This window comes from Schistocerca nitens, chromosome 6, assembly GCF_023898315.1.
Source record: "Schistocerca nitens isolate TAMUIC-IGC-003100 chromosome 6, iqSchNite1.1, whole genome shotgun sequence".
Classification (NCBI taxonomy): domain Eukaryota; kingdom Metazoa; phylum Arthropoda; class Insecta; order Orthoptera; family Acrididae; genus Schistocerca; species Schistocerca nitens.
Window position 1 is genome coordinate 199,655,241 of NC_064619.1, and position 551,207 is coordinate 200,206,447.

At 41.0% G+C, this 551,207-nt stretch overlaps 2 protein-coding genes and 1 non-coding gene across 3 annotated transcripts; all 3 read right to left on the bottom strand.

Annotated features, from left to right (window-relative positions):
• Positions 1 to 7,187: 7,187 nt before the first annotated feature.
• LOC126263131 (guanine nucleotide exchange factor subunit Rich) lies at positions 7,188 to 328,894 on the bottom strand. Its single transcript, XM_049960154.1, has 23 exons — positions 328,664 to 328,894; positions 288,576 to 288,683; positions 276,728 to 276,880; positions 269,601 to 269,778; positions 269,393 to 269,526; positions 254,687 to 254,778; positions 253,814 to 254,087; positions 229,021 to 229,158; positions 205,123 to 205,359; positions 204,676 to 205,042; positions 204,314 to 204,525; positions 173,048 to 173,267; positions 149,746 to 149,855; positions 147,728 to 147,859; positions 116,977 to 117,216; positions 116,778 to 116,892; positions 97,473 to 97,597; positions 80,735 to 80,919; positions 80,388 to 80,665; positions 65,375 to 65,632; positions 35,303 to 35,474; positions 18,644 to 18,832; positions 7,188 to 7,755 (listed from the first exon to the last, which is right to left on the bottom strand). Exons 1-23 carry the CDS (start codon positions 328,802 to 328,804, stop codon positions 7,299 to 7,301), a joined length of 4,515 nt encoding a protein of 1,504 aa, XP_049816111.1. The 5' UTR covers positions 328,805 to 328,894; the 3' UTR covers positions 7,188 to 7,298.
• Positions 22,468 to 22,572, bottom strand: LOC126191758 (U6 spliceosomal RNA). Its single transcript, XR_007538470.1, has one exon. It is a non-coding gene; the product is annotated as a U6 spliceosomal RNA (small nuclear RNA).
• An 83,940-nt stretch (positions 328,895 to 412,834) lies between the features above and the next one.
• LOC126262836 (la protein homolog) lies at positions 412,835 to 487,343 on the bottom strand. The gene is made up of 9 exons (XM_049959693.1): positions 487,189 to 487,343; positions 486,164 to 486,360; positions 485,867 to 486,037; positions 467,001 to 467,183; positions 431,488 to 431,630; positions 426,870 to 426,945; positions 425,956 to 426,138; positions 413,196 to 413,355; positions 412,835 to 413,119 (listed from the first exon to the last, which is right to left on the bottom strand). Exons 2-9 carry the CDS (start codon positions 486,353 to 486,355, stop codon positions 413,019 to 413,021), a joined length of 1,209 nt encoding a protein of 402 aa, XP_049815650.1. The 5' UTR covers positions 486,356 to 486,360; positions 487,189 to 487,343; the 3' UTR covers positions 412,835 to 413,018.
• Positions 487,344 to 551,207: the final 63,864 nt, after the last annotated feature.

Below are 551,207 nucleotides of genomic sequence, written 5' to 3' on the forward strand. Positions count from 1 at the left end.
GAAGTGGTAAGTACAAGTCCAAAGAAGTTTGACAAATTAATACTGAGGAATGTTGATGAAATGATAAATGAAATATTTTTTACAAAAATTATTACTTTTCTTTATTCTGCAACAACTGTATATATACAATATAAAAAGTATACAACATGAGTAAAACTCTATAAAAATTAGTACTTGGTTCCAACAATTTAAGATATGTACTTAAAAACAGCAAGTTACTGATAAGAGCTGAATCCACTACACTGAGTTTGTTAGACAGTCTTACAGGGAAGACTGAAATTTTTGTTCTTCAGAACATAAAATTACCACCAAATAAGAAACCATTTTAGCGGGATAAAATATGTTCCTCATGCATACTAACAAATGACTCTTTGAAGTCAATGTTTGAGGTACAATACCAAGTATATATTAAAATGGATGTAAGTCTCAGACAATGGTCTCTTGACATAAAAAAGTAAATTATTTTGTCAACTGGTGACTCCTCTTAAATATGTACCTCACAATTTTGAAGCAAAACTTTTTGACACTACTGAACAGTTAACTTTATGAAATAACATTTTAACCTCTTTTTAATGCTTACTGTTTTATTTTCATTAGGTAGAGGATAAAATAATTAGATTTATGGCAACAGATTGGAGAGTAACTCTTCATGTGTCCACTAAAATTTTTCTCTCTTTTCCTTCAATACATATATACTCTTCTTGAACTGTGAACTTAAGTCTAATGACTGACTACTCCATAAACAAAGTAAGTGTTATGTTGTCAATAAAACTCTATTTCACTACAAAAGTAAAATGCTATTTAAATATCTTCATAAGTAATTAACAAGTTAAATTGCTTAAATGTAATTAAAACAACAGTTTTCCAACTCTAAGTAGTATCTATAGAAAACTGTTGTACTAAATCTTGCAATCATTAATTAATTAACTGAAACAGTGAGGTGGATGGGGGGGGGGGGGGGGAAGACGATGACTGAACAAATAACAAATGTATGTCACAACACAAAATTTCACATGAGCAATTACATTATTTTGATTAAAACTCCTGAGTAGATAATGCCATATGTATGTAAAACATCTGTTTGCGGTTATTATAACATCTTAAATTATGTAGCTGAGTATGAATCTTTTCATTAAATACATAAATTACTTTAAAATATCTGTCTTCATAATTTCATTGGTTACTGCCCAATGTATTAAATCTGTTGAAGGCGTATTTCATTCTCTCTCTAGTTTTACAATCAGGATGAAAACTTGAAACCTCCTAACACAACACAAATACTGTTCATCCAGATTATTAGATTTTCAGATAAATATGCAAAAGTGTGTGTAGAAGATTAATCCAATGGAAACTTTATAATCTCAAGCCCTACATACATCAAATAATGTAACTAATTATGAGCAAGTAATTCATATCATTAGATTTCTTCACTTGGTAATGAGAATTCACAACCGTTCATAGAACATATAAGCAGGAAATCAGTCATCAAGTTTATATCACATTTTGATTCAGGTATATAGTTATAACTTTAGCCCATCATAATTGTCTTTCCTGATATGCATAATGTATGGAGTTCATGAAATACATTTCTTGTCTTTATTGGCCATATTATCAATAATGCAGCATGTGTTACAGCCATACCTCTGGTTTCTTGTATCTAAAGTTGAAATTTTACTTATGTATAAAACCTCTTTCATTTTACAAAGAAAATGGAAATCACTACCTGGTACTGCATAACACCAAATGCTGACATTTTGTCCACATTTATTATAAATTAAATTATCACCACAACTTACTGACGAGTTTCAACAGAAGGGTGGACCAGTCTTACAACATTTTGTAAGGCAGGGTATGGCAAGGTAGTGTGGGGTGGGGACAAACTGCATAAATAATGTTTTAACTACATGCAAATAATCTTAATAAAGCAATTTTAAACCAAGGTGCACCTTTATCTGTGTAGCAAACTGTGATTGATAAAATATTAAATAATTAAAATATATGCAAGACAAAAAGCTGTTTTCATCATGACTGTCAGAAACCACTGACAACAAGATCAGGAATTTTTCTTCAGTTTTAGATAAGATATGAAAGAAACTCAAATGCTAGAGGACCAACTGGCATATATACATTTTCATGAATGGAAATGAGAAACCTCACATGGTGCAAGAACTTTTTTGTGTCACCTATTATTTCTTTCATCTTTGGCAATAGTTTGCGCATGTGGAAAAACCAAATTTCACCATGGTTTGGGGTTCATGTATGTCCCTAACAATTGGCTAAGTAAGTCATTTCCAAGGTGGCACAAAGGTTTGAACATACTGCCTCTAATAGGATCATGACTAAGAAAGAACTGCAGTATTCATACTGACATTTGGTTTTATAAAAACTTAAATTACAAACAAAAGCCTAAGTGACCAAAAATCTTCACAATTAACCCCCACAGTATCAATGAAAAATCATGATTCACGTAAGTATGATGACTAAAATAAATGGAAGGGCAGCAATATGCTAATTGTACATCACTCCAATAAATAATCATTATTTCTAACATGTCTATTGGAAGTATGGAGACTAAATCGACAAATGGAACAAATCTGGTGGGAGCTGTCACGTACAAAGTCTGACTCATATTTTTCAGAGTAATTTTAGAGGTTTCAGTTATAAGCAAGGAGGCATGTTATATTATGGTCTGTCTCACACACACACACACACACACACACACACACACACACACAGTGCAGTCTGGAGTAGTGAACTACAGCAGAAGTCTGGATTGGAATTGAAACATCTACTATTAAACTTTGACTTAGAGGAGAAAAGATGGTAAACATAAGACATTTCTTAGAATGCACTGGAACATTCAGAACTACTATCCATTAGAGATGAATAATGAGTACTATTAGATGAAGGTTCTTGATTGCACACAAACAACACACTTTGGGACCAATTTGACTTTTTAATGCACTAAGTTTATGTTCATGCACAGTGAGTATGATTTAAATAAAAAGATAGCATACCAAAAGGAAGTAGTCTGTCTAAAAGAAGAGATTTGGGTGCAGCAACAAATAAGGAACAACTAGGGTATTAAAAAACCTTTGAAAGCAAGTAATTTATCAATCATGAAAACAAAGAAGGAGGGGAAACAAAATGTTATAGTCAGGTTATTACAAAATATGCCAGCCATTACAACTAATTATGGAATTCAAGAAAGCAATATTTTAGTGTAACAATACTCCAGTTTTGTACAGACAATCTACTTTGTAAAAATGAAAATGCCATTTTTAGGAAACAGCTTAGGAAGTCTCTGACACAAAATGCAATGTTGATTATAAGTTTCCCATACTCTGAAACATTTATGAAGCATGACTATATTAAAAAGTAGTTCGCAGATGCCACAAGTTCAGGTGATTCTAGAGAAGAGAAGAAAATTGTTAGTGGACTACCTCTACATCTACATCATTGTCACTAGAAACTTTTAGTGGGGCAATTCATTAATATTTTAGTTACATAAGTGGCTTAATTGATATCATCTAAGGAACACTGTAAAGATAATTATGCTACCCCTAACAAAGAGTTATGATACAACTTTACTAAAGAAGAACAGGGAGGCAGATAAATGCTGAACACAGCAGTATGAGGATTATTAGGAAAATTTTAATTCTGGCATATGCAATACGTTAAGGAACTGTGATGTAAGTTGAAACCACACCCAAAGTGAGGAGAAATATATACTTCTCAAAATACTCAAAGTGCTACAAGCTTCTTTAACGTGTGAGATACTGTTATGGAATCAGATACAACATACTGGTTTGCTAGTGTTATATTTCACCTCACTCAGACATGATAGATTGGTCATTTACTAAAATTAAAAAACATTCCAATTATAAGTAGAGTGTACCCTGGAGTAGCAGTTGACAGCTGGTACAATGTTTGCAAGAAGTCTGGTACAGATCTGGTAAAATACTTTATAATTATGTGATACTATTTTTGATATGAAATTAATTTGCTGTTAAACTGTAACAAAGGGATAAGACAATTAGTGAATGAAAGCTGTCATATTTCCAGATGAGCAACAGTAATTTTTACAAGTTATATCAAAATGCCAGAAAACTATCATTGAAATGTTAACCAAATTCCAACATCTGTCACCTCTTTAAAACACAACTTGCACCACATTTAACATAGATATTTTTTACAGTTATATTTATACCACATACATTCAAAATTGTCAGGCAGGGAATACACTATTGCTGTAACTAAAGTTAATGCTTTTTATATTGTCAAAAGGGCAATAGCATATTTATCCCATATGAAATTAACAGCAATGTGAGAATTTGCGCAATTCCATGGAGATGAGTTATGACTACCTTTCTTTGTCAGAATTCTTGCCTGACCTGTCAGCAAATACAAAGACCTGGTGCTACACATGAATGGAGCAGAGCAAGATGAATATAATATTTTCATTTCGAAAATGCTATGAAGATTTTAACGGCTCAACAAAATGAGATCATTTACTTTCAAGCAGAACATATTCTGTACTTCTTGAAATCATAAGGTTCTATGTTAAACAAAACAAATTAAAGTAACAAAATTCATATTTACAGCATAGACAATTAAATGTTTTTATACCATACTTCATTGACATTGTGAAACAAGTTGTGTGTTTTAGTGCTCATTAAAATTATGGTTTGCTCAGTATTCCCTTGATGGAGAGCTTTCTTAAATGTTCATGGCTAACAATATTTGGTAACTGCCAGATGCTACAACACAGGTACTTCGAATTAAGACTGTTGAAAGTAATGCCATCACAGATTGAGAAATAGCGAAGTCAAGTACAGTTTTGTTTTAAAAAATTCCATTCAGCATCATGTAATATGCTGAAGCCAGTCTTCAATGAGAAATTAACATCACATGTAAAAGTGGAAATAAAACACAGTTCAATAAATTACAGTGACAGCAATGAAAACACTAACATATATTCAGTGAACAGCTTCAGATACATTAGTCAATCACTTATTCCCTACAGAAATTACAGCTACTGGTGACTACATATGTATATGTAGCAATAGCAAAGGATACCACTAGATTGAAAACAAGGGCCATGAATATTCTATATACACTGCTCAACAGAATTAGGGGAACACATGTATCAATGTCCAGTTTTTGCTGCAAAGGGTACCTGTGGTCTCATTGCACGGTTTAAAATCTTCGCTTTCAATGTACGCAACAATTAAAATCATTGCCATCTATTGGTTGTGTTATGCATTACACTGCCAGGTGACCCCTCAGAATGAAGCGAGTACTGGCGTCCCAGTGTTTTCTAGTGAGGTACACAGACGGCAGATCTCATTTGTGGACATTTTATTCAACCAAGCATATGCAATGCGACATCTTAATGCAGTGCAAGTTGGAAGGGCGGTCTGTTTGACGCAAAAAGGATAGACTTTTGGTCATGTCGCTGCAAATGCCAATACCTTTCCATGTGTCATCCATTGATTATGGACATGCTACAGGGAGACAGGTCAGTACCCAAGGCAAGTTCCACAAGGTTGCAAAACACCACGTGAAGACAGATATCTGGCCATCTCTGAGTCATGGCGCTGTACGGATACCATCAAAGCATTGCAAGATGATCTCAGAAGAGCCACTATGTCCGATCAGGCTATTAACTAACATGTTAAGAGAAAGGACCTTATGGCATAGACATTCTGTTTGAGTACCCCACTTTACATAACTGCAGCTTGCCTTCATTTCTGTCTTTCCCATGTTAAGTGGCAACACCATTACTGGTGAAACGTGTCAGTCACAGATGAGTCCAGATATCCTATGACACAAGGTGATGGCTGTGTTCATGTTCACAGACAAGACGAGCAGTGTGTGCCAGATGTTATGCTCTGTTATATTGTGGGGAGGCTTTAGTGTAATCAGCCATACGGATCATATGAATCTCGTCATCGTCCGTAGTCACCTTACTGCCATGGAGTACACTGAACAGATCCTTTTCGAGCAAGTGGTGGGCACGGCATATGTGTTAACCCTGAAATCCTACTAATGCCAAAGCCTATGTGGTGGACGTCAGCAGGGATGTCTTTGCGAAGCCTGGACAATGAAGTAATGGAATGGCCCGCAGTGAGTCCCAACCTAAGCTGCATTGTGCTTATGTGGAACATGCTTGACAGAAGTGTTAATGGTTGTCCTGTTCCACAACAGACTCTCGAAAAACTCTCATGTGCTGTCATTGAAGAATGTGATAGGATACTACAGTGTGACCTCCACAGACATATATGAAGCATGCCACGTGTCAGGCAGTGATAAATGCTCACAAATACTTGTTATCGAAGCACTAAGTCCAATGAAAAACCCCCAGAACAATGAGATGAAGGACTGTTTTCACTTTGTTTTTGACACGAGTCAGACTTTTCAGTTCTCTTTATGTAAATGATCGAGGATGTAATGATGTTTTGTTGTGTAGTTCCTTTATGAAAGATAATAGAATTTGGTAACATATCCAAATGCCCAAAGTCATGCCCCCTAATTCTTCTGAGCAGTGTATACATCCCACTGATTTCTGTAGTGAATAATCTGAGAACTTATTGATGAATCACATCCTGCAGAAAAAATTCAAATATTAAGAAAATGTTGAAGTATGCCATGCTCTTCAAGATAAAAAAGTAGCTGAGAATATACAGTCTTTACTCCATTTCCACAAATTGTGTGACTGTATTTACACTCAAACCTCTGGATGATTAGGAACAAAATGCAGAAGCCTCATTATAATCAGTATGCACTGAAATATACTGTTATAATTCCTGGAGAGTAATCACATTGAAACCAATGTAGATAAGGCACAGAGTCACTGAGCAAGATGGTAAGTTACCAAATACATATTCAGTGTTTATATTATAACTGGCAAAGTGAAACTGTAAAACTGATACCTGCTAATCTCAAAGAATATGTGCAACACCATCAGGAAAAAAAGAAAATAAGTATTTATAGTTTTACATTTGACTACTATGGTGTTTTACATGTTATAGCTACCTGTTAAGGAATCAGTTATGGTAATTCAATAAGTATTATTGCTTAAAAACAGCAGTAAAAGAGATGCTGTTAATCATTTAAAGTTTTCATTTTCTTAAAAAAATAACTTCTTGTATACAATTTTTAAGTCCATACACCAACTCGTCACATGATAATTTCACTGCACATTGTACAAAAAACAACATGCCAGCACTCAAACAAATATAACACACATTCTTTTACTAACTGTGTTTTGTTTTACAATGTTAATACAACCAGGACTATGACACAGTGCAGACAGATCGCTCAGATTCTTCTTTCCCATCTTCTATGGAATCAGTTTCTTGTATTTCATTTTCTGCATCAGTAGCTCCTCTTGCATCAAAGACGGAATGTAAATTTCTTTCACGAGTCCTCTCTGAACGGTGAAATTCATTTCTTAACGTATCATGGAATCCCCCTGAACTGCTTGAATGGGAGGTTCTTGCTTGTTGACCACTACTGTGATGGCTGCTGACATCTACGTTAGAACTTGCCCTTCTAGAATGAGGTGCAACAGCTGGCAGTAATTGGGGTGAACTTGGATTCTGCTGAAGTTGCTGCTGAAGATGCTGCTGCTGTTGTTGCTGTTGCTGTAATATTTTCTGTTGTTGCAGATACTGTTGTTTGCTGCTCAAGATTTTACTTAATACTGGAACTTGGTTCTGCACAGCTAACAGGAAAGGCCTATAACCAAGGCTGTCAGGAAAAAAGTATTTCATTAAACAAATAGAGAGAATAGCAACTGTTTAAAAATACTAGTCATCAAGAGCAACATTATATGCACGGTAACATACACAATAAACCATTATAAAAGGAATACATTTATGATATTAACTTTGCATGTTATACTATCCAACAACAACACTGTTTTCATGATACAAAATTCATTACTCCAATACATAATGTATTTGCTATAAATCAAAATTTTAAAAAACTAATGAGTTATTCAATTTTAAATTATTAAATACATTCAAAGTTATGTAATATGTTGTTGTTGCAAGCTTAATGGAGAAAAAAATCCAATAAATATAGAATAGTTAGGAAGTACGACAGAAACGGCATTAGAAAAAACTCATTTCAATACTGTGCCACTTGTCTGTGTGTGTGTGTGTGTGTGTGTGTGTGTGTGTGTGTGTGTGTATAGCAGGACGGAATGATAGCAGCAAGGTAATTTAATCATCAACAGAACAATTTTTCATCTTTGCTGGTTTTCTGTTTATGCAGAGAATCCTTCATGGAGGCTCTTAAGGTGGATGATATTAGTGTCAAAACAGTTGGAATCATTAAAACTGAACAAGGCCTTATTACCTGAAGGAACCCATGTGAGATTCTATAATGAAGAAAATGGAAAGTGTTACATCATCAGGAAAACCTTGACTAAATGCTACCAACACAATACTCCATGCCCGTGAGAGATGTTTAAAATTTTATCCTTATGCAGGCTTATTTTCAGTACAGAAAATGGCCATTCCTACAGATGAAGAATGTGTGAGTACAAGATGGCTATCGGACGTGTGTAATGTTACTGGAATTATTCAGGTGAGAGATTGAAATACAGCATGCCCAGAGGACACACATGTGCAGCTTACTGGCATCATCTGGACTTAAGAGGAAGGTCGAATCGTTTGAATGAGAGAGGTGCGAGCATCACCCCAACAGACTGCACTGATAGCTGGCTGTAGATTAGTGACTGCAAAACTAGTTGTGATGAGTTGTTTTAGATTAACAATATGGCAAGAAGCATAGACTTGGGTCCTTCCAGTAGGATTCCACCACAAGAAGAGCAGAACAGCACAGGATTGTCTGACAGGCTGTGAGAGAGATGGAAACCGGCTGAAACTGAGGCAGACACGTTCAGAGTACCAGGTAGAAGGACTGGTGGTGCATGTAAACACGTTCAGAGCACAAAGGGACAGCTACAAATGTGCGCGTGTTAACACGTCCAGAGCAGTTGAAGGGTTAAGGCTAAAAAGGGCTAAGGGAAACAGTAGAAACCTCTAGGATTGGAAAGATACTCCAATGGTCAAACTTAATGCCTCCAGTAATAGGGCTTGCAAGTAACCGCTTCCTAGAAGTGTGCAGATGCAGTCCACACTACATGTAACACAAACAACTGAGTGCTGATAAATCAGTCACATCAATGTGGAAATATATGACTCAGGTGAGTGATTTCACAAGCCTTGCATTAAAATGTTCCAAGGAATGATTCATCCCGATCTTGTCATACCACTCAAACGCTGCCACGATTTTATTTTAATATGAAGAGCATTCTCAGCAATGTATCCAATATCATTCTTAATTACATACATCTACTCTAGATCTACATCTATACTCTGTAAACCACCATGAGCTGTGTGGCAGAGAGTACATCCCATTGTACCAGTTATTAGGGTCTCCCCCTGCTCTGTTCATGTATGGAGTGCAGGAAGAATGAGTGTTTGAATGCCTCTGTGTGTGCAGTAATTATTCTAATCTTGTCTCACAATCCCTCTGTGAATGATACATAGGAAGTTGTAGTATATTCCTAGGGTAATCATTTAAAGCTGGTCCCTGAAACTTTTAACAGATTTTTTTGGGATAGTTTATGTTTAACTTCAAGAGTCATCCGGTTCATTACCTTCTGTATCTCTGTGACACTCTGGCATGGATTAAACAACCTGTGACTATTCGTGCTGCCCTTCTATGTATATGTTCAATATCCCCCGTTAGATCTACCTGCTACGGGTCTCACACATTTGTACAATATTCTAGAATTGGTTGCATAAATGATTTGTAAGCAATCTCCTTTGTGGACTGATTGCACTTCCCCAGTATTCTACCAATAAACTGAAGTCTACCACAACTGAACCTATGTGATCATTCCATTTCATATCCCTATAAAGTGTTACACCTAGGTATTTGTAGAGTTGGCTGATTCTAACAGTGACTCATTGATATTACTGTCATTTATGTGAGATCATAGTCCAAACTGTCACTTGGATGCCAGTTTTCTTTGGCAGAAATTCTTTTCCCGGTGAATCTAAATCAAAGGAGACATCACTGATAACAAATTTTGTAGGACTTACTCAATTAAACAAACTTGTTTGGTGGAAGAGTTTTTAAAATTCCAAATTATGCTTTCTATGTCTAAATACTTTCATAATTTAACATGTTTTGTGAAAGTCAATCTTGAGATGAGTTGACATGATTGAGAATGCCTTGTATTTGGCCTGAACAATTTAATTAATGAAAATTATTCAACAGGAAATGACATTTTTGAGACTTTTTTACTGTTCCAGAAACTGACCTCCAATAGCTCATGATCACCACACAAACAGAACTGCACTAAATGTACCACATCCAGTAGATTGTTCCCTCATAATTAACTAATGAAAAATAGGACCATCAACGTTTTAAAAGAATGTGAGAATGTATACAACAGTCGGCTAGATATAACATTAAAGGACACACATTGAAAGTAGGCATCACATTATTTGAATTAATCTTAACTATGAAAATTATGATCATGATTGATGCCACTAAATTTTCTGAACTATCTTCCTCTAGTCCTAATTTGTTCCCACATAGCACATGTCAAATTTTTCACATTTCATTGCAATCATACCTCTTCCTTTAGGAATAAATAACATCATTATTCACAACCAGTGGTTTTTATTTATTTTTCCATTGGTGATTTAGTTTGCTAGTGTAATGCTTTCCGAAAAAGAATGACCTGATTAAACTATTTATGCATACTGGTGGAAAAATTCTAGAAAAAAGAGCTAAACATCAAACTACTTATAAAGCTTTAAAGTTGTATGCTGTGTTATCACAATTGCTCTGGTTGTCGCCCACCAGCAGAATGGACGACATTTAGACGACTACTAAATTTACCATACACTTCAAGAAAGATTTCTTCATCTATACAAGTCATTGCTGCTATAATTCTGCTTGAGCTCATTTATGGTCATGAACTAAAAGATGAATATCCTATTCCTTCATGTATTCCCACACATTACGGCTGAAAATCTTTGAGGACAAGAATGTAGGGAAATATCTTGTTGTCCTGTGACCCCTGTCCAGTGTTGAGACAGTGTGTCATTGGGAAATTGTCGTACACTTTTATGTCAGTCTGTTATAACCCCACACAGTGATCAGGTATAATTTAACATCATGGGCCTTCAAGTATAGGCACAGATTGCGCAAAAAGTGCTGTGCCATGCGCAAATATGGCCTCATATCATCCGGCGCACCGGGCCCTCAGCTGCTCTAATTTTCATGAGACAAACATATATTTCACTGTTAGACTGTGCCTTAACATACACCTTGGTTACGTGTCTCTATACTGATCACTATGTCATTTGGTCTCTTATTATATACCATCAGGTGGAAGCGGGATAAAAGTTGGTCGGTGGGAATTTTGATGTTGTGTTTGTGCAAAGTTACAATATTTTTGGTGACAATGTGTGTTCATTTTGCAGTTCACTATGGCCAATATGTCAGCGGAAGAAATTCTCGAATATCTTGTTGAGCAGCAGTGCACTCTCACCAATCACCAGCAAGCTCTCTCCATGGCACTAATCACTTTGGCAGCGTCACTGATGCACCAGGGTTCACTGCTGTTGACACAACCCCCACAATTTCCTCCATATGATGATTCTGTGGAAGATTGGGGTGCATACAAAAAATGCCTTTGGCAACATCTCTAAGCTTTTGGTGTCACTGATCCTAATGTGCGTAAGGCTTTCTTTCTATCATGAATATATCCTCATGTTTAGCATCTTTTTGTGTCAGCCAGCACATCTTCAGGTACCTGCCAGTCTCTCATCTGATGAAAGGCGTCAGTTGCTCTCTACTTATCACTGCAAACATACTCATGTTACTGCTGCTCGCATTTTCTACCATTGTCAAAAGTGGCTGCAACAGTCGTACAGAGCTTGTGCAGGGAACGTCATGGCCTTATGCTTGGTCCCTGATAGAGAAGTTTGTGAAAGTGCTTTACAATGTGAAAATCCCTCTCTCACAGTTTTGAACACTTCCCAGTTTTTTGAAATAAAATAGAAGCTTGGAGTGAAGTAGCTGCCACTGGTTCTCTTTATCAGCTGCCTTCAGTTAGCTCACGTGGGAAGATGATGCTGTAGCCATGCAATCATGGTTTCCACGACACATGGGGCAGCACCATGCTACACAGCAACACCAGTCAGTGCCACAACAGCAGCCACATGCTCCTCTCCTATAATGTCCTTATTGTTTCATGCAACTCTCAATCTCCTTCATCACACACGACCGTGGATATGAACAATGTTCCCAAGTGCTGGCAGCCCCAAACAAACCTTATACTGTAGAACATATTATGGACAAGATGTTAAGAATGCAAACAGACATGAGTGCAGAAGTGACTTTGTTACATTCTCAAATCTATGTGGATCTTGGATCATCAGCATTGTCCCATCCCTCTTTGGTTACAACAAACAACAAATACTCATATTGGGACCATTTTCTACTCCCTTAGCATATAAAGCATTTGCCTGGCCTTTGACCTTTCTAGCAGTGAAAAACCTATTTAGGTTAAACACCTTCAAAAATTTTGGTTTCTCTATTTCTGACCAAGTGCAACTGGTATACAGATGTGCTCTGCTCAGAATTTTCCTCATTGTTTTAGGAAGGTTTAGGGTGTGCTACCAATTTCAAGAATAACATCACAATGAAACCGAAGGCACACCCCCATTTTTTCTTTTTGTACCTATCCAGTCCCATGACTTGTCTAGTGAATAGTCTACCCTGTTGGTAATTCCCAAAAAACCTAATGGCAACCTTCAGCCCTGTGACGATTTTAAAATGTGTATAAATTCACAGTCTCTTATTGATACATACTCCTTATCCCATCAGGATGAAGTCTTAGCACAGCTTTCTCGGGAACAATATTTTTCCAAAATAAACTTGAGAGAAGCCTACTTGCAACTACCTTGGATTATGATTCCAAACGCTTCACCATAGTGAATACCACCTTTGGGTTACACCAACACCAGCGCCTGGCATTTGGTGTAGCTAACGCCTCTGCTATTTTCTAATGATTTTTGGAACAATTCATGGGGCCTTTGAGCTAGAGTGCATTAACTACCTGGATGACTATGGTCTCCAGTTCCTCAACAGACAAACACTTGTGGAACCTCTGTGCCTTATTCACAGTACTGGATGCCGCTGGTTTGAAATGTAACTTGGACAAAGAGCAATTTTTTCAGCTATCTGTCATCTATCTTGGTTTTGAAATCTTGTGTACTGGGGTCAAACCTTAACACCAGCATGTTGATGCCATCGTAGCTTTGCTGCATCCTACCAGTGTCAAAGAATGGCAGGCCTCTCTCAGAAAGATTGCGTACTAACAAATTTCTTCCTTATGGGGCCACAGTGGTCCAGCCTCTTAGTGCTCTCTCACATAAAGGTATTCCTTTTCAACAGTACCCTGCCTGTGAGCATGCTTTTATCCTATTGAAGTCAAAGTTACACTCGGTACTTTGCTTGTTACCTTTCAACCATGCCAACATCTTGGTTTGGCCACAGACGTCTCCCAGTATGGCCTTGGGACCGTTCTTATTCACAAATACAGGGAGTGTTGTGAACATGCTATTGCATATGCTTCCCAAACCCTGAACCAGGCACAACAGCACTAACCACACATAAAAAAGCAGCCCTTGCTATGGTGTACGCATTCAAAATTTTCATCTTTTCCTATAGATTTGATTACTGATCGTGAATCTCTGGTTTCTCTTTTTCATCCTTCAGCTGCTATTCCAGACAAAGCAGCCCATTTCCTGCAATACTGGGCTCAGTTTTTGTCATGCTACAACTACGAGATTCACTTCTGCCTCACAGCACAAAATGCTAATTTGGATCCCCTTTCTCTGTAGCTGGTTTGCCCCAATCCAGCATTTGATCAGGATGAATTATTATCACTTTCTTCCACTGCCTCTCTGTTCTTGATCATGTGTTATTGTTGGCTGCTGAAGAGGTAATGCCCTGGGTTATGTTCCTGTTCACATTGTGGTGGGACATCATGTGTCTTCTCCACCAGGACCATTGGGGTTTCTCTCACACAAAATTGCTGGCCCCCTGCCACATCTTTTAGCCAGGTATTGACAATGACATACTAGAGTTGTGTCAGCCTGCCCACAGTGCAACAACCATTGAGAGGCACCATGCCGCCCCCCCCCCCCCCCCTTCCCCCATGGTCCCATTCAGTTTCACAGATGTGATGTATGGAGTAGGGATTACAATGTAATAGTGTCTTGCAGAGGGAGAAGACATGGTTCTTGGATGCCTGTGCCATGGAGATGAGTTTTTGTGGTATCAGGTTTGTGAGGGCCAGGGATTCACAGAATCTGAAAAGGTGTAGGTCATTGTGAAAGGAGGGATGGGATTCAGAGCAAGGAATCTTTACAGTTACGCTGTTTGGTGGGATTTCTAGGCAGCATTTGAGAAACAGGATGTGGGACTGGGTTTTAGCCAGGAAACTGGATACTTTTCTGAACTGGTGCAGAAAGAAGGAGCAAGGGTCCATTGTGGCAGGAATGGTGTCCAGGCAATAGGAATAATATATAAATGGACAAAATAGGTGTTGATGGTTGAGAGAAAAACTGGATAAGGGAAAAGATGCGTAAAGATGCATAAAAATATGTAGAGACACACAGACACATGCACAGATATGCAAAAATATGCAGACACACGTAAAAATATGCAAAGATACATGAAACCATGTAAAAATACACACAAATGCATTAAAAAGCTTACAGAAACATGGGTGAAAAGGAACACTGAGGTATGGGAATTTCAGCCCTCATTGACCAACGCCTCCAACCAACTGCCTGTAACCTGGCCTCCCACATCAAAGACACCAACCACTTCCTTCACTGACTCACCACAATTCCCACCTCTTTACCTACTGGATCCCTACTCATCACTGTTGATCTCACCTCCCTATACGCCAACATCTTTCATGCCCATGGTCTTACCACTATTGGACACTACCTTTCCCAATATCCTTCAGACTCCAAACCTACTACGTCATTCCTCATACATCTTCCTAACATTATCCTAACCCACAACTACTTCTCATTTGAAGAAAATGCACCTGCATGGCATCATCCTATGCCAACCTTTTTTGGGCCATCTAGAGAAGACCTTCCTAGCCTCCTAAAACACCAAATCTCTAGTCTGGTTCAGGTTCATTGATGATATCTTCATGATCTGGACTCAGGGCCAAGACACCCTATCTTCGTTCATTCACAACCTCAACGCCTCTCTCTCCCACCTGCTTCACATGGTCCTTCTCAACCCACCTTCCTAGATGTTGACCTCCAACTCTCTGATGGCTCCATCCACAGTTATGCCCACATTAAATCCATCAACCACCTACAGTACCTGCATTTTGACAGCTGTCATCCCTTTCACACCAAAAAATCCCTCCCATACAGACTGGCCACCCAGAGACAGCACATCTGCAGTGACAAAAACTCCCTTGCTCTGTATGCTGAGGATCTCACCAAGGCATTATCCCAGAGACCAAGTCCGCAAACAGATCTCCCGTACCATTTGCCCTCACACCACCAATCCTCCCACCATCCCCAAGAATTGGCCACAAAGGAGTGTCCCCTTCATCACCTAGTATCACGCTGGACTGGAACAACCGAACCACATCCTTCACCAGGGCTTTGATTGCCTATCATCATGCCCTGAAATAAGGGACATCTCACACGAGATATTTCCCACCCTGTCTAAAGTGGTGTTTTGTCCCCCACACAACCTCTACAACATCCTAGTCCATCCCTGTGGAAGACCCAGGTGCAAAACCTGCCCAATCCACCCATCCAGCACATTCTATTCCAGTCCTATTACATGTTTATCCTATCCCATCAGGGGCCGGGACACCTGTGAAAGCAGTCACATCATTTACCAGCTCTGCTGCAATCATTGCAATGCTTTTTATATTGGTGTGACTACCAACCAGCTATCCACCAGGATGAATGACTACTGCCAAACTGTGGCCAAGAGCAAAGTAGACCACCTGTGTCAAATATGCAGCTGAACATAACACACTTGATTTCAGTGGCTGCTTTGTTACCTGAGCCATCTGAATCCTTCCTTACACCACCAGCTTTTATGAACTGTGTAAATGGGAACTACCCTTACACCACATTCTTCATTTCCATAACTATCCCAGCCTCAGCCTACAATAACATACTGTCCCCACACCCCCAACCCAATAGTTTCCATTCCCTCTGTCCTATCATTTCCTCCCCCTTCCCATCTCCCACCCTCTGCCAACATATCCACCATCCTTCCCCACTACTCTCCTTTTTTCCCCCACCTGCCTTCTCCACAACCTCCTGACACTGTACCCGCTGGCAATCTAATCCCTGCACACTCCACGACAGTGTGTCTCTCTCCTCATCCATACACTACTATCCCTTCCCCTTCCGCACCCCTGCAGACTGCTGCTTACATTCCTCATGATAGCTGCATTCCGGCCTGAGATGCTGGAGTTGGCAGTCTTGTGTGCATGATGTGTCCTTGCTTATGCGTGTGAATGGTGTTTGTCTTTCTTTTACTGATGAAGGCTGTGGCTGAAAGCTTTATGTAACTGTTTTTAATTGAGCCTGTCTGCAACTTAACATGTTTTCTTTATGGTAAGTAGCAATCTGTCTTTACCTAAATTGTTGATATTTGTACAATAAGTGGCACCCAGCATGTTACAGACCCTCCATTTCACACTCACTCCAATGGAGATGCAGAGCAGTTGGTCCATACTTTCAAAACTCACATAAAAAATATATATCACATAATCTTCTCCTGAAGAAGCTGTCGACAGATCCTTCAGCTCATAAAGGTTCACTTCAGTCGACGATCGAAGCCCAGTGGAGATGCATGCTTCACAGCTGCCAGCCCCATACACAGCTTCATAGCTAATACTCGTCCACCCGGTGGCACCCGCCTCGCAGCAGTTCCATCTGGGCTCTTCCATTTGGGCCCATGGGTTTGGCCAGTGCCCTTAAGTAAACACCAGTTGTCATCGATCACTACCAAGACTGCCACCTCTACGTTTTGCACACCTCCGATGGCTTGGTATCATGACACTATGACCAGCTCTGCTTATGCGAGACCAACCATGTGGTGGAGACTACGCTGGCCCCATGGTTGCCTCCACAGTGTGCTCCACACCCCCTCCAGCTCCTGCACCACCTTCATTCTGAGTGCTGCCACCACCGGCAAGAATAGTTAGCGTATCCATCTCCACAGCCTGTCGCCTTTGCTGCCTTTGTCTTCTCTGCAGCCTTGATCACAAGAGTGCCTGCCCTGGTGTGGACATGGATATGGCACCTCCATCACCTCTCCTGTGAAGGCATGACACTTGTTCCAGCAGTCATCCTGTTCTGATGAATACATTGACATCTCCACAGTGAACACTTTTCACCAAGGGGGAAGGAGTGTTGTAACCCATTTTCAGTGAGTGTGCATAATTAAACAGTGCATGCGTCAATGGCGTACCCCAAAGAGGCTGCCTCACACTGGCACAGATGGTGCAACAAGTGCTGCGTTATGTTAAAACAGCCTTACATAATCCGAGGCACTGGGCTCTAGACCACTCTAATGTTTATGTGACAAATATATACTTCACTTTTGGACTACATCTTAATGTACACCTTGTTTACGAGTGTTTATACTGATTACTACGTTATTCAGTGTCTTAGTATATTCCTTCAAGTGGAAGTGTGATAAAAGTTGATTGATGGGAAACCTGACACTGTGTTTGTGCAATGTTACAATATATTTTGATGGGGTCTAAGCTGTTGGAATATGAAGTCACTGAATCCTTCTCAAATTGTGGAGAAAGGCAATCACCTCATTTCAAGATAGTTCATTCTGGACACTTTGTTATCATCATTTTAAATAAATCTATTTCATGGTCAATGTTTTCCTTTGTGTTCTGGAGTCCTCCTGTTAACATGTTATGCAGGTAACCTTTATTGATAACACAAAATGTCACTTCATCACTAGAAGTTAACTGGTAACAGGCATAACAAATGTTTTTCACTAAATGTGGAACAGTCCCAAAACAATGACAAAAAGTATGCGGAATGCAATTACTTAGGCAAACTTGTTCCACTGCAACATACAAAAAGGCTTGTGTTGACTGGACACCATTTTAATTTAGAATGAGGCTATAAATATTACCAAAGCACTTCCTGGCAGATTAAAAATGTGTGCCTGACTGAGACTCGAACTCAGGACCTCTGCCTTTTGTGGGCAAGTACTCAATCAATACATTTCTCCACAATTCTAGGCCATGCCCATCTTTCTACACATTTGCTTCCCAGAATATCCACAGTGGGCCACAGTGCAACTAAACAAGAAAAATATAGCAAAATAACCTAAGAAAAGTACTCAAGGTTTCACGAACATTTTTATAATCTGTCCTTATTTTTGTAGCATTTGTCCATCAGCAAATATATATGGTTAAAATCAGGTCATTCTTTTTCAAACAAGCTGTATTCTAACTTCTGTTTATAACACCATTCTATACAGAAGTAATAAACATGAAACTCCATACCATTCACTGCTGCTCCACTGACACAGACTAACAAGACCATTCTTTACCCTCAGGACAGCTTCATAGGAATGTTCTGTAGAGCGAGTGCTGTTAGTGATACGTACAACAGCCAGAGCATCTCGCAGCAAGACAGATATTACCAATGCCCACTCAATGCAGCCGGCTTCTGTAAATAATTGTAACAGGTACCTGGAACAGAAATGTACATATAAACAGATCAAGAGCAACATTTAGTCACTGAACATATAAACAGATCAAGAGCAACATTTAGTCACTGATAACACTTAAGTGTACAGATCCTGAAATTTCACCATCAGCATCAACTATCTGACTGTGTTGTTCTATCTTCCAGAACGTTCAGACTGTTTTGACACAACTCGGCATCATGTGAATCTGTGATTATCTCAAGCTCACTGGACAAAAAATTAGTCACCCCTAAAGAAATGAATACAAGCATCATTTAATACCCTGTACTCTGCCCCTTGATTTGAAAACTGCCTAGATTCAGTTAGTATGTGAGTCCACAAGGTTGTGCAGGTTTGTTTCCACTGACCGAGGATTTAATCACACAACAGAGGGGATGCTGATGTTGTATCACCTGCTGTTCTACCCTGTCCCACAGACTTTCTATGGGGGTTCACAATCTGATGATTTTGCAGGCCTATCAAGAAGTAACGTGCTGGAAGTGTGTTCACAAAACCAGTCACATATTCTTCCAGCCTGATGAACTTTGCTGTTGCCATCTTCATGCATGCAGTTCCTGTTACAACGTTCTCTCACTAACAGGTCAGAATGGACCTTCACTCATGTTGTTGTGGTCTTCAATCCTGAGACTGGTTTGATGCAGCTCTCCATGCTACTCTATCCTGTGCAAGCCTCTTCATCTCCCAGTACCTACTCCGGCCTACATCCTTCTGAATCTGCTTAGTGTATTCATCACTTGGTCTCCCTCTGCGATTTTTACCCTCCACGCTGCCCTCCAGTACTAAATTGGTGATCCCTTGATGCCTCAGAACATGTCCTACCAATCGATCCCTTCTTCTAGTCAAGTTGTGCCACAAACTCCTCTTCTACCCAATTCTATTCAATGCCTCCTCAATAGTTATGTGATCTACCCATCTAATCTTCAGCATTCTTCTGTAACACCACATTTTGAAAGCTTCTATTATCTTCTTGTCTAAACTATTTATCGTCCATGTTTCACTTCCATACATGGCTACACTCCATACAAATATTTTCAGAAACGAGTTCCTGACACTTAAATCTATACTCGATGTTAACAAATTTCTCTTCTTCAGAAACGCTTTCCTTGCCATTGCCAGTCTACATTTTATATTCTCTCTACTTCAACCATCATCAGTTATTTTGCTCCCCAAATAGCAAAACTCCTTTACAACTTTAAGTGTCACATGTCCTAATGTAATTCTTGCAGATCACCTGACTTAATTCGACTACATTCCATTATCCTCGCTTTCCTTTTGTTGATGTTCAACCTATATCCTCCTTTCAAGATACTGTCCATTCCATTCAAATGCTCTTCCAAGTCCTTTGCTGTCTCTGACAGAATTACAATGTCATCGGTGAACCTCAAAGCTTTTATTTCTTCTCCATGGATTTTAATACCTACTCCGAACTTTTCTTTCATTTCCTTTACTGCTTGCTCAAGATACAGATTGAATAGCATCATTGCCTGCAGAAATCTCTGTTGGGTGTGAAAGCGATTTTGATTCACGAGATGTGAAATGCATCTCTGGTACCTCTCAGTCAGAACCTTTTCCTGACAACAATTCTCACATTGCCTTTCGTGGCCATGTGTGTTACACCACTAATTATAGACATGTTGAACAGTTCATTGCAAAACACTAACAAATTCAGCAACTTCAGACATTGTATGATCATCTGCATGGTCAAACATGAATGTCCGTTTTTGCCATTCTCTCATGTCCTTATATTTACCCAAGTTTATGTACAGTGTTGCAGCAATCAATTATGCTCACAGAGGCAGCATGTGTGCAGTGGGGCACATGACTCGATCTCTGCATAATACATAAGGTGTAACAATTCATCTGTGCATGTATTGAGGTGACTAACTTTTTGCCTGGTGAGTTTATATACAGTCCTAGAAAATGAGACATATGGAAATGACAATTCCACAGAGCTCAGCCTTGAACTGGAAAGCAATTTTCTAACCTAAGTGATGGTGGTGGTGGTGATTAGTAGGATGAGGATATTAGTTTTAGGGCCCTCAATGGAATGGTTATCATTGTCCTTGCAGAATACAAACTAAAGTGAGCTTAGTTAGAACAAAGTCTTTCTCATAAGCATTCGTCTTTGGCAACAGTGCATGGACACACACATATTAGACATTTTAAATGTGTCTGGCAATGACAACACAGGGGTGGTTGCTCATCAATATATTAAAATTGATAGCAAAAATAATGCATGGGAGCAAGCACACCTACATTTACTTGCACACTCTTTCCTCAAGCTTAAATAAAAAATAAATGCCATGTGACTAGGGCCTCCCATCGGAGTAGACCGTTTGCCAGATGCAAGTCTGTCGATTTGATGCCACTTTGGCGACTTGTTTAAATAAAGCTATAAGATAGTCATGACAAAATACTAAATAAAACAAGGATTAGTTAAAAAAATTGCTGTAAGTTATTCTCCAGTACGTGTGTCCAGCTGACCACCAATGAAAATATGGAAAGAGCTGTGAGAATGGGAACAAGTAAATACTGATTAACAGTTCTATACACGAATGTTAAAAGTGCTTAAACAAAACCTGGAGTGTCTGTTTAAAAATTTATATTAAAAAAAGAAATGGACATACAATCAAATATGTAAAACTATTATTCTGATAACTGTGGCTGGCTTGATAACTGACTAAGAAGGGATGAAACAGTTAATCTGAGATCCACTAAAATAACCAACCCAACAACATGACGAAAAGTGCACACAACATACAAAATCTTAAAACCTAACTGAAACTCATCTCATTGATATTTAGAACAGTGGATGAATTGTTATAAAAAAAATTGCTGGCCTCTTGTCAAAATATGAAACACAATCATGTAAAATACGATGCTATGACAATGGTTCATCACAACACTGCACATTGGTGGATCCTCCTGCCAAAGGAGGTGTGCCTGTGTCAGAGGATGGTGCATTTTTCTCAGTCATATTACAGGTATTTCTCTCCATCTGTCATATTCACCATTACAGAACTGAAGGCATAACCACCCTTCATTTATTACTTTGTACCTCCAGCCACACAGTCTCTCATAGATACATAATTCTCTTTCTCAACAATAAGGCAACAGCACATAAGAAGAGACCACAGAGCAGTACATTATTTTCATTGTACACATCTCTTGCTAACATGTCAGCTTGCTCATTGTCTGGATTGCCACATGGTCTGGTACCCAGCACAAAATAATTGCTTCACTTGATGTTTTAGTATGTGATGAACTATTATGTTTTGATTGAGGAAGATTAAAGGCTGTAGACTGTGGGACTGACAGTATCTTATATGTGAGTCGCACCAGGAGGTACTTTTGACGGATGGCTAGGGACAGTTCCCCTGCCTCAGAAAAGAAACTTGGTAAAGGGCTTTCCCTGAGGACCCCTGTAACCAATCTAATGCCCTCATGAAAAATGGAGTCGAAGTCCTATAAACAGAATTGTTGTACAGAGCCATATGCAATATGGACATGGTCCAGCTGCAAGCTGTAAAATAGCAACAGGGAGGGGATGTATGTGTCTGCAACTAGGACACTTTATGATGTTTAGAGCCTTTAGAGCTGAGGTGCTTCAGGTGCGGCAAAAATGGGGAACACTTCATAATTTTGCTGGTTATCCTTGTGTAAAGCCATGTTAATGATCTCTGTACCATTCCAATCAAGTATATGTAGTTCCAAAGCAAATACTTGACTTATGCATATCAAGATAATCTGTCACCTGGTTAAAAATACAGGCCCTTTTTTAGTTTGAAAATGGTTCAAGTGCCCTTCTGAAAAAACAGTACATGAACAGAGTTCCCACAGATTGTATTGGCTTTTTCATATATGTTAATATAAAATTCTGACCATTACTTAATGAGGTACTAAATTCAAATGAGGATGAATATGAAACAAAATCATTGATACAATTTGCTACAAATTCTATGCTCTGGATGTTGATAAAACTAAGCTTCAGACTACTACATCACTGAACACCTTGGAACAGACTTATAAAAATATTTGGAACAACATCCTACTCAAAATTCCTTAGTAAGCTGAAAGAAATTTTTTACAGTGAAGAGAAAATGTTTTATTGGTACTCAGGCTGACAACTTACTGTTTATTAAAACTAATAAATATGTTCCTCAGGAACCACTACAATGGCTTTCCCTGGATGTTATTGTTTTGAAGTGTGTGTGTTATTCAGTCACTGGTCTGCTAGTGTGTGTGTGTGTGTGTGTGTGTGTGTGTGTGTGTGTGTGTGTGTTCTGGGCACTCAAATTAATGGTGATGTTACAAATGCCCTTACAAATACTATGAGGAATAAATGTGGTTAAAATCATCACAAAACAAGGAAGATTAAGTCTTACACAAATAAATGTTTTAAACACGGTAATGAAAACACAAGTAATATAAGAGGAAACCTAAAAGAACTACACAAGGAAATGCGGCTGGCTGATCACTAACATGAATGTGCCAATCACTCTGACAACACGTTAAAACTTCCTTCCTAAAATTTTTGGGAACAAATCGGAAATTTCATGAAACCTGGAAAGTGATACCACATTCATTTGAGTGTTAGTTAAAAGAGAGGGCACATCTTTTGAGAAATATGCTCCCACCCTCTTCTCTGAATATAAAACACTGTATACTAAAGCATAGGGCACTGTGATATGTATGTCACAAGCATTACACATTCAAGTTTCCTTTTGCTGGAGCAAGAAGCCCTGTGTCAAAGGGCTGTGTCCTATGTGAAGATGAGACGACTGAGAAGGACATCAACCCATCGGCATGGCTGGAATAAGGTACACCATAGCTGAGTTGTTGACTTTAGCAGACACAGCTTACTATCTGCTGCTTATAGCCACTCTTCTTATCATCAACACATGACACTGCACCACAACAATGAGGTGATAGCATGTATAGGGATGACTCACTGAACTATCGGAGTATCATGACTTGAGTCCTTGGCTGCGTCAGCCACCATTTTGATCCCTTAATACCTATGAAATGCTTAACTCCATTTTCAATATTCCTTTACCAAGGAAAACCCAGGACAATTGCCCCAATTTAATCATTGTACCACTGAAATGATGAATGAAATAAGTATTAGTGTCAGTGGTGTTGAGAAACAACAGCAATGGTTAAAACTGAAAAGGACTCCAGGGCCTGTTGGATCCCTGTCAGATTCTATACTAAAATCTATTGTAGATCTCTTTCACAAAAAACTGTGCCCAGTTCTTGAAAAAAGGCACAGGTCACACTACACGAAGGGTAGTAGAAGTGAGCCACAAAACTTCCATCCAACATCCTTGACACTGATTTGTTGTAGAATCTTATATCATATTCTGATCTCAGGCATAATGAGGTAACTTGAACAGAATGACTTTCTCAATGCCAACCAGCTTGGATTCTGAAAACATCAATCATGTGAAACCCAACTGGCTCTTTTCTCACATGACATACTGAAAGCTTTTGATCAAGGCAACCAAGCAGATGCAGTATTTCTTGATTTCCAAAAAGCATTTGACTCATCATCACACCTAGGCTAATTGCCGAAAGTATGATCATATGGGGTATAAAGTGAAATTTGTGACAGGACTGCAGATTTTTTGGTAGGAAGGACACAGCATGTTATCTTGGATGGAGAGTCATCATCAGATGTAGAAGTAACTTGGGTGTGCCCCAGGTAAATGTGTTGCGACCTTTGCTGTTAATGTCGTATATTAATGACATTGCGGACAATATTAATAGTAAAATCAGGCATTTTTTACCTCATTATAGATAACTGTGGCATCTATAATGAAGTACTACCTGTAAAAAGCTGCATAAATGTTGTCAGATCTTGATGAGACTTCAATGTGCTGCAGAGATTGGCAAGTTGCTCTAAATGTTCAGAAATGTAAAATTGTTCACTTCACAAAATGATAAAATGTAGTATCCTATGACTATAATATCAACAAGTCACTGCTGGAATCAGCCTACTCATACAAATACCTGGGTATAACAATTTGTAGGGATCTGAAATGGAATGATCACATAGGTTCAGTCATGGGTAAAGCAGGTGGTAGACTTCGGTTTATTGGTAGAATACTGGGGAAGTACAGTCAATCGTGTGACAGTTCTAGAATATTGCTGAAGTGTGTGGGACCAGAACCACATAGGACTAACAGGAGATATTAAACGTATACAGAGAAGGGCAGCATAAATGGTAACAGGTTTGTTTAATCTGTGGGAGAGTGTCACAGAGGTACTGAAAGAGCTGAACTGGAAGATTCTTGAAGATAGATATGAACTATCACAAGAAAGTCCATTAACAAAGTTTCAAGATCCAGTTTTAAATGATTACTTCAGGAATTTATTACAGCTCCCTACGTATCACTCACATAGGGACCATGAGGACGAGATTAGAACAATTACTGCATGCACAGAGGCATTCAAACAATCATTCTTTCCACACTCGATACATGAATGGAATAGGAAGAAATCCTAATAACTGGTACAATGGGATGTACCCTCTGCCATGCCCCTCACAGTGGTTTGCACAGAGTAGATGTAGATATGCCCTGGCACTCACCATGAAGACATCACTTTCCCCAGCCTTTGCAAATGGAGAATGTCACTCTGGATATCCTGGACTACTTTACCTGCTGAGTACAAATGCTGTAGAGAGTGAAGTGCACTCAGGGAGTTGGAACAGCTGAGGAATTTAGCAGTCACACACAACTTGTTTCATCTGTTCCAGTTTCTGCAAGAACACAATAATTCTGCATCCAAGATAGTGAAGTCTTGAAGCAATCATATCTCAAGGAAACAATCAGAGAAAACAACAGAGCAATAAATGGAGTCCCCCTTTTAGATCCATCCTTGATTGCAGCATCAAAATCACCTCCCTCCATGAATTGGGCAATTGTCCTGTTAATACTCGTAGCCAGCCTGATCTCCTTTTGGTGTGTTATGTCAATGTTCTTCAGGTAAGAAGATCTTGAAGATCCATACTGCACACCCATAGTCTAGCCACAAGCCTAAAAAAGCCCCTGAACACTGGCGCAGTTGTGCCCTGTCCATTTTCGTAGATCTGTGACAGAGGCACTTCAAGATATTTAGCGACTTCTGGGTCCTTGGCTTTGTGTCCTTTAGCACTAGAAGGACCGAGGGGCCAGGAGTCCCCCTTTTAGATCCATCCTTGATTGCAGCATCAAAATCACCTCCCTCCATGAATTGGGCAATTGTCCTGTTAATACTCGTGGCCAGCCTGATCTCCTTTTGGTGTGTAATGTCAATGTTCTTCAGGTAAGAAGATCTTGAAGATCCATACTGCACACCCACAAGCCTAAAAAAGCCCCTGAACACTGGCGCAGTTGTGCCCTGTCCATTTTTGTAGATCTGTGACAGAGGCACTTCAAGATATTTAGCGACTTCTGGGTCCTTGGCTTTGTGTCTTTTAGCACTAGAAGGACCGAGGGGCCAAACTGGCCCCTTTTCGATCTTTTCACTTGTTTTCTGAGCCAATCGTAAGTTCGACTGACTTGATATTTTGTGACTTTTCATCAGTCATATGAAATATTAACCACCGCATTTTGGAGTGTCCTATTTTTATTAGGTTGTGAAATATGAAGCTTACCACCGAGAAGGACGGCGGGGCCAATTTGGCCCTCTTAACATTTATTTGTATTTAGAGGCTACCTCTTTGCAATACTACATATGAAATCACATGAACTGTTGCCCCTTTGTTGTTCAAATGTGCGACAACAATGTCATTCAATCCAGCGCTGATTGTTGGTTAGCTGACGCAAGGATTTCAGTTATTGTTTGTTGTGACGGTATCTGAGAGTCGTCCCAGCAGTCATGACCTACGAATACAAGAAGTGGCTAACAGACGCTGAAATACTAGTAGAACTGAGAAAAATAGAAGATAAAAGTTCAGGTGAAGAATTTGAGTTTTCTGACAGCGATCAGGACAATGAAGAAAGTCTAGTAGTTCCAGTGTGTGCAGATGAAGAATGTGATTCGTGCAACGAATGTGATGATGTAAACACAGCCAAGGACAGTTTTCTGCTAAATTTAGGGGAAAATGAAGCTTCTACATCCAGCATGCCTTCTGATGTTCCAAATTCTAGCTCTATAAGATCAACAACCCGGACAACGTTTGCTTCCCCCGGAAGTCAGTCAAAAACTGATACTGGGCAACCTACTAAACAAAAAGAAACAGCAAAAGATGGGACTGTGTGGAAAATTGTACCAGTGAGTTCTAATGCAGGTCAGTAATATTTCTGTTCTTTGTATAGAGTACTAGTTTTTAAAATTACAAGAACAGATATACTCATATAATATCAGTACATTACATGTTCTAAAAGTACTGTTCTTTTTTCATATGTTTTCAGGTCGTCTACAAAAGTCATAACATTTTGCGGGAGTGCTCAGGACCAACATCATATGCTAAAAGGAAAATTCAAAGTGGGAAACTTCTTAGTGCTTGGCGGTTAATTTTCAGTGCTTCCATGATGCGCCACATCAAGCACTGTACTGAAGCTGAGGCTTGTCGTCGAACACAAGACGATTCCTGGACAGTAGACACTGAAGAACTGGATGCTTTTGTCACCATAATGTATGCAAGAGGAGTGTATGGGGCAAAGAATTTTCCTCTCAAAAGCCTATGGTCAACAGTATGGGGTCCTCCGTTTTTCAGACAAACTATGGGACGAAACAGAATTATCGAAATAATGAAGTATATGAGGTTTGACACCAAGTCCACTAGATCTGAATGCCTCAAGGCGGAAAACTTTGCTCTTGTCTCAGATACTTGGAATGCTTTCATAGAAAACAGTGTGTCGTGTTATAAACCAGAACCTTATCTTACAGTTGATGAACAACTTTTGCCATCTAAAACAAGATGCCCATTCACACAATATATTGCAAGCAAGCCAGATAAGTTTGGCATAAAATTTTGGTTACTTATAGGTGTTTCTAGTAAATACATAGTGAATGGATTCCCATACACTGGTGCTGATCCCCTTCAACCAGCTGACCAAGGCATAAGTGAAAATGTTGTTCTTAGGCTTATGGGATCATACTTAGGCAAAAGTTTTAATGTCACTACTTGACAGTTACTTTACTTCGCTAAGCCTTGCGAACCATCTGAGGGCAGCATCCACAACTTTAGTAGGTACTTTGAACCATAATCGAAGGGAGGTGCCTCCTGCTGCAAAGACCAGAAAACAACCACTCCACTCGACTACTGTGTATAAAATGATGATGGAACAACACTAACAGTTTATCAAGGAAAAACAAATAAGAATGTTTTGTTACTAAGTTCACTTCACTCTCATGTATCCCTGTCCGATAGTCAGAAGAAGACTCCTGAAACAGTGCAATTCTACAATGAAACAAAATTTGGGGTCAACGTTGGTCAATGCACGTATTTTACAACATTCTTGATTTGGCTGCCATAAATTCCTGGGTGTTGTATAAGGACGTATATTTTTGATTTGTGTGAAGAGCTTCGAGAGTGGTATGTATCATCAAGAAATAAGGAGCCAGACCAGAATCATGCAGACACTAAAGGCGGACCACAGAGGGCAACTAAGAGAGAGAAGTGTAAAATTCGTACCTCATGTAAAGGAAACCACACTGCTACTGTTTGTTCGTGTTGTGAGAAAGCAGTATGTGGCAAATGTGAGAAGAGAAGACGAGTGTGGTGCAACAAGTGCAGCAGTAAACAGCAGTGAACTATGGTGGAGAGATGGAGAGAGAGAGAGAGAGAGAGAGAGAGAGAGAGAGAGAGAGAGAGTGTGTCTAATGTATTTATTTTATTAATAAAAATCAACAAAAGCTATATATGAGTGTTAAATTCCATTGCCTATCACAATCTGATCAAATAAACAAAAATAAACATGTGGCCAATTTGGCCCTGTCGGTCCTTGTAGGTAGTAGCCTGCTTGCGGTCCTCCTAATGTTATGTGTGGTAACCACAACAATTTCAAATAAAAAATGAGGCCGAGAACCCTCGCTGAGTCTTTTAAATGTGGAATGGTGTCCTTCATATGCAAGCTGGATAAAAATGAAAACCTGTCTTTGCAGTCTACTCTTCCAACCTCTTGACAGTAAATAGTAAACGACAAGAAGTGCAAAATCATCCACAAAAAGGAGCATTGCACAGTTACACTGTTAATAGCTACAGAAAAGAGGATAAGACTTAAAACACTTCCCTGGGAAACACTATTCTCCTGCTTGAACCTATTTCATATTGTGCCATTAATTCAGCACCGAAAGAAAGCATTCTGATAAGAAGGACTGAATGAATATGGGGAGATGGCCACAAAAGCCCCATTGGCAGAGCTGTCCAAGAATATTGTGCCTCCAAGTAATGTCTAACACCTTACTGGTGTTGAAAAACATCCCTGTACAATACTGTTTACATAGAGAAGCTCGTTTCTAGCGTGGTCAGGTTATCGACAGTGGACTGATACTTCCTGAATCCACTATGTAAGCAGCTGAGAAGCTGCCTGGTCTCTAAGATTCATGCCAGATGACTGTCGACCATTCACTCCAAGGTATTTTCTACACAGTTCCTTAAGATGACACTCTGGTAACTACTGGGACAGATTTAGTCCGTTGCTGCTTTGAGGAGAAGCATCAAAATTATCTCCCTCCATGAATTGGGAAATTGTCCTGCCTTCCAGGTGAAATTGGAACATTTTAAAAGCATTTCCTTTGATGCTGCTTACAAGTTTCGCAGCATATTGGTATCAGATTTCGTCATGACCGGGTGCTGCACCAAGAGCTTCAGACAGCAGCAAATCCAGCTCCCACAAGGAGAAAGGGTAGTTATATGACTCAGGATTGTTGGATCTGAAGCTTATTTCATCCCTCTCTGTAATGGCAGTACGCTGGGTCCTGTTTGGCCATAGGAGGAATCATCACAAAATGCACTGCCATCATCTGAGCGATGTCTCCGTTGATTGGAGACATCCCTGCTTCAGCACCACTGCTCTATGTCAATGACTCCATTTACCAGAAATTCTCCTGATGGTCCATAATTTTGTAAAACTAGTGGAATGATTGATAGAGGCCTGGAATGTGTGCCATGATCTCTTCTTGCTCTCTTTGATTATGAGTCAAATGTTGGCTCTCACTATTTGAAAGGCTGTGAAGTTTTCTGATGTCGGGCAGCATTTAAACCACCACAGAGTAAATGTCTGGCATTTGCTCAGTGGCAACCATAATTCCCCCCAGGAACAGGCTGCCTTCTAAGATGATCTGAGGTCTCATGGACAGATGAGTCATACACATGGCAGACCACACTTGTGATGTAGTCCACCCATGATAAGATGCTACAAGGGTGTTTGAACACAGCCAGCTATTGGAACAATGTCCAGTTAAGCTTTGCTGATCATCCATCTTGGCAGTCAGTGGAGTGCAGTGCAGTGCAGTCAATAGTGAGTGTGCACAACAAGCAGTTAATTTTTGTGCAGTGAAGTATTGCACAATGTTGAATAGAAGTGTCAACTCAGTGCATTTATAGTAGAAACTGATATCAATCATGTAATGGCTCCGATGCAAGATTTTTCGAGGCAAAGTAATGTTGAAATTGCTTTGACTACAACTCTAGACAGATTTCGATTCAACAAATACAATATGGCTAACAGTGATAACATATTTAAATATGAGATGTGTAGCTACTGTAAAATATTAACTGCTAACTGCCTACATATCTGTGCTTTAGTGAAAAGGCAAGAACATTTTTACGCTACTATTAGAGCTGTAGGAGGATGGTCAGTTATGTTAGGGAAAGTTTTTATTATTTAGTTTTGGACAATACAAGTGTGTGATATATAATAACAGGTAGTAGTATTACTTGAAAGTTTATTATTTCCTTTCTCCCATGTTATCTTCCAAAGTAATTTTGTTAATTGAAAAATATTATTTGGAGTAAAAATGTTCATGAGATAATGCTAATGTTTTTTAGTAGTGGTATAAATGAAATGCTTTCAGCAGAAAGAAAAAGTGATTAATTTCTAAACACAAATTGCTATTATTTGGATTCCGAGCAGTAACTGCTGCAGTTGATTGTTAATTTGAGAAGTAAGATCTTACAAGATTAATGTAAAATAACACAAGGTTAATGGGTGACACCATTTCTCTTTGAAAAAGTTCAGTGATGTCAGGGCAAACATAGAGAAACGAATTTGTGTGTGTGTGCTTCATTTTTTCACTAAATTCAAGGCAAATTCTGTTGTTGATTTTGAGAGCAAATACAAAAACGATTTTCAGTTTTGTCCATTTAGAACTGGTGAACATTTTCTTTAGCTTATAATCCTTTTTCTCAGATGGAAAAGGCACAAGGTAATGTTGCATTGATTTTTGGCCTAGAATTGAATACGAGCACTGAAGTTTAGTGGATATTTCAAGGTCATCTGATTAATAGCTAAGATAAGGAGTGCAGGATGACCCAACTGAACATTTGTTAAACACTTTGGAATGACATGACTGCCTTAACAACAACAATAATAATAATAATGTGCAATCAGAAGAAGAAGAAAATACAGTAATGGACTCAAACATCCCAGAGCAAACAAACAAAGAACAACATGCATCAATTAAACAATCAGAGGAAAACGAAATCTTAAGACAGCCACCAGAACAAGCATAAATAGAACATGAAGTGACACACATGTTAGATATAGAAGAAAAATTTCAGCTGACATATATAGAATACAAAGACACAAATACAGACATTAGACCATTCTTGCATAGACCGGCAAATAACCCACAAGTCGAAACAACAATAAAAACTATCAACACAATCATACACAACAAAATAAATGAAAACACAACTATGGAAGAGTTACAACTACTGGTTTATATAGGAGCACTCACTACACTAAATATACACACTAGGCACAGATCAGAACCAACCAACACACAGAAGAAACCCACAAAACCAGCATGGCAACACAGGCTACATATCAGAATAGAAAAACTGAGAAAAGACATCGAACAGCTAACACAATTTATAAGAAATGAAATTTCAGAAAAAAAACGAAAAAGGTTAGGTAAAATCTCACAACAAGAAGCGATAGAGCAATTAGATGAAAAGAAGCAGAAATTACAAGCATTGGCCAAACGACTTAGAAGATACAAAAATAAGTGAAAATAGAAGGAAACAAAACCAAACATTCAGCACAAACCAAAAGAAATTTAACCAGACAATAGATAACACACACATTAAAATAGACAATCCACCAAACATAACAGACATGGAACACTTCTGGAGCAACATATGGTCAAACCCGGTACAACATAACAGGCATGCACGGTGGATACAAGCAGAAACAGACACATACAAGATGATACCACAAATGCCTGAAGTGATAATTTTGCAACATGAAGTCACCAAAGCAATTAATTCTACGCACAACTTGAAAGCCCCTGGAAAAGATAAAATAGCAAATTTCTGGCTAAAGAAGTTCACCTCAACACATTCACATCTAACTAAATTATTTAACAGTTACATTGCAGACCCATACACATTCCCTGATACCCTTACACATGGAATAACTTATCTGAAACCTAAAGATCAAGCAGACACAGCAAACCCAGCTAAATATCGCCCCATAACATGCCTACCAACAATATACAAAATATTAACTTCAGTCATTACACAGAAATTAATGACACATACAACACAGAACAAAATTATAAATGAAGAACAAAAAGGCTGTAGCAAAGGAGCACGAGGATGTAAAGAGCAACTGATAATAGATGCAGAGGTGAATATCAAGCTAAAACTAAACAAAGGTCGCTACACTACGCATACATTGATTACCAAAAAGCTTTTGATAGTGTACCCCACTCATGGTTACTACAAATATTGGAAATATACAAAGTAGATCCTAAATTGATACAGTTCCTAAACATAGTAATGAAAAATTGGAAAACCACACTTAATATCCAAACAAATTCAAATAATATCACATCACAGCCAATACAGATTAAGCATGCAATGTACCAAGGAGACTCATTAAGTCCTTTCTGGTTCTGCCTTGCTCTGAACCCACTATCCAACATGCTAAATAATACAAATTATGGATACAATATTACTGGAACATACCCACACAAGATCACACATTTGCTATACACGGATGATCTAAAACTACTGGCAGCAACAAATCAACAACTCAACCAATTAATAAAGATAACAGAAGTATTCAGCAATGATATAAATATGGCTTTTGGAACAGACAAATGTAAGAAAAATAGCATTATCAAGGGAAAACACACTAAACAAGAAGATTACATATTGGATAACCACAGCGACTGCATAGAAGCGATGGAAAAAACAGATGCCTATAAATATCTAGGATACAGACAAAAAATAGGAATAGATAATACAAATATTAAAGAAGAACTAAAAGAAAAATATAGACAAAGACTAACAAAAATACTGAAAACAGAATTGACAGCAAGAAACAAGACAAAAGCTATAAATACTTATGCTATACCAATATTGACCTACTCATTTGGAGTAGTGAAATGGAGTAACACAGACCTAGAAGCACTCAATACACTTACACGATCACAATGCCACAAATATAGAATACATCACATACATTCAGCAACAGAAAGATTCACATTAAGCAGAAAGGAAGGAGGAAGGGGATTTATTGATATAAAAAACCTACATTATGGACAGGTAGACAATTTAAGAAAATTCTTTCTAGAACGAGCAGAAACTAGCAAAATACACAAAGTAATCACTCATATAAATACATCGGCAACACCACTGCAATTTCATAACCACTTCTACAACCCTCTAGATCACATAACATCAACAGATACGAAGAAAGTAAATTGGAAAAATAAAACACTACATGGCAAGCACCCGTATCATCTAACACAGCCACACATCGATCAAGACGCATCCAACACATGGCTAAGAAAAGACAATATATACAGTGAGATGGAAGGATTCATGATTGCAATACAGGATCAAACAATAAACAACAGATATTACAGCAAGCATATTATTAAAGATCCCAATACCACAACAGATAAATGCAGACTTTGCAAACAACAAATAGAAACAGTAGATCACATCACAAGCGGATGTACAATACTAGCAAATACAGAATACCCCAGAAGACATGACAATGTAGCCAAAATAATACATCAACAGCTTGCCTTACAACATAAACTTATAAAACAACATGTTCCCACATACAAGTATGCACCACAAAATGTACTGGAGAATGCTGAATACAAATTATACTGGAACAGAACCATTATAACAGATAAAACAACACCACATAACAAACCTGACATCATACTCACCAATAAAAAGAAGAAATTAACACAACTAATCGAAATATCCATTCCCAATACAACAAATATACAAAAGAAAACAGGAGAAAAAATTGAAAAATACATCCAACTGGCTGAGGAAGTCAAGGACATGTGGCATCAGGATAAAGTTGACATTATACCAATTATACTATCAACTACAGGAGTCATACCACACAATATCCAACAGTACATCAATGTAATACAGTTACATCCAAACTTATATATACAACTACAGAAATCCGTAATTATTGATACATGTTCAATTAACCGAAAGTTCCTAAATGCAATATAACACATATCGTACAGTTAAAAGGAAGTGACACTTGATCAAGGTCCGCGTCACTTTCCATTTTTAACCAGACTTAACATCTGAGAAAGTAAAGAGGAAATAATAATAATAATATCCATACAATTTTTAGACCACAGTTAAACATTTTTTAAATCCAAAGTCCTTAAAAATTTGAATATATAAAACAATCGCTTCAAAGTCTAGCTGTTACAATGCTAAACTGCTCATATGCAGAGCTACTCCACATGTAGTATTACATTAAGTATACTTAAATGACAAGTGTAAAGGTGTGGCATGACACATGGAAATTAAAGCCTTGTTCACAGAAATTACAAAATCATCCATGTTAGAAGCTGACAATGAACAATCACTTTTCACGGTTAAAGACGACACAGGAGCCAGTTGTATTGGCCTAGTTGTGATTTACTTACACTGCAGTACACACATTTGTGGACATGCCTGCAAAGCCTAATTTTATATGTAAGAAGCTGTAATACCTCAATACTACAACAGTTCACAATAAGATTTGGGTCATTCCATGAAAAGTTTGTTTAGTAGCAAATCAACACAGCTCACACCATCAAACCTTTGCTGTATACAGTGTCATATTCAGGTCTATCAGTTTTTTATTTTCACATTAATACTTAAATATCAAATGTATAAATTATATGTCTGAAACCATGGAATGACCCATTTATAATGTCTTACACTCGGAACATAGTTTTAATTAGCATATTTTACTATCTACCCTACATCTAATTGCCTGCCAGGTACCTGATAAAAGTACCTGTAATGAAAGCTTACCTAAGCTGGACTTCTGATTTTGCTGAGCCTTTATTAGTTAGCTCCTGCGATAGTTGCTCCAGTAGATTTGCACTTGGAACATCAGGCCATGTTGTGTTAGAAACATCTTGAACTGAGCTCTCTCTGTCATCACCCCAATAGGAACCTTCTTCGCTCCGTATGCTTGCCTCTTCTACAACAATGGAACACCAAATTAACAGGTTTCTCTATGTACCACACAGTGAAGCTATTTTTCTCACAAGAAACATCTTTATCCAGTGGTCTTGGTAATCCTTGAGCGGACACTTTTTTTTTTTTTTTTTAAACATGAACGGGTGCTTGACGTACTTTATACACATGTGATGAATACCTGTCTTTACCTAAGGAATACTTGTCTTTATGTTACCAAGGTAAACATATTTGAGCAAAATCACAGTTTAATTAAAGAGTGATAACATAAACTGAAATTATATGAGCTAAAAACTAAACTCCGTCTGAACAGGCCACTAAGACCCAATAGTGCTGACTGGCCGCCGTGTCATCCTCAGCCCACAGGCATCACTGGATGCGGATATGGAGGGGCATGTGGTCAGCACACCACTCTCCCAGCGTATGTCAGTTTATGAGACTGATTATATGAGTTATATCACTGTTTGGTTAAACAATAATAAAGTAAATGTTCATTATCTCACTCTGATGCTGAGTGCAGTTGCATCAGAGCACAGCTGACCACTTATTCAACTGCTAATTATCTCTCACATAATTACTTCATAGTGGGATTGTGCTCCTATCTTGGAATCTGAGTCATTTTGTTGCACAATTCACAAATTCTTTCTCACCTAGCTTGTCATTTGTTTTATATTGCTGTAGCACACTTGGATGTATGACAGCACAGTTTATCACCGAGTTAACTGAAGCAATAATCAAGGAACAGGTACGGGTTGCAATTGCAAAGTAACAATGGAACTGTACGATTTTGCGTTTGGCACACTTTATACATAGGCATGCCGGCTCGAGTGCAAACAGAAAACTGACATGCTAAAAATAACACATGATAACATTAAGAAAGCACAAGTTACTTTTTCAAATACATACAAATGAAGCTAGACGTATTTGGAAAAATAGAAGTAAATTAATGTTTAATTATAGTAAGGAAGGGCAAATAACAATTCATGGGGCTGGTACAAATACAATACTAACAAGACGTTCATCCCAGTATTATCTGAGATTGGCATCTGGCCCTAACTATATTTATCTGCTTAAATAATCTACAAATCCTACGGTTTACTACAACACTTTCCATTTGAATTCATTCACAAGGAAAATCATTTCACCATTGTGTCACTTGTAGGCACATCCCTGTGGTTGTTAGAGTGAGACATATGTTTTAGGTTAAATCTAAAATTCAGACAGAGCATTAAAGGAAATTAAATTGACAGAGACTCCCACTTCATCATGCAAGAGCAGAGGGAAATGGGAAATTAACTTCTTTCATTAGAATAATAGGAGAGGAAGGAAAAAGTAAATGAGTTATTAGTTAGTTTGAAATCTCTGTGGTTGGAAAGAGATTGCGTCATCTGTCTGTCTGAAAACCATATAACCAATGGGACAGAAAATATTACAGAACATACATACAAAATCCATATCAGCTGCAAAATCATGTAGATAGAATATGAATAAAGAAGGAGTTACCATTCCATAAAAAATGACCATAAATTCAAATACAGAAATAAGTAAATTTTGTACACACTGAGATAAAGAAGTCTGTGCTTGTAAGTTAGTATTGGACAGTATAACATTTACAATGCACGAAAAGACAGATTGCTACTTACCGTAAAGAAGACACATCAAAATGCAGACAGATTGCTACTTACCGTAAAGAAGACACGTCAAGTTGCAGACCGGCTGTCAGCCACAGCCTTTGTCAGTACACACACACACACACACACACACACACACACACACACACACACACACACACACGACCGCCAGCTCCAGCATCTCGGGCCGGAATGCAACATCACATGGGATGAAAGCAAAGATCTCGAGGGAGAGGGGAAGGGGAAGGGATAGTAGTATATGTGTGGGAAAAGAGAAGAACGCTGCCTGGTGGAGTGTGCAGGGTCTAGATTGCCAACAGGTACAGTGTCAGGAGATTGTGGGGCAAGGAGGTGCGGCAAAAAGGAACAAAAAAGGAGAGGAGCAGGGAAAGACAGGTGGATGCAGTGGCAGAAGGCTGCAAATAAACAGATTGGGAGACAAGAATGGGGAGGAGTGACAGCACAGAGGAAGTGGAAACTGTTGGGCGGAGGACGCAGGGACAATATGTTACCATAGGTTGAGGCTGGGACAATTACGGCAGCAGCAGAGAAGGTGTTGTAAGGATAATTCCTATCTGCACAGTTCAGAAAAGCTGGTGATGGAGGGAAGCATCCAGATGGCTTGAGTAGTGAAACAACCACTGAAATCAAGTGTGTTTTGTTGTGGCACAGGGTGATCTACTTTGCTCTTGGCCACAGTTTGGCAGTGGCCATTCATCCTGGTGGACAGTTGGTTGGTAATCATACCAATGTAAAAAGCTTTGCAATGATTCCAGCAGAGCTGGTAAATGACATGGCTGCCACCACAGGTGGCCTGGTCTCTGATGAGGCAGAATAAATCTGTGACAGGACTGGAATAGAAAGTTCTGGGTGGGTGAAATGGGCAGGTTTTAAGCCTGTGCCTTCCACAGGGATATGATACTTGTGCAAGGGGTTGAGACTGGGAGTGGCATAGGGATGGACTAAGACGATGTGGAGGTTGGGGGGGGGGGGGGGGGGGGGGTGATGGAACATCACTTTAGGACGGGTGGGAAGTATCTCGTGAAGGATATCCCTCATTTCAGGGCATAATGATAGGTAATCAAAGCCCTGGCGAAGAATGTGATTCAGTTGTTCCAGTCCAGGGTGGTACTGGGTGATGAAGGGGACTCTCCTTTGCGGTTGGATTTTGGGGTTTCCATTGTTTGACAGTATAATATTTGTTGTTTTTACAATGTACAGGTTCCCAGAGATTAACTGATAAATTTTCATGAAAAGTTTTGATAACTTATTGTGCCTCCTGTCAGAAGGAAAGAAGGGATTTACCATTTGTGGTGGTTTTAAAGTAAATTTCTTAAAGAATATAATAGGAAAAGTGATCTACAGATATTATTAGCCACATCTGATTTACTGTCAGTTATACATTTCCTTACTCGAGTAGCTCACTGTAGTAGTACAATCTATTCAAACAACAAACAAAAGTTAAGCAAACACATGTCTACCAGTCACATTGTAAAACTTTGCTATTTTCACAGTCCAGAAACACTCAATGAAAATGGGATGGGAGACAAGAATGCAGAGGAGATGATAGGACAGAAGGGGTGGAAACTGCTGGAAGGAGGATGTGGGGACAGTATGTTACCTTTGGTTGCAGCCCTCTGCCAATGCATCCGCCCATCTTTCCCTGCTCCTTTCCTTTTTTTGTTCCTTCTCCCCCCCCCCCCCCCCACCTCCCTGCCCCACAATGAGGTTGAGCAATGATGAAACCATGGAAGGTTTTAAGAAAAGCTGTAAAATAATGACTGGGATGAAGTTTAGAATGAGTCTAATGCCAGCTTTAAATTCGACATATTTCTTAATACATTTGTAACCAAATTTTCCAAGTACATAATTAAATTCAGTACTATAAATTCTTCACATACATCTTGGATCACTGCATATGTTAAAGTATCTTCAGAACACAATACAAAATAGAACAAGTAAGGATCCTGAAGCATTTTCTTAATATACATAATACTGTAACATTCTAGGAAAAATTGTAAAAATAAATAAAAATAAAATAAATAAATAAATAAATAAAAAAATCCAGTAATTAGTGGATCAGAGAAATCAAATCACAGTACTACGGAATCTTGTTAAAAGACAGACTGAAAAAGAAGCCTCAGAAGATTAAGTTATTTTTGTAAAGAGAACAGGAACATTATAGAAGACCGTCTGGGTAGCAGATATTTTTAATAATTTATTTTTAAAAGCAGGTAAGAAAATTGGTCAAGAATTTCAGAAGTGAAAGGGAAACAACACACAAAAGAAGCAATACAGAGGAGATTTTATGAAATGAAAATTTGTCACACATCACCATCTGAAAGAAGGAAGATGATTATGATCCTCAATAGGGAAACAGCAAATGGAGTTGATGAAATCTCCAATAAGACACTAAATTTTCCAACAGGAGTTATTGCTGAAATGAGTAGTAATGAAATCCTTACCCACAGATTGGCTTTCAAAAGGGCTGCTCTAGTGAGAAGACTGGTCATACATTCCCCGAGTACATAACATTTTTTAATGATAAATTATCACCAGCTGGGATCTTCTGTGCTTTACTGAAGGCATTTTACTGTTTATCATGATATTCTATTTTAGAAATCAAGTTTTTATGAAATATATTATTCAGTGTCTGCCTGATTTAGTTTCTATTTAAGAAACAAAATGCAGAACGTTACCTTAGGCTGTTTGAACAATGCAAACAAGGTTGCCATATCACTGTCATGAGGGCACATCGCAATGGGCATGCCACCATTTTCAATAATGGCCCCTTTACTCTTCTTGCTCTATCTCAGGGATGGTCAAGAACTCAGTTCGTGTGCAGTGCTCATGCATGCGTGCCAGCCTTTCTCACATGGCTGTGGACTTCTCCCTGTGTCACGCCATGTTGTCAGAGGGAGAAGGTGGGGAAGCTGCAAAAATGTTGCATGCAGCTGTGTTTCCTATTTTTTAACAACTCAGCAGACAAACAAAAACTTTTAGTATTATTTAATTATTTTTGGCATGCTGAAGACAAAATACATTTTATATCTGGCACATACTGTTGACATACGGGCAGAGACAGACAGTTTTGCAGATTTTTGTCACTCAGGTTGCCAGGTAATCACAGCCTATTTAGTATCACAACTGAAAAAAGCTTACGCTGATGAAATATTGATACCAGTATTAGGTTTGCAACATCATCACACAGGTGTGGAAACACTTCCTGAGAGAAACAACATAGAACTTCTGGGCAGTTTCAAAATAAAAGTGTTTGTCTTTTAAATGGGAATTACACTGCTGACTGACCAGTTACATCTGCAAATCCACAGGTATCCTCTAAAATTGAAATGGTAAATGATCTTGAAACAGGTCAAAAACAGATGTAAGATTGCCAGTGTCCTCAAATGTTATGAAAGCTATTACTGTAATTCTGTCAACACACAATGGAGTGCTCAAAATTTGCATTTTCTTTAACACCAGAGAGCTTAGGGAAATGGATGTGTTCCTTGTCAGAAGTTCTCCCTCCCACAATATGATTTTCTTTTTAAATGCATCCACTTTAACGATCCAGTCATAAATGAGTCGCTTCTCACCATGCAAAGTCTTACTGAGGGCAATCTGCAGTCAACTCTGTTTCGAATGTAAGGGCTGTAACCCATTCCAAATGTACCAATTTTAATTGTTGCTTTCCTTTTTCCTTCAGAAATTCAACAATAATGGGGCTTAAATTGAAAACTTTTTTCTGGCACATCCTTGTATTTTGCAGTAATATATAACACCTCCTTGCTCTCCGTTCATTTTTTATAAGAAACTGCTGCAAGTGATGATGTAATAATTCTGGCAATTTCAGAAAATTTACTATTCACACATGTTCCATGCCTGCACATTTAAAACAAAGGGTTTCTTGATGTACTGAACAATGAATCCTTGCTGACTGATGGTTGGTAATTACATTTTTTAACCGCTTCATCATCAACTATATTTTTAAATTCTTTCCATATGGCACTGCAAAGCTGTTTCATAGCAAATTTGTGGTACCCATCAATCAAGCATCCATAGTCAGTCTGCAAACTCATGAGCGAGCAAGACCCCACTGGGTCCACCTAGCTACTTCCCAAGGTACTTCTACAGTCTAAAGTTGTACCATCCCTGCTGCACAGCACAATTTAAATCCATGGTGACGAAGTCTACAGATACACCTGGGCAACATTTATTTTTGGATAAATGCATTAATACCATACAGAATATAGAAGACAATTGCCTTTTTCAAAACAGAACATTATATAGTAAATTATACTAACATAGGAATGGAAGTCAGGATGCACATATATATACTACAAATATAGAACCGAATGCCTGTTCATCTACTACCTCTTCCTGAAACTGTTTTGGACCTACGAACAATATATTTCGTATTTGAATGTGTGTTCAGCAAAATATGCTGTATGGAAGGTAATAGACCTCTACGACTGTGCTCGTATACTCTGTGGCGTTACTCTAACTACGCACTGTAAATGCTTTGTTCTATGTAATGGATGTTAAAATATAGCTTGCCTTATTCCTGAATTTTTCATATTCAGAATTATATATTTTGCTGCGCTAGTTTCAACAAGTTATGAGTCCAGCCACCAGCAAATGTGTTCACAACAAGTATTTTGTTTTCAAAGTGCATAGTGAAAGCTATCAGGATGAGCCAATTGCAACATAGTTTAAATACTGTCTTTGCTAGCAGTAAAAGTATTCGTGAAAATGAGTGCAGCACAAATACCACAAACAGAGACACCTGTAGGTTGCGATAACTATGCTACAAGGAAATTTGCTATGGAAGCTTGCTTACACTTACACGATTTATGGGACATGGTGAATGGTATGCTGAAGCCCACTGATCAAAACTACACACATAAAGACAGTAAGGCAAGATCAAAGCTGATATTATTGTTTGCTCCAGTGAACCATGCACACAGAGAAAGCTGTGATGGAGAAAGAAGTTTGAGACAAGTTATGGAGCATGTTTGAAGATGGTGGCGTTATAAGAAAAGTCAAATTATTCCAAGAACTTACGACGACTTGATTCGATAACTGCAAGAACAAGGACAAGTATGTCAACAAGATAATATCCATATCAAATTGACTGAGGAACATCAGGTTTAAGATTGCTGATGAATGGGTAGAGATGTTATTGCTAATAGGACTGCCCAAAAAACATACACCCATGATTATGGGGTTAGAAAGCTCAGGCATACGATTGCAGGAGACAGCATAAAAGTGAAGATACTGTAGAACGTGAAAAGTACGTCAGCATGCCTTACTTTGTTGAAGGAAAAAGCTACAGCACATTATGCTAATAAGCAAATGAAGAAACCAGTCAAGTGCTACAACTGCCAGAAGATGGGTCACATTGCATCCCAATACCGCCAAAGGTTAAGTACAAAGAATAAAAAGATATGACGCAAATAGTCCAGAGAGGAGAACTGCTGATGAAGGTAAAGCACTTTCCATTTATTACTCTTTTAGCGTAACAAGTAATAGAGAACCAGAATGGATACTGGATTCAGGAGTATCAGTGCATATTATTAGAGACAAAACAGCTCTTTATGATGATAATAATAAAAAGCACAGGGGCACATCCTCAGTGTGAGCTTGCTGGGGACTTCATGTTAAGATAACCAAAAATGGAGCAGAAGAAGATATTATGGCACATGATGTTTGCTATGTAAAAAATGTTACAACTAACTTTTTATCTGAAAGTGAAATAATCAAGAAGGAGCAAAAATAGTTAACCTGTATGGGGAAGTAATAGCTATGGCAGCAAATGTAATGGAACTTTTAAAGTTAGATATTGCTAACAACGTAGGTGGAACTGTAAACAATTCAGTGTACTCTGCAAAAGGTTTCTTATGACACAGATGTGGACACCTAAACAGAAAGGCATGCCATTGTTAAAGGATATAGTGACAGGACTGGAAGATTGTGGTAAATGTAAAGAAATCTTTGAAATATGTACAGAAGGGACACAGACTAGATGACTCTTCCAGCCTAGCAAAAGCAGAAGCACAGACGTCTTGCAAATTAATACATACGAATGTTTGTGGGCCAATGGAGTGTTAATCTACAGGAGGAAGTCAGTATTTTGTTACTTTTATGGGCGACTATTCAAGGTATAAGCATATTTATTTGTTAAGTTCTAAAGATCAAGTAAGTGATACTTTTGAGAACTTTCATAGTATGGTAGAATGAGAAATGGGAAAGAAGATTAAAATTGTCAGATCTGATAACGGGACAGACTATATTAATCAAAAGTTCAAGACATGCTTGAAGGAAGTAGGAATTGGACACCAAACCACCATCAGATACAGTCCAGCCCCGAATGGAGATGCAGAGAGGTAAAACAATACTTGGGTATTAAGACTTTTCAAAATAAGGAGACAGAAGAACCATTATCATCATCATCATCAGTTATCTGCTATATTAGCAGGTCCTTTGCCTCTCCATTTTCTGCGATCCATTGCTTCCTTCTTAAGGCTGCTGTATGTTGTACTGTCCATCATGTCACCCAGTATCTGGAATCTCTTCCTTCCTCGCTTCCTTTTCCCTTCTACATAACCTTCTAAAACTGTTTTTATCAGCCCGTCATTCTTTCTTAATAAATGCCCAATCCAATTTCTTTTTCTTCTCTTTATTACATCTAGTAACTGTCTTTTCTCTCCCACTCTTCTCAGTACCTCTTCATTTTTTTACTCTGTCCATCCAACTTATTCTTTCCATCCTCCGCCATGTCCAGATATAAAAAGCATCCAGCCTCTCTCTGTTTGTTTTCCTCATAGTCCAAGTTTCAGCGCCATATAGAAGAACACTCCATACAAGACATTTTATGCAGAAGAACCACTGACACGAAAAACAGCAAATGGACTAGCTTTCAACGTGGAAAAACACAGCTCATTCAGTTTTGTACTTTCAAAAATACCCTATCTACTATAAATGTAGTTGACCAACAATAAGAAATGACAATCAGGTTAGAAAATTCTAAGTTCATCATCAGTGTGCACATTGATGAAAACTTGAGTTGGAAAAACTATACACTGCAGAAGAACTGCTAAAACATTTAGTTTTGGCCTGTTTTCCAATAAGGATAACTGCTAACTTTAGGGACATATAAATCACTATATGTTCGTAGTCTGGTGTCCTACAGGATACTATTACAGGGGAACTCCTCACTTTATAGGGGAACTCCTCACTTGGGAAAAAAAGTACTCATTGCACAAAACAGTAACTAGAATTATATGTGGAGTTCATACTGTGACGAAGCAAGTTGGGATATTTTTACTTCCCCTCTTGTTTTGCCCTCTGCCTCCTTAAATTAATTTTTTCACTTTTAACTAATTACCATTAACATACATGAAGATAATCTGCATTTTCATAAAAGAGAAAGGTTGACCCTCAGTTTTAAAGAATATAACACTAGATCTAATTTTGCGATTAGTTTTATGTATGTAATTGATTTTCTAATTTATTTCAACTATTCCTAGTTAGTATCTTTTGTTATAGGGTGACATCAGTAATTGTTTTGTAACTTAAGAATTTATTGTTGATGTATAAACAAATATAAAGTTTGTACTAATTATAACATTTGGACGAACAATTAATAATATTCTTAAAGGATCTATTTGGCTCTAATTTGAAAACATGTTAGAAAAGCCAGCCCTTAGTTAATTCCAAAGTAATTAACAGATTTGTTCGAAGTATTGTTTGTGTAATGATGTCTGTTAATTTCATCATTTAAACAAAGAAGAAACGGTTAAAAAAGAACAAATTTTTTGGTGTATACAGTTAATTGAATGAAGTAAGTTTTAATAGTAATTTCTGTAAATTAAACATGGAACAACGTGTAGTTTCAGAACCTATTATTGTGAAGATATATAAGGTCCCAATTTTTGGTCCCGAGACAGTCAGTCCATTGCCAAATTTCAGATGAGGAACCTGTATAGGATAGATCAACAACAATGCATCCATGAAATAAATGTAACACAATTAGGCCGTGTGTTAAAACAATGACAGTGTCTGCTCCATACATACCTTTCTATTCTTCAAGAACTGTGAACTTTGTTGTTAGGTTTATACTGCTTGTAGATGTAGCAGTATGTGAAGGTTTGCCTGCAACCTATTAATAAGGCTTATCGAAAGTTAAACAATAGTGCACTGGCCATATAACTGTGTATTATTGGGAAGTTGTGAACAGTGAAAGTAAAGTACTGTGAAATGCAAATGTGCACCTGTCAGCTACATCATTTAAAATAGTTAGTGTTTTGCTTCCAATCCCCATTTTCCAGCCAGTGTAGCAAGAATGTTAATCACAGTTTGCAGTACATTTATTCAATCATGACATTTGCTGTCAACAATCAATTGCAGTTTGAGAGTAATAGAGATACAAGACATGATTAAGAAGTAGTGGGAATTTAACTTCACAGGTTTTATACCTCCAATTTTCAATTTTTTTCCTTGTTGGTACAGATGTTCCTGATGTATGTTTGCACTTTCAGCTATTTCGAATATTTAGTTTACTTTTAACAGTTGGAAAGGTAATGTATGTTTTAGAATGCTTGGCAAATTTTTACTTTCCAAAAGGATGGATCAAAGAATTTATCTTAAATTTTGCTTGAAGAATGGAATAAAGTGTAGCAATGCTTTTGAAATGTTGATTGTCGCTTTTGGTGAATCTCCTATGAGTAAGGCAAGAGTTTACAAGTGGCATAAACATTTCAAAGAGGATCGAGAAGACATTGATGACCAGCCTGGACACCCTAGCATGTCGATTACTGATGACAACATGGAAACAGAAAACAAAATTGTTCTGGAAAATCACTGAATCACCATTAGAGTGGCTTCTGATGATGTTGGCGTATCCTTTGACTCATGCCAAGCAATTTTTTTTTAATGTTTCGGTGTGAAACTTGTAGCAGCAAAAATTGTTGTGAAACTAATGAATTTTGACCAAAAATGACATCACACAGACATCACTCAGGAATTTCTGAAAGAAGATCAAAATGATCCAGAACTTCCAAACAAAATACGGGTACGTGGGTATGACATCAAAACTGAGGCCCAATCATCCCAATGGAAAGTACCTGAGGGGAAAAAAGAAAAAATTTGACAAGTTCGACAACATTTGAAGGTTCTTCTCACTATTTTCTTCACTTACAGTGGGACAATGAATCACGAGTTCCCGCCTTTTGGTCGTACTGTCAAATAAGGATTACCTTCTGGAAGTTATGCACTTTTTGCACGAAGCAAAGAAAACAACTAGAATTGTGGCAAAACCAGTCATTGTAATTGCATCACGATAATGTTCCTGCTCACACTTCACTGGTTGTTTGCGATTTTTTTGGCAAAAAAGACAGCCATTGTGTTGTCTCAGCCACCGTATTTGCCAGACACAGTCCCCTGTAACTTTATTCCTGAGGCTGAAGAGAACCGTGAAATAATGATGTTTTGTAACCACTGATGAGATAAAAACAGAATCGCTCAAGGACCTGAACACCATAACAAGAAGCGAGTTCCAGAAGTGCTTCCAAGATTGGAAGAAGTGCTGGCACAAATATTTTATATCTGAGAGGGATTACTTTGAAGGGGAAAAAGTTGACGAATAAATAAAGATTCTTTACGAAAAACAAAAATTTACATTACTTTTTGATCACACCTTGTATTCACTCATAGAATACTAGCGACCTGGCTTGACTTTGGGTGGGTAGCATTAAGTATCTACTGCCAGACAAATTGACTGGCATAGCATATTTTGTTTCAGGGCCATGAATAGAGTTCAGAAAGCATCACACATCGGGAACGTTGTCTGGAGGCATTAATGTCATGTGTTCCATGCTGAACTGGCATTTGGAGTGACACCTCATGGCAATGATGGGAGCTAATAGCTTACAACCAATGTAAATATTATATGAGAGTTGCACATGCATGTGCATGTGTGTGGTCATATATTGCAGGCTGACTGTGGTGGCACAAATAAAAGAAAAAAATAAGAAAAACATGCACGATCTACATGTGTAGCTCATGTTACAGTATTCATCTTTTGGAGCTTAGTACGCACTGTGATGCACTGTTGAGACTAGACTCCTTGTCATAATTGATTCTTGTGCACTGCCCATGACAGACTTCTTCGCCGTGCCATGCAAAGAATTGTGTCCACATCTAGGTTTGATTCAAGGAAGGTGGAAAGCTGACTCATCTGCTGCACAGCTACAAAACCTTCTCTATTATAAATAAAGTAAGCTGTCCCCTATAATGCATTTTACTCTATGCATAAACAATCAGAAACCAAAAGTTTTAGACTGGCATGATTTCTCGCTATGCAGTTTTCTGAAATGACTGAAATCAACTTGGTGTAACTTAATCAAACTGCATGTCCCTAACCATTTATCCAACAGGAGAAAGGGAAGCTACAGTGTAATGTGGAATCCGAACCATATTTCTTTTCTGGCTAATCTTCACATCACTGAGAGAGGAATGCTAGGTTAAAGGCGCAGAGAAAAAAATGCTAACCTTTTGGATTCAAGCCACACACTCTACCACTAGCCCATCAAACCAGATATGAATTTATAGCTCAAGTAATGTTGGAAGGCAGCCCTATTTTCAGCTGTTTGGTGCATCCCCCACCATTAGCTGCTAGCATCCAATAAGATTCACTCTTTTCCTGAGTGGCTAGCCGCAAGTTACAAAATAGACTGCGAGAATATCTCTCCCACCTGCTGCGCTGTTGCTGTATTTTGACACAATGCAGTTTCATTCACAGAGTGACCACATTATTTATTCAGATGTCGATGCTACTTTCTTGTTGCAGTATAGCTGTGAATGCATATTGTAAATGTTTTAGCATTATTTCCAAATGAAAGTGTCATGTGACGGCAATAAACACGAATTTCCTCACAACCAACTTTAATTAAATTGCATGGCTGTGGAGTATCATCTTAGTTGTGGGACTGGATTCGTGATTTCCTGTCAGAAAGATCACTGTATGTAGTAATTGATAGAAAATCATCTAGTAAAACAGAAGTGTTATATGGGCTCCTCTGTTCTTACCTAATAAAAGATTTAGGAGACAATCTGAGCAGCCATTAGACTGTTCGCAGATGATGCTGTGATTTACCATCTTATAAATTCATCAGAGATTAAAATAAATTAGAAAACGATTTAGACAAGATATCTGTATGGTGAGAAAAGTGGCAATTGACTCTAAATAATGAAAAGTCCTAAGTCATCCAAATGAGTACTAAAAGGAATTTGCTAAATTTGGTTTACAGGATAAAACACATGATTCTAAAGGCTGTAAATTCAACTAAATGTTTAGGGATTACAATTACGAATAATTTAAAATGCAACTACCACATGGATAACGTTGTGTGTATAACAAACCAAAGACTGTGAATTATTGGTAGAACACCTAGAAAATGTCACAGGTTCACTAAAGAGACAACTTACACTATGCTTCTCCGCCCTCTTCTGAAGTATTGCAGTCAGGTGTGGGATCCATGGCAGATAGGATTGGTTGAAAATGTTTTTTTTAAAAAAAAAGGCAGCTCATTTTGTATTTTTGCGAAATAGTCGAGAGACTGCCACGGATATGATACGTGAATTGGGGTGGCAATTGTCAAAACAAAGGTGTTTTTTGTTGTGGCAGGATTTTCTCATGGAATTTCAGTCACCAAAATTCTCCTCAGAGTGTGAAAATACTTTTTTGGTGCCCATCTACAAAGGAACGAACCATCATGATAATGAAATAAGAGAAATTAGAGCTCACATGGAAAGATTAAAGCATTTGTGATTCCTGCGCACTGTTCGCGAGTTGAATAGTAGAGAAATAGCTTGACAGTGGTTCTATGAAAGCTATGCCAGGCACTTAATTGTGAATTGCAGAGTAATCATGTAGATGTAGATGTACCTGCTTCACAAGCAGTCGAGGAGGTTTCTGTTCCGCATTTATAACTTCTTCAAATGTGAATCTGAAAGCAATACTTCTATTTTTGATATTTTGAAGACTCAAGAACAAACTGCAGAATGTCAGCAAGAGAACTTTATAGAGAATAGTAAACAAAAGTGTCAGAGCTGTAAAAACCTCAGGAAAATTTATTTTCATATCGCTTGAAAATCAAAGAAATCACAGGAAACCTGTAACGCCAATAGATGGTTGTGACAACAATGTTTAAAAGCACTCCATGTTTGAAATGTATGTAAGAAGGGAATACCCAACATCACAAAAACTTGTTACAATTATGCCTGACCAAATTGGCTTCAAAGGTAGGGCTTCGTCAGTGCAAAGCATTTTAAATATATTTGTTCCAAATATGTTAAGAAGAGTGTTTTTAATTGAAAGAAGTGACATACAAGCAGCACAAACCATGTCCATTATAAAGATGCATGATACAAGAAGAGGAGGGATTTCCACAGTGTAGTACCTTGATGAAACATGGGTGAATTAGAATCACTCCTTGAATAACTGCTGGAAAATGAGTGATGGTACTGGCGGTTTTTAAGTTCCTTTGGCAAAAGGTTCTCGGATACTTATTCTGCATGCTGTCTATTCTTCTGGTTTGGTTCCTGAGAGTAAACTAGATTTTAGGTGTAAGAAAACAGAAGTGACTGCCATTCGGAAAAGAACGCATTGTCACTTTCAAGAAGTGATTCACTGAACAATTCTTCCCATACTTAGCTTCGAAATTGGTCACTGTAACTACCATGCCAGTTATCATTCAGCTTTTACAAAGAAATGACCAAGTGTGAGCGCCAGGAAAGGGAATATTGTGCTCTGGCTGACAAATAAAAGTATTCCGGACAATGTAAGCCGGATTCGTGCTGAACTCCTGCGGCTCATAATTTATAAAAGTTACATAACAGAACGTACAAATTTTACTTCCTTGCATGTGAATATGGTTACACAGTTTGGTTTTTACCCACATATTACTGCCAGTATGATCCAACAGAATTAATTTGCACACAGATTACAAGCTATGTGGGGGAAAAAACAAAACACTCAAGAAAAGACACTGAGAGGTTTGCGTATGAAGCAATAGACAGCATCCAGCATCCCCCTTCAGCATGGGTACACTGCGCGTGTGTGTGTGTGTGTGTGTGTGTGTGTGTGTGTGTGTGTGTGTGTGTGTCACGCTGAAAAGTTTCAGAAATAACACTTTTAGAGGGAGGTGAAGATGGATAAAAGCTTTGAATGTATCATCCTGTGTGTGTGCGAGTGTATACCTGTCCTTTTTTCCCCCTAAGGTAAGTCTTTCCGCTCCCGGGATTGGAATGACTCCTTACCCTCTCCCTTAAAACCCACATCCTTTCGTCTTTCCCTCTCCTTCCCTCTTTCCTGATGAGGCAACAGTTTGTTGCGAAAGCTTGAATTTCGTGTGTATGTTTGTGTTTGTTTGTGTGTCTATCGACCTGCCAGCACTTTCGTTCAGTAAGTCACATCATCTGTGTTTTTAGATATATTCATCCTAAATTTACAATCAGAAGTTTCGGACATGGACTCAGACAGCAGATGGTATTATGATGTAGACTTTGAAACAAAATAAAGTAATGATCTTTCTTGGTTTTAAAGACTCATGGTTTAAAAACATTTTTGTCAACATATAAATTGCATACACTGTACATGAGAACTTCCTAGCTTTTACTGACTAGGAATATGTAGCCTGTGAAGTATTCAGACTACTATATTGCCCAAGGAGAAGTTAACCTTTTCCCAACCCTTTTTTATTACTCACAAGAATGCGGCTGGATAAATTTGTCAAAAACTCCAGTATTTCGATATGTAAACCCCTGTCATTTTCATGGGACGAATTGGAAAATACTCTAAAATGAAAGGGAGGGTTAAATGGTTTTTGACATTATCGGTCAGCATTCTGTCCAGTTATTCACAGAATATGGTTAATTGTTAGCTCGTTCTCCCACTGTAATGTCGAACGAGTTAGTTTAAACTCACAATGCCTGTTGACACCAAAAAATATGATACCATACTGTCAATTTTTATGACAGTCTTTTGCACTAATGTTTGCTACCAGTAATTCTTTTCTTACACATAGTGATTTACATTGAACTGCAGTAAAACACACACAAATACATGTATTAGACACATGCAAAAACTTATATGGACTAGAAGCAGTTGTCAAACAAAAATAATGATCTTGGCTTGAGTTTGAAGCTTGTTTTGTTACATATTACATTTTTACTTATAATATAGGTCAAATTGCAATAAATGGCAATTATTGCAACTATTTTTGATGATCTTGTCATTAGAAAATCATCATTTTGAGAAAAATTGTACTTGACATTCTCACAAAGCTGTATCAACTGTTCTGGCCTTCTGACCTCACACAGACAACTGCTGTAGAGCAGTGGACACAACCTTATGACCCACAAGACAAATTCCTCTCATGTAGATGAATGATAGAAATCTGTTTTAAAATGTATTATTCCCTCATAGTTTTGAACGTATAATACTATGTACCGAAGGCAAATGAACCTGATTGTTGTCCGCAGCAACACAGTTCAGCAACAAGCACTTCTGTTTGCCTGCCCTCTGCCGCCATGCATGCACAAACCTCATCCCCTACATACTTTCCTATAGCTGTGCCTCTATGTGCAGAAGTGCTGTCCTACGTGAAGTGGGCTATAGCCATGCATTCTCCTGCCTCAGGTCACGGCTGCTGAGTTATGGCAGCTGCTTGTTAGGTGGCACTTGCTTTGTTTTCATAACTTAACTTCAATTCATCATAATTCAGATAATTTGTTTATCTATTAGTGAAAACAGGATCAAAGTCCCTACATCAGTTCCCAAGATTAGCCTGCATGTACAGATGGATGAGAAGTGACGACTTGGATTTATACATATATATAAACTAGAAGGGAAAATGGTTTGCACTTCCCTCTGATGCATCTACCTTTGGCACATAAATGAGTGCACTACTCAGTTACAAAACTCCTTCACATTCTCATAAATGAAATCAAATATCTCACAGACAGCAGAAGCATTAACAAATGTAGATTAAAGTTGTTTCTCCTTATCAGCTTCCTCAGTATCATAAATAAATTCTCAAACAGAAATAATTAGTCAATTACAGATCCATAAATTGATTAAAAAAGCCTGTGATGGCTTGGAGTAGGATTGCTGGGTGAGAGAATCGGACAGGTCTTGAATCTGAGGCTTCCTAAAGGATATAATGCATGTGACAAACAGTTGGGTATGGTTATGGTAGAGGTATGGACCTGGATGTTGTATAGATTGGATGGGTAACAGAACACCACTTTAGAAGGGTTGGGAAGATTTGTGACTCTGATGTTCCTCATGTCCAGGCGTGATGATAGGTAGTCAACATCCTGGTAAACGATATGGTTCAGATTTTTCAGTCTGGGATGATACTGGGTAATGAGGGTGTTGCTCCTTTGCAGCAAGTTCTTGCAGGTGGTGGGATGATTACGGGTGTATGAGTATATGGCGTGAGAAATCTGTCTGTGGACTAGGTTTACACGATGGTACCTGCTCTCTCTCTCTCTGTGTGTGTTTGTGTGTGTGTGTGTGTGTGTGTGTGTGTATAAAGGCAGAATCTTTTGATGGTTAGTGGGCCTGATATGGACAGCGACATGGATGGTGTCTTCGGTGAGGTCTAAATCAATGTCCAGGAATGTGGCATGTTGGGCTAAGTAGGACCAAATGAAGTGAAGGTGCTGAGGTTGGGCAAGAACGAGGATAGTGTGCTTTGACCCTGGGTCCATACCATAAATGTGTCTTCAATGAGCCTGAACCAGACAAAGGTTTTTGGGTTTTGGGAGGCTGGAAGATTTCCTCTAGATGGCCCATAAACAAACTGGTATGTGATGGTGCACACCCTGTGGGGTAGAACTGCTTGTAGAGCTTCCTTCAAAAATTGTTTGTGATGATGTCAATTGTGGGCCTGGAGCAGGAAGGACATTGGGAGAGGTAGAGTTTAACAGCAGCATAGAGGATGTTGATGTACAAAGAGGTGGCATTAACACAGATTACTAGGATCCCACACCATTACCACCCGGATAACTTTTGCCACTGCCCTATATCCTAACACTGACCATGCCTAGTCTTAATGCTACTGATAAATAATTATTTCAACACTGTTCTACTTCCAAATCCACCATCTCACTCCTTACACATCTAACTAATTACATCTTCACATGTAACAACTTCTCCTTTCAGGGGAAATCAGAGGCACGACCATGCGTACCTACATGGCACCCTCCTAAGCCAATCTATTCACTGACAACTTACAGGAAATCTTCCAAGTATCTCACAACTCCAAACACTTTACCTGGTTCAGAATCACAGATAACACCATTATCTGTACACAAGCCCAAGACACCCTATCCTCACTCTTTACAGCTTTAATGACTTCTCCACCATTTGTTTCACCTGGTTCACCTCAGCCAAATGAACCATCTTCCTGGACATAATACCTCCACTTATTTGATGGCTCTATCCTTACTTCTATTCATATCAATGCCGCTAACCATGAAACATACTTTTGTTTTTACAGCTGTCATTCTTAACACACCAAAAAACCACTCCCATGTAGTCTGACCAACCATGGATGATGTATGTATAGTGATGAGAATTCTCTTGTGTATTATGCTGCAAGTCTCACCAAGGCCATTACAGACAGGCACTACCCCCAAACCAACTCTGCAGACACAATTCCCACACCATATCCCTCATACATACTTTAACGATTTGACGACAAAGTGTGTGAAGTATATATGCTAACTTCCCACTTCTCTTATACGAGTCGACTTACTTCGGTGTACACAGCCGATCTTCTTCACTGGATAGCTGGCTTCTGGAATCTCTACAAACTACTTCTCTGAAGAATGATGCTAGTTACAGGAACCTTAAAGACTCTCCTTCTAGTTGCAAAATAATTAGATACTCGAAGAATAATTTTCAGCAACAATTGGTATATTTGAGCTTCATAAAGAACAAAATTCACACTTCGCACATAAACATTACACTTCTTGTAAGTCACTCGTATCATCTCACATTAGAAACAGATTTAAGTATATTTAGCAAAGAGTTGGCTTAACAACCATAACTTTATTACACACAAATATTGAAATATGTCTTGCCTCCAGCAAGCCCAAGATGAGAGGTTTTTTTGACTTCAGAATCTCAATTGTTTTTCTTATTTATAGCAATGGTCACTGATACGATTAGCACAGAATAACCTAGAAGTTCCATGGTTCTTCTATATACTCTCACTAGAATTTTTGTTTCGCCCGACAAGTACTTGGCGGTGCCGTTTGTCCGCCACATCTACCTTCAGCTCATGACTGATTTCACACCTGCACATATAGAAATATGTGACGCGCAGTAGGTAGGATTCTAGCATTCCACTCTCACATCTAAAATATCGTGTGTTCGAGATGGTAGAAGACTGAGTGGTTCTAGAATTTACGCATAAATTCTCGAAACACTACAACACCCCATCTTCCCACTAACCTTAATAATCTGCTGCAAAGGAACAACCCTTCCATCATCTAGCATCGTCCCAGAATGGAACAACTGAACCATATCCTACCCCAGGATTTCGACTGTCAATCATCGTGCCTGGAAATGAGGAACAAAAATTCTCAAACCTCCTAAAGTGGAATCCAGTGTTCACCCGATGAACGCAATAATCCTGTCCATTCCTATGCCACACCCATTCCCAACCCCTTGCCACATGGGTTATATCCCTGTGGAAGACCCAAGTGCAATATCTGCCCAATTCACCCACCCTGCACATCCTACTCCAGTCCCAAGCTTATCCTATCTGATTAAATGTGGGGGCCACCTGTGAAAGCAGCTATGTTAAAACCAGCTCTGGTGCTATTTCTGCATTACATTTTATGTGTGCATTACCATCAATCAAGTATCCACCCAAATGAGTGGCCAACATGAAATTGAGGCCAAGAGCAGGTTTGACCACCCAGAGGCAGAACATGTTGCTGAGCACAGCATGCTTGTTTTCAACGGCTGCTTCACAATCCATGTCATCTGAATCATCTCTCCATCCACCCCCAACACCATCTTTTCTAAACTACACAAATGGCAATTATCCTTGCAAGATATGCTTCATTCCCATAATCCAAATGGCCTCAATCTTTGCCAGTCCCCTGTCCCATATACAGAGTGTTTCAAAAAGAATATACATATTTCGAATGCATATATTTATTAAACTTTAACACATATGAATATGAAACTTTATACACATATTTATGAACCTCTCAAGTTCAGATTACAGATGTTCAATATGTCCTCCATCAGCACACGTCGATACTCAAATTCCTCCCATAGTTGGGCAAGCATGTCCTTCGTCACTGATGTTACAGCAGTACAGATTCGGTTCTCCAACTCTTCCAGGTTCTGTGGGATTGGTGGTATTTCTACATGAATGTTGTCTTTAACTAAACCCCATAGATAGAAGTCAGAGGGTGTCAAATCCAGCGACCGTGGAGCCCAAATGAGACATGGTAAATTGCCAGCTCCTTGAAGACCAATCTGTCGGTTCAGTAGAGTTTCATTCAGACATTCATGCACTTGGCGACTCCAATGAGGGATTGCCCCGTCTTGTAGAAAAATGATGCTGTCTTCAAGCAGCCTCGGAAACAACCAGTTTTGTAACATAGCATGATACTGCCGACCATTAACCGTGTTTCCATCAAAGAAGAATGGGCCATAAACAGATGATTGGAATATCACACAAAACACATTGACTTTGGGCGAATCTTGTACATGTTCAATGGCTGCATGTGGGTCCTGTAGGCCCCAAATTGGAACATTGTGTTTCTTTACCTGACCACTAACATGGAAAGTCACTTCATAACTGAACAAGATGCGCTGTGCGAAAGTGTTATCACTGTAAATAGCATCAAGAATCTTGTTACAAAATGCCACATGTTTGCGTTTGTCATCAGTACACAGAGCTCGTAACAGCTGTAACTTGTACGGCTTCATAAACAACCAATGTCTCAAAACATGCCAAATTATTGTTGTAGGCAGTTTTAACTCCTGACTGGCATGTCAAGTTGAGTTTTAAGAACATCATTGGAAAGCAGTTTGAATTCGTGCAACATTTTCTTCAGGAACACGAGGGTGGCCAGGACTTCTTCCTTTACACACACATCCTGTATCTAGAAACTGTCGATACCATCTGTGAATATTCCACTCATTCAGAGGATCAATTTGGTACCTCAACCTGAAATGTCTTTGCAATGCCATCAAGGAATTGTACTTTGCAAACTCGAGAACACAAAATGATTTCTGCTGCGGAGTAGCCATTTTAAACATAAGATGGTTACTAAGCAAAACAGAAGACAACTGACACCTTGTAGTGGTTATTAATATAAACTAGACTATGTATTCGTTTCTCCAATAGTGTGTGTGTGTGTGTGTTCGTCTAATTCCGACGAAGGCCTATAGCAACTCAGCACCTCCACTACATGATGAGTAGTAATCTACCATTTTCATAATACTGAAATAAGATATGAGATGAATTAGAAGACTATGAAGCTCCCATTCAATAAGACAGAGCACAACAATTGCAGGAGTCCCAAAGAAATATTTCTGACTGAGTAAATGACTCTATTTGATCCCAGTTACCTGTCTTTGAAGATGTAAGTAATGTTTTGGCACCTTTGGATGCTGCAAGCAGCAAATTTTACTGCTGGAGCCTGTTTATTGATGAGAATGTGATAAAAACACAAAAACTGAAACAGACCACTATGCAGCATCGTCTGTTTCTAAATTGAGGAGGCAAAATAAAATAACCCCCAGACTGCTTTGGGCCAATTGGTCTGCTGTGAAGAAGCATTTTTTTTTTTGCTCTAATTATTCACATGTACCTAGTGCACAAACCAAACATCACAGACTATTGAAGCAGTGTGCAAATCTTAGCTTCATCTTTACCTGCAAAACTCATGAAGAGAGATTTAGATTAATTTTCTTTAGGCTTCATATGAATCGCAATAACAATTACATTTGCAGGGAGCAACCAAACCATGATCTTTTGCACAAAATCCAATCTTTTCATGATAACTACATACCGAAAAGCAAGAGCTGTTATTATCCTGATGAGAATTTAACAGTTGATGAAATCTTCTTATGTTATTGGCTGAGGTTATGCTGGTTATGGTTATGTCAATATATTGGCATATATTGGCTGAGGTAGGCTTGCAAAGCTGCACTGCCCAGCTCGATGCAACTGTCATGGGTCAACTTATCCTAACTCAACTATGGTCCTGCACACTCCACCAGGCAGTGTGTGCTGTTCTCTCCCCACAACCTGCCCCCTCCAGATTGCTGCCCATGCAAAGCAATAGGTGCATTCTGGTCCAAGCTGTCACAGATGTGTGCATGTTACTTGCTCTGAAGAAGGTTGTGACAAAGTTAATGTGTAAGTGTCTTTTAGTTGTGCCTATCTGCAACTTAATGTGTCCTTAATGGCACGGGATTCAGCTGGGGTGATGTTGGGGGTTGTCGGGATGTTCTTCAAGAAGGACTGGGAGGCAACACTAGATGTAAGGAATTCCTGAAATGTCTGCAAGGGATGGTTTTGGGGGAGGGGAGGAGGACCCCAAGCAAGGGTTTGAGAGGTGGAGAACTTTGAAAGAGAGATAGGAGCTGTTGGGAGTGGTGGTTACATGAAGTAGTGTAGAGATTCAGGAGCTGAAAACAGACCGCTTTATTGTCATCCTCCCGGCGGATAAAGGCTCCACAACTGCGGTACTTGACCGTGTGGAGTAGAGTCCTGCATGACCGAGTAAGCGAGCACCAAATACGAGATGGGGCGAGCACACCCTAACTGGATAGGCTGTCCGCACTAGTTCTAGTGACCGAGCATAGAAGCCGTGACTGAATACGTAGCACGTAACTTCAAACACATTACACATGTCATTATCCGTGTGAGACTGCAGCCAGTAAGGGCTTCTCATTTGTGGTGTGTCTCTCTGTAATCATGCAACGCAGGGAAGCCAGTGCAGTAAGACGTAAGATTGAAACCAACGTTTACACATTGAAGGAGGTCTAAAAAGCCAAGTATGGAGTACATTTCTGTTGGTTGTAGACGAAAACAGTGCGTCTACTGGGTAACGTATCATGCATAAACTGCTCCACATTATTTTGTTTCTAGTCGGGAACCACTCATTTAAAGAAATACACTGCAAGAAACCTCACAAAGATACAGCACTTTCAGGGATACCGTCAGTAATAAAAAATAGTATTACAGCAAAGTGTGTTGCAATGTGTGCGAAATATATGAGACCTTTTAATGCTGTTTCCGGTGAAGGTTTCAGAGAACTAGGCCAAGAATTAATACATCTAGGTGCGCATTATGGAGAAGTTAACGTGGCAGATGTCATCTCACATCCCTCTACTATAAGCAGACGTGTCAAAGAACAAGCAGATGCAATGCGAAACAGCATAATGCCTTCTGCTATTGCGGAAGTTATTAATAAAACATGTGCTGCGACAGTTGATATGTGGACTGATTTGCATTATCAGGTGCTCTATTTGACGCTTACAACACATTATATTAACACAGATTGGTCTCTTGTGAACAACGTTTTATTTACAACAAAATTCCCGGACTTTAAGAAGACGGGAGTAAATATTATGAAAGAAATTGAAGAGAGGATGGGTGATTGGGACATTTTGCCAGACATGTTGCAAAGCTTTGTTTTGTCACCGACCAGGGTGCCAATGTAATAAAGGCTTTGGAAAATCACGAAAGGATTCCTTGTGCTGCTCATTGTATAAACACAGCACTTAGCCATACTTTCAATGAAGACAACTTCTTGTTAAATCATGCCCCGAACACCTCATCAACAATAAATACTGCAAAATGCATTGTAAGGTACATTACGAAAAGTGGCCTCTGCTCGCCTTTGAAATCATCATTGAAACAAGAGGTCTGCACACGCTGGAACAGCTTGTACACTATGCTGGAATACTTACATGCTCAGTATAACGAAGCTGCTGCTTTGCTGACGGAAAAGGACTCCGCTTACAGATTGCAAGGATATGATAATGAGTTTGCAGGAAAAACTGCGCATTTTCTGAGGCCATTTAAAGAGGCCACAGATGAATTAGAAGGGGAAAAAGAACCAACAATCCAGTTAGTTCTTCTTTGGTTTCACAAACTGCAACAAATTCGCAGTGACAGTGACACTGTCTGTCAGGTGCGTAATTACTGCAGTTAAAAGCACTGTTTCATTATTATACGCGATATATTTATAATTAACTAGTGTAACTGATGTGTACTAACAGATGTGTATTTTTAACAGGAGGTACAAAGGATTAAAAATCGAGCCTTGACATTCGTTTGTGAGAAAATTGTGATCACTTCCGGACATAAAATTGCTACACGTTTCTTTGGCCGTCTTTCCATGATCTTAATATGCTTGAAATAAATGAAAAGCAGGAAATTCTTAGCAATGTACGACAAATGTGTGCTACTTATGCAGGTACAACATAAATCATTAACATAAATGTTTTTGCATTGTTAGTGGATAGTGTATTACAGAGAAACGGGAATGTTATAATTCGTATAATATTTCATTAACGTAAAACACCTCTTTTTTACGGGAATGCTTCGATGATTACCATATCAGCTCTGTATTACTTGTCTCTTTTGTTTATTATCATAGATCCTTCAAGTACTGTGTCATCACCAACCAGAAAGAGAGATCGTTTCAAGGAATGCAGGAGCAACAGATCATCCACAGCAAATGAAGTAGATCTCTACATTTTAATGCACCCCGGAGATGATGACATCTTAAAGTGGTGGAGCAGACATGAAACAGATCTGCCAGGCCCGGCTGCAGTTGCAATACGTATTTTATGTATGCCAGCAATAAGCACAGCTAGTGAAAGACGCTTTAGTAAAGTCGGCATGTTACTAACAAATTGCCACAGCCCATTAAATCCGGAATGCGTTAGTGATTTACTGCTGATCAACAATAACTATAATTTTGTTTCTGTTGCAGACAAGTGAAAAGTATGGCAAGTTTCGTCCGTAAATGTTAAATGTTCTTTGTATGCTTTCTTTATGAAGATGGTTGTCTTCTAGATTACAGGGACAGCAATTATTTAATGTTTCCTATTAATGAAAGGAAAATATATATCTTCTGTTTGGAAAAGAGACTCGTCTTCTATACGCGATTATACTGAAATATAATTTTACTTTCCAATTGCTTTATGAATTTAGTTGTGTCACGTACCCGTTCTTGGAAACGTTAATTTTGTATTAAAAGAGAGAGAGACAGAGATAAATACATTGTGTGTGTGTGTGTGTGTGTGTGTGTGTGTGTGTGTGTGTGTGAGAGAGAGAGAGAGAGAGAGAGAGAGAGAGAGAGAGAGAGAGGCGTTGGATTTGTACAGTACAGTGCAGCGAGCCGGGGTGAGGTGAGGCGAGGCGAGGTGAGACGTCAGCGGTGACCGGTCATGCTCGGTTATCCGCGTGTCCGGAATTCGGACAACAGACATGGGACGAGTACGTGACCGAGCAGAGTTGTGTGGGGCCGGACGCGAGCGGTTCGGTCCCCCCGTCAACAGGCAAGCCATGACCAGTCAAACATTGAGTGTTGCAGCACTCTAGTGTGGAGTATGTGGCAGAATGACTGCGTCAACTCTCCGACACCTCAACCTACAAAGCTGTTACCCAGGATCCCATTCCCTCCATCCACATTGAGCTGCAGAAAATCCTAAAAATCCAAGGTCCTTCACAAGGCCTCACAACGGCTTCCATAGACCTACTGACTCCACCTGAGCCACGTACCCCTACCTTCTACCTATTACCCAAAATCCACAAAGAGAACCATCCTGGCTGTCCCATTGTACCAGGCTTCAAAGCCCCAACAGAACGTATCTCAGCTCTGGTAGACCAACATCTCCAACCTATCACCCGCAGACTCCCATCCTACATCAAAGACACAAACCACTTCCTAGAACGCCTCAAATCCATTCCCACTCCTCTCCCACCTGAAACCTTTCTTGTCACCATAGATGCTACATCCCTTTACACAAACATCCCACATACTCATGGTCTCTCTGCCCTTGAGCACTACCTCTCCCTACACCCACCCGAAGATCTTCCAAAAACCTCGTTCCTTATCACACTTACCAACTTCATCCTCAACCATAATTACTTCACTTTTGAAGGCCAGACCTACAAACAAATCAGGGGAACGGCCATGGGAACCAGGATGGCTTCGTTCTATGCAAACCTCTTCATGGACCGCATGGAGGAGGCTTTCGTGAAGACCCAACAGCTGCTTCCCTGGCCTGGTATAAGTTTATAGATGACATCTTTGTGGTCTGGACTCATGGTGAAGAAACACTCCTTAATTTCCTCCAGAACCTCAACTCCTTTTCGAATCTGAATTTCACCTGGTCCTTCTCCAAAACCCAAGCCACCTTCCTGGATGTTGACCTTCATCTTGTTGAAGCTCACATCCACACCTCTGTCCATATCAAACCCACAAACAAACAACAGTACCTTCACTTTGATAGCTGCCATCCATTCCACATCAAACGCTCCCTTCCCTACAGCCTAGGTATTCGTGGCAAACGTATCTGTTCCAGTGACGAATCCCTCAACAATTACACCAATAACCTGACCAGTGCTTTCCTCTCCCGCAACTATCCTGCAGACCTTGTCCACAAACAGATATCCCGAGCAATACATTCCCCCCCCTTCCAACAACAATGTTCCTATCCCCAGACCACACAGAAGCATCCCCCTTGTCACCCAATATTATCCTGGCCTCGAAACATCAACAAATTACTCCGCCAGGGATATGACTTTCTCTAGTCAACCCCTGAAATGAGATCATCCCTTAACAAAATTCTCCCCACACCACCCAGAGTTGCCTTTCGTCGCCCCCCTAACCTCCGTAACATCCTTGTCAAACCCTACAATATTCCCAGACTACCTTCTCTACCCAGCGGTTCCTACACTTGTAACCGACCCCGCTGCAAAACCTGCCCCATGCATCCCCCCACAACCACCTACTCTAGCCCTGCTACTGGTAAAACATACACAATTCAAGGCAGGGCCACATGTGAAACTACACGTCATTTATCAGCTGACATGCCTGGACTGCACAGCCTTTTACATCGGTATGACAACAACTAAACTGGCTGAGTGCATGAACGGACACAGACGAACTGTCCACCTATGAGATGTCCAATACCCAGTAGCAGAGCATGCCCTCCAGCATAATTCTAGGGACCTAGGAACCTGCTACACCGTACGTGCCATTTGGCTTCTCCCACCCAACACCAGTCCCTCTGAACTGCGGAGATGGGAACTTGCACTCCAACACATCCTTTCATCCCGCCATCCCCCTGGACTGAACCTACGTTAAACAACCTCACTCCCATTTACTGTTCAGTCTTCTCCTCTTTCCCTTTCCTCTTTAGCCATTCACGCATCTTTTCATCCTACATAGTTGTGTTTATCTTTATACTATATACCTCTTTACTTCTGTATGCATCCTCTTTGGTTTGAAGCTGGCACAGTACTTACAGTAGAATATCTTTGGCTTCCCTCTGACAACCATGCCTCCATCCTTGCTACCCTCCCTGTTTTCCTTTCCCTGTTGCTTCATAACCTGGGTTGTGAGTAACTGAATCCACTTTCCCTTCTTCCCTTTCTTTCCCCTCCCTGATGAAGGAACAAAGTTCCGAAAGCGAGGAACGTAAATTTTCAGTTCTGTTTTTTGTGTATCTCTCGGCTGTACTGAGCTGAGGTAAGTACTGGCCAGCCCCTGTATCTCTTTGTTAGTATTTGTTTCACATCTTTATATGAGATTTTCCATTAATCATTAAAATCACTTCTGTATGAATATGAGGCCTCCCGTGAACCATGGACCTTGCCACTGATTGGGTGACTTGCATGCCTCAGCAATAAAGACAGATGTACTGTAGGTTCAACCGCAACACAGGAGTATCTGTTGAGAGGGGTGAAGGGAAATCTGAAAGTTGGAAGAGTATATAGAGGCTCTCTACAAGGGCGATGAACTTTAAGACAATATTATAGAATGGGAAGACTAGGTAGATGAAGATGAGATTAGAGTTAAGGTACTGTGACAAGAATTTGATATAACACTGACAGAATTAAGTCAAAAGAAAGCCCCCTGGAGTAGACAACATTCCATTAGAACCACTGATAGTCTTGGGAGAGCCAGCCAAGACAAACCTATTCCATTTGGTGTGCAAGATGTATGAGGCATACAAAACACCCACAGACATCAAGAAGAATTTAATAATTGCAATTCCAAAGAGCTACGTGTTTAATAAGTCATGGTCACGAACAACATGAATTCTTCACAGAAGAAGGAAAAACCTGGTAGAAGCTGACCTCAGAGATCAGTTAGAATTCTAGAGAAACGTAGGAACACATGAAGTGACACTTAGCCTATGACTTACTATAAGTTAAGTAAGTAAGTTACTATAAGTTAAGGCAAAAGAAACTTATGACCATGGTATTTGTAGACGTAGCGACAGCTTTTGACAGTGTTGACTAGAACACTCTCTTTAAAATTCTACAGGTGGCAGGGGAAAATATAGGGAGCAAAAGGCTATTTACAATTTGTACAGAAACCAGACACCAGGTACAAGAGTCAAGAGACATGAAAGGGAAGTATTGACCGAGAAGGTAGTGATACAGGGTTTTAGCCTATCCCTGATGTTATTCAATCTGTACACTGGGCAAGCAGTGAAGGAAACCAAAAACAAATTTGGAGGAAGGAATGAAAGTTTTGGGAGAAGAAAAAAAAAACTCTGAGGTTTGCCAATGACATTGTAATACTGTCATAGACAGCAATGGACTTGGAAGAACAGTTAAATGGAATGGACATTTCCTTGAAAGGATGATATAAGATGAACACCAACAAAAGAAAAACAAAGTTAATGGAATGGAAGATTTGAAACACAATCTTCCCAAATCGCTATATAATGAGTGACAACTTTCCTTTTCATAATATTGTTACAGTCCAAAAGAAAAGTGATTTCAGAAAGGATGCAGGGGGGAAAAGGGGCAGGGTGGGGAATTTCCTTTCACATTTTTATTTGATTTTTCTTCCTTTCTTTTATAGCTTTCATTTCTTTCCTGTTTGTCACATATTTATTTCTTAACAATTTACAATTAAACTCACATCTTTCAAGCTCTTTTCCTTCAAGCTTAGCTTATACTTTTGTCTAACAAACAACTTCCAGCACATTATCAGGAATGTGTAGCAGTTTGAATCTAGGTGGTAAAATCAATATTACTATTTCCTATTCATTCACTGTACACTATATTTCTTCTTGAGTGACATTGTCTTCCTTTAGCATAAAACATATAACCTACATCTACAGCTACATCTACACTCTACAAACTCCTGTGAAGGTGCACATCATCAGAGGCATTTCCCATTGCACCAGTTATTAGAATTTTTTCCCGCTCCATTCACGCATGCAGTATGGAAAGAGCAACTGTCTGAATGACTCTGTGTGTGTGTGTGTGTGTGTGTGTGTGTGTGTGTGCAGTAATTAATCTAATCTTATCCTCATGGTCCCTATGTGAGTGATATGTACATTTTAGTATATTAATAGAGTCATCATTTAAAGCCGGTGCTTGAAACTTTGTTAGTAGGCTTGCTCACGATGGTTTACATCCATCTTCAAGAATCTGCCAGTTCAGTTTCTCCAGTATGTTTGTGACACTCTCCCATGGAACAAACATACATGTGACCATTCATACTACCCTTCTCCGTATACATTCAATATCCCCCGTTAGTTCTATTTGGTATGGGTCCCACAAACTTCAGCAATATTTCAGAATTGGTCACAAGAGTCATTTGTAAGCAATCACCTTTCCCAGCATTTCGCCAATAAACCAAAGTCTACCACCTGCCTTTACCCATGTTTGAGCCTGTGTGACCATTCCATTTCATATCCTTACAAAGCATTACACCCTGGTATTTGTACGAGGTAGCCAATTCCAATATTTACTCACTGTCTATGATTTACTGTGATGAAAGACTTTCAGAAAATTAAGAAGTTCAGGATTCAAATGTATTCTTAAATTTATCTATTAGTCCAGGACCATTTGGAACTTCTTTGGGTCATCGGTAAACAATCTTCTTCAGATACAAATATTATTAGTATTCATATCTGTCTCCCTCCTTGAGTATGCCATTGCATTATTAATAAGTAACATACCTTGTAACAGATGAGGAAGCAGCTGGGCTTCGACAACAGCACTACTGGGATAATCATTGCTTGCTGACACACTTGGAATGTAACAATGTGCTGCTTTAGTTGGTATAACTGCACCTAATGCACAAAGTGCCTCATTTTGAGCTCCTGTGTAACTCATATACCCACTGTCACCAACTCCACTTCCAGACTGTGATGTGACTGGGTCAATGGAGAAACTTTTCCGGCTGTTGTCAACAGCAGGCGAAGCTGGCGTTGAGCCTGAATCCAAACAAGAAAGAAATTGTTTTAGGATTCATTACAGATTACTACAGCAGATCTGTTACTTAAAGCTATCAAATTCCTTAAAAACACATCTGTTGTTAGTTTTACATGTTCTTATGAAATATCCATCAAGTTTTTCTTGAGATTAAGTGTTTAGAATTTAGGTTTGTATATAAACTTGCTATAGGAGTTTACATTAGGATACTATTATTTCAGAACTAGTGATGTACTTTTGTCAACTTTAACATAAAATTAAGGTTACACTGTAAAAAATACAAGTTCTAAAACAGTAAAGATTACTCCCACTATGCTCAGCAATTGTTCCTTTGCTTAAGTGGTGTTCCAAAGGGACTTCAATTCTTAAATAGTAATATTTACTTAACATCAGACAAACATACAAGAGAGAGATTATGGCATATGTAGAATTAGTAGTAGTTGCCGTAGTCTCAGTCATTGTCGTCATCATCATATTACTGAAACATGAAACTAGCTACCTGTTACTAACACCCAAAGGAGGAACAGATAGTGCTTAAAGGCATATGAACAGAAAAAAATAGTTATCAAATCTGTAGATGTCAGAATTTTGTACATCGATCCACTGCTGGGAGAAACAGTTACAAGAAAGAAGAACATACACATAGTTCAACTGAATGAAAGTGGCTAAGAACTCTGGACGAGAGCAGATGCAACATATCTGTACTTTTGATTTCTGTGTTTTTACACATGTAACATAAGTAGCTTGTTTTGTAAATGATATGGTTAACTGATTAGTGGAAGGGTGTTCAGTATGTTGCACAACTGCAACTAATTCCTTTGATATGGCTTCTTAGCTTAGTCAATAAAGGCCAAAAAAAGGGGCAAATAGGGGAAAAAATCCTGTAGTCACAAATTTTTTTGCAGGAGTGCAGGGGAGTGTCATGAACAACCTACTAAAAATCCCCACAAGTGACTTGTAGCATTGGGGGCACTTAAAGATCACTTTTTAGCTTTGTCTTGAATAACTCGAAAACCACAGCTTGTAGCGAAAATGTTTCCCAGCTCAAAATTAAACTACTTCAAATATCCTACAAAAAAGGTCCTAATCATTTTTTCTTTGGAACTAATAGTTTCTGTGTTGCAGGGGATGGAAGAAACACAACTTATTAAAAATAGTTTTTCAATGGTATAAAATTAATGTTTAATGTTAAATTAAGTTGTTTAAGACCAAATATTTAATGACTAATACCATATCTAAGTACAGTAGAGCCTATTGAGAGAGATTTTGTGACTGCTGCCAGTGGGAGGCAGTGGGGCTGGAGGGTAGAAGTGTGAGGCACAGTAAGTTGTTAGAAGGAGGGCACTTACTTCCCACATTTGTGAGTTTGAAAAATGAAGAAAATGGAAGTGAGTCCCCACTCTCTCTACATCACAAGAAACAACTGCACACTGTTTCACAATCATACTGATCCCTCTGAAGCATGCCTTATAAATCACTGGTGACGCAGTGCGCAGACACACCTGGAGAGTGTTTATTTTCCACAAAATGTGTTAACACTAAATGGAATACAGATATTAGTTACTAATAAAACTACACATTCAGACAGAATCTACTTCAATCTCCGCATACTGCCACGCACTGCTAGTAGGGAAATTAATTGTTAGTCATCCTGTATATCTGTTGGGGCTTTCTTCTGGGAGAGGTCAGTTCCCCCACCAGGAGAATTGCTTATCTCTTGAGTTTACACACAGAACAACTGACTATATACTCCCCTGGATTTCCTATCCAGTTCTATTATGTGAGCAAAGTAAGTTCACTGTGCTTATGTTTAAATAGTAGAGTGACTTTCAGTTTATTAAGTGAGCATTTATTTGTCATAATTAACCCTTGAGGGAGTATGAAGATTTTCATAACATGAGTGGGCGTATGGTGTACTTTATACACATGGAAAGAATAGCTGTCTTTATATTACTAAGGTAAACATGTATGAGCAAAATCACAGTTTAATCTTAGTTAAATTAAACAACAATAATCAGATCCTGCCAAACACTTATTCGATTATTAATTATCTTTTAGGCAACTGCCTCAGTAGGTGATGTGCTGCAAGCTAGGAATCTGGACCATTTTCTTGCATGGTTTGTAAATTTCTCACTCGGTTTGTTTATTTTATATTCTTCCTGCCCACTTGCATACATAACAACACAGCTCATCGCTATGTTAGCTGAAACAATACTGAAAGAATAAAAGTGGGATAATGAAGGAATAAAAGTGGGATAATGAAGGAATACAATGGTAGAGTAACAATGGAATGGTGCAAAATAATGTTATTTGTAGTTGGCACACTTTATAACTAGGTACGCCTGCTCAAGGATTAAGAGAGCTTTTATATAAAATATGTTCCTACAAACAAAGGCTGAGAAGTGTTTAATCTGTGTTAATTATGTTGTCAGTGACCTCTGCAATATTAATGAGGAATGAATAGGTGGACTGGTAAATGCCAGTTATTTGAGAAAAGATGGAAAAGCTAACAGTTCTAGGAACAAGAAACATGGTGGGCATCGTGTATCTTACAGAAAATAGTACAATAGAGTTAAGTCAATTAAAAAGTTTCTACGAGAGGTTGTTTCAGAGCAAAAGCTGACTGTCAAACGTTTGCCTTCAGTTGGAGTGGAATCTGATTTTAAAACTAGCTGTCTGTTTTGTGTGGAAGCTACTGCAGATGAAGATTTTGATAAAAATAAAAAAAAGACAGCAAAAAATTCACAGAGTCTGATCCTTCAGTTATGATCAGACAACTACAGTTTGTGTAGAGGAGAGAATAGATGAATGGGAGACACCATCCAAAGATGTATCTGCTCTGTTGGGGATCTACACGCTGTAGATGCAAGATAACATAAGAACTGCTATAAAAAGTTCTTTATAGGCTCCGCACCTAAATGTAGAAAAAGTGGTCACCCTGAAGATGAAGGAATTAATGCGTCAATGGATGAACCATTCAGTTACATTGAGGGGAATGATGACTGCCAGTTCACCTCAGACGAGTTGCTGAAGCAAGTTTCGAGAACATTACGTCATATAAAGACAGTCACGGACAGATTGAGAGAATAAGTGTGGGGACTACATTGTTTTCAGCACAGTCTGCAACAGAAAAACCATTGTGTGCTTTCATAGTTCAAGTGAATAAAATTTCAAATGATGCATGGTATTCTACGAAGTGCAAAGATGAACAAGCAGAAAGGGAAAGAACTGTAAAACCAGCTGCCACTGTAACTTTAGAAGATATGATAGTTATGTTTTTCCACCTTGTTCTGTAGTGGGGCTGAGGGAATGGTACCTCATACACACTGTGTCATCATGGACTGCATTTCAGTGAAGAAAAGGGCAAAACAGAAATTTGCAAGGAAGCTGACATCTGTATCACACACCCTCATTGATGCCACTCTCCCTCGGTTACTCATTACATGCTGTCGCTATGTTCATTGACAGGAAGGATGGACTGCTCTACCCAGGCATACTGAACATCTGTTTCCAATGTGTTCTGCTGGGGGGGGGGCAATGTGGATGCCGAAAAGTTGGCATTACACGTTCTATGGCTTGCGGCGTGTGGCATGGTATGTGTATGAGTGGGGCACCATTACTCAATCTGATCTGCAATATGACAATAGACAATTGTTTATTTCTTCCAGAGGAAAAATGAACAGGAAATTTTTTGTAGTAAGTTTCATGTAGTTTAATTTTGTACTGGACACATTTTCGACAGAAGCTATAGTTTTCGAGATATTCAAGAAAAACTTTAAAAAAAGACCTTTAAATGTCCTCCACTTCAACATGTAACACCCCACAGGTGGGGATTTTTAGTGTTGATGACACTCTCCCCTACCACTGTAAAAATTTTGTGACTAAATGAATTTTTTCCTCTGATTATCCTTTGCTGACTGAACTATCGTGTTCCTTATTGTATAAATTCAGTGTGTGTGTGTGTGGGGGGGGGGGGGGGGGTGCAACACTGCTCCAAGCAGTATTTGGGCCAATATCAATTTGAGTTTTTTGTAAGATGAACTATTATAGGTTTGATAGGGCATAAAGTGCTAGACCACAGATTATGTCCTATGATAAAGGAAATACATATCATAAAGCGAGTGGTGTTTTTTTGTATGCTATACATTACTAAGTTCTTACAGAATTGATAATTTAATATTTTCAATATTATTCTTAATGAGTACGTCCCTATGAAGTTCTGACTGCCACATAACTTTTGTTGTTTGTATTGACTTAAACAGCCAGTGTAAACTGTAATCCACAAATGCCAATGCCAGTATTCCAAGAAAGGAAATTTGACTAGTGGCTAGCAATATGATATTCATGTTGCTGTTGACAAATGGCCTCCATTTTAGAGACCTCTCAGCAGTGTATCATGTAATTTAAATATCCCTGAATAATTAGGACAGTTAAAATTTATAATGGATTATGCTGAAGGGCTTCAGTGCCTCTGAGGAATCAACTATGGCTGTCTATTTGATTAATAGTAGAGTTTCTGTAAACAAGCATTTAATGCCCTTGTTAAACTGTAAAAGATCTTTGTGGAAGACTTTGTTTAAAGACATTGTTTAGAATCTTTGACAATGCATTAGGATAATTTTATCAGCTTACTCAAAAGACAATACAGACTGGCTCATATATTACAGTATTGTAATTCTTGAGATGATGTAGTGTGTTCAACTTGCAAGTCAACAGAAAGTGACCTTTAGTCCAGTCAACAAAAGGAGTTCATGATGAACTGTGGTGTCAATAAATGTAACTTCAGAAAGATAAAGACAGTGTTTGTCAACACTGCAAATGTAGACTAGCCATTCTCTACTGTAGAATACTCTCTTCCTGCTTTAATGGAAAATATGAAAGTAAATGATGATGTTTTCTCTGATCGTCCAGAGAGCAAAGCAACACAGTTTGTAGCGGATGCACAAAAAGGTGGGGATTTTTCCTTCTTGCACTCTGATTACAGAATCACAAGTGAGAGCTCACATAAATTGTCCTCTCTTTGCACTGAAACAGCTAAATTTAGTATTCTTATAATGACCTCACGTGGCAAGGTGTTGATACAAAAGCTTTTATTATATCATTGCTGGTGTTAACATCCAACACCATCTAAGATTTCTCTTAGCAGGAAAATATTTTACAGTTTTTTTAAAGCGGAGGGGGAGGGGGGTGATTTGCATAGAAAGTAATTTGACCTACTTAGTACAAAAGATAATTTTATGGATTAAAAAGTAGGACACAATTCCTCTAAGTTATGAAAAGTGATTTCAAGCATCATACCTGTTTCAGCAAAAAATCAAAATATCACAGACACACCCCACCCACCCACAATGGTGACTGTCCTTTCTTAGGAGTCTGGTGCATTTAACTTCAATGAAACCACTATAAATGCATGTGCTTCCTCTGAATTACAAATTTAGTTTTCCCTGGGCAGGGCTGCTTATTAAATTTGCCTGAAGCTGTAAGACGACATTCATACACGACAGAATCAAGTCATATTTTTAATCAACTGACTCATTAATTTGCTTAACATTGCTTGGAATCATCATACCAGCTCTCATACTTTCTCAGGAGGTCTACGTGTGATGGTTTAGGTTAGCAAGGTTGAATAATATCTGGATCAGGCAATTTCATCAAAACGTTTTTAATTATTCATAACATCCTTATCAATTCTCTGTTAATAGGTCCATGGCCAATTATTGTGATGACTGATGTTTTCCAAGGTAATGCTTAAATATATTTGTTTTCTGCATTGTAGTATTCTTAGAACACCAATAAAATAATGAGCTATCTCTCTTAGTTTTGATTTGAGTGTTCAGTCATTGAATGACGAACTTAACAAGTGGTGGTAATGTAAAAAGTTTCTAATGGTGTTGAGCCACATGCAATACCTTTTAAAAGAGTAAACTGCCTTTTGACTGACAATTACAATATTTATCTTCTGAACTATCTAGATTTCAGCTTTTATGCCATTATAAAGTGCAGCAAATGGGTGAGCTATCTACACCTTCAGCTAGATATATACCTAACACTTGTAAAGTAAATCATCAAGACAAGAAGTAAAGGTTGCATTGCTTTCTATCAGACATACCCATTCCTAAAGCATGAGGTTAGGGGTTTTCAGAAGAGATTAAGCCACAGATCAACAGGAGTATGATCCTTCCTACAATGCTGTACAAATCAGATGTTTGATCAGTGTCACGAGATACACATGTAGGCAAACAGCAATCACAGCAGAGCATAATTCTCTCAACCATAGTTGATGCTGATCGGTATGCATTTTAGAGACCTCCTAGGAGAACTATCTATATATACCTACACTAAAAAGGAGTCAGAAAAATCTCTATGAGAAGCCTTCTACTTAGACTCACCAACTCATTCATCAGGTACACAACACCTGTACACTACAGGTAAGAGATCCAACTCGACACTCACCAGCCAATTTAGATTATAATAGTTTACAGATGATAGTTATACATACACACAAACATTTAGATCTGTAAAAAAACACAATTTTCATTATCATCAAAATCAAGCTAGAACTCTGACAGGCGAAGCCCTGTGGTGCTTGTATGGAATAATGTAAGACATTCAGATGCTTCTCCAACAGAATAGTCAGCATCTGCTGTAGGGTTCTGCAATGTGTACAGATTACTGATGTGGTTCATACTATATCACCACAAACAGCTGTTGGTTAAAATTTTCAGTAATCAGCAGAAATTTTATTTCCACCCAGTTTTATCTGGGCCATGCAAAATGCTTGCTATCTTTATTGCATCAAAATTTTCAAAGGCTACAGATATAAAATTAATGAACTACTTATCTGCATTGATGAATTAGAGTCATCAAACCCATTTGACAATCTGCCACTCTGAACACCATGTGACCACTGATACAGATCTGTTAAGTGTCACAGGATTTCGAGTAGCATCTCACTTTTATACAGCAGGAATAGAGAAAGAAGGATTCGCCACATTAATCAGGGACTGTCAAAAATTCAAAAGCATAAACATTCATAAATGTCACCTACAGCAAGTAAGAAACCATGTACGACAGAAATAGAATTTCGTAATAAATGCTTCATAACAATAAGTGTATCACTGCACCTGCAGGTATTTTTAATCTGTTCATAAATCACCTCCAAGCTCTATTGTCCTATTTAACAGCAAAAAAGTAACGGAATAATAGCTGGAGTTTTCATGTAGATTTCCTAAAAAAACTCTTCCAGTAAGAATTGACTATAGTCAATAACACTACAATTCAACTTCATTCCCAGTAATTTCTTTCCTTCTCATCCTGTCCAGGAAGCCTCCCCTGACATAGGATTCTGGACAACTTTTCCATAACTTTCCATTTAAGGGACCTGTGGACAATGCAGTGGCTCTTTAACAAAAAGTTATCAGCAATAGAACCCCACAGTTATCCTTACCTTCTACTACATTAAATGAGATTGAAAGAATAACCGAATCATTAAAGAAATCCATTATTGGGGGCAATGTTTCTAGTAAAATATTGAAATATTGTTGTATACTTAGAAGTCCAGTCTTATGCAAGATATTCAATACGCCTCTCCAAGAAGGAACTGTCACTGATAAAAACTGGCTGCAGCTCTCTTTAAGAAAGGTGATACAAATAGTCACAAACTAGCACCCAATCTCCTTTTTAACTATCTTTTCAAAAATTCTTGAAAAACTCATGCACAGACTGATTGTAGATCATCTCAACTGCAGCAATATCCTCAACAATAGTCAATTTGGGTTTTGTGCTGGTTTTTTATACTGAAGAAGCAATACTCTCTTTTAACAATCAAGGTTTGAAAGCCATTAGCAAAACATGTCTCCAGTAGGTATTTTTTGTGATATCTTGAAAGATTTTGATTGCGTAAACCATCAAGTTCTTTTGAAAATGGCAGAATATTATGGACTAGGTTGTACTGTTGGTTCATGGCTTCAGTCATACCTAGAGGATTGAAAGCAGACCATAATGCTGAATAGCTTATCCGGAGAACCTGCCTCATCTTATTGGGGGACCTTAAGTTGCAGTGTGCCACAAACCTCTGCTTTAAATCCACTGTTACTTCCTATTTTAATTAACAACCTGAGTCTTTCTTCCCATACAAAGTGTAAATTTACCCTTTTTGCAGATGATAATACGTTTCTCACTGATCAGTTGTCAGGCAACAATCTTGAAAACAAAGTTTTCCCTCAAATTTGAAATTGATTTTCTTCAAATGGTTACTCACTCAATTCACATGGTGTTCAAACCTACCGGTAACAAATCTAACAGCCCACCTCTGAATTGCTTTGATGTCTTCCTACAATCTGACCAGGTATGAATCCCAAACACTCAAGCAGTACTCAAGAAGAGGTTGCACCAGTGTCCTATATGTGGTCTCCTTTACAGGTAAACCACTCTTTCCTAAAATTCTCCCAATAAACCAAAGTCGACCATTCACCTTCCCTACCACAGTTCTCACATGCTTCTTCCATCTCATACTGGTTTGCAATGTTATGCCCAGATATTTAAAGACTTGACTATGTCAAGCAGGACACTATTAATGCTGTACCTGAACATTACGGGTTTGCTTTTGCTAAGCATCTGCATTAACTTACATTTTTCTACATTCAGGACTAGCTGCCATTCATCACACCAACTGGAAATTTTTTTCTACGTCATCTTGTATCTTCCTACTGTCACTCAACTTTGACACCTTAACGCCTTACTGTACACCACAGCATCATTAGCAAACAACCGCAGATTGCTGTCCACCTCATCTGCCAAATCATTTATGTACATAGAGACTAACAGTGGTCCTATCACGCTTCCCTGGGGCACTCCTTACTATTCCCTTGTCTCCAGTTAGCACTCAGAGTTGAGAACAACATACTGGATTCTATTACGTAAGAAGTCTTCGAGCCACTCACATATCTGTGGACTTATTCTATATGCTCATACCTTCATTAACAGTTTGCAATGGGGCACCACATCTTTCCAGAAATCTAGAAATATGGAATCTGTCTCTTGCTCTTCATCCATAGTTCACAGTATATCACGTGAGAAAAGGGCAACTGAATTTCACATGAGTAACGCCTTCTAAAGCTATGCTGATTCATGGACAAAGGCTTCTCAGTCTGAAAAAAGTCTATTAAGTTTGAACTGAGTACACATTCAAGGATTCTGCAACAAACAGAAGTTATGGGTATTGATCAGTAATTTTGCTTGTCTATTCTTTTCACCAGACTGTTCAACAAGGGAGTGAATGGAAACCTTAGACCCACTTAGCTATTTTACATAACATAAGAATATCCTCCAGTTCTCTGCCAGATCTTTTGCTAAGGTGTGACGGTGGTCGGCATTGCATGCTTCGTGCTTGCATCTTTTCACAGACGCAGTAATCTCTACTAACCTTCACTTGTTGTCATTTGTGCATTCCCTTGTGAACTGAGAGTGCAATAGCCTCTGCTTCCTCGGCATCTTCCGAATTTCATTATTAAACCAGGGTGGGTCCTTTTGATACTTTATCCACTTACTAGGCACATAACTCTCCAGACCACGATTTACAATCTGCTTAAACTTTGCCCATAATTCCTCTATTGTCTAAGTGAGACGCTGCTAACTGCTTATCTGCTCTATCTTGTAGAAAAATTTTCCTAGCCTTCTTGACTGATTTATTAACTTTTGTAGTCATAGTTGCTATAAAGACATTATGACTGCTAATCCCCATTTCTATACTGACATTATCGATAAGGTTCAACCTATTTGTAGCTACAAGGTCAAAGATATTTCCAATGCTCGTGGGCTGTCGAGCTAGCTGCACAAGACAGTTTTCAGAAAACATATTCAAAGGTATTTCGCATGACTATCTGTCTGTATCCCCTGCAATGAATCCATAGACAGCCCAGTCTATACTCGGTAGGCTGAAGTCACCTCCAATTAGCATAGCATTATCTGTGTATTTACGCACTATTGGGCATAGACTTTCTTTTAATGACTCTAGAACTGTCAGAGCATTATTGGGTGGCCGGTAAAAACACAATTAACTTGGTTTCACCTACACCTATTATATGTGACCAGATAACTTCACTGGCACATTCAACTTCGACATCACTAGAGACAATATTCCTGTCAACTGCAATGAGCACTCCCCCTCCTATGGCCTCCAATCCGTCTTTCCGATATACGTTCCACAACTTGCAAAATATCTCGGAGGTTTCCACTTTGTGTTTCAGCCAGCTCTCACCCCCAAGAATAATTTGGGTGTGAGAACTTTCAGTAAATCCAGGGACTTTATTACAAATACTTTGACAGTTTACTGATAAAATTACGTCAGTCAAGGAGTCTTTATTCAGAATGTCATTTGATTTCCCTTCCTACATATTGACTGGTGAGTGTTCATCAGAGCACCTCAAGCTACTGCCTAACCTATAAAACCCTCATGTGCACTCCATAAGTACTCTGCTACTCGAGTAGCTGTTTCCTTTGTGTAGTGCACCCCTGACCTATCAAGGGGAGTCCTATAAATCCCCACACAATAACGCAGGTCTAGAAATCTCCAGCCAAGACCACCACAGTGTTGAGAAAACCTTCGCTTGAGACCTTGCACTAGACTCCAAACCAAAGGACCCCTATCAACTCTGGGAACAATGCTTCAAATTGTGAGCTGCACTTGCACCCATGCGAGGCTAGCAGTCTTCGCCACCTCTGCCAGCTGCCTGTACAAACTCAGGATTGCCTCAAAATCCATATAACAGATGTCGACATAAGCCACAACTTGCAGATAATTGCACCCTGCACACTTGATAACTGCAGGCATGGCTGCCTCCACATCTTGTCTCGGATGAGCCCTCTGAGCAGACATACCGAGTGCACATTGGCTTTCTTTGCAGTCCTGAATGCAATCTGCCTAACACAACTAACTTTGGAGCTTCCTATAACTAGTGAATCCCTCCCCCCCATGTGTCTACTCAGACCCTGTTGAAGGAGCAGCCACCTGCCCACCCACAGGATGAATGGGCAAGGCCAGGCAGCCAGTCTCCACATTGGCCCTCTGTCTCTAGCGACGCAAATGCAATACCAGCAGCCACTCATCCTGATGTGAGGGCAGACCACCACTCGGGTGCACTAGTAGTTGCCTTCGAAGCAGAGGCCGTGGGTAAAAAATCGACACCTAAGGTGTACCACGTGACACACCAGATTCTCCACCACTGCTACACCCCAAGGCAGTGGCCTGAAGGTGATTGACCACAGCCAAAAGGGCATTCAGCTGTTGGTGGACTGTGGCCAGCCTTTCCTGCATTGGCACACATAATAGCAAGACTAACTGAAGAAGTAAACTATAAAAGCAGACAGACAGTAAATAAATATGGTTTCCCAGGAGGTTCTATCTTTGGGCTCATCCTTTTTCTTGTGTATATAAATGAACTTTCACCTGTAACATTACCGGATGCCAAGTTTGTTTTATTTGCAGAGGACACATATATATACATACATACATAAATCATTGTTCCATACATCGTGAATATGACATTTCGTAATGATGTGGACAGTATCACTTTAACAGAAGTTTTCTTTATATGAAATAATTAATTAATTAACTTTTTACAGTTATTACTTTATATCTAAAAATTCATCTATTTAGTAGGAGTTGTCATTCAGAAATTCTTTTAATTTGCTTTCAAATGTTGGTTGCCTATCTGTCAAGACACTTAATGTTATTGGGCAAATGACCATAGATTGTTGTGGCAACATAATTCACTTCTTTATGTGCCAAAGTGAGATTTAATCCAGAATAGCGAAGATCATCCTTTCTTCTAGTGTTGTAGATATGCACTTTGCTGTTATTTTTGAATTGGGATGGGTTATTGATGGCAAATTTCATAAGTGAATATATGTATTGCGAAGCTACTGTGAATATCCTGAGTTCCTTAAATAAATGTCTGCAAAGTGATATTGGGTGGGCTCCAGCTACTATTCTGATTACACGCTTTTGTGCAATGAATACATTGCCCCAAAATAGGATACCATATGAAAGCAATAAATGAAAATAGGCTTCGTAGGCTAATTTATTGATATGTTCATCAATAACCCTAATATCATAAGTAGCTGAACCTAACCATTTCAGCAGATCATTGTGTTTCTTAAAGTTAAATTTCTCATCAATGCACACACCCAAAAATTTTGAATATTCTGCCTTAGCAACAGACTTCAGTTCATAGTCTATATTTATCAATGGTGTTATGCCATTTATTGTACAGAATTGTATAAACTGTGTTTTCTCAAAATTTAGTGAGAGTCCATTTGCAGAGAACCACTTAAAATTTTTTTGAAAGACATTATTTACAATTTTGTCAGATGATTCTCCCTTGTTGTGTGTGATTACTACACTTTTATCGTCAACAAAAAGAACTAGCTTTGTATCTTCATGAATACAGAGTGGCAAGTCATTAACATATATTAAGAACAATACGGGACCCAAGACTGAACCCTGTGGAACACAATTCTTGATACCTTCCCATTTAGAGGACTCTGCTGATTTTTACAGACTATCTGTACTGTTGATTTCAACCTTCTGAATACTTCAACTTAAATATGAATTTAACCATTTGTGCACTTTCCCACTCATACCACAATACTTAAGCTTATTTACAAGAATTTCATGGTTCACACAATCAAAAGCCTTTGAGGGATCACAAAATATCCCAATGGGTTATGTTTGGTTAGTAAATGCATTTAATATTTGATCAGTGAAAGCAAATAGGCTTTTCAACAGAAAATGCTATTTCTGAAAACTGAACTGACATTTTAATAAATAACAAATCGAGTACAGTCTCACAACGATTGGTTAATGAAATTTTAATCGACTATTGTAAATGGTTCACAACCAATTCTTTGTCACTTAACTTTGAAAAAAGACACTCTATGCAGTTTAGAACTTGTAAGTAGTTTCTTGCCAAAACATGCCTAAAATATGGGGACAAATAGAAGTAAATTACGAGTGTTAAATTCTTGTGGTTATAGCTTGATTTCAAATTCAATTGGGAGGAGCATAACACAGAACTGCTGAAATGTCTACCAAATTTCTATTAGTAATCCAAATGTTGTCACACATAATTGACGTCAAAGTGAAAAAAAATAGCACACTATGCTTATTTTAATTCTGTAATGTCCAAAAATGTTTAATAAGAATTATTTGTGGTGTGAACTCAAGGATGTCCAGTGGAGGCCTGTTCAGGAAACTAGGGATGCTAACTAATGCTTCCCAATACAATTACAAAGGAGTAGTACATCAGTATTTAAACGTAGCTTGAAAAATTATTTACTTGAGACCTCACTTTATTCACTAGAGGAATTCTTTCAGAGAAATAAGTAAAACCCAGATAGGAAAGATGTTTTTAAATTTTTTGACACTGTTTACTGTTAAACTAATGTAATAATGCCCTAATGTAAAAATTCCTGTTTTTCTCATTTCCATTTTTGGGTCACTTTTAAACCCAAAGTGGGAAGTTTTGATTACTGTTCAAGGTTAAAATAGATGCAATAATGCCCTAAATATTAAACTGCTATCTTCACATTTATGTTGACTAGTTTTTAAGCTAATAAGTATGACTTTTGTGCACTGTTATTAATACTATAACAATGTCTTTATTTTATGTATTTTATTATGTACATTGACACGTTCCACATCTGAGTGACTTGCTCACATGTACAGATCTATGGAACAAGTATATAAATAAATAAATAAATAAAATATTCATTAATGAAATTTGTCTTTAAAAACATATATCTTTTTCAAATCGTTAGCTCAGTTCATGGTATCAGTACTAGAAACAAGAATAATCTTCACAAAGATTTACAGTCACTTACTTCTGTCAAGAGATGTGTGTATTATTCAGGAACACACACTTTCAACAACTTGCCAGCAGCCATAAAAAGTTTAATTATAAGTTCAGTTAGGTAGAGCCTAAAAGATTTATTAGAGGCCGACTCCTTCAATTCCATTGACGAACTGCTTAGTAAAACTTTCTGATGTATATATGTTACTAACAATATCAAATAATCCAAGTATTACATGAAATCTAACTTCTGTACAAATTCATTGCAGTAGTGTGATCATTGTAAATGTGATGATGCATGGGTCAAACAGCCTAAGAATTATCATATTCACTTAAGTGTATTGAACATTTACCTGTTATGTGAAAAGTTTGTTGTTATCTTGTAAATGAAAATATATTTAATATTTTGTACTCATTCCACAGCCATGAGGACCATTTCACTTGGTATCTGCGGAAGGTACATTAGCATATTTATTTTTCTTTGGTAATTATAGTCTGTTCCTGTTTTTGACATGTTCTACATCCTGGAAGATATCCTCACTCAGAATCTTTAGGAATGAAAAGTACATCTAACCTAATTTAACTAGTGCAGTTTCATCAATTACTGCCTGTCACACAGTCATGTCTGGAAGTCTGGATGAATCTACAAAAATACATTTTATTTCTTAAGTAATATTTCTAGTAAATGTTTTTGGTGTTGCCTGTCTTTCTGATTAGCTTGTTTTAAAGGGAAAAACAGTTTAAGTTTGTTACTGTAACACAATAATTTTTATGGAACAAACTATGCACAAAATAATGACCATATTATACACAATTAATTAAATACCGAGTTGTGGAAAACATACAGTCTAACAGAACTTGGACATTATTTGCACTAATTATGGCATACTTGTGCATACAGTCATACCTGAATTTGACATACTTCGTTGCAAATAGTAAGACACAGGTTGAGTGAGAGCTGGGTATGGCCATGAGAAATCATTATGCAATTGTTTTAAAGCAGCAACAAAATCTTCAACTCTGGCAACTCTATCCCTTTCTTTTGCCAGCCATGTGACTAAATGAAAATCCAAATGAGCCGCGAAGTGTCCTAAATCTGCCAACTGTCGTGCAGAAAGTAAACGTCGAGCGTGGCGCTGTAGTATCACATCAATAAAGAAGTCTTCAGCGGACTCGGAAGACTCTCTGAAAACACAATATCTTTCAGAACATGGAATTTATTAGAATTGACAAATGTAATGGAATAATCATTACCTATCATCTCCACGCCCAGTAGGAACAGACTTTTTTCGCCTTGTTGGGGCTGATTTGCTGCTTTCTGTTCCACTACTATTCGACCTCAGGAGTTCGTGATGAAGCCCGCCAACACTGGGTGTTCCACTTTCCACTTGCTTAATCTTAGGTGTACTAGTTGTACTGAAGCTACGGCCTCGAGAAACCTATTGACAGAGTAAAGAAAGCTATGAAATTTTACAAAAAAGTGAGAGCTTCAGTTATGACACAATTACATGGAAAATTTCTACATTCTGACATAATTGTCATAAAGAAGTGTGACTATAATATAAGATGAAAGTTTATTTGACACTACAATAGTGAATCCATAGTCACAGTCATAAATGTTTCTTTAAAAAGAAGTGGTTACATTACCAGTTTCAACAAACTACGTCGTCATTTTCAAATTTAAATTTACATTTGAAAATGATGACATAGTTTGCTGAAACCAGTAATGTAACCACTTCTTTGTAATGAAAAATACACGGATAATAACTGCAACCTTACTTGGCAAAATCTGATTTATCTAGTCAAACATTTCTATTGAACTTAAAGTGAAAGTTGCTTTCATCAAGCTGGAGTGAGAAGCAGAAGTTCAGGATGATTCTAACTACAGAGAAAGACCATAGGCAATGAACTGCTTAATTCCTATATATTGTTACTTGTCTATTTGTTACTGAATTCCGAGGAAAAAAATTGTTTTTCAAATTTTGGTACACTAAAATATTACATACTTGGATGCTTCTTTCACATACTGAGAAAGTAATATGTCACAAAGAAGTATCCTGCCTGAAGACTTTTCGGCTTCAGTCCAGCTCAGCTGCCACCACTTTTCATCCTTTAGTGTCATTCCATAATGCACAATTTTTAATATAAAAACCATAATAAATGTAAGCTATACCCAGTTTTGCTTGAATCATGCTTTCATCTTTACCTATCATGTGATATATCACACAATTAGATTCCCTGGTCATTATTTATTCCACCTCAATATCAGCTTGAACCTTGTGTGTCTGTGCATTTCAATCTGCCTTGTGTACAATGCGAGCATACATTCTACAATTTAACAGAACATGACTTCAAACAGCATATCGAAGAAGTAGATCACTCTCTGGCATCAGCAACAATACATCTCATCTGAAGGACATTCAGAAGGTGTATGGAGTAGTTTTTCCAGGAAAACAGGCACTTGTTTGAACACCCAACTTGAACAAACATTCTCCTACCATAACATCTGCCTGAACACAGCCAAGTACATGAAGCATGTTGCATTCACCTCAAAAACTTTGAAAGTTTCGGAGTCCCTAATTAAAATTGATAAAAATTTGATTTAAACTTATTTGTACACAGTTGGTTTAAGTACATCAGCTACATGATAGGAAAAAACGTTCTAATTAATAAAATATAGCTTACTGCTACAACTCATAGGAAAAGACCTAAATAAACTACATTCATAACTCTGCAGAAACAGTAATAGTTTGTAAGTTTACTTATTTAAATAAACATTCTTTTCACTTATAACTTTGTAAGTTACAGATAAATCACCTTGTTTGAAAGATACTGTATATTAATAGTCTTGTACACTTGAAAATGGCAACATAGTTACAACTGGCCACTAATTGTTTAAATACATACTTATCTATGCAGATAACAACAATATTAGGATAAGAATATATTGCTAGTAACTGTAAAGATGACTCGTTGAGTTGCAGACAACTCAATGGGTCATCTTTATGGTGAGTAGCAATAATCTGTTTCCTAATATTGTTAATATTCTAAACTGGAATTTTGATTGTTTTATCTATACAAATGTACAGTCTCAACAGAAATAATATTGCCTTTCAAGAAATTTTCCCATGAGCATACACAATGATAAGCCAAATCATCATTACTGTTGCCCACCATGAGATCGAATACCACCCAGTGGCATTGTGGGCATGCGACTTTGAAAGGGAAGTGTATATGTAAAATAGAGATGAATGGTGAATCTCACTAACAGCGATACACACTGCAAACAGAGAAATCCACTAACATAAGCAACTTTCACAAAGGGTAGATTGTGAAGTCCGGCTCAATGTGAGACAGGTTGGCTGGTCAACAGTCTGTTGCGACCATCTATGGAAAATATTCGACAGACAGTGAAGCAACGAGTAGGTAACAAGGTGTTGGATGTTCAGCCTTAATCACAGTACATGAAAGTTGACTCATTCTATAAAACAGGATAGACAGCAATCTGCGGTAGATCTGATGACACAATACAATGCTGGTGCAGGAACAGTATTAAACATGGGGCTTTGTAGAAGATGGCCACTACATATTTCCATGTTGATATGATGTCATCATCAGTTACAATTGCTCTGGACATGGATAATTGAGACTGGACAGTGGATCAATGTAAACATGCTATCTGATCAGATCAATGATGTTTCATTTTACACCAGGCCAATGGTAATGTCCAGGTATGCAACCATCCAAGCAAATGGCTGCTTGAAACATGATCCGCACCACAGATGCAGACTGGTGCTATATGGTACGTTCATCTGGCCTTCCCTGGGACCTACCATAAGTTCTGTGGCAAGCTAGGCTAAGCCTTCCTGAACTTGTGCCTTAGGGTTGAGAACTGTTGCGTCCTCCTTAATGGGTCAGATGTGCACTACACATCAGAGGCGGCTACCAAGGTAGCTCACTGTGTATGGGATACTCACACAAGTCCTTTAAATTAGATGGTTCTCCATCCAAGCTAGATAACAACAGTTGTAGGAAACCCAGAAGTATTAGTGCAAGATCAAAAAGAAATGTCTTCCACAGATGAGAGTATTAAAATCCTAGTGGTTAACTGCCAGAGTTTGAAGTGCTTCTGAAAACCAGTAAAGCTCACATATACTACGTAAAGTAAGCTGGTTGAAGCCTGCAATTGACAGCAGTGAGATTTTTGGGGAAAATTTAAGTGTTTACTGAAAGAATACATGAATAGGAAATAGAGGGGGTGTATTCGTTGGAGTAGACAAGAAACTCAAAATCCTCTCTAACAAGGGAACCTCCCCCATCGCACCCCCCTCAGATTTAGTTATAAGTTGGCACAGTGGATAGGCCTTGAAAAACTGAACACAGATCAATAGAGAAAACAGGAAGAAGTTGTGTGGAACTACGAAAAAATAAGCAAAATATACAAACTGAGTAGTCCATGTGCAAGATAGGAAACATCAAGGATGATATGAGGTTAGGAACGCCGTGGTCCCGTGGTTAGCGTGAGCAGCTACGAAAGGAGAGGTCCTTAGTTCAGGTCTTCCCTCGAGTGAAAATTTTACTTTATTTATTTTCGCAAAGTTGTGATCTGTCCGTTCGTTCATTGACGTCTCTGTTCACTGTAATAAGTTTAGTGTCTGTGCTTTGCGACCGCACCACAAAAGCGTGCGACCGTGCAATTAGTAGAGGAAAGAACGTGCCTCTCCAATGGGAATCGAAAAAATTTGATTGCAAGGTCATAGGTCAACCGATTCCTCCACAGGAAAACACGTCTGATATATTCTATACGACACTGGTGACGTCATGTGCATCACATGACAGGAATATGTTGTCGTCCCACCTAACTTGTACACTTGGCGAATGGGTAAAAATATTCTTCTAACTTGCCCGATTTAGGTTTTCTTGTGGATGTGATAATCACTCCCCAAAAATGATGAAATCATAAGAGTTTGTCACATAAACTGGAAGTGAAGAATTAAACTTTTCACTCGAGGGAAGACTTGAACCAAGGACCTCTTGTTCTGCAGCTACTCACGCTAACCACGGGACCACGGCGCTCCTTGGCTCACATTCCCCTTGATGTTGCCTGTCTTTCACATGGACTACTCAGTTTGTATGTTTTGCTTATTTTTTCATAGTTCCATACAAATTCTTCCTGTTTTCTCGATTGATCTGTGTTCAGTTTTTCAAGGCCTATCCACTGTGCCAACTTATAACTAAATCTGAGAGGGGTGTGATGGGAAGGTTCCCTTGTAAGATGGAAATTGAAGCTTCATGTGAGATTGTTAGGGGAACACTCAGTATCACTGTTGGGCATAAAATGATAATAGGGTCCTTCTGTCACCCACCAAACTCATCTCGTGATGTAATCAAAAACTTTAGAAAAAAACCTCAGGTCACTTGTATGTAAGTTCCCCAACCATACTGTAATCATGAGTAGAGATTTGAACCTTCCAACAATCAATCAGGAAAATTACGGTTTTGTCAGTGATGGGCATGATAAGACATCTGTGAAAGATTACTAAGCACCTTCTCTGAAAAGTACCTAGAACACACAGATCAAAATCTCACTCATGATGTGAATATATCAGATCTACTAGCAACAAATAGACCTGACCACATTGAAACAGGTATCAATGACCAGGATGCGGTTGTGACAACAATGATTACCAACGTAAAAAGACAACTAAAACAAGCAGAAAGATATATATGTTCAGTAAACTAGATAAAAAAGTCAGTAGTGTCATATCTCAAAGAGGAAGCTGAAACTTTCGGCACACAGCAGGGTCATGTAGAGGAATTATAGCTCAGGCACTGGCTGGATACGTACCTAGTAAATAGTTCATAATGGGAGAAACACTCCGCGGTATACAGTTACTGTAAAGAAACTTCTAAAAAAAACAGAGACTACTGAATAATAGGTGTAAACAAAGCATAGAATTATACATAAGGAGGTACTAAATGAAACATGTACGGCTGTCAAGAGAGCAATGCGTGAAGCCTTCAATGACTTAACATAGCAGAATACCGTCAAATGATCTTTCACAGAAACCAAAGAAATCCTAGTCATACATAAAGACTGTTAGTGGCAACAAAGTTAGTGTACAGTCCCTAGTGAATGAGACAGGAACTGAAATTAAGAAGAGCATGCAAAAGTTGAAATACTTAACTCTTTTTTTACAATATGAGAGAAGGAAAGCTGCTACTCACCATATAGCGGATATGCTGAGTCGTGGAGGCACAGTAAAAAGATTCACACAATCATAGCTTTCAGCCATTGTCAGCAGTAGACACACACACACACACACACACACACACACACACACATTCATGCAAGCGCAACTTGCACACACGTCTGCAGTCTCAGAGAACTGAAACTGTAGTTTCATTTACTGATATGAAAAAAGAGCACTGCTGCTATATTGTCTTCCCAGCTGACTTCTCTTGCTGTATTGACTGGAACTACATGGTGAGTTTGTGTGTTAACTGGTTATCATTAAAAAATCTCAAATGTTTTCTTGAATATAGACAACATCATTTTGCAATCTGTTTCATTGAAAGTAATACTGAAAGTGTTCATTTTTGGTCAAGGTGAATTATTTAAGTACAGAGTTTTTGTTGGGTTTGCAAACTTTTTAAGCACAATTTTGTGTGGGATTTCAATTCAGTGATCATATCTGATAGAAGCTGCAATCATTTTAATTTAAAAAGTCTGATATTATTCCTAAATAATGTTTCCTGAAGGGAAAACATTATTTCTTTCCATAACTCATTAAAAATTAACAAAATAATTTTATGGTAAGCTAACCGTGGGCTGTAGCTACTTTAGAAAGTACTATAATAAATGAAAATCATAGCATTATTATCTTTTTCATACACTCATTTACAAAAATGAAATATTTTCACTTTCTGGCCCCAGTTTCTCATATTACATTGCTACCAAAGACAAAATTCTCTGTGTTTGATTTATGTAACTTACAGCTTGACGATTACAAGATTCAGAAACTAAGTTCAACATTCCAATTTACACAGACGGTAATGTTATAAGAGAACAGACAGTGCACTACTGAGTACCTCATTTTATCTGTACCCTTTATTAAAGAATATCAACAATGTAGGAAAAGACAGATTGCTATTTACTGCAAAAAAGCCACGTTGTGAGGACACAAGCTCTATGGATTTCCATCCCCAAGAAGATCACTGCAAGAACAGTATCTCTGGACCTTGGGCAGTGTGAGCTGAAGCACCAAGTGTTTAAGTTGTATCTGTCCATATAATGTGTATAAATAAATAGTGTGCATGTGAATCGGTAACACTGACAGAAATTAAACATCATGAAGATCGTGTCAGTTACCCAAATCTTACATCATCAATTTGCAGACAGGCACAATTATAAGACACTCACACATAGCACGCGTGCGCACACACACACACACACACACACACACACACACACACACACACACACACACACACACATTCTGGCCCGAGATGCTGGAGTTGGTGGTCATGCATGAGGTGTGCTTGCTTTTTGTGTGTGTGTGTGTGTGTGTGTGTGTGTGTGTGTGTGTGTGTGTGTGTGTGTGTTTTACTGATAAAGCCTCTGGCCAAAAGCTATATGTGTGTATTTGTTAATTGTGCCTGTCTGAAACTTGACGTGTCTTTTTTTATGGTAAGGAGCAATCTGTCTTTTGCCCCATTGTTGATGTTCCTATCAGGAGTTTCCATTGTTTGGCTTTATTAAAGAAGAAATGATACTGGCAAAAAACTCATTGCAAATGAGGAAGGAAGCATGAGTGGATTGGATCATGAATTCCCTAAGATTATAAAACATCTGAGAAACTCGGCTGCAGGCTGGCTTAAACATTTGCACATCAGTATTCTAAAATCGGGACAGATGCTGTGCCAATTCGAAATATCTAAAACTAATGCCAAGGAATCAAGTGAAGACCCAGCAAGTTACTACCTAACAGCACCCTCTTACCTTACGAACTGCTTGAGACTATTATTTATAGCAGAATGCACAGTCAGCATTCTTCTTCCAGAACAATATGGCTTTATAACTAGCTACAGTTGCTGTAATCAAATTAACTTAGCTTTGACAATACACACTAAATCAGGGTTCCATATAGGACTAAAACAGGAGTTGCATTCATGGGCTAGACTGCTGCATACGTCACAGTGGGAGATATTGTCTCATGAAGAAGCTACACTAAACATTTCCCTTTGAAAGGTTAACAGGTTCATGCAGATCATAAAGAAATCTATGCTTCAATAAAACTAGTCAGCCATCAAGTATTAAGAAAAACGTGCTACCACAACATTCCAATTTAGCATGTCTTCTATTTAATCCTTATACTTCTGACATGCCTGTAAAGCCTCACAGAAATTATACTATGCTGATGATGCGAAGGAGAACCTGACTGAAAAGACAGAGACAGAGGGTGTACACTGGCAACACACGATATGCTGTTGCAGAACATGCTCTACAACACAACACGTGCGACCTCAGTGCCTGTTTCGAACATGTCACATTTGGATTCTTCCTCCCCCAACACAGTTTCTCAGAGTTCCGCAGTGAGAACTGGCATTACAAAATGTTCTTGGTTCTTAATTTACGTTAATTTTTTCAGACCCAGCATTTCTTCTCAGTAACTGTTCCTTCCTTCACTCTCTTTTAGCTTTTTATATCTTTTATTTTTCCCCACCCCTATATCTACCTTGTATAACGTACTTAGCTTTAAGGCTGTAACTCTTGCAAGATGTTTGGTCAGTAATCTCAGTCTTGCTTAATACACTATCTTCCACTTTTAAGCTCTCTGGGTTTCAAATTCGATACAGTGCAGTCTTCCCTTCTCATCCTGCCTAGTAAGTCTCCCCTGACTGAGGTTCTGGCCGCCTTTTCTGTAGTTCTCCCCATTTCGTAAACCTCATCTGTCATTTTCCTTCAACCCTTCTGCCAAAGAAGGAGCCACTGGCTCCAAAAGCTTCCACATTTCCTTAAGTTTTGTATCTGTTTGCTTCTGCCACTGCTTGGTGAGCAAATTTTTTACCTATCCAGTTATACACTGACAAGCCAAAGAAATTGGTACATCTGCCTAATATTGTGTACGGCCCCCACAAGCATGCAGAAGTGCCTCAACACAATGTGGCATGGACTTGACTAATGTCTGAAGTAGTGCTGGAGGGAACTGACACCATGAATCTTACAGGGCTGTCCATAAATCTGTAAGAATACGAGGGGGTGGAGATTTCTTCTGAACAGCATGTTGCAAGGCATCCCAGATTGCTCAATAATGTTCATGTCTGGGGAGTTTGGTGGCCAGCAGAAGTGTTTAAACTCAGAAGAGTGTTCCTGGAGCCACTCAGTAGCAATTCTGGATGTGTGGGGTGTCTCATTGTCCTGGTGCAATTGCCCAAGCCAGTCGGAATGCACAATGGACATGAGTGGATGCAGGTGATCAGACAGGATGCTTATGTATGTGTCACCGGTCAGAGGCATATCTAAACGTATCAGGGGTTCCATATCACTCCAACTGCACACACCCCAAACCATTACAGATACTCCACCAGCTTGAACAGTCCCCTGAAGACATGCAGGGTCCACGGATTCATGAGGTTGTCTCCATACCCGTACATATCCATCCGGTCGATACAATGAAATGAGACAAGTCCAACCAGGCAACATGTTTCCCATCATCAACAGACCAATGTTGGTGTTGACAGGCCCAGACGAGGCATAAAGCTCTGTGTTGTACAGTCATCAAGGGTACACAAGTGGGCCTTCGACTCCAAAAGCCCATATAGATTACTTTTGTTGAATGGTTCGCACACTGACACTTGTTAATGGTCTAGCATCCAACTCTGCAGCAATTTGTAAAATGGTTGCACTTCTGTCACGCTGAACGATTCTCTTCAGTTGTCGTTGGTCCCATTCTTGCAGGATCTTTTTCCAGCCACAGCAATGTTGCAGATTTGATGTTTTACCGCATTCCTGATACTCACGGTACACCTGTGAAATGTTCGTATGGAAAAATCCCCACTTCATCGCTATCATGGAGATGCTGCGTCCTTTCGCTCATACATTTAAAGTCTGTGCTTTATCATGAGAGTCCTGGTGAAGCAAATAGACAAGCATACCTATGTTGAAAGGGTCTGAAAACTGCTAGTATTCGCCCAACACCTATGTGCAATTTTGAGAAATCACAACCAGCCTGAATAGCATTTAAAGTTGATTTACCATTTGTGTTCTATCTCTCCTGTGTTGCTGATTTACCATGTTGACATTCACACAACTATTCAGTATTTGCTAAATTTGCATTTAACATTTCTATGAACAACATCAGACTATATACATATGATTAACAGTGTGTGTGGATTTTATGATGCCTTTTATCAAGCAGTGGTTGTGCTAAGTCTTTTAAACTGACAAATGCCTGGTATTGGGCTATGTACTTTGTGTTCAGTCAACTCTGTGACACTAAAAACTCGAGTGTGTGCACTGTTTAAACAATTCACGACCACTGTGTTCTGCAAATACTGGGTCTAAAAAGGATTGTAATTTCTGACATTAATGGTATTTGCCACTGTGGTACTGTGTCGTAATAGTGCAGATGTCTCCTTGCACAGAAACATTTGATACACACCCAGATCTGATCATCACAGTGTTTTTGGTGGTAATGAATGTGAAAAAAGCCATGGTACCTGGAAATCTATATAGTATACTTCATTTGCACAATTTCAAGAAATCAATTTACAGCTGTTCGACAAGACTTTGATTGCTGAGACTCCGAGGGTTTAAGAGGCAATGCAGGCAGTGTCATGACTGTAACATACCACTCTGCATTTGAGGCAGTTACCTGTGAAATTAAGCATCAACTGAAAAAAATATGTGTTTTGTAACAAACATTTTACTTTATTATGAAAAGGAAAGTTGCAATTCACCATATAGCAGAGATCGTGAATCACAGATAGGCACAACAAAGAGACTGTCGCAATGTAAGCCTTTGGCTATCAAGGCCTTTGTGAAAAACAGACAGACAGACACAAACACACACACGCGCACACACACGCATGCAAACGAAACTCAGTCACACATGACTATAGTCTCTGGCAGCTGAAGCCACACTGTGAGCAACAGCAGCAGTGCATGATAGGAGTGGCAACTGGGTGGAGGTAAGGAGGAAGCTGGGATGGGGAGGGATAGCAGGGTAGGGTTTGGGGACAGTGAAGTGCTTCTGTGAAGCACACAAGGATGAGTTTGAGAGAGGCTAGGGCAGCTAAATGCAGTTGGGAGAGTAGACGGAGGGCAGGGGAGAGGTATAGGAGGGGGGAGGGAGGGGGGTTTTGCAGAAAAGGAAAGCAGTAAAGAGATTGGGTGCATTGGTGGAATGATGACTGTGTAGTGCTGGAATGGGAACAGGGAAAGGACTGGATGGTTGAAAAAATGACTAATGAAGGTTTAGGCCAGGATAGTTGTTACAGGAACACAGGCTATATTGGAAAGAGAGTGTTCCCACCTGCGCAATTAAGAAAAGCTGGTATTGGTGGGAAGGATCCATACGGGACAGGCTGTGAAGTATTCATTGAAATGAAGGACGTCATGCTGGGCAGTGTGCTCATCAACAGGGTGGTCCACTTGTTTCTTGGCTACAGTTTGTCGGTGGCCACTTATGCACACAGACGGCTTGTTGGTTGTCATGCCCACATAGAATGCAGCACAGTGGTTGCAGCTTAGCTTGTAGATCACATGACTGATTTCACAGGTAGCCCTGCCTTTGATGGGATAGTTTATGTTTGTGACTGGACTGGAGTAGGTGGTAGTGAGAGTATGTATGGGACAGGTCTTGCATCTAGGACTATTACAGGGATATGAGTCACAAGGTAAGTGGTTGGGAGCAGGGGTTGTGTAGGGATGAACGAGTATATTGTATAGGTTCGGTGGATGGCAGAATGGCCTTCAAGACTGCAAAAAAGATGGCAAAAAGAGCAATGGCAAAAGAAATGGCTAAGGCAATGGAAGAGGTGTATGAAGAGCTAGAAAGAAGACAGGATGACAGGCAACTCCTACGGACTGCTAAAGCAAGAGGTAAGGTGACTAAGGACATAACATCAATGAGGCAGATAAAGGATGAATCAGGTGTAGTATTACACAATCTTGTGAAAATCCTGAATAGGTTGTGGGAGTACTTTGAAAGGCTATTGAAAGAGGAAAATGTACGAGAGAAGTATGAGGATGGAGATATAAATGAAGGAATGACCCAAAGTATAAGTAGGGAAAAAGTCGAACACACAATGAAGAAAATTAAAAATGGGAAGGCCCTAGGGGAAGATCAAATCCCAATATAAGCATGGAAAATTCTGGGAGAACAGGGAACTGATATTACCTGGGGTCTAATGCAGAAGATCTGGAAAGGAGAAATAATGCTGCATGCGTGGAGAAGCAGTACTTGTTCCGATACATAAGGGGAAAAGGGATCTCCAAAACTGTAACAATTATAGAGGGATAAAACTGATGTCTCACACACTGAAGATCTGGGAAAGGATAATTAAGAAGAGGTTGCGTCTAGAAACTAAAGTATGTGAAGAACAGCTTCGATTTATTCCAGGAAGAGGAACAACCGATGCAATATTTGCACTAAGGCAACTGATGGAGAGGCACAGAGAAGCACAAGCTGAACTGCATATGATCTTGAGAAGGCATATGACAGAGTGCTGAGGCAAGACGTTTGGAGATGTCTGAGAAGTAAATGCCTGCCAGAAAAATATATCAGGGTGGTGGAAGACATGTACGAAGGCGCAATGACATAAGTCAGGAGCAGTGCAGGTGCAACAAAGGCATTTCTAGTGTGAGTAGGACTGAATCAGGGACCTGCTCTCAGCCCATACCTCTTTGACCTTGTCATGGGTGTACTAGTCAAAGATGTGAGAAAAGAGGCACCTTGGAGCATGATGTTTGTCGAAGATGATGTAATCTGTAAACTCACCCAGGAGGCACTTTAAGACAAGCTTGAACAGTGGAGAAAAGCTCTAGAGGAAAGGGGAATGAGAATTAGCAGGGTGAAAACAGTGTGTATGTGTACCAAGAATGCCAAAGATCTATATAATTAACCTGCAAGGAGAACAACTGTCGCTGGTCAAGAAATTTAAGTACCTAGGCTCTTAAATGCAAAGTAATGGAGGACTGGAGGCCGACATACAGCACAGGATAAATAGTGAATGAATGAACTGGAGGAAACTGAACGGAGTACTGTGTGATAAGAAGGTTAGCTGCAGAATGAAAGGAAAGCTTTACAAGTCTGTGGTGAGGCCTGCAATGCTGTATAGTGCAGAAACTTGGCCAATTACAAAATCCCAAGAGAAAAAGATGGAAGTGGCAGAAATGAGAATGTTAAAGTGGATGAGTTGGATGACACGAAAGGATAGACTAAGGAATGAGTATGTCAGGGGAACAGTAAAAGCGGGGCCCAGAGTGAAGAAGATCCAAGAAAGTAGGCTAAGATGGTATGGACATGCCCAGGAAGAGAGGAGTAATACGTGGGGAGAAGAATTGAAGACCTAGAAATCGAAGGATCAAGGAGAAGAGAAAGACCGAAGCTGAGATGGAAAGACAAGTTAGCAAGGGACCTACGGGAGAAAGGGTGGCTCAGAGAAGAAGCACTGGATAGGCATTTATGGAAGAGAAGGATCCAGCAGAGCAATGCCGACCCCACACAATGTGGGAAAAGGCTGAGATGGTGATGGTGGTGGTGGTGGCGGTGGTGGTGTTGGTGTTGGTGGTGGAGGATGGCAGAATACCACTGTGGGAGGGTTGGGAAGGATAGTGGACAGGACATTTCTCATTTCAGGGCACGAGAGGTAATCATAAACCTGGCGGAGAATGGAATTCAGTTGCTCCAGTTGTGGGTGTAACTGAATTATGAGGAGAATGCTCCTCAGTGGCCAGATGCTGAGACTTCGTGAGGTTGTGGGAGACTGGAAAGATAAGACCCAGGAGATGTGTTTTTGTACATGACTGGGAGGATAATTACGGTCTGTGAAGGCCACAGTGAGACCCCTGGTATATTTCAAGAGGGACTGCTTGTCACTGCAGATGTGCGACCAGGGGTGGCTAGGTTGTGTGGAAGGGACTTCTTGGTATGGAATGATTGGCAGCTGTCAAAGTGGATGTATTGCATGTGGTTAGTATGTTTGATATGGACAGATGTGCTGATTTAGTGGTCTTTGAGGTGAAGGTCAACATCTAAGAAGGTGGTTTATTGGGTTGAGTAGGACCAGGTGAAGCAAATGGGGGTGAAGCTGTTGAGGTTCTAGAAGAATGTGGATAGGGTGTTCTCACCCTCGACCCAGATCACAAAGACGTCATCAATGAATCTGAACCAGGTGAGGGGTTTGTGATTCTGGGTGTTTAGGAAGGATTCCTCCAGATGGACCATGAATACGTTGTCATGTGATGTTGCCATGCTGTTTCCCAAAGCCGTACCTCATATTTGTTTGTAGGTAATGTCTTCAAAGAAGAAGTAATTGTGGGTCAGGATATAGTTGCTCATGGCGACGAGGAAGCAGGTTGTTGGTTTGAACACTACCTCTCCCAATACCCGATGGATTGCAAACCAACAACCTCTTTCCTAGTCGCCGTGACCGACTATATCCTCACCCACAATTACTTCTCCTCTGAAGGCATTACCTACAAGCAAATATGGGGTACGGCTATGGGCTTCCACATGGCACCATCCTATGCCAATCTATTCATGGGCCACCTAGAGGAATCCTACCTAAACACCCAAAAACCTAAACCCTTCAACTGGTTCAGATTCATCGATGACATGTTTGCAGTCTGGAAAGAAGGTGAGGACACCGTATCCACATTCTTCCAGAACCTCAACAGCTTCACCCCCATTGGCTTCATATGGTCCTACTCAACCCAACAAACCACCTTCCTAGATGTTGACTTCCACCTCAAAGATGGCTACATCAGTATCTCTGTCCATATCAATCCTACTTACCACAGGCAATACCTCTACTTCAACAGCTGCTGCCCGTTCCATACCAAGAAGTCCCTTCCATACAGATTAGCCATCCGTGGTCATCAGATCCGCAGTGACAAGCAGTCATTCCCAATCTTGTACAAAAACAATCTCCAGTGTCTTACCTTTCCAGTCTCCCTCTGGCCACAGAGGAGCATTCCCCTCGTAAGTCAGTACCACCAAGGAATGGAGCAACTGAATTACATTCTCTGCCAGGGTTTCCTGAAATGAGACATGTCCTGCCTACTATCCTTCCCACCCCTCCCACAGTGGTATTCCACCATCCACTGAGCCTATCCCATGTACTAGTCCATCCCTACACAACCCCTGCTCCCAACCTCTCACCTTGTGACTCATATCCCTGTACTAGACCTAGATGCAAGGCCTGTCCCATACATACTCCCACCACCACCTACTCCTACACGGTCACAAACATCACCTATACCATCAAAGGCAGGGCTACCTGTGAAACCAAACATGTGATCTACAAGCTAAGCTGCAACCACTGTGCTGCATACTATGTGAGCATGACAACCAACAAGCTGTCTGTGCGCATGAGTGGCCACTGACAAACTGTAGCCAAGAAACAGGTGGACCACCCTGTTGCCGAGCACACTGCCCAACATGACGTCCTTCATTTCAATGACTGCTTCACAGCCTGTCTCGTATGGATCCTTCCCACCAACACCAGCTTTTCTTAATTGCTCTCTCTCCAATATAGCCTGTGTTCCTGTAACCATCCTGGCCTAAACCTTCATTAGTCATTTTTTTTCACCCATCCAGTCTCTTCCCTGTTCCCATTCCAGCACTACACAGCCATCATTCCACCAACACATCCAGTCTTCTTTACTTCTTTCCTTTTAGCAAGCCCTCCCCCCCCCCCCCCCCCCGCCTCTTCCCTGCTCTCTGTCTAATCTCCCAACTGCACCTAGCTGCCCTAGCCTCTCTCCAACTCATCCTTGCATGCTTTCCAGCAGCACTTCACTGTCCCCAAACCCTACCCTGCTATCCCTCCCCCTCCCCACCTCAGCCTCCTCCTTACTCCCACCCAGTTGCCACTTGCCACTCCCATCATGCACTGTTGCTGTTGCTCGCAGTGGCACTTCAGCTGCCAGGTGCTGCTGTTTTGTGTGTGTGTGTGTGTGTGTGACAAAGGCCTTCAGGGTTGAAAGCTTATGTTGTGACAGTCTTTTTGTTGTGCCTTCCTGCGACTCAGCATTTCTGCTCTATGGTGAATAATCACATTCCTTTTAATAATGTTGTTACATTCCATCATTGTTTGAAAAATTTTACTTTCTGTTTTTGTTATTATTAAGGTTGTCAACAGCCATAGAATTAAAATAAATATGTAACACAAACCTTGATGATGGCTCTTTTACAGCATGTATAATTCTTCTTCTTACTGGCCTTATCCCGAGTCTTCAGGGGATTAGCTTGTTTATCTGGATTTGGCAATGTTAATGGCAGCGGATGGCCAGATGCTCTTCTGACCCCCCCACCCCCCAAACTGAAATTGTGTACCCCATCTGTTTCCATTTAGCATTAGGCGTTAGTCATAGGAAAGTGTAAGGCTGTTTTTGAAATGTTTGCAAATTGTGTGACGCAGTCAGGATGTGGATACCAGCCCCTTATTCACCCAGTCGGATGTGGGAAACCGTCTAAAAACCACATCCAAGATGGCCGGCACACCAGCTCTTGTCATCACCTTCTGGCTGGATTCAATCTGTGGCCAGTGCAACTCCCTAAATTCTGGAATTGACATGCTAAAATGCATGGCTATCTGGGCTGATCATTATAACATGTATTTTCCTTTGTGATAAAACATACACACACTAGCTACCCACCTTTTTAAAAATGCCATAAATGGCCAGTTGTTCAGTCGCATAATTGATACAGGTGGCTGGTCTTCAAAGTGTTATATATTAGGCCACACTTTGGGGAAACACTTAACCAGTTATCAGCATATTCACATCACAAAAAAGGGCCTTCAGAGTTATGTTTGAATGTAAATATAGAAAGTTATTTAAATCACTGTTTCATATCTCTTGTATTCCATCTTTACCGGGTATTTACATCACAGAAACTCTTATGTTCTTCAAAATAAATGTAATATGTGAGAACAGTAGACAGAAAAAAAAAGAAAAAAATGATATTCATGATCGCTACAGCACACAAAATGTGAATTTACATTTGGCTCAGATCGACATTTCTCTATACTAGAATCGTATTTTCCACATGGGAGTCACACTTTATCACTAACTTCCCGAAAACACAGAAGTAAATACTGAAGTCAAATCGTTTAGAAAATTTTTAAAGTCATATTTATGGCAGTTATTCTCTGTTATTATCTTTAAAAGCCTTGCCTACTTCAGTTTCATATTTTACGAGTAGAAGATGCAGTCATTGTTGTGCAAGCTAAACATCTGCATGGATTTTCCATATCTATGACTATACCACTAACAGTCATCAGTGTGATAACTAAATTACATCACATTTCATAACTAATTTTGAGTTGAAATCCTACTGTTAACATAAGAAAACCAAGTATTTGCCAACACAGTTGGAGAAAATGATCCAACAGTGGCAGTCGAGATGGCTGGCATCTCAGTTTTTGCAAACACCCAAATTATGCAGTTTTTAAAATTGGAAATTACACTCAATAGTTCTTCAGAGAGCTCAAACTCTCATGCTGAAGTATGTGATCTATGGACATAATACTCACATAGATTTTTAATTTAAATGTTAAAGCCATTCTAGTATACAGCTATAAACAGTAAAAGGACTGAATTTACAAGATAAGTAATAAATCAACATATGCTCAGTGGATGCTCTAGCTATCATAGTGAAAGTTAATTTCATTTCCATACATAACATTAACTAGGCACCAAAACACTGAAGTATAAACCAATATTTCTAGAAAACCTCCAACCGTGAAAACAGACAGATACCTGCATAGTGCCCAAAACAAGAGATAAATCTTCCTCATTTGGACTGATTGGTGGTGTCTGAGTATTAACTCCATACTTGGCCGGCAAAATAAAAGAGGCACGTGGTGATTCAACATCATTGGGATCTGTAAATACAAACCATATATTAAAGAAAAAGACTTAGCCCTCAGTGCCAAGAGAAAGGGTGGGGTTTCTTAGTGACCACCCTTTGACAATGTCATAATCTAGTCTGGAACTTTATATTTTAAAATTTTGAAAAAAATATTTGTTGTTTTCAATGATTTCTTCTCTTAAATTCCACAGCTGCTTTAAAGTTTTCAGTAAAAGTTACCCCAAAAATGGAAGTCTTAGCAGTGAATGTTAAGTGCTGTCAGGCTTGGATAGCACTTGGATGGGCCACCATACAGGTCTGCCAAGTGCTGTTGGTAGGCGAGGTGCACTCAGCCCTTGTGAAGCCACTTGAGGGGTTACTTTATTGAGAAGTAGCAGTACCGGCCATTAAAACTGACAATGGCCTGGAGAGCAGTGTGCTGACCACATGTACTTCCATATCCACATCAGGTGATGCCTAAGGGCTGAGGATGACACAGCGACCGTAGGTACCATTGGGCCTTCAAGGCCTATTTGGCCGGAGTTACATAACAATTATCATATTCATATTTTCAGGTTCAGGATGCTTCTTACACATCTATATAACTTTCAAAGGTTTGTTGTGAATGAAAATTAATGAAGCTTTTACTTTTTGTGGTGGTCATGAAGAACCCCCCACTCAGTGAAAACATTACGGAAAATGTGTCAGCACTGCAAAGATTGTGGTAAAAAGATATTTTCAGTCTATTAAATTTAGGGCACACAGCCGCGCAAATGTAATTTCCTCCGCTGATATTTTGGCCGTGTATTGTCCGGCCGTCCTCAGAGTGAGTCACAAGATTAACAACAAAACGCCAAGCACGGCCTTATATGCTCCACCGCGGTGGTACTGCGCATGTGGGTCACAGATGCTGGTCGTCGGTAAAGAAATATGCTTGTACATGCACCACCTGTGGCAAAGGTTTACAGACATTTGATTCACTTATCAATGTATGTTCGACGGTGGTGATATGACGACAACTTCTCTGCAGTTTCATTACACCAAGAGCTGGATTCCATGAACTGTCCAAATTAAAACCATTACCTCTTTTTATTAAATGTCATAAATTTGACGGGTAAGGATCTGGATGAAGCTACATTTATGTTATCTGTCTTAAGTACAGGGCTAAATTTTGCCCCTACTCCAAAGACTTTGCCGATATCATCTTTCATCAGCGGCATGGAAGATGATGTCCAACCACTATTAGAGGAGTCTGCTGAAGAAATCAGATGTGAAACCTGCCGAGCAATTACAAAACATTGTCCACAAAGAAGTAATGTCTCCAAGGAAGAAAGATGTGCGATACAAAAGCTGCTTGAGGATACTGACACAGTCATCCCAAGGGCTGATAAAGGTAGTGCTACCGTCCTTTCGCCTCAGTAAGTCTCCAAGGAAAAGATATGTGGTCTACTTAGTTCTGGTGCATACCGGAAGATCAACAAAGATCCTACCAACAAATGACAATAAGGACTGCTGCCTTGCTGAACGCTTCATCACTACCGAAGGAAGTCATAAGAAGTTCAAAAGTGCGAGGTGCAGTAGCACCGAGATTTTATGGGCTTCATAAAGTTCACAAGATGGATAAGGATGAGAAACTAGAGGACTTGTCTATGAGGCCTGTAATGAGCACTGTTAGTTCAACAACATATTTTTCTGCCAAATATTTAGTTTCCTTATTAAAACCATGGGTAGGAAAATGTAGTCACCACATTCGTAATTCTATGGATTTTATTCAGGGACTTACCAATGTCAGGCTAAATAGTATGTATGTGCTTATTAATTTTGACATGGTATCAGTATATACCAAGGTATCTTCAAAGGACTATTTATCTCTAATTGGTCAACATTTTGAGTAGACCATTACGGCCTTATTTGAACATGTGCTGTTATCATCTTATTTTCAGTTTAATGGTGAATTTTATGAGCAGATTGATGGTTTTGTTATGGGAAGTCCCCTCTCCCCTCTGCTAGCTATATTATTTATGAAAGACTTCAAGGACAAGGCACTGGACTCAGCAAGTATTAAACCAACGGCCTTCTGGAGGTACGTAGATGACACATTTGTGGTATGGCTGCATGGGGTGGATGAATTATTTCAATTTCTTGAGCATTTGAATTCTATCCATGCTAGTATCGATTTACTATGGAAATAGAAAAAGACGGCTGCCTCCCCTTTTTGGATGTTGCTGTTTTCTGTAAAGTTGATGGCACATTAGAACATGCCGTATATCGGAAACCAACATACACAGATCTATATCTATGTGCCAGCAGCTGCCATCACCCTTCACAGACCATAGGTGTCCTTAATACCTTAGGGCATAGGGCACACTGTATACCCGATAAAGATAATTTGCAAGAAGAGCTCACATACTTCAAAAGCATTTTAAAAGTGAATGGATTTTCTCCGCAACAAATTCATAGAGGATTCAATGCAAAACCTAGAATGCAGGTATGTGATGGGGAAGATCAAGTGTGTTTTGAACCAACGTGGGTGCTCTTGCATCTAAGATAGGTCGTATTCTTGAGAAACACTGTGTTAAGGTGATCTTCTGGCCCCCCACAAAGATTGCAGCTTTATTCGGCTCTGTAAAGGACAATTTACTGCTTCGTAAAGCGGGTGTGTATCAGATTCCTTGCAAAAATTGTGAAAAGTCAAACATAGGTCAAACACCGTTCATGAGAGATGTGTGGAGCATTGAAGATACACATGCTTATCACAGCCAGACAAAACAGCTGTGGCTGTACATTGTATTAATACATTGCATTTCATGAATTACAGTGATGTGAAGATTTTAACATCTGCCTCTTCCTTTTGGGAATCGGTCTTCAAGGAAGCTATAGAGATTAGATTAGCTAATAAATTAATAAGTAGAGATAATGGTTTTAATTTCAACAAAGCATGGAATCCAGCTATTGGTGTAATTAAACTGCAGAGAAGTCATTGTGGTATCACTGCCGCCGAACATACATTGATACGCGAATCTAATGTCTGTATGCCTTCGCCACACAGGCAGCGCATGTGTAAACATATTTCTTTACCAATGACCAGCATCTGTGACCCACATATAAGACCATGTTTGGCACCTGAGGATGGCCGGACGATACGCGCCCAAAATATCAGTGGAGGAAATTCTGTTTGCGCGGCTGCATGCTCGAAATTTAATAGACTATTCATTATGCCACGAGAAGTTGAAAATGCAGATATTTTCAGGTTCTGTACCCCACTTTTACATCAGTACCTATTTGAAAGGATGTTGGTAATAAAAGTTAAGCACATTTAGCAAAATATGATTTTTTTAAAGTTTTTTTGTGGGTAGGCACAAAGTACTTCTTCGTCTCCCCTAATACAATTTATGGAAAAAACGTGTCGGTATTGCTACTGTTAATAATGAGACTACAATAAAATAAAGCTACAAAAAATCACACTTACAAACCATGCAAAAGCTGACAATTTTGCAAACCACTTATTTCTTTATGTTATGCAGCAAAAAGAAAGTAATTGGTTGGAGAGAAAGGAATTGCACACGGAGTGTGCAAGAAAATCACCCTGCATCCCTCATCAGGTGAGAACGGCAGGATACAATGAAAGGGAATTCAGCTGTGTGTAACTAACTTTTAAAGGATTGCAAGCCTAGTATGTTGCCTTACCCTGATCAGCCTTAGCATTTTTTGGGATGGTCCCTCTAATGCTGGATTCATACTTTACAATTTACAACCAGTTGTTTCTGGCCACTACTCTACATTATTAAATGTTAGTTGCAACTGATGTGTGAGATCTGGAAGGCTAGACGAAGTACAAAAATTGAAAAATAATCCAAAAGGAGCACTGTACAAAGTTCCATAGACTATTTACGGCTTCAATATTTAAAAAAATGATCAAAAAATGGAAAGTCCAGGTTGCAATATCAACAATATTATGAGGAGGAAAGATTGCTCTCTCTCTCTCTCTCTCTCTCTCTCTCTCTCTCACTCACACACACACACACACACACACACACACACACACTTATGCACACGCGTGTGCTTGAGCGAGCGACTGCTAACTCTGGCCATTTCAGCCAGACTGCAACAGAAATGTGTTTAACAGGAGCAACAACCTGAAACAGCTGGGAAGGGTGAGGGATAGCAGGATACAGATGTGAGGAGAGGAATAAGCAATGCCTGGTGGACAATGCAGGGACTAGACGTGGCAGGACAGGGCTCAAAGGTGCAGTGTCGGGACGCTGTGTGGCAGAGAGAGGATGAGGGAAAATGGGGAATGGAAAGGAGAGGAGCAGAGAAGGGGAAAATACTGGAGAATCCACCAGCAGAGAGCAGCACACAATGAGGGTTAGGGGAGGCAAATCATGAGGAGGTGACAGGATAGAAGGAGCGGAAACAGTTTTGTGCAGAGTGCAGGGACAGTAAGTTACCAGAAGTTGAGGCTGAGAATGTTTCAGAAGCAAAGAATGTGTTGTAAGGATAATTCCCATCAGCACAGTTCAGAAAACCTGGTGGTGGAGGGGAGGATCCTGATAGCCTGGGTTGTGAAGCAGTCATTGAAATCAAGTATGTTATGTACAGCTGCATGTTGTGCCACAGTATAGTCCACTTTGCTCTTGGCCACAGTTTGGCGGTGACCATTCATTCTCGTGATACCTAATTTGTAGTCATACCAAAATAAAAGGCTGAACAATGTTTGCGGCAGAGCTGGTGTAAAAAAGGCTGCTTTCACACTTGGACGCGCCTCTGATGAGGTAAAATAAGCCAGTGACAGGAATGGAATAGGAAGTGCTGGATGGCTGGATTTGGTACGTCTTGCATCTCGGTCTTCCACAGGGATATGATCCGTTTGGTAAGTGGTTGGGGTTGGGAGTTGCCATACAGATGGACTAGGATGTTATGGAGGTTAGGTGGGCAGCACACCTATTTATGGGCCGTCTAAAAGAAACTTTCTTGGCCCCAAAAAACCCAAACCCCTGGTCTGGTTCATGTCCATTGATGGTATGTTCATGATGTGGCCACAGGGCCAGGATATCCTGTCCTCATTCCTTCACAATCTCAACACATTCACTTCATTGGGTCTTCCTCAATCCAGCATGCCACTTCATTGGGTCTTCCTCAATCCAGCACGCTACTTCATGGATGTTGCCTCATCCTCTTTGATGGCTCTATCCATATCTTTGTTCACATTAAATCCACCAACCACCAACAGCACCTGCACTTCGGCAGCTGTCAACACTTACACACCAAAAAATCCCTCCCATATAGCATGACAAAAGGGGACAGTGTACCTGTAGTGACAAGAACTCCCTTTCCCAGTATGCTGAAGGTCTCACAAAGGCCTTTACAAAGAGAGAGAATCCCCAGACCTAGTCCGCAGGCAGATTTCCTTTGCCATATCCCCATACACCTCTACTCTTCCCACCACCCTCAAGAGGCAGCTGCAGACAAGCGCCCCCTTTGTCACCCAATACCATTCCAGGTTGCACCAACTGACCACATCCTTCATTAGGGTTTTGATTATCTATCCTCATACCCTGAAATTAAGGACATACTATGAAAGATCCTTTACAATCCTCCTAAAGTGATGTTCCATTGCCCACCCAACCACAACATTCTAGCCCATCCCTATGCCACTCCCAACCACAGCCCCTTGCCACAGGGTTTATACCCAGGTGAAACATTAAGGTGCAATAAGTCTCCAATCCACCCACCCAGCACTTCTTATTCCATCAGAGGACGAGCCGCCTGTGATAGCAGTCATGTCATATACCAGCTCTGCTGCAATCATTGTTCAGCTGGTATAACTATCAACCAGCTGCTCACGAGGACAAATGGCCATCAGCAAACTGTGGCCACAAGCAAAATGGACTACATTGTGACATAACATGCAACCTGTCCTCCCTCAAAATAGAATAGTGTTAAAAACATGGATACACTCAAAACCGTATGTTGGGGGAAGCTGCTCTCTTATACTAAATAATTTAATTAGATATTATCAAACTGATATTCAAAATAATGCAGGGAGAACAATACCATAAACAGGGAGTAATCACTGTGAGTAAACAGATATTATGCCTCCCAGTACTATCAAAAAACTTGTCGAAGAAAATACGTATTGGATGATTTCGGCACAGGAAAGCTAGTCATATTGCCACTTAGAGCAAGATCAGGTTACCAACAGTGGAATGATATCTACTGAACCTACATTAGAGGGGTACCAGGATGCCATAATCCACAAAAAACAGCAGGAGAATATATGTTCCCAGGACTTCCCCACATAATGAGGGCAACACTGTAATAAGTACCAAGGCAAATTCGATGTTTCTGCATGAGGAAAAGTGTGTGACATGCCACAGATAATGCCAAATCCATCTCCCAGATTTAAAAAAGGGTAATTTTGACTTCAGCTTTGCTAAAACTGAAGTCCCAGACACTCCTCTCAGTTTTAGTTCAATGACGCCAGAAAGCTGGTTCACGGCTGGCAGTGGCAATAATTCGAGCAAACTACTCTGCCTTGTCTCCTTTGATGGTCTGGCTATGGAACCCATTCCTCATTACAGCATTAAGGGAACACCTAATACACTTTTCTAAAATTCTCCTGATGGGCTGGTGGAATGATTTATTGAGAACAGGCATTCTTGTCACAATCACTTCTTGCTTTACTTAATTATTCAGTGGCATTTGGTTTCCACTACCTAGAAGGAAACGAAATTTGCAGCAGTTGGTCTCTACTGAAATTTCTAGAGAACCATCACCTGTCCCCAATTTCAGGGTGGCAATCCCCATCCCAAGTGTACAGGCAGTCACTGTAGTTCTGAATACTTAAGAATAAATGCACCAGTGGCTTGGTGGAGAACATTCATGATGTGATCCACCTTCCTGGACACAATGTAATAAAATGGAACACATACAGCCATCCTTACGATGTTATTTATTATATGGCTACCAGTTTCAGTGCTTCAGTAGACCATCTGCAGGCCTTGACTGACACTGAGGGAGTTAAGTCCAGTCATATACACGATTCATCAGTGGTCAACGTCTATGAACCCTTTTTCACAAGCTACCTGTAACAGTGATTTTGGGTGTGGTTTGAGAGACAAAATCGTTGTTACAGGTACTCTATGAAACCCAGTTCACAGGTGTTAGCCACTGATGAATCATGCATACGATTGGAGTTAGTCACCTCTAGCTTCCACACAACTGACGTCGTCTGTTCTACTGAGGCTGTTGTAACCCCACAGTACAGGGGCATTAGACTCAAAAAAGTGTTTTTGTAAGCAGAAACAATCAGCTGAAAGTTTATCTCACAGAATACAATCAAAGCACAGATCCACAAACAAACTGGCAACTATTTAAGAATACTAATGTAAAACAGTAAAACAGTCCTTTACTGACAAACAAAAACTTGGTGATGACTAACCTTACCTAGCCCCCCCCTCCCCAGAAAAAGACAAACATAAAAGAAGTAGTTTCCAAATACATTACAAAGAGCATGCTGGCGTTTTCAGTCTCAATCACTACATAAAACCCACAGAATTAACAAACTACACCAGAACAGACACAAACTAAATGCCACACTCAACAGCCTCACAGTACCTCAGTCAAAAACTTAAGGAAAGAAACTAGATCAATAAAAAAAACTTCCCATAACTTTTAAAAAATAAAATTTTCTGGGTACATTTTGTATGAGTAAATTAAACTCAACAACAACTTTTCCCAGTAATTTTACTAAATTTTTTCCCTAAAAAGACCAAAATCTAACTGTATACAGCACACAGGTCATTTCTCAACTCAAAACAATGAAACAGGAGGCTTTAACCTTCCTTACCTATAGCCACATCCTGAGGGACAGGGAGAGGTATGTAGCTAACACTTGACACGTTTACATTTTTGTAGCATACCCAAGACTTGAAAATGTTGATGTATGTATGAAAACTAGAGTAACTTCCTAATAATGTGTTTTACAACCCTATTTATCTTTGTTTGTAAAACAGATACTACAACTTATAAGCAATTTTCTAACTAGTTTTAACTCCTAATTCTATTAGCAAATTAAGATGAATGTGTGTAATAGGACTAAAAAGAACTGCTATGCACAAAGAATGACAAAATAATTACACTAAGAACCTAATGATGAGCCTTCAGGACTCAAAATGCTATGTGCATTTAATAAAAACCACCATTTGAGACTGAATGTGGATACTTTGCCTTCTGTGTGTTCTGAATGTTAACTATCCTGTAAGTAACGTGTTGTGCCCATGCTGATGTTAGGTGCAGTGACCTGGGTCCCACATTCTCCACACTGATATAATAAAGCTTCAATCTTGATATAACAACACTTGGACCTTAAAATGATCCCATCATCTTCCTTCACTCACATGTATTTTTGTATGTTGTCCTGGTCCTACCTAGGCCCCATGTATATTTTCACACCTTGTACCTTAACAGCACCTCCCCATTCCCATAATCAAGCGTGCACCTTCTGCCATATCTCCACTCCTATCCAGCCACTCCTCCCCTCCTCCCTCTCCCCCTTACTATAGTGCATTTGCTTTTGTCTTTTATGAGTTTGTAAGATATTTTACCTGTTCTTTATAATCCACTATGGGTCCGTGCTTCTTCCATTTGTTTGTGCCAATACAGAAATGTCTCCCTATTTCTAAATCAGTACTCAGTCCCACATACTCTTGGCCTCCTCCCCCCACCCCCCTCCCCACAGAAAGAAAATAAAATAAAAATCTGGTGATCAAATTACCCATCTCCAGTTGCAGCCTATCCTGCAATGACCTCGACCTGTTCAATTTACATCAGTCTGTAGTCCTCACTGACATAGTGCTCTAAAGCCATATAAGTAAGGGCCCAAGCCTGCTTGCACTACCCCTGCTGCACCCTTAAAATCCTCTTGCTCTGCAATCCCAAATTTCTACATCCCATCTCCCAAGATTTAAACTCATGCTCTCCTGGAACTGGAGTAGGACAATGCCACCTAAAAAAGCTCTCCATTCTATTCACTTCATAATTGTATTTTGATAATTGTATCTGTGCTTGCTAAGAAAAATTAGAGAGGAATTCCAACTTATGCAAGACATGACATTTTGCATAAGGCGGAATTTCTTTACTACTATTCATACTCCACCTTTTACTATCAGTATCCACCACCACCAATGACAATGCTGTGACTGATAATTTACAAGGCACAAGTATTTTTAACAATAACTTTCTACAAGCAAGAGTGAAAAAATGATTAAATGGTTCAGTTGAAGAAACAATAGAATTTATGAAAAATGTGATTCCATAAAAATGTAAGTAACTAGAAGTAGCACCAATATGACACACTGAAATGAATGAAATTACCGTATAAATGTCCTAAAAAATGGGAGCTCATATGGTACCGTTGGAATCTCAAAATTTTGAAGAGTTGTTCTAACTTAATAAGTAATTTCCTTATTGATATACATAACACATCACTGGTTCAGAGAATTTCTCCAGATTGACCTCTTTACAAAAAAAACCTAACATTCAAGAAGGAACATTCGCTAAGCATGTAACAGTTTGGGTTCCAGATGGGTTGTCAAACTTAAAATGCTTTTTATATATTCTCTTATCAAATATAAGGGGCAATCAAAATGCTTTTTATATATTCACTTACCAAATATAAGGGGCAGTCTTGTTTGTCTGAAACCGACATCCACACATCTTTCTTTCTTCAGGTCACAAACGATATGAAAATCACACGATGAATGATCCAGGCTGTACAGAAGATGCTGCATTGTTTCCCAACCAAACTGCTGGAGTGTAGCCTTTGTCTAATTGGTGGTGTGGGGGCAGGAGTTATTGGCCGACTGGATGATTCTATCTGACAGCATTTCTACGCTTTTTGACTTTAGGTTCATTGCAGTTTCGGGAAAGTGTCTTCATAGCACTGTACATTGATTGTGGTTCCGCACTCAAGGAACTCGGCAATCAGAGGGCCCCTGCAGACAAAGCTGCACTGTAACACCTGTCCCCACACTGCCAATCAGACAAAGGCTACGCTTCAGCGATTTGGTTGGGAAACACTGCAGCCACGTTTGTACAACCCAGAAGGTTTGCACTGTATGGTTTTCACATTGTTGACAACCTGAAGAAAGACATGCATAGACGTCGGTTTCTGTCAGACGAAGTGCAAGAGTGGGCATGGTTGTGAATCCATCACCAACCAACTGTTTTCTATGAAACAGAAATCTATTGTCTTGCCTCCAACGGGGATAAATGTCGTAAGGTGTATGGTGATTACTTTTGAATGTAATGGCATCAAAAATAAATCAGTAGTGTTACTTCCAGCAAGCATTAAATGTGCCAGTTCTCCTGTGCACCCAGTATGAAGGCTAAACAAATAGTAACCAATGATTCATGACAGCCCAATGAAAACTTAGTTTTAATTCCATCCATGTGGATGAATCACGCCAAAATAAGTTGTGCAAGTTGAACTTGGAGTTTTCAGATATCATTAACATGAGAGAAAAAACCTTTGATGACAAGCTAAGGACAGAAAATTTTAGTACACCATATCGACATCTGTGGGAGGAAGGAAGAAAGTAAAAGAACAGAAACCACTAACAGTAGAAATAAAAAGGAAGCTAAAACAGTCTGCTAAAATATAAGGAAGACCTTCCAAAAAGTCAGAAAGCTGTTATAATGCAACATTACGAGTGATTACTAGAAAAATTAACATGAAGTCATCAGGAAGAGATAGAAAGAAAGCGAAGTTAAAGAAAGAAGTGAATCACAGATATATTAACTGAAAATAAAAGAGTAGTGAAAGAACTCTGACATGGTCAGGACTAACGGGATGCTACAATAAAGAATCAGGAGGATCATAAGAAGAAGGTTAAAGATACAGCCCATGAACAAGATAAAGAGATTTTAAAGCTACAGCTTGTCCACAGCAAGTTGCAGATCTGTGCAGCAGCTTTCGGGAATGACAGGAGGCATGCCTTGCCATTGCATTAGGTCATGGGGAAAGCGGGGAGGGGGGGTGCTAGAGTGGTGCACCATTACCCACATTTTGTGCTTACACGAAAACAGAGGCAACATTAGCAGAAGGACTGCCTGCTTGAGTGATATGTGAATCGGATTGTAAATCACTTAATACGTTGTGATATACTGAAGCACAAGAGCTTTTACAACAACTTAGTTATTAGCTCAGATGGTAGAGCACTTGCCCGCGAAAGGCAAAGGTCCCGAGTTCGAGTCTCGGTCGGGCACACAGTTTTAATCTGCCAGGAAGTTTCAACTTAGTTATTATTTATTTATCAAAAATAATGAAAAATGAAAGTAGAGGAACATAAAACTTGTGACACTAAGAATCAAATACCAAAACCCAATTTTCAGAATCTGAAGAAACATCAAATTTATACAGCACAGCACAGCAGTAATGACTGGAATGAATAATTAACCATGCCTGAAATAACTGTCACAATGGTGTTTGCTCAAGATCACTGTTATCGTCTGTGTTTGATTCGAGATCATCATCATGACCATCACCACATGAGGGCATGGCATTGATGACAACTTCAGCGACAGCCACTTCCCATTAATCCATCTCGTGTCCAATACTCCTGTTCCAGCTGCTTCACTTTCCTTCAGTAATCTTCTCAGTCCTGTGCAGTAATTGATAGGAAAGCAGCATTAGCAAGACTCTGAACTCTTTCCTTTCACATTTCACCATGGCATTGTGCTCTCTGAAATTGGTTTTATTTCAGCCCATGCCAATTCTATTGGATTTAGATCGCAGTCGCACAGCAGGAAACGGACTATTTGTGTAGTAATCACTGTGAGTAAACAGATATTATGCCTCCCAGTACTATCAAAAAACTTGTCGAAGAAAATACGTATTGGATGATTTCGGCACAGGAAAGCTAGTCATATTGCCACTTAGAGCAAGATCAGGTTACCAACAGTGGAATGATATCTACTGAACCTACATTAGAGGGGTACCAGGATGCCATAATCCACAAAAAACAGCAGGAGAATATATGTTCCCAGGACTTCCCCACATAATGAGGGCAACACTGTAATAAGTACCAAGGCAAATTCGATGTTTCTGCATGAGGAAAAGTGTGTGACATGCCACAGATAATGCCAAATCCATCTCCCAGATTTAAAAAAGGGTAATTTTGACTTCAGCTTTGCTAAAACTGAAGTCCCAGACACTCCTCTCAGTTTTAGTTCAATGACGCCAGAAAGCTGGTTCACGGCTGGCAGTGGCAATAATTCGAGCAAACTACTCTGCCTTGTCTCCTTTGATGGTCTGGCTATGGAACCCATTCCTCATTACAGCATTAAGGGAACACCTAATACACTTTTCTAAAATTCTCCTGATGGGCTGGTGGAATGATTTATTGAGAACAGGCATTCTTGTCACAATCACTTCTTGCTTTACTTAATTATTCAGTGGCATTTGGTTTCCACTACCTAGAAGGAAACGAAATTTGCAGCAGTTGGTCTCTACTGAAATTTCTAGAGAACCATCACCTGTCCCCAATTTCAGGGTGGCAATCCCCATCCCAAGTGTACAGGCAGTCACTGTAGTTCTGAATACTTAAGAATAAATGCACCAGTGGCTTGGTGGAGAACATTCATGATGTGATCCACCTTCCTGGACACAATGTAATAAAATGGAACACATACAGCCATCCTTACGATGTTATTTATTATATGGCTACCAGTTTCAGTGCTTCAGTAGACCATCTGCAGGCCTTGACTGACACTGAGGGAGTTAAGTCCAGTCATATACACGATTCATCAGTGGTCAACGTCTATGAACCCTTTTTCACAAGCTACCTGTAACAGTGATTTTGGGTGTGGTTTGAGAGACAAAATCGTTGTTACAGGTACTCTATGAAACCCAGTTCACAGGTGTTAGCCACTGATGAATCATGCATACGATTGGAGTTAGTCACCTCTAGCTTCCACACAACTGACGTCGTCTGTTCTACTGAGGCTGTTGTAACCCCACAGTACAGGGGCATTAGACTCAAAAAAGTGTTTTTGTAAGCAGAAACAATCAGCTGAAAGTTTATCTCACAGAATACAATCAAAGCACAGATCCACAAACAAACTGGCAACTATTTAAGAATACTAATGTAAAACAGTCCTTTACTGACAAACAAAAACTTGGTGATGACTAACCTTACCTAGCCCCCCCCCCTCCCCAGAAAAAGACAAACATAAAAGAAGTAGTTTCCAAATACATTACAAAGAGCATGCTGGCGTTTTCAGTCTCAATCACTACATAAAACCCACAGAATTAACAAACTACACCAGAACAGACACAAACTAAATGCCACACTCAACAGCCTCACAGTACCTCAGTCAAAAACTTAAGGAAAGAAACTAGATCAATAAAAAAAAACTTCCCATAACTTTTAAAAAATAAAATTTTCTGGGTACATTTTGTATGAGTAAATTAAACTCAACAACAACTTTTCCCAGTAATTTTACTAAATTTTTTCCCTAAAAAGACCAAAATCTAACTGTATACAGCACACAGGTCATTTCTCAACTCAAAACAATGAAACAGGAGGCTTTAACCTTCCTTACCTATAGCCACATCCTGAGGGACAGGGAGAGGTATGTAGCTAACACTTGACACGTTTACATTTTTGTAGCATACCCAAGACTTGAAAATGTTGATGTATGTATGAAAACTAGAGTAACTTCCTAATAATGTGTTTTACAACCCTATTTATCTTTGTTTGTAAAACAGATACTACAACTTATAAGCAATTTTCTAACTAGTTTTAACTCCTAATTCTATTAGCAAATTAAGATGAATGTGTGTAATAGGACTAAAAAGAACTGCTATGCACAAAGAATGACAAAATAATTACACTAAGAACCTAATGATGAGCCTTCAGGACTCAAAATGCTATGTGCATTTAATAAAAACCACCATTTGAGACTGAATGTAGATACTTTGCCTTCTGTGTGTTCTGAATGTTAACTATCCTGTAAGTAACGTGTTGTGCCCATGCTGATGTTAGGTGCAGTGACCTGGGTCCCACATTCTCCACACTGATATAATAAAGCTTCAATCTTGATATAACAACACTTGGACCTTAAAATGATCCCATCATCTTCCTTCACTCACATGTATTTTTGTATGTTGTCCTGGTCCTACCTAGGCCCCATGTATATTTTCACACCTTGTACCTTAACAGCACCTCCCCATTCCCATAATCAAGCGTGCACCTTCTGCCATATCTCCACTCCTATCCAGCCACTCCTCCCCTCCTCCCTCTCCCCCTTACTATAGTGCATTTGCTTTTGTCTTTTATGAGTTTGTAAGATATTTTACCTGTTCTTTATAATCCACTATGGGTCCGTGCTTCTTCCATTTGTTTGTGCCAATACAGAAATGTCTCCCTATTTCTAAATCAGTACTCAGTCCCACATACTCTTGGCCTCCTCCCCCCACCCCCCTCCCCACAGAAAGAAAATAAAATAAAAATCTGGTGATCAAATTACCCATCTCCAGTTGCAGCCTATCCTGCAATGACCTCGACCTGTTCAATTTACATCAGTCTGTAGTCCTCACTGACATAGTGCTCTAAAGCCATATAAGTAAGGGCCCAAGCCTGCTTGCACTACCCCTGCTGCACCCTTAAAATCCTCTTGCTCTGCAATCCCAAATTTCTACATCCCATCTCCCAAGATTTAAACTCATGCTCTCCTGGAACTGGAGTAGGACAATGCCACCTAAAAAAGCTCTCCATTCTATTCACTTCATAATTGTATTTTGATAATTGTATCTGTGCTTGCTAAGAAAAATTAGAGAGGAATTCCAACTTATGCAAGACATGACATTTTGCATAAGGCGGAATTTCTTTACTACTATTCATACTCCACCTTTTACTATCAGTATCCACCACCACCAATGACAATGCTGTGACTGATAATTTACAAGGCACAAGTATTTTTAACAATAACTTTCTACAAGCAAGAGTGAAAAAATGATTAAATGGTTCAGTTGAAGAAACAATAGAATTTATGAAAAATGTGATTCCATAAAAATGTAAGTAACTAGAAGTAGCACCAATATCCCACACTGAAATGAATGAAATTACCGTATAAATGTCCTAAAAAATGGGAGCTCATATGGTACCGTTGGAATCTCAAAATTTTGAAGAGTTGTTCTAACTTAATAAGTAATTTCCTTATTGATATACATAACACATCACTGGTTCAGAGAATTTCTCCAGATTGACCTCTTTACAAAAAAAACCTAACATTCAAGAAGGAACATTCGCTAAGCATGTAACAGTTTGGGTTCCAGATGGGTTGTCAAACTTAAAATGCTTTTTATATATTCTCTTATCAAATATAAGGGGCAATCAAAATGCTTTTTATATATTCACTTACCAAATATAAGGGGCAGTCTTGTTTGTCTGAAACCGACATCCACACATCTTTCTTTCTTCAGGTCACAAACGATATGAAAATCACACGATGAATGATCCAGGCTGTACAGAAGATGCTGCATTGTTTCCCAACCAAACTGCTGGAGTGTAGCCTTTGTCTAATTGGTGGTGTGGGGGCAGGAGTTATTGGCCGACTGGATGATTCTATCTGACAGCATTTCTACGCTTTTTGACTTTAGGTTCATTGCAGTTTCGGGAAAGTGTCTTCATAGCACTGTACATTGATTGTGGTTCCGCACTCAAGGAACTCGGCAATCAGAGGGCCCCTGCAGACAAAGCTGCACTGTAACACCTGTCCCCACACTGCCAATCAGACAAAGGCTACGCTTCAGCGATTTGGTTGGGAAACACTGCAGCCACGTTTGTACAACCCAGAAGGTTTGCACTGTATGGTTTTCACATTGTTGACAACCTGAAGAAAGACATGCATAGACGTCGGTTTCTGTCAGACGAAGTGCAAGAGTGGGCATGGTTGTGAATCCATCACCAACCAACTGTTTTCTATGAAACAGAAATCTATTGTCTTGCCTCCAACGGGGATAAATGTCGTAAGGCGTATGGTGATTACTTTTGAATGTAATGGCATCAAAAATAAATCAGTAGTGTTACTTCCAGCAAGCATTAAATGTGCCAGTTCTCCTGTGCACCCAGTATGAAGGCTAAACAAATAGTAACCAATGATTCATGACAGCCCAATGAAAACTTAGTTTTAATTCCATCCATGTGGATGAATCACGCCAAAATAAGTTGTGCAAGTTGAACTTGGAGTTTTCAGATATCATTAACATGAGAGAAAAAACCTTTGATGACAAGCTAAGGACAGAAAATTTTAGTACACCATATCGACATCTGTGGGAGGAAGGAAGAAAGTAAAAGAACAGAAACCACTAACAGTAGAAATAAAAAGGAAGCTAAAACAGTCTGCTAAAATATAAGGAAGACCTTCCAAAAAGTCAGAAAGCTGTTATAATGCAACATTACGAGTGATTACTAGAAAAATTAACATGAAGTCATCAGGAAGAGATAGAAAGAAAGCGAAGTTAAAGAAAGAAGTGAATCACAGATATATTAACTGAAAATAAAAGAGTAGTGAAAGAACTCTGACATGGTCAGGACTAACGGGATGCTACAATAAAGAATCAGGAGGATCATAAGAAGAAGGTTAAAGATACAGCCCATGAACAAGATAAAGAGATTTTAAAGCTACAGCTTGTCCACAGCAAGTTGCAGATCTGTGCAGCAGCTTTCGGGAATGACAGGAGGCATGCCTTGCCATTGCATTAGGTCATGGGGAAAGCGGGGAGGGGGGGTGCTAGAGTGGTGCACCATTACCCACATTTTGTGCTTACACGAAAACAGAGGCAACATTAGCAGAAGGACTGCCTGCTTGAGTGATATGTGAATCGGATTGTAAATCACTTAATACGTTGTGATATACTGAAGCACAAGAGCTTTTACAACAACTTAGTTATTAGCTCAGATGGTAGAGCACTTGCCCGCGAAAGGCAAAGGTCCCGAGTTCGAGTCTCGGTCGGGCACACAGTTTTAATCTGCCAGGAAGTTTCAACTTAGTTATTATTTATTTATCAAAAATAATGAAAAATGAAAGTAGAGGAACATAAAACTTGTGACACTAAGAATCAAATACCAAAACCCAATTTTCAGAATCTGAAGAAACATCAAATTTATACAGCACAGCACAGCAGTAATGACTGGAATGAATAATTAACCATGCCTGAAATAACTGTCACAATGGTGTTTGCTCAAGATCACTGTTATCGTCTGTGTTTGATTCGAGATCATCATCATGACCATCACCACATGAGGGCATGGCATTGATGACAACTTCAGCGACAGCCACTTCCCATTAATCCATCTCGTGTCCAATACTCCTGTTCCAGCTGCTTCACTTTCCTTCAGTAATCTTCTCAGTCCTGTGCAGTAATTGATAGGAAAGCAGCATTAGCAAGACCCTGAACTCTTTCCTTTCACATTTCACCATGGCATTGTGCTCTCTGAAATTGGTTTTATTTCAGCCCATGCCAATTCTATTGGATTTAGATCGCAGTCGCACAGCAGGAAACGGACTATTTGTGGCCTCCGCTTTCAGTGATTTTATCCGTGACGTATACCTTCTCGGCCAGTTTGTTAGCCTTTATTTTAGCTAACAGTTTGGCCTTCCTCACTGAGTTGTCACAGTCTATTTTATTGTCTCACAACCACTCTAACATCGTAATCCTCAGATCATATTTGGTAGGCATACTGTTGACCTGCCTGCTATGGTTTGATGCATTACACATCAGAATTACAGAGCTGGGATGAGTATTTGGAAAAACTATACCCACAAACCACTTTTCAAAATCAGCAAAGTTCTTTTGGCTGTGGTAACCACCCACAATTGACTTTACCCAGAACTGGAGGTGTACTTTCATGACAAATCTGTTCTTGGATCCTATGCTAGCAGCTACCACAATCAATTTCTTTAAGGTGCTACCTCACACAGTAACACCTGCTACACTTTCTGCTTGCAAGCATTTGCCAAATGACATGTAGTTATCTATCCACAACTCGTCCAAGTAGAACAACTCTCTGGCACCTTGCCCCACATTTTTCATCTACGTCACAATCCCAAGATGCTTCACCGATTCAGTTCATTTCTGTAGTCAATGCCAAATGAAACTCAGTGATTTCAATACTTTTGCCAGGGAAGTCCATCCCCATCTCCATCCAATCATTTCTTGTAAAATTGGCAAATGCTTTCACAAGCTGGATACAGTATGTTTGATATTATACAATACCTCCAGAGTGGTACGAATGATTTGTCTATTGAAATAATCTGTTTCATGCATAACGTCACCATATTTTGTCTTAAGTGAAAGAGAATGTATTTATCAGATAGTTGGACTACACTGAAAGCATTTCAATAGCAGCAATTTAATGAATCTGTATGTGCACTGCAATTTGGCACTTTGGGTGAGGAATGCTAGTAGCAGAGGAATAAGGGAAACTCCTGTACATTAACTTTCATCCTTCATCTGATGCACCAAGATCATGATGCGCTTTCCGTAATTCTCTGCTAGGGCGTATATACATAAAAAAAAGTTCTTCTCAAGTGAAAATACACTACACACCTGATGAAAGTACTTTTTTCCAAGTTATGTGGCAATATACTTTCCCTACGAGATGTAAAACTTACCAATCCTTTGAAGGTTTTATACACTGATATAGAACTTCCAGCACTTTAGGAAATGAAACCCAGCAAAAAACAACACATTTTGGATAGATTTTTGATGCCCAGCTACACTTACACTGTATATGTGCATATTGCAAAAGTATAAACAAATTGCACCAAACACACAAAATTGCTTCCCAAGCACTGAAATCAAGACTGCAATGTGTGATGCACTTCCATAGCCAATGAAAAATCATGTCACATTATCTCACCAGTCAAAAATGAGGAGGAGGAGATTAGTGTTTAACATCCCGTCGACAACAAGATGAGTTTTGCAACACTTCCAGAGGAACACTACAGAAATGGATTAATGTCACTGGAACTTCAATGATGTGGTGTGTTGTATAAAAAGGAGATTGCATTTCAAAATAAAAGGGTTTCAAAACATAAATTCTTATTTTCGCTATCAGGAAAAAAACTTTTTGCATCACACTTTCACAACAAACCCATATGATTGATATCTAGTACTGTTTCTGAACTCAGAAATATCTTACCAATTGCTCTCAGGAAGCGAACCAGATCTTTGGAGAGTTCCCATCTGCAACTGTCTAGTGCAGAATTCAGCAGAAGAGTGGCATATTGTCTGCTAACGGATGAATGCTCTAGGTTCTAAAAGAGATCATTAACAAATATTAATGCCAGAAATGTATAATAACTATGCTATCATAAACAAGACTCTGAAGTAAAACTTACTTGCAAAATAATTAAATATGAAGCAGCTGTGTCCAAATGTTTCTTCATGAGACAGTCTTGAAATAAATCTTTAGGTTTACCAGCTGCTGAGAATAGATATGGCCACAGAGCGATTTCTGTTTTACGTGCACACTGAACAACAGTTTGCAAATAAATAGGAAATTCCTGTATGAATTCAATCACACTTGGAAGCAATGCATCAGGGATAGGTTCTTTACTTGTCGCTTCTTCTTCCAAAACCTGAAAAGGGAAATACTCAACCATTAAACAGAAAATTTTCCTTACTGGGCTTGCTTACAACATATTACAGTAGTTTTTTTTTTTTTAAATTTATTTGCACAGTTGTTTGGTTCTTGACATTAGGAGTGGCTCAAAATTGACTTAATTTAAATTGTTCTCTGTTATGTATTTGATTACATATTAGTAAAAGTTACTCGCAGTTCAGATAAAATCCTTACTTATTCATACACTGGTTGAATGAACAAAAAGGCTAGTGACACTGAGCAAGTGCATCTTATTTTCTTGTAGGACACCATACTTATTTATTGTCACTAATAAGTTTTGTTTATACGTGTTTAACAAAGATGGGTACGTTGCATGTAATTTGATAGCGTTAAATGAGAAGATGCCATTAAGATGACCCAAAACAGGAAAAAAAATTTGAGAGAGAAGAAAAGTAATGTTGAACAGCACTAGTCTGTTGATTATAAGTACTACAGAGTCCAGTCAAATTAATGAGACCACCGCCTATATTCGATGACAATGTGCAATAGCAATTCACAGACTGCAGGTGGTAGCACTACCAGTGGAAGGTATATACGAGGGGCATTTGAAAAGTCCATGCAAAGTTCAAGAGATGGCACCATCGGCGCATATCAAGGTCATGTTTAGTTAGTAGCATCTTTGGAAAGAATGCTCACCAAGTTTAAGCCATATTGGTCTATTTCTTTGTGTTTGGCATTCATGTGAATCCGAAGTCAAGTGATTGTCAAAAAATGGGCGAAAATGAATTTCATGTGGTGATTAAACATTACTTTATGAAAGGCGAAACACCTCAGGAGACTAAAGAGAAGCTTGATAACCATTATGGTGACTCTGCTCCCTCGATTAGAACAGTTTATAAGTGGTTTCAAAATTTTTGGAGTGGCCATATGGGCACAAGTGATGCTGAATGTTCTGGACGCCCTGTGGAGGTTACGACTCCAGAAATCATTGATAAAATCCATGATATGGTGATGGATGACAGAGGAGGTAAGGTGTGTGAGATTACTAGTGCTGTGGGCATCTAGAATGAATGGGTACATAATATTTTGCATGAACATTTGGACATGAGAAAGCTATCTGCAAGATGGGTTCCACGATTGCTCAGACTCAACCAAAAACTGAATCATGTGAAGGATGGTTTGCAGCTGTTCAGGAAGAATTCACAGGACTTTAAGCATTGTATCATCACTATGGATGAAACATGATACATTACTATATTCCTGAGACCAAACAATAATCTAAACAATGGGTTACCATTGAAGAATCTGCACACAAAAAAAAAAAAAGGCAAAGACCATTCCTTTGGCCGGAAAGGTTATGGCGACTGTCTTTTGGGATTTGCAAGGGATAATCCCCATCTGGAAAAGGATAAAACTATTACAGGTGAATATTATTCATTGTTATTGGACCGTTTGAAAACCGAGTTGCAAGAAAAACGCTGGCAACTGGACCGCAAAAGAGTCCTTTTCCATCACGACAATGCACCAGAACACACCTCAGCAGTTGTGGTTGCAAAATTCACATCCCCCCCCCCCCCCCCCCATGCTCCAGATTTGGCTCCCTCGGACTACTATTTGTTCCCCAATTTGAAGAAATGGCTGGCGGGGCAAAGATTTTATTCAAACAAGGAGGTGATTGCAGCAACTAATACCTATTTTGCAGACTTGGACAATTCCCATTATTTGGAAGGGATCACTAAATTAGAACAGTGTTGGACGAAGTGTATAAGTACAAAAGGAGACTTTGTCGAAAAATAAAAAAGGTTTACCCCAAACACGTAAGTAGTTTTTATTTATGCACGGACTTTTCAAACGCTCCTCGTAAAGCACGTCTGGGGGATGCGAAAAACAGTGCAGTAGTTACTGTAATTCAGAAATGGAGCAATTTATCTGATATTCAAAAGGGCATGATTGTTAGCTTCTGGGCCAAGGGTGGAAGGAATTCCAAAACAGCTTAGTTTTAAACTGTTCGCATGCCACCATAGTTAAAGTATATCATGCATGGCAAAATGGCGGTATTCAAAACCTGCACTGTGGCAACTGTGGTGGAGCATGGGCCAGGGATGACAGAGGTGAACGACGGCTGCTGAGATGCAACTGAACACCCAGATGAACCAAGCGGCTATATTATTGCATATGTGCCTCCACAGCAGGTGCTGGTGCATGCACTCATGTTGACTTCTGTTCATTAGCAATGAAGGCTGGACATCCACTGAGTAGTGGCAGGTGACACTCTCAGACGAATCACATTTATGTTACATTGGGAGTGAAATGTCTGAAAGCAGGCACCCTGCAACAATTGTTGGAAGGGTCCATGCTGAAACAGGGAGCATTATGGCCTGAGGAATGTTTTTGTGGCATTCTCTTGGTAATCTCATCATCCTGGAAGGCACGATGGATCAACACGTAGTTTCTACTGACAAGGCTGCAATAACATACAGCGACAGGATGTATGCGACACAACTCTGTTGCACCTCTTCCTTCAGTGGGGATATTAATGGTGGGGTATAAAGTTGGTAGCAGGAGTGTCATTTGGACAGATTGAGACATCCCACAAATTTGAATGGGTGGCGGACACCACTTTGTGAGGAGTGAGGACTGCAGTGGAGAAAGTATTTAACCTTTCAAAAAATAATGAGAGGTAACTGAATCTCTGATGGCAAATGCAGTTCAGTTGTCTGAGTTGTAAACAGATGAGGGAAGTGCTCTTTTGTGGTTGGACAGTTGGTGTGCAGCCAGTGTTGGGTGTACAAACAGGTACCACACAAGGAATCAATTTCTAAAGAAATAAGGGAGTGTTCGTAAGCTATAACGTAAGTTTAAAGCTGAAGAATGAAAAGTGAAACTCAGCCAGTTACAAATATGACCCAGAAAGATTATTTATCTAAGTTTGTCCGTGCAGTGTTTATGTACTTTCTCATTATTTCTTTCTCTTGATACACTTTCTTTACGCTCTACATTTCCAAGTTTATTCCCATTCTTCAAATCCATCTTAATCTCCTTTTGTTAACAAATTAATATCTTCCCGCATTAACAATTGATTTCATACACTTATACCTACTTATTTTCCAATAATCATCTCAACCAAACCATTCTAAATACCAGGTGGCTATCAGATCCACGACTACAAATAATGCTTCCCCCCCCCCCCCCCACCACCACCACCACCACCACCACCACCCCCACCTCCCAACCTCCACCTCACCCCATTGTCCCTTCTGCAGACTGCATGACGATTTCATCAAACAGTTTGAAAGTATAAGGACATCAGTTAATTACCTCAAGAGTTATATTTATACTTGTATTCACTGCTTTGATTACGAAGAACAATCATTAAAACTATTACCTAGGTCTTGTAGCTGTAGATGTAGGGAACATGCAGCAGTCCTCAGCAATTAGGAGGCCTAGGTTAGTTGCAAGTCAAACACAAAGAAGAAGGTTCTGCTGCTAGGTAGTTCGCATGGTACAGATGTGGGCCAGCAGTTGCAATAAGCGCTGGGGAGTGAGTACCTGGTCACCAGCATTGTGAAGCTTAGTGCAGGGTTGGCTCAGGTGACTGACAGCATAGGGGAGTTAGGTATGAATTTTACAAAAGGAGGATCAGGTAGTGATAGTGATGGTGGAGCAGGGAACAGTCTTGATAGGGACAGGGAGTATGATGTAGGTGGTGACCTGGTAAAGTTAGCTACTCAAGCTGGTGGCACTAATGCGCATTTTGTGCAACTGTTTTAGCGTAATGATCGGCCTCATCTTGATGCGGCTGTTAGGCGCATTAACATGGGACTGGAGAGGGCACTGAAGGCAGAGGGCATGGATCACATTTAAGTGGTGCCTGTTGGTTCTATCAGTAGACCAGGTTTCACTAGGCATGGCCTGCACCTCAATAGGTATGGGAAGAGGAGGCTGGCAAGGCTTATAGGTGACAGTGTAGTGGGTGGTGGTGGGATCATTCGTGGAAAAATTCCTGTAGTAGTTGGTGTTAGAGGTGCACCTTTTTTAGACCGAAGTCAGCTGATAGGTATACCTGCTTAAAGGAAGCCCCTCTAATTAAGGGCTCACCTTCAGAGGATGTCATGTTTCCAAGTAGAGAAGGAATTAGCATATTTCATCAAAATATAAGAGGTATGAAGTTAGTGAACTTGAAACGTAACAGTCTAATAGAAACTTATTAAATACGTAAACTTTAACCATAAACAGTAATTTCTGACATGCAGGTGTATGAAGAAAATAATTACAGAATCTTAATTACACTAATGTGTAGAAGTCCGTTAATTGGTAGAAACATTTTATATGATACGAATCTTCTGTAATTAGTAAATATAACAAGTGTATTGTTAACATTTGACACCTAACCTGTTTATACATGATACAATTAGTATATAGACTAGAATTCACTCATGTGTTTTATATATAAGAATCTAGGTAATAATTGAAATGTGTCATTTGTTTTAGGATGAGAGTTTTAATTGTTAATTAATGAAATAATAATTTTAAACAATGCTGAGGATTGTTCGGGATTGTTAAGAAAGTATAAATAGTTACAGCCATGTTGGCAAAGGAGGTCAGTCTGGTTTTGGTTTTTGAGCAGGGAGCATGTGGCTGCTCCTTTGGTATTTTAAGTATAGTTTGCCTTTGTAATAGTACTTTAATTCTGTTTTGAAAGTATAATAAAAATTATGAAACTTAGCACAAGATTAAACTAAATTAACTCTACAGTAGTTAAGTTACAGTGACTGACAATGTAAGGACGACAGCTGCGGCAGATCATGAGTAACTACGAACAACCTAATTATTACGAGTAGTCAAGACATGTTATTATTGGTGTATGGAGCTGGGATGCAGTGTAATTCTGTAAACTAATCTTTTATTTTATTTCGGAGTTAACCCGCTTGTTGAAATAATATTCCATTTTTTCAAGAGCAGGACAAAGAAGAAAGTGAGTAACACTACAAAGGACGTTATGATGCTTATTTGATAATGCAACTTTGAGAACCAATTGTAAGTATAAAATCTATTTGAACTTTTACTTTCGGAAATTGTTTTTCGTCTGCATTGTCATTATGGATAATGGGGAGGTTAACAACAACAGGGAAGTTAGCGATAATGGGAAAGATAATAGAAACTTGCAAAACAGCGTAGATATTACTGATAATAGTGTAGTTAATCAAGATAATGAAATCAGAGAGGATAGTGATCACAGTAGGGTATGTTCACCCTTTCGTGGATTTGAACCTAATGTATCAGCCCAGGATAGGTTAGTTCAACTTATGAAAGAACAAAAAACGATTGATGGAAGAACAGAAAAAGACAACTGAAAAATCATTTCATGAACATAAAAGCTTTTTTGATCAGAAGCTTGATTCTATCAGTAAAAAGTTAAGACAACCATGGAACCCAAATTCGTGAGACAAAGGAGAGTTTAGATAAATGTTGGGAGAAAGTAGACGAGAATACCAAAAATGTGTCGACTATAGAAGGGGAAATTGTTACCTTAAAATAAGATTACCAAAAATTCGAAGAGAGGCTAGATTCCGTGGAAAATTTAAAATAAAGTTGCTACTTTTGAAGTATTACAATTAAAAAAGCTCAACAAAGATTTCGTAAAGAAATTCACAGAAACAGACCAAAATATACAAAATTTCACTAAAATTGCAAATTAGAATTTCGCAGAATTAAAAGAAGATGTAGGCACTTGTTTAGGCGAAATTTCAAACTTTAAATCTAAATTTCAAGAAATTGAAGATTCCGTTGCTGTGAAATCTTTCTGTAGTTACAGTTCATTGTGGAATAATGTTAACATAAAAACATTTTCTGGGGAGGGCAATATACATCCAATTGATTTCATGTACAAGATAAAAGATCACTTGACTGATAAAATGAGCGATAGTTTGAAAATTAATTTTTTTTTAAAGTTTTTAGATGGGGAGGCTTTGTCATGGGTGAACCAATCAATCAAACCCAAAATGTCATTTAATGAGGTAGAACGAGCTTTCATGAACAAATTCTGGTCAGAAACTAAGCAAGCCAGAATTAAGTCAGAATTTCTGAATGGGCCAAATTTCAAACCGGGTAGTGGACACATGAAAACCTTTTGTGAACAACAGTTAAGAACTTTAGTATATCTTGATAAACCACTTGATGAAATGATCCAAATAGATGCATTAAAACGTAGATTGCCGCACAGGTACAGTGGAGTCTTGTCTATGGACCTGATGATACAACTGAACAATTTGTTAGATATATAGATAAAATGGATTTAGCATGGGAGAGAAATGACAGATGTAATGACAGACCTGATGATAACAGGAATAACAACAACAGAGCCTGCAATGATCATTTTAATAGTAGATTCATAAATTATGACAGAAGAAATGGGGAGAAGAATGATAGGCAAGGACCTGAGAACAGGAATTTCAAACCAAGAAATAGGCAGTGGGGGTAAAATTAGGAAAACAATAGTAACAATTTTGAAAACAGAAGAAGTGGTCCGGTAAACCAAGACCTGCCTCTTTCAGAGCCTGGCGAAATGGGGCAAATAGACATGGGAATTACAATCAGACACTGTAGTAATTTCAGAAGGGGAAGGGGGAGAACAAATAGACTGTACCAAAATTTTGTATCCAGAATACAACCTGAAGTGAGTAGAATGAAGTTTGATAGGGAATTTTGGGAAATTTTTTTATCTCAAAACAAAGATGAGCAAAAAAGTAAAAAATCTGAATTTGAATTAGAAGAAAACACTTTTACAAATTTCTTTAACTGTAGTAATGCAGTAATAGTTGTTGATAGTGATGAGAACAGATCTGATGAGTATGGTTTAGTGAGAATGTTGAGTGACTGTGAAATGAGTGAAAATGCTGATACTGGTGCTGTATGTGTGGAAGCTGATGTTCATGTGCTAGGCAATGGAAGCGAGAATGACAGACTAATTCCAGATGAAATTGCAGTAGATAATAGACATGAAAAAGGAGGATGTGATAGAACAGAGTAGTCACAGTGTTGAGGTTGTTGAAGAAGTGTGTGAAGAGAGAGATGAGTTTGGTGTTGAAAATAATATTAAGTGTGATGATAATGTTTCTGATGAGTGTTTCAGATGATGATGATAATGATGTTGTTGATGATATGTTACTTACAGAACTAGATGTGATGATATATGTAGGAGTTAAAGTTGATGATTTGATGCTGAATGATTTTGGAATTTCTAGTGTGTGTTTGATTAATGAGTTATAAACCAGTAGACCAGTGCCTGATAGATTAATGTTACCAGTTGATGTTATGTTGTGTCTGGATGTGTTTGTGGAAATGGAAAAGAAGATCTAATTAGTGATAGAGTACTAAGTGCAGTCAGTAACTATAGTAGCAAATATCAGTATGGTGATCAAAAGTGTAAGGTCTTAAGTGAAATTTGTCAAAGTGTGTACTCAGATGATAAAATAGCCATGAAAAATTTGGAACAGTCTCCTGGTGATAATATAATTATTAAATGTGTAGAATCTGTAGTAAAAGGTAGTGATTGTGATAAAGTGGTGAAAATAAATAGTGACTATGGTGACAGATGTAACCATAGTGGCCAAAAGTTTGAAACCATAAACGAAATTTGTCAAAATGTGCATTTAGGAAAGGAAAGTTGTTTTAGAAATTTTGAACAGACATCTAATTATAACTCAATTAGTGGATGTGTACAAGTAGTGGAGGAAGGTAATGTGTGTGTTGAAATCAGTAGTTTGCAGACAGATTTGAAGGAGCTTCGCAAAAAAAATTACCTAGTTAATGAAAGTACCACAAAACTGAATGAACAACCAGCAAATAGTAAACTTGTGTTGAAGACTGTCTACTTTATGCCACACAGACAAATCCATGTTGTACACCTAGTCATGCCACACTATGAATACTTTGATCCAGTTGTCAAGTAAATACTAATTGAACGAAAATAACAACTCATAAGAGGTACAATTAATGTTCACTGCTTTTTGCAAATGCAAACACTGACGAGTGAGAAATCGGATAACTTAACACATTTGAAGCTAATACTGTAAAATATTTTTGTAGTTTATATTCATATTTCTTTTATGTGTGGATATTTGCATATTTTACCTATATTTTGTTTATTCATAGAGTCAGGGTTGAAAAGGGTATATTTGAACACTAGTTTATGCTTTTACCTGGCATAGATTGGGGGTTATTTGATATTTATGTAGGACCATTTGAATTTGTTGTTATTTGGAGGAATGTGACACAGCTGATATTGTGCAGACAACCTTAATCACCCGTTTACCATCATGATATTTGTTCTTTGATATTTGACACACCATTGGAAATTTATTTGTTATGCATCTTCCTTTTACACAGTGAAGGTTTTACTGTATACTTTGGCAAACTCCACGGTGAGTAACCCAGTGAAAGTGAAATAACCAATAAGAGGAAATTTATTTTCATTTTTGTAATCACTGAATATTTGAACACTTGTTTTGAATTCTTATGTCCATCATAAATTATGAATTAAATAGTGATTTAAGGAGTTGAAATAGTTGAGAATATATTCTGTGCACTGTATCGTCAAGGCAAAATCTGGGGCTGAACATCCTTTCAGAAACGTTTTTCAGTAATTTTGTGGTGAAATTTAACAGGCAGGGGATCGGTGGTACTTTCATAGATACACAATGTGGCATATGGTGCCTTGCCCCAGCCTGTGACTCCATATGTATTTTCTGGAATCACTCCCCTTTTACTATCCTTTCTTATTAGTAAGAGCAGTTAGGATTCTTCTGCTATCCCAGAGTATACAGTGCGCAATTTGTAAGACACAAATCTATATCTTGACCAGGCACTTAACTTAGAGTGTGGAAGAACAAAACAACACTAATTTCAATTTTTTTTGGCAACCTGTATTTTCAAAATGATATCCATTTTTCTTCTTAAGATTCATCATATAGTGATTTGCTACTGTGTACCAGTAAAATGTGAACTTAGTAATTTAGTATACGGTCCTTTAATGTGAAGGAACAGGATTTATTACAGATGATGTGACTGACTGTGGGATACGGATATTAAATATCTGACAGATGATGTTCAAAAATATTGTGTGATTCTATCAAAGCTATGAATTCTGATGAAACATGTAGTGACAAGCATAACAATTGTGTGAAGACAGTAAGAACAAATGCCATTACAAATGATGACAACCTCAAATCATTCAAATGAAATTTTCCTCAGGAGGTTGCAAGCTCTTTTTGCAATTTGGGGGTGGCGAACCCAAGGCTCTGAGCTGGTGTGACTCTTTCCTTTTCAAGTCACATACTCTCTTACTTTTCTGTACAAGCTCACCTTCTTCCACTTTCTGATTCAGACAAATAGTTAAGAGACTGGATGCCAAAAGGAACTGGTGCACGCATTTTATACTAAGCATGCTCCCTTTTTTTTGTGGTTATTTGGATACGAGTACAAACTTTGGGCAGGTTTAGTAATGTGTGGTTTAATAATGCAATATATGTATGAATTTTGAGGAGAATTGGTGTAATATTTACTTATGTCTGTACAGTTATTCTCACTATGCTGATAAACTTTTAATCTTATTGTGCTGATGACTTTGTGAAAAGTTGAGAAAATGTTTAGAGTTGGTGTGAAGTTTACTAAAGATATATGTGCTGTTATAGAGACAATTTATTACTTTACAACTGAGATGTGATTACAATTAGGTTAGACCGTTTGTAGCCTTATACATCTGTTCCCATTTGGTTTGACCTGTTACTGTACCTACTATGTGAAAATCACTGGATAGACGTTTATTTACTATCAAGTATGAAAATACTTTAAGTCATGATCTTGTCCTTAACTTGTATTGGATCTAATATGTAATTGTAAAAAGAACATTTATCAGAAAGAAATTTATCATGTTTGTATACTTCTGTAATCAGTCTGTGGATAGTTATTGGGACAGAAGTGTTCCGATTCCCAGGATTTAAGAGTCACACAGTTTTATTTTCAAGTGATTTTCTACCGCTTCAATGTCCAAACCATTGGTAGTCTTATTTAATTATGTCTGGTATCTGTACATGTCATGCTTTCTCCTTAATATAGATACGAGGTGTTCTTGGTCAAAATGTCTACACAAATCTGAACTGTTCAATACTGCTGTATGTTACATCAAGTCAATGCTTTTCAATATATACAAATGTTAGCTTACTGGTTAAATTTCTCCAATATCTTATTGACAATACTCTGATGAGCACTAACGATTCATATGTAATGTGTAGCAAAGGAAAAACAAAAGACTGAGGATTCGAATTTATGATATAGCTACAGTATTTGAAGACATCTACCTTCAAATGAAGACTAGTTGATTCATTAATATGTAACCGATGAGGGAATACATATTTATCATACCTTTAGAGTGGCTGAAATAACCATTTTACTCCTAATATTAACCCATTCATATTTAACTACTATCACCCTTTGCGTTAACCTATGTAGTAATTTACCTTATCTGTGCCCAATTTTAATTACTGTTTGATCTGATGTTGCTACATCATATCTAATGTGGTGATGACCAATGAGACATCTGTCAACTAGTTGTTGAGCAGTATGTATTCTGGAAGTAACCTGCTGGTACTTAATTTGCCGATGTAAATCTGCTTCTATAGTGGCATGTGGCCATGGTGGCTCTCAGTCTCTACAAGAAGATGCTGAAAAATTTGAGAAGACGACTTTCAAGCTACGAGAACAAGGTGCCTTTGACAGTAATTGTGGGCAAATCCCTTTATCTGTCCTGGTGGTTTCCTGACTTGAAATGTTCATATCGGTTCAGTTGCTCTAAACTCTGAGTTTGACTTGTAAAGAAATGAGGACATTTGGTCCTACAAGTGGTACAGTTATCACAATGAAAAGACAACCCTTAGCTGCTTTCAGGGATTGACATACGTCAACTGGGACAGATAAAATGTGTGCCCCGATCGGGACTCAAACGCGGGATCTCCTGCTTACATCACAGACACTATCCATCTGAGCCTCCGAGGACACAGAGGATAGTGCAACTGCAGGGACTTATCTCTGGCATGCCTCCTGCAACACCCACATTCTCAACGTATTGTCCCGCACTACATTCGTAGTGCCCCCGCCCATTGTACTCATTAGTCGCGGCGCATTGCCGATTCCCATAAGAGTTCGGACAGTTTCTGTGCATCGGCACAGAAGAAGAAGATAATCAAGTGGCCGGTGAGACATATATATATCTAAAAACACAGATGATGTGACTTACCGAACGAAAGTGCTGGCAGATCGATAGACACACAAACATACACACAAAATTCAAGCTTTCGCAACCAACGGTTGCTTCATCAGGAAAGAGGGAAGGAGAGGGAAAGACGAAAGCATGTGGGTTTTAAGGGAGAGGGTAAGGAGTCATTCCAATCCCGGGAGCGGAAAGACTTACCTTAGGGGGAAAAAAGGACAGGTATACACTCGCACAGACACACATATCCACCCGCACATACACAGACACAAGCAGGCATTTGTAAAGGCAAAGAGTTTGGGCAGAGATGCCAGTCGAGGCGGAAGTACAGAGGCAAAGATGTTGTTGAAAGATAGGTGAGGTATGAGCGGCGGCAACTTGAAATTAGCTGAGGTTGAGGCCTGGCAGATAATGAGAGGAGAGGATATACTGAAGGGCAAGTTCCCATCTCCGGAGTTCTGACCCTCCCACCACCACCTACTCCAGTCCTGTAACCCGGAAGGTGTACACGATCAAAGGCAGAGCCACGTGTGAAAGCACCCACATGATTTACCAATTCACCTGCCTACACTGTGAAGCTTTCTATGTGGGAATGACCGGCAACAAACTGTCCATTCGCATGAATGGACACAGGCAGACAGTGTTTGTTGGTAATGAGGCTCACCCTGTGGCTAAACATGCCTTGGTGCATGGCCAGCACGTCTTGGCACAGTGTTACACCGACCAGGTTATCTGGATACTTCCCACTAACACCAACCTGTCAGAACTCCGGAGATGGGAACTTGCCCTTCAGTATATCCTCTCCCTTAAAACCCACATCCTTTCGTCTTTCCCTCTCCTTCCCTCTTTCCTGATGAAGCAACTGTTGGTTGCGAAAGCTTGAATTTTGTGTGTATGTTTGTGTGTCTATCGACCTGCCAGCACTTCAGTTTGGTAAGTCACATCATCTTTGTTTTTAGATATATTTTTCCCACGTGGAATGTTTCCCTCTATTATATTCATATCATTAATTTGAACCCAACAATTACATTTGTTATTGTCACTGTTGCATTTCGAAATCTTTTCATTCGTCTTATTTTCTCTTTCTGTTTTCGCCAGTAGTTTCACTTTGTATTCACCTTCTCCTTATTACTGTAATCTACTATACAATTTTATCCCGCCTATATATACTCAATAATATGTAACACACTTCCAAACTATAACAAAAAAAAAATTTTTTTTTTCCACTTTCAACGCTACCGCTGCTATAAAATCCACCGTTTCTAGTTCACAAACAGTTGCTTTCACCTATTAAACAACCATTTTGGCTAGTTCTAATAACTTTTGCTTTATTTCCATATCCGTTTTTCCCACATCACTGATCATTTTTAGCCGTTCCCCACAGGTTTTAACGTCATTGTTTCTTCGTCAGACAATAGTTAGCCCCTTTTTCATAATCTGCCACCACAACACCACTCCTTTTAATACATTTATACGTAGTTTTTTCGAAATTTTCCCGAATTTCCCCACCCTTTAACGTGTTTTGGCGGCTACACAGCCACCTAACCTTTATGCACATTGTTGTCTACCAACCCAAGTTCACCACAGGATCAGCATAGCCCAGCTTTAACCAACACTTTTTCGCCTTTTTTCACACCAGATCTCCAGTTGCTTTCTAGTTCAGATTTATCTCTCCCCATATATTTTATTTTTATTTTCATTTCAGCCTCATGTTACACTTTCCACCTTCTAATACCATGTCACCCTCACAACACCCCCACAATGACACCATTAAGTTTTATTTACATTCCCTCCGCAAACATGCCCTCGCCCTAGCCAGATTACGCTCCCATATTTTATTTTCTCAGGATTGTCTGACATTTGGCATTACCCCCAAAGGCCTCACATTAAAAGTTCCCATCTCTGGCTGCAACCCTTCTTTCCATCAGTCCCTATACCAGTTCCAAACTGAACAATCCATTGCCCTCACCCACCTAATCCTTCACCTACACATCAACTCAGCCAACGAACACACCCGTCAACTCCTATCCTTACTAAAAGTCCTCAATCTTTCCTCTCCCACATCCACACCGGCTCTTCAGAGCATCCTCCTACAGGCCAACCGCAAATTAGAACAGCATGCCACCCTCCACCTCAAAAAACTATCCAATCTCCTGGTTTCCCATCTCCGGAAAGGCAACTCGCTCACCCTTCACAACCTTCCCAGCAAACCTCAACCTCCTCTCATTGCACACAAACCCAGTCTCTCCCATCTACTCAATCTCCCACTTCCAGCTCCACTCCCTCCAAAACCTCAAAATTCCAATCAACACAATCTGGAACCACAACACCCTAATTCAGTAGTTAACCTTTCCTCCAAACCTCTCTCCCAATCTGAAACCTTGTCCTATCCAAAGGCCTCACCTTCAGCCCCACTCCCAGATTCAACCAAACAGCCCTTGTCAAAGATTTACTGTCCTACACTCGTACTCTCTGCTGGAAGTATCACTTTGCCACGAACAAAAATGATCCTAATCCTACTCCTAATGATCCAACTCCCCGAGACACTATCCAAATTGAACCCAGCCTGGAACAGTTCCGTCCTCCGTCACAGAGGGACCCACCTCCTCTTCCTCAAAATCACCCTCTCCAAACCTTCCAGGAATTTCTGACTTCCAGCCTTGCATCTCAATCCTTCTTAAAAAAACCTTGATCCTACTCCCAACATCACCACTGCTGAAGCCCAGGTTATCCGTGATCTGAAGGCTGACCGATCCATCGTCATTCTTCCGGCAGACAGGGGTTCCACGACCGTGGTACTTGATCGTCGGGAGTATGTGGCTGAGGGACTGCGTCAGCTTTCAGACAACACCACATACAAAGTTTGCCAACGTAACCCCATTCCCGATGTCCAGGCAGAGCTTCAAGGAATCCTCAGAACCTTAGGCCCCCTGCAAAACCTTTCACCTGACTCCATCAACCTCCTGACCCCACTGACACCCCGCACCCCTACCTTCTACCTTCTTCCTAAAATCCACAAACCCAATCATCCCGGCCGCCCCATTGTAGCTGGTTACCAAGCCCCCACAGAACGGATCTCTGCCTACGTAGATCAACGCCTTCAACCCATTACATGCAGTCTCCCATCCTTCATCAAAGACACCAACCACTTTCTCGAACGCCTGGAATCCTTACCCAATCTGTTACCCCCGGAAACCATCCTTGTAACCATTGATGCCACTTCCTTATACACAAATATTCCGCACGTCCAGGGCCTCGCTGCGATGGAGCACTTCCTTTCACGCAGATCACCTGCCACCCTACCTAAAACCTCTTTCCTCATCACCTTAGCCAGCTTCATCCTGACCCACAAGTTCTTCACTTTCGAAGGCCAGACATACCAACAATTAAAGGGAACAGCCATGGGTACCAGGATGGCCCCCTCGTACGCCAACCTATTCATGGGTCGCTTAGAGGAAGCCTTCTTGGTTACCCAGGCCTGCCAACCCAAAGTTTGGTACAGATTTATTGATGACATCTTCATGATCTGGACTCACAGTGAAGAAGAACTTCAGAATTTCCTCTCCAACCTCAACTCCTTTGGTTCCTTTTCAGTAGTTGCAGGGGGCAACAGTCTGGATGATTGACTGATCTGGCCCTGCAACACTAACCAAAACGGCCTTGCTGTGCTGGTACTGCGAACGGCTGAAAGCAAGGGGAAACTACAGCCAAAATTTTTACCGAGGCATGCAGTTTTACTGTATGCTTAAATGATGATGGCGTCCTCTTGGGTAAAATATTCCGGAGGTAAAATAGTCCCCCATTCGGATCTCCGGGCGGGGACTACTCAGGAGGACGTCGTTATCAGAAGAAAGAAAACTGGCATTCTACGGATCGGAGCATGGAATGTCAGATCCCTTAATCGGGCAGGTAGGTTAGAAAATTTAAAAGGGGGAAATGGATAGGTTAAAGTTAGATATAGTGGGAATTAGTGAAGTTCGGTGGCAGGAGGAACAAGACTTTTGGTCAGGTGAATACAGGGTTATAAATACAGAAACAAATAGGGGTAATCCAGTAGTAGGTTTAATAATGAATAAAAAAAATAGGAATGCTTGTAAGCTACTACCAACAGCATAGTGAACGCATTATTGTGGCCAAGATAGACACAAAGCCCATGCCTACTACAGTAGTACAAGTTTATATGGCAACTAGCTCTGCAGATGACGAAGAAATTGATGAAATGTATGATGAGATAAAAGAAATTATTCAGGTAGTGAAGGGAGATGAAAATTTAATAGTCATGGGCGACTGGAATTCGAGAGTAGGAAAAGGGAGAGAAGGAAACATAGTGGGTGAATATGGATTATGGGAGAGAAATGAAAGAGGAAGCCGTCTGGTAGAATTTTGCACAGAGCATAACTTAATCATAGATAACACTTGGTTCAAGAATCATAAAAGAAGGTTGTATACATGGAAGAATCCTGGAGAACTAGAACGTATCAGAGATTATATAATGGTAAGACAGAGATTTAGGAACCAGGTTTTAAATTGTAAGACATTTCCAGGGCCAGATGTGGACTCTGACCAAAATCTATTGGTTATGAACTGTAGATTAAAACTGAAGAAACTGCAAAAAGGTGGGAATTTAATGAGATGGGACCTGGATTAACTGAAAGAACCAGAGGTTGTACAGAGTTTCAGGGAGAGCATAAGGGAACAATTGACATGAATGGGGGAAAGAAATACAGTAGATGAAGAATGGGTAGCTCTGAGGGATGAAATAGTGAAGGCAGCAGAGGATCAAGTGGGTAAAAAGACGAGGGCTAGTAGAAATCCTTGGGTAACAGAAGACATATTGAATTTAATTGATGAAAGGAGAAAATATAAAAATGCAGTAAATGAAGCAGGCAAAAGGGAATACAAACGTCTCAAAAATGATATCGACACAAAGTGCAAAATGGCTAAGCAGGAATGGCTAGAGGACAAATGTAAGGATGTAGAGGCTTGTGTCACTAGGGGTAAGATAGATACTGCCTACAGGAAAATTAAAGAGACCTTTGGAGAGAAGAGAACCACTTGTATGAATATCAAGATGGCAACCCAGTTCTAAGCAAAGAAGGGAAGGCAGAAAGGTGGAAGGAGTATATAGAGGGTTTATACAAGGGCAATGTACTTGAGGACAATATTATGGAAATGGAAGAGGATGTAGATGAAGATGAAATGGGAGATAAGATACTGCGTGAAGAGTTTGACAGAGCACTGAAAGACCTGAGTCGAAACAAGGCCCCGGGAGTAGACAACATTCCATTAGAACTACTGATGGCCTTGGGAGAGCCAGTCCTGACAAAACTCTACCATCTGGTGAGCAAGATGTATGAGACAGGCGAAATACCCACAGACTTCAAGAAGAATATAATAATTCCAATACCAAAGAAAGCAGGTGTTGACAGATGTGAAAATTACCGAACTATCAGTTTAATAAGTCACAGCTGCAAAATACTAACGCGAATTCTTTACAGACGAATGGAAAAACTGGTAGAAGCGGACCTCGGGGAAGATCAGTTTGGATTCCGTAGAAATACTGGAACACGTGAGGCAATACTAACCTTACGACTTATCTTAGAAGAAAGATTAAGAAAAGGCAAACCTACGTTTCTAGCATTTGTAGACTTAGAGAAAGCTTTTGACAACGTTAACTGGAATTCTCTCTTTCAAATTCTGAAGGTGGCAGGGGTAAAATACAGGGAGCCAAAGGCTATTTACAATTTGTACAGAAACCAGATGGCAGTTATAAGAGTCGAGGGGCATGAAAGGGAAGCAGTGGTTGGGAAAGAGTGAGACAGGGTTGTAGCCTCTCCCCGATGTTATTCAATCTGTATATTGAGCAAGCAGTAAAGGAAACAAAAGAAAAATTCGGAGTAGGTATTAAAATTCATGGAGAAGAAGTAAAAACTTTGAGGTTCGCCGGTGACATTGTAATTCTGTCAGAGACAGCAAGGGGCTTGGAAGAGCAGTTGAACGGAATGGACAGTGTCTTGAAAGGAGGATATAAGATGAACATCAACAAAAGCAAAACGAGAATAATGGAATGTAGTCTAATTAAATCAGGTGATGCTACGGGAATTAGATTAGGAAATGAGACACTTAAAGTAGTAAAGGAGTTTTGGTATTTGGGGAGCAAAATAAATGATGATGGTCGAAGTAGAGAGGATATAAAAGGTAGAATGGCAATGGCAAGGAAAGCGTTTCTGAAGAAGAGAAATTTGTTAACATCGAGTATAGATTTAAGTGTCAGGAAGTCGTTTCTGAAAGTATTTGTATGGAGTGTAGCCATGTATGGAAGTGAAACATGGACGATGAATAGTTTGGACAAGAAGAGAATAGAAGCTTTCGAAATGTTGTGCTACAGAAGAATGCTGAAGATTAGGTGGTAGATCACATAACTAATGAGGAGATATTGAATAGAATTGGGGAGAAGAGGAGTTTGTGGCACAACTTGACAAGAAGAAGGGATCGGTTGGTAGGACATGTTTTGAGGCATCAAGGGATCACCAATTTAGTATTGGAGGGCAGCGTGGAGGGTAAAAATCATAGAGGGAGACCAAGAGATGAATACACTAAGCAGATTCAGAGGGACGTAGGTTGCAGCAGGTACTGGGAGATGAAGAAGCTTGCACAGGATAGAGTAGCATGGAGAGCTGCATCAAACCAGTCTCAGGACTGAAGACAACAACAATATATACTCCTTTGGTTCCATCAGATTCACCTGGTCCTACTCCAAATCCTATGCCACTTTCCTTGACGTTGACCTCCATCTGTCCAATGGCCAGCTTCACACATCCATCCACATCAAACCCACCAACAATCAACAGTACCTCCATTATGACAGCTGCCACTTATTCAATATCAAACGGTCCCTCCCCTACAGCCTAGGTCTTCATGACAAACGAATCTGCTCCAGTCCTGAATCCGTGAACCATTACACCAACAACCTGAAAACAGCTTTCGCATCCCGCAACTACCCTCCCGACCTGGTACAGAAGCAAATATCCAGAGCCACTTCCTCATCCCCTCAAACCCAGAACCTCCCACAGAAGAACCACAAAAGTGCCCCACTTGTGACAGGATACTTTTTGGGACTGGATCAGACTCTGAATGTGGCTCTTCAGCCGGGATACGACTTCCTCAAATCCTGCCCTGAAATGAGATCCATCCTTCATGAAATCCTCCCCACCCCACCAAGAGTGTCGTTCTGCCGTCCACCTAACGTTCGTAACCTCTTGGTTCATCCCTAAGAAATCCCTAAACCACCTTCCCTACCCTCTGGCTCCTACCCTTGCAACCGCCCCCGGTGTAAAACCTGTCCCCACGCACCCTCCCACCACCATCTACTCCAGTCCTGTAACCCGGAAGGTGTACACGATCAAAGGCAGAGCCACGTGTGATAGCACCCATGTGATTTACCAACTGACTTGCCTACACTGTGAAGCTTTCTATGTGGGAATGACCAGCAACAAACTATCCATTCGCATGAATGGACACAGGCAGACAGTGTTTGTTGGTAATGAGGATCACCCTGTGGCTAAACATGCCTTGGTGCACGGCCAGCACATCTTGGCACAGTGTTACACCGTCCAGGTTATCTGGATACTTCCCACGAACACCAACCTGTCAGAACTCCGGAGATGGGAACTTTCCCTTCAATATATCCTCTCTTCTCGTTACCCGCCAGGCCTCAACCTCCGCTAATTTCAAGTTGCTGCCGCTCATACCTCACCTGTCATTCAACAACATCTTTCCCTCTGTACTTCCGCCTCGACTTACATCTCTGCCCAAACTCTTTGCCTTTACATGTGTCTGCTTGTGTCTGTATATGTGTGGATGGATGTGTGTGTGTGTGCGTGTGTGTGCGCGCGTGAGAGAGAGTGTATACCTGTCCCTTTTTCCCCCTAAGGTAAGTCTTTCCGCTCTCAGGATTGGAATGACTCCTTACCCTCTCCCTTAAAACCCACATCCTTTCGTCTTTCCCTCTCCTTCCCTCTTTCCTGATGAAGCTTGAATTTTGTGTGTGTGTTTGCGTTTGTTAGTATCTCTATCAACATACCAATGCTTTCGTTTGGTAAGTTACACAATCTTTGTGTTTAGATATATTTTTCCCACGTGGAATGTTTCCCCCTGCCTTATATAAAATTTTGTAACATTATAAACACATGAACTATGTCCTTGAGCTTAATGTAAGACTTATATATGCCAGGAGATTTATAAAGGCAACATCTATATCACTTGGCTGAGATTCCAGTAACTTTAATTTAATATCTCAGACCTGCCTCTTGTTTAATTTTCAAAATGTAACAAAAATTTCTTTTGTCATTATTACACTTGACTCTTTGATGTTTAGAAAATATATTGATGAATATGAAAGTACTTCACATAATGTGAACATTGTAACATTTGTTTATTTTTTTTATATGAGATAAGCTGTAATTCGATGCATTTGACTACCTTATTTCTATTTTTTCATATTTATATAATAATTTATGTTTGAGCAGAAACAGATATCAGAGGAACACAGTAATTCTGTACCTCGCTCTAGTAATTTTCATGACTGTGTCTCAGATATGTCAGAGATTTCAATTTTGTATGTAATTGATTATGTTTGATCAAACCGAGATACTAGAGGGACTGCTTATTAAGTCAGCTCGTAGGATCTAGCATTTGTTACATGGTTAAACAATACAGCATTGTATTTGTCATTTACTCTGTCCAGCAGAACGCTATTTGTTCACCCTTCATTAATCACTTAATAGGGAGTGTTGGGGTTAATTTTCGGGGACTGGGATGGTAAAGCAGTGGCAAGTCTGTTCTGCAGGGAATGTCAAACACTCTTCTCCGTCCGGTGCCACAGTGAAGTACTGGAACAGTGGGGGTCCTGGGTAGGAGGGTATCCTGTCTTTGGGGTCTGTCGTCTTTTCTTCTTCAACTCCAACACTCCAAACCTTCTATTTCATTTCTTACTTGTCATTAGAGTACCAACCTATCCTTCCCTCTGTCCACATGCATATGTCTCTATTGCTGAGACCCTTCTCATTTACCGTGTCAGCTTTATTAAGCGACTAAAACCTATTCTATAGGAGGCAGCAGCCTTTTCAGTAGTTGCAAGGGCAACAGTCTGGATGATTGACTGATCTGGCCTTCTAACATTAACCAAAACGGCTTTGCTGTGCTGGTACTGCGAACGGCTGAAAGCAAGGGGAAACTACAACCGTAATTTTTCCCGAGGACATGCAGCTTTACTGTATGATTAAATGATGATGGCGTCCTCTTGGGTAAAATATTCCGGAGGTAAAATAGTCCCCCATTCAGATCTCCGGCCGGGGACTACTCAAGAGGACGTCGTTATCAGGAGAAAGAAAACTGGCATTCTACGGATCGGAGCATGGAATGTCAGATCCCTTAATCGGGCAGGTAGGTTAGAAAATTTAAAAGGGGAAATGGATAGGTTAAAGTTAGATATAGTGGGAATTAGTGAAGTTCGGTGGCAGGAGGAACAAGACTTTTGGTCAGGTGATTACAGGGTTATAAATACAAAATCAAATAGGGGTAATGCAGGAGTAGGTTTAATAATGAATAAAAAAATAGGAGTGCGGGTTAGCTACTACAAACAGCATAGTGAACGCATTATTGTGGCCAAGATAGATACGAAGCCCACACCTACTACAGTAGTACAAGTTTATATGCCAACTAGCTCTGCAGATGACGAAGAAATTGATGAAATGTATGATGAGATAAAAGAAATTATTCAAGTAGTGAAGGGAGACGAAAATTTAATAGTCATGGGTGACTGTAATCCGTCAGTAGGAAAAGGGAGAGAAGGAAACATAGTAGGTGAATATGGATTGGGGGGAAGAAATGAAAGAGGAAGCCGCCTTGTAGAATTTTGCACAGAGCATGACTTTATCATAGCTAACACTTGGTTCAAGAATCATAAAAGAAGATTGTATACCTGGAAGAATCCTGAGATACTAAAAGGTACCAAATAGATTATATAATGGTAAGACAGAGATTTAGGAACCAGGTTTTAAATTGTAAGACATTTCCAGGGGCAGATGTGGATTCTGACCACAATCTATTGGTTATGAACTGCAGAAACTGCAAAAAGGTGGGAATTTAAGGAGATGGGACCTGGATAAACTGACTAAACCAGAGGTTGTACAGAGTTTCAGGGAGAGCATAAGGGAACAATTGACAGGAATGGGGGAAAGAAATACAGTAGAAGAAGAATGGGTAGCTCTGAGGGACGAAGTAGTGAAGGCAGCAGAGGATCAAGTAGGTAAAAAGACGAGGGCTAATAGAAATCCTTGGGTAACAGAAGAAATATTGAATTTAATTGATGAAAGGAGAAAATATAAAAATGCAGTAAATGAAGCAGGCAAAAGGGAATACAAACGTCTCAAAAATGAGATCGACAGAAAGTGCAAAATGGCTAAGCAGGGATGGCTAGAGGACAAATGTAAGGATGTAGAGGCTTGTCTCACTAGGGGTAAGATAGATACTGCCTACAGGAAAATTAAAGAGACCTTTGGAGAGAAGAGAACCACTTGTATAAATATCAAGAGCTCAGATGGCAACCCAGTTCTAAGCAAAGAAGGGAAGGCAGAAAGGTGGAAGGAGTATATAGAGGGTTTATACAAGGGTGATGTACTTGAGGACAATATTATGGAAATGGAAGAGGATGTAGATGAAGATGAAATGGGAGATAAGATACTGCGTGAAGAGTTTGACAGAGCACTGAAAGACCTGAGTTGAAACAAGGCCCCGGGAGTAGACAACATTCCATTAGAACTACTGATGGCCTTGGGAGAGCCAGTCCTGACAAAACTCTACCATCTGGTGAGCAAGATGTATGAGACAGGCGAAATACCCACAGACTTCAAGAAGAATATAATAATTCCAATACCAAAGAAAGCAGGTGTTGACAGATGTGAAAATTACCGAACTATCAGTTTAATAAGTCACAGCTGCAAAATACTAACGCGAATTCTTTACAGACGAATGGAAAAACTGGTAGAAGCGGACCTCGGGGAAGATCAGTTTGGATTCCGTAGAAATACTGGAACACGTGAGGCAATACTAACCTTACGACTTATCTTAGAAGAAAGATTAAGAAAAGGCAAACCTACGTTTCTAGCATTTGTAGACTTAGAGAAAGCTTTTGACAACGTTAACTGGAATTCTCTCTTTCAAATTCTGAAGGTGGCAGGGGTAAAATACAGGGAGCCAAAGGCTATTTACAATTTGTACAGAAACCAGATGGCAGTTATAAGAGTCGAGGGGCATGAAAGGGAAGCAGTGGTTGGGAAAGGAGTGAGACAGGGTTGTAGCCTCTCCCCGATGTTATTCAATCTGTATATTGAGCAAGCAGTAAAGGAAACAAAAGAAAAATTCGGAGTAGGTATTAAAATTCATGGAGAAGAAGTAAAAACTTTGAGGTTCGCCGGTGACATTGTAATTCTGTCAGAGACAGCAAAGGACTTGGAAGAGCAGTTGAACGGAATGGACAGTGTCTTGAAAGGAGGATATAAGATAAACATCAACAAAAGCAAAACGAGGATAATGGAATGTAGTCGAATTAAGTCGGGTGATGCTGAGGGAATTAGATTAGGAAATGAGACACTTAAAGTAGTAAAAGAGTTTTGCTATTTAGGGAGTAAAATAACTGATGATGGTTGAAGTAGAGAGGATATAAAATGTAGACTGGCAATGGCAAGGAAATCGTCTCTGAAGAAGAGAAATTTGTTAACATCGAGTATAGATTTAAGTGTCAGGAAGTCGTTTCTGAAAGTATTTGTATGGAGTGTAGCCACGTATGGAAGTGAAACATGGACGATAACCAGTTTGGACAAGAAGAGAATAGAAGCTTTCGAAATGTGGTGCTACAGAAGAATGCTGAAGATAAGGTGGGTAGATCACGTAACTAATGAGGAGGTATTGAATAGGATTGGGGAGAAGAGAAGTTTGTGGCACAACTTGACCAGAAGAAGGGATCGGTTGGTAGGACATGTTTTGAGGCATCAAGGGATCACAAATTTAGCATTGGAGGGCAGCGTGGAGGGTAAAAATCGTAGAGGGAGACCAAGAGATCAATACACTAAGCAGATTCAGAAGGATGTATGTTGCAGTAGGTACTGGGAGATGAAGAAGCTTGCACAGGATAGAGTAGCATGGAGAGCTGCATCAAACCAGTCTCAGGACTGAAGACCACAACAACAACAACATGGGAGGATCTGGGGAACAAGCTAGCATTTCTGCATTATTAGATGTAACTATTCTCAGTCATACTATATTATTTATTTATGTCTAATTTTGTTGAATGTTGTCACCCAAGTGGTAAACATTTACTTCATATTTTGTCTGATTGTGTCTGTGTATGTGCGGATGGATATGTGTGTGTGTGTGTGTGTGCGCGAGTGTATACCTGTCCTTTTTTCCCCCTAAGGTAAGTCTTTCCGCTCCTGGGGTTGGAATGACTCCTTACCCTCTCCCTTAAAACCCACATCCTTTCGTCTTTCCCTCTTTCCTGATGAGGCAACATTTTGTTGCGAAAGCTTGAATTTTGTGTGTATGTTTGTGTTTGTTTGTGTGTCTATCGACCTGCCAGCACTTTCGTTCGGTAAGTCACATCATCTGTGTTTTTAGATATATGTATTTACTTTGCTATATACTAGCATCTGAATCTTCTATTTCATTTACTACTTCTCATTTGAGTACCAAGTTATCCTTGTCTCTGTCCACATGCATATGTCCTTATTGCTGAGACCCATCTTATTTACCTTGTCAGCCTATTAAATGACTAAAGCCTATTTTATAGGAGAATCTGGGAAATGAGCTAGTATTTCTGCAGTATTGAAGATACTGAATTCACTTAAATATGTTATAATATATAATGCTCAAACCAACTTACCAATGTATAAAACCTATTCATATTTTGTCGTGATGTACCAATCATTTATAATTCATTTATTGTGTATTTTCACCAAAAGTGGTGAACACGTACCTGTATATAAGGCCCAACCACATAGTTGTTGGTGCTGTTTCAATTATTTATAAAACAACTGACATGATGTATTAGTCACTTATTCAAGTTATTGTATATTGTTACTCAAAGTAATACATAACCACACTCTTATGTTTCATTCCGTTATTGTCCAGCACTTACTGTAAAGGGAAAAGCAACAACTGTGTTGCGCAAATATTCCTGAAAAAATACATTAATTAATGTTTGGATGATTGTAAAGGACAGGAGTGAAGCATCGGAAGTGTCTTGACAAAAGAAAAATGGAAAGATTGGACATTGTTCAGATATTTCATTCTATATATATATGTAGCGTGAATTATGTTAACTGCTGAGGAACTATACGAGGTGCATTCAAGTTCTAAGACCTCCGATTTTTTTTCTAATTAACTACTCACCCGAAATCGATGAAACTGGCGTTACTTCTCGACGTAATCGCCCTGCAGACGTACATATTTCTCACAACGCTGACGCCATGATTCCATGGCAGCGGCGAAGGCTTCTTTAGGAGTCTGTTTTGACCACTGGAAAATCGCTGAGGCAATAGCAGCACGGCTGGTGAATGTGCGGCCACGGAAAGTGTCTTTCATTGTTGGAAAAAGCCAAAAGTCACTAGGAGCCAGGTCAGGTGAGTAGGGAGCATGAGGAATCACTTCAAAGTTGTTATCATGAAGAAACTGTTGCGTAACGTTAGCTCGATGTGCGTGTGCATTGTCTTGGTGAAACAGCACACGTGCAGCCCTTCCTGGACGTTTTTGTTGCAGTGCAGGAAGGAATTTGTTCTTCAAAACATTTTCGTAGGATGCACCTGTTACCGTAGTGCCCTTTGGAACGCAGTGGGTAAGGATTACGCCCTCGCTGTCCCAGAACATGGACACCATCATTTTTTCAGCACTGGCAGTTACCCGAAATTTTTTTTTGTGGCGGTGAATCTGTGTGCTTCCATTGAGCTGACTGCCGCTTTGTTTCTGGATTGAAAAATGGCATCCACGTCTCATCCATTGTCACAACCGACAAAAAGAAAGTCCCATTCATGCTGTTGTTGTGCGTCAACATTGCTTGGCAACATGCCACACGGGCAGCCATGTGGTCATCCGTCAGCATTCGTGGCACCCACCTGGATAACACTTTTCGCATTTTCAGGTCGTCATGCAGGACTGTGTACACAGAACCCACAGAAATGCCAACTCTGGAGGCGATCTGTTCAACAGTCATTCAGCGATCCCCCAAAACAATTCTCTCCACTTTCTCGATCATGTCGTCAGACCGGCTTGTGCGAGCCCAAGGTTGTTTCGGTTTGTTGTCACACGATGTTCTGCCTTCATTAAACTGTCGCACCCACGAACGCACTTTCGACACATCCATAACTCCATCACCACGTCTCCTTTAACTGTCGATGAATTTCAATTGGTTTCACACCACGCAAATTCAGAAAACGAGTGATTGCACACTGTTCAAGTAAGGAAAACGTCGCCATTTTAAGTATTTAAAACAGTTCTCATTCTCGCCGCTGGTGGTAAAATTCCATCTGTCGTACAGTGCTGCCATCTCTGGGACGTATTGACAATGAATGCGGCCTCATTTTAAAACAATGCACATGTTTCTATCTCTTTCCAGTCCGGAGAAAAAAACTCGGAGGCCTTAGAACTTGAATGCACCTCGTACTCCAAGAATTTACTTTTACTACATTATAATAATATATTTGTTATTCAATACTATATGTAAATGTCAATATAAACTGCAGAAATATGGCTGTAGCACTTTAAAAAAATTGTACTAGTATCATTTTAGTGATATGTTATCAAAGAACAAGTTAAAATTACAATATGAGATTTAAGACGGGAAATGTTTAAAAACGAACAGTTGGAATTTTTCTGAATTGAACTATCCTATTCAAAACAATCAATTATGCAATATATATGATGGTCATAAGTAGTGGAGTATGAGCCACATTTCAGGTTTTGCAACGAAGAACTTCCGAAGAGCTGAGATCTACAGTGTACTTCATTTCAGTGTTCTTCATTGCGCATAGAGGAGACTGAACACTTTGTTATATTATGGTCTAATACTTGGTGTACTTGCCAAAGATAGGAGATGGATAAATACAAACTGATATGGATTTTAAGTACTGTAACATCTGATAGTAACATTTGTTCCACAATGCATCACCAATATTGAGAAAGGGTTATACACACCAGTGTCTCCATTGCACTCAGGAGAACCTGGAGGATCTAATAACAGACATAAATATACAGAAACAAGACCAATTCAGCTAACTTCCAATGGATAATTTTCTGATTGAAATAGCTCATCATATTCATGTTGTAATACAAGCTGCAGACAAATTCTGCAAATTAACTTGTTCTTTCTTTGTGCTATTAATTAATATTTTGTTTAATCTAGTTGAATCTTATACAAAATAATTTATGATAATTTTATATATTTGGTTGCACATATCTTCCGTGAATTGTTTGTTAATCCAATTGATTGTAAAATGAAGACTGTTATGAAGATCTGTAAGAAAAGGTTTTGTTTAACTTTCAGTTGCACAAATCCTTTTGGGGGTTGTTGAAACATAACAGTCTAATAGAAACTTATTAAACACGTAAATTTTAACCATAAACAGTAATTTCTGACATAGAGGTGTATGGAAATATGTACTTGTGAAAAAGTTACGAAGAAAACAATTACAGAATCTTAATTACACTAATGCGTAGAAGTCAGTTAACTGGTAAGAAACATTTTATATGATATCAATCTTCTGCAATTAGTAAATATAACAAGTGTATTGTTAACATTTGACACCTAACCATTTATACACAATATAATTAGTATATAGAATAGAATTCACTTGTGTTTAATATATTAGAATCTAGATAATCATTGAAATGTGTCATTTGTTTTAGGATGAGAATTTTAATTGTTAATTATTGAAATAATAATTTTAAACAATGACGACGATTGTTCGGGATTGTTAAGAAAGTATAAATAGTTACAGCCATGTTGGCAAAGGAGGTCATTCTGGTTTTGGTTTCTGAGCAGTGACCATGTAACTGCTCCTTTTGTATTTTAAGTATAGTTTGCCTTTGTAATAATACTTTAATTTTGTTTTGAAAGTATAATAAAAATTATGAAACTTGACACAAGATTAAACTAAATTAACTCTCCAGTAGTTAAGTTACAGTGACTGACAATATACTCAGGACGACGGCTGTGGTAGATCATGAGTAACTATGAACAACTCAATTATTACGAGTAGTTAAGACGTGTTATAAACTGATTACAGATGTTGACTCTGAAATTATTGGTATGTTGGAGCACCCTTAAATAATTTGACAGTTCAGGGGCTTCCTTTACCAGGATACAGATTAGCTGTCTGTTTTTCAAGGAGTTCCTTGTGGGGTGGGGGAGTGGCTATGTATGTAAAAAACAGTATTCCATTTGAGTCTATAGACTTATCATGACACTGCAATGAACAGGTATTTGAATGTTGTGAGGGGCAGTTGAATTTAGTGAAACTAAACTTTTAATTATTGTTGTTTTCTGCTCACGCTAGAGAGGGCTCTTGATTCACTTTGTAGGAAGTACCAGAAATTAGTTATATGTGGTGACTTCAGTATAAATTTTGTGTATGTTGGTAAATTCATATGATCTGATGCAGACTGTGTTTTTTCCAACTAGTGTGGAAGGGAACAGTAGCTCAGTCATAGACAATATTTTTATTCATTCTTCATTACTAGATGGGCATTTTGTTAGTAAAAGTGTGAATGGCCTTTCAGACCATGATGCACAAATTTTAACACTAAAAGGCTTTTGTACTCAAACAAATGTCACATGTAATTACAAACTATGTAGGAAAGTTAATCCAACAGCAATAGAGTGTTTTTTAAACCTTGTCAAGAAACAAGAGTGGCAGGATTTTTATAGTGCTGATAACACGGACGATAAACATAATGCTTTCTTTAACAAATTTCTCATGCTCTTTGAGAGTTGCTTTCCAGTAGAACATTCTAAACGGGGTACTAGCAGTAACAGGCAGCTCGGGTGGCTGACTAGTAGGATAAGGATATCATGTAGAACAAAGCGAGAAGTACATCAAAATGTTAGAAGTAGTCACAATCAAGCTGTAGTACCCCATTACAAACAATATTGTAAAGTGCTTACAAATGTTATTAGGAAGGCAAAGAATATGTGATATGCAAGAAGAACAGCTAATTCACAGGATAAAATTAAAACCATATGGTCAGTTGTGAAGGCAGTGTCTGGTCAACAGCACAAAGTCGACGATATGAAGTCAGTTCGCAGTAAGAATATTTCTGTTACTGATAAATCAGATATGTGTACAGTATTTGACAATCATTTTCTGAGAATTGCTGGTGAATTAAATAAAAATTTAGCTTCTAGAGAGAATCATATAAACTCTCTTGGCAAATGCCTTTCAAAGATTGATGTCTGAAATACTCCTCTGTGATACAGACAAGGGGGAGACTGAGTCAATAAATAAATCACTGAAGACTAAGGACTCTCATGGTTATGATGGGAGTGCCTAGCAGAATATTAAAGTACTGTGCTGCACATGTTAGCCCTGTATTTTGCCATATTTGTAATTTTTCCTTTACAAATGGTCAGTTTCCTGAGCGATTAAAGTACTCAGTAGTAAAGCCGCTTTATATAAAGGAAGAAAGGGATAATGTAGACAATTTTAGACTTATTTCTATGCCACCAGTGTTTGCTAAAGTTATTGAAAAGGCTGTGTATGTAAGGATAATTGACCATTTTGTATCACACGATTTGCTATAAACTGTACAGTTCGGGTTTAGAAGCCGCTTAACAACTGAAAATGCTATATTCTCTTTTCTGTGTGAGGTACTGGACGGGTCAAACAAAAGATTTTGAATGCTAGACATATTTTTTGATTTAAGTAAGGTGTTTGATTGTGTTGGTCGCAAAATATTGCTCCCGAAGTTGGACCATTATGGAATATGGGGAGTAGCTCACACTTGGTTCACCTCTTACTTTAGCAACAGACAGCAAAAGGTCATTATTCACAGTGTTGAGAATGGCTGTGATGTGGGGTCTGAATGGGGTACGGTCAAGTGGGGGGTGCCCCAGGGATCAGTGTTGGGGCCACTCCTGTTCCTTATTTATACAAATGATATGCCATGTAGTATTACAGGTAATTCTAAAATATTTCTGTTTGCTGATGACACTAGCTTGGTAGTAAAGTATGTTGCGTGCAACATTGGCTCAGTTACAAATAGTGCAGTTCATGACCTAAGTTCATGACTTGTAGAAAATAAAGCTAAATCACAGTAAGACTCAGTTTTTACAGTTTCTGAGACACAATTCAACAAAATCTAATGTTTTAATTTCATAAAATGGGCATATGATTAGTGAAACTGCACAGTTTCAGATTTCTAGGTGTTCAGATAGATAGTAAGCTGTCATGGAACACCCACATTCAGCATCTTGTTCAAAGACTTAATGCTGCCATTTCTACTATTCGAATGGTATCTGAAGTGAGTGATGATTTGATACGAAAATTAGTCTACTTTGCTCATTTTCATTTGCTTATGTCATATGGTATTATATTCTAGGGTAACTCTTCCCATCCTAAAAGGATATTTTTGGCTCAAACAGGCAGTTCGGGCAAAAAGTGGTGTAAGTTCAAGAACCTCTTGCCAACCCCTGTTCAAGAGTCTGGGCATTTTGACTTTGGCCTCTCAATATATATATATTCCTTACTGTCATTTCTTGTCAACAATATTAGCTTATTCCAAAGAAAATCAGCTTTCACTCAGTTAATACTTGGCAGAAATCAAACCTGCATTTGGATTGGACTTCCTTAACTGTTGTGCAAAAAGGTGTGCAGTATACTGCTGCTTCCATTTTCAATAAGCTGCCACTCAAATTCAAAAATCTTAGCAGTAGTAAGCAAATTGAAGAGTTTCCTAATGGTCACTCCTTCTATTCTGTCAAGGAGTTCCTTCAAAAAGTAAGCTGATTCTTGTTGTATTGTTGATTGTGTTTGCTTGAACTTATGGATTGACTTTTTTCAGGTTCATAAACTTTTTTTTTTTTTGTCTGTCATTACTTTTATGTTTTTTAATTTCATGTACAGACACATTCCATGGCCTTGGAGATTTGCTCCTCAATTTGGTCCTACAGAATTTTACATGTAAATAAATAAAATAAATAAATGTCAGTTACCTCATGTAGTAGAAGTTCAAGAGAATGGGAGAAGTAGGGAAGATTAGTGCAACTTCGGGCTATTTCCCAAGCATGAAAGCCTAAATTTCGACGAATTAGTTGTCTGAGGATTTGATGTAGATACACCTGGCTCTGAAACACACAGTAATGTACACACAAGATATTTAAGGACATTTACATTTCTTTTGAAGTACAGTATGAAAATTAAGGCAAATCACACTTTCCTCAATTAACTGACAATTTATAAGAACAACACAATAAAGTGGGGTATTTAAGACAAAGTCAGTTTCAGCAATCTCCTAATCTATTTATCAGACTAAATATTGCACTGTTATTGCTTGCCTTGGCAGATGCTTGTCTTGCACATGATGTACTGTTCCCTGTATAACATATTATAAAATAATCTAAACGATGAAACCCAATTCACACTTTTCTCACATGGCATCCTGAAAGCTTTGGAACAAGGTAGTCAGGTAGATGCTGTATTTCTTGATTTCTAAAAAGCATCTGACTCAGTGCCACACCTGTGTTCATTGTTAAAAGTACAATCCTATGGAGTATCAAGTGCAATTTGTGACTGGACTGAGGACTTTTTGGTAGGGAGGACACAGCATATTATCTTGCATGGAGAGTTTATTATCAGATGTAGAAGTAACTTCAGGTGTGTCCCAGGGAAGTGTGTTGGAACCCTTGCTGTTCATGTTGCATATAAATGACCTTGCAGACAATATTAATAGTAACATGAGACTTTTTGCAGATGATGCAGTTATCTATAATGAAGTACTATCTGAAAGAAGCTGCATAAATATACAGTCAGATACTACTAAGATTTCAAAACGGTGCAAAAGTTGGCAATTGCTTTAAATATTCAGAAATGTAAAATTGTGCACTCCACAACAAAACGAAAAAAAGTACTATCCTATGATTATAATATCAATGAGTCACTTTGGAATTGGCCAACTCATACAAATACCCAAGTGTAACACTTTTCTAGGGATATGTAATGGAATGATCACAAAGACACAGTTGTAGGTAAAGCACGCAGATGACTTTGATTTATTGGTAGAATCCTGGGAACTGCAATCAGTCTACAAAGGAGATTGCTTACTAATCACCTGTGCAACCAGTTCTAAAATACTACTCAAATGTGTGGGACACATACCAAGTAGGACTAACAGGAGATATTGTAAATACACAGAGAAAGGCAGCTTGAATGATCACATGTTTGTCTGATCCACAGGAAAGTGTCACAGAGGTACTGAAGGAATTGAGCTGGCATGCTCTTGAAGACAGACACAAACTATCCTGAGAAAGTCTATTAACAAGGTTGCAAGAAATATAAATTAAATAATGACTCTGGAAATATACTACAACCCCCTACATATCACTCACGTAGGGGTCATGAGGGTAAATTTAGGACAATTACTGCACACATAGAGGATTTCAAATTATCATTCTTCCATGCTCTATAGGTGAATGGAAACAGGAAGAAATCCTAATAATTGGTGCAATGGGAAGTACTCTCTGCCATGCAGAGAATAGATGAAGATGTAGATAAAGATGTATATGGACAATAAACTTTTCTTGAAAAAAATTTATGACTATCCACTGATTGTTTTAGAATTACCCTCATATTCTAATATTCAGCATGCAATCTTGCTGTGCCAGAGGATGGAACAAAATCATTATTTATAGCATTCTGTTCTAACTTATCAGTGGTTGAATAGTTTGGATTATAACACATATCCTTTAACAGTAGTACAAGTTAATAATGTACTACAATAAATATTCACCTGAAAAAAATAAGAATATTCAATGCTACAAGACTCTGCAGTGATAGCTGCTATTTGTTGAGTGCTAATTTGCAGCAACTGATAAAATATAATATTTTTGTAATTATCTTTGTATTTTAGTTATTTACTTCTTTATAATGTTTTACAATACAATTGCTTGTTTAAAGATACATAGATATAAGACAGTAATAAACAAAAGTAACTGAAAGCTGTTAAAATCCATACCGTTTTCTCCAGAAGGCAAAATGGTAAAGAAAACGGTGAGTTGCTATCAGATGTAAACAGCATTGTATCATTTTCAACTCCCAAAAGAATTGCATCTTCAAACAGTATAGCTGCAAGGAAAAAGAAAAAGACTTCTGTTGAAAGTTGTATGATAGTATAAGCAACATTTTATATACAACATGCAATCAATTCCAAGAAATCTGAGCGAAAGCTCAATCTATGAAGAACTTCGGTAGTGTAATGATTTTACAAGGTAGACCACATACACAACTCTCTTGTCTGGTATTCTGATAAGTATCTGAGACCATGAAGTCAAACTGCAGATAAGCGGCAAGAAAACTATTGAGGCACATAAGTGTGTAAAGCTGTTCTCAACCCAAAGACTGATTTAAACATTTCAATTCTTTCCTAAGCACTATTCTATTGGACGTAATAATATCCTTGCTTTCCTTCAACTGATGTACTAATTTATCCAGCCAGTCATGGACCTACAATTTAATGTGGTAACTAACAAATCATTGTCAGAAGTGAAATAAGCAATAAATAACACAAACAAATCCAAGGACCAACTGTTGGTATAATTGTGCACCTTTGGATTTGTCGTCGGGCACTTACCAACTGAACCATGAAGCCACTTTCAAGATGTTTCAATGATAAAAGATTCCCTGATGAGTTATAAGAGAACCAATATTTGAAACAGATAAAAAAACGAGACTGCTACATTCATTGTGAATATTGTGTAAAGACAATAACAAAAGAGTAATAAAGAAAACAGTATATATAGCCATAAAGCTAGTCATTCCCTTTTTACTCTATTTATGAGTGAAACTAATTCTTCATTAATGCCTAGAAGAGTACAGCAACCTGTTCAATTCTGTAACAAAGTGCACACTAGTATAACAGATGAAAACAATCAGGCCTTGATAGAGCACTAATTAAGAACACTGCTTGTAAAGGACACGGTCTTGGTTCAAGTCCTGGTTAAGCATACAATTTTAATCTCTCCAGAAATTCTGTAACAGTGCTCACTTAGCTGCAGTGTGAAAGATTCATTCTGGAAACAACTCCCAAGACTGCAACCAATATCTTTCCATGATGTACACTCTCCTGATAGTGTTACTGCAGTAAAATATGTCAGCAACTTTGTAAAATAAGAGAGACAATGAGAGAATTGAACCTGTGGAGCCCATTCATGTCTTGAGTCTGCACAGTTCTGTCGGTAATGGTAAGAAAACCACACTTGGAAAGCAAGGAAGCATGGTTTCAATTCTAGCTTGTTTGTTTCTTTATTCTGTTTCTGGATCACAATTATGGTAATCTTTATGATGAAAAGACTGTCACAATTGAACTAACTGAATACTTATTTGCATTCAATAAATCCTTTATGGTATGGAATAAGCTGTAAAGGAGAAACAAATTGAAGCTGCATTTAAAAATATTTCTGCTGTCTGTTACACATTTTTCTCAATTTGCAGACTGTAAAGACTTTTATAGCTATGTATTTCATTGCCTTCTGTGGCAAAGCAAGATCCACTAGAGGGATATGCAAATACTTTACCCTTCCAATACTGTTTTCTCTTACTACTTATATTATTTTTGAACTGCAATGAACTTTGGCCACTGGATAAATGCAGTATGATGCTGTTTTTTGTACTTCCAATGACTTAACCAGATACCTGCAAGATGTATGTGTGTGAACCTCACAAACAATTCTAATTAGTTTCTTTTGCACAGTCAATAGTTTTTGTCTAATTGAGAAGTTAAACAGGAATATTATTCCCCAGAATAAAGGTCTGCCAGCCTGATATTTTGTAAGTGGTAAAAACTAAGAGGATGTGTCTACAATTGAGCAATGAAACTAAATTATTTTTTAAATAATCATTATACAGTGTTGTTGTTACTATTATTTCTTTACTTTCTCAGACGTTAAGTCTGGTTAAGAATGGAAAGTGACGCGGACCTTGATCAAGCGTCACTTCCTATTAACTGTACGGTATGTGTTATATTGCATTTAGGAACTTTTGGGTAATTGAACATGTATCAATAATTACGGATTTCTGTAGTTGTATATATATGTTTGGATGTAGCTGGATTGCATTGATGTACTGGTGGATATTGTGTGATATGACTCCTGTAGTTGATAGTATAATTGGTATGATGTCAACTTTATCCTGATGCCACATGTCTTTGACTTCCTCAGCCAGTTGGATGTATTTTTCAATTTTTTCTCCTGTTTTCTTTTGTATATTTGTTGTATTGGGTATGGATATTTCAATTAGTTGTGTTAATTTCTTCTTTTTATTGGTGAGTATGATGTCAGGTTTGTTATGTGGCGTTGTTTTATCTGTTATAATGGTTCTGTTCCAGTATAATTTGTATTCATCATTCTCCAGTACATTTTGTGGTGCATACTTGTATGTAGGAACTTGTTGTTTTAAAAGTTTATGTTGTAAGGCAAGCTGTTGATGTATTATTTTTGCGACATTGTCATGTCTTCTGGGGTATTCTGTATTTGCTAGTATTGTACATCCGCTTGTGATGTGATCTACTGTTTCTATTTGTTGTTTACAAAGTCTGCATTTATCTGTTGTGGTATTGGGATCTTTAATAATACGCTTGCTGTAATATCTGGTGTTTATTGTTTGATCCTGTATTGCAATCATGAATCCTTCTGTCTCACTGTATATATTGCCTTTTCTTAGCCATGTGTTGGATGCGTCTTGATCGATGTGTGGCTGTGTTAGATGATACGGGTGCTTGCCATGAAGTGTTTTCTTTTTCCAATTTACTTTCTTCGTATCTGTTGATGTTATGTGATCTAAAGGGTTGTAGAAGTGGTTATGAAATTGCAGTGGTGTAGCCGATGTATTTATATGAGTGATTACCTTGTGTATTTTGCTAGTTTCTGCTCGTTCTAGAAAGAATTTTCTTAAATTGTCTACCTGTCCGTAATGTAGGTTTTTTATGTCGATAAATCCCCTTCCTCCTTCCTTTCTGCTTAATGTGAATCTTTCTGTTGCTGAATGTATGTGATGTATTCTATATTTGTGGCATTGTGATCGTTTAAGTGTATTGAGTGCTTCTAGGTCTGTGTTACTCCATTTCACTACTCCAAATGAGTAGGTCAATATTGGTATGGCATAAGTATTTATAGCTTTTGTCTTGTTTCTTGCTGTCAATTCTGTTTTCAGTATTTTTGTTAGTCTTTGTCTATATTTTTCTTTTAGTTCTTCTTTAATATTTGTATTATCTATTCCTATTTTTTGTCTGTATCCTAGATATTTATAGGCATCCGTTTTTTCCATCGCTTCTATGCAGTCGCTGTGGTTATCCAATATGTAATCTTCTTGTTTAGTGTGTTTTCCCTTGACTATGCTATTTTTCTTACATTTGTCTGTTCCAAAAGCCATACTTATATCATTGCTGAATACTTCTGTTATCTTTAGTAATTGGTTGAGTTGTTGATTTGTTGCTGCCAGTAGTTTTAGATCATCCATGTATAGCAAATGTGTGACTTTGTGTGGGTATGTTCCAGTAATATTGTATCCATAATTTGTATTATTTAGCATGTTGGATAGTGGGTTCAGAGCAAGGCAGAACCAGAAAGGACTTAATGAGTCTCCTTGGTATATTCCACGCTTAATCTGTATTGGCTGTGATGTGATATTATTTGAATTTGTTTGGATATTAAGTGTGGTTTTCCAATTTTTCATTACTACGTTTAGGAACTGTATCAATTTAGGATCTACTTTGTATATTTCCAATATTTGTAGTAATTATTATTATTATTATTATTATTATTATTTAAGTGTCCAATAATGATCTAAAATTTTCACCTGTGAGTGTTAATGTGTGATACAATTCACTGCAAGTGAAAGTTTGTGAAACAAGTGTACAAACACCATTATTTTAAATTCCCAAGCAGTCAGTGATGAACTCTCATAACTGCAACCAGTTACTAATTTGATAGGGAGCACCCAGAAGTCAGTCCAAGCTGTCGTCTCACTTGTCACTCTTTGCTTCATAATTCAGTTGCTGGTTTGTGAGCAAGTCAGAATAACAGATAATGTGTTTATTTCCAAACTGACATTCCTTTTGGTGTTCGTTGCTTAGGAGTATGGTGAATATTTGAATAGCATAAGGTTGCTGAACCATGGAACTTGCTGTTGGCGGGGAGGCTTGCGTGCCACAGCGATACAGATGGCCGTACCGTAGGTGCAACCACAACGGAGGGGTATCTGTTGAGAGGCCAGACAAACATGTGGTTCCTGATGAGGGGCAGCAGCCTTTTCAGTAGTTGCAGGGGCAACAGTCTGGATGATTGACTGATCTGGCCTTCTAACATTAACCAAAACGGCCTTGCTGTGCTGGTACTGCGAACGGCTGAAAGCAAGGGGAAACTACAGCCGTAATTTTTCCTGAGGACATGCAGCTTTATTGTACGATTAAATGATGATGGCGTCCTCTTGGGTAAAATATTCCGGAGGTAAAATAGTCCCCCATTCGGATCTCCGGCCGGGGACTACTCAAGAGGACGTAGTTATCAGGAGAAAGAAAACTGGCGTTCTACGGATCGGAGCGTGGAATGTCAGATCCATTAATCGGGCAGGTAGGTTAGAAAATTTAAAAGGGGAAATGGATAGGTTAAAGTTAGATATAGTGGGGATTAGTGAAGTTCGGTGGCAGGAGGAACAAGACTTTTGGTCAGGTGAATACAGGGTTATAAATACAAAATCAAATAGAGGTAATGCAGGAGTAGGTTTAATAATGAATAAAAAAAAAAGGAGTGCGGGTTAGCTACTACAAACAGCATAGTGAACGCATTATTGTGGCCAAGATAGACACAAAGCCCATGCCTACTAAAGTAGTACAAGTTTATATGCCAACTAGCTCTGCAGATGATGAAGAAATTGATGAAATGTATGATGAGATAAAAGAAATTATTCAGATAGTGAAGGGAGACGAAAATTTAATAGTCATGGGTGACTGGAATTCGTCAGTAGGAAAAGGGAGAGAAGGAAACATAGTAGGTGATTATGGATTGGGGGGAAGAAATGAAAGAGGAAGCCGCCTTGTAGAATTTTGCACAGAGCATAACTTAATCATAGCTAACACTTGGGTCAAGAATCATAAAAGAAGGTTGTATACCTGGAAGAATCCTGGAGATACTAAAAGGTATCAGATAGATTATATAATGGTAAGACAGAGATTTAGGAACCAGGTTTTAAATTGTAAGACATTTCCAGGGGCAGATATGGATTCTGACCACAATCTCTTGGTTATGAACTGCAGATTGAAACTGAAGAAACTGCAAAAAGGTGGGAATTTAAGGAGATGGGACCTGGATAAACTGAAAGAACCAGAGGTTGTACAGAGTTTCAGGGAGAGCATAAGGGAACAATTGACAGCAATGGGGGAAAGAAATACAGTAGAAGAAGAATGGGTAGCTCTGAGGGATGAAGTAGTGAAAGCAGCATACGATCAAGTAGGTAAAAAGACGAGGGATAATAGAAATCCTTGGGTAACAGAAGAAATATTGAATTTAATTGATGAAAGGAGAAAATATAAAAATGCAGTAAATGAAGCAGGCAAAAAGGAATACAAACGTCTCAAAAATGAGATCGACAGGAAGTGCAAAATGGCTAAGCAGGGATGGCTAGAGGACAAATGTAAGGATGTAGAGGCTTGTCTTACTAGGGGTAAGATAGGTACTGCCTACAGGAAAATTAAAGACACCTTTGGAGAAAAGAGAACCACTTGTATGAATATCAGGAGCTCAGATGGCAACCCAGTTCTAAGCAAAGAAGGGAAGGCAGAAAGGTGGAAGGAGTATATAGAGGGTTTATACAAGGGCGATGTACTTGAGGACAATATTATGGAAATGGAAGAGGACGTAGATGAAGATGAAATGGGAGATACGATACTGCGGGAAGAGTTTGACAGAGCACTGAAAGACCTGAGTCGAAACAAGGCCCCGGGAGTAGACAACATTCCATTAGAACTACTGACGGCCAGTCATGACAAAACTCTACCATCTGGTGAGCAAGATGTATGAGACAGGTGAAATACCCACAGACTTCAAGAAGAATATAATAATTCCAATCCCAAAGAAAGCAGGTGTTGACAGATGTGAAAATTACCGAACTATCAGTTTAATAAGTCACAGATGCAAAATACTAACGTGAATTCTTTACAGACGAATGGAAAAACTGGTAGAAGCGGACCTCGGGGAAGATCAGTTTGGATTCCGTAGAAATGTTGGAACACGTGAGGCAATACTAACCTTACGACTTATCTTAGAAGAAAGATTAAGAAAAGGCAAACCTACGTTTCTAGCATTTGTAGACTTAGAGAAAGCTTTTGACAATGTTGACTGGAATACTCTCTTTCACATTCTAAAGGCGGCAGGGGTAAAATACAGGGAACGAAAGGCTATTTACAATTTGTACAGAAACCAGATGGCAGTTATAAGAGTCGAGGGGCATGAAAGGGAAGCACTGGTTGGGAAAGGAGTGAGACAGGGCTGTAGCCTCTCCCCGATGTTATTCAATCTGTATATTGAGCAAGCAGTAAAGGAAACAAAAGAAAAATTCGGAGTAGGTATTAAAATTCATGGAGAAGAAGTAAAAACTTTGAGGTTCGCCGATGACATTGTAATTCTGCCGGAGACAGCAAAGGACTTGGAAGAGCAGTTGAACGGAATGGACAGTGTCTTGAAAGGAGGATATAAGATGAACATCAACAAAAGGAAAACGAGGATAGTGGAATGTAGTCATATTAAATCGGGTGATGCTGAGGGAATTAGATTAGGAAATGAGACACTTAAAGTAGTAAAGGAGTTTTGCTATTTAGGGAGTAAAATAACTGATGATGGTCGAAGTAGAGAGGATATAAAATGTAGACTGGCAATGGCAAGGAAATCGTTTCTGAAGAAGAGAAATTTGTTAACGTGGAGTATAGATTTAAGTGTCAGGAAGTCGTTTCTGAAAGTATTTGTATGGAGTGTAGCCATGTATAGAAGTGAAACATGGACGATAACTAGTTTGGACAAGAAGAGAATAGAAGCTTTCGAAATGTGGTGCTACAGAAGAATGCTGAAGATAAGGTGGGTAGATCACGTAACTAATGAGGAGGTATTGAATAGGATTGGGGAGAAGAGAAGTTTGTGGCACAACTTGACTAGAAGAAGGGATCAGTTGGTAGGACATGTTTTGAGGCCTCAAGGGATCACAAATTTAGCATTGGAGGGCAGCGTGGAGGGTAAAAATCGTAGAGGGAGACCAAGAGATCAATACACTAAGCAGATTCAGAAGGATGTAGGTTGCAGTAGGTACTGGGAGATGAAGAAGCTTGCACAGGATAGAGTAGCATGGAGAGCTGCATCAATCCAGTCTCAGGACTGAAGACCACAGCAGCAGCAAGGTTGCTATTGTTTTTCACAAACTGGAGCTTCACCAACACAGGGCTGAAGCATTGTACTACCATTAAATAGAGGGTAGAGCACCATGGATAGGATTTGTGAACTGGAGTGGCAATCATCAAAACTAAGGTGTTTTTCGTTGTTACAGGATCTTCTCATGAAATTTCACTCAACTTTCCACTAAGAATGTGAAAATATTTTATTATATTAAATAGGGAGTAACAACCATCATAATAAAATAAATCAAAACTTGCACAGAAAGATTTAAGTTTTCTGTGCAAGAGTGGAGCAGTAGAGAAATAGCTTTGTCAGGTAGTTAATTGTGAAGTGTAGAATAATAATGCAGATGAAGATGTAGAAGTTGTATTTTAGTCCTTTAGGTGCCAGCCTTTGGAACATGATTTCAAGGTGGTGGAAGTGGTCCTCTTGAGATGTGACACAGTTGGAGCACCTTGTAATAATTTATCCATAAAACACAGGAATATGGCAGGTGCTAAAGAGTTTTTGAACGGTGACCAATTATAATGGTAGAGGCCATATGGCACACTGATCACTAGGTAACCTTGTGACACTGTGTCCAAAAAAATTTGAAATTGAACCTCTATGAGGACAATATTATTGAATAAGGTGCCCTGGCTTAATTTTGCAAAGGGTTCATCCAGGGTCAATAAAGAATAATATTCCACTTCAGCTTTTACATTAATCATACTTTAAAATTCCCAGTCTTTAGGTGCTGTTGAGTTTGTGTGCTGTTACCAACGGAGAGGTGATTTGGATTGTATGGCATGTACAGTTTCATGAACAGTGCATCTCTAAGTGTGGAAAAAGTCTATCCCAAAAACATTACCCACTTTGGGAGCAGCTACCACAACAAAATTTACTGGACAAGTGACTTGGTTGTGAGTAAAACTGAAAACTTTCGTAGCAAAGGCACATGATGATGTCCACATACTCATAGATGTCTTGATTGTCTGCACGGGGGTGACATTAAACTCAAGTATGTGGACTTGTTTAGCAAAGGCACAGAAGCACTAGTTTCAAGGTGCAACTTCACATAGTGTTTGCTTAAGAATGCAACTAAGTACATTTGCTAGATTTCATTCTGAGACGTCTGCACTTCTAAAAGTGTCCTCTGGAAATGGCATGTTGTCCCTCACAGCTTGTGCTGGAGAACTGACTGCCAAGTCTTCTTTCATCATAAACAACTCTATGCAACACATGCCATTTCATAAGCATGAGCTATTTGCATTACTCAAAAAAGGATCCGATACCAGCAATAAGTGGTTTCTCACTTCTGAGTGGGGATAAGATGCACTATAACAACCCCAATTAGAGAATCAATTTTAGCCTGGTGCTGTCTTGTCAGAGGGCACACCAGCTGACATGTGCCATCTGGGTATTGAAACCACGGAGGATGACATGATTGTTCTGCCAGCTACTAGGTCTCCTTAATGATGTCAAGTGGCACTACAAGCTTGCTCCCCTTATTTTCCATAGAAACTGTGTGTCTTCCATTCCCACAAAATGGGTCACATATTTTGCAAAAGAAAACACACACAATACTCAAAAATACCAACAGCCTATCCATAGGAACACATACGTATTGTCCAATTTCACAGGCACGCATGGTGATTATTTTTCCCTTGTTCACATCAGTTACTTCATTTAAAATAAAATAATATACAAATTTTGTGGTGGCTGCCATTCTCTCATGAAAGAGTAAAACACTGAAAAGAGCATGATTCAAAGCAATGTGTGATCTGTGAACTGAATGCACAAATTACACAACTTAGGCAATGTGTTTGTTTAGCTTCTGTTTGTTGTGTGGGTACTTTATGCATCAGGATAATAGCACCTGTCACAACTCAAGTAGGAAAATTTATGGCTAATATTAAATGCAAATGGCTAATGGCTTATCTAATGCACTCTTTCTGTCAGATTCCTTTACAAAATATAGGTAGAAAGATTACGAGTACTAATCAATACACCCCTTTGTTGCTTTGACAGGCAAAAATTTCTGAATTATATATTAACTCGCAATCAAGTGCTTTTCACTTCTACAACCTGATTAATACTGAATTTAGTTATTTACATTTTTTAAATTTACACTCATGTATTTGAGAAATCCTCTTTATCCATGTTTGATCTGCAAGAATTTCAGATTTTCTATGCTTGTGGTTATGTGATGCTCAAATAGAAATATGAATTTGTTTCGAACTACTGAGGTCCTTCAAGAAAAATAACTCATATACTTCACTTAAGTCCTTCCTTCCTCACTCCATAATATTCTGAGGAAGCAAGTTCATTTTCCCTATCCCTCTACTCTTATGTGGTGAAATTGGAGTCTTTGTCAGTTTAATTCCCTTTAATTCTGACTGTCTGAATTCTGAATTTTTTGCAAATTTCTTAGTAGAAGACATCATTTTGAAGCAGGAACACAGAGAGATTACGATACAATACTGCCTGTGATGACATTTGCATACATTCACAAGACACTATAGGCTTCAATCTATTCTTTCTGCTCTGTGCTTGCAAGGCCGAAATGACAGTGGATGCATTTGGTTCCGGCTTCAACTGGATGATTCTCAGGATGACTATGTGAAACATCCCATCAACAGGACCAAAGAAGCAAGACATTGGCTTGCATACAGGTCCTGAACACCCAGGAGAAAGATCAAGAGTGCTGTAACATCAAGGAAAGGCCAGTGAGATACAGACCAGAATACTCGAAATGGATTTTTATGCTTGTGTAGAAAGTGCAACTATCAGATAAACTACTAAAATGCTAGAATGAGATTTTCACTCTGCAGCGGAGTATGCGCTGATATGAAACTTCCTGGCAGATTAAAACTGTGTGCCCGACCGAGACTCGAACTCGGGACCTTTGCCTTTCGCGGGCAAGTGCTCTACCATCTGAGCTACCAAAGCACGACTCACGCCCGGTCCTCACAGCTTTACTTCTGCCAGTATCTCGTCTCCTACCTTCCAAACTTTACAGAAGCTCTCCTGCGAACCTTGCAGAACTAGCACTCCTGAAAGAAAGGATACTGCGGAGACATGGCTTAGCCACAGCCTGGGGGATGTTTCCAGAATGAGATTTTCACTCTGCAGCGGAGTGTGCGCTGATATGAAACTTCCTGGCAGATTAAAACTGTGTGCCCGACCGAGACTCGAACTCGTGACCTTTGCCTTTCGCGGGCAAGTGCTCTACCATCTGAGCTACCGAAGCACGACTCACGCCCGGTCCTCACAGCTTTACTTCTGCTAGTATCTCGTCTCCTACCTTCCAAACTTTACAGAAGCTCTCCTGCGAACCTTGCAGAACTAGCACTCCTGAAAGAAAGGATACTGCGGAGACATGGCTTAGCCACAGCCTGGGGGATGTTTCCAGAATGAGATTTTCACTCTGCAGCAGAGTGTGCGCTGATATGAAACTTCCTGGCAGATTAAAACTGTGTGCCCGACCGAGACTCGAACTCGGGACCTTTGCCTTTCGCGGGCAAGTGCTCTACCATCTGAGCTACCGAAGCACGACTCACGCCCGGTCCTCACAGCTTTACTTCTGCCAGTATCTCGTCTCCTACCTTCCAAACTTTAGAGAAGCTCTCCTGCGAACCTTGCAGAACTAGCACTCCTGAAAGAAAGGATACTGCGGAGACATGGCTTAGCCACAGCCTGGGGGATGTTTCCAGAATGAGATTTTCACTCTGCAGCGGAGTGTGCGCTGATATGAAACTTCCTGGCAGATTAAAACTGTGTGCCCGACCGAGACTCGAACTCGGGACCTTTGCCTTTCGCGGGCAAGTGCTCTACCATCTGAGCTACCGAAGCACGACTCACGCCCGGTCCTCACAGCTTTACTTCTGCCAGTATCTCGTCTCCTACCTTCCAAACTTTACAGAAGCTCTCCGGCGAACCTTGCAGAAGTAGCACTCCTGAAAGAAAGGATACTGCGGAGACATGGCTTAGCCACAGCCTGGGGGATGTTTCCAGAATGAGATTTTCACTCTGCAGCGGAGTGTGCGCTGGTTGGCATCCTGTAAAAGGCATGGCATTCAGCAAGCATACTTTTTGCCATCTTCAAGTGTTCCTTTGATGGGGTGAAATCTCATGGCTGCCACCTTTATATTCTCCTTCCTGCCCCTCCTGCTGGTGCCTGCAGGCATGGACCTAGTGTGGTAGTGGGAGAAGTGTAGTGTCAGGCATTGAGGGTTCGGTTGGGTTGTTTGGGGGGAGGAGACCAGACAGCGAGGTCATCGGTCTCATCAGATTAGGGAAGGATGGGTAAGGATATAAGCTGAGCCCTTTCAGAGGAACCATCCCGGCATTTGCCGGGAGTGATTTAAGGAAATAACGGAAAACCTAAATCAGGATGGCCGGATGCAGGATTGAAACGTCTTCCTCCCGAATGAGAGTCCAGAGTGCTAGCCACTGTGCCACCTCACTCAGTCGGGCATTGATACAGGGCCTTCAGTAGTGCTAGATGGGGATCCCTCCTTGTGTAGTGACAGTTGTTCATCATCCTCTTCAGCTGTCATCATGGAAGGAGACCTCCATGTAGAATGCTCCTGTGCTTTGATCACACCCAAAGCTTTGTCCCGGGTCTTTTTTAACTGAAAACAGCTGTCCTTTCTTATTAGTCCATGAGCCAGTCAGATCTCTACAGCTTCTTTGATAATACAATCCCAGAAGGTGTTGGCTTGGTACAACAACTTCTTGTTATCATAATTTGTGGTATGTTCATGGGAGATGCAGTGCTCTGCAACAGTGGATTTTTGTTGGCTGAATGTTGCCTGCATGGTATTTATGTTCAGTGTATCTTTCCTGAACTGTCCAGAGAGTCTGGCCTACATGATTTTTTCCATACTGACAAAGGATGTGACAGAGTCTTCGAAGTGTTAGGTCACCCTTGACTGATCCTAATAAGGTTTTCCTGTTGGCTGGTGGGTAGAAATGCACTTGATGTTGTGTTTCCAGAGTATTCTTCTAGTTTTTGCTGAATGTTCCCAATCTATGGAATTATCTCCATCACAATCACTTTGTCCACACCTTCAGCAGGCTGTGGCCTTGATTTCTTAGATTTTAAGACACATTGCGGTTGCTGTAACCATTTGTACGAAACATGGCTTGTAAGAACTGCAATTTGTCTCCTGTCATGATCTGAGATTTTGTGTCCTCTGTGCACTAGTATGCTTAGCACACCTTCTTGTTGTCAAGGGGCTTGCAAGTACAGATTGTATGTATTTGTTTATGGTAGACACTTTGCCAAGCATGTCATTTGGTCTTTGGTTGATGAGCACATCCAGAAATGGAAATTCATGCTTTTTCTCTATCTCCATCATGAAATTCATGTTCTCGTGCAGAGAATTCAGGTGTTGCAGATAGTCTTGTAGGTGACATTATCCACGTGGTCAGATTATAAATGTTTTGTATACCTATTGCAAGAAGCACAAAGGCTTGTAGCCTGTCAAGTCCAGGGCTTGCTCTTCTAATGCCTCCATAAACATACCGGCCGCCACTGGTGATAGTAGGCAGCCCATTGTTACTTTGTTTGTTCATAACAATTTCTGTGGAACAGAAAGTAGGTAGACGTAAGCACAAATTCAAATACCTTGGTTAATGCTTGCCCAAAGTGTTCTACTATTAGGCTTAGAAAGTCTCTTACACATTGAGATACAATGTCAAAGCTCACCATGAGGTCTTCTAGGCACCAGTTGAAAGTTCTGGAGTGGCAGAATGAAATGTGCTGAATTTTGTATGTGGTGCTGGCATTTGCTCACTAAGGGATGAGCATCACTGTCAGGCATTTCACTAATTCACATGTCGGTGTGACAATGTTGCTAACACTGGACAAAGAGGCATGTCTTGCGTGTGGACTTTAGATAGTCCTTAAAGGCAGTGCTCGTGGATGAAGTTTCTTCACTGTCTTCTTGTCTGGAAATGCAGTTTGGAGAAGCTTGATGGTCTTCCTCTTCACACCCTAGTAGGTAGGATTTTCTTCAATTCTCCTGTATGTGTCATCCTCTAATACGTCGTATAACTTTTGTTTGTAAACGTGACATGGTAGCAACGCCATACAATTTCCTTTGTCTACTTGGAGGAAAACTGTCTTAGAATCTTCTTGTAGCCGCTAACTGCTTTTCTCTCTTCTTTGCAGATGTTTGGCTTTGGTAGACCTGCCCTGGTAAGTGTACGGCATTTTTCACCTTTTATCTCCTCTGTAGCATCCCATGAAAATGAAAGCGAAACCTGTTCCACAGCGCTGATAAATTCAGCTGTTGGTATACACATTGCTGCCGGTGTGAAATTTAGTCTCTTTCTTTGTACATTGTTAATTACTTTCTCTGTACTCTTAATGACAGATTTCCAGTTTTTCTTGAGATAGTTTAGCTGCAAGGCTTTCAGATTTAGCAGTTTGTCTGCAGGTGGCTGATTGCTATCCCTTGTTGACTTCAGACCAGCTAACTGCATTTATCTATCACCCCAAGTCAGGGGAGGGGAGAACATTGACACCAACTGCAGGTGGAGAGAGGAGAGTTCTCTTGAGGTCTCATTGAATCTGCATCGATGTACTAGATCCACTCCCTGACCAATACCAGGAGGGCTCTTCTGGTGATCTGGTTGATGGCTGGAGTTCTGACTTGATAAATGACTTTTGCAAAGGATGGTATGATTCGGTGCTCTCGGTATCTCAGCAGAAACAAAAGGGAGGCCAAAACACTCCACCCTATTCCAATACTTATCAAGCTTCTTAATTATGCTGCACATCTTCTCCCCATAAAGGTACTTGATGTCCGATTTTGAACAGTTCTCGCGTATTCAGGCAGGTGGCATTGTTTATAAGGTCAGATATTTTGGCAAATAGGCTTCTTACCATCTTCAAGTGTTCCTGATGACTGGGTGATAACTGCTGCATGCCATCTTCATATCCTTTCTCCCCCCCCCCCCCCTCCACCCTCCCACCCATCCTCCTAAAACTTCCAGCCAGTGCCTTTGGGCGTGGGCATAGTGTGGTGTTTTAATTTTAACTGGCAACTGGTACTATTTTTCCTTGTGGATACTCAGTCATCACTATATTAAGTTTACCTGTATCCACCTTGCCACTACTGTCCCATTTGTGGCAGTTTTAAATTTAAATTTTACCTTTAAATCATCTTAACAGATGGTTGGGCACTCTCACTATTTATATCCAAGTATATAATTTTTACATTTTTAATTTATTTTGACGATTCATATCTAACCATGTTTTAATCAGTTATATATTTGTATCCAACTATGTTAATAATTGGGCTAGTCGGCTCTGATGCTACTTGCCACTAGATTGCTTTACTTTCCCCTGCAATACAATGGTCACTACTTTTTGTGCACGGTTGTCTTCTACCGCCGCATAAAACCATATCTCGCCTTATGTGCAGCCGTCACTACCCTGCAGCCCAGTGTTTCGTGTGTAGCAGCCACGCATTTCATCGTGCAAATTATTTTGCATTGTTCATTGATATTCTCTAAGTTTTTCTCTTTTTCTCCTCTGACTGCCCATTTCTTTAGGTAATTTTGTTGATTATAAGATGCATAACACTTTTCCATCGTAACTAAGCCAACCACATTAGCTTCATATTTACAGATGGGCAGTGAATTCCCATTATTATAACCAAACAAGTGTTAAGTGGTTTATAATCTTTTATTACAGCTTCTCCATGTTCCCACTGCAGTCGTGTTTCATCTGAATATGTGCTTATAATCGCCCAAAACCAGTCATGACTGAAAAAATAAATCTTTTACAACTGAAATGGTTTATTAACTGATTCCAAGTTCTTTGAATTTGTGCTTGCATTAACCTCCTTTCAAAATGATCTTCACCTCCTTAAATTCCACCAGTACTCTTCCCTCATAACCCTTTTACTACAAAAACATATCTCCATGGCGCAAGCATCCCAAAACCATCTCTGTTCCCCCCACAAGATACTGCTACTGCACAATCCCTATTACATATACTGCATCTCTAAAACGGAATTCCTTGCTCTTGTCTACCTGGAAGAGCATTCAAGACACTGTCTCTATAATTTATCCAACCTGCTGACATCCTACTGCCACTTTGGGACACCACTACCCAATCATTATCCTACCCACAGTCTTCCTCCTCATCGAGCCCTCGTAGTACACTGCCAAGTTGACCTTTTCAAGCTGCCACATCACCAAAACTCCTTACCAACACTAAACTAATCAACAATCTTGGATCAACTAATCAACAATCTTCAGCCTCACAGAAGTTTCAGTCCTATCCAGCAGCCTCACCTTTAGCCCCACACTCAAATTTTACCATGTTGGACTTGTCAAAGGCCTACTCTCCTCCTCCCAATCCCTGCAATGGAAACATTTCTTCGCCACCAATCCTTGAACCAAAGTCAACCTTATTCCAACAGTGAACTCTGTGTCTTCCATTTTACACTACCATCCAACCAAGATCATCGCCCCCTCATACATAACCAACCCGTGGTCACCTTCTAGGAATATCTAGCTTCCATCTTGGCCTCACCATCCTTCCCCAGGTCCAGTCCTAAGGACACCGAACTTTCAGCAGAAGAAAGGATAGCCATATACAGCCTCAAAACAATTCCTGACCTAATCATCCAGCCTATCTACAGACAAAGCTTCAAGCACTGTCATTATGAATCACAGTGACTACCTGGCAGAAGGCGCTACCAATTATCTGACTACTCCACCTATAAACTGCCATCCCATGAGTCCAACATAACCTCCAATCCCTTCTTAAGGCCTTAGGTCCTTCCCAGAATATCACCCATGAATCCATTTTCATCATCAGCACTGTGACACCATGTACAGCCACCTTCCATATAGTCACCAAAACCCACAAGCTCAATAATACCCCAGTCTAGCTGGTTACAGATCAAAGACACCAACCACTTCCTTCAGAGACATCCTAAAAAATAATCCCTAGTCTCATTCCTTCACAACCTCCTCCTCTCCAATCCACTTTACCTGCTACTCCCCAGCTCAGTGTACCACATTCCTGGATGTTTACCACCTCCTCTTTGATGGCTCCATCCACACCTCTGTTCACATTAAATCCACCAATCCACAATTCCTGCATTTCAGCATTTTCATCCCTCTCACACCAAAAAGCCCCTGCCTTACAATCTGGTCATGAGAGGATGACATATCTGCAGTGACAAAAACTCCATTGACCAGTACACTGAAGGTCTCATCAAGGCCTTGACCAACAGACACTATTCCGCCATACCTAATCTACAAACAGATTCCCCATGCCATTTCCCCACATGCCCCCAATCCTCCTATCAGCCCCAAGAACCAGCTATGAAGCAGTGCCTCCACCATCACCCAATATCATGCCAGAATGGAAAAGCTGAACCCCATCCTTCATCAGTGCCTTGATTATCTATCATTATGCCCTGAAATGAGGAAATTCCTACCTAAGATCTTTCCCACCACTCCTAAAGAGGTGTTCCATCCCTCACCCACTCTCCACAACATCCTAGTTCTTCCCCACGCCACTCCCAAGCCTAACCTCTTACCAAAGGGATCATATCCCCATGGAAGACTAAGGTACAAGAGCTGCCCAATACACCCACCCAGCACTTCCTATTCCAGTCCTGTCACAGGCATCTCCTATCCCATTAGAGGCCGGACCATCTGTGAAAGCTGCCATGTTATGTACCAACTCTGCTGCAATCATTGCACGCCTTTTATACTGGTATGGCTACCAACCAGTGACCACCAAGATGAACAGCTGTCCTGTTGCTGTCTAGTGCCTGCACACTTCGTCAGGTAGTGCTCCTCTCCTCCAAGCTTTATCCCGATAAGTCCCCCTTCTCCGCCCTACTCGAGAGTGTGGCTTTCATTCAACATTACAGTTGCATTCCAGTCCGAATTGCTGGTAAGAGTGGTCATGCACACGTGTGTGTGTGTGTGTGTGTGTGTGTGTGTGTGTGTGTGTGTGTGTGTGTGAGAGAGAGAGAGAGAGAGAGAGAGAGAGAGAGAGAGGTGTGTGCGTGTGTGTGTGTACTGAGAGAGAGAGAGAGAGAGAGAGGTGTGTGTGTGTGTGTGTACTGGCTTGTACGAATGTGTGTGTGTGTGTGTGTGTGTGTGTGTGTGTGTTTTCTTTTCTGAAGAAGGCTTTGGCAAAAAGTTAAGACATGTAACAGTCTCGTCACTTCATTGTGCCTGTCTGCAGCTCAAACTTTCATCTTTACAGTGAGTAGCAATCTACCATTTTTTTAATTAAAATCTCAGGTGCAGAATGGATGAAGTTGCCCACCAATTAAACATGAATTAATTTTGTGAGCCCAAAACTCACTGTTTTCTGTGCTACAGTCATGTTCCATAAATATTATTGGCCGTTCATTTTTCTACTGCTCTATGAACACAACCACATCTTCAAATTATTAGGATAATTTCTGACAAATAATATTATGATCATAAGACATTACTGAACGCAACTGCGCTAGATATGTTAAAATACTGATTTATTTATTTTAAGAGCAGCAAACATTAAGGGGTACAAAAGATGTTGAATTTAATTTTTTAGACAATCGGCAATATGTATTGTACAAGGTGGCAGCGAGTCAAGGAATGTTTTAGGCAAGTGATTAAAAAAAATTTGAAGGTCCCAGTAAAATCTTCACAAGTTTTCTCCCTACGTGACAAGTTGCCTGCCTTCCAGAACACAGGCAGTTCTGTCCAGTTAAAGCTGCTGACAAGAGGCGCCCTCAACCCTCTGATGAAGTCTGCTAGCAAATTCACACCATCAGCTAGCAGAGCAGAATACAGTTGCTTCTCTCTCTTGTGATTGAGACCTGAGTAGAACAGACCTTTTACTTCAGAGGCAAAGCATCTGACTCTGCATCCCATGACCAGCCACCAACAGAACTTAACATAAAATACCTCCCTCCCAGTGCAGACTTGATTTAGTTTGTTTTCTTGGACTGGCCTACACCCAGTAACTTCATACCCTGTGCCCACCCCATGTATCATGTACCCTGCAATATATTCTGTTTAACTGACTTAATTTTTTCTGTTGTTTAACGTCAGCCCAGGACACCACCTTGACGAGCCCTGATCACTTCACTTCCTGTACAATGCCGTCCCTCTAACCGCAATTTTACATTGGTGTCAGGAGTGGGATGGGTCCCCATCGTTCACTCCATAGGGCAGCAGTTTACTTTTGGTTCATGTTCGATGTTGTGTGGCCAGTCAGTAATCGCCATTGTTATTCTGTTGTGAGACAAGCCTAGATACTGCAGTGCATCAGCCAGATGCTGTCTTCACACATTCCAGTGCCAGGGGCAAAGTCTATTGCACTATTTGTCAGAAACTGTTTTGATTTCAAGAATAATGATATTAATAAATTTTGCTCAGAGCAACACTTAGAAGCTTATGCAACAGAAGCAGTATTTCATGATAAGTCCTTTATAATAATAGGTACACACAGATAAACTTCAGGGAATTTCAACCTCTTCATAAAAAATCTGGAAGCTCTGCTGTCCCATCTCTTAGTGAAAAACAAGGAAATAGTGGTTGCTGGTGATGTTAATGTGGATTTATTGAAAAGCTCTGTCAGTAAACAATTATTGCAATCAGTAACACTATCATTCAATTTAGCTCCTACTGTGAACTTTGCAACTAGGATACCTAAATGCACTGAGACTGCTACTGATAATATCTCTGTAAACAAATCTACGGAAAAAAGTCATATTATACAAAACCAATAGTAAGTGGGCTATCTGATGCAGCATCTTGTGATAAATGTTGAAACTTGTCAGGATAAAAAATCTATTAAATCTGAATACAGGAGGGTAATGAATAAGCCAAAAATTGAGATATTCAGAAAATTACTCAAAGACATGAACTGGATAGATGTTTACAGCATTTCTGACTCAAATGGTAAATACAAAGCATTCATTAATAAAGTTACCTCTATTTTTGAAAACTGTTTTCCCCTCAAGGTAAATCAAATCACATGGAAGTCAAAAAATGAACTGTGTGTTACACAAGGTATAAAGATATCATGTGGAACAAAAAGGAGACTGTATCTCCTATCTAGGAACAGCTCTGATGTTAGAATTGTATTGTATTACAAAAAATACAGCAAAGTATTGAAGCAAGTAATCCACAAATTGAAGCAGCTTTATTACGAGTAAAAGAAAATTACATCAGGCAACAAAATAAAAACTGTATAGGATATCTTGAAGACAGAAGACAGGTGGGGCCAAAAGCGAAGGGGAACAGATAACTATAAAAATAAATGAGACTTTGGTAACAAATGCATGTAGTGTTGCAAACCTCTTAAACAAGTACTTCATTTCTGCTACTGACAGCTTGGGGTTATCAGGTTCAGTGAACAGTGCAATGGAGTATCCAAGACCAGTCTTTAAAAATAACTCATGTCTCCCAAATAAGTATCATCCATCATACAAAATCCTTAAAATCTAAGTATTATAGTTGGTATGATAACGTATCAATGAAGTTAATCAAAAAGTGCTCATGCGAGTTCAGTTCTATCTTAAGTTATTTGTGTAATCAATCTCTTATCAGTGGAACATTTCCAGACTGGCTAAAATATGCTTCAGTTAAGCCTCTTTACAAGAAGGTGGTTAAAGAGATACAATCGAACTATCGACCAATATCACTTTTGTCAGCTTTCTCAAAAATATTTGAAAAGGTTGTGTTCCAGCATCTCCTTAAGCATCTGACTGCAAATATATATTGTCCAAGTTACAGTTTGGATTTCTTACGGATTCTCGTATAGAGAAAGCTATTTACACTTACAGTGTGAATGTACTTAATTCATTAGATAATAAATTACAGGCTACTGGCATTTTCTGTGACCTGTCTAAAGCCTTTGACTGTATGAATCACAGCATTCTTTTAAGTAAATTAGAATATTACAATGTCACTGGCAATGCTGCAAAATGGTTCGAGTCTTCTCCATCTAACAGGAAACAAAGGGTGTCGTTGCGAAATACCTATGCAGTAAGCAGTCAGTCTTCATCTGACTGGGAATTAATTACGTGTGGTGTTCCTCAAGGTTCCCTCTTGGGTTCTAACGTTCTGATGACTTAAAGTGTGAGTGTGGATCTGGGTCATATCGTCTTATTCCCCCAAACCAACTCCCACTTCTTTACGAGGTGACTTACTCGGAATTTGCAACCACTCTTCTTTACTGAACAGCCAGCTACTGGAAACCCTCTTGACTTATTCTCCATCTCATAACGCTAGGTACAGGAATTTTTAGATTCTTTCTACTTACGTAACAAGTAGACGAACAAACTTTACTTTTCGTCAACTAACAATGTATTTGACCACCAAACACAATGAAAATTTCACTTTCCACATGAATATGTAACTTTCTGCACGTCTCTCATACAGTCGTATGTTAGAAACATATTGAGTTACAGTTAAAAGAAAGTTGGCTTGGATACCATGATCTTTCTTAACGTGAATCAGAAAATGAGCCTTGCCTCTAACAAGGTTGCATCAAGAGTCTACAAGAGTATTTTTTCAACCGTTCTTGTTTTAATAACAATAGTCAATGACACAATAAGCACAGAGTTGCATATAAATTCCATAGTTTCTCCTTACACACTCACTAAAACATCTATGTATTGCCCAACAGGTACTTGTCGGTGCCGTCCAACCGCCGCGTGTACTTTCTTCCCGCGACTGATTTGAAAACCTGCACACACAAACATGTGACGTGAAGTAGGTAGGATTCTACCATCCCACACTCATACCCAGAATATCATGTGTTCGAGACGGTAACAGGCTGAGCGGTTCTAGAATTTACAAAGAAATTTTCGAATCACTACAGGGTCCATTGCTTTTTCTTGTGTACATTAATGAGCTCTCATCTGTTACATTGCCAGATGCTAAGTTTGGTTTGTTTGCAGATGATACAAACATTTCAATAAGTAGCAAGTCAAGTACAGAAATATATCTAAAAACAAAGATGATGTGACTTACCAAACAAAAGCGCTGGCATGTTGATAAACACACAAACAAACACAAACATACACACAAAATTCAAACTTTCGCAACCAACGGTTGCTTCATCAGGAAAGAGGGAAGGAGAGGGAAAGACAAAAGGGTGTGGGTTTTAAGGGAGAGGGTAAGGAGTCATTCCAATCCCGGGAGCGGAAAGACTTACCTTAGGGAGAAAAAAGGACAGGTATACACTCGTGCGCACACACACACACACACACACACACACACACACACACACACACACACACACACACATATCCATCCGCACATACACAGACACAAGCAGACATTTGTAAAGGCAAAGAGTTTGGGCAGAGATGTCAGTCGAGGCGGAAGTACAGAGGCAAAGATGTGGACACAGGCAGACAGTGTTTGTTGGTAATGAATATCACCCTGTGGCTAAACATGCCTTGGTGCACGGTCAGCACATCTTGGCACAGTGTTACACCGTCCGGGTTATCTAGATACTTCCCACTAACACCAACCTGTCAGAACTCCGGAGATGGGAAGTTGCCCTTCAGTATATCCTCTCTTCTCGTTACCCACCAGGCCTCAACCTCCGCTAATTTCAAGTTGCCGCCGCTCATACCTCACCTGTCATTCAACAACATCTTTGCCTCTGTACTTCTGCCTCGACTGACATCTCTGCCCAATTTCTTTGCCTTTACAAATGTCTGCTTGTGTCTGTGTATGTGCGGATGGATATGTGTGTGTGTGTGCACGAGTGTATAACTGTCCTTTTTTTCCCCCCTAAGGTAAGTCTTTCCGCTCCCGGGATTGGAATGACTCCTTACCCTCCCCCTTAAAACCCACACCCTTTTGTCTTTCCCTCTCCTTCCCTCTTTCCTGATAAAGCAACCGTTGGTTGCGAAAGCTTGAATTTTGTGTGTATGTTTGTGTTTGTTTGTGTGTCTATCAACCTGCCAGCGCTTTCGTTTGGTAAGTCACATCATCTTTGCTTTTAGATATATTTTTCCCACGTGGAATGTTTCCCTCTATTATATTCAAGTCAAGTACAGATTTAGAAATAGCTGCTACTCAAATTTTCACTGACATTAATAAGTGGTTTAAAGCTCATTCACTGTCATTAAACTTTGAGAATACCCATTATATGTAGTTCAGAACCTGTGAGAGAATTCTTCCGGCATGTGTACAAAATATGAAGACGTGCAGATCGAAGAGGTTGACAGTGTTAAATTTCTGGGATTACTACTCGATAATAAATTCAGTTGGGAAGGGCATACCACAGAATTGCTTAAGCGCCTAAACAAGTCTGTATTTGCCGTGAGAATGATGTCAGATGTTGGAGATATAAATGTAAAAAAAACTTGCATACTTTGCTTATTTTCATTCTATTATGTCATATGGGATCATATCCTGGGGCAATCATCAAACCGAACGAAAGTTTTTAGGGTGCAAAAGCATGTGCTAAGAATCATTTGTGATGTAAATTGAAGATCATCATGTAGAAACCTGTTCAAGGAACTTAGTAATCTAACCACTGCTTCTTAGTATATTTATTCGTTAATGAAATTTGTTGCAAGTAATAGATCTCTACTTCCAACCAATAGCTCAATACATAATATTAATACTAATTACATAACTACTAGCACCACAAAAATGTTAGATAAATACCTTAATATAATTAATTCTGGAAGAGGAAATTAACACTTACTTCAGCATAAATGATATAAATTGCTTCTACAAATGAAACAAGAAGCAGTGATGATATAAATTATGATACTGGGGATCAATACAACTTCCTTAACGTAACTGATGTAAAATAAATTAACTCATGTGAATTAGAGGAGACTTTATGCTCTTATGATTAATATATGGTGTAGTTTCCACATGAATTCTTACCTAGAGGATAAATTCGAAGCTGAAATGGTAACATAATTCTTTTTGACATGAACGTATGAGATTTGTCACCATCTTTTGGGAACAATGGTAACCAAACTCTCATGCCATGTGAACCACAGAACAACCACAGAGCTTCTGTTAGGTGAGGTTTTTCTCTTCGAGATTTCCTAGGTACCCAGACATTTTCAACACAGGATGCCAAAACTGTTGGAGGCTGAAACTAGGGAAAAAAATGAAATCTTAATAATATCATTAACTCTTAACATTAAGCAAAAAACTGACTAGGTCTAATATAAATTAGTATGTTCCATCCACAAACTGGCATTCTTCATGAATAAATCCTAAGAATATTTTGTTAAATAACTGTTCATCACAAGACAACAATTAACACTACTACTTGGAAAAAGGGTCAGAGCACAAAAATTAAGTGAATAACTAGTTACACTGTGTTCACAAATGTGATAATTATGGCAGTAATAAATTTGAAAAATCCATTCATTTGCTCAAGTTTCAATGTTAGTAATAAATTAACAATTGCACAAAGTTAAAATTTTTTATTAATTAATGGTATCTTACCTAACATTCTAACTGCCCAAAGATTTATACCTGGATATCTGGATCAAATTAACAAACTGACTGATATTCGGACACAGAATAATGTGGAGTACTGAGTTCACCTTATGGGATCATAACGACTATCACTTTGCTGCTCACTTTCCACTACTTGGTGCAGATATCATTTTATGTATTATAAAAAAGTTTGGCACTGAGAAACAAATTACAATACAACAACAAACCCCAATAGTTACATTAGTGACAGTAATTGTCGTCTGCAAAGTGATATGGAAAAGGTAAAGAAAACAAAAGACACATTAGTGCTTGTTACCTAGTTGGTTTTGTTATTGTAGCTCATTTGTAAACAACTGTCAATCACTGTGTTACTCTGACCTGAATATAAAATAATATATATTACAGTAGTGCAATGTATTTGTACAAGGACATCATGAGAGTGAATCCTTGGACACAATTCTATAATGAAGCAAGGAAAAAGGAGTAAGCACTTTTGCTATGTAAAAGGCAAGAGAGGGTGGAGGGAAGGAAAGGCAAGAGAGGGTGGAGGGAAGGAATGGCAAGAGAGGGTGGAGGGAAGGAAAGGCAAGAGAGGGCGAAGGGAGGTAGTAAGGGCAAGAGAGGGCGCAGGGAGGTAGTAAGGGCAAGAGAGGGCGCAGGGAGGTAGTAAGGGCAAGAGAGGGTGCAGGGAGGTAGTAAGGGCAAGAGAGGGTGCAGGGAGGTAGTAAGGGCAAGAGAGGGTGCAGGGAGGTAGTAAGGGCAAGAGAGGGTGAAGGAGGGATAGACAAAAGAGTGAAGGGAGGGAAAGGCAAGAGAGTCAAGGGAGCGAAGAGCAGTAAGCATTCAGGAGGGGAATGTGAGAAGTACTGAAGGGGAGAGGCAAAATATGGCCAAGGAGTGAGAGAGGGGAGGGGTGGCAAAATTCATCAGAGCGTAGATGAAAAATGGTGAAGGAGGAAGGCATTAGACAGGGAAGGAGGAAAGGCAGACAATGGGGGAAAGGGAAGTGGGCATGAGAGGGGGAGAGGGAAAAGGCATGAGAGAGGTAAAGCTGAAAGACTTGAGGGGAGCAAAAGGGAAAAGAACGAGAAGGGCAAAAAGGGGGAAAAAAAGCATGAGAGGGGGAAAGGGGGAAGGTGAGAGAGGGGGGATGGAGGGCAGAGAGAAGAGGGGGATGGAGGGCAGAGAGAAGAGGGGGATGAGGCAAGGTATAAAACAGGGAAGGCACAAAAGGGAATGGGGAAGGCCAGGCCCAGAGACCACCTCCATTCTTTCCATACTTAATACGTAGAAGTCAACTAAATGTGTCTTACGAGGGCAGTTCAATAAGTAATGCAACACATTTTTTTTTCTGAAACAGGGGTTGTTTTATTCAGCATTTAAATACACCAGGTTATTCCCCAATCTTTTAGCTACACAACACTATTTTTCAACGTAATCTCCATTCAATGCTATGGCCTTACGCCACCTTGAAATGAGGGCCTGTATGCCTGCACGGTATCATTCCACTGGTCGATGTCGGAGCCAACGTCGTACTGCATCAATAACTTCTTCATCATCCGCGTAGTGCCTCCCACGGATTGCGTCCTTCATTGGGCCAAACATATGGAAATCCGACGGTGCGAGATCGGGGCTGTAGGGTGCATGAGGAAGAACAGTCCACTGAAGTTTTGTGAGCTCCTCTCGGGTGCGAAGACTTGTGTGAGGTCTTGCGCTGTCATGAAGAAGGAGAAGTTCGTTCAGATTTTTGTACCTACGAACACACTGAAGTCGTTTCTTCAATTTCTGAAGAGTAGCACAATACACTTCAGAGTTGATCGTTTGACCATGGGGAAGAACATCGAACAGAATAACCCCTTCAGCGTCCCAGAAGACTGTAACCATGACTTTACCGGCTGAGGGTATGGCTTTAAACTTTTTCTTGGTAGGGGAGTGGGTGTGGCGCCACTCCATTGATTGCCGTTTTGTTTCAGGTTCGAAGTGATGAACCCATGTTTCATCGCCTGTAACAATCTTTGACAAGAAATTGTCACCCTCAGCCACATGACGAGCAAGCAATTCCGCACAGATGGTTCTCCTTTGCTCTTTATCGTGTTCAGTTAGACAACGAGGGACCCAGCGGGAACAAATCTTTGAATATCCCAACTGGTGAACAATTGTGACAGCACTACCAACAGAGATGTCAAGTTGAGCACTGAGTTGTTTGATGGTGATCCGTCAATCATCTTGAACGAGTGTGTTCGCACGCTCCGCTATTGCAGGAGTCACAGCTGTGCACGGCCGGCCCGCACGCGGGAGATCAGACAGTCTTGCTTCACCTTGCGGCGATGATGACACACGCTTTGCCCAACGACTCACCGTGCTTTTGTCCACTGCCAGATCACCGTAGACATTCTGCAAGCGCCTATGAATATCTGAGATGCCCTGGTTTTCCGCCAAAAGAAACTCGATCACTGCCCGTTGTTTGCAACGCACATCCGTTACAGACGCCATTTTAACAGCTCCGTACAGCGCTGCCACCTGTCGGATGTCAATGAAACTACACGAGACGAAGCGGGAATGTTTGAAAATATTCCACAAGAAATTTCCGGTTTTTTCAACCAAAATTGGCCGAGAAAAAGAATGTGTTGCATTACTTATTGAACTGCCCTCGTAAATTTAGAGAAATAGTGTTCATGGATATCAACAGCTTTACACAAAGTAAGTTAATAAGAGATGTAATAGATCCCTTGTGGTACACTAAACAGGTCACAGAATACTGTTGCAAAGCCTATGAGAAACGCATGCTACATTTGGGAATGCAAAATCTCCAAGATTGGCAATGGTATTCAGATACCTGAAACATAGTGTGGGCTTTGATGAAGGGTGCGTTTTAATTTTCCACAACAAAAGCCAATTAAAATGAGGTTGTCTTGCACTTCCTTACTTAAAAAAAAAAACATTACATTTCCCTTTGAATCTTCAGACTACATCTGTCAGGATTTCTCTTAATTTGCAAAAGAACATGAAACTGGCATATACAATCACACTTTCAGCATTTGCAATGAGTCATTGCTTGCACAGGATAGTGCATCAATCCCACTCTGTATTGATAAACTTATGGATAAAGATTAATCTATGAATGAGCCTATGAGTGGGCTGCAATTCATTGTCCGATAGTGGTCATGTTGCACCTGGTGCAAGTATCTGCTGTGATGAAAGGTGTACACCTTCACACTACTCCTATAAATAATCTGATTATCTAGACACAAGAATTGAAAATTTTTCTTAATCTACATGGCAAGTAGAAATGTTCTTACTAGAACTTGACAATAAATAGAAGTGTAGCAAGCTCCTGCTGCTGTTAACATGATTATTGCATATGTCTTGAGCAGCAAACATGATGGAAAAAGAGGTCAAGCGCAGTGCTGCATCAGTCTCAGTTGAAAAGCAATTTTATAATAACTCGATGTGTCAAAATGTAAAAAATGTGTGATTAAGGGCATCCTGTGTGTGAAGTGCAACTTGTGGTTACATGACAGGTGTGCGAACATAAACCCGACGTTCGTAAATGACTATATTTGTTGGACCTGTGGTGATCATGTATGTGACGAATGTGAAGATCTTCTCAATGTGGCACACACATAAAACAAAATTATCAAGTCATTAAATTGAGATATTGAAACCCTCAAAAAAAAAACAGCATTCCTGAAACAAGAAAACAAAAATATCTTAAGTGAAAAAAGTTTGTGCTCCAGTGAAAACAGTGAAACAGAGGCAGTAAATAGACACAAAAACATTCCTATTGATATTGTTAAATGTGATCTGAAAAAACATGTTATTTATGATGAAACAAACATAATATTGAATTCGGAATATGTTGAAACTACAAATAAATTTATGTGGACTGCAGTTAAGTCCAAAAACAGAACACGAAACCATCAAGAAAGTGAAAAACAGAAACAACGCACTAGATACAGTGTGCCAGTTACATCGAATTAGTTTTCAGCACTAGACTCAGCAAGCGAAACAACAAATAGTATAAGCGAAAGTAAATATAACGAATCGTCTGATAAAGGCCGAAACAGAAAAATTCTAACGCCTGGAAGTTACAGTTATTACTGTATGCAGACAGCCACGGAAAAAGCCTTTCAGCTCCCCTTCATGAAGCTTTACACAATGAATATTCTGTATTCACAGAAGTTAAACCCAGAGCGACATTAATTGCTGTAGTCGAGAATTTATCAGAAACAAATCTGAAAAGAGACAACCACCTTGTAATCATTGGTGGTGCCAACAATGTTTATGAAAACGAGAGCAAGTCAACACTCACAGTTTACAGGAAGTTATTGCCAAAACTATATAACATAAATGTTACCATAATAAACCTACCAGTGCAACATGATCTCCCGCAGTAGTTGTATGTTAATACAGAAATTGAGTGCTATATTTTAGAACTGCAGAAACTACGTAATAAACTAAATCATGTGTACTTGCTAGACATAAGCAAACTGAAACGTGAGGAACATACCAGACACAGACTTCTCTTAAACAGAAACGGAAAGCTCAAGTTAGTGAACCAGATAACGGAACTTTGTAAGGAGCTGCATAAAGCAACGGACCCCATCATCTTAGATTACAATCAACAAGTTTTTTTAGGCTCGTTTTCAAGCAACATGATTTTACTGAACTAAATCCCTTAGATTGGAAAGAACCCTGTTCACATGCAAAAGAAACTGACTTGAAAGTGAGTAAATTGTTATTACAGTGCAATGTTACAGGCTTGTGAAATAATTTGGCTGATTTAGAATACCATGTCACGAAGTGCTGTAAAATATCAGTGCCCTTTAGGATAACGCATCTAAACAAGCAGTATCTTAGGAATAAACTCAATTTGCTGCAAGTATTTGTGGATGAGAATTCACCTCACTTCTTAGTAAATTACAGAACATGGACTAAAAGACAATGAAATGGAGTATTACAAATTATATGGTTGTGTGTTAGCAGATAGTTACTGCAGCCAACAACAAAAGGGAGTGGGGTGGCAATATTTGTAAATGAACATCTTTCATTTAAGAAAATCTCATTTGTTGAACAATACTGCAAAGAAGGAACAATTGAAAAGGCTGGTGTTGTGGTCCACGTAAATACTCATTCAAGCAGGTCAGCTAAACATAAAGTTATTGGTATGTACCACCCACCAAATTCAGATGTGTTGTACTATGTTGATAGACGTAACAAGGCAATTAGACAAACTGGCCCCACTGACCTTAGCATTGTATTGTATGTTAACCGGGGATCTAGAAACGACAGAGAGGCTCCGTCCCCTCCGCCACCGCAGTGGTCCACAACCCCACGTCGACTACCGCAGTCCACTACACCGCTCCGCCGCCCCACACCAAACCCAGGGTTATTGTGCGGTTCGGCCCCCTATGGAACACACACACACACAACCTCCCCCCCCCCCCCCCCCACACACACACACCCAGGGAACGTCTCACACCAGACGAGTGTAACCCCTATGTTTGCGTCGTAGAGTAATGGTGGTGTGCGCGTACATGAAGAACTTGTTTGCACAGCAATCACTGACGTAGTGTAACTGAGGCGGAATAAGGGAAACCAGCCTGCATTCGCTGAGGCAGTTGGAAAACCGCTTAAAAACCATCCACAGACTGGCCGGTTTACCGGACCTCGACACAGATCTTCCGGGTGGATTCGTGCCGGGGACCAGGCGCTCTTTCGCACTCAGAAAGCCATGCGTTAGACCACACGGCCAACCGGGCGAGTGCCCTTAGCATAGCTGGAGACTTAAATGTTAATGCAAACTCCTGTAGTACAACATATTTGAAAGTAACAGATTTATTATACTTATATAATCTCACAAATACAGTGAACTCTGACACTAGAGTAACAGAGTCAAGCTCCAGTAAGATGTATTATGTAATAGTCAACAAAAATGTAAAAGACAGTGTTAACTTTCAAAGGGTTGATTTTCCTTTACTCAGATCACTATTGTCAGATGTTAGAATATTTAAGGTTTGCTGTCCCAACAGCAACTAAGATAATTGAGAAGCAGCAGATCCTGAATAGCACCAACATCAAAACTAAGTTAGCAGAGGAGAAATGGGACACTATTTACCAAACTAAAGGGTCAGAAGGCAAATGGGAAAAATTTTATAAGACAGGGCTGAAGCATTTCAACTGCTGCTGCCCTCTCAAAAAATAACCAGGGTATGAACCAACTCTCATCTTGAAAGTAATATTAAGCTGAAACTTACATCTAGGCTTGTGGGGCGGCGGGTGGAATAATTTTGTTATATAAAATGTTTTGTAATGTAGATGCATTTCCCGGCCGATTAACCATATGTGGGGCGGCAGGTGGAATAATTGTTTATAAAATGGTTCCTATTATTTATTTAATGCTGTTTGTTGTGACAGTGCCACGACATTTACAGTGCCGCCACGACAGTACACGCAAACGGCGATAGAGGTGCTCCGCAACTTGGCTGAGCGCCGGAGCGCCACCTAGCTACAAACGGCGGCGGCCGCACGTCACGGCACGGCAGTCGCACAAGAGATACTGAGTTGTTAACATATTTTCACTGCGTTGTGGATTTGTGTGTTCATGACGGGGCAGACATGGAACAGCTTATGCAAGCGCTCACTGAACAACAAACACAGCTGACGGCTGCTATTCAGGCACAACAAACACAGCTGACGGCTGCTATTCAGGCGTTGTCGACGTCGCTTACTCATCGTCTGTCTTCCTCTTCTCCGCCTCCATTCCCTCCTTACGACGAGGCCGCTGAAGACTGGGAGGATTATGAGGAGCGTTTGCGGCAACACTTCTTGGCTTTCGGCGTTGTCAACGCTCCTATGTGTAAGTCGTTATTTCTATCTTGGATTTCCCCACGGATCTATCAGCTGCTATCTCAGTTAGCCCCTCTGCGGGAACCTGCCTCTCTGTCCTTCCAAGAAATGTGTGACTTATTGTCAAACTATTACCGTAAAAACATCCACGTCGTTGCCGCCCGTGTGGCGTTCTACCAGTGTCGTAAACAGCTCCATCAATCTTACCGGGCTTGGGCGGCGGAACTACACGGTCTGAGTAGGAAATGTCAGTTTGTCACGGACACTCATCATGAGTCTTATGCTGATTCAATGGTTAGGGATGCTATTCTACGGCTTGTTCATGATAAAGTAGTTCGGCAACGTGCCCTACAACTGCCAAACCCGTCGTTGTCGGAAGTTCTAAGCATCGCTCAATCCTTTGAAGTGTCTCACACTGCTGGCGCGCAAATAGATGCGTGATGTGATGTAGGCGCTGTACAGTCAACTTTCGACACGGACAATTTGCCTGTTTCACAGGAGAACGAAGATGTGGCGGCGGTTCACTCGCGTAAACAACGTCGCGTTTTTGCCGCAACGCTCGCAGCGAAAACAGCAACCACAGAAGCAGGTTCGTTCCGCACTTCCTTCATGTCCACATTGTTTCGTACAGCATGACAGGGCCGCGTGTCCAAAATGTTGGGCCACGTGTAATTCCTGTAGGAAAAAAGGCCACATTGCTTCTGTGTGTCAGTCCCCTAAAGTTCCTGTCGACGAGGACGAGGCATCGGACATGGATGTTAACTGTGTGCTTTCTCAAACAAATAAGTTGTTTGTTACTGTTCGTGTTCTGGATAAAGACATTCGCATGCAAGTGGACACTGGCTCTGCAGTAACTCTCATTAATTCTCACACGTATTTGGAGTTGGGCTCCCCTCCCTTGTCTCCAGTTACGCGAAATCTGAGAACTTATAATAAACAGAAAATTCCTATCATTAGCCAGTTTCATGCTTCCACTGCCTACAAGTCTGTTGTTAAGCCCCTCATGTTTTATGTGGTGGATCATGCGGGCACTGAAAACCTGTTCGGTTATGATGCTTTCCAGTTGTTCGGGTCCTCCATTGATGATGATGTGCACCTCATATCTGAGGATATTCCGTATCAACAGCTGGATGGATTGTGTTCTGAATTTTCGTCCATGTTCTCTGCCGGTCTGGGTCGTGCCAAGGATTTTGAAGCCAACATTACTCTTAAACCTACAGCTCACCCTAAGTTTTTCCGGGCACACCCTATTCCGGTGGCGTTGCGTGCACCTGTCAAGGCTGAGGTAGACAGGTTAACAGCTTCAGGGATTCTCCTTCCTGTTACCTCCAGCGAATTGTGGTGGTTTCTAAACCAAACAGGAGTCTGCGATTGTGTGGTGATTTTAAAGCCACTGTCAATGCTCAGAGCTTCATTGACACTTATCCTCTTCCCCGTCCTGAGGAGTTATTTACCAAGCTCTCTGGGGGCCGTTCTTTTCCAAACTTGACTTATCAGAGGCGTACCATCAGTTGCTGTTGGATGCTTCTTCCAAGGAATTTCTCGTCATCAACACTCCTTGTGGGTTGTATCAGTACCAGCGGTTACCATTTGGCGTCACTAGCACGCCGGCCATTTTTCAGCGGTTTTTGGAACAGCTCACGGCTTCCGTTCCCGGCTGCATAAACTATCTGGATGACATTGTTCTCACGGGGGCCTCCACTGAGGAGCACCTTCGCAATTTGCATTCCCTGTTTCGGGTTTTGCATTCGGCTGGGTTGAAGTGCAATCTGGACAAGTCACAGTTCTTCCAACCTTCCATTGTGTATGGTTTTCACTTGTCCCGTGAGGGTATACGTCCTTTACGTCAGCACGTTGCGGCCATTAACGCTCTACCCCGGCCATCTACGGTCAAAGAACTTCAGGCGTTTCTGGGCAAGATTGCTTATTATCACAAATTCATTCCATCCGCGGCGGTGGTAGCTCATCCTCTGCATCAGCTGTTACGCAAAAATGTCCCTTTCTGTTGGTCCAACGAGTGTGAGCAGGCTTTTGTCCGCCTGAAGGCTCATTTGCAGTCGGCGCCTTGTCTTGCCACATTCCGTCCAGGTCAGCACTTGGTTCTGGCGACTGACACGTCACAGTATGGCCTAGGGGCTGTTCTTGCCCATCGGTATGAGGATGGGTCAGAACGACCTATCGCCTATGCTTCCAAGACCCTCAACGATGCGCAACGGCGTTACTCTCAAATCGAAAATGAAGCGCTCGCTATCATTTATGCTCTAAAAACGTTCAGTGTTTTTTTGTATGGTTCTAAGTTTCACCTCATCACCGACCACAAGTCGCTGGTCTCTCTGTTCAGCCCATCGGCGTCGCTTCCGGATAAGGCAGCTCACCGCCTGCAACATTGGGCCTTATACTTGTCTCGTTTTCACTATGAGATTCACTATCACCCCACTGCCCAGCATGCCAATGCTGACGCATTGTCGCGATTGCCGATGGGCCCCGACCCGGTTTTCAATCGTGATGAACTACTCTGTTTCCACATTGATGAGGAAGAACATCGTGCGGTCGAGGGTTTTCCACTTACAGGTTCGCAGGTCGCGTCGGCTACTGCGCGGGACCCGGTCCTGCGTCAGGTGATCGGTTTTGTTCAACGGGGCTGGCCGGACAGGACCAAGGGCCAGGCATCGGATCCCCTTCACAACTACCATGCCTTGCGCCTTCGTCTGTCTGTTCGTGATGGTGTTGTTCTTCTGGCCACGGATGGCGCATCTCCACAGGTCGTGGTGCCAGCCTCTCTTCGCAAAGATGTTCTCATACTGTTGCATGAAGGCCATTGGGGTATTTCTCGGAATAAGTCCCTGGCCCGCAGGCTCGTTTATTGGCCCGGTATTGATTCGGACATCGCCCACATGGTTGCTGCGTGTGGTCAGTGTGCTTCACAACTGACTGCACCTTGTACAATGCCCCCTCCGTGGCCTGATCCGGCGCAGCCATGGGAACAGGTGCACGCTGACTTTGCCGGCCCCTTCCTCGGTACTTATTGGCTACTGTTGATTGACGCCTTCTCGAAGTTTCCGTTTGTTGTTCGAAGTTCGTCGCCCACCACTGTGACGACGACGCTGGCTTTGTCCAAAATCATTACGCTAGAAGGTCTTCCATCCACGATCGTCACGAACAATGGCCCTCAGTTCTCTTCGCAGGCCTTCCGTGATTTTTGTACTGGACAAGGGATTCATCATGTTACAGCACCGCCCTTCCATCCGCAATCGAATGGGGAGGTCGAGCGCCTTGTCCGCACTTTCAAAAGCCAGATGAAAAAATTCCTTAGTGATTTTTCCACAGATGACGCTCTGCTGCAATTTCTGAGTTCTCATCGCTTCACGCCTCTGGGTGATCGCAGCCCTGCTGAACTCTTGCATGGCCGCCAACCGCGCACTCTACTGCACCTGCTTCACCCTGTCAGACCTTGTGCTGTGTCCCCTAGTGCGGGAAAATACTCGGTGGGCGCCGACGTGTGGGCACGAGGGTATGGAACTCGTCCTAAATGGATTCCAGGGGTGGTCAAGGCTCTTCGCGGCCGCCAGCTTTATGAAATACGTATGGACGACGGCATGGTTGTTCGCCATTACGACCAGATGCGCCCACGAGTGGTGACCACGCCAGTGCCACCGCCCCTTCCTTCGCCTCCACCAGCCCGAGACGCCAGTCCTGTCGCTGCTGCCGATCTACCGTACGTGTTGCTGCAGCCGACGTCACTACCGCTTCCGAGTACGCCGGAACCGGCCCCAGTCGCGACGCCGCCTTCTCCGGGACCCATCTCACTGGAGCACACCCCCAGGTCCACGACACTTATGGATGCTGCTCCGGAGTTTTCACCCATCATCTCGTCCAGGAGGCACGTTCCACGCACGAGCTTCCGTCCTGGACATTTTTGACCATACTCTCGTGTCTCTCCGCGGGATCTTCTCGGGGCCTCACAAGAGGCCATGGATGTCTCCGCACTGTCCATGTCTCCAAGGAAGTGAGTGTTTTTTTTCAAGGGGGCAAAAGTGTTGTGACAGTGCCACGACATTTTCAGTGCCGCCATGACAGTACGGCGATAGAGGCGTTCCGCAACTCGGCTGAGCGCGGGAGCGCCACCTAGCTACGAACGGCGCCGGCCGCACGTCACGTCACGGCAGTCGAATAAGAGATACTGAGTTGTTATCATGTAACCAGCTATTGTTTCTAAGTGAGTGTGTTTGAATATCCACGCAATTATTGGTGATTAAAGGTTATAACACTGTTGTTTGCCATTCTCAACACTGGCTCTCTAACTACAATATTGGCAACCAGAAAGTGATTAGCAAAGCGTGAAGCCTGTAATTAGAATTCCTAGTGCCCACTTCATCTGAGAAATACACTTATAGCTACAGCTTATAGCTCTGAGGAATTAGGAGATTGTCTAGGATTCATAATCAAAAACAATTCTGTCTAAAATGTTCACTATATTCTGAAAGTCACAGACCAAAAAAAAGGATCCACACAATCCAACTACCAGAGCAGTTCAGAGTCTAATGCGCTGATGCAACTATAACTGTTCAAATTAACTGTTTAAGTGAATGCTCGCCATAATTTGATGATAATGTTCATCAAACACCACGCTAAATAATGGTAGAATGTTTGTCCCGCGGCGGCACTTGAAAATACGACATACACAAACTGAAGATAGATCATTAAAGTCATCCAAGAATTAACACTTCACTCAAAAACGATTTCATGGTTACGCGTATCCCGAGTAACTTATTACGGCATCCGAGGCTGTTTATAGCAATGATACCGGCGCGACGCGTCTCCCGACACAGGTGGTGCACTAATCAGCATCTGGAGAGAACTAGGGCCTTCTCTTGCACAGCGTTCTTATATATAAAGTTGCGGTGTGGAAGGCTAAGGGAACGCCTGATCAAAATTGCTCTCCCGACTAGCCGCTGGGCTAGTAATGCACCACTTTAAGTTATCGAATAAATCATTGCTTCCTTTGCTGATGGCCGATGAAGCTCTCAATTTAAATGTGCAATCAGCACACAGGTAAGTAATCATAATAAAAGTCTGACGTGGCTAAGTCAATTATTTTGGGCGAGAGAGTTAATTTAATTACACTGCACGCAGTAGACGAGCTCTGAACTTGCCCTTTGGAGATACGCTATCACTATAGTTTTTTAGTTATTCAATTGAAACTTCTCACATCTTTATGATTATTGTGGATCTCCCTTCTACTTAAATTTAAACATCCTAGCCTTATTTATTCGCCTACTTAATCTATCTTGCTTCCTTAATTTCTGAGACAAAAACCAGAAAATCATGAATTTCAACAAAAATTTTAATTTGTGAGATCCAGAATACTGTCTCTACTAAATTATTATGAAAAAGGAATCTAAATATAAATTTTTATGTTTCTAGCTCTTTTCTGTTGCGCCAATGATTTTTACAGAAAAACGTCCAAATTTCGAAAATGGTTAGTTATTGAACTGACATTCAACACATATTGATTTAGTATTACTCCTGACATGCTAGAAACGTTTCAGGTTATTTACTTGATTTTTAAAGTATTGCGCAACATTTATGATGTCAGAGCTAGTTACAGCGGACTAGGCTGGCACACAATGGAAAGACTGATGAGAATTTTATAAGGCGTGAGTAGGCTGCTTCCCTACAGGCTGATTAAGTTAAGGCAGAATATATATGACGTTGACTGTTTGTATAAGGAAACAAAGCTACATATATTTACGGAAAAGTACAATCAAGCCAAAAAAACTTTTCAGACAGATCTTTTACACTTGAGGAAACTGCTAAACAATGATGCAATACAGCATTCAGCCAACATAGGTAAGGCATACTGGAGACTAATCAATAAACATCGTAAAGCCACCAGCAAGGGACAGAGTGAACCAGTTAGCATTAGACATGAGGGCCATCTAGTGACAGATCCAAATGAAGTATATAATTTATCAACATTTTATCTCTCCTTTTGACCAACCAGCCACTATTGCAGATCTACAGGCTGGCACACCAAATGATATCACGAGTGGTATAGAGTTCGAATTTATGGAGGTGAATCAACATAAAATATTTAACACAATACAACAGCTAAAGAACAAGCATTCATTTGGATGGGATGGTATCTCAGGTATGGTGTTAAAGAAATGTGCCAATGAAAAAACTAAACCCCTTACCTATCTTATCAACTGTAGTATTAATGAAAACATATACCCAAATGCCTTAAAAATAAGTGTAATACAGCCAATCCATAAGAAGGGAAGTAAATAAGAAGTTTCAAATTATAGACCGATATCACTAATACCTACCTTTAGTAAAATATTGAAAACAGTTATCCTATCACAACTCTCAACATTTTTCTCAAGACACAAAATGCTTATCGAATCGCAGCATGGGTTTAGGAAAGACCTAAGTGTGGCCACTGCTGTTACCAGTTTCTTCCATGAAGTATATAGCAATATAGTATGGGGTGTACATACAGCAGGAATATTCCTTGACCTGAGCAAAGTTTTTTACTCAGTAAACCATGAGTTTCTCTTTTTTAAAAAAACTGTGGGCCTGCAAAATCAGTAATGCATCAATGAAACTTCTATCCACCTATCTGGTCATTCGGAAACAGTGTACCAAACTTGCACATCAAATTGAAAATAAGATCTTAACTTTTAAATCCACAAATGAAACTGTGACACAGAGAGTTCCCTCAAGGCTCAATTCTTGGACCTTTCCTCTTGTTAGCATACATTAATGACATTGTCCACCCCATTGCCTCACACACTGTAAACTATGCTGATGACACCTCAGTTATATTTCATGGTAAAGATTGTGAGAATCTGAAATTTTCAGAAAGTAATGGGATATAGAATTAAGATCATATTTTCATGCACAAGGATTAAAGGTCAATGTAAATAAATCCCAGATGCTAATATTTACAACTGGCAGCGTAAATGAGGTATGTGGCACAGTGGCAGAGGAAGCAAACAAGTGTAAATTTCTAGAGGTCCATCTGGACTTAAACCTCCGGTGGATTAGCCAAATTAATGCTGTAAGCAAAAAAGTCAGTAAAGGTCTCTATTTTCTTAGCCAACTATCCAAAATAGTGGCCACTCACATGCTTAAAACTGTGTATTATGGGACAACATATCCCCATCTTAGCTACTATATAAACCATGGGGTTGTGCTGCAGGCAGTACATTAACAGGGTACTGTTGCTACAAAAAAGAGGGTTAAGGATTATACATGGACTAGGCTACAAAGACTCCTGCCGTGATGTTTTCAGACAACACAACTACTTCAGCATATACTATTTGTATCTTTATAAATTAATTACTTTTTTTTGTCTCACAGAAAACTGAAGCAACTAAATGTAGTGATATATATGACCACAACACCAGGTCCAAACAGAATTACTACCAACAAAGAACAAGATTAAAAATGATGGACCAGAGCCGATACACTAATGGACTGTATAGTATCATAAACTGCCAGAGTACATGAAAAACAGTAATAAAAAGCAATTCAAATCCAAACTAAAAGAATTCGTTATTGAAAAGTGTCTCTATTCACTCAAAGAATTTTAAATGGTTAAATTTAAGAGCTGTAAAATAATGTATAAAAAAATTGGCTTGTTAATATGTGTAGGTTGTTGTTGTTGTTGTTGTCTTCAGTCCTGAGACTGGTTTGATGCAGCTCTCCATGCTACTCTATCCCGTGCAAGCTTCTTCATCTCCCAGTACCTACTGCAACCTACATCCTTCTGAATCTGATTAGTGTATTCATCTCTTGGTCTCCCCCTACGATTTTTACCCTCCACGCTGCCCTCCAATGCTAAATTTGTGATCCCTTGAGACCTCAAAACATGTCCTACCAACCGATCCCTTCTTCTTGTCAAGTTGTGCCACAAACTCCTCTTCTCCCCTATCCTATTCAGTACCTCCTCATTAGTTATGTGATCTACCCATCTAATCTTCAGCATTCTTCTGTAGCACCACATTTCGAAAGCTTCTATTCCCTTCTTGTCCAAACTATTTATCGTCCATGTTTCACTTCCATACATGGCTACACTCCATACAAATACTTTCAGAAAAGACTTCCTGACAGTTAAATGTATACTCGATGTTAACAAATTTCTCTTCTTCAGAAACGCTTTCCTTGCCATTGCCAGTCTACATTTTATATCCTCTCTACTTCGACCATCATCAGTTATTTTGCTCCACAAATAGCAAAACTCCTTTACTACTTTAAGTGTCTCATTTCCTAATGTAATACCCTCAACATCACCCGACTTAATTCGACTACATTCCATTATCCTCGTTTTGCTTTTGTTGATGTTCATCTTATATCCTCCCTTCAAGACACCATCCATTCCGTTCAACTGCTCTTCCAAGTCCTTTGCTGTCTCTGACAGAATTACAATGTCATCGGCGAACCTCAAAGTTATTATTTTTTCTCCATGGATTTTAATACCTACTCCGAATTTTTCTTTTGTTTCCTTTACTGCTTGCTCAATATACAGATTGAATAACATCGGGGAGAGGCTACAACCCTGTCTTACTCCTTTCCCAACCACTGCTTCCCATTCATGTCCCTCGACTCTTATAACTGCCATCTGGTTTCTGTACAAATTGTAAATAGCCTTTCGCTCCCTGTATTTTACCCCTGCCACCTTTAGAATTTGAAAGAGAGTAAGGTCAGTATTGCCTCACGTGTTCCAGTATTTCTACGGAATCCAAACTGATCTTCCCCGAGGTCGTCTTCTACAAGTCTTTCCACTCGTCTGTAAAGAATTCGCGTTAGTATTTTGCAGCCGTGGCTTATTAAACTGATAGTTCGGTAATTTTCACATCTGTCAGCATCTGCTTTCTTTGGGATTGGAATTATTATATTCTTCTTGAAGTCTGAGGGTATTTCGCCTGTTTCATACATCTTGCTCACCAGATGGTAGAGTTTTGTCAGGACTGGCTCTCCCAAGGCCGCCAGTAGTTCCAATGGAATGTTGTCTACTCCAGGGGCCTTGTTTCGATTCAGGTCTTTCAGTGCTCTGTCAAACTCTTCACGCAGTATCATATCTCCCATTTCATCTTCATCTACATCCTCTTCCATTTCCATAATATTGTCCTCAAGTACATCGCCCTTGTTTAGACCCTCTATATACTCCTTCCACCTTTCTGCTTTCCCTTCTTTGCTTAGAACTGGGTTTCCATCTGAGCTCTTGATGCTCATACAAGTGGTTCTCTTATCTCCAAAGGTCTCTTTAATTTTCCTGTAGGCAGTATCTATCTTACTCCTAGTAAGATAAGCCTCTACATCCTTACATTTGTCCTCTAGCCATCCCTGCTTAGCCATTTTGCACTTCCTGTCGATCTCATTTTTGAGACGTTTGTATTCCTTTTTGCCTGCTTCATTTACTGCATTTTTATATTTTTTCCTTTCATCAACTAAATTCAATATTTCTTCTGTTACCCAAGGATTTCTACTAGCCCTCGTCTTTTTACCTATTTGATCCTCTGCTGCCTTCACTACTTCATCCCTCAAAGCTACCCATTCTTCTTCTACTGTATTTCTTTCCCCCATTCCTGTAAATTGTTCCCTTATGCTCACCCTGAAACTCTGTACAACCTCTGGTTCTTTCAGTTTATCCAGGTCCCATCTCCTTAAATTCCCACCTTTTTGCAGTTTCTTCAGTTTTAAGCTACAGGTCATAACCAATAGATTGTGGTCAGAGTCCACATCTGCCCCTGGAAATGTCTTACAATTTAAAACCTGGTTCCTAAATCTCTGTCTTACCATTATATAATCTATCTGATACCTTTTAGTATCTCCAGGGTTCTTCCATGTATACAACCTTCTTTCATGATTCTTAAACCAAGTGTTAGCTATGATTAAGTTATGCTCTGTGCAAAAGTCTACCAGGTGGCTTCCTCTTTCATTTCTTAGCCCCAATCCATATTCACCTACTATGTTTCCTTCTCTCCCTTTTCCTACACTCGAATTCCAGTCACCCATGACTATTAAATTTTCGTCTCCCTTCACTATCTGAATAATTTCTTTTATTTCATCATACATTTCTTCAATTTCTTCGTCATCTGCAGAGCTAGTTGGCATATAAACTTGTACTACTGTAGTAGGTGTGGGCTTCGTATCTATCTTGGCCACAATAATGCGTTAACTAAGCTGTTTGTACTAGCTAACCCGCGTTCCTGTTTTCCTATTCATTATTAAACCTACTCCTGCATTACCCCTATTTGACTTTGTGTTTATAACCCTGTAGTCAGCTGACCAGAAGTCTTGTTCCTCCTGCCACCGAACTTCACTAATTCCCACTATATCTAACTTTAACCTATCCATTTCCCTTTTCAAATTTTCTAACCTACCTGCCTGATTAAGGGACCTGACATTCCACGCTCCGATCCGTAGAACGCCAGTTTTCTTTCTCCTGATAATGACATCCTCTTGAGTAGTCCCCGCTCGGAGATCCGAATGGTGGACTATTTTACCTCCGGAATATTTTACCCAAGAGGACGCCATCATCATTTAATCATACAGTAAAGCTGCATGCCCTTGGGAAAAATTACGGCTGTAGTTTCCCCTTGCTTTCAGCCGTTCGCAGTACCAGCACAGCAAGGCCGTTTTGGTTATTGTTACAAGGCCAGATCAGTCAATCATCCAGACTGTTGCCCTTGCAACTACTGAAAAGGCTGCTGCCCCTCTTCAGGAACCACACATTTGTCTGGCCTCTCAACAGATACCCCTCCGTTGTGGTTGTACCTACGGTACGGCTATCTGTATCGCTGAGGCATGCAAGCCTCCCCACCAACAGCAAGGTCCATGGTTCATGGGGGGGATTAATATGTGTAGGATGTAATGTATTTTGACAAGCATCAATTTACCGTTTAATTACTACTTGTAAGGCTAAGATCTAGATGTATTTTATGTTTGTAACTATACTTCCATCCATGAACCATGGACCTTGCCGTTGGTGGGGAGGCTTGCGTGCCTCAGCGATACAGATGGCCGTACCGTAGGTGCAACCACAACGGAGGGGTATCTGTTAAGAGGCCAGACAAACATGTGGTTCCTGAAGAGGGGCAGCAGCCTTTTCAGTAGCTGCAGGGGCAACAGTCTGGATGATTGACTGATCTGGCCTTGTAACATTAACCAAAACGGCCTTGTTGTGCTGGTACTGCGAACGGCTGAAAGCAAGGGGAAACTACAGCCGTAATTTTTTCCGAGGACATGCAGCTTTACTGTATGATTAAATGATGATGGCGTCCTCTTGGGTAAAATATTCCGGAGGTAAAATAGTCCCCCATTCGGATCTCTGGGCGGGGACTACTCAAGAGGACGTCGTTATCAGGAGAAAGAAAACCAGCGTTCTACGGATCGGAGCGTGGAATGTCAGATCCCTTAATCGGGCAGGTAGGTTAGAAAATTTAAAAAGGGAAACGGATAGGTTAAAATTAGATATAGTGGGAATTAGTGAAGTTCGGTGGCAGGAGGAACAAGACTTTTGGTCAGGTGAATACAGGATTATAAATACAAAATCAAATAGGGGTAATGCAGGAGTAGGTTTAATAATGAATAAAAAAATAGGAGTGCGGGTTAGCTACTACAAACAGCATAATGAACGCATTATTGTGGCCATGATAGACACAAAGCCCATGCCTATTACAGTAGTACAAGTTTATATGCCAACTAGCTCTGCAGATGATGAAGAAATAGGTGAAATGCATGACGAGATAAAAGAAATTATTCAGGTAGTGAAGGGAGACGAAAATTTAATAGTCATGGGTGACTGGAATTCGTCAGTAGGAAAAGGGAGAGAAGGAAACATAGTAGGTGAATATGGATTGGGGGGAAGAAATGAAAGAGGAAGCCGCCTTGTAGAATTTTGCACAGAGCGTGACTTAATCATAGATAACACTTGGTTCAAGAATCATAAAAGAAGATTGTATATCTGGAAGAATCCTGAGATACTAAAAGGTACCAGATAGATTATATAATGGTAAGACAGAGATTTAGGAACCAGGTTTTAAACTGTAAGACATTTCCAGGGGCAGATGTGGACTCTGACCACAATCTATTGGTTATGAACTGCAGATTGAAACTGAAGAAACTGCAAAAAGGTGGGAATTTAAGGAGATGGGATCTGGATAAACTGAATGAACCAGAGGTTGTAGAGAGTTTCAGGGAGAGCATAAGGGAAGAATTGACAGGAATGGGAGAAAGAAATACAGTAGAAGAAGAATGGGTAGCTCTGAGGGATGAAGTAGTGAAGGCAGCAGAGGGTCAAGTAGGTAAAAAGACGAGGGCTAATAGAAATCCTTGAGTAACAGAAGAAATATTGAATTTAATTGATGAAAGGAGAAAATATAAAAATGCAGTAAATGAAGCAGGCAAAAAGGAATACAAACGTCTCAAAAATGAGATTGACAGGAAGTGCAAAATGGCTAAGCAGGGATGGCTAGAGGACAAATGTAAGGATGTAGAGGCTTGTCTCACTAGGGGTAAGATAGATACTGCCTATAGGAAAATTAGAGAGACCTTTGGAGAAAAGAGAACCACTTGTATGAATATCAAGAGCTCAGATGGCAACCCAGTTCTAAGCAAAGAAGGGAAGAAGGGAAGGCAGAAAGGTGGAAGGAGTATATAGAGGGTTTATACAAGGGCGATGTACTTGAGGACAATATTATGGAAATGGAAGAGGATGTAGATGAAGATGAAATGGGAGATAAGATACTGCGTGAAGAGTTTGACAGAGCACTGAAAGAACCAAGCGTTTAGCAAACAGAACACAGCATGTTGTTATCAATGGAGAGACGTCTACAGACGTTAAGGTAACCTCTGGCGTGCCACAGGGAAGTGTTATGGGACCATTGCTTTTCACAATATATATAAATGACCTAGTAGATAGTGTCGGAAGTTCCATGCGGCTTTTCGCGGATGATGCTGTAGTATACAGAGAAGTTGCAGCATTAGAAAATTGTAGCGAAATGCAGGAGGATCTGCAGCGGATAGGCACTTGGTGCAGGGAGTGGCAACTGTCCCTTAACATAGACAAATGTAATGTATTGTGAATACATAGAAAGAAGGATCCTTTATTGTATGATTATATGATAGCCGAACAAACACTGGTAGCAGTTACTTCTGTAAAATATTTGGGAGTATGCGTGCGGAACGATTTGAAGTGGAATGATCATATAAAATTAATTGTTGGTAAGGCGGGTACCAGGTTGAGATTCATTGGGAGAGTGCTTAGAAAATGTAGTCCAGCAACAAAGGAGGTGGCTTACAAAACACTCGTTCGACCTATACTTGAGTATTGCTCATCAGTGTGGGATCCGTACCAGATCGGGTTGACGGAGGAGATAGAGAAGATCCAAAGAAGAGCGGCGCGTTTCGTCACAGGGTTATTTGGTAACCGTGATAGCGTTACGGAGATGTTTAATAAACTCAAGTGGCAGACTCTGCAAGAGAGGCGCTCTGCATTGCAGTGTAGCTTGCTCGCCAGGTTTCGAGAGGGTGCGTTTCTGGATGAGGTATCGAGTATATTGCTTCCCCCTATTTATACCTCCCGAGGAGATCACGAATGTAAAATTAGAGAGATTAGAGCGCGCACGGAGGCTTTCAGACAGTCGTTCTTCCCGCGAACCATACGCGACTGGAACAGGAAAGGGAGGTAATGACAGTGGCACGTAAAGTGCCCTCCGCCACACACCGTTGGGTGGCTTGCGGAGTATGAATGTAGATGTAGACGTAGATGTAGAAAAAAGGCCCCGGGAGTAGACAACATTCCATTAGAACTACTGATGGCCTTGGGAGAGCCAGTCATGACAAAACTCTACCATCTGGTGAGCAAGATGTATGAGACAGGTGAAATACCCTCAGACTTCAAGAAGAATATAATAATTCCAATCCCAAAGAAAGCAGGTGTTGACAGATGTGAAAATTACCGAACTATCAGTTTAATAAGTCACAGCTGCAAAATACTAATGCGAATTCTTTACAGACGAATGGAAAAACTGGTAGAAGCGGACCTCGGGGAAGATCAGTTTGGATTCCGTAGAAATGTTGGAACACGTGAGGCAATACTAACCTTACGACTTATCTTAGAAGAAAGATTAAGAAAAGGCAAACCTACGTTTCTAGCATTTGTAGACTTAAAGAAAGCTTTTGACAATGTTAACTGGAATACTCTCTCTCAAATTCTGAAGGTGGCAGGGGTAAAATACAGGGAGCCAAAGGCTATTTACAATTTGTACAGAAACCAGATGGCAGTTATAAGAGTCGAGGGGCATGAAAGGGAAGCAGTGGTTGGGAAAGGAGTAAGACAGGGTTGTAGCCTCTCCCCAATGTTATTCAATCTGTATATTGAGCAAGCAGTAAAGGAAACAAAAGAAAAATTCGGAGTAGGTATTAAAATTCATGGAGAAGAAGTAAAAACTTTGAGGTTCGCCGATGACATTGTAATTCTGTCAGAGACAGCAAAGGACTTGGACGAGCAGTTGAACGGAATGGACAGTGTCTTGAAAGGAGGATATAAGATGAACATCAACAAAAGCAAAACAAGGATAATGGAATGTAATCAAATTAAATCGGGTGATGCTGAGGGAATTAAATTAGGAAATGAGACACTTAAAGTAGTAAAGGAGTTTTGCTATTTAGGGAGTAAAATAACTGATGATGGTCGAAGTAGAGAGGATATAAAATGTAGACTGGCAATGGCAAGGGAATCGTTTCTGAAGAAGAGAAATTTGTTAACGTGGAGTATAGATTTAAGTGTCAGGAAGTCGTTTCTGAAAGTATTTGTATGGAGTGTAGCCATGTATAGAAGTGAAACATGGACGATAACTAGTTTGGACAAGAAGAGAATAGAAGCTTTCGAAATTTGGTGCTACAGAAGAATGCTGAAGATAAGGTCGGTAGATCAAGTAACTAATGAGGAGGTATTGAATAGGATTGGGGAGAAGTGAAGTTTGTGGCACAACTTGACTAGAAGAAGGGATCGGTTGGTAGGACATGTTTTGAGGTCTCAAGGGATCACAAATTTAGCATTGGAGGGCAGCGTGCAGGGTAAAAATCGTAGAGGGAGACCAAGAGATGAATACACTAAGCAGATTCAGAAGGATGTAGGTTGCAGTAGGTACTGGGAGATGAAGAAGCTTGCACAGGATAGAGTAGCATGGAGAGCTGCATCAAACCAGTCTCAGGACTGAAGACCACAACAACAACAACAGCATCTATACTTGGCATTTGCAAAAGCTATCATATTGATGACTCCGCACAAAAAAATCTAAATAAATAAATAAATAAAATAAAATAAACCTAATTGGTACAAAATTCCAAAAAGAAATGTTCATGTGAAAGTGAAATACAACCTACACCTTTCACAAATGGCATGAAGACAACCACAATAGAGGTAATGAAGTTAGTCTGATGGTACTAGACTTACAAAAAACTTGTTATACTTATGCCTACTAAAGAAACTTTGCAGTGATATCTGAGAGATTTGGTACATGACCTGAAAACTTCATGATTGTCATAATGCTGAATTTTGCCTCAGGCATTAATTAACAAAAATATTAGAATATTCTGGTCTTGGAAACTGACATACGGCCGGGAGAGCAGTGTGCTGACCACATGCCCTTCCACTTCTGCATCCAGTGATGCCTATGGGCTGAGGATGACACGGTGGCCAGTCGGTACCATTTGGCCTGTTCGGGAGGAGTTGAGCGTTTTTTTTTTTTTTTTTTTTTTTTTTTTTTTTGTAAGAACATCAGGACAAACTGATCGATGTTTCAGGTAAGAGGTGTAGTGTAACATAAGATTTCCTGGAATAACATGTACCATTATTCTCCTCTTAGGCCAACGAAAGATGATCGTGTGAGTTGAAAATGTTCTTGCTAGCTATTAGTAGCAGATGCATACTGTGTTCACACTTTTTGGGTTGATGTGCAGATAGTAAGGAAGAAAGCTACATAAGAAGTTACATACTAAGCTACTGAAATCTTCAACTCATAGTTTCGAAAGTACAAATATCCAAGTTTCTAATACACGGGATGATGTCAAGGCTTCAGATCATTGTAAAGAATTTACTGAAGTAAATACTATGTATTGATAGCAACAATACCACGGCGTAGGTGCAAGTTCATAAGTTGGCACTACGAGACACCGACGACAGTCCCCTCTAGCCAGCGCTGTGGAGGTCTACGAGTGTCGCTCCAGATTCAGCCCATTTGATTCCGAGGAGACGACCTAGCAACACTGTTTCTACTTCATAGGGGTTCATTACTGACTTTGCTACTTCAATGATAGTTTGTCGTACTACTAGTGGCTATTAACGTTGATGCCTATCCAGTCGCACCTACGGGCTCTTCAGTGTAAAGTTACGTATGTAATTGACTAATAATTAAATGTACTTTCACATAAAAAGCTGTACTGAGAATCTTACCTCACCTGCTCCTGCTCACTTCCTACATTCAGCATCCCCATTTAGTTTACAGGAGCAGACGCACGTGCCACCTTCCAGGCGGGATACAAAAGCTGGCAACGAGGTTTCCCCTTACCTCTCCTATCACTGAATTTTTGCTCGGTACTGCTTCAGCTTTTTTGTGATATCCCCGTGTGACCGTGTGAGTGTATGGCTGCTTCCCCCAGTCCACAGGAACAGGCTTTGCTGTCCGATCTCGTACATTTTCAGGCTCAGCAAATGACGCAGCTGCTTGCTGCCATAAATGGACTGGTCATACTACAAACTGCAGCTCCTACGGTGCCTCCGATGCCACCGCCTGTACCGACGCTGTACCAATGCCGTCGCCGACGGCGCCGCCATTTCGTGCCTTCAATCCTGACGCTGAACACTGGCCAGAAAACATCGCCCAGCTCAAGGCACACTCTGCAGCATACAAGATACCAGGTACAGAGCGGCTTGCCTTTTTCATTGCCAACGTGGGTGTTGCGTTATACCGTGTGCTCGTCAAGTTGTTTCCCACCACCCGCTCAGAAACTAAAATGTATGATGAAGTGATTGATTCTTTGAACTCCCTCTTACGCGATAGTGTAAATGTTGTAGCTGCACGCTACAAATTCTTTCGCCTCCAGCGTGGCCCTGCTCAGTCGAATAAATCTTGGTTAGCGGACCTTCAGGGACTAACTTCTGATTGTAACTTTAATTTCTCGTGTGGATGATTATATGTGGATATAATGATTAGACACGCTATTGCGCAGAATGTGGCAGATCACAGCATCTGAGAGGAAATCCTCGAATTTAAAAACCCGTCTTTGCAGGAAGTAGTGGACATGCTAGACAGACAAGATACATTAGACATGGCTACTTCCACATTCAACTGTTATCGCGGCACAACACGTGCCCTTCTGCCTGGCTCCAGCACGGCCAGCCATGCCGCACCGCTCGTGCACACAAACAAATTTCACTCCTGGCACCTACTCAGAAACTGAAATCATGTCCGAACTGCTTTTATACCCACCCACGGGACAATTGCCCATCCTGTCAAGCACAGTGTTATTTTAGTAATAAGAAAGGACACATGCAAGCTGTGTATAGTAAGGGTACCTCTAATTCACAACTTGTCTCTCGTTCATGTGGCTCGCATGGGTGTCACTGCAACGGCAACCGCCATGGTCATGATTCACATCAGCCTATCGACGTTTATGCCATTTATTCAAAGCCTTCTGCTTCACATGCGTCAACAGCTCATCATGTGGATCAAGTTTTGCCAGACACTTCCTTTCGCATTGAGCACAATGCGAGGAAACTTTTTGTCACTTTGTACATTAGTGGACGTTCTGTTCGCATGCAGCTGGACACTGGTGCGTCGGTTTCTTTACTGAACAAATCAACATATGACTTGCTGGTTCGTCCTCGCTTCGTCGTTCACATTCCACACTGACTGCATCTACTGGACAGGAAATTTCAGTGCTCGGCTTGTGTAGTTTGCAAGCCACGTATGGTACAATGACCCATACAGTGTTTTTCCATGTGCTCCACTCTAGTGATGCTACGAACATTTTTGGCATGGGCGCATTTGAACTTTTTGGCCTCGCAATTCAGGACAATGTACCTTGCATCAACGCTAGTGACCATGCAGACAGTGTTGCCGCACTGTGCGATGATTTTGCTGAACTCTTTTCTGATGGCCTTGGTTGTGCCACAGACTTTGCAGCGCATGTTGTACTTAAAGACAATGCCATGCCTGTTTTCCGGTGCGCACGCCTGGTACCGCAGGCACTGCGCGACACCGTAGCTGCTGAACTTACGCATTTGCAAGAAGTGGTGTCATTGCACCTGTTTCTACCTCGTCATAGGCTTCACCTATAGTTTGTGTGAAGAAACCAAACGGTCGTCTCCGTATTTGTGCTGACTTTAAGTCTACAGTATATCCCCACAGACAGTGGTAGCTACACTTCCCTTACCAGGTCCTGAAGACATTTTTGATAAGCTGGGTGAGGGAAATTTCTTTTCCACGATTGACTTGCGGGACGCATACTTTCAGATTCCACTCGATGAACAGTCGTAGCACTATTTTGTGATCAACACCCACATTGGATTGTTCAAGTTTCGCCACCTTCTGTTCAGTTGTGCTTTGGCTCCTGCTATTTTTCAGTCTTACTTGCAGCAGTTGTGTGCCACTGTCCCTGGCTGCTCTAATTATCTGGATGATATAGTTGTATCAGGTCGCATCCCTGACGAACATTTGCAGAATTTGCATGCCTTATTTACTGTACTTTAGCAGGCAAGACTAAAGTGTAACAGAGACCAGTTGAAAATTTTTCACTATTTAGGACATACGATTAACGGACAGGGTGTCCACCCTCGTCATCACATCTCAGTGCGATTACAGACTTGCCAGCACCCAGGAATTTGTAAGAACTTCAGTCTGTGTTGGCAAAATCACTTATTATATTCAGTTTATACCAAATACGGCACAGATTGCAGCGCCATTGCATCGCCTTCGGCATAAGAACGTTCATTTTGTTTGGTCTTCAGAATGTGTCACTGCTTTCCACAAGCTCAAATCTGCTTTATTGAGTGATCGCTGTTTGATTCCTTTTGATCACACCAAACCGGTTGTTTTGGCTGTAGATGCATCTTCTCACGACATTGGAGAGGTTCTCTCGCACCTCATTAATTCTGTCGATCGCCTGATCGCTTTTGCGTCTAAGTTGCTCAATTCTGCCCAGCAAAACTATTCTCAAATCAAGAAAGATGCTATAGCTATTGTATATGGCGTAACTAACTTTCATGATTTTTTGTATGGTGAGAGTTCTATTTGGTCATCAAGCATAAGCCTTTCATGTCGTCGTCCCACCGGTCAAAGCCAATTACGGCCCGCACTGCACAAAAGTTGGACCGTTGGTCCTTGTTTTCGTCTAACTACAATTGCGAAATTTTGTTTCGGCCTACGGCCCAGCATGGCAATGCTGATGCTTTGTCTCGTCTACCTATCGGTCGTGACGAAGTGTTTGATTCTTCCGAATTGTCCTGCATGTTTATTGATTCACAAGATAAGGACTTAGCTGATCGTTTTCCAGTGGATTTTCGTCGCATTTCTTCAGCGACAGCCGCCGATGCTTCTTTGCAGATTCTTTTGCAGTATATTCATAGTCAATGGCCTCCATCTGCTACACAGATTCGAGATCCCCTTGTACGGCATTACTCCGTGCAACATCACAACTTGTCTGTACACCATGGTGTTATCTTGTTACGAACTGACAATGATCAGTCTCATGTGGTTGTACCTCATTCGTTGCAGTCAGAAATCCTCATATTGCTGCACGCTGGTCATTGTGGTATAGTGCGGACGAAGCAATTAGTGCGTCATCATTGCACTTGGGTCAGCATTGATAAACGAATTGAGAACTTGCTTGCTAATTGTCACTCTTGCGCGGAGCATCAATCTGCTCCCCGCAAGCGCTTCTTTGCGTGACCGACTCCTACTGCGCCCTGGCTGCACGTTCATATTCATTTTGCGGGTCCTTTCTGGGACACCCGCTGGTTGTTGTACCTACGTCTTCTACTACTTCTGCCAGTAGTATTCCAGCTTTGACATCTAGTTTTTGCATTGAGGGCCTTCCTGAAGTTATTGTATCAGAAAATAGCCCCAATTTGTGTCCTCAAAGTTTGAAGCGTTCTGTGTTGCTAATGGCATTCGCCATCTGACCTCGGCCCCGTTCCACCCCCAGTCGAACGGTGTGGCTGAACGCTTTGTGCATACGTTTAAGTCGCAGATGAGCAAATTGCGCTCCATGCACTCTCGCGAACATGCTTTTCCCAGCGGAATTGCTACATGGCCGCGCCCATCGGTCGCTCCTGTAGCTACAGCACCCGCCACCGCGCGCTCCCACTCCTTCGCCTCGTTCTGGCTTGGCGCCGCATGATTTGGTGTTCTATAGCATTTTCTCTGGCAGGCAGTGCTGGTAGCAGGAGCGCATTCTTTGCCAACTTAGCCGCACCTAATTTGTCATTTCTGGTCCTTCTGGCACTGTCAAGCGACAACAGAACCAGATCCATTTGTGCTGTCCTCTGTTTTCTGCTGCTGGTTGTTTTCCGGAAGAATTGGAGGCTTCGCAGCTTCTGCTGCCACAGCCCATGACTCCACCAATGGCACCTCCACCGCTCGTGCGTCTGCCGCAGGCGCGCCTGCCATTGTCACCCCAGCCAGGCCAGTCACCTGCACTGAACGGGCGCCTTTCGCCGCCACCACGGCCCTACCTCCGGCTGTTGTCGCCACCACCTCCGTGTTCACCCGCTGTGCCAGAACCGATGGACACTGAGGCTGCCATCACATTGGCGCCGCCGTTGCCCATGGAGGTCGTTGCTCCGCCTCCTCATCCAAGCATACCCAGTGGAGGTGCGCAGCCCGGGCAGGTTTTCCACAGGGCGTTTTCCTCGCCTCCTCGCAAGCAATTCAGGCTTGTGGGTGGACAGTACCCCAGCAGTTCTGCTGTCCACCCCTCAGCTCCGCCAACCGTGGGTCCCTCCACCCGCCGTCGGAAGCCATACTCAACGACGGTGCATCATTTCAGAGAGGAGGGATGTGGTTTCGATAACAATGATACCACGGCATATGTGCAAATGCATAAGTTGGCACTACGAGACACCGACGACAGTGCCCTCTAGCTGGTGCTGTGGAGCTCTACGAGCGTCGCTCCAGATTCAGCCCATTTGATTCCGAGGAGGCCATTACTGACTTTGTTACTTCAATGATAGTTTGTCCTCCTACTAGTGGCTATTAACGTTTATGCCTATCCAGTCGCATCTACAGACTCTTCAGTGTAAAGTTACATATGTAGGTAGGCATTCTACAGCCCCATATTTACTAGACATTTATTTCTTGTTTTGGACCATACTACCACTTCAGAAAGTTCATAGGAAGAGTTCTGCTTCATCCTGTATAAAATTCTACATTTCATGAAACTTGAAAATCTTGTAGCCTTTAATTATGGAACTAATAAAATGTAACTTGAACCGGTCGTATCATACATATATACCAGGGAATAACAATGTGTCTGGGAATATGAAGCGGAAATAAGTCACAGGCTCAGTTGTAAGTGAAACAAATCACAGGCTTCATTTTAAAGGGAAAATTCTGATATAGCGATACACTGTTCAAATTTGTGGAATCAATATTAGATGAAATTTAGAAAACTGCAGCTTGAATGGTCAAATGTCTGTTTATGTCATGAGGGAGAATAGAGGAAATACTGAAAGTTTTCAAATGGCTGACACTTGAAAAGAGATACTGAGTATCTTGTGAAAATATTCTTAATGTTATAGAAAAAAAATCAGATTGAATTCTTAAGGTAGCAAGAATTCCCCCCCCCCCCCCCCCCCCCCCAGTGATATGTTGTAGGCTGCTGTGCACAGCTCCCGTAGACACTTTAAAGACAAAAAAAGACTGCACACAGAGAGAAATAGAAGCAATCATTCTTCACATGGTGCACAGATTAATGGAACTGTAGGAATCCTAATACGTACAGTGAAACCCCTATTTTATCTTTTTGTACAGTCCAGACAACAAACACAAAACTGAGGAAAATGTAGAATTGAGGGGAATGTTAAAAGCTCCCAAAATATGGGCAAAAACACATGTAATTCGCATATATGATTAAAAATCGCAATCCTTTCCAATACTTTGTATAAATTCTGGCTAAATGAAGAAAATTAAATGTACAATACAATGTTTGTACAATAATTTGTGGTAATGAATTTCATCAGTTCTTAAATAATCACAGGTGTGTAACAGCAAGTAAAAACTCTTCAAAAATTGAAATTGGTATCTGGGCACAAGGTAATCAAGCTGTTTTCCGACATGCCACAAACACAAATTATACAATCAATACACATGTTTTTGAGAGAGAATCCTTTATGCCCACCCAGAAAAAAAAAAAAAACAAGAATTGATTAACATGTTGAATTAAACCAAAAACATCACAGCAGCTAAGTGGTTAAACCATAAGCATAAATGCCGACATCATCCTAATGACATACTTTGTCACCATTGCTGCTATTGTTTAAAGCTTTCCTTATGAGCCACACTTCATATGCTCACCACCGTTAAAGTGTCATTTTAAGCTCGATGAGAGAAACAGAGATGTGAAAAAATGTGATTACTTCCCCAATTGAGGTTACAAGCTTATTAGAAGTCAGCTAAGTGATTTTCTGTACACTGTGTAAAATGTAAATTTGGAAGAAAGCTCAGGTGATAACAGTTTCACTTCATGCCCTTTATCACTGCTGCCTCTCCACACATCCAGTAGGCGAGCTCATTTTCCGTGTGTTGGTGTGGTGTGGTGGCTGCACTGGCTATTGGGTAGTAACTTAACAAGCTGCCAGCCCATAAGAGTTCACTAGCCACAAATGGGCAACATTTCCTCGGCTATGACCAAGAGTATTCTTGAACACTCAGTGTTTGAATTTAAAAGGTTGATGACTGATATTGTTACTAAATACAGTACATCGGAAATACATGCAAAAAAGATGAGACTGAGTTATAAGTGGCACAAGAAAAGGTGGTGGCTGGGCCCCTTCATCAGATATCGACTCAGTCTGGAATATCTTGCATCAACTGTCTTGTTTTTCCATGACAGTGCCTAGCAGTAGCTGTATCATAACTGCACGGTGAAGCTAAATGTTGAAAGCTGTGTTGACAACAACAATTGTGGATTATGTCAGCATTTCCTCTGCCATGTCTCCCCTCTCCACAACGGCCTACAATATTCCCGTAACTCTGCCACCACTCGCGGTGCGAACCATCTATTTTCTGTGCCACTTATAACTCGTTCAGTCACATCACATGTCAATAGGAAGAAAACGGGATCAAGTCAAGTGAGATGTCCAGTAAGAACTTAGAATCAAGGTAAACCATATTAGGAAGAAATGTAAAATCAGGGAATTTTTAGCATTGATGTTATGGGTTTTTAACAGAGGCTACAAATTTATGGTTTAAAACACAAAAAAAGTAAAATCAGACAATGTAAAATTGAAGTTCCACTGCTGTACAATAAATGTGCTTTACAATGATGTATGGAGTATAAACATAGTTGCAAATAATAGATCTGCAAATAATTCTCTCACATCCTTTTAGCAAGAAAATGGATTGTACACCATCATTTAATGAAACTGTTTCCCTACTGTGATCTTTCGGCCTTAAACGTGCCTGAAACTCACAACAGTAATTATCACTGCAGCTACACCAATGAAAGAAAGACCCTCACTAAATAAATAATTCCACGAAATGTGTTACTTGATGTAATAGAATATAAATCAGAAACAGGAAGACGGAAGCTGAGAGACAAATACAAACTTACGACATCATTAATTTCATTCACGTTCTTCATTTCTCGCTGAACCATAAGAAGTCTTCCACTTATGTTCAGCATAATACTTTCAAACTCTTTCGAGGCATGACGACCTATTTCTGTACGTAGCGCAGTTAATGTAACAGACACAACACAAGCAGGATGCACACACAATGCACTGATATCCAAGGCCTGTAGTCTTGTTACTTCCACAGCTCCCACTAAGTGCATGAAAGAGAGGAAAACGATGCATTAAAATAAAATCACACTTTCTATTGGTAATCTCTATTCATGATAAGCATTAAAATCAAAATCTCTAAACAATGATAACAATTTATATCATCTACTAGATGTACTAAAACCATACTTACAAGGTTGGTTATCTCGTGCCAGAAGTGAATAAATAGTAAGCTGTCCATTTGCACAGAATATTATAAGCTTATCCCTGAACATATTCAAAAGTAGTACCTGTGCTGATACTTTAGTGATTTTTGCAAAAGCATTGTCTAGCCTCGCTTCTCGAGGGTATATGCGAATTTCATCTCTATTTTCTATTATGCTGTAACACCCCATCACCAAATGCTCTCGCCACCACATCAGTCCACCAGTCACCACAAAGTCTTTCTCCTGAGTTTCATTTCCAAATAATTTCCATTTGCGGCTGATTAAGGAATAATGTGCTAAACCAGTACGGCCTGCAACAGCTAAATTTTGGCCTTCTGAATCTAGAGCTGTGTACTGCAATAAATGAATTGATTAATAAACAATATTTTAAGATTTTTTACTGTAAAAGTAGCTGAAAAGGACACTAGACTTACTCTTATTGGCCAATTTGTGCTAGAGTATGCAGAAGGAATAGGAACAACAATCCACTGTTTACTGCCCATCAATGTGCTTGTAACAGTAACATTTTCTGTATCTAAAAAGACTTCTCCTGAGCTGTAAAGAGGTGAACGTTGGTCCTTAGGATGCTGATGATAAACTTTCATTAAATTTTCTCCAAGATTGATGTATGTCCGATCTCCACCTTGAAGATACAGGTGCCCCTGATGACTCTGTGCACAGAAATTTATGTACGAATATTTTACTATCAAAGGATTTTTGAGCTTAAGAGTAATATGGAAAATAACATCCAGGAATAAGTAAATCTCGGGGAAATAGTGTTTCCACAATACATAAATCATAAGTGTTGAGGATGGGAACAATGAGGGGGTGTGGAGGTGGAGGGGAGGGGGTGTGGAGGTGGAGGGAGGGGTGTGGAGGTGGTGGGGAGGGGGTGTGGAGAGGGAGGGGAGGGGGTGTGGAGAGGGAGGGGAGGAGGTCTGGAGAGGGAGGGGAAGAGGGTGTGGAGAGGGAGGGGAAGGGGGTGGGGAGGGGGAGGGGATGGGGTGGGGAGGAGGAGGGGAGGGGAAGGGCATGGGGAGGGGGAGTGGAGGGGAGAGGAGAGGGAGGGGGGACTGGGGAAGGGGAGGGAAGGGGTGACTAGGGGAAGGGGAAGGGGAGGGGGAGGGGGAGGAGAAGGGGAGGGGGATGGGGAGGAGAAGGGGATGGGGAGGGGAATGGGGATGGGGGAGGGGAAGGGGAATGTGGGAGGGCGAGGGGAAGAGGAATGGGGGAGGGGAAGAGGAATGGGGGAGGGGAAGAGGAATGGGGGGGGAAAGGGTTGGGGGAGGGGAAGAGGATTGGGGGAGGGGAAGAGGATTGGGGGAGGGGAAGAGGATTGGGGAGGGGAAGGGAATGGGGGAGGTGGAGGGAAAGGGGGATGGGGGAATGGGAGGGGAAGGGGGATGGGGGAAGGGGAGGGGAAGGGGGAGGGGAGGATGGATGGGGAAGGGGGAGGGGAGGATGGATGGTGAAGGGGGAGGGGTGGGGGAAAGGGAGGGGAGGTGGATGGTGAAGGGGGAGGGGAGGTGGATGGTGAAGGGGGAGGGGTGGGGGAGGGGGGAGGAGAGAGGTATCAAAATGTGAACAGTGAAATTCTGTATTTTTGGAATTAAAGTGAAACAATCAGGATCGACTAGTACTATGTACCAAATAATTGTACCAGCAGCAAGTAAATTAATGCCTTATTAACAAGGGGATGTCCTAAGGAGAGGGATTGACTTTTTTAAACCATTTATTTGGTGGTGTACTTGAGGGTGCTAAGTATCACAGTGTGCAGCCGTTCATCAAAGCCGACCCACATTTGTGATTAATGAATGAAACTGAATTTTGCATGATAGCCTAGAGAAGGGGTTGTCACCTTTTTTTCCTTACTGTCCACTTTTATATTTCTGTTAGTACTAAAATTTTCTAATCGCCCACCAGTTCCTCAGTAATGTTGATTTACAAAGTAGCAAAGCAATTTTACAAAATTTACTAAGCGGTGTTAAAGCCAGATAAAGTGTACAATAGTAGTTATATACCAAGTACCCCACATCAAAATGTTATGAAAAGGCAATGAAAATGTTTTTAAAATCCCTTGCCACCTACTGACCACTATGAAAGCTGGAACATCCACTAGTGGGCATTAGTGCCCGGGTTGACAACCACTGCTCTAGAGCCTTAATAATAGCAGCGTTATCACAGCAGCGATTTAGTGTAGCAGTTAAGATCCTTTCCTGATGTGAAGGTTGGGGGTTTCAATCCTGTAACGTGCTTTTAAACTTTTATTTTTAAATCTTTATCGAAATTACTTTGATCATTGTTTTTATTCAGTTAATTTGTTTAAATTAATGTTTTTATTTCTAATATTTAACACATCATTTTATTCATAACTTTAACTTTATTATCTGCTCTCATTTTTTATTATGATAATTCTTTTTTAATTTGGAATCTTCGCCTATGTAATTTTAATTATATTTATTTATCAAACATAATATTTGAAGATTTTAAAATGCTGATTTACTCGTTCAAAAATAAAAGACTAAATAATCAATTTGCACTGGTTGTGCAGCGACATCAAAAATGTATTTTTCATTACAAGATGTATTTTTTTATAGCAACTATCATACATACATTTAAAATATAAATATTTGTGTACTATGGCAAAAAAATAAAATGAAGATTTAAATGAAAGAAGGTATTATAAAGAAATAGAAGTTAAAATAAAATGAGCAACAGCAGTAATGAATACAGCAATATTGACGAAAATGTAAAATGATAAAATGGAAGAAATTCAATCAAATTTAATACACAAAAATAATAAAAAAACACATACACAAATGCTCCAAATAAAAAAATTATCTAGTAAGAAAAAATGAGAAAAAATAAAAAGTTAATATGATAATTAAAATGATGTGGCAAAGAATGAAGGAACTGAATAAAAACAACAATCAAAGTCATTTTGATAGACTTAAAAATGAAAATTATAAGATAGTATTCGAGCCCACAACTTTCAGCACATCAAGAATTGATCTTAACCAGTGCACTAAGCCACCACCACAATAACACCATTATTAATAAGGCTCAAGAGCATCATGTAAAACTCTTTTTCATTGATTACTCAACAATGAGAGTCCTCTTTGGTGAATGGCTGCTGCGTGTGATACTTGGGATCCTAACCTGCCCCACTGTATAGAGGGTAGAAAGGTAGGTAGGTAGGTGGGTAGGTAGGTAGGTAGGTAGGTAGGGAGGGAGGGAGAGAGAGAGAGAGAGAGAGAGAATGGCTACATATGAGGTGGAGGGGGAGGGGGGGAGAGAGGGGGGGAAGAGGGAAACAGTACAGCGAGGAAGTGGGAAACAGGTTAGTGGAAGTTAAAGTCAGGGGGTTCGCAAGTGAACAGTATGTGCTGAAGAGAGAATTCCCATCTGCATAGGTCAGAGAATCTAGTGCTGGAAGAGAAATCCAAACGGCTCAAGTAGCGAAGCAGCTGTTGAAACCTTTAACGCTGTTGTGCACAGCATGTTTGGCAACTAGATGGTCAACTTCACATTTTGCCATATCTGTCAGTAGCCATTCATGCCAGTAGACAGATTGTTACTTGTCCTGCCCACACAGAATTGAAGCTTAATTAATACATAACATGGCTGCTTTTACACATGGCCCTGCCTTTTATTGGGTAGGAAATGCCGGTGACTGGACTGCAGTAGGAGGCAGTGGGAGACAGTGGGTGAATTTTAAGGACAGGTCTTGCACTTGAGCTGACTACAGAGGAATGACCCATGGGCTGTTGCATTGGCAGCAGTATTGGAATAGGAACGAACAAGGACAGTCCGTATGTCGAATGGACAGTGAAATACAACTTTGAGTGATGTGGATAGGATTTCGGGTAGGACATCCCTAATCTCATGGCACGACGACAGGTAGATGAACCTACTGTGAAAAATATGGGTGAGCTGTTCAAAGCTTTGGTGATACTAGGTGAGAAGGGTGCTGATAGGTGGCTGGCTACCATGGTAACTGTTGTCAGAGGATGAAGTGTGTTGAAGATCTGTTCATGGCTGGAATAGATAGGATTTAGTGCTCTGGTAAGGATTTTGGTATATTTCAACAACTCCTGCTTTCCAATGCATATTTGGTGTTCACAAGTGACAAGGCTGTATGGAAGAAACTTTTTGACGCGAAACAGGAGACAGTTATCAAAGTGGAGTTAATATCAGTGGTTAGTGAGGTCCATATGAACAGACATATTTATGGAGCCATTTGAAAGATAGACATCCCCACCTAGGAAGAAAACTCATTAAGTTGAGAAAGACCAGGACCTCCACCTCCCCAAAATCCTACCCACGTCACCCCAGTTGTGCTCTGCTGCCCATCCATCCTAAGAATATCTTTGTCCATCCCTATTCCAAGTCCAATTCTTCATCTCATGGTTCATTCCCATGTGGTCGACACAGGTGCAAGATCTGTCCCATGCATCTCACCCACTACCACCTACCACAGTGCAGTAAATGTCATTTCCTACCCTATAAAAGGCAGAGCCTTGTTTGAAAGCAGCGATGTTACATATCAGCTAAGCTGAAATTACTGTACTTGACAAGTATCCAACTGCCTACTCACAGGAATGGCCGCCAACAAATTATGGCAAACTGCAAACCATCCAGATGCTTCGCACTACAACACAAATGACTTCAACAGCTGCTCCACTGTGCGAACCATTTGGATACTCCCTTTCAGCACTAGTTTCTCTGAACTATGCAGGTGGGAATTCTACCTCCAGTGTATGCTGCACTCTTGTGATCCCCTTGTCTAAACCTCCACTCACCTGTTTTCTGTTGTCTCATCTAAACTTTTTTCTTCTCTCTTCTGTCCACAACATTCCTTCCCCGTCTAAATCATATACTGCATTCTCCCACCACTTTCCCCCCAACTCCATGTTGGCATTCCTCCCCCACCACTGCCCCACCCCTTTTTTCCAACCCTCCCTCTTTTTCCGTCTCCCTTCTCATTTTCACCTTTGTCTCCTTTCCTTCTCTCCCTTCCCTTCCTCTACCTTTTATAGGCTCTACTCTCTGAATTTCTTTCACCTTGTTGTGCAACCCCTGAGTCATCTTTCGAGAGACCTGCCTCACACTTTCCTCACCTCGTGTTTCCCTGCCTACCCTCTATCCACATGCATATGCCCAGGCAACTGATGTCAATAATCAACAGCCAGTCTCGTTGTGGCCACAGGTGCGTGCGTTTGTGTGTTGGTGTGAGTGGATGTGTGTACTTCTACTACAGAAAGAGTAAAGGTCTAAACGTTTTCTGTTGCACGTTTGTATGCACCACATGGGAATTTACACATTGTAATACACATACAAATTCAGTATGCACACAGTAGATTCATTAAGTAGCAGCATTACCTCAAAACAAAATTTCTTAAAAAATGTATTATCATGCTAGTTTTCATCACACATCCCTTCCCTTGTAACACACATCTACATCTACGTGATTACTCTGCTATTCGCAATAAATTGCATGGCAGAGGTTTAATGAACCAACTTCAAGCTGTCTTTCTACCATTCCATTCTTGAATGGCGAGCGGGAAAAAACGAGCACTTAAATTTTTCTGTGCAAGCCCTGATTTCTCTTATTTTATCATGATGATCACTACTCCCTATGTAGGTGGTTGCCAACAGAATGTTTTCGCAATCGAAGGAGAAAACTGATGATTGAAATTTCATGAGAAGATCCCTTCGCAACGAAAAACACCTTTGTTTTAATGATTGCCATTCCAATTCACATATCATGTCTGTGTCACTATCTCCCCTATTCTGCGATAATACAAAACGAGCCGTCCTTCTTTGTACTTTTTCAATGTCATCTGTCAGTCCTACCTGATGCACACCCCACACTGCACAGCAATACTCCAGAATAGGGCGGACAAGTGTGGTGTAAACAGTCTCTTGCCTGTTGCACCTTCTAAGTGTTCTGCCAATGAATCACAGCCTTTGGTCTGCTCTGCCACAACATTATCTATGAGATTGTTCCAATTTAGGTTATTTGTAATTGTAATCCCTAAGTATTTAGTCAAATTTACAGCCTTCAGATTTGTGTGACTTATCGCATAATCGAAAATTAGTGGATTTCTTTTAGGACTCATGTGAATAATTTCACACTTTTCTTTGTTCAGGGTCAACTGTCACTTTTCGTACCATACAGATATCTTACCTAAATTATTTTGCAATTCGGTTTGGTCATCTGATAACTTTACAAGATGGTAAATGACAGCATCATCTGCAAACAATCTAAGATGGCTACTAAGATTGTCTCCTATATTGTTAATATAGATCAGGAACAATAGAGGGCCTGTAACACTTCCTTGGAAAATGCCGGATATTACTTCTGTTTTACTTGACAACTTTCCATCTATTACTATGAACTGTTACCTTTCTGACAGGAAATCATGAATCCAGTCGCAGAACTGAGGTGATATTCCATAGGCATGCTGTTTGGTTAGAAGATGCTTGTGAGGAACGGAATCAATTTGTCATCCCCTGACGATAGCACTCATTACTTCATGAGTATAATGAGCTATTTGTGTTTCAAAAGAACTATATTTTATGAATCCGTGCTGACCACGTGTCAATAAATTGTTTTCTTCGAGGTACTTCATAATGTTCAAATACAGTATATGTTCCAAAACCCTACTGCAAAATGACATTAATGATATGGGCCTGTAATTCAACGGATTACTCCTACTTCCCTTTTTGGGTATTAGTGTGGATTGAGCAATTTTCAGTCTTTAGGTACAGATCTTTCAGTGAGCGAGCGGTTGTATATAATTACTAAGAATGGAGCTATTTTATCAGCATACTCTGAGAGGAACCTGACTGGTATACAATCTGGACTAGACGCCTTGCCTTTATTATGTGATTTAAGCTGCTTTGCAACACCGAGTATATCTACTATGTTTCTCATCTTGGCAGTTGTTCTTGATAGGAATTCAGGAATATTTACTTCGTCTTCTTTGGTGAAGGAGTTTCGGAAAACCATGTTTAATAACTCTGCTTTAGTGACACTGTCATCAGTGACTTCACCATTGTTATTGCACAGTGAAGGTATTGATTTCGTCTTGCAACTAGTGTGCTTTATGTATGACCAGAATCTTTTTGGGTTTTCTGCCAGATTTCAAGACAGAGTTTCCTTATGGAAATTATTAAAAGCATTTCGCATTGAAGTATGTGCTATATATCGAACTTCTGTAAAACTTCGGCAGTCTTGGGAATTTTGCGTTCTTTTAAATTTGGCATGCTTTTTTTGCTGCTTCTGCAACAGCCATCTGACCCATTTTGTGTACCATAGGGGATCAGTACCATCACATATTAATTTAATGTGGTATATATATCTCTCAATTGCTGTTGATACTATCTCTCTGAAATCATTCCATAACTTTTCTACACTTTCATGATCAGATTGGAAGGAGTGAAAACTGTCTGTTAAAACAGCATTTTTATCAGCTTTTTTAAATAGATATACTTTGTGTCTCTTTTTGGCAGTTGTAGGTTTTATGGCATTCAGCCTATTAGCAACTGCCTGGTGGTTGCTAATCCCCGTATTCGTCACGATTTGTCCAGGATTATTTATTGCTAAGAGGTCAAGTATGCTTTCACAACCATTTATGCTTCGAGTGGCCTCATGAACTAAATGTTCAAAATAATTTTCTGAGAAAGCATTCAGTACAATTTTGGATGATGTTTTATGCCTGCTGCCAGCTTTAAGCACATAATTTTTCAAGCATATCGAGAGTAGATTGAAGTCATCACCGACTATAACTGTATGAGTGGGGTACCTATTTGAAATGAGACTCAAGGTTTCTTTGAACTGTTCAGCAACTATATCTTCTGAGTTGGGGGAGTCAATAAAGCGATCCAATTAATAGTTCAGTCCGATTGTCAAGTATAACCTCTACCCATGCTATTTCGCAGGAAATATCTACTTCAATTTCACTACATGGCAAACTACTACTGACAGCAATAAATACTCCACCACCAACTGTATTTAATCTATGCTTTCTGAAGACTGGTAGATCATTTGAAAAAATTTCATCTGAACTTATTTCCGGCTTTAGCCAGCTCTCTGTACCTATAACTATTTGAGCTTTAGTGCTTTCTATTAGGGCTTGGAGCTCTGGTTCTTTCCCAACACAGCTACGACAATTTACAACTACAGTACCAATCGTAACTTACAGTACCGATAGTAACTTACTGTGTTTTACCTGTCCCTTTTAGACGGACGCCATTACTGTGGTTCCCTGGGACCCTCTAACCTAAAAAACTGCCCAGTCCCTTCCACACAGTCCCCACTACCTGTGTAGCCGCTTCCTGTGTGCAGTGGACTCTTGACCTATTAAGCGGAACCCGGAAACCTGCCACCCAATGATGAAAGTGAAGGAATCTGCAGCCTATGTGTACACAGAACTGCCTGAGCCTCTGATTCAGATCCTCCACTCAGCTCTGCACAAATGGACCACAGTCAGTTCTAATGATGATGCTGCAGATGGTGAGCTCTGCCTTAATCTCACAAGCAAGACTGGCAGTCTTTACCATTGCTGCTAGCCGCCCAAAACCAGAGAGAATCTCCTCTGATCCAAAGCGACACACGTCATTGGTACTGACATGAGGTACCACCTGCAGTTGGCTGCACCCTGTACTCTTCATGGCATCCAGAAGCACCCTTTCCACATCCGGAATGACTGCCCCCAGTATGCACATGGAGTGCACACTGGTTTCCTTCCCCTCCTTGGCAGCCATGTTCCTAAGGGGCCCCATTACGCACCTAAAGTTGGAGTTGTCAATTCCCAGCAAACCCACCCTTTGTGAGTGCCCAAACCTTGCGAGCTGAGAAGCTTCCTCTGGAACAGGGTGGACAACTGCATCCAGCTCAGAAACATCCTGAGCCACAGATAACAACTGAAACTTGTTCGTCAAACGAACTAGGGAGGCCCTACAATTGGCCCTTCGGAAAGTTTTTTGCTGCCTGCCAGACTTTGGAATGATCTCCCACTCAACCAATTGGTGAGGGGCCAACCTCAGTGCAGTCAGGCTCCAGGGCAGCCACAGCAGTGGACCGATTGGGGGACACATGGGACATGCTCGATGTCCCTTGCACCCCTGCGTCCAACTCCCCACAGTGATGCCCCTTGGCAGCAGCCTCAAGCTGTGTGATGGAAGCCAATGCAGCCTGGAGCTGTGAGTGAAGGGTCACCAACTAAGCTCACATCTGTACACAGCAGTCACAGTTCCTATCCATTACTGCAGTCGCTCCTGTTTGAAGCTCATAAAAATATCTAACAAACTAATGGCATACTCAGCTTATTAGCAGCAGGAATACGAAGTGCTCTCTCACTAACAGTCTAAATGACACTGAGCTATATAAACTAAAACACACAAAAGCCTATACGATACGATGGTTGATAACAGTACCGAACGCTACGCTGTTGTTAAAATAAAAGCTTGTGCCTAGTAAGCACTTGAACATGCAAGAAATTACAAAAATAATCTAGTAACTGCATAGGTATCTGTAAATAAGTCGTTCCTGTTGGAAGCTCGTAAAAATATATAACAAATGAACATTGTACTCGCCTGCATCAATTGAAACGATCTACGCTTATCACTTAAATGAGCTTTCTTTTTTTGGAGGGGGGAGGGCAGGGGTTCATCAGTCTTTTGACTGGTTTGATGCAGCCTGCCACAAATTCCTCTCCTGTGCTAACCTCTTCATCTCAGAGTAGCACTTGCAACCTACTCCTCAATTATTTGCTAGATTTATTCCAGTCTCTGTCTTCCTCTACAGTTTTTGCCCTCTACAGATCCCTCCAGTACTGTGGATTTAACCTGATGTCTTAATAGATGTCGTATCATCCTGTCTCTTCTCCTTGTGTGTTTTCCACATATTCCTTTCCTCTCCAATTCTGCACAGAACCTCCTCATTCCTTACATTATCAGGCCACCTAATTTTCAACATTCATCTGTAGCAACACATCTCAAATGCTTCAATTCTCTCCTGTTCCAGTTTTCCCACAGTCCATGTTTTACTAACATACAATGCTGTGCTCCAAACGTACATACCCAGAAATTTCTTCCTCGAATTAAGGCCCATGTTTGATACTAGTAGACTTCTCTAGGCCAGGAATGCCCTTTATGCTCGTGGTAAGTCTGGTTTTGCTGTCCTCCTTGCTCCATCTGTTACTGGTTATTTTGCTGCCTAGATGGTAGAATTCCTTAGCTTCCTTTACTTTGTGACTATCAATCCTGATGTTAAGTTTCTTGCTGTTCTCATTTCTGCTACTTCTCATTACTTTCACCTTTCTTTGATTTACTCTCAATTCGTATTCTGTACTCATTACAGTGTTCATTCCATTCAGCATATTATGTAATTCTTCTTCACTTTCACACAAAATAGCAATGTCACCAGTGAATCGTATCTTAGATGTCCTTTCACCTTGAATTTTAATTCCACTCCTGAACCTTTCTTTTTATTTCCATCATTGCTTCTTCCATATACAGATTAAATAGTAAGAGCAAAAGACTACATCCCTGTCTTAGACAATTTTTAATCCACGCGCTTTGTTCTTGGTCATCCACTCTTATTATTACCTCTTTGTTTTTGCACATATTGTATATTACCTGTCTCTCCCTATAGCGTACCTATATTTTTCTCAGAATTTCGAAAATCTTGCACCATTTTATATTTTCAAACGCTTTTTCTGGGTCGACAAATCCTATGAACCTGTCCTGATTTTTCTTTAATCTTGCTTCCATTATCAAGCGCAATGTCAAAATTGTCTCTCTGGCGCTTTACCTTTTCTAAAGCCAAACTGATCGTCATCTAGCACATCCTCGATTTTCTTTTCCATTCTTCTGTATATTATCCTTGTCAGCAACTTGTATGCATGAGCTGTTAAGCTGATTGTGCGATAATTCTCGAACTTGTTAGCTCTTGCAGTCTTCGGAATTGTGTGTATGTTATTTTTCCAAAAGTTAGATGGTATGTCGCCAGACTCATACATTTTACACACCAATATGAAGAGTTGTTTTGTTGCCATTTCCCCCATTGATTTTAGAATTTCTGATGGAATGTTATCCATCCCTGACAGCTTATTTGATTCTAAGTCCTCCGAAGTTCTCTTAAATTCTGATTCTAATACTGGATCCTCTACCTCTTCTAAATCAACTCCTGTTTCTTCTTCTATCACTTCAGACAAATCTTGTCCCTCATAGAGGCCTTCAATATACTCTTTCCACCTATCCGCTCTCTCCTCTGCATTTAACAGTGGAATTCCTATTGCACTCGTTATGTTACCTCCCTTGCTTTTGATTTCACTGGATGTTGTTTTGACTTTCCTATATATTGAGTCAGCTCTTCTGACAATCATTTCTTTTACAATTTCTTCACATTTTTCATGCAACCATTTCGTGTTAGCTTCCCTGCACTTCCTATTTACTTCATTTCTCAGCAACTTTTATTTCTGTATTCCCAAATTTCCCTAAACTTTTTTGTACTTCCTTCTTTCACAGATCAACTAAAGTATTTCTTCTGTTACCCAGGGTTTATTCACAGTTACCTTCTTTGTACCTATGTTTTTCTTTCCAACTTCTGTGATTGTCCTTTTTATCCTTTTTAGACATGTACATTCTTCTTCAACTGTACTGTCTACTGAGCTATTCCTTATTGCTGTATCTTTAGTCTTAGAGAACTTCAACCGCATCTCGCCATTCCTTAGTACTTCCGTATCCCATTTCTTTGCGTATTGATTCTTCCTAACCCATATCTTTAAAGTTCAGCCTACTCTTAACCACTACTACATTGTGATCTGAGTTTGCACCTGCTCCTGGGTATGCCTTACAATCCAGTATCTAATTCCTAAATCTCTGTCTGACCATGATGTAATCTAACTAAAATCTTCCCGTTTCATCTGGCGTTTTCCAAATATACCTCCTCCTCGTGTGATTCCTGAACAAAGTATTCACTGTTACTAGCTGAAATTTATTACAGAACTCAATTAGTCTTTCTCCTCTTTCACTCCTTGTCCTAAGCCCATATTGTTCTGTAACCTTTTCTTTTACTCCTTCCCCTACAGCTGCATTCCAATCCACCATGAATATTAAGTTTTCATCTCCCTTTCTGCACTATAATACCCTTTCAATACCCTTATATACTTTCTCTGTATCTTCATCTTCAGCTTGCGACACTGGCATGTATGCCTGAACTATCTTTGTCGGTATTGGTTTTCTGTCAGTTCTGATAAGAACAACCCTATCACTGAACTGTTTACAGTAACACCCTCTTTGAGCTACCTTTCTATTCACAACAAATTCTACTCCTGTTACATAATTTTCTGCTGCTGTTGATATTACCCTACACTCATCTGACCAGGAATCCTTGTCTTCTTTCTATTTCACTTCACTGACCCCTACTATATCTAGAGTGAGCTTTTGCATTTCCGTTTTCAGATTTTCCAGCTTCCCTGCCACATTCAAGCTTCTGACATTCCACACCGCAACTCATAGCCGAATGGGGGACTATTCTGGAATCTTTTGCCAATGGAAAGGTCATCATGACACTTTTTCAATTACAAACCACATGTCCTGTGGATACACGTTGTGTGTCTTTAATGCAGTTGTTTCCATTGTCTTCTGGATAATAGTGTTGAAATGGATGGGCAAGAAACAGGAGGCCTTTATGTCAACATTTTGTAATAATGCAGTTGCTACCGAAGTCAAAAGGGGCAGTGAGTTACGGAAAGCCTCAGTACATTAAGGGACATAATTTTTTTTATGGGCAGTGTAGATATAAAAAAATCAGGAACTACAACTTTTTCTTCACATGGAAAGAAAATAATTTGCAAAGTGTACGTAAAAATCTGTAAGAGGATGTTATGTCTTGACTTGAATAGGGTGCCAAAATGTTACGCCTGATCCTATGCTGAGTGTTAAAATGTTATATCTCCTCCACACTGGGTGCCAAAATGTGACATCAGTAATTTGGATACTCGGATCGTATGGCCCTGAGATGTCTTCCAAACAAACAAACCTAATCTGAATTGTTCAATAAAATTTAAGGCGAACTGCTAGATCTCAGTAACATGCTGCCACAATATTTCAGCACAGTCTTCTGATCATCTTTAGGTGTATACTGGTGACAGTACAGTGATCACACTCTATTTAAAACCCCTCTGATGTATGCATGATATACCGTATTTACTCGAATCTAAGCCGCACTTTTTTTCCGGTTTTTGTAATCCAAAAAACCGCCTGCGGCTTAGAATCGAGTGCAAAGCAAGCGGAAGTTCTGAAAAATGTTGGTAGGTGCCGCCACAACTAACTTCTGCCATCGAATATATGTAGCGCTACACAGGTATGCTTTGTAGGCACAGAGATAAATACTGGCGCCAAAACCTCTGCGTCAGTAAATAATTTTTTTTTTTTAAAAAAAAAGGTGGAAGACGAGCTTTTTTTTCTCCGCCCCCAGTTTCGACCACTGCATTTTCATACATTATCCAACGAAGTAAATACAAATTCCTTATTGTTCATCTTCGAAAGTAGCAGAATTTCAATGTACTACGAAAACCGACTGGCAAGACTGTTGCTAATAGGAACCTGATGAAATGTGAATCACATGCAGTATTCTCTTCACCATAAGAATAATACGAATATAAACATTTTGCCATGTATTCTTTCGTGTTTGCTGCTATCTCATTTAAATCCTGTCTGCCTAATAAACTACGAAACTAGAGTGAGACAGCAGCAAACGCGGAAGAATATATGTATCGTGTCATGTTTATATTCGTATTATTCTTATGCCTAATAGTGATACAGTCAGAAATTAAGCACGGCAACTGACTAGATTTTTAAATCTAAAATGACTAATTTCTGTGCAGAATTTGATGTACTAAAGAAGCGGCCGCAAAGATTTTCAAACTGAGAAAAATTTTCGCCTAACTCTTGTTCAGAACATGTTCTATCATACGCAGTCTATTATTTGGTTCTTGTTGATCATTATCAAAGAAAGCAGCAGTGTAAGTAACAACAAGTAGCAGTCACTTGCCATTGTTTCGCTAATGAGACAATTCCTCTCTTTTTTTTAATTGTAAGCGGCGGTAGCGTGCACAAAAGCAAGCCATGCCGCGGGCGGTGACAGGCCGTAAACACGCACTATCAGAATGCGACAAACAATGCATGACGCAGACAGTAATGCATTTTCAGCTTAGAGTGACGTAAACACCTATAACAAAGAAAACAGCACTAATCAGATCCAAGCAAAATAAGCAAATGACTCAAACCAGACGAAGCACGTGAAAAAGGAAGGGTACCCGTATAAATACGGACGGAGCGCCTGACGCATAGCAATGGCTACCTGGTAAAGCTTAACTGCTAAGCTTACGACTCGAACCAAACTATTGTAGCTGTATCGTCTTTCATTCGACCTAAATTGTGTCTCATATTACAATGGACCAACTTTGTTTCGATTTGAAGGTACGGCCTAAAACTTTTCTCTCCCCTTGAATTTCGAGTCTCAAATTTCAGGTGCGGCTTAGATTCGGGAATTTTTTTTTCCTTGATTTCGAGTCTCATTTTTCAGGTGCGGCTTAGATTCGAGTGCGGCTTAGATTCGAGTAAATACGGTACCCAGATGTCACTGTGCATGGATTGCTTGAGCATATGCCTTTCTGCTGCAAGTCTGTGAGCTGCTGAGGGCGTAGACACTGTGATTTTAATTTCTAGTAGAACTAATTTGAATGAGGTTAGTTTATACTAGGAAACACCCAGTTTGATAACTACATGTGGTGTCACTGCCAGACACCACACTTGCTAGGTGGTAGCTTAAATCGGCCGCGGTCCATTAGTACATGTCGGACCCGCGTGTCGCCACTGTCAGGATCGCAGACCGAGCGCCACCACACGGCAGGTCTCGAGAGACGTACGAGAACTCGCCCCAGTTGTATGACGACGTTGCTAGCGACTATACGGACGAAGCCTTTGCTCTCATTTGCCGAGAGACAGTATAGCCTTCAGCTAAGTTCATGTCTACGACCTAGCAAGGCGCCATTAGCCTTAGATAGCTTGTATCTAAAGAGTCGCACTTGTATCGCCACAATCTCCAGATGTCTCATCAAGAACGATGTATACAAAGGAAGGATTAAAAGTTAAGTAGTCCAGAAGATATGTACTTTTCTTTATAGCATTCATTAAGTCTCCTGTTTCAGACCTCACTCCATCCTTCGTGAGTTAGCGCGTGCATCTTGGCCGCCTGTTTCAATTAGTGTACGTAGTGTTGGCAAGTCTGCCGACACAACACTACAAGCCAATTAAAACATTTTGCAGTATGCACAGAATCCTGAAATAGATATTAGGAATGTTACACCACTCAATGATACTGTATGTGATTCATATCGGCTTTTGCCTCACACAGGTTTAAATGCACATAAGAACAATCCACCATTTTTGAAATGTTGTGTACAAGGTTTGGGAAACAAAACAGTCAATTTTGAATTATCATCCTCCTCAACCACAGGCAATTAAATAAAACAGAATTACAATTATATTCTAAAATTAGCTCATCACTGTGTCCAATTGCTGCCAAACAAACTTGATGATCTCAGCATCCTCCTTACTGATGACTGGAGAGATGTTTCAGTTTTATGTATGTGTGAATACTGGGTGTGCAATGGCTATTTACAAAACTTCAAAATTGAGAACTTTAAACTTACAAACTCCTTCTGCACAACTACATCAAAACATGCAGGAAGTTGTATGTATGTCAAACAAAACATACTAGACTCTGTTTGTAAAATTTCAAAAGAGAAAGTGTTTTGAGGTTACAGCCAAAGAATTAACCACAGCGAAAGTAATAATTTATTGATCACCAGACAACAATATATATGAGTTTTTAAATACCTTGAGCTTGCTGTACATAAACTCAAAAGTTATGAATGAACTATAGTATAATGTGGTGATTTAATATCTATTTTGTAAGTAGTAGTAGTAGTAGTAGTAGTAGTAGTAGTAGTACAGAAAGAGAGAACTTGCTTAATGTTATCGAAAGTCACAACCTCTGTGTAACAATCCACTCCCCAATCTGTATTACAAAAACTAGTGACAGTCTGTCTGACCAAGCAGGGGTAAATGCAGATAGGTACTCAGATCAGACATTCAGCAAGGGATATAGTGATGATCAGGCACAGTTACTTACTGTGCCCCACAGCTGCCCTCCATCTGTGTAGGAATCTCTTGAATATAAGAGAATCTCCAGCAAGCAAAATATAGAATATTTTCTGCAGTTGCAACATAACTAATCATGGAATAATGCTCTTAATACATCTAATACAAATTACAAGTTCTACGATAGCATACTAAAATTCAGTGAATATTTTCAAAAAGCCTTCCCTAAAAATAAAGTCCAAAAACATAAACAAACCAAAAAAAACTGAGTTACTGTAGAAATTAGCGTCTTCTGTAACAGGAAGAATGCTTTATTTAAACTTTCAAAAACGAGCAATAGCAGTGTTCAAAAAAGAACAGTCACCAGAATTTCTAGGCTATTCCAAAATATATAAATTAGTTCTGAAGCAGGTCATAACAGAAGCTAAATTAAGAGAAAATGACTGATATATCAGAGAATCATCAAACAGGACTAAGTCATTATGGAAAGCTGTGCAGAAACTTACTGGGAAGAAGGAAACTCATAAGAATATTGCTCTATCCCATAATGACCTTCTTATTACTGATCCAAAGTTAATTGCATATCCGTTCAATTTGTAACTTGCAACAACTGCGAGTGATTTGGTGGCCAGAAAATTTGGTAAATTAATTATGAAGGACACCCACACATTTGCAAATCTCAATATACAAAAAGATAAAAAAATAAAAAAAGCTTGTTCCTCAGTCCTGGTAGTCAAGATAAGCTATGAAAAATCATAAGCTCATTAAAAAAAATTCAGCAGATGTTGATGAGATCCCTGATCATATAATAAAATTGTCAACAAGCTTTTTCTCACACCATTAGACATTTGCAATTGTTCATTATTGCAGGGCATTTTCCCAGATCTGCCACAAACTGCTGAAGTCATACCTCTTTATAAGAAAGGTGACCCCCCAGAAAATGTCAAATTATAGACCTGTAGTGTTGCTACTATCTGGATTTTCAAATATTACAGAACAGCTCTGCTTAGCTCGGCTAACAAATTATTTTCAGTCAGAATAATGTACTATTGGTATGCCGGCACGGTTCCAGAGCATAACATTCCACTGAGACTGCTACCTTTCATCTTATCAACTGTATCTTAAGTGCAACAATCACTCCAAAATTTCAGGTATTTTCTTAATTTTAACCAAGTCTTTTCATGTTATAGATCATTCAATTCTCTTAAAAAACTTGATTGTTACGGTGTGCGACGGGTGCCAAATGAGTGGCTAAAATCCTACTTAAGCAATCGATTTCAGGTTACAGAAGTGAAATACAGACACGCTTACACTACAAAGAACTACCTTTCACTTCTATCCTCACTGACTCACGGTGTCCCACAGGGCTCTTTCTTAGGACCATTTCTTTTTGCAGTATACATTAATGATTTGCCTTCATGTACTAACGATATCCCCTCATGTGTAAAGAAAACACAATCAGTACTATTTGCAGATGCCATCACAAATGAAGTTTCACAATAGCTCTATAGGTAAAGGCATGTCTTAAACCCACGAAAAACAATTATTCTTCACTTTCAGCCTCAGCAACATAAATATACTGAGAAGCCAACAATTCAAATGAACAACCACGAAATTCAGGATGTCACAGTGATCAAGTTTCTAGGTCTTTGCCTGCAAGACAATCTGAAATGGAACTACACACGACAGCCTTAAGCTTGCAGCTCTCTACACTAACATATTTAGTCCGGGTTGAAACTGTAAAAACTGTGTATTTTTCTCAGTTACGCTTGCTATTAAAATATGACATTATCTTTTGCAGAAATTTTCCTCCTGCCATAACATCATTCACGAAGCAAAAGACAACAATATGAATAATAAAAAAAGCAAACAGTAGAAGTTCATGTGAGCCTTTTTTAAAAATATTTAAATATTCTCCCTCTTCCCTGCATTTATATGCCAGAAATTGTGCTCTTTGTAAAAAGAAGTACGGTCAAGAAGGAGAATCAGTTTATCCAAACCACTGCTGTGTATGAGCACCATACTAGGTTAAGGGGAAATATCCATGTAAATTACTCCAGCACACATCTCCCTCGAAAGGGTGCTTATCACTCTGGTGCAAAAATCTACAATAAGCTGCCAGAAATTATTAAGACAACCAAACATATAAATGCATTTAAAAAAAAGCTGCCAAAATATTTTTATTAAATGACTGTTTTTACAGTTTGTCAGATTATAGGAGTAACAAAGTAGAATAGTTGCCTAATACTATTCCATTGTAAAATATGTCCAACATCAGTAATACAATGTATGTATATAAGATTTACTGTACCAATAAATAAATAAAGATACAGAAATTTGGGTTACCAGGCAAAGAAATATTAACACTGGTAAGGATATGTATTCAACCACTGCAAATAACATGAAAAAAAAGTCTGTACAGTCAAGTAACTGACTGGGAAAAACAAATATTTACCTACTTTCAAAGAGCAACAGTCTTCCAGGATTATTTGCCTCAGCAAAACACTAGAGATACATGTTATACAAGGTGTCTCAAACCTTTTGGGTCGAATAGAAACAAGTGATAGTGAATCCACAACCGAGAAGGGAACCAAGGGTCAGAAATGCATATTTAATGTGTTATGGACATATACAGCATACATTGCATAACAACAATGTAGTTCATAGTAATTGTTCAAAGCTATGACCGCCAGGCTCAATGCGTGCAATGCAAGGATGTATGCAGTTCTGCCACACTCTCTCTAAGATTCTAGGTGTCTGTTGTATACTGTAGCAAGCAGTGGGTGATAAACAGTGTACACCCTTGCTTGTTTTAAATTTTGAGAAAAGCAGAAATATGCACTTAACAAAACAAAATGAAATATCCTATGACTAAAATATCAACGATTCAGAGATGGAATCTAACATCTCACACAAATACCTGAGTGTAACACTTTGTATGACTATGAAATGGAATGATCACATGGGCTTAGTTGTGGGTAAAGCAGGTGGTAGACTTCAGTTTACTGAGGAAGTGCAATCAGTCTACAAAGGGTATTGCTTACAAATCACTTGTGCGACCCATTCTAGAATATTGGTATGTGGGACCCGTAAAAAATAGGACTAAGGGGGAAAAATTATTCCGTTCCATTCTGTCAGAGTGCTACAGCACCCAGTTGCGATTTATTTCAGAATAAAAACAGTCATGGCTGCAAAGTTATTTAACATCAATTATGCATTTCATCCTTTTGGGGCATCATCAGATTCTATAAAAGTAGCTGGATATGCAACCTATCCATCGTAAAGCCATATAAAATGGAAGATGGTTGCAACAGTAACTGAATATGTATGATGGATGGATTATGTATTCAGTTACTGTTGGGTCCACTTCCCATTTATATGGCTTTATGATGGATGGGTTACATTTCCAGATACTGTTACACAATTTGATGATGCATCAAAACGGTGAAATGCATCGGTGATATTAAATAATTTTGGAACCAACACTGTTTTATTCTGAACTAATATTGAATGTATACAGAGAAGGGCAGAATGAATGATCACACATTTGTTTGACCCATGGGGAAGTCTAACAGAGATGCTAAAGAAAGTGAACTGGCAGACTCTTGAAGATAGATATAAACTATCCTGAGAAAGTGTACCAACAAAGTTTTAGAAACTAGATTTAAATGATGAATCTAGGTATGTACTACAATTACCTACATATCGCTTACATAGGGACTGTGAGGACAAGATTAGATTAATTACAGTACTCTCCCTGCACTCCATAAGTGAATGGAATGGGAAGAAACCCTAATAACTGGTACAACGGGATACCCTCTGCCTCTTCATGGTGGTTTGCAGAGTATGGATGTGGATGTAGTTGTAGATGTACATCCTTCACCACCAGACAGACATCCTGTACACAAATTAACTCACAGCATGTGTGTTATATGACAACCACACATACTGCGCTGACACATTAGCCTGTGCTGCATGCACGAATGTACAGAGGATGCTTTCCCAACAGGTGACATCCTAACTGGAAGAAGTTTATCTCCATGGATAGCAACTTATGTGAGGCAGGGTCATTCACACCACAGAGATTCGGCCAAGGTTCCCGCCAAACAGATGCCCAAACACCAGTTTCTGGGGAGATACGCACCCGTCAACACTTCGAGGGATACCGTGTGGACGACACTGGTGGAACAGGTATTACACGCCTATCATAAAGGTGCAAGCACTGGGACCAATTGACTTTGAGCGGTGCAGTCACTTATGATGATGATGATGATGGTTATGATGATGATGATGATGATGGTTTGTGTGGCACTCCGCATCGTGGTTATCAGTGCCTGTACAAGATCCAAATCTTCCCATTTCCAGTCTCGGAACTTCCCAAATGATGATGATACGATGAGGACAGCACAAACACCCAGTCCCCGGACAGAGAAAAATCTCTGACCCAGCTGGGAATTGAACCCAGGACCCCAAGATCCAGAGGCAGCAATGCTAGGCACTAGACCATCTGGAAGCTATGTTGTCCCATCTCACAGCAAAAACAAGGAAATAGTTGTTGCTGCTGATTTTAATGTGGACTTATTGAAAAGCTCTGTCAGTGAGCAATTATTGCAGTCAGTAACACTATCATTCAATTTAGCTCCTACTGTGAACTTTGCAACTAGGATACCTAAATGCACTGAAACTGCTACTGATAATATCTTTGTAAGCAAATCTAGGGAAAAAACGTCATATTACAAAACCAATAGTAAATGGGCTGTCTGATGCAGCATCTTGTGATAAACGTTGAAACTTGTCAGGATAAAAAATCTATTAAATCTGAGTACAGGAGGGTAATGAATAAGTCAAAAATTGAGATATTCAGGAAATTACTCAAAGACATGAACTGGATACATGTTTACAGTATTTCTGACTCAAATGGAAAATACAAAGCAGTCATTAATAAAGTTACCTCCACTTTTGAAAAGTGTTTTCTCCTAAAGGTAACTCAAACCACACACAAGTCAAAAAATGAACCATGGATTACACGAGGAATAAAAATATAATGTGGGACAAAAAGGAGACTGTATCTACTATCTAGAAACAGCTCTGATGTTAGCACTGTAATGCATTACATATTGAAGCAAGTAATCCAGAAATCGAAGCAGGTTTGTTATGACAAAAAGATAATTACATCGTGCAACAAAATAAAAACAGTATGGGATATTGTGAAGCGAGAGACAGGTGGGGCTGAAAAGGAAGAGGACAGATAGCCCTAAAAATAAATGAGATTTTGGTAACAAGTGCATGTAGTGTTACAAACCTCTTAAACAAGTACTTCATTTCTGCTACTGACAGCTTGGGGTCATCAGGTTCAGTGAACAGTGCAATGGAGTATCCAAGACCAGTCTTTAAAAATAACTCATGTCTCCCAAATAAGTAGCATCCATCATACAAAATCGTTAAAATCTAAGTATTTAGTGGGTATGATAACGTATCAATGAAGTTAATCAAAAAGTGCTCATGCAAGTTCAGTTCTATCTTAAGTTATTTGTGTAATCAACCTCTTATCAGTGGAAGATTTCCAGACCGGCTAAAACAGGTTTCAGTTAAGCCTCTTTACAAGAAGAGGGTTAAAGAAATACCATCAAACTATCTACCAATTTCACTTTTGCAGGTTTCTCAAAAATATTTGGAAAGGTTGTGTTCAAGCGTCTCCTTAAGCATCTGACTGCAAATATATATTTTCCAAGTCACAGTTTGGATTTCTTAAGGGTTCTGGTATACTTACAGCGTGAACGTACTTAATTCATTAGACAATATATTTGAGACTACTGGCATTTTCTGTGACCTGTCAAAAGCCTTTGACATGAACCACACCATCCTCTTAATAAATTAGAACAGTACAGTGTCAGTGGCAGTGCTGTGAAATGGTTTGAGGCTTATTTAACTAACAGGAAAGAAAGGGTGTCATTGTGAAATACCTGTGCAGTAAGCAGAGTCTTCATCTGATTAGGAATTAATAACATGTGGTGTTCCTCTAGGTTCCATCTTGGGTCCATTGCTTTTTCTTGTGTACATTAATCACCTCTCATCTGTTACATTCCCAGATGCTAAGTTTGTTTTGTTTGCAGATGATACAAACATCACAATAAGCAGCAAGCCAAGTACAGATTTAGAAATAACTGCTACTCAAATTTTCATTGAAATTAATAAATGATTTAAAGCTAATTCACTGTCATCAAACTTTGAAAAGACCCACTACATGCAGTTCAGAACCTGTAAGAGATTTCCTTCAAGCATGAGTATAACGTATGAAGACATACAGATCGAAGAGGCTGACATTGTTAAATTTCCGGGCCTACAACTCGATAATAAATTTAGTTGGTAAGCGCATCCACAAAACTGCTTTAGCACCTAAACAAGTCTGTATTTGCAGTGGTGAGAATGATGTCAGATGTAGGAGGCATAAATATAAAAAAAATCTTGCATACTTTGCTTACTTTCGTCTGTTATGTCATACAGGATCTTATTCTGGGGTAACTCATCAAACCGAGCAAAGATTTTTAGTATGTAAAAGCATTTATGGTGTAAATTCAAGATCACCATGTGGAAACGTGTTCAAGAAACTTTGTATTCTGACCACTGCTTCTCAGTATATTTATTCCTTAACGAAATTTGTTGCAAGTAATATATCTCTATTTCCAACCAATAGCTCAATAAATAGTAACAAATACTAGGAATAAGAACAATCTACATAAAGATCTAAAATCACCTACCTTGGTCCAAAACAGGGTCCAATATTCAGGAACACACATTTTTAATAAATTGCCAGAAACCATAAAAAGCATGCTTTAAACAGAGTTTGAAAGACTTTTTGATAGGAAACTCCTTCTACTCTATAGATGAATATCTTAACAGAGACCGTTAGGCCAGCTTAAGTCTATTAGATTTCAGTTTTGACAGAACTTTGTCACAGCAGTCAAGATTAGGTATTTTGTGTATGATAAATTTATTAATAGTGCATAACAATGTTTCATTCTGACACATTTTGATTCTGTAAATATTAGCTGTTCCAGTTTACTGTATTGTATTCACCTATTTTGACACTCTCCTGACAAATGATCAGGGTAGTAAGTATTATATTCAAATGTTTTATGTTTTTTATGTTATACTTTCTGGCATGTTCCATACCCATGAGAATTCTCATTTTTTGGGTCTAAGGAACGAAAACTGAATCTAATCTAATCTAATCTAACAGAACAGCTGGAAACTCTTGGGTAGACTGCAGCCTCATCTTGATGTGGACAGCTTTCCAAAATGGCTACACTTGAACAGCTCACAGCACGGTACTTCATGAGAATATCCCACCCACAGAGAAGAAAAGTAAGCCTATAAAGAAATGGTCAGTGTGAAACTTCCTGTGTGCTGGACCAAGACTCTAACTTGGGCCTTTGCCTTTCACAGGCAAGTGCTTTACCAACTGAGCTACCCTCCTCACAGCTCTATGCCAGTACCTCATCTCCTACCTTCTGAATGTCATAGGAGTTCTCCTGTGAAACTTGCAGGACTAGCACTCCTGGAAGAAATGACATTAAAGAGACATGGCTTAGCAACAGTTTTAATCCATCAGGAAGTTTCATATCAGCACACACTTCGCGACAGAGTGAAAATCTCACTCTGGATGGGCAGTATGATGCAAGAAGGCAGGGAATAAAAGGAGGTTTCATTCTGCTGCCAAGACTATGGGTCATGACTCTGTTTCAAAAATTGCTTCAAAGGTTGCCACATCAAAAGTTTATTTTAAATGGTCATGTCTGTTTTTAAATATAATTAAGGCTGTTGTTAAAAATTCTTGAAAATTTCATTAATTTTGGACAGATGATGTGTGTGTTTAAACATTTCAAGAGAAAAGTTCTGTATTCCTTTACCAGCATGTTGGATAAACTTCTGCCAGTAGTCAATGTGCCTGCATGGAAATCATCAATTTTAAAAATTAAGAAAGCTTTCACTATTTCAATTTTTAACTTTAGGTATATAATATTTCATTTCAAACACATGCATAGGACTGGACTGTCCTACAACATAAGTATGGGTCTAGTTTTAAATTAATTTAATGCAGCTCCATAATGTATGTGAATAACAAAATTTTTTCCATTCAGAGGTATTACCATACATGGGTTGACAGTAAGAGCACTTTTCACAAAATCCAACTGGATGACACTGTCTGTTTCAGCATCCTGCCCTCCAGGATCATGATTCAGTTGCTGTTTCACTAACCACAACTGATAACCCTCAGCTGACCATTCCTAGAAAAGAAAACCAGCCTTAGAGAAGTAAATTAATTTAAAGTATCCTATGTTTAGTACATGAAAAACTTGAAATGCAAAGTATGTGTGGAGATGTTAAAAACGATGAAATGATAAATCTAGCTTGAAAAGGAGAAAAGCACAGTATTATGAGACACACATCTTTAACGGAGACAAATTAAGATACTCTAAATTCTGCTACACACACACACACACACGGAGTTGTTAAAAATGATAAATCTAACTTGAGAAGGGAAAAAGCACAGTATTACAAGACACATGTCTTTAACTGAAACAAATTATGATATCTAAATTCAGAGAAAGAGAGAGAGAGAGAGAGAGAGAGAGAGAGAGAGAGAGAGAGAGAGAGAGAGAGAGAGAACACCTTGCTGAAGATGCTTGTAGCTGGGACTACTTTCTCAAATTGTGCAGACTAGAATTATCACCCCTATGATACAGATAAGTAAATCTATGACTACCAGTAATTGGAACATCACTACAGCAGTTTCCACTTTATAATTTTTGTCTGTTTTCACTCTGGATATCACTTCCACTGTTTTATTTTGCATTATCATTTGTGTAAGGCTTGTATTTACAGAAACTTAACAGTTGCCAAAGGAACAAGGAAAAGTTGAATTCCTTGAATTTTTGACAAAACAACGGAAAAATCATTAACTGCTAACATTATATATGTAGTGTAGTGTATCAGGATGTTTTATCAAGTTTACTAGTCCACTATCAAGAATTTCCCAGCAAACGATGACTGTAATAGAGGAAATAGGTATACATAATAAGCAAGATGCAATTAGAGACTGTCAGCACCACTTTATTTTGGCACAGATGCTACAGGGGGGCAGAGGTACATTGGCAATGAACACACACCAGCTACCAGCTGGGCGCACATGTTTACACTGTGATGGCTCCAGTTGAAGGTGCCATGAGCTGCCCAGAATAAGCAGCCTACCAACCATGCCACTGTCATCAATACAAATGAATTAACTTTTAATGAACCATTGATTGTCAGTATGACCTTCAAGTCAGATGTATTAGATTGATGTTGGTTACCACTGATCTAGCCTATTTGAGCTACTGAAATATATGTTAATGAGAAGTAATGAACTTTAAAATATTGAAGAGTTGAAACAAGAGTTCATTTGAAGCCATTTTGTAGCTCAGAATAGAAGCTGCGATTTTTCATTTAGGATTCCCTGCAAGACGGAATGACATCCAGAAAAGTTGGATGTTCAAGCACAGCAGTGGCATAGAGGATCTGAACCACAAGAATGAAGTAGCAAGACAAAAATTCATCAAGAAGAGATATCTGAGGCAACAGATGGCAATCTAAAATAGTTGTCATGGTGTACTTAAGCTATGTAAAACATACCCACAGCTTTTACCATAGACATTCACAAATCTTACGCTGGAACAGTGGTTTTGAATCATGAAAAGACTAATAAAACCACTGAACACAGAACATCACAAAACCACTGAAAATTTCTATAATACTTTACTATCAGCACAATTTTAAAAAATTAAAGGAGACAGCCATTAACATAATAACGTCAGCACGGTGCGTATGTATTAAGTATGGATAAATACGTGAACTGCACATCTTGTGAATCCTCTGGTCAGAAAAATTCCAACAGATTACAGACGAACACCTTGAATTTTGTGATGGCACTTGGTTTGAAAGTTTTTTATTTCTATCCTTTAAGCTGACACATGTAGAAGAAAACAATTTCCCTAATCATTCTGTATAGCCTATCTTAGTAAGCTGTGATGAAATCATTCATAGACAGGTTTACTACGTACTTAGAAAAGGAATCATTGCAATCTATACAACATTTTAGTAGCATAAGATTAGTACAATGTAAACAGTACCTTTTTTAAAACATCAAATTGTAAAATGTCTGTTTTCATAACTTTTAGTAACTCTCCATAACTGTGCAATTAAGGTGATAAATCAATAACAATCATGGACAATCTGTAATAGTTGATAGCCATGGGGATGTATTGTTACCTATAGCTTCTGCAAACATCATGCTTATAAAAACATGCTATCTTGAGGGACATGGCTTTCCTTGTTTAGTGTTTGGGCACGATTGGTTTCACATTCAAAATAATAGAGAGAGAGAGAGAGAGAGAGAGAATCATTTTAAAAAATATGAAAATATCCAGAAACTCCAGCACAGACCCAGTTTTTCCCCTCAGAACACTTACCTGTGCAGCTATCTTTTAAAAATTGCTCTGTCTGTCAGAAAAATTCAAATCAGCAGAACAGGAAGTGGTCATTGGAATGCAGATCACCGACATCTTCCCAATGAACAGATGCTCCGCTGACTTCAGGGTGCCTACTATGTGCTGGAGACTTTTTTAAATATATGAAAAGTTAGGTACATTTTCAAAGGACTCCTATATTCTTTCAATAATTGAGAAAAATTGTGGGAAACACTAGGTGTTACAGTTAACTACATGTTTCTGAGCTAATGTTCTCACTGAGTTATCTTTGCTCCGTTTCTTGAGTATGTGATATCGCACCCAGGTTATATATTCAGAGAGCTGAATGTGTTTTACTTGATAAACTGGAAGCTACTGCATTTGCATGAGCAGCTAGGTAAATAAAAATTGTGTTAGGCAAAGTCTGTTTACTTGAGCAAGCATAAAATATTGGGATGTGATATGTGTCCATAGTATTGCCTACTAATGAATGTTTTGTCTCAAAAGCCATGCACTGCATTAGTTCGAAGCTGACATTAATGTTCAGAGATTTCAATGAAGGTCTACAGCATCTCACTAGCTAAGAGAGTTAAGCTAAGATTTTCCCTCCCTCCAACACACAACATTCCATCATCATCCAAATGGTAATCGCTGGAACAAACTCAAAGTTCACAATAATAAGAGTACTGACAATGTCACAGAGCAATTGAGAAGGAAATCCAGAGTTCACTGAGAAACTCCCTCAGATGTTCACCAGTGGCTATGTCTCAGGAGATCATGCAGTTTACTGAAACATTATGGGCATTACTCCCCCTTCTATGTGTAAATGTATGCATGATGATACATACAATGTGGGCACACATGCATCTGGTTCTTCCCCCCCTCCCCCCCCCCCCCCCACACACACACACACACACACACACACATTTTAACAGCAACTATTTGCAATTAAGTAGTGAGTTGTAATGGTGGGGAGTTATACATGTCATTATCATAATCAATTTCATCCCATAAATGCAAACTGTTGTGCTTTAACACAGTTGTTTCACTATCTCAGAAACTTGTGTTTCAGCATGTGTCTCTTCACTGGCCAAGAAACACCAATTCTTTCATATGAGACCTAATCTCATATTACCTGGTTCACATGTACATTTATTTATTCAACTAGTAAAGTAATATAACACTCTTTGGTGTGACGTCATAAGCGAGTGACTGCGTGTGAGATCGCTCTCTAAGTTTTCATATATTTTTAGGTTCCAGATACATATTTTAACGGTTTTTGTGATAATATTTACTATATAAGTGACATATTAGTGGTTTCTTCATTCAGCTCTGCCTTTCTTCTGTTGTGACGTGATATTTGTGAGTGTTTCGTATCGAGCAACTTAACCTCTTGCCTGTGTTTACATTCCGCGCTGACCAGTTGCAGCTGTAGCGGCGCATCGAAAGCTAAGTACTAATTAATTGTTTGTGCATAGTGATTTATTTAGGAACTTTAGTAGTCTTCAACCGGTGTTCGTGGTGTTTTCTGGTGAAATAATTTCAGAAGAACCTTTTGGGAACTGTTTACAGCTCGTTACTGTGTGATTATACGTTTGATTCTCTTTCTGTATTAGTCTTTTGTTATATTCACATTTGTTGTTTATTAATACTGTTAATAATAGTAGTTACTTCCCTTGTAGAGTAAGTTTGTGATTATTGTAGTCAGGTTTTTAGCATCTTCTTATTGTAGTAGCGGAACTTAGAAAACGTAAAATTTTACCATGAGTGAGAAGTGTGGGCTTTGCCGTAGGTTCGTGAGTAGTGGATTGCGGTGTGACACTTGTTCGAAGTATTTTCACTGGGGGGAATGCAGTGGGGAAGCCAGTGGGCATTCTGGTGAGATCCTCTCCTGGAACTGCAGGTTATGTAGCAAGAGTAAACTGATAGAGGAGCAGGAGCGTAAGATCTGTGCCCTTCAGGTGCAGTTGAAAAACGCACAGGAGGAGCTAGATAGGATGAGGAGGGAGAAGGGGGTTGGGGAATGGGAGCTGGCTGTTGGCAAGAGATCTGCTAGGAGGAGAAGATTTTCAGATAGTTTTACTATTGGTGTTTACAATAGATATGACCAACTGTCAGAGTCTAGTGGAGAGGAATCTCTAGTAGCTGTAGATGTAGGAAGTATGCAGCAGACCTCAGTAGTTACTGTGCCTAGAACAGTTGCAAAGTCGAAGAGGAAGAAGAAGGTTCTGCTGTTAGGTAGTTCACATGGCAGAGGTGTAGGCCAGCAGTTGCAGGAAGTGCTGGGAAGTGAGTACCAGGTCACCAGCATTGTGAAGCCTAATGCAGGGTTGGCTCAGGTGACTGTTAACATAGGGGGGTTATGTAGGGATTTTACTAAAGAGGATCAGGTAGTGATTGTGGGTGGGGCTGGTAATAGTATTGGTAGGGATGGGGAGTATAACATAGATGGTGACCTGGAAAAGATAGCCACTCAGACTGGCAACACGAATGTGCATTTCGTGGAACTGTTTCAGCGTCACGATCGGCCTCATCTTAATACAGCCGTAAGGCGTAATAACATGAGACTTGGGGGTGCGCTGATGACAGAAAGCATGGGTCACATTTCAGTGGTGTCGGCGGAGTCTATCAGCAGGACGGGTTTCACTAGACACGGCCTGCACCTCAACAGGTATGGGAAGGGGAGGTTGGCAAAGCTTATAGGTGACAGCATAGGTGGGGTTGGTGGGATCACTCATGGGAAAATTCCTGCAGTAGTGTGTGTTAGAGCTGCACCTTTTTTAGATTGAAGTCAGCTGATAGGTATTCCTGCTTAAGGGAAGTCTCTCTAACAAGGGAATCACTTTTGACAAAGCTTAGGTATCCGAGTAATGAGGGAATTAGTATATTTCATCAAAATATACAAGGTATTAGGGATAAAGTTAGTGAACTGCTTATAGATGTTGACTCTGAAATTATTGGTATATCTGAACACTTCTTAAATAAGGAGATAATTCAGAGGCTTCCTTTACCAGGATACAGGTTGGCTGGCTGCTTTTCGAGGAGCTCTTTGCGGTGTGGGGGAGTAGCCATGTATGTGAAAAACGGCATCGCATTTGAGTCAATTGATGTTTCAAAGTACTGCACTGAAAAGGTGTTTGAATGTTGTGCAGGTGTGGTTAAATTTAACGGAGTTAAACTTGTAACTGTTGTTATTTATAGATCCCCAGACTCCGATTTCACAGCATTTTTGCTAAAGCTAGAGGAGGTTCTTGGTTCACTTTATAGGAAATACAAAAAGTTAGTTATATGTGGTGACTTCAATATTAATTGTATAAGTGATTGTGCAAGGAAGAGGATGCTGGTAGACCTCTTTAATTCATATAATCTTATGCAAACCGTATTCTTTCCAACGAGAGTGCAAGGGAACAGTAGAACAACCATAGACAACATTTTTGTTCATTCCTCATTACTAGAAGGGCATTCTGTTAGAAAAAAGGTGAATGGCCTTTCAGATCATGATGCGCAAATTTTAACTTTAAAAGATTTTTATGCTGCAACTCGTGTTAAATATAGTCATCAGCTGTTCAGGAAAGCTGATCCGGTTGCTGTAGAGACCTTTGTAAACCTTATAAAGGAACAAGAGTGGCAAGATGTTTATAGCGCTGAGACAGTAAACGATAAATATAATGCTTTTCTAAAGACCTTTCTCATGCTCTTTGAAAGTTGCTTTCCGTTACAACGTTTAAAACAGGGTACTAGCACAAACAGGCAGCCTGGGTGGCTGATTAGAGGGATAAGAATATCTTGTAGAACAAAGTGGCAATTATATCAAAACGTTAGAAACAGTCAAAATCTAAATGCAGCAGCCCATTACAAACAGTATTGTAAGGTGCTTAAAAATGTTATTAGGAAGGCAAAAAGTATGTGGTATGCAGATAGAATAGCTAAGTCTCAGGATAAAATTAAAACCATATGGTCAGTCGTAAAGGAAGTTGCTGGTCTGCAGAGACAGGTCGAGGATATAGAATCAGTGCGTAGTGGGAATGTCCGTGTTACTGATAAGTCGCATATATGTACAGTATTTAATAATCACTTTCTGAATATAGCAGGTGAACTAAATAGAAACCTAATTCCAACAGGGAATCATATAGCGCTCTTAGAAAAAAGTGTTCCGAGACTGTTACCTGAAATGCTCCTCCATGATACTGACAAGAGGGAGATTGAGTTAATAATTAAATCACTAAAGACCAAGAACTCTCATGGATATGACGGGGTATCTAGCAGAATACTGAAGTATTGTTCTATGTATGTTAGCCCAGTACTTAGCCATATCTGTAACTTTTCCTTTAGGAGTGGTCGGTTTCCTGATCGATTAAAATACTCGGTAGTGAAGCCACTTTATAAAAAGGGAGACATTGATAATGTTGACAATTTTAGACCTATTTCTATGCCATCGGTGTTTGCTAAAGTTATCGAGAAGGTTGTATATACAAGGTTACTGGAGCATTTAAATTCACATAATTTGCTGTCAAATGTTCAGTTTGGTTTTACAAATGGTTTAACAACTGAAAATGCTATATTCTCTTTTCTCTGTGAGGTTTTCGACGGATTAAATAAAAGGTTGCGAACGCTAGGTGTTTTCTTTGATTTAACGAAGGCTTTTGACTGTGTTGACCACAAAATATTACTGCAGAAGTTGGACCATTATGGAGTAAGGGGAGTAGCTTACAATTGGTTCGCCTCTTACTTTAAGAACAGAAAGCAGAGGGTAATTCTCCGCAATATTGAGAGTGGTAGTGATGTTCAGTCCCAATGGGGCACTGTTAAGTGGGGCGTTCCCCAAGGGTCGGTGCTGGGGCCACTGCTGTTTCTTATTTATATAAATGATATGCCTTCTAGTATTACAGGTGATTCAAAAGTATTTCTGTTTGCTGATGACACCAGCTTGATAGTGAAGGATCTTGTGTATAATATTGAAACAGTAACAAATAATTTAGTTCATGAAATAAGTTCGTGGCTTGTGGAAAATAATTTGATGCTAAATCACAGTAAGACTCAGTTTTTACAGTTTCTAACTCACAATTCAACAAGAACTGACATTTTAATCAGACAGAATGGGCATGTTATAAGCGAGACGGAACAGTTCAAGTTCCTAGGCATACGGATAGATAGTAAGCTGTTGTGGAAAGCCCATGTTCAGGATCTTGTTCAGAAACTAAATGCTGCTTTATTTACCATTAGAACAGTATCTGAAATAAGTGACACTTCAACACGAAAAGTAGTCTACTTCGCATATTTTCATACGCTTATGTCGTATGGTATTATTTTTTGGGGTAATTCTTCTGATTCAAAAAGGGTATTTTTGGCTCAAAAACGGGCTGTTCGAGCTATATGTGGTGTAAGTTCGAGAACCTCTTGTCGACCCCTATTCAAAAATCTGGGAATTCTGACATTGCCCTCACAGTATATATTTTCTTTAATGTCGTTTGTTGTTAGCAATATTAGCCTATTCCCAAGAGTTAGCAGCTTTCACTCAGTTAATACTAGGCAGAAATCAAATCTGCATGTAGAATGCAGTTCCTTGACTCTTGTGCAGAAAGGAGTGCAGTATTCTGCTGCATCCATTTTCAATAAGCTACCACAAGAACTCAAAAATCTTAGCAGTAGCCCAAACTCTTTTAAGTCTAAACTGAAGAGTTTCCTCATGGCTCACTCCTTCTATTCTGTCGAGGAGCTCCTGGGAGAGCTAAAAAATTAAGCAAATTCCAGTGTTACATTGTTGATTGTCTTCATTTAAACTTATGACTTGTCACCTGAATATGTTTTTTTTCTATATTTCATTTTATCTGTTTCTAATATCGTGTTATAATTTCATGTATTGACTCGTTCCATGACCATGGAGATTTCTCCTTAATTTGGTCCCACGGAACAATAAATAAATAAATAAATAAATAAAAACCCAGGCACTTTTTTTTTGGCTGACAGTGAAGCTGCAAGGACAAGAATATCCTTAACATCGGTTTGTTGCAGGATTCTCGAACATATTCTCAGTTCAAATATAGTGAATTTCCTTGAGACAGATAAGTTGCTGTCCATGCATAAGCACGGCTCTAGAAAGCGTCGCTCCTGCAAAACGCAACTCGCCCTTTTTTCACATGATATCTTGCGAACCATGGATGAAGGGTATCAGACGGATGCCATATTCCTTGACTTCCAGAAAGCGTTTGACTCCTGCAGACTCCTAAGGTACGAGCATATGGGATTGGTTCCCAAATATGTGAGTGGCTCGAAGGTTCTTAAGTAATAGAACCCAGTACGTTGTCCTCGATGGTGAGTGTTCATCAGAGCTGAGGGTATCATCTTGAGCGCCCCAGGGAAGTGTGGTAGGTCCGCTGTTGTTTTCTATCTACATAAATGAACGTTTGGATAGGGTGGATAGTAATATGCGGCTGTTTGCTGATGATGCTGTGGTGTACGGGAAGGTGTCATCCTTGAGTGACTTAGGAGGATACAAGATGACTTGGACAGGATTTGTGATTGGTGTAAAGAATGGCAGCTAACTCTAAATATAGATAAATGTAAATTAATGCAGATGAATAGGAAAAAGAATCCCGTAATGTTTGAATACTCCATTAGTAGTGTAGCGCTTGACACAGTCACGTCGATTAAATATTTGGGTGTAACATTGCAGAGCGACGTGAAGTGGGACAAGCATGTAATGGCAGTTGTGGGGAAGGCGGATAGTCGTCTTCGGTTCATTGGTAGAATTTTGGAAAGATGTGGTTCATCTGTAAAGGAGACCGCTTATAAAACACTAATATGACCTATTCTTGAGTACTGTTCGAGCGTTTGGGATCCCTATCAGGTCGGATCGAGGGAGGACATAGAAGCAATTCAGAGGCGGGCTGCTAGATTTGTTACTGGTAGGTTTGATCATCACGCAAGTGTTATGGAAATGCTTCAGGAACTCGGGTGGGAGTCTCTGGAGGAGAATCGCTACTGAGGAAATTTAGAGAACCAGCATTTGAGGCTGACTGCAGTACAATTTTACTGCCGCCAACTTATATTTCGCGGAAAGACCACAAAGATAAGAGAGATTAAGGCTCGTACAGAGGCATATAGGCAGTCATTGTTCCCTCGTTCTGTTTGGGAGTGGAACAGGGAGAGAAGATGCTAGTTGTGGTATGAGGTACCCACCGCCACGCACTGTATGGTGGATTGCGCAGTATGTATGTAGATGTAGATGTAGAATGTATCTGTGTGTCCCTCTGCACTGACCAATGCTTCCTCTTCAAAGTGAGTGGTTATCTCTACTTACTCCAGTGCGTGGCTTTCTCTCAGGATTTCCAAGTACAGTGCTGTATTATTCTAGATTACTGACATGTACAAGCAACTAGTGAGAAATACTTTTTGTTTCACTCCAAATTTTTTAAAGAGTATAAGAAAAGTTATGTAAAATTAACTGTAGTATTGTCATTTATGGAGGCTTCAATGTTAGTTTTGCACGAGGGATTATTTATGACAATAAAGTTCACAAAAAGGGTTAAAAGGAATTTTGAAACAGCTGCTGACAACTTGTTTTTACGTCTAATCGTAGTCCAAATGACAAAAGAAGAGTCCAAACAGTTAGAATGAGTTTGGTCAGGTTTCTTTGCACATCTATCATAACCGATCAGGTCACAAAATTCTGTGTACCATATTTTAATGACTATAGGCGCTATGAGAATATAGGCCATACCTAAACTTTTGACACAAGATTATAGTAAAAAGTAGATATCTGATAAAGCAACACTAATAAATTTATGAGAAAGTTCAATACTTTCACGTTCCCCTTTTTCTGCATTTGTGTAACTAAAGTATACCTGTTAAGTTGGCAGAATAGAATGGTCTGCTAAAATTTTAGCCTCACCAGCTATGTTGCCAGGTGGCAGGCTATATACACATGAGATGTGTCATCCAAATACATTGGAAGGTCTGGTGACGTGATTAATTCAGGGGACAGTGTAAGAAAGTTGTGGACATTTGAAAGGTTGAGCTTTTGGATTATGATCGACGATGGTGTAATGGATCTGGGAGATGTGTTATTTTCTACTGGATTTGACGATACCAAATTTAATGAGGGAAGTTGTAAATGTTTTCTTATATTTTTGTCAGAATTTTTTTTTAATTGTAATTTGCCTTATTTTATGCTAATTTACTTATATTTTTGAGAGTGACAGCATATTGATTACTATTAGTAGATGTGATGAAGAATATCAAAGAGACTGATTACAAGTGGAAGCTTGTGTGCTGTGTCAAATGTCTTTGATGCTGGAGTCGTCTTTGACTGTAGTCAGTCGGCAGTGAACTCTTGATGTGTGTTGACGGTAGAACAATGTGCAGGTCGCCGTTATAAATATTTGCTAGTGAACAGGAAAAAATTAATTATGTTACTACTTTTTTTTATATAAACTTTAAGAAGAAACCACATTCGAAGAAATGGTATTTGAAGCACCAAAAATGAGGGAAACGCACTGAACCAGGTCATTTCTGCAGCCGACGAAACTGCATTGTGGAATCATACTACCACTAGACGACTGAAGCCAAGACAAATATCGTCTTGTAAACATTTCACGGAAAAGGTACTGTACAAAATATGCTAAATACAGTATATAAAAATAGTGAGCATATTTCAACTAGGGGCTGAGCCAGGATATTGTGTTCACACGATCTTCAACAGTGCTACGAAGAAGAAAATTTTTGTGTGTTCATACCAATTTTTCAGAATGTGTGTTACAGTATTTGTGTTCATCGGGAAGTAAAAGTTTTGGAGAAGAAACGTTTCGGCAAAAAATATAATTTTTGACAGAAGAAGTAATTTCAAGAATTTTGGTCGACAATCACATGGATGGAAAACGTGGATTTGCAACAGTAGAAGAGTGTTCCAAATAAGTCACAAAACCCTTGTATTTTGTTAAAACAATATTTTTATCTTGTTTTGCATTGTTGTGTATAATTTTTTTTTTCACAATGACTTATGAGATTTTCGAGAGTATTGTGCCTAAAGTAGGAAATAGTAATTTAATAGACTTCGAAAATCAGGACAGGCCAAATGAAACAGAAAGAACCGATCAACTTGATTTAAAAAGTTTTCTTGTAAATTTCACGAAACAAATTAAACAATCAGTTGACGACAATAAGACTTACTGGGATGAAAAAATTGATAACATTGTGTTGCAAGTCCAAGCAGCCAATACCCAAGTGGGTGATCTTTCGAACAGAGTTGGCAGTGTTGAGGAAAAAATTGAATCTGTGGAAGCAAAAGTAAATGAAATTGATGCTAAATTGAGCGATGAAATTAATACTGTAAAAAATGAGTTACTGGCAGATAGGGAAAGAAATTTAATTGATTTTAATGAAATAAAAGGGGAAATTAAAAATTTGGATGCGAAAACAAAAGTTTTAGTAAAAAATGTAGAACAAAAAACTGACAATCGTTTGGTTACTCTAGGAAAAAAAGTAGAATGCAATCATTTAGAAAACAAAAATTGAAAGTTTTAACATTGAATTTCAAAGCAAAAATCACAATGTCAACACATGCAATCTTGTATCTAATATTCCAGTGAAGCACTTTTCAGTAGATGGACCCTTACACCCCGTTGATTTTATACAGTATTGTAAGGATTGTTTTTTTACCTCACTCACCAGATGATATGAAAATTAAATTTGTGAAAAAAATCTTGGAAGGGGAAGCTTTGACTTGGGCAAACCAGATTGTAACTGTGGGGATGACCTTTTCAGAATTTGAATCAAAATTTCTGGAAAATTTTTGGGATGATCTTAAACAAACTAGAATCAAAAGTGAATTTTGAATGGGAGAAACTATAGAGCATCAGATGGGAGCATGAAACAATTTTGCAAAAGTGAACTTCAAAAACTTATTCATTTAACAAAACCTTTGGATGACTTGATCAAAATTGAAACCTTAAAGAGAAGAGTGCAATCAGCAATGCAGTTGAGTTTAGTTCATTGTCCTAATAGTAATGTTGAAATAAATACTAACAAAGAGATAGAGGGGCTGGCCAGTACTTACCTCAGCTCAGTACAGCCAATAAATACACAAAAAATAGAACCAAAAATTTTACGTTCCTAGCTTTCGGAACAAATGTTCCATCATCGGGGAGGAGAGAGGGGAAAGAAAGGGAAGAAGGGAAAGTAGATTCAGTTACTCACACTACAAACAAATCAGGGGAACGGCCATGGGAACCAGGATGGCTCCGTCCTATGCCAACCTCTTCATGGGCCGCATGGAGGAGGCTTTCCTGAAAACCCAACAGCTGCTTCCCCTGGCCTGGTATAGGTTTATAGATGACATCTTTGTGGTCTGGACTCATGGTGAAGAAACACTCCTTAATTTCCTCCGTAACCTCAACTCCTTTTCGAATCTGAATTTCACCTGGTCCTTCTCCAAAACCCAAGCCACCTTCCTGGATGTTGACCTTCATCTTGTTGAAGCTCACATCCACACCTCTGTCCATATCAAACCCACAAACAAACAACAGTACCTTCACTTTGATAGCTGCCATCCATTCCACATCAAACGCTCCCTTCCCTACAGCCTAGGTATTCGTGGCAAACGTATCTGCTCCAGTGGCGAATCCCTGAACAATTACACCAATAACCTAACCAGTGCTTTCCTCTCCTGCAACTATCCTGCAGACCTTGTCCACAAACAGATCTCCCGAGCAAAACATCCCCCCCCCCCCCCCCCCCCCGCCCTACAACAATGTTCCTATCCCCAGACCACACAGAAGTATCCCCTTTGTCACCCAATATTATCCTGGCCTCGAAAACATCAACAAATTACTCCACCAGGGATATGACTTTCTCAAGTCAACCCCTGAAATGAGATCATCCCTTGACAAAATTCTCCCCACACCACCCAGAGTTGCCTTTCGTCGCCCCCCTAACCTCCGTAACATCCTTGTTAAACCCTACAATATTCCCAGACTACCTTCTCTACCCAGCGGTTCCTACCCCTGTAACCGACCCCGCTGCAAAACCTGCCCCATGCATCCCCCCACAACCACCTACTCGAGCCCCGCTACTGGTAAAACATACACAATTCAAGGCAGGGCCACGTGTGAAACTACACATGTCATTTATCAACTGACATGTCTGCACTGCACAGCCTTTTACATCGGTATGACAACAACTAAACTGGCTGAGCGCATGAACTGACACAGATGAACTGTCCGCCTAGGAGATGTCCAATACCAAGTAGCAGAGCATGCCCTCCAGCATAATTCTAGGGCTAGGAACCTGCTACACCGTATGTGCTATTTGGCTTCTCCCACCAAACACCAGTCCCTCTGAACTGCGGAGATGGGAACTTGCACTCCAACACATCCTTTCATCCCGCCATCCCCCTGGACTGAACCTACGTTAAACAACCTCACTCCCATTTACTCTTCAATCTTCTCCTCTTTCCCTTTCCTCTTTAGCCATTCACGCATCTTTTCATCCTACATAGTTGTGTTTATCTTTATACTATATACCTCTTTACTTCTGTATGCATCCTCTTTGGTTTGAAGCTGGCATAGTACTTACAGTAGAATATCTTTGGCTTCCCTCTGACAACCATGCCTCCATCCTTGCTACCCTCCCTGTTTTCCTTTCCCTGTTGCTTCATAACCTGGGTTGTGAGTAACTGAATCTACTTTCCCTTCTTCCCTTTCTTTCCCCTCTCTCCTCCCTGATGAAGGAACATTTGTTCAGAAAGCTAGGAACGTAAAATTTTCAGTTCTGTTTTTTGTGTATTTATCGGCTGTACTGAGCTGAGGTAAGTACTGGCCAGCCCCTGTATCTCTTTGTTAGTATTTGTTTCGCATCTTTATATGAGATTTTCCATTAATCATTTTGATAGTAATGTTGAGCAGTTTCTCCATTATATTGAAAAGTTGGATAGGGTAACAACAAGAACACACAGTGGGTTTACTCAGAAAGGTAGTGGGGAAATGATAACTTTCAAAAAAGGGAACAAAACAATTATCATGCTGTCAGTCAAAATTCATGGGGATATAACAATTTACAAAAGAAGGACTATAATTTTCATCCAAAACAAGAACAACATTTTCGCGGAAATAATCAACAAAATAGAGAACACTTTAGGGATCAAAATCACAGAAATTTTGCTAGAAATCAGGACAACAGAAACTACCAACAACCAGGTAATATTTGGCATAGGAATGGGAACAGAAATGTTGATCAGAGGCATTGGCAGAACCACAATCAGCAGTTCAGACAGGAATCAGTTGTAATTCAGGAAATAAAAAACAAGTAGACGCCCCCTTGAAGGTCCACAAGGTTGAGGCAGAAGGTGAGCTTGATGAAAGGACCAATGGATGTGATAATCATAAACCCAAACATGACAGTTCCAAACCTAAGCTATCACATGAGAATATTAGTTGTTACTTATTGAAGAAATTTCAAGAGGAAAATAATGATGATATTGATAAAGATAAAATTTTCAGTACACAAGAACATACAGTAGATAAAAGTAATTGTGATTCATTTAATTTGACAGAGTTTTACACTTGGGCAGAAAAGAACAACACTTTGTCAGATGATGTAATCTGTAGTAGTTCAGAGACGTGTGTGAATGAAAGAGAGAATGCATGCTGTGAGAAAGAAAATATTGGTGAAAGGGATCTGGTAACTTTAGAAAGGGGAAATAATATTTTGGGGGATAATTTGAATTTGTATGACCTGAATATGTATAATGATAATTATGTTGATGATAAAGTTGATAATGATGGTAATGGTATTGATGATGATGTTGAGGAAAGGTGTTTCATTAGTTTAAATAGGGAATTGAGTATACACATGGTTGAAAATGGATTAAATAGTGAGAATATTATAGAAATTCCCAGGGATGTTACCAGGATGAATAAGGCTCGCAAGCAGGGTGTATGTGAAAGTGTGAATTTTGATGTTGTTGCTAAAGAATCTGACTACACAAATAATGATGACACATGTATAACTTCTAGCCTAAGTGAAACATTTACAGATACTAATGACATGCACACATTTCTTATGAATCTATGGCTGAACAGTGAAACTATTTCTTTTGACAAGAACTTTAGAAAGATGCTTATTAATGTATGTGAAACTATATGTCCCTAGTGGTGGAAAAAGATGAGATATTTTATTTTTGAAAAGCTGAAGGATAAGTACTTCAATAGTATACAATGTGATTTGGATGAAAATTCTTGGCTATTTGAGATAACAGAGTGTACTAATGACAATTTTGTATCTTGTGCAAATTTTATAACTGTGACAAATAATACATATAATGGTATACCATATGATTCTGATAAGTATAGGCTTGGGGAAATTGAAAGTGATTTATTACATGAGGATACAGGTTCTGAGAAAAGCGATCAATTTTGCAGTACTTATATAAAACTTCAAATTGGGTCATGGATTGGTAAATGTTTAATTGATACAGGAAGTGCGATCTCGGGAATATCTGAAAGGTTAAGCAAGAAATTGGAAGTGGGGAAAGATTATGTTGAAATGCCAGTTGTTGGGGTAAAGATAAAAGGTGCTACTGGGAAGAGCAGTGACATTTTTAATTGAAGGCAAGTTGTTCACACATGGATGTTTTGTAATTCAGGAATTTAATTAGGATTTTCTTTTGGGTATGAATTGGATAGTAAAAGTAAATACAGCATTTGCTTGGGTTGGAAGAAAGCTTTTGATAGAAACTAGTGAAAGGGAATACATTCAGACAAATTTTGTGAACACACTTGGTGATCAGAGTAATGGAAATTCTGACAGTATAAATTTACTAAAAGAAAATAGATTGGAGAATATTAAAATTCATAGATTTGATACTGATGAAGTTGAATTTGGGAATTTAGTAAATTTGAAAATTTCAGAAACACAAAATTTATCTGGGGAACAAAAACAACAGTTAGAAAATCTGCTGTGGGAATACAGTGATGTTTTCAGTGACATACCTGGTAGGGTAGAGGGTTATCAGTGTGAGCTTCAGGTAAAACCTCATGAACCATTTTTCATAAAACCATACAGTATTGCAATATCAAAAAGACCTGCTGTTGAGAAAGAGCTGAAAAAGATGGAAGGATGTAATATAATAGAAAGGAGTATCAGTGCATATAATAATCCTCTAGTAGTTGTTTCAAAAGAAGATGGTGGAGTAAGATTGGTTTTGGACTCTAGACACTTAAACAAAATTTTGTTCATACAGGCAGACCATCCCGAAAATATTGATGAGTTATTCTATAAATTTACAGATATAAAATATATGTCAAGTTTGGATCTAACTTCGGGATTTCATCAGGTACCACTTTTGGTTAATTCTAGAAAATATACTGCTTTCTTGTACAATGGTAAGAGTTACCAATATTGTGTTGTGCCATTTGGGTTAAATTCTTCTGTTTCCGAATTTATAAGAGCTTTGGATCATGTACTGGGGCAAGAACTTGCATCTAAACTGATAATTTATGTAGATGACATTTTGGTTACAGGGCAAAATTGGGAGGGACATTTTTCGATTTTGAAGTCAGTTTGTGAAAAACTTAGAAAAGGGGGGGGGGGGGGGGGGATGACATTCAAATTAGAGAAATGTAAGTTTGCAGTTTCTGAATTAAAATTTTTGGGTCATGTTGCCACAGACAAGGGAATTTTGGCAGATCCAGAAAAAATTAAAGCAATTTCAGAAATTCCTATTCCTAAGACTAAAAAACAATTAAAGTCGTTCTTTGGGTTATGCGGTTTTTACTGAAAACATATAAGTGATCATAGTCTGAATGCACCATGTTTGAGTCAGTTACTTAAAAAAAACACTGTTTGGGTTTGGGATAAAAGTTGTCAGGAAGAGTTTGATAAAATTAAGCAAGAGTTGAGGAAGCAACACTTATTACACAGACCTGATTTTAATTTACCATTTTGTTTGAACACTGATAGCAGTAATTATGAGCTTGGAGCAGAGTTGCTTCAAGAAAGAGTAGAGAATGGAGTTAAGATACATTGTACCATAGCATTTGCAAGCAGAATGTTGCTCAAGCATGAAAAAATTATACAGTCACAGAGAAGGAAATTTTGGCAATTCATTGGGCTTTTACAAAATTTAGAATTTACCTTATTGGACATAAAACCATAGTATTTTCGGATCACAAAGCTTTGAGTTACTTACAAGAGTGCAAATTATACCACAGTAGATTGACCAGATGGGCAATATTTCTGCAACAGATTGATTTTGAAATCAAGCACATAAAAGGTTCTGAGAATGTAGTAGCTGATTCACTTTCAAGGTTACCAATTGCAGGAGAAAAGGAGGTTTTTGAAAAAGAGGAGGAAAAGCAATTTAAAATTAGATACTTGAAAGGGGTGGAAAATGAGAAAACAATTAGAACTATGTGTAACAAAATTAGGAAAAATCAAAATTTAGATCAAAATTGGAAATTACTCAAAGAATGTTTAGGCAAGAATGGGTATGAGAAACTTGATAAATTTTACAAATAACATAAGGGGATTTTATTTCGGAGAACAGATGTAGGTTCTGATAGTTGGAAACTGTGTTGGCCAGAGGCAGATGCTGAAAAGCTGATTATTTACATACATGAAAGTTTTGGTCATTGTGGGATACAGAAGTGCATTCAAAAGATACAAGGAAACGTTTATTTTTACAATATTGGAAAGAAGGTAAAAAAAAGAATTGGCAACCTGTGACAAATGTCAGAGAGTTAAAGTGAGCAATCAAAGACGTGGTGGAGAGATGCAAAACATTATTCCGGAAAAACCTTTAGATCTTATCACTCTGGACTTATATGGAATGTTACCAAATACCAAAGAGTAAAGGTGGTCACTGTTACATATTTGTTATGGTAGATGTATTTTCAAAATTAATTAAACTATATCCAGTGAAAAAAGCTACTAGCCATGAAATTATAATAAAAATTGAAAGAGATTATTTCGCACAGGTGGGTAAACCAAGAGCTATATTATCAGATAATGGTTCACAGTTCACCTCTAAAATTTGGAAAAAGTTTATTGAAAGATCAAAATTGAAAAATATACTTATATCTGTTTATTCTCCATCCACCAATCCTGCAGAAAGATATATGAGGGAAATTGGGAGACTTTGCAGAACCTATTGTAGCCATAAACATCCAACCTGGTTTGACCACAATCGAAATTTTGAAGATCTTATGAATAGCCTACAACATAGTTGCACAGGATTTTCACCGTATGAGATAATGTTTAATATCAGACCTCCAAATCTTGTATCAAAACTTATTGAATTTCCTAAATGTACATCTTTAACCATGCAAGAGAGACAGAATATTGTCAGGGAAACTATGAGGAAACAAGGGGAAAAAAGGAATAAAAGACATAACAATAGGGTAAAATTAACCACTTTCAAAATTGGGGATCTTGTTCTGGTCAAATCTCATGAAAAATCAAAAATGTTAACTTCAGAAATTAAAAAATTCTTTGATATCTGTATTGGGCCTTTTGAAGTCGTAGAAAATCCACATCCTAATGCTTATCGTTTGGTATACCCTAAGTCAAAGAAATTATTTGGTCTCAGGAATGTTGTCTCTTTGAAACTATATAAACAGAAATCATAATTTCAAAATTTAAATAACCTATTATCATCTAAAACAAAAGTACTCCACTGGAATGTGCTTGCTGGAACAAAATACCTGTACAACCAAGTATGTATATTTGCATGTATAAATTAATAATTTGAAGTCACATGTTAATTGAAACTGATGAAAAAACACTGTTGTAACAAAGAATGAGAGAAAGATTTATTTTTACTTTTTTTACAAAAAAAAGTCTCCATAGTGATCATTTCTGAATTTTTCTAATTTTTGGAAGCTAAGTCTTCCCTGTGGGTGACGGCATGCATGTGAGGACATGCATGCAAAGGTATAAGTTTCAAAACCAATTTTAGATAAAGCCTCATGATATATGAGCAATTTATTGTTCTTTATACTGATGTTGTGGGGAGCGAAAGTACTCTTCACAAGAATGTGACTTGTAGTAATACCGTAGTAGAGGCGCAAGTGTACATAAATAATTGTAAAAAAAAAAATTAGATAATACTGACGTATCTTTAGCTGTACTAAAAGAAAGAAAAGCATAAGAAAAAATATATATATATAAAATTCAAAAAGAAAATCATGAGCAAATATATATACAGGGTGAGTCACCTAACGTTACCGCTGGATATATTTCGTAAACCACATCAAATACTGACGAATCGATTCCACAGACCGAACGTGAGGAGAGGGGCTAGTGTAATTGGTTAATACAAACCATAAAAAAATGCACGGAAGTATGTTTTTTAACACAAACCTATGTTTTTTTAAATGGAACCCCATTAGTTTTGTTAGCACATCTGAACATATAAACAAATACATAATCAGTGCAGTTTGTTGCATTGTAAAATGTTAATTACATCCGGAGATATTGTAACCTAAAGTTGACGCTTGAGTACCACTCCTCCGCTGTTCGATCGTGCGTATCGGAGAGCACCGAATTACGTAGGGATCCAAAGGGAACGGTGATGGACCTTAGGTACAGAAGAGACTGGAACAGCACATTACGTCCACATGCTAACACCTTTTTGTTGGTCTTTTTCACTGACGCACATGTACATTACCATGAGGGGTGAGGTACACGTACACACGTGGTTTCCGTTTTCAATTACGTAGTGGAATAGTGTGTGTCCCGACATGTCAGGCCTATAGATGTTCAATGTGGTGGCCATCATTTGCTGCACACAATTGCAATCTCTGGCGTAATGAATGTCGTACACGCCGCAGTACATCTGGTGTAATGTCGTCGCAGGCTGTCACAATACGTTGTTTCATATCCTCTGGGGTTGTAGGCACATCACGGTACACATTCTCCTTTAATGTACCCCACAAAAAGAAGTCCAGAGGTGTAAGATCAGGAGAACGAGCTGGCCAATTTATGCGTCCTCCACGTCCTATGAAACGCCCGTCGAACGTGTACCTCACCTCATGGTAATGTACAAGTGCGTCAGTGAAAAAGACCAATAAAAAGGTGTTAGCATGTGGACGTCATGTGCTGTTCCAGTCTCTTCTGTACCTAAGGTCCATCACTGTTCCCTTTGCATCCCTACGTAATTCGGTGCTCTCCGATACACACGATCGAACAGCGGATGAGTGGTACTCAAGTGTCAACTTTAGGTTACAATATCTCCGGATGTAATTGACATTTTACAATGCAACAAACGGCACTGGTTACGTATTTGTTTATATGTTCAGATGTGCTAACAAAACTAATGGGGTTCCATTTTAAAAAATGTAGGTTTGTGTTAAAAAACATACTTCCGTGCAATTTTTTATGGTTTGTATTAACCAATTACACTAGCCCCTCTCCTCACGTTCGGTCTGTGGAATCGATTCGTCAGTATTTGATGTGGTTTACGAAATATATCCAGCGGTAATGTTAGGTGACTCACCCTGTGCTTGTGTCTGTATATGTGTGGATGGATATGTGTGTGTGTGCGAGTGTATACCCGTCCTTTTTTCCCCCTAAGGTAAGTCTTTCCGCTCCCGGGATTGGAATGACTCCTTACCTTCTCCCTTAAAACCCATATCCTTTCATCTTTCCCTCTCCTTCCCTCTTTCCTGATGAGGCAACAGTTTGTTGCGAAAGTTTGAATTTTGTGTGTATGTTTGTGTTCGTTTGTGTGTCTGTCGACCTGCCAGCACTTTCATTTGGTAAGTCACATCATCTTTGTTTTTAGATATATTTTTCCTACGTGGAATGTTTCCCTCTATTATAACCATATATATATATATATATATATATATATATATATATATATATATATATATATATATATATGACACACACAAAATAAAAAAACATGAGTAAAAAAATACATTAAAAAAATTCAAAAAGAAAATCAGAAGTAAAAATATATAAAAGGCAAATATATAGAAAAAAACACTACAGTATATATGTCCAGTATCATTTTTATTGTACAATATGTAAGCAAAATGAAATTAACATTAATATGGGGAACAAAAAATTTAATTATGAGAACCAGTTGGCACAGTGTGACCAAAGAAGTGGTTGTAGATATCTTATTCTAGCAAATGAGTTTTATCTTACTATTATTTTCAATCTGTATGCTGTATTTTAGAATATTTCTCATGTATGTTTTATGCCATGTATATTTCTCATGTTAAATAATTTCTTTACTTGAATTTTTTTGTGTATGAGATTGATGGGGAAGGATCATTGCAACAACAGCCAGTAACAAGTCCACAGATTCAAAGAGACCAAATTTGGAAGAGGTTATCAGACTGCATCATTAATGTACTAATTGTGTAATACAGATCCATTACTGAGTGTGGTCGGGATTTTGTTGTATATGTTCATAACAACAAAAGCCCTGGGGAGCAGTTGTAATGGATCTGGGAGATGTGTTATTTTCTACTGGATTTGTCGATACCAAATTTAATGAGGGAAGTTGTAAATGTTTTCTTATATTTTTGTCAGAATTTTTTTTTAATTGTAATTTGCCTTATTTTATGCTAATTTACTTATATTTTTGAGAGTGACAGCATATTGATTACTATTAGTAGATGTGATGAAGAATATCAAAGAGACTGATTACAAGTGGAAGCTTGTGTGTTGTGTAAAATGTCTTTGACGCAGGAGTCGTCTTTGACTGTAGTCAGTCGGCAGTGAACTCTTGGTGCGTGTTGATGGTAGAACAATGTGCAGGTCGGCGTTAAAAATATTTGCTAGTGAACAGGAAAAAATGAATTATGTTACTACTTTTTTTATATAAACTTTAAGAAGAAACCACATTCGAAGAAATGGTATTTGAAGCACCAAAAATGAGGGAAACGCATTGAACCAGGTCATTTCTGCAGCCGACGAAACTGCATTGTGGAATCATACCACCACTAGACGACTGAAGCCAAGACAAATATCGTCTTGTAAACATTTCACGGAAAAGGTACTGTCACGAAATATGCTAAATACAGTATATAAAAATAGTGAGCATATTTCAATGGGAAAGAAGCATACTAGGTACAAGTTGAAATTTTAACTTCAAGTTACCAGCTATGCAAAGGAACATAGGAAACTGGAAGCTGAAGGCACATTTGATGTTGACGAAAAAAAACGTTCATTGGTGGTGCACAACAGAACAGAAACTCGTAAATCCTTCAAAAAGTGAGTATGCATTTTAAGCATAAAAGTATGAATGTCCAGATGTTGAAAACTTGCTCAATTTTGCAATCCAAAATAGGAAATGTGGATATGCTGTACAACAGAAATGATTCTAATTGCAGGTTGCAAAATAGCACACAGAAGAAATAGTTTTCCAGTAGGATTTGAAGTTTTGCATGGGTAGGTTTGGCAATTTATGCAGCAAAATAATTTGTTTGTTGTAGAACTACAATTGCGCAAAAACTGCCTCAAACTCGTGAAGACAGTTTATTATCTTTCCAGCATTACGTAATCTGACTCTGACATGAAAATTGTTGTTTACCTTCCCAAGTAGTGAATGTAGAGCAATCACCGGTATACCTTGATATTCCAAGCAGCACTACAGTAAATAACTTAAGTGAACATAGTGTACAAATACGAACATTTGGTGCTGAAAAGCAGCGGTGCAGAGTGATGTTAAGCATTATAGCTGATGGAAGAAAATTGCTACCATATGTGGTTTTTTAATCACAAAACCCTCCCCAAGGGAGAAAGCTTCCCACCTGGTATCATTCTAAGAGCTTGCGACGGTGAGTGGATGACAAGAGGAAATGGTCCTAGATTGGATTTCAGTAGTTTGGAATAAGTGGCCAGGAGCTCTTCTTCGTTCAAAATCATTGCTGGTGTTGGACAGTTTTCATGGGCACACTGGTGACTGAGTGAAACGGAATCTGAAAGAAGGAAACTGTGACTTAGTTACTATTCCCAGCAGCATGAGAGGTGTGTTGCAGCCTTTGGCTGTATGTATAAATTATCCAACTTTGGTGCCAGGTGACCATTTGCAATGTTCTTCGGAGTCGATAGAGTGCCATTGGATTTTGACCGCTGGACGAACTATATGGGAAGAACTTATAATTAGAAGTTTTAAAAAAACCAGAACTTCCAATCATCTAGATGTGACTGAAGATGACCTTTATGGCAGTAGATCTGAGCAACATTCTGGCTCATCTAACAAGGATGAAGATTCATATGCTGGTGATGCTGAGAAGTGATTGTGCTTAATTTGGGTTAAATAGTATGGAGTAAATCGGACCAACTGTGTAAAGTTTTTATGTGTTCAGATTTATGTACTTTTAGTTATATATTTTCAGCAAAAGCCATAAAAAATTATCGTTACTGGTAATTGTTCAATTTTGGGTGAATTTTGCCTCCATCTGTCTAAACTAGATTGAGTACAATTCTTCATTTAAGTTGCCATGGAGTTGGCAAATGCTATACACCTGTTAAAGGTATTTGAACTCCATATTTGCAATTACTAAAAATGTGGAAGCAGATAACATATCCAGATGTAAGCAGAAATCAGACAAAAATGCCTCACTGACAATGTTTTCAATAAATAAAATGAAACATGTGAAGTAAAATATATGTATCTCTAGAAGCAGGAAAATGGCTTTCTAATACATTTAATAATAAATATGATGTATGCAGTCACTGCTACATATTTTATAACAAACCGTAGCTCCATCGAACACATCATAAAATTTAACCCCATAAAATTCAAATACATATAACATTTCTGTGGTTTGGGATTCTTATGTTAAGTACATCTGCTTCTGTTTACAAGCATGTGTTGAACTCTATGTTGGCTGCACTGTAACAGTTGTTGGTGCCAACTGACGCCATTTGATTTATACAGAAACATCTACTCTCATCAGTCGGTGTGCATTTCAAGGGCAAAATTGCAAATATCCAGACGTGGAAACGAAGTTCCTTGTCTTTTTTGAGAGCAGCTATTGTATCAAGTTTTTCTACACACACGATACATGCACTTGTCATTTTGAAATTGATGAGTTATGATTTGAGGGCAGGAATTCCAAATTATAGCATGCGCCATGATTTTTCAAGCCAAAGTTTAGGGAAGAAAAGTGTGACCTATATTCATGCAAATATGGTACATCTATTACAATGTCTCAGTGATGTTGCAGCTGTATAAATAACTAATGTTTAACGTCAGATAGCTTAATTATCACCAGCAGTCTTTTGTACATCGTGGTTGAAAAATACCAACAGCCCTGCCAGCTTCTTTCACCATCCAAAGTAGTACAGCTTCCATGATTTGAATGAAAAGTGATAACAAATGGTTTACTTGAGCATCAGAATTATCTGGTAATAATTAAGTGTACTAATCAATAAAGGTTAAATAAAAAAAAGAGTAATTCAGTATATTAGCAAGACTCACCATACTTGTTACAAGTAGAGGGTTACTGCAAGAAATATCTACATTAAGGCCATAATCCCAACCAAGAGTGCACATCAGCAGAGCACCAAATGTGCTCCATAAGGAGATTCCACCCTGTTCCCAAGCTACAGCCATAGCACAGCCATCTGGTGTCCAACGAATACATTTCACAGGTCCAGGCAAACCTGGATAATCTTTATTTGACAACATAATATGATGTGACACTTCCAAACCACCAGTGCTTTCATCAATACAATATACAACAGCCTGGGAACTGAAACAACAGAATACATGCAAATTTAATGTCAATGCCATTTTTAATATACAAAGGATGGGATATCATTCAAAGTATTTAATACATCTAAAAACAAAGATGATGTGACTTACCGAACGAAAGCGCTGGCAGGTCGATAGACACACAAACAAACACAAACACACACACAAAATTCAAGCTTTCGCAACAAACTGTTGCCTCATCAGGAAAGAGGGAAGGAGAGGGAAAGACGAGAGGATGTGGGTTTTAAGGGAGAGGGTAAGGAGTCATTCCAATCCCGGGAGCGGAAAGACTTACCTTAGGGGGAAAAAAGGACGGGTACACACTCGCACACACACACATATCCATCCACACATATACAGACACAAGCAGACATATTTAAAGACCAAATTATTTATTAAGACCAAAGTATTTAATACATTATGTTAGGTTCTGTAGTAATAGCATGACAATTTATATCAAAATTATTAAGATAGTCCAGGATTTGACTTCTCTGTCGGCCACAAAGTAGGAACTCCTGGTGTATATTAATGCCAAGTTGGTAACCACAACTAATTAAGGAAAAGAGCAGAAAAGTAAGACAGTATGAAAAATCTTACTTTCTCCTTCCAAACACAATGAGTCGGTACTTGTGATTAACACTAGCACACGTGGCATCTTCTAAGCTTTGGGCCCAAATACCTTGCACCTGCTGTAAGGACAAAGAAGCATCCAATTATGTCTTGCATATCAGTTTTACTTTTTTTATGATAATACAAACTAAAACAAAATTCTAATGTAATGTCTCAAAATAATATTAACTTAAATGCTGAACAACATAGAAATAGTACTCATTAAAAGCAACAAACATCTTTCAAGAGAAAACATACAGGAATGTATCAAACTGCCCACACTAAATCTCAAGCTTTCAAGACTCTTTCTTCAGAAACTATAGAGCATAAAATGGAAAACCAAATATTTAGAAGATTAGTGTGTTCACTTAGAAATATCGGTCAAATGAGGATCTGAGGTAGCATACAGAAGAAGCAGAACAATAAAATGTAATTGATACGATTCTGATTCCCCATCTTCAATCAAAGAATTAATTCTCTGACTGGTGCAGACAAGTTAGCATGTGGAGAGTGGTGGAGTTTGAAAAGTTGAGGACATTTTTAAACATGGCCTCTGGCTTTTTTTCTTAACTGCTGTGTTTACACATCCTATTCTGCAAATCCTCTCACTGCTGTGGACAACTTACTTATATATCTAGCTTATTACTGACACAGAGAGAAACATCATGGAATAAAAATTAATTTCAACGAAAATTTTCCAATATATGTAAGCATCTTAACATAAATGAGGTCAGCTACAAATGACAAATGAATCGCAATACGACGGCTAGAGTTTGAAATGCACATTATGCCATCCGTAACGTTCACTATGCATGGCTGCATAAGTTTGGCAGTCAACAATTGTGGCACTATTAATCAGGTAATGCCATCCACCACAGCAATGTTGTACCACAGTGGATGGGAAAAATCAGTTTTTAATTGTCTTGAGGCCAACAATGGTTTCTAACTGTTGAGGGTCTGTCGCAAGGTGTGTTCAGTATGCCGTCCACCATTTTCTGCCTCAAGTTGAAATCAAGAAACAGTATGTTCTAAAAGAGATCAAAGTGTCTTTGGGGTCATGTCCAGAATGTTGCACAATGCATGTTTTCAATTCAGCTACATATGTAACTGGCCGGTGTGGAGTTGCTAGTCTCCCATCGGGCACCTTCCCAGGTGCTGGATTAGGGAACGTTCACCAGATATGGTGGAAACCGGGAAAATAAAATACCCGGGGTGGACCAAAAATTGCAAAACAACAACTGCTGCCTTGCAGTTGGGAGTTGTGTCTCCAAAGGTTAAGGGAAGAAAACCCTGATTAGAAATCACCCGTCCCCCGGTAGGGGTTAGACGCAGGGTTGACAGCCTGCTCTGTAAATAACAATTGTTGCGAAACTTCTACAAAGTGAAGTCGGACGGATGAAGGAAGACAGACCTGGCATGGAAAACGACGAAGAGGATGGAATACAGGTAAATGACAGAGGGAAAATAAGGGAGAAGAGAAATATAAGGCGTAGATCAGATCTATGTATTGGTACTTGGAATGTGTGATTCCTATATCTACCAGTAGCTCTGAAAGTAATGCTGGATCAAATAATGAATCTGAAGCAAAGTATAATAGCACTACAAGAAATTAGATGGACAGGGAGTGGAGTTTTACAAAAGAAAGAGGCGAATATATTCTATAGCTGCAGCGAAAGAAATCATGAGCTGGGGACAGGATTTGTTGTACACCATCAATTAAAGCATTTGGTAATAGGGTTTACTTCCATTAGTCCAAGATTATCAACACTCAGGATAAAGGGGAAATTCTTTAACTATTCCATAATTAATGCCCATGCACCAACAGAAGAGTCCGAAGAAGAAGAGAACGAAGTATTCTATGAATCTTTGGAAAGAGTATATGATGAGTGCCCAGGCCATGATATTAAAATAATAGCCAGAGACCTAAACGCTCAGGTGGGAAAAGAACAGATTTATAGACCGATAATTGGCCCCCACTGCAAACATGCAACAAGTAATGAGAAGGGAACAAGGCTTATACTGTTCGCAGCATCTGGAAACATGGTAATAGGATCAACATTGTTCCCACATAAAGAAATACATCAGAGAACATGGAACTCACCGGACGGAAACACAGTAAACAGATCGACCATGTGATGACAGATTTGAGACACAAATCGGACCTATTGGACGTGAGGAGCCTCAGAGACCCAAACATAGATACAGATCATTTTCTGGTATGGGCACGGGTGAGGGCAAGGATATCTAACGCAGCGAAAGGAGTCTGACCCAGGGCACAGAAATATAATATAACAACCTTAGAATCAGTGGAAGTTAGAGAACAGCAGGAGAAGATAACTCGGATTCTGGAAAATGGAGAATATAAAAATATCGAAGATAAGTGGGAAGCGATAAAAAAGAGAACATCGGCAAGAGAGATACTTGGAGTTGGGACAAGACAAGTAAGACCATCATGGTTTGATAATGAATGCGAAATGGTAACTGAAGAAAAGAACAAAACATATAGGACATTGTGATCACATTGTACGAGGAGGATATAAGAAGAATACAAAGAAAAATGGAGGATTGAAAAGAGGACTCACCAAAGAAAAAAGAGAGAATGGATGAAAGAAAGTGTCAAATGAATGGAGCTCATGAGAAGCAAAAATTAAATAAGAAAATTCTATAGAGAGGTGAATGCCGCACGGAAGCCTTTTGATAGTGAAACAAGCTTATTAAAAGATGAGACAGGGAATATAATAAGTGAAGAGAAGGGAATATGCGAAAGATGGTGCAGGTATTTTGATAGTGTGCTAGACCCTAGAATAACTATACCAGGTAATCCAGCAGAAACGAATGGGGAAGAGGACCCAGACAACAACACTACCCCACCAAGTATAGAAGTGAAAACTGTCATGAAGAAATTGAAAAACAACAAGGTGGTAGGGACAGATGGTATTCCAGCAGAACTGTTTAAGCGAGGAGGCAAAGAGCTGAAACGAAGCCTTCTGAAAATGGTCACCAGAGTATGGGAAGGGGAGAAAATGCCCTAAAGATGGAAAGAGGGTATCATATGTCCCATATATAAGAAAGGAGATAAGATGGAGTGTGGCAATTACAGAGGGATCACACTACTTAATTTGGGATATAAAATATTCTCTAATATACTATTCGACAGAATACTCTGAATCATACAGAGGGAGACGGGGCCATACCAATGCGGATTCCTTCCCGGGAAGTCAACTATAGATCAAATATTAACCTTAAGACAAATCCTGGAAAAAAACAAACGAATAGGGGGTTGGCACGCATCACCTCTTTATAGATTTCAAAGCAGCTTATGATAGCATAAATAGAGAGCAGTTATATCAAGCTCTAGATGAACTGGGAATCTCAAGAAAGTTGGTAAGGCTGGTGAGAATGACAATGAGCGAAACACAAGGTAGTATAAGAATAGGAGGAATGATGTCCACTACACTGAGTATTAAAAACGGAGTGCGAAAAGGGGATGCATTGGCATGTCTTCCCTTTAATGCTGCCCTGGAGAAGGTGATGAGAAACTCAGACCTTCTGAACGGGGGAACAATCTTCTATAAATCAGTGCAGATACCAGCCTACGCAGATGACATAGATATAATAGAAAGACCCCAAAAAGCAATGGAAGAGACATTTACAGCTCTCGAACAGGCTAGTAGGAACATGGGGTTAATTATTAATGAACGAAAAACAAAATATATGGTAGCTGGAAAAGCACATAGAGAAAATATGCCAAATACAACAACAATGGGCAATTGTATGTTCGAGAGAGTTGAACATTTCAAGTAACTGGGCTCGACAGTTACGCATCTAAATGATACCTCCTAAGACATTAAGCAGAGATTAATACTAGCCAATAGAGCCTATTTTGCCCTAACAAGACTTCTATCCTCAAGGCTCCTGGCTCGTACCACTAAATTAACTATCTACAAATCACTTACATGACCAGTGCTTACATATGCCTCTGAAGCCTGGACATTAACAACTAAAGATATTGAAACACTGGATGCATTTGAAAGAAAGGTACTCAGACGAATTATCAGCCCAATCTGTGAAAGAGGAAGACGGAGGAGGAGATACAACCATGAGTTGTATATCATATACAAAGACCACTCCATCAGAAGGATAGTGAAATCATACAGACTGAGGTGGGCAGGGCATGTGGCTCGCATGAATGATACAGAAGTACCAAAAAGAATATTACAAGGAAAGCCAGGAAGGCAGAGAGGATGTGGTCGACCAAGAGCCAGGTAGGAAGATGGCGTAATCGAAGATCTTAGGAAGCTGGGCTATAGAAACTGGAGATTACTGGCAAAGGACTGAGAGAAATGGAAGGAAAGTGTAGAAAAGGCCAAGGCTCATCACGAGCCGTAGAGCCAATAAACAAGAAGAAGAAGAAGAAGAAGAAGAAGAAGAAGAAGAAGACATTCGTAACTGGAGCACTGAACACAAGATCTTTCAGATAACCCCATAGCCAGAAGTCACACCGATTAAGATCAGGTGATCTGGCCAGCTAAGCTGAAGGGAAATTACAGCTGATAATTCTAGCATTACTGAAATGCCTCACCAGAAGCCACATCACTGCATGTGCACAATGTGCAGAGGACAGTCATCTTGCATAAATATCATCATACCCATATCCTCATGGTGTTGAAGGACTGGAATGACATTGGTGTGCAAAAGGCTCTTATAGCATTTACCAGTGAGTGTACACACCTTTGCAGAGTGAAGTGGTACCATTTGATATGCATGCGGTTTTGCTGTTACCCATATTCTGCAGTTCTGAGTATTGACATGTCCTTGAGGATCGAAAAGGGCTTCGTCTACCCACAGAATGTTCCATGGTCATCACTGTCTACTGACGTGCAAGCAAGAAATTTCAGAACGAATGTTTGTCTTGCTGGCAGGTCAGCAGGAAGCAACTCCTGAACATGGGTGACTTTTAATGCATAGCAATGCAGGACATTTCATAGGATTTTACACACCGTGCTAACAGGTATGTCCAGTGTTCAGGCAATTCCCCATGCACTGCATGTTTGCACACCACTGCTTGACCCCTCTTGCAACACTGTGGCCCCATCTTCAACAAACATCAAATCAACTACTTTCCTCCCTCTGATTCATTGGGCTTCTAAAGAACCTGTCCTTTCAAATCAAATTTTGTAATTATTTTCTCCAGACCCTTAGCAGACATTGAACAAATGCCTTTTTTCATACTCTTGAGTGTCTGGTACTTTTGCAGGGCTATTTGTGCATAGTCATGGTTCTTGTAAAAGAGCTTTACCATCAGCGCACAATCCTTCGTAGAGACAGTCATTCTGGGCATCTCATGCGTAAACTGAGGAATAGTCGAGTGTCGTGTGTCTGTTGGTGTACATGTTGTGACGCTTACAGTACCATCTATTGGTCAAATTTTCATTAATTTTTTTTATCCATGATGCTTCCCATTGCATCAATAATATGCTGTTCAAATCTGACATCATTCTCAGCAGTGGTTCTCTTTCTACTGGATTTTGAAGCTGAAACTTTAATTATGGACATCCTGTATTTACCATACAATATACATACCACTTTGCATGCTATCATTTGCAGAAAAACCTTGTTCCACTATTTTGAACTTTTTATGAAATATGACAATTGTTATGACCACATGATTCTTAGTGCACAGGGACAGAATTGGGTACACCGTGTACGTCAGTTGGATGAGTATAAAAACCAATAACTCAAGAACAAAACTAATGTTCTCAATTTTCAATAAAATTTTGATATCTTACCTACATTTCATACACTTCAATGTATGAGCTACAATCAACCATGCGCAAAATCCACTCAATGCGTTTTACCTCTGCAAACACTTTAAAATTTCATATAATGCTTTTCTCAATTTGATGCAACACAGAAACCATGACAAATAATGAAAAGAAATTCAGTAGTCTGTCAAGAAAATATATCAGACTCAATGTGCTAAAACCAATTTTTTTCATTGAACAGTTTTCTTAAAATCAGGTAAGTATTTCACATCAGCTGGCAAATCCAAAGGGGCAGCGGCACACTCCACATGACCATCCACAAGATATGAAAACAACTAACTCTAAAACAAAATGTGATACTGTCCTGTTCTCAGTTGTATCTTTTCTACATTTTGTACACAACAATGTACGAGTTAAAATCAACCCTACACAAAGTTTATGCAATGCGTTTTTACCTCTGCAAACTCTCTAAAATTTCGTGCGATGCTTCACTTAATTTGGTGCAGTACAGTCACTATGACGAAAAACGAAAAGAAATTCAGTCCTTTATGAAGTAAAGATATCAGACTGTAAGATGTGCGAACACCAATTTTTTTTTATTGCAAATTTTTCTTAAACTTACATGATAAGTATTTCATAAAGGCCAGAATGCTGTCTCTCAGTACAGGTAGCAACACTAGGTAAGCCATACAACAGTGACAAAGACGTACTCAGCATGGAATTCAGAGAGCATGTCTGTGGCAATCAAAGGGTTAGGGAACATATTAGATGACTTGTTATGATGTAACTACTATAAGGCATGGTGAAAGCAAGGAAAATCTATAAAACAACGTAAAAGAAAAGGGGGATGGCAGTACCAAAATGTGTGGTAGGGCAATGATATTTAATAATGAGGTGGTCACAGTGGATGAAAAGGAGTGTTGAGAAGATGGATAAGGGCAGCACTGATACACACCTTATCAAGTGAGGTCCAGATAGCACAAGTATCCAGTGCTTTTTGTGGTTAAACAAAGGCTTTATGAAGATAGCAGTCAATAAATGATGACACATTGTATTCGTACAAGCACTAAGATGCAAAGAGATAACAGGTGAGTTAGTTACAAAATATCATAAATTACATGAATTTCCGATATGAACTTTTAGTCACTGATGCACAAATGGGTGCTTCATTGTTGAAAAGCTCCGAAAATCAACTATAGTGGTTGTTCACACAATGTTATTCGCAAATTTAGAGATACAAGAGTTTAATTTTATTGCTTTTGCAACAAGTTAACTAGTGAAAAATTACAATAGTCCAGTTAACTTAGCCTATTTTTTAGTTTCAATAACTGTAACTATTAATTTTGTTGTCACTTCAAGATGAGTTGCCAAAATGTTACTGGTTGTGTACAAGTATAAGGGTAAGATTCATGTTTTAAATAAATGAGCAATCTTGCTCATTGACATGTAGGATTCATTACATACAATTAGTTAGGCATTTACAACTATTCCGCATTCTGTTATGTTCGAGGTGCTCTAGGTATGTTGTGTGGCAACGAGACTGCCACCCGGCACGCTTGTATCATCTGAAGTATATGTCTCTGATACGTTTGTTTGTGTGGCCATCTTCTGCAACAGCTGGTAACATCTGTTATTATAGGTTATCTGTCTTGAGCTGACTGCACTGTAATTAAGAAGAATTACACCAGATGCATTTCGCTTTTATTTACAAACCATCTTCTGTGGTATTCTGTAAATTGGATACACATTTTTGTACATTTATTTTTTGAGTCTTTTACGTTAAAAACACCATTTTCTTTATGAAGTTGGTCTGCAAGCTACTTATGGTGTTTCTTTACTTAGTCTGTACCTTCCCCTCTTGCTAGTAGTGGTTGGTGTCGACAGGCTTCATTTCACATCTGCAGTTTCTGGCATTTTGTATTGTTTTCTGCACTGCACTATTTATAATTGACTTTCTTAACTGTTTTTCACTCATTACTGCCACAGTGTTTATGCCTATCTGTTTGTTTTCATTCACATAGTGAGTGTTATGAAACGATTTTGTGTGTGTGTGTGTGTGTGTGAGTGAGAGAGAGAGAGAGAGAGAGAGAGAGAGAGAGAGAGAGAGTTAGTGAAATTGTCTTGTATGTAGGTACAGACGTGAGGGGGTGTTTTTTTCACGTTCTCTCTCTCTCTCTCTCTCTCTCACACACACACACACACACAGTCCCCATTTGTGAGGGTTCCAGTTGACTTTCTTGATTGTGGGTTTGAAATCCGTCAGTTGGACTCTTACTCTGAACTCCATCTACCCTGGTATTAATCAATCACTCTTGGAATAAGCATGAAAGAATATATTTCTCATAAGCAATGTATTTATTAATCATCTAGAAAGATTTAACATAGCCTTCTGAGGCACTTCTTGCCAGGGAAGCTCTTCATTCTTGGGAAGCCCAACACCATGGATCTTCCCACAGGAGGACCCCCATGGCACATCATACATTGCAAGGTGCAGTACACTCTGAGAGAGTTATGTCTGATGACGTAAGCATGTCAGGTGGCAGCCCTGAAGTTGTGAACTAATCTAACCTCCATATCTGCAGAAGTAAGCATTATGACTGCTGGATACCTGTCATCAATTAAATTGTTTAGTTCAAACCAATTGCTATTAAGCACAATTTTAACATTATCTTTTGTAAATAGGTTTTGTTATCTGTTATAAATTTCATTAGTCTAAATATTCACTTGCATGTGTGAATGGACAGACATTGTTGACAAAAGATAGACAACCAAAATGACTTCAAAATAAATTCACTAAATGTGAATAACTTGGCTTCAGCTGTGTTAGGTATCAATGAACTACCAATTGATGAAATATGAAAATTTGTGCAAGGCTGATACCCAAATGCAGATTTGCCACTTATCACAAGCAATCGCCTTCATCATTAGGCTATCCGTGTGCGCCTCCCAGACCAACCCAAAATTCCACGTGTTACACTATCTACATCCCTATACCACAATATCTTACATTCATAACTAAATGCTTGCAGCTATACCCTGTATTTTCACACCAGTAGGAAGAGACTATGAGGAATCGAGACCTATGATACCCACACCTTGGCATGTAATATTTATTTGCATATGTCACCAATAGGTAGTATGACAACACGTAACACAGCTGATGCCAATTTATTCACATTTAGTGAATTTATTCCGAATTAGTCCGCAGCCCGTGGTAGCATTCTCACTTCCCAAGCACGGGGTTCCGGGTTCGATTCCCAGCAGGGTCAGGGATTTTCACCTGCCCCGAGATGACTGGGTGTTGTTGTGTCATCGTCTTCATCATCCATCCATCCATCCATCCATCCATCCCAATTATGGTCGGTGGAAGGCAACGGAAAACCACCTCCATTAGGATCTTGCCTAGTATGGCGGTGCGGGTCTCCTGCATCGTTCCCCTACGCTCTGTCAAGAAGCATAGGACTTCATTTCTATTTTCCATTTGGAATTAATTTTGGTCAGCTGTCTCATCTACAACGTCTGTTTATCCAGCAAATATCACATGTTGAGGCAGACAAAAGACGATAACATCATAGGTCTCCGTTCTCATTCTCTCAATTTTACTGGTATGGTAATATAAAATATAACTATGAGCATTTAGTGATTAATATAGGAGACTGTGGTACAGGGATGTACACAGTGTGACTTACGGTAGTTTAGGTCAGTCTGGCAGCCAAGTACAGATAGCCTCATGGTTCAGAGGACCATTCGCAAGAAGCAGGAATTTGGGTCTGAGTCCCATTCTGGTACAAATTTTCACACGTCACCAATAGGTAATACGTTGATACTCACATCTAAATATTCACATTGTCAGAGTAAAAATTTCTCAAATTAACTGTAGGATGATTTTATGTTACAACAGCTACAGTTGGTATCTAGTTTGAATGATGTTTCAGAGGCCCCTGGGTGTCGGAGAAGTGTCGGTGCACAGGCAAGGTAGCAGAAACAGGCAAGCATATGCACCTCGTGGTTCACTGGTTTTGAGCCACCATGGAACCATGGATTTTTAGATAGATCTCTACATGATTAATTTTAACATGAGTGCCTGGCTAAGGACAGTGGACTATTCATTTATTTTTATTTTATCATATGACGAAAATATATACAAGCAATACGATCTTAAATCTCCAGATCTAGTTCCTGGTCCATCCGATGTCCCATTGTATGCTCGACGGGGACAGTCAGTAATGACATAGTGGACTGACAGTAAGGAGGCACCACTGTCAGTACCTGCATTTCCACTGTAAGTGTTGACACTGGAAAGGGACGCAACAGGGTTGTTTGCCGAGTGCCACAATGGTTTCATGGATTTCAAGCATTGGTGTTCTGCTTGTGCAATATCCAGTGAATGGGAAGCTGAGTTCTTTTGCATAGTCAATGTAAAATCATACAGGTAGCTCATTAGGTCCAGTAACCCTTCTTCTGTCAAGAAATTTTTAGTTAATTTTGTGTTCCACAATCCGTTATCTCAATAACTTTCACTTTGTCAATTTTGTGATGATTAAAGGAAGAATGATAGTACCGTACTATCCTTAACTATCAAACAATTCTGGAAGACTGAGTTCAGTATTCTGGTCTTCTCTGAATTATACTCCAGTTCAATGCCAATACGATCACTGAAATCTGCACATACAGCTTTTATCTGCTTATCAAAATAACATTAACATCAAAACTGTAGCAAAAATGTTACTTCATGTTCGTTGAAGACTTCTTACACTGCTTTCCCTATATTCATTTGATTTAATTTGGTTTAAATCTAACAAAAAAACTATTTTTGATTATGTAACAACTTCGTAACACAGTCATTGAACAGGGACAGGTCTTTCCTATATCACATGAGAGTGCTTGGCACACACATCTAAGACAAATTGCAAAATACTCTTGAATTTTATACATTGATACTCCACATTTTTATCCCCAGAAATGAACAGTTGAGACTGGTTGCACTATTCTGTAATTTGTTTCTTGTTGCACTTGCTAAGAAGAAATATTTCACTACCTTCCTAATGCTGCTTACAGGCATCAGTTCCCTCCTTATAAGTTCAGGTCTGTTTATCATGAGTTAACTGGACTGGTTAAGAGGAAACTTTAGAATATCATGTTGTTATTTGCCAGAAATTGTGTAGGCAATTGTTATAGCAAGAGCAAACACAATATACGGAATATAGTACTAATATAGTACTCTATAGCACACCACATAAGATACAGGTTGGGCATATCGCTGTACACATTAATTGCACGAAGGGAATTTTTAGACATTGAACAAAGAACTGTAGTTGGAATTAGGCACATTGGACATTCCATTTTTGAAATCATTAAAGAATTCAATATTCTGAGAGCCATAATGACAAAAATGTGCCTATAATATAAAATGTCAGACATTACATCTCACCATGGACAACACAGTGGAAAACTGCTTCACTTAACAACAAAGAGCAGCAGTGTTTGTGTAGACAATATTCACCATACAGAGGAGATGCTGAGTCGCAGATAAGCTCAACAAAAAGACTGTCACAAATCCTTCCTGGACTTTCCAGAATTTGTGTAGAGTTGTGAATGCATACAGATAACCAAAACTGTGAAAAACCACAGAAATCACAGTGGGACAAGTGACAAACATACCTGTTAGGGCAGTGCGGCGAAATTTAGTGTTAATGGACTATGGCAGCAGACAACTGACGCGAGTGCCTTTTCTAACAGCATGACATCGCCTGCAATGCCTCTCCTGGCCTTGTGACAATATTGGTTGGATCTTAGACGACTGAAAACTGTGGCCTGATCAGATGAGTCCTGATTTCAACTGTTAGGAGCTGCTAGTAGGGTTCATGTGTGGTGAAGACCCCTTGAAGCCATGAACCCAAGTTTTCAACAAGGCATTGTGCGAGCTGGTGGTAGATCTGTTATGGTGAGGGCCATGTTTACATGGAGTGGACTGGGCCCTCCGATCCAACAAAACTAATCACTGACTGAAACGGTTATGTTCAGCTACTTGGATACCATATGCAGCCAGCCATTCTTAGACTTCATGTTCCCAAACAACGATGGACTTCTTATGAACGAGAATGCACCATGTAACCGGGACACAACTGTCCAAGATGTGTTTGAAGAACATTCTGGACAATTTGAGTGATTGATTTAGCCACCCACTAAACATTTATAACCGAAACGTCAGTTAAATCCTGCAACGCCAACATGTTCACAATTATGGACACCTACAAAGGCAGTGTGGCTCAATATTTCTGCAGAGCACTTCCAACGACTTGTCGTGTCCATGCCACATCGAGCTGCTGCACTACCCCGGGCAAAAAGAGGTCACCTCAACATATCTCTCAGTGGTGGCTGCAACTCAAAGCAAACATTTTGAAAGGGCATTTATGCTCTACAAAAGTGAATACCATATTTACTCGAATCTAAGCCGCACGTTTTTTCCTGTTTTTGTAATCCAAAAAACCGCCTGCGGCTTATAGACTCGAGTGCAAAGTAAGCAGAAGTTCTGAAAAATGCTGGTAGGTGCCGCCACAACTAACTTCTGCCGTATAAATGTCTAATATATTCAGCGCTACACAGGCATGCTTTGCAGGCACAAAGATAAATACTGGCGCCAAAACCTCTGCGCGAGTAAATAAATTTTAAAAAAAAGGTGAAAGACGAGCTTTTTTCTCCGCCCCGAGTTTTGACCACTGCATTTTCATACATTATCCAACGAAGTAAATACAAATTCCGTATTGTTCATCTTCGAATGTAGCAGAATTTCAATGTACTATGAAAATCCGACTGGCAATACGGCCAACTCCTACGTTCTGAATTTTTTCCTACCTGTGAGAAGCGATGGTTGCTGACAGGAACTTTTATGAATTGTGAATCACATGTAGTATTATTCTCTTCACCATAAGAATAATACGAATATAAACATTTTGCCACGTATTCTTTCATGTTTGCTGCTGTCTCATTTAAATCCTGTCTGCCTAATAAACTACGAAACTAGTGAGAAAACAGCAAACAGGGAAGAATAAACATATCATGTCATGTTTATATTCGTATTATTCTTATGCCTAACAGTGATACAGTCAGAAATGAAGCACGGCAACTGACTAGATTTTTAAATCTAAGATGACTCTAATTTCTGTGCAGAATGTAATGTACTAAAGAGGCGTCTGCAAAGATTTTCAAACAGAGGAAAGTTTTCGCTAAACTCTCGTTCAGAACATCTTCTATCACACACAGTCTATTATTTGGTTCTTGTTGTTCATTATCAAAGAAAGCAGCAATGTAAGTAACAACAAACAGCAGTCTCTTGCCATTGTTTCGCTAATGAGACAATTCCTCTCTCCTTTTTTTTTAATTGTAAGCGGCGGTAGCGCACACAAAAGCAAGCCATGTCGCGAGCGGTGACAGGCCGTAAACACTCATTATCAGAATGCGACAAACAGTGCATGACACAGTACAGTAATGCATTTTCAGCTTAGAGTGACGTAAACACCTATAACAAAGAAAACGGCACTTATCAGATCAAAGAAAAATAAGCAATCGATTCAAACCAGACGAAGCACATGAAAAAGGAAGGGTACCTGTATAAATATGGACGGACTCCCTGATGCAAGCAATGGCTCAATGGCTACCTGGTGAAGCTTAACTGCTAAGCTTACTACTCGAACCAAACTACTGTAGCTGTATCGTCATTCATTCGACCTAAATTGTGTCTCATATTACAATGGACCAACATTGTTTCGATTTAGAGGTGCGGCCTAAAACTTTTCTCTCCCCCTGAAGTTCGAGTCTCAAATTTCAGGTGCGGCTTAGATTCGGGAATTTTTTTTTTTTTCCTTGATTTAGAGTCTCATTTTTCAGGTGCGGCTTAGATTTGAGTAAATACGGTAAGTAGTCAGTGGCTGATTGTAATACCTTAACCACTACACTACTCTGACTCTTCTTACAAAAGCCGTGAGATGAAATCGAAGTAAATGTGGCACTTTAGCAAACCCCCAGTAACTTCAAGCAAATCTAATTTCTCACATTTTATTTTTTATCTGAAATATCATTAACCCATTTTCTTCACATAAGGTACTTTCCAACCTCACACATGTGATTTGCTCCATTTTGTTAGGTGTTATTTCTATCCTCCTCGTCATTTTCTGCTGATGGTGCTTAATTTCTTATTGAAGATCCAACTGTCTCTTTTTGGTGCTCTATTTCTTCCCAAGAATTTTAATGACATATTTTTGTTTCCAGTGTTAAAAATATGTTGCACTTTGATCCTTGAATTTCTTGATATTTCTCTCAAGAAGTGGCTCTTGACAGCTTGAAAATCAAACCACCTTCATCTCATTCCACTGTTCCCATTGCTTTTTCCTCCATAGCTCCTGAAGAATAAACCATGTTAGAGCAAAAGCTTGAGATTCAGTGTCAAAATAATTTTGGAGCTTTATGTCTTGCAAAGATCTATTATGTACTAAAGTAAGGTCACCTAACCTATATTTGAGACAAGTTACAATACAATACTGAATTTACGTATTGGCTGTCTGCTTACCAGCTCTTCCTCTGAGAGTCCCAGGGGATGCTTAAATAATTGGCAATGTAACAAAACAAAACTCATAATAAATTATAACAAAAATATTAAAAAATAATAACTGCAATTCACACATTTCAAGATTTTTAATAAACAAAACATAATTCTAATACCTACTCTTACCTGGGGAGAGAGAGAGAGAGAGAGAGAGAGAGAGAGAGAGAGAGAGAGAAAACAGTAATCATTCTATTTATGCATAAGTGTTGGCATGCAAAACAAAGATTAAGTAAAGTAAATAAATCAAGTCAGAGCAACATATAATAATAGTGAGATGAAGCTGAAGATCCATATAACAATCAAAACAAGATTTTGGAAATAACTTACATTCGGGTCAAATTTCAAAGACGGAGCTGTAAGGAAAGCTGCCCTTCCATCACTAAGAACAACTGCAAAACCACCAACCAATGGAGAATACTCTATGTCAATGACATGGACATTCACTTCTAAGATGGGCACAGCTGTAATCACAAACATCAATAAGGCACTTTTCATATAAGACCAGGGAATTAACTATTTATAAAAAGTATCTCACCTTTAGATACTTGCTGGTCTATGCAAAATGGCACTCTTTTTAAATCTAAACAGTAATCACGGTTCTGACTCCCATCCCATTTATATCTCAATACATGTCCCAATGAGGTTGCCAACATTAACTCATCTCGAATACATACTAGACTTGTTATGCGGCCATCTACAAGTACCTCCTTGTCCTGCAACCAACCACACAATATTATCACAGAGTTCAAACTATAGAACTGTTATACTTGGTTGATCAGTGCGCTGCCACGCCTGTATGTCATGCGTCATCGACGGAGGAAGGAACACAGGGAGATGGACGGAGGGGGGGAGAGGGGGGACAAAACATAAAAATTATTTATACAGGTTCCACACAATAATAATACACATAATTGAATAAGTATTTAAAAAGTAACACTAATATCTGCATGGTTAAAGTCATCTAGTTTATTTTAGTTAAATAATTATCTTATTGTTCTGCAGAATGTGGTTAATAGTTTTTTCTAGTATTTACATTCAATTTTTTTCTACTCAAGCAAAATTACACAACTATTACACTGTAACTGAATAAACATGATGCAACACTCACTGCTATAGTGTTGGTGTCCAGGTGAAATTGCATGGAATTGTGGAATCAGTAATGAAGGAAGTACATCCATCCCCATTACTACATGGTCCAAATCTACCTTAACTGATTAAACAATATGAGAGAAGGAAAGTTGCTATTTACCATATAGCAGAGATGCTGAGCCGCGATAGGCACAATAAAAAGATTCACACAATCATAGCTTTCAGCCATTAAGGCCTTTGTCAGCAGTACACACACACACACACACACACACACACACACACACACACACACAAGCGCAACTTGCACACACATCCGCAGTCTCAGAGAGCTGAAACTACAGTGCGAGCAGCATCACCAGTGCATGATGGGGGTGGTGACTGGGTGGGGGGATAGCATGGTGGGAGTGACGGACAGTGAAGTGTTGGAGTTTAGATGGAAGGTAGGAGAGAAGGTGAGGAGGGGGGAGGGGGTACGTAGCGGAAAGGAGAGAAATAAAAATAAAAATAAATTAAAAGACTGGGTGTGGCGGTGAAATGATGGCTGTGTCGTGCTGGAATGGGAACAGGGAGGCAGCTGGATGGGTGAGGACAGTGACGAACGAAGGTTGAGGCCAGGAGGGTTACGGGAACGTAGGATGTATTGCAGGGAAAGTTCCCACCTGCGCAATTCAGAAAAGCTGGTGTTGGTGGGAAGTGTATCCATATGGCAGAGGCTGTGAAGCAGTAACTGATTAAATGTGTCTAGTGAATATAAGTTTTTGTATTGTCTTTTTCATCCTCTTATTGTTTTCAATTGTTTCTCTTATCACATCTGCATCCATCCTTTCACATCCTCTCAAAAATTTCCAAATAGATTTGTTTATTTCAGCATACTGTACCATATTTATATTAGGGTTTGCTTGAAACTAATAATTACTTCACTACATTTGAGATTATTTCCTTTTGATCTCTTTGTACCTATCCAGCTTTTGTAGTTCAGATAAACACTTTTGTTCCCTTTAGCCTACGTTTGCACAGCTTTCATTTTCTAATGTGCTGAACTTGTTGCTTAGTTTAATTTGATACACCTCATTTTTCTTAGATAACTTCTTTATAGTTTTGTATCTGTTTTACACACATACTGTAGTATTTTTGAACTGTAAAATATGATCAATTTTATTTTTAGTTCTACTTGGTGCTTACCACATCTATGTCCTGTATGTTTTCTTTTGGAAGAATGTATTAGGGACAAAAATTTTGTTCTTAGCAAATTTAATTAACATATGACCTCTTGTTATTTCTGCCAAACTTTCCCACTGGAGAATCTTTCTTTAGTTTCTGTCCTATCCTCTCCATATTAAAATCACTTATCATCATCTTGCAACAGAGTCAGTGATGCCTGCTAGAAATCTGATCAAACTATGAAGCTATGTATGGAGCACTTTCTGAGGAGGTTACGCATACGTCCCGGTAGAAGGCTTTGAGGTGCATTCCAACTTGTAACCCCACTGCAGGTGAGTGTCAGGAGATTGATGCCCCTTACATTAAAAATAATTTGATAAGTTGGACAACAAGGTATTTTCAGACGGTGATCGTACAAGGGAGCAAGAGTCGGTAATGTTGGAACTAAAGATGTAAGATCCCTGCTTCAGTCTATGGAACAGTCCAGGAGGCACAGGTGACCAGTCTGACTCCATATTGGAGGACTGGACCCAACAGTTTCAAAACCGAATGTTAAGCTTAGCCACACACCTGGCAATCATAGTCCAATCAGAACAAGATCAGGGTCTAGTCAATATGGGATAGAGTAGCATGATCTGCATCCAGAAATGTGGGCAAGGAAGCAGAGAGTATTAAGCTTTCACATTCAGCTAGCCTTTATTGACAAATATGGGGTTGCCATGTCAGCTTTTTATCAAAGCAGAGGCCCAAAACTTCACATGGTGTAACAACTTCCAAGTACTGGGTACCCAACTAGAGTGCTGGACCAATATGGACCATGCTACGACAGCAGAAATAAATGCCTTGTGATTTTGCAGGTGAGAAATGGAGCCATGTGAAAAGGAGATCCTTCAGATGACTCCTTGGAGCTGCCATTCAGCCGAGACTACAGATTGAGAGCTATACGGAATACAAAAGTAGTCCACATACAGCAGATGGGTGACAGAGGTCACTAGCCTACAAATGGACACACTGAAGAGTGTAACTCTCAGCACAGAGCCCTGCATGATGCTGTTCTCCTAGACACATAGTGAACTTACAGATGTACAATCTCTAACATGAAAAAACAGATGAGACAAAAACTGACAAATAAGAAATGGTAAGGAGCCTTAAGTGCCGTTTAATGCCCCAGTCATGGAGTGTAAGTAAAATATGATGGTATCAAGCAGTGCTGTATGCCTTATGTAGTTCTAAAAAAACTGCAGTGAAATGTTGGCTTCTAGAAAAAGCCTGTCAGATGCTATTTCCAACATAACCAGGTGGTTGGTTGCATAATCGTCCAGCTACCATCCTGTGAAGCAGTTTTCTGAGCACACTGCTGAGGCTAACTGGTCAGTAGCTGTCAATGGATGTTGGGTTTTTGACTGGTTTAAGGAGAATTTAGGAACCAGGTTTTAAATTGTATGACATTTCCAGGGGCAGATGTGGACTCTGACCACAATCTATTGGTTTTGAACTGTAGAGTAAAACTGAAGAAACTGCAAAAAGGTGGGAATTTAAGGAGATGGGACCTGGATTAACTGACTAAACCAGAGGTTGTAGAGAGTTTCAGGGAGAGCATAAGGGAACAATTGACAGGAATGGGGGAAAGAAATACAGTAGAGAAAGACTGGGTAGCTTTGAGGAATGAAATAGTGAAGGCAGCAGAGGATCAAATAGGTAAAAAGACGAGGGCTACTAGAAATCCTTGGGCAACAGAAGAAATACTGAATTTAATTGATGAATGGAAAAAATACAAAAATGCAGTAAGTGAAGCAGGCAAAAATGAATACAAACGTCTCAAAAATGAGATGGACAGGAAGTGCAAAATGGCTAATCAGGGATGGCTAGAGGACAAATGTAAGGATGCAGAGGCTTATCTCATGAGGGGTAAGATAGATACTGCCTACAGGAAAATTAATGAGACCTTTGGAGAAAAGAGAACCACTTGTATGAATATCAAGAGCTCAGGTGGAAATCCAGTTCTAAGCAAAGAAGGGAAAGCAGAAAGGTGGAAGGAGTATATAGAGGGACTATACAGGGGTAATGTTCTTGAGGGCAATATTATGGTAATGGAAGAAGAGGTAGATGAAGATGAAATGGGAGATATGATACTGCGTAAAGAGTTTGACAGAGCACTGAAAGACCTAAGTCGAAACAAGGCCCCGGGAGTAGACAACATTCCATTAGAACTACTGACAGCCTTGGGAGAGCCAGTCATGACAAAACTCTACCATCTGGTGAGCAAGATGTATGAGACAGGTAAAATTCCCTCAGACTTCAAGAAGAATATAATAATTCCAATCCCAAAGAAAGCAGGTGTTGACAGATGTGAAAATTACCGAACTATCAGTTTAATAAGTCACAGCTGCAAAATACTAACGCGAATTCCTTACAGACGAATGGAAAAACTGGTAGAAGCAGACCTCGTGGAAGATCAGTTTGGATTCTGTAGAAATATTGGAACATGTGAGGCAATACTGACCTTACGACTCACCTTAGAAGAAAGATTAAGGAAAGGCAAACCTATGTTTCTAGCATTTGTAGACTTAGAGAAAGCTATTGACAATGTTGACTGGAATACTCTCTTTCAAATTCTGAAGGTGGCAGGGGTAAAATACAGGGAGCAAAAGGCTATCTACAATTTGTACAGAAAGCAGATGGCAGTTATAAGAGTCGAGGGGCAAACAAAAGAAATGTTCGGAGTAGGTATTAAAATCCATGGAGAAGAAATGAAAACTTTGAGGTTCGCCGATGACATTGTAATTCTGTCAGTGACAGCAAAGGACATGGAAGAGCAGTTGAACGGAATGGACAGTGTCTTGAAAGGAGGGTATAAGATGAACATCAACAAAAGCAAAACGAGGATAATGGAATGTAGTCGAATTAAGTCGGGTGATGCTGTGGGAATTAGATTAGGAAATGAGACACTTAAAGTAGTAAAGGATTTTTGCTATTTGGGGAGCAAAATAACTGATGATGGTTGAAGTAGAGAGGATATAAAAGGTAGACTGGCAATGGCAAGGAAAGCGTTTCTGAAGAAGAGAAATATGTTAACATCGAGTATTGATTTAAGTGTCAGGAAGTCGTTTCTGAAAGTATTTGTATGGAGTGTAGCTATGTATGGAAGTGAAACATGGACGATAAATAGTTTGGACAAGAAGAGAATAGAAGCTTTTGAAATGTGGTGCTACAGAAGAATGCTGAAGATTAGATGGGTAGATCACATAATTAATGAGGAGGTATTGAACACAATTGGGGAGGAGAGGAGTTTGTGGCACAACTTGACTAGAAGAAGGGATCGGTTGGTAGTACATCTTCTGAGGCATCGAGGGATCACCAATTTAGTACTGGAGGGCAGCGTGGAGGGTAAAATCGTAGAGGGAGACCAAGAGATGAATACACTAAGCAGAGTCAGAAGGATGTAGGCTGCAGTAGGTACTGGGAGACGAAGAAGCTTGCACAGGATAGAGTAGCATGGAGAGCTGCATCAAACAAGTCTCAGGACTGAAGACCACAACAACAACAACAACAACAACATGAAGTGGATGCCTCGCGTCTTGGAATATTTTGCATAGTTCTTCATCCATCTGCAGTGTTATGTCTCAATGAAAAATTAATCCTTGTGCGATGTTGAGGTTCTTACGGGATATTATGTAAGAGCTAAATCACCCATTTGTTTACAAGAGAGTAACGTCCCAACTAGGTAGGATCTGCCATCTAAATTATGTTGGAACTTGTTAAGTGCTGAGAGATCACCAAATTTGTTTTCTATACAAAACAAACCTTGGTTTAGTAGAGAGAAAAGATTCTCCATCCATTCTGACATTAATCAGGTGAGGGGAGTAAGTATCTTGAAAGTCATTTAGCTCTCTTTCTCTTCTTTTTCTTCTTTTCTTTTTCCTAAATGGGGTGGGGGGACAAAGAGGGAAAGTACTTAGTGTCATAATGATTTGCACTGAATTGTCCCCCGTCTGAAGAGAATGCCAGAGTTTCATTGCCACTGCCTGATAACTTTGGTTGTCTCATGATGTCAAATACCCACCATAATACTCTGAGCACAGACTCACTTCACATGTGCCACCAAGCCAGAGCAAAGGCCACATGACATGACATGACATGACATGACATGACGCCAGTGCCTGGGGCCTCCAAGTGGGCAAGCACCTGTTCCTTACCATGAGTGGGAAGGTGACAGCTCAGTCATCAGTAGCATGATTCCTGCATGGTCTGGGGGACTACCACCGTATGGACACCTGATGACCCCACACATGGACTGGATCCAGGGTGGGCACAGGGTGACCTCCCATATATTCTATAAAATAATTTTGCGAAAACAGAGCTCAGCCCCAGATGTGAGGATCAAACAGAAGTTAACCACACTGTGTAGTGCAAATAAATGGAACAAAGTGAGAAAAGCCACAACGCAAGTCCTAAGAGAGCTATTTTGTAACTGATGATGGTCAAAGTAGAGAGGATATAAAATGTAGACTGGCAATGGCAAGGAAAGCGTTTCTGAAGAAGAGAAATTTGTTAACATCGAATATAGATTTAAGTGTCAGGAAGTTGTTTCTGAAAGTATTTGTATGGAGTGTAGCCATGTATGGAAGTGAAACATGGACGATAAATAGTTTGGACAAGAAGAGAATAGAAGCTTTCGAAATGTGGTGCTACAGAAGAATGCTGAAGATTAGATGGGTAGATCACATAACTAATGAGGAGGTATTGAACACAATTGGGGAGGAGAGGAGTTTGTGGCACAACTTGACTAGAAGAAGGGATCGGTTGGTAGTACATGTTCTGAGGCATCAAGGGATCACCAATTTAATATTGGAGGGCAGCGTGGAGGGTAAAAATCGTAGAGGGAGACCAAGAGATGAATACACTAAGCAGATTCAAAAAGATGTAGGTTGCAGTAAGTACTGGGAGATGAAGAAGCTTGCACAGGATAGAGTAGCATGGAGAGCTGCATCAAACCAGTCTCAGGACTGAAGACCACAACAACCACAACCACAACAACAACAACAACAACAAAGATTAAACCCAGGACTTTGGATTTTTAGTCTACCTATTACCCCCTGAGCCACCAAGTCATGCATATCATACCTATGTTTTCTAATTCCCAAATCTTGTTATCTATTGCACAATCCAAGGAAGTTATGAAACAAAAACTTTTAGTGTTGTTGAAACAATTGCAGTGTCATACCACAGTAAAATTAGTTGCATGTGTTTATGGATATAAATGGAACTCTAACATTATAGAGATTTTCCTGACAAATGTTCAAATTAAAATGTGGTGAGCATAACGGTTAATTAAAACTAGTTACAAAAGTATTACTGTTGTGAAAAAATCAGAATCAAGCATGGAAAGAGAAGCTTCTCAATTGTACTTACAAGAGACAAAAGAAGAGGTGGAACAACCTCTTTTATAAAAAGTTCAGCACTATCTCGTTTCAAATTGGGATGAGGTGAGTCAATCTGCTCATAAAGACCTTTCTGCTCAGCAACCACACCAAGTTTATAAAACAGTAAATGTCTGTCTGATGTCTGCAACAGTATAGAAAGAAAACTAATCATTGTCACATATGTATTAAACACAAATACAAAATTTAAGTAATGTTGTGTATTGTGAATAAATGCTATAAATTGAATTAAGACACAGAAATTTAGCACCCACTAAAAATAAATATTGTGATGAATCTCACGGCAATACAACTTAATATTTTTGAACTACAGTTTGTACAAAGCATAGTCCAACGTAAAGGTCATACTCTACACTACAATAATACAGTGAGAGGAGGAGTCAGGCAATCTCAAATAAATTAAGACTGAGAAATTAATATGCACCAGTTAGTAGAGGATTAGAGCAAATGGCAAAATTCTGATAAACAAGAAGCAAAAAAAATATGAAGGAAGAACACTGGGGATAGAAAAGGTGTCTGATGGCAAAACAAAGGAAGACAAAGAAAGAAGAAGAGCTTTAAGATGCTGTTATCAGCAAGTAATTTAATCCTTTGACTGAGGCAGATATCCACAACAGCCAAGTGTGCCATGCCCCAGACAGGGTTAACGGTAACAGCACTTTCTCCTAATGTATCTATAGTATAAGTTTTGAAACTCATGCTTGTTAATCACTTAGTTGCGGGTGGACTTTAGTGTCCATTTGGTGCAGTGCTATAAATGGACTCTCTCCAAACTTTGCAGTTTCTTTTGTAACTAACACATGACATTTTTGTGTACAGTATACGATACTGGTATATGACATTTATCAGTTCTAGATCAGTGCTAACAGACACGCACTTTACTTTATTGCTTACTGTAAACATATGAGACAGCTTTTCAAATAAATTTTGTCAAGAATTGAATAGCTTTCATTTTTGTGTTTCAACACATAGCAGAAAGAAATAATCAGTGGTAAATAAATTTGATATAGCTTGTTTGGTGATATTGATCATACACATCTTCTATAAAAATACTTCACACATGAATGTAAATAAACCAAATATTTTATTTGAATATAATAGAGGGAAACATTCCACGTGGGAAAAATATACGTAAAAAACAAAGATGCTATGACTTACCAAACGAGAAAGCGCTGGCAGATAGACACAATAAAAAACACACAAACATACACACAAATTTCAAGCTTTCACAACCCAAGGTTGCTTCATCAGGAAAGAGGGAAGGAGAAGGAAAGATGAAAGGATGTGTGTTTTAAGCGAGAGGGTAAGGAGTCATTCCAATCCCGGGAGCGGAAAGACTTACCTTAGGTGGAAAAAAGGACAGGTATGTGTGCGCGCGAGTGTGTACCTGTTCTTTTTTCCCCCTAAGGTAAGTCTTTCTACTCCCAGGATTGGAATGACTCCTTACTCTCTCCCTTAAAACCCACATCCTTTCATCTTTCCCTCTCCTTCCCTCTTTCCTGAGGAAGCAACCTTGTGTTGCGAAAGCTTGAAATTTGTGTGAGTGTTTGTGTGTTTTTTATTGTGTCTATCTACCAGCGATTTCTCGTTTGATAAGTCACAGCATCTTTGTTTTTTATATATAAATATTTTATTTGTTTACATTTGTAATCTCATGTTTTTGGAATGAATTTTTTATTCTGCAGCGGAATGTGTACTGATATAAAACTTTCTGGCAGATTAAAATTGTGTGCTGGACTGGGATTCGAACCCAGGACCTTTTGCCTTTCAGGGGCATGTGCTTAAATAAATAAATAATATATCTGGAAATGTATCCCAGGCTGTGACTAAGTCATGTCTCCGCAATATCCTTTCTTCCAGGTGTGCTAGCCCCACAAGGTTTGAAGGAGAACTTCTGTGAAGTTTTGAAGATAGGAGATGAGGTACCAGCGGAAGTAGAGCTGAGAGGATGGATCATGAGTCATGCTGGGATAATTTAGTTGGTGCAGCTCTTGCCTGCAATAGGCAAAGATCCTGGGTTCGAGTCTTGGTTGGCCACACTGGTTTAATCTGCCAGGAAGTTTCATATCAGCGCACACTCCGCTACAGCATGAAAAATTCATTCTGGAAGCACTGCCCAGGCTGTAGCTAAGCCATGTCTCTATAATATCCTCACTTCCAGGAGTGCTAGTCCTGCAAGTTTTGCAGGAGAACTATTGATTTCAAAGGTAGGAAATGAGGTACTGGCATGTGAGAACAAGACATGAGTAATCTTATGTTTTTCTTATGATTCTCCTATTTTTTTCTTTTCTTTTTAAAAGTTCAAAGTCACATCCCTCCTACTCCTTCATTATCCATGCTATTTATGAGGTTCAGTAAGAGCTCTAAGTATAAATATAAGTATTCTGTTGTAGTTAGAGACCTACTTTCTTTATTTTGCATATTTGAAGCAGAAAGCCTAGCATGTAGTCTTACCTTTAACAGTTTTGCACTAAATTACAGATATTAATCTCACAATCAATTTCTGTGTTGATACAAATATCTTTTTATGTTGAGGTCAACAGAAAGTCCATACATCAAACACTAGTTCCCTGATTCAGTTGCTAGACCATGAACCAATCATTGATTTTCTGCAGGTCTTACATTATCCACAAAGTCATTTTTATACATTGTGAATGGTGAAAGTTCTATCTCACTCCACCAAGTTGTGCCCTAAGCTACTTTTACATTTAATGATTTCTCCCCATTAATATGACATAGTGAATTCTATCTGCTACAAATTCCCTCATCCAATACAATGATACTCTAATATTTTCTGCAATGGTGTGGAAATAGTACACAACATCAACCCAGGTGCCATTATATACTGCCTTCTGGATCTTATAACAGAACAAAGCAGAGTTTCACAGAGCTGTGGTGTTCAAAATTCATGCTGAGTACTACAGGGAAATCTTTTAGTCTCCAAAAACATTGTAAAATGTGTCCCATAATTCTGCATTGAACAGACAGAAGTAATATTAGGCCTACAGTTATATGCTTCTCTGTGATGACACTTTTTCATTACAGGAATTATTTGCACAGGCCAAGAAATTAATGTGTGAAGCTCAATGAGAGGTAAGTGAGGGATGAGAAGCTAATATGACAGGGTAATCACATGTGTAATTTTTGGATTTCTGAAGACAGACTTGGGTGCTACAGTTATGAGGTCACTAACAAGCACTATTCCCAATAGGCAATCTGGCAAGCTTCTCAAGTATGTCGGAGTACATCAGATCGAAGAGACTAATCAACAAGAGCTATTCAAAACTGCAAGAAACATACAATTACGAATAAAGTTTATACAGTTACCTTAGCCAGGTATGAAGAAGTAATGCAACTGTGAACCAAATCTAGCAGCATAAGGTAATTAGAGAGTATATTGCAAACCTATCAAAGATAAACTACTTACTGAGCCTAACAGACACGTTCTAAATCTGAGAAACAGATACACAAAACAGTAATCACAAAACCAGCAATGTACGTCTTGGTGTGTGTGTTTCCATTTGTTGTTGCTGTCTTCAGTCCCGAGACTGGTTTGATGCAGCTCTCCATGCTACTCTATCCTGTGCAAGTTGCTTCATCTCCCAGTACTTACTGCAACCTACATCCTTCTGAATCTGCTTAGTGTATTTATCTTTTGGTCTCCCTCTACGATTTTTACCCTCCATGCTGCCCTCCAATGCTAAATCTGTGATCCCTTGATACCTCAGAACATGTCCTACCAACTGATACCTTCTTCTTGTCAAGTTGTGCCACAAACTCCTCTTCTCCCCAATTCTATTAAATACCTCCTCATTAGTTATGTAATCTACCCATCCAATCTTCAGCATTCTTCTGTAGCACCACATTTCAAAAGCTTCTATTCTCTTCTTGTCCAAACTATTTATCGTCCATGTTTCAATTCCATACATGGCTACACTCCATACAAATACTTTCAGAAACAACTTCCTGACATTTAAATCTATACTTGATGTTAACAAATTTCTCTTCTTCAGAAACACTTTCCTTGCCATTGCCAGTCTACATTTTATATCCTCTCTACTTCAACCATCATCAGTTATTTTGCTCCCCAAATAGCAAAACTCCTTTACTACTTTAAGTGTCTCATCTCCTAATCTAATTCCCTCAGCATCACCCGACTTAATTCGACTACATTCCATTATCCTCGTTTTGCTTTTGTTGATGTTCATCTCATATCCTCCTTTCAAGACACTGTCCATTCCGTTCAACTGCTCTTCCAAGTCCTTTGCTGTCTGTGACAGAATTACAATGTCATCGGCGAACTTTAAAGTTTTAATTTCTTCTCCATGGATTTTAATACCTACTCTGAACTTTTCTTTTGTTTCCTTTACTGCTTGCTCAATATACAGATTGAATAGCATCGGGGAGAGGCTACACCCCTGTCTCACTCCCTTCCCAACCACTGCTTCCCTGTCATGCCCCTCGACTCTTATAACTGCCATCTGGTTTATATACAAATTGTAAATAACCTTTCGCTCCCTGTATTTTATCCCTGACACCTTCAGAACTTGAAAGAGAGTATTCCAGTCAACATCGTCAGAAGCTTTCTGTAAGTCTACAAATGCCAGAAACGTAGGTTTGCCTTTCCTTAATCTTTCTTCTAAGGTGAGTCGTAAGGTCAGTATTGCCTCACGTGTTCCAATATTTCTACAGAATCCAAACTGATCTTCCACGAGGTCTGCTTCTACCAGTTTTTCCATTCGTCTGTAAGGAATTCGCGTTAGTATTTTGCAGCTGTGACTTATTAAACTGATAGTTCGGTAATTTTCACATCTGTCAACACCTGCTTTCTTTGGGATTGGAATTATTATGTTCTTCTTGAAGTCTGAGGGAATTTCACCTGTCTCATACATCTTGCTCACCAGATGGTACAGTTTTGTCAGGACTGGTTTTCCCACGGCCGTCAGTAGTTCTAATGGAATGTTGTCTACTCCCGGGGCCTTGTTTCGACTCATGTCTTTCAGTGCTCTGTCAAGCTCTTCACGCAGTATCGTACCTCCCATTTCATCTTCATCTACATCCTCGTCAATTTCCATAATATTGTCCTCAAGTACATCGCCCTTGTATAGACCCCTCTGTATCCTCCTTCCATCTTTCTGCTTTTCCTTCTTTGCTTAGAACTGGGTTTCCATCTGAGCTCTTGATATTCATACAAGTGGTTCTCTTTTCTCCAAAGGTCTCCCTAATTTTCCTGTAGGCAGTATCTATCTTACCCCTCGTCAGATAAGCCTCTACGTCCTTACATTTGTCCTCTAGCCATCCCTGCTTAGCCATTTTGCACTTCCTGTCCATCTCATTTTTGAGATGTTTGTATTCCTTTTTGCCTGCTTCACTTACTGCATTTTTGTATTTTCTCCTTTCATCAATTAAATTCAGTATCTCTTCTGTTACCCAAGGATTTCTAGTAGCCCTCGTCTTTTTACCTATTTGATCCTCTGCTGCCTTCACTATTTCATTCCTCAAAGCTACCCATTCTTCTTCTACTGTATTTCCTTCTCCCATTCGTGACAATTGTTCCCTTATGCTTTCCCTGAAACTCTGTACAACCTCTGGTTTAGTCAGTTTATCCAGGTCCCATCTCCTTAAATTCCCACCTTTTTGCAGTTTCTTCAGTTTTACTCTACAGTTCAAAACCAATAGATTGTGGTCAGAGTCCACATCTGCCCCTGGAAATGTCTTACAATTTAAAACCTGGTTCCTAAATCCCTGTCTTACCATTATATAATCTATCTGATACCTTCTAGTATCTCCAGGATTCTTCCATGTATACAACCTTCTTTCATGATTCTTGAACCAAGTGTTATCTATGATTAAGTTATGCTCTGTGCAAAATTTTACCAGATGGCTTCCACTTTCATTTCTTACCCCCAATCCATATTCACCTACAATCTTTCCTTCTCTCCCTTTTCCTACTCTCGAGTTCCAGTCACCCATGACTATTAAATATTCTTCTCCCTTCACTACCTGAATAATTTCTTTTAGCTCATCATACATTTCATCAATTTCTTCATCATCTGCAGACCTAATTGGAATATAAACTTGTACTACTGTAGTAGGCGTGGGCTTCGTGTCTATCTTGGCCACAATAATGCTTTCACTATGCTGTGTGTAGTAGCTTACCCGCACTCCTATTTTTTTAATTCATTATTAAACCTACTCCTGCATTACCCTTATTTGATTTTGTATTTATAACCCTGTATTCACCTGACCAAAAGTCTTGTTCCTCCTGCCACCGAACTTCACCAATTCCCACTATATCTAACTTTAACCTATCCATTTCCCTTTTTAAATTTTCTAACCTACCTGCCTGATTAATGGATCTGACATTCCACGCTCCAATCCGTAGAACACCAGTTTTCTTTTTCCTGATAACTACGTCCTCTTGAGTAGTCCCCGCCTGGAGATATGAATTGGGGACTATTTTACCTCCGGAATATTTTACCCAAGAGGACACCATCATCATTTAACCGTACAGTACAGCTGCATGCCCTCGGGAAAAATTACAGCTGTAGTTTCCCCTATCTTTCAGCAAGGCTGTTTTGGTTAGTGTTACAAGGCCAGATCAGTCAATCATAGAGACTGTTGCCCCAGCAACTACTGAAAAGGCTGCTGCCCCTCTTCAGAAACCACATGTTTATCTGGCCTCTCAACAGATACCCCTCCATTGTGGTTGCACCTATCATACAGCTATCTGTATTGCTGAGGCACACAAGCCTCCCCACCAACAGCAAGGTCCATGGACCTTGTAGTAAGTGTAGAAGCATCACAAAGATGCACATCAACTAGCAGACAGTACTATAATTTTGGTGTGAAATGAGATGTGTGTATCCTATAATTGCATGACACAATTTAGACATGCCTTCAGAATAGTTAAAGTGAATTTTACATCCATTTGGTTATTAAACTGAAGTACTGTCTCCAGATGATATGATGGGGGGAAAAGTTAAGTATCAGCCCCCTCGATTGATAATAGATGATTTTACATTATTTGCCATGGATGGGTTTCTTCAGAGTATGAGTGTCAAATATAAGCTCATCAAACCCCAGTGGACTATGCAACTGTATTGATGTTTTGCAACTTAATATGAATCACTTTCAAAAAATTTAAAGATTGGTCTTCCATGAAGGTCAAAGACTATATTACAACCTCCCACATACATGTGATGTCTCTCCTGTGAAACACCAGGTTCATTTTCCCTGGTGTTTCCACAGATATATACAATTTCATTTTTGCAATATGTATGTGGAGTTATCCATAAAAAACATACTTTTCACCTGATGTTTCAAGCTATGTCTAGTGTCAACAGATAATGTTGGTTTGTTTCTCGCTATAAGCAAAAATGTTTACATAAAGGAATTTTACATGCTCTTTTGATAAGACTGATCCCAAACAGTCTGATAATTGTTATAATAACAGGAGTAAAAAGGGGCAGCAAAACTCGAGGAATGGCTACTGCTTCTGATGGAAATTGTATATGATCAAAAGAACATTGAACAACTGGGATCAAAATGAATGAGACAGTGCACCTATTGAGACAATGAATTCATAACAGGACAATTGAGTTTGCCCAGTCTGGCCATTCTGATTTAGGATTTCCATTTTTTCCCCCTTGAGCATTCAGGCATATACCTAAAGCTATTTATTTTCATTGTATTATGATGAAAACCCCTTTATCATTGTGATACAATCCTTGGATGAATGGATAGATGAATAAATGAATACATAAATAAATAAGTCGTGAATACTTCTTTGCAAGACCTGTGACTGCAAGTACCTGGTGAAACACAGAAAAAATTCACCTGATGATTCTTAAGGGAGACAGTTGGTATAATGTGAAATGACCACAACTGCAAAGCTACAGAAATTTGGATGCATACATCAGACTTTACAAATGAGGTAGGAAGCATGTACTGTACTGTGACAGTACATGCAAATATTTGCTATCCTTCATTATGGATCCTTGCTCTTTCTATCTTCACCAATACAGAAAAGTTTCCCTTTCGCTAACCAGAATCTAGTTCCACATACTGTTCCCATATTGGTGCCTAGCTCATGGGCTTGCCCCAAACAGACTTCCCATAAAATTATCCATCTCCTCCTTCCAAAATGACCTATGTCTGTTCCAATTCCGTCAGTCCACAGCCATCAACAACCTAGTCCTGCAAAACCTTATGAATTAGGCCCGAACCTTCTTAAACTACTTCCTCTCCATCCACAAAATTCTCCTGCTCTGCAATCCCCAATTCCTGCAGCCCGTCTCCCAGCGTGAAAACCATGCCATACAGGAACTAGAGCAGTATGCACAATGCAACTGAACCACCACCACCACCACCACCACCACCACCACCACCACAAGAGCCACCATCAGACTTCCACACGCCCCCTCACAGCTGCCAAGCACTGCCTTGCAGACCTACTACACATTTACCACAATCTGAAAAACCCACTCCCAATACCCTACATAACCCAGAGTCTTAACAGACCCAAAACACAATCATGAGCCTGTTTCCCAAATGCCTCAGCCCAAAAAAGTATCAGTCCTTCCCAGGGGCCTTACCTCTTATCACACTCCCAAATTCAATCATGCTTGTTTTGTTAAATATATTCCCTCATCCTCCTAGTCCCTAAAGCACAAACACTTTCTTGGTACTAATTATACCAGACTCAACCCAAAACCGATACTGAACCTTGCCTAACTCTGTGTGTGTGTGTGTGTGTGTGTGTGTGTGTGTGTGTGTGTGTGTGTTCGCGTGTCTCTTTACTGATGAAGGCTGTGGCTGAACGCTACATGTGAGTGTGTTTTAATCATGCCTGTCTGCAACTTGACATGTCTTCTTTACAGTAAGGAGCAATCTATCTTTTCTACATTGTTGATATTCCCACTGGAGTATCCATTGTTTGAAAACGTACATTTTAAACTCCTAAAGCAACTCAGTTCAGCCAGATTTGAGCTTAGAATCATTGCAAATCTTGTGTAGAGACAAATCAGTAAACTGGCATATTTTGTATATTTTTATTCAGTAATGTCATCTGGAAAAATGTTCTGGGGTAACTCATCTTTTAGAAAGAAAGTCTTCATTGCCCAGAAATGTACTTAAAGAATAATATGCGGTGTTCATCCACGACCATCTTGTGGACATAAGTTTAAGGCATTGGGCATTCTGACTACTGTTTCACATTATATTTATTCCCTCATGAAGTTTATTGTAAATAAACCACTGCAGATGAAGAGTATATCAATGATGTACCAGAAGGAAAAATGAGATTCCTTACTACACATTAAGTTTGTCTTTGGAAAAAAAAGGTGCACAAAGTTGCAACAAAATTTTTTTATAACTTAGCCAGTGATATGTCTGACAGATAGCAAAGTAAAACTTCAAAACAAACTAAATAAGTTTCTCCTTGCCAATGTTTCATGTTCTGTAGAAGAATTTCTATTATTTTCATGTGTAAAAGATGGTGATAGGAATTACTAACTCACATTTGAAGATACTAAAAAAAATTAAAAACATTACATGTGCTCAGCATGTAGCCATATTTAAAATTTAAGTTGAGATGTGTATGCAAAATGACTCATTCCACATCATTCCAATTTATTATGCAAATGATTCATGGAATATGAAAATAATTAACTCATTCATTGTGTCTTTCTGTGACTCAATGTTTCTTTATGTTGAGTAGCAATCTGTTCCTTATTGTCATGATGTCCAATCTGCCACACTTGTACAATGGCTTGTGGAGTATATTCGCAGATTGAGAGACCATATACAGAGATGCCATTGTTAAATAATTATTAAGGTTCCTGTCATCTTTTAATTGTTTCTGAAATGTGTATGCACCTAAGAGATGTTAACACAGCTAACGATCATCAGGCGCCATATGACTGTCCGTTTACAACAGGATGAGTAATTGCTTATTTAACTTCAGCTGTTTCTATGAACACGCTGTCAGCATACCCAGATCATCTACATCTACATTTACGCGCTACATGTAAACTTATTATGTGAAGTGAATGGTCTTTGTGGTACAATGATTAATTACCCCTCCCCTTTTTTTTCAGGTTGTGAATGGCACATAGGAAGAACGACTGCCAGAAATCCTGTAATTCCACCGATTTTCTCATTGTGGTCATTCTTGAGACATATGTAGGGAGAAGTAATATGCTGCCCAACTCTTCTTGGAAAGTATGCCCTCAAAATTTCAACAGCAACCCCTCAGTGATGCACCCCCCCCCCCCCCCCCGTCTCTCTCTCTTTCTTTCTTTCTCCTGCCCCCCACTCTTCTCTCCCTCCCTCCCTCCCCCTCTGCCTCTTTCCCTATGACCCCCCCCCCCCACCTCATTACTTCAAGCTGGTATGGGTCCCAGACTAATGAGCAACACCTAAGAACTGGTCCTGGCCCAAGAGTGTTTTGTAAGATACTTTTTTCATGGTTGAATTGCATTTAGTTCAGATTCTTCTAACAAATCTCACACTGCCTACTTCCTGGATAAGTCAAGAGGAGCAATGCCTACCAAGCAGTACAATTTGTCAACAGTAGTTGGTTTCAGACATCCCACAATTAGCCTTGGAGATTCATTATGAGCTACACCCACTTCTTTCGTCTGAGCAGATTTATACTACACTGGGCAGGCATATTTACCAGTCTAAAAACATTAAAGTTCCACGGCAGAATTATGGTCCACCTGGAATTGGATATCTAATTACTGCCAACAGGTTTCCATGTGATGATGTTTCGGGCTGACATCTTATGTTTAGTATTACGGCAGTGCCACCAGTAAGTTTGTGAGCCATCTAAGGTAGCTTCAAGGAAGTTGGGTGTGAAACAATCCTCCACTTTGATGCCACCCAAGTAACACAGTTTTCTTCCTATCTGTCTGGTTTGCACTAACAGAGCCAAATATCACAAGATCTCTGTTTGCAGAATCCATAGAGATTTTTATACAAAATTTCCATTCTCCAGAACTATCATAACACACAAACATAAAACATGTTCTGGTAATTCTACAACAGATGGCATTCATGTGATAAATAAAAGAAGAAATTATATAATGGATCTTCCGCAGTGAAACAATTTTGGATGACTGAATTCAGTACTTCAGCCTTCTTTCTTTCTTTCATCTTACACTTTCGTACCCGTACAATCGTTGAATGACTGAACGGATGATTTTGATCCTCTTACTGACTTCACATAAAACTTCTTAGGATACTTAGGCAGGTCAGCCAGCAAAACTGTACTTCCAAACTCAAGGAATGATTCTCCCTTACACTCATTTTACCTTCGATCAGCTACTGTTCGCCAACGAGAGTTTTACTCTGCTTAAATCATGAGCAGCTAAGGTGAGAATTTTATGATTAATACTGAATTGTATTTGGCTCGAATCATAATAAGACATATTCTGTTTTGAAATTTAACCCAAATTTGAGAAAAATAAACAGTTCATTTATTTTGACTGACCAACAACACAATAAAGTGTACAAATTTTTCATGAAAATGCTTACTCTTCCATTGGGGACCAGTGTGTAGTAACAATTATAAGTAATAAATTTTTCAGTATTAAGCCATACACATGCTTTCATGTATATGTAAAATTGGTTTCAATATTTCTGAGCTTCTATTCATCTCATATTGATATGAAAACTTTTTCACCATCAATGTCGGATCAGATTTTCTATGCTTGTGGTTAAGTGTGCACATTAAAACTGGACAAAGTTGTTAAGGATTCTTAAGTTCTTCCATCCAGACTGAGTTCATTTCTTAATTAGAGATTTGTACTTACAGCAACAACCAGCATGCTAGAATCTGGTCTCCACTCAACAAGAATATTTGTCCCATATTGTTTAATGGAGTTTTGTTCACGTCGATGGTAAACAATTGGCACACATGGCTGAAAAATGGAAAAATACTCCAGTCAAAAAAGAAACTATACTATGCAGTTCTTACAAACAGCACATTAGTAACTCGTAACAACAAAAGCAAAATATGTCAAGTAGCTTCATTACGACATTGTCATAGATTCCAATACCTTTAATCCAAGAAAGAATAGTACTGGCAACTATCATCAAGGTATGCCGACTCAACTAGTAGTAGGAAGCTATTAAGTAATGCAACTATGATGTTACAGTCAGACTGAAGGACAACGACAGAGTGCTTGTGGGGTAAAATACTATTTTAACTACATCATGACCAATTTCCTTCTCTGCCTTACCCAATCAAACATCTCTAACACTATCAGCATCAACAGAACATCAAACTCTAATGTTCTGTTTTCCTTCCATCCACTATGACTACTACATATTCACACAAATCTATTGTTCTCTGCCACAGTATGTAAACACTGCTTCTTTCTCTATTTGGTTAATCCTACAGTGAACAGACCTAACTGATTCTTCAGTGATAGAACCCAACTGAGTGGGATGCTTTAAGCATGTATATTTCAGTACACCACATGTTGAATGAGTGGTTTGATGAGAGGGTTCCATTTGGCTGATACTTTGATCTAACTTATGTTTTATCTACTAACAGATATGATTAAGATTCTGTTTTATATCTGTATTTGATTTAGTCCATATCATCCTCTCTACTAAAATAGTCTTGGTTAGGTGGGAAAGATAAACTCAACAAGTTAAAAAAACTGAAATTAATGTTACTGAAAATGTATATGTTAATTCCAGCTTCTCTAGAAACATTTCATATCTAAAAAACCCATGAAAATTTCTTGTAACTAATTCAACCTAATAAATATATGCTGCCAAGGTGATTTTAATGCTGAGTACTACCATAAAACATCACTGTTGTCAAATAATACCAATAATTATTAGAAGATCTAACAATAATTATGGATATTATTGTAGAACTATCTTTACAATATTTAATAAATGTAAATGTGGATCCTTTACAGATTAATCATGGTAGTAGTCATAACATACTGGTGTTAACAAATATATAAGTGTAAAAATCCATTAACTACGTAAACAATCTTAAAATTTATAAATTCAACTGATTGGATAGATATGAATTTGGCTTCACAAATTACTTTTGGAAATTCATTTAATTACAAAGTGATGTAGGACATGCTAAATCACAGGCTGGTAACCAGTGGGCAGCAGGCCAGATCTGGTCCATGATTGGTTTCAATCCAGCCTGCAGAAGCAATTCTTGGAAGAGTGTGGCACTCATATTGTACTTCGCCAGTGATGCATTTTCGGATATTTGCCATTGTGTTGTTTGCATTTTTCCAGTTTGGCTTCTGTACGAGACTGCCAATATATGTTAAGTTCAAGCTATTTAGACTTTACAATATTTATAATGAACAAAGAAATGACAGCTTAATTTATTTAGTATTACAGAAACGACCCATATCAAGACAAAAAACCAAGTTTTTGTCAGGAAATCCCAAATCATATCATTTAATGCAGAATGTGGTGGAACTTCAGTTGTCTATAATATATTTGTTATTGCAATCAATGAAGAAAGATGTTAGTGCTGCCAGGTTAGAATTCTAGTACTGGAGAAAAGGCCTCAATCTTATGCACATTGAGCTCCTGATCTATAAGAATTACATAAAATTTGCCATTTTCAATGTTTGTGCAGACAAAATTACACAGACACTCCCAAGGGATGTTATTGTGTGCCTTACCTCTGACTTGGAAGTGAGGAACCACACACTGATGGAACCGGACCCTTCTCTGATGTAAGCAGTGCCAATAGCTGAAGCCTATGAAAATGTCCGTGGCAAACAACCCGCAAAAACAAATATACGAGCAGCAATGGGCCGTGGCAGTGTCTGGTTATAAACATTGCTTCTTTCACCACACACCTAACACATACCCCATCGGCGTACCATATACAACAGGCACTTGCAAGTGGAATATTTTTGCTGTTATGCTGCAAATACACCCCAGCCTGCAGAAGTGAACCATTTGACTGATAAATCAATGGAAATGCAAAATTCTCATTCTGGAATTCAGCCCAGAAAATCTTTTTAGATCTCTTCATAAGCACACACTCATTGAGGTTACTCCTGGACACTATCACTTCTATGTCTCTCCTGAAACAATCCATTTAGAGTCACTGTATGTCCATCTTTAAGAGATGGCTGCAGGACTCGGCTGTTGGATACAGGATATGAAATTAAACACCTTTCACCCATCATCAAATTTCGAACCTCATTTTATTTGGCAAAATAAGATTGGAAATTTGACAGCTGAAATGTGTTTCATTTGATATCCTCAATCCACTTAGAGTTTAGGGTCGCCACCTTGCAGGCAGCTGAGACAAATCTTTCAGCTTATTGGTGTCATCAGATGTCCACACTAGGAAAAAGTTTGATGTTTTTCTCACTTACAACTGATTCAATTGTTCATTTAATTTTTATGGTAGTTGACCCTAAACCAGGCAATGTTTTTGTGATATACTTACCACCCTCTTGAGTTTATGGATCAAGAAACAGTACACGTAATTCAACACAAAGGGCCTTGTGCCACTCTGAAGAGTATCTCTACAATCATAAAAAGGATAGATTGCTGCTCACTGTAAAGATGGCACACTGAGTTGCAGACAGGCACAATGAAAAGACTTCTACACTTTTACACACAGAGCTTCAGCCAAACCCTCTTCAGAAAAGGAAACACACACAAATTCACATAAACAGGCACAATTCACGCATACATGACCTTTATCTCTGTCCACTCTGAACAGCCTGCAACTGTAGTCTTGAACGAAAGCAGCAATCTGGAGGGGGTAGGGAAGGGGGAAGGATAGAGTAGAGGTGGAAGGAGGAAAAACGATGATAACCCAATGTCCCCACACCGTCCAAACAAAAGTTTCTGTGCCTCTGTCCTATCGCCTCCCAACTCATATCCTCTCGCCCTCATTGTGCACTGCTCTCTACCAACACACTCACCTGTCTTTTCCCCTCTCTGCTTTCCTTCTTTTCTGATCCCCTCCTCCTCTCCCACAGCCTCCCAATGCTACATCTGAAAGCTTAGTCCCATCGTCTTGTCTGCACATTGTCAGACAGTGCTCTTCTCTTTCCCATCCATACCCTCCACAACTCCAGACTGCTGCATTCGTTCAATATAGAAGTCGCAGTCTGATCAGAGGGGCCATGAGCCTGCTTGTGTGAATGTGTGTGTGTGTGTGTGTGTGTGTGTGTTTTCTCTTTCCTTCTCTAAAGATTGCTTTGACCAAAAGCTCAGTGTAAACAGTAGTTTTGTCGAGTCTGTCTGCAATTCAGTGGATCATCTTTAAGGCAAGAAGCAATCTATCCTTCTCAAAACACCCCCCCCCCCCCCCGAACCATGGACCATGCCGTTGGTGGGGAGGCTTGCGTGCCTCAACGATAAAGATAGCCGTACCGTAGGTGCAACCACAACAGAGGGGTATCTGTTGAGAGGCCAGACAAACATGTGGTTTCTGAAGAGGGGCAGCAGCCTTTTCAGTATTTGCTGGGGCAACAGTCTGTATGATTGACTGATCTGGCCTTGTAACACTAACCAAAACAGTCTTGCTGTTGTGGTTCTGCGAATGGCTGAAAGCAAGGGGAAACTACAGCCGCAATTTTTCGCGAGGGCATGCAGCTCTACTGTATGATTAAATGATGATGGCATCCCTTTGGGTAAAATATTCCGGAGGTAAAATAGTCCCCCATTCGGATCTCCAGGCAGGGACTACTCAGAAGGACGTAGTTATCAGGAAAAAGAAAACTGGTGTTCTACGGATTGGAGCGTGGAATGTCAGATCCCTTAATCGGGCAGGTAGGTTAGAAAATTTAAAAAGGGAAATGGATAGGTTAAAGTTAGATATAGTGGGAATTAGTGAAGTTCGGTGGCAGGAGAAAGAAGACTTTTGGTCAGGGTTATAAATACAAAATCAAATAGGGGTAATGCAGGAGTAGGTTTAATAATGAATTAAAAAAATAGGAGTGCGGGTAAGCTACTACACACAGCATAGTGAAAGCATTATTGTGGCCAAGATAGACACGAAGCCCACGCCTACTACAGTAGTACAAGTTTATATGCCAACTAGCTCTGCAGATGATGATGAAATTGATAAAATGTATGACGAGATAAAAGAAATTATTCAGGTAGTGAAGGGAGACGAATATTTAATAGTCATGGGTGACTGGAACTCGAGAGTAGGAAAAGGGAGAGAAGGAAAGATTGTAGGTGAATATGGATTGGGGGTAAGAAATCCGGTAGAATTTTGCACAGTGAATAACTTAATCATAGCTAACACTTGGTTCAAGAATCATGAAAGAAGGTTGTATACATGGAAGAATCCTAGAGATACTAGAAGGTATCAGATAGATTATATAATGGTAAGACAGAGATTTAGGAACCAGGTTTTAAATTGTAAGACATTTCCAGGGGAAGACGTGGACTCTGACCACAATCTATTGGTTATGAACTGTAGATTAAAACTGAAGAAACTGCAAAAAGGTGGGAATTTGAGGAGATGGGTCCTGGATAAACTGACTAAACCAGAGGTTGTACAGAGTTTCAGGGAGAACATAAGGGAACAATAGTCACGAATGGGGGAAAGAAATGCAGTAGAAGAAGAATGGGTAGCTTTGAGGAATGAAATAGTGAAGGCAGCAGAGGATCAAGTAGGTAAAAAGACGAGGGCTAGTAGAAATCATTGGGTAACGGAGGAGATACTGAATTTAATTGATGAAAGGAGAAAATACAAAAATGCAGTAAGTGAAGCAGGCAAAAAGGAAAACAAACATCTCAAAAATGAGATGGACAGGAAGTGCAAAATGGCTAAGCAGGTATGGCTAGAGGATAAACGTAAGGACGTAGAGGCTTATCTGACGAGGGGTAAGATAGATACTGCCTACATCTGTTCCAATTTCCTGCAAGACATTAAAAACTCTGCCATGCACGTCTCACCATGAGCTATTTCACGTGGAATGGCGATTTCTATCAACAGCTGGAAGGCATCGCCATGGGTAGTCCTCTTAGTCCAGCGGTGGCCAACTTCTCCATGGAACAATTTGAAGCACAGGCACTGGACTTGGCGACTTGCAAACCTAAGGTGTGGTACAGGTACGTCGATGATACTTTCGTGGTGTGGAGCCATGGTGAAGAACAGCTCGGTGACCCTAAGACACTTGAACAGCCTCCATGCCAACATAACATTTACCATGGAAGTAGAAAAGGACAAGAAACCCTGGGACACAGCGTGTATCGAAAACTGACACACACGGACCAATACCTGCACAAACTGTCAAACCACCCCCCGAGCCACAAAAGAGGCATGATTAGTATGCTCGTAACGAGAGCAGGACGAATATGTGAGCCACAACACCTCAAACGAGAAATGCAACACCTGTAAACTGTTCTGAGGAGCAATGGGTACTCCACAAATTATATTAGAAGTGTAACAGGGCCAAACACTCAGCGAAGTAAGGAACCAGAGAAAGAAATGTCAGGTACGGTCTTTCTGCCATACATTCCCATAGTGACGGACAGAATAGGCCGTATATTGCGCAAACATGGCGCAAAGACAATTTTCAAACCGACAAGGAAGATCAAAGAGTGTCTTAGATCGCCGAAGGAGAAAAGAGACCCACTTGCAATGTCGGGAATATACCGTATACCATGCACATGCGGAAAAGTTTGTCGGAATGACTGGACAATCAATTAACACCAGGATCAAAGAGCATGAGCGACATTGCAGGTTGGGGCAGGTGGAGAAATCAGCCGTGGCAGAACACGCACTGAGTGAGACCGACCACGTAATAAAATTCGCCGACACGGTAGTTCTGGCTGTAGAGAAGCACTATCACACACGCTTGTTCAGAGAATCTGTAGAAATACAAAAACACGTGAACAATTTCAACAAGGAAGAGGAAAGCCTTAAGGTAAACAGATCCTGGCTTCCCGTACTGCAGCAAATGACCATCGCAGGTAGCAAGAGGAGAACCGCATCGGAAATGACCGTGGAGAAGCCCTCGGACGTTGGTGCGCCTGGTACATATAGTCTGCGGCCGCGAGCTCGGCTCCAGGTCACCACCGGCAATGGAGGGTGAACCTTTGACAATGCCAGCCACTCGTGCTAGCGAAACGTCGGGAAAATCTTTAGATGAACGTCGGCCAAAGAACCCAAGACAGAAGCCAATAGGCAGTTTGTCAACAAGTGGCCACAAAAGCCTTAACAATTTTGTAATTGATAATGTTTTCTTTAGTGGAACTCAAAGCAAGAAAATAACTGTTTACCCAGTAAAAAACACTCTTCTCATGGTGCACAATCAATTAGGATAAATAATAGTGACACAGTAATAACCCGCCAGGTTAGCCAAGCGCGCTAATGCGCTGCTTCCTGGACTCAGGTAGGCGTGCTGGCCCCGGATCGAATCCGCCCGGCGGATTAACGACGAGGGCCAGTGTGCCAGCCAGCCTGGATGTGGTTTTAAGGCGGTTTTGCACATCCCCCTAGGTGAATACCAGGCTGGTCCCCACGCCCCGCCTCAGTTACACGGCTCGCAGACATCTGAACACTTTCGCACAATTCCACAGATTACATTAGTCGCAGACAGTTGAGGTACACTAATTCCTTCCTGGGTGGTATGGGGTGGTGGCAGGAAGGGCATCCGGCCACCCCTTCAGCTAACATTGCCACATCCGATTAACCATGCTGACCCTGCGTATCCGCAGGAAAAACGGCACAAGCAAAAGAAAGAAAGAACAGTGACACAGTAATGGATACTCTACAGTGAAAATTAGAATAATTAATGCCTCCAGACAATTGTTTTTAAGAATAGTTTACAAGTGATGAATAGGGTTTAAACCTGTAATGAATCAAATGCTAATACAAAATTTAATCTATTTCATAATTCATTCATAACATTATTTGAAAATAGCTTTCCCCATAAGCTAATCAGAAAGGACATTAAACAGCCATGTACAAAGTCATGGATGAGGAATAGATCTGTTGGCAAGAAAACGTAGGTATTCTGCAGTAGCTGCACACTACAAATCAACTAAAAATTACTAAGAAAAGTTGCTAAAAAATGAAGGAACACGCCCATTATGTCAGACATTTGTAATTCTGACAGCAGACTTTTTTAAGACTATATGGGATATTGTGAAAGGGATGAGAGGACAACCAGCCACGGAGCAGGATAAGATCACTATTGAATTGAATGGTGGGGCTATAAATGACAAGTCACATGCAGCAAATACATTTAATAAGCAGTCCTTGAAATTAGTAGGAAGTATAGGGTCAAACAGTTCAAGAGAAAAATCACAGTAGTATGTCAAAAGAGTCTCTCTCATAAAGTTCAGCCAATTGACAGTATCACCAATGAAATTAAGAAAATTATAAATTCCCCAAAAATAAAAGCTCATCTGGTTTTGATGGTGTTTCCAAAACAGTGGGATATCATCAGTCTGGCTCCACAATCATATTGTGGTGGGGTTCATTACGCAGGAGGACACACTGGGTGAGTCTGGTATGACCAACACATAGACGACATAAAGCAGTGGACTCCTTCCAAGAGGAGCGGAAGGAAGAGCACCAAAGGGCAGCAGTCTCCTTGATTGTGCGGAGTTTATTACTGAGAGCAGTAGTGCACCAGATGTCATTCCAGTTTTGGACAAAGACAGATTTGACAAAGATCTGCATATCTGCAGCTGGAGTCAGGAAAGGGAATGGAGCAGAAGTATCAGCTTATCTAGCCAAACAGTAAGCCCGTTAATTCCCTGGGATACCCACATGACTTGGGACTCAGAGAAAGACAACTGAGCAGGCAGCATGGCCAAGAAAGGAGAGGAGGTCATGGAAAGCAGAGACCAAAGGAAGACGGGAGCAGCAGACTGCTCAATGAGTCAGTACATATTAAAAAGTGTGGAGGAAGGCCTGAGTAACAAAACTGACGGCCTTGGTAATGGCTAGCAGCTCTGCTGTGAACACACTATATGATTCCAGTAATAAATGGTGTTTTAAGCCAGTAGGAGACGTGAAAGCATATCCCGCTTTATCTATTGTCTTAGAACCATCAGAGTAGAAGATGGTAGCACCCTGGAACTCTGCACGGATGGAATGTCCAAGATGCCAGAAGACCATAGGGGCGAAGAGACCTTAGGACAATGGAATAGGTCAGTCCTAATCTGTGGCATAGGCACCATCCAAATGGGGGGGGGGGGGGGGGGGGGGAGGAAATACACGGCACACATTTCAGTGGATGGAGATGGGAGATGGAGGAGATCCCGACAGAGGGAGGTGAGACGCATTCCAACAGGCAATCACACCCGTGGGCAGTGATCAGTAGGGAGATGTTCCTCACTTGCAAAGAGGACAGGGTACACGGGATGGTCAGGGAATCAGCGAATGGCGTTTGCATAAGAAACCAGGAGTTAGCTTCATTGTATTTGTAGAGGGAGGAATCCCCACTTCTGTGAAGAGACTGTCAATAGGACTAGTGTAAAGGCACTAAAACCCAGATGCAACCCACAATGGTGAACAGGATCAAGTATTTTCAGAGCAGAAAAAGCTGGTTGCCTAATAAAGTTCTGGGTCAGAGTATACTAAGAACTGACGACAAAAATGCATAACCTGCATTTTGGAGGGAGAAAATTGGAAGTCATGGGAGACAGCCCACACAGAGGTCCACTGGATGTGCCTCAGAGCTGGCACTCAGCAGACGCCACTGTGGAAGAGTGTGACATTTAATACAGAACCCTGGGGGATACCATTCTCCTGGGTCTGAGGGGTGCCGAGTGAAGTGTCAACTGGAACCCGGAAGAGCCGGTAGGATAAAACATCGCGAATAAAAATCTGAAGGGGTCCTTGAAAGCCCCAATCATGGAGGGTAACTAAAATACAATAGCGCCAAGCCATGTTGTATGCCTTATGTAGGGCGAAGAAAACTGTGACAAAGTGCAGTCAGTTAGTAAACGCCACTCAGATTGCAGTTTCGAATCTGAGTAAATGATCAATTGGAGATCGTCCTCCTCAGCGGTCACACTGATACAGGGAAAAAAGGCCTTGAGATTCAAGTACCTAACACAATCAGAAGATAACCATCCTCTCAAGCAGTTTATAAAGTATGTTCGTCAGGCTAACTGGGCAGTAGCTGTCGAGAGACTTTGGGTTCTTCCCAGGCTTAAGGATGGGGACAACTATACTGTCTCGTCACCGTGAGGGGAAGACACTCATGAGCCAAATGTGGTTGAAGACCCTGAGTATATATTAGCTCTGTGCAATGTCCAAGTGTTGGATCATCTGGCTGTGGATGGAATCTGGGCCTGGGGCCATGACGTGTGAAGAGGTGAGGGCCTGCAAGAATTCCCATTCACTGAAGGGTTCGTTATAACACTCAGCTTGGTGAGGACTGAAACAGAAGGGGGGGAGGGGGGGGGGGTCTGTTCAACTCTGTGTTTCTGCCAGAGCAGGGTGACAGGATACGAAGAGGTTGTCGATGCTGTTGCAAAGTATGTTGCAAATTGTTCTGCAACGACCAATGGATCAGTAGACAGAGCACCTTGGAGGATCAGCCCATGGACAGTTGACTGTGACTGGTGGCCCAGAGGACTACCGAGCTTGGACCAAACCTGCGATGAAGAGACATACGTCCCCAGGGAGGAAACATAGCATTCCCAGCATTCCTTTTTACTCTGCTTAATAAGGTAACGAGCCTTAGCACGGAGACACTTAAAAGCAAGGAGGCTGGTCAGTGGAGGGTGTCGTTTAAATTGTTGCAGTGCCCGTCGGCATTCCTGGACAGCGACTGCTACATCCTTGCCCACCGTGGTACTGGTCGACGACGATGGGGACCTGTGGATAGGTGGACAGCAGTGCCAGCAGCATGAAGAATAGTGGCAGCAATACCATGCACGACCACATCACTGCAGTTTGAGAGAGAGGTGTCGAAATGCACAGCAGATGTATATAAAGGCCAACTGGCCCTGCGGAATACCCAACATGGAGGCCAGTATGCCTGGTGGCGGCAGGGGAAGGACAGAATCACTGGAAAGTGGTCACTGTCACAAAGATCATGGAGTGACCAATGTAGACAAGCCAAGAGAGCAGGGGAGGAGATTATGAGATCGAGAGCAGTAAAGGCTCCATGAGCAGCACTGAAGTGGCTACGGAAATTGTCACTGAGGAGATGCAAATCAAAGTCTGTGGTAAGCTGGTCACGTAGAAGACGCCTACCAAATGAAGTGGCACTTCCCCACAGGGGTGGTGTGCATTGACATCTCCAAGAAAGAGATATGAGTGCGGGAGTTGCTATGTTAAGGTAGACAGTTCAACATATGGAAGTGGCCTACCTGGAGGGAGGTAGACATTGCAAACAGTGATTGCCGCAGTCATCTGCACTCTAACTGCTATTGCTTCCGGGCTGGTATGAAGGGGGATCCAGTCACTAATGACATCGGTGCGAACCAAAGTACAGATCCCTCCAGAAGCTATCCTGGGGCCATCACAGTTCCAACAGAATGCTCAATGACACAAAACTTTAGAGAGTGGTCATCACGAAAGTGAGTTTATTGAAGAGCAAGACAGAACGAAGAGTAGGAGGAAACAAGGCGTTTCCAGGAGGTGGCGATAATATCCATCGCAATTCCACTGGATTACCATGTGGTGATAGTCCAGGTGAAGCATAAAAAAGCCGAAGGGAGGTCAAGTTACTTGGTCAATGGTCTTTGCCAATGAGGATGGGGTGACATCCATTAAAACTGGGTCTGATTCGAGATGGAGGGGCGAAGCCCTCCGAGTAGCCAGGGAAGCCTCGTCCTTTGACTTGTGCTGCTTCTTCTTCTTCTCCCTCGGAGGGACAGAGAGAGCATTATCAGTAAGGGAATAGGTGGCAGTGATGTCAAGATCAAACAGAGAGTGAGTGGCCTTGCGGTCCTTGGAGCACGGGTCTCTTCTCCGGCCTGAGGGTGCAAGCTTCCTCTCCTGAGAATGCCGGGGAGGGGTGTTATGAGATGGAGCCCCATCCCTAGCAGGAGCCAGAGAAGAGGATGTTTTCACTGGCCCAGGATGAGGATGAGGATGAGGATGAGGATGAGGAGGAGGAGTCGTTCCAGGAGGGGAAGGGACGGGAGCCACCGAGGGTGAGGAAACAGAAGGGGGCAGGATGGTGGTAAGAGGGACGGGTGACGAGGGGAAGGCTTACTGAGGCATAGGTAGAGGAGATATTTACAGGGTGAAGTCTGTCAAATTTCTTCCAGGCTTCAAAGTAGCTGAGACAGTCAAGGGTCTTTATTTCCTGAATTCTTTCTTCCTTCATGTACACTTGACACTCCGGTGAGTGGGGACAATGGAGACCATAGCAGTTTACATAGTTAGGTGGTGGGGTGCAAGGGCTCCCCATATGAAGAGAGTGGCCACAGTAACACAGATGTGAGTGGCATCGCATCGCGAGGACATGTGGCTGAACTTGAGGCAATGGAAGCAATGTATGGGAGGCTGAAAGTACGGTTTCACATCGCCACCATTACCTTGACCTTCTCGGTCCAGGTACCCCCTTCAAATGCCATTACGAAAGCACCAGTGCCTACACGACAGTCCTTAGGGTCTTTCTGGACATGCCAGATGAAATAAACGCTATGTTGCTCCAGATTAGCCATAAGTTCATCGAACTCAAGGAGGAGGCCTCTATGGAAAATTACATCCTGTGCCATACTGAGTGATTTGTGAAGAGCAATAGCCACGGGGTTGTCTCCTAAATGGTCACAGACACAGAGGGAGGTTGGCTGACTGGCAGAAGTTGTCTTTATAAGGATAGAGCCAGAGCCCATCTTGCTTAATGATTCAACTTCATTGAACTTGTCCTCAGTATGTTCCACAAAGAAAAGGGGTTTGGTGGTGTCAAAAGTCTTCCTGTTGGTCCCCTCGGTCCTGGTACAGACTAGGAACCATAGAAAGGTTCTTGCCCCACACTGGCACATCTGGCCCTCCTCCCAGGGTGTATTCAAGAAGTGTAAGCTTGGAAAGGCAGAAACAGGAACCGAGACAGAACTACGTTAACGAAGAGATGTGGTTGAAGTACAGCAGCCAGAGAGTCCAGCCTGGTACCACCCATCTGAACACTCCACCTTGTGGGCGCCACCCAGCCACAGCAATGACTGCCTTCAGGGCGGCCGTTGCCAGGAGCTCCAATGCCTTGAAAAAATGGGCAATCACTCCTAGGCTTGCACAGGGCATTCACAGCACAGGTACTAGCAGTGTGATCCCTGTAGTATTAGGGGGCTTGGCCAGATGGGTACATAACAGCCCCACCACATGGACTGCCTATCAAGTTGTGACCTAACAAGGGGGCGAAAGAGACTTGGAGGGGAGGGGAGGGGAGGGAGAGGGAGAGGGAGAGGGAGAGGGAGAGGGAGAGGGAGAGGGAGAGGGAGAGGGAGAGGGAGAGGGAGAGGGAGAGGGAGAGGGAGAGGGAGAGGGAGAGGGAGAGGGAGAGGGAGAGGGAGAGGGAGAGGGAGAGGGAGAGGGAGAGGGAGAGGGAGAGGGAGAGGGAGAGGGAGAGGGAGAGGGAGAGGGAGAGGGAGAGGGAGAGGGAGAGGGAGAGGAATCCACACCAAAGATGCTAGGGAGGGAGTTCTTCCCCATCTGGCTCGCACTACGGATTTCAAATTTGAAGATGGAGGTCAAATGCCTGAGGGGTACCAAAAAAGAAAAGCAACCAACCAAAACCGCAAGATGAAACAAAGTCATGAGGACAGCCGGCCCAACATAAGAAGAACACCAAGAGAAGAAACGGAAGAGGCAACGGGAAAGGAGGGAGGACAAGGAAGGGGAAGAGAAAGCAGCCCAGAAAAGAATAAAGGCTGCAATAGCACAGGGACCCATGCGCACCATGCACATACCCACCAAAGAGCTGTTGGCCCCCTGGGGGGAGGACAAATTTTTAGATCTCAAGGGTAAGTAAAGACATAAGTTGACAAAAAATGCAAGGACTTCTGTATTTCTAAGCATGTGAGCAAAATCTTAAGTACTAACATCAACATCCACTATTTTCTTCCTCTTATCAATCATACTTTCCAATATGTAAACTAGTTTCAAAGTGCCAAAATGTACTAGAATAAATAAAGTGTCTATAAAAGTCACACTGTACAATGTTCTTGCAGTGAGACAGTCGCAATTCCTGAAATCCATTGTCCATGCCCTCTGGCCTGCCAAGAAGCACCACACTCCTAAGTCCATGGATAAACCATAAAAATCTACAGCTTTACACCACATACAAAAAGACCTGGCCTGCAGGCAGATCGGTGAGACTAGAACAACGGGCATGGCCTGCATGTTAGTGGGAAATGATGGGCTTCAGATTGGCTGGCCTGATCCGTTAGAGATAGCCACAGAAACGGCCTGTGGTTTTGGCCCGCCATGAAAGTCCACTGGGGTGGCCAGCTATTTACATGTCACAGACATGTTGAAATGAGACCACAGTGATGAATCCACGCCACAGATAACTTGTGTGAATACTGTGAAAATCAGTACTAATGAGGATAGGTAACAGCTCACCACGAAGATGATCGCTGAGTCGCAGACACGCTCATAGAAAAGACAATCAACATTCTCACAACTACATTTTTTGGCAATGGCCTTTGTCAGAACACGAGAGCACACATGCATTCACACAACCATTCACACAGCTTTTCTGAACTGCGCAGATGGGAGTTATCCTCACAACTCATTCTCTGCTCCAGCGATTATCGCAGCCTCAACCTACAGTAACATACAGTCCCCACACTATCTACCCAACAGTTTTCACTCCCTCTGTCCTATCATCTCCCATTCTTATCTCCCACCCTGTTTATTTGACACCCTCTGCCGACGCATCCGCCCGTCTTTTCCCCACCTCTCTGCCCCACAACTTCCTGACCCTGCACATGTTGGCAGTCTAGTCCCTGCACACTCCGCCAGACAGCGTTCATCTCCCTCCCCACGCTTACACTACTATCCCTTCCCCCTCCCCGCCTCTTCTAGGTTGCTGCTTGCATCCCACAAGATAGCTGCATTCTGCTCTGAGACACTGGAGTTGGCGGTCATGTTTATGTGAGATGTGCTTGCTTGTGTGTACGAATGGAGTCTGTCTCTCTTTTACTGATGATAGCTGTGCCTATCTGCAACTTAAGGTGTCTCCCATACAGTAATTAGCAATCTCTCTTTTCCTACATTGTAGCTATTTTATACAAGAGAGATAGATTCTTTAACGAATCAGAGGTGGGGTTACTGGTTTAAACTATTCCATTATGTACAGAAATTGCATCGTCACGGACAACTGACGGTTGCTTATCAACTTTGGTCCTAAGCATCACTCGCCTGGCCTGACTGGAGTGGACCGTACTACCCATGGTCGCCAGGGCTGAATGCTGTACTTGTACAATTTTCATGTTCTATACACTGTCAGGCAATGGTGTCACACACTAACACAGATGCACTGTCCCTATTTCCTATGGGACCTAACCCACCTTTTAAACAACATGAGTTGGTGTGCTTCCAGGATTCATGTACTTCAGCTTTCCCCGTAACATCATGTGACATCGCAGCTGCCACATGCAAGGAGCCAACGTTATGCTGGCTCACTCCCTTCGTTCAATGTGGGGGACCAGATACACCTTCAGGACCATACTTTTGCCCCTACTGGCTGCAGAAAAATCAACAGCACCTGAACAATGGGGTTCTTTGTGGATTTCAGATGAGAGCCACTGCTGCATTCTGATTCTGCCATCTCTTAAGTTGCAGGAGCTGTACCTCCTGCACACTGTCCACTGTGACATTTCACAATGTAAAGTTTGTTCTGGCAGCACATTTTTTGGCTCAATATTGACTATGGCAGAGTAGACTGTCTGCCAATGTTTCAGCTGTTACGACCATCAAGCTGTGCCTCATCAACATTTTCTCCCTAGCCAAATGCTGTAAAGTCATGAGAGCTTATTCACCTAGAAAGTACTGGCCTGTTTTTAAGCACTGTGTGTTCTGAATGTACTAGCTCACTTTTGCTAAGCCTATCAAAGCCTTGGAAAAAATTTTCATGTATGAAGGAACACTATACGCTTTTGCTTCAGGGAATGGGACAGTCTTCATATCCATGACTTTGAAGGGCTGTGTGCCCATAACAGGATTCAACACCTCCATACTATGGCCTTTCACCCAGCCTCCAATACTCTAGTAGAATGCTTGAACTGCACCATCAAGACCCAGTTCTGCAAGGAAATGATGTCAAACACTGCAGCTAGCATCCTCTGCAGTTTGTAGCAATTTATAGGGTCACCCCAATTGAGGACTTGCAGCCCAGCTATGGCACTTCACAACCATCCTCAATACACTCTTCCGGACATTCTGCACCCATCAGCAGTGCACGTCATTGCCAAGGCTTCTTCCTTCCTGGGGGGCTTACCGGTGTGAGCCTGTAAGTTTGGATACCATCCAACCTGGATCCATGGGATGATCTCTGCCCATCAGAGGGCCACAATGTATGGCATGACCTACATCTACAGCCTTCTGCAGCATCACAGAAATCAACTTTGTCTCCACTATTCCAGTCAGATGCTATCTGCTTCTCCGCCCCTGGCAGACCCACCAGTCCCATTGCAGCTAATGTATCTTACATCATGCCTCCCCGCTACTGGGGCACTGGGGAGGGGGAGAGGCATAATGTAGTGGCACCACCTGACGGCACAATGGACACTGGTTAGCTGGTGTAACATTGCTGTTGACTGCAGTGGGGCCACTACCCAAAAGGCACTTGGAATCGTAAAAGCCCTTTCCAGATCCCACATGTAAGTCAGCCCAGGGCAGGTCGAAGTCAGTTGTGAAGCAGTCAGTGAAATGCACACCAGTCGGCAGTTATTTTGGTGTGTGGTGTTAACGTTGAGGACTCTGTCATTGGTGGAACTCTGATACTTGGATTGGATAGCTTATTCTAAGATAGCTTGTACTGGTCCAGAAGTGTTCTGCTCCAGAAGCATTCTGTAACAAATCCCAAACTGCCTAATAAATTGGAGTGACTCCTGTCAGTTTTGTGTGCAGTTTGTCTTTACAAAAGAAACTATCAATTTTTTAAGCAAACAGTTTCCTCAAAATACCTAGAGGACAAATTAGTTTCTCTGTGCATGAACATGCAAATTGTGCTGTGACCTTATAAGATGCCACGTGTCACAAAATTCAGGTGTGATTTTAAGTGCTGCAATGTTTGTAGTACAGTTTCTGCCACATCAATGTGAAGAATGGCTTGTGCTGTTAGACTATTCTAGGCTGAAGGCGAAAACTGCCTCAGTACTTTGACGAAAATGTCCATGTACTACCTATGCCTATTCCTGTCTGCAGACTAGGAAAGACAATCACCTTACATTCATTAGGCAGCTAATTTACATCACCATAGCAGAAAAGCACATCTGAATGCATGTCACCATGTGTGGGACACCACATGCTGACTCAATGATCATAGATATGATCACTCAACACGCCACTCATGAAGCAGCAAAAATAGAAGAAATAAAGCTTCCAAACCTAACACTGAATGAAGTACCGGCAATTACTGAGACTTATGAAGCTATTTATAAAATAATAGGTAAAATGTACAGCTCATTGGTTGGTTGGTTGATTTGGGGGGAGGGGATCCAACAGCGAAGTCATTGGTCCTATCGGATTGGGGAAGGAAGCTTGCTGTCCCCTTTCAAAGGAACCATCTCAGCATTTGCCTGAACTGATTTAGAGAAATCACAGAAAACCTAAATCAGGATGGCCAGATGCAGGTTTGAACTGTCATCCTCCCAAATGCGAGTCCAGTGTGCTAACCACTGCACCATCTCGCTTGGTACAGCTCATGGATAATCAATATTTGCGACAAAAGAAAAACTTGCAGGCTCCATCTCAGCAGGTCTCATATTCAAATCATGTTTAAAAAGTGTTTTTTGCACATGATGTGCAAATTTTCATATGGCAAAGCATATGGTGCACAATGTGAAGTATGGTTGGAAGAATTAAAGGAATTCATTACACCAGAATTAGACCATTCCAAAGCAAGTGGACTAACTTTGTGGTGAAACAAGCGCTGTATCATTATGAGAGATACAGAGGCAAGCGAGTTTGTCGGGACTTACTCCAGTTCACTACTAGCGTCCTGTCGTCATAATGCGCCTGTGCATAGCATACGAAGTATTGTGCCATCATCTAAGAATGAAATTAAAAAATACAGTAGCTTTTCCAAACTTTATCAGCAAGTGTTTCAGTTTATTAACATTAAAATTATTAAATCTCAGATGGAATTTCGCTAAATACGTTACTTCAAGAAAAAATAAGTGGCACTAAATAATAAAGCTAAAAAGCCAAAAATTGTTCAGATTGTTCAAATGTACGCCACAATCAAAAGTTACAAGTCTCAACTTAATCAGTCCAACATTTAGGTAAAAATCAGCATTTTTCCGAAAAATTGAAGGTCCTACTTATTAGACTCAGAGGTGAAAATTCATATGTAGCATCAGTTTGGTATACAAACATTAGCTATGTGACTTCCTTAAGCTACCTGTATTAGTTTTCAAGTACTTTACTAAAAACTAAATTTGGAATGGAATTGTACTTACTCATAATAGATTAAGTATCATTTGTATTTATGATAGAAAGTTTTAATTACAGCACTCAAATACATTTAAAAAAGTATACATCTGTACCAAGTTTCAAGACTTTAGTGTAAATAACTATCAATACAAGGAATCTTAAAGAGGTAGTTCAGAGTTCATGTTCTACCGTCTGTTCCGTTCTAAAAATACCAGCCGGCAAAAGTTTATTGGTAGTAGAGCTGAAACTTTTTCAGTGACTACAGCCAACTTAACCTCATTTATATTAAAATTATAAAGATTGTAAATTGTTACACAACAGAGTTATTAAATAATACGTGTCCAAGAAAGCAGCTATTTAGATGCTGTTGACTGTACTTAGAGCAGTTGACAGCAGATGTTTTGTTCTGGGGTCTGCTGCGCCCATGTATAAATATGGCCAGAGAGGCAGAGAATGAGACATTTTGTACTGAGCTATCAATCTGCCTGCATCAGTCAAATGCCTGAATACACTCTGCCTCAGATGATGTCAGAGGTAGGCACCTACAAATGTGTTTTCAGTAAAAGTAGGACGTGAGCTCGCAGGGACAGGATCACATAGACTTCATGGAAGTAACTTTTTGTGTGCCGCCCGTAATGCTGACAAAACCACATGGGCAAATGGTGATATTATTTTCCAGTTTTGTAGCAAGCAATTAACTTTGACGATTAGACTTCATGGCGACAGACCATTTTACTTGAAACTTACTGTGGACATCGCCTCTGTACTATATTACTTATTTAAAATGTTTAGACCCATAGAGGATCACAAAAAGCAAACAATGATCTGTAGTTGCTATTTTTCTTGTCCTTCCAGAATTGTTTCATTCTCTCGCTATGTTTAGCTCAACATTCTTCCATCCATTTTCCCGTAGATCTTTCGGGGTTTTTCTTCTGATGCAACTTCCCAACAGTGGATCTTCTGTCTGAAGATATTTTGATCTGTGATGTCTGCAGATGTGATGTTGGCATTTTTGAGATCAGTTTGAACTTGTTTGATCCAGACTGTTGTCATTTTTAGTTTCTGTGAGTACATTAGAATTTTCTTTGTTAATCTGTTGTCTAGCTATATTATTACTATTAGGGATATATATATATGTGTGTGTGCGTGTGTGTTCTCCTGCTGACACAATTAAAGCAAGAATGGCCTCTTTATTTATTACTATTTCATATTGAGAAACCATTGTAGTTGGACTGCAAGTCACAACACAGGACTGGGACATGTACTATGCCACAAAAATAGTGGATTTTTGGAGCTATATGTGCATCAGAGACATTTGATAAAGCCTAGTCACTTTATCCACACAGAGAACAAATGGTACTGATACTTGGTACACGATGCAGAAACCTGAGTACCAACATGGGGTGAAATTCCACCTGATTGTAGACCACAAGGAACCATTTTTTCCCAGCCAGAAATGTACTGAAATGAACAGAATGGCATGATCAGGGATAAGCATTTGTCAACTATCAATACAATTCTAACCTTTTGCAACCAACAGTTCTGAAACTAGGACTGTCTTATAATTTTTTTATGTGTATAGTCATACTAAAATTTCATCTCCTGAAGTACTGGCCAGCCACTCACTCACTCACTCTCTCTCTCTCTCTCTCTCTCTCTCTCTCTCTCTCTCTCTCTCTTTGTAACATTACTGTCAATACTGCCTATAATGGTCTGATCTAACTTCTCCATCTGCTTTTACATCATGTGACTTCCGTACAACCATGATCTTTGATGCAACATCCATATTAATGTATTATTCATTATTTATGACAACTTATGTAATTGTAATTAATCTATGAATGTAATTTCAAAAGTAATGTGCTGTAAAAGAATGTAAAAGTTAAAACTTTAATTGTAATACTGGCTCATGCACATGGAAAGTAGATTTGTAATCACATACAACTTAGAGGGAAGTCCCTCCACAATGGGACTGGCTAGGCGGAAATAGAAAAGATGAATCTGGCAGCCGAACTGCAAGGTTTCTGTGTTGCATGAGTCAGTCAGTGGCTAGCAGGCAAAGAGTGTGTATCTCGTGAACTGACAGTGGAAAGAAGAACTGCAAGAGTATACACAGGGCTATTACAAATGATTGAAGCGATTTCATAAATTCACTGTAGCTCCATTCTTTGGCATATGGTCACGACAAACTACATATACGTAGAAAAACTCATAAAGTTTTGTTCGGCTGAAGCCACACTTCAGGTTTCTGCCGCCAGAGCGCTCGAGAGCGCAGTGAGCCAAAATGGCGACAGGAGCCGAGAAAGCGCATGTCGTGCTTGAAATGCACTCACATCAGTCAGTCATTACAGTGCAACGACACTTCAGGACGAAATTCAACAAAGATCCAACAACTGCTAACTCCATTCGGCGATGGTATGCGCAGTTTAAAGCTTCTGGATGCCTCTGTAAGGGGAAATCAACGAGTCGGCCTGCAGTGAGCGAAGAAACGGTTGAACGCGTGCGGGCAAGATTCACGCGTAGCCCGTGGAAGTCGACGAATACAGCAAGCAGGGAGCTAAACGTACCACAGCCGACAGTTTGGAAAATCTTACAGAAAAGGCTAAAGCAGAAGCCTTACCGTTTACAATTGCTACAAGCCCTGACACCCGATGACAAAGTCAAATGCTTTGAATTTTCGGCGCGGTTGCAACAGCTCATGGAAGAGGATGCAATCAGTGCGAAACTTGTTTTCAGTGATGAAGCAACATTTTTTCTTAATGTTGAAGTGAACAGACACAATGTGTGAATCTGGGTGGTAGAGAATCCTCACGCATTCGTGCAGCAAATTCGCAATTCACCAAAAGTTAACGTGTTTTGTGCAATCTCACGGTTTAAAGTTTACGGCCCCTTTTTCTTCTGCGAAAAAAACGTTACAGGACACGTGTATCTGGACATGCTGGAAAATTGGCTCACGCCACAACTGGAGACCAACAGCGCCGACTTCATCTTTCAACAGGATGGTGCTCCACCACACTTCCATCATGATGTTTGGCATTTCTTAAACAGGAGATTGGAAAACCGATGGATCGGTCGTGGTGGAGATCATGATCAGCAATTCATGTCGTGGCCTCCACGCTCTCCCGACTTAACCCCATGCGATTTCTTTCTGTGTGGTTATGTGGAAGATTCAGTGTTTAAACCTCCTCTACCAAGAAATGTGCCAGAACTGCGAGCTCGCATCAACGATGCTTTCGAACTCATTGATGGGGACATGCTGCGCCGAGTGTGGGAGGAATTTGATTATCGGCTTGATGTCTGCCGAATCACTAAAGGGGCACATATCAAACATTTGTGAATGCCTAAAAAAACTTTTTGAGTTTTTGTATGTGTGTGCAAAGCATTGTGAAATTATCTCAAATAATAAAGTTATTGTAGAGCTGTGAAATCACTTCAATCATTTGTAATAACCCTGTAATAACGCCTCAGATGTGGAAGTAACGTGGCTTACTATTCATGGCATACTTTGGTTAGCTCTCTACTATGAAAATCCAACGCTAAGGAGAGAATTTTCAGAGCTTGTTACACAGGAAGAACCATGGATACTTTTGCTGCCTTTCTTTAATAGCACTGATTGACACTGCCACCACCTTCAGCTCAACTTATCAGTTGAGTTCTGTAACACTGCAAGGACCAGTTGTGTGGATTCGTTTTCAATAATAATTTTGTGTTCTGCAAGCTTTGTTTTGAACCTCTGTGTTTTATACTTAGTTGTTTACCTAGACAGGGTCCTACACTAAGTGCAACGATGAATCCGAGTATCCTACTCTACTGAACTAAAAAGCTGTTGTCTCCTTAGCAGAAGTTCATAAACATTGTGGAGTAAAAAGTACGAGGGTAATCCCAAAAGTAAGGTCTCCTATTTTTTTTATAAGTATATAACTCTGTGTGGCAGTTGGTCACACTGTTATGAAGAGTACTTCACGCACTGCATGTACACGCGCGCACGCCGCGCTGAGGCACCCAGTCTTGGTTTGGCAGCTGTTGAGAATGGAGCTCCCATTGGATGTTACTGCCAAGTGCGAATTGCGTGCAGTTATTCGGTTTATGAATGCAAAGGGCACTGCGCCAATTGAAATCCATCGCCAATTGACGGATGTGTATGGTGAGTCATGCATGGATGTCAAAGATGTTCGTAAGTGGTGTAGAGAGTTTGCAGTTGGTCAGACCAAAATTCACGAAGAACAAAGGAGCGGGAGACTGTCAATTTCTGAGGAGACAGTGTTGAAGGTTGAGCAAAGCATGCATGAAGATCGGCGAATCACCCTGGATTATCTCTTCACATTGGTTCCTGAGGTTTTCCGAAGCACCACTCACAGAATTTTAATGGAAACATTGAACTACCGGAAGGTGTGTGAAAGATGGGTGCCACGCATGCTGACTGAGGACCACACGCGGCAACGAGTTGATGCTTCCCGCGCATTTCTTCACTGCCTTGCAACCGAATAGGACAACTTTCTGGACTCAATTGTCATGGGTGACAAAACCTGCGCATACCACTTTACACCTGACAGCAAGCAACAATCATGTCAGTGCATAACTTTCTGAACAGCATGGCGGCAAGCTGGTATGGCAAGGGCATACAAAAACTGCCACAGCGTCTACAAAAACGCATAGACAGAAATGGTGATTATGTCGAAAAATAGCTGTATGTTCAAGCTGTAAACTGATGTAAACCATTGTAGAAATAAACAGGTCTATGAATTTATAAAAAAAATAAGAGACCTTGCTTTTGGGATTACCCTCGTACAGAATTATTTAGTGGTAATAAGTTTTGAAATACTCCATGTACTTTTCATAAATGGACAGTTAAAGTTTCATCAAAGTACAATTACTAAGAGAAGATTTAAAGTATTAAGTTCACAAATTTTTCTTATTGAAATAATAGTGTTTACAATTTCACGTTTTACGCATATGTTTCCAATATTGCATAGTGACTAAAGTGTTCAGACTCTGTGTTTACCGACAGAATAGTTTCTGGGCCCCCATGCCAATAGTTGAGCCAGATTTAGAATTCATGTTTCTAAAATAGCAATCAAGAATAAGCAACTAGCTACAAATATTCAAACTAAACTAGACCCACGCTTCACATGTTCCACTTGAGTTAAATAATTTACGGAAGTGAATGTTCCTTGAGAATGCAAATAATAATCAGTACTAAAGATGCAATTACTTCTTATCTTTCTTATAATTAACTGACAACACAACCTTGCTACTGCTTCCTTTCAATAGAAATCTTTAGGAAAACAAATTTAATCCGATACCTTTCCATTACACACACAGTCATGGTCATAACAATCCTTTCACAGGAGTAATGTTATCGCTATATTACTAATTTAGTAGTAGCCAGTAGTGTTGTATCTTTGTAATTTTCAACTATTGACTACTGTCTCAAAAATTTCATTGCAAAATTTTGACAGTTTCAACTAGATGGTGATCCTGCAGATTAACTACTTAATACTGAAAGCTAATAATTTGTGGAATTACCAATAACATATGTAGGTAACTACAAATCAAAAATGAACAAAATATGAGGTGGTAAGGTGGAATGTTTCTTAAATTTGATTACTTGCCCTGGAATCCTTCTATACTGAAACATATAATATACTTCATTAATACAACCATCATTAGACTTCACCACGACAGCGAGAAATTCAGAACTGAAAGATGAGTCAAGCAAGGAATTCTGTATCACTAAAATTATTTTCTGCAGTCCATCAGAAAGTTCTCCTACACTTAGAATTGAGAAAACAAAGAATACATGTTAACAGAGCATACTTCAACCCCTTCAGTTTGCTGATGACACTGTACTATTTGCTTCTAGTGTACATAAACTTCAGCAATGAGTGGAGGAACGAATTTGAAAGTAAGTTTGAAAATTAAAATCAATGACATTAAGACAAAATAATGTATAACCAACACATTGATGAGAAAGTTGTGTGAATTAACAATGAAGTGAAAAACAAATATGCCAAAATTTTAGAGCAGTCAAAGACCATGAATGGACAGATAGGGAGACGGGAGAGGGAGGAGGGGGGGAGGGACTGGAGAGGGGGGAAGAAGAGCAAAAAGACCTGCACAGCTCATCTTAAGTAAACAAAGTTCTGAAAACTAAACTCCACTGTGTTTAAAAAACAGAAAGTTTCCAAACCACCAGTGCTATTATATCTGATTCACAGCAGTACAATGTGCACTTTTAATGTGAAAACCATTCAAAATCTAAGTGTTTGTCCATAAGCACTCTAAAATGCATTGTAAGAAAGGAAAACAAACAAATGTTTCAGATGATTAGAGTGTGAGACCAATTCCAACAGCAACGAAAAAGAAGTGGAGAGGTGGGGCAAGTAGCCAGGTGGCTGGATGGTAGATGGAACATAGAAGTTCTTGAGTTGCATTCCAAGAAATAGATAAAGACCAAAATGAAGACTCAGTGGAACTTAATGCAGCAAAATGTGCGTATAGCAGCAGACCGTAATCCATGGAGAAGCCTTATGGCTTTTATACAGAAGCATTGTCGCATTGTGGTAGAAGTCCTAGCATCAGCTTGGGTTAAGGTGTTCCTAATGTAGTTGACAATATCTCCATTGTTGGCTAAGAACCACTAATCACTTTACATGGAGCATGAGGAGATAGTTTCCTACGGTGCTTAGCACAGGTAATAATTATGAGATGCGAAGTTTTAATTCATAGGATGTGAATAATGGTGCAAACACTTACGGATTATATTTAAGAACAACTGCAGTTGCTGCATAGCTTTGAAAATCAATGGGTGCACCTTACTGTGGTATATTGGCTGCAAAACAACTATGTTACACATCCAGCAGATTATCTTCGCTCTGCGGGTTTGTCTACCCTTGGCCCACAGGCATTTCTCCTGTGTAGATTATTTACAAATATCACAAGGGCATCACGTTTTGTGGATGTGATACCGCTTACAAACAACCTGTTGACACATCGACTGTTAACAGGCATCACCAGGGGACACTAGCCATGCTCCCGAGCAGCAAGACAGAAGTGCTGCTACTGGGGAACCAATTCCCATCTGTGGGACACATGCTGTGACGTCATTCTGCACCACACTGCAAGCCTAATAAGCGTCACTGCAATGCACTACAGATGTCACTCCAACAGGCACCTGGGATACGATTCCACAACTAGACTTGCTATTATGGCAGTGGGCATTGTTTCTGTTACCCTTATGTGATCACAGACGATCTTTCAGTTGTTAGCCAGCACCAAACTTCATTGTGGACTTGTGCTGTGAATACATGTGTTCTTAAATGCAACCTGCAAAACATCACTCGCGACAGTGGCAACAAGGCAAAAACATGTTTTCTGCTATCCTTGCATCTGTTTTGGTTCTAGGACTTCTTTCCCTGTGTCTTTGTGCTCAGCTGGGTTGCCTCCCCTCTGCATTGAAGCTAATTGGTTTCACTGTCTGTGCTTAGAAGTCACACATATTGTGCTTTCCAATTCTTATTAACATCATTTTCTGCAAGAGACATTGCTTTCCTGTACGTATTGGGTACTGTTTCATGTGAGCGATGACACTGTGTGTACATTTTTTGCACTTTGGTGGACTATATGGACATGGGTTACTGTGTGTTTTTGTTCAGTTTTCCCTTTGTGTTTCTGGACATCACTGCCTGCAGTGAAACAATATCAAGAGAGACAGTTTGTCACTGGTAGCTGGTATTGTCAGTTGCTTGTCATGGCTTATGTAGTGGCAGACTTGGCTCCAGTGCCTGCACTGGCTCAGGGCCTCTGCTGAATCCAGTGCCAGCTTTAGATCTCATCAGTCACACTGTCTCCGAGCTCCTCTGGCTATGCCCAACCTTCCTACAGTCATGTCTGACCTGACCCTCTTTTAAGGCTTGCCTGCCCAGTTCCAAGCTGGTGACGAGGCTTCTGTCCATTCATGCTGTGCCTCATCTCATCCAACACCCATCTACCCCCTACCTCCAGCTGTGCAAAACACTGCTCTGCACCCAGCAACCATGGTCAATCCTTCTACTGATGTTGCCATCACCTAGATATCTGTTGGTGATGAGGTTCAAGTCCACACACTGCAGCTCCCTGGATCATCATCCATTGTTGTACTGCCTGGCCACTATCTCCCTCTCTTTGGCTGTGCCCAGTGCTGCCCTGGTACTTCGCACCTTCTCCATAATGATGCAGCCTCCAATTCCGGGGTGGCACAACATCTTTGCTGATAACAAGCATGCAGTCTGCAGTCCTAGTGTTGTCCTCTGGCTTCACTGCAGCCAAACCCAACACTGTCCTCCGATGGTTGATCATAATGCTGCCCACTGATATGTATAGCTGCTTCATTGTTGCAGGATGCTTATAAGAAACTGAGTTGTCCTCTCTCAAATGTTTACAGACTTCTCGGCATCTTACTACTCCATTATCAGAGCACACCTCTATAGCGACTTCGAGGCTCAGCAGTGGTACTACTCCTAACTGCTAATTCTTCAACTGCTTCCAGGTACTGACTACTTCTAACTAGTGGTACTGACTGTACTGGTTGCTTATATATTGATTTTACGCAGCTCTCAAACGGATTTCTTTCATGGCATCACTTTCCACTGACTCTTCCGAAGGGCTTCCTAGGAACCAAAATTTTTTCAGTACATTCTGGCTGAATTGAATGTAATGCTACTGCTGGTTACAGTCACATTGGCACCTCGAAGCCATCCTAGTGCTGGTTGTTTTTGCCAGCAGTTACAGTGTGTCCACTTATCATCCTAGCCATGAGTATGTCTTACTTCATATGGAGTTCTGGTACCCACCCCACACCATGCTTCTGCATTGTCTTAACATTCCTATTTGATAAAGCTCCTTTCTTTTCAAAGCAGCCATTACAGTACATGTGGAGTGAAATCATGATGATGATGATGATTATTATTATTGTGCAGTGTTGCTGACCCCCCATCGGGCACCTCCCCATGTGACAGATACGGGAACGTTCTCCAGATACAGATGGTACAAGGGAAATAAAATACCTGGGGCAGATCAAAACCAGCAGGTATGAGGGGCAATAGCTTGGAAGAAAGGCAGAGCAGCCCCCATCCATCAACTGCTGCCTTGCAATCAGTACAGGGATCTACGAACGCTAAGGATGCTCCCATGAAAATGGAGCCAGCTACCCGGCGAGCTGTAAGGGGCAACCCCTAAAATGATTGGGCAGAAAATTAACAATCTTCCCCTGTAAAAATCACATGCTGTGAATGCTAGCAAAGGAATAAACCAGACGGATATTTTGATAATGGCCCCAGCAAGCAAAAAAAGGAGAAAAGATATATACATAGGAACACGGAATGCGCAGAGCCTATACCAAGCTCGAGCCCTATGCTAGCTGCTAACACGTGTAAACAACTATGGTATACGTCTGGTACCGTGTGCCACGGAATTTGAATCCACGCCCGACGTCATGGACGTCGAAGCCACATAGAAGTCTCTGCACCATCGTGCCATAAGCTGTGACAGCGTGTGCCTCCTGGCCCGCTTTTAGTGTGAGGGCACCACCGTGGAACACATGGTCCCAGCAGCCAATAGCGGCACCCCCGATAGTATACTTAAGCACCTGCCTCGCGCTCAGCCAGCAGTCTAACATCATGTGCGTCTCAGGACACATCGCTTCAAATAGCGTATTGACTTTCGCGTTTCTATTCCAGTGGACGTGGTTGTCTTGTTTAGTTCCTTACTCTGTTGTCTGTTCTTGTTGTGTCGTAACGTCCTCCTTTGGTCGTGTATGTCCTCTCCCTTTGCGTTGTTGTTCGCGAGCCGCTCCGCGGGGTCCCGCCGCGTTTCCGTCACTACTACCCCGTGACCGTTCCAGTCACCATTACAACAATAAGACTATTGGCGATCCAGGAAATTAGGTGGAAGGAAAGTGGCTTAATGGACTCACAAAATTTCACTATCTTCTATAGTGGCGGGAAGACGAATACCTTTGGTACGGTTTTGTGGTCGCTAAAGGGCTGAAACATGCTGTGATGCACTTCGAACCAATCAAAGAATGGATGTCCATGTTAAAATTAAGGGGAAATTTTTCAACGTACAATTATAACATGCACCCACAGAGGAGGCAGATGAACAACAGAAGGCCGAGTTTAATAGCAAGGTAGAGCAGCTGTATGATCAGGCTACCAAACATGATGTCAAGATCTTAATGGGAAACTTGAATGCAAAAACAGGAAGAGAAGAGGCTTATCCGCCAACTACAGAAAGACATAGCCTCGATGAAATATCAAATTACAATGGAATTAGGGTTGCAGATTTTGCTATGAGTAAAACCATGACTGTCGGCAGTACATGTTCTACACGCAAAAAGATACCAAAAAAACATGGATGTCACCAGATGGAAATCAAATAGACCACTAGAAATCAAATAGACCATATATTGATTTATCGGAGGCACGGATTGGACATAATGGATGTTAGAAGACAACATGGAGCTGACTGCAATTCAGACCATCATCTAAAGAGAATTAATACAGGCAAAGGATCTCACTATTGAGTAAACAAAAAGACCACAAACAGAAGAGTTTTGATATTAAGAAACTGGAGTTAGAAGAAATACAGAGAGCATATCAGACAAAAACAGAAGATGGGATTAAGAACAACACCGACACGTCATATGAACATATAGAAATAATGTGGAAACAATGTAAGACTGCAATCCTCAAGGCAGCTGGAGAGGTTTTGGGACACGTGCTGGCTCAAAGGAAGGCAGATTGGTTTGGTGAAGAATTTATGAGAAGAATTGAAGAGCACACCATAGTATGAATGAAATTATTTCAGAGAAGAACTAGAAAAATCGAAATGAATATAATGAGAAGTGCTGTGTAGCTAAGAGGGTTTGCAGGCATAAGAAAAGAGCAATAAAACGAAAAAATTGGAAGAAATTGAACAGCTACGGGAAGAGAAGCAAGTACATGAAATGTACCAAAACATTAAAGATGGAAAGGCTGGGTTTCAAGCCATAACAAATACATATAGGAGTAAAGAAGGGGATTTGATAGGGGAGAGTAATAAAATACTTGACAGATGGGCAGAATACTTCCAAGAGTTACTGAACCCAGAAGTAGAAGGATTAGAACAAGAAGAACTGGTGGAAATAACTTATTATGGACCAGAGGTCTTAACACCAGAACCCACAGTGGAGGAAGTGATACAAGCCATTATGACCTTAAAAAACAATAAGGCACCTGGAGAAGATAAGACCCAGGTGGAACTTCTCAAATATGGTGGGCAGACACAGTGGAAAGCAATATGTAAAGTAATACTGAGCATCTGGCAGGAGAAGAGCATGCCAATGAAGTGGAAAACGGCTGTTATGTGCCCCATACTTAAAAAAGGAAATAAATTAAACTGCTAGAACTACCAAGGAATCTCACTGCTAAATACTATTTATAAAGTGTTCTCCAAGATCCTAACTAGGAGGCTTACTTGCTATGTGGAAGAGAGAACTGGAGAGTATCAGAGTGGCTTTAGAAAAAATTAGTCAACAACTGCCCAAAGATGCATACTACTTGAAAAATATTATAAACACCAAATACACATACACCAGCTTTATATCAATTTTAAACAAGCCTATGATAGCATCTCGAGAGTGACATTGTGAAATGTGGTGGAAGACGCTGGAATACGTAAGAGGCTCGTTAAACTTACTATGTCAACCCTCTCCACCAGAGAAGTGGAAGTGAAGAAGGGATGGAGACAGGGTGACAATACACATATATATATATATATATATATATATATATATATATATATATATTCAGTCTCTGCTAGAAAAGTCATACGTCAGAAAGAGTTAAATAGAGGAGGCACTATTTTTAATCACTCACTGCAGTACCTAGCCCACACAGATGATGTGGCGTTACACAAAACACTGTGCTGGCCAATGCCTATCAACAACTGGAGAGAGGTGCAAGGGAACTTGGCCTGGTATTCAATGTCGCAGAGACCAAATATATGGCAATGACCAACCAGCAAAACCTACCAAATCTTGGGATAGCTGACAAGGAGTTTGAAAAGGCGAGAGTACCTCGGATCACCTATCATAGAGGCAAATGACATCAGCAGCGAGGTGAAGTATAGAATAGCAGCAGGCAACAAATGCTATTTTGCAGCACTACCCATACTTTTAGGAGCTCATTTCTATTGCATAAACCTAAATCCTTATTTACAAGAACATCACTGCAAATGAGGAAAGCATCCTTAGCTATTGGGAGAGAAAGGTTCTGCGTAAAATATATGGCCCAATATACGATCAAAAAGATTGGCACATCTGTACGAATGCAGAATACGAACAACTTTTTGAAGAACCTGGCATTGACACTACCATTAAAATAAGAAGACTGTGGTGGGCAGGACACATGGTCAGAAAGGAGGAAGACAGAACATGTAAGAAGATTTTTGATGGCAAGGCTGGAGGCAAACGACGGAAGGAACATCCCAAAGAGGTGGGTGGAGGAAATTGAAGACGATATGAAGCTGGGTGTCAGAGGATGGAGACAGAAAACCATGGACCGGACAGCATCGCAGGATGTTGTAATGCAGGCCAAGGCTGTTCAAGGGCTGTAGAGCCGAGGAGTAAGTAGGTAAGTAAAATAAAACAAAAGCACAGATCTTAGCAAGGGCTTCAGGCTACATCTTTTTATCGTTTTCCAGCAACTGAAAATATATGAAAACTCTTCAATACAGTTCACTACCATCTTTATTTAATTGGACAGATAAAAAAACTACTCACCAAGTGACGGCAGAACACATACACAAAAGACTGTTGTGATTGACAAGCTTTCGGTGCAGTGGCTCCTCCTCCAGGCAGAAGGGTTGAAGGGGAAGGAAGAAGGGTGAAGAAAACGGACTGGAGAGGTCTAGGAAAAGGGCTAGATTTTGGGAAAGTCACCCAGAACCGCAGGTCAGGGGAGACTTACCATACGGGATGAGAAGGAAAGACTGATTGTTAGGGACTGCCACCATCTTTGAAGCGGAGATAAGGTATTTCAGTTTATTAATGCTACTTCTATCTTACACTGCACAGTTCTTTCCACTTCGTCTCTCGTTCTTCACCTCTCTCATTTAGTTTAATCTAGACTTTCCACCTATCCATTGCCTGTCTGTTACTTTCCCTGTTTAGATATTTGTTACTTTTGTCATTGCCTTATTTGGTCATTACCTCTCTTTTTGTTAAATCTTCAATCACTTCTTTTTTTTTATGTAATGAATTACTGTCCTCATCTGTTTCTGTCATGGTTCTTAGTATTTAGCTTTGATGTGTCAAGTGATTCTACCTCTGAAACCTGGGGTATTACATTTCTGTGTTATTTTAAACTTCCACTGTATATCATTTGTGGATACATCTCAGTAGCATTCAGTAGCTTTACATTTCTATAAAACCAGTCATTTCTTGCCCACCTCTCTCATCCACTGTTTACAGAACTCCACAAGTGAAATACCACTGCCATGCCACTGAGTTTCTAGGTCTTCTATGAGTTACTTTGGCCGTTCACTCCTCTATGGTAGTTTTATTAAAATATAGTACAGAATGATAATGACTTAATTTTTCACAATATATGCAATGTGACTTTTCCGGCTATCCTGGAAGCCTATTGCAGCAGTAACTACTGTAATCAACTGAAGATGTCAAACAGTTGATTCAAAGAAATATTGGGAGACTTACACAATGTAGTCCAATGGAAAACCCAAGAAATGCATTTGCATTATACCTTTGTATATAAAAGAGCCCCCCCCATGAACCATGGACCTTGCTGTTGGTGGGGAGGCTTGCGTGCCTCAGCGATACAGATAGCCGTACCGTAGGTGCAACCACAACGGAGGGGTATCTGTTGAGAGGCCAGACAAACGTGTGGTTCCTGAAGAGGGGCAGCAGCATTTTCAGTAGTTGCAAGGGCAACAGTCTGGATGATTGACTGATCTGGCCTTGTAACAATAACCAAAACGGCCTTGCTGTGCTGGTACTGCGAACGGCTGAAAGCAAGGGGAAACTACAGCCGTAATTTTTCCCAAGGACATGCAGCTTTACTGTATGATTAAATGATGATGGCGTCCTCTTGGGTAAAATATTCCAGAGGTAAAATAGTCCCCCATTCGGAACTCCGGGCGGGGACTACTCAAGAGGATGTCGTTATCAGGAGAATGAAAACTGGCGTTCTACGGGTCGGAGCGTGGAATGTCAGATCCCTTAATCGGGCAGGTAGGTTAGAAAATTTAAAAAGGGAAATGGATAGGTTAAAGTTAGATATAGTGGGAATTAGTGAAGTTCGGTGGCAGGAGGAACAAGACTTCTGGTCAGGTGACTACAGGGTTATAAACACAAAATTAAATAGGGGTAATGCAGGAGTAGGTTTAATAATGAATAAAAAAATAGGAGTGCGGGTTAGCTACTACAAACAGCATAGTGAACGCATTATTGTGGCCAAGATAGATACGAAGCCCACACCTACTACAGTAGTACAAGTTTATATGCCAACTAGCTCTGCAGATGACGAAGAAATTGAAGAAATGTATGATGAAATAAAAGAAATTATTCAGATAGTGAAGGGAGACGAAAATTTAATAGTCATGGGTGACTGGAATTCGAGCGTAGGAAAAGGGAGAGAAGGAAACATAGTAGGTGAATATGGATTGGGGCTAAGAAATGAAAGAGGAAGCCACCTGGTAGAATTTTGCACAGAGCATAACTTAATCATAGCTAACACTTGGTTTAAGAATCATGAAAGAAGGTTGTATACATGGAAGAACCCTGGAGATACTAAAAGGTATCAGATAGATTATATAATGGTAAGACAGAGATTTAGGAACCAGGTTTTAAATTGTAAGACATTTCCAGGGGCAGATGTGGACTCTGACCACAATCTATTGATTATGAACTGTAGATTAAAACTGAAGAAACTGCAACAAGGTGGGAATTTAATGAGATGGGACCTGGATAAACTGACTAAACCAGAGGTTGTAGAGAGTTTCAGGGAGAGCATAAGGGAACAATTGACAGGAATGGGGGAAAGAAATACAGTAGAAGAAGAATGGGTAGCTTTGAGGGATGAAGTAGTGAAGGCAGCAGAGGATCAAGTAGGTAAAAAGACGAGGTCTAGTAGAAATCCTTGGGTAACAGAAGAAATATTGAATTTAATTGATGAAAGTAGAAAATATAAAAATGCAGTAAATGAAGCAGGCAAAAAGGAATACAAACGTCTCAAAAATGAGATCGACAGGAAGTGCAAAATGGCTAAGCAGGGATGGCTAGAGGACAAATGTAAGGATGTAGAGGCTTATCTCACTAGTGGTAAGATAGATACTGCCTACAGGAAAATTAAAGAGACCTTTGGAGATAAGAGAACGACTTGTATGAATATCAAGAGCTCAGATGGAAACCCAGTTCTAAGCAAGGAAGGGAAAGCAGAAAGGTGGAAGGAGTATATAGAGGGTCTATACAAGGGCGATGTACTTGAGGACAATATTATGGAAATGGAAGGGGATGTAGATGAAGATGAAATGGGAGATACGATACTGCGTGAAGAGTTTGACAGAGCACTGAAAGACCTGAGTCGAAACAAGGCCCCCGGAGTAGACAACATTCCATTGGAACTACTGACGGCCTTGGGAGAGCCAGTCCTGACAAAACTCTACCATCTGGTGAGCAAGATGTATGAAACAGGCGAAATTCCCTCAGACTTCAAGAAGAATATAATAATTCCAATCCCAAAGAAAGCAGGTGTTGACAGATGTGAAAATTACCGAACCATCAGTTTAATAAGCCACAGCTGCAAAATACTAACACGAATTCTTTACAGACGAATGGAAAAACTAATAGAAGCCAACCTCGGGGAAGATCAGTTTGGATTCTGTAGAAACACTGGAACACGTGAGGCAATACTGACCTTACGACTTATCTTAGAAGAAAGATTAAGGAAAGGCAAACCTACGTTTCTAGCATTTGTAGACTTACAGAAAGCTTCTGACAATGTTGACTGGAATACTCTCTTTCAAATTCTGAAGGTGGCAGGGGTAAAATACAGGGAGCGAAAGGCTATTTACAATTTGTACAGAAACCAGATGGCAGTTATAAGAGTCGAGGGACATGAAAGGGAAGCAGTGGTTGGGAAGGGAGTAAGACAGGGTTGTAGCCTCTCCCCGATGTTATTCAATCTGTATATTGAGCAAACAGTAAAGGAAACAAAAGAAAAATTCGGAGTAGGTATTAAAATCCATGGAGAAGAAATAAAAAGTTTGAGGTTCGCCGATGACATTGTAATTCTGTCAGAGACAGCAAAGGACTTGGAAGAGCAGTTGAACGGAATGGACAGTGTCTTGAAAGGAGGATATAAGATGAACATCAACAAAAGCAAAACGAGGATAATGGAATGTAGTCGAATTAAGTCGGGTGATGCTGAGGGAATTAGATTAGGAAATGAGACACTTAAAGTAGTAAAGGAGTTTTGCTATTTGGGGAACAAAATAACTGATGATGGTCGAAGTAGAGAGGATATAAAATGTAGACTGGCAATGGCAAGGAAAGCGTTTCTGAAGAAGAGAAATTTGTTAACATCAAGTATAGATTTAAGTGTCAGGAAGTCATTTCTGAAAGTATTTGTATGGAGTGTAGCCATGTATGGAAGTGAAACATGGACGATAAATAGTTTGGACAAGAAGAGAATAGAAGCTTTCGAAATGTGGTGCTACAGAAGAATGCTGAAGATTAGATGGGTAGATCACATAACTAATGAGGAAGTACTGAATAGGATTGGGGAGAAGAGAAGTTTGTGGCACAACTTGACCAGAAGACGGGATCGGTTGGTAGGACATGTTCTGAGGCATCAAGGGATCACCAATTTAGTACTGGAGGGCAGCGTGGAGGGTAAAAATCGTAGAGGGAGACCAAGAGATGAATACACTAAGCAGATTCAGAAGGATGTAGGTTGCAGTAGGTACTGGGAGATGAAGAAGCTTGCACAGGATAGAGTAGCATGGAGAGCTGCATCAAACCAGTCTCAGGACTGAAGACCACAACAACAACAACATGTAAAAGAGAAAGTATAGTGAACAGAAATAAAAGTTAAAAAGAAAATCTAACACAGAAACATCATTACATAATAAGGGTCAATGGAGGCGTCTGATCTCACCCATCCGCTTTGACTCATGATGTAAGGGTGTTGTGGTGTGTCATGTCACGAAGGCAAAGAGTTTAGTTTATGACAGTGTTGTGTTTGTAGATGTTGTCCTGTTGTGGTTAGTGGTGTCCTCTGGTGGTGTGTGTATGGTCTGCGTATTATGTGGTCTATTGGGTTTATTTGGGTATCACTGCTTTGAAAAGTGCATTTATTGGTCATGACTGTTACAGAAGAACAGAAATTGGTTTTAGTGAGTTAAGATTTAAGTTTCCGTTGTGTTTATGTTGTTGCGGTACTGTTGGCTGTTTGTCACATGGTAAGTCATTTAATTTAATTTTTGGCTTCTTTTATTAGGTACGGATATGACTTCTAAGTTTAACAGTGTGCGTCTGCGGGCTGAAATGGGGGACGACATGTTGTCCCTCATCAAGTTTCTGCAACTTTTTGGGCTTGTTGCGCAGACTGTGAAATGCGGCGTATGCAAGCAGAATATGCGGTTGGCCAGAGTTCCGGTGTCTCAGACCAGCGACTGTTACATGTAGTGGTGCCGAAGGGATAACCTTTGGCACTCCATAAGGCATGGTACCTGGTTCAAGAAGTCTAGGTTGGCCATGAGAGAGACAGTTTTGATGATGCATTATTTTTGCTATAGATCCTCCCATATTTTTTGTGCACATGAGACTGGTGTGAGCGAGAGGACGGTGTTAGACTGATTTTCGTTTTGTAAGGAAGTTTGTTCTGAATATATTAAGTACAGGGGTAAGTTGGGTGGGCCTGAGGTAGACAAGTTGCAGTTTGGGAAGAGGAAATATGGGAGGGGTAAGTCTCCTGCTGGTTTATGGGTGTGGGGAGCCGTTGTTTCTGGGGGTGGGTATTCAGAGTGTGTTTTCAGGGTTTTGGAGGGGCATACAAAGAGGGAATTTGTGGGGTTAATTGAGGAGTATATAGAGAAGGGGAGTACAGTAGTTTCTGACGCATTTCTTTCTTATAGGGGTTGGGACAGAGGGGTTATGATCATTTAGTTGTCAATCATAGTTTAGAGTTCAAGAATTACGAGACTGGGGCGTGCACTAATGCAATAGTGGGGTTTTGGGGGGCGGTTAAGTCAGTCATTGGGAGGGGGAAGAAGTGCTCTTCTAGCCTGCAATCTCACTTAGATGAGTATTCCTGGCGGAAAAGCATCCCTGGAGAGTATTGGATCTTTTTTGGGCTTAGTAAAATGTATAGACCAAGGGTAGTTAGTTAAGGTTGTTTTGTAAGGGTGGGGGCCTACGGCTCGGGCAGGGGGGGGGGGGAGGGCATTGTTGGTAATGTTTATGGATGTAGGTGGGTGGGGGGAGGCAGTGGTTGTTTTATGACTATGTTGTGGAGGATCTGATTTGTTGCAGTTGTTTTTGAGTTGTAGTGTGTGATCGAGTTTCATTCATTTTTGGATTTTTATTTGTTGGTGGTTTTTTTTTTTTTGGGTGGGGGTGAAGGTAGGGTGGGGGGGGGGGGGTGCTGCTGGTAGGTTGTGGGTGGGTTGTGACTTTGTTTTGGTTGTGTTTTTTAGGCTGTGGCTGTGTGTCATTAGGGTGGCTGTCCTAGTGTGTAGCACCAGAACTTTTTTGTGGTAAGTGGTCTTTTTTGGGTCTATTGCTCTTGTGTTATGATATTTGGTGGGGTTTTTATGTGGTGTTGGGTTGATGCTGTTTACTGTTTTGGTATCAGCACTTGGGGTTGATTTATCTATCTTAGGGGAAGTACTCGATTTCAGTTTTTTTGCTGTCGTCAGTTGCATTTAAGCTATACAGGTAATGGGAAGTGTCCAATTCTATTTTGTCATCGTAGCTGTGTGTTTAGGTATCGTGAGCTGCTGTTGCCCTATATAGATGGGTCAAGGAAAGTGTCCGATTCCAATGTGTTGCCGTAGCTTCGCGTGTTTTGGTATCTTGAGCTGTTGCTGACCTACATGGATCAAGTGAAGTGTCCGGTTCCAATTTTTGTTTAGGTGTTGGTTTTGTGGTATCGATAGTCATGGTGTTCTTGTAATTTTTGGAGTTGTAGGTTTTTCTATTGTGGTATCGACAATTACGGTTGAGCTATGTACATGAAGGGTGTGACCGATTCCTGTAGATATTGTGAGTGTAGTCGAATTTGGGAATTTTGTGTTGATTTTATGTCATCATTTTGTGTGGTTCAGGTTCATGGTGTGTATCTCTGTGTGTTTATATTTAGTTTGTCCCCACCTAAAAACTCCCATTTCCTGTGTTGGTCCTGTTAGTTAGATTATATTTTTGGAGGAAGATGTGTGTTTTTTTTTTTAATGTATTTTCGTGTTTGTTGTAGTGTTTACATAATGACACCATAGGCTCTATATGGAAGACATTGTGAATGGTCATTGCCACCATATTGGTGACGTCACTGGTCAAAGTTGACAGGTGGAATCGGATGTTTCTGTAATTCTCATAACAAAATACATGTTTATTGCGGGTGGGGGGAAGGGGGTAGAGGGGGGGGGAGGGAGAGGGAGAGGGAGAGGGAGGGAGAGAGGGAGAGGGAGAGAGGGAGAGAGAGGGAGAGAGAGAGAGAGAGAGAGAGAGAGAGAGAACTCAAAAAGCAAATGTGATTAAATATTATTAAAGTGTAAAGCACATGATACACAAAAAAAATTCCAGATGAAGAATTTACAACAGAGCACCGACAACTCTCATTTTGTGTCTATATTATTTTTTGGAATGTAAGTTGTGGTGACAGTCTACAATGTACCATAGCCTGAGGTCAAGGTCAGTTTGAAGGGTAACACTGGCCAAGAGGAGGCAAAGTGGTATTGAAGGTGTCAGTTAAATCCAAAATTATAAGTCAGTAAAAGAACTTGGTACTGGGAAAATATTGTACACACGGAGTGTGACTGACCCAAGCACCAATACAACAAAGTCACGGATGTATGCTGCTGTTAAGGGCACAGCTGGTGCTCTGTTACATTATACATATACTCTCTAAGACTATGAACCCAGCTGTAGATCTAGACAGATATCCGATGCTGTGATAAGAATTGGTAGATTCTACACGATTCTTCTCCATGGGAACTGCAGAAATGGTATCCAATCAGTTTTGAGAGACCAGCTGATAAGACAGTTTTAATGTAAAACAATAACAATGACACAAAATTACAAGCAAATCAAGTTTAAGAGATTATGCAAAGGTGAGGCAAAACTTTCTCATCTTCATTTCTTTTTAAAATGTAAATCCATACAACTGCAACCAGTCACTGTGACTAGTTACAGTTTTTTGTATTTATGTTAAAGAAACAGTCATTGGTTCTAAAACATCTGTAATGGATGAGCTTAATCTTTTTAATATGCTTATGGCCTGTTCACAGTTACAGTATCTCCTAAGACATATGAGTCACAGATTATCCTCAGCTACAACTTTATATTGTAATGAAAGAAGGAAGATCAAAGTTTAAGGTATAATCATTCTCAAGGTAATAGGATACTGAATAAAGTGACAGTACAGTTGGACAAAGCTGTGGCAGGAAAGCACTCTTATCCTAGACAGTATCCACATACAATGATAAAGCAATGAGACCTACACAGCTCTTGATTAAGGGTCAAGAAATTGTAACATAACAGAATTTTCCACAGTCACAATCAAAATCTATTTCACTATTCCCCTACAAAGTTAATGCACATTTTAAATAAGCATGTAACTAACGACAGCATCGTGGTATATGAATACCAGTTATCTGGGAACATTATAAAAAGTGGCAGTATTTACTTCTTCAAATGTCACATCTTGGAGGACAATTTTAACATATCAGTACATCTTCAAATGCAGATTTGAAAACATTGATTCGAATACTATTGCTGTATATGCAATACTTTGTATCTCGCCATTTCACATTTTTTTAAAAAAAGAAGAAAAAAACGCCCTTTCAAAATAATAAATGAGATAAGATAAACTGCATTTAATCACAAAATTAAGCAGAGTGCCCAATAATTTCTGTCACAGCTAACATGCTCGTTCATTCGTTATGAAAATCCCATCATGAAGAAGAGATTCCAATATAAGAAATTAGTTCAGTTAACACATCAAAATGCATAAAGTGGGGTTGGCTTAACCCACCAATACCATTCCATACTATAATGATGTCATGTGTGTGCAAAAAGATGTGTGTATTTTTTTGTGTCTATTAGTTCAGGGAGCAGTGATAGAAATGGCCTGTAGTGTAGCCTGAGATTTATGTTGGGTTGCTATGTGACAGTCTGGTTCTGGTTTAGAAAAGTGATATCAAACCCTTCAGTTACTATAAAAGTTGCCCTTGTAGACAACTCTTTTACAGTCCACTATAAACAGTTACAACTATGGCTAACCTAAACAGTTTTTTAACTATGGGAATTACTTTTACATTAGGGCTATTTTTATGCAATATAAACCTGAACATTAAACAAGCAGCTACTTCGTAAAGGCCGCTGCTTTTCTCTTACACTTCACAGCCACAGATTTTATCTGCCTGTTACTCTATACCATGCATTTATATGATTTAACTGACTTCAGTGAATGTCAACATCTATATAAATAAAGATAGGAAAACTTAAAACTTGTTTTATGTAAAAACACTTTAGTCTGATGAACTGATATTGTTGTGATTTACAGTTTATCTTAATTTTATTGTTAACAACAAATAGCATTATGAAGTAGGGTCCAAATATAAAGCGCGCGTGTGTGTTCCACAAATGTATTGTAAAGGGATTCTGCAAAATGTTTAGTTTGTTTAATAATGAGTTTATGCAATATTCTTGATGTTGGCCTACATTTATCACATAACAAAAACTAATACAAACGTCCAATGTCAAACGACATGACGACTACATTACGTACACAAATAAACTGTTCAGCAGGAGCATAGCCCCAAGTCGTATTTAAGTTAAGGGATATGCTGTTCCTAATCTACCGTTTCCGATTACGTAAATCTATGGATTGTTTTTAATAAAAGGTGTACGACGTTATCTTTGGGAAAATGAGAGGTCAAAATGTGTCCGATTTCACTGACTGGAAACCTCTCACTCCATGTACGATAATACATGATTATTCTGTACTCTTTCTTTATAGATGCCCCAGTATACGTTTTTGCTTCATCGTACACTAATCTTAACCATTTATGACTTTAATTGGCTGAACTAACCTTACAAAACCAGACGGATAAACTGTCATCTGTCAATATAGCAAACAATATTTTGTCTCTGTTACAAACAACCTGACGAATCCGACAGGGCCCACAACGAGGTACGTTTAATATTCTTGGCCAGCCTATTGGAAAATACATTTTAATGCGAATATAAACAGTTCAAGCACTCGTTTAATCACACAAAATTCAGCTGACAGCCATTTTAAGCTACTGCCACACACACGTGTATTTACAAGCTCGACATTGGTTCCCATAAGGCTGACCAAGCCAATCACTTCAGTTGCTCCCTCTGGCGGCATTTATATAAATGTGCTAGGGTATTTCGTACAGAACTTCGCACAACAATAATTTTCATTGCGCACCCTCGGGTTATGTAAAACGACAGACTTTTGACTAGTCATCCGCTTTTGCATTATTTGCAGTGATTATTTGAAAATCGTATATGTTCATTATTACGCAAGATGACATTTTCATTCAATCCACAACTGCAATACGTAACTGTTCAAGTATCACTTTATTTTGCTTCTTTCCTATTTTCCATCGAGTGGCAGCAACGACGTTGCTTAGTCTGCTACATGGAGGTAAGAATTCCATGGTCTGCTATCACGTAAGGCGAATGTTCTATGTTACATTGATGGTTACCATTATTAGCTGGAAAAGAAAACAAGTATTTGCTCGTTTCGTAAATTAACAGTTCACTATTAAGCGGTATTCTCTTAGCAAGTACGTGGTTTATATTTCTACATGAAGCTAGTGTTCTATACAATTGAACTTGAAAAGAAATTTCAACTGATGAATTCAAAGTTTTCTCTTGAACGTACTCGTCAAATGTATAATTTTCTCTTTGTCTTTCTCATGCATGCTCCATGACAAACATAATATGTCTCTATGTCAAGCTTCGTTATCCACGCAGTGTGTGATTTGCAGGGGGGGATGGGGGGATTCCCCCCCCCCCCCCCTCTGCATCAGATCATCCACTCCTCAAGTTTTAGTTTATGCATCCCAACCTGGGATGTTTATTTCCCACGCACTGGAGTAAAACTTTACATATAATTTAAATTTGTGGAGCCGAACACTGAATGTTTTTAATAAGTCTCACTATTAATATGTTTCAGTTTTTTATCATCAGAATAAGTACAACTTTTCACAAATGTGCCTCTACTTTGTGAATTCCCTTCGTATATCTGTACCCGTATGTAGATGATTTTGTAAATAAGCTTTACCTATAATGTACTTTTAAAGATATAACAAGGGATGGCTTTTCTGATAGTGCATACGCGTCAATAGTGAGTTTCGGCATTAACATCTATTTATAGATAGCTGTTTAACCATGCGTAACGCCACGGTCCAAGTTAGTAACATATATAATTCTACTAACCCCCTAAGACATCCCCCCCACTGGTAAAAGCACAAATCGCACCCTGTATCCACGAGAGAAGGGAAATTGGTGAAGCATAGCGGAATACTTCGTACTGATTACTACTACTACTACTACTACTACTGGAACTGCTACAATAAACACAATGAAGAACCTTTGTTCTTTGAGGGATAACCGTCATCTCTCTTGGTGCAAAGAAACTCATCAACAAATTCACAAGTGGCATATCGTGTTATATAAATAGCGTACTTGTAGATAGTGATATCGTATTTCATTATTTAATCGCAACATGAAAACTTGTTTTTAAATATCACCCCCTTTTTATACCAGAGAGAACGGATGCGAGTGACCACTCGCAGAATAATTCCCTAATGTTCACTACTATTCGGTGATGAAGCAAGCAAAACGGCGTAGGGGTAAGAAATGTGAGTGTCTGAACTACTGCGCTAATGCAAATCTCATGGTGGTTGTGTACTAGTCAGTAACGTGCAGTCCCAACTTTCCAATTAGGCGTGTTGTCGGTAGGCGGATCTCGCTGACTTTTCACTGCGATTGAGGGGAATATTGCAAAGTAGGATACTTAACTATAAATGAGTAGGAAGAGGCTCCCTTTCGTAGCGAATGGAAACAGTTACGGTAGTCTTAAGACTTAATTCGCGCTCTTGAATCAGACAGTTCGCGATATACCAGTATGCAGTGCCAAGTGCGAAGCACTTCAGTATTCTGTTGGAGTAAGAGTAATGGAGGTCGTGGTGGTTCAAATGGCCCTGAGGTCATCAGTCCCCTACAACTTAGAACTACTTAAACCTAACTAATCTAAGGACATCACACATTCATGCCTGAGGCAGGATTCGAACCTGCGATCGTAGCGGTCGCGCGGTGCCAAGCTGAAGCGCATAGAACCGCTCGGCCACACCGGCCGGCGGTAATGGTAGCAGAGGATGAGTAACGTAAAGTAAAAGCATACAAACCACCAGTATTGGGACAATGTATATTTAAGTCACTCTGCATTTTTGCCAGATGTGTCCAAGATGGCGACGATAACATCATCCAATATGGCGACGAAGACGTCATCAAAGATGGCGGCCGTGACATCATTCAGCGTAGAGGGAAGTTTGAATTTTGGCGGGAAAGTACCCACGCCCCCTCCCCCAGAAAAATGGCGCAAGGTTCAAATTACAACAGGATAATGCACCACATCTCTATTATTTCTACTTAGCAAAGAAAATTGCGGTAAAATATCTCACTTGGGCTTCCTCCACTAACCTAAGTCACCCGACCACCACTTTCTCCAACGAACTGGCGCCAAGTTTCAATTCCAACAGCATAATGCACCACACCCCTGTTATCTCTACAAAACAAAGAAAATCCCCAGAGGATATGCCACTTTTGCTACCTAAGTCAACCGAACGCCAATTCCGCTTACGAACTGGCGCCAAGTTTCAATTTTGGTGGGAAGATAGGTAACATGGGGTTTCGCTACTAGCACGAAAGAAAGGACACTTGTACTGATCTCAGTCGACTCCTCCACCTAAGGATTCATTGAGAAAAAGCACTTTTCTTTATTATTTAACCAATTTCAAGCAGGTGTGTTCACTACTGGGTCTGGACTCCAACTGGCTTAGTTCAGATCGCCACCAGCAGAGGGCGCTCTCAAGTCGTCAGGTGATGACACAAGTACCGTTATCCAAGATGGCGCTACCAAGTGTGTCCACCAAGAGTTCTAGAGCCCAACTGGCTTAGTTCATATCTTCACCACCAGAGGGTGCTACCGTGACGTCGGGTCATGACACAAGTACCGTTAGTCAAGATTGCTGCTTACATTTTCTTCACCATGTGCTCCAGGACACACAACCACTGCACAGTCCCATTACGTAACCCCAAATCGTCTGTTCTATCTCTCTTGCGTCTGCGGCCTATGAGTATGCGACCACTGACGTCACAACCTCCAGCCTGCGTGGTCATATCCGCGCCACAGATAGTCTTCTGCAAATACCCTAACGAATGTAACTCAACACATGTGACACCCACATCTTGCCTCTAACATATCAATTACCTAAATACTTGATTCCAACTCAGTTTTAATTATATTTCATAAATCAATGTACTATTTGTATATTCAATTATCAAATGAGAATTTTCACATTTTCCCAACAGTAGCACAACGCTCATTCATTCGTGATGTAGCACCAACCCACCTGTAGAAGGCTGCACTCCTATTGGCTACTGAATCAGTCATATGATTCTACATCATAGAACCCCAGATGGTGATCTGTACGGGGAAAATTGCGCGAAAATGACTCAGGCTGTGCTGGGCTGCTGGTGGGAGAAAGGAAGGAGTGCACTCTCTTTAGTTTTGAACATTTTATTTATCACACTCATACAAAAGCCATCCTTCGTGCCATCTCACACAGTCCACAGACCTGTAAACTACTTCTAAATAACACTCTTCAGACACGCAAACAACACCTGATTTTCCCAAATAATTTCATTACACACATGCAGACTCTTCCTAAATAATGCAGCACAGGGATGTGTAGACATGCTCAGTACTCGTAAACTGTGCAAATAATGCATAGAACAGCCTACAGGCCCGCTCCAAAAATAATGCAATCAGTGCGCTCAAGCACACGCCACCAGCCCCTGTCCAGTAGAGCGCAGAGACAACCCAACAAAGGGGCACGGCCGTCAGCTGTCAAACCACTCACAAGCCCCCTCACGGGTCCCGCAAGCATGAGGCACCACCATCCCTTTTCATACTTGACACCAGAAAAATTCCTGTCGCAATACGTGTTCACCTACACACATGTCCTAGCGCGACCGGCCAGGCACGCACGTGCTGTCACAGTCACGAGCTGCCTCCGAACGCAGGTGAAAGTTGCTGCCCATATTTTCATGTATACACTCACGCTTATACTGATGTCATGGAATTCTAAAATGCGCTCATACGAGACAGAATAGCACAGGGCGTATTGCTCCTAGTGCGACATGAGACACCCGTTTAACCATACTTAACTACCCAGCGTGGCTCTCTTCTCAAATTTCCACTTGATCACGATAGCCGCCCAACACATACTAAGTATTAGTTCACTATTCGGTCGTCTTGAGGACTGCAAAGTTAACTCACATACATTCCTATTCTCCAACAGGCCTATGCATTCGGAAGGGTGCTGCCGTTAACGGGAAACGTGAATCATTACCACCACAGGCCACGCATACATGGAATCATTGTAGAAAACCGCTCACATGTATCTTTTATCGTTATACTTACAATTAAATGTTACCATCGCCCTCTCAATTGAACAGCATTCGACAATGAGCGAAGTTTCAGAAACACACCCTGATGTTGGCAGTGGCTCTGGAAATGGAAATATCTGTACCTTCCTTATGACTGAACATACTCTTCCCTTTGCTATCACAGTACTCCAAGTCAAATCCATACCCTCATTAAGACTGTACATAGTCATTTCCTTGCCACAAACACATACTTTATAAAACCTGATGCTCAAATGCGAACATATGACGCATCCCTTACTACTAAGTATAATACTCCATCAATAACTGATTGCCTACGATACCAAACAATACTGAACCAAAATCAACTATCAGTGTGCATGTCTGTTAGGTTTTTCTTGTGAGTCCCACCAATGTGTCTTAGAAAGAGAGACGTAATCTGCTTAGATGTTAAAGAAAAAATCGATCGCACCAACTACTGCATGTTACTGTCACAAGCAGTCTTGGTTCTACAGCTGCACACGAGTATCCACGTTAAAAGCTATATCTGCTTTTACAAATCGAGGTACGACATGACCTCTGTATGAGGTGTTTTTTTCCGGACAAATACCGTCACGGTGATCGTAGGTATGCATATTATCTGTCCACGATGCAACCTCGTAATAAAATCACTGAACTTTGAAAGTGGTTCGGCTAAGGAACGTGATATGTAAGCAATATTTGCGACTCCCTCACACGCCCCAACTAGATAATTCTGTAGCATTTGTAGCGCATTCCCTCTCAATACCATATCAGAGCTTCAGCTATATATCGACTGATTGAGAACGAGCACAAACAGTAGTAGTAGTAGACGACGTGCCGATTGAGGTCGTAAGAAGAAAAATGTACACTAGTTTCTCAGATCTCTAGTGTTACGCTATCCGCTAGAAATGATGTCAATAATTTCGAATAAAGTCTCTCTATTCAAGCACATACCTGCATCTGATCACACTCATAAGTGAATCATATTTCTCACACTCCAATATCTGGAAACGAGTCGTGTTGCTCGAACCTAGCTGCAACAGTAAAATTCCAACTTGGTTTCAGCCAGCCTCTACGCATCTTGCTCCTGATCCCATTTTTACGCTCCACTCACGTGATCGTTCCATTTTAAATCGGAACTGGGCAGAAGACGGAGAAAAGCATACCCACCACCTTCTGCAACCCATGTAGAAACAGAACGACCTGAGTTAGTGCAACAGGACGGTGTGTGACCATTCGACGGAAATGCGCGCAATGTGCTATGTCCCCATACTACATACAAGTACTACAGATCCACATCCATTCAGATCAATCAGCCCAACATGCTATCATCCTTACTCTCTACCCCTCGCCCCCCCCCCCCCCCAAACAGAGAAACATTACGAACTATATAACTTCCATTAACTTCACCCCATATATAAGTCACCTAGACAGCGATGCTGACGCAATTACGCAAAGCTACGGTGGCGCTACGGTGGCGCTCCAGCGTGGAGAAAAAGATTTCGAAATGCTCCCCCAGAATATCGCAGCGTGCAGCCATCCACGCATTCCTAACCATTTACCAAGTCCATCACCTCAAACTGCTATTGCTACTGCCGCCTATTAAATATACAGGCACCACAGGTGCCACTTTAAAGTTTGATCACCTATACTCTAGGCGAATGAGCGTATGAGACGCTCCCTCTGGTCCTGTTTGTTTATTTCAAACACTGTTTTCTAACAAGCTTTTGTACAAAGTCAAACATTTCCTTTTTTCTGCCATGACTTCAAGACCTGGGCCACATTCTAAGCTGACGACACAAGAAGTTCTGATCGATGGCCTCTCACAGGAAACTAGACGTTGCACAGTGTAAATCATATTCTTACGGCTGATAGCATAACACTGGATCATTTTAAATAAAGACAGTTACAACATAAGCAAACTGTAACAGTTTTACGGTGTTGGCATAGGTCACCAAACTACAGTCCGAAGTTGATTCACGAGCTATACATTTAGACTCGTCTCTCACACTGACGGAATAGCTGACGACTCTGTTTTCCCTTTCGACTGATTCCTCATATTGCATTCATGTATGCGATCACTATTTCACTGCTAACAAGCCCCCAGAAGCTGCCGCCCATCCACCAAAACTTGTTCCCCAACTCAAACAAGCGATGTCAGTGCATGTGTTTGTGTTCTCTCTTACCAATATCTTTCAGGTACCGATCCTAGACTCTAGAACAGTACTTTAGAGTTGATAACTTGGTTGATGTAGGTAAAAATGCGTCGAACTCCATCCGTCTGGAGCTCTATCGCCTATAAAAATGATTCTTTTCTTCTTCTTAACTGCCTGAAATTACACGATGGCAATTTGAAATCTGTTACTATACATCGATAAGGAGTGCTAAGCTCCTCGATATGGTCGCATCTCGAGAAATCTCGTGCACTTGGATGGGTTAGGACTCAGAAAGCTCAATTCATTCACAAAATGTGGAGTGTCTTCTGGTCGGTTGCAGATTAATTCGCTAACGGCGCTACACGGCTGGTTGGTCAATGACAGTGTGAGGAGGGTCTTTCACTCTCTAATTTTACCATAAGACAGCGACAATAATCTATGACTCCCATACACAGAGAGATAGATTGTAAATTAAACACTATGTTCGAGGTAATAGAAATATGTTGAGCTCTGTCTAGTATACTTTGATGATTTATGTGTTCGAGAATTAACACTGAATGGACGTACTGCATGTCATCTAACCAATGATTGCAGTGATAATCACAAAGTGGAGGTAGGCTGGTTTAGCTATGATATTAAAATTGGGGAAACTTGCTACAACATGATTGGCCGGTGTTGAAGGTATTGTAAAATTCTTCACGCTATGAAATGTGATGTTTATTATTAGAGTACATCGATGGTGTCTTTTCCATCCCATCCGTGCACTGGTTACCACTTAATGACTGACTGATATTGCTTGTTTGAGTTGGGGAACAAGTTTCGGTAGATGGGCAGCAACTTCTGAGGGGTTGCTAGCAGTGAAACAGTGATCGCGTACATGAGTGCAATATGAGGAATCAGTCGAAAGGGAACACAGAGTCGTCAGCTATTCCGTCAGTGTGAGAGACGAGTCTAAATGTATAGCTCGTGAATCAACTTCGGACTGTAGTTTGGTGACCTATGCCAACACCGTAAAACTGTTACAGTTTGCTTATGTTGTAACTGTCTTTTATTTAAAATGATCCAGTGTTATGCTATCCACCATAAGAATATGATTTTCACCGCGCAACGTCTAGTTTCCTGCGAGAGGCCATCGATCAGAACTTCTTGTGTCGTCAGTTTAGAATGTCTTGAAGTCGTGGCAGAAAAAAGGAAATGTTTGACTTTGTACAAAGGCGTGTTAGAAAACAGTGTTTGAAATAAACAAACAGGACCAGAGGGAGTGTCTCATACGATCATTCGCCTAGAGTATAGGTGATCAAATTTAAAAGTGGCGTCTGCGGTGCCTGTATATTTAATAGGCGGCAGTAGTAGTAGCAGTTTGAGGTGATGGACTTGGTAAATGGTTAGGAATGCGTGGATGGCTGCACGCTGCGATATTCTGGGGGAGCATTTCGAAATCTTTTTCTCCACGCTGGAGCGCCACCGTAGCTTTGCGTAATTGCGTCAGCATCGCTGTCTAGGTGACTTATATATGGGATGAAGTTAATGGAAGTTCTATAGTTCGTAATGTTTCTCTGTTTGGGGGGGGGGGGGGGGGGGGAAGGTGGAGAATAAGGATGATAGCATGTTGGGCTGATTGATTTGAATGGATGTGGATCTGTAGTACTTGTATGTAGTATGGGGACATAGCACATTGCGCGCATTTCCGTCGAATGGTCAGACACAATCCTGTTGCACTGTCAGGTTGTTCTACATGGGTTGCAGAAGGTGATGGTTATGGTTTTCTCCTACTTCTACTAGGGTTGCAGAAGGTGGTGGGTATGCTTTTCTCCGTCTTCTGCCCAGTTCCGATTTAAAATGGAACGATCACGTGAGTGAAGCTGTAAAAATCGGATCAGGAGCAAGATGCGTAGAGGCTAGCTGAAACCAAGTTGGAATTTTACTGTAGCAGCTAGGTTCGAGGAACATGACTCGTTTCCACATATTGAAGTGTGAGAAATATGATTCACTTGTGAGTGTGATCAGATGCAGGTATGTGCTTGAATAGAGAGACTTTATTCGAAATTATTGACATCATTTCTAGCGGATAGCGTAACACTAGAGATCTGAGAAACTAGTGTACATTTTTCTTCTTACGACCTCAATCGGCACGTCGTCTACTACTACTACTGTTTGTGCTCGTTCTCATTCAGTCGATATATCGCCGAAGCTCTGATATGGTACCGAGAGAGAATGCGCTACAAATACTATAGAATTATCTAGCTGGGGCGGTGTGAGGGAGTCGCAAATACCGCTTACATATCACGTTCCTTAGCCGAACCACTTTCAAAGTTCAGTGATTTTATTACGAGGTTGCATCGTGGACAGATAATATGCATACCTACAATCACCGTGACGGTATTTGTCCGAAAAAAACACGTCATACAGAGGTCATGTCGTACCTCGATTTGTAAAAGCGGATATAGCTTTTAACGTGGATACTTGTGTGCACCTGTAGAACCATGACTGCTTGTGACAGTAACATGCAGTAGTTGGTGCGATCGATTTTTTCTTTAACATGTAGCGAATTACGTGTCTCTTTCTAAGACACATTGGTAGCACTCACAAGAAAAATCTAATAGACATGCACACCGATCGCTGATTTTGGTTCAGTGTTGTTTGGTATCGTAGGCAATCAGTTATTGATGGAGTATTATACTTAGTAGTAAGGGATGCGTCATATGTTCGCATTTGAGCATCAGGTTTTACAAATTATGTGTTTGTGGCAAGGAAATGACTATGTACAGTCGTAAGGAGGGTATGGAATTGAACTGGAGTACTGTGATAGCAAAGGGAAGAGTATGTTTAGTCATAAGGAAGGTACAGATATTTCCATTTCCAGAGCCACTGCCAACATCAGGGTGTATTTCTGAAACTTCGCTCATTGTCGAATGCTGTTCAATTGAGAGGGCGATGGTAACATTTAATTGTAAGTGTAACGATAAAAGATACATGTGAGCGGTTTTCTACAATGATTCCATGTATGCGTGGCCTGTGGTGGTAATGATTCACGTTTCCCGTTAACGGCAGCACCCTTCCGAATGCATAGGCCTGTTGGAGTGTAGGAATGTATGTGAGTTAACCTTTGCAGTCCTCTAGACGACCGAATAGTGAACTAATACTTAGTATGTGTTGGGCGGCTTTCGTGATCAAGTGGAAATTTGAGAACGTGGTGCGTTTGCACTGGACCGTTATTCCGTCCCATGTAAACTGTTCGGTTGACTGCTTCTGCACATTTCGCTGATTTATTTAGTTGAGAGAACATCGATTGTGGTGTGTGGAAGACACATTTGCCTGTTCTCTAGACATGGGAAAGACTTTAGTTGGCTTGTAAATTACAGGGCTGATTTGTGATCTGTTACATCACCAATAACGGTATTCGTGATTGGAAATAACAGTTTCCTCTATTTGTTTCTAGTTACTGAGTGGTTTACAGCACGCTGCACCTCGCTAAAGTTAGGAGTTTGTAGAGAAATAATTTCGAGTCCATATCTTGGTAATTATGTTGCGCTAGCGATCGATAGGACGCCGCCTGGTGCTTGATATCGAGAAGTACGGTGAAAATGGTATAGTAATATGTTCTTGTAATCACGGAGTCTGGAGATGTACGTAGAAAAGCGAGCAAGCAAGGAGCAGAAATAGTAACGCGTTTGTGCCGAGGGGAAACGATTTCCAATTTGAAGAAGAGTCCTGACATTGACTTCGGTCCACTGATGGTGCTCTGATGTAAAAGGGATGATTCTGTCTGGCGCTGAATGATACGTCTGTACAATGAAAGCTAGACATGGAAAAGACCTTAGTTGGCTTGTAAATTATAGATATGATTTGGAATATCTTAGATCACTAACTTCGAGAGTGGGAATATGAGTTTGCTCTATTTGTTTCTAGTTACTCAGTGGTTTACAGCACGCTGCACCTGGCTAAAGTTTGGAGTTTGTAGATAAATAATTTACAGTCTATGTCTTGGGAATTATGTTGCGCTAGCAATTGGTAGGAGGCCGCCTAGTGCTTGAGATGGAGAATTACCGTGAAACTGGTATAATATTATGGTGAACAGTAGGTATGTTCTTGTAATCCAAGGGTCTGGAGATGTCTGTAGGAAAGCGAGCAGGTTCGGAGCTGAAACAGTAACGCGTTTGTGCCGAGGGGAACCGATCTCGAATTTGCAGAAGAGTTCAGACATCGACTTCAGTCTGCTGAGGGTGCTCTGATGTAAAAGGAATAGTTTTGTATGGCGCTGAATGTCACATCTACAGAAAGAAAGAAAAGGCTGACGGTACTTCCCTAGGACTGGGGAGCATAGTGACATATAGCATGTGTGAGTGTAGGCATAGTATAATTTTTTGGGTGCTGTACAGATATAAAAGATAATTGCACTGTTTGTGTAAAAATTGTATATATTGTATTGTAAAGTTAATGGGGCTTAAGATGTGTATAATGTGTATATGTTGCTGTTGTTGTGGTCTTCAGTCCTGAGACTGGTTTGATGCAGCTCTCCATCCTACTCTATCCTGTGCAAGCTTCTTCATCTCCCAGTACCTACTGCAGCCTACATCCTTCTGAATCTGCCTAGTGTATTCATCTCTTGGTCTCCCTCTACGATTTTTACCCTCCATGCTGCCCTCCAATGCTAAATCTGTGATCCCTTGATGCCTCAGAACATGTCCTACCAACTGATACCTTCTTCTTGTCAAGTTGTGCCACAAACTCCTCTTCTCCCCAATTCTATTAAATACCTCCTCATTAGTTATGTAATCTACCCATCTAATCTTCAGCAGTCTTCTGTAGCACCACATTTCGAAAGCTTCTATTCTCTACTTGTCCAAACTATTTATCGTCCACGTTTCACTTCCATACATGGCTACACTCCATACAAATACTTTCAGAAACGACTTCCTGACACTTAAATCTATACTCGATGTTAACAAATTCCTCTTCTTCAGAAACGCTTTCCTTTCCATTGCCTGTCTACATTTTATATCCTCTCTGCTTCGACCATCATCAGTTATTTTGCTCCCAAAATAGCAAAACTCCTTTACATTTTTAAGTGTCTCATTTCCTAATCTAATTCCCTCAGCATCACCCGACTTAATTCGACTACATTCCATTATCCTCGTTTTGCTTTTGTTGATGTTCATCTCATATCCTCCTTTCAAGACACTGTCCATTCCGTTCAACTGCTCTTCCAAGTCCTTTGCTGTCTGTGACAGAATTACAATGTCATCGGCGAACTTTAAAGTTTTAATTTCTTCTCCATGGATTTTAATACCTACTCTGAACTTTTCTTTTGTTTCCTTTACTGCTTGCTCAATATACAGATTGAATAGCATCGGGGAGAGGCTACACCCCTGTCTCACTCCCTTCCCAACCACTGCTTCCCTGTCATGCCCCTCGACTCTTATAACTGCCATCTGGTTTATATACAAATTGTAAATAACCTTTCGCTCCCTGTATTTTATCCCTGACACCTTCAGAACTTGAAAGAGAGTATTCCAGTCAACATCGTCAGAAGCTTTCTGTAAGTCTACAAATGCCAGAAACGTAGGTTTGCCTTTCCTTAATCTTTCTTCTAAGGTGAGTCGTAAGGTCAGTATTGCCTCACGTGTTCCAATATTTCTACAGAATCCAAACTGATCTTCCACGAGGTCTGCTTCTACCAGTTTTTCCATTCGTCTGTAAGGAATTCGCGTTAGTATTTTGCAGCTGTGACTTATTAAACTGATAGTTCGGTAATTTTCACATCTGTCAACACCTTTCTTTGGGATTGGAACTATTATATTCTTCTTGAAGTCTGACGGTATTTCGCCGGTCTCATACATCTTGCTCACTTGATGGTGAAGTTTTGTCAGGACTGGCTCTCCCAAGGCCGTCATTAGCTCTAACGGAATGTTGTCTACTCCTGGGGCCTTGTTTCGACTCAGGTCTTCCAGGCTCTGTCAAACTCTTCACGCAGTATCGTATCTCCCATTTCATCTTCATCTACATCCTCTTCCATTTCCATAATACTGTCCTCAAGTACATCGCCCTTGTATAGACCCTCCATATACTCCTTCCACCTTTCTGCTTTCCCTTCTTTGCTGAGGACTGGGATTCCATCTGAGCTCTTGATATTCATGCAAGTGGTTCTCCTTTCTCCAAAGGTCTCTTTAATTTTCCTGTAGGCAGTGTCTATCTTACCCCTCATCAGATAAGCCTCTACGTCCTTACATTTGTCCTCTAGCCATCCCTGCTTAGCCATTTTGCACTTCCTGTCGATCTCATTTTTGAGACGTTTGTATTCCTTTTTGCCTGCTTCATTTATTGCATTTTTATATTTTCTCCTTTCATCAATTAAATTCAATATTTCTTCTGTTACCCAAGGATTTCTACTAGCCCTCGTCTTTTTACCTACTTGATACTCTGCTGTCTTCACTACTTCATCCCTCAAAGCTACCCATTCTTCTTCAACTGTATTTCTTTCCCCCATTCCTGTCAATTTTTCCCTTATACTCTCCCTGAAACTCCGCATAACCTCTGGTTCTTTCAGTTTATCCAGGTCCCATCTCCTTAAATTCCCACCTTTTTGCAGTTTCTTCAGTTTTAATCTACAGTTCATAACCAATAGATTGTGGTCAGAGTCCACATCTGCCCCTGGAAATGTCTTACAATTTAAAACCTGGTTCCTAAATCTCTGTCTTACCATTATATAATCTATCTGAAACCTGTCAGTATCTCCGGGCTTCTTCCATGTATACGACCTTCTTTTATGATACTTGAACCAAGTGATAGCTATGATTAAGCCATGCTCTGTGCAAAATTCTACCAAGCGGCTTCCTCTTTCATTTCTTCCCCCCAATCCATATTCACTTACTACGTTTCCTTCCCTTCCGTTTCCTACTATCGAATTCCAGTCACCCATGACTTAAATGTTCGTCTCCCTTCACTATCTGAATAATTTCTTTTATCTCCTCATACATTTCCTTAATTTCTTCGTCATCTGCAGAGGTAGTTGGCATATAAACTTGTACTACTGTAGTAGGCGTGGGCCTCGTGTCTATCTTGGTCACAATAATGCGTTCACTATGCTGTTTGTAGTAACTTACCTGTACTCCTATTTTTTTATTCATTGTTAAACGTACTCCCACATTATCCCTATTTGATTTTGTATTTATAACCCTGTATTCATCTGACCAAAAGTCATGTTCCTCCTGCCACCGAGCTTCACTAATTCCAACTGTATCTAACTTTAACCTATCCATTTCCCTTTTTAAATTTTCTAACCTACCTGTCCGATTATGGGATCTGACCTTCCACAGTCTGATCTGTAGAACACCAGTTTTCTTTCTCCTGATAACGACGTCCTCTTGAGTAGTCCCCACCCAGAGATCCGAATGGGGGACTATTTTACCTCCGGAATATTTTACCCAAGAGGACGCTATCATCATTTAATCATACAGTAAAGCTGCATGCCCTCGGGAAAAATTACGGCTGTAGTTTCCCCTTGCTTTCAGCCGCTCGCAGTACCACCATAGCAAGTCTGTTTTGGTTAGTGTTACAAGGCCAGATCAGTCAATCATTCAGACTGTTGCCCCTGCAACTACTGAAAAGGCTGCTGCCCCTCTTCAGGAACCACACGTTTGTCTGGCCTCTCAACAGATCCCCTCCGTTGTGGTTGTACCTACGGTACGGCCATCTGTATCGCTGAGGCACACAAGCCTGCCCACCAACGGCAAGGTCAATGGTTCATGTGTATATATTGCATTGTAAAGTTATTATGGCTTATGTTATGGCCTGACTAGAGAGGACGACTGTGTGTCCTATAGTAAGAGTCTTTCTGTATTTGACGAGATGTATGGTAGTTTGTATGATTTAATTGTCAGTGCAATATGGCGAACTGTGCAAAATAACCCCTGAAAGTCTAGTCTGCAGAAGGAAAAAAGGCAGTCAGTGCTCTGATATCGGAGGTATCTGTAATTCTGCGGGTAAATTCGATAAGAGTGAATCATAATGCTCGATTGCCTGACATCCTTTGTGCTGGGATATAGGATCCTCTACATAGCGTTGAGGACGTTTGCGTATGTTGTTTGCAGGAAGGGTATCACGTTAGGTGTGCTGGGACGAGTGAATTGGATGTTATTTTCGTAAACAGATCTGTTTTGTTAGAATGTCCGTGCATACAAGCTGAGACATGTAGGAATCGAGTGTTAACTGTTTCTGGGACACTATACAATTCCCGAGAGGTCTAATTGGCTCTTATTTCTTTTTTTTTACAAAGCCATGTGATGTAAGAATAAGATTGAGAACGTTTTGATGGCGAGTCGCCTCGAAGACGTTTCACGGCGAGGCCAGAGTCACACTGGCTAGTTAAGTATGGTTAAACAGGTGTCTCATGTCATGCTAGGAGTAATGCTCCCTGTGCTATTCTGTCATCAGTGGTAAGGACATCTACTGCTCGGAGGTGTCTCGTGTGAGCGCGTCTTGGAATTCTCTGTGACGTCAGTATAAGCGTGAGTGTATACATGAAAATATGGGCAGGCAAGTTTCACGTGCGTTCGGAGGCGGCTCGTGACTGTGACAGCACGCGCATCCATGGCCGGTCGCGCCAGGACATGTGTCTAGATGAACATGTATTGTGATAGGAAATTCTCTGGTGTCAAGTATGAAAAGGGATGTGGGCACCTCATGCTTACGGGATCCGAGCGGGGGCCTGCGTATGGTTTGACAGCTGACGGCCGCGCCCCTTTGTTGTGTTGTCTGTGCGCTCTACTGGACAGGGGTTGGCGGAGGGTGCTTGCGCGCATTGATTGCATTATTTTGGGAGCAGGCCTGTTGGCTATGCTATGTGTTATTTGGACAGTTTACGAGTACTGAGCATGTCTACACATCCCTGTGCTGCATTAGTTAGGAGGAGTCTGCAAGTGTGTAATGGAATTATTTGAGAAAATTAGGAGTTGTTTGCATGTCTGGAGAGCGTTATTTAGAAGTAGTTTTACAGGTCTGTGGACTGCGTGAGATGGCACGAAGGATGTCTTTTGTATGAGTGTGATAAATAAAATGTTCGAAAATAAATTGAGTACTCTCCTTCCTTACTCTCCCCAGTAGCCCAGCCCAACCTGAGTCATTTTGCACCATCTTCCCCCTACAGATCACCAACTGGGGCTCTTTGATATAGAATCACATGGCCGGCCGAAGTGGCCGTGCGGTTAAAGGCGCTGCAGTCTGGAACCGCAAGACCGCTACAGTCGCAGGTTCGAATCCTGCCTCGGGCATGGATGTTTGTGATGTCCTTAGGTTTAACTAGTTCTAAGTTGTAGGGGACTAATGACCTCAGCAGTTGAGTCCCATAGTGCTCAGAGCCATTTGAACCATTTTTATAGAATCACATGACTAATTCAGTAGCCAATAGGAGTGCAGCATTCTAGGGCTAGGGGAGGTGCTACATCATGAATGAATGAGCATTGCACTCCTATTGGGAAAGTGTGAAAATTCTCATTTGATAATTGAATATACAAATAGTACATTGATTTATGAAATATAATTAAAATTGATATGGAATTAAGTACTTAGGTAATTGATACGTTAGATGTACGATGTGGGCGTCACCTGTGTTGACTTACATTCATTAGGGTATTTGCAGAAGACTATCTGAGGCAGGGATATGAATGTGCAGGCTATAGGTTGTGACGTCAGCGGTCATGCGCTTGCAGGCTGCAGACGTGAGAGAGATAGAACAGACGATCTGGGGGTATGTAATGGAGCTATGCAGTGGTTGTGTGTCCTAGAGCACATGGTGAAGAAAATGTAAGCAGCAATCTTGGCTAACGATACTTGCGTCATGACCCGACGTCACGGTAGCGCCCTCTAGTGGTGACGACATGAACTAAGCCAATTGGGCTCTGGACCTCTTGGTGTACACACTTGGTAGCGCCATATTGGATAATAATACTTGCGTCATCACCTGACGACTGACGACTTGAGAGCGCCCTCTGCTGGTGGCGATCTGAACTAAGCCAGTTGGAGTCCAGACGCAGTGGCAAACACACCTGCTTGAAATTGGTTAAATAATAAAGAAAAGTGCTTTTTCTCAATGAATCCTTAGGTTGAGGAGTCGACTGAGATTAGTACAAGTGTCCTTTCTTTCGCGCCAGCAACGATACCCCATGTGACCTATCTTCCCACCAAAATTGAAACTTGGCGCCAGTTCGTAAGAGGAATTGGCGTTCAGTTGACTTAGGTTAGTGGAGGTAGCCCAAGTGAAATATCCTCTGGGGATTTTCTTTGTTTGGTAGAGATAACAGGGGTGTGGTGCATTATCCTGTTGGAATTGAAATTTGTCGCCAGTTCGTTGGAGGAAGTGGTGGTCAGGTGACTTAGGTTAGTGGATGTAGCCCAAGTGAGATATTTTACCGCAATTTTCTTTGCTAAGTAGAAATAATAGAGATGTGGTGCATTATCCTGTTGTAATTTGAGCTTCACGCCATTTTTTCTGGGGGAGGTGGGTGTGGCACTTTCCCGCCAAAATTCAAACTTCCCTCCATCTTGAATGACGTCATCGCCGCCATCTTGGATACATCTGGCAACAATGCAGAGTGGCCTGAAACATACGTTGTCCCAATACTACTACCTGCCGTATGGGTTCCAGTATTTGATAAAATCTGATTTCCAGCTTCTTGTATGAGAAATAGCATGACTGTCTGAGTGCTCTTGCAAATTTTCTGCTAAACATCCTTTTTTTCTCTTTAATTTTATGGCATGAAAGCAGTACATTGTCGATCTTCTACTCAGAGCATTTATGAAACATACAGGAATAGTTTTCTGGTAAAAAAAGAAATATGAAACATGTATTTTTTTTTACTTTATTGCAATGGGCGATTGTACATTGAAGATTTTAAGTAAAATTTTGCTGTCTTGTAAAATACGGGAAAGGAGAGCACTTCACTTTATAGGAGTGAGGAGGATTTTTGGAAAGAGAGGGGTTTGGAAAGAATTTATGGTGGGAAAATTATGGAGGAAAGCATCATGTTTTGTTCTCAATCCTTGAATCCCAAAGGGCCATCAACATAATCGATAGATAACTTCTAGCGCATGACGTTCCACTATGGCTCCATGCTTACGAAGTGAGCTGAGCTTCTACGAAGTGAGCCAAGCTTTGACACAACTTTCGAATTTCAGTGATACTCAATCAGTGCGCAGTACGACGACGGCCTTATGCTTACAAACTACCTACCGATACACAGTAACCTCACTTGGAGCACTTCCTTTGTCAGAAAAGTTGTTTTGGTTCAAATGGCTCTGAGCACTATATGACTTAACTTCTGAGGTCATCAATCCCCTAGGACTTAGAACTACTTAAACCTAACTAACCTAAGGACATCACAAACATCCATGCCCGAGGCAGGATTCGAACCTGCGACCATAGCGGTCGCGCGGTTCCAGACAGTAGCGCCTAGAACCGCTCCGCCACCCCAGCCGGCGACACTTGTTTTCTCATTTCTAAGTTTGTAATAGTTAAAAAAAATATTGTTTTGACGTTATCTGCTATGAGTGCGTCCTTAAATTGACCTTGGCCATGTTTCCGTGCAAACTCACTACGTGGCAGGGCTGTGCCAAGCAACACATTGGGTTCGTGGCGCGTTAGTTACGGTGACACATTGGAATCTGATTATGTGCAAAGAGTGTACATTAATTTCAGCGTTAAGCTCAGGAAAACCCTACTGAAACATGAACAATGATTAAGCAAGCATATACAGGTAAGACACTTTCAGGAAGTAGTGTTTCCGAGTGACACAAAAGGTTTTGTGACGGCAGAGATTCAGTGCAAGACGATCCTAGAGCTGGTCGCCCGTATGCAGCACGTAACTATGCAAAGGTGGAGTGTATAATGCAGTTGTTGCAAGAAGACTGACGTGTAACTTGCGTTATCAGCAGAACTTAATTTGAATCGTGATGTGTTTATGACTTTATGCGAAGATTTGGGCAAACAGAAAGTTAATGTAAAACTCGTCCCTTGCACACTAACAGACGAACAGAAAGAGGAGAGACGAAGAATTTCTGCTGAACTAGTGGATAGAGCCGGACGTGATCCCACATTTCAGCCAAAGATTATTGCTGGGGATGAAAGTTGGAGCGACAGTATGATCCTCAGATGAAGTCTCAAAGTGCTGAATGGGGGAGTCCTGAATCACCAGCCTTAAAAAAAGTCAAATGACAACCTTCGAAAACAAAGACAATGCTGATCGCATTCTTTGATATCATTAGTTCACCATGAGTATGTTTCTCCGGGTCAGATAGTGAATCAAACTCTTTAAATCGAAGTCTTGAAATGTTTGCGACTAGCAATTCAATGTTGCCTCCCTGATTTTTGGTTTTCTCAGGACTGATTCTTACTGCAAGACAATGAAAGACCCCACACTGCTTTATCTGTTACCGAATATGTGGCCAGACATTCTTTTATTGCCATCCTACATCCGCCATGATCGCCAGACCTCTCGCCTTGCGATTTTGTCTTGTTTCCGTGAGTGAAAAGGCGATTGAAAGGAAAGCACCATCAAGATATCGCAGACGTCCAACGGGCCGTGACAAATGAGCTTATAAACATTGCAGTTGAAAAGTCCCCTCCCTACTTCCAATACCTCCAAAAACGTTGGTAATTGTGTATAGATAGCCAAGTGGACTACTTCGATAGCAGGTAGAATCATTACTCGCTAAGTGTAATTTTCTATTCTTAAAAAACCTGTCCTGAAATTTTCTGACAAAGGGAGTGACCCATTTAAATTATATGGAGCTGTAAAGAGGAGATCTTTCGCTTAGGCTGCGTTCACACTGCCGGCCGGGCCGGGCCGGGCTGACGCGTACTGTCTCGGCTCGTGCCTAGCCAGCTCAGGCCGACGTGTAGGGCATTCACACTGCGCGCCGCGCCGGGTCGGCGGAATGGGGGAAAATCCACTTCTCCGATTTTCATGTACTAAAAATTCTTAGAGGTATATAAGACTGCGCCACATCGTTTTATGAACTCATTTTTTCCTTAAAAGCGTTACTTACGTCGTGAAAAAAGAAAAAGTCTACTTTTCGTTTCGCGTGATTTCTTAGTTTCGTAACGCTTCCCAGCCGATTTTGAAGAAATTATGCGGCTAAAAAATCTGATTTTTGTACACGTGCTAGTGTAACATCTTAGCTTCGTATTGAATCATTTATCTTTTCGTATTTCTTAACAGTCATTGTTAAATGATGCTATTTGTCAACGTTGTGCACTTGATTTACAGATCTTATAGTGAAAAAGTTATGTAGCGGGTAGCTTACTGTTAGATCCGTTTTAGACCATACATTGTTGCGTATGAAATGTAGCTAAAAGTACCAAAAAGTTTTTGAAATGATAATGACACTGATATCTGTCTCTGGTCACAAGTAATGCGAGATATTCAGTGGCGTCAGTGGCGCGTCCGCAAGCCACGGAGTTCGCGCGGTTACAGCTTGGTTTAGTGTAGTCATATAATGCAGGACAGCTGAAAAAAACTAATTACTAGTGATCAGCGCTGACCTAGTGTCGGTCCCTCGTATTATTTTAATGGTCTCATTGTCTAGATAAATCCAAATGTGTAAGAATTTTTCCCTCGGCGACTGGACAATCATCTGCTATGCTTTTATAATTGGCTACACGTTACATCACAAAAGACAAACAATTATTTGTCATCAACATCCTACAATTAGTATAATGTACATTTCGTATTTCGAACTAAAAGATAAGAGTATATTAATCTGAGATCTTGCTCCTGATGCATTGTAATAAAAGCTTGTAACATTCTACACGATTTCTTTCTAGTTGCATATAATAAACTGCAGATGTTAAAAAATATAAATACATTTACAGATGTTTCTATGTCTAAGTTTGACTAAGGCGCAAAAAGTTCATTTTTTTGCACATCACATAAGTGTAGTACTGCAAGCTGTAAATAATTACATTCTTTAGATCGACCCTATCTCCGCTTAGAAAGATCTGTGGATAGCTCTTACAAGTAGTCCATTTTAGGAAATGAATGCAATGAAACCAAGGTTGAGTGGGACAGCGTTTCAATCAACGCTTTACTGGATCATTTGACGACGAAATGATTAAGTTATCGTTTTCTGTAAGGTGCTGCCATTTCGATTTTTCTATTGTAACTGAAAGAAAATGCGCGGATTCAGCATAGCCTCAAGCACAGCAGGACAGGTAAATAAATTATTGTCGATTGATGTGTTGGATTCTTGTCTAGTTCAAAGCAGTGTAAAGGATGAGATGTGTGTGTCACTGTTTGCTTCTGTGTATTTTTTCCCCTTGGTGATCTTGTCCCCAGCGGCAAAGGGATCTTAATTCATTAGCAGCTGAAGGTCGAAGGTAACACAGGTGCAGCCAGAAGTTTTTCACCACTATCCAATTAGAATCGTCTTATGTAACAATGATTTCATTGTTATCTTAGTTATGTTTTCACATTATGGTGACTCGTCGAATTTTGAGCACATTGTAATAGTGTGGACATTGACTATCCCTAAGAATATCGACTGGCATTTAGTAAAGGTTTTTAATTACAATAATAAAGAACGTTCCTGAAAAACTTTTATTTATATTGCAGATTGAGTAATAACATGTATCACTACCAAAGAACATTTCAGGCAACAATTACAAAACGAAATACAGTTTCACATTAATATAATACAAAAATCAAAGTTGTCTGTAATGAAGAAGTTGAATTAGCGCAGTCATTGTTTTGAAGAACCTGGCACTGCACTCACTGCCTCCAATTCATTATAAACAAGCTCTTGTATTTTAAGTTTCACAAACATTTGCCGCTGAACTGGAAGGGAGTTTATTGCACTCCTGAGACTCATCAGGAAGTGGTACGTATCATCGTTTTGGGTCATGTCTTGATGTGCCTTCATCACAGCTAATTTGTCCTTTTCGAGCTTTAAAAATTCTTCTTCAATATTTGGCCCACTACTTCTCTTTTTTTTCCTTTGTGATACTGTGCTTGCCAGTGGCGACGTTTCATCAACTGCCACTAATGATGATATATCAGACTGATCTCGTTCATCTTGTGGACTAGAGTGGTCGTTAGACGAAAATTCTGGAGATAGTTGAGATTGACTTGCTGGTTCCGTTTCTGATGACAGCGAACTCTGCATTGCTCTTGGAATTAAAATATCCCTTAGGAAATGCATGTGTTGGAACCAAGGCCAAGTGGTATTGCGTTTCTGTGGGCTTTTTCCTGGGTCACCTGATCTAACGTTACCAAGTTTCTTAAGTTCTGCTCTGTAATTGTCTCTCAGATGTTTCCATTTAGATTTCGCCGTTTTAACTGAAAGAACAATAAAATGGTGTAAGAAAACTGGTTCCATAGTTCCCTACTACCACAGAAGTATGAAAATAGACTAACTACGTAAATGTGTATTATATTCTCTAATAAAACTGTCAAAAAGCTTTCCACGTTGCCCCGTTTGAGTAGCAAGTTTATCAAGTTGCTTCTCAGGTATAGTTCAACTGGGATAGCCTATCATGCACTATCATGATAATTGTGAATAGAAATGTCAATTGTATCATTGGTTGTGAAAAAAAGATTGAAAGGCCATATGGTAAGCACGTAGCAATGCTGAATGTATCCTGATTTAAAGAAATATTTCAATGCGTCTGACATAGGATTTCTCAAACTGCGTATGATATTTAGATGGGAAACGCATACACACCCAGTGTCCTAAACATTCTGGCAGCATGTTCTAAAATTACAAAATATGTTATTAAATTGTACTCCAAGCAGTTGCTGGTCACACATTTTTAGGCAGAAATATTGGCGTCTCTAGTAAACAGAGTGATGGAGGTGTGTTCAAACAACGTGCTTAGTGTAAGAGGTCTACCGACGGAGAATTTCAAGAAATGTCACATGAATATCCATGTATTTTTGGAAGTTGAGGCTTATCCATTTTTAGAGAATTTGATGATACCTTTTCTTTGCATATAATTGAGGAACAGGAAGAGACTGTACCAAAATGCATTCCAGAACAAGACAGGTTGTTCAGTGCACATCCGATAATATGAAAGATGCATGGAAACCACTGAAGAAGGAAACTAAAATATCCATTGACATTGCTGATCAATATCTAAGTGCATTTGCCCTTTTAATATCGTCATCGATAGAGGAGGATGCATAATTGAAACTGAACAGTTTTCTAACAATGCTGGTATGCAAGCTGCTGGTACCACAATCAACAGACATTCTACATTACGTTCGAAGGCAGTCAGAAACTCGTTCGTTGAACATTTATTTACAAATACAAATAAAAACATTACTATAATCCACAACAAAATAACTCCTAATATATACTAATTTATTACATTATATCTGCATATCGGTTCATTATAAATAAAAAAATTAAGAATAAAGAAAGATAATTTGTATTCATGCCTACCATCTGAACAGCACTCCTGTGCCACTTCATTCCATAAACTGGAAATTACGTCACGATTGTGGTATTCGCCCAGTCTCTGGTCCCAAATAGCTGGGCGCAGCTTAACTTCATTTATAAGTTGCTCCACATCCATGATGACAAGAGCAGTATGAAGCATGTAACAAAGAACAATGATGTTTACCTGCTACTGCCTGACTGCAACTGGAACGAATGGCTTTCAGGGAGTTCCCACCACCTCCAACCCCTCTCCCCACCACGCACGCACGCCATACACACGTGAACCCATTAAAAAACCTAAAATGTATCGTCTGCATGTGCGCGCGATTGCGCACATGTACAGGTAGAAGTGTCAATGACATAGGTCTGATAAAATTTGGTGTAAAACTAATCACAAAAACAAAGTGGAGATTTGTGATACGTTTACTGCAGAAACTGAAGCGCAATTCTGTAGTCTCGTTGTCTACTTTGACAGAAAAAATAATGGAGAGTTAATGAAATTACTGTACATCGACACAGATGTGCGTTTCATAATTCTTCATTGTTTTTTTTTTCTTCCTTGGCGGGCTGCGCTGCACTGTCAAGGTAATCCCCACTCTTTGGCTAAATGGATGTCAGCTGCCGGAGGCCAAATAAATAAATTTTAAAAAATCCCCACCCTTCGACAGCTGACGAGCAAGTCAGTAGAAAACGCAGCTGCAGCCAACAGCTGCTCGCCTTTAGCTAGTCTGTGCTGTCGTGTAGAACAATGTCTTCACTCTTTTATTCGTATTGTTTTGAATCTGTTGTAACTCGTCGAGTTTTGAAGTACAGAAGAACTAGGAGGTTATGGATTCATCCCATAAATAGCGACAGACATTTAGGAGAGTTTTTTTCTTTACATCAAGAACTTAAAAACTATCCTGAAAAATTTTATTCGTATTACAGAATGAATCATAATACATTTTAGTATGTGCTGCAGAACATTCAAGACAAAATTTCGAAACAGAACACAAATTTAAATGTAAATACGGTAGATTAAATAAATGAAATAAAAGTAATTTCTCATGTATCATTATAATAAACGTAATTTTTCCTCACTTATTGTGAAATGTGAGGTAACATCTTAAAATAAAAGACGTGTGCAGTCACACTTGTGATGAAAGCAGAAGGGAGACGTGTGATCCGTATACTGCAAAAGCAGTAGTGCTGCTCCACAGGCTCGCGCCTGCGGTCGGCTCGCGCCGGCAATATTAAACATTCGGAATGTCGTCGGCTCGGCTCCGGGAGGCTCACGCCGTGTCGGCGCGCCCCGGCCGCCAGTCTGAACACCGCAATTCAAAACCATGTGTCTGATAGCAAAGCGGGCGGCGGCCCGGCCAGGCTCGGCTCGGCCCGGCCGGCAGTGTGAACGCTGCCTTACTGTATCATATACTGTACTCGTTGTCTGATGATGGCAGCAGCTGAATTAAAAATCGTCCAACACGTGTTATCTTCTCCTTCCATATCAATGACACTCGAACCTCTTAAGGTCACTTTTCACTCTATATCTACATCTACATGGGTACTCTGCAAATCACATTGAAGTGTCCGGCAGAGGGTTCATCGAACCACCTTCACGATTCTCTATTATTCCAATCTCGTATAGCACGCGGAAAGAACGAACACCTATATCTTTCCGTACGAGCTCTGATTTCCCTTATTTTATCGTGGTGATCATTTCTCCCGATGTAGGCCGGTGCCAAGAAAATATTTTCGAATTCGGAGGAGAAAGTTGATGACTGGAATTTCGTGAGAAGATTCTGTCACAACGAAAAACGCCTTTCTTTTAATGATGTCCAGCCCAAATCCTGTATCATTTCTGTGACACTCTCTCCCATATTTCGCGATAATACAAAACGTGCTGCCCTTCTTTGAACTTTTTCGATGTACTCCGTCAATCCTATCTGGTAAGGATCCCACACCGTGCAGCAGTATTCTAAAAGAGGACGGACAAGCGTAGTGTAGGCAGTCTCCTTAGTAGATGTGTTACATTTTCTGAGTGTCCTGCCAGTAAAACGCAGTCTTTGGTTAGCCTTCCCCACAACATTTTCTGTGTGTTTCTTCCAATTTCAGTTGTTCATAATTGTAATACCTAGGTATTTAGTTGAATTTACAGCTTTTTGATTAGACTGATTTATCGTGTAATCGAAGTTTAACGAATTCCTTTTAGCATTCATGTGGATGATCTCACACTTTTCGTTATTTAGGGTCAACTGCCAATTTTCGCACCATTCATATATCTTTTCTAAATTGTTTTGCAATTTGTTTTGATCTTCTGATGACTTTATTAGTCGATTAACGACAGTGTCATCTGCAAACAACCTAAGACGGCTGCTCAGATTGACTCCCAAATCGTTTATATAGATAAGGAATAGCAAAGGGCCTATAACACTACCTTGGAGAACGCCAGATGTAACTTCTGTTTCTGACAGGAAATCAGAATCCAGTCACATAACTGGGACGATATTCCATAAGCACGCAATTTCACTACAAGCCGCTTATGTGGTACTGTGTCAAAAGCCTTCCGGAAATCCAGAAACACAGAATCGATCTGAAATCCCTGGTCAATAGCACTCAACACTTTATGTGAATAAAGAGCTAGTTGTGTTTCACAGGAACGATGGCCGGCCGGAGTGGCCGTGCGGTTCTAGGCGCTACAGTGTGGAGCCGCGTGACCGAATCCTGCCTCGCGCATGGATGTGTGTGATGTCCTTAGGTTAGTTAGGTTTAAGTAGTTCTAATTTCTAGGGGACTGATGATTACAGCAGTTAAGTCCCATAGTGCTCAGAGCCATTTGAACCATTTGAACAGGAACGATGTTTTCTAAACCACTGTTGACTGTGTGTTAATAGACAGTTTTCTTCGAGGTAATTCATAATGTTTGAACACAATGTATGTTCCAAAATCCTGCTGCATATTGACGTTAACGATGTGGGCCTGTAATTTAGTGGATTACTCCTACTATCTTTCTTGAATATTGGTGTGACCTGTACAACTTTCCAGTCTTTGGGTACGGATCTTTCGTCGAGCGAACGGTTGTATATGATTGTTAAGTATGGAGCTAATGCATCAGCATACTCCGAAATGAACCTAATTGGTATACAATCTGGACCAAAATACTTGCTTTTATTAAGTGACTTAAGTTGCTTCACCACTCCGAGGATATTTACTTCCACATTACTCATGTTGGCAGCTGTTCTCCATTCGAATTCTGGAATATTTACTTCGTCTTCTTTTGTGAAGGCATTTCGGAAGGCTGTGTTTAGTAACTCTGTTTTGGCAGCACTGTCTTCGATAGTATCTCCACTGCTATCGCGCAGAGAAGGCATTGATTGTTTCTTGCCGGTAACGTACTTCACATACGACCAGAATCTATTTTGATTTTCTGCCAGGTTTCGAGTCAAAGTTTCGTTGTGTAAACTGTTATAAGCATCTGGCATTGAAGTCCGCGCAAAATTTCGAGCTTCTGTAAAAGATCGCCAATCTTGGGAATTTTGCGTCTGTTTGAATTTGACATGTTTGTTTCGTTGTTTCTGCAACAGTGTTCTAACCCGTTTTGTGTACCAAGGAGGATCAACTCCGTCGTTTGTTAATTTATTTGGTATAAATCTCTCAACTCCTACGATACTATTTCTTTGAATTCAAGTCACATCTGATGTACACTTAATAATTTGGAATGAGTGGAGATTATGTCTCAGGAAGGCGTCAAGTGAATTTTCATCTGCTTTTTTGAATAGGTATATTTTTCGCATATTTTTGGAGGATTTGGGGATTAAAATATACAATCTCGCTACGCTACGACAACCCCGTGTTCACTAATCCCTGTATCGGTTTTGATGCTCGTTATTGACTCAGGATTATTTGTTGCTAAGAGGTCAAGTGTGTTTCCACAACCGTTTACTATTCGTGTGGGCTCATGAACTGTTTTATTCCTGAGTATAGCAGAAAATAAAACTATTGTGAAAGAGGGAAAAAACAAGCACTGCATAAATTCAAGTAATCCAAATTTATAAAGAGAAAATATTCACTTTTTTATGTCACTGACTGAAGTATTCTAGCAACAGCAAGAATTACCATATGAACTGCAAATCACGAAAAATCATTACAAACAAGAAATTATGTAAGATAAATTTGCATTGTGTAAAAGTCAGTAACTGTTGCCTGCCTTGTAAAAGAGAAAAAGTAATGTCTTGTGCCTCAATTGTACATGGTGTGATGGACTTGACAGAGGCCTGACTACCCTGCCCTTGGTTACTGGTCGCCTTTGTGAGTGGCAGGCAGGCGCCAACTGACCGAAGATACATCCCCCCCTCCCCCCTCTTGATTGACCACTGTTGTACGCCAGAATGCTGTTGTGAAGAGTTGAATGTACACATTATCAGAGGAAGCAACAAAGGCGACAACTGGAAGTCTCTACAGGACTAAAACGCCAATGTGAAATGGCCAATATGAAGTTTGTTGCGACTGCCTTTTAGTGTATGCATTTGTTCTCTTGCCGAGAGATGTGTGGTAACATTAGCAGAGGAGGAGGAGGAGGAGGAGGAGCTGACAAATGGAGGGGGCGCAGGATCCCTACTTTTAACTGGTAGCCTAGATTTTGCCCAGTGAAGGAATTCCACTCGTAATAAAATCTGCCTGTGGTCTTCCTTTCTTACCATGAGAATCTCAGAATTGTGGGTGGCACAAATATATTTCACAATGATAGTCAACAGTTGACCAGAAGAAGAATAAGAACCAGCAAATCGAGTGTGTGACCCCATCCAGGGACATAGCTCGGAAGAACACAGAGAGATCGCCTGGTGTAAACTTGTAATCAAGCTGGCGAAAAAATGGGCACTTTTTGGTCAGATGGGAAAGATGAGACTTGTGATCGAGATGGCACTGCCCACTAGGTATATGCCACCAGGAGATTTGGCGAGCCGACCTCAGCATTCCTGCCTTTTAGTGAATGCATTTGCTCTATTGCCGAGATATGTGTGGTAACATTAGCAGAGGAGAAGTAGGAGGAGCTGACAAATGGAGGGGGCGCAGGACCCCTACTTTTAACTAGTAGCCTAGTGTGTTAACTGTAAGACGGCAGAGTTGTGACTGGAGTGCGGGGAGAGGAGGAAGCAAGCATTGGCTGGCGGTGGGAGAGGAGCCATTGTGGAGAGGAGGAGGGGGGGGGGGTGACAAGGCACGCCTACCAGTTGCAGTGCTCAGTGCTGGCACTACAAATTGCGCGTCATGCTTACACGAAAGCAGACGAAAGGCTTGGAAGTAAAACTCGCTTTAAATGTTGTTCGTAAATGAAACTGAAATCGTCATGTACATTAAAATATATGTATGTTTGTCTACTATGCGCTCACAAACCATTCATCCGACTGCAAAGTACTGTAATATGAATGTGTTTCGAAATAATACAGTAACCAGTGGTGTTTCCATACAAAGCAATACGGTAGCAAGGAAAAATGAAATATAAGGTAATTCGGACGAAATAGGGGGCTCCTTCAAAGTGATCGCGAACAAAATATCTGAAATGGAGACTCACCTTTTCTTGCTAGGCGTTTGTGGTGATACGCCAGGATGACTCTTGGAAAACTGTTTGAATCTTCCAATGCTATGCATGCTTTGTCCTGTGTATGCAGCAGCTCTCACTGCTGATTTGTAAGTGGGGTGAAGCAATTTTTTCTGCTCCCTTTCCCTTTCGCAGCATTCTGTCACACGCAATATAATTTTGCGAGCATCGCTACGTAATACTGGTTTCCTTCTAACCGTAGGCCTACCGGTAGGGGTTGTTGGCGACTCCCGAGATGTTTAGCACAACTGCACAATAAAAACACGCAGAACAGTACAGCGCAAAACAATAACGAAGCAGACGACAGTGGCTACCTTGTACAGCACAGTCAGCTACGTAATGTTGGCAGCAGTCGAAACTGCGTGCCTACCGAAGTCTCCCGACGTTTACCGACTTCTACCGATTCAGGACGGGAGAGGTCTGCCATCTAAAAGTTTACACACTGTATTGCTCTCTCGCCGCTACGAAACGACGCTAGCCAACCTGCATCATGTATTCTGCCGTGAAACCTGCAGCTCGATCACTGCTCAGTAAAATGCATTACAGCTCTCAATTGATGCCTGACAGTTCCGGTTGTCTCATAGTAACTATGATTTATACACCCTGGTAAAGACACTGAAATTCTTGTAGCATGTAATGGGCAATTATTATTTCCTTTTCCCTGAGTAAAAGTTACATGTAAATTCTATTTGAATATGCATGGTCGAAAGGGATATTTGCTTCTTGCAAAAATATTTGTGACTAATCTCTCTGCATTCTTGTCCATGGCGTTCCTAATCCCTATATAAAATATGCAGTTGCTGCAGTCAGCTGCAATTCAAGGTATTGTGATTCCTTTGATTTAACACATAAGTGCTGCATTTGAGAGCAAATTTAATTTATAATCGTATATTGGAAAATTTCAACCACTGGAATGGTTTCTCGAAGTTTTTATCGTGCCCTATTTTTCTGCTGTTATTTATAGAGAGTAGTGGTCTCTGAGTCTGCTTGTTCTCTTCTTGATACAGCAATGCAGAGACTAATTCGTCGATTACTTGTGTTTGAGTCAACAGCAGGTAATGTAGGTACCTTTCAGAGTTAACATTAGGCATCTTAAAAACCTCCACTTGCCTCTGAGAACATATTGTGTCAATCAGATCGGCAAATTTTTGCTTCATTTTCTCCTGCTGACGTAAATCTAAAGGCTCACTGCTTTCTCTGCTGCATTCGACCAGTAGGTTTCTTTTTTCATTTACTGATTCCCCACTTCATACATGTGTAATGTATCTTACTGGACGTCATACTTAACAGCATGAAAGTTGTTGACGTTTGTTGAACTGGATGGCTGACTTTTGCAGACAGAATGAAACAGTAAACTCCCAGTTCCTCAAAGAATCAAACTCCCATGTATAAAACAGCTCCAAAGTCTGATTACTTTACAATTGAGTTTGTCCTAAATATTTGATGTTACCTTTTGATAAACGTGGTGCGCCCATTTTGACAGTGCACTCTTATTAACTGCTGTGATTTAGCCAGTTCTCTTCCGATTATTGCGTCCATAGGTTCGTTAGCTTCAAGTTTAGCTGTGAGTATACTGGCAAAGTGTGAGGTGTTATCCACGCTTCTATAATGTGAGTAATGTCCTTTTGAAAACCGCTCATGGTCATTTTGACCACACTAAGTTGTTGGAGTAAATTTTCTGCTTTTATTTTCGTCACATATTCTTGAAATTTTTTAATGTGTAGGATTTTGAATAGCCTAAGCTAGAAATTAGTAATTCTGTAGTTAAAGGAACTGATTGAAATAGAAGACAATGTGTGAAAGGTTCAGACCCTAAATTTGAGATAACTGTGAGCAGATGGTCAGAGAAATCAGATAATCTTGAAGAAATTGGACCGATTTTAATTGAGCATGACATATTTTCAGAAAAAAGTGGAATGGTAAAATAGAACATTCTCCGGCTACTTGCCGTGTCAGATCACGGTAAAACCTCGAGCTTTCGACGATTACCCCCATTGCCTTCGTCGGGAGCAACTGACTGTCAAAACTGGTGCTGTGGTGGCCTTGTACAGCCCACTGGTGGCTTCCGATTAGTCGGTAACTACATGAAGCCGTCGCAGATGGTGTCTACGTTTGCACTGGTGACGCTATCGCTCCCAGTATACTATAAACATTTTGACGAATATCGCTGGTTTGTTTCTGCATCGACAACTTCCGTACACCACTAAGATTATATCCGCTGTTGCTGTCGAAGATTTTCTCACACATTCTTATTTCTACAGCTTCTTTAATTACAGAGTCACAGTATGTAGTAGCATCGGACAAAACTTTTCTTTAGTCAATCAGTATTTTATATTTGTTTGTGAGAAGGTGTTCAGCAACTGTGGATTTCCGCAATTCTCGATTTTTAACATGTCGTTGATGTTCTGCACAGCGGTCTGAAACGGTGCGGTCGGCATGACCAGTACAATTGCTGTCACACTCACAAGGGAGGTTGTAGATCACAGGGATGCGGAGGCCGAGATTGTCCTCAACAGAGTGTAGCATCTCCTTTATCATCTTAGGAGGTCGGAAAATATGACTTATACCTCGTTTAAACCAGGTCTCTGGCTATCTTGCTGGATGTAGCGCCGCAGAAAGTAAGGGATGCAATTGGTGGTTCAACAGTTTCATATTTCCTTTTGTTGGAGAACCCTGATTTCATACCACATGACCCATAGCCGTTCTTTCGGAACACATACTTTGATGATTAATTTCGGAATACTAATGGACCTCGTCAGAAAATGTTTTTGCTCTGCGTACCAATGAATTAAAGCTGATCTCTTCTGGATTGGACGGTCAAAACTCTGGGCACTGAGATATAAATCAGTGTGTGTCAGCTTGCAGTACACTGAGCGGCCGAGGCATCCATCCAACTTTCGTTGCACCAAAACGTCTAAAAATGCCAGCCTTCCTTCTTTCTCTGTCCTGACAGTGGACTGAATGTCGGAATGCATAGTGCACCTTTGTTCATGGACGCGCTCAAGAGCTTCTACGGCGTGTGACCAGACCATGAGTGAGTCGTTAACACAACGATAAAATGAAGATGAGTGAAGGAGAGCCAAATTTAATTCACATTCCTCGAAACATCCCATAAAAAAAGTTGCCCATTGCTGGAGATGTCGAAGAACCGACAGCCGTTCTGTCCGTCATTTCATACAATTTACAGCCTTACAAGGAGTAGGTGGTCATCGTAACATGTCGGATCAACCTTTTCATTTCAAGAGGAAAACGCTCTTCCAACAGTTTCAGTGCGTCCTCCACAGGTACTTTTGTAAACAGTGAGACCAAATCCGGAATTATTAGGTATTTAGTTTGGGTCAACTGTTCTCTGTTTGATTTTCTCAATGAACATCTGAGAGTTTTTGATTTGATGTTCATAGCCGCCAGCTAGTGGATTTATCAACTCAGTTAAATATTTGGCCTGCCTGTAAGTAGGAGAAGCAATTGGCCTCAATTGTTTACCTTCTTTTTGGAATTAGGTAATCCGTAAAGCCTATGAGGTCTAGGAGTCTGTTCCTTAAGATTTTTGATGATATCCTCTGGTAGACTAGAATTCTTCAGGAGCTCCACCGTGTTACGCTGTGTGACAGAGTTGGGCCCCGTTATAGTCATTTGCCTTTAAACAACAATGCCACTTTGCTGTGATATTCATTGGTATTAAGAATAACAGTGGCACATTCCTTGTCAGCTGGAAGTACCAAAAGATCTTCATCATATGCACAGAGCCCCTATCCCTCTGCTCTGCTAATGTTACACTTGGGCGGCTTGGCTGAGGCTAAAATACGACTGATAGTACGTCTAATGTCGTCCACGTCATCTTGTGAGAGACACTGTACCGCCACCTCCACTCCGCTAATGAACTCCATGATAGGTAAAGTATGTGGTGCAAGAACGAAATTCAATTCTTTGTTAAGGGTCGAACAGCTCCTTCATCCATGTTCTTGTCCAACAGATTGATGACAAAGCGTGCCGTTCCCTGAGATGACAGCGATCTTTGCATGGTTACAAGACGCTCAAATTTCTCTGTTTCTTTAGCAGTTGTGTCGTTATGTTGAACTCTTTGATGTGCTGCCATAGACATTCGAGAGAAGAGAGAACTACAGATAAAAAGAGATGGCAGTTATGTAAACTGCGTGCATTAGTATTCAGTTTGTACCTTGTATTTCGTATCCTTTGTTTGAAGATGGCCGGGCTGGTCTTTCGAAATATTATTCACTTCTGCCGACCTTACGTGATGTTTAACAGCAGCAAATTCGGGCACGCTCTCCTTATCCCGACAGCTTTGCAGAAATGCAAAAGTACTCCGAAACTGTGCATATTTCGCGCGCAGCTTCTTCAGTTGACGAACCTGGTGCGCAATGTCCTCCCCAGAGAGCAAAGTTATTTGGGAACGAAGTCTTTTGCGACTGTTCTGTTGTATAAAACATTCTCGGACTTCTTCCCGCATCAGTTCAGGGTAAAACCTCGAGCTTTCGACGGATACCTCCAGCGTCTTCGTCAGGAACAACTGATTGTCAAAACTGCTGTTGTGGAGGCCTTACACAGTCCATAGACGATTTCTGATTAGTCGGTAATTACGTGAGGGTCTCGCAGGTTGTGTCAACGTCTGCACCATATAGTAAATATCTCTGGAGTGAGCATTGCGTTCTGCGCATATTGTCAACATTAAACCAGGATTGTCACGTGTTTTCGGGACTACGCTGTGCGTGTGTGCTATCCGCAGAGTTTGAAGTTTATAATATCGAGAGTTTTTGTTGTGTTTTCACCGTTTGTTGATAGTGTAATAGCGATGGTGAATTACTGTTGCTACGGATGCAAAGAAAAATATGTGAAAGGAGGGATAGTAACTTTTCATGGGTACTATGTTTAAAAATTCCGAGACGCATTATAATTAAGGCTTGATTCTGTAGACCTATTTTTCTACGATTTTATGACTATATAATAGATATTACGGCTCGTACAAAAGCTTACAAACAATCGCTTCCTCTCGTAAATTTGCTAGTGGAACAGGAAAGAGAATGGTTAGTTGTTTCAGCAAATATTATCCTCCATGCATTTATCAGTGACTTGTCGATTATGTATATAGATTTGAAAGACGGGAGACAGATAAATTCAATAGAGTGGGAGTCTGTAATTGTCTTCGTATAATATGTGTCTCCAAACCGTTTTGTTTACTATAAAGTTATAGTTGGAGACCATATTAAGTGTGTCTAAGACATGGAGAATGATTATGTGTGATTTATATTTTAATTTCCCGAAGGATGAACAACGAGTGCCTCCAGAAAATAAGGAGGAGTAATTTTGTCCCCACAAAATATTCAAAAGTATGTTCAAAACACTTTGAAGAGGAATGTTTAGACACAGAAAAATTTGGACGTGTGTGGCTGAAGGTAGATGCTATACCAACTATTTTTAATTTTCCACAGTACCTACTACCAATTTCTGCATTCAGCTTCAATACATTTTCTGCACAAGTCAAATAAAAAACACAATAGTGTAGCTAATCAAAGTACACATCCATCTTCTTTGGTGTATTTTGCCTTCAATTTATTTTCTTCACCATTTGATTAAGAAATGTAAAATATTAGTAAACATGTCCCCAAACTCTTTCATTTGTATCACTTTCCACTTCCCTGGGTTGACTGTTACATGACCAACTGTATTTGCTTTACAGTACATTTATTCTCTGATTGCCTTTTTTCCACCTTCTTACTCAGTCTACTATTTATTTAATAAACTGGGAGCAAGTACGTAAAATGTGTTACATAAACACTTCAAAGTGTCACCAGTAAAAAAAAAAAAAAAATGCTTTAGGTCGCAAAAACGAGAAAATAAATACGCAGAAATAGCAGAAAACAGGACGAATTAGCAGGGATATAATCGCTCATGTGTGGCAAATTCGGTGTTTTTCGGACACTTGCAAAAGTACTAGCGTACTGTCAAGTCGTTTTGCAAGACTTATCACTGCAAAAATGTACGTCAGGCTCTGTAATACTATAAAGTGCCATATCATACCGAAAACTACCAAAAATCGAGTGCTTCTGAACTGTGACACCTATCGCAAAGAAGCAGAATGCAATATCACTTGCCCTTAAAAGTTACCCAGCTGGTTTATTCCCGGTATCAAATGGATACTGTTGAAATGTCTGCGCAACATATATAAATAATCCACGACACGTACGAAAAGAATCCGTAAGTACTAGGGATGTAGTGACATTCGAAATATACAGCACGCTATACGGACAAACACACGACGTCCCGAGGACACGAGACCAGGCCGGCAATGTATGTTGACAACTTAAAATCTGTTCAGCGCATGTGAATGCTCACTCCAGAGATATTTACTCTACGGTCTGCACTGGTGACGCTACCCCTCCCGCCGTAGTGTAAACATTATGACGAATATCGCTGGCTCTTCTCTGCATTGAGAGCTCACTTCTGTGCAGTGCGAAGACTATCCGCTGTCACAGTTGATTTTCTCGCACATTCTTGTTTCTACAGCCTCTTGAATTACAGAGTCATAGTATGTAGGAGCCTGGAATCAAACTTTTGTTTCATCAAACAGCATTTTATGTTTGATTGTGAGGGTGTGCTCAGCAATTGTCGTTTCTCTAGTTCTTGATTTTTAATATGTCGTTGATGTTCTGCAGAGCGGTCGGAAATGATGCGGATGGATTGACTGACGTAATTGCTTCCGCACTTACAAAGGATGTTGTAAATTCCAGGGATCTTCAGGCTAATATGTCCTTAACATGGCGTAGGTCGGAAAATAGATCTTATACCTCGTCTTCCCAGGACTGCCTATTTTGATGGATGTAGCGCCACAGAAAGGAAGGAATGCAGTTGGTGGTATATCACATGAATGTTTAACATTTTCACGTTTCCTTTTCTTGGAGAACGCTAACATCATATCACGTGACACAAAGCCATTCTTTTGGAACACTTACTTTCGATGATTAATTTCGGAATACAGGTGGTCCTCGTCAGAAAAAGTTTTTTGCTCTGTGTACCAGTGTACGTATTTAGAGCTTCTCTCTTATGGACTGGGAGGTGAAAGCTCTGGGCGCTAAGATATTAATTAGTGTGCATCAGCGTCCAATATAACTTGTCGGACAGGCCGGTATTACACTATCAAATTTCTTTGTCAAAGATTTGATCAAAGATGTGAGCCAATATTCCGTCCAATATATTTGACAAAGATCTTTGACGTAGCGCTACAAGGGGTATTACACTGTCATCAAATTTTTCGTCAAAGTTCAAGATGGCTGACAACAACTTGTTATTAACCGCAGCAGTTCTACGTACTCCAATTGCATTGTATGCACATGCGGAAAAGAAGTGGGGGGAAAAAGTGGAACCATACATACGAGGTTGACAGTCTTAAAAGTCCTGGGATTACAACTTGATAATAAATTCAGTTGGGAGGAGCACACCACAGAACTGCAGAAACGCCTTAACAAATCTGTATTTGCAATTCGAGTGTTAGCAGACATAGGCAACATAAAAATGAAAAAGCTTGCATACTTTCATTCCATAATGTCATATGGGATAATATTTTGGGGTAAATCTTGAAGTCAAACAAAAGTTTTCAAGGTCCAAAAGCGTGTAATACGTATTATTTGTGGAGTAAATTCACGGAGCTCCTGCAGAAACCTCTTCAAAGAACTGGGTATACTAACTACTGCCTCTCAGTATATTTACTTCTTAATAAAATTTATCGTAAATAATATATCTATTTTTCCAACAAACAACTCAGTTCATACATACAATACCAGGTACAAAAATGATCTGCACAAGGATTTAAAAGCACTTACTTTAGTTCAAAAAGGGGTCCACTACTCAGGAACACTCATCTTCAATAATTTGCCAGGAAACATAAAAAATTTAGTTAGAAATAAAGATCAGTTTATCAGTTTAAAAGGAGCCTGAAAGACTTACTACTGGCCAACTCCTTGTACTCCATTGGCGAAATTTTTAATAGAAACAAATGATGTATTGTATTTATTCATACTATTAGTATTCTTATTTCAGCTTAAAAAAAATCAACATGTTCCACATCCACGAGGATCTCCTCAGCACGGATCTATGGAACGAAAAACGAATCTAATCTGGGTGAAGCCGTGGGTTTTACGACGACACGATAAAAGCATTCAACAAAAGTTGTTACGTGAGCTTACAGTGGAAGACGTCAAGTCGTACATCAATTACTTAAGAATGGATGAGCATACATTTCTGTATGTGCTCAATGAAGTGTATCCTCATATCACAAAGCACAATTTTCACTTGAGAACTGCTACATCTTCAGAAGACAGGCTCACTATAACACTCCGATTCCTTGCTACAGGAGGGGGTTATGTTATGTTATGTTAGGTTAGGTCAGGTTAGGTCTCCAATCTTCTTAATCTATTTTTGTATTCAGGGTGCCTCACGTTGTAAAGCGCCTCATCAGCTTCAGACATCTCTATTAATTCTGTAGTTGTCGGCACACACCAATTGTATTTACCGGCAATGGTTATAAAAACACTACAGACGACAGAACGCTGCAGCGATGCTAGCGCTCCGCGTGGTAACATATCGCATTGCAGTGAACAGAAGACAAGCGATTTCTTTGATCAAATATACGGCCTCGGCCTAGATTTGATCAAATATTGGACGACATTTGTCAAAGATCCCTATTACACTATCAAATATCTTTGACAAAGATATTGGACAAAGATATTGGACAAAGAAATTTGATAGTGTAATACCGGCCACAGGAATCTGGATGAACAAACGATTGCATTTCGCTCCTACACTACGCACTATACCTGTCGTAGATTTCATCGGTGGAGTGGAACAGGCGGTACGGCGTTTCCCACAAGATGACGCCGTCGACGTACGACTTATCACTTGTCGCATTTCAGCCTCAGCCAAGCTGCCTAAATCTAACATCGGCAGAGCAGAGAAACAGAGGTTCCGTGCACTGCAGAAACATGAAGATCTTCTGGTACTTCCGGTTAACAAAGCAAACGCCGTGGTTGTTCTTAATACCAGTGAATATCACAGCAAAGTAGCGTCTTTGTTGGACGGTAGCACATACAAAAGCCCATACATGGATTACCTCGAGTCCACAAGAAAGGTAAACCATTGATACCTATTGTTAGCGCTATTGGTTCTCCTATATACAGGCAGGCCAAATGTTTAACTAAGTTGATGACTCCAATAGGTGGCCAGGTGTGAACGTTGAATCATTGTGAAAATTAAAGTTTACAGTTGGCACAAACAATATTTTAGTCACCCTGGATTTTGTCCCACTATTTACAAAAGTTCCTGCGGAGGACACACTGAAACTGTCAGCAGAGCACTTTCTTCCTGAAGCAATAAAGTTGTTCTGACGTGTTACGATAGCCACCTAGTTTTTGTATGGCAGTAAGTTTTATGAAACTATGGATGGAATGGCTTTGAGTTCTCCACTGTCTCCAGGAATGGCCAACTTTTTTATGGAATATTTTGACGAATATGCATTGAAGTTGACTCACCTTTGTCCATCTTCAGTTTATCGTTATGTTGACGACACATACATGGTCTGGTTACACAGCATAGCAGCTCTTGGCGCTTCCATGAACTATGAACACTGTGCACCCAAACATCCAGTTCACTGACGAAACAAAGAGGGAAGGCTCCCATTTTTAGATGGTTTATGCACAATGAAAGTCGGATGGAATGGACGCCTCAGCCACTCAGTGTACAGCAAGCAGACGCACACTGATTTATGTCTTAGCGCTGAGAGTTTTCACCATCCAGTCGAAAGGAGAACAGCTTTAAATACACAGGCGCATAGAGCAAAAACGTTTTCTGGCGAGCACCACTTGTATACTGAAGTTAATCATCTATAGTTGTGTTCCGAAATAACGGCTTTCGGTCACATGATACGAAGTCAGCGTTCTCCAAGAAAGGGAAACGTGAAAATGTTGAACATTCACGTGACGTACCACCGATTGCATTCCTTCCTTTCTGTAGCGCTATATCCAGCAAAATAGGCAGAGTACTGGGAAGACGAGATATAATATCTATTTTCCGACCTCCAACGCCATGTTAAGGACATATTGGTCTCAGGATCCCTGGAATTTACAACATCCCTTGTTACTGCAGAAGCAATTACGTCTGTCAATCCATCCGCATCGTTTCCGACCGCTGGGCGGAACATCAACGACATATTAAAAATCGAGAACTGGACAAACCTACAATTGCTGAGCACATCCTCACAAAAACATAAAATACTGTTAGGCGAAACGAAAGTTTAATTCCAGGCTCCTACATACTATGACTCTGTAATTCTAGATGCTGTAGAAATAAGAATGCGTGAGAAAAACTTCAACTGCAACAACGGATATAATCTCAGCATTGCATGGAAGCGAGCTATCGACGCAGAGAAGAGCCAGGGACTGACGTCACAATGTTTACACTACAGTGGGGAAGGTGGCGCTACGAGTGCAGACATAATTACCGACCAATCACAAGCCGTCTATGGGCTACCGCAGCTGCGGTTTTAACATTCAGTTGCTCCTCACGAAGACGATGGAGGTAATCGTCGAAAGCTCGATGTTTTACCCTGAACTGTCATGGCAAGAAGTCTGAAAACGTTACATACAACACTGCTGTCGCGAAAGACTTCTGTCTCAAATACTACAATAGATTGTGTCAGGCAGAACTACTCTGACAAAAGTAAAGCTCCCCCCTGCTGGTTCGGGAGTTAGAATTGACCCGCGGTATTCCTGCCTGTTGGAAGAGACGACTAAAAGGAGTCTTACACTTTGCGGCCTTTGTGTGTTGGTCCCCCCTCGGGTTTAACCTCCATCCTTTCCAAATTTTTATTGCTAGTGCGTACCATTTGGGGAAGGACGCATTATGTGGTGTTTTTTGTTTGTCCATCATGCACCAAGATCTTGCATGCTACTTACTGTTGTGTAGTGGGTTTTGGACCCAGTGTCTTATGGGTTGCCTACTTCTCGTCTCCTGCGCCATATCATCCTTCACGGCACGACAATTCTGGACCATTTCGGCACCAGAAATCCAGCGCAATAGCCAGCCCATTGTGGTGGGGTTGTCATGTATCCTCTTGGTGGTAGCCCCCTGACAACACAGGGATCGCACAGCTAATGCCAGAGCTGAGACCTATCCGCATATGCCAAGGAGCAGATGCCCATCCTGCTGGGGCACCAGGACTCCTGGCAATGGCCATCCCGCCAGGTGGCTCTTGATGAGGCTGGGTGGCGCCCATGGGGAGAGCCCCCGGTCGGAGTGTGCAGCATCACGGCGGATGACCTGCAATGAAACGGGTTAAATCAAATCAAGCTGGTGGTTGCTCAGCCCCAGCAGTCTCTAAGCTCATACGAAATGAATTTGATGCTGCAACCTATGATTCCCGATCGTGCCCCTCCCTGGCCAAGCTTGGGAGGACCGTAGGGTGACTCAGTCTCATGAGCTGTATTTGACTCAGTACCTAGTTTTCTGCAGGACTGATGGAGAGACCTTCCAGGCAACGAAGCCCCAGTTTTTCGTAGACCACCTTTAAGATAGGTTTGGGCAGTGTTGTCTAAAATGTGCAGCAGGGCGATTTTGATCCAGGCAGCCTCCCCAGCCCGGTCACGGGTGTTGCTCGCCTGTGACAAGCTGGGTGATATTCCCATCTCGTTAACTCCCCATAAAAGCCTTAACTTGGTCCAGGGTCTTCTTTTCCATTGCGACCTCCTTTTGCAGTTGGATGAGGAGCTATGCGCCATCTTAGAGCAACGAGGTGTCCACTTCATCTGACGCATGCATTGGGGACCCAAAGACAACAAGGTTGCCACTGGTGCCTCATCTTGGCCTTTGAGGGTGACTCATTGTCTGATAACGTCAAGGTGATAGTTTACCATTGTGACGTGAAACCACACATCCCTCCCCCTATGCAGAGCTTCAAGTTGAAACGTCCCCTTATAAAAATTATACATGACTGTGCTTAAACTGACACACAATATTTTTTAGCGCAACGCAATCTGACTTTCAATAATCCCTACAAAAGAATGGCCCTGACTAACATTAACCTATACGTTTCACAAATCACTTACCTCACAAAAATCTTCGTTACTCAAGCTACTGCAATACAGCGAGTGCCACTACTGCCAGCTAAATAAAAGATTCAAACTACTGAAGGCACTAACTACTGATAGGCATAGTTAGCAAATGAAAGATTTTGATAGAGAACAAACGATGTATTTACCTTAATAGTGTTCAAAAGTGATAATATATATATGTCAGTTCATGTCATCCATTCTTACAAATTTACTGTCTCTGTCCAGATCATCCGCTATCAAAACTCCGCCATCTCACTCCCCACATCCACCACTGCTGGCGGCTCACCTCCAACTGCGCAATGCTATGCGCTGTTACCATCCAGCTGCCCAACACCACAATAGCCAACAACAATGCAAACCAGCCACAGAGTGCACACAGCATAGCCAGTGATTTTCATACAGAGCGCTACGTGGCGTTACCAATATAAAAACCTAAACAGCCTACTTACAAAGTGTTGGAAGTTCGGTCACATGTCATCTTGTTGTACTTCCAACGCCATTTGAAGGGATTGCAGTCGTCCTCTGCACCCGGGTGCTCCGTGTGTGCCTCCTCCCACTTGTGTCAACTGCTCGCCTGACTGCCCTGTTCTCTATAAGGAGTGACGAATCAGGGAAATAAAAATCCTGGATAGGCTCACCTATCAGGATGCGAAGAGGAAATATGAACGGCTTCATCCTGTGCAGATGACTACATCATATGCTGTGACTCCAACTTCTTTGCCCCCAGTGGCGACAGCTGTCCCTGTAGTTGTTAAGCCTCCAGTGGGCCCTCAGGGCTGCCCTTGCTCTTCCCCTGTGTCTGTAATGGGAAACACTGCTTCTACAGATACTCCCAAGGTATCTCCTGTGGGAGACTAACCCGCCAAATTGATGGGATATCGGACCCCACCCCCCCAAACCCACCCCCCGCCAGAGGTACACCAGCCTCCTCCAATTTCTCTCGCGCAGAAAGGGTCCCTTGGAAGTCTATCTTCTAAGGCATCCTGTAGCGCGACAGCTGACGTCAGTCAGTGGCTCAAGGCACTAGGAGCGCCAGATTGCAGAGCTTCCTGCTCTTCGTCTGTCGCTGGCCCTCCTTCTGAGACTCCCTCCCAGGTTGCTCCTAAGGAGCAGCAGGAGGAGGAGAGGAAGAGGAAGAAGAAGAAGAATAAGAAAAAGCTGGGTACGATGGAAGAGGTTGCCTCTGTGCCACCTGTTACTACCAACTCTGCGTCTGAGGACGATTTGCAGGTTTTGGCGTCCCCTGACGACCTCAATCTCGTCTCTTCCTCAGACGCAATCGTCCTCGATTCAGGCTCTCCTTCGGTGGCGGTAGATGACCCGGCGGCATAATCTGCCTCCTCAGTCCTTTCACGCCTTTTTCAGTGTGGAAATGCAGCGGTTTTTTCCACCTCCTTGCTGAGCTCTGACAACTTCTCAGCCTTCACCCTTTCTTTTGCATTGCTCTCCAGGAAACTTGGTTTCTGGCATTGCGAACCCCCACCCTCTGTGGCTATATCGAGGTTATTATAAGAATGAGGCAGCTTATGAAAGGGTATCTGGTGGAGTCGGCGTCTACGTCCTTAACTCTCTTGACAGCGAGTGTGTGCCTCTTCAAACACCTTTAAAGGCTGTCGCTTTAGGGTGTGGACGTCACAGGCTGTTACCGTCTGCAGTATCTATCTTCCACCAGATGGTGATATCCCACAGCATGTATTGGCTGTTCTGAAAGCCCAACTGCCGCCACCTTTTCTGTTACTGGGTGACTTCAATGCCCATAACCCTTTGTGGGGTGGATTGATGGCAACTGGCCGAGGGACTGTCATTGAGCAAACGTTGGCACAGCTCGACCTTCCTCTTTTAAATAATAGTGCATCCATACATTTCAGTGTAGTGCATGGCACTTACTCAGCCATTGACCTTTCGGTCTGCAGCCCTGGCCTACTACCGTTTGTCCAATGGAGTGTGCATAACGACTTGTGCGGTAGTGGCCACTTTCCGATCTTTCTGTCACTGCCCCAGCGTTACTCAGCTGAGCGCCTCCCCAGATGGGCTATGAATAAGGCTGACTGAGACTCGTTCACCTCCATTGCCACTATTGAGCCTCTTTCTCATGACGCCATTGATGTGGTGGTTCACACGGTAACCACCAGCATCGTTTCTGCTGCGGAATCTTCTGGGTCCCCTCGGCGGAGGACTGTGCCTTGGTGGTCAACAGAGATGAGGCGATTCACAATCGCAGGCAGGCCCTCCAACATCATATGCAGCAGCCATCACTGGACCACCTTATTGAATTTAAGTGGCCCCATGGCCAAGCCCAACACCTTATTCGCCGATGGAAACAGGAGAGCTGGGAAAAGCATGTCTCCACCATTGGCATCCATACCTCTCCATCGCAGGTTTGGGCCAAGATTAGGCGACTCTAGGGCTATCGGACCCCTGTCGGCATACCTGGGCTTTCCCTGAATGGAGCAGTCTGTACTGACTCCGACACAATTGCAGAACTCTTAGCAGAGCATTATGCTCAGAGTTCTTCTTCTATGAATTACCCACTGGCCTTCCACTCCCTGAAAGAGCGGTTGGAACGTCGGATCCTTTCATTCCATACACGCCACTCTACAATGCTCCATTCAGTGAGTGGGAATTCCAAAATGCCCTAGCTGCTTGCCCTGATCCTGAGCCAGATATCTACTATCAGACGCTCAAACACCTCTCTGTCACCTGCCAGCGACGCCTCCTTGACCTTTTCAACCGTATCTAGGTTGAGGGTGAGTTCCTGTCACAATGGCGGGAAAGCATCGTCATCCCTATGTTGAAACCTGGCAAGAACTCACTGGAGGTGGGCAGCTACCGCCCCATTAGCCTCACCAACATTCTGTGCAAGTTGCTCGAACACATGGTGAGCCAGAGGTTGAGTTGGCTACTTGAGTCTCTGGGCCTTCTGGCTCCATCTCAGGGTGGGTTCTGTAAGGGGCGCTCTGCCACCAATAATCAGGTCTGCCTGGAGTCTGCCATCTGTATGGCGCTTGCCTGCCGACAGCATCTGGTTGCCATCTTTTTCGACATGCAGAAGGCATATGATACAACATGGCGACATCACATCCTCACCACACTTCATAGGTGGGGTCTTAGGGGCCCGCTCCCGATTTTTATTCAAAATTTTCTGTCGCTTCATTCCTTTCCCGTGCCAATTGGTCCCTCCTATAGTTTCTCCCGAGTCCAGGAGAATGGCGCCCCACAAGGCTCTATCTTGAGTGTCTACCTCTTTTTAGTTGCTATCAATGGGCTCACTGTATCTGTGGGAAACTCCATATCGGCTTCTTTGTATGCTGATGACTTTTGCCTGTACTATAGCTCCACTGGCATTGCGGTTGCTGAACGGCAGCTGCAGGGCGCTATCTGCAAGGCGCAGTCTTGGGGCATATCGCGCGGCTCCCAGTTTTCGGCCGCCAAGACTTGTGTCATGCATTTCTGCCAGTGTCACACTGTTCACCCTGAGCCACGGTTTTATCTTAACGGCTGACCTCTTGCTGTCATGGAGATGCATCGGGTTTTTGGATTGCTTTTTGATGTCCAGTTGGCTTGGCTCCCTCATATTTGGTAGCTTAGACAAATGTGCTGGCGGCATCTTAACGCTCTACATTGCTTGAGTCACACCAGTTGGTGTGTCGATCGGTCTATCCTTCTATGACTGTATCAGGCATTGATTCGATCCCGTCTCGATAATGGGAGCCTGGCTTATGTTTCAGCATCACCTTCCGTGTTGTGGTTACTAGACCCCTTACTTCACTGCGGGATCCGACTCGCAACTGGAGCTTTCCGCACAAGCCCTATAACCAGCGTACTTGTGAAGGCTGATGTCCCTCCACTGCGGATCCGGCGCCAGCGACTACTGGCTGCTTATGCTGCACATGTTTGTAACTTGCCTGGGCTTCCAAATTACCATCTCCTGTTCCCCAACTCGGTTGACTATCTTCCAGAATGGCGGCCTCAGTCAGGGTGTACGATCGCGGTTCACGTCCGAGCTGTTCTCTCTGGGCTTGAGTCTTTCCCTCTCCCACCTCTTTTCTGGACCGATATACTTATAACCCCATGGTATGTGCCCCGCCCCTGCCTTTGGCTCGATTTGGCACAGGGCCTGAAGGACTCAGTCCCTCCTGAGACCCTCTGCCGCCACATTCTTTCCATCCTTGCCACATTTCACGGCTCTGACGTGGTCTATACCGATGGTTCGATGGTCGCTGGTTGAGTTGGTTATGCTATTACTCTTGGGGATTCTTCTGAACAACGCTCATTGCCAGCTGGCTAAAATGTTTTCACTGCAGAGCTGGTAGCCATCTCTTGTGCCCTTGAGTATAACCGCTCCTGCTCAGGTGAGTCCTTCGTCATCTTTAGTGACTCCCTGAGCGATTTATGACCTATCCACTAGTGTTTTCCTTGCTATCGCCTGGTGATGGCTATCCAGGAGTCCATCCATACTCTTGTCCGTTGTGGCCGCTCCGTGGTTTTTACGTGGACCCTGGGTCATGTTGGCATCGCAGGTAATGAACGTGTTGGCAGGCTGGCCAAACAGACTACCAGTGAACCGGCCCTGGAGATTAGGCTTTCGGAATGTGATCTCCAGTCCATAATGCGGCAAAAAGTCCTTGGTACTTAGGGTGATGAATGGCGTACCCTGCCTTCACCCAACAAACTTTGGGTTATCAAGGAGACTACAGATGCGTGGCACTCCTCCATGCGAAACTCTCGCAAGGACTCCGCTGTACTCTGTTGGCAATGAATTGGTAATGCATGGCTGATGCATGGTCATTTATTGAGCCGCGAGGACCTGCCTGTATGTCACTGTGGATCAGTGTTGACAGTGGTCCACATCTTCTTGGATTGTCCGCTTTTAACTGCGCTCAGGCAGACGTTTGCGCTGCCTGATACGCTCCTTGCACTTTCAACAGGTGACGCTGCAATGGCAGGCTTAGTTTTGAGTTTTATTCATGCAGGGGGCTTTTATCGCTAAATCTGAGGGTTTGTCTCTTTTGTGTGTTGAGTCCGGCCTGTGGCCTATGGTTTTACATTGGAGATTTTAGTTTGTCTCTTGGTGGTTGGCTTTTCCTTTTTTTGTTTCCATGGTGGGCCAACCACTGTAACACTCTGTGTGCTTTTAATTCTTCTTTTCTGGTCTTGGTCTATGTCTTTCTTGTTCTGTGTCGTCCCTTGTTACCTCTGTTGCTGGTTTTTATTCCTTGTGGGTTTTCATGATCATGGAAAAAGGGACCGATGGCCTTTGTAGTCTGGTCCCTTCAACCCCCACAAAACAACCAACCAAAAGCAAAGCTAAGCATCAGAACCGGGATTTGATTGAACTTTTGGCCTCTTTAGGTCTTCTGACATTTTCTTCTGTCTTTAAATCTAGCCACGAAAGTGGAAATCACATTCTTGTAACTGATGATTTAAGTTGGTAAATCTTCAAATGTGTCATGTCCAGAAAAATTTCCTATTGTTCTTTTAGCTGCTCATAGTTTGATGACTTTCTAACTAGAAAAGTGAGGCTCGAAGTCGTCAATATGGCAGCAGCTTCTTTTCTTTTTAGAAAAATTATGGAAAACTTCCAAAAATAGTACAATTAAGCACATGTGGCTATTGTAGATGAGCAACTAGTCTCCCTTCGTGGTAAATGCTCATTATGGTTTGCAGGCCCAATAAGTCTGTTAAATACGGCTTAGTATTAATTTCCTTGTGTGATGCAAAGACCAGTTACTTCTGTAATGGGTATTAGTACACTGGAAAACGCTCTGATGGCGATAAGCTGCCAGCCAATGAAAAGAACCAATAACTCCAATGCAATCTTTGTTGTGATTGTATAAACCGATCTGTGCAGCAATTGCAGCATTACTGCTGATAACTGGTTCAGCTCACCTACAGGCTGTAGAAGAGTTAAGAAATAAAGGATCGACTTTTTCATTTTCATGAAATAAGAATAGGCCAGCTAGTTCGTCTTTCTAGTTTTACAAATGATGCTACTCTGGTGCTGCATGTGCCAAAGACAAACAAAGCCGGTCGGGATGGCCGAGCGGTTCTAGGCGCTACTGTCTGGAACCGCGCGACCGCTACGGTCGCAGGTTCGAATCCTGCCTCAGGCATGGATGTGTGTTATGTCCTTAGGTTAGTTAGGTTTAAGTAGTTCTAAGATCTAGGGCACTGATGAGATGACCTAAGAAGTTAAGTCCCATAGTGCTCAGAGCCATTTGAACTTTTTTTTTTTTTTTTTTACAAACGAAGCAGTTCTTCTTGTTTCATCCATGCATCATAGAGCTGCTGAGGATTTGTCTTCTCAAAAACTAGAAATCGTATCATTCTACAACGCTACTACAAGAGGTGTCAGGAAACTGGACAAAAAGTGCTGCATATGCTCTTTCAGTCAGAGAACTCGACTTTGGCCGATGTGTTTATTTTACCACATATTGAACATCAGTACAGTAAATGTATATGTTTTACAGAAGAGTGCATGAGATGGAGCTCCTGTCGACAGACGTATGTTCCTGAAAAAGCTAGACCATAATCTTGTGCTACAGTGGGTTCAGAACCCAAGACTTCCATATAAGTCACAAAAAATATCCACCAGCTTTTAGTCCCAGATGCTCCAACAGAAGAAACAGTGGAATAGTTGTAGGCCCTAAGAATACCATAACATGCAGAATCTTTCCAACTAGCAAAAAAAGTAAGTCTTCGCATCTTTGCTACATCTGCATGAAAGCAATATGTATGCAGTGCTGTTCCCAGGTCTGCAAGCAGTGTTGTAAAAACCTGTAATTTCGAAGACTCAGATTTTACATGTGGTTTTCTTTAAGTTTAAAAGCTTCTATTTAGTTCGTTCTTCAAGAAAAAACACGAAATGTTTCAAAGCATTAATTTCATTATTATTAGATTATGGAGAACACATAAATGAAATATGTACGAGGTGTGCAGTTGTTTTGCTAAATATAACTGAATTCCAGTTTTCCAATCATTAACGAATGTTAATGTTTGGTATTTTCAGCTTTATTTACTTTGAATTAAAGGCTCTTTCATATACAAAACAGAGAACTTAAAAGGGATTCAAATTGTTAAATTATCTGTACCCTAAAATAAGAGGTCTGATTGACCGCACTATGGTGTAAGTATTATATGTTTGCCACTATATTAGCCAAAGGTTAACCACATAATGGAGAAAAAGTTTAGCGTAGGTTTGAAATTATGAAACACCAGATGAATATAGTCTGAGTAATTTATGATCCATTTTAAGCAAAAGCCAGTTCTTCCATCTCAGTGTTTTATGATATCATATCTCCTACACTGTGTTGTAACCCTGTACAGTGAGTGCACATAGTTAAACAGCATGTGCCTGCAAGGCCAGCCTAAGGGGGCCGTCCTACTCAGCACAGATGGAGCAGCAAACACTGTGCCATGTGCAAACAGCAGTATATGAGCCGGCACGCCAGGTCCTCGGCCACCACATCCGAACCCTGTACTTCGTCCACCGCAGGCTCGATCCCCCTCACGCCCTGGAGTATCCTATCCTCTCTACCCCCCCCCCCCCCACTTATTGCTGCGCCTTTACCGTTGTGAGATTTGCCCTGATATCTACCCCTCCTACCATCTCTAACCCCACCTTCTCCCCCTCCTCAGGGCTCCCTCTCCCCTCCGTTTCCCTTCCCCTGACCGGTTTTACCTTCCCTCCTATGACCCTACCTTTCCAGCGAATCCCTTTTGCATCTCTGCACTCCCTCCTCACTTGGTTTCTCTCTCCCACCCTGCCCCTCTCCTGCCCCTTGGTGTGCCACTGCCCCATTTTTTCATCCCAGGCTTTCCAGTCCCCCTTCCTCCGCTACCCCCTCCTTTCCCCTCTCTTCCCTCCTATCAGGCCTCCCCTCCTTCTGCAGTTTTTACTGTTTGTCATGTGTGCTCTGTCTTGCGGAGTGGTTTTAAAATGCTGTCGTTTTGGTGTGGATCTTTAATACTGTTGCCAACTTACCTTGTGCTTGTGATTTCGGTTTATTTTATGTGCTATGCTCATCGCCAACTATGTTTTTGTCTTATGTGGACCTTTTTTAACGATGTCCCACAATGGAAACTCCTTGTAAGCGTATATTTTAACGCCCACTGCCTCCCCTCTTATTGTATTCTTATGTTCACCTTTTTATCATATTTTTTGCATTTCGTTTTGTCTTTTGGATACTGTACTGTCGCTCAGCTGAAGATTATGGGATATGTCGCTGACAGCGCTCCCCTTCCCATATGGCGCCAGGGAATGAAATTATAATAAATAAAAAATAAAAGCCCTCGGCCTCTCTTAGTGCATGTTCAGTTAGCTCTATATGCCGACGACATGGCGCTGCTCGCCCTCGGTATCAATGCAGCAGAAATAAGGACACTTCTGCAACCCGGATGTGACACTCTTGACATGTGGTCATCAAAATAATGGTTGAATTGCAACGCCCCCAAGACTCAGGCAGTGGTGTTCATGAGGAAGCTGCTGCCTCCAGATCTGCCACCAGTCATAACCACAAGAGGCCCCATACCATGGAGCAAGAATGGTAGCTAACTTGGGAGTACCCTGGACCAACAGTTCCTGCACATCAGAGACATCAAGAGCAAGGCAATAGGGCGACCTTGTGCCCTATACCTTCTACTGAACCCATTGTCGTCGTTGCCTCCACACCATGGCATAACATTGTAACTGATACAGATCAGACCAGAGTTAGAATATGCAGCTGTGGCATGGGGAAACGCAGCTCCCACTAATATCCGAATGGTACAAAGCGTGCAGAGCTGGGTACTGTAGGGAAGCAGCCTGGACCAACAGTTCCTGCACATCAGAGACATCAAGAGCAAGGCAATAGGGCGACCTTGTGCCCTATACCTTCTACTGAACCCATTGTCGTCGTTGCCTCCACACCATGGCATAACATTGTAACTGATACAGATCAGACCAGAGTTAGAATATGCAGCTGTGGCATGGGGAAACGCAGCTCCCACTAATATCCGAATGGTACAAAGCGTGCAGAGCTGGGTACTGTAGGGAAGCAGCCTACTCACGCCGTATAAAATTCACATCAGTCCTTCCATTGTGTGCCAGCCTAGTCCGCTGTAACTAGCTCTGACGTCATAAATGTTGCGCAATACTTTAAAAATCAATGATTCAATAATAGAGACCCCTGTAGTAAAGCAGAAAGCAGAAATTGTTAATTTATTGGATGATAGTTTATCTGATGAGTTAAAAACGAAACAGTCATCAGAGGTGGTAGAGTTTAAAAAGGATAAGTTAGATATGATTGATCAATCAGAAGTTTCATTTAGTTTTGATGATTCTGGTGTTGGAGCTAGTTTCTCGTCACCTGAGTGTGATAAAAAGCCAGCTAGTGAGCAACCCAAAGATATTGTGGCTATGGATTTAAATGTAATATTACAAGCAATAGCTGCCAGTAATTCCAGAATGACAGCTGAGTTAAAATCTGATATAATTGAGGTAAATAACAGGATTGTGGCCAGCCAAACCAATTTTAATAAACGATTGGAGGTAATGGACAATACTTTCAAGGCTGGTTGCAATAAGTTGAAAGAGGATCTGGACAGTGTGAATTATAAAATTGATTACAATCATGAGGATATTAAGAAAAAGGTTGCTCAACAATTTTCTGAAATGTATAAAACAGTAAAATCCGAAGTTGCTGAGGTTCGCAAAGACTTCCAAATGGAAGATGCGAAGCTGGAGCACAAGTTAACAGAAAAGATTGAGACGGAATCTGAACTGTGCTCAGATAGATTTAAAGAAGTTAGTATAAAAGTTAACATATGTCAAGCAGAAGTAGATGCAATCAAAACTGATACTACTCGTATTGTGCAAAGAGTAGATAATGTTGAAATGAGGGTAGAAAATATTAGTACTAACATTGCTAACATTGAGAGTAAAGTAGCTTCAGTAACTTCTGGTAATGGTAGTATACAACAAGTTGTAACTGCAAACGCCGCATTTATCGGGTGTCGGCAGTTCTTGCGGTTAGATCCAGATAAAAATATCCACCCGCTAGATTCTGGAACGATTTTGAAGATGTGATTCCACCAACTTGGTCTGAACGAGAGAAAATCTCATTTATTAGAAACCATTTAGCAGGTGACGCCATGCGTTGGTCAGCTGATGTTATGTTGAAGTGTAAAACATAAGCGGAATTTAAAACAGCTTTCATTAATGAGTATTGGTCTAGTAATAAGCAAAATGAAGTGTTGAGAGAATTTTGGAGTGGAAAACGCTTCAATGTAGCCAAGGAATCTATTAAAGAGTTTGCTAGGTCATGGATCTCACGTTTGTCACATTTGGCCGAAAAGCTAAAACCTGAAATGATAATACTAGGTCTTGAAGCCAAACTGCCATGGTATTGGCAAACTAGAATTATATCTGCCCCTAGAGACAATCTGGATCGTTTCACTGAATATTTGGAACGTGTAGAGCGTGTGGCTGCCAATGAGGAGCAAGCACGTAATAACAGAAATGCTAATAACACTAGTAGTAACTTTAAGAACGAGCAGAATGGCAACGTAAACATCAGAACAGTAGGTGTTCGCCATCCTAAGAGAGGTAGGAATTGGAGAAATAATTACCAGAACCAACAATGCCATCCAAATGATAGTAATTTTGTTCCGAACAAAATTATGCAGGTAAACAACAGTGCGGAAAGCAATACTGTGCCAGTTAACTAGAATGGAAATAAAGGAAACAGTAGTAGGCTGAGGCAGGAAAACTATTTCCCGTCTATGAGGACACTGGCGCTCACCAGGCAGCCTAAGGATGACACTGAAGCTAACCAAATAAGTGGAAAATCCACAAAGAGAGGCAAAACTTCACCAAAAAGAAGAAGTACCGCAGCAATAGCATACCAAGAGCTTAACCTGCGCAACAGGACAGACTTGTTATTTTAAGTGAACAGCACCTGTAGTAGGGTAATGGCGGTACTGGAACTGATTGTTTGTGTGAGTTGCATACATTCAGGGGCAAGTTTACATTTAGGGGAAAATCTATTGTTATCAACTTGAGCGTTGACTTATGACCCCCTCGGCATAATACAAGCACACATTTTATATCAAATTGATTGACTAATTAAATAAATTAATGACTTAATTACCCTGTCCCCCTCTGGTAAATTCCCTAGCCCACCTATCCCCTCATCCCAATCCCATTCCCTTCCCCCATCTGGAAACTGGTACGAAAAGATTCAGTCCGCACTGAGCTACCTGGAAAGGAAGGACATAGGGTGGTTTATTTTCTTTATCTTCGGTGCTACCCTCTAGAAAACCGGCGGGAAAAGCCCAAATGTATAAATATTGACTTAGTTCACAATACCACTAGCAGAGGAAGTTGGGAGAAGCAAACTCCCTACCTCTCCTCCCTCCAATTGCCTTCTCACCTCTCTCTCATTCCTCCAGTTACTTCCTGTTGGACAAAGCATCAGGTGGCAGTGATTCTTTGATATTGATACCTGAGAAATACCTATCAAAACACATGCTCTCTGTCTCTGTCTCTGTCTGTCTGTCTGTCTCTCTCTCTCTCTCTCTCTCTCTCTCTCTCTCTCTCTCTCTCTCTCTCTCTCTCTCTCTCTCTCTCCTCCCCCCCTCTCTCTGTGTCTCTCAGGTGGCTACTTCCTACCCAGCGAGGAGCATCCTTTGTGCGCCACCTGAAACCACACTAATCCCTCTTTTGTCCTAAACAAAGTATTGGATACCTGGTAAATGCCTAGCCATCTACAAAATGCTGGGATGTGGACATCTTGGAAATAGACTATTTTCACTACCTCCACTCAATAAAATTCATTCACTAGTTAATTAAATCGATACCTTCTGTGTGGGACAGTTTTTCCTTGCTCCCTATTAGTGGATACTAGGACTGGAATAACTGGTAGGGATTTCTGGGATTCGATCCCACAAATGCCCAGTTTCCAAACCCTACTCTTCCCCCTTTCAAATTTTTTTCTTGCATTCTGTTGGTGGATACTGGCACAGGTGGGTCATTTGACAGGAAATGCATTACACTGAAAGTAGCTGAAAATGATAGTGAGACTTTCAAATTTCAGTTCCATTGCAGAACGTCCTTAAGCAATCTGTGGGAGACATGGCAGGGATTTGAGTGGAGCTTGCTCACAATAATACTATTGGAAACAATAACTTGATCAAGCAGGAATTTGACATCACAACTGGAAGCAGTGCTGTGTAAAATCATAGCTGTAATTTCAAATTTTGGCTCGAATTTACGCCGTCATTGTTATGTAACATCCGACCACCTACAGACCTGCTAAGTGTATTTTTTCAAGGCGTATAGAATTCCCAAGTTGGTTCTCTCTACTACACCAGGAAGAAGAAATCCAAAACGGGTTACCGCGTGATAGTTTACTAACAACAACAAACCCATGTTTATTTAAACAAATACAACTCCACCACTCCATTGCAAGACAATGTCCAATGGAATGTATTGAGAAGCACTCAGGCCACACACAGCAGTTATCAGCACATGGGCAGGGCTCTTTGTAACCACATACACTTAAAGCATGATCAATTCCATTGTAGTTGCCATGATTAGATATCTGAGACCGGTGGTCCCGGTTGCCTACGGTGGACTGGAAGCCGTGCGGTGACCTCTTCAGTTGACAGGATGCTAGGAAATGACTGTGGACATGACAGAAACGCCAAAGAAACATTATTAATTCATGACACCTTTATTCCTGCCGAGTACAATGTGGCCCGTGTAACACAGGCTGGCTGAGCTTGGTGATATCAACGACCTTCCCCAAGTTCTAGCTGACTCAGAATGATGACATGAGCTCCGGGCCGCACCAGTCTTGCTAGCGCAGCGCCGCGTGCTGTGACGTAGCGGTGCAATGCCCTTACTTCAGCCGTGCGTGGCTGGTGGCACGTGGCTGGCCGGCTGGCTCGGCAGCGGACAGCAGGCCACTGCGCGTAGGAGGCTCCGGGTTGGAGTCCCGGCACTGTCGGCATGAGAAGCGTCCTCGTAGTGCGGACTGTATTCGATCCCACCCCGTCTTCTTCCCTGCTCATCCTGGTGGCTCATCCACAGTGGACGGGCGGAATGGGCTGCAGTCCCCCAGCGTCGTCGGCTCACCCGGTTGTGACGGTGGATGCACAGGGCCTAGTCCCAGCACAATCTCGACGATGGCTCACTGATGTGGTCAGCATTGGCGGCGAGCGAGTCTGCCGCAATGTCTGCTAATCCTGGGTTGATGATTGACAGCGGCAGCAGAGAGGACCAGAGCTGGTACTGTCTCCTCACATCTGCTGCTGGATGGGCCGCCCTTACTGCAACATCTTAATAAAGATTAACATGTCGATCACCGAGCTGAGTGCTATGCAGCATCCCAATACACATCTAACTGCAAGTCTAACTCCGAGTGCCTTGTTGCTATCAAAGCTAGCGTATTTAAAGGAAGCACAAGCGACGTCCTGACTTCATGCTCATTTGTAATGAACGCATTCGTTCCACTTATACTGCTGATTTATCTGTCGTACTCGCCCCTTAGGTGTTCTTGTGACAGAGTTACGTGTTGTTACGGCACACTTACGCGAAGTTATGAAATGCACTACAGCTGACGCTATACCTCTGTCTTACACTCTACGAAAGTCTCTGTCTAACACAAACCCGCATGCTAAGCAATTCTCTCTCGCCTGTTGTGTGTAACCAGGCCACTGCCCCTGTGTGACGACACATTCCGATACATGTGCAATCCTCTTACCTCTTGGCTAACCTACTGCCCCTGGCTCTCGGCATAGGCAACGAAACTTTGACAATATTCCACGTTTCCAACTCTTTACTATTCCGCGACACTACATGTAGGCCACCGCCTCACGTTGACCACGCCGGCAGCTGCGCGCCCATCCCCCGACATCTATACGCCAGTCGCACCAAATGCTCAGAGGTCGGAGAGACTGTCACTAAACAGTCAACCGATCGTGTTACATGGGGGGAATAATCGTCCAGCACAAATATACATCGTAGTGAACTTTCTCGCGCAACACACATGTCCGTTTCTTTCGTCGTTCACGCAGCATACTGGTTACTGCGCTAGTTCAGTCATCCAGACAGCGCCGCCGCTGGGACACGTCCTTGTGTCTGCGTGCAAGAGCCGACAGGTCCGGACATCCTTTGTAACTAAGCCATGGTTTTGGGTCATTCGAGACCTCATGCTCACTCGTGCCGCCGGTCGCGACGCACTGCGAGAAAAGCTGGCCTGGCTCAAATGCTCGTATAGTTATATTTGCAATTCCACCCCGACGTAGACTCTCCCCAGTATACTCAATTCGAGACAGCAGTGTTGTTGATCACACACCTCGAATTTCCCACGTGAAACATAAATTCCCCCTTTTGTACGAGTTATTTTCGAAGACAGTAGAAACTGGGGCATACACACGTTTTCATATTGCTAAGGTATAGTTACTTGTTGCGAAAATCAAGTAACAGTATAGCATAGGCTATATTTCTTCTTAGTAGTCCTGTGTGACGTTCTGAATAGATGTCTGCCTATTACACATTACGACCCTCTTCAACTGTCGGCGGTCTCTGTCAGTCAACAGACGAGGTCGGCCTGTACGCTTTTGTGTCCCTTCGCGTTTCCACTTCACTATCACATCGGAAACAGTGGACCTTGGGATGTTTAGGAGTGTGGAAATCTCGCGTACAGACATATGGCACAAGTGACACCGAATCACCTGACCACATTCGAAGTCCACGGAGCGCTCCATTCTGCTCTCTCACGATGTCTAATGACTACTGAGGTCGCTGATATGGAGTACCTGGCAGTAGTTGGCAGCACAATGCACCCAATATGAAAAACGTATGTTTTTGGGAGTGTCCGGATACTTTTAATTACATAGCATACCGTATATTACCGAATTTATAACGTAATATGTAATATATACGTTATGTATATACATGATGTTTACAACTCCTCTTAAGAGACTTTGTATATGACGAAGTGTGTGGTTATTTTAAGAGAGTTCGAAAGTGAGGAAGCATCCTGTGACAGAGGTAGTGCATGCTCTTAGCACTCCGACATGAGCCTAAGATGAGGGAATACTAAGAGGAAATATAGCCTATGCCATACTATTATTGGATTTTCGCAACAAGTAACGTATTTTAGCAATGTGAAAAGGCACGTATGCCCCGATTTCTTCTGTGTTCGAAAATAACTTGTATAAAAGGGAGAAATCTACGTTTCGTGTGAGAAATTCGAGGTGTATGGTCAACAACATCCCTGTCACGAGTTGGGTAAACTGGGGTCAGGCTACATCGGGGTGGAATTGCATTTAGAACTATACGAGGTCCAGGCCACTCCCATTTGTCTCGCAGAGTGCCACGGCCGGCGACATGACTGGACACGAGGCTTCAGTCAACCAAAAGCTGCAGCTTAGTTACAAAACTGCAGGGACAAGTCCTGGCGGCAACAGCAGAAACGTGTGTTGCATGAGAAGATTCATTATGACAGGTGTTGGCGCTGGATGGTTATTCCCCCAATGTAAAATGATCAGTTGACTGCTTGGTGACAGTCTCACCAACCTCTGAATATTCGGTAGGACCAGCGTGCGGGTGGCAGAGGATGAGTGGGCAGCTGCCAGTGTGGCCAACGTGCGGCGGTGTTCTACGGAAGTTTCTGCAGTCTCTGACATCTAGGGGAGAGTGGGGGAAATACACGCACCTAAGGAAAAATCGATGTGAACCATTCGTTACGTCATTAAAACCTACGAAAATAAGTACATACCATACAATGGACATTTCTTCACATATTCCAATCGTCTGTAAATTGTTATATACAGTACCTTAATTTTGAACATTAAAATAAAAAAAAGTGCAAATGCGTGGTATTCCCCACACCTGAGGGTAATGACACGCAAAGTACTGGTAATAACACGTAAAACAAACAGACCATAAAAATGTACAATAATTGCTATTTTTATTTGCTTATTAGTTACAACAAATAGCAAACAGTATATTTAAGAACGAAATAATGTAATTCTACAAACATCTCTTATAATTTTCGTTTTTTACATTTTTATTGATGTGAAAAGAGTTCATTTTCTCATACAGCAAAGATCGCACTTGTAACCTTTTGGAGTGTTCCAGCCACTACATTCTTCATGACTCCATCTGCTACAATAAATACATCGGTACCATAGTTCTCCATCTTTCCCAAACTCTCCACAAACTAAACAGACATCTTCTGAAATCGCCAATGGATCAATATCATCCATTTCATCGTCATCACAAATGTTCTGCAAGTCCAGATTTAGGTCATCCTCGCTGCTACTTTCACTTTCTTGGTGGTGTTTCTTCTTATACAATGTCTGTTTCTTCTTTGAGACTTTAAGTTGCAGATTTCTGCACTTATCTGCTTTACCCTTAAGATTTCTTTTTTTGTTTCCTTCAGCTTTCTTTTTCATGGCTTCTTTTCGTTTCTTTATTGATAACTCCGTTAGCAGTTTATTCTTCTCTGGAGTTGCTGTAAGGATAACTGACTTTCCCTTCGGCTTGTTTCGTCTTAGGAAGAATTTGTTTTTGTTTTGGAACAGGAGATATGTCAAATACACTAACATGCTTCACACATGCACTTTTAGTTGATGTTGTTGTGACATCTTCTAGGCCTACTAGAAGTGAAACATCTTCTGCTGAAGATCCAGGAATCTGTTCTTGACTCCTTTTGGGGATATGGGGCTCTTTTGTAGATGCAATCACTTCATTTCCATTTGTTGCATTCGGAACCTCTTCATCTTCAAGGACAACATCTCTGAAGATCTCACATTGTTGTAAGTCATCATGCTGAAATTTGTTTAGATTGAAAGGGCAAATCCCACATGCCTTAAACCCTGACTGCCCTTTGTCCATGGTAGCGACCTTAATATATGCCTTATTGAAAAGTTCTGCTAACTCATATGGTGTAATTTTTTGATACACCTGTGACTTCATATACATGTCACATTCACAATTGAAGGCTGATTTCAATGAGGAAAAGAATGTTACATCTAGTGGTTGAAGCTTTTGAGAAGTGTGTGGAGGTATGATTACCATGACAATAGAATGTTTTTTACAAAATTCAAAAATATCAAGTGAAATGTGGCTGCTGTGATTATCTAAAATCAGCAGCACAGGGTCATCAATAGTTGATTTTACATTGTTCTGAAAATGTTGGATCCATTCGAAAAATAATGACTCATTGGACCAGCCATTGATGGAACAACCATATATTGCTCCAACTGGTCCACCTTTTCTTAAGAGATTTGACATCCTATTCCTGGGGAAGATAAACATAGGGGGGATGTAGGTACCAGCAGCACTGAAACAACATATCACAGTCACGTTTTTCCCTCTTTCCTAAGACGGGGCCCCACCTATTTGTTTAACACCTTTAGGAGCCAAAATTCTGTTAGGCTTTTGTACAGTATTTATGCCCGTTTCATCGACGTTGAACACTCGCCCCTCTTTAAATTTATATTTTTCAAAGACACGTTCTAAATTTTTAAAATATGCATTAACTTCTTCTTCATTAAATGCCTGTATTCTGTTAATGCTAGTTGGTTCAGGTTTTCTCATGGTAATACTTGGGTTTCTTTTTAAAAATAGAAGTAGCCAATCCTTTCCAGCTAACCTAGATGACTTATCAAAATTGTTTGCAATGTTGTTAGCCTCTGCATACTCAAATGCAATCTTTCGCAGCTGGATGCATGTAATGCCATAGAACAGCTTGGCCATTGTAATAATATTATCCCTAATCTCAATTTCCTGTTCTGTCGAAAATGTTGGGTTTCTTCCAAGTTTTGGACCCTCGGTATTTTTAACCTTCATTCTCGTTCGCAGTGTAGCTTCATGAATCCCGAAAGCTCTTGATACTTCTCTTACTTTTCTTCCAGATTTGATGGCGTCAAGAGCCTTACAAAGTTCCTCTTGCGTCAATTTTGCTTTCTGGGTTTTTCTTTTATAATATCTACCCATCTGAAATTTAAAAAAAAACCTCGTTAGTATTGAAAATATAACCTGGAAGGGGGAATACCACGCACTTCAACAGCTGCGTGGCATTACCCCACTGTAAGTTCGATGACTAACCTAAGCATAACTCGGCACCTAATTCAAATAGCGGGACAAATCTAAGATAAAATTAAAGGTTTCATCTAGGGTTAGTAGTTGATACGTAAGAATTACATTAAAGCAACTTATAGTAGCACTTACCTTGCAAAATTCAGCTGACCAAAATTATATCAGACACGCCGAAAATAAACAATACTTCACTGCTCCAACAATGCCACTGGAAAATGGCTGGCGTAAGCTGCATAGTAGTTGTTACTCCTGCCGGCAGGGTGTAGCACCAACTGGGAACAGTTTGTGCCGTTCAAACTGCATAAATCAGCCTGCGTGGGATTACCCACATGCGTGTAATTCCCCCACCTTCCCCTAATCGTGGCAATTACTACTAAATGGATCGTGTATGTGTTTGCAAAGTGCCCTGTCCATGTGGTAACGGCTGCTGTGTGTGGCGTTGAATGCTTTTCAATACGTCCCAGAGGACTCTGTCTTGCAACGGAAAGGTGGAGTGGTATTCGTTTAAAAAAGTGTGGATTTGTTGTTCTTACTAAACAATCATGCACTCTTTCTTCTTCCTGTTGTAGTACAGAGAACCATTTTGGTAATTCTTGAGTACTTCAAAAAATACACTTAGCAGTCCTGTAGGTGTTCAGGTATCACGCAACCATGACGGCATAAATTCACACCGAAATTTGAAATTATGATTTCATACAGCAGTGCAAATGGACTATTTCCAACACATCCACAGCCCAGCATTTTGGGGAAGGCTGGGGATTTACCAGGAATTCACTACTTTGTTCAGGACAAAAGATGAGTTAGTGTGGTTTCTGGTGGCACACAACAAATGCTCGCTGGGCAGGAAGTAGCCACTTGAGAGAGAGAGAGAGAGAGAGAGAGAGAGAGAGGGAGAGAGAGAGCATCTTTCTCCACAGGTATTTCTCAGGTATCAATACCAAAGAGTTGTCATCACTGGATACTTTTTCCGACAGGAAGTAGTCGGATGGGTGAGGGATAGAGGAGAAGGGAATTGGAGGGAGGAGGAGTATCCTCTGCTGGTGGTATTGCGAACTAACTAAGTCCATATCCATACAGCTGGGCGAGCACACAGAGCAACTGCTTCCACTGATCTAATGTGGAAAGTGTGTGTTTGGGTGCAAAACAAAAAGTGGGTCTCGTGTCAATGGGACCCCATCACCTGATGCTTTGTTCAGGGATTAAGCAGCAGGAGACCAGTGGCTGATAATGACGGCAGTCTAGCACTCCCAAAGTTGTTGTCTGCTGTTCAACACACATTCAGCTGTGACCCCGTCATTGCCTAGTAGTCTGCGAATGGCGTGTGCGAAGGGCAAGTGTGCAATCGGGAAGCTGTATCTATTTTCCACCAGATACAGGGTGACAATTATTGAACTATGCGAAAAAAACGTAAATTAGTAACATACTACAGAGTGCACAGGCTTTAATCAATACGTAAACGTCACTACAGATATTTGGATTTAGGTTGTGACATGTTCGATATGCCTGCCGTCATTGGCGATGATGTGGCGGAGACGAATAGCAATATTCTGCATGACCCGCTGAGGTGTCGGAACATCGATGCTATCAATGATTTCCTGAATGCCTGTTTTCAGCTCAGCAATGGTTTTCGGTTTATTACTGTATACCTAGTCTTTAATATAGCTCCACAAAAAGGAGTCCCATGTGTTCAGATCTGGAGAATATGGCGGCCAATCTAGGCCCATGTCAGTGGCCTCTGGGTACCCCAGATCCAGAATACAGTCTCTAAAGTGCTCCTCTACGACATCAAACACTCTCCTGTTTCGATGGGGTCGAGCTCTGTCTTGTATGAACCACATCCTGTTGAAATCAGGGTCACTTTGGATAATGGAGATGATATCATCTTTCTAAACCTTCCCATAGTCACTGTGCCACCAAGGAGTAATGCACTGATTATCCCATGTCTGGACATTGCATACCACACAATCATCCGATGAGGTTGAACTGACTTCTCGATCGCAAAATGCGCTTTCTCAGTCCACAAATGCGCCAGTTTTGGTTATTGACGATCCCATTGAAATTCAAGTGGGATCCGTTGCTAAACCAAACAATACATCACATACTAATTCCCATCATCTCCATGGCTAACTGTGCAGATTGAAGATCCTAACGCAAATTTTTCAGAAGTTACGACGATTTTATTACATATACACACACATCAAAAAAAGTTTTGCTTAGCCCTGGTTTCCAGAACTCCTGAAGATAGACGTTGACTCTGGGTATTGTATCACAGACACAGTCCCTTTGACTGTTCAGAGACGTAACTAAACCCACCCAAATATATAAACAATCATGCATGAGCAGCGCCTATTAGACGGAGGAGGTCTGTAGTTCAACCATGCCTAGACGGTCAATACCGCGGTTTTATCGCGTCCGCATTGTTACTTTGCTCTCAGCAAGGGAAGTGTCCAGGTGTCTTGGAGTGAACCAAAGCGATGTTGTTTGGACATGGAGGAGATACAGAGGAACAGGAACGGTCGATGACACGCATCATTTAGGCCGCCCAAGGGCTGCTACTGCAGTGGATGACTGCTACCAACGGATTATGGCTCGGAGGAGCCCTGACAGTAACGCCACCATGTTGAATAATGCTTTTTGTGCAGCCACAGAACGTCGTGTTATGACTCATACTGTGCGCAATAGGCTGCAAGAAGCGCAACTTCACTCCCGACGTTCGATGCGAGGTCCATCTTTGTAACCACGACACCATACCACACAGTACAGATGAGCCCAACAACATACCGAATGGACTGCTCAGGATTTGCATCACGTTCTCTTCACCGATAAGTGTCGCTTATGACTTCAACCAGACAGTTGTCGGAGACGTTATTGGAGGCAACCCAGCCAGGCTGAACGCCTTTGACACACTGTCCAGCGAGTGTAACAAGGTGGAGGTTCCCTGATGTTTTGGGGTGGCATTATGTGGGGCCGACGTATGCTGCTGGTGGTCATGGAAGGCTCCGTAATGGCTGTACAATACGTGAATGCCATTCTCCGACCAATTGTGCAACCATATTGGCAGCATATTGGCATTCGTCTTCATGCACGACAATTCCCGCCCCCATCGTGCACATCTTGTGAATGACTTCCTTCAGGATAACACCTCTCGACCAGAGTGGGCAGCATGTTCTCCAGACATGAACCCTGGGATAGATTGAAAAGGGCTGTTCATGGACGACATGACGTACCAACCTCTCTGAGGGATCTACGCTGAATCGCCATTGAGGAATGGGACAATCTGTACCAACACTGCCTTGATGAACTTGTGGATAGTATGCCACGACGAATAGAGACATGCATCAATGCATGAGGACATGCTACTGGGTATTGGAGGTATCGGTGTGTACAGCAATCTGGACCACCACCTCTGCAGCTCTCGCTGTATGGTGGTACAACATGCAATGTGTGGTTTTCATGAGCAATAAAATGGGCGGAAATGATGTTTATGTTGATCTCTATTCCAATTTTCTGTGCAGGGGTGGGAACTCTCGGAACCAAGATGATGGAAACCTTTTTTTGATGTGTTTAGTTCAATAATAATCACCCTGTATGTTTGGCACAATCTTTAAGAGTGTAGTTATGTGCGGTGAGCTATGTTGACATCGACTTCCTGACAGCATTCCTTGTGTGACTGAAAAAAAAGTGATCTGTTTACATATTTAATTACTTTTTTCCCAGTGTATTTTACAGGACCTGCATCTTCCAAAATAAAATAAACAGCAGAGAATAACGGGCTTTTCCCGCCAAATAAAACAGAAATTCAACCCATATAAACTGCATTTTATAAATGAACAATATATTATTATTGTTTATAATTATGTCTTCATCAATATAATTGAATTTCCTGTCTTGAGATACTTCCAGTCCAGCAGTTCAGCGGTTATTCCTGCCAATTTGTTTTTGATGTAGTGATGAGGGAGGGGGCGAGGGGTAGGGGTGTAATGTCCTCTATGGCGGCATTGAGCGCTAGCTTAGTCGATCACTGAATGTCAAGATGAGGATACACAAGAAAATTTTTAGACAAGACAACAGCTCCAATCTGTTTCAGTCCAATGGCTCAGCAAAGACTCATTGTATCCCACCATTTCTACAGGTGAGAGGAGAGAGGTGAGGGGAGAGCGGTGAGGTGAGGGCTGAGCTTTTCCCACATATTTTCAACAGGGTAGCAACCAAAGTAAAGAAAATAAACTACCCTACGTCCTTCCTCTCCAGCAGCTCAGCACAGTCTGAATCTTTTTCTCACCAATTTCCAGATGGAGGAGGAGAAGGACTGGGGGACTTCCCAGAGGGGGAGGGGGTAGTTAATTGATCAATTTAATTAATTAGCCAATTAATTTGATGTCAAATGTCTGCGAGGATTGGTGAGGGGTAGGGGGAGGGCTGGGGATTTCCCAGAGGGTTGGGGAAGGAGGAGGAAGAGAAGGAGGAGAGGTGAGGGGTTTCTCAGAAAGACTGATTATCTCCAGAGGGTCATTTATCAACTCTCAGGGGATCCTAAATCATTTAGCATAGCAATAGGTTTGCCCCCAAATGTATGGTTGTCCCTGAATGTATGCAACCCACACAGACACTTTGTCCCAGTAGCGCCCTCGGCCTCTCTAATGTTTTTGTGTCTAAGGAGCACGTAACAATTAAACCGTGCATTTAGGTAAGCCATGTTTTCATGTCCTAGTTCTTATTAAAATGTCCTTCATTGTTTCTGCATTTGCCTTTATGTAGAAGCGAATTAAAGTTTGGTTGATGGGAACTGAAATATTGTGTTTTCACAATGTTACACCGTTTTTGAGGATGAGTTGGGGATTCTTCTTTGCGTGTTTCGTTTCTTGGTTTGCTTTAGCCAAAATATCAGTGGAAGAAATTCTTCAGTCTCTTGTTCAACAACAGCAGGCTTCTCCATGGCACTAAACAATTTGGCAACTTCATAGATACAGTAGGGTTATTCACTGTTGATGCAACCCCCACCGTTTCCTTCATATGATGATACTGAGGAGGATTGCGGCACATAGGAAGACCACCTTTGGCAACATTTCCAAGCTCTTGGAATCGCCGACCTCGACATGCCTAAGGCTTTCTTTCAGTCATGGATTATGGACTCCTGCTCATATTTATCATCTTTTGTCAGCTAGCTTCTCTGTAGGAACCTACTGGTCTCCTTTTTGATAAAATGTGTCTGTTGCTCTCTAACTATCATTGCAAACATAGTCATGTTATTGCTACTCACATTGAGTTGTACCGTTTTCAAAATTGGCTCCAACAGTCATCAGAGCTTGAGCAGTGGAGCTTTATGGGCTTAGCCGTCATTACCAGTTGGTTACTGAAGTTTACTGGGATTCATATGCTGATTCGTTAGTTCGTGATGCTATAAAACACTTGGCCCCTAACAGACAAGTTCGTAAATGTGCTTTACAATGTGAAAATATCTCCCACACAGAGGTTTTGAACATTGCCCAGTCTTTCGAAGTATCTAGGGAAACAGGAACTCAGACAGAATATTGGTGTGAAGTAGCCGCCATTGCATCTCCTCCTTAGCTGCCTTCAATTAGCTCATGGGGAAGAATGATGTTGCGGCTGTGCAATCACAGTCTCCATGTCGCATAAAGCACTGTCATGCTAAGCAGCAGCAGTCAGTGTCACAACAGCACTCACGTGGCCCTCTTTCATCGCGCCCTTATTGCTTTGTTCTATGTGAGCAAGCCCCAAAGCATTGGGCGACGTGTAACCATTGCAACAAAAAAAGAGGGGCGGGAGGGGGGGGGGCGGGCGTATTGCATCTGTGTACTAATCTCGTCTCAGGCATCAGATGCTAACACAGATGTTTCTCAAGTGATGGTAGCAACAATTAAACTTTATATTGACGCACGTTTTATGAAAAAAATGTTACAAATGTAAGTAGGCATGGATGCAGCAGTGACATCAACAAGTTCTCAAACTTATGTGATTCTTAGATCACCAGCTTTGACCCGTCTCTCGTTGATTGGTGAGTTACAACAAACAATAAGTACCTATACTAGGACAGTTTTCTACTCCCATAGTGTATAAAACACCTGTTCGGCCCTTGACCTGTCAAATGATATAAGATTGCAACATTGAAAATTTATTTGGGTTAGACGCCTCCAAAATTTTTGGATTCTCTATTTCTGACAAAGCACATTTGGTATCAGATCATAATCCATACCAACAACTGCATGCAATACGCTCACAATGTTCTACAATATTGTCGAACAGTTTAGGGAGTACTACCAATTGCAAGACACACATCTCAATGAAACTGACAGCACGTCCCCATTTTTTTTCGTGCCTGCCCCATGTCCACTGCTTTAGGGGAGCAATTCAAAGTGGAGCTCGATCAATTTACATCATTGGGTGTTTCACATCAGTCTCCTCTAATGGATAGTCTACTGTGTTGATAATTTTCGCAAAACCTAATGGCAACTTTCGGCTCTGGTGTGATCCCTTAACTCATCAGGTTGAGCTCTTAGCACGGCTTTCCAAGGATCAATATTTTTCCAAAATAGACTTGTCTGAAACCTACTTGCAACTGATTCTGGATGATGATTCCAAACGTATTCTCACAGTGAAAACCCACTCTTCAGGCTATACCAGTACCACTGCCTGCCATTTGGCATAGCTAGCACCCCTGCAATTTTCCAGCAATTTCTGGAGCAACTCGCATACCTGGATGATATTGTGGTCTCTGGTTCCTCCGCAGATGAGCACTTGCAGAATCTTCATGCCTTGTTCAATGTGCTGCAGGTCGCTGGGTTGAAATGTAACCTGGACAAAGCACAATTTTTCCAGCCGTCTATCTCTGTTTTGAAGTCTTGTGTGCTAGCATCAAGTCTTTACATCACTATATTGATGCCATTGTAGCTTTGCCACATCCTACCAATGTCAAAGAGTTGTAGTGCTTTCTCGGAAAGAATGTGTATTACTACACATTTCTCCATAATGCAGCCACAATGGCTCAGCTCCTGCATGCTCTCTTACATAAACATTTTCCTTTTCACTGGTCACCCACCTGTGAGCATGTTTTTACCCTGTTGAAGTCAAAATCACTCTCAGTTATTTTCCAATCAGGCCAACATCTTATTTTGGCCATGGATGCCTCCCAGTATGGCCTTATGGCTGTTCTTGTGCATAAATGTGCTGATAGCTCTGAACGCCCTGTCGCATACACTTCCAAAACCATGAATGGGGTGCAATGATGCTACTGCCAGATAGAAAAACAAGCGCTTGCTATTGTCTATGCACTCAGAAAATTTAATGTTTTCCTCTGTAGAGGAATGTTGGACAAGGATGAGCTGTCAGAATGCGTCGTATTAAAACTCGTCTGAGTTTCCCAAGTGATTTATTATTTCCAGCTACAGTGCCCCGTTCCTCTCGGTCTGCATCACCGGGTCCCATAATGCTGAGGACACCACTTCGCTGTTTGCAAAACGGCTTGGTGCAGAATGGCTGCCTCACTGACCTGTGCAGTGCGCTGCTGTGTGTCGGCCTTGTACAGCCGCGGAGTTGTGACAACGTCAGGATGCACCAGCAGTCAATTCAGCAGTCTCTGTCCCTGCCGCCTCAGCACTGCCTGCTGGGAACTGCAAGGCGGCTCACGGCGTGCTTCCTCGCCAGTGTGGCTAAGACGAACCAACAAGCACCCACACTCCAGTGTCTGCATCTGCGGCCCTCGCCTCGGGATGCCTTTGGCATGTGTTGTGAGCCAACAAGACTGTCCACAGTAGCAAGCCGTGGCGTGGCCCACCGCTGGCTGGCTGCAGTCCCCGCATTGGACTTAGAGAGTCGAACCAGCGACCTGCAGCAGACTGGAATGCTGGTGCCGCATCTACTGCTGCGTGTAGCCGGTGGTGTGACACAACCCGCCATCCAGGTGAGCCGTCACACTTGAATGCCTTGTTATTGAACCAGCGCCTATTTATATGCGGCTGTGCACCTCTGCTTTGCTAATGTGTCACTCTGAGTCACGTACTCATAACACCTAAGTTGTGCCAGTGGGCCCCTTCTGCCTGTAACCTGTGCCACGCAAACCACTACATTTACTCTTTTCAGCAGTTCAACGGCCCTGTGTCCTCCATTCTACTTCACAACCGCTGGTAAGCGTAACTTACTGTCAACAGGCCCATACCTAGGCCCATGCCTGGTTGTAACTTCTGTGCTAAGAAATATTGCACCGAATATAACTTTTTTCTATCTTAAATGGTGGTGCCGCTACACCTTTATGGTTCTTAATTTCATTTCAATACCGATCACAAAGCTCTTGTTTCTCTTTCCCATCCTTCAGCATCTCTTCCAGACAAAGTGGCCCATCACATGCAATGCTGAGCTCTGTTTTTGTCGCACTATAACAACGAGATTCACTTCCATCTCACAGCACAACATGCTAATGTGGATGCTCTTTCTCGGTTGCCAATTGGCCTTCATCCTGCATTTGATCAGGATGAACTGTTATATCTCGATTTAGATATTGAAGCCCAAATTGCTATTATCTTTTTCTCATTACTAGTTCTTGGATTTCAGTGGCTATCTTGGCTGATCCTGTCTTACATCAGGTTGTTCAATTTGTCCACCAAGGCTGGCTGCGTCAGATGTCAGACCCTTGCATGATTATTATGCTCTCTCCCACCACCTCTCCATCCATGATGGTGTGTTATTGTTGGCTTCTTAAGAGTCGGTTCCCAGGGTTGTGATCCTGTCCACATTGTGATGGGACATGAAGCACCTTATCAACCTGGACCATTGCGGTGTTTCTCATACAAAATTCCTAGCCCACCAACATGTGTTTTGGCCTGATTGTAACAGTTGTGTTACTAAATGTGACACTTCTGTCACTAAATGTAACTGGGTTTTCTCGTTTGATGCAAGTCAAATGTCAGGATGAGCATTCTAAAGCATTCTGTCAGGGTGAAAATATTAAATAAATTAACTTTTCTCTCTTAACAACATGTGGGCAGGGTGGGTTCTTCCTTGGCTCGGGTATGAGGTCGAATGAAACATCATTTTTACATAAGATAACTTTTATTGAAGATTTGTACAACTGTATCTTACGGAATGTTCTGGTTCGGAGAGCGGCAGCTGTGTCGTTTGTGAAGTCTTCTGCTGCGGCAGCGGCGGCGGCGTCGTCTGATTACGCGTAGCAGTGTGTATCTCGTGTCGCCATCTCGCCCAGTTGACTGGAGACGCGCAGCGCGAGGTGGCCCGTTTCATTATTGCGAGCGAAATCGTGCATCGGATGATACCTTGGGTGTCGCGTCCCAGTGTTTCTCTTCTCTAAGCGGCCGCGTGTGTTCTGCGTCGGCCAGCGGAGCGGCGCGGCGGGGGAAGGCCAGTGTGGCGGACTCGAACCACGGACTCCCGCTTGCCAGTCTTCGGCTGTCAGGTCTTCATCCCAGCTCACAGGTGACTGCTGATGTGAGGCCGTCTCCTTCCCGTCCTCACGAGTCACCTGGGTATGTAAAAATCCGACTTCAAATACCTTTTAACTTCTGTCTTCTGGCGCTGCGGCTGCTGCTTGCTATTCCATTACGGCGGCGGACTTGGTTCATCTGTGCGTGATGCAGACTCTTCTTGCATGACGGTCTTCAGCACCGAAACTGACTGAAAACTACTGCTACTCTTCTTTTCTTCCTTCTTCGTCTCTCGTCTCATCTCCGTCTCCGTCTTCATCTCCATCTCCGTCTCCGTCTTCATCTGTCTGGCCCACTGCGTCTCGCGTATTTATTCACTTCAGTTTACTGAAGGTGAACGACTTCACGGTCATTGCCTCTTCTGTCATGTTGAGAAGCTCCTCGAAGAATCTTCTTAACGTCGGTCATTGGCTCTTGGAATGTAGGCGAGGGCTTTTGATCCCATGTGACGACTGAGAAACACGTGAGCTGGGTATTGCCTCTTCTGTCACGTTGAATAGCTTCTCGAAGAATCTTCTTTACGTCGGTCATTGGCTCTTGGGATGTAGGCGAGGGCCTTTGCTCACATACGACAACTGAGAAACACGTGAGCCGGTCGGGCGATGCCCTGACGGCTGAATCGACAGCGCCCGCTTATGTGGAACTTGCTGACTTCACGGTCATTGTCTCTTCTGTTCTGCTGTTCGGCCCGCTGTTTGCGAGTATGTAACTCTCTAAACTAAACCAAGTTTTTCATTTATATTCTAATTTCTAGTTCACTTTGATTTCACTAATTTATTTACTTAAGTACCACTCAACATGATATTGACTATGAAATCACACGTGTTGTGTCAGTCTGCCCACAATGCGACACATATCAGAAGCTACCAAGGGTCTCTCTCCCCCCTGGCCCACCCCCAGTGTCCCAGGGAGCATATTCATGCTGTTTTTATGTTTCCCTCCCTTCCTTAACATCCTTCATGCTTTTTCAAAATTCTCTTATGTGGTTCATTGCTCATCCACATCCACAATGGGTACAGTCACGGCTCTCACAAAATTTTGCCTTGGAATAGTTACCACACATGCTTGTGATGGACAGTGGCCTGCAATTTGTTTCCCAGGATTTTGAAGAGTTTTGTTCAAAGAGTGGCATTCAGAATGTTATGGGCCCTCCATTTCACCCTCAGTGAAATGGTGAGGCAGAGTGTCTGGTCTTTACTTTAAGAACTCAGAAGAAAAAATATATCACACAGTCTTCTCTTGAGGAAGCAATCAATAGGTTCTTGAGCTTCTATAGGTTCATTCCCATTGGCAACATTGTGTGCTGCTTCATCTGCTCTGGCCGACACTCAGCCACCTGCGAACACCTACCTTGCAGCAGTTCTGTCCAGGCTCTGCTGTGCCCTAAGTGGATACCAGCAATCATACACCACTGCAGAGGCCGCTGCCTCTGCCTCCTGCACACCTCCAATGGCTTTATGTCTTGACTCTATGACCAGCTCCGCCCATGTGCGACTAATCACACTCGGGAGACCTGCCACCCCCACAGTCACCTCTGCCGTGTATTCTGACATGCTTCCTTCAGCTCCCTTGCTGTCTTCTCTCTGGGTGCTGCTGCTGCTAAGCAGAGCAGTTAGCACTGAGCCACCTCCATCTCTGCAGGCTGCAGAGACACAGAGGTCAGTCTCATTTGTAGGAGATTCACTGTCAAGTATATCTACCCCAGGATCTATTTCTTTTTGGTTTATTTCCACCAATTGCTCCACTACTTTCTTCATAGAAACTGTGGCAGTTATCGCATACAGCATCAGACATTTTTTATTTATTTTTTCAAACCATGCACAAGGTGGAGGCATATTTAGAAAACCACACAATAAATTACCTCCTTCCCTGCCCTGTCCAAGGCATCTCAGAACAAATGCTAACCTAAAATTGCTTTCATAGTTACCAGTGTCAGTTTTTTTGGAGAAGGAATATGAAAATTTACAGCCGCACGAATTACAAATTAATGTAAAATCACAAGTTATTCTCACTCTTCTTTCTTCAACAACAGTCATGCATTCCGTATTTTTACAGCTAACATATGAACATAAAACTCTAGCCTGGAAAGGAAGCTCTAAATCAATAAGTCTAAATCCAGTGGAATCCATATCAACATCATTCACGCGCCTGTACAATTCTCCTGTCTCAAGTTTCGATGCTGAAGCTGAGAGATTATGTTCTTCATTTCGAGCTGCTTCCGCTTTTTTGTTGGTAAACCGATTTCCATGAAACCTCCATTTCCTAAACACAGTTTTTCCACCACCCATTATGCGTAAATCTTGACTTTCACATAAAGATGGGATTCAACCTTCCACCTACTAATATGAGTTAGTATTGTCAAAATGTAAATAAACCACATGCAAGAAAGTTTTCAGGCAAAGATGTAGATGTTAGGCTGAGATATCTTGAGAAAATAGCCTTCACACTGACAGAACTTCTGCTGAAGCAAGCAGTTTCCCAAATGTTGGAAAAGGTGGGAGTGGTCACCAGTGCAGAGTTAATCAGTTTAACAATTTAAGGGCATTTCTAAAGCTGCTATCACGATAAAATTCACACACAACATGGATTAAACTGTGTAGATCATGAAAAAAATATTTTTGAAAAATCGATTTTTTGGACCAAGATCCATTACATCCCCCCTTAACAGACGACGATACCATCAAAACATTCTTCCCGAGAATCCTTGACTTGACGTGAGGTGACAGTCCATTGACGACCTGCAATAATGCTGTCATTTTAAATGCTCTGTGGAATGTTTTGCGTGATGTGACCTGACGGCCAATGTACACTACTGGCTATTAAAATTGCTACACCACGAAGATGACATGCTACAGACGCGAAATTCAGCCGACAGGAAGAAGATGCTGTGATATGCAAATGATTAGCTTTTCAGAGCATTCACACAAGGTTGGCGCCGGTGGCGACACCTACAACGTGCTGGCATGAGGAAAGTTTCCAACCGATTTCTCATACACAAACAGCAGTTGACCGGCGTTGCCTGGTGAAACGTTGTTGTGATGCCTCTTGTAAGGAGGAGAAAAGCGTTCCATCACGTTTCCGACTTTGATAAAGGTCGGATCGTAGCCTATCACGATCGCGGTTTATTGTATCGCGACATTGCTGCTCGCGTTGGTCGAGATCCAATGACTGTTCGCAGAATATGGAATCGGTGGGTTCAGGAGGGTAATACGGAACGCGATGCTGGATCCCAACGGCCTCGTATCACTAGCAGTCGAGATGACAGACATCTTATCTGCATGGCTGAAACGGATCGTGCAGCCACGTCTCGATCCCTGGGCCAACAGATGGGGACGTTTGCAAGACAAAACCATCTGCATGAACAGTTCGAGGACGTTTGCAGCAGCATGGACTATCAGCTCAGAGACCGTGGCTGTGGTTACCCTTGACGCTGCATCACAGACAGGAGCACCTGCGATGGCGTACTCAACGATGAACCTTGGTGCACCAATGGCAAAACGTCATTTTTTCGGATGAATCCAGGTTCTGTTTACGGCATCATGATGGTCGCATCCGTGTTTGGCGTCATTGCGGTGAACGCACATTGGAAGCGTGTATTCGTCATCGCCACACTGACGTATCACCCGGCCTGATGGTATGGGGTGCCATTGGTTACACATCTCGGTCACCTCTTGTTCACATTGACGGCACTTTGAACAGGGGATGTTACATTTCACATATGTTACGACCCGTGACTCTACCCTTCATTCGATCCCTGTGAAACCCTACATTTCAGCAGGATAATGCATGATCGCATATTGCAAGTCCTCTACAGGCCTTTCTGGATACGGAAAATGTTCAACTGCTGCCCTGGCCAGCACATTCTCCAGATCTCTCACCAATTTAAAACGTCTGGTCAATGGTAGCCGTGCAGCTGGCTCATCACAATACGCCAGTCACTACTCGTGATGAACTGTGGTATCGTGTTGAAGCTGCATGGGCAGCTGTACCTGTACACGCCATCCAAGCTCTGTTTGACTCTATGCCCAGGCGTATCAAGGCCGTTGTTACTGATTTCTCAGGATCTATGCAACCAAATTGCGTGAAAATGTAATCACATGTCTGTTCTAGTATAACATATTTGTCCAATGAATGCCCATATATCATCTGCATTTCTTCTTGGTGTAGCAATTTTAATGGCCAGTAGTGTAAATTGACCTTAAACAAACAGCATCATCCCTCGATCAGATAACAATTCCAGCTTAATGTTGACAAAATGCACAGAATGCAATGCTCGATCCACAATATTTTCTACTCTACGGCTCACTCCAAAGATACACAGATGAGCCAAAGCATTATGACCACCTACTTAATAGCTTGTTTGTCCATCTTTGAAACGAAATACATCACCGATTCTGCATATCGGGGATCTGACACTTCGTTGGTACGTTTGTGGAGGTATGTGACATTAGATATCTATGCACAGGACATGTAATTTTAGTAAATGATAGGCGGCTGATTTGCATACACAGTGATGGTGCCTGAAAGCGATCCAGATGAGGACCGTAGGATTTACATCAAGCGAATTTGGTAGCCAAAACATCGATGCGAGTTCACTTTAATTTTCCTCAAACCACTGAAGCACTGTTCTGGCTCCAAGACACAGACAGTCATACTGCTGAAAGGTGACATTGCTGTCGGGGAAGACCATCAAGCATGAAGGGATGCTGTGGTTCACAGATGTCAGCGTGTTTTATAACACAGGTCCCATACAAGTCTGGGAGTGTCTCACATAGTATAGTACTGCTTCCACCATCCTGCATCCATTGTATGCTGAACGTTTAGAGCCACTGTTCACTCCGCCAACGGCGTATGCAGAGACGACCAATGACCTAAAGTAGCAAAAATGTGATTCACCCAAAGAACCAACACGTTGCTCCTGATGACCCCATACTCACTGCAATCGTAATTGACAGTATTCATGGGTCAACATGTGAACATTTAGGGGTGATCTGCTGGGGAGCTCCATGTCCAACAATGTACGACGAATGGTGTGCTCCAAAACACTTGTATGTGCACCAGCAGTGTGCTCTTTCGGCAGAGATGCCATAGACCACCATCTATCCTACTTTACAAAGCAGACAAGCCTCCAAAACCCATGTTGTGTGAGGAGTCGTGGACGTCAACAATTTAGCAACTAGGGTTAGTTTCACTGTCCTACCTCTTTCCATAGATGCTCACGACAGTGGTATGTGAACACTATACCAGCTTCGCCGTTTTCGAAGTACTCGTTCACTGTTCTGTGTAATAATAATCTACCGTTTGTCAAAGTCGATTATCTCAGTACGTTTCCCCATTCATCTTACCTAGTGTGATATGCATTCCGTGTCTGCTCCGTTTACATACTTTTGTTTCCGCGTAACATGCCTGCAATTCCACCAGGTGGCATCCAACGTTGCGCTGGGCAGTGGTCATAATATTTTGGCTGTTCAGCGTATTTCTACTCTATGAGCTACCTACTGAACAGCGCGTATTTTCTGTCTGCTACCTCGTGCAGCTTCGGATCTTTCCGTGAGAGATCGGCTTCATGGAGCTGTCAACATCTGACACTAACATTCAGCACTAGACTTGTTCTAGATTTTCTCCTGTTACCATTCTTTTCTGACCTTGGCTGACAAATCACGTCCAGTATTACAATTGAGGGAAATTGCGCGTGGAAACTATAAAATTGTGGATGCGATTGCTCTCTCTTCTATTCACATAGACGCCGAGAGCGTGCATACTTTGTTTAATTAACGATTCGCCGAAAGAATGACAACCAGTAACAATTGCAAACTTGAGTGATTAAATCACGAAGTATCATTCATGGTGCGCGGTTGAAATCGGTCATGAGACATCCCTCCCTCGCTGTGTGGTGCGATCTTTGTCTAACTGCCAGATTTACGAAAACATTGTTAAGGATTCGATCACAGCTAAATATGTGTGATAAGCAAGACTAGAAGTATGACTGCTGCTCATTTCATTGGCTTCTGCGAACCACGCCCTCGGAAAACAAGACATAGTTGGAACAAAAGTCAAATATATGAGATAAAAAATATAAATGTCATTGCAGGTTGTTTTCACTCACTGCCAGTCCATCTTCCACTTTTTAACCAGACAGAAGTCGCAAAATTGAATAACTCATTACTAAGAGAGCACACTCGTGTCCGTAAATAATATCGAATATTGCAGAACGTACTTCTGTTACATGCATTAAGAAAGTCTCAGCGTGTCTTACAAACGCGAAGACTGGTACTATTTCCAAATTCCAGCTCTAACTGAATCGCTCTGACTAAATAACAATAGCGATAGCATATAGTTATGTACATTATTCCTGTTGTCTTGCAATCTCTTTAGAACTTTTACAACTGATGTGTTATTACTCGACAGTTATAACAAATCGTACCTAGAGTGAAACGTTTGTGTTAAATCTTCAATGTGCTGTTGCCTTGAAACAGCATACGGTCACAAAACTAGAGTTGTAATATAGAAACAACGAAATACGATGAATCCAATATCGTCTCTAAAGTTGCGACCGAGTAACGTCACATGACCTATTTCAAATTTCCCAGTCACCGATGTCTGGTTTCAGCCTAACTTTAATCACTTGATTGCAAACCGAGCCCTGTGGTGGCATACCATACTATTAGCCACCATGTTTTGTTCCACAGCTATTCTGAAACAGATTGATAAGTAGTATTGTAAGTTATGAAATTTCTGAATTTATATGCGGTGTGCTGAGAGTAAAAATGCACGCACATCTCAAAAAAAAATAAAAATGGTGTAAATATTTTTATGTATTTCTGCAACTTGTTTGTGTACATCTGTGTATTTAAAAGTCTAACAAAACTTGTTTCATCCACTTTCTCGTTGCCATATAATGTACTGAGAATTTTGTGACGAAGGAGAATCTTGACAAGGGCTTGCATCACACTTATCAACATTTTCGAAATGTCAAGACCAATAGATCATAAATTTTTGTTGTGAGTTAAAGCTTAATTGCTGCGTGGGAGGTATGATTCGTAAGATCTTATTTGTATAAGTGTTTATAAAGTAAATTATTCAGTTTTTTTACAGCTGCTGTAGTCATTACTCCAATAACTGTTTTTGTTGATTTATGGAAATGCGCACTTTGTTCTTTGTAAGACTAAACCTGATGCAAACAAACAGAAATGCGATGACTGGTCAGCAGCCGTAGCACGGGTGGATGTAGGTCCTCTACCATGCGCCTCACGCTGGTTTGCAGATGTACTGGTGGTGGTGCGCTCTTGGAAGTAGGTCCTACTTACGTTTAAGATATCTTATTACTGTGTTGCCGTAAATGATAATTTAAGATGTTCTGATGTACTAACAGCCATCTAAGTTTTTCTCAGTCATACATTAGCTATGTGCATTATTTCAAAAATCGTGTACAGTCGCTGTCTCTACTCTTGTGCTCTGCTCGTCGCGGTGCTAATGCGCAGCCTGAAAATGGTTGACTCTGCTTCTAGATCAGTAGTGAAACACGCACGTGGAAAACAGCTAAAAGTGGAGAGAAACTGATTGTTCTGAATGTTTTTAACAATCTTACGGAGAAATATCCGTCGCTAACGATACGGCAGACTGCAGAAATGACACCTGAACTAGCTGGTATTTCAGTGTCAAGTACTGGCAGACTTACCGCTCCAGGGAAGACGTGGGAACGTCAGTCGTGTCTCCTACAGAAGTGTGACGGTTTTGTGAAAAGTGCTGTAGGGTCAAAGGGGCAAGGGTTTTTCTTCAAAAACGAAGAGGCTGCAATAAATAAAGACACAAAGTCGTAAACGATCATGATGACCTGCCCAGTTTTAAAAGGCCAACATTTTACGAACTAATGAGAAACATTGGTTTCCAGTCTGAAAATAGGAAACGAATTAGTATAACACGCAGCGATGATATTTCTTTGTGGAGTAGGCGTTACTTTTGTCAGATTGCAAATTTAGACGTGAGAAACGTAATATTTATTACCGTAATGAAACTTTGGTTAATGCAAAACATGTCACACAAAAACCACGGATTAACAAGTTACTGACAACAGACATGCTTTAGTTGCAAGTCTGTCACAGGGGATAAAAACCCAACAGGAAAAGGAAAGAGGTTAATTATGTGGCGTATAGGTAGCAACTGTGATGTAATTTGAGTATAAGAAAACAGGGTATTTATCACTAAGAAATGAATGGTTAATGGTTCTTAAGTTATTTAGAGATGTTCTGCCCAAATTTGAGCCCTCTAGCATTATTGTAATGGACAATGCATCTTATCACCACGTGAAAGTTGGGTCGCAAAAATTATGTAAAAAGCAGGACATTGTAAACTGGCTGGTGGAAATCTTGAGTCAGTGTCGGTCCTCACCCAGTGGCGGTTAGATTCAGAAAAATTTGAGTGAAATTAAGAGAGTCTGCTGTATAGAAGGTATGCTTAACAAGTTTATCAAACTACAGCTGCTGCCATTAATCATAGCAAAACGTAGTAATAATAAAGAAAATTATTTTTATAGAATTTTGTTGCTTTGTATGAAATTAAGTACAGTTTAGGGCAATGACAAAATAACGTGTAAGCTTTCGCAACTCTCCATTTCGCATTTTTGTGTAGTTGGTTTTAGTGATTTTTCATTTTTTCGGACAAATGTACAATATCCCTAAATGATGTGTTACTTCACGAATTTACTTCCAGGCAGAAAATCAGATATTCTTACACTGCACCCACACAACAACTTTGCTAACTGTACACTTCCTTATTGACTGTTTGTTGAAGTCACGCTTATTTGATTTTGTCACTCTTTCGGTCGAATGGCTGTCCTCGGAGTCCCTGATTCCTTTGCAGCAGACTTTACCTAGTAATTTGCTTTTCTGGTCCCAGAATGAGATTTTTCACTCTGCAGCGGAGTGTGCGCTGATATGAAACTTCTTGACAGATTAAAGCTGTGAGCCGGACCGGGACCCTAACTTGGGACATTTTTCTATCACGGGGAAGTGCTGTACTGACAGCTACCCAAGCACGACTCTCAGTTTGTCCTCACAGATTTACTTTTCTGTTAACATTTAAGATAGATTCAACTTAGTTTGTGTTTACACTGCACACGAAAGCAGATTCCAGCACAGTAAACAACGAACTTCGAACACACTGCCTTTTGTAAAAATGATTAAATTCAAGTAATAATGTCTGCTAACTTGGTCATTTGACTAAAATATAAATGATTCGCTGAGAATCTTAAGGACTAAAGCACACCGCCGTCTATCCCACATTAGGCTGAATATAAAAGAAACCAGTGATAAAGCTTTTCCTGAATTTTCATATAAACAATGTGGGACTACAGCACAGATGAACCTGACTCACCATAAGATCAGATTTCAGAAGCATGAATATATTCTGCAGCCTCCCAATCGACAGTGATGTGCTTAGGTCTTAATGATTCTCAGCACCTCAAATGGATTACTGCATGATAAAATTCATAACTTAATATACTACAACTCATTCATAAACCCACGAAATAGATTTGCTGCCAGTACAACTTAAACATATACCGACATCCGATCTAATTTTACTACAGTATAGTGATAATTATCATATCTGAGGAGTGTGCTGTCATCTACCAGGATTTACGCCGAACGAACAGGGATAAATGTCTGCCGCAGTGTACTACCACATGGTGGCACTGACAAACTTCTAGGTGAGTGGCAAGGGCTAGCTGGGAACACCGTGAACTGTGCACGTTGGTTATCAAAGCCGTAAGGCAATTACTTCACGCAAGTTACGAATGCATAGAAGCTCCTTTAAACGTGCACAACTTAAAGTGTGTTCACGACCCTGATGCCAAGTTTCACGGATTATAGAGGACCAGTAGTGCGGTAGGTTTAAGTGCCCTATCTTTCCGATTGTAGTAAAGTAACCAATAAATCTGCAAGATATTGGAATTTAGGGTGTCCATGTGCTCTTACACAGCAGCCGCCACTGGTCCTACCGCAATTCAGGTTGAATTACAGAATCAGGCTGAAAGTTATTCTGCAGACCAATACATTATTATTGAAGCTGCTAAGTTTACAGTTCACATTGCCGTTACGTTACTGCTGTACCTTTCAGTCTTAACCCATTAAAAATGGTCTTTAGCCAGGTTAAGGGAGTTGTCACGAGAAATAATACATTTAGACATACTGCAATTAATGCACGAAACTTTGTCACGTGTCACTGCTGAATGCAGAACAGCATGTCATAAAAGGAGAAAATGTGGTGCTTGCATGGTTTCGTGGATTTTCTTGTTCGATTGCCTCATTACCAACTACTGAAACGTAGTCCGCGGTTTCGGATATGGAATGAATTCAGAGATTACCAGACGATTAACTAAGTAATCCATTCAGTGGCTTCCGTTTTCAACTATATGGTGAAATTCCTGCAATACTCTTACGTTGTATACAGCTTACGCAGAAAAATTAAGCTGTAGTTATGAATTTTCGTCACTCCTGTTTTTAATTATAACAGCATGTTAACTAAGAACGAAAGTTGTGTTTTCCATGTGGTCTCCTTAATACGCTTATTGTGGGAGTTTTGCAGTATATTATTTCAGTCTGCTTCAATATTAAATTACATTCGAAACTATATTGATTCTTTGAATGTTATGCCTTAGCTGAAACTCTTAACGACACTGCAAGGTAGTTGTACCAGGTGACTGGCCAGCGCATTAAATCCAACAGTAGAACTGTTATCCTGTATTATCGCTTAGTCGATGTGCGCGTAACACACGGCATAAAACGTATCCTAATTATCTTATTTTACTGTACACTATAAAGATTGGCTTCCGCTCCACGTGAAACGAAATCCAATGAGATTCCAGCAAACGTGTAAGAATACGTAGTGTAATGTCTACATCGGGTTTATTTTTATGATGAACACAGCACAGTATGCTTTCACATTAGAAAATATGGACCACGGACAGTCTTGTAATGTCCTGTGAGCAGATGGTTAAGTTTTAAATAATAACTTCAAATTATAACAAGAGCTCTTTGCATGCAAAATAATAAATGGAAATTACTCTATGAACAATTGTGGTATCCTTTTGTATGGACAGCCATTTTGCGAAGTTTTGCTCTATATAATGTACAGATAAACTAATTCATTATATAGGTCAAAACTTTGCAAAATGACTACCCATGTGCAAAAGGATATCACAACTGTTTCATTTGCATTTTTCATCAGACTGAAGTCACAAAAATTATAATTATTAATTAATTATGACGGGCATAAGGTATGGACGAAGTATGTACATGTTGAAATGGTGAAGGCAGCAGAGTGGTTGGGAAACAGTGGCCGTATCATGTGATGAGTATGGAGTGAAATGAGAAGACTCTAGAAAATTTGAAGAGGGCACTACTTGTTCCTATGTTCAAGAAAGGGAGTAGGAAAGATAGAACCTACACAGACTTCTAATACCACACTGTGCCAAGGTACATGAAAATATCCTTGAGAGCAGAATCCAAACAATGGTTGAGAATAAATTACGAGAGGAACACAATGGCTTCAGACCTGGGAAATCAACTTTTGACCTCATTTGCAGCAAGGCAGCTCCAGGAGCACAACTATTAATTTAGGAAGAGCTTATGATGGTTTTTCTCAAAACATGAAGGTTATTTGATAGTGTCTGTAGAAAAAAGGTCTGGGATGCACTAGAGGAGGAGGTGGAAAAACACACAACAGAGTGGAGATGTACTGTGGAAGTCAGAGTTGTGTGACAGTGGGCAACGAAAGGACAGGTTGGTTGCAGCAAAGAATTGGTGAGAGAGAGGGCATGACAAAGGCTAAATTGGCAGAAAAAAAACTAGAGATGAAAGCAATAATGTTCGCAGGTAACTTGATCTGGGGAACCAAGGAGGAGGAGATTCATGAACAGCTGGATGCTTGGGGAGAAACTGTGAGGCAGTATGAGATTAAATTTAATGGTAACAACTGTGGGAGCTTCCTTACAACTAGAAAGAAATATGGACCAACTAGCAAAATAAGGACTGGAGGTGAACAGTTGAAGGTGGCAAGTGTCAAGTACTTTGGAAGTGTGTTAGAGGAAAATGGAAGAAATGAGAAAGATGTGAATGTGGCAGATTGAAAAGCATTACTGCGAAGTGTTGGAGCCTTGTTTGGAAGAAAGATGTCCCACAAAAAAGCAAGTAATATATAGAAGTTACTGCATGCCAGTACTGATCTGTGCATCTGAAACATGGGTATAAGTAATGAAAGAGATGTAAGATTACAGGAATGTAAAATGAAGTTCCTCAGAAGTAGGATAGGAGTAACAAGGAGAGAATGAGGATGAAAGAATAAGGGATATAGTGAAAGAGGGACACTTGCAAAGCAGAATATAAACATCAAGGCTCAGATGGTAAGGATACTTAAAGAGAATGGTTAACAATTGGATTCCCAAGAAGATACATGAAATGGAGATGTGTAGGAAATGACCATGAGGAAGACCAAAGGAGAGATGGCTGAAAGTTGTGGAGGAGTGTGTTAAAAATAGAGGTGAGGACTGGACTAGAGTGGAGTGGAAATGCAATCAAAAGCTGTAATTGCCACACCTCAATACTCAGCAAGAAAACAGTGAAAGTTCATTCTGCTTTGTAAAATTTTACATGGTCATTTGGCAGGTACTGCACCATTTCAATCAAATCTATCTTTCCTTCCTTCACAGATGTGGCTTATAACATCCAGGGCAGGTAGAAGCACTTTATTGATGATCAGTACTTGCACACCTTTTCTCAAAATAGGGGTACCTTCCCAGGCCTCACTTTCATTTAAGCCTCTCCTGGTCTTAACTACATGGGAGTTTTGTTTGTCCAACCATAGCCACCATACTTTGGATATCTTTAGGCCTGTTATGTCTGGATTACAATCTGCCACTTTCTTGAAATCTAAGAAGTCTGATGCATTCATGTTACTGACAAATGGTTTTATTTGTCTTAATTTCCATATCATGTCCTTTACACCTTCTGGAACAATACATTTAGTAACTCAAGAATAAACATTTTGTCCCGTTATGGTTTAGGTTAGTGAATAGTAAGCAATGATACTTACCTTTTGTGCTTGACAAGCTTTTGCAGGAACACATTCACTACTTCAACTTATGAATTTAGTAGTATTTATTACTTCCATTTTTCAACTTTCCCCCTCATTGCTGAGACAGTACTTATTCCTTTAATTTGTCATCTTTCCACTCAAACTATTACAAGCATCTACTGTCTCCGCCATTTTATCTAACACTAAGTAGTAAGCAAACTAAACATAGAGCCTCTCATATGTTAACAGCAATAGCTGTTAAACTGCATACCATCTGTTGTCTGCATTTGATAATAAATTCTCCTTTGTGGCAGTTTCAAGCCTTTTTATACGGTGTTAGGCTTGACATGTAGATCTCATTTGATACAAAACATCAAAGGTCCTTTTTATGGCACTTAGAGCCTTCTCTATTTCAAATTTTGAATTCTGCATTTATTTACATGTACATATACACTGTGCAAGCCACCTTACAGTGCATGGTGGAAGTTAATTTGTACCATTACTAGTTATTCTTTTGTTCCACTTGCAAGTGGAGTGAGGAAAATTACTGTCTATATGCCTCCATATGAATCCTAATTTCTCATATCTTGCCTTTGTGGTCCTTGTGCGCAACATATGTTAGTGGCAGTACAATCATTTAGCAGTCTGCCATTAAAACTAGTTCTCAATTTTCTGAACAGTATTTCGCAAAACGAACATCTTCCCTCCAGGAATTCCCATTCAAGTTAACAAATCATCTCTGCAATAATTGTCTTGACTGAACCTACCAGTAAAAATATAGCAGCATATCTTTTAATTACTTCAATGTCTTCCTTTAATTCATCCTTGAGGGGGACACCACACACAGTTTGTATTCAAAAGTTGGCAGTAGAAGTGTTCTATACTCTGCCTCCTTTATTGATGAGCTACACTTTCCTACAGTTCTCCCACAAAAAACCTTAGTCAACCATTCACCTTCCCTGCAACCAACTTCATGTGCTCCTTTCATATCATTGTTTTGCAACATTTTCCAACATTTAATTGGCACGAATGTCAAGCACCACACCACTAATACTGTATTCGAGCATTAGACGATTGTTTTTTTTACTCATCTGCATTAACTTACATTTTTTCTAATTTCAAGCAAGCTGTCATGAATGACGGCAAATAGAAATTCTGTCCAAGTCATCCTGAATCCACCTGCAGTCAATCAACAAAGACACTTCCCCATACACTGCAGTGTCATCAGTGAACAGACTCAAATTTATTAGTGAAGAGTCTCAGATTGCTGCTCACCCTTTGTGCTGGAACCACTCTTTCTCTGTATACATAAAAATCTATCACTCTTCCCTGTGGCATTTCTCATGATGCCCTTGTCTCCAATGAATAATCACCGTCCATGACAACATACTGGGTTCTATTATTTAAGCAGGCTGAGCTACTGTCATTTTTGAGAACCTGTTGTGTGCTTTGACTTCCACTGAACAGTCTGCACTAAGGCACAGTCAAATGTTTTCTGGATAACTAGGAATGTAGAATCTCCCTGGTGCCCTTTGTCAACAGTTCACAGGATATAATGCTTTTTCGGTGAAATATGCTTGTCTAAATCTTTGCTGAGCTACGAGTAGCTTTTCAGTCTCAGGCAAATTTATTATATTTGACTATGCTCAAGAATTCTGCACAAAACCAATGTTATTGATATTGTTCTGACTTTGCCTGTTCATTTTCTTTACCTTTTCATGTATAGGGGCCACCTGCATTTTTTCCAGTCACTTGGGACATTTGACTCAGTGGGAGATACGTGACAAATGTAATACCGAAGATTACTCTCCGTAAAACCAAACTGGGATCTTACCAGGAACTGACAATCATCTTTTTTTTCAGTTCTTTCAGCTGCTTCTCAACATCAGGGATGCCTATTACTGTATCACCCACACACAGTCTTGCAATAGTACATTTGTAATATCTTTCTGTGTGAATGACTTTTTACAAGCAAAATTTAAGACTTCAGCTTTCCGGTTATCTTCTATTGCCACAGCAGACCTGACAAGTGACTGAATAAAATACTTTGACCTGCTTAGTAATTTTACACAGAATCAGAGTTTTCTCAGTTTCTTGGCAAAGTATTTCACTATCATATGATGGTGGGAGTGGTCTACAACAATTATTTCTAGTACTGGCAGATCATATTATTGGATGAGTGATCCATGTTCTAATGTCACCACAATACAATGTAATTTAATAAGTTGTCTTCATTCATGTTAACAGAACTTGACACAATAAGAATAATCCTTATACTCTAACAAGGCCACAATAGGGGGTCACTCCTTATATTTGTATAACTGAAATGAGCTATGTAATAAGTCTCCTCTGTCATGCAACTATTTGTTAAAAGTTTCATAAGCAATGCCTTTTTTAATTAAATGAGTGCTGACTTGTTTCAATCTTGTTCATTCAGCCTTGGATTTGAAAGTGAGAGTAGGAGTGGAAATTTATACCCATCATGGAACACTTAATTACCCTGTCTGCTCCACACTGCCATGTGTGGATTGTTATCTACAGGATAATACATGGACTCTTACCTTTCTGTTTTGTAATATAAAGCAGTAACTTCATAACAGAGTGAAGGGGAAACTCCACATTGTTTTCACAACTTAATTTCAATAACACATATAAATTTTAATTTTTTTAGTATTACAATAAAACACTGATTTTTAAAGTGTTTCATATATTATACAAAAGCACTAAAACAGCTCACATACACTGGCAAAAAGTCTTGCGCGTTTGTTACTTTAAATATGATCAACCTATTTAGTTGTCTCTTCTGTCCATTCCACTTCCATCATTCACTTTTTGCTGCTACTTTCGATGGAGGTTCTCCAGTAGAATCTGCTGAGGTTTGTTTCCTTTTCCTGTCACCTCTGAATCCACCTCTGCCACCACCTACCAACATATCACAAACTGTAATTTCATGATAGCTACAGCATAAATTATTATAAGTAATTGGAGCACACCATACCTCTGCGGCCACGTTTATTTTGGTTGTAATGGAATCTCCTCTTCTGTATGTCTTCCATAGTCTTCTTGAGGAACTCTTCCTCCTCTTCACCTTCCAGTGCTCTCACTTCAATTTTTACATTCCCGATTTCTATAGTTGACTCCCCAATTTTTTCAAGGACCTGAAAAATTGTATTAATGATGTTCAGGTGTTATCAGAGAATCAATCTTGAAATCTTACATAGTACTTCAAATGAAACAATATTTTCCAAACTATCATTAACTTAAAACTCCTTTTGACTTATTTTTCGAGAAGTTCTTCCCTACCTCCTTTCACAAAGAAAGAATGTAGCTTAAGAATTAATTTAGGTAACTTAATGCTTCTATTCCATCATCAATATTTACAGCCATTCTAATTCAGTTGCTACTTTAATCGTGTTTATCACATGGGTCATAGTCTTTAGCAACTTATTGTTTGTACTGGGTATGTTTCACCTAATCATATTAGGTATGTTCTGAGATTTTTGTCTTTTGTGGTCTCTTAGTACATACTCAAGAGCCAAGTTGCATACAAAGCACGGGTGACATAAGAACCTCTGAAGATGCCTAATACAATTAGTGATAAATGCGACAAAAACAATAAAAATACAGCTTTAAAAGCCTGATATTCACCACCACCACCACCACCACCACCACCACCACCACCACCACCACCACCACCACCCAAATTCTAATGTGGATATCCTTTTACAAATTACTAAAAAAGATAATGAATGAATTGAGGCACTGAGCCCAAAGTACATCATCGAATTTGAAGGTTTTAGCATACTCCTGACATCTGTTTATCTTATATTGAACCACCTGTATCTGTAAGCCTACATTGTATATAAAACATTCAAGAAAAGCTGTCTCACCAATATATTTGATATTCATTTTCATATGGACCCGAAACACAGAGCATAATTTATGTTGCTTTGTGCTAATTGCTACAAAGGGTCGACAACATAATTTAGTCTCTACATCATGTACACTACCGTATTCACTCGAATCTAAGCCGCACTCGAATCTAAGCCGCACTCGAATCTAAGCCGCACTCGAATCTAAGCCGCACTCGAATCTAAGCCGCACTCGAATCTAAGCCGCACTCGAATCTAAGCCGCACTCGAATCTAAGCCGCACTCGAATCTAAGCCGCACTCGAATCTAAGCCGCACTCGAATCTAAGCCGCACTCGAATCTAAGCCGCACTCGAATCTAAGCCGCACTCGAATCTAAGCCGCACTCGAATCTAAGCCGCACTCGAATCTAAGCCGCACTCGAATCTAAGCCGCACTCGAATCTAAGCCGCACTCGAATCTAAGCCGCACTCGAATCTAAGCCGCACTCGAATCTAAGCCGCACTCGAATCTAAGCCGCACTCGAATCTAAGCCGCACTCGAATCTAAGCCGCACTCGAATCTAAGCCGCACTCGAATCTAAGCCGCACTCGAATCTAAGCCGCACTCGAATCTAAGCCGCACTCGAATCTAAGCCGCACTCGAATCTAAGCCGCACTCGAATCTAAGCCGCACCTGAAAAATGAGACTCTAAATCAAGGGGAAAAAAAAGAAAAAAAAAAAAAAAAAAATCCCGAATCTATGCTGCACCTGAAATTTGAGACTCTAAATTCAAGGGAGAGAAAAGTTTTAGGCCGCATCTCCAAATCGAAACAAAATTGGTCCATTGTAATATGAGACACAATTTAGGTCGAATGAATGACGATACGGCTACAGTAGTGTGGTTCGAGTCTTAAGCTTAGCAGTTAAGCTTCACCAGGTAGCCAATGCTATCATCAGGCACTCCATCCATATTTATACGGGTACCCTTCCTTTTTTACGTGCTTCGTCTGGTTCGAATCGATTGCTTATTTTTCTTTGATCTGATAAGCGCTGTTCTCTTTGTTTACGTCACTCTAAGCTGAAAATGCGTTATTGTACTGTGTCATGCATTGTTTGTTGCATTCTGATAATGTGTGTTTACGACCTGTTGCTGCTCGCGGCATTGCTTACTTTTGTGCGCACTACCGCCACTTATGATAAAAATAGAGAGGAATTGTCTCATTAGCGAAACAATGGCAAGAGACTGCTATCTGTTGTTACTTACGCTGCTGCTTTCTTTGATAATGATCAACAGGAACCAAATAATAGACTGCGTACGATGGAAGATGTTCTGAATGAGAGTTTAGCTAAAATTTTTCGCTGTTTGAAAATCTTTGCAGACGCCTCTTTTGTACAATACATTCTGCACAGAAATTAGAGTTACCTTAGATTTAAAAATCTAGTCAGTTGCCGTGCTTCATTTCTGACTGTATCACTATCAGGCATAAGAATAATACAAATATAAACATGACATGATACGTATATTCTTCCGCATTTGCTGTTGTCTCACTAGTTTCGTGGTTTATTAGGCAGACAGGATTTAAATGAGATAGCAGCAAACACGAAAGAATGCATGGCAAAATGTTTATATTCGTATTATTCTTATGGTGAAGAGAATACTGCATATGATTCACAATTCATAAAAGTTCCTGTTAGAAACCATCTCTTCTCACAGGTAAGAAAAAATTCAGAACGTAGAGTTGGCCATATTGACAAACATCCCAAACAGTCTTGTCAGTCGGATTTTCATAGTACATTGAAATGCTGCTACATTCGAAGATGAACAATACGGAATTTGCATTTACTTCGTTGGATAATGTATGAGAATGCAGTGGTCGAAACTCGTGGCGGAGAAAAAAAGCTCGTCTTCCACCTTTTCTTTAAATTTATTTACTGACTCAGTGGTTTTGGCGCCAGTATTAATCTTTGTGCCTGCAAAGCATGCCAATGTAGCGCTACATATATTCGACGGCAGAAGTTAGTTGTGCTGGCACCTACCAACATTTTTCAGAACTTCTGCTTACTTTGCACTCAATTGTAAGCCGCAGGCGGTTTTTTGGATTACTAAAAACCGAAAAAAGTGCGGCTTAGATTCGAGTAAATATGGTATGTGATCAAAAGTATCGAGTCACCTGGCTGAAAATGATTTATAAGTTCATGGTGCCCTCCATCGGTAATTCTGGAATTCCATATGGTGTTGGCCTGACCTTCGCCTTGATGACAGCTTCCACTCTCACAGGCATGCGTTCAATCAGGTGCTGGAAGGTTTCTTTGGGAATGGCAGCTCATTCTTCACGGAGTGCTGCACTGAGGAGAGGTATCAATGTCAATCAATGAGGCCTGGCACGAAGTCTGCGTTCCAGAACATCCCAAAGGTGTTCTATAGGATTCAGGTCGGGACACTGTGCATGCCAGTCCATTACAGGGATGTTATGGTATAACCACTCCACCACACGTGCTCAATCGTGTTGAAAGATTGAATCACCATCCCCGAATTGCTCTTCAATGGTGGGAAGCATGAAGGTGCTTAAAACACAACCACAACATAACACCACTGCCTACGAATTTTACTGTTGGCACTACACACACTGGCAGATGACGTTCATGGGCATTCGCCATACCCACACCCTGCCATCGAATCGCCATATTCTGTACCGTGATTCGCCACTCCACACAACGTTTTTCCACTGTTCGATCAGCCAATGTTTATGCTCCTTATACCAAGCGAGGCATCGTTTGGCATTTGCCAGAGTGATGTGTGGCTTATGAGCAGCTGCTCAACCATGAAATCCAAATTTTCTCACCTCCCGCCTAACTGTCTTAGTACTTGCAGTGGCCCCTGATGCAGTTTGGATTTCCTGTGTGATCTGGATAGATGTCTGCCTATTACACATTACCACCTTCAACTGCCGGCAGTCTGTCAGTCAACAGACAAGGTTGGCCTGTACGCATTTGTGCTGTAAGTGTCCCTTCACATTTCCATTTCACCATCACATTGGAAACAGTGGACCTAGGGATGTTAAGAAATGTGGAAATCTCACATACACACTTACGACAAGCGACAATTACCTGACTACTTTCGAAGTATGCAAGTTCCACAGAGTGCCCCATTCTGCTCTCTCACGAGGTCTAATGACTACTGAGGTCACTGATATGGAGTACCTGGCATTAGGTGGCAGCATAATGCACCTAATATGAAAAACTTTTGTTTTTAGGGGTGTCCGGATACTTTTGATCACGTAGTGAACATAATTAGCAGTACTTCACAATCTGAGACATATCGGCAGTTTTTTGCTATTCTCAAGCCACAGAATGTGCTGAATTAAAGTAACAACAAGGCCCATGAAACAATGGAATAGGCCATTACTGTGTGTGTGTGTGTGTGTGTGTGGTGCATTTAATATCTGGTTTTTATGTTTTGATTCTAGTTTCATTTTAATTACAAACTTTAGAACTGCCAAAAGATGTTATGTCACTAGCCTATATCGAAATTTTGTAAATGAACATTAATAAATATGGTGTGTGTGTGTGTGTGGGGGGGGGGGGGGGGGGGAAGAGCACCTGTCTTCAATTCATTATTCATAGAAGTGAACTCAACTAAACTTCTATATGACTTACATAATGCATTAAAAATTTGCTGAATGGTGTCAATGTGATGCTGAAATACTGGATATGCAAAGGGCCAAAGAGAAAGTTTCATTCCCAATTATTTGTGACTGAATATGCTGTATTTGGGAAGTGACTATCTGTTACCAACATGTTCAAATGTTAAGGTAAGAATTGTTAAACACAGCTCATTGGGGAACAGCTAAGATGGTGTGTAATGAGAATTTGTTTTATAGGAAGGGATTCCAAAACAGAATTTCCAACTGTAGAATGTATAATAATGTGTGAAAATGTATAAAAACAATATCTGCAACAGCAACTTCAAAGGCCACCAGAAGCTTGTTGCACTGACTGGTGCCCCACATTTAGAGCTCTGAACTAGTTAGGCAAACAAGGCTTATCCTAAAAGTGAATACTGCAAAATCCCTCCCTGCAGGAAGTATTGCTGTACTGGACAATGTAGTGGTGCACACATGCATGCACTGTGCTAGCTACCTCTAAAACGACACCCAGTATCAGCACCACATAGGTGATTCATCAGCAGGTATAAGACAAGACGAGTGTGTGGAATGTTCTCCATAGCAACTACCACTATCTGTATCAAACCATGGAGACCTTATCACCCATGGACTGCCCCACGGTGACAATTTCATTGCTGGTCTGTCTCGCAGGCCTCCACGACACAGATTTCTGTCATCCAGTCCAATACACAGATAAGACCAGCTATATGGAGGAGGGGAGTATCAAATCTGGGTGTAACACTTTGTAGGGATATGACATGGAATGATCACATAGACTCAGTTGTGTGCAAAGCAAATTGTAGACTTCAATTTATTGTCAGAATACTGGGGAATTGCAATCAGTCTACACAGGAGATTGTGTACAAATCACTCATATGACCAGATCGTGAATACAGCTGAAGTGTGTGAACCCGTACCAAATACTAACGATAGGGGTAGAGGACATATACTCATGTGACCAACTCTACAATATTGCTTAAGTGTTTAGGACCCACACCAAATACAATTAACAGGAGTACTGAACATATACAGATAAGAGCAGCACAAATAGTCACAGGTCTGTTTAATCTGTAAAAGGGTGTCACAGATTACACTGAATAAATTGACCTGGCAGACACTCTAAGGTAGACATAAATTATCGCAACAAAACTCTATTAAAGTTTCAAGAACCGGCTTAAAATGATTACTCTAGGAGTATACTACAACTCCCTACATACTGCTCAGAGTGATCATGAGTATGAACACAGGCATTCAATCATTCTTCCCACACTCCATACGTGAATGGTATCAACAAGGCATGAGGCCAATCACTGTAGCAGATATTAATCCCGAGCAACGTCTGGCGCTGATGCAAGTATCCAATAATTGTTTTGTGAAACATTCAGTGGATGCATCATGTTTTAGTTGGACACGCAAACTGGTCTTTAAAGTTAGTTTCCGAATGTTTCGCCATCAAACTGACGATTTGAGATATGGATTAAGTTCATCGAAGGCTGTTAAATGCTGTATAACTGGTAGAGTTTGTTGAAAATCATCAGACAGTAAAATTAGCTGGTCATTTCCTTTCAAATCTGTGTGTGCCTTCAATGGTTTTGTGTGTGCCACAGTACATTTATTCCATATGAGTTAGAGTGCTCTACCCATGACAATTTTTGTTGATACTGCATGTCTGTGTCTCAGATTTCTATATTCAACAACAATTTCAGTGCTGAATGTGCTGTTTAGCCACCCTCCAAAAGTGGTGCCACAAAGTACGATCCATCACTTTGACTTTTAATTGTATGCATAATTTTATTGTACACTGTGTTTTTCTGGAATCAATTTCAGATTATTCATTTCAACAAATGCATCAAATTCATGAACATCAGTGTTTGTTTCTCATGGCAAAACATGATCAAAAAGGTCATTCACACACCAAATTTGGCACAGCCTTTCCCAACTGTACTAGCACTTCGTTAGCAATTGCCAAACATATACCCTCAATCTAAACCACTGCCTCCTGAGACATTTGGTAGGAACTGAATTTTCAGATTTTGATTGTAGCATGCAAATCTATGTAGGGTGTATTCACTCCATTAGTCTGGTTTTTTCCAAAAGATCTTCCCGAATGAGTGGGAAGCACAGTTTGAATATGAATGTAAACATGCACATTTGCTGTGGTTGAATAGTATTATATGCATCAACAAGTGACCTGTCCCAATATGAATAGTTTTCAAGAAGATTTAATTATTGGCAAGCTTCACAGTAAGTGGCACGTATTTCATCAAATACTTCAAGGAAAGGGACTTGTAACCAATTTCAATTTTCTTTCAGTTCCATTTAAGTCTTTTCAAACGTCAAGATATACGGACTTCCATCTCTATCTAACACTAAAAACACACTATAGCTAAACTAACTACATCTTTCACAATCATTTCCGCAACTAAAGAGAAAACATGCTATTTTATTGGAACAGACTAACTAGTTAATTTAAATGAAGTATGAATGAAATTCACATACACCGTCATGTCTGGAACACATTATCAACACAATTCTGTGATAACTGCAAGACAGATTAAAGATGAAAAACAACAAACTACTACAGCAAAAGATGTCAACAAAAGAAACGATCATTGTTCTCAACAGCCCAATAAGTTCTCGAGATGTCAATTCAACTTGACAGCAGCCCCACTAACAACACAATCTTTGGCATTGCCATGATTCCTGATCTACAGGATAAAGGCACAATGGGGCCCACCTCGCATTGTTAATGAGGTCACTGTTACTAATACATTTGAAGAAAACCAAATCCAAGACATTGGCTGATCATTCCAAACTGCACCAGCAAATCATTGTCTGATCGTTACTAACTGCATTGCCTCCAAGATCACCAGATTTGAACCCATGTGATTTCTGGCTGTGATGTTGCCTAAACAACGGGTTTTTATCAATGGTACACTAACACTTGTACATTGAAGATGTGCATAGCGAGGGGAGTAGCCAACATTCCATATGATATATTTTGGGCAACAGAAGAAAAATCTATAGTGAGGTTCCACAGTGTTGTGGATGCACATTGTCATCACACTGAGCAATGTTTGTAACCTGGAACATAAACACAGTATACAATTAACGAATGTTACCTTCTTGTGTGAAAATTAAAATTGATTCTCTTGCATGTCCTTACAAATATTTCCACAAAGTTTCATTTCATTTAGCAATGTTCCGAATTTGTTGACAAAGTGACAATTTTCAACAAATATGCTTCCAAACCTTCCTCAGAAGCCAACCCTACATTCATCTATCACTGTAGCAGCCTTATAGAGCTAGATTAAGTGAGGTCTTCAAATGCCAACTGTAAATTTTGCCATGTTTCTGCACAAAGTTTTGGATATGCAGATGATGTTGGATAATGCTTTCTGTACTTTTTTTGGGTCTTCCATCAGTGCCAGTGATTACTTCCAATAATGCTCTATGTTTTAAGAAAATTTCAACTATAAATTTCCAGCTCTCGCTAGTTATAAGAGTCAACTCTTCACCATTAAACAGTGTTTGTCTAGCCAAAGCCACCTTAGATATATTAAGCTTGTTCAGAAAATGACTAATTTTTCTTAACAATAATACGATACCACCACATGGAACACATGTGAAACACGATAACCCAATTAATAAAAGGTGGATACTAGCAGTCATTACATTCCATTTCCAAACAGATGGTACTTTATGGGTGTGAAAACTTTACTAATCTCTTCCTGGGCTCATAACCTACTGGATATTGACTTCAGGCACACAGATAATCAAAACAATGTATCCTATGATTACGATGGATTTTAAGGAGACTAAACACCTATGATTATCAGTCTCTGCATACACCATCCATCTGCATCTAGAGTACACGTAAATCCCATGTGCAAGTGCAAGAATGTTTCCTAAATGTTTGTGTATCATTTATCAAAGGCAGGACATGGGAACCAGCCTGGGATTTTCTGTAGTAGGATGTGGAAATCTGCCTAAAAACCACATCCAATATGGCCATCATTGTCATCAATCTGCGAGGGTTACTGGATCCAGGTCAGGGTTGCCTCCTAGTGTCCCGACACGACACACTTATGCACTCTGCTATCTGGTGGAGGGAGTTTAGTCTGTGATAATTGCAGTATGATCAAATATGGAAAACAAATTGCTGTCAGCACATGAAAAACAGTTGTTACAACATATTTGTACTTTTCATAAAAAGAGTTGCAATATAATATGTTAACCCAGCCACTGCAGTTCATCTTACAGATGTGACTCCCCCAAATACAACAGCATGTATGAAGTGTAATATGGTGCATTCAGGAAGTTGCTGTGCACTGGACTATGGCTGTAGATTACACTGGAAGTTCCAAACAAAATTGGCAGAACTGTTTTTTCCTACATATTTGTATGGTTTTTAATTCATTCAACTTTTGCCTAAGATTTAACGGTTTGGTTCAGTTGCTGGTAACTATTTAATGCAATGTGTTGCATTTTGATTTTTTTTATGTTGCTTTCAACTTAGAAATGCATTTTTTCAGATGGCACATTGGACCATCATTTTTTGAAGAAACCATGAACAGTGTGTTTCGACAAGGCAATAAATACTTCTTTGTAATGCGGTTTGTCAACTAACTGAGAAAGTTGAAGACACAGGTTAAGTGTTTCATGCCAAATGAACTGGAAGACCACCTAAACCAAACAATCAAATGATGTTTGATATTTTGGACTATGCATGAGAGACCAGCAAAATCATTCCACAAATTGTCACAAGAAAGAGCTACTGGACTTGCAACCACACAGTAGTATGGCAAACATTTAAATCTTCCCACAAAGTGACAGCAATGCATGAATTGAAAGATGAGGGAGGATCATTAGAAGTGTATTCGTTACTGCAAATTATTTATATCTTTTACTAAAAGGAACACCACTTATATTCCTGACTGCACCTACAGAGATGAGGCTGGTTCCATCTCTGTGGTCATGTTAACACAAGACTCATTGTCGACAGAGGAGCCTCATGCTGTTCTTTTAATGCCATTGCATGATCAGAAAATTGGAATGTGGGTAGCAATATCCAGATGGCACATTGGATGTTCATTATTGTGATAAAGGACGACAAAATCAAATCAAGAAATTCATCACAACAGTGAGAAGGCTAAAAACATAATTCACATCTTTTATATTTGCAATACTAAAGGCAAGATGAGAAAAACAGGGAAGCCAGCAGGTGGGCATCCCCAGTGCTCTGCTTTCAACAGGAAACTTCCCACTCCTGAGCAACTACAGTCAAGAGCACAACATACTCTTGAGAGTGCAACATCTACGATGGAAACTTCGCTGTGGCAAAAAAGGAGGCAAACTGCATCTAAAAGCAACTGAAGCACAGTAAAAGGGATGAAACAGTGGTCTGGCCAAGGAGGCAGATCCCCAGACCCACTACACAACAGGAGCTATCCCTGCTCCAAAAAGATTAAGACCTTATAACTGAGAATAAAAATCACATTCATGGAGAAAGCTGAGAACCAGTTCAATCAGTGAAGAGTCTGTCAATATCCAAGGCAACGAGTCATGAAGTCCATATTTAGCTATGAGGATCAAACGTAAGGGGCATTCCACCAACTGTAAGGCTCTACAACCACAATGTGAGGGTGTCTTAACACAAAACTGATATGATTAACATGGAGACAACGTAGAACAGTAGATTCCTTCTGGGAGAAGCAGAAGGCTGAGTGCCATGTTGCAGTAGTCCCCTCGATTGTGCCATGGTTATCAGATGGGGCAGCAGCCCACCATACGTTGTTCCATTTCTGAGGTGAGCAGATAGCTTATGTACACCTGCAAATCCACATGTTTGATCATCAAAGTAAATAAGTGCTCCTCTAGCCAAACTGTTCGTCTATTTGTTGCCCTGGATACCCACATGACTTGGGATCTAGAGAAAGGCAACTGTCCGTAACTGTAAATTTTATTTGGAACATTTTTACTGTTGACTAAGCCCTATGGCTATGGCATAGCATTTATCTGGAACCTTTTGCTGTTGACTAACCCTTATGATGTGTCTTCTCTTGTCACCCAATATGTAATGTGTTACGACTTGTTCTGAGGAGGACCAGTTTATATCAGAATTTTTGATGCGCAACTGGCTGACTATGATTCCCATTGTGTAAAAGCTTAATACATGGCTTGTCTTACATTTGTTGATGAAGCTTTCTTACCTGAAGACAGGCAGAATTTTAATTTGATGTTATCAGAAGTGTGGGATGGGCTGCACTGTTACTTGTTTAGCAGAATGTGGGGAGGGTAGTGATGATGGTCAGTGAATTTCATCATGCTGTCAACAATGGGACATACCAGTACCTAGCTTTTTATGAACATTTTAATACATTTAAACAGCAGGTCTCCTGGATCCAAATATGGTTGAAACTGAACTGATTTTATGAATATACCAAATACCTGGCAATAGTATACACTGCTAAAGGAGTAAAATTAATTCATGCAATATAATCACACTGAACATAAAACTACAAAATCAGGAGATTCAACAAAGGCACTAAAGCCAGAACTGTTTAGACAGCATTGTTGGTTTTCAAGATTAGCAGCAAATTATTCCAGTGTAACATCAGCCCAAAGTGGTCAGATTTCTGCTGATTCAGTGCTTGGGAACAGAGGTTAAAATATTGTTATTCATTTTGCTTAGTGAAAGTGCTATAATACAGTAAATTGTAGCAATTAATAACTGATACAACTCACAGCTGTGACTGTTTAGAAATGTGGAAGTTAACAATACTTCATGAATCTTAGGTTAAAAACAACCGCAGCAGGAAGAAATTTTGGAGTCACAGAATTGGCATCACACGAAGATCAGATCGACAATCACCAGCTCAATATGCCAAATTTTCAAGGGACCCAGTCAGGGAAGGATTCATTAACTGGAGCAGAAGGTTTTTAGTGCTTGCCGGGGAGACACTGAAGACTTCCTGATTACTCAAACGATCCAAATGAGGACACTTGAGACAAACAGTTTTTAATTGCACATGTCGTGGAAATAGAATCAAGTACAAGCTGCTGCTTGTCAATCCTTAAGGGATGGGGCTTAAGTTACAATGCAGAACATTCGGTGAAGGAGTGTCCACAACATTTGACAAAAAACTACAATTAGTATATTAGCATCATATAATCAATTTAAAGAGACTGTTTACAATAGACAGTGTTAACTTTTTAAGCAGATCTTAAGACAGTTCCCTCATTGCAATGAAAGACACCTCACATCATAATTTTAATTTGTAATAACATTAAAGATAAAAATAACAAAAACTTAAAAAGGGTCCATTTGACATCTGACACCACCATACACATTAATTCTCTGAAATATCATTAGTGCCCTGGAAAATGAATTTTAAGTTTATTACATATTTCCGTAACTCATGTGACAAGTGAAAATATTGTAAAGAGAAGACGAACATGTTTCAGACTTGTTCAGATTTTTCACTTAATGAAAAGGGTAGCTTGCTGCTGTAAATCTAAACAAATGGCTCTAAGTGTTTGCAGGTCACCTTATAGGAGATTACAAAATAGTCTATATATCACCTTAAAAACAACAATGAAGATCATGTCCAGAGCAAAATATCACAATATGACCAAGATACAAGTGGCCATGTGGTGTTATCTAGTTTTGACAGACTGAAAGCTGAAATATTTCTACCATTATTTCCATTATGCTTTCCTATGACTCAACACATTCTCTATGTGATGAGTAGTAATCTAGTCATTCCATATAATTGTTAATATGACCAAAGAGATTCACCAGAAAACTCAAAACAGTATTTACACGGTTACAATAAAAGCAGACAAATGTTCGTCATCTCTTACCTTCACGAGGCAAAATTCAAAGTAATGCTGATTGAAACTTTTAAAAATAGAGGAAAAAACTAGTCCAGCGTTTTGAACTTATGTTCCTGTTCAGGAAGGAAAAGGGTTGAATGAGTGTGAACTTTATTTTCTGATGTCTTTTCTATCTTTTGTCTCTTATCTCTCAAGCTGGAAGTTGAGAACCAATCCTGCTTTCCAACTTAGACCAAAAAGCCCAATTTTCCCCACAAATGAAAGAACATAAAAATGCTGACACTTAAGGATTTTTCCTTCTTACTTTAAGGTTTTATACTGGCAGTATTTTGAATTTCACTTGATTAAAGTAAGTACTGGCCATCAATTCTGCCTGATATTAACTGGTGTTTCATACTCACAGCTTTTGTAGAATTTTCACCTTGAAGTCTGATCCAACCTTCTTCATCCCCTTTGTCATAAGAAATGTAAGCTACATCTGCCTCATATCCTGACAGTTTTTCATTAATTTGCTCCCTTGAAATATCACTGGTAAGGCCTTTCAGATGCAAGATTGCACCCTTGGGGAGAGCCTTTTTATCAGCCTGAAATAAACATGTTAAGTGATTAATATGTGTTAGAAGACATTTCTAGAATGAATCAGTAACTGCATTCATCACAAGAAAATCACTGAAGTGACCCTATGCCAAAGAATCAAACAGTGGAAAAGCCTGGAAGGGATGTAGCAATATTAGAGAAGGGAAGTTGCTACTCACCATATAGCAGACATGCTGAGTCACAGATAAGCACAACAATAAGATTCTCATAATTATAGCTTTTGGTCATTAAGGTCTTTGTCAATAATACACACCTGTGTGTGTGTGTGTGTGTGTGTGTGTGTGTGTGTGTGTGTGTGAGAGAGAGAGAGAGAGAGAGAGACCTTAAGGGCCGAAAGCTACAATTGTGAGAATCTTTTTATTGTGCCTATCTGTGACTCAGCATCTCTGCTATATGGTGAGTAGCAACTTTCCTTCTCTAACACTGTTACTTAAACAAATAATTCCCAGCTTTTAAAATAAGAGATGTCTCTTGCAATGACACTGAAGATTAATTTCTAACAACAAATTAACCTCAGTGGTATAAATCTCCCCTTTAATTATGTCTCCTGGAATGAACTTTGTTTATGACTGCAAGTTACAGTCTGTGAGATACATACTTTGATTACTGACAGTACAGTATGGATTGATTACTGACAGTACAGTATGGATTTATCTACAATATTTTTCTTTTATATTTATATTTTTGAGCTCAGTTAAGTGTAGATAAATATACAAACCTCATTCTGTGCACCACCTTTCCTCTTTGCCTTTGCTTCTTCTCGTTCTTTTCTCTTTTCTTCTATATAGACAGATCTGTGTAAAATAACATTTTTTTTCTAAATTAATAAGAATGTTTTAAAATAGGTGTATTATCTCTATCTTACCAGACAGCAAAAGGAAAGTAACAACAAATAGCATATATACAAAATAATCAAGAGCAATTTGCTGAAAAAAATTGACCCATTAGCTGATTTGTTCACTTATTTAGCATACTTTAAATTTTAATAATTTTGACACCTAATTTTATTTAAACACATACTTCACTGATGTTCATGCACGAACAAAAATAAACAAATAACTTATTCTTCGGTGAAGAAATAATGTTATTAGGGGAGTGTGGAGGGAGAAGATTCAGAAATTTGTGGCTGACTGAACTCACTAAAAACTGCCAAGGCAACCATCCATACAACACTAAAATACTCTTAAATTTTTTTGGAGGTGCACCCATACACTGCTGCCCTTTTCTGTTCAACTGTGCACATGTCCTTGCAACAGGTGGAAAGATTAATTTCCACTAGCACAGAAGTTAATACACTATGATCAAAAGTATCCGGACACCTGACAGACTTAAAAGTTCATGGCACCCACCCTCCATCAGTAATGCTGCAATTCATTATGGTGTTGGCCCACCCTAAGCCTTGATGACAGCTTCCACTCTTGCAGGCATACATTCAATCAGGTGCTGGAAGGTTTCTTGGGATTGGCAGCCCATTGCACTGAGGAGTGGTATCGATGTCTGTCAGTGAGAACCGGCATGAAGTCGACGTTCCAAACCGTCCCAAAGGTTTTCAAAAGCATTCAGGTCAGGACTCTTAAGGCCAGTCCATTACAGGGATATTATTGCCATGTAACCACTCCGCCATAGGCCATGCATTATGCGTTGGGTTGTTTGGGGGAAGAGACCAAACTGCGAGGTCGTCTGTCTCATTGGATTAGGGAAGGAAGTTGGCTGTGCCCTTTGAAAGGAACCATCCCAACGTTTGCCTGGAGCGATTTAGGGAAATCGCGGAAAACCTACATCAGGATGGCTGGAGGCAACATTGAACCACTGCGCCACCTCGCTTGGTGCCATGCATTATGAACAGGTGCTCCATCGTGTTGAAATATGCAATCGCAATCCCCAAATTACTCTTTAACAGTGGGAAGTAAAAAGGTGCTTAAAACATCAATGTAGGCTTGTGCTGTGATAGTGCCATGCAAAAGCAAGGGGTGCAAGCCCCCTCCATGAAAAACATGACCACACCATAACATCACCACTTCCGAATCTTACTGTTGGCACTACGCATGCTGGCAGATGAAGTGCACCAGACATTCGCCATACCCACACCCTGCCATCGGATCGCCCCATTGTGTACCGTGATTCGTCACTCCACACAACGTTTTTCCACTATTTAATCGTCCAATGTTTACGCTTCTTACACCAAGCGAGGTGTCATTTGGCCTTTACCAGAGTGATGTGTGGCTTATGAGCAGCTGCTCGACCATGAAATCCAAGTTTTCTCACCTCCCGCCTAACTGTCATAGTACTTGCAGTGGATCCTGATGCAGTTTGGATTTCCCGTGTGATGGTCTGGATAGATGTCTGCCTATTACACATTACGACCCTCAACTGCCAGCGGTCTCTGTCAGTCAACAGACGAGATCAGCCAATATGCTTTTGTGTCCCTTTACGTTTCCACTTCACTATCACATCGGAAACAGTGGACCTAGGAATGTTTAGGAGTGTGGAAATCTCGTGTACAGACGTATGACTCTAGTGATACCTGATCACCTGACCACGTTCTAAGTCAGAGAGTTCCACAGAGTGCCCCCATTCTGCTCTCTCAAGTCTAGTGACTATTGACGTCGCTGATATGGACTACCTGGCAGCAGGTGGTAGCAAAATGCACCTAATGGGAAAACGTACATTTTGGGGAGTCCGGATACTTTTGATCATGTAGTGTAGGTGATAATATTCCATTTTTGTTTAGACCATGTGTAGAGTTTGATAGACAGAACCCCAAATCAGGGGAGAGACAGAAGGACTGATTGTTGTGGTAGAGGTGGGGAGGAAATAGAAAGGTCAGAAAATAGAATATATAGAAAATTAAAAGGGTTGAAGAAAGAAATAGTTACCAAGAAGAATTGCTGAAGCCGAAGAAATTAACCTAAGTTAAAGACAAGCCCCCACCCGTAGAGATCTGAGCAGCTAGTCTCTGGAGGAAGAATCCACATGGCACATTGATGCAACAGGCACTGAGGTCAGAACTGTCACATTGTACACCACGTTCTGGAACAGGATATTGTGTGCTGCAATTATACACCATCTATCCTCATTCTCATTCCATCCAGTAAGTCTCCCATGACCGGGGGTCCTGGGTGACTTTTCTGAACTCTTGCGATTACTAAACCTCATCTGTCCTTGTCCTTTTCCTTTCCATTCAAACCTAATTTTCAATACCTTTTGTACGTGTATTCTCCTGCCACTGCTTGGAAAGTAGATTTTTCGTTGATTATACTATATACACTCCTGGAAATGGAAAAAAGAACACATTGACACCGGTGTGTCAGACCCACCATACTTGCTCCTGACACTGCGAGAGGGCTGTACAAGCAATGATCACACGCACGGCACAGCGGACACACCAGGAACCGCGGTGTTGGCCGTCGAATGGCGCTAGCTGCGCAGCATTTGTGCACCGCCGCCGTCAGTGTCAGCCAGTTTGCCGTGGCATACGGAGCTCCATCGCAGTCTTTAACACTGGTAGCATGCCGCGACAGCGTGGACGTGAACCGTATGTGCAGTTGACGGACTTTGAGCGAGGGCGTATAGTGGGCATGCGGGAGGCCGGGTGGACGTACCGCCGAATTGCTCAACACGTGGGGCGTGAGGTCTCCACAGTACATCGATGTTGTCGCCAGTGGTCGGCGGAAGGTGCACATGCCCGTCGACCTGGGACCGGACCGCAGCGACGCACGGATGCACGCCAAGACCGTAGGATCCTACGCAGTGCCGTAGGGGACCGCACCGCCACTTCCCAGCAAATTAGGGACACTGTTGCTCCTGGGGTATCGGCGAGGACCATTCGCAACCGTCTCCATGAAGCTGGGCTACGGTCCCGCACACCGTTAGGCTGTCTTCCGCTCACGCCCCAACATCGTGCAGCCCGCCTCCAGTGGTGTCGCGACAGGCGTGAATGGAGGGACGAATGGAGACGTGTCGTCTTCAGCGATGAGAGTCGCTTCTGCCTTGGTGCCAATGATGGTCGTATGCGTGTTTGGCGCCGTGCAGGTGAGCGCCACAATCAGGACTGCATACGACCGAGGCACACAGGGCCAACACCCGGCATCATGGTGTGGGGAGCGATCTCCTACACTGGCCGTACACCACTGGTGATCGTCGAGGGGACACTGAATAGTGCACGGTACATCCAAACCGTCATCGAACCCATCGTTCTACCATTCCTAGACCGGCAAGGGAACTTGCTGTTCCAACAGGACAATGCACGTCCGCATGTATCCCGTGCCACCCAACGTGCTCTAGAAGGTGTAAGTCAACTACCCTGGCCAGCAAGATCTCCGGATCTGTCCCCCATTGAGCATGTTTGGGACTGGATGAAGCGTCGTCTCACGCGGTCTGCACGTCCAGCACGAACGCTGGTCCAACTGAGGCGCCAGGTGGAAATGGCATGGCAAGCCGTTCCACAGGACTACATCCAGCATCTCTACGATCGTCTCCATGGGAGAATAGCAGCCTGCATTGCTGCGAAAGGTGGATATACACTGTACTAGTGCCGACATTGTGCATGCTCTGTTGCCTGTGTCTATGTGCCTGTGGTTCTGTCAGTGTGATCATGTGATGTATCTGACCCCAGGAATGTGTCAATAAAGTTTCCCCTTCCTGGGACAATGAATTCACGGTGTTCTTATTTCAATTTCCAGGAGTGTAGTTTCAAAATTTGATTATTTTTGTTGATGTATTAATCTTATTTACAGATATACATATTTCCCAAGCACAATAAATTCTTTCTGTGTCACTATTTTGAGGGCACTGAGACGTGATAGCACATATGCACTCACAGTATATATTCAATCCATTTTACACATGCCCTTTGACATACTTCTGCACTAATGCAGAAAGTAGACATCATGACTGACTGACCCACTCTCTCTCTCTCTCTCTCTCTCTCTCTCTCTCTCTCTCTCTCTCTCTCACACACACACACACACACACACACCACACACACACACACATTCAAAAATCTGAACAAACTGAACTATTCCACAGTTCACACTGACAAGCTGTGTGTTCCAAACAAAAGAAAATTCATTGTCACCACACTGCCTGTTGCACACACAAATTTTGTTATGTCCTCTTACTTAGAATGAGATGGTGTACTTCCCTTAATCAAGTACAAGACACTTACTTTCTGAACTTACAATATTACTAACTTGACTATGCTTATGGCCTTATCCCTCCTTAAAGATGCCTATGTCCAAAAAAACTATTCAAATACATTAATAATTGTGTTCTTCACATATAAATTTCAAATGCATTTTAGGTCAGTAAAGAGGAAAGGAAAAAATTTTACTTACTGCCATTTCCTGATTAGATCATTCCCATCATATTTTATTTCCTTGTTCAAGAATTCTTCAGCTTTTTCTTTAGTAGGGAAAGTGGCAAACACTGATCCCTTGAATACAAATTTATTTGTCGCTTTGTCCTTGTATGTCCGCATCTGTAATAAATGACTAGCTTAAGAATTTTGATTTTACCTGTTTTGTGACAGGTTCATAATGAATATGGAAGTAATTTTCTTCATAGGAATAAAATTCTCTCCCATGCAAGAGTGAAGTAATGTAAACTAAAATGGTATATACAGTACCTTGAAGGCTTCAGACTACACTATATTGCATTGTCTCTGAACAAAGCACAGGACCAATTGACTAATATGACTAACTACCCACACATAAAAGTCAATCAGCGTATACACAATGTGGAATAGCTACAGATTACTGGATTAGCATTTGCACTTAACACAAAATGTATTTTCCTCCTGCTGCTTGCATCAAGTTTTCATAAATGCACTTATCTTCATGAACACTTTCACCTGAGCTTACAAGCAACAACAGTTTATTCGTTCATTTTTGGCATTACGTACTCACTGCATTTTAATTTGAACTTAGTTATAGAATTTCCAAGTTACAAGTATTCAGGAACAATTCTGCTTTCATGTGTAATGTCTCCTAATCTGTTCACAGCTCAGACCTGTTATGTACTTAGGTGCATCTCTATGTTTTACAGTTCATGAGAGTGATATTTCAAGCACCACCACTTGGCTTAGTAAGTCCATGCTTATCAAAGGTTGGACAGCCATTATTCTAGCTGAACCTGAAAGGTGGTAACCCCTATCATTACGTTGTCTCAAAGCAGCACCACCAAAGATAGCGAGTGATACCATAGATCATGGAGTCGTTCCTTGACTAATGCTGCTTCTTCTGATGCATAACATTCCGTATGCTGGTATCATCTCAAGTTCAATGAGCAGGCAGAGAAATGTACTGCACTGAGTTCCTTCCCAAATGCTAGCAGAAGACGGTTATAGGTGCAGCTGTTTATCAGCAACAGGAAATCAGGATAAAAATATTTGGTGGACAATGGTTTTCATTGAAGTATATTGCCACGAACTATAGCGCATCACTGCAGACCTCTGACGGCATTCTGTTTGTCAGCAATGAGCAAGTCTTATATATTGACACAGGGAACACAGTTAACAGAACTGGATTTCAGACTGTGTCAGCCCTCTATAGCAATAATGGGTGCTGATATTTTGTCTTATTACCACCTACATCCATACTCAGTAACTATTGAGATGCATGGTGGACAATGAATGCTCGGCTCATCGACAGCATTACTGACACTGAGTACTACAGGATTTCACTGCAGTGCAGCGATGCACAGCACTAAGCTAACACAATGGAGTGATTAAAGTATGCCTCTCTGTTACATTAATTCGAAGATTTGACTCCTGAACAAGTGCTACATAATACAGTGCACCATACGAAAATTACTCATGGCCCATTATCTGTTATTTGAAACTGATAAACAATATTTTATTCAAAATAATCTCCATTGCTATTTATACATTTCTCTCATCTCTCCGGCAGGCTTTGAATAGCGCGCGCGCACACGCGCGCGCGCACACGCGCGCGCGCACACGCACACACACACACACACACACACAAAACAGCAGCTCTTTTGAAGCAAACCAGTCAGTGAGCCTTTTTCATACTAATTGAAGCATTGTTCAGTGAGTGTGTCTCCCAGTGATTGCAAATACACTCCTGGAAATTGAAATAAGAACACCGTGAATTCATTGTCCCAGGAAGGGGAAACTTTATTGACACATACCTGGGGTCAGATACATCACATGATCACACTGACAGAACCACAGGCACATAGACACAGGCAACAGAGCATGCACAATGTCGGCACTAGTACAGTGTATATCCACCTTTCGCAGCAATGCAGGCTGCTATTCTCCCATGGAGACGATCGTAGAGATGCTGGATGTAGTCCTGTGGAACGGCTTGCCATGCCATTTCCACCTGGCGCCTCAGTTGGACCAGCGTTCGTGCTGGATGTGCAGACCGCGTGAGACGACGCTTCATCCAGTCCCAAACATGCTCAATGGGGGACAGATCCGGAGATCTTGCTGGCCAGGGTAGTTGACTTACACCTTCTAGAACACGTTGGGTGGCACGGGATACATGCGGACGTGCATTGTCCTGTTGGAACAGCAAGTTCCCTTTCCGGTCTAGGAATGGTAGAACGATGGGTTCGATGACAGTTTGGATGTACCGTGCACTATTCAGTGTCCTCTCGACGATCATCAGTGGTGTACGGCCAGTGTAGGAGATCGCTCCCCACACCATGATGCCGGGTGTTGGCCCTGTGTGCCTCGGTCGTATGCAGTCCTGATTGTGGTGCTCACCAGCACGGCGCCAAACACGCATACGACCATCATTGGCACCAAGGCAGAAGCGACTCTCATCGCTGAAGACGACACGTCTCCATTCGTCCCTCCATTCACGCCTGTCGCGACACCACTGGAAGCGGGCTGCACGATGTTGGGGCGTGAGCGGAAGACGGCCTAACGGTGTGCGGGACCGTAGCCCAGCTTCATGGAGACGGTTGCGAATGGTCCTCGCCGATACCCCAGGAGCAACAGTGTCCCTAATTTGCTGGGAAGTGGCGGTGCGGTCCCCTACGGCACTGCGTAGGATCCTACGGTCTTGGCGTGCATCCGTGCGTCGCTGCGGTCCGGTCCCAGGTCGACGGGCACGTGCACCTTCGGCCGACCACTGGCGACAACATCGATGTACTGTGGAGACCTCACGCTCCACGTGTTGAGCAATTCGGCGGTACGTCCACCCGGCCTCCCGCATGCCCACTATACGCCCTCGCTCAAAGTCCGTCAACTGCACATACGGTTCACGTCCACGCTGTCGCGGCATGCTACCAGTGTTAAAGACTGCGATGGAGCTCCGTATGCCACGGCAAACTGGCTGACACTGACGGCGGCGGTGCACAAATGCTGCGCAGCTAGCGCCATTCGACGGCCAAAACCGCGGTTCCTGGTGTGTCCGCTGAGCCGTGCGTGTGATCATTGCTTGTACAGCCCTCTCGCAGTGTCCGGAGAAAGTATGGTGGGTCTGACACACCGGTGTCAACGTGTTCTTTTTTCCATTTCCAGGAGTGTAGATGAAATTCGCATGAAGCCAAGTCAGGAGAATAAGCCGTATGCCCTAGTATTGCCTAATTCAATGCCTCAATCGTTTCCCTGAGCTGCTTTGCTGTATGTGATGGGGCGTAATCATGGAGCAATATGACTGTTGCCTTTTTCCATATTCCAGTCTTTTCACATAATGCTCGATTTAAATTTATAATTTGCTGTTGGTAGTGATCAGTGTTAATGGTTTCACCAGGTTTAAGCAGCTCATAATAGATGACATCCTGATCCTACCAAACACACGGCAATGTCTTCTTTCCAAAGTGATTTGGTCTTGCAGCGAGGCGTTTATGGTTTGCCTGGATTCACCCATGATTTACGACAACGGAACCTCCCCATCGCGCCCCCCTCAGATTTTGTTATAATTTGGCACAGTGGATAGGGCTTGAAAAACTGAACACAGATCAATCGAGAAAACAGGAAGTAGTTGTATGGAACTATGAAAAAAAATAAGCAAAATATACAAACTGAGTAGTCCATGTGCAAGATATGCAACATCAAGGATAGTGTGAGCTCAGGAGTGCCGTGGTCCCATGGGAAGCGTGAGCAGCTGCAGAACGAGAGGTTCTTGGTTCAAGTATTTCCTTGAGTGAAAAGTTAAATTTTTTATTTTCAGACAATTATCAAAATTCAGGCACTCACACATAATCAGCTTCGCTCTCCAAAATTCCAGGACATGTTCAGATTTGGTTGGACATGTGCAGGATTTGACAGTCTACACATGGAAAAATTTGAAAACGTTAAAAACATATGTTTTGACAGAGCACAGGGAAAACTGTGCGACTGTGAAACTGTTGCATTCATTTGTTGCACTTTATGTGACAAACTCTTCTGTTTTTATCACTTTTTTGGGATTGATCATCACATCCACAAGAAAACCTAAATCGTGCAAGGAAGAAGAATCTTTTTACCCATTCATCAATTGTACAAGTACATGTGGGTCGACAACCTATTCCTGTCATGTTGCGCACATACCTTCACCAGTGTCGTATAGAACATATCGGACGTGTTTTCCTGTGGAGGGATCGGTTGACCTATGACCTTGCGATCAAATGTTTTTGGTTCCCACTGGAGAGGCACGTCCTTTCATCCACTAATCGCATGGTTTTGCGGTGCGGTTGCAAAACAGACACTGAACTTATTACAGTGAACAGAGACAATCAACGAACGGACAGTTCATAACTTTGCGAAAATAAAGAAAGTAAACTGTTCACTCAAGGGAAGACTTGAATCAAGGACCTTTCATTCCACAGCTGCTCACGCTAACCACGAGACCACGGCACTCCTGAGCTCACATTTTCCTTTATGTTGCCTATCTTGCGCAAGGACTACTCAGTTTGTATATTTTCTTTATTTTTTCATAGTTCCACACAACTTATTCCTGTTTTCTTGATTGATCTGTGTTCAGTTTTTCAAGGCCTATCCACTGTGCCAACTTATAACTAAATCTGAGGGGGGTGCGATGGGGAGGTTCCCTTGTTAGGATCCTAAAAATACACTCCTGGAAATTGAAATAAGAACACCGTGAATTCATTATCCCAGGAAGGGGAAACTTTATTGACACATTCCTGGGGTCAGATACAGCACATGATCATACTGACAGAACCACAGGCACATAGACACAGGCAACAGAGCATGCACAATGTCGGCACTAGTACAGTGTATATCCACCTTTCGCAGCAATGCAGGCTGCTATTCTCCCATGGAGACGATCGTAGAGATGCTGGATGTAGTCCTGTGGAACGGCTTGCCATGCCATTTCCACCTGGCGCCTCAGTTGGACCAGCGTTCGTGCTGGACGTGCAGACCGCGTGAGAAGACGCTTCATCCAGTCCCAAACATGCTCAATGGGGGACAGATCCGGAGATCTTGCTGGCCAGGGTAGTTGACTTACACCTTCTAGAGCACGTTGGGTGGCACGGGATACATGCGGACGTGCATTGTCCTGTTGGAACAGCAAGTTCCCTTGCCGGTCTAGGAATGGTAGAACGATGGGTTCGATGACGGTTTGATGTACCGTGCACTATTCAGTGTCCCCTCGACGATCAAGAGTGGTGTACGGCCAGTGTAGGAGATCGCTCCCCACACCATGATGCCGGGTGTTGGCCCTGTGTGCCTCGGTCGTATGCAGTCCTGATTGTGGCACTCACCTGCACGGCGCCAAACACGCATACGACCATCATTGGCACCAAGGCAGAAGCGACTCTCATCACTGAAGACGACACGTCTCCATTCGTCCCTCCATTCATGCCTGTCGCGACACCACTGGAGGCGGGCTGCACGATGTTGGGGCGTGAGCGGAAGACGGCCTAACGGTGTGCGGGACCGTAGCCCAGCTTCATGGAGACGGTTGCGAATGGTCCTCGCCGATACCCCAGGAGCAACAGTGTCCCTAATTTGCTGGGAAGTGGCGGTGCGGTCCCCTACGGCACTGCATAGGATCCTATGGTCTTGGCGTGCATCCGTGCGTCGCTGCGGTCCGGTCCCAGGTCGACGGGCACGTGCACCTTCCGCCGACCACTGGCGACAACATCGATGTACTGTGGAGACCTCACGCCCCACGTGTTGAGCAATTCGGCGGTACGTCCACCCGGCCTCCCGCATGCCCACTATACGCCCTCGCTCAAAGTCCGTCAACTGCACATACGGTTCACGTCCACGCTGTCGCGGCATGCTACCAGTGTTAAAGACTGCGATGGAGCTCCGTATGCCACGGCAAACTGGCTGACACTGACGGCGGCGGTGCACAAATGCTGCGCAGCTAGCGCCATTCGACGGCCAACACCGCGGTTCCTGGTGTGTCCTCTGTGCCGTGCGTGTGATCATTGCTTGTACAGCCCTCTCGCAGTGTCTGGAGCAAGTATGGTGGGTCTGACACACCGGTGTCAATGTGTTCTTTTTTCCATTTCCAGGAGTGTATATCCATTGTTCATCACCAGTCACTATTCAATGGAGAAATTACTTTCTTTTATATCTGGCAAAAAGCACTTCCCAAGTGGTCTTTTGATTTGTTTGCTGTCTTTCATTCAGTTCATGTAGAACCCATTTTCCCACTTTCTGCACCTTTCCCATAGCTTTCAACCGAATAGAAACAGCTTTCTGAATCACATTCAGTTGTTTTGAGAGTTCCTGTTGATCATCATCTTTATCCAATAAGACCTGCAATTTGTCGTCTTCGAACTTCTTCGGTGGCTTCCAGCACTTTCCAAAGAGGATGTTTGCTGAAAGCTTCAACAAGCATTTATGCGATTCTGCAGCAATTTTCTTCAAATGATAACATAAAACCAATGCTGTCTGCAAATCTTAGTTTGTAGACACATAAATCTTAATTGTTTACGGGTTTGAAACAGATACCAATGTGTGGAACTTCGGTTACTGTGTGTTGACATTTGTTGTCAGCCGTTACAAAAGGAGATGGCGCTGCAGATGTGGTCTCAGGGGCCCTACACTGACGACTAGCACCATTTATAGGGAAATTCTGGTTTCATACTTTTACACCTGGTACATGACTTTTGACTTACGGAATGTTGCTCAGACATGGCAATGATTGCGTCAGTTCTGCAAGGCGTACATTTTAGCTACTTTGATATTCTAAACTTTCCAGCAGCAAGGAGCAACACTATCATCATCTTATTGAAGTGTTCAAGCACTCAGAGAAGTATGTGTGGTCTTCAACATGGTTAAATGTGCATTCAGGCAATCCGACATTAACTTCCTTGGCCACACGATATCTTCTGCAGGCTCCCTACCATTCCCGGAAAAGGTTGAAACCATCCTGCATACACCGAAGCCGAACACTGTTAAAGAATTATGCAAGTTCCTAAGACGGCACAAAGGTTTAAGGCAATACTCCAGTTCAGTGGAACAATGCAATGTGCTCCACTTTTAACCCTGCAAAACAGAGTATGGTGAATGCTGCACTTCTGGCACACCCCGGCTTGATGCACCTTAACATTAGTGGTGACCCTAAGTCAGTCAGCTATTGGTACAGTGCTGCAATAACTGTCAGCCGACTCATGGCAACCACTTGCTTATTATTCTCACCAACTGTCACTGTCACCAGAGAAGTGAGGTGCCTATTACCATAAACTTCTTGCCTTGTGTAAGGCACTCAAGTACACACATCAAAAAGTTGTGCATCACTTCTGTTCCGAGAGTTCCGGAACCTGTACAGAAAATTGGAATAGAGAATTTGTCATGGCATACTATCCATAAGTTCATTAAGGCACTGTTGGTCCAGACTGTCCCACTCGTCAACAGCAAATTGGTGTAGATCCCTTAGAGTGGTTGGTGGGTCACGTCGGTCATAAACAGCTCTTTTCAATCTATCCCAGACATGTCTGACAGGGTTCATGTCTGGAGAACATGCTGGCCACTCCAGGCAAGCGATGTCATTACCCAGAAAGAGGCCATTAACAAGATGTGCACAATGTGGATGCGAATTTTCATCCATGAAGATGAATGCCTCACCAATATGCTGCTGATATAGTTGCACTATTGATTGGAGTACGGCAATCACGTATCATGCAGCCGTTACGGCGGCTTCCATGACTATCAGTGGCATACGTCGGCCCCATGTAATGCTACCCCAAAACATCATCAGGGAACCCCCACCTTGCTGCACTCGCTGGACAGTGTGTCTACGGCACTCAGCCTGACCAGGTTGCCTCCAAACACGTCTCCGACAATTGTCTGGCTGAAGGCATAAGTGACATTCATCGATGAAGATAATGTGATGCCAATCCTGAGCCATCCATTCAGCATGTTCGGTCCATCTGTACTGCACTGCATGGTGATGTGGTTGCAAAGACACCTCACAATGGACGTCGGGAGTGAAGTTGCACAACATGCACCCTACTGCGCACAGTCTGAGTCTTAACACAATGTTATGTGGCTGCACAAAAAGCATTATTCAACATGGTGGCATTGCTGCCAGGGTTCCTCCTAGCCATAATCCGTAGGTAGCGGTCATCCACTGCAGTAGTAGGCCTTGGGCAACCTGAGCAAGGCATGCCATCGACAGTTCCTGTCTCTATCTCCTCCATGTTCCTTTCTGAGAGCCCTTCCTGGCAAAAAGTAACAATGCGGATGCAATCGAACTGGTGTTGACCATCTACCTCCTTCCTGGTGGAATGACGAACTGACTGGCTGTTGAACCCCCTCCGTCTAATAGGCGCTGCTCATTCATGGTTGTTTACATGTTTGGGCGGGTTTAGTGACATATCTGAACATTCAAAGGCCAATATCCACAGTCAGTGTCTATCCTCAGGAGTTCTGGGAATCGGGTTGATGCAAAACTTTTTTTGATGTGTGTACTTTTGGCCATAGATGGAAGCAACGGAATTTAGCATCTAAGCCTTCAAGCGGAACAGCAACAACTGCTTCCCTCATCAGTATAATGACCTAGCATTTAGCACCGACAAAGCACATTTCCAGAATTGACAATGTAGATACAGACTGCCTCTCACACAACAGTGTGTCAAATTCAATAGATTTCAGATTGGTCGGTTTAAATGGGGGTCAAACTGCAAGGTCGTCGGTCCCTTGTTCCCAGTAGAACAATTACCCAAGGGAATGAAGAAAAATAAAGACGTATGGCACAGTAACAGGCGAAAGGAAGAACGACAGGAGGACAACAAACACTACAATGGACAAAAGAGGACAAGAAAACCACAGATGCGAGAAACAGGGAAAAAGAGATTAAAAACAAGAAGGCATATTACCACGGCTGGCTGACCATGAGAATAAAATAATAAGGAGAAGCCAGCCACTCAGCAACACATTAAAATTTCCACCCTAAGAGTAATAGGGTGGAGGACACCAAGGGACAAAGGACATGTGCTAAAGCTAAATGTGGGCAGCCCAGCAAGAGGTGGACAACAGTCATTTGGGAGCCATAGCGACACTGAGGCGGGTCCTCGCAACAGAAGAGAGAACCATGTCTGAGCCATGTATGGCTAATGCGGAGCTGACAAAAGACAACTGATTCCCTGCCTGTGGGGAAGACTTCCATACATTCAGTCTCCTTAATAACATGCAGCTTCTTGTGCATACTGTTATGATACTGCATCTCCCAAAGCCGAAAAACCTTGCGGCGTAAGACAGAACGCAGGTCAGTTTCAGAGATGCCCGTCTCCAGAAGCGGTTTCCGTGTAGCCTGTCGTCAAATTTGTTGCCTGGGATTCTGACATGTCCCGGGGTCCACACAAACACCAATGAATGACTGGACCATTCCAGGGCAGAGATGGACTCCTGGATGTTCGCTATCAAAGGATGGCGAGGGTAGCACTGGTCAATAGCCTGTAAGCTGCATAGGGAGTCACAACAGTGAAGAAACGACTTACCAGAATAGGAACGGATGTACTGAAGTGCACAAGCTTTGCAGTGAATACACTGTAGCCAGCATGCAAGGAATGCCGTTCAATCTAGCCTTTGGAGACATAGGCGAAGCCAACATTACCATCAGGCATCGCGCCATCAGTGTAAATAACTTCAGAGCCCCGCCAGTACGCATCAAGAATCGGGAGGAAGTGACAGCAGAGAGCGGCAGGGTTAACTGAGTCCTTAGGGATATGCAAAAGGTCCAGACAAAGCTTCGGCCACGGTATACACCATGGAGGTGTATGTGAATGGACCTCAAGTAGAGGTGCTGAAGGGAAGGACTCAAGTTTGGAGAGAAGGGCTTGCACACGAACTGCAATCGTACGCCCTGACCTGGGCCATTGATGCGGGATATGAACTGTTGTGTGTGGGGAAAAGGAGACGATAATTCAGGAGCTGAGAACTACGAATATGTGCAACATAACTGGCGAGCAGTTGTGCACATCGGTTCCGCAATGGAGGGACTCGACCTCCACCAGGACACTGGTCACTGGACTCTTTCTGAAACCTCCCGTCGCTAGACAAACGCCATAGTGGTGCATAGGGTTGAGAAAATGCAACACTGAGGGCGTCGCTGAACCATAAACCAGACTCCCATAGTCAAGGGGGGATTGAACAAGGGCTCTGCAGAGCTGCAGCAGCATAAAGTGATCTGCACCCCAGTTGGTGTTGCTCAGGCAGTGGAGGGCATTGAGGTGCTGCCAGCACTTCCGCTTAAGCTGACAAAGGTGAGGTACCTAAGTCAATCGGGGATCGATAATCAGTCTTAAGAATCAATATATCTCCACTACAGTGAGTTGATCATCATTAACGTAAAGTTCTGGTTCTGGGTGAACAGTACGATGCCGACAAAAGTGCATAACACACGACTTTGCAGCTGAAAACTAGGAGACGTGGGCTACAGTCTAGGCTACGCCTTGTGAATGGCTCCCTGTAGGTGCTGCTTAGCAACACCAGTACTGGAGGAGCAATACAAAATGCAGAAGTCATCCAAATACAGAGAAAGTAAGACAGCCCTACTGCTGCTAGGCCGTTAATGGCCACTAAAAATAGAGACACACTCATAAAAATAGACACACACTCAATACGAAGTCCTGCAGAATGCCATTCTCCTGAATACAGGTGAACTATGGGAGGCACAAACTTGGACATGGAAAGTACAGAGCAACAGAAGTTTTGGATAAAAATCGGGAGCGGGCCCAGGAGACCCCACTCATACTATGAGGGAAGGATAGGATGTCGTCAGGTTGTGTCATATGCTTTACGTAAATCAAAAAAGACGGCAACCAGGTGTTGGCATCTGGAAAAGGCTGTTCAGACGGAAGACTCGAGGGACACAAGATTATCAGTTGTAGAGTGACCCTCGCGGAAGCCACCCTGACATGAGCCAATAGGTCATGTGACTCCAGGACCCAACCAAACCACTGACACCATACATTCCAGCAGCTTACAGAGAACGTTGGTGAGGCTGATAGCTATCCACATCAAGTGGATTTTTACCGGATTTTAGTACCAGAATGATGGTGCTCTCAAACCATTGTCATCAAAAGATGCCATTGCACCAGATCTGGTTGAAGATGACACGGAGATGTCACTTGTTATAGGACAAGAGATGATTGATCATCAGACTGTGAATCCGATCTGGCCCAAGAGCCGAGTCGGGGCAATGTGCAAGGGCACTTAAAAGCTCCCCTCTGTAAAAGGGACATTATAGGGTTCACTGTGGCATGTAGTGAACGAGAGGACTTTCCTTTCCATCCGCCATTTGAGGGTGCGAAAAGCTGGGGGGTAGTTCTCTGATGCAGAGGCTCCAGCATAGTGCGCGGCAATCCTGTTTGCGTTGGTAGAAAGCACAACATTTATGTTAATGCCAGGGACACCTGTTGGGGTCTAGTACCCAAAATGACATCTGATCTTCCCAGACTTTGGAAGGTGATGTATGACACGCAACAGTAGAAAAGTACCTCTTCCAACGCTCCTGTCGCCATCGTTTAATAAGCAGGCGAACATGGGCACAGAGCTGCTTAAAAAGGCTATTAGGTGCTCTAAGGAAGGGTGCCACTTATGTCACTGTAGAACTTGCTGACACTAATTGTCTCTCTGACTTCTGGCGACCACCAAGGGATTGTCTTTTGCCGAGGGTACCCTAGAGAAAGAGGGATCGCATTTTCCCACCGCAGGAACTACTGCTGTAGTGACCTGCTCAATCACAACATCGATGGCACCACGTGGGGGAGATTCAACGGTGACAGCAGAGGTGAATGCTACCCAGCCTGCCTTGTTTAAAGCCCATCTGGGTACGCATCCGTAGGCATGATGCCAGGGGAGTGACAGGAAGATGGAGAAGTGGTCACTACCACACAGTTTGTCATGTGCTCTCCAGTGGATAAATAGGAGACGTCCTGGGCTGCAAATTGATAAAGCAATGGCCGAGTAACTACCATGAGCCACACTGAAATGTGTGGCACCCCCAGTATTTAAGAGGCAGAGGTCAAGCTGGGCAGTAAATTTTCGACATCTCTGCCACAGTCAATAAGCATGGTGCTACCCCATAAGGGGTTAAGAGCATTAAAATCTCCCAAAAGTAGGAACAGTTTAGGGAATTGATCAATCAGTGCAGCCAATACGTTCAGGGGTATCGCACCATCTGGAGGAAGATACACGTTGCAGACAGTTATTTCCTGTGTTGTCTTATCCTGACAGCCACAGCTTCAAGAGGAGTTTCAAGGGGCACAGGTTCACTACATACCGAGTTCAGGACCTAGACGCAAACTCCACCTGACACTATTATATTCGCTACGGTTCTTGTAATATCCCCTGTAGCCGTGAAGGGCAGGGGTCCGCACTGCCGGGTTCCAGGTTTCCTTTGGGGAGGGGTTGTAGAAATCAAATGTAAAGCTAAGCAGTTGCCATAGTTCAGCCAGTTGGTGGAACAAGCAGTCGCCATTTCACTAGAGAATGACATCATTGTGAGACTGGGAAGGCATGAAACAATGAGGCAGTCTATGCCTCAGTGTCACCTGCTGCCACTGACTTACTGCCTGAGCAGTCTATATCCATTGTGTCTGAGGGTCTGGCGAGATCTAGTTGCTTAGCAGACGCCATAATTTTCACCTATCCTCTGACGCAGAGCTTGTAGGCAGCGGTGGTGTGGGTGCCACTCCAATTCCCTTGGTTTGGGGGTCTTCTTTCTGGATTTCTCTTGTTGATCCTTGGGTTTCTCTGGCTGGGAGGGCTTCACTGATTCTGTCTCCGGGACAGAGGATGATTGTGAAGCCCTACGACCAGCTGCTTTTGGGCACTTCAGAGGCTGGCAGGTGTCATCTTTCCCACTAGCAAAAACCTAGGAAGGGAGTGACCCAAGGGACCCCTTCCTAGAGAGAGGAGCCGAAGAAGACACTTCGCCAGCTGAGAAGTGGGAAATGGTGTCCCAGATGGTCCGAGGGACAGTGCTCCTCAGGTAGGAGGTGCAGGAACAACAGGGAAGAAGTACCCCCACTACCAATGGGAGCAGGCGTAGTCTTCCCACTCAGAGCCAACTGAAGCTCACAAAACTGATTGAGCGACAACTGTTCTCATAGCAGCAGCATAAGAGGTGGTCATAGATACAGTTTTTTTTTTTTTTTTTTTTTGGGGGGTTTAAGGGCGCTCAACTACTGAGGTCATTAGTGCCCAGTCACAATTGTTAGAGCACATCGAATCTAGTAAAACTCATGGGGGGAGGGGGGGTTGACACCAGAAAGTTCTTACAAAGATGCAGATAAAATAAGTGAAAGAGTTAGATGTCTTTGGACAATCCAGTCAAAGTAATGAAACGAAGAACACGAGCAGCTGCTCGAGCGTCATCTGCTAAAATATCCTGTAAAGTAGATGGCAGAGACAGGACAACATGAGATTGACTAAAACGGGGACACGACAATAAAACATGGCGCACTGTTAATGCATGACCACAAGGGCACTGCGGGGCTGGGTCACCGGAGAGCAGGTAGCGGTGGCTAAACTGGCAATGCCCAATCCGCAACCTGGTCAGAAGGACCTCTTCTAGCCGAGATGGTCGGGAGGAGGTTGTCCAAGCAGTTGGGAAAGGTTTTACTGCCCAGAGCTTGTTTCCTTGAAGTGAGGACCAAGTATCCCACCACAAGGACACAAGCCTCTTACGAACAACCCCACTAACGTCAGATGACGGGACACAATGGGAGGCTGGCCGAGGCAGGAGGACTGCAGCCTTGGCTGCAGCATCAGCAGCCTCATTCCCAAGCACTCCTACATGGCCGGGAACCCACAGAAAGCTGACAGGAGAGCCACCCTCAGCAAAAGAATGGAGGGACTGCTGGATCCGTTGCACCAAGGGATGGACCGGATATGGAGCTCCAAGGCTCTGAAGAGCACTGAGTGAATCAGAGCAGAGTACATACGATGAATGGCGGTGGCGGCGGGCATACTGAACAGCATGATGGAGAGCAAAAAGCTCGGCCGTAAAGCTGGAACATTGGTCGAGGAGCCGGTATTTAAAGGTGACGGCCCCGACGACAAAGGCACAGCCGACACCATCGTCAGTTTTGGAGTCATGAGTGTACATAAAGGTGTGACTGGCAAGTCGCGCACAAAGTTCGACAAACCGTGAGCAATAAACTGCAGTCGAAGTACCCTCCTTCGGGAGCGAGCTGAGGTCGAGATAAACATGAACCGGAGCCTGGAGCCAAGGTGGTGTCGGGCTCTCACCCTCTCTGAAGGTGGTAGGGAGAGCAAAATCCAATTGTCGAAGCAGGCGACGAAAGCGGACTCCAGGGGGCAGTAGGGCAGACACATACAACCCATACTGACGGTCGAGAGAATCGGCGAAGAAGGACTGATAAGAGGGGTGGTCGGGCATTGACAACAGCCGGCAGGCATACCGACAAAGCAGTAAGTCGCGCCGGTAGGTCAATGGTAATTCGGCAGCTTCAGCATAAAGACTCTCGACGGGACTAGTGTAGAATGCTCCGGTCGCAAGACGTAACCCCCAATAGTGGATGGAGTTGAGACGGCATAAGAGGGATGGCCGAGCAGACGAGGCTCCCATAATCCAGCTTTGATCGGACTATGGACCGATACAAGCGATGCAGGACAGTGCAATCCGCTCCCCAAGATGAACCACTAAGAACTCTGAGGACATTAAGGGAACGTGTACAACGGGCAGCCAAATAAGAGATGTGCGGAGACCAGCAAAGTTTCCTGTCCAGTGTGAGCCCTAGAAACTTAGTTGTTTCCACGAATGGGAGAACAACGGGACCGAGATGTAAGGATGGCGGAAGGAACGCTTTATAGTGCCAAAAGCTGATGCAAACCGTCTTCTGTTGAGAGAACCGGAAGCCATTTGCCACACTCCATGAGTATAGGCTGTATAGACAACGCTGAAGGCAGTGCTCCAGGAGGCATGTTCGCTGGGCACTGCAGTAGATCGCATAGTCATCGACAAAAAGAGAGCCTGAGACATTAGGTGGAATGCAACCCATAATTGGATTGATCGCTATGGCAAAAATGGCTACGCTCAAGACGGAGCCCTGAGGCACTCCGTTCTCCTGGAGGAAGACGTCAGACAATACGGAACCCACACGTACCCTAAACTGTTGATCTGTTAAAAAGGAATCAATAAAAAGGGGCAGGCGACCGCGTAGACCCCACCTGTGCATAGTGCGGAGGATACCTCCTCTCCAACAGGTATCATAAGCCCTCTCCAAATCGAAGAACACGGCGACCGTTTGGTGCTTTCGCAAAAAGTTATTGATGAATGTCGACAAGGTCACAAGGTGGTCAACAGCGGAGCGGCGGCGACGAAAGCCGCATTGAACATTGGTAAGCAGCCGTCGAGATTCAAGAATCCAAACTAACCGAGCGTTAACCATGTGCTCCATCACCTTACAGACACAGCTTGTAAGAGAAATGGGGCAGTAACTAGAAGGAAGGTGTCTATCCTTCCCGGGTTTGGGTATAGGAACAACGACGGCGTCATGCCAACGCATGGGGACTTGACCTTCGGTCCAGACGCGATTGTAGGTACGAAGAAGGAAGCTCTTGCCTGCCGGAGAAAGGTGTGCCAGCATCTGAATGTGAATGGCATCTGGCCCCGGAGCAGAGGACCGGGACAGTAGCAAGCGCACGTTTGAGTTCCCGCATAGTAAAGGGGGCATTATAATTTTCCAGATTCAGCGAGTGGAAGGAAGGTCGCCGAGCCTCTTCTGCCTCTTTCCTGGGAAGGAAAGCAGGGTGGTAATGGGCGGAGCTTGAAACCTCCGCGAAATAGCGGCCGAAGGTGTTGGAGATATCCACAGGATCAACAAGGACCTCATCACCTGAAGTCAGGCCAGGTACCGAAGAGTGGGCCTTAATGCCCAACAGCCGGCGCAGGCCACCCCAGACGACAGAAGAGGGAGTAGAACTGTTAAAGGAGCTGGTGAAAGAGGCCCAACAAGCTTTTTTGCTGTCTTTGATGACTCTACGGCATTGCGCTCGGAGTCGTTTGTATCCAATACAATTCGCCAACGTAGGATGGCGGCGAAAGGTGCGTAAAGCATGTCGTCGAGCACGGATAGCGTCTCTACAAGCCTCATTCCACCAGGGGACGGAAACGCAACGTGAAGAAGAGGTAGTATGAGGAATGGAACGTTCGGCAGCATTGATGATAACAGCCGTGAGGTATTCGACCTGACTGTCACAACTGAGAAAATCGTGGTCCGGAAAGGTCGCCAGGGAGGAGTAAAGTCCCCAGTCAGCTTTCGGTATGTTCCAGCTCGAAGGACGTGGGGATGGGGTGTGGTGCAGGAGACGAACGACACAGGGGAAGTGGTCGCTCGAATAGGTGTCAGAAAGGACATACCACTCGAACCGACGGGCAAGAGTGGTAGAACAGATCGAGAGGTCTAAGTGGGAGTAGGTATGAGTAGAGTCCGAGAGGAAAGTCGGGGCGCCAGTATTGAGGCAGACAAGATTGAGATGGTTGAAGACATCCGCCAAGAGGGAGCCTCTCTGACAGGATGCAGGAGAGCCCCAAAGGGAATGATGGGCATTGAAGTCGCCAAACAATAAAAACGGCGGAGGAAGCTGAACAATCAGGTGCATCATGTCAGCCCGACTAACTGCGGATGACGATGGAGTGTAGACGGTACAAACAGAAAAAGTAAAGGCAGAAAGAGTAATACGGACAGCTATTGCTTGGAGTGGGGTGGTCAATGGGAGGGGATGGTAATAGACATCGTCCCGAACAAGCAACATGACCCCACCATGAGCTGGAATACCGTCCACAGGGGGGAGGTCAGACCGCTCCAAGGTATAGTGGGTAAAAGCAATACGGTCAGTTGGGCGCAACTTGGTTTCCTGGAGACCAAGGACGAGCGGACAGTGCAGGCGGAGGAGCAGTTGTAATTCCTCCCGATTAGATCTAATACCTCTTATGTTCCAGTGTAACAAAGACATCGCTAGTCAGAAAAGAGGGGGAACGAAACGGGTGAAGAGCTTGTCACCTCGACGGCCGCGGAGGGCCAGGTGTCGAGGGAACAACGCTACAACCGGCGGGAGGCGGATCCTGTTCCATCGAGTCGTCGCCAGCTGCGGCTGCTTTCCCGGGTTGCGTAGGAGGGGCAGCATCATTCGCCGACGAGAGCCCAGCTGAGCGCCTGGCAGCAGAGCGTCCCGGCGAAACTGAGGACGGCCGGGAGCAGCGACTCACGGATGGAGCGTCAGACAAAACGCGCCGGGGTGGAGAGGGGGATAAAGATTTCTTCTTGGAGGCCTTCTTGGAAGTCCGATGAGGCACGGGGATGGTGGGCTGGACCCGAAGAAGGTCCTCACGTGCGGGGTCCGTGTTGGAACGCCGGACCTCGGAAGCTGGGGTCTGGAACGTTTCCCTGATGGACACCTGAGAAGAGGATCGCTTCTCAGGCGGCGGAGCCGGAGGAGGGGGAGGGGGAAGGATGGCCCCCGGGGCAGAGGGGGCAGGGGCCGCGAGGGAGGAGGATTTGGAAGGGAGGGATTTGGGAGGCGGAGGCATAGACCCCGGATGGGGTGAGGAGGTGGAGGGGGGACAGGAGAGGGGTGAGGATACTGTGGAAGGAGTGGACACGACTGAGGCAAACGAAGTTGTCAACGTCACGGAATGGAGGCGGTCATACTTCTTCCTGGCCTCAGAATAAGAGAGACGATCCAAAGTTTTTAATTCTTGAATCTTCTTCTCCTTCTGATACGCGGGGCAGTCTAAAGATCTAGGCGAGTGGATGCCAGGACAATTGACGCACCGAGGTGGTGGGGTGCATGTATGTTCCTCACGAAGAGGACGTCCACAATCGCCACAAAGGGGCTCAGCCTCACACCGTGACGACATATGCCCAAAGCGCAAACACCGAAAGCAGCGCACAGGAGGCGGGACGTAAGGTCACACGTCGCACCGGTACCACATCACCTTTACCTTCTCCGGGAGAACGTCCCCCTCGAAGGCGAGGATAAAGGCCCCGGTGTCGATGCGACGGTCTTTGGGGTCGGGCTGGACTCGCTGGACGAAATGCACGCCTCGGCGCTCCAGGTTGGCCCTGAGCTCCTCATCAGATTGCAGCAGGAGGTCCCGATGAAAAGTAACCCCCTGCGTCCTATTCAGTGCCAGATGCGGGACAATAGACACTGGGATGTCCCCTAGTTGGTCGCACGCCTGGAGCGCCGCCGACTGTGTGGCGGAGTCGGTCTTTATAAGAACGGACCCCGAACGCATTTTACTGAGAGCCTCGATTTCCCCGAAGATGTCCTCGATGTGCTGAACAAAGAACATGGGCTTGGAGGTGGCGAACGTCCCCCCATCGGTCTGAGAACAGACTAAATAGCGGGGGAAGTACTTCGCCCCAAGCTTGTGGGCCTGTCCTTCCTCCCAGGGAGTGGCCAAGGGGGAAAGGACAGGAGAACCAGAACCAGAGACAGTACCTTTCTTTTTAAAAGATTCTGCCGCAGAGCAACCTGATACATGTTGACATTTCATCTGCGAAACGTCCGCCCCAATACCACCCACTCCAACCGGGGGCTCTCCCCCACGGGCGCCACCCAGCCTCAGCAAGGGCCACCTGGCAGGATGACCGTTGCCGGGAGTCCCTATGCCCCAAGGAGACCGGCATCTACTCCTTGAACGACGTGGGGAGGGTGCAGCTCAGGTATCGGCAGTACGATCCCTGTGTTGTCAGGGGGCTACAACCTAGAGGGTAAATGACGACCCCACCACAACGGGCTGGATTTCGAGTGCCATGGAAGGTCCATCATGATCGTAGGTGCAGATGGGGACGCACTATGGGCGTAACTTGGGCATCCCATCAGGCGTTTAGGCCCAATTTGAGGAATAGTGGGCGTGGTTACAACGCCGTTACAATGCTGAGTGCCAAGGTCTTAGTGCACTGAGGACCAGTGATACACCACGTAAGGCATCCTTCCCCAAAAGGCTTGTACTTCTGTAGAATTTTGAAAAACGGAGGTCAAACCCCAAGGGGGACCTACTACTAGGAGGCCGAAACAGTTGAAACTCCTTTTATTCGCCTCTTACGACAGGCAGGAATACCTCGGGCCTATTCTTACCCCGGACCCGCAGGGGTCATAGATACAGGATGTAGGTGCTCAAGTTTCCTCTTAGCCTTGGTCAGTGGGTCCAGGGTCTCGTATTCCATGATTTTCCTTTCTCGCTGTAAAATCCTGCAGTCTGGTGAGCAAGGGGAATGATGATATTCACAGCTGACAAAGATGGGAGGCAGAGAACATGGAGTATTGGGATGGGGCGGACATCCACAATCTCGACATGTTATGTTGGAAGTACAGCGAGAAGACATACTGCCGAACTTCCAACACTTAAAGCACTGCATTGGAGGAGGGATATATTTCTTGACATCACAGCAGTAGACCATCACCTTGACCTTCTCGCGTAATACGTCACCCCCGAAGGCCAAGATGATCTCACCTGTGGCAACCTGATTATCCCTTGGACCCCAATGGACGCGCCAGACAAAATTAACTCCTCGATGCTCTAAGTTGGTGCACAGGTCGTCAGACTACAGAAGAAGATCCCAGTGGAATATAATACCCTGGACCATATTTAAGCTCTTATGAGGCGTGATGGTAACGAAAACATCTCCCAGCTTGTCACAAGTGAGTTATGCCCATGACTGGGCACAGGATGCCGTTTTTATCAAGACTGAGCCTGACCACATTTTGGACAAGCACTCGACCTCTCCAACTTGTCCTCTAAATGATTACAAAAATTGAAGTTCCATTGACGCAAAGGAGTCCCATCAGCTCTCGTACAGAGAAGGTAACAGGCAAAGTAAGGATCGCTGCCATCCTTCCTGGCATTTCCTTCCATGGTGTGGCCAGGGGAGGAACGATTTAGGATCATAATTCCTTGCACTGTACTGAGACTTTGAACGCGTAAGTGATTGCTGGTGTTTGATCACCAGGAAGTGATGACATGGTACACTTTATCGCAAGTGTCATCCACCCTGATGCCACCCACTTCGAACAGGTGTCCTTCGCACGGGCGCCACCCAGCCGCAGCAAAGGCCACCTGGCAGGATGGTCATTGCTGGGAGTCCCAATGCCACATGGTGACTGGCATCTACTTCTTGGCATGCGTGGGGAGTTACCGGAGCAGGCACCAGCAGAGCGATCCCTGTGTAGTCAGGGGGCTACAACCAACAAGGTACATGGCAGCCTCACTACAACAGACTGGCTACTGTGCTGGATATGAGGTGCAAAGAATTCCACAGTCATCATTGGCACAAAAATGACACTGCATAGTGGGTGGAGGAAAACACACCCAGGAAGGTGTCCTCAGCCAAGAGATAGATGATGAGAAGAACTGCAATGCTACGATGAGAAAGTGGGCTGAAGATCCCAATGCACAATAGACACACTGCACCATGTAAGGTGCCCTTCCCCAATTGGCTCGCTCTTCAGGAAAACTTTGAAAAATGGAGGTCAAACCCTACAAGGGACCGTCACAAAGGCTGAGAGGTGACACTCCTTAGTCGCCTCACACATCTGGCAGGAATACCTCGGGCCTATTCTAACCCCCAGGCCCACAGGGGGGATGGATTTCAGATAACCTGCCCACGCACAACAAAATGCCAGGTGCTCTAGAGTTTCTTAAATGACACTATAGCTGTGTTACAACTGCCACCTGTAAACATTCCTGGTGAAGATGTCAAGCTGTATTGCTATGTCTCTCGAGGAAAGGGTCACGTCCTTTCCTATCATCAGCTGCATTTTGTAGACAATCCTTTGACAGCCTACACAACTTGACACCATGGGGTCCATCCAACACTTCACGTGGTGTTTAAGTGTTGTCTGGCTTCGGATGGAGAAGACTGCCAATAGTGGACATATACACGTTTGAAATGTCAACTTAGCAAAGAGTCTCACCATGTGCATGCACCAGTTCATTATTTTCCCAGAGACAACTTTACATTTTGCACATGTGTATATTGTCACCTTATGACAGGGTCTATATGAGGACAAGAAAACTTTTCTGATTCCCCAGTAACAAAGACACTTTCCTGAGTGCAAATATACTTTTCCCGGGTGAAAGTACGTTTTCTGTGTGTTAAGTGACAATATACATTCTGTTGTAACTATAAAATGCTCTTTTTTTGTTGTTGTTGTGGTCTTCAGTCCAAAGACTGATTTGTTGCAGCTCCCCATGCTACTCTATCCTGCGCAAGTCTCTTCATCACCGAGTAACTATTGCAACCTATGTCCCTCTGAATCTGCTTACTGTATTCATATGTCTCCCTCTACGATTTTAGCCCCATGCTTCCCTCCAGTACTAAATTGGTGATACCTTGATGCCTCAGAATGTGTCCTACAAAATGATACTTTCCTCCAGACAAGTTTTACCACAAATTATTGTTCTCAATTCTATTCAGTATCTCCTCCTAATCTTCAGCATTCTTCTGTAGCAGAAGATTTCGAAAGCTTCTATTCTCTTCTTGTCTTAACTATTTGGTGTCCATGTTTCACATCCATACATGGCTACACTCCATACAAATACATTTAGAAAAGACTTCCTGACTCTTAAATCCATGTTAACAAATTTATCTTCTTCAGAAACACTTTCCTTGCCATTGCCAGTCTACATTTTGTACCCTCTATACTTCAATCATCAGTTATTTTGCTTCGCAAGTAGCAAAACTCGTCCACTACTTTAAGTGTCTTATTTCCTAAACTAGTTCCCTCAGCATCACCTGATTTGATTACATTTCATTATCCTCATTCTGCTTTTGTTGATGTTCATCTTATATCCTCTTTTCAAGACTGTGCACTCCGTTTAACTGCTCTTCCAAGTCCTTTGCTGTCCCCGACAATTACAATGTCATCAGCAAACCTGGAAGTTATTTCTTCTCCCTGGACATTTAAATCCTACACCAAATTTTTCTTTTGTTTCCTTTACTACTTGCTCAATATACAGATTGAATAACATCGGGGCTAGGCTACAACCCTATCTCACTCCATTCTCAACCACTGCTTCTCTTTCATGCCCTCAACCCTCATAACTGCCATCTGGTTTCTGTATAAATTTTAAATAGCCATCGCTCCATGTATTTTACCCCTGCCACCTTTAGAATTTTAAACAATGTATTCCAGTCAACATTGTCAAAAGCTTTCTCTTAGTCTACAAATGCTATACATGTAGGTTTGACTTTCCTTAAACTATCTTCTAAGGTAAGTCATAGGGTTAGTATTGAAATAAATAAAAAGAACCAGATTGCTTTTGTTCTACAATATTGTAGAACAAAAGCAAACTGGTGCTCTTCATTTATTATAATGTTGTTCTATCAAGAACCAATGGAAGATTCTGTCAACATGGGTCAGTATTGCCTCATGTGCTTCTACACTTCTCTGGAATCCAAACTGGTCTTCCCCGAGGTTGGCTTCTACCAGTTTCTTCATTCTTCTGTAAAGCATTTGTGTTTGTATTCTGCAGTCATGACTTATTAAACTGATAGTTCAGTAATTTCCACATCTGTCAGCACTTGCTTTCTTTGGAATTGGAATCATATTTTTCTTGAAGTCTGAGGGTATTTCACCTGTCACCAGATAGAAGTGTTTTGTCACAGCTGGCTCTCCCAAGGCTATCTATCAGTAGCTGTAACAGAATGTCATCTACTACCAGGGTCTTGTTTTGAATTACATCTTTCAATGCTGTCAAACTCCTCATGCCGTATCGGATCTCCCTTATCTTCCTTTATGTCCTCTTCCATTTCCTTAATATTGCCCTGAAGTACATCTCACTTTTACAGACACTATATACTCTTTCCACCTTTCTGCTTTCCCGTCTTTTGCTTAGGATTGGTTTTCCATTCAGCTCTTTATATTCATACAGGTGGCTCTTCTCCAAAGACCTCTTTAATTTTCCTGTAGGCAGTATTTATCTTACCCCTAGTGATATATGATTCTATATTCTTACATTTTTTTCTGTAACTGCCTTCTAGCTGCTTCATTTATTAAATTTCATATATTTTTTCTTTCATCTTACAATTTAAGACATGGTTCCGAAATGTCTAACCATTATATAATCAATTTGAAACCTTCTGGTGCCTCTAGCTTTCTTCCATGTATGCAACTTCCTCTCATGATTCTTAAATCTAGTGTTAGCTATGACTAAATTATGCTCTGTACAAAATTCTCCAGGAGTCGCTTATGACTTAAATTTTCGTCTCCCTTAACTATCTATATAATTTCTTTTATCATACATGTCCTCAATCTGCTCCTTGTCTACAGAGCTAGTTGGCATATAAACTTTTACTACTATGGTGGTAGTGGGCTTCATGTATATCTTGGCTACAATAATGTGTTCACTATGCTTTTCATAGTAGCTTATCCAAGTTCCTACTTTTTTTTTTTTTACTCATTATCAAACCTACTACTCCATTACCCCTATTTGATTTTATAAATATAACTCTGTATTTACCTGACCAGACGTCCTGTCCCCCTTCCACCGAACTCCACTACTTTCCACTATAAATAACTTTTAATCTATCCATTTCCCTTTCTGCATTTTCCAACCTACCTGCCCAACTAAGTAATCTGACATTCCATGCTTTGATCCACAGAACACCTGTTTTGTTTCTCCTGATAATGACATGCTCCTGAGCAGTCCCTGTCTAGAGATTTGCCATCTGGAAGATTTGGATTTTGCAGATGACACAGTTTTATTAACTCAAAGGCTGACTAATATGCAAGCTAAATTATACCTGCTGGGGGAGGGGGGGGGGGGGGGGGGGGGAAAGGGACTGCTGGCCTCAAGATAAATATAGGCAAAACAAAGGAAAAGAGTAAATTCAGAGAATATGGAGGTGCCACTGTTAATAGGGGAGCAGTGGGTGGAGACTCAACTCATTCCTGTATCTGGGTAGTGTGACAGAAGATGGAGCTGGAGATGTGAAAAACTTCATTAAAAAGGCAAATGCTGCCTTCATACACTGTATACAATACGGAATAATAGAAATAACAAGTACAAAACAAAAATTCATATTTTTAATACAAATGTGAAGGCTGTCCTGTACACCAGTGAAAGCTGGAAAAACATAACATCCCAGTTACGAAGCTTCGTAGATGTCTCCGAAGCATTATGAGTATCTGGTGGAAAAAAAAATGTAATGAGGAGCTCCAGCAAATAAACCAGATACCTATAGAAGACCAGATACGAGAAAGAAAGAGGGGGTGGCTGAGGCACACATTGAGAAAGCCAGATGGAACCATCGAGAAAAGCATTGGAATGGAACCCCAGAGAACAAGGAAGGGGACAGTGGAAGGGGAAGCAAAAAGAGCTGGCAAGACCTGGGCAGAATTGAGGCAAATGGCAAAAGACAGAGACAGATGGCAAGTTTTCTCAGATGTCCTATGCCCCCATAGGGGCTAACGGAATTAAGAGACGTATATTTGGAAAGTCGTATTTATGGCTTATTGATTTATGATTAGATTACCTACTAAGCAATCTGAATCGTCAAACTTTGTAATACTATCTAGTTTCAGATTAAAATTAGATGTAATTATGTCATTGAAGCTACTATTATCCCACAAATCAAACAGCTGGAGAGAACTTTCTCATATCACATATACCAATGATCCCTATCAACTCACCCACTCATTTTCAGTAATTCCCAGTCAAAGTTTAGATTGCAATAACAATAAACCAGACTTACTGTCAACAATGTAGGAGAAGAGACTGCTACTTACCATAAAGAATTGAAGATGCATACAGGCATAATTAAAAGACAGGCACTGCATACAAACAGTGTTGCCTATTTGGAACTTGAAGTGTCTTCTTTATGGTAAGTAGCAATCTGTCTTTTCTTACATTATTGATATTTGTACTTTAAGTATCCATTGTTTGAATCTGCTGAAAGACACACAGTCAGACATTCAAATTCATTGGAAGTCACTTACGGACAGTATTTTTTGCATGGTCAGCTGTATATTGTTCTTTTACAAACCGGGAGTTCAGGAACCCAATTTATACTACTACCGCACAGTATCAAAAAAAGGAAAAATGTTGGGTATTCAAAAGTTTTGTAACTGTGCCATCAAAAATTGTTGTTGTTGTTGTGGTCTTCAGTCCTGAGACTGGTTTGATGCAGCTCTCCATGCTACTCTATCCTGTGCAAGCTTCTTCATCTCCCAGTACCTACTGCAACCTACATCCTTCTGAATCTGCTTAGTGTATTGATCTCTTGGTCTCCCTCTACGATTTTTACCCTCCACGCTGCCCTCCAATGCTAAATTTGTGATCCCTTGATGCCTCAAAACATGTCCTACCAACCGATCCCTTCTTCTAGTCAAGTTGTGCCACAAACTTCTCTTCTCTCCAATCCTATTCAATACCTCCTCATTAGTTACGTGATCTACCCACCTTATCTTCAGCATTCTTCTGTAGCACCACATTTCGAAAGCTTCTATTCTCTTCTTGTCCAAACTAGTTATCGTCCATGTTTCACTTCCATACATGGCTACACTCCACACAAATACTTTCAGAAACGACTTCCTGACACCTAAATCTATACTCGATGTTAACAAATTTCTCTTCTTCAGAAACGCTTTCCTTGCCATTGCCAGTCTACATTTTATATCCTCTCTACTTCGACCATCATCAGTTATTTTACTCCCTAAATAGCAAAACTCCTTTACTACTTTAAGTGTCTCATTTCCTAATATAATTCCCTCAGCATCACCCGACTTCATTCGACTACATTCCATTATCCTCGTTTTGCTTTTGTTGATGTTCATCTTATATCCTCCTTTCAAGACACTGTCCATTCCGTTCAACTGCTCTTCCAAGTCCTTTGCTGTCTCTGACAGAATTACAATGTCATCGGCGAACCTCAAAGTTTTTACTTCTTCTCCATGAATTTTAATACCTACTCCGAATTTTTCTTTTGTTTCCTTTACTGCTTGCTCAATATACAGATTGAATAACATCGGGGAGAGGCTACAACCCTGTCTCACTCCTTTCCCAACCACTGCTTCCCTTTCATGCCCCTCGACTCTTATAACTGCCATCTGGTTTCTGTACAAATTGTAAATAGCCTTTCGCTCCCTGTATTTTACCCCTGCCACCTTCAGAATTTGAAAGAGAGTATTCCAGTCAACATTGTCAAAAGCTTTCTCTAAGTCTACAAATGCTAGAAACGTAGGTTTGCCTTTTCTTAATCTTTCTTCCAAGATAAGTCGTAAGGTCAGTATTGCCTCACGTGTTCCAACATTCCTACGGAATCCAAACTGATCTTCCCCAAGGTCAGCTTCTACCAGTTTTTCCATTCGTCTGTAAAGAATTCGCGTTAGTATTTTGCAGCTGTGACTTATTAAACTGATAGTTCGGTAATTTTCACATCTGTCAACACCTGCTTTCTTTGGGATTGGAATTATTATATTCTTCTTGAAGTCTGAGGGTATTTCGCCTGTCTCATACATCGTGCTCACCAGATGGTAGAGTTTTGTCATGACTGGCTCTCCCGAGGCCATCAGTAGTTCTAGTGGAATGTTGTCTACTCCCGGGGCCTTGTTTCGACTCAGGTCTTTCAGTGCTCTGTCAAACTCTTCACGCAGTATCTTATCTCCCATTTCGTCTTCATCTACATCCTCTTCCATTTCCATAATATTGTCCTCAAGTACATCTCCCTTGTATAAACCCTCTATATACTCCTTCCACCTTTCTACCTTCCCTTCTTTGCTTAGAACTGGGTTTCCATCTGAGCTCTTGATATTCATACAAGTGGTTCTCTTCTCTCCAAAGGTCTCTTTAATTTTCCTGTAGGCAGTATCTATCTTACCCCTAGTGAGACAAGCCTCTACATCCTTACATTTGTCCTCTAGCCATCCCTGCTTAGCCATTTTGCACTTCCTGTCGATCTCATTTTTGAGACGTTTGTATTCCTTTTTGCCTGCTTCATTTACTGCATTTTTATATTTTCTCCTTTCATCAATTAAATTCAATATTTCTTCTGTTACCCAAGGATTTCTATTAGCCCTCGTCTTTTTACCTACTTGATCATCTGCTGCCTTCACTACTTCATCCCTCAGAGCTACCCATTCTTCTTCTACTGTATTTCTTTCCCCCATTCCTGTCAATTGTTCCCTTATGCTCTCCCTGAAACTCTCTACAACCTCTGGTTCTTTCAGTTTATCCAGGTCCCATCTCCTTAAATTCCCACCTTTTTGCAGTTTCTTCAGTTTCAATCTGCAGTTCATAACCAATAGATTGTGGTCAGAATCCACATCTGCCCCAGGAAATGTCTTACAATTTAAAACCTGGTTCCTAAATCTCTGTCTTACCATTATATAATCTATCTGAAACCTGTCAGTATCTCCTGGCTTCTTCCATGTATACAGCCTCCTTTCATGATTCTTGAACCAAGTGTTAGCTATGATTAAGTTATGCTCTGTGCAAAATTCTACAAGGCGGCTTCCTCTTTCATTCCTTCCCCCCAATCCATATTCACCTACTATGTTTCCTTCTCTCCCTTTTCCTACTGACGAATTCCAGTCACCCATGACTATTAAATTTTCGTCTCCCTTCACTACCTGAATAGTTTCTTTTATCTCGTCATACATTTCATCTATTTCTTCATCATCTGCAGAGCTAGTTGGCATATAAACTTGTACTACTGTAGTAGGCATGGGCTTTGTGTCTATCTTGGCCACAATAATGCGTTCACTATGCTGTTTGTAGTAGCTAACCCGCACTCCTATTTTTTTATTCATTATTAAACCTACTCCTGCATTACCCCTATTTGATTTTGTATTTATAACCCTGTAATCACCTGACCAAAAGTCTTTTTCCTCCTGCCACCGAACTTCACTAATTCCCACTATATCTAACTTTAACCTATCCATTTCCCTTTTTAAATTTTCTAACCTACCTGCCCGATTAAGTGATCTGACATTCCACGCTCCGATCCGTAGAACGCCAGTTTTCTTTCTCCTGATAACGACGTCCTCTTGAGTAGTCCCCGCCCGGAGATCCGAATGGGGGACTATTTTACCTCCGGAATATTTTACCCAAGAGGACGCCATCATCATTTAATCATACAGTAGAGCTGCATGTCCTCGGGAAAAATTACGGCTGTAGTTTCCCCTTGCTTTCAGCCGTTCGCAGTACCAGCACAGCAAGGCCGTTTTGGTTAATGTTACAAGGCCAGATCAGTCAATCATCCAGACTGTTGCCCCTGCAACTACTGAAAAGGCTGCTGCCCCTCTTCAGGAACCACATGTTTGTCTGGCCTCTCAACAGATACCCCTCCGTTGTGGTTGCACCTACGGTACGGCCATCTGTATCGCTGAGGCACGCAAGCCTCCCCACCAACGGCAAGGTCCATGGTTCATGGGGGGGCATCAAAAATTAAAAACCTTAAAAACAATAAAAATGAAAAAAAGGAGGTCTTTTCATTCATATTCTATATGATTCGTTATAATTTTGAATGCCATACCTTCAAAGTGGGTGAAGTCACAAGAGTGCACTATTATATAATGCACCTGTGCATGCATGCCACTGTAACCCCTGAATCCAGTGGCAAAGTGGCCAACATGTTTCTTCTACAATGTCCCAGAATCTTCCAGAATGTTGAACAATGGTTTCAAGCTTTCCATTATACAGTTTTCATGGGGATGTGTTCGAACTTAGGGGGCGTATTTAGCCAAGAGCAAGAGACAAGCATCAATATACGTCTGAAAATCGATTAGATGAATGAGAGTTAAGTAAATGTAAGTGATTGCTGAAGGTAATGAACAATGTACTTCCTTTCACATTAGGGTTTTCTTGAATAATTAGTGAATTCAGAAGTACTTCATGTTTTCAGGTATTCAAGAGTATTTAGAGTGAAATACTAACATTTTTATGATTTTTTATTGTTCCTTTTTACAATGTTTGAAGGATCTGGACTGTTCCAAGGAAACAACTGACAATCAGGACCAATCAAAGTGGGTCTTTCAGTTATTATGTAATAGGAAGTATCATCTAAACAGAGTATGTGTTCTAGCACATTCATTAATCTCCTGGGTGATCAAGGCAGAAAATATAGGACATGGGACTTGACCCACGATCAAACTGTAGATAATAATTTGGTTGCGTGTTGGCAAAGCCAATAAATCAATAAATGTGATGTCATGAAAGTAGCTAATAACTTATCTGGCAAATATTGTACTTTTTTTTTTTGTGGTTTTAGGGCGCACAACTTCAATGGTCATTAGCGCCCTGACTACGTTAAGAATGCACCGCGAGGCACAAGTTTAAAACAACAACTAAAAGGGAAAACACGATAAAAGACAGACTGACAGGCAAAGGATTAAAAAACAGCATCATCAAATGTCCTTAGAGAGGTTTGTCAAATTGATAAAATGAAGAACGCGAGCAGCTGCTCGTGGGTCATCCGCTAAAATGGCATCTAGAGTACATGGCAGGTTAAGATCTAGACGCAGTGTGTTAAAATCCGGACAGGACATTAAAATGTGGCGGACCGTCAGCAATTGCCCACATGGGCAGAACGGCGCTGGCGCAGCCGTCAGCAGATGGCTATGGCTGAACCGGCAGTGTCCAATGCGTAACCGGGCCAAAATGACCTCCTCCCGCCGAGAAGGGCGGGAGGAGGACGTCCAAGCCGCGGGAAGAGGTTTCAAGGCCCGAAGCTTGTTGTCTGTAAGTGCAGCCCAATCGGCATGCCACAGCGATAAAATGCGCCGACAAATTACCCTGCTACAATCCGACGAAGGGACACAACAAGAAGCTGTCCAAGGCTGGAGGACCGCAGCCTTGGCCGCGGCATCTGCAGCTTCGTTCGCAGGGATACCGACATGGCCAGGGACCCACATAAAGCTAACCGGAGAACCGACGTCCACCAGCTGCTGAAGAGAGCGTTGGATCCGGTGCACGAAAGGGTGAACCGGATACGGATCACTGAGGCTCTGGATGGCGCTCAGGGAATCGGAGCAGATGACATAAGCAGAATGTCGGTGGCGGCAGATGTAAAGAACAGCCTGGTAGAGGGCAAAGAGCTCAGCTGTGAAGACCGAACAATGGCCAAGGAGCCGGTATTTGAAACTTTGTGCCCCGGCAATAAAAGAACACCCGACCCCGTCATTGGTCTTTGAGCCATCTGTATAAATGAAGGTCATATTGATGAACTTCGAACGAAGTTCAACAAAACGGGAGTGGTAGACCGAACCGGGGGTAACCTCTTTTGGGAGCGAGCTGAGGTCAAGGTGAACGCAGACCTGAGCCTGGAGCCAAGGTGGCGTGTGGCTCTCGCCCACTCGAAAGGTTGCAGGGAGTGAAAAATTAAGGTGTTGAAGGAGGCGACGAAAGCGAACTCCAGGGGGTAGCAGGGCAGAGACATACAACCCGTATTGACGGTCGAGAGAGTCGTCAAAAAAGGAACGATAAGACGGGTGGTCGGGCATTGACAGTAGCCGTCAGGCATACCGACAAAGCAGTATATCGCGCCGGTAGGTGAGTGGCAATTCGCCAGCGTCAGCATGAAGACTAGGACTAGTATAAAACGCTCCGATCGCAAGTCGTAAACCCCGATGTTTTATGGAGTTGAGGCGGCGTAAGATGGATGGCCGTGCAGAGGAGTATACGAAGCTCCCATAATCCAGCTTGGAGCGGACGATCGACCGATATAGACGAAGCAGGACGGTTCGATCCGCTCCCCACGACATACCACTGAGAACACGGAGGACATTTAAAGAACGGGTACAACGGGCAGCCAAATATGACACATGTGGAGACCAGCTAAGTTTCCTGTCAAATGTAAGACCTAAAAATTTTGTTGTCTCCACGATTGGGAGAGCAACGGGACCGAGTCGTAAGGACGGTGGGAGAAACTCTTTGTAGCGCCAGAAGTTAATACAGACCGTCTTCTCGGCAGAAAAACGGAAGCCATTGGCGACACTCCAGGAGTAAAGACGGTCAAGAGAATGCTGAAGACAGCGCTCCAGGACAAGTGTACACTGCGCGCTGCAATAAATGGTAAAATCGTCCACGAAAAGGGAGCCTGATACATCAGCTGGGAGGCAATCCATTATTGGATTTATCGCGATGGCGAAGAGAGCGACGCTCAAAACTGAGCCCTGTGGCACCCCATTCTCCTGGCGAAAGGTGTGACAGGACAGAACCCACACATACCCTGAACTGTCGATCCATTAAAAAGGAACGAATAAAAAGAGGGAGGCGACCGCGAAGGCCCCATGTATGCATGGTGTGGAGAATGCCCGCCCTCCAACAGGTGTCGTAAGCCTTCTCCAAATCAAAGAACACAGCCGCGGTCGGGCGCTTCCGCAAGAAGTTATTCATAATGAAGGTCGACAAGGTAACCAGATGGTCAACAGCAGAGTGGCGCCTACGAAATCCACATTGTACATTGGTAAGTAGGCGTCGAGACTTGAGCAGCCAAACCAATCGAGAGTTAACCATTCGCTCCATCACTTTACTGACACAGCTGGTAAGCGAGATGGGTCGATAACTGGAAGGCAAGTGTTTGTCCTTCCCCGGCTTAGGAATCGGGACAACAATAGACTCGCGCCAGCATGCGGGAACATGTCCCTCAATCCAGATGCGATTGTAAGTACGAAGAAGAAAACCTTTACCCGCAGGAGAAAGGTTCTTCAGCATCTGAATATGAATAGAATCAGGCCCTGGAGCGGAGGACCGTGATCGGCCAAGTGCGTTTTCGAGTTCCCGCATGGTGAATGGGGCATTATAACTTTCACGATTCGAGGAGCGGAAGTTAGGTGGCCTAGCCGCCTCCGCCTGTTTGCGGGGGAGGAAGGCAGGGTGGTAATGAGCGGAGCTCGAAACCTCGGCGAAAAAGCGGCCGAAGGCATTGGAGACATCCTCAGGGGCCACAAGGACGTCATTCGCGACCGTCAAGCCAGAAACTGGTGAGTGGACCTTAGTGCCAGATAGCCGGCGCAGGCTACCCCAGACAACAGAAGAAGGAGTAAAACTGTTGAAGGTGCTTGTGAAAGCAGCCCAGCTGGCTTTCTTGCTTTCTTTAATAATACGACGACACTGTGCACGTAATCGTTTATAATTGATACAATTCGCCACTGTAGGGTGGCGTTTAAAGGTGCGGAAAGCACGTCGACGAGCACGTAAAGCGTCGCTACATGCTGCGGTCCGCCAGGGGACCGGTACGCGACGTGGAGAAGAAGTAGGGTGAGGGATGGAATATTCAGCAGCAGCGAGAATGACTTCCGTGAGGTGTGCGACCTGACGATCGCAGCTTGTGAAGGTTTGATCCTGAAAGGTCGCCCTGGAAGAGAAGAGCCCCCAGTCTGCTTTGGAGATGGTCCAACTAGATGAGCACGGAGAGGGGGTATGCTGCAGGAGATGGATAACACACGGGAAGTGGTCGCTCGAATATGTATCAGAAAGTGCATACCACTCAAACCGGCGTGCAAGTTGGGGAGTACATATAGAGAGGTCTAAATGGGAATAGGTGTGAGATGTGTCCGAAAGAAAAGTAGGGGCGCCAGTATTGAGGCAGACAAGATTGAACTGGTTGAAAAGGTCTGCTAACAGGGAGCCCCTCGGGCAGGATGCTGGAGAGCCCCAAAGGGGATGGTGGGCATTGAAGTCGCCAGTTAACAAAAATGGTGCAGGTAGTTGAGCAATAAGTTGCATCATGTCTGCCCTGGTAACGGCAGATGACGATGGAGTGTAAACGGTACAAATGGAAAATGTAAAAGTGGGGAGAGTAATGCGGATGGCAACTGCCTGCAGGCCGGTGTGCAACGTGATGGGATCGTAGTAAATATCATCCCGGACCAGCAACATAACCCCTCCATGAGCCGGGATACCTACCACAGGGGGTAGGCCAAAACGCACAGAGGTGTGTGCCAAGGCAATTTGATTGCATGGGCGTAGCTTCGTTTCCTGGAGGGCTACGACGAGCGGACGGTGCAAGCGGAGCAGCAACTTCAAGTCCTCTCGGTTGGAGCGAATGCTGCGAATATTCCAGTGAATAAGTGCCATCGTAAGAAGAAAAGGAAGATGAAAGAAGGGGTCACCTCGAAGGCCGCTGAGGGCCTGGCTTCGAGCGAGCACTGCCACCGCTATCAGTAGGCAGACAGTCATCGTCCATTGGGTCTATAGGTTCATCGGCCATCTTGGGAAGATGGCCGGGAGGGGGAGCTTCCTCCGCCGGTGAACGGCCAGATGTTCGGCTACCAGCGGTGCGGCCAGGCGAAACGGATGACGGCCTGGGGCGGCAACCGCTGGGTGGCACAGGAGAAGAAATGTGCCGTGGCGGAGAAGGAGAACTGTGCTTCCTATGAGCCTTCTTGGAAGGACGTTTGGTAGAAGTACCGGTCGAAGGCTGGGAGGTCGAGGTACGTAGGAAGTCTGCACGGGACGGTTCCTTCTTGAAGGCCCGTGCATCAGACTTCTGGGTCTGTCTTAGCAGAAGCTGATGAAGGGGCTGGTGTCTGTGGGGTGATGGGACAAAGAGGAGACGTCGACCGCGCGATCTTAGCACTGGCCGAACGGACGACCATGGTGCTGAAGGTCAGATCGCATGTCTGGGTTGCCACCTCCCTGGTAGTCCGAGGAGAGGCGAGGACAGTACTGTATTTCCCCGCTGGGAGCAGCGTGGGCTTCCTACTAGCCAATAGCTTGCGAGCAGCCGAGGTGGACACTTTCTCTTTGACCCGAATTTCTTGGATAAAGCGTTCTTCCTTATAGACAGGACAGTCGCGGGAGGATGCGGCATGGTCACCCTGACAGTTCACACAACGAGGAGCCGGAGGTGGACAGTCACCCTCATGGGCATCCCTGCCACAAGTGACACATTTAGCCGCATTGGAACAAGACTGTCGAGTGTGATTGAAACGCTGACACTGGTAGCAGCGCGTAGGTGTCGGGACATAGGGGCGAACAGAAATAACCTCGTAGCCCGCCTTGATGTGCGATGGCAGCTTAACACTATCGAAGGTCAAGAAAAGTGTCCGGGTCGGTACAAGGTCATTGTTGACCTTTTTCATGACCCTATGGACAGCCGTCACGCCCTGCTCAGCGAGGAAAGATTGAATCTCCTCGTCAGTCAATCCGTCGAGGGAGCTAGTATAGACTACACCACGAGATGAATTCAAAGTTCGGTGAGCCTCCACCCGGACAGGGAACGTGTACAGGAGTGTGGCCCGAAGCAGTTTTTGTGCCTGAAAGGCGCTCTCAGTTTCTAGTAATAAGGTACCGTTACGCAACCTGGTACAAGATTTGACAGATCCGGCTATGGCATCTACGCCCTTCTGGATAACGAAAGGGTTGACAGAGGAAAAATCCTTTCCGTCCCCAGAGCGAGAAACGACGAGGAACTGTGGGGCAGGCGGTAGTACTTTTGTCACTGGTGGCGGGTCATGTTTCCGTTTTTGGGCAGAAGTCGAGAGAGATGGAGTGAAATCCATTGCGGAGGAATCCCCCATGATTGCCAGCGTCTCCGATGGCGCGCTCCTTCCTTGTGGGGACCCTCTCAGAGGGCACTCCCGCCTTAGGTGAATGTTTACACCTCAGGTCACACCTCCCGAGAAACAGACGGAGGGACCAATCAGCATGGTCAGAAGGTATCAGCTCAGGCAATCACCCCTCCCTGGGCCTGGCCTTTACCAGGAGGTACGTGCGTGCCTTACATGTCTACCCAGGGCGGGGAATTACGCGTTACCCCGTCACCGGCTACGCGTGCGAACGCGTGGGTCGGCCTTCAGGCACGCACAGGGAGGAAGGAAGAAGAGGAAAAAGAAGAGAGAGAGGGAGAGAGAGGACAGACTGTCTCAAACGCCGAGGCGGAGACTAGAGAAGGCAGGGAGAAGAAGGCAATGAGAAGGCAAGGAGAAGAAGGCAAGGGAAAGAGTAAGGAAGACAGTGAGGTGGAGAAGAGCAAAGAAAGGAACCAACCAAAGGAAGGAAGAAACGAGAAGTGAAAAAGCAAAATGACCGCAAATAGAGGTCGTGAAACCGTCCGTCTCCAGACGCAGGCGCTAACTACCCCCTTGAGGGGGAGGGACTCCTTTTAGTCGCCTCTTACAACAGGCAGGAGTACCTCGGGCCTATTCTAATCCCCGGACCCGCAGGGGGGAAATATTGTACTGAACCCTAACCTTTCGTTCATGTACAACACAAGTAAACCCAGCACTAAAACCCCCAAGAAACTTTCTCGTGCTGCATAATGCAAGGTGAATTTTACTCCAGGGGATGAGCTTGTTAATAAGACAAAGACCACCTATGCTGTAAGAACATCAAAGTAATTTTCATTGGTCAAAGATAATTTTATGTATAATGCTACAAAACAAATACTTATGAAGCAAAATGAAATTAGTTTTCAACTTATGACAATCTCTCCTGTAGTTTTACACCAGCACCATATCTTGAAACAGTCTGGTGCCACGGCTTACCTGAACATTTTCAACTGTCGAGTGCTGTGCAAAGAAGTCTAACAGTTTGTCAAGAGTAGTATCCTGTACAGGAAAGCCTTTTAAGTAAAGAGTGCGAGTCATCAGCTCCTTCCGCCGTTCTTCATTCCATACAGGTAGCGGCTGGTCTGGCGATCTTCGTATTTTAGAGCGATCTTCACTTATCTGCAAACAAAAAGAATGATAAACCTTGAACACACACACCTGACCCTTTCCATATCTTAATAGCATGTAAAACACATACGTATTACAAACTCAATGTGAAGTTCTGACAAATTCTGATTAGAGTTACATCCCATTATGCCTGTGGGCTACTCTAGGACAAATCTGAAAATTAATGGATAAGAGCTGTCACAGATGCAGAAAATCTGCTTTGACCAATGATGAACCATCTATCCATAAGGAGTGTAATCTCTGAACTTATACTTCATCTTTTCAATAATTGTAGAACTACTTCAGGTAGCACATTTGTTGGTTTTTCTAAATCTCAACCCAACCTACAACAAGCTAAACTATGGATGACTGTCACAACAAACTTCATTCCAAACTTCATTCCAAACAGATGTAGTCATTCCATCACTGATCAAAAGTGGCAGCATAACCAACTCCAACATGATACAAATTAAATTTATCAACATCCAATAATCCCACAACTCTTTTCTATTAAAATTCCTTTAGAACTTTATCACATGATCAAAGGACAGTATACAGATATAGGGTTGCTCACAGAGAAAAGTATACTGCACAAAGCAAATGAATACAAATTTACTTAATTTTGAAAAGGTCATTAATGGGTGTGCTAGAGAGGATACAGCTCCCACTGTCATTTGGTAAGAACTATTTCAAGCACATCTGAAATGATTTGGGTAAACTGAAATGAGAGTAGGTGATAAGGTAAATGATACTTGGTTTCTATTTGCAAGTTCATTTCAACACAGCCAAAAATGAAATTTCCTTATAGTATCTGTTGAGACGAAATAGGAAAGCTCTCAACTTTGGTTTGAAACCCCTCTGCTTTGTCACTAGAAGCAGAACCTTCAGCAACACTTTTGAAAATATATTTTGACACTACTTTTAGTAGTACTTGAAGAGAGAATCACAGCAATTTCTTGCGACAGTGGAGTTCCTGAAAGTAGCTTTAACTGGAATGTGAATGTAAAGATCATAATCTGTTAAATGTAACCTAGAATGAAGTTTATGTATAGTCGAAGTGGCTTGTTTTGGGAGTAAAATTACTGTAGTTCATTACTGTCCCACACAATCGATAAAGCAGCTGAATTTCAGTACATTCTTGCAGTCACTTTGATTCTACAGTGATGACTGATGGTTTTCCCTCACAGAAGAGTATACGTTACCTATATTTCGCTCTGTAAAGAAGCATGGGACTTTATTTCCATTTCCACATTTCCATATTTATTGTAACTTATCTGTTTTCCAGTCTGCTAACTATATTAAACCTCAAAAAGTTTGAGGAAACTAGCAATTTTTACCACATTTTCTGTTGCCTTAACAGAAATCTCATCTTGTGTACTTCCTTCAATTCTCTTAAGGTGTTAAAGTTTTTAGCTCAGCGGATTAAAAGATAATCAGGAGACTAATTTGAAGATATTTGTTCACTGTCCTTTAATACACTGCACTAGCCAAAATGCAACCCCACTGTAAATGCTACTTCTGAACACGGAATGAATAGGTTCATATATGTAAGGAGCTGGAAATTGCCCCGACTACTGTCAAACGCTTGGCAGCTGCTACAAATCAGTGCACTGGGAGAACTCTCTAGGGTCACATACCTGTGGCACCGGTACCAAAGGTACATGAAGTGCTGTCCCTCTTGGAGATCCTGTCTCCTTTGCAGAAAGTTAGGGATACATCATTGCTCATCCACTTGACTAAATGGTGTTTCAATGGTAGATTTAGGCATCCTGTACAGGATGGATAGAGACCAGGGAGGACTGGGGGCAGTTTTGTTTTACAAATCCCCCTCCAACCAACAAGTATGAGGTGCTGCCTTTCACTGAAAAACTGAGCCAGTGGGACTCCCTCCACCTGCTTTGGACGAACCTGTTTTGCCCAGTGTCAAGAGGAGGCAAACGCAGAAGGGTAGGTGGTCTATTAATTGTTGGCAGTTAAAACATATGGCAAATGTTGGTACTCACTTAGGGATATGACAAGTGCACTGTCACTATGGGGACTCATTCAAAATGTTGAAGATGCTAATCCAGTAGCCATTGAGGGAACAGGATGCAACCAACTCCAGGCTGTGGCACACACTGGAACAAATGATGCCGGTCGTCTGGGCTCCAAGGTCATCCAGCACAAGGGATTGAGAAGACTAGCCTTACTCATGGAGTTTTAATGAAGCTCACAATTTGCAGCATTGTCCCAGAACTGATAGTGGCCTCTGGTTCTGAGTTGAGTGGAAGGTCTGAATCAGAGACTTCAAAGGTTCTGAGGTAAGCTAGGCTGTGTCTTCCTGGACTTGCACCATAGGGTTGAGAACTGTAGGGTCCTCCTAAATGGGTCAGGTGTGTACTACATGTCAAAGGCTGCGAATCAGGAAGCTGTGTGTGGGATGCACACAAGAGCTTTTTAGATTACAAGAGGTGTAGGAAACCCAGAAGCATCAGAACAAGATTGAAAGAATTGCCTCCCACAGAAGAGAGTATTAAAATCCTAATGGGAAACTGCTGAAGCATTCACAACAAAGTGGCAGAGTTTAAAGTGCTCATGAAAAAGCAAGGAAGCTCACTTAATACTAGGTACAGAAAGCTGGTTGAAACCCGAAATTGATACCAGTGAGATTTTTGGGGAAAAGTTTAGTGTATACCAAAAGGATAGGCAAACGGGAAATGATGGATATGTATTTCTCACAGTAAACAAGAAACTCAAATCCACTGAGATAGAAATTGAAGCTGCGTACAAGACTGTTTGGGGAAGACTCAGTATCAGGGGTGGGCATATAATAATTGCATCCTGTGAAACATTACTAAATGCCTTCTCTGAAAACTACCTAGAAAAAGATAGCTACAAAACCCACTCATGCTGGAAATATATTGGATCTAATGGCAAAAAGCAGACCCGATGATGCCCGCATTGAAACTTATCAGTGATCATGAAGTGGGTGCAACAACAGTGATTACCAAAGCAAAAGACAGACGCCATTGACACACACAAGCAAGCACAACTCATGCACGCATGACTGCCAACTCCATCTTGGCCTGGAAGGCATGTATCACTTGAGATGCAGACAATCTGGAGGAGGGGGGGGGGGGCAGAGTGTGGGGGCAGTATGTTACCACAGGATGAGGCTGAGATAAGCATGGGAGTGAAGAATGTGTTATAATCTTAACTCATATATGTGCAGTTTAGAAGAGATGATGGTAGTGCTGCAGTCTACAAAGGAAACTACTTACAATTCACTCATGTGACCAGTTCCAGAATATTGCTCAATTGTGTGGTACCTGTACCAAACAGGACTAATGGACTTAGATTAGATTTACTTTCATTCCAATTGATCCATAGTGAGGTGGTCCTCCAGGATGCAGAACATGCCAGAAAAAAAAAGTGCATGGCAAATATTTACAACTGGGACGATTGTCTTTTTTTGTTGTTGAACGTATACAAAAAAAGGCAGCACAAATGTTCACAGGTTTGTTTCATCCACAGGAGGGTATCACAGAGATACTGAGGGAATTTAACTCTTTAAGACAAACTATCCTGAAAGTGTCTATTAAAGTTTCAACAACCAGCTTCAAATCTTGACTCTAGAAATACACTACTTTCCCCTATGTACTGCTCACAGAGATCGTGATGACTAGAATAATTACTGGACGTACAGGGGTATTAAAACAGTTATTCTTCCCACACTCCGTAAGTGAAAGGAAAGGAAGAAGCCCTAACAACTGGTACAGAAGGACATACCCTCTGCCATGTAACCTCACCATGTTCTGCAGAGTATAGATGTAGATGCAGATTTCAGATGGCTGTGATGTTAGTGCCAACGTAAGAGTTCAGATAGATAAACTTAAGTTTCTGAAACCAATGTGTTCCATGGGTAGTATGGTTAATGGCCAGAAAACAAAAAAGTTACAGCACTAGACTTGGGAGATTGCTGTCAGCAGTAAACACTCAACATATAGTTGGTACGTATTTTAGTTTGTAGCCATAACCTTGACTACGATGTTACAGTGCCACTTATTTAGACAGTTTCTGAATCAAGGTATTCATGAAGCACTGACAGAACTGTCAGTAGAATTTGGGGTCTGCATTCCCTTTAAATCCATGAAGTAGATGAAAGGGAGCCACAGAACAACGAAGACCCCAAGTAAAAGATTTTTACAAGCAGTTGAGCTATGGATGCTGAAAGTTATTCCTTGAAACTTTCAGTCTAACTCCAACTGGGCTATTAGCTCTGGGGTGGTAGAGTTGACTCCTAACCACCAAATGGAGCCACGTAATATAGATGGAAAAGCTTCTGTGTAATTGTTATAGCACGATTAAGAATATGCTGCTGGCACTTTACTAACAATGACAGTGTTCCCACATTCCCAGATTAGTGTCAATGGGACTTTTACAACAGGTTCCAGCTGTCAGTCTCATCACACTGCTGTGTTTAACAGGATTTATCAGATTTAGTAATGATGGCACTGTGGATCCATAACAGAAGTGTAGCATCAGCTCCTGAGTAGGTGCCATGAAGGAATCAGGATGCTGAGTCTTTTTCATACGGTTTACCTTTAACTAGTATATGTGCAATAGCCATGTGTTGTGTTGCCAAAAGCACCAAGCAGTGCTTTAAACCAATATCGTGTTGCCACCTGCTTAATTAGTATCTGTCGATGTTCGTGTGTTGTGCAAAGCCAGTCGAAATAATGCATGGCCTATGAAAGAGGAAGCCACTTAGTACAATTTCGCACAGAGCATAATTTAATCATTGCAGACAGTTTAAGGATCATGAAAAGGTTGTATACATGGAGGAAACCTTGAGACAAGAAGACTAAAGACTGACTATATAATGGTAAGACAGATTTCGGAACCAGATTTTAAACTGTTAAGACATTGGGCCAACAGGGACTGAGCACAATTTATTGGTTATGAACTGTAGATTAATACTGATGAACTTGCAAAGATAGGAAATTAAGGAGATGGACTTGGATAAGCTAGGAGGACAGGAGGTTGCAGAGTGTTTCAGAAGGAACATTAGGCAACAACAGAGGAAAGGAATACAGGAGAAGAATGGGTTGCTTTGAGAGATGAAATAGTGAAACAGCGAAGGATCAACATAAGAGACACAGAATTTAACTGATGACAGAAGAAAATACAAAAATGTGCAAGTGAAGCAGACAAAAGAGAATACTAATGTCTAAGAAATGAGATTGACAGGAAGTTCAAATTGGTTAAGCAGGAATGGTTAGAGGACAAATTTAAGGATTTGGAAATGTATTTCTCTAGCGAAAAGATAGAAACCACCTACAGGAAAATTACATAGGTCTTTGGAGCAGAGAACCAGCTGTATGAATATCATGCACTAAGACAGGAAACCAGTCTACATCTACATCCATACTCTGCAAGCCACCTGACGGTGTGTGGCGGAGGGTACCCTGAGTACCTCTATCGGTTCTCCCTTCTATTCCAGTCTCGTATTGTTCGAGGAAAGAAGGATTGTCAGTATGCTTCTGTGTGGGCTCTAATCTCTCTGATTTTATCCTCATGGTCTCTTCGCGAGATACACGTAGGAGGGAGCAATATACTGCTTGACTCTTCGGTGAAGGTATGTTCTCGAAACTTCAACAAAAGCCAGTACCGAGCTACTGAGTCTCTCTCCTGCAGAGTCTTCCACTGGAGTTTATCTATCATCTCCGTAACGCTTTCACGATTACTAAATGATCCTGTAACGAAGTGCGCTGCTCTCCATTGGATCTTCTTTATCTCGTCTATCAACCCTATCTGGTACGGATCCCACACTGCTGAGCAGTATTCAAGCAGTGGGCGAACAAGCGTACTGTAACCTACTTCCTTTGCTTTCGGATTGCATTTCCTTAGGATTCTTCCAATGAATCTCAGTCTGGCATCTGCTTTACCGACTATCAACTTTATATGATCATTCCATTTTAAATCACTCCTAATGCGTACTCCCAGATAATTTGTGGAATTAACTGCTGTATTGTAGCTAAATGACAAGGGATCTTTATATGTATTCGCAGCACATTACACTTGTCTACATTGAGATTGAATTGCCAATCCCTGCACCATGCACCAATTCGCTGCAGATCCTCCTGCATTTCAGTACAATTTTCCATTGTCACAACCTCTCGATACACCACAATCATCTGCAAAAAGCCTCAGTGAACTTCCAATGTCATCCACAAGGTCATGTATGTATATTGTGAATAGCAACGGTCCTATGACACTCCCCTACGGCACACCTGAAATCACACTTACTTCGGAAGACTTCTCTCCATTGAGAATGACATGCTGCGTTCTGTTATCTAGGAACTCTTCAATCCAATCACACAATTGGTCTGATAGTCCATATGCTCTTTGTTCATTAAACGACTGTGGGGGAACTGTATCGAATGCCTTGCGGAAGTCAAGAAACACAGCATCTACCTGTGAACCCGTGTCAATGGCCCTCTGAGTCTCGTGGACGAATAGCGCGAGCTGGGTTTCACACGACCATCTTTTTCGAAACCCATGCTGATTCATACAGAGTAGATTTCTAGTCTCCAGAAAAGTCATTATACTCTAACATAATGTGTGTTCCAAAATTCTACAACTGATCGACGTTAGAGATATAGGTCTATAGTTCCGCACATCTGTTCGACGTCCCTTCTTGAAAACGGGGATGACCTGTACCCTTTTCCAATCCTTTGGAACGCTACGCTCTTTAGAGACCTACGGTACACCGCTGCAAGAAGGGGGGGGGGGGGCAGTTCCTTCGCGTACTCTGCGTAAAATTGAACCGGTATCCCATCAGGTCCAGCGGTCTTTCCTCTTTTGAGCAATTTTAATTGTTTCTCTATCCCTCTGCCGTCTATTTCAATATCTACCATTTTGTCATCTGTGCAACAATCTAGAGAAGGAACTACAGTGCAGTCTTCCTCTGTGAAACAGCTTTGGAAAAAAGACATTTAGTATTTCGGCCTTTAGACTGTCATCCTCTGTTTCAGTGCCATTTTGGTCACAGAGTTTCTGGACATTTTGTTTTGAGCCACCTACCGCTTTGACATAAGACCAAAATTTCTTAGGATTTTCTGCCAAGTCAGTACATAGAACTTTACTTTCGAATTCATTGAACGCCTCTCGCATAGCCCTCCTCACACTACATTTCGCTTCGCGTAATTTTTGTTTGTCTGCAAGGCTTTGGCTATGTTTATGTTTGCTGTAAAGTTCCCTTTGCTTCCGTAACAGTTTTCTAACTCGGTTGTTGTACCTCGGTGGCTCTTTTCCATCTCTTACGATCTTGCTTGGCACATACTCATCTAATTCATATTGTACAATGGTTCTGAACTTGTCCACTGATCCTCAACCCTATCTGTACTTGACATAAAACTTTTTATGTTGAGCCGTCTAGTACTATGAAATCTGCTTTTTGTCACTTTTGCTAAACAGAAAAATCTTTCTATCTTTTTTAATATTTCTATTTACGGCTGAAATCATCGATGCAGTAACCGCTTTATGATCGCTGATTCCCTGTTCTGTGTTAACCGTTTCAAATAGTTCGGGTCTGTTTGTCACCAGAAGGTCTAATATGTTATCACCACGAGTCTGTTCTCTGTTTAACTGCTCAAGGTAGTTTTCAGATAAAGCACTTAAAAAAATTTCACTGGATTCTTTGTCCCTGCCACCCATTATGAACGTTTGAGTCTCCCAGTCTATATCGGGCAAATTAAAATCTCCACCCAGAACTATAACATGGTGGGGAAATCTACTCAAAATATTATCCAAATTATCCTTCAGGTGCTCAGCCACAACAGCTACTGAGCCAGGGGGCCTATAGAGACATCCAATTACTATGTCTGAGCCTGCTTTAACCGTGACCTTCACCCAAATTGTTTCACATTTCGGATCTCCATCAATTTCCTTCGATACTATTGCACTTCTTATCGCTATAAACAGTCCCTAGCAAAGAAGGGAAAGGAGTATATACAGAGGGTCTGTACAAAGGAGATGAACTTAATGGCAATACTGTAGAAATGGAAGACGACGACGGTATGGGAGATATGATACAGTGAGAAGAATTTGACAGAGAACTGAAAGAAAGTAGAAACAAGGCCCTTGGAGTACACAACATTCCACCGTAACTACTGCAGCCTCGGGATAACCAGCCATGACAAAACTATTCCATCTTGTGAGCAAGATGTAAGAGGCAAGTAAAAAACTCAAAATTCAAGGAGAATGTAACAAATCCAATTCCAAAGGAAGTAGATCCTGTTAGGTGTGAATACTGCCAAACTATCAGTTTAATAAGTCGTCATTGCAAAATACTTACTTGAATTATTTACAGAAGAAGAATGGGAAAAACTTTTAAAGCAACCTTGGGGAAGATCAGTTTGGATTCCAGAGAAATACAGGAACACGCAAGGGAATACTCACCCTACACCATCTCTTAGAAGATTGGTTAACGAAAGGCAAACCTATGCTTATAGCATTTGTAGATTCCCAGGAAGCTACTGAAAATGTTGACTCCAATACTCTCCTTGAAATACTGATGGCAGCAGGGATAAAATATATGGAGCAAAATGTTATTCACAACTTACAGAAAGCAGAAAACAGAGTCAAGGGGCATGAAAGGGAAGCAGTGTTTGAGAAGGGAGTGAGACAGGGTTGCAGGCAATTGTCAATGTTAACCTGTACACTGAGCAAACAGTACAGGAAACCAAAGGAAAAATTTACAGTAGGAAATAAAGTTCAGAGAGAAGAAATAAAAATTCTAGTGTTTGCCAATAACATTTTAATTCTGTGAGAGGCAGCAAAGGACCTGGAAGTGCAACTGAAGGGGTAGACAGTATCTGAAAGGATATAAGATGAACATTAATGAAAACAAAACAAGGGTAATGGAATGCAGTCAAATTAAATCAGGCAATGCCAAGGGAATTTGATTAGAAAATGAGACACGAAGTATTAGAGGAGCTTTGCCTTTGAGCAGTAAAACAACTGATGATAGCTGAAAGAGACAATATACGATGTAGACTGACAATGGCAAAAGAGTTTCTGAAGAAGAGAATCTTGTTAACATTGAATGTGGACTTAAGTGTTAGAAAGTGTTTTCTGAAGGATTTGCCTAGAGTGTAGCCATGTATGGAAGTCTAAGGATACTCACAAAATAAATCATAAAATAACTGCTCACACAGGAGAGCACAAATATTGTCCGGTTATTTTATTTTCATGTGAAGAATCATGCCAAAGGAACAACATGTGTCTCAGATGTGATGGCGATCACAGTAGATTCAAGAAATGCAATATTTGCGCAGATGCAAATACAGACTTTCCAGTTATCATAGTGAAGAAGGGCCGAAGTCCTTGGGGAATATATAATTTTGAGAATTGCAATGTGATTCAGCAAGTGAAAGATTAATGAAATATTCATTCCATTTCAAGGTTTCAAGTTGGACATACATCTTGACGAGTCTGATGATATATAGTTTCTAGTGTATACGGTTATAGGCAATATACAGATTATAAATACCGATGGTTTGTGTATTATTCAAGAACAGAGCAGTAGTATTTAATTCCTTTACAGTAATTACCATGCAGCCAGTGAACAAGTCTGCTACAGCCTTACAAGAGGTGCTGGTCTAATACCATAAAAAGGCAACAAACAAAGTCTTATGCACAACATCCAGCAAAAAGATTAATAATCCTTTAGCCATTTCTTCTGAAATTTTCCTCTACATTTTTGTAGATCTTGTTACTTATTTTCAAACCATCTTTTAGTTTGTATTGCACCCATTATTTTTCTAATAATCCATCTTTCAAGTACCTCTTCTCAGTCCAGCTTACAGTTCGTCAGGCATTCACATCCGTATAAAAATTCTGGTCAACCATGGTGGTATAGTGTTTCAGTTTCGTTATTCTAGATAAGTATCTCTTGTCGTAAATATTCTTTGTAAAACCATATGCTCTCCCCCTTTAATAACACTCACATCTACCACAAATTTTTCTAGCCCATTGCATGGTATATTTTCTTCCAAGATATTTAAATTTACTTACACTGATTTACTTAGATTTGCTTTTCTATAAAATTTTGTGCATTTTTTATACTTTCATGAATTTTATTTTTTCAGCTGAGATGTCGAGACCAGCTAAATTTGCTGTTTCTTCCTGAACATTTGTTTGATAACTGTGTCCATCAGATTTTCTGAAAGTATTGCAGAATTGTCTGCAAAAGCCTGGCAGTTTACCTTAATATTTTTACCTGTCTAAAATTATTGGTTCAATTTTTTTTATTTTTTAGCTCCAAATTCCAGATAAATACTCTTTCTATAATGCATTTAAACAGTAAAGGTAATAAACAATCATACTGTCTAATACCAGTTCTCATTTAAAATGAGATAGATCTCCCATAAATTAACTTTAGATATTGTATTAGTCAAAGTTTCACAAATTATGTTTACTAATCTTGCTTTAACACAAAATTTTCTAATTATTTTATTGTTCATCTGCCAAGTCAAATGCTTTTTGGAACTCAATAAATGATACTACTTTGGGTTTGTTAACTTTGCAGCGAATTATTGATTAAATTACAAATCTGTTCTGGGCAGGATTTTCCCTTTTGAAAACCACTCATATTCTTCCAATTGTATAAAGTTTTTAGAGCTCTGTCCCAGAGAATTTTTGATAATATTTTGTATGCCACTAGCAGAAATGGCACTCCCTTAATCGTTGACATTTTGTATATCTCCTTTTTCATGTAGCACGTGGAGTAATGCTATTTTCCAACTCTTCTGGATTCTTTTCAGTTTTCTAAATGGTCAAGAAGCAGGTTTAAAAACCATTTATATTTGGTTCTGACCATTTCAATAATGGAGACTTCACCACTTGCTCTGATGTTTTTGAGTGATTTGGTGGTTTCATGAATTTCTTGCTTCGTGAGTGGGAACACGCCCCCCCTCATGAATTTCTTGCTTCGTGAGTGGAAACACCCCCCCCCCCCGCTCTCTCCCCCCCTCCCTCTTCCCCCCCCCCCCCAGATTACGAACCTGTCACAAAATTTCAGTATTTTACAATTTTCTTTAATCCTATTCTACGTTTCTCATTGAAACAAGTAACTGGCACTGGATATCCTTTAAGTACACGTTTAAAACTTTGATAAAAATTTCCAGTAATATTTCTGGTAAAATTTTGTTGTATTTCCATAAGCCAATACATTTCAAACATCCTTTTGCTTTTCCAGATTAATGAGGTTTCATTTCATTTTTGTCTCAACTCTTCGATATGTCTTTTGACCAACCTCATTTTCAAGCTCTTTGTTCTAGTGCTGCTTCATGCACTTTGGTCTACCATGTCTTCTTTTTTCTCTTTGTCACTCCTATTTCTCTCTACTGCTTTAGTAATTTGTGACTGGAGTTTATGCCAATCTACTTTTTTGTTTACTCAGTCTCTTCTCTGAATTTTTGTATATTTTCTATTGTAATATCAGCTGTAGTGGAGTTTTTCACGATTACTTTCTTGGCTGTAGATGAGAGAAACCTTATTTTAATCTTAGAGATAATGATCCGAATTAAATCCTCCATTTCTGCTTACTTTGACATTTATGATATCCTTGATATTCCTTCTAGATATGGCTATGTAATACAGTTAAAATTCGTGTTTAGATCTAGAGATAGAAGTTTTAGCTGTTCTTTAAACTACTATTTAACAAATAGAATAAAGATGGAACTGCAAACAGGTCAGGCGGTAAATACTTAAAATGGCATATCCTATAGTGCCATTGGGGATCCTGTCCACAATGTGACAGTACGACATGAAACCAAAAAACCAAAGTCAGAAAAAGTTGAAATGTACCTGCTATAATATATATTCTACTTCAGAGAACATATGTCAATCCTCAGCCAGGGACTATTACTAGGTAGAATTAAAAAAGGAAATAGAAAACAAGGGAATACAGAAGTGTCCAATTCCACCTGTCTGCTTTGACCCATGACATCACTGATATGGCGGAAACGACCATTCTCAACGTTTCCAATAAAGCGCCTACAACATCATTAGGCTTGCTTAAAAGACAACAAACACAAAAATACATATAAAACCAACACACACATCTCTCTCCAAAAATATAATCAAACTAACGGTACCAGCATGAGAAATTCGGGTTTTATGGATGGGCACAAACTAAATATAAACACTTACAGGCACACACCACGATCCAAAACCACACAAAACAACGATATAAACACCACATTTATTTATTTAGCGTATGGCAAGTACAAATCACGTATGAAAAATCTAAAAGTACATAACACACAAAACAGTTACAATATCACAAACAAACATCTAGGTTAGAAATATAATCGATTGCACTGTTAGTCGCATCCATGAAGTCCCTTGTTGGCCCAGGGTAGGCCCTCAGAGGGCATTCTACCACGATATAGTGAATTGTCTGCCTGTCAGCGCCGCAGTCGCACTGTGGTGATGGCACTATGCTCCATTTGTACAAGGAGTCCGCACAACGGCCGTGGCTCGTCCTGATCCTGTTAAGGGTAGACCAGATTTTGCGGGGCAAATCAAAGCCCCGAGGTCTGTTAGATGTTCCCAATAAGGTGTTAACCTGAGGCGGTGTCTTTTCCTCCCATTCTTCTCTCCAGCGGTCCTCAAGAATAAAAGCGTTCTTTACCAGATCTTTGGCACTTGCGAGAGGGGGGTGTCTAGATTTCAATCTCTTTTGCTCAATTCCATTACTCAGGGTGTGGATAGGAAGATCTGGGCTATTTTGGATTTTTCGACACTCCCTGACAAGTGTGTGTTCTCTGCGCAAATGTGGCGGCGGGATATGGCTCAATACAGGCAGCCATTGGACAGGAGTTGACCTGATCGTTCCAGAGATAATCCTCATCGTTTGGTTCAAGACTGCATCCACCTTCTTGATGTGAGCACTATTTAACCATATTGGGGAACAGTACTCTGCTGCAGAATAGACAAGTCCTAGTGCAGAGCTACGCAGAACGGAGGCAGTGGACCCCCAACTAGTGCCACAAAGCTTTTGGACAATGTTGTTTCTAGTTCTGACTTTTTCAGCAGTGTTTACAAGGTGTTGTTTATAGCTCAATGTTCTATCGAGTGTCACGCCCAGATACTTTGGTGTTCTATTATATGGAAGAATGCCGCCATCAAAGCGGATCTTGAGCTCTTTGTTTGCTAATTTGTTATTCAGGTGGAAACAAGTGGCCTCTGTTTTGGATGGGCTGGGTTGGAGCCTCCAGTCACGGAAGTATTTTCCTAGAGTGGTCAAATCGCTGGATAGCGTGATCTCAGTTTCCTCCATCACTCGGTGTTGTGTGGCCAAGGCCCAGTCGTCTGCATATCCGAACATTTTGGATCTCGTCCTAGGCATATCGGCTATATACATGCTGAAAAGCAGTGGAGCCAGTACTGAACCTTGGAGCAGGCCATTATTAAGTTTCATGAATTTACTTCTGTTGTTACCGATGACAACCTGGAATGGTCTATTGCAGAGCATTTCGTTGATAAGGTCAGCCGTTTTTAGACATGGCACAATGCGGAGGAGCTTATAAATCAGGCCCTGTCTCCAGACAGTGTCGAACGCCGCCGTCAGGTCGACAAATACCACTGATGTTTTTTGCTGTCTTTGGAAGCCCGCCTCGAAGTAGGTTGTTAGAGCGAGGACCTGATCCGTGCAGCTTCTTTTCGGCCGGAAGCCCGCCTGTTCTACCGGTACAGCCTCCAGGATGACTTCGCTCATTCTGTTGTACATGAGTCTCTTCAGTAATTTATAGATCATGCTGAGTAAGGCGATTGGGCGGTAGCTCTGAGGTTGGTCACTCGGTTTGCCCGGTTTTAATATGGCAACAATTTTAGCCTTTTTGAGAGTGTGCGGAATTTTTCCAGTTTGCAACACGTTAGAGAAGAATCGCGCAAGCCATAATCTTGCAAATTTACTACAGTGGAGCAGAAATTCTGGGTGAATCCCATCAAACCCTGGGGCCTTTCCTGGTTTTATATCGTTCAGGGCCATATTTAACTCTTCGACTGAAAAGGGTTGGGAATAAGATGTATTGTTCTTTGCTGTCGATTTTAGCTCTTTTAAGCTCCTTTTTAATTTTTATAGTATGGGCTCGTTCCTTTGGGGCCCTGGACGTCTTGCTGATGTGAACTGCAACTGTATTTGGGGACATAGTGCTGGTCATTCGCAGATGTTTACCTCCACCTCCAAGTCTCCGAAGCAAAGACCACGCCCTTCTGCTTGATCTTGTAAAATCCATTTGTTCCACGGTCTCCATCCACTTAGCACGCCTGGCCGCGTCTAGGCTATGTAATAGGTCGTCTGCAATTACTTTATCCCCATTGTCCAGAAACTGTCTATAAAGCCGTTCACTTTCCTCGCTCCATCCTGGCACATATTCGTTTCTGAATCCTCTGGGCATACTAACTTTAGCTGAGCTGATGACGGCTCCAACAAATCTTTCGTAGTTCTTATACGTTGGGGGTATCCATCCAAGGCATTTATCAAGTTTTTCCGAGAAAGCAGCCCAATCTGCCCTCCCAAAGTTCCAGCTAGGACGAGGATAAGAGGATATCAGGGGAATAGTAAGACCTATTTCTAAGAGCACTGGACGATGCTGAGAGTGGGGGAAATCCTCAAGTACCCTGCGAGAGACTGGCAGGGGTTTGTTGTTCTTGTCAGTTGTAACAAAACTGAGGTCAGGGCAGGTCTCAGTTAGCCAAGCGGCTGATTTAAATGTACCTCGGTCTTTGGCGTCAAAGATTACTTGAGTATTATGATCTTCTGTCCATTTCACCAGGTCTTCGCTGTTTTGGTCAGATATTCGATATTTCCACAGTTCATGGTGGCTATTAAAGTCACCCACGTATATTGCTGGGTGAGGCAGGATTTGAAGGGCTTGTGGGGGCCACGATTGCCCTGGAGGCTTGTATATATTATTTATTGTGACTTCACCCACTTTTATAATGACTTCGTGAATCTCGTTTGTGGTAGATGTTGATACGAGAGCCACTTCTTCGATATCTCTCCTGACGTATGTTGCCGTGCCATAATGTCTGTGGTGTGTGGCGCCTATTAGGTCATAGCCAGATATTATGCCCCTTGATCTGAGCTGCTCGTCATCTTCAGTATGGGTCTCCTGAATTGCGACTACGTCAATGTCGTTCTTTGTTAAAACTTTATGCAAGTACATGCATTTGGCTCTACTTATGCCTTCAATATTCAGGTGGCAGACTCGAATCAGCGATCCGAGTTCTCTAGTCAAAGGGTTCGTTTTGCTAGAATTCATCGTGATTTGCCGTGACCAGGAGATCAACTAAGGATTATCTGGTCGCCTGTACTTTGCTAGTTCATTTAGCGTTACCCAGGGTGCACGTGTAGTATTCTACTACGGACGTGAACTAGCTTTACACCACAAAATTCCCAAGTTCCGTTACACTTACAATATCGACAGGAACCTGTCACTTCCCTTCACCTACATAGCCTAACCACAATTGTCAATAGTGCAAAATAAAAACCAACTACTCCAAAAATTATAATTAAACAGCAACTATTGATACCACAAAACCAACACCTAAAACAACAAAAATTGAAATCTGACACTTCCCTTGACCTATATAGGTCAACTGCAACTCACAATACCAAAACATGCACAGCTACAATGACATTAGAATTTAACACTTCTCTTGACCAGTATAGGTCAACAGCCCACAATACCGAAACACACACACCTACGACGACAAAGTACTTCCCCGTAAGATACGTAAATCAACCAGAAGTGCCGATACCAAAACATCAACCACCAACACATGTAGTAAATAACACCAACCCTACAACACACAAAAACCCCACCGAACATAAAACGCGAACAATAGACCCAAATAAACGACTACTTACCATAAAGTTCTGGCACTGCAGACTAACCCCCAACTCACATTCTGCTTGCATACGCCGCATTTCACTATCTCCGTAACAAGCACAAAAAGTTGCAGACACTTAATTACGGACAACATGTCATTCCCCATTTCAAATCGCAGAGCGCACTATTAAACTTAGTCATATCCATACCTAACAAAAGAAGCCACAGATTGAATTAAATGACTTGCCGCACAACAAACAGCGAACCAATAACATCAAACGACACTGCAAAAACAAACAACAGAAATGTAATTGAAACTTCCTGGCAGATTAAAACTGTGTGCCCGGCCGAGACTAACTCGGGACCTTTGCTCTACCACCCGCGAAAGGCAAAGGTCCCGAGTTCGAGTCTCGGTCGGGCACACAGTTTTAATCTGCCAGGAAGTTTCATATCAGCGCACACTCCGCTGCAGAGTGACAATCTCATTCTAGAAATGTAATTCTTAACTCACCGAAACTAATTTCCGTTTTTCTATAACCGTCATGACCTATAAATGCATCGACACCAAAATGAACCCAATACACCACCAGAGGACACCACCCACCACAACATGACAACATTTACAAACAAAAAACACAAACTAAACCCCATGCCATCTTGAGGTCACACAACAGAACACCCTTACGTCACGGGTCAAAGCCAATGGGTGGGATCTGACACCTCCGTTGACCCGAAAACGGCCTTATGAGCGAACTGTGAGTTACAGCTTGGATTCAATTAATGAGCATTACTGGGATGCTCATCAATTCCTACAATTTTAAGCAAATATTGCTTGTTACATGTTTCTCTCCAAACCATTAAGGTAAAACTAGAGAGATCTATACCACCAGACTTCATCTACCATAATTTGTGACTAACAGGGAAAAAAAGGGGGGGGTGGGGGAGGGAGGGAGGACGTGACAATGGTACGCAATGTACTCACTGCCATGACTGAATAGAGTGGCAGTCACAAAATTAGCCACCTCAAGGTCACACCCACACCCTGACATCTGTCAATGCTATGATTTGACCACCTCGTGGCTTTGTTGCCGCCTGTACACCTTTAATAGCGCCATAGGTCAGCACCAACTGACTTTTCAGTGTTTCCATGGCATATTGTGTGGTTTCAGTCTTGGGTGGAATGGTGCACTGATTGTGTGTGGCAAGAGTGATATGCAGGAGCAAGGACCTACATGTATACTATGGTTGGCATGTGTAAAGGGCAAAAAGCCATTCAAAAGCAATCTAAACCTGTTTTGAATTGTCTAGTTTGTACCAATTTGGCCACCAGTGAAGAAGACAAAAACAATACAAAGTTTTTGCAAATTCATAAATGACAACAAAAGGTGTGATGATTCCACATCATCTTTGGGCTATATTAGCACATCACATCTCCAGATACGTAAGTGTTCCGATTCTCCAAGAAAGGGATATAAATGAGAATAAAAATCTACAGAATTTGAAGATTTCAATAAGGAGCTTGTTTGTAGAACTGTACTTATTACGACAGAGGAGTGTGTCCAAGGACTAAAAATATTAATTATTCTGACTCAAAGACATTGTCCCTCTTTTCTACTCCCTTGGTTCACTTTTTAGAAAATATGACAGATGAAAATTTCTGATGAAATGCAGACTGCAGCAGCAAAACTGAAGTTTGTGTGTCCAGTGTACTTACTGTGTGTTGAGGCCAACAGGCCTTGCAGTGTACTTAGATGAAACACAAAACAGACATGTTGGCCTGAACATTCGTACAGTTACTTTTGTATAACATATCGGCAGTTTGTGTGATGGGTGCAGTGACAGAATGGTCAGTATGAGAAGGAAATAAATTTTTTTTTTCCAAGAGATAGGGAATATGCCGAGTTAAAATCCTGGTGATGGCACACGCAAGTACTCTCACACTCTTGTGAACAGAGCCTCTCGCAAACAAAATTAGCTCATCTGCTATATGATACAATGACTATGTTCAGATGTTACCAAAAGTAATTTCACAGTTTCCTGCACAACTTTCTCACTGGAAGGGTCTACAAGGTCCAACAGACCACACTGTCATCCATTATGGTGTATTTTTTTTTTTTTTATCTCTGAATACTTATGTTTTCATGATAAAATGTATCACCTCTATAAACTTTGAAATTGTGAATACATTACTTTCAGTCCAAATATGTCCACAGTTGTTTTTCTACAGGTGAAATCATTTTTGTTCAAAATTTCTTGTAACATTGGAGTTAATTGTTTTTTTTTTGTAGCAGCTGGTCTTAATTGTGCAGGTTAGGATGGAAAGGGATAACAGTAATCAAACTTCATCTCACAACCTGATTATCACCTCAACTAAGTCTGACTATGCTACATTTCCATCCATCACTTGGATCTTCAGTCTGAAAATTATTCAGGCAAAATAAACATGGTTAAACTTTTGTCCCTCCACTTCCCTACACCCACTGGCAGCAGGATAAAAGCTGTACAATGTCAAACATTTTGCAGAAGGGTACTACCAACTATTCTCACAATGGGACAATTAAGCCAAGAAACATTAACCTAAAGATTACATACAAATCTGCATGTACTCACATGCTTTCACATAGCTTTCCCTGGCGTATTCTATCATACAACAGAAGTGTCAGCTGATAACATCTCCTAGCTTCTTTGATCACTTAGCATACCCTCTGTAACCCTAGTAGCTATTATATCATTAACTGTTACTACATTTTCTGCTAACAACTCAAACTCTGAAAAGCACTTCAATTTCTTCGTTAAATAATAACAAACCTCAAGTAGTGAAGATTTTTCTAAGGCATTTGCAATTATGCTTGTGTCCTTCGTTAAATTCGATAGACGTTGGAAGTTCAACATCACTGTTAAAGGCACCCATCCATCATCAAGCTTAATTTGTTCCTGGAGGAACCTGTCACGTGGAAGATTGATGTCTCCAAAGTAATACTGAAACAATCGGTTGTGTCAATTCAATATGCTGAGCATTGTAATCCTAACAGAACATTACAAAAAATGCAATTTGTTGCACACACATATAGAGACAGGAAATTCAAATATGGGAAAGGCTCTTACCTCGACCTGCCTGATTATTTGTTTCTCCAGCAGTTTTAGATCGCCATTTTTAGGAGGTTCATCTTTGTCTGCTACACTCTCACATGAAACTGCGTCTTTCCCTGCCTCACTTTTGCTTTCATCAGTCTTTTCATTTTTGCTTTCGTCAGTCTTCTCTTCAGTACCAACTGAAATATCATTCTCTTCAGCCATTATTCCTGAAAGCAGTGAGCATATTGTAGTCAATAGTTTGTTCAACACAAGCAGAACAATTCGACACTGACATCTTCAGACGCGAATGACGCAAAAAAATAAGAACTCTTCTAGACAATACTTGCAAAAATATTCTTCCGAAATTAGTCGTTCTTTAGATGCCTCACAGACACACACGACTGAAATTAAATATAAGTGCACCTTCACGAACTTAAAAGAGTACCACCTATCAGCAACTCCCATAACCTTAATACGATGAGCTACAGTGGGTCTAGTCTTATTAGTCGGTGCCAAATAGCAGACAACCATCATAAAATAGGCTGCACAAAATTCATAATAATGCAGCTCTAAGAGTGTAAAGTTTTAAGATACACATGACCATGATTCCAACGACCTGCCTGACGCAAAATAAATTTTGTCAACCGTGTATGCCTCATATTCCCCCCCCTCAATAGGACTCTACAGCAGTGCGATCTCTAGCTTGTTTTCAGCAGATTGTTCAAGTTCCTTACAGGACATATCACGTAATTTTGCAACATATTCCGATAACGTCGTTGATTACACTATAAAAGCACTTTCCTTATACACCATGAGGACACAAATGCGCTCCTCTGTGGAAACAATTGTACGTATAACTCTTCTGGGTCAACTACGTTTGGCTTGTGAAGTTTGATGAACTTCGTTTCCACACGGGTTGAGGTAAACACTAACCTTTCGTGCACACGTGCTTCTAAAGTTATATGATTCTATGCGAAATCCAAATCGTGTGAAAACAGCACATACTATGTAACACTCCACTAATACATTAATTTCAGTATAATACTGTTAATTACCAGCTTCTACACTCCACCACCCCAAATTGCATACGCACGCACAATTCCAACAAGCTCCCAACTCCCGCTTAAGCACCAAAATTCTTCAGACTGGCAAAGACTCTACGACGAAGATATCCCGCACCACCATACTACAAATGAATCGATTTTCGGCATCCTGCAGGAAGTCCCAGGCACAGTCTAACATAACAGTCGCGACACTTCGCCTCGATTTTGTTGCCTACAGCGACAGCAGCGCCCCAAGCGGCCGTTAGGTTAAACTATGAGTTCGGCGCGATCGTGAAAGCGAATAGTGATTGTTTATTTTGATTTATTCAATGGTTTTTACCATCGAGAGCGTTTATAGCGCAATAAATTGCAGCAACAACAGGAAGGAGAGACCACAGCTGTCTTTTTTTAGGTTTCCTGAGGATTCTGAGATGTATATACCATGATTGTATCGTCAGGATTCAGTTGCAAACTATATGTGTATAAATGATGAATGTTTCGTTTTAGGAGCAGAAAATGGCTAGTTAATAGCAGACGAGAAGACCTTATGAAGAAAGACCCAGTTTACCTGTATAATAATATTAGGTTTTGTTCGCTACATTTCGAACAAAACCAGTTCATGAACGCAGAAAAGAACAAACTCGTGTGGAATGCAGCACCCACACATTCCGACTTTCCAAATAAGCCACCTCAACTGACGAAGAGGAAACTGCCACAAAGATTCGACAGGTTTTATTGCGATTTCAAAAGCAATGAAGACAAATTTGGAAGCTTGGTTATTTGCGGTGAAAATGTTTGTTTACTTTAAGGGATTGTGAAAATCAAATGGCTTCAGTTTTTGATGAACATTCTCACAAGAAACACTGTGGTGAATTATATGTGGACTTGTTGATGGCTATCCCAAGCTTTCCTCCTGGATGTTGTGAAGAAACTAAGGTGCTGTTGATCAAGATATTTGTTAAAGTGAGACTCGTTTACCGGCTCAAATACTGGAATCAAGACTTAGTTTCTAACAACAAGAAAGCAAATAAGAAACTGAAGAAGTTTGCTGATTTGGGTACTGATTTCGTTGGTATGTATTTCATTCACTTCTGTTGTTAGTCACTTAATTTTCCTTGCTTCTTTCGTGTGATGACATTATTTTGTTAGCACCTTGTTCGCTGACAGATTATTTGAAAATTATTCAAATATTTGGTTTTTCATGAAATGTAATGTAATCAGCTCATTATAATGTTTTCAGCATATTTCTCCCACTATTTGGCAGTTGCTTGTCCCACCTAGAATAATATAAAGATGAAGCTCGTACATGTGGCAACAGGTGACAATGACAAACATAGTAGACCTACAGAACGATAAACGAGCTGTCGATCGCTTTTGCATGTAGAGGTGCATGTCTGTGCTTCTTACATGTGAATCTGTGTGTTTATATTCTTTTGATATCAACGTGGTAAGCTGCAATTCTGTCCAATGTCACAAGTGTTTTTTCACGAATGTGTTGTAGCTTGCCACTCTATTCATGGTTTTTGTCCATATTTGCGCTTATTTTAGAATCATTTTTAGAAACATATATGCCTTCTGATACTACACAAACCCTTGGAGGCAAGAAAATAACTCAAATAATTCGGAAATTACGTAGGAAATGGATGCAAACAAACATTATGCTTACGACGCGTCTGACGTTCACCTTACCTGCCGCTTTGAGCGCTAGTGTCGCTCCATCTGTCAAACGGCAACAACTTTTACAGCAGTGAGTGTCGCGACTGTTACGTTAGACTGTGGTCCCAGGTCCACATACAACGATCTGTCTGCGCAAATACTTGACAGGAGGTATGCATGCAATAAATCGCCACCAATTCGTTCGTTTACACAACGTCCATATAGATTCATCTGAATAAAGGCCAAGTCACTCTGGCTGTCACTTAACGTCAAAAATTACACAAAGCATTTCAAATAGCGGTGTTCACACAGGCAATCAACGGAACTTCATGACACATCGAGATTCTCGGAGAGAACGTTTTGACGACGGTATCGTCTGCAAATATCGGAAGAAAATCATAGCCCGTCGGCACGTGGGAGGAGGCAGCTAAAGAGCAATCAGTCTACATAGGAGATTGCTTACGAATCACTCCTGTGACCGGTTCTAGAATATTCCTCAGATGTGTGGGACACGAACCAAATAGGACTGAAGGGGATATTGAACATATACATAGCAGGGCAGCACAAATGGTCAAAGGTTTGTTTCGTCCATGGAAGAGTGTCACAGAGATACTGAAGGAACTGAACTGGAAGACTCTTGAAAATAGATGTAAATTATCCCAAGAACGTTTATTAATAAAGATTCAAGAACCATCTTTAAATGATTTATTACAGTCCCCTAAGTATCGCTCACATAGGAATCGTGTGATTAAGAGTACAATAATTACTGCACGCAAACAATCCTTCTCCCTGTGTTCCATGTGTGAATGGTATGGGAATAAACCCTAACAAGTGGAACAGTGGGATGTACCCTCTGCTATGCATTTCGTGGTGGTTTGCAGAGTATAGATGTAGATGTAAAGTTGTGGAGCATTCAAAATGTAGACGGGATATCCAACATCGCCAGACACAGTGGCATCGGCAAATGGCATGAGCTGGTTAACATGGATTTACGCTCTCAGCGCTCTTCAGCTGCAGTCATTGGCTTTATTTGACTCGCAGGCATACAATTTGTTCACGAAGATGGACGCAAGTAGAATTACATTACCTTTGTTAAAACACACATTTTCTCTCTTAATCATATGCTAGTAATGTAGTTCTATATTTGATATATGTAAATAAAAACATTAATGTCCATGAATGTATAATAAGATATAAATCAAAGATACATGCTCACTCAGTAAAGACATCAGGTTATAAAAGTTGACCAAATCGAACAAACTCTGTCCTTACAGAGAATGCACTTATATTTACATAAAATCTAATATTACATAAATTATTTCTATTAACTTCATAAGAAAGTACCATAACCTTTTAGAAAACTCGAAAGTGAAAAAAATTGCATGTAGTAGGATATGAACCCTCCACCACACTACCACAGTTCTGTAACATGATGCCTCAACCATCTACACTATGTTGAAACTGCGCTACTAGTGGCCTTGTGTTTTATCTTAGTCTTCTAACTGCTTTAATCGTCAAAATATTATTTTTAACTGATATTTAATTATAACAAATCCTAACAAGAATGACATTTTTACGAATCTTCAATGCTTTATTGCCTTAAAATGACTTGTAGTGCACTCATAACACACCAGTTGTAAATATCTAAATACGCAAATCGTTTAATCAGCGATGTGACGATTCCTGTCATTTTATTACCAGAAAACAACATTTTATTACAACATTCAATGTGCTGGTGCTTAGAAACAGCAAAGATTCTTAGGTTGTAATGTACAACAAAAAAACCACTGAATATGGGCTTCTACTGAACATGACAAATAAAGTGTGGCATCTTGTTTTCTGCTTGTGATATAGGGAGCGTCCTTGTATCCCATTGGTTCTACATTTCATGGCACATTGCCGAAATATCACAGAATTTATTTTCTGTTTCACGCGACGAAATGATTCCTGAATGTTAAAGTCCAGGATGTGATATCACGAACCTGGCAGAGCACCATGTTGACATTAGTTAATTCGTCATATTTGCTGATGGCTTAAGACCAAGCCATACTGGCCATCATGTCACCATCACATCAGAGTGTATTCAACTTGTATCACATCACATCATTTCGAGCCCAGGATGAAACGTGAAGGTGAGGTTGTGTTACTATCCATGATACAAAATGTCAGCGTATATTATCACAATTGAGGAATTGACAGCGATAAAGTTTCTTAATGTCCAAAGTAAACTTCATAAGCAATGTTCTTTATCAATTTTGTATGGTAAAATGTGCAGAAGTGAAACAATATTTCAAATCAGCGATATTTATTTGTTACCGAAAATATATACAAACAAACACATCGAACCCTATATAAAGGGAATTAAGGCAAATAGACACTGGCCATCACAGCATGGCAAAACATTCTACAACCTATTTGGAATGGCGGCATCAACGAGTTTAAATTTAATTTTAACACGATGGGCGACATTCATCTACATCTACATCAACATGGAAACTGTGCAAATCACACTTAAGTGTCTGGCAGGGGGTTCATCAAACTACCCTTACTCTTCCACTCTCAAACAGTGTGTAGAAAAACGAACACCTATATCTTTCTGTGTGAGTTCTGATTTCTGTAATCTTCTTATGATGATCGTTTCTCCCTATGTAGGTCGGCGTCAACAAAATATTTTCGCATTCAGAGGAGAAAGTTGGCGATTGAAATGTCACGAGAAGATTCCGCAGCAACGAAAAACGCCTTTGTTTTAATAGTGTTGTGGCGGGCTGGTGTTAAAATGTTCGCTAGCACTGAGTGAAGCAAGCAACAGATTAATGTACACCGACCTCAGTATAGCGTTCGTTCACTATCCATTTCTCTGCATTCGTAGGTACTATGTAGACGATGTTAAAAGGAGCGTTGAAGAAAACCGTCATCCATACTTACGATTGCATAGTCCGCATTACTCAGGTAAAAACATTAACCTGTAAATCTCTAGTAATCACGGGCAAAAGTGGATGCTTCCTTCCTTCATTGAAAATGTCCGATTCTCGATACCACTGTTTTTTATTGTCTTTTAGTTACGGTGTCAACAAGCCCACATTTACGTCGATAACGCATCTACTACTAGTTCATGCAGCTTATATCACACGCAAGGCAGCCAGAAATGTACCAAGTCCAACCTGGAATATTACGAGATTAATACAGTCAATACTCTGCTACGAAATGAGTTTCACACTCGGTCCTTTTCAGTGGATTCTTCAAAGGAAGATGCTCGCCAAAAAATGTTCTGTAAATGCATACTGAACACGTCACGAAGAATTCTTCACAAAGGCCGATAGTTTCACACACGGTTTTCTCTACAACAAACACTCCAAAATCTCCCAAACTTCACAGAACTGTTCGTAAATGCATCTGCTTGCACGGCGATATAAACCGAACGCGAAATAACAGTCACTTCTTCATTTTACAAATAACTTTTTCGGACACGTCTAACATGAGCTTCTCTTTCGGCAGCTAGTCCACGACTCACTGAATGCCGTTGCTTCCAGCGCATATACTACTTGATAGAGTGCGGAAAAGACTTCTCTCTGATTGGTTAATCAAATGACCAGCCAATCAGATCAATCTTTCAAGAACATATTTGCGCCTAAACTGTTTTAGGCCATTCACTACACCAATTCATTGGCGTTACCTCGACAAGCAAGTTATTACTATAATGATTATTACTTGAAACTAAACGAAAATTAATCTTGAGATAATTTTAAGAAAACATTACTCTACAAATGACTATTCTGGCTGCCTTTTTACAAAGACAAGTACGCTTGGACATACGTCATCAGCAATGTGGGTACAAACATCTTTCCCACGCTATGTTTGCACAATGCATTATATAAAATTAATATTGAAATCTAACATATGTCCCGCATACACACTCTCACTCACGTTCATTTACTCCCACAACGACATAAGACACAAATAATAATTCTGTCTGAATTTTATATTACGAAAATGAAAATTAAAGTTTCAATATGAAAATCTCAATTAATTAATTCTGCACACTGAGAGTTCTGTTTATGTTTTCAAATAATATCAAAAGATAAACTATTATAGTTCGTATCTGAATTTACTTTCGTAAGTGTCAGTTAAGTACTTGTTTAACGGGTTTTTTATATCCCTGAAACTAATATAGGCAGCACAATTCTGACACAAAGTTCGTCTGAACAACAAAAGGTCAGGTACCGAATTTGGAATAAAACAGATAATATTTAACATAGTTATTTAGTTTCTTAGGTGAGATGAATCAGTGATTCTAGTACGTGCCACAGTGAGAATTATCACAGTCTGCTTTAGTGACAGGTGTGGCTATGACGCATACCGGAGGCCACAAGTCGGCCGCGGCCGAATGCTAGCATACTGGAAAACCGCGTGCCAAAACGTAACAAAACTTACTGCAAAAATCTGCAGTCACGTAATAGCTGCGACGCTACAATGTCTGTCCCAAACCCTATGTTATGTTCATAGCACTCCCTCCTATATTTCGCGATAATACAAAACGTGCTCCTCTTCGTTGAACTTTATCGATATACTATGTTAATCCTATCTGGCAAGGATCCCAAACTTCGCAGCATTACTCCAAAAGAGGATGGACAAGAGTAGTGTAGGCAGTCTCTTTAGTAGATCTGTTACATTTTCTAAGTATTCTGCCAATAAAACACTTCCTTTCATTTGCCTTCCTCACAACATTTTCTCTGTGTTCTTACCAATTTAAATTGTTTGTAACACACTGGTCATCACATCGCATCAAGTACCATCATTGTTTCTTGGGAACACAGTTTTGATGGCTAATGTCATCATTTGTTGTTGACCACATGACCCCCAAACCCATTTCCTTCCGATATATAGGCGTTCTATATTATCCATTCTTTCTTTCATTGTGCTTTCGTTAGGTCGTTGTTTCCATGGTTGATATCAGTTGTTATTTCATGTCTTTGTTATTTTTTGTTATTTGTTGCTGATGACAGCTATCTGACAAGGGGCTTCAAGTCTCGGAAATTCCATTGGGGATGAGACTTAGTAGGTGAGTAGTATACGTCAAGGATGTGCACTCATAGAATTCTGAAGGCACACTATCCAAAAAATTTCGCAAAAAGGACCCTAAGTTTTAAACATAGCCCATACAGACCTCACATACGTGTCATAAGCAGTATGGTAGCAAATAAGCAAGTAGCTCCGTCAGTATGATGCAGGAAGCTCATTGGCCAAGATGGGTTCTATCCTATCTGCAGGCTCGATTTTTATTTTATTGTCTTCATTGTTTTAAAAAATATAGCAAATTTAAAATTTATTTAATAATCTAAAGTATTATGAATTAAATCATAAATTTTTTATTTTGTTTACTAAATGGATGTCACATCAACTTAAAATGTGAATAATACTCATCATCATTTTCTTTTTTAAGTGCAACACTAGAATGATAACTGCCATAAAAACATTGAAAAAAATATTTTGGCATCTTGCACAGATGTTGACTAATTATAAAATCTGGTCTAAGTGCCAAAAATAAATAATTTCGTTTTATTGTCAAAAATGGGCTTTGTGCACAACCATCACCAGGCTGTCTAGAAACCAGTGGGGAAGTGGTTTACAACATTGCCACCAAAATGCGCCAGGTGCTAAGTGCCACATGTTCTGAAACAAAATCTGCACTATGTGCCCGTGCTGTTGTTTCTAGTTTGAGGTTCGATTGTGTTCAAGCTGCAGTGATTAGTCCTGACCGTTGTGTTTACTACTGTGTTTTATGTGATGGAATAAATAAGAAAAGATCGGAAGGAGGTGATGGTAGTGTTTCACAAATAAATAAGAAGCTCAGTGGCGAGAGGAAAACATATGAGAACAATAAGAAAGTTACTGTACCTCAAAAATAACCTCCATCTGATGAGGTAATTGTATTTGATAACTTTAACGCCTTAGGAATAAGGTTTTTTTTGAAGAACTTCGCTTGATGGTGATTTTCATGTGCCATCTGAAACTAACCTATGTTTAGATTATGCAGACCACATTAGGTTGTGTTTGGCTTGGTTCCTACTAACTGTGCAGAGTAGCAAACAAAAAGGTTATTTGTGGCAGTCACAAATTATTTAATGGGAGTTAGAATGGAAAAATATTTTTTTTACATTTTCGGATTTTTATCTCATTATAAAATTAGCAATTTTCCGAATAAAATGATATATATACAGGGTGTTAATTTTAAATTGACAAACCACAATAACTCGAAAAATAAGCTTCACACAAAAAATATGTAGAATCCAAAGTTGATTATTTTCGAGGGGGACATCTGCTGGTGCTAAAATAAGGCCACCATGGGGGTGCGGCAGGAGGCAACTTTCAAATTTCAAATTTGAACCCCCATTATTTATTGTAGAATCAGATTCTACATAAAAACTATATAGATTTTGTCTTAAGCATTTGTTTTGATTCTTGGTAGTCAGCACTGTAATTCAAGAAAATTCATGTTCTCATTTTTGCACGGAAAATGGTTATGGATGAATAAAAAATGAGTTCACTCGTTAGTAAGTAGGATGTTTGGTTAGTTAGTTAGGTAGTCAGATGAGTTGTTTGATAATTAAATATTGCATGGCCTCATGACCACGAAATAAACAACTTAAAAAAATTAATGCAGTATTTGGGTGAAGATTTGTAAAACTCTAATTCCTCTCTCTCAAACCCCACCCTATGGGGAGAGAGGTAGAGTTTTAGTTTTAGCGAATCAAAATTTACGAAGTAAATAAGTATTTTTTATTTATCCGTAACCATTTTCCACACGAAAATGAGAACATAGATTTTCTTGAAATACAATGCTAACTACCAAGAATCAAAACAAACGTTTAAGACAAAATGTACATAGTTTTTTATGTAGAATCTGATTCTGCATTAAAAATGGGGTCCCCATTTGAAATTTTAAAGTTGCCTCCCACCCCACCCCCAGGGGGCTGGGGGGGGGGTGGACTAATTTTAGCACCAGCAGATGTCCCCTCTCGAAATTAATCAACTTTGGATTCTACACATTTTTTCATGTGAAGCTTATTTTTAGAGTTATTCTGGTTTGTCAACTTAAAATATACACCCTGTATATCACTTATAAACTCACATGGGAAGTATTTTATTTGATTTTTTAAATATAATCTACAACAGTTGAAAGTGTTAAAATTTTTACTTGGATTACTTCAAAATTTAATGAAATCGGTAATTGTTTGTATAGAAGGCTATGGACTGCTATGTTATGAGCGTTAAATTATGTGTTTGTGTTGGTAGCATTGTCAAAAACAGTATCATATCGTTTCATGGTATGAACACACACTGTATGTCGAACCATAAGAGTCAGGCTGACAGACAAAATGATTGATGAACTACAGCAGTATTATGGGACGGCCATTAGAAATAATACTAAGGATTTGTTGAAAATGAAGCAGGCAGTATAGGCTACCTTCTTCCGCAGAGTGTCAACTAATGAAAAACCAGTACACCACCTTTGCTCTCCTGGACCTGATTCATAGTGCAATTATCACAATGCCCAGTACTTCAAACAATTCATACAGCCATCAACACTCCATCCCAGCAGCAGTCATGGATATCATAAAACCTGACAAATCCTGAATTGCTGAAGAAGTGTCTGCATGTCAGACTCAAAATCCCAATGAGTCTTTCAATAATCTTATATGGACTCACTTACCAAAAAGATGTTTTTGTTGGAATGAAGACGCTAAAGTGGGGTTGGGGGGAAGGGGTCAGTGATACTGTTATTGCTATTAATGATGGCAACAGTGGTAGGTAAAAGTGGTAGAGCATATGGGAATTAATCCTGGAGCAAACTGCATCAGAGAACTTGAATGGATGGACGAGGTTCGCATTGATAAAGCAGAATATGCAGCACAGTTGGCCACTAAGGAGTCCAGAAAGAAGTAAAGAAGAAAAAACTTGGAAAAAGATCAAGGGGATGATATACAGTATGGTGCAGGGTGCTTCTGAGCGACTAAATATAAAAAATGAAGCACATATGAGTTACAGTCTTTTGAAACTTTAGAAGCCATTCCTGAAAATTTACGTTTTCTGTTGCATTTTCCCCTAAATCTCAGAAACCACTTCGAGTATATTCAAATTTTCAGGGAGTAATAACATACATATCCTGAGTCTACTGAACTAAAAGAAGAACATAATGTTATTTATAATTAAAATTATTTAGGATAATCTACAGAAAAAGTACACAAAATGTTAACTGTGTAATTAAAAAACTGTATTTCCGAAAGCAGTGGCTGAAATGCAATTATTGTATTTCAGTAGACTCGGAACATACGGTTTAATATCTTCTAAAAGTTTCATGTCAATGGTTACAGTGGTTCCTGAAACACATTGAAGCCAAGTCACTAAATTTAACATTGTCGGGATAGGGCATTCCAACTCCCCTTAATGCCTCTAAATCCCGTGTTTGTTTGTTGTAGGTTTCAGACATTGCATTGGAACACAAATTAAAGATATTCCATCAGTTCTACGATTTAGGTGATAATGTTAAGCAAAACTCTTATTTGATGGGAAACGTAAGTGTATGCAACTTTAGAAAAAGGCGCCATGGTTCTTACAGAGAACCCAAGGAGGGTCGCAGACAGGCTAGCGTTTTTACAAAGTTCTTGATGACAAAAGCAGACATTTTCAAATTTGCAAAAAAAGCTTTCTGGAAATACACAAAATTACCAGGTGAAGAATGGAAACCTTGGTAAAAGCAAAAAAGAGTGGTGATGTTACCTACATTGAACATAGGGGAAATTAAAACAAAGAAAGGAAATGAACAACTGCTGATGTAAAACGCATTGTTGAACACATCAAAAGTTTCCCCAAGGACGAAAGCCATTGCACAAGGGCTAAAAGCTCCCTTCTATTTTGAAGCCAAAATTTAAATTACAGCAGAATGTATGATGCTTTTGTTATACTTTATCCAAACATAGACATTAGATATTTGTACTAGAAAAAAATATTTAATGAACAGCTTCCCAAACTGGGATTTTACTGCCCAAGGAAAGATACCTGTAACACATGTGATCTGCTTAAAAGTAAAATGTTGAATGACTCAACCAATAGCGCTGTATATCGTACCTCACTAGAATTTCATCATAGACGCGCTGGAAAAGCTTGAGAAGAGGTGAAGTGTGAGCATGTATATTCTACCACTCCTGCAAGTGATACATGCACAGTATCCATAGATGTACAACAGGTTTTCTCTTTGCCAACATTGTCCCTTTGCCAAAGGTATTATTTATGTCAACTTTCTTGTTACAATTTGGGATTGCATATGGCAGATAATAATAAAGGTTTTATGTTTCTTTGGCGAGAGGGAATGAGTGGCAGGAGAGGCAACGAAATAGCGAGCTGTGTGTTAAGTGGGATTCAAAGTAAAATTACCCAAATAAAAGTTAATAGTGTCATCTCACAACAGCTGTAACTAGAACAAAAATCAAATGGTATTCTTCCTATGGATATATAGTTGGTCTGTAATGATTTCTTTGACGAAGTTCACCTCAAGTATTTCGCCTCTGGTCACTCTTACTTAACCTGTGACCAAGACTGTGCTCTAATTGAAAAAAGGAAAAGAGTAGAAAAATGTGAAAAATTCCTTTGCTAACCACTATGATGAACGATGATGATTTATATGACTTCTCCAAAGTAGCTAAAGAACACCTCATCACAAAAAAGTTAGAAGTTTCCAAGGTCGTTTGCCTCAAAGTTTCCAAAACCAACATGGAAAAAACATTCCATTTATTTGAAAAGTGGATGCAAACAAATGTATTCAAAAAAGTCTGAAGACGAAAATCATAATATGCTTAGCTCTACCCTGGCTTGAACTAACAGCCAGATTGAAAACTGAGAAGAAGGAGGACTTAAAAAAGACGATATCTTATCTCAAACAAGACAACAAACTGTTTTACCAAAATCTGACTGAGTAAACACAGCAGCTGTTTATAGACTGTAACATTGTAATATTTTATTTATAAAATAGTGGTAAATTAATACGAAATGCAACTTATTAAACTTTGTAAAAGGCATTTATTTTGAAATAAAACTTGTAAGAACGCAGCACGTGTTTGAATTTGTCTTTATTCTTTAACTAGTTTGTTTGCTAACACAGCACTTCTCTACGATTAACTGACTTTTCATAATAATATAGTTGTTATAGAAAAACTGGAAACAGTAATTTCCAGATTTTTATAACAGCGAAATTATTATTATTATCCTTCCCACGCCGCTTTATTTACAGATGTAAATGATGGACTTATCCCAGTTTTTATGTTAGAGAGGTTGGCACATAGCCCTGTTCTTGTTTTGTTCCATCAACAATTTTTTGTTGTTTTTCTTAAATGCTTTACAGTAACTTTACCCTGAAAATTGTCTGTAGATTAAATGTCTTCATTTGTTTAGGCTATAAGGATATCAAAAAGGAATGCTTTCTGGAAGTTTTTTGCAATTTTCTCAAAACCACAGTTGTGGCACTTGCCACGAATTTTATAATTAGATGGCAGTTTATGAAGGACGATTGTTTACAGGAACAACTTTTTTTAAAAAAGATCTGTTGAAAAACATACTTTCTTGACATTCTTGAAAGCTTCTCTTTCATCAGAAAGCTTGGAAGTGTACCAGGCATATCAGATCATTTCCTTAAAAATTGGCAAGGACAGCTGATGATGGACTATTGGTTATATTTTTACATAGTCTTCTTGAGAATTTATTTCTCTACTCTTTTCAATAAAATAACCACTATTTTGTATATGTTTTATCAGATTTTTTTCTTGTCTACAAAAATAGATCTCATGTGATGGAACAAGTGGAGTACATTTTGGAGGAATTACTTTAATTTTAAATGTTGGTGATTTATCGTCATCCTGAAAGATTTCATCGTATAATTCAGGCTTTGCTTGTCCACCCCAAGAGTCAAAAATTAACAGAAACCGTTTTGAGCCACATAAAGACTTCAAACACCGTTGTGAAATTCAGTATACAGTTCTGTCGTTATCTTCCCAAATTTGGAATCGTTATTACAAAGTTTTTATAATTTTGCTCATATTGTTTTACTGTTTTCCAAAGTTACCGGTTGCCTATTGCAAACAAACATACATTTGAGGTAGGATGTTTCCAGATAGAATGAGAGTGCACTGTGCAGTATATGTACACATCACTTTATTCATGTCATGTCTTTTGACGTAAATAGTTTGGCTCCCTTTGACAGTCAGAGTCCTGTTGTACACCAACACATATTGACATCATGGAAAGCAAAGACAGCAGAAACTGAGGTATTTTATCAGAGAATCGACGCATAGAGAGCAAAACGATTTTTAAATATCCTACAGTAAATACGTTTCTGGTCAGTGTTGATATCAAAATCTTTGTTAAAATTTGGTATCAGTCTTAACGTCTGGGTTCTAAAAGTGTCTGCAGCAGCCAATGTTCCTTTGATCGTTGCTGCTTCTTTTCTTGAAACAATTGTTGTCACTTTTCGCTTATGAACCCTGTACTTATTTTTTAATTTGTGGACCCAGTTGTCAGAGGCTTTAAATTCAAAATCTGTAAACTGTTGTGCTGCTGCTATGGGCTACTGTTTTAAATTCCGTGTAGTCTCTTGCTGTATTCTCTCTGGCTTCAACAAAACGATGAAATGCCCAGGAACTGATTCCGCGTATTTATCAATTTGATTGCCTCCTCTTTTTATTTCTTGTTCCCATTGGGATAAATGTTACTTATTTCTTTATCAGCTGCATCCTTTTTTTAATAATATTTTTGGTTTCTACGTGGGTTGAACCTTATCGATATTAAGAACGTTGGTTTTGTATTCCAAAGAAAGACGGTCTTCTTCTCTTGCCTCCTTTTCTTCTGGTTCATATTCATCCAGTGAGCTGTGATCTTCATACTTTTCGAAAGGTCTGCTTCATAGGTAGCATTCTCGTGAGCAAGTTCATCATCAGTCACAAATATTTTTTTAGCCAACATGTCCATAGTACTTCGACATTGCTTCATAAGAAACTGTCGTTGAAGATTCTGATACAATCAAATTATTTGCAGCAAGCAAGCTTTGGTAATAAACAAAAGCATCTTTTAACATCACCATCGACACTTCACTGTATAATGAATCTGCAGCTTCTGATACTTTCACGATGTCTTCTTCGAAAGATTTTTTAATTCACAATATTGTAAGAATCACGCTAAATACTCCACAGTACAAAGCTCTCCAATCTCTGCAAAATGCAGGAATGAACTGGGACTGTAGCAGGTGAGGCTCATTGTTTGATTAGTTCCAAGTGGGCCTTAACACTTCCTAACCATTTGCCTATTTGTGTATACAAGAGGGCAACAGCTACATTCTGCTTTTCCTTGAAGTCACCAATTCCGCGAATTTACAATGAATATTTATAACCTTTCCACAGCTTATAATATCACCCAATTTTGTAACAACATTGTAACGACAGTAAGTAATGCTTTAGTTTATCTCCATTAAAAATACATTTGAAATTATTCAATGTTTTAAAAAGAACATATTGACAAGTGCAATTCACATTTTAAGTGGAGTGTAAAAGCAGTTTCATAAACAAAATAAAATTATCGATGATTTAATTGATAATAATCTAGGTCATTAATTTTATTCAAAAGATGTTATAATTTTAAAGCAATTACGAAAATGAAAGACAATCAAGTGTGCAGGTAGGATCGAACCTGTGTCAGCTGTATACCATTCTAGCACTCTACTGACTGATCTATTCCCCTGTTTGCTGCAGTGCTACTTCTGACAATCTACAAGGTGCATATGAGCTACGCTTAAAACTTTAGAGCTCTTTTACTTGGAATTTTCAGGATAGTGCGCCTTCAGACTTCTATGAGTGGAACCCCTTGAGGTATACTACCAACCTGCAAAGTCTCATCCCAAACTTAATTTCCGAGACCGGAAGGTCCTCTTTTGAGCTGAGATTATACAACTGAATTGACTTGACATGATGCAATGTGACATACAGTGTGCATACAACCTTGTGGCCACATTACATACTGTACACACAGATGGAGAAAGAGACAGAGAAAGGATCTTTGGTGCAGCAAATAATTTTTGCGTAGGCTTCCACGGCCAGAGTCAGTCGACAGAAAAGTTTTCTGGGTTTGGTACCACGTCATAATGTAAAAACTACTGCTGTTATAGAAAAGCCAACGTTTCGGCCACGATTGCAGCTTCTGGGTCTAGACCCAGAAGAAGGCCGCTGCAATCGTGGCCGAAACGTTGGCTTTTCTATACCAGCAGTAGTTTTTACATTATGACGCAGTACCAAACCCAGAAAACTTTTATGTCAAATAATTTTTATTAGCAATGTAGAATTTATATGTTGTTCTTTGAATATTTGGTAATTACTAACTCAGTTTCAATAAAGAGACTTACAAATTACTTTCACTTGTGAGTCACAAGGTAATTATAGTACTCGCAGCATAATTACCCCTAGTGGTGACCCCAATGTGATTTCATAAAGAAGAGAATCAGAACTGAAAAATTTCGTTTTGATAATGATAATGGCAGAAGTGCCAACACTTCTGAAGGAGACAGGAGTTAAGGTAGAGCCAACCAAGACTTCAACTACGCTGCAACAAGCAATAGTCGACAGTAATCATCAAGATAGGTATTGTATGAACAAACTGCCTCACATCTAGCTCCCACTGTTCTGGCATAATCGTCTGTGGACCATGGATCACGCATATGGCATGTACAGTGGGGGGTGTTAGTAAATGGATGTAATATTACAAAAATTTAATTTTTTATATTCAACTTTTGTTCGCCAGTGCCTTCTGCCTACTGGCTAGTTTCAGCTCGTAAGTCACATTGCATTATATCAGACAGAACCACTTCAAAACTCACATATTGAACCATCAGCAGCTAAACTCACATGTTGCTGATGAGGTAATGCTACTGAACCGCACATCTACAATTTAGCTTTCCAATTGGGAGGTTTGGAGGTGATCATGAGGGAGTGGAGCTGCGGCCAGCCGCCAGGAGTGGACACTCCGTCCACTCTCTTCTGCTGGCAGCTTCTGACCCAGTTAGACGCTCTCCTCTCCTGCTCTTTTGGGCAGCAGCCCATTCAGTTTCGACGGATTCCCTAGGCCTGCCTTCAACCACTTTTTACTGGAATAAACCATAATGTTTATCATAAAGTATTTAATTTCATCATCTCAACAGGTGATAACTGCTTTCCCTTCCTCGCCTATCCTGACACAATAACATCTGCTGTCAGAAGTGAGATCGCTCACTGTTAGGCCCATCTTATCGACTTAATTAAAGTTCAACATGCCGTATCCAATGAAGCTGCCAGTAGTTCTTCATGCTTGATGTGCCAGATGCTACGCGCAATGACAAGAACACGCATTCGTGGTTCGCCACCCAGCCTTCCACTGTTTCAGCGTTCTCTCCTAACAGCTGCCGACACCGAACACCAGGCCACTTACATGGCCAGGCGCTTCGCCAAACCACACAGCCAGCTGCTGCCGCTGCCGTTCCCTGGCTGTCTGGTGGTACGCTACGCTGTGCGTAGCTGCCTTCCACGCCATTCCGATGCAGCATGGTAGCATGTTCCGGCTGCGCGCCACCATGCAGGAAACATGCATGTTCCGGATGAGCAGCTGAGGCATGTTGCACAGCTGTCGACACCGCCGACATCATCTTCGCTGCTGTTTCCTGCCGCCGTCGTCCAACGGGATGCAGCTGTCGACGACCCACCACCGCCGCAAATACAGCCTTTGTAAGTTCATCGATAAATTTTTTTTTGCCGCCGCCTCTGCCAGCTACGCCGTCATCTTGTCGACTGTAGGCCCTTTTTTGTGCTCTAATTGTAAAGTTTTCGGCGAGCAGTAGGTGTCCTAATATTGTAACCATGTCTCAAACCCGTAGTCCTGCCACTGGTGAAGGGAACTCCCCACCTACAGAAAAACCAGACCCAGTAGCTGCCTTTCAAGTAGAAGTCGATAAGTTAATCTTGAGAAAGAATTGACGGAAGAATGCCAAAAATTGGCTGAAACCCAGTCAGCCGATTATAGTGCATCAGAAACACACTCTGCTGCGCCGAAAATGATGACTGCAAGCACCTTAAACAGCACAATACCCCAGCCATCCATTGTAACTTTGGCTAACAGTTTCCCAGCAGACAATTTCATTCCGACGTTTTCTGGGAAACCTACTGAACAAATAAATTTCTTTATACAAACTGTCCGAAATGTAGGTCTCGCTTGTGCTTGGCCAAACGATTTCCTGGTAAATGTACTCCACCTTAAATTGTCAGGTGACGCCTGTACGTATATTGAATCAGTTCACACCCTTAGGGACACCACCTCTTTTGCCACGTTAGAGGCTGCGTTGAAAAGAGAGGTATTCGGATAAGCGTGACGCCAGCTATTACAGGGACAAGTTGTCCACCCTTCGCCAGAAGCAAGGGGAGGATTTATAGACATTTGCTGACCGAATCCGAGCTGTGGCTTGCCGCACTTACACGCTGTGTTAGGATTCCGCCCGTAACGAGGTGACGTATTTACACGTGGAATCGACCTATATGTTGTAGGAGAGGTTAAAACAGCACCACCCACCTCGTTGCATGATGCCACATGACTCGCCATGATGCGAGAGGAGGTAGGAGATTTTATTGCCAGTTCGGTGCATCTGAACGAACGACCGCGTCCAATTTTTAAATACAAGCACAGAAGTGCACCCGGGACCATAACTCCAGCTATACACCCAGAGTGTCTAGCATGCAAGCCGGCTGCGGTGGCCGAGCGGTTCTAGGCACTTCAGTCTGGAACCGCACAGCTGCTACTGTCGCAGGTTCGAATCCTGCCTCGGGCATGGATGTGTGTGATGTCCTTAAGTTAATTAGGTTTAAGTAGTTCTAAGTTCTAGGGGACTGATGACCTCAGATTTTAAGTCCCATAGTACTCAGAGCCATTTGAACCATTTATAGCATGCAGACAGGTTGGTTGCAGGCCCTTAACTGGCCTCATTCTAACCAACACACAGCCATGACTGGCACTGAGGCAGAATCAACTTCGTCAGAAAACACAACAGACCTCCACCCTACCCACCACTGAGCTCTCGCTTGACACCACTGAAGTAGCAAACAGCGGTGGTTTGGGTCAGTGGAATGCATGCTACATGGCGTCTGGCTCAGAGCTGTCTTTGAAACAGCCGATTTATAATAGTCCATTGTATCACTGTGGTGCCAGATGCTCTACTGCTCAAATTGCTGCTGCAAATGAAATTATGACGTACATCGAACACAGTGGTTTTCCTTCTTGGTAAAGCCACGTCACCTCTGGAGCTCGGTCATCTTGCGACCATATATTCTCGTAACGACCACTGCCATCAATCATGTACAATGGCTACATTGCTGCAAAGTCTTTCTGCAGTATCGCAGAAGAAACATCCAGCTTCTTGTAGCCCTATTATACGACCTGGTTGAAAGTCAGTGAGGTGTTGATAATGCCGCCTTTGTCGCTTTAAATGCATTCGTTACTAACACCGGCTCACCACGACCACTCTCAAAGGGCACTAACGTTCACGAGCGCTACAGCGTGTATTTAAAACAAACCTTATTTGCATCCTCATCATGGTGCTACTAGAGCCGCTGTTAAGGAAATGGCGAGAAATTTGAATAGACATAATCTTTCAGATGTAGAAACACGCCTATCGACTTCCATTTGTGTCGCACAACTCCTTCTTGGTACTGAGTTTTTTTTCCACCAGTTTATTTCAGGACCTTCTTTAGCTATGATGTGATTTCGATTGCACCACCACCTACTACCTCGCCAGTAATGGGATGGTGGAGAGGCTGCACAGCACACTAAGGGCGACGCTGATGTGCCACTTGGTAACATGGACAGATGCTCTTTCGCTTTTATTGCTGGTCTTGCTAACAGCTGTAAAGGAAGATCTCCATAGTTCACCTGCCCAACTGGTTTATTGAGAGCAGTTACAGTGACTGACTGACACCCATCGCTTTTTACTATTGCAAGGTACTGGTAGGACCAGCTTCGTGACACATTTATTTTCTGATTTCCTAAATCTCAAGACTGACTAGTCAAGCAGAGCCGAAATTTTCTGGCACAAACAAGTATCAAACACAAAATTTCTGATTAGTGGGCCAAATGCATTTAAATATTAATTAATCAAACGAATAAAAGTGCGCCACCTCCAGATTATTTGATGGTCTAATAAAATACTAATCAATGTAATGGATATACAACAATGATGATAAATTTCATTGAAACATTATTAAAGGGACGTGCAAATTGATTGATTTTTTAATGGTCCTGATGAGGAAGTAGAATGGCGCTCTGAGATGTAATGGCAGCGAATTTCGCAGTAATTAACATATATTCCACGTTAAAAGTAACACACACACACAAATCATAAGTTAAAACACAGTTACTTGGAATGCTGATGTTTGAACCTCGACACAATGCACATTTTACAATGCAATAACGGAACTGACATGTGTGGGGACAAGTCTGCTAAATTACAGGTTACAGTTTATCAAGGTCGTACACATCACATTCACACTGATCGGTAATACAACAAAAGACATAATTTAGAAGAAACCTGCCATACTCCACATGTAAACTCCCTGGGTCAGAGCACTACTGGCTTCAACGATCAGTTTCAGAGAGCAAAGCTCACTTTCAAAATTCCGTACATCTCAGTAATTTTGTCCATAAATTTACCAAACATGAGGACATCTCCTCCATGATCAAACTGAGGATTCAGTTTGAAAACGAGAGGTGTTTGTGTTGAATTGGAGCCTTATGGTTTACAAACAACTGAACTGACATATGTGGGGAGACATCTGCTAAATTACTGGTTACAGTTTATCAAGGTCACACACCTCACATTCACACTGATCAGTCATTATGTGGTGCAGCTTAATATGGGCTATTAAGTCCATGGGAATGAAACACGAATTGGATGGTAAATTAAATAGAATTTGACATAAGCACTGCACAAAGCACATGACACATTCATAAACAATACACAAAACTAACTAAAACTGTACATCATATGGTGTCACTGTTTGCCCAAGCCAAGTTGCAGTTGTACAAAAGATCTCATACAATAAACCAAATACTAATGAAATTAACACTATTCTCTGACTGAAATAGATGGTGTGGCATGATTATCAATGTCACACATAAGAGTGACTACCAGAAACTCAAACAAAGCTAGCTGTTACACATTTCAACTTAGCAACTCGAGATACTAGTCAGATCATCCTTACTCAGTGGCGTCCTAGGGAAGAGTAAAATTAACCCACCCTGGGGACTACACAGAAACCCAGAAGGGCTCAGCGAGTGTAAGCGTTTTCTTACGGTACCAACTTCGCAATAGTTACTGACAAGTGGCCGCTAACGTCTCTTTAACACAATGTAGCCACATTCAAAGCTCTACACAAACGTTGGTTAAACTCCCCTTAACATTCAACGTAACCTCCTGAAAACTGACAAAACCTGAATGCCAGCTACAGACAAAACACACATTAAATTTTATACTAGTAGACGACAGTAGAGACAGGAGAGATGTGACATGTATACATGACAATGAATTCCATAGATCCATACAGAACATAGATATGAAATTGAAAAAGACATCTCCTTTGGCATTGAAATGTCGCTGAGAAGTGCCACTACAATATCACACAGTCCCTTGTCCATCTTTATCTCAAAGCACAGTTTTACCAAACATCGGAGTCGTTAAGATTGTAGCAAACATAAAGGATGCTTTCCAAGATCAATGGAACGGCTCACATGGAAAAGTTTTAATGGGCACCATGAGAACTTATTGTTTTGACAACACTTCAACCAATATTGACAGAAGTAAAGACGGAATTCACACAGCAGTTGAGCTCACACATGTCACAACTACATACAGCTCCATCCATCAGGCATGGTGAAAGGAAAGTCTTCATTTACAAAAACCTGGGTGCAACACCACATGTCTGGCTCACAGACAATACCATACAAGTGGCACTGTGCACATCATATATTGGCCCATACAGAGAGATGGTAAAAGGAAAGAACACCTTTACCATTGATCAAAATGGCAGGCAGAAGAGCGATTAAAGCCGCCTAACTCGACAGAGAAGTCTCAGCAAAATAGTTATGGCAGTTTTCCGCCAACCTGCAGCTGATCTCAATCAGCTGGCAGCTGGTATGACACAACCACCACTGCTCATTGTCATGAGAATGGGTTGACAAGCTAAACACTAGTAGATCAATATTCCTGGGGTACAAGGCGTAAAAAAAGGGGAGGCTGGTGTGGTGACATTAGGCACTGTGTGCACAGATGCAGGAAGAGATGGAGGAAGGATCTTTCATGTAGCAAAGAACGTTTATTAACAATACACAATTTATGTATTATTCTTTGAATGTTTAGTAGTTATCAATTGCGTTTTAGTAAATAGACTTACTGATTACTTGCACATATGAGTTACATGATAATTGTGTTATTCGCAGCATAATTACCCATTCCCTGATGTGATGGTGCCATGATGTTATGTTGCCATAACGGCTAGTCTTGCAACAAGGTTGGTAACTCGGGATCTCAAATTCACCATTCGGTCCTCGGCTAAGGAAATTTATGTGACATGATGTGACATGCAGTGTCAATACGTCTTGACAAGACGTGATGGGCAGTATGAATTGACCTTAATAGTCGCAAACGACAGGATGATGCTACTGAGGTGGGCTATGACAAGCCAAAAGCCGTCCGAGTGATGACCTATCACGAGTGCTGATTCACCAGAAGAATTTTTTCTGGGGCTCCAAAGCGTTTATCACCTTGCTCCATAGAGAAAAGTCCGCCCACGTTCAGTCTCGTACCCCTCTCGTTGAAGGAAACAAGAAACAGGTTCCTGCTAGGATTTTAAAGGGTCAGTCATCTCAAACACTGCCCACTATATAATAGTCGGGACATTCTCTCTCATTTTTTATGTGCAATGTGATAGTTGTGCGACAAGTGGCCAGCAAACTAAACTTCTGAATACGATATCGGATGAGTCCGAGTGGTACCGTTATTACTGATTTTTAATATAATTTTTATCATAGGGAGCGTGAATAGTGACAAAAATCGACAAAACGGAAGTATGACACCACATTTTTCTTTCTTAGGCGCCTAAGGACCCTGTGAGGTATGAAACGGTGCATCTTAGGGCAGTTTATTTAGGTTCCTTTGTAATGTAGAGATATTTACTGAAGAATGTCGTTTTCCTTTAAGAACAAAAAATTGCTAGTAAACACAGAAGAGCTACTCTTTTAGGCGAAATACGTCATATACGATTGAGGGCACAAAAAAAACTGGAAGTTCATCATAACGTCTTAATTTGTTAACGTTTTTATTTTGATCATCTTCAAAGTATTCTCCATTGCCCACAACGCACTTCTTCAAACGATCTTTCCATTTTCAAAACAGTTTTAGAATTCACTTATCGGGATGTTCTTTACGCCTTATAGCACTTTTTGTTTTACCTCCTCCATAGTGGCAATACGCTTTCCTTTTGTGTCCCTTTTGAGTCTGAGGAACAAAAAGAAATTACAGGGGGCTAGATCCGGCGAGTAGGGGCGTGGACAATCTGTGTCAAGCCAAGCCGTTTTTGGTGAAAAACCACTTTACAGAGGGCGGTGTGGGCTAGCTTGTTGTTATGATGGCGCCAGAGATCTATACGTTTCTTCCAGATACTCTCCCTCAATCTTTTCGGAACCTCAAAGCAGATATCCTGGTTGACAATTTTTACCTGGGGGATGAACTCTGCGTGCACAACACAACTGCAATCGAAGAAACAAATAGCATTGACTTCACTTGGTGAGTTTTTTTGGGACAAGGAGAGCCACTTGTCTTCCACTGGCTTGATTGCTGCTTTGTTTCGGGATCGTATCCATAGCAGCTTGATTCATCATCAGTAGGCTAATCACCTTGAAAAAAAAATTCAGGGTCCTTTTTGAGCTGATTCTGAAGCTCAAAACATGCCTTAAGTCGATGCACCCTTTTCTGGTCTGTGAGGAGTCGAAGGGACAAATTTGGCTGCAACCCTTTTCATGTGCAAATTTTCAGATAAGATCCATTGAATAGAACTCCATGATATTCCACACATCTCACAGAATTGATGAATGGTTCGGCGACGGTCTCCACGAACGAGGGCATTGATTTTGTCGACGTTATCGTAACTTGTTGACATTGAGGTGCGTCCTGGATGGGGATGGTCTTCATTGATTCACCATTTTTAAAACGTGGAAACCACTCATAGACTCTGGTTCTACTTAGATCAGTATCCCCATCAGCAGTCTTAGATTAGATTAGATTAGTTTAATACTTCTTGCATAGATCATGAATACGACACTATGTAATGATGTGGAACGTGTCAGGTTAATAAAAGATCTCTGTACAAGATATTACACTACACAAAATATTGCATGACACTAATGTTTAAATTGTTTTTTTCTTAATTTATATCTAAAAATTCAGCCAATTAGTAGAAGGAGTTGTCATCTAGAAATTCTTTTAATTTATTTTTAAATGTTAGTTGGCTATCTGTCAGGCTTTTGATGCTGTTTGGTAGGTGACCAAAGACTTTTGTGGCAGCATAATTTACCCCTTTCTGTGCCAAAGTCAGATTTAACCCTGCATAGTAAAGATCATCCTTTTTCCTGGTGTTATAGCTAAGCACACTGCTATTACTTTTGAACTGGGTTGGACTATTAACAACAAATTTCATAAGTGAATATATATACTGTGAGGTTACTGTGAGGATCCCTAGATCCTTAAATAGATGTCTCCAGGATGACCGTGGGTGGGCTCCAGCAATTATTCTGATTACACGTTTTTGAGCGATGAATACTGTTCTACTCAACGATGAATTACCCCAGAATATGATGCCATACGAAAGCAGTGAATGAAAGTAGGCATAGTAAGCTAATTTACTGAGATTCTTATCACCAAAATTTGCAATAACCCTAATAGCATACGTAGCTAAACTCAGACGTTTCAGCAGACCATCAATGTGTTGCTTCCAGTTTAACCTCTCATCAATGGACACACCTAAAAATTTTGAAAATTCTACCTTAGCTACAGACTTCTGCTCAAATTCTATATTTATTACTGGAGTTGTGCCATTTACTGTACCGAACTGTATACACTGTGTTTCATCAAAATTTAAAGAGAGTCCGTTTGCTGAGAACCACTTGATAATTTTGTGAACAACATCATTTACGATTACATCACTTAGTTCTTGGTTTTTGGATGTTATTACTATACTTGCATCTTCATCAATATGGAATGGTAAGTCATTAATGTATATCAAGAACAGTAAAGGACCTAAGACCGAACCCTGTGGGACCCTGTACTTGATAGCCCCCCAGTTTGAGGAATCAGCTGTTGTTTTAACATTACATGAACCACTTATTCCAATTTTCTGCATTCTTCCAGTTAAGTATGAATTAAACCATTTGTGCACTGCCCCACTCAAACCATAATGATCTAGCTTATCTAAAAGAATTCCATGATTTACACAATCAAAGGCCTTCGAGAGATCACAAAAAATACCAACGGGTGTTGTCCGGTTATTCAGAGCATTTTCTGTTGAAAAGCCTTTATGAAAACCAAACTGACATTTTGTTAGTACTTTATTTTTACAAATATGGGAGGCTACTCTAAAGTACATTACTTTCTCAAAAATTTTTGATAGAGCTGTCAGAAGAGAGATTGGGTGGTAGTTGTTGACGTATCCCCCTTTTTATGCAATGGTTTTATAATGGCATATTTCAGTCTATCGGGGAAAACACCCTGCTCCAAAGAGCTAATAAATACGTGGCTGAGAATCCTACTTATCTGTGGGGAACAAGCTTTATGTACCTTGCTGGAAATGCTATCAATTCCTTAAGAGCTTTTACTTTTCAGTGAGTTTATTATTTTACTGATTTCAGAGGGAGAGGTTGGTGGAATTACAGTTTCAAACTGCATAGGTATGGCCTCTTCTATTAGTAGCCTTGCCTCTTCTAGTGAAGATCCAGATCCTATTTTCTCCACAACATTTAAAAAATTATTATTGAAAATATTTTCAATTTCTGATTGTTTGTTAGTGCACTTGTCATTCAGTTTTATGGCACTACAGTCTTCCTGTGCTCTTGGTTGCCCTGTTTCCCTTTCAATAATATTCCAAATTGCTTTAATTTTATTATCAGAGTTACTGATCTCAGACATGATACACATGCTTCTGGACTTTTTAATAACTTTTCTTAGTACCACACAATAGTTTTTATAATATTGAACAATTTCGGGGTCAGTACTCCCTCTTGCTGTTAGATACAGTTCTCTTTTACAGTTGCAAGATATTCTTATTTCTTTAGTTAGCCAAGGTTTTTTATATGTTTTCTCGGAATTATGTGTAACTATTTTCTTGGGAAAACAATTTTCAAATACCCTTAGAAATGTATCATGAAATAAGTTATATTTCAAGTTTGCATCAGGTTCCTTATACACTTCATCCCAGTCTAGCTGCTGTAGGCTTTCCCTAAAGTTTGCAATATTTATATTGTTAATTGAACGCATTGCTTTGACAGTCTGATTTGATATACTGCATCAATAAATTATTGATTACTTGTCTTGGTCTATAAAAAAGTTATCTGTCAATATATTGCTGTTCTTTGTTATCCGAGTAGGAAAATCAATGACGGGGCTCAAATTGAAAGAACTGAGTAATACTACAAGATCATTCTTCCTATTACTCTCTTTCAGGGAATCAACATTTAAATCCCCACAAATGACAATTTCCTTCCCCCTGTCTGCCAGATAGCACAACAAAGCATCCAAGTTTTCTAGAAATAGCTGGAAATTCCCTGAGGAGGGACTGTTACAATTATGAAAGTGCCATCATTTAGTTTAAGTTCAGTGGCACATGCATCCACATGTTGCTCTACACAAAATTTTTTAGTGTCTAAATTTTTTACACTGTGGAAGCTTTTGACATATACGGCAACTCCTCCTCTCATCATATTATCTCTACTTACATGTGCAGCTAATTTGTACCCATTGACGCTAACCTTTTGCATATCAGTGACAGTGTGATGCTCAGACAGGCACAGTACATCTATTACATTCTCAGTTTCTATATCTTCTAAACAAAGCAGAAGCTCATCAATTTTATTCTTCAATCCCCCAATATTTTGATGAAATACACTAACATTATTTTTCACTTTACTTTTGTGAGTATCTTGAACTTTTTTAACATCTTTAGTACTTGCCTGGCTGAGTTTCCCACTGGACACTGATCTTACACTAAAAAAGAGTTTCCACCATGAGATGTAGTTCCTCTCCCCTTTAAATTTCCTGCTATCAGCCCAGCCAGTTTACCCTTCCCTTTCTTGTTGAGGTGTAGGTCATGTCTAGTATAGTCCCACCTACAGAGTGAATCAACAGGAACCACAGCAATGTGTGACCCTGCACCAGATCCAAGTAGTCGCTCTAACTCCAAATTAACTCTCCTGACAGAAGAGCTCAAATGAGGTCGGTTGTGGGGCTCCAGAACCGACACAAACCCACCACTGGTATGACTCGATGTTGATGCAATCTTTGCCAGGTCATACTCTGTACCCCAGATCTCTGTCAATACTCTTGCCCGGCCCACCCACAATAACCACGGCATCTTCCTTAGTAAAGCCTCTACATAGTGAACCTAAATCCTCTGTAACCTGCCCCAGTCCAGCACTAGGTTTAAAAAAACTTGTGACCTGGTATTCTGACCCTAATTCATCCTGCAGAAGTTGGCCCACACCCATAGCATGCGAACTACCTAGCAACAAGACTTTCTTTCTCTTTGCAGACTTCCCTACATTCTTATTCAATTTGCTGCTGAAAGCTTGTTGCGCCCTGTCTACATCTACTTCTGTGAGACGCTCATCAGTTTCTGACTGAGGTCAAACCTAGTTTGTACATTAATAACAAAGCTGTCAGAAGAATTTCTTGGCCTGTTCCTTATGCCTGTTGCCACTTCCCACCCCTGTTTACCCTTCTCCCCCTTTAACCTGCCCAGTTCTCGCCTAGCCTCATCTAACTCAACCTGAAGGGCAGCAATTTTCCCCTCCTGTTCCACAATCTTTCTATCTCTATTGCATAGCCTACAGAACCACTGATGAGTCTCGCTCATTTTTCCCAATTCCCACGCCAATACAATAGCTCCAATGAAGAAAGTTACTACATCCATCATACCAGACCCCGGAGCTAACGATTCTACGGCACCTGCAATAGTTTCCGCGGCTTATTTCCCCAACAGGTAACAATATTTCACAGCCACGTGTTGCTTTCGACAATATGCCATCACGTTTTCACTGAAATGGAAAAAGTTGTTTTACTAAAAAAAAAACTCTCATGGGCGAACCGATGCACTCACAGCGACACAACTTCGCGCACTGACTCAGTTGGCGTGACAGTAATACCTGTTGGCGTGACACTTGGTCGAACAATGGCTTCCCCTGCTTTCCCTTCCCACCGCTGCCCAATTCCCGTTACTTTCCTTTTAGGACCCTCCTTGTATCTACCCAACAAGAAATCAGTGAATGTGGAAGGTAGGAATCTTGTATGGAATGTAATAGCTACATTATTTAATGTACCAAACAAAAGGGAAAACCCTCACAAACTTGATAAGAAAACATCAGAACTGTTCCCAACTTAGAAGAAACCAGTTGCTACATCTGAGCCTCAAAGAATGTTCAAGTCATTCACTTCTAAAGCAAAAGTAATTAAATTTATAAAAATATTTGTGTATTAGAAAGTTGAGTGAGGTGTAAGAATGGACGAATCATTATACTCTACAAAAGATTTTTAGATGTCAAGGAAAGTGCCTACCACATTAACCCTTTCACTGCGCATTTACTCTCAGCGGCTTCAGACCTGTGTGCATTATTTTCACCCAGTGCGTATATATACGACTGTAGCAGTCTACCGTTATTATTGAGATAAAAATGAGACAAAAAATCCAGTATTGTCGGTGTAATCGTTTCTTTTTTTTAATCTTTGTTCAGAAAGTCTTATTTTGTTCAAAAAAGGTTATTTATTAGGAGAAAAAAATACAAAACATATTACATTAGTAATACTTCAAAGTGTGATATCTCTCGAAACAAAAATTTAAACATAAAGGCACATTACATTTTACGCAAACGAATCTTGTGACACTTCGTTTATCATGTTTTGCACATACAATACACCTTCTCTGGGCGGCCTTCTTCTTTGAAGTTCCTGGGATTAGCGAAATAAAGTGGCGCTCGGTTAGGTGTAAGGGATTGTCACCATCAGCTGATCTCCTTCCACGACGTCCCTCTGTTTGCGGTTGGTGGTGAAGCTCTAGGATCTTCTTGATAAGTTTCTGGTGAAAATCAAATACTGAAATATTTCGTCCCGTTTGAGTTTTATATAATGCATTCGCATTGGGCAGAGACAGATCCACCAAACGAAAAAAATACTTTTTTATACCATTTTACAGTTTTTCGTACACATTCTACTGAACTTAGCTTCATGTCGCTCCTGTCGACAGCCCCCATATTTTCAATGTAGCTTACGATGCAAGCTGGTTTTGTTTTTGGTTCATTCGTGGTACTGTCATTTTTGTCAGTCACTGTAATTTCGCTTATATGAAGAGTTGAAAGCATCCTCATTTCCCTCTTCTCCTGCCACTTCAGAGCAAGAAGTTTATCTGTTGACATCACTCGATCTCGCCTTTTCTAAGTTTTTTTTGATAAAGCAGGCATGCCTTTGCAGTTTGTTCTCACAGCTCCACAGGCATTAGTCACTAAGGGGGCCAAACGGTTATTCTGGAGTAACCGTTATCACAGTTCCAGTTATTCTTTGATAACCGTTATCATTAACGGTTATTAATAAGTGCCAAGTTATTTTTCGCTAGCGAATACCGAATACTCCGAGGGGCTACAGTTAAATAACGACATCTACATCTACATCTACATGACTACTCTGCAATTCACATTTAAGTGCTTGGCAGAGGGTTCGTCGAACCACAATCATACTATCTCTCTACCATTCCACTCCCGGACAGCGCGCGGGAAAAACGAACACGTAAACCTTTCTGTTCGAGCTCTGATTTCTCTTATTTTATTTTGATGATCATTCCTACCTATGTAGGTTGGGCTCAACAAAATTTTTCGCATTCGGAAGAGAAAGTTAGTGACTGAAATTTCGTAAATAGATCACGCCGCGACGAAAAACGTCTGTGCTGTAATGACTTTCATCCCAAGTCGCGTATCATATATGCCACACTCTCTCCCCTACTACGTGATAATACAAAACGAACTGCCCTTTTTTGCACCCTTTAGATGTCCTCCGTCAATCCCACCTGGTAAGGATCCCACACTGCGCAGCAATATTCTAACAGAGGACGAACGAGTGTAGTGTAAGCTGTCTCTTTAGTGGACTTGTTGCATCTTCTAAGTGTCCTGACAATGAAACGCAACCTTTGGCTCGCCTTCCCCACAATATTATCTATGTGGTCTTTCCAACTGAAGTTGTTCGTAATTTTATCACCCAGGTACTTAGTTGAATTGACAGCCTTGAGAATTGTAATCGAATTTCAACGGATTTCTTTTGGAACTCATGTGGATCACCTCACACTTTTCGTTATTTAGCGTCAACTGCCACCTGCCACACCATACAGCAATCTTTTCTAAATCGCTTTGCAACTGATACTGGTCTTCGGATGACCTTACTGGACGGTAAGTTACAGCATCATCTGCGAACAACCTAAGAGAACTGCTCAGATTGTCACCCAGGTCATTTATATAGATCAGGAACAGCAGAGGTCCCAGGATGCTTCCCTGGGGAACACCTGATATCACTTCAGTTTTACTCGATGATTTGCCGTCTATTACTACGAACTGTGACCTTCCTGACAGGAAATCACGAATCCAGTCGCACAACTAAGACGATACCCCATAGGCGCGCAGCTTGATTAGAAGTCACTTGTGAGGAACGGTGTCAAAAGCTTTCTGGAAATCTAGAAATACGGAATCAACTTGAGATCCCCTGTCGATAGCGGCCATTACTTCGTGCAAATAAAGAGCTAGCTGCATTGCACAAGAACGATGTTTTCTGAAACCATGCTGATTACGTATCAATAGATCGTTCCCTTCGAGGTGATTCATAATGTTTGAATACAGTATATGTTCCAAAACCCTACTGCAAACCGAAGTCAATGATATAGGTCTGTAGTTCGATGGATTACTCCTACTACCCTTCTTAAACACTGGTGCGACCTGCGCAATTTTCCAATCTGTAGGTACAGATCTATCGGTGAGCGAGCGGTTGTATATGAGTGCTAAGTAGGGAGCTATTGTATCAGCGTAATCTGAAAGGAACCTAATCGGTATACAATCTGGACCCGAAGACTTGCCCGTATCAAGCGATTTGAGTTGCTTCGCAACCCCTAAGGTATCTACTTCTAAGAAACTCATGCTAGCAGCTGTTCGTGTTTCAAATTCTGGAATATTCCATTCATCTTCCCTGGTGAAGGAATTTCGGAAAACTGCGTTCAATAACTCCGCTTTAGCGGCACAGTCGTCGGTAACAGTACCATCGGCACTGCGCAGCGTAGGTATTGACTGCGTCTTGCCCCTTGTGTACTTTACATACGACCAGAATTTCTTCGGATTTTCTACCAAATTTCGAGACAATGTTTCGTTGTGGAACCTATTAAAGGCATCTCGCATTGAAGTCCGTGCCAAATTTCCCGCGTCTGTAAATTTTAGCCAATCTATGGGATTTCGCGTTCTTCTGAACTTCGCATGCTTTTTCCGTTGCCTCTGCAACAGAGTTCTGACCTGTTTTGTGTACCACGGGGGATCAGTTCCATCTCTTACCAATTTATGAGGTATGAATCTCTCAATTGCTGTTGCTACTATATCTTTGAATTTGAGCCAAATCTCGTCTACATTTGCATAGTCAGTTCGGAAGGAATGGAGATTGTCTCTTAGGAAGGCTTCTAGTGACACTATCTATGGGACACAATCTATGGGATTTCGCGTTCTTCTGAACTTCGCATGCTTTTTCCGTTGCCTCTGCAACAGAGTTCTGACCTGTTTTGTGTACCACGGGGGATCAGTTCCATCTCTTACCAATTTATGAGGTATGAATCTCTCAATTGCTGTTGCTACTATATCTTTGAATTTGAGCCAAATCTCGTCTACATTTGCATAGTCAGTTCGGAAGGAATGGAGATTGTCTCTTAGGAAGGCTTCTAGTGACACTTTATCCACTTTTTTAAATAAAATTATTTTGCGTTTGTTTCTGGTGGATTTGGAAGAAACGGTATTGAGCCCAGCTACAACGACCTTGTGATCACTAATCCCTGTATCAGTCATGATGCTCTCTATCAGCTCTGGATTGTTTGTGGCTAAGAGGTCAAGTGTGTTTTCGCAACCATTTACAATTAGCGTGGGTTCGTGGACTAACTGCTCGAAATAATTTTCGGAGAAAGCATTTAGGACAATCTCGGAAAATGTTTTCTGCCTACCACCAGTTTTGAACAAGTATTTTTGCCAACATATCGAGGGAAGGTTGAAGTCCCCACCAACTATAACTGTATGAGTGGGGTATTTATTTGTTACGAGACTCAAATTTTCTCTGAACTGTTCCGCAACTATATCACCGGAGTCTGGGGGTCGGTAGAAGGAGCCAATTATTAACTTAGTTCGGCTGTTAAGTATAACCTCCACCCATACCAATTCGCACAGAGTATCTACTTCGAATTCACTACAAGATAAACCACTACTGACAGACACAAACACTCCACTACCAATTCTGCCTAATCTATATTTCCTGAACACCGTCTGAGACTTCGTAAAAATTTCTGCAGAACTTATTTCAGGCTTTAGCCAGCTTTCAGTACCTATAACGATTTCAGCTTCTGTGCTTTCTATTAGCGCTTGAAGCTCAGGGACTTTCCCAGCACAACTACAACAATTTACAACTACAATTCCGACTGTTCCTTGATCCAAGCACGTCCTGTATTTGCCATGCACCCTTTGAGATTGCAGCCCACCCCGTACTTTCCCGAGGCCTTCTAACCTAAAAAACCGGGTAGTCCATGCCACACAGCCTCTGCTACCCGTTAAGCTGCCAGCTGAATGTAGTGAACTCCTGCCCTATTCAGCGGAACCCGAAACCCCACCACCCTATGGCGCAAGTCAAGGATTCTGCAGCCAACACGGTTGCAAAACCGTCTGAGCCTCTGATTCAGACCCTCCACCCAGCTCTGCACCAAAGGTCCGCAGTCAGTTCTGTCAACGATGCTGCAGATGGTGAGCTCTGCCTTCATCTCGTAAGCAAGACCGGCAGCCTTCACCAAATCAGATAGCCGCTGGAATCCAGATAGAATTTCCTCAGATCCAAAGCGACACACGTCATTAGTGCCGACATGTGCCACCACCTGCAGCTGGCTGCACCCTGTGCTCTTCATGGCATCTGGAAGGACCCTTTCCACATCAGGAATGACTCCACCCGGAATGCACACGGAGTGCACACTGGATTTCTCCCCCTCCTTAGCCGCCATATCCCTAAGGGGCCCCATTACACGCCTAACATTGGAGCTCCCAACTACCAATAAGCCCACCCTCTGTGATTGCCCGGACCTTGAAGACTGAGAATCATTCTCTGAAACAGTGCAGGCAGCTGCATCTGGCTCAGTCAGAGACAGTGCCTGAAACCTGTTTGTCAGACGCACCGGGGAGGCTTTCTGATCAGCCTCCGGGGACGTCTTTCGCTGCCTGCCACACCTTGGAACGACCCCCCAATCAACCACAGTTGAGGGCTCAGCCCCACTGCGGGCAGCAACCGGGGCAACCACAGCGGCAGACCGATCTGGGGACAGAAGGGACGAGGTTGATATCCCCGTGATACCCAAGTCCGGCTCCCCACAGTGACCCATTGGCAACAGCCTCAAGCTGTGCGACCGAAGTCAGCGCTGCTTGCAGCTGTTAGCGAAGGGATGCCAACTCAGCCCTCATCCGAACACAGCAATCACAGTCCCTGTCCATTCTAATCGATGTTGAACAACAGTTACTGAAACACGAGTCAGTGCCTAGATAACACAAGGGAAACACACAAAGAATGTATTAGTTAACCTGTACAAATGCCTAACGACTGCGCTACAATCTGCCTGAATTTACGATTACAGTAACAAACTCGAAATTACACCTCCTATACGAAACTCACACGCAATTTAAGTAAGAATCTACGAAGTAAACACTAAAGCGCGATGCTACAACTCTCAAATACTGTAATACGCCCGAAATTTATGAATTAAACAATGCAAGTACCCAAAAACACGCAAAGAAATTAAGAATTAAACTATGTAACAAATAAGTAAGCTAGGGGTATACGACTTACTGCTGCAGCTGCTTATCCAACGGCGGCAGGGAGCACATAGTTGGAATCCATCAGTTTAGTTATCAGTATAACTGCGAGTAGTGTGAAATGGCAGGAATGTCGTATGAATCTTGTCATAATCTTAGCTTATTAACTCCGGGAACATTTTAGTTGATGTTAGAACGATTATTAGTGTTTCATATTATATGTTTGTAGGTTATCGGTCGCTATTAGAAATATTATCTTCGCAGCTGCGACAGAAAGTACGCGGAACTTCGCCACAGGACTGTTTAAATAAAATGTCAACAACGTGCGTTTTTAAGTATGAAGTAATATGTAAACTGAGTACTGTAGGTTAAATTCGAAGCTTAATTTCTTGTGCTGCTCACATAATAGAATAAAGTGTACAGCCTTGTAATACAACAAAAATATACGTAGTGTGACAGATTCGTTTACTCCTGTGCTGTATAAGCTAGTCCTATTGGGGAAAGTGTGAGCCGCTAATCCAAGTTTTATGTCAGATTTGGAAACTGCTCGACTTCTCCAGCTACAGCATGTTTATAACATATGAAGACATGCAGATCGAAAAGGTTGACAGTGTTACATTTCTGGGACTACAACTCGATAATAAATTCAGTTGGGAAGGGCATACCACATTTTTTCACTCTATTATTTCATAAGGGAGCATATTCTGTAGTAACGTATCAAACGTAGCGAAAGTTTTTCGCATGTAAAAGTGTGTAATAAAAATCGTTTGTGGTATAAATTCAAAAACATCATGTAGGAACCTGTTCAAGGAATTTTGTATTCTAACCACTGCTTCCTAGTGTATTTATTCTTTAATGAAATTTATTACAAGTATTTCCAACCAATAGCTCAATACATAATATCAGTACTAGAAATGGGAACAGCAATGTACATAAAAAATGACTTACCTTGGTCCAAAAGGGGTCCAATATTCAGGAGCATGCATTTTCAATGAACTGCCAGCAAGTCAGCAACCATTAAAAACTTGGTTTCAGATAAAGCACGGTTTACAGTATGTTTGAAAGACTATTTGATACAGAAGTGTCTGATTCCACCCGTCATCAATATGTCGGAAATGGCTATTTTAAGTGTGTCCATGACGTCACTATATACACATGGCAACAAACACGAAGATACATATAAATAATACAATAACATCTCCCACCAAAAATACAATCAAACCAACGGGACAACTGCGGGAAGTTAGGGGTTTTAGGGTGAGGACAAGCTAGTAAAAAAAACAGACCATGATCCCAAAACACAAAATGAAGAACAAAAAGAGAAAAAAATACAGCATTCTGCTACACCAACAAAAATCTGCAGGAATCGGACACTTCCCTTGAACAATATAGGTCAACCATTGGTGACCATACCAAAACACCAATACCCACAACCAAAAGTACAAAAATTGGAATCGGACATTTCCCTTGACCTACATAGGTCAACCTCAGATGACGATACTAAAACATTAACACATACAACTATGAAAATTGGAATCGGTCATGTCCGGTGACCTATATAGGTCCACCACAGCTACTGATGCCAAAAAACCAACACCTACAACTGCGAAAAATAAAACAATCCCAAAAGTCCACAAATCAATCATCCCTACATAAATTAAATCACATTCAATACTCCATAAATACACAAAACATCACAGCTACAAAAAAAATTAATTACCACCAGCAAATTCCGGCACTGCAAACTACATCGGCAGCCCCCCCCCCTCCCCACACACACACACACACACACACACACACAAAAACCAACTCATAAACACCGTGCCGTAATGACATTCACACACCACAACACCTTTACATCGAAGCAGATGGGTGGAATCGGACGCTTCCATTGACCCCTCCTTCTACTCTGTAGATGAATATCGTAACAGAGACTGATAGACCAGCATAGGTAAAAATTCTGCTATATTTCGGTTTTGACAGCACTTGGTTGCAACAGTCAAGATCGGGTATTCTGTGTATGATAAATGTATTAAAAGTGCGTAACTGTGTTTTATTCTGACAGTGTATCAATTCTGTAAATATTAGCAGTTACTGCGATCTATTCACATATTTTGACAATCTCCTGACAAATGATGAGGATAATAATTATTATATTCAACTGTATTATGTTATACTTTCTGACATGTTATTTGTCATTCGCGATGGCCAGCGGCTATTTCCGAAGAAGTACGTAAATATTTGTTCGCTCCAGTAACTATCATCTCTGTAATATCACCGGGGTCTAAGATGGAGTCACTGTATCAGGAACACAGACACAGTTATTCCATTACCAACTTCCAGGTTACCTGTAATGATAGCACGATAACTGCCAGAGAGCGAGAACTGTGAGCCAATAAAGATAACTGCCAGAGGAAAATACCGATCTCTGACAGTTATTTCCATAGTCGCTCGAATTCCTTATGGTACCTTTCTTTACACAACCCGTCCAAGCTAAATTGACATATGAGGCGGTGGCTCAAGGGAACGACCGTACTAGTTAATGCCTGTACTGCAGCTCCTAACAGCCACCGCTCGGACATTAACTTTATTTAATTGTTTGTGCTAAAAGTAACGAAGGCGCACGATGTAGTACACAGTTCTTACCAACAGATGGTGCGCAGTCTCACAGTTATTCCCATAGCCTATAGAACGCCTTCCAAATGGTCTACCCTCTCCTTAGTTCCTAGCCAGATCTCCAATGAGTTGACGGGAAAGCGTAGTACGATCTTCGGTCAATAGATGGCGCGAGGCACTATTGACATTAGACAGTTATTGAAATAACTGCCTGTATCAGAGGAACATCATAGCTAACACTTGGTTCAAGAATCATAAAAGAAGGTTGTATACCTGGAAGAATCCTGGAGATACTAAAAGGTATCAGATAGATTATATAATGGTAAGACAGAGATTTAGGAACCAGGTTTTAAATTGTAAGACATTTCCAGGGGCAGATGTGGATTCTGACCACAATCTACTGGTTATGAACTGCAGAGTAAAACTGAAGAAACTGCAAAAAGGTGGGAATTTAAGGAGATGGGACCTGGATAAACTGAAAGAACCAGAGGTTGTACAGAGTTTCAGGGAGAGCATAAAGGAACAATTGACAGGAATGGGGGAAAGAAATACAGTAGAAGAAGAATGAGGGATGAAGTAGTGAAGGCAGCAGACGATCAAGTAGGTAAAAAGACGAGGGCTAATAGAAATCCTTGGGTAACAGAAGAAATATTGAATTTAATTGATGAAAGTAGAAAATATAAAAATGCAGTAAATGAAGCAGGCAAAAAGGAATACAAACGTCTCAAAAATGAGATCGACAGGAAGTGCAAAATGGCTAAGCAGGGATGGCTAGAGGACAAATGTAAGGATGTAGAGGCTTATCTCACTAGGGGTAAGATAGATACTGCCTACAGGAAAATTAAAGAGACCTCTGGAGAGAAGAGAACCACTTGTATGAATATCAAGAGCTCAGATGGCAACCCAGTTCTAAGCAAAGAAGGGAAAGCAGAAAGATGGAAGGAGTATATAGAGGGTTTATACAAGGGCGATGTACTTGAGGACAATATTATGGAAATGGAAGAGGATGTAGATGAAGATGAAATGGGAGATAAGATACTGCGTGAAGAGTTTGACAGAGCACTGAAAGACGTAAGTCAAAAGAAGGCCCCAGGAGTAGACAACATTCCATTAGAACTACTGGGAGAGCCAGACCTGACAAAACTCTAACATCTGATGAGCAATATGTATGAGACAGGCGAAATTCCCTCAGACTTCAAGAAGAATATAATAATTCCAATCCCAAAGAAAGCAGGTGTTGACAGATGTGAAAATTACTATCAGTTTAATAAGTCACAGCTGCAAAATACTAACGCAAATTGTTTACAGACGAGTGGAAAATCTGGTAGAAGCGGACCTCGGGGAAGATCAGTTTGGATTCCGTAGAAATGTTGGAACACGTGAGGCAATACTAAGCTTACGACTTATCTTAGAAGAAAGATTAAGAAAAGGCAAACCTATGTTTCTAGCATTTGTAGACTTAGAGAAAGCTTTTGACAACGTTAACTGGAATACTGTCTTTCAAATTCTGAAGGTGGCAGGGGTAAAAAACAAGGAGCGAAAGGCTATTTACAATTTGTACAGAAACCAGATGGCAGTTGTAAGAGTTGAGGGGCATGAAAGGGAAGCAGTGGTTGGGAAAGGAGTGAGACAGGGTTGTAGCCTCTCCCCAATGTTATTCAATCTGTATATTGAGCAAGCAGTAAAGGAAACAAAAGAAAAATTCGGAGTAGGCATTAAAATTCATGGAGAAGAAGTAAAAACTTTGAGGTTTGCCGATGACATTGTAATTCTATCAGAGACAGCAATGGACTTGGAAGAGCAGTTGAACGGAATGGACAGTGTCTTGAAAGGAGGATATAAGATGAACATCAACAAAAGCAAAACGAGGATAATGGAATGTAGTCAAATTAAAACTGGTGATGCTGAGGCAATTAGATTAGGAAATGAGACACTTAAAGTAGTAAAGGAGTTTTGCTATTTAGGGAGTAAAATAACTGATGATGGTCGAAGTAGAGAGGATATAAAATGTAGACTGGCAATGGCAAGGAAATCGTTTCTGAAGAAGAGAAATATGTTAACATCGAGTATAGATTTAAGTGTCAGGAAGTCGTTTCTGAAAGTATTTGTATGGAGTGTAGCCATGTATGGAAGTGAAACATGGACGATAAATAGTTTGGACAAGAAGAGAATAGAAGCTTTCGAAATGTGGTGCTACAGAGGAATGCTGAAGATAAGGTGGGTAGATCACGTAACTAATGAGGAGGTATTGAGTAGGATTGGGGAGAAGTTTGTGGTACAACATGACTAGAAGAAGGGATCGGTTGGTAGGACATGTTTTGAGGCACCAAGGGATCACAAATTTAGCATTGGAGGGCAGCGTGGAGGGTAAAAATCGTAGAGGGAGACCAAGAGATCAATACACTAAGCAGATTCAGAAGGATTTAGGTTGCAGTAGGTACTGTGAGAAAAAGAAGCTTGCACAGGATAGAGTAGCATGGAGAGCTGCATCAAACCAGTCTCAGGACTGAAGACCACAACAGCAACAACATCAGAGGAACGGTTATCGCTGTAACCGTTACTTTTCAGTAACCGGTTATTTCTATCAGTTACGTTATTTTTTGCCACCTCTACTCTGTCATGCAAATAAGAAAATAACGTTGGTGGAGTGTACCAATTGTGAACATGTAATGTGTGATCTTTATCAAGGTAACGTTCAAGTAAAGTGAGAACAATGCTTCCAGGATTTCAACATTTACACCAAAGTCAGTTTCTTTTTTTTTACGTCTGTTGCTGCACCCACATAAATAATAAAGTCAAGAATATAACCAGTTTCACAATCACATAACACAAAAAATGTTACACCAAATCTGTGGCGTTTGGAAGGAATGTACTGCTTGAAGGAGACACGACCTTTGAAGAGAACTAAACTTTCGCCAATGCACAAATTTTTAAAAGGATTTAAAGCACCTGGAAATACTTTTCTTAAGTGATCCACAATTCGACGTAATTTCCAGATTTTGTCATCTCCAGGGTCCTTACTTTTATCAGCAAATTGTAACATTCTAAGTAACAGAAGATATCTATCTCTCGGCATGATTTGCGCAAACATTGGAGTAGACAGTAACTGATCATTGGTCCAATAACTGTTTATTTCATTTTTTCTCACTTGAGCCATCAGCAAGGAAACAGTAAACTTCGTCACTCTTTGTGTTTTTCCAATGGCGCAGTCTTGATATTTCACTGGTATCATTGCTCAGCCAAGTACCTTACAATTTCTTGGCAAAAAAAACTTGGAAGCAGTGTATACAGTACATAAATCATCTAAATTGACGATTTTGCAACCGGAACCACTGTTATCAATATTATACATTTTAGTGTCCAAATCAGAGTCTTTCCATCTAAAATCAACTGTTTTGTGTCTCTTAGTAGATTTTTCAGGCACACGCTCAGGCTCTTCTTCGGAATCGGAGAAAGAATCGACGATTACATCAAAATCTGGATCTGCATTTACTGGTTCAACGTTTATTGGTTCACAAATATTTTTTATATTTGTGGTGACAGATTTATCTGCCAGCTCGTCGTCGTCATTATCTGTCCACCCACAATCAGCTGGATTGGGCATGATGATGTCCTCGTCGTCACTTTGGTTTAGAATATTCAGCAGCTCATCGTCTGTAAAGGACGGTATAACGTCGCGTCATTTTATTTGGTAACGCGGAAAAGGCCGCACACAAACTAGGTAATATAGCGATATGAATGAACTCAGCAGAAAGAGAATTCAGCATTCAATAGTCGTTCAGGTATTTCCTAGTATTCCATCAATTAAACTTCATACTTGTGCAACAATTACCTCCGACTCGCTGGCCCGATTGTCGGCGTTATACGTAACTAACTATACTACTGCAGCAGGGAACCGCTGTTAGGATTTTTTATAGCAAATAGTATATATGTCTGGAGCACTGAAACGAGTAGCGTATATTCACGTCAGGAGCAGTGAAATGGTTAAGGACTGACAACAGAAATATATTTTTCTCATGCATGAAATATGTGTTTTTAGTCTCTTCCTTTCAGCAGAGTAAGTTGTAGCTACACTCGTATTCAAAAGTATTTCTTCGTGAATACGTTGTAGCTTACCTCATGCATCAGTGATATTTGGCTGTTTTTGTATTTATTTCACAGTAATTGGCATCTCTTGGAAATTTTCTAATGGACAGAATGTTAAAATATAATAACTATGTAGTTAACTAGGTAGAAAATAATTTAAAACAATTGTTATCCTCACAGAGTATGTGACTGTCTGGTTTCTCACCACCTGGGGCGATAATGTCACTTCAACTCTAAAGTCGAAACAACTTCAACAGCAGAGTGCATCACAACTGTGTTAGACTGTGACCTCAACCTTGTGATAATTTAATGCGTCCTCATGTAATTTGATTCCTCTCAGGGATTTTTCTGCAAAAATGTGTTGTGTATATGAATTCTTGGGTACTGAAAGCAAAATGATCTCACAACCCCCTGTTAATTTCACTTTGAAAATAAGTAAATTTCTCTCTTCCGTACTAAGATCAGATCACTGGATCCAATAACTGTGGATCACATACTATATTTGTTGCTATAAATGACATGCACACATTTCCTTTAGAGGGAAGGTGACAAAGGTGGAAATGAGCATGCTATACTGTTACAAATATGATGGTGAAATTAAGCTGGATATCAGATTTATAACCACTGGACACATTGCAGCTAGTCCCTACCAATGTCCAGTGATAATCTCTCTTGAAATTGGATAATTCCCAGCATTTGTAATGTTTACACCTTTACTGCATACACAGCAGCTAAGTGGTATCAGTCAGCTACAAAATGTATGCTACCAAAATCAATGAGACCATCTTCTCAAATTTGTAATTATATGTGTATAACCAAAATATGTAAAAAGGTAGGGAATAATTCAGAATTTCTTCAGTTAACATTTTGTATCACTGCTGTTTCTAAAAGTACCTATCACAATTGGGAAGCAGAAATGTTCAATCCAATTTCAGTTACCATAGTCGATGTTTTTGGAAAGCCTGTGACTGTCTTCTTTATTATATATATAATGCCACACTGCACCTGCTAAGTTTTTTCATGCTTTACACAACATGTTTCAAGAATTTCTCATCATCTTAAGGAAATATTTACATAAGTATTTTGTGTGTTGATCTGCCTCTCTTGCACTCTAGTAGTATTTTTGAGATTATAAAATACTGTACCCTCTCCATTATCAAGAAAAGCACACACATGAAAACCATCACTGTTCTTGAATATAAAACTTCATTCTGACTCTGCACAGGGATTGATAGTCTACAGTGAACTGTACAATTCAGCATAGCTTATTAGATGTATTTGATGCATTGTTTCATGTCAGTGACATAAACCAAGGTTGGGAAGGGACCAAGGGTTGACTCAAGTGGCATCTTCTGGATTACTGTTTCTCTAGAAGTTATTTTTTGTTTATTTTGCATAAAAGTTTAGTACACTGCCTTTTAATTGTTTAGTATGTCAACAGTAATTGCATAGAAGTGCTTTTGATGTTGTCTGCTTCCATTTTCTCAATAAGCAGACCATGAATGAATGAGTAAAAGGCTTCTAATGAATGTTAATACTTTGACATGCCCTATATTACATGTAGGCTACATTTACTGTACACAATGTAATCTTACAGGATCAAATAAAATTCAATTCAATTCTTCGGAAAGAGCTAAGAATATGCTCATTGTCTTCATTCCTTTCTCTAGGTGAGTGTATACTATACGAAAAAATTAAGTAACTGCATCAATCTTTCCTAAAACCATGTTGTATCTGTTAAGAATTTGTTTTTTTGTAAAATGACCAGAGGGCTGAGAAAGGGTAACAATCTCAAAAATCTTACTAAAGGTGGTGATCAGTAATATCAGGCAGTAATTTGAAGACTCTTTTGTACTTTACTGCTTATGACTGGTTTGACGACGTTCGTTTTTAGACTACTAGGGTAAATCTTTTCCCTAATACTACAGTTTATGACATAGGTTAATGGTTAAATTAGTTCTTTTATGCATTTTTAACTGCAACATTTGACGCACCATCCCATCCAGCTGAGCATTTGTTCTTTAATGTGACGATTATCTTGCTTATTTCATTTTCATTAATCTGATCAAATCCAAAATTCTGTGTTTGAATAATGTGATTCGATAGCTCTCAGTGTATGTGACCATGTAGGTTGCAGATTCCTTGACTTGCACCATAGGGGGGTGGGTTTCCAGGTTCCGCTTAAGAGGTCAGGAGTCCACTACACACAGGAAGCGACTAAACGGGTAGCGGGGGCTGTGAGGAAGGGACTGGGTGGTTTTTAGGTTAGAGGGTCTCAGGAAACCACAGAAAGGGCGTCCGTGTAAGAAGTGGCAGGTAAAACACAATAAGGTAGTTGTAGAAAGGGTTGGTATTGTAGTTGTAAATTGTCATAGCTGTGTTTGGAAAGAACCAGAGCTCCAAGCTCTAATAGAAAGCACTGAAGCTCAAATAGTTATAGATCAGAAAGCTATCTAAAGCGGGAAATATGTTTGACTGAAATTTTTTCAAATGATCTAACAGTGTTCAGAAAGGATAGATTAAATACGGTTGGTGGTGGAGTATTTATTGCTGTCAGAAGTAGTTTGTCTTGTAGTGAAATTGAAGTGCAAGGGTCACTCCAAAAGAAATGCACATTTTTTTTTTTTTTTAATTCATCTTTTATTCTACAAGTTTGAAAGTTTTACAGTGTGTAGATACATCCTTTAGGAACAATATTTTCATTTCTCCACATAATTTCCATCCCTCTCAACTGCCTTACACCATCTTGGAACCAGCACCTGTACATCCGCAAGGTAAAATTCTGGACCAACCTGTTGGAGCCACTGTTTGGCAGCATGCACAAGGGAGTCATCATCTTCAAACCTTGTTCCACGAAGAGAGTCTTTCAGTTTCCCAAAGAGATGATAGTCACTTGGAGCCAGGTCAGGACTGTAAGGCGGGTGTTTGAGTGTTGTCCATCCGAGTTTTGTGATCGCTTCCATGGTTTTTTGACTGACATGTGGCCATGCATTGTTGTGCAACAGCAAAACATCCTGCTTGTGCCAATGTGGTCGAACACGACTCTGTTGAGCTTGAAGTTTCTTCAGTGTCATCACATATGCATCTGAATTTATGGTGGTTCCACTTCGCATGATGTCCACAAGCAAGAGTCCTTCGGAATTGAAAAACACCATAGCCACAACTTTTCCAGCAGAAGGTGTGGTTCTGAATTTTTTTTTCTTGGGTGAATTTGCATGATGCCACTCCATTGATTGCCTCTTTGTCTCTGGTGAAAAATGATGGAGCCATGTTTCATCACCTGTCACAATTCTTCCAAGAGATTCATCTCCACCATTCTCGTACTGTTCCAAAAGTTCGCTGCATACCGTTTTTCTTGTTTCTTTGTGAGCCACTGTCAACATCCTGGGAACCCACCTGGCACAAACTTTTTTTAACGCCAACACTTTCAGTATTCTGCAAACACTTCCTTCCCCTATCCCAACGTAGTGTGACAATTCGTTCACTATGATGCGTCTGTCAGCAGTCACCAATTCGTTACCTCTCTGCACATTGCAGTACGAGGCCTGCCGCTGCGAGGACAATCCTCAATATTGCCGTGCCCACTTTCGTCACGTAACCTGCTTGCCCACTGACTAACTGTACTGCGATTGACAGCAGCATCTCCATACACCTTTTTCAACCTCTTGTGGATATTTCCCACTGTCTCGTTTTCACAGCAAAGGAATTCTATGACAGCACATTGCTTCTGACGAACGTCAAGTGTAGCAGCCATCTTGAAGACATGCTGTGATGGTGCCACTCACGGGAACAAGTTGAACTAAGTTTGAAAACGAGCAGGAAGGATGTATCTACACATTGTAAAACTTTCACACATGCAGAATGAAAACTGTATTTTTACAAAAATAGCGTGCATTTCTTTTGGAGTGACCCTTGTACTTCAATTTCACTACAAGACAAACTACTTCTGACAGCAATAAAAGGAAAGGACAGATTAAATACAGACAAACTACTTCTGACAGCAATAAAAGGAAAGGACAGATTAAATACAGTTGGTGGTGGAGTGTTAATTTCACATTGCACAAAACCATCGGGATCAGTGGATAACACAGATCCTGTACCACGAGAAATACGGTGACAGGTCACCTTCAGACTTTTATTGGAATTTACGTGCTATGGTGGACCCTTCCGTGTTCTCAGACACATTACTTGTGCACATCTAGCAAGAGCAGTTACCTTCGCAGGTGCACTTAACGAATTGCATCTGAGGGCCAGCCGTTAGGTGAGTTTCTGCAAGTGGCCATTAGAGTGCACTCCCTGCTCAACTCCCACGCCACAGTGGCCGCCGCCACAACCACCTTGACCAACGACTCTCACCGAGTGCTGCCGGAGCCAATTGACACAGTGCCTCCAGCTTGTGCCGCCACGACCGCACTATGGGCACTGGACATGACAGAAGATTTCCGATCTCTCTGCGCTGCCATCGATCAACTGACCACCCATCTGCAGCAATTAGAGCCACGTGCCACTGTGGCGGCTGACAGACACATGTGTCCTTGCCAGCCAATGTGCCCACTGTGTCAGATAAACAACGGCACCAGTATTGCTGGTTTCACTAGCGTTTCAGCGTGCAAGGTATGAAGTGTAAGGCGCCGTGCTCGCATCCAAAGCATCCCACGGCCTGCTTTAGGTGCAGCCGACTGTAACAACAAGCAACAGCGCCTAAACTCAAAGACGTATGGTAGGAGAACATCCCCGTTTCAGTGCGAGCCTACGTTATGCGGATTGACTGCACCGACAGCTGTCAGGTACACAGCTTCACAAAGACTCTTTATTCCTGATTGCTCTACGGGATGGATGTTTTTGGTTGACACCAGTTCAGAAGTCAGCACTCTGCCAGTAAATTTCTTTCCTTCAGATAAGTGTGCTGAAGATACCACTTTGAAAGCAGTCAACGATTCAGTCATCTACACATATGGACAGAAATCACTGGCAGTGGCCATTGGGCTACCAGAAAAATGGAACTGGACCTTCGTTATGGCTGTTATTGACCAACCTATACTAGGTGCTGATTTCCTGGCAAACCATGCATTGTCCTTGGATTTACACAAGTCACACCTCGACCATTCTGCCAATGGATGGGTTACCCTGGGAATACAAGGACGTCTGACCTCTTAAGCATGCCCACGAGTAGACAACCTCAGTGCGCATGGGATGACACCATAGCGACAAGGGAGTCTGACCTGTAGAAGGCCCATATGACATCAAAACAGTTGACGGCATAACAACAGGCTTCTGCTGTTTCAACCGCAAAGGCAACACCCAAGCCACAACACAGAACAAGAAAGAACAGGGCAAAGCATGAGACAGTGCACCACATCTGTACAACTCCAGGCCAACCAGATTCCTCGCGTGTTCGCAGGCTTGCACCTGATTGCTTGCGGGAAACCAAGACGATTTTCAATGAGATGCTACAAGAGGGAACTATACGGCCATCCGACAGTCCATGGTCCTCTCCTCTGCACCTTGCCCGTAAAAAGAATGTGTCTTGGCGCCTGTGCGGTGATTATCGAGCTCAGAATGCCCGAACTGTTCTGGACAGATACCTTATGCACATACCCTGTGGCACATACCCTGTGCCACATATACAGGATTTCACCCATTCACTGGCTGGGATGACCATATTCAGTGTTTTAGATTGCCGTGAGGCTTATAATCAGATCCCAATGGCAGAGCAGGGGATACCAAAGACTGCAGTGACAACTCCATTCAGGCTATTTGAAATTTGGTGATGCCTGCCATTTGGGCTGAAAAATGCTGCCAAAACATGGCAACGGTTTCTGGACAGCATGCTAACAGGGCTACCATATTGTTTCGCTTGCCTAGACGATATTCTGTTGTTTTCTGAGAACATTTCTGACCATCAGAAACATAAACAAGGTGTGAAGCAGGCTTAGTGGTCATGGAGTAACATTTAACAAGGACAAGTGCGTGTTTGGGGAACCCATGGTGACCTTTCTGGGTTATAAAGTGTCAGCTCAGGGTCTTTTGCCATTGCCAGACAAGGTGGAGTTGTTGCATACCCTCCCACAGCCTAAAAACTACCACAATCTCTGACGATTCCTAGGAATGATAAATTTCTATTGTCGCCATCTCCCCGGAGCAGCAGCTATCCAGACACTACTGAACAATGCTTTGGCCGGACACAACAAAACTGGCAAGCGTCCACTCCCATGGACACTCAAGGTGGACTCTGCTTTCAAAGCACTGCAAAACAGCCTACACGATGCAGGGTCATTGGCAGCCACTAAGTTTTTTCTCATAAAAGCCACAGAGAGGTCAAACGTGTTGGACTGCATACAACAGGAAACTCCTCACAATGTATGAAAGAGTCAGGCACTTCTGCCCTTTCATTGAGGGCAGGCTGTTCACCATATACACTGACCATAAACCTCTCGTGGCAGCTTTCTACAAAATCAGTGACTCATGTCCCCCCCCCCTCCCAGCCCCCTCCCCACCCCCTCCCCCTGCCAGGCGTGCCAATGGAGTTTATATGCCAGTTTTCAACAGATGGGAATCACATCCCTGGGGCCGACAACATTGTGACAAACTATTTCTCGCACATTAACGGGAAAAGTACAATGTTGGATTATTCTGAATTGGCAAGGGCTCAGGCTTCAGATGTGCAGCTGCAGTCCTTGTTGGTGGAATCATCCACTGGCCTACGTTTACAATTTGTGAATGCCACCCGCAGCCCAGTTAGGGTATGGTGTGACACCTCTATGGTTAGACCATGCCCACACATCACTTTCCAGTTCCGACGAAAGGTATTCAATGGCATTCACAACCTGGCATAACCAGAAACCAATGCCTCAGGGAAGTTAATGACGGACTGTTTTCTGTGGCCTTCAATCAAGAAAGATACACGGAGTGGGCCCCCAGCTGCTATCAGTCAACATAGCAAAGTGGGACACCATGTTCACGCTCCAGTAGGACAATTCCAAACTCCAACAGAACGTTTTGGGCATGTACACATTGACTTGATAGACCTCTCCCTCCTTTGGAAGGTTACAGGTACTTGTTACAGCAGTGGATCATTGCACGTGGAGGGCAGAGGCTACACCAATCAGGGACATTTCTGCAGAGACTACTGTACAGACATTCTTGGAAACTTGGGTAGCTCATTTTGGGTGTCCATTTTTCATTACCACTGACCAAGGACACCAGTTTGAGTCGACACTTTTCCAACAACTGTCGAAGCTCTGCGGCTTCCAACAAAACTGAACAACTAGCTAACTCCCGAATGAGATTTTCACTCTGCAGCGGAGTGTGCGCTGATATGAAACTTCCTGGCAGATTAAAACTGTGTGCCCGACCGAGACTCGAACTCGGGACCTTTGCCTTTCACGGGCAAGTTTCATATCAGCGCACACTCCGCTGCAGAGTGAAAATCTCATTCTGGAAACATCCCCCAGGCTGTGGCTAAGCCATGTCTCCACAGTATCCTTTCTTTCAGGAGTGCTAGTTCTGCAAGGTTCGCAGGAGAGCTTCTGTAAAGTTTGGAAGGTAGGAGACGAGATACTGGCAGAAGTAAAGCTGTGAGTACCGGGCGTGAGTCATGCTTCGGTAGCTCAGTTGGTAGAGCACTTGCCCGCGAAAGGCAAAGGTCCCGAGTTCAAGTCTCGGTCTGCCAGGAAGTAGCTAACTCCCGGTCAGCAACGGTTTGGTGGGAAGATTGCACTGGACTTTATAGGCTGCCCTGATGTGCCACGACGACTCATGGACTCGAGCATTGCCATTGGTTTTTCTGGGATTACCGACCGTGTTACAAACAGATACCAGTTGTTCCTCAGCAGAGTATGTATATGGAGAACCACTAAGTGTTCCAGCGGAATTCCTTGCACCAGTTCCTCTCCCAGATGAGACACAACTATCCCACCTCTTGCAACAAATGAGGAAACAGGCAGAGATGCTACTTCCAGTCCCGAGGTCTCAGCATGGCATGCACCCAGTGTTCATACACAAGTCCCTCAATACTTGTTCTCACATAATGCTCCGCACAGACCTGGTACGTCATGCTTTACAGGCACTGTACACTGGGTCATACCAAGTGCTAGGATGGGGCGCACATACACAATGGATATCCTCCTCCAGGGAAAGCTGACCAAGATTTCCACTGAATGAGTAAAATCCGCTTGGACAATGACAGCATCGAATGCAATCTCACAGACAAGTTCAGACACAACTCGCAACGAACCCTCACCCTTCGCAGAGCCAGACAGTGGTGACACACCGGAGCTCCACACCATCGGACCTAGTGCATCAGCAGAATCATCAAGCAGCACCCATACTTGCACTATCTGCACTCGGGCAGGCCGAGAGGTGAAGTGTCTACCCAACCATAACTGGTGCTTCACACTTCGGGGGGGGGGGGGGGGGGGGGGGGAGGGGGGGGGGCTGTGTGGGAGTGACAATTCGATAGTTGACAGGGCACTCAAATGAAACACTCTCTTTGTGAATGAGGTTCGTTGGGGAAAACGACAGTGTTTCGTTTCCTGCGTTAATGTATGTTTGTATTGCATTCGTGCAGTATAATAGAAGTGATTACCCCTACACATGAGAAATAGCATAGTCAGGTCTGGTATGGTAACTACCTGTAGATTACAACACGTGACAAACAAATGTCCACATTCACAAGAGATGACACTGTGCTGACCAGTCCAGACCTATAGGTAGAAGCAGCCTCTCTACAGTGCGCATTGCATGTCTGAGGCGGCTGGCAAATTGGTGGAAGTGGAACCTTGTGACAATGATGTGTAAACCAACCCACTCCCACCACATCCCTCAACATGTGGGAACAGCATAAGGCCAGCTTGTCACTGTCTAGCATGGAAAATACACTCCCCCCCCCCCCCCCCCCCAATGTGGTATTTATTTACACAAACCCAAGAAAACTGGCAACAATGCAGGCTGTGCTGATATTCCAGGTCAGCCATCTTGAATTCCAGCAGGATGATGCACCGTCTTGGATTTTGCAATTTCCTGCCAATTCATACTTAGGACTAGATTAAATTAGATTAGTTTTTCGTTCCATAGATCCGTGCTGAGGAGATCCTCGTGGATGTGGAACATGTCAATTTTTTTTTTTTTTTTTTTTTTTTTTTTAAAGCTGAAATAACAATACTAATAGTATGAATAATACAATACATCATTTGTTTCTATTAAAAAATTCGTCAATGGAGTAGAAGGAGTTGGCCACTAGTAAGTCTTTCAGGCTCCTTTTAAACTGATCTTTATTTGTAACTAATTTTTTAAAGTTTGCTGGCAAATTATTGAAGATGAGTGTTCCTGAGTATTGGACCCCTTTTTTAACTAAAGTAAGTGCTTTTAAGTCCTTGTGCAGATCATTTTTGTTCCTGGTATTGTATGTATGAACTGAGCTGTTTGTTGGAAAAAGAGATATATTATTTAGGACAAATTTAATTAAAGAGTAAATATACTGAGAGGCAGTAGTTAGTATACCCAGTTCTTTGAAGAGGTTTCTACAGGACGTCTGTGAATTTACTCCACAAATAATACGTATTACACGCTTTTGGACTCTGAAAACTTTTGTTTGACTTGAAGAGTTACCCCAAAATATTATACCATATGACATTATGGAATGAAAGTAGGCAAAGTATGCAAGCTTTTTCATACAACAGCACTACTTCCACAGTGATGTCATAGGCGTCTGAGAAAACTCCATAACACAATTGCGCTATTTTGAATTTTTGGCCATTTTTTAATTACCTCATTTTTTGAATTTTTCTGTCATTTGTACAAAGTGCAATTGCTCACTGTCAGAGAGGGTGGAGTGAGGGGGAGGGGGGCAGAAATCTGGCAACAGTGCATGACTTCATATGGGGAGAGGGCAGAGGGGAAAATGAAGGGCAGAAATCTGCCAATGATGCAGAGCACACCCAAATTGTCCTTGCTTATCTACTTCCCTCTTCTGCAAAAACAAATAAAGTTTTCTGATGTCCCACTAATGAGCATGTAATATATGACTGACCATGTGAAAATCATCAATTTTTCAGATTTAATCTACACATTTGAAGCAAGTGGGAACTGCAGTCATTTGAAATGAAATGGCATTTTGGTGGGAGTGATGAGATTACATGGAATCAGCACATCATCTTTGTTTTTTTGACTTGTCATTTTGATGACATTTGGTAGCAGGTGTTGACAGTACAACCAGTCCCAATGCACAATTGTGGTGGATCAACATAGCGCAAAAGAATTATTTGTCTCCAGTTTTTAAGCAACAAACTGTGCAGTGGCACACTAGAATGAATTTAGATACTCAATTAAATACTCCAAAATTGGTGGTCTATCAATCAATTTGCAGGTGACCTACTTGTCCACAATTTGTTTGTGGATTACATAGGCATCAGTTGGTCTTTGCTGCCAAAACAGCATGCTCACAAAGCCACTGGTTATTTTTAGGTGGTGACAAATTGTGTTTCTGAATTAACCATTCAATCAACGGAACAATTACATGAAAGCTTAAGCATATAACAAGTGGACTTAAATTTAGTACAAGTCAGATCAAAACTTAACAACATAAGGAAAGAGATAGATTTTACACACCATAAAGATGACACACCAAGTGAAAAAGACTGCTACACATTTTGCTTCCAGCTAAAGCCTTCTTCAGAAAAGGAAACACACTTTTATTCACACAAGCAAACACACCTTACACACATATGACTGCCATCCCCTGCAGCTCAGACTAGAATGCAGCACAGGGATAGATAAAGAGCAGACAACTGTGGGACACACAGATCGTGGCTCCTTGTTGGTATTGGGTATTGGAATTGGGTTTAGTTTTGGGCCTCCAGTCCAGGGATTGCTGGGGAGAAGGATCCTGAGAGGGAGTCCTATCACTGGTAGACACTGAAGAAAGAGAATGCTTCTGTGGATGGGTGTGAGAAATGGTTCCTGAAGAAGGGTACCCCGGGAGAGGAAAGTGGTGGGAGATCTGGTTTGGAGAGGGAGGGGGTACTGGTCGTGACGTTACCATGTTCATATTTCTTCCATGCCTCAGTACACAGCAAGTGGCCCATAGATATGTGTTCCTGGATCTTCTGTTATTTCTTGAAAACTGGGCAAACTAGCAAATGTGGAGGGTGATGTTAGCGCAGTTGACATACAAAGATAAATGTTCATAAGGACTACCTTTTGTGAAGGGATCATTCACAACTGCCAAGTTTTGGATCCACCATGTGGCGGGATAACCTATGCCCAAAGTGTAAACATGTGATGCAATTCATGGTGTTAGGACATATGATTTCACATAACACCTGTACACCATAACCCTAACTTTCTCTGGAAGAACATTCCCTCAAAGACTAAGGTAATGGCAACTGTATTCATACAATTATCCTGGGGCCCTTTTTGTACACATCTGATGAAATGTATGCCTCACCAGTGGAGATTACTTCAGAGCTCCTTCTCACCTATTTGAAGGATAAGATCTCTTGGAAGATGATTCCTTGGACAGTGTACAAAGTTTTGTATGGGCAACAGTCACAGATATGTCAATGTCACCCAGACAATCACATGCCTGAAGAGCTGTAGATTAGGCAGAAGAGGAAGTTTAAATTAATAACAAACCATTTTGTATTTTTTCCAGAGACTCAACTTCTCCATATTTGTCTTCAATGTTTTCGACAAAAATAATGGCTTCATTGCAGTAACAGTGTCCCCACCTGCCGGAGTAAATACACTGTATTGGGTGAAATGTTTCACCTGCAGACATCTGTCTTGTCCCTCATTCCACGGCATGATAATCTTCCCCATCTGAAGAGACTGCTGGGGCTTGGCGGCCACCAGCAGCAGAAAGTTCAATTCACTTCATGTGCAAATCTTCTGTCATTTTACTACCCTCTCCGAGTGGGAGTTTTCTCCATGGGTGCCACCCATCCTCAGCAATGGTTACCTAACCAGTAAATGGTTGTCTAAAGTCCCCATGTCCCAGCCATGATGGGCACATACTGCTTAGCATGTATGGTGAGTTTCCAGCTCAGGCACAAACAGTGCGATCCCTGTGTAGTCAGGAGGGCTACCACCATGCAGGTACTTGACAACCCCCTCCAAACAGAACGGCTCCCATGGAATATACTGTGTGTTGGGTGACCTTCCCTGCATGATCCATCTTTCTGTAAAATTTGGAAAAGAACTAGCAGATCAAACCCAACAGTGGAGGTCCTACAGTTGAGAATGAAAAGTTGGCTCAAATGGCTCTGAGCACTATGGGACTTAACAGCTACGGTCATCAGTCCCCTAGAACTTAGAACTACTTAAACCTAACTAACCTAAGGACATCACACACATCCATGCCCGAGGCAGGATTCGAACCTGCGACCGTAGCAGTCGCACGGTTCCGGACTGAACGCCTAGAACCGCGAGACCACCGCGGCCGGCAATGAAAAGTTGTAGCCTGCCAGAAGGGAGAAGCAAGTGTCCAAAGCCATAAAATAAATCCGAGCACAATCAGCACTGAGAAGAGCATCCAATGGAAATGCAGAGAGGAAAAACAGAATAGTAGGAGGATAGCCATAAAGCATAGAAAGTAAAATAGTGCTGCATGGGTTGGGGAGCCACAGTGGCCCAGCTTGTACTCACTAAAGAGATGTAGAGATGTGAGTCCCTCTGGGAGGGGGAGTGCCATGGGTCCACAAAATGGTCACCTCTGGTTCACATATCTGGTAACTTTGACAGAAATGTTAATTTCAGGCATGTTATAGTTTATGCACCCTATCTGCAATGTCTCCATGAATTTATCAATAAAATTAATAACACAAGATAATATGTTGCCTGTTCTGTCCTCACCTGCTGCTATACAGAGAATATTTGACTGTGCATTGGCTAGTATGTGTTCCAGATCTCTCAATGAAAATATCTGGTCTTGGTTACTATGAGGCTAACATGTGACCACTAGTCAAAGACTACAAAATGTAACAAGCATGTGAAGTCAACAGTAGGCAAGGTGAATGTTTCTTGGGAGAATTCCAGGAGAGAGTAGCTCATCTATAAAGGATCACTTACTGCACACTAGTCCAACACATTCTTGCATACTGCCAGAGTGTTTGGGTCCTCACTGGTTGGATTAAACGAGGAAACTGAAGCTGCTATATTTATTACCGGCTGATTCGATCAACATGTGAGAATTATGGAAATGCTTATGAACTCAGATGGGAATCCAAGGTAGGAAGACAGTGTTCTTTACATGAAACACTTGCTGAAGAAACTTAAGAGAATTGGTATTTGTAGCAGACTGCAGAACAATTCTACTGCCACAAATGTACATTTTGCAAAGAACTGCAAAGACAAGGGCAGGAAACTTGGGACTCATTCGTTGTCATATAGACAGTCATTTTTTCATAGCTCCATTTGAAAGAGGCATAGGAAAGGGAATGACTGCCATGTACCACATGGTGGCCTGTGGAATGTGTATGTATATAACTCAGGCATAAAGTCAAAGCAGCATTGGATGAAGGGCCCACATCTGTCATTCAAAGTCAGTTCAGGTCAAAGTGCACCAGAGGTCAAAGTTCACCAGAATTATAGTCATTGTTGCTGCCAGTGGTGTCAGCCTGGTGAAGTAAATTGCACATCCTGTACACACACACCCCCCCCCCCCCCCCAAAATCACCCACAAATTTATTCATCTATTCTTCCTACGTAACAGTATTAGTACAACAAGTAAAATTTCACTATTTGCTCTCATTCCTGACAATTTAAAGACCAGCTGGGTAAATACTGTACCTGGTTTTAAGTAAGTTATAGAAGGATACAGAGAAATACAACCTCTTTTCATATCTACCAATTTTAACAAATATCTTAAAAACGAAGTCCACAAGTTTTTCAATGATCTATCCTCATGACATTTCTCTTCTGCTTCCACCAAAACTGATGTTGATTAGAACTTCATTTAAAGTGACAATGTCACAACTTTTTTGTGTACAAAACTTAGCAGAGCTGATATCAAGTTACCTTGAAATATGTATCTAACAGAACACATGGCTGTTGCAAAAGCTGAGTGTCCTTCCTCAAGAAAAAACTTACATTCTACACTTACATTCCACTACAACATCAGTTATGTGGCCTGGAGATACTGTCAATAAGAGAAGGCTGGTGAATATGGTCACATAATTGTTTGAAGGGCTGGAGAGTGTGACAGAAATGTTGAAAATTCTTAATAGGTAGAAGTTGCGGCAAGACTTGCACCTCCTGAATGCAAAATTAGATATTATGATGATGAATACTTTTAAGTACCTCATAGAAGAGTGAACAATCACAAACATAAGGCTTGCTTCCTACATTACAGTACACATGATAATCTGTAGCAGTCTGTAGATCACAACAGTGAAACTGATAATTTTTAGGATGTTCATACTCTAACTATAGTGGCATGCTCATAAGAAAGCAGGTGGTGGGGTGATTTGCAGTGGGAAGGAGCAGAGTGCCACATGATGCTCCGACCAATAGTGTTATTCTGCCACATCTGCCATTATCAGGGGCCATGTGAACATGCAACACTTATTTCCATGTTAGTTTATGTGTAGTGACAGTACTTGGCCACAGTACTGTTCATTATGGGTAGTATAAAGCAAATGTGATAAACATTATGTTAAGAAGCAACAGCAATAGTTTCCTGAACATATAAATTCTACTAGGGAGAAGAATTGGAAGTGAAAACTGTGGCCTGGTGCAGCAATCACCCAACATTGCCAGTAAGCAGAGTAGGAAATGGCTGGAGTGAGGTGTTGGGCAGAGATACAGAGCACACTGGCAATGATGCACACGGCATTCTCTATCCCTCTCTGCACAGAACACATCATGTAGCTACCTTCTTCAGTGCCCAACAAAGAGATGGCAGGTGACACTTGAGAAATTTTTCATTATGCATAGAGAGGTAAATAATATTTAGCCTCCTTTTTCAAAAAATTATTCTAATTTTCTCATTGTGCCATCATTTCTATTGTTCTCTAGGATGGTCAATTTTCACTCTCTGTACTACACTTTAAAATCCGAAATACAGGTGCACTTGATGTACTTCCTTCACTAGCAAGAGTCTCCATGCTCCAAAATACAGTTATCACCTGGCACAACCAATGCTGACAACACCAAAAGTGATTAAATATTTCAAAATATGGAATATAATAACAGTTACTTACACAATATTATCAAATTAAGGGGCTTACAGTTTATAGCTTTCTGTTACAAAGGTAAAACAACAATGGAAGAAAAATAACTTTATATTAAAGAACATCTTAGGAAGTGCTTCCACCACAGAATGTGAGAAAGAAGCAACCATCCATTTTCTGCCATTTGAGAATTCACTGGCTCCTTCTTTGCAGCTGAAAGAATATTTCCTTATTTACTTTCATCCCCATGGTTATTTTATTCTACCTTTATACTTACTATACTATATACTTTTACTCTGTATCGACCTGTACGTCTTACTGAATCCCTGTCATCTTTCAACTGAAACTGGCATAGTTCTAACTGACCTACTCTGACATATTTTTCCCTCCCTTCCTTCTCAGGAAAAGATAGGTCCTGCTTAACCTGATTTCTCAGTGGTTTATCCTCCCCATCTCTTACACCTATAATATTCCTTCTTGACGAAGTCCCTAAGATGCAATATCTATCCTTGTGTGTGCAGCTATAGGTGATATCGGGATTTGCATCTTCCAAAAATACATATAATTTTGGCACAACACTTGTACAGAATGGAAATAGTTCAAATGTTTTGCATCTGATATGGACAAGGGCAACAATCTTTGGTTGAGAAAAATAGTGAAGCAGAAAGAAAGACAAGTCTGATTCCGAATTAAGAAACTACCCCAAAAATATGAGGGCAATCACAAAAGTGTGGTCTCCAAAGTACCTTTTTCGCAGTGTGACCTTACCAGTGACAGCACTGTAATGACGCCGGGTGACTAGTTGCCTACAAATTCTGCTATGATAATGGATGTTACTCTGGGTGAACAATGGCTTCCTGCCAGCCAATTTTTCAGTACACTTAGCGCTCCAAACTCCATGTGGAAAATAGTGACACATTCCTGTGGACAATCCTTTAGTGCCAATTAATCTATGTGCATCGTCACTCCCAATGTTTTGGAAAACTATAAGGGCACCCACCAGAGTGCCATGATAGGCCCCACACCTACCATGCCGTATATCTCTTCGCTGCCTTACAATGTGCTCTCTGTGATGCCTCTGCTCCTGCCACATCTACTGCACTGGGCAACGCCCACCTCATGATGGTGTCAGCCTCACATAACTGTGGCCCTTACCATTCCACATGTCCTTGGGCGAAATTTCCTTCATTGAATGTGGACTTGCCTCCACTGTGTTTCACGCTTAGTGAGTGCATAATGCAGTCCACAGGCATCACTGAGGAGAATGACAAAATCGCAATACTTCTCAACCACCTCAGTGATAATGCTGATCTCTTTAGTGACGTTCTGCTTGCTGTGCGCACACAAACAAACAAGTACAAGACTATCAAGGCACTTCTGCTTCAATGCTTATCCCACTCACCAGAGCAATGACTTCATGTGGTGATAAATGAAACCTCGCTTGGTCTCAGTATGCCTTCTGCCCTGTGGTGCAAGCTTAGCGTACAAATTCATACAAGCCTACTCCCGTATCATGCACTGTGGAATTTGTTGCTATTAAAACTACCAAAGAGTTTCCAAACAGTGATGCTCACATACGAGGATGCTCCACCAGATTTCAAACTATGCCTGGCTAACATAATGCTAGCACTCGCTCAGCACCGCTCATTAATTAACTCTCATCATGACCACACTACAGCTGAGAGCGTTCCCACATACATTGCTGACAACACATGACCCCAGCTGAACCTAGCTGATGCCCCACCTGCACTCCCGGCCACTACTGCACATCCCCTACCACTGAGAAGCTGGCCACCCGACATCTACTGGGACTCATGACACCTTGTCAAACCAGCAACTGCTATTGCTTCGTGTTCTTTCATGGAGACGAACATAAACAAGTGCCCACTGTGCAGACTATCACCAGTGCATCTCTGCCTGGTCACCAGCCTTTGCCTGCAAGTCAAAACAATGCGAGTTGGTCAGGCACTATGCACACCAACACTCACTGCTCTGTTGGTTCATCACTCACTTTGGCTCCAACACGTTAAGTTGCAGACAGCCTTGCTCATATGCAAACTGATCTCGCAGCCTGGTATCAGGATACCAGATCACTCATACTCCTCAAGTTGTCACAAATCACCACTTCACAATAGCATCTGCAGGTCTACGACCACATGGCTCTTGCCTCTTCATTTACGACGCACAACTGAATTCTTATCATGTAGTCGATACCGGAGCCGACATCAACAAGATTCCACCTTCTCTCACTCCTCCTACACTTTCACCTCTACCCATGCAATTGTGCACAGCTAATGACTCCATGAAGTGATGGTTGGCACTGCTTCCATCACTCTAGATTTGTTCAACCACATACCTATGCCCTGGATGTTCTTGTGGCTGACATATAGTGGAACCTGTCTTAGGAGCTGACTTCCTCAGGCACTACCATTTCATGCCAGACCTGAACTACGCTCTGCTCCTGCACTACAATGGCTGATCAGCAGCGAGATCAGTGACTCCCTTCCTGCCCGTGATACACCACCATCTCCTACTTTGCAGTCAGAGGCTCCTCTCATTCTTATCTAGGAATGTCAAATGCTTCTAGATGAGCTCCACATGACATCTGCCATGCACTCCAAATTACGGTGTTCCGACTTGGATATGCGAGTAACTAACAACCTTCCCCACTCACGCTTTGCCAAGACATCTAGCGAGCTTTGTACAGCTCAATAGCAACTTACCAGTGAGCAACATCTACACCCAATGATGAAGACATTGTGTGGGCCTCAAAACAGGTCAGCCTAGTGCTATAACCTAATAGTGCTCACGTGACCACACCCAGTGTTCCTGACAGTGTCTACATGGCTGGGTTGTCTGTTGATAATGGTGTTATAATAACATCTATCACTGTGCCATCGGCCCCAACTTCACACCACCCCATCCGGCCATAAACTATTTGTACCTTCCTTGAAGGGACAGTTCATCACATCAGCACCACTTCTGGTCTACCATTGCTCTACCGCATACCTACCAACAAACTTAAAGCCACTGTGGACAAACTCTTGCGTGCTAGTATTGTACGGCCATCCAGCAGTGCCTGGTCTTCCTCTGTCAAGCTTATTCTCAAAAAGGATAATATTTGGCGATTATGTGGTGATTATCAGTACCTCAACGCCCAGAGTAGAATAGACAGCTACCCTTTACTGAACCTATAAGACTTCGCACATGAAGTTGCTGGTGGGTGTCACTATATTCAGAGTTATTGACTGCAAACGGGCCTATTTACAGATACCTAAGGCTGATGAGGATACATCAGAAACTGCAATAATCATGCCATTTGGTCTGTTTGAGTTTTTATTTATGCAGTATGGGTTAAAAAAAAAAAAAGCTCAGACATGGCCTAGGTCTACTGATGGCCTCCTATTTAACATGTCCTTCTACTACACTTACCTCGATGATGTGATAGTTTTCTTGCAGTCTCCCGATGAACCTGAGATTCCAGAATGAGATTTTCACTCTGCAGCGGAGTGTGCACTGATATGAAACTTCCTGGCAGATTAAAACTGTGTGCCCGACCGAGACTCGAACTCGGGACCTTTGCCTTTCGCGGGCAAGTGCTCTACCAACTGAGCTACCGAAGCACGACTCATGCCCAGTGAGTCGTGCTTCGGTAGCTCAGTTGGTAGAGCACTTCCCTGAAAGGCAAAGGTCCCGAGTTCGAGTCTCAGTCGGGCGCACAGTTTTAATCTGCCAGGAAGTTTCATAACCTGAGATTCGTTTATGCACCATCTTTGACAAGTTAGTGGCAAACGACTTTGTAATTAATAATGATAGATACCACCTTCATTGGACATATGTTGACACTCTGGAGATACGCCCCATGCTGGAGAAAAGGGAACAAATCCATTTCCTCCCTGCCCCTTCAGACTGTCAAGAACTATGGCATTTCCTTGGAGTCATCAGTTTTTACAGGTGTCATCTCATGGATGATGCTGAAACACTCTTGCCCCTGACTGAGCCACTGTGCAGCAAGAATACCACTGGCAAACAATGCCTGATGTGGATGCCTGAAATGCAAACAACCTTCAACAAGATTAAATCCAACCTCACACAGGCTGTCACCCTCACCCTTCCATCACCAGATGCACACCTCATGATCACCACTGATGCCACTGATTGCACAATTAGCATCCTACTGCAATAAGAGATCTCTGGTGTTACACCCATTGCCTTTCTTCTCTTGAATGTTGACCGATACTCAGAAGAAATGGGCAACTTTCTTGGCGATCTGAGGCAGTCTGCTGTTTCCAGGATGACATTGAAGGATGCCCTCTAACCATTTACACCAACCACAAACCTCTTGCAGATGAGACCAAAAACCCTTGTGTTAATACTATGCCAAGGAACTTTCATCACTTCAACCTGGTCTCACAATTTACATGTCAAAGGTGTGGAAAATATAGTTGCAGACTACCTGTCCACACCTACTCAGCTGGACTTTGATCTACTCAATGACGCACAGGCCACAGTTCCCGATGTACAAGAACTACTCACCAGATGAGACACTGGGCTATAACTACAACAGCGCATTTCACCAGGAGCCACCAAACCCATATGCTGTGTCGCATGAGATGATACGAGCAATTGTCCTACAGTCCTATCATAAAACTGTGTTCACCTTGCTGCACAATCCTACACATCCCAGCGTACATTCCACACTCAAATTAGTCTCAGGATGCTTCTTCTGCCCCAACGTCAAGGCAAAGGTAGAATGCCACGCTCAGCTCCCATTTGGGAAATTCGCTGTCCCAAAGGGGCATTTTCAACAAGTGCCATGACTGACTCTAAGACACATAGGGTTGAGGCTGCCCAGTTACCAGGTATTTCAGCTGACACAGTTGCCAAGGCTTTATATGCAACTGGATTGCCAGGTTCAGTTGTCCTACATCGCTGATGACAGATGGACCTAGGCCAGTAGTTTGAGGCTGCCTTGTTCAATGAATTGTGCCGACTTTGCAGGGGTCATCATTTTCTCACAATTGCTTCACCCCCAGTCCAACTGCCTAGTGTAACAATGACACTGCATGTGCAAGGCAGCATGCTCTGCCACTCGCAGCAGTGGACCAACGCCCTGCCCTGGGTGCTTCTCAGAATTAGAACTGCTGTAAAAAAAATTGAATGCCTTGTTTGCTGAGGTCCTCCATGGTGAGGCACTCTGTTCACAAGGACTTAAACACCTGTTCCCATGTTATGCACAGCAGAGATGTTGTCAAGCTGGCTTTGCAGAAAAAGACTTCCCCCTACTTAAATCTATATTCGATGTTAACAAGTTAATCTTCTTCAGAAATGCTCATCGTGCCATTGTCAGTCTACATTTTATATCATCTCTACTTTGTCCATCATCAGTTATTTTGCTGCCCAAATAGCAAAACTCATTTACTACTTTAAGTATCTCATATCCTAATGTAATTCCCTCGGCATCATGTCATTTAATTTGACTACATTCCCTTATCCTCATTTTGCTTTTGTGATGTTGATCTTATATCCTCCTCTCAAGACATTATCCATTCTGTTAAACTGCTCTTCCAAGTCCTTTGTCATCTCTGACAATTACAATGTCATCGGAAAATCTTCAAGTTTTTATTTTTTCTCTCAGAACTTTCATTCCTAATCCAAATTTTTCTTTGGTTTCCTTTACTGCTTGTTCAATGTACATATTGAACAACACCAGGGATAGGCTACAGTCCTGTTTGATTTCCTCAACTTATCTTAGCAGCTATGTCGTAGGGTCAGTATTGCCTCGCATGTTCCTACATTTCTCCGGAATCTAAACTGATCTGCCTCGAGGTCTGCTTCTATTAGTTTTTCCATTCTTACGTAAAGATTCCATGTTAGTATTTAGCAACCATGACTTATTAAACTGACAGTTTGGTTATATTCATACCTGTCAGCAACTGCTTTCTTTGGAATTGGAGTTACTACATTATTTTTGAAGTCTTAAGGTATTTTGCATGTCTCATACATCTTGCACATCAGATCAAAAAGTTTTGTCATGGTTGGCTCTCCCAGGGCTATCAGTAGTTCTGAAGGAATATCGTTCTACTCCCTGGGCCTTGTTTTGACTTAGATCCTTCAGTTTTTTGTCAGATTCTTCTAACAGTATAATTCATCTATGTCCACTTCCATTTCTACAATACTGCTTTCAAGTTCATCTCCCTTGTACAGACACACTATATACTCCTTCCACCTTTCATCTTTCCCTTCCTTGCTTAGCACTGGTTTACCATCCGAGCTTAAATATTCATACAGCTGCTTCTCTTTTCCCCAAAGGCCCCTTTTTAATTTTCCAGTAGGCAGTATAGACTTTTCGCCTAGTGAAATATGCTTCTACATCCTTTCACTTGTGCTCCAACCATTTCTGCTTAGCCATTTTGCACTTCGTGTCATTCTCATGTTTTAAACGCTTTTATTCCTTTTCACCTGATTCATTTGCGGCACTGTTAAATTTTCTCCTTTCATCAATTAATTTCAGTATCACTTGTGTAATCAAAATATTTCTACTAGGCCTTGTCTTTTTACCTATTTCATCCTCTGCTGCCTTCACTATTTCATCTCTTAAAGTTACCCACTTGTCTTCTACTGTATTCCTTTTCCCTGTTCTGGTCAACCTTTGCCTAATGCTTCCTTTGAAGCTCTCAACAACTTCTGGGTCTTTCAACTTACCTAAGTCTCATCTCCTTAATTTCCTACCTTTTTCCAGTTTCTTCAGTTTTAATCTACAGTTCATAAACAATAAATTGTGGTCAGAGTCAATATCTGCCCCTAGAAATGTCTTACAGTTTAAAATCTGGTTCCTAAATATCTGTCTAACCATTACATAATCAGTCTGAAACCTTCCAGTACCTCCAGGTACACAACCTCCTTTTACGTTTCTTAAACCAGGTGTGAGAAATGATTAATTTACGCCCTGTGCAAAACTCTACCAGGTGCCTTCCTCTTGCATTCCGTTACCACAGTCCATATTCACAATTTTTTTTTCTCTTCCTTTTCCTACTATTGAATTCCAGTTCCCCCATCACAACTAAATATTTGTCTCCTTTAACTATATGAATAATTTCTTTTATCTCATAATACTTTTTCCAATCTCTTCTTCATGTGCAGAGCGAATTGGCACAAACTTGTGCTACCGTGGTGGGCGTGGGCTTCGTGTCTATCTTGGGGATGATAATGCATTACTATGTTGTTCATTGTAGCATACCCACATTACTATTTTCTTATTCATTATTAAACCCACTTCTTTGATACCCCTATTTGACTTTGTATTTACAACCATGTATTCACCTGACTGGAAGTCCTGTTCCTCCAGCCCCTGAACTTCACTAATTCCCACTATTTCTAGCTTCAACCTATCCATTTCTCTTTTTACATTTTCTAACCTACCTGTCTGGTTAAGGAATCTAACATTGCACACCTCAATCCGCAGAATATCAATTTCATTTCTCCCGAGTAGTCCCCACCTGGATATTAAAATGGGCCACTATTTTAATTCCGAAATTTTTCACCCAAAAGAACGCCATCATCATTTAACTATACAGTAGAGCTGCATTTCCACAGGAAAAATTATGGCTGTAGTTCCCCCTTGCTTTCAGCTGTTTGCAGTACCTGGACAGCAAGGCTGTTTTGGTTGATGTTACAAGGCCAGATCACTCACTCATCCAGACTGTTGCCCCTGCAACTACTGAAAAGGATGCTGCACCTCTTCAGTAAACCCCACATCTGTCTGGCCTCTCAACACACACAACAACGAATGGGTGTATCTAAGGTATGATTACATGTATCGCTGAGCACACAAGCCACCCCACTGACTGCAAGGTCCAAGGTTCATTAGGTGGAAATAGATCCTGAACTATTACTCCACTCCTCTCTTTGTCCATCTCCTCATCCTCCATCCCACCCCACCCCTCTCTGTGTGTCACCTTATTCCATCTCTGTATGTCCATCTCCTCTTCTCCCCTCTCTCTCACCTTGAGCATTGTTTATCATTATTGAAAATGGAACTTGGTTTGGGAAAAGTCATTTAAAATGAATGGATAAATTGGTTGGGGCCATTGGTATACGGGGGATGAGCTCATGCTGCTGGATCTATGAGGATCATAGCTTCAGTGACAGTATTTTGCATACTTTAATTTGCGAATGGCTAGGATTGCAAGGCTTTGGATGATTCAGATTCTGTAGTTGTATTCTAATCATAAGCTGATAAGCCTTAAATACAATGCACCTGTTTTTATAGGCACAATAAAAAGATTCACACAATTATAGCTTTTGGCCATTAAGGCCTTTGTCAGCAACACACACACACACACACACACACACACACACAAAAGTAACTTGCATACATGTCTGTAGTCTCAGATAACTGAAACCACACTGCAAGCAGCAGCAGCCGTGCATGATGGGAGTGGTGACTGGGTGGGGGTAAGGAGGAGGCTGGGGTGGGGAGGGATAGTATGGTGGGTGGTGGTGGACAGTGAAGTGCTGCAGTTTAGATGGTGGGCAGGAGAGAGGTGGGGAGGGAGGAAGTAGCGGAAAGTAGAGAAATAAAAGGAAATTAAAAGATTGGGTGTGGCGGTGAAATGACGGCTGTGAAGTTCTGGAATGGGAACAAGGATGGGGCTGGATGGGTGAGGACAGTGACTAACGAAGGTTGAGACCAGGAGGGTTACGAGAATGTAGGATGTATTGCAGGGAAATTTCCCACCCGCGCAATTCAGAAAAGCTGGTGTTGGAGGGAAGCAGTCATTGACATGAGGGATATCACGTTTGGCAGCGTGTTCAGCAACAGGGTGGACCAATTGATTTTTTGACCACAGTTTGTCAGTGGCCATTCATGCGGACCGACAGCTTGTCGGTTGTCATGTCTACATAGAATGCAGCACAGTGGTTGCAGCTTAGCTTGTAAATCACATGACTGATTTCAAAGGTAGCCCTGCCCTTGATGGGGTAAGTGATGTTAGTGACCGGACTGGAGGAGGTGGTGGTAGGAGGATGTATGGGACAGGTCTTGATTCCAGGTCTATTACTGGAGTAATG

What these genes read in the sequence shown, in the direction of transcription:
- LOC126263131 (XM_049960154.1), bottom strand. Translation starts at nt 328,804, where the DNA reads ATGTATTTTCCAATAGGCTGGCCAAGAATATTAAACGTACCTCGTTGT. An exon ending in TTTGCCTTCTGGAGAAAACG is followed by an intron (nt 147,860 to 149,745) that starts GTATGGATTTTA and finishes TGTGTGTTTCAG; the next exon opens with AGCCAGGTGTATCTACATCA. An exon ending in CATATTTAATTATTTTGCAA is followed by an intron (nt 116,893 to 116,976) that starts GTAAGTTTTACT and finishes GATCTCTTTTAG; the next exon opens with AACCTAGAGCATTCATCCGT.
- LOC126262836 (XM_049959693.1), bottom strand. Translation starts at nt 486,355, where the DNA reads ATGGCTGAAGAGAATGATATTTCAGTTGGTACTGAAGAGAAGACTGAC. An exon ending in AAAAATCTTCACTACTTGAG is followed by an intron (nt 467,184 to 485,866) that starts GTTTGTTATTAT and finishes TTTTGTTTGCAG; the next exon opens with ATAAGTGAAGATCGCTCTAA. An exon ending in GATCTAATCAGGAAATGGCA is followed by an intron (nt 426,946 to 431,487) that starts GTAAGTAAAATT and finishes TATTTTACACAG; the next exon opens with ATCTGTCTATATAGAAGAAA.